This window comes from Triturus cristatus, chromosome 1_2, assembly GCF_964204655.1.
Source record: "Triturus cristatus chromosome 1_2, aTriCri1.1, whole genome shotgun sequence".
NCBI lineage: Eukaryota > Metazoa > Chordata > Amphibia > Caudata > Salamandridae > Triturus > Triturus cristatus.
This window is the reverse complement of record NC_140580.1, coordinates 408,395,893-408,972,608: the sequence shown is the minus strand read 5'-3', so window position 1 is coordinate 408,972,608 and position 576,716 is coordinate 408,395,893.

Genomic DNA, 576,716 nt, shown 5'->3' with positions numbered 1-576,716 from the left:
TTGTCCTCATGTCAGTGGTACTGACTTTGTGGCGAAAGCAATGCTGTGGTATTCCACTCCTCCATTTGCTGCTTCCGGACAGCTTCCACCCTCTGCATCATGCCATGGAGGACACCTTCCACTGTTCCCGCAACCCTCTGCGACATACACCTCGGACATTGATAGGTCGCATGGCCCATCTGACTGCACCGCAAGTCACCGTCCCGTGGCTGGGTGCCTGTGCAGTGCATGCGGGGCCACTAACTCTGTGCTGGTCATGTCCGGGACCCCTTCTTCTGAGATATTGGATGGCCTCTGAGGCGATGGTCTTGGGGTCATCAATGCCATGTGTCTGTTGCCCTGCGCTGTCCACAGCCTCCGGCCTCAACTGCGGCCCACCAGGGCCCACACATACAATCGAGTCCAGACTGGCCCGGTCGTCGCATCACCGCAGGAGGCACACGCCACCACCGCTAGGACCACCTCCAACCTCCATCTGCCAGAGTTAAAATGGTGGCCCTGACAGACTTACGGAGTTGCTCACACCTGTTGTGGATGCCATCATCAGCCTGATACCCTGCTCAGCACTCCAGATGCCACCGACTCAGTGGACCACGAATCATCATCCATTACTCTATTGGTTATGTACTGTGGTGAGTTTATGCAGCAATGTCACCTCAGGTGGTCTGGGAGACCTGGGACGGCGATGAGGAAGATGATGCAGGTGCGACACCCCCCCACTGCAGCTGCAACGTGTGGGTCCCAAAGGGACAGAATCCTAGACATTCTATTCACATGAGCGCGCTAGGCTCTGGTGCCCCAGACTCACACTGCAACTCAAGGACACTTCTGTTTGCTCATTGTGTGCCCTCTGGACTTGCTCAGTCTACCTCCATGATGCTCCGCAGTTGTCCCTGTAATGCTGGTGTTGTCTGTTTCTGTATTCATTGTGTTTACTGTTGTGTTTGTTGCCAGCACCAACAACTCCCTGAGGGCTGGCTTGCACTGACCCCACACACATCCATCATGCTGTGTGGTCTGTTGCAGGGGCTGGGTTCTCCTCTAAGTGGCTTGTCTGCCCTGGTCCTGGTGGTGGGTTGCGTGGGATGTACATGGGCTGTTGTAGGGCGTCAGTGTGGAAGGTGTGGTGGCCATCTCCGGCATCACTGATGGGTTGTCTGGTGTGACCTGCTGGAGGTGTTGTTTGTCCCTCTGCAATGTGAAGGGGCGATGCATGTTGACATTGTGTTGACATTTATGTTGGTGCATTGTTCTTGTGGACATGCAGACTGTGTGACAATGTACATAATGACTGTTTGGGTGGTGCAGGCAATTTGAGTTGGGACAGTGGACATTTGGACTACATGACTGATGTGAGGTTGTACCCGTACATATGCATCTCACAGTTCCCTGCTCTGTCCAATGTGATTGGCCTGTTTGTGCGCATGGGCAGACCCAGTTGTGTCCCTGGGTATTTGTGGTTGTGCAGTGTGCTACACATCATTGCGCGTGTGTGCCATTGTGCCCATCTCCCCCCGTCCCCCCCGTCCCTTTTAGATCCTCACTCTGTTGTTGTTGTTGTGTCAGGTCCTATCGAGCTGTGTTCGGACTCCCACCTCCTTGCACGGTCTCCACACTGATGACTGGCCTCCATTTCCTCCAGCTCCTCCCTTGGTTTTATCTTTGAGAAGCTTAGAAAGCAAAACTTCACCCGTGCTATTATATACTATTGGATATTCTCTTCGTTTTCACAGGACTCTGATTTAAAGGAGATAAAGTAACATTTTTAAAAAGAAATTAAACATAAAGGAAAATTCCTCTTTTCATACCCTTACCTTAGCAATGGAGATGGACATAGTCCGATCCCTCAGGCCCTCATTCTGAGGGTCAAGTCATTCATGATTCAACCTGAAATAGAATTTCAGGCAGAGTCAGGAATACAAGGCATCCAGCATTGTTGCAAACCCCTGTGCATATTTTGCCAGCTCAAAGATGATGACATTTGTTACATGGAAATTGCTTCAAAATTGAGAATTACTAAAGGAGTCTAGTGCCCTAATCACAAAATTCACTGCAAATCCTCATTTCTTAGGGACGCGCAGGTACAAAGTTACAATATCACAATATCCCTGCCTCCCAAAATGACTGCTAAGTGCAGTACCAATAGTTCCAGGAGTGGAAATAATATATTGGTAAGCCCACCCATCTTGTATTGAAGCCCTCACTCAGGTTTTTACTTACCGGAACCTAGATTAAATTGATGAGGTTGCTAGCACTGAACAGCTGACATTGGTATTAAGTGTGAAAGATAGCATTAAAAAGAATGAAAAAATCAGCAGCTCAGACTTTTTTGATGAAGGAAAATCACTGGTTGAGCTACAGCCGCAGCCCTTGCAGGTAAGAGCGGTGGGGCCAGGTGGGGTGGATTTCGACGGACGAGGGCAAATAATTATTTATTTAATTTTCCCTCCTCATAGTCCGTTGAACCCCCCCCCCCCTCCCCCCCCACCCCCACCCGGCCCACCGCATTTACCTGCATGGGCTGCAGCTGGCGAGCTAATAAGAATTCGAGGCCGCTGTATTGAAATCAAAAACATCTAACAATGGAGAGGCAAGATCCAATAATATTTAATTATAATAATGAATTCTATGTTGAGGATACTTTGTGTCCATTGCTAATAAAGTTAATTGTTCTAAAAATGCAAGCTTAGCTTGAAGTGTTTTTTGGAAAGCACTTGTATTCTTTGTGTTATATTCAAAATACAAGATCGGCCAAATGTGCTTCACATCAATCATAATGTGAGAGGTTTTATAGAGATTTGTCCTCCATCTTTAAGCAATATAGAATGAATCTGGTGGTTACAATATGTGAAATAATGTATTCTGATAAAGCTATGAATGTGATTTAGTTTATATGTGTTTAAAAGCGTTTCAAAAGTGGGCAGACATATTAGAAATAATAACCCTAAAGCTTATTTATTTAAACCACTATTGAAAATACTACATTTCTTAGAGTAAGATATATTTAAATGCATTGGGCCTAATTGACAATGCCATGGTTGCACCTAAAATGAAATTGAGGTGCACCGGCCATGATTTATTTCATTTCCAGGGCTGAAATGCTGTGAGTATTTAGTTGACACTTACAAACGAGTTTGTGGGTGGGTCGGCCTAGATAACGTCACCACTGCACCTGTCAAGGACAGCAATCAATGCCTATGCAGGGTGCAAGGAAACACCCCTGAAATTGTTGACCGTGAAAGAGATTTCTCCATGTGGAAAAATATTTCCCATGTGGACAAATATTTCCCCTAGGGAGAAACAAACCCCAACATACATTAGTATGTGCCATATTTATACAGTTGTAAACCTGCATCATATGCAATTGGGCATGTGTAACTTGTCTTTATAATGTGGGGCATATTTATCAACAAGTCATGAGCGCAACGCAGCAAGTCACCCTGCTGCGCAGAGTGACAGGGAAAGTGCAGGACTGCACCATATTTAACATTATACAGCGCAGGACTGTCTTTTCCCAGCACTGGTGCTCAATGCACTGCCTAGTGCCAACACAGGCACCCAAGCACCATAGGGTGACTGTGTTGTAAACAGGATTGATTTTGTGCAGGAAGGGACACTTTCTGAAAAAAATCCCTTGAGTCATTTTCCTGCGGCACACATAGAGTTAATAATGGGGAGAAATAGACATAGTTCTCCCCGTTGCGCATGCATAGCAGTTTTGACAGATTCCCAGATCTACCACGTATGGTAAATGTGAGAATGCTCCAAAATCCATGAGTTTTGCGTGGGAACACCCACACACCACCAATTGATCATCTCTCTGGGGCAGAGTAACGCAACACAGTAATTTGTGCTGTGTTCCATTACTCTGGATTCATCACGCCACTCAGGGCTTAGTAGTTGAGTCGTGCATGCACCCCTTGCTTTGTGCAAACGCGACAAAACTACTTGATAAATATGGCCCTGGGTGTGTTCACTTAGAGTGAGGCTCATCAATAACATTGTCAGAGTGCATTGGAGCATATGACATGTGGTCAGCTTGGATAATATAATGCATGTAAGGCACATGTTTCATCAATTAGAGAACATTCGGTGTAACTGAGCCAGTTTATGTAAATCAAGTTTTCTGTACTTTTGAAGCTGTGTTTACTTTTATTTTTCATCCTTTCTGTCTAATGCAATCTGTTAATTTTTCCACAAACTCAACTTTCACTTATTCTTGCTTAATTATTGCTCATTCACACACATTTAACTAGCCTAGATTGTTTTGGGCAAATCTAGCAAACCGATTTCGAGGTGGAAGCAATGGCATCAGGCCTTCGAGAATTATTTGGCGGCCATTAATTAGGCCTGGGCGAAGCACTACGCTACGCTCGCGTAGTTTGCGAAGTTCGCGCTACTTCGCGCTACGCGAACTGCACGTAGCACAGTGCGAACACGCGTAGCGTAGTGTTGCGTAGTGCTGCGGTCATTTTTTGCTTGCTCGCGGTCCTCAACGTCAAGTTGGCGACCGCGAGCAAGCAAAATGACATCCTGGCGAGACTTTTTCCTTGTTCGCGATCGCGAGCATGGAAAATAAACCTCCCGGCGAGATTCCCAACGCGAGAAGGTCAGGTTTCTCATTGCGAGGGGTCGCGTATGCTCGCGACCGCTCGCGATGAGAAACTACCAGTTCGCGTTGAGAAAGCTGCAGCTCGAGTAAAAATCTACTCGAGCAGCAGAAAACTACAGCTCGCACTGTGCAAGATGCCATTTTCAATGATTGCACAGTGCCGGTTGCTTGTCCGCACTGTGCAATCATTGAAAACAACATCTTGCACAGTGCGAACATGTTACTTCGCAGTTCGCGAAGTGCTACGCGTAGCTCGCGTAGTGCGAACTTCACTTTGCGTAGCTTCGCGAAGTGCTACTTCGCGAACTACGCCCACCCTTACCATTAATACGAAAAAAAAATTCTCCTGAAGGGAAAAGAGAATTAATATTCAGTTTGTTGGGGGAAGCTGGGCAAGCGATTTCTGATAATTCACCAGAGGCTGAACCACAACGTGGCTTTTTCATTATGTAGAAGGGATACCAATTGCTCTTGAAAAACTCTTCAGGTAAAGCCAAATATAAAGCTTGAAAGGCACAGTTTATTTTTTTTTAAAGAAAATACGGGCATATTATCAAGAAACGGCATTAAAATTATCACCGCTTTAGCGGCAGAAAACTGCCGCTAAAGCGGTGATAATGGGCTTGATAATATGTCCTTGAGAATTCCCATAGAAGCCCATGTTCTGGTGTCAACATGGGCTTCTATTGGAATTCTCTGCGGAATATTATCAAGCCCATTATCGCCGCTTTAGCGGCAGTTTTCTGCCGCTAAAGCGGCGATAATTTTAACGCCGTGCTTGATAATATGCCCCATAGCTCAATCACGAAATTGTGAAGGAACATTTGCGGGAGAATTGTACCCACAGTTGTGAGTTTGGAGACCACCTGTATGTGTACTAGAGAGGCTAATTTGTGTTTAAATATTTTAGCAACAACGAGCAAGAAAAGCTGTTGGATTGTTGAAATCCAAACTTCACAGAAGTGTTTGATGTTGCCAAGAGATTAGAACCTTTAACTTTATCAGCAAAAGTGTTGGCTACACGTTAGGGCATCCAAGCAGTATGTAGAGTGACTGACAAAGACACAAAAAGTAGATCTGGGTATTGGATTTGTTTTTTTAAATATAATACTTTTTCTAGTTAAATGTTGATGTCAATTAATTGTATGTATTTATTTTAAATGTAGAACACAATACAAAATGTATCACACAATAAAAAATGTTACTGCACTCTTAGCTTAATTTGTAATATAATTACTTTGAATATATTGAATAAAATTACAATTATTTTTCTAAAGCTTAAATTAAAACCAATTCCCACATAAAGTAAAAAAAATAGTTGTATGTATTATTGTATCAAAAGTGATACAAGTTTAATTAAATATCATTTAATTTATTTTTATTGCAATTTACATTAATTTTCAAATTTGAAAAAGATTCTTATAATATACGAGATTAAAATAAAACACTTATTATCTCTAGACATTTGAAAAATATATTTATATTTGTAACTATTTTACTTAATTTGATTTAATGTAGTTTACTATTATTTCCTATGGGATATTTAGTCTCAACCTTATTCTTGTTGGCCACATGTGGTGCTCAATTTACTCCAGCTCCGAGATGGAGTACATTTACTACTGTTTTACTTTCTATCTGTAGTATCTTTAGAAGTGTGGTTTATGAATAGGAATGGGCTTACTCTTTTTAGGATGGGTACTAATCCCTCCCTGAAGCCCTAGCTAACTCTCTCTTCACCTTTCCTTAGTCCTCCCGTAGCCCCATTGCTTTAGTGGTAAGTATGCCCGATCTTCCAGTGACTCCCCCCAGTCCCTCCCACATTTAATATTATAGTGCATTCTTACATGTGTAGAGACTACACATCAGGGCAAATATCTCTGCTAAGCAAAATATAGGAGAATTAGAACCTTTGCACATAGATTTGTGAATAGCATTTTGAAGTGTCTTAGTAGTACTATCGCAGCACAACTAAATGTACTACGAAATTCCCATTGTGAATAGACCTCAGTGCATTTTTATGTGATCCGGGGGAGAATAGCTCATTTAAAACTATGTTACCCTAACACTCTCTTAAATGTGATTGACATGAGATTGCAATGTTTCTAAATGTGTTTGTTCAATAACGTCAATATGTAATTGTATATATGCATTGGCCGATTAGTGCCAGATTAAGATACCAGTAGGAAATGAATACTGTTTTTCAGTCAGACTAGAGAAAGAGCTGAAGGGATGAATACTATTTAAATTAACAATACAGGTAAACAGGAGGTGAGCAGGCATTATGCTACTGTAAGCCATGCAGGGGAGGTGCTCAGCATTTGAGTAAAAGATAAAAAATGTTCAATATGGAAGAAAAACAATTAAAACATTGTCCTGAATGGTCTATTTTATCATGGGAGAGCTTGTACTTTATTGAAAATTATAATAAAAATACAATTGAGATTCATGCTGGCGGATTTTCACCATTTCTCAGGTGACTCACAGTGCTTAATTTGAGCCAGTGGCTACCAGAGGGGGTCACGGCGCTCATTTCTGGTGACCAACGCTTATTTTTCCTCACCTAACATTCCCAGAGAGCAAAGAGAGGGGAAATGCACAACAGAAAAAGATGGAGAAAGAGAAAGACTGAAAAACGGTCACGAAGGAAGCAAGCAGGAACCTGCAAGAGAGAGCTAAAGGGGCTAAAGGAGTGTCCTTTAAGTTGATTAAGAAGGCATGAGATGGATTCCAGGCTATGCAGCCTTGGTATTCGGGACGCTGGTGCTGCCAAGGGGCTTCTGCGCAAAGCTTTAAGCACTGGCACTTATTCTTCAACAAATTAAGAACTGGAATGTCATAGATGAATATTGACATTTCCTTTGCTGCTACATACCTGCCACTCTCTAGTTATTTTAGTTACAGTTAAAATATGGTTGGAATATATCAATGATCTATAAAGTCAACTTACCGTCACATTTTATCAGAAAGATTTAATTTGTATAAATGTCTTTATTTTGTCCCTCTCCTTTGCCATCTATTTCTGTAAAAAGATAAATCTAAACTAACAGTGTGCTGGTTCTTAATGATGAATGCATGCATGTTTGCAAGACATAAATATGACTGTGTTAGAAAATGGGCTTTTAGTTGGCAGAGGCATGCACATGGTCCAAGAAGGACCACAATTCCACAAAGAAATACATAGCACTGATTTAGAAAACCAGTACACTCTTTGCAGAATAACACAAGACTAAAACAACAAAAATCATATGAGTACTTTTCAAGTTATGAATGTCTAAAATTGTAAAGGCCAACACAGTGCTTAAGGATATGAGTGCTGAAAGAAAACTCATGTTTCGGAGGATATTTACGGTCACGCAGACCAGGTTACACTATGTAGGATCTGGTGAATTGTTGGGTATGCAGTTGCAAGATATCTGAAAATCAAGGCCCCACAGTCACTAGTACAGAACTCTCCATCGGTCACTTGAGAATGTTGCACTGAGGAAAATTCAACCACCTGTGAGAGAGTGCAGTACAACTACAGGGGTCATATTATATATAGTACTTTGAGAGAAGGGGCCGCCAATGTTCGGGAATCCAAGTGTCAGTACTGATGGAGGAGTTGAGCTGAGAGGGTGTCGGTGGGCCTCGGATGTTGGGCCCCCGTTGTTGTGCTTTTTAGCTTCCTGGAAGGGAGTTGGGGTTGTAGAGCACCCTGCGCTGATTCTGTTGATGGAGCCGAGCTGATGAGCCTTGCACTTCTGGCCCGCCCCTGGTCACCCGGGCAATGCTTCTCTAGGGAGCTGCGCTGAGAGGCACTGCAGTGGCATCAAAATAGGTGGTGGTTCAAATCAGAACACACACAGCCTGGGAAGAGGGCAGCGTGAGTCTAGTATGAAGCACAGTTCGAGGGCAAAATGGAGTGCTTGATCCTTCGGCAAAGGGAAATGCTGGTCTCATAGCAGAATTGTCGATTAGGCACATGCTGATCTGTGTCAGGTCCTGCTGCTGAACTCACAGGGTGCAGAGTTCCATGGAAGAGAGCGAAGTCTTTGATGATTCTGAGACTCCGTGCACAGGAGGCAAGCTAGCAAGCCCTTGGTATTACTTAGGATTCAAAAGGAAAAGGTGGTTGAAAGTAGGTTTAGTGTCCTTCACTTGCAGGCAAGAGGCATCAGACAGAAGGCCAACACAGCAGATCAAGTTGTGAAGTGGCAGACCCCCCTGGCAGTACAGCAATCAGCAGGCAGCAGGCCAACACAGCAAAGCATTTAGCAAAGTTGCAGTGTCTCCTGCAGCACCCTAAAGTGAACATGTATCAGAGGTCCAGTACTTATACTCATTTAGCCTTTGAAGTAGGGAGACTTAAAAGAAATGTCTTTGTAGTGCACAAGACCCTGTCCTTCCCTGCCTTGGCTCCAGACTCCCTACTTTGGGGTATACAGTCCTTTGCTTTGGGAAATAACCTAGCCCTTTCAAGTAGAAGTGTCAGCCCCTCCATCACATCCTGCTCAGGCAGACCCATCAACATGCAGATGACCACTCAAGCACACCTACCCTTATTTTGTGTGTATCTGTTTAGAAGTAATGCAGGAACCAGCTGCCACCCAGCCCAGATGTATATTCTAGAGAAAGGCAGAAGGCACTAAAGGGTTTAAGTAAAAAAATGCCATATTTGTAAAAATGTAATTTTCAGACCTGCAATTTATAAACCAACTTCACTAAAAGATGTGTTTTTAAATTGTGAGTCCAGAACAGCAAACCTGCTTTTCCTGTCTTTTCCCAATTTAAAGGTGTACTTGTAAAAGGTTACAAGGAAGCTCCAATGTTACACTATGGGAGAGATACTACCAGGACATGTCAAACCTAAAAGTACATGTCCTACTATTTAAATACCCTGCCCCCTGCCCATGGGCTGTCCAGGGCCTACTCTAGGGGTGACCAATATGTAAAAAAAGAAGGTTAGGACCTGGCAAGTAGGTTAACTTGCCAGATCGATTTGGCAGTTTAAAACTGCACACACTGGCTCTGAAATGACAGGCCTGAGCAATGTTTAGAGGGCTTTAGAGTAGGTGGCACAATCTGTGCTGTTGGCCCACTAGTAGTATTTAATAGACATGCCCTGGGCACATATAGTGCACTTTACTTGGGACTTATAGGTAAATTAAATATGCCATTGTGCGTAAGCCAATGTTACCATGTTTTGAGTACAGAGCATATGCACTTTAGCACTGGTTAGCAGTGGTAACGTGCCCAGAATCTTAAAACCAACAAAAACAAATTCAGCAAAAAGGAAAGGCAAAACGTTTGGGATGACCCTGCAGAAAGGGTAATTTCCAACAGACTGGTAAAGGATAATCTTCATGTAAAAGCGTAGACATTATTCTCTTATTAGCCAAATACGTTTATGTGGAAAAGCACTTGTAATATGAAACTACCTTCTACCTCACTACAAGCACATAGGGATTCCTCCTTGTCAATCTCTCCACAGAGGTAGGGAGCACCAATGGATTGTTTGGCATCAGCATGACCTGTCTCTGAAAAAATGTGGTGGGCTGACAAATCCAGTCTGCCTCCCTCTGTCTCCTGGCTCCTCTAATATTGTCTGTTGTAAGTGTCTATGTTTAGCTTTATTTTTATATATATATATATATTCACTGAAAAAACATAGGTTTCAGGGGTGTTATAGTTAGCTGGACTTTTCACTTGTACAAAACCATTGAAATTCCCCCGTTATAGTTAGTTCAGCTAACTATAACTCGCGCACCCGCAATGCACTGCTGATGACGTCACATATTACATCACTCATGACATGGTCAGTGACATCACTCATGACATCACTGATGACATCTCAAATGACATCACTGATGACATCATCCAGTGAATGTGTGTTTTTCTGAAAATTAAATATGTTTTATATATGTATATCTCAAGGTCGATGGAAGAATAAATGGGCATATAAGTGTCTAAATGGATGATTTGTTTTTGAAAAATTGATTGTGTAACTGACTGATTAAGTGTATCATAGTGAATACATGGCTTAGTGAGTAATGTTTAAATATGTAAATATCTGTATCAGTCTCTCACTTTGTGTATAAGTGGCTGTATGGGTTGGTGAGTAGCTACATGGGTGTCTATATAGGTTATTAGTTGGTTTTTTGAGTATCAGTCTGAGTGTCTGCATGGTTCGGTGGGAGGTATTACTTAGTGCATAGGTGCATGAATGAGTGACTCACTGTTTGTATGTGTTGAAGACAGCATGTGTGCAGGACTGTATGGGTGGATGAGTGTGTGTATGGGTGTGTTAGTGAGTGAATGACTGTCTCAATAGTGTCTTTATGAGTAACTACATATGTTTTAAACTAGTATATGTGACTATTGGTGTATATAAGTGAGTATATGTGAGAGTGAGAGATTGAAAGAGTTCCTGTATTAATAAGTATGTGTTTCTATAAGTGATTGTTTAAAAGACTAAGTATGTGTAAGTTTCCGTAGAAGTAAGTGTGGTGGTGTGTGTATAACTGTATATGCAAGTAAATGTATGTTTGATTCTTTATTAGCATGAGTGACTATGTGTGTGAGTAACTCTATGGATGAGTGGCATTGTGTAACAGGATGTATAGGTGTATGAGTACATATGATGAGTGAGTACATGTATGAGTGACTGTATAGGACTGTTGGTGAATGAGTGGATGTGTATGTGGATCTTAGAATTACTGAAGAGGTTGTTGTAACTGGTATTGGTATGTCCATTGTTTTGAAAATTGTAGTCTCTATTTTTGAATGTGTGTATCAAAGGTTATATTAGGGTGAGAGGAGGTCTGCCACTCTATCACAAGGATGATGTCATCAGTGATGTCATCAGTGATGTCATTTGAGATGTCATCAGTGATGTCATGAGTGATGTCACTGACCATGTCATGAGTGATGTAATATGTGACGTCATCAGCAGTGCATTGCGGGCGCGCGAGTTATAGTTAGCTGAACTAACTATAACGGGGGAATTTCAATGGTTTTGTACAAGTGAAAAGTCCAGCTAACTATAACACCCCTGAAACCTATGGTTTTTTCAGTGAATTTCTGAGGTTTTTTAAATGCTAATTCCTAACTATAACGTGCCTGAAACCTGTGGTTTTTTCTGTGAATTTCAAAGGTTTTTTAAATGCTAATTTCTAACTATGCCTACAGAGATAGGACATGTGAAGAAAGAAGGAAAAATGCACAGAAAGAAAAAAAAGAAGTGCAGAAAGGAGCAACAGAAGTCCTCAAAGATGAAGAAAAGTTCAGGAAGAAGGATATCGTGCAGAAAGAACAAAAAGAAGAGCAGAAAGAAGCCTTGTTGCAAAATCATCCTGTACCCTCAACTTTTTCAGACGGATACTGGTGGTAACTGAGTCTGACTAACCAGTCCTAGAGCCAGTGCTATGTTAAAAGACACTTAGAATACAGTGAAAACACCTACATACACTAGGGAACATTATGCGTTCGTGTCCCCCTGTGATTAGCATGACCTCCTCTGTAAGCCCCTAGTATATAATAGGGCAGGGGGATTAAAACTACCTCTTAAAACAGGCCACAGGGCGTTTTTGCACAAGTTAACTCAGGCCCCGTCCCCTCCCTTCACCAATGTGTAAACACGCCCTGTGTCCGTTTTTAGTTGGGAGATTAAGTTCATTTGAATCCTGAGGGTCCCTAGGGTCCAACTAGCCCACTAGGTACCTCCAGTAAGTGCCACAGAGCTGCGTTGCAGAGAAGTGTAAAAAGTGGCACGGCCTGGACCACCTCTCTGCAATGCAGCTCAGTGGCGCTTACTGGAAGCACTTGGTGGGCTAGTTAGCCCCCAGGGGCCCTCAGGATTGAAGGGAAATTATATCCCCAATTTAAAACGTGCCATAGTGCGTGTTTGCACACGTCACCTCAGGCCCCGTCCCCTCCCTTCACCACTGTGTAAACGCGCCCTGTGGCTGTTCTAAGTTGAGAGATTAAGTCCCCTTGAATCCTAAGGGTCCCTAGGGTCAAACTAGAGCACTAGGTACCTCCAGTAAGCGCCACAGAGCTGCGTTGCAGAGAGGTGTAAAAAGGGGCTTGGCCTCAGAACACCTGTCTGCAGGGCAGCTCCCTGGCGCATACTGGAGATGCCTGTTGGGCTAGATGGCCCTCAGGGACCCTCAGTATTGAAGAGGAATTAATTCCCCAATTTACAATTCACCAGAGGCCGCGTTTGCAGAGTGCTGCAAGGAGGGGGCGTGGCCTCCGGCACGATGCCAGTCTTTTATTTATTTTAATTTTTTAAGAAGGGGGGCTGTGTGGTTCCCCTTCTTATTCTTATTTATTGGCCCTGATGACCCCATCCCCCAGGGCCTGTCTTCTAATTATATTTGTTTGACCCCAATCCCCAGGGCCGGCCACTGTTTTTTATTATTTTTAAAAAATATATATTTATAGACACACCTAGGACATGCTGGACAAACCGTACGTACCTATCACCATGACGATTTGCGTGATATTCATTAAAAGGCGACTATGCATACAATGAATCCACGTGGAATGTATTTACACCACTAGTGAAGCTCTGATATGTCTGATGCCCTACCGTGCCTAGTCCCGGTAGACACCCTTGTCGTTTATTTATACAAACATGTGTAGCTATTGACGGGCACATTTAATACACATGCACACCAAGCCATTCAAAGGGGATTCGACAAAAATTCGACCAAAACTATGCAAGAAACCCCCCTCACGGTTAATAAAACACACATCCACTGCCGGATGTGTAATACTTTTTATTTTACTCTCTGGAAAGGGGAGGAACATCACTTGAGAGTCACAGCGTGCTCCTGGCAGAGCCCAATGCTGTGTTACACCCACCATTGCCTGCTGAGTGCCACACCCCTCTGTGTTGTATTCCACTAGCTAGTGCATATGCTATGACACGCTGTAGCCCATGTGCACTGTAACACCACCCCGTGAATATGTCATGCCACACTTGTCTTCGCACGGGTTATATTGCCCCATCTAACGTGCCTTCCTCGATGCCTATGTTATAACGCACAGTGCTATGCCATACATATTACAATCTGGGATCCATATCTTTGTCACAGTGCATATGTAACGTTACACTCCCCAGCACATATTTTATATTACAACTTTAGAGACTAGTTAGGTTACACAACACTGCCCTGTGCATATTACACTCCAAGGTGCATATCGCATAGCACGCGCTAGTGCCTGTGCTATCTCGCGCTCTCCAATGAATCTGTAATTGCGCACAATGTATTGCATATTATATTTCACGCCCGGTTCATCTTATATCACACTTTTTGGTGCATAGTTTATACCATACACTATATCTAGTTTTCATTTTCAATCGTGCTCTCAGGACTATGTTCTATATAACACTGTGTTCACCTACCCTTTTCACGGGCATTACATTTTGCGATAGGGGGTGGAGGGTCAGGGGTTGTTTCTGCCAAGTGAGCCCGGAGTCACAGTCACAAACATCCTCTTCTTCCTGAATAAAAGTGAGATTATGCTGCATACTTGTTCATATTTTAAGTAGTTCGCACAGACACATGTTTTAAAAACAATAAAGTTCCTAATACCCGCCTTCTCTGAACAGTTAGCTTGCTGCCCCATCCCCCTCCTCCCTATTCTCTGTTGTGTGAATCCATGGACTAGCCTCCTCCCTCCTGCCATGCATGGTCTGATGTGCTGCCACTGCCCTCAATTTAGTATGATGTACCAGTCCACTCCTCCTGCCCTCCATTGCCCAATTCTATGCCCCATCATTGACCTCCTGCTTAAACTCTGTGCTTAGCTTGCTGCCTCTTTTCTCCTTCCCCCTGCCCTCCAATGTCTTTGTGCATGCCCCTGCTCCATCCTTTTTGCCCACCATGTTCCATGGACCTGCCACTCCTATCTACTCTGAGTGTTCTGTTGAGCTGCCACCCCCCTCCCACTTGCCTAGCATTGTCAGATGACTGTAACCTGTCCCTGCCACCTCCACCCTGCCTGTCCACATGCCATGCCCCTATCCTCTTCCTCCTGTCCTACATGGTCCATTGTACTGCCACACCCTTCTGCCCTCCCTGGTCTGTTGTGCTGCAGCTGCTCCTCCTGCCTGCCCCATGCGGTCTGTTGTGAGGCCCCTTCCCCTGAACGTTCTTGTCTGTTCACAGGTCCTGACCCTCCCTTGTATCCACCATCGTCCTTTGTGCATGCCCCTGCACCCTCCTTCTTGCCCATCATAGCCATTGTGCTGCCACTAACCCTCCCACTTGCCATGCATGGTCTTCTGTGCTGCCATGACCCCTCCCACCTTCCCTGTGTGGTCAGTTAGCTTTCCCTGACCCCCTCCACCTTCCCTCCATGATCTGTGTGTATGCCATCACAGTCTCAGTGTTGCTCTTCATGGTGTGTCTTGCTTCTAGTGCCCATCCTGCCTGACCTCCATGGCTATCTTGCTGCTCCTGCCCTGCCCCCTTGCCCCCAGCCCTCTGTTTACATGTGCAGACCCCTACTCCCTCCCTCCTGGCTTGTCTGTTCCATTGTAATGCCCCTGATCCGTCCCTCCTGCCCTTTATGGTCTGCTAGCTACCATTGCCTCTTGCCCCTCTGTTCTCTGTTGTCCATGTGCATGGTCCTGTCCCCTCCCTCTTGCTTTCTATGGATTGTTGTGCTGCACTCCCGTCCCGCATGCCCTGTGTGGTGTATTGTGCTGCTGCAAACCCTGATGCCTGCCCTGCAGGGTCAGTTTGGTGCACCTCTCCATGTCCCTCCTGTCCTCTGTTATCCAAGTCCATGTCCCTACCCCATTTCCTTCCATGATCCAATGTACCATACTTGCGAACATTTTGAACTTGGTAAGAGAGAGATTTTGAAAAACAACTGGGGTATTGATATTCCCCTTTGAGTTACATTGAAAAAGAGGAGATTGTAGACAGGAGAAAGATCAAATAAAGCCCATTTGAGCTTAAAAACATTGGACGTTTCCTGGATGAATCGGGTCTGTTGGCATGTATGGTTGTACTACCATTGCCTCTTCCTTCTGCCCACAATGGTCTATTACATTGTCACAGCCTCTCTTACAAGTCCTGTATTGTTGGTTTGTTGCCCCTGCCCCCCTTTCCACTGCCCTCCATAGTCTGTTGTGCTGCCACGGCCCTTCCTGCCTGCTGAGTGTGGTTAAATTGTTGCCTTTGCACCCTCCTACCTGCCTTCAATTTTCAGAGTCCGTGCCCCTGGTCTCTGCCTCTCAACAGTATCCTAATGAACAACTAGTTTGCTAACATTCTATATTTATTACAAAAGTGTGGAACGCCTGACGTCATCTTGATGTAATGAAAACTGTAAGACCTAGAGCATTTCCTTTAGAAATTACATATATGAGAGGGTCTTATTGGCATCAAAATTATGGTTAGTGCTCTAAAAGACTAAAATAAGGACATATTTTCTGAGTTTTCAAATAGCGACAAAGCACTTTTAAATTATTTGTTATCTTTATGTTTTTTTATCCAGTTGACCACTTGATTAAATGTTGCACTTAGGGGAGAGGATGTGGTGTTACTTCCAGAACTGCAGACTTTGCAACTGGGGAACCAGTTTGGAGTTTCTGCTTCAGCTCGACCTTCTGTGATTCTGGTCAAATCACTTAGTCTCCCAATGTCTACAACCAAAATGAATTTGTTCTTGGGTGATGTAACCAATGCTCATGTAAAGCACTCCAATACCTGACAAGTCTGCACAATTTAACACTGCAAAAACACAAAATAATAAGTGTTTTGCACACTTCTGTCATTGGGCTATATTTGGGCTACATCTGGGTGATTTTGGGCTACATTTGGGCTCTTTTGTCTCCGGTGGCCATCTTGGGAGATTTATTTGTTATGAAGTTTCCTCATTTCCTCATGTACTGCAGTCTCCTCAGTAGGAAATGTCACACATTTGCCATACATTCTGAATGTTAGCACTCTAGTTTCTCATTAGATCACTGTAGTAAAACTACTGTTCACCATGGAAGTCTGCTCCTGGTATTAAAAGTGCATGTTTCAGTCTGCATGTCAGAATTTTTTAATGAAATAGAAGAGGATTTGAGAAGTCACTCAAAATGTGCCCTCATTTTCTTTCTTCAGCATTAATCATTATTTCTATGGCAAAATGAACCCCCTCATTGTGTTCCTTTTTAAATTAAATGTTTTATGTGTTACCAGTTTATTCCAATCAAGATGGCTTCAGGTGTGCCATACGTTTGTCATAATGAAGACAGTAAGCGCTCCAGTTGTTTTTAAGAACACTCTGGGACATTCTGTCATTGGGCTATACTTGGGCTACATCTGGGTGATATTTGGGCTACATTTGGGCTCTTTTGTCTCTGGTGGCCAACTTGGGAGACTTATTTGTTATGAAGTTTCCTAATTTCCTCATTTACTGCAGTCTCCTCAGTAGGAAATACTTTCAGTTTTTTACTTTGATTCTATCAAGAAGGCATTCAGATATGTCACACATTTGCCATAAATTCAGAATGTTAGCACTCTTTTTGCTCATTAGATCACTGTAGTAAAGCTACTGCTCACCAGGGAAAACTGCTGCTGGTATTGAAAGTGCATGTTTGAGTCTGCATGTCAGAATTTTTTAATGAAATAGAAGAGGATTTGAGAAGTCATTCAAAATGTGCCCTAATTTTTCTTTCTGCAGCACTAATCATACTTTTTATGGAAAAATGAACCCCCTCATTTTGTTCCTTTTTAAATTAAATGTTTTAAGAGTTACCACTTTAATCCAAGCAAGATGGCTTCAGGTGTGCCATATGTTTATCATAAGTAGGACTGTTAGCGCTCTAGTTGTTCTTTGGAACACTCTGGGAAGCTGCAGTAGAACACAAAGGAATCAACTGACAGTCTCTGCCCTTGTTGGATGTACATGTTTTACTGAGAATGTCAGACTTCATTCTCACATGACTGAGAAAGATAATGTGAATTTATAGAAAATAAGCTCTCAGTTTAGCTTATAGATTACCTTCAAAACCTCTGTGGGAAAAGCATGAGAAAATATTTTTCTCTCAATCATGATATCCCAGCAGAAGGCTTTTTCACATGGTGAAATCACCTTAGAACATGCCACAGTTCCTAAAATGAGTATGGTACCATCAACAAATGATTTATAATGTAACTAAAGTCTTAAAACCTTCTATTAACTGCAATGCTTTTTAATGAGGTGCTATCATGTATATTGGTCCCAAGATGGCTGCCAACACTTCTTGGATGAAGTGCTGACAGCCAATCAGATCTCAGGATGAGATGTGTGGTTAGGCTCCGCCCACATATATATATGATTTTACTTTTGATTTTCTCAGGAACTACTGAACAGATTGACACCAGGCCTGCAAAAGGCACTTCCCTGACCTGAGGACTACCTCTCTGCCAAATTTCAAGTAATTCTGTTCAGCCGTTCGGGCTGTACCTTGGACTAAAGGTCCCTATGGAAAATTGCATGGGGAAAACGTGTTTTGGGACCCCCCTTTTTTCTCAGCCCCCGCTTGACGAATCCCCCCGAGACTTTCAGGGTAGGAGCGGAGCGGAGCGCCCCACCTATTTTGAAAATTCTGCGAGGATTCGTCAACCGGCGTCAAAGTTATTCCAAATAGAATGTTGCAGATTTCCTATGGAAACACGGTCCTAACTATAACTATCTACTGGCGACCGCCAGTAGATAATATATATATATATATATATATATATATATATATATATATATATATATATATATATATATATATATATATATATATATATATATATATATATTCACGCTCCAAAATTCTCTAGTAGTAAAGAATAAAGTACTCACGGGTAGCGTGTCAACGGGACTTTATTCCCAGAACAGACGCGTTTCGGCGATCTGCCTTCCTCGGTGTTCACAGCACACCGTAAAACGCCATTATTTAAACCTCTCAGTGCATCATGCATTAAACATAGAAAGAGGACAGCGTAAATGTACATAGATAATACGGCGCCATCTTGTGATGTGTTCAAGATCTAGTATATGAATAGATAAACATAAACATATACATACTGCTGAGGTACAGATTAATCACAATTGTCAAAATTGTCAAAATTAACAAACTTGGTAAAGGCATATTGCCTCGTGTACCAACGCAGTATTATTTTGAACATCAATTCTACGTAAGTATTTGTTTATAGAGCCGTGTATCGGCTTACGCTTTGTGGCACCTACTCTACTACATAAAATCAAGCCGTGTATCGGCATGGCAATCAATCAAGCCGTATATCGGCCTTACTGTCCAACTATATTCTACAAATGCAGAGAGGTAATTGAAAAAAGGCAATTTTAAAAGCTCACTATAGTGGTCATTGCACTATTACAACCCACATATTTACATTGATTTCATTGTTATCATAACCAGCTATTTGCTAAGATCCCAAGTGTACTGATAATTCCTCATTACTATTCAAGCCACGAGGGAACTTAGTTTGTAAGTCTATAATGTAGCGTGATTCTAACCTGCGTAGCTTCTTGAGACGATCACCTCCTCTGATGTTGTCTGGAATATAGTCAAGGCCAAAGAACTGTAAAAAGTTCTTACTATTGGGATGTTTGTCATCATAGTGCCTTGCTACTGGATATGAGGCGTCACTCTTTACTATTGCTCTCCTGTGCTCCAATATTCGAATCTTTAATGAATGAATGGTGCTGCCTATATACAACAATCCACACGGGCAGACAAGGCAATAGACTGCGTAAGAGGTGCTACAGGTTAGAAACTTAAGGATAGGTTTTTTCAAATTTACATGGGGCACTGTGTATGTTAAAACCCTCTTACTATTTGAGCAGGCCTTGCACTTGCCACAGGGAAAGAAACCCTGCATATGTTTCAAAGTGCCCTGCATAGTAGGTTGTTTTACTAGATGACTGCTGACTAACCTATCCTTAAGTGACCTCGCCTTTTTGAAGGTTATCATGGGGTAGTTTGGAATATCTTCCCCCATGATGGTGTCACTTTTGAGAATATGCCAATTTTTCTTTAGCATTCGTTTAAAAAAATTGGCTTCTGCAGAGTACGTGGTAATGATTCTGAACTTAACTTCTTGGGAGTCAACTGATCCTGTGCCTTTGCTAGCTCCACTCTTCTCCTCCAGTAGCCGCTGTCTAGGGATCCCCCTGACCTTGGCTAATGTTTTTTCCAGATGTGTCTTTTCATAGCCCCTTACACAAAATCTAGATATACAGTCTTTTGCTGCAGCCTCAAAATCACAAGATCTGGAGCTATTCCGTTTTAATCTCAAAAGCTCTCTATATGGAATGCTCTGGATTAATTTCGGGGGATGATTGCTGGTTGCAAAAAGAATGGAATTGCCCGCTGTACTTTTGCGGTAAAGAGCAGTTTCCAGCTTGCCTGCGGAAACGAACACTTTCAGGTCCAGATAGTCCACTGCCACTGGACTTACTGTACCCGAAAAGTGCAAGTTGAGGTCATTGTTGTTTAAAATTTCTATATAACCTCTGGCTGATTCTACTGTGCCTTCCCAGACAATAAACAGGTCATCGATATATCGATACCATGCTTTGACCTCACCCTTGATGTTTCCTCTCTCATAGGTTCTGGGCACCAGCCCCTCCCACCAGCCTACAAACAAGTTGGCATAGCTGGGGGCGAAACAGGTGCCCATCGCCGTGCCTGAGACCTGTTTAAAAAATTGATCCTCAAAGACAAAAATATTGTTCGAGAGGCAGAAGTTGGTAAATTCTATTAGCATAGAGTTATGCGCTGCAAATCTCAATGATCTTTTGTTAAGGAAGAATTGGACAGCTTTTATACCGTCTTCATGTTTTATACATGTGTATAAACTGGTAATGTCCAATACCATAAGTTTGTAATTGGCATCCCAAATTAAAGTGTTTAGCTTGCTCAGGAAGTCTTTAGTGTCTTTTACATAAGAATCAAGATGTGACACAAATGAAAACAGAAAATAGTCAATAAACATGGACATGTGTTCTGTTAAGCTTCCTTGGGAGGACACGATTGGTCTACCTGGTGGTCTCACATTGTCTTTATGAATTTTTGGTATGTGATAAAAGGTTGCCACCACAGGAGTAGTGTTTCTTAAAAATAGATATTCATCAGTCTCCAACATCTGTCCATCATACCATTTTCTGATCAAAGTCTCATAGCTCTTTACACTTTCTTGATAGATTTCCCGGGTAGATTTTACATAATAGTTGCTGTCTGACAACTGTCTCAAGGCTTCACTGCAATAGTAGTCTCTGGTTTGTAACACTATGTTTCCGCCTTTATCAGAAGGCTTTATTATGATAGATGTATCGCGTAATAGACCATCGAGAGCTTGTTTCTCCTCTTTGGTCAAATTATCACGATTCTTACGCCTTCGATTGTTACACCTGAATTTCAACAGGTCCTTGACCATTGTATCCGAAAATACATCTATGGCATCAAACGGTAACTGCGGTACAAATGTAGATTTTGATTTAAAAGGACTTACTTCCGATTGTTGTTCGATACCCACAGCTATTGCCCTTTGCGCCATATCTTCAGTGATGCTTGATTGGGTGGGTGCCCCAGTGTTGAGATTCTGCAGAAGTTCAACTCCTGGTAAGTCATTGCAGGTAAGTGTGTCAGTTATCGTGATTCTTTCTCCCGCCGTAGTAGTTCTGGTTGATACTGGTCTTGTCTTGAAATATTTGTGTAGCTTCAATTTCCGTACGAAATTATACAGGTCAATCCTTGTCAGTGTAAACTCCAGTTTGCTAGTAGGGCAAAACGTTAGCCCTAAAGTTAATACCTTGATTTCATGGTTTGTTAATATTTTAGGAGTGAGATTGACAATAGTTAGGTTGGTTTCTTTTACTGGCGTTTCTGATTCCTCTTCTTGCGTGACATCCATGTGGGTTTGCCTCTGCCTCTTCCGGCCCCACCCTGATCGACGTGTTCTCCGGACTGATATTCGGGTGGTTTGTTTTTGCCGCCCCGCAGCCATGATTGCCTTATGATCTGGAACTCGTCGTGAAAAGGAGTCGCCCTAGAAACACCTTCCAATACTTGTATATTCAGTTCGTCTCCTGATTCATTTTCGGTTAAATCGGATTCTGAAGTTTCCACTCGTGTACTTGCCATTGGTGTTGTCCTTTGTGTTAGTTCTCTCCTGGGGCCATCGAATTTACGTGCAAACGTAAGCACTCTGCCTTGCAGGTAATCCTTTTCGTCCCGCTCGAATTTCTCTTGTTTCCTAGCCTTGATTTTATTCTCATATTTTAACAGACATGCTTTCATTTGTCCCATTAGTTCATCGACTTTATTTTTGTCCTCTTCTTTAGTTAGAAGTTCCTCTAAATCCTTGATCTCCAAAAGGGCCTTCTCTCGGTCGCTCCAAGCGTACTTGACCAAGATTTCTAAAGTACCCTGGCAATATCGCGCTGTATGTTCTGCCCATTCAGTGAGCAGATTGGGATCAGGGTTTTCGTATGATGGGACTGTGTAGACTCTAAGGCCCCTGGGAACTCTATTTGTGTCCACATAGTTCTGCAGGGAAGTGGCCTCCCACCACTTCCTTGTCTCTCGCTCATACAGACGTTCTAGTTTGACTAGGTTATTGTGTAGGCTGCTGGTAGGTTGCAATGATTCACCAGTGGTAGCTTTCTCATTGCCTGCTTTCATTTTAAACATATCCTTCGCCGCTTCACGGCGTGCCGTTTCACTGAACATGACGTTGCTGCTTAGTTCGGTGATTAATCCTGGGAATATGCCCGTGACAAACGTCCCTCGACCTGCCGCGATTGTAGACTTGCAACTATGATTGCGTTGCCGGACCGACCCAGCTGGTCATAACCCGGGATTGCTCTCCTCTCGACACAGGCGAGACTCTTCCGTTCGGTGACAATTATTTGATGATATGCATGCGGCGGTGCTGCTCGGTTATAGATTACTGCTCCCTTCGCACCTTGAAGGTGCGAAGGGAGCAGTAATATATATATATATATATATATATATATATATATATATATATATATATATATATATATATATATATATATATACATTTAATCCAACAGTTGTTCACACATTTTTATCTTAGACATACATGCCATTGCCTCACACATTCAATCATAAATTTACACTCTCTTCCTTTTACCAATTCACTCAGCCATGCTCAAATGTGAATGTCCATTAGCTTGTCATGACATAAGCCCTTTCATAAGTTTTCAAACCATCCCACACTTGTTTATCCAATATGCCACTCAGCCATCCCGCTAGCACTTAACTAGACCAATAAAATGATTTTTTTCATACTTGCACTTTTATGGATTCATTGATGACATCTTTCAGTTTTTTGTCTAAATCACATCTTCTAGTCAATTCAAATTTTAGTTGATAATTTCATTAAAGAGTTCTTATTACAACCTCAGTTAACCCATTCATGTGCCCAGTTGTCCCGCCTTATGAAATTTATCTAATATTCCGCAGGACTTGTCTGTGCCCAACAGACACTGGATGCAGGGCTGGGAATTCTGTCATGTGCTGTACTTAGGCCTCTGCTGGGAGCACTCTGTGGGTACAGCCATCACTGCCTTCCAAGCCTAATGAACATTGCCTTTTCTGTTCTTACATCTATGGGCTCTGACCACTACATGTCATGTACTCAACTTCTCTTACCCCATAAAGTCATATGACATTGGCCCATTTACATATCCACTTTGAAACTGAAACCTCTTGGAACTGGCTCTTACCAGTGCCCAGAGGCAGAGGCCTAAAGACTGTAGGCAACTAACATGGTCTATGATTGTTCCTGTGGCTGTTAAGAATAGGACATGGCATTTAGGTGTCCCGTGCCCTAATCCATAAATCTGTAAATCATGTCCTTTGACCAGGCTCCTCGTTTAATGTTAAAAAAAAAAACGTTTATAAATTCCCGTGAATAATCTAATTTCAAGGGAAGTTGTGGTTATGATACAAAACCTAAAAATACATCTAATTCACCAGTAATAGTCAGTGTTACAAATGCAACTCCACTGCACTATCTACTGCTTGTGTTGTGACTTCATACTGAGTATGAAATCACGAGATCAGGGCCAATTTCAAGTGGTAGCTAGCATGCTATGAGCAAGAGGCCTGCCCTGTCTATGGGTATTACCCAAGCAGAAGCCATACCTGCCTTTAGATACATGGATATTTTAGCTTTGCTATTTAGTGGAGATGAACAATAGATTTATGCATTCTTTACAAAATAATTACCTTTATTTGGAAAAGCTAAATATACAAAAAAGTGATGGATGGAATGCTTGAATTAATCTCAGGCACTGGTAATAACTCAGGCAGCATCCCAGTCCATCATTATTTTGCACACCATGAAACCTCGGTTTGGACCCAGTCATATGCAAATCAGCATGCACCCTGCTCCCATCAGAACAAATCAACCCAAACTGCAAGGGTAGGTCCTCCGATCCAAAATACATGTATCCCAGGACCAGTTTCTCCCCAGTTAGCGCTCATCAGCCAGGTATAGGTTGGTTCCAGTGACACAGTGAGCACAGGACCCCACATCTGGTCATACCTGTCCCACTTAGGTTGATAGTCTAAGTCTTGAACCTGTTTTGCTCTGCTGCTTCCCAGGTTATAGGTCATGTTAACTTCTTAGCATTTGCTTAGTACACATTTAACACCGGAATGACCTTGTAGCACTTCCAACATTCTGGGTGACTTCTGTTTTATTAAAGGTGATCGATCCCATCCTGGATACTATAGACAGATCTCCCTGATTGATACTACGATTAAAATCCTGGGGAGGGTTTTATACAATAGAATAAAGGAGTGTATCCAAGCTGAGACAGTCCTATATTCATGTTAGTGTGGGCTTAGAAACAAAGTGGGAACAATTGATCAGTTTTTAAATCTGAGCTTGATGCTCGGGAAATATACTATTAGCAAACAAACTCCTTTTTATCTGGCATTTTTTTTTTTTTTAATCTGTTTTTATTAATTTTTCAATTACATTTGCAGGAGCTCGGCTTGCTCCTGTATTGAATCATACATCATAGCACGTATTGCTGATAGAGTTACATGTCAAATGCAAAAAGGCAGAGCTTTGCAATAGTTCCTGAAGTGCTTGCCGCACCAGATTGTACGTAAGTCCCATGTGCAGATCAGCCCTTAAACATATCAAATTACAGCACATTGCAACGAAACACAGTTACATCAAAATGTCATTTGAGGTCTCCCAGCCGAATCCAAACAGATATCAATGAAACGAAACGGGTAAAAACCCAACAACCTCAACTTAGACCAGCTCCATTATGTATGTACCTATCCCCGCTGCCCTTCTGTTCCCCCTCCCCCATGTCACTTTGCAGTGGCTTAGCTATTGCTCCCAACCATATGCCTAGGTGCGCTTTCTTGTGGTGTCTGTTTTAGGTATTGGTCGTGCGTGGAACACTGCGATCCTGCTCCGGCAGAGCTCCCATTTCCTGCCCTGGATGTGTATCCCCCCCCTCAGGCCGTCTCCCCAAGCCCACCTCCTCGACTCGCCTGAGCGCCTGGAGCAACTCCTCCCATTGTGCAGCTATGGGCGTCTTCCTCAACTCCAGTGTCTCCTCCTGACGAATGGCAGTACCCTCCGCTCCGGCCCACGCGGTGAGCGAGTACCTTCATGCCTGTGGGTGGGGTGGATCCTGTGCTTTCCACCTCCTGGTCAGAAGGCGCTTTGCGACCGCAAGCCCCAGGTCTAGAAACCGGGACGTCACTTTGGTGGTCGGGGTCCTGCGGAAGTGGTGCAGCAGGTAAACTGTCCAGTCAAAGGGTATGTCGCGGCCTGTACTAATGCGCAGTGACTCGCTGATTGTGTGCCAGTATGTGTGTAATTTGCAACAACTCCACAGCATGTGCACTAGATCAGCTCCCGGCTCAGCGCATCTAGGGCATATTGCGTCAGTGCGGTGAAAGTACCTGTTGAGAGCCGCGGGGGTGAGATACGCCCTGTGCACAACGAACAACTGTATCTGCCGGAGGTGCATGTTTCTAGGTATGCGCACCGGACCTTTCAATATTCGTTCCCACTCTTTATCCGCCAGCTGTCTCCCCAGATCTAGTTCCCACTTGCGCCTGAGTGGCTCTAGGGTGATTGCTGTGTGTGTCCGTAGTGACGCCACGAACCAACGGACCAGGCATCGGCCTCTCCCCATGACGTGTAGATACTGTATAGTAAGGTGTTGGCTGGGTTCTGTGGACATGTCTCCCCACTTGGCAGTCAGGGTCCTAATTAATGAATGATGAGTTAAGAATTGTCCCGGTGGCAATCCCCCGTCCTCAACCAGAGAGTCGTACGGGAGGAGCACGCCATCTCGGTACAGGTTGCCAGAGGTCTGTATATCTGCCTCCCGCCAGTGTGCAAGCGCAGGGGAAGTGAGCGATCCCGTCCCTCTAGGGGAGCCCTCCAGCGGTATTGCCGGTGCGTATGGGACCACATCTCTGGTGAGGAATAAGCTCCTACGGTAGCATCGATATGCCACCGCGAGGAGGAGTGGGGTCGGCATCGCAGACCTGGTGGATGGGTGGAACAGCACCAGCAACTGCTCCAAAGAGCGTGGTGGCAGCGCGGACACGGTGTCCTCCCGACCCCTATCCGCCAACCAGCAGGCTATCCACTGCAGCTGGGCCGCTAAGTAGTAATGCTCGAAACATGGCGTGGCCAGGCCTCCCTGATGCGTAGGGAGATAGAGTTTCGTTAGCGACATCCTATGCCTGCTGTTCCCCCAGATGAAGTCTCTAAGTAATTGCGACAATTTAGCAAAAAAGGCAGCCGGGATATATAAGGACAGGTTAGCGAAATAGTACAGTAACCGTGGAAGGATCACCATTTTGGACAGCGCTACTCTACCCATGACTGTTAGCGGCAATGTGTTCCAGAAGCGCACCTGTGACTTGATGGCCGTGAAGGCCCTGCCCAGATTATCGTCAAATAGGTCTGCCGGCTGACGGTAGATCCGGAGTCCCAAATATCGAAAGGTGTCTCCTTTCCACTGTACCCTAGTGCCATTTAGGATGTATCCGGGGTCCTGCTGCCCTTCGCTGAACGCATAGAGGCAGGATTTACTGGCGTTCACCCGAAGACCCGAGATAGTGGCAAAGTCGTGCAAGATACGGGCTAACTGAGGGGGGATATCATCTATGTCCCTCACATACACCAACAGGTCATCGGCATAGAGCGACACCTGGTGTACTACATCCCCCAGTGGTATGCCAGCCCCCAGTGTCTCCCATAAGGTCGCCGCCAGTGGGTCCATCGCCAAAGCGAATAGGAGCGGCGAGAGCGGGCACCCCTGCCGGGTGCCCCCTGCATATTGGTATGGCGCCAGAGATGTACGGGCCCAATCACACCCTCACCGTGGGGTTCTTGTATAGAAGTCCCACCAGCTGTAGGAAGCCCAAACCAAGGTCATAGCGCAACAGCAGCGCCGAAAGATAGCACCACTCCAGGCAATCAAATGCCTTTTCCAGGTCCAGTATAAGGCAGCCTGCTTTGGGCCACTCTTGTGTACTATCCGCAGCTACCCTGAAAAACCTCCTCAGGTTCAACAACGTGCTGCATTTTGGCACAAAGCCATTCTGGTCCTTGTGAACCAGGTGAGAGACCACCGGCGCCAATCGCTCCGCCAACACCTTAGCGAGGACCTTACAATCAACGTTAAGGAGTGCCAGTGGCCGATAGGATCCCAGGTCCGTGGGGTCCCGATCTGGTTTGGGCAGAGACACCAGGTAGGCTTCGCGCATTGAGGGGATAGCTCGCCCGTCTCAAGCGCCGCTGTATACAACTTGTGGAGGCGCGGCACCAGGTGTTCCCGGAAGGCTTTGTAGAACTCAGTGGGCAGGCCATCCGGACTCGGAGTCTTCCCAGAGGCCATGGAGGAGATAGCGTCCCTTATCTCCTCCAGAGCGAGGGGACAATTAAGGGCCTCTTGGTGCTCGTCGGAGGCCGTTGGCAGCTGAGCTTGTCCGAGGAACCGCTCTAGGTCATCACCCGAGCAACGGACTTTTGCGCAGTACAATTGTGTGTAGTGGTCCACCATAACCTTATGAATCTCCCTTTGGGTACACACAAGGTCTCCCTCCGATGTGCGCACCGCTGCGATCGGGGCGCGGGTGAGGTCTTGTTTTAAAAGCCAGGCGAGTAGACATCCTGCCCTGTCCGCCGCGGCGTGCGTGCGGGCTGTGTGTGCCACATAATTCAGACACCTCAAGTGCTCTAAAAGCGTTGTATGTTGCATCCGGAGATCGATCAATTGATTTGCATATCTGCCGCTGCCCTCCCCCTCCCGCTCGTACTGCAGCAGTTGGGACTCAAGGTGGGTGAGCGACTGCGCCAGCTGCCATCGCATGTTCCACGTGGCCCCCAAGCAGTGACCCCGGAGCGTTGCTTTAAGTGCGTCCCATTCCACCATCGCGTTGCTCGCTGTGCCTTCATTGAGCTCAAAATATGAAAGGATAGCATTCTCCACTGAGGAGCGGAATTCAGGGTCCTCCAGCGCGGTAGGTTGGAGCCGCCATGTGGGTATGGGAGGCCAATCCGCATCCCAGCTGAGCTGGAGCCACAGGGGATTGTGATCAGAATGCGTCTGCCCCAAGTATTCTGCTTTCACCACCAGTGGTAGCAACGCCGGAGACCCCACTACTCTGTCCAGTCGCACATGTAGGTCATGCGTCCTGGAATAGTAGGAGTAGATACGGTCTGCGGGGTATAGGACCCGCCAGATATCGAGTATCGCCCATTGTGAGAGCCAATCAGTCAGTGCCCGTGCCATGGAGGCAGCTGACGTTGTGCGAAGAGGAGGAAAGGACCTGTCCAGGTGCACATCGAGCACAGAATTAAAGTCTCCTCCTATCAGCCAGGGGAGCCCGGTGCAAGGGGTCAGTTCCAGCGACAGTCGTGTGAGGAAGGGTATTTGGTCGACGTTCGGAGCATAAATCGAAGCCAGCAATACGGGTTGGCCAATAAGTGTGCCCCGTACAAGGGTGTACCTGCCGTCAGGGTCTATCGACACGTCCGTACTGACGAACAGGACTCCCGCCCTAACCCACACGAGGGTACCCCTGGCATGTGCCGAGTACACTGTACCGTACACTTGACCTCTCCAGTGCCTCTGCAGCTTATCTAACTCCGGCTGTGTCATGTGTGTCTCTTGTAGGAGAGCGATTCCAACTGAGTGTCGCTGGAGGTAAGCAAAGATGGAATATCTCCGTGTGCATGCCTTGTATGTTCCACGTGAGTATACTAACGCGCATCATGATTAAAGTGGGTGGTCACTGGGGGAACCAGGGGCAGGACATGTGTCAGCAAGCATGCACTACGGTGAATTGTGGAAGCTCCGGTCTGAGGTAACAATAACAACATATTAACGGTGAAAAACATAACGGCTGGGGTGAACTTTGTGAGTGTGTCCGTCCAAACTTACGCTACCTTGCACAGGTGAAAACTAGGTCAGGGTGTGACCCGGGGGAGTATATGTGTAGGTAACAGCTTGCTGTCGCTCTCCCCGTGTGTCCCATGTGCGCGGTGCGCCGTTAATGAGTGTCGCCAGTATTGGCCTATGCAGTTAGTGAGATGCAGGTGAGGAGCAAGGGGGACCACGCGTGCTATCTACTGCCACACAGAGGGACCCAAGGGATGGGCGACAGTAGACTGGGTGGCTCCCCCAACCAGCCCGGCAGGCCCACACAGTCGACTGCACCGCCAACCCTCCCCTACCCCCGCCAGCTACAGCAACAAACAATGAGATACTTGCACAAGCGGTGCGGCCTGGGCAGCCTCTCAGTCCAGAATACCGTCTGCAGTTTGTGGGGTAACCTCTGGCCCACAAAAGTCCTCAGAGTTTGCAGTTGACAGCGACGATGAGCCGCTCACCACCAACTCATGTCGCTCGTCGACGTCCAGCTGGTCCGCGGGACCTGGGCTTGCGATTGTCGTAACTGCCTTTAGTGCATTTTGGCATTCCAGTCTAATTTTCTCTGGTGTTGGGGCTGCTGTCCTCGACGCCGCCTCACGCATGGTCCCGCGCCGCCTGCGCCGCCTGTCCCTCTTGCCCGGCCGGGCGCCATCTCCTGAATCAGCCAGCCTCGGTCCCATCCACAGCCCGGACTCTTCAAGCCAGTTCCATACCTCCGCTGGCGAATCGAAGTAGCGGGTTTTACCTTTCTCCACCATTCGCAGTCTGGCGGGGAACAAGAGAGAGTACAGCAATTTCAGTTCCCTGAGCTGGCGTTTCACTGCCATGTAGTTGCGACGTTGCACCAAAGCAGTGTAGTCCGGGAAAAACATGACTTGACCGCCGCCCACCAAGAGACCATTCATATCTCGAACCTCCTCTTTATCTGGCATTTATGGACCTGTCCTCAGCTTTCGATTGTGTTAACCGCTCCAAGCTTTGGCATCTACTTGTCTGGCATGGGATGGATGAAGTTTTAGTGCACTTTTTGGCATACTTGCACAGAGACATGAAGGCAAAAATCAGAATCAGCAAACCAGGAGAGGTATCCAGGGATGTAAATGTACATCAGAGGGTGAGACAGGGGTGTGTCTTTGCCCCTCTCTTATTTATCTTATATATCAATGAACTTCACCCATTTTATTAAACTGTCTTGCAAGATGTAGCAAATAACAAAGGTATGCCACAACCTACTTGTAATGATGTGTCTTGCGAGTATGTGTTTGCTGTAGAGAGTTTCATCATGTACATCCGTATAAGAAGGGGCTCTGGAGCAACTGACTCCTACAAGAATGTTGAGAGGAGAATACAGAACACTTGCTCCATGAGCTCATTACATTCTAAGCCATAGGCTTAGTGAAAGCACAATCCCACACATCTCCCTTTTTTTTTAAAGAAGATAAAAAGAAAAGATGAAAAACAGCAAAGCCGAGATAAAACACTATAGCGTTCCTAAATGCATATATTTCTAAAATAACAGTACATGTAATCAAACAATAAATACTTCCTCTTAGAAGGAGGAATAAATTAAGTAAGAAACAGAGAATTGATTCAAATTAGAACATTTCTAGAACATTTCAAGTTAGAATATACCAACCATCACCCCCTCCCCTTTAAAACTTTAAGAAGGAACAAAATCATTACATCTTTTGGGTCTCCGGTGAATACGATCGCTCCTGCGTGGAACAGGACTGTTTCTTGAAAAATGTACAACTCTCTTCGGGACTGAAAAGTTACGTGGAATTAAGGCTACATGCGAAATGCCCCACCAGTTTCCATCAGAAAGTTTCACAGAGTTCTTCCCTATCTCACAAACTTGAACAGGATCCTTAAACTTTGAAAAACCTTTCCCAACTAAGATGGGGTTTTTGACACGAACCCAGTCTCCTATTTTTAGCCTGCAAGGTTTCGTAGAGGAATGGTTTTTGTTTGCAAATTTTTTGAAATTGAAAACATTAGAGTTAGATTCAGCGGATTTGCATCAGCTACTGACATCCCCTGGTTTAGGCAACACTTTTAATATCCAAGATGGACATAATTCAGTAACAGCTTCTCTACCCCTCATAAGTTTAAAAGGAGATTTGCCAGTGACAGAGTGTGGTGTAGTGCGATGAGACCAAACCAGCTCATGAATTGATTGTGCAACATCCATATTACTCTTGATCAAAGCTTGAATGCACTCAACTAATACTTTGTTAAAACGTTCAACTTTTCCATTGCTTTGGGGATGATATAGAGGTGTTCTTAAATGTTTAATCTTACACTTTTCTAAAAAGGAAGACATTTCAGAGGAAACAAATTGAACCCCATTATCAGTGAGTAATTCTACTGGAAAACCCTCTCTGGAAAACACTTTCAGAAAACATTCAAGCACTTTTTTTGTGATGGGTTCTGACACAGGTTCGACTTCAACCCATCTGGAGAAATGATCTACCATTACAATAAAATATCTTAAATTGTAGGGTAAAATTTGGTACGGACCTAAAAAATCAACACTGATGCGTTGCCAAGCTTTCTTTGGACAGATACTTTCTGACTCAACTTGTTCGGTTATCAACACTTTGTCACTTGATTTACATTTAATGCAATTTGACACAAAATCTTCAATTTCTGAATCCATGCGAGGCCATCAAATTCTTTCTCTGATCTTCCTCTTCGACAGAGTAGAGCCCAAATGACCACTATGTGCCAATGTTATTACTTGTTGACGAAGAGAAAAAGGTACCACCAATTTCTCTCCACGAACTAGCAGGTTACCTTCTAAAGATAATTCATCTGCGATTTTACAAAAGGGTTGCAACTAATTTTTTAATTGTGATTCTTTGGGCTAACCAGATTTTAGTAATGTGATGACTTCGTCTAAAATGCAATCTGATTGGATGGCAGAGATCCAGTCATTTTCTGAAAAACTTGCATCCCCTATATATGCGATGAAACATTCCTCAATCTCGGCTTCCCAATCATGATTGTCAGATTCATCAGTGGTAAGTCGAGAAAGGCAATCTGCCCGGGAGTTTTTCCCCCCGGGAATGTACTCCACTGTGAATGAAAATTCTAACAATTTGGTAGCAAGTCTGGAAATTCTAGCTGTAGTTCGTTTGATTTTTTTTACCAGATAAAATATTCACTAAAGGACAATGATCAGTTTTCAATGTAAAATGTCTGCCCCAAACATATGCTTTGAACTTCTCTACACTCCACACACAGGCTAGTAACTCTTTTTCAATTACAGAGTATTTACGTTCGGGATTTCTTAAGGTCCGAGAAGCAAAACCAATGGTGAACTCATGTCCATTCTCAGTCTGTGTGAGAACAGCCCCTAAGCCATATTCCTATGCATAGACTGTGATGACGGTGGCTCTTTTTTCAGAAAAGGATTGAAGAGCCGGAGCATTAACAATTCTTTCTTTGATGATTTAGAAATTTTGATCACAAAAGTCAGACCAAGTAAAATCTGCATTTTTCTTTAATAGAGGTCTGAAACATTCAGTTACATTTGCAAAGTTTTTTAAGAACTTTGCATAAAACTCACAAAGACCCAAAAAAGAAAGTAGTTGATCTTTGTTCTTCGGGGCTGGAGCATCCAAAATACTTTTTACAAGGCAAGGTTTAGGTTTAACACCTTCAGCTGAAAAACGTGACCCAGTTATTCTATTTCTTTTGTTTTAAAAATACATTTGTCTTTCCTTAACGTGGCACCTCTAGATTCTAATATGCGCAAAACATTGTCTACGACAATATTATGTTCAGCTTCACTTTCTGTAAATACCAATATATCATCTTGAAAAACTGCTACTTGAGATAAGTGATGAAATATGCCAGACATCAATCTCTGAAAGACTGCTGCCGCAGATGCAATACCAAAAGGCATCCTACAAAACTGGAAAGTCCCTTCAGGAGTGACAATAGCAGTTAAATGGCGAGAGGATTTGTCTAAAACAACTTGGTGAGAAGCTGACCTAAGGTCTAGCTTCGTAAACCAACATGAATGACCAATTTTGGTGATAAGATCCTCTATCCTTGGTAGAGGAAAATTATCCACCCAAATCGCTTCGTTGACACTTCTTAAGTCAACACACATCCTAAGTTCGCCATTTTTTTTCTTTGCAAGAACTATGGGAGACAACCAAAGAGTTCCCTCCACTTCCTCAATGATGCCGTGTTTACATAAATCTAAAAGCATATCAGAAAGTTCTTTTCTGATGCTTAAATGTATGTTGCGTAATTTATGTTTAATTGGGGTAACCTGATGCTTAACCTTTATCGAAAAGACAAAGTCTGACATTTTCCCTAGTTTGTTTTGAAAAACCTTCTTGAATTTTTTCTCCCAATCAAAATCTGAACCAAATTGTATCTTGTTGTCGTGTGACAGATCAATAGAACAACAGTTGCTAGAGACTTCCATTTTTTCAATAGTAACAGGATTACATGAACCAGGCCTTATGACTAATTTAAATTCAGCTTGATGAATTAATCCTAGAACATTAATGCCTTTACGAGCAACATAAACTTTACCATTGATGTAAGAGTCAAGAAATGTGATATTAGTAGAAAAATATCCAAGCAAATCCACTTTGCTGCCTTCAAATGCTACAGTAGTTACATCTGGAGGAAGCAGGGAATGTTTACTCCAAGAAAACGTGTATTTTTGATGATCTATGAAGTAATTTGTTGTTGGTACTAGAATTGTCTTTTTCTACATTACTATCTTCGGTTATTAACGAGCGAATAGGATTGTTAAATCTACCACCCCTACATACTTTTGAAAAATGACCCATTCTGTTACACTTTTTACATTGTTCACCTTGTGCTGGGCAATATCTAAAGGAGGAAACATGATTTGGTGAACCACACCTGAAACAGAATATTTTTCTTTGTGCAACATTCTGAACAGCAGGTTTGGCTGGAGTTGTAATCTTTTTAGGATCAACAGAAATGGTCGACTTTTTAACAACAGCACCTGAAACGCTAGTTTTATTGAGAGATTCTTCAAGGAACTTTACGTCTTGACAAGATCCCTCAATGCTTTTGGCTATGTCAATGGCTTAATCAAGAGAAGGATTTTTGCAGGTGAGTAACCGCTGTTGAATTTTTTTAGAACTGCATCTAACGACAAGTTGATCTCTAATCAACTCTTCAAATTCACACGTGGAAGCTAGCACTTTCAAAGCAGTAACATAGGTATCAATACTCTCCGAAGGTTTTTGTACTCGGGTAAAAAACTTAAATCTATGAACAACTAGACTTTTTGATTTTGCAAAATACTTGTCCAGTTGGGCGATAGCTGCGTCAAATTCATCAAGCTCTTAATCTGAACCATCATAATCGGGAAGATGATCAAATACGTTTTGTCCCTCAACACCAAGATGATAGTACATTAACCCTTTCTTCCTGTCAGGTTTGAACTTATTAGCATCAATTGCTACAAGATATGCTTTGAAAGAACGAATCCACAGTTTTCACTCTAGTGGTGGGTCACCAGAGTCTTGCAGGAAAGGAGCCGGTGCTGTAATATTTTGCATGTTGTTTGAAAGCAGTAGTTGTAAAGAAAAGAAGTGAGAAAATAAATTTAAAAAATCAACAACAAAAAATATGTGTATATATATATATATATATATATATATATATATATATATATATATATATATATCCAAACCAACAAGTTGCCTGCTGAGAGAGGACCACACACAGGTAAGTTTTCTTCGGTCACCATTTATTGAGCAAAGGCAATCACAGCCACGAACATCGCTCCACGTCACATAGCCCTCCTGACGCGTTTCGTGCTAAGGAAGCACTTCTTCATGAGGTTTTGGACTACCAAGGAATGGAACCGGCATTGTTTCAAGCGCGATATTTGAATGATAACTTCCCCGCCCTTGTGAGCGTGGCCACCCCTGCGGCCTGATGGTCGATATATATATATATAGTGTAAAACACACTTTTATAAAAATGAATAATGACAGATGAATGACTTGCACATAATAGTAAGCGTGTAAATCGCTGAAATAAATGTCACCAGTGCAAAAATAAAGAAAATCATGGAGATTGCTGAATAATGAAGTAATTTAAATGTGTGCACATCACAGAGGAGAAAGGAGTGTGCACAATGTTGAAGAAGGAAACGAATTCCATTTAGTAGAATACAAGTGTGCACATCACAGAGGAATGACGAGATGAATAGACTGCAATAGACTGCAATTGTAAAATGGGCCACTGGAGGCGCTGCTGAATCTCTATGATCTCCTTAACCATAGCGAGGACACTGAAGACGGAGAAAACGGTGTACGGTGAGAAGTCTTTCTATTCCTTTCTTAATTTTGAAATAAAAGAAAAATCTTGAGTTGCTGGCAGTTCGTAGATCGAATTTTAAATATGAGCGAGCGCTTGTGCCAAGAGCGCTAAAGATAGTAGCAAGTCGAACGAAGGCGCGAGCGTGTAATGATTTGAATACACGCTCGCGACCTACGGTAAAAGGCTTTTCCAGCAATGTAAAATAATAATAATAATTCGACGTGCGGTGAGAAGCCCCGCCGATAGTACAAAGCAGCAATGGCAATGGCAAACCGAGTCAAACAAAACAAAGAACCCACAGTGCCTCAAGACTTGTGGCGCTGGTCGTTTGAAAACGCGGCTGCTCGAAACTGTCTCAATGAATCAGTTGCGGTGCACACTCTGAAAATGCAGTCACAGCAGTACAAAGTATCTTCTGCACCGCGCCCCAATCGCAAGTTGTACTCTCTCAACGTGATGGCAGCACAATTAATGTCGAAGAAATCTCTCACCTCGTTAGTACAGGAAAATAACAGTTCACCGCCTCGTACACTTTTACCGTTTCGTTTTCTGGCCCCTTCTTGGTAAACTGCAGTGCTTGAAAGATGGGGATGTATCCAAAACGATCCCGGTCGTCGCCAAATTTGTAATGATGCGTCTTGTGAGTATGTGTTTGCTGTAGAGAGTTTAATCAAGTACATCCATATAAGAATGGGCTCTGGAGCAACTGACTCCTACAAGAATTTTGAGAGGAGAATACAGAACACTTGCTCCATGAGCTCATTACATTCTAAGCCACAGGCTTAGTGAAAGCACAATACCACACTACTCTCCTTTGTGCGGATGACTTAGTGCTTATGGCGTGTACACCTAAAGCACTGCGTTTTCTGGGGCTTGCTTTTGCGGACTTCATAACCGCTCAGAATCTTCCATTATGGCATATAGCCAAAGTGTAAAAATCTCGCTACCTTCTCTATTGTAACCAATCACCTCAGTAGCACTAGCACTTTTCCTTATCTAGTGGTACCTCCTCTACCTCAGGATCTTGGGTGCACTACATTTCCAAGTGCAGAGCAAAATTGTCAAGAGCAATTGGCTCTCTATTTAACCTTCCACAGCCAGTGGGAGGTGGCTTGCAGGGAAGCCAGAAACAGAAGAGGCACTATCAAGTGGTTGAACAAGCAGAAGCCACCCTGGTGAACTCTGCTGGTGCAGTGGTCTGTTGAATGGTGCCTGTCGCTTGAAATATTGGTCTCTGTGCATTTGCCCACTCTGTCCACATCTTAAAATGGCTCTGCAGTCAATCCGGGTTATCCCTAAGTGCCAAAGAACATTCTGGATCTTCAAAATACGTGTTTTGCTAAAGACTTTAAAATGTATAAAGTATTTCTTTAACATACGGAAATATTTCAACTTAGTACAATACATCACAACATTGAATTGACATGAATTGTAGGAGGAAGGTTCTAAACATGAACTTTGAAACATTTATTAACTTTCCCAACAGATAACAATGCCATGAATTAACAAAGCAGACACATTGTCTGGTGTCCTCTACATGATGGCCAATATTATTAGTATGGATGGTAGAATATTACATGATATTAAAGTCTGTAAGGCCTGCAATGATTTACAAGGTGGTTTTCATACAGGACAATGCCATGAGTGAACAAAGCAGACAACTTATCTGCTATCCCTTACATCATGGTCAATATTATTGGGTATGGATGGTAAAATATTACAGGGTATTAAAGTCTGTAAAGTCTATAATGTTTTACAGTGAGGTTTTTTGGTACAGGATGATCCTGAACTGAATTACTTGAAAGTGCTCTCGCAGATATCACTATCAAGTAAATTAGACACAGTGAATGGAATTGATTTGACTTAGTTTCACAGAGTTAAGGCATGCAGGGATGACTGGATTTGAACCCAGTTTTCTAGTTACCAGGAGTGGGCATAGCTCACTGAATTTCACTTTGTGGAATTCCACGGAGTTACATAAAACCTTCCTGAGATTCCAAGGAGGCAGAAAAAATGCATGTTACGCTGCTCGAGCTGCAATTTAGCACCAGCAGAGTGTTCTGCTAAGAAAAGTCAGTGCGAGCAGCAACATGCTCGGTGCACATTATTTGGAGTTGATTTTTCTGCCCTTGAGTAGAAAATCTACTCGAAGCAGCCCTCTGACCATGACCACCCCCACTGGAAGGCAACCAAAAATTGTGCTAGGGGATGCCAAATCATGCTCATGCTCACCAGCTCGCTAGCTGGAGACTTGCGTTGTTCCATTTCTCATCACTTTGCTCGGATGGAAAATAAATTCTGCCGCACAGCAATTGGCAGCATTTGGCTGGAAGTCCACTATAAAGGGTAACGCAGAGTCACCAAATTCCTCCAATTCCGCAGGCCTGCTATTTAGACCTAGTGCAATTGAGCCACTGACTAGTTTAATTTATTTTCCTTAATCCTATTTAGCACCAAAGGACAGTACTTTTGTACAAATCTGATAAATCTAACAAAAAATATACATTGTGAAGGTAAGTGAAGGCAGAACACCATATGATAATATCACAGCATTTATCAGAATTTTCATAACTATTCAACACAGTGGTAACATTGGGTTAAAACAGTATGACTAATGTGATCCTGAGTGCAATTGGTTGTGGGAAGAAGTGGTAAAAATAACAAAATATTCTGCAACTGTTTTGTCGATCTTTCACAATCAAGTGACTGCATTTAAAATAACACACACCTTAAATGTGAAATAAATGCAAGTTAAACAAATCAGTGGGAAAAACACTACTTTATGCTATGAAACCTCTATTGGTTTAATTCAGACCCTGCGGAAGTCTGTGTGTGCAACCAGAGAGCCACAGATTGGAATTCTAGTTGGTGCAGAGGGAAATAGTGCCACTGTCTTTTTAGTGCTACTAGGCCACAGCCTGTGACAGAAAGCAATGCGGATGTGTTAGTCATTATTTTAAACTTGCATTGCACCCAGTATAAGATTGGCTGCCATAATAGAGGCATAAAAATTACCTTTAGGATAAAAAAAATTGTTCCAAAGTATAGATTTTAGCAATACGCAGTCTGTACCTTGTGCAAATATATTTACAACTGTCCACCAGACACTCCACTGTTCAGGGAGTAGCACCAACCATTTTATTGAGAGGTATTGAAAATACCTCTGAAAAAGAATACATCTTTCTTATTAGAAAGCTGAAGTGACTTCATCAATAAATGATAATACCTGGTGTTAGGAATGGCTTTTTCTGCAGGGACACCTCCAAAACGTTTGTCTTCCTCCTCCCCTTTTTGCTGAATTTGTTTTTATTGGCTTTATGACTCTGTGCCCTTTCCCATGGCTAACCAATGCTACAGGGCATGTGCTTTCTCCCTAAACATGGTTTGAATGGAATGTATGCTGTTACAACGCATACATTTACAACGCATACCTTTACAACACAGTTTTTAGATCGCAACATCCTTTACAACGCATGCCATTACAATTCATTTTTTTAAACTACATTTACAACGCATTCCATTACATCGCATTATACCTTTACAACGCATACCATTACAACGTATACCATTACAACGTATACCATTACATTGCATTTAAGGTAAGAGTTGGATAGTGTAGGGATAAAAAATTACTATTCTAACTGCAGGGGTGCAACAGTAGGGTAAGTGTAGCATAGTGTAGGGGTAACAATTTCTATTCTAACTCCAGGGGGTGAAACAGTAGGGTAAGTGTTGGATAGTGTAGGGGTAAAAATTACTATTGTAACTCCAGCGGGTGTAACAGTAGGGTAAGTGTTGGATAGTGTAGGGGTACTATGCGTTGTAATGGTATGTGTTGTAATGACATGCGATGTAATGCCTGTGTGCTAGTGACATGCGTTGTAGTGTCATGCATTGTAGTGACATGCAATGTAATAGCTGCGTTGTAGTGACATGCATTGTAAAGGATGTAATGACCGTTGTAAATGTAGTGCAATGTAATGACAGCATTGTAAAGGTTGTTTCCCTTTGTATGACTTATCTAAAACTGCCATATTTAATGTACCTGTAAGTCCCTAGTAAACTGCATTGCATGTGCCTCAGACCTGTAAATTAAATGCTACTACAGGTCCTGCATCACTAATTGTGCCAACCTACTTAAGTAACTCATAAAAACAAGTCTCCAGCCTGCCACTGCAGAGTCTGAGTGTGCAGTTTACACTCCCATATAGACTTGCCTTTTAAAACTTGCCAAGCCTTAAACTCCCCTTTGATAATGTATGTCACCCTTAAGAAAGGCCCTAGGTAGCCCATGGGGCAGGGTGCTGTGTAATTAAAAGGGAGGACATGTATGTTTACATTTAACATGTCCTGGTAGTGAAAAAACGCTAGATTAATTTTTCACTGTCAACGCGAGCCAGGGCATTGGACTACAGTCCCCAGGCTCCCAGCTGTTTGCCATGCACCTGATGCCTTTCCCAGCACCCGGAGGCGCATATACAGTGTCGCAAGGCCCCGCTGTGGGGGAGCCTGTCAACGCGAGCTTTGGCATTTGACTACAGCACCCAGGCTCCCAGCTGTTTGCCATGCACCTGATACCTTTCCCAGCGCCCAGAGGCACATATACAGTGCTGCGAGGCCCCGCTGCACGGGACACGTCCAGGCGAAGTCCCGGCCAAAGGTGGGCCACGTCCTTGCCCGTTATCGCCAGGAAGAGGCAGGGCCACCCCTTTTGCGTTTGTTTTCCAGACAGCTCCGGGGTCTCACTATCATTATACAAGGTACTAGTACTCTTCTGTCTGTTTAGTTGGACCTGGTATAGGCTTGGCTCTGTAACTCTGCAGCCTAATTAATTACTCTTGCCGTGCCTTAAACTGTCCCACTGCACTGGTATCTTGACATTGTGTGAGACTTATTGTTTTCTTTCCTCCGGATATTACAGCTTCCTTTCATTGCCTAGCCACATTTGTACTATAATTGACACTGGGTGAGGCAAATTGTTGCGGATCTGCTACTGTGGGCTACTTACAAACCGGTTGCAGATCAGATTTAGACTTGTTGTTTTTGGCTGCCTGTTCTTATTTTTATACTATTATGCCAGTAAGCCCAAGGGAAGCGATGGGAAAAAGAAAACCCAACGCATCTGGAGGGGAAAACTGGAGCATGGGGGCCCATTCAAAAACTATCAAGGCAAAGCAGGGCTGTAATCCTAGAGCAAACAATTGTTTCTTAGACCGTAATGATGATCTCCTAATTGAATGCTAAGAAATTCTTGTACCATCGGATCACCATGCCACACCATCCCCCATACCCTCTACCTCGCCCAACTCCTTATCTATTGCTAAGGTTATAAGGCAAAAACATATCCCACAGATGTTCAATAAACCTGCAACACGCAGTTCACGTAACACTACCCAGCCCCCGGCAGACATCCGTTTCTATCCCCTACTGTTGATGAAATTGAGCCAAGGACCGGCACAGGGCCTTCTACGGCTCTAGATCAGGACCTTGCTGATGTTGTCGATCCGGAACACGATCTCGCCTTATCCAATAGACTCCTACCACTTCAGAACCTGAGTTGTGTCCTTGGCGGATGAGAGGGGTCGGGGAGGCAAGAAGATTATATGGTGGAGGGGGTGACGGCATTACAGGAGATTTGGACTACCTATATCTTAGCCCTTGCAAATGGTATTGCGGTGGGTGCCCCTATTCCACCTTCCTGAAAGTTAGCTGACGTAATTCCAATCCACAAGAAAGGAGATCCTCACTTTCTAACTACAGACCTACCAGTTTGATAGACTGTGTTCAGAAGGTGATTGCTTGCTCTCTTCTCATGAAAATGCAGGCCTGGTGTAGTGACTTTAACATCCTCTCCCCCTATCAGGCTGGGTTCAGGCAAAAGATCAGTGCTACTGACCAGGTATTTTGCTTTCTTTTATTGGTATGGAAATCTGTGGTCATAGGTCAGGGAAGCCTTTATGTTGCTGTTATTGATCTAAGGTCTGCCTTTGACCTGGTACCCAGGCTTTGGTCAGTTCTAAATGAGATGGAACCTCCACTTGACATCTTATCACTAGTTATCTGTTTCCATGAGACCAATTATGCAAGGGTTTGTTGGGGAAGTCAAGGGCAGTTAACAGACCCAATTAAAGTCAACAAAGGGTTTGGCAGGGCTGTGTACTCACCCCCACACTCTTTCACTCTTCATCAATGGAGTCGTCTAATACCTCTCTGAAATCCCTGCAGATGCTCCCACCCTGGGGGGCTCCAAGGTAGTCACACTCCTATTTTACGACGATACGTTGTTGGTGTCTAAAAGCCCTTGTGGTCTACAGATGCTACTGGCTTGTCTTGAGGCATTTTGTACCATAAGTAGGTTGGAGATAAATACTCCAAAAACTAAGCTGTTAATGATCAATCCCCACAAAATCTTTAACGGGAAGCTCATACTGGGGGGCACCTTTGGAAAGAGTGAATACCTTAGAGTACATGGGGATCACCCTCTATGACGATTGCTTATGGAACCCCTACATAGTAAAGCAAACCCTGCAACATCAACAGATCACGGGGGCTCTGATCAAGGAGCATAGGTTCTCCTTTACTAGACCCATTGCTGCTCCACTCCATATCTATGATCATAAGGCAGTGAGTTCAGCACCCTATGGTGCTGAATCTTGGGTGTTTGAAAACTTGGATGGTCTTTTGACCTTGGAGAACAAGTTCTTGAGAGCCCTGGTCTCACTCTCAGGGAGCACTCCCCTGCATCCTCTCAGGCTGGATATAGTCAGAACCACTATCTCTGAGAAGGTCATGCTCCGACCCCTCTTGTACTGGTTGTGCCTTAGGAGTATTCCCGAGTTTCTCTCCTATGCTGCTGCTCTATCTGAGGTAATTGCCCTTGACCGCTTTAAGAAAATTGGTTGGCTTTATAAACTGAAAAGTTTGCTTACCTCACTAGGGCTCGAGGGTCTATGGGATGTTAGGGACCCTGCACTACTCCCTAGCAAGACCCTAATTAAGAACAATTACTGGAACTAGGTGGCCCAATCTTTTTTAAGCCATCACCAATGGGGCAGTCTTACCTCGGATTTCCTTGAGTTCAAACTGACAAGGAAATATGAACACTATTTAGAGGACATCACAGTTCCATTGGACAGGAAGCTCTACATGCAATTCATATTTGGCTCTATTCCAGTGAATTCGCTTACAGCCTCCTGGGGAAAGTTCCCCACTCATATGTGATCTTGTCTAGCATGTCCTTTAGCTGCAGAGACAATAGCCCACATACTATTCGTATGTCCACTCTATAGTGCTTCAAGGTCAAGATGGTTAGCCCCTCTCTGCAGGAGCCTTGGTAAAGCCTGGGTGGAGTTCCGCTACGCGGTACTCCGCAAAGTGTAAAAAACCTCTGCAGAGCTCTGCGAGCAGTGGAGTGCCTTAGATAAATGCTGTTTGCTGTGATTTTCAGTGCCAGGTGCTTGTTCGCACCTTGCAATCATCGTGAATGACACCATGCACAGTGCAAGCAGGTGCTGCTTCCTTTCTGCCGCTAGAGTAGATTTTTACCCGAGCAGCAGCTTTCTCAACATGAACGGACGGTTTCTCAATGTGAGTGGTCGCGAGCATACGCGACACCTTGCAATGAGAAATCTGACCGCCAGTTTTGAGAAATCTCGCCGGTAGGTTGATTTTCCTCACTCGCGCTCGCCAATTTGATGGTGACAATTGCGAACGAGGAAAAATCTCGTAGGGAGGTGGATTTTCCTCGCTCATGCTCACCAAAATGACGTTGACAAATGCGAGCAAGGGAAAAAATTCCGCTCTGCAACACGAAGCAGAGTTTTTCGGAACTCTGCAATCTTCGCGTAACGCGGCGTGCCGAAAGCTCTGCAAACTCAACGAGCGTAGAGCAGTTCACCGCCCAGACGTAGCCTTGGTACTTGTTGCCATCAAGTAGCACTACAAATCTTAAAATCTGATACCAGCTTGCTGATAGCATGCACAGTTGCAAACTTTTTAGGCAAGATGTGGGCTATTTGAAGATCTTTTGTGTAAAATTGCTAATTGAGCACCTTAGGCAGAGGTTTATAGAGTTTATTGGTTTTAACTCCTATTGTTGGTTTTATCCTGCACAATTTATTTTAACAGAATCCTATAGAATTCTCTTAGTGTGGTACTGTAAGCACCTTGGGGCAGATTTATAAGCCCTGTGCATCACTTTCGCGCCGTCGTTGCGTCACTTTTGTGACGCAGCGGTGGCACAAAGCCAGTGCCATGCTGCGGCAGATTTACAACGTGACGCATCTAGGGAGATGCGTCACGTTGTAAAGCTTGCGCCACATGTGGGCGTACCTTCACATGGGGGGGGCGTTCCGGCGCAGGAACGCCTCCGAAAAGTGGCTGACTGAAATCTACAAGATTTCACTCAGTCACTTTTCCGGCCATGCTGCGTCAAATCCGTGCGCCTGATGCAGCATTGTACCGATAGGGCACCCCCGAGCCTTGCTGGAGCTGCGTCGCGCTTGCGACACAACTCCAGCAATGCACCGCCCTTCCGCCATCAGATGCGTCACGCATCTGTTTATCCTTGCGCCACGATGCGCTGCATTGTAAATGCGGCGCATCTATTGTGGCGCAAGGGTAAACTTACATGACGCATCTTCCCTGGCGCATCCATGCTGATTTGCAGGGATGCGCCAGGGAACATAAATCTGCCCCCTTAATTTTATTGTACTGTATGCATTTGTACTTTTTATGGTTTGAGGCCAGAGGGGAACTACAATGGGATAAACACAATGTTTACCTGGATACTTCCCACAGTAGTAGTGGACAATAGAGTTATGTCATTTCAAGAGACTCTAATGAGCACCAGGCAGAAATGGCTTAATTAGGACACTCTTTGGCCGCCTAGTCCTCTAAGCACTTATACATCAACATTTTTATTGCAATATTGATGTTCATATGTATCTTAGCAATTTGTATATTAGTGTTTTATCAAGCTATGTCGTTACCCACTAACAGCTCACTTTTATATATTGTATACTGGAGCAAAATTGTGAATGTCAAAAACTCTTATACCATTTTTGCCGAAATAAAGTATTATTATGATGATGAATTTTTCACTGCAGTGAGGCCCACCCCTCCCATAGGATTGACATTCGGGATTACTTGTTATATCTAATAAGCTGTACTTCCCAATTAGAAGGAGGTAAAGCTGTCATGTTTAGTACATATAGAATTGTAATGATAAATTACATTTAAATGTGAAGTCCAATTAATCATTACTATTTTTATAAATACTACTTTTAGAAAGGTGGCCTCTTTGTCCTCTTGCTGTGTTTGCCTGCAGCCTGTCTCCAATACATGTCGGGGTGGGTGACAGCTGGACTTAGTGCTTTTCCTCTAGACAGCCACTTCTGGGAGCTTATGTTTGGTACCTGATGGGCCATCCACATCTTGATGGGCCATCCTGTATAGGTGTGTCCTGTCGACACACATAGGACTGCCTAACCCCCTGTAGTGAATCTGGATCCAGGGCAGGAAGGGAGGACCTCTGTGCACTTCAAAGACTTTCTTTCAAGTCTCCCCCATTTTAAAGGAACCATTGGGTATAAGAACTATACTCTTGACCCTACCACTTCAGTAGACTACTGGACCTGAAAACACTCTTCCAGGAAGAAGGACTGCTGTGCTACTAAAGAACTGTAATTCTGCTGGAATGCTGCTCTCAAAGAACTGCTTTTCTGCTGTGCGGCCCTGCTGTCTGCTGGCATCTGGCATGACTGAGAAGGACTGGACACACATCACTTGAACCCAGAGTAACTCCAAGGGCATGCTGGCTTGTCCCCTGTTGTAAGTGCCAGGGACATCAAAGACTTCAACTCACCCTGCTGCAGCACCGGCACATTGCTTGTTGCAGGTCTTGACCTGCCAAGTGGTGCCAACCCATTCCTGGGCACTTGGAAGTGGGTATAAAGTGCTGCTCCAGCAAATTTCAATGCATCAATGCCATTGCGTAGATTGGAACAGGTGCATCTCCATCGATGACAATGTATCTGTGCAGGTGTGAGGATCGAGTACATCGCTTAACTGACTGCTCAACATATTGTTGACTTTGTGCGACTCAGAACCGGCACATATCCATTAATAATAATGCATCACTGTGGCTGCAAGCATTGAGTACACCGCTTTGGTAAATGCTCAACACATCACCTCCTTCCCGACATATCCTCGACTTTGTACAGCTAGGAACTGATGCATCACCTCCATCATAAGGATTGATGACAAAGCATTGCTTCCCCTGCTCCCCACACTGTCCATGACGTTGATGCATTCTGTGTTACTGCTTGAGGTATTGCACCGATACTTAACACATTGCCTCTTAGTTTCAGACTCTGTGCCAAGCTACCAGAGGGTGAGAACAGTATTATTTAGGGTGTGTGGTGACTTACTGTGGTGCCTTACCCTGACTAGGATTGTGGTTCCTGCTTTGACAGGGTGCACACCTCTTCCAGTCAGAAACCCAATTTCTAGCACCTGGTTTGCAAGCAGCCATTACATTTGCAGATTAACCAATTGCACACATTTACTGTTCTCTCAGGAAGTGGTCACTGTGACAAGAAGGCTTGTTTCTTGTTTAGCTGCCTCTCCCTACCTCGGAATCACAGCCCAGGAGACTTCCTTCCTTCCAATTCAGCTAGGACATTTAAACTGTCAGAATTAACCCTTGTCTTTTAGTTCATTTGGGCATTGACCTACATAATTGGTTGTGGTGTATTTTTAAAATGGCTAAGACCATTATGGGTGCTTTTGCTCACAGCCGATGTTGTGGCATACTAGATGGTTTATAAGGGAACAGCTTAGCTGTTTGCCTATAGTCACTGAATTTTAGTTTGAGGTGGGTATTTATGTTGATAAAACGATGAGGTGAATAGATGTGTGATATGTTTTAGGATATGTAGTGGAAACTGTTTACTGGCTTCTTAGTCAAAGTTTATAGATATTAGATATTTCAGGAAGTGGTGTGAAATTGTGCATATTAGGATACGAATGAGTGTTGGTGTTGTTGGAAACAGGTGTGAACAGTGAGGCCACATTGTTTGTGTTTAGTGGGATGTGAGTTGAAAATGTTTGTAGCTATATACACTTTTGAGTGTTAAGTATGTGTAATGAGTATTTATGCATATGTGTGAGATTAGAGAGTTTTTGATTGTTTGACATGTGACACGTCTACAGTTTAATAAATATTTTATGCAAATGTTTGAGTTTTTTAGAAACATGGATTAATATTGGTAAGGTAATGAGGGTAATCGCCCTACCAATGAGAGTAATGTGATTATGTGTATTTATTTGCAGGATTAGATTCTTTAAGAGATGAGCTTGTCAGTAATTGTGAATTAGAGATTTCTAGTAGACTACTGATATTAAGATGTAAGTAATACTAGCATACTTGTGTGCTACCTGTGTGCATTGGGATAGGTCTTTGATCAGAATTTTTGATTAATATAATTTGTAATATGCACTCTATGTAATGTAGAGAACATACTTCTATGAGTAACATAGTGAATATATCAGGCATGTTCTTGAAAAGTAAGGTTTTGTGATACAAGTAAATGAATACTTTTATAATTATTTAGCTTATTTTTGAATATCTATTTTTGAGGCCCTTTTGTACAATAGAAAAGGCTGTGGGTATGTTGATGTAACTATTGACATTTGTGGTGGACTGATTTCTAATGTAAGTTCAGTCCATTTCTTAATTTGTACTATTGAGTCCTGTATTAATGTTCTTCTGGCATTTTACAATTTTGGGGAATGTTGTTAAATGTTTTAATGTGATGGGTGAGTTTGTATGCTTGTTCACAGCACTAATGAAGTCCCGTTCGTTGGATGAAATGTGTTGGCTAAGCTGAGAATTTTTTTTGAAGAATAAAATTTGATGCAAAATGGAGAATGGACATATATTTGGATGTCTACTGAGCTCTTTCTATTATTGATTATTATGATCTTTGTGGTATCGTTATGAGTCTTTGAGTGCTCCCCTTTGCAATGTGAAATTGCAGAGGGGGTCTTTTGGCGGTTGGACCCCAAAAGTGGAAGTGCAATAATTGTTTACCACTTTGTGACATTTTCTTGTGTGGTATATCAGTGTAATTACAGCTCTTGGTGTTTGTTATCTTTTAGAAGTGGACATCATGGTTCAATTATGAACAGTCAGTGTAAATAACAGACAGATGGTTACCGTAGGAACATATCACACATTACCCGCTAATATGTTTTATATTACATTGTTACTTTGTGGTGATTAGCATGAAAACTCTTCAAAGTGAAATTAATAATGGCCACTGATGGGAATTACAATATATAAAAATGTAACGTTTATTAGAGCATGGACTGTTGAGAGCTCCACTGAAGACAATGGAGTGACTGTGTTCTTTTAATAGCTGGTATAAGCCTTCTGCTCCAACATTCCAAAGTTCGTGTTTCTCCCTTTTTAAATTAGAACATTCTATCCTTAGTTTGTGGAATATTCTAATAGCATTACAGCCCTTCAGGCACAGGCCTATAACTCAAGTCCAGGGCCTTTAACAACCGGGTTAGCCCTCTGCAGTGGGCTATAAGGCTATATTAATAATTTGTTTAAACAACAACGGCTAATGGCGAGGGACCATAGACGTATGTGATTCTGTGGCTTTGGCTTTCCTTGCATAGATATAGATTTACCCCAGTTGCCACATCATTTGCAACATAATTTGTTTTATTTGCAGATTTTAAATGAAAATGTTGACGCAAATGGATGAAAGTTAAACTGTCAGAGAATGTGCGACATATAATTGGACTTTTTTGCTGCATAATTTAGACAACATTGCTACATAATTTGCTACCCATCTACCACATACTATTAGGAGCCCTGATTAATAGAGTGTGTGGAGAATGTCATTGTAATGAGAAAAACCATATTTCACATAGATCCTCATGAAGGATTGAATAAAAGTTTAGAAAGCAGAATCTATGATGGATTTGAAAAAGACAAGTGTAAGTAGATTTACGCGGATGTGAAGTTGCCATGTTCACCTAAGAATGGGGAATAAATTAACAGCAGACTGGTTTGCAGAGCAGATGAGTACCCATCCAAGTTGAAACGCTGTTCAAACATCACAAGTGACTTCATTTTTGGCATGACTGTGAACATCATGAATCATATCACTATTGACATAATCTATGACATCACTGAAATTGATCATAGGCTCTGCTCATAACCTCAAATGATGTCGCAGATGGTCAATAATTACATAATTTATTTCATCATTCAAATTCAAATTTCAGGCTCAAGTTTATTTAGATAATGCACTAATAAAACACATTACATATTTATTTTAAGTAATTGTTCAAAAAGTACATTTCATTGTACAAATAATATTTTTCCACTTTTGCCATTCAAAAATAAAAAATCAGTTTTAGGTATCAAATTGCTTTGTTATTGTTGCTTATCGGCCTTCAATTTTTTTCCTACTTTAATTTTAAAATTCTAGTATTGCCCTTGAAACATTCAATCAAGAAATGTCTGCAGTTCTGAATACACAATTAGTTTAACGGTTGTCTCAGCAGGCTTCTCCTTCATTTATTATTGCTAGACAAAAATAAACAATATGGACCATGGCTTCTGCGGCAAGGCTACAGAGCCCGCAGTTGTTAACACGTGCACTAGAATCTGAATAAATCTCTTCTCAGTTCGTGCTCGCTTGAATTTCAAAGTGATTTGAAACAGGTTTCTCTGGATTCTGTTCTTCATTTCCAAAATACATTTCTGTTTTACTTTTTTTTACTATTCGCTGTGCCATGTGTGTCAAATATAGAAAACAATTTGAAAGTATTATTTGATTTTAGGGAGCTTGTTGATGTTGCATTTTTATTACAGGCTTTACGCAGTCTTTTCTGCTGTCTCTTAGTAAAGAGTTTATGGTTCTTGTTCTGATCTTGTTGAGCTATTTTAAATATATTATCAATAATTACAATTATGGGAGATTTCAGATCAGGAATATCCTCTATGTTTGATGTACAATGTAGCTCCACTGTGTGAGTGACTTTCCCTTGCTGAGGGAGGGTTTGATATGTTTCTAAAATCATTTGAACTTGCTGAATATGGACCTCTGTATGATTTATTTTGAGATTAGATATTTTGTGCAACTTTGGGGCCGATTCCGGTCCTGGAAAAACCGGGTACGATTCGTCGGACGGAGCGTTTTCTCCGTCCGAATCGTACCCGGGAAAAAAACCTTACAAACATGCAAGTACGATTCGTACGGAAACACCATTTCCGTACGAATCGCAAAAACCACCGACCGACAAAACACACACCCACAATTCCGATCCGGGACACCGCGGACGTGACGTCCGGACGGAGTCAGGCAGCGTTTCACGAACCAGCAAGTACGATCTGTGCCCACGTCACTCCGCACGGATTATATTTTACGGCAGCCAAAAACTGCCGGGAAATCAGGACGACGCGCAGAAGGAGCACCTGTACGCGACGGACAGCCATGGACCCCGACCTACGTGTCATCCCGGCCCTCATAGCAGTCCACCTGGTGTACAGGAACCGACGCAGACGCCGCAGAAGGTCAGAACAACACCCAGGGGCAAAGGGGGGGGCAGGGGCAGGAAACATAACCCTCACCCAAGTTAAAAATCATACATGCCCTGCACACACCTGACCCCCAGGGCCTGGTCACTTCGGGGGGCGGGGGCGTCTCCACCAAGGCCTGCGTCCGCCACAACGGAAGTCGACATGGACGCAAACCGGCAACACAACAATTGTGGTACGCACCGTACCCATGCCTTAAGAGCGTGGGTACGGGTCGTACCACGCCCACCCCTACGTCAACCCAACAATGGCAGTACGGCCCGTACCCATGCCTTTTGGACGTGGGTACGGGCCGTACCGCCATTGTTGGGGTGACGTAGGGGTGGGCGTGGTACGACCCGTACCCATGCCTTTGGGACGTGGGTACGGGCCGTACCGCCATTGTTGGGGTGACGTAGGGGTGGGCGTGGTACGACCCGTACCCACGCTCTTAAAGCGTGGGTACGGTGCGTACCACAATTGTTGTGTTGCCGGTTTGCGTCCATGTCGACTTCGACTTCCTTAAGAGCGTGGGTACGGGTCGTACCACGCCCACCCCTTTCGTTACCCCAACAATGGCGGTACGGGCCGTACCCATGCCTTTGGGACGTGGGTACGGGCCGTACCGCCATTGTTGGGGTGCCGTAGGGGTACGGCCCGTACCCACGCCTTAAGAGCGTGGGTACGGGTCGTACCACGCCAGTGGACAGACACATAGGGGTGTGTGGCCATCAGCCCCAGCAGTGCCCAGACATGTGAGGGGTAGGTGCAGAGTCCTCCCAGCAGTGCCCAGACATAGGAGGTGTGGGTGCAGAGTCCTCCCAGCAGTGCCCAGACACATGAGGGGTGGGTGCCTATCACTCCCAGCAGTGCCCAGACACAGGAGGGGTGGGTGCAGAGTCCTCCCAGCAGTGCCCAGACATAGGAGGGGTGGGTGCAGAGTCCTCCCAGCAGTGCCCAGACACAGGAGGGGTGGGTGCAGAGTCCTCCCAGCAGTGCCCAGACACAGGAGGGGTGGGTGCAGAGTCCTCCCAGCAGCGCCCAGACACAGGAGGGGTGGGTGCAGAGTCCTCCCAGCAGTGCCCAGACACAGGAGGGGAGGGTGCAGAGTCCTCCCAGCAGTGCCCAGACATAGGAGGGGTGGGTGCAGAGTCCTCCCAGCAGTGCCCAGACACAGGAGGGGTGGGTGCAGAGTCCTCCCAGCAGTGCCCAGACATAGGAGGGGTGGGTGCCTATCACTCCCAGCAGTGCCCAGACACAAGAGGGGTGGGTACAAAGTCCTCTCAGCAGTGCCCAGACACAGGAGGGGTGGGTGCAGAGTCCTCCCAGCAGTGCCCAGACATAGGAGGGGTGGATGCAGAGTCCTCCCAGCAGTGCCCAGACACAGGAGGGGTGGGTGCAGAGTCCTCCCAGCTGTGCCCAGACACAGGATGGGTGGGTTCCTATCACTCCCAGCAGTGCCCAGACATAGGAGGGGTGGGTGCCTAACACTCCCAGCAGTGCCCAGACACAGGAGGGGTGGGTGCAGAGTCCTCCCAGCAGTGCCCAGACATAGGAGGGGTGGGTGCAGAGTCCTCCCAGCAGTGCCCAGACATAGGAGGGGTGGGTGCCTATCACTCCCAGCAGTGCCCAGACACAGGAGGGGTGGGTGCAGAGTCCTCCCAGCAGTGCCCAGACACAGGAGGGGTGGGTGCAGAGTCCTCCCAGCAGTGCCCAGACATAGGAGGGGTGGGTGCCTATCATTCCCAGCAGTGCCCAGACACAGGAGGGGTGGGTGCAGAGTCCTCCCAGCAGTGCCCAGACACAGGAGGGGTGGGTGCAGAGTCCTCACAGCAGTGCCCAGACACAGGAGGGGTGGGTGCATAGTCCTCCCAGCAGTGTCAAGACATAGGAAGGGTGGGTGCCTATCACTCCCAGCAGTGCCCAGACACAGGAGGGGTGGGTGCAGAGTCCTCCCAGCAGGGCCCAGACACAGGAGGGGTGGGTGCAGAGTCCTCCCAGCAGTGCCCATACATAGGAGGGGTGGGTGCCTATCACTCCCAGCAGTGCCCAGACACAGGAGGGGTGGGTGCTGAGTCCTCCCAGCAGTGCCCAGACACAGGAGGGGTGGGTGCCCATCACTCCCAGCAGTGCCCAGACACAGGAGGGGTGGGTGCAGAGTCCTCCCACCAGTGCCCAGATATAGGAGGGGTGGGTGCCTATCACTTCCAGCAGTGCCCAGACACAGGAGGGGTGGGTGCAGAGTCCTCCCAGCAGTGCCCAGACATAGGAAGGGTGGGTGCCTATCACTCCCAGCAGTGCCCAGACACAGGAGGGGTGGGTGCAGAGTCCTCCCAGCAGTGCCCAGACACAGGAGGGGTGGGTGCAGAGTCCTCTCAGCAGTGCCCAGACATAGGAGGGGTGGGTGCCTATCACTCCCAGCAGTGCCCAGACACAGGAGGGGTGGGTGCAGAGTCCTCCCAGCAGTGCCCAGACAGGAGGGGTGGGTGCAGAGTCCTCCCAGCAGTGCCCAGACATAGGAGGGGTGGGTGCCTATCACTCCCAGCAGTGCCCAGACACAGGAGGGGTGGGTGCAGAGTCCTCCCAGCAGTGCCCAGACACAGGAGGGGTGGGGGCCCATCACTCCCAGCAGTGCCCAGACACAGGAGGAGTGGGTGCAGAGTCCTCCAAGCAGTGCCCAGACACAGGAGGGGTGGGTGCAGAGTCCTCCCACCAGTGGACAGAGACATGGTGGTGTGTACACCATCCTACAATTAGCAAAACTCCATGGGTGTATGAAGGCATACACAAAGTGCGACTATATTGAGAGTGGCATGCCAACACATCACTGACAGCAGTGTCCTACTCCCATGAGGATGGATGTCCATCCCCCACTGCATGACACACCACATGTGGGTGTGATGACAAATGACACATGCTTACCCACCCCTGGCGCTGGCAGCACAATACACACACTGAGAGCATGCAACAAGACTGTATAGTCATGTGCCATCCTACTAAACTAAGAGACCCAAAAGGAACACACACTGTCACGCACATTCCAAGACTGATAGGAATGTACAGGTGCTGGGGCAGCCAACAAGTTGCCTCCCATGGAAGGAAAAGGGTGGAGTACCCACAGATACAATGCCCACAATTGTCAGACAGGTTCCCAAAGACCCTGCAGAACACGTAACACATGTGTGCGAGGCTGGGAGTACACACATACATAGTGCGCAAAAGGGAACATGTCCACATGAAGTCATGTCAATTTACTCCATACACAAGTACAGTGACCACCAAGGATGCCACAAATGATGCAGGTGGAGACATTGCTGAGCATGCATGGCCAAAGTTGAAGGGATCCATCACACACCCAGGAAATGTAGACAGAGCTCAGCACAACAATTGGGAAACACCCTGCAGGGAAGATGTCAGGGTCCACAGAGGAAGGAACACACCTTGGGACAATGTCACCATACAGTAAGAGCTTACATGACCAAAGATTATTTGCAGATACCTTGTGATGGCACACAGATATCAGGGTCCACCCCATGAGCAGCACACTACAACATTTCCCAGACACCTAACACATTATCACCACCCCAAATTATGGAGCAGCGCCACCAACAGCAAGACCAGAAAAGCATTTGTGTGCAAATAAAAACCAAAATGCTTTATTCAGCATAAAAAATTATAGCAAAATAAATGTCCACTATATACAGGGCCCATAGGCCAGGCCATGTGCGAAGTCCTGTTGGGGGACACTTTGGGACGCGTCTCCCCTAGCTTGCCTGCACAGTTCACTCTTCCATATCATCCACAGAAGAGGGGGCATCATGTGGGGGGGAAGGACCAGGCACCGCAGGGACAGGAGGGGCAAGGGTAGGTGTTGTGGGTGCAGGGACGAACGACTTCACCACAGGGGGTGGGGCAGCGCCAAAGGTGGTGGTTAGCAGGGCGCTGCACACGGTTGCAAGCTCTTCCAGCGTCTCCCCTGCACCTGAATGAACCACAGGCCCCAAGGAGGGGGGGGTCGGAGGGATGGGTTGCAGCGCTACTGGGGGAGGGTGTGGACAGGGGGGGGACTCAACTACCCTGGCCGGGCACTGCCTCCACCTCTTGCGGGGTGGTGCCACACTGGGGCGGAGGGACACACTGGCCACGAAGGACTTTATCTGACAGTTGGCCAGGAGAGCTAAGGGGAGTGGTTTTGGAGGAAGTGAGTCGTGAGGACTGCGGACTCCCACTGTGGCTGCGTGGCTGCCATTTGCCCCCCGACCCAGTGGGTGTGCCTACTTCCCCCAGTGTGTGCGTGACAGGAGGTGTGCACTTGTCCTTCCCTGGTGGTGTGCTGCCTGTGTCTGGTGGGGTGCGTGCATGGGGACGTCTGGGTGTGCGTGGGACAGGCATGGGAGTGGGAAGTGTGGATGGTGCAGGGATAGGGGGGGACGGAGCACTGCTGGAGATCCACTGCTGCAGTCAGTGGCGAGTCTATGGACTTCAGCTACATCCGTTGGTCAGACATCGCTGCTGACATGCCCTCCATGTACGACACCATCTGTGTCAGCAGTCTGGTGTGGCCATGGAGGACATTAAGCAGTGATGTCTGACCAACCTGCAACTGCCGCAGAATGTCCAACGGCATTGACGGCAGCAGGGGAGACAGGGGCAGGGGGTGCAGTGCCTGGCACGAAGGAGACATGTTGTCGCCTAGCACGGAGGCAAGGGACCCGAGCAAGTGGGAGGCCGGTGATGGGAATGGAGCGGGCGGCGGGAGATGGAGTGCTGCTTTCAGCTCTGGGAGCAGCCTCCGCCCCCTCCGGGAGCTCAGCCTCGGACCCGTCAGCGTCATAGTCGGTGGTGGGACTTGACAGGTCCTCAGCCTCACTCCCCTCGGCCTCCGTGCCACTCGCTGCGCCAGACTCCCCAGCACTGGTGCCACCGGTGCTGGATCCCTCCTCAAGGTCCGTGCTAGTGTCTCCCTCGGTTTCCCCCGACGATGCTGTGGGCAAGGTGAAGAGACAGGAAAAATCAGACACCTGTATACATATGACATATGATTCAAAACTACATAAGTCAAAGTGCATAGCATGAAAAACAACATGAGTAACATCTACAATACTACGCACATATGTAGGCCCTGCACCACACAGTTGGTTGACCCACCATGCCACTGGGAAACAATGGAGAGCATGACACAACAGCAAATAACTTGATATCAAATTAGACAGAGGAGCGAGTCTCTGGGGACAGTCGAGCACAGCATCTGGACCACACACCGTGGCCAAAAAAGGGATGAGCAGGAACCATGTCTCCTAACTGTTGGCACATGCTGCTTAGCAAATACATTAAACCATGCACAACATGACTGGGTCACTGCATGTTGAGTGTATGTTCAGACAATCATCACACACAGGCCAGACCTGGCAAGGAGACATAAGGTTTGGACATGTAGGCCTTTCCCGCACAAACCCCCCCCTACCTGAGACAATGTGATTGAGACAGAGGTAATACTTACACCTCCTACTCGGGGATTAAAAACATGTCCTTCAATAAATCCCGAGTGTACACAAAGTACCCCTCGTGAGCCTGTCCACACATATAATTGACAAACAACCATCCTCAGATAGTTGTACCAAGACACACAGGCACTGGCCACTGTGAGTATGCACAAGCCAAATTGGGTCACCCTGTACAGTGGACACATGTAGCACACTTTACGTAAATACAAATTAGGCCAGGGTACAATGCCACAGAGCCCAACCTATGCTGAAGACACAGAGAATGTCCACATTGTTGGATGACACACATGATACCTAGGAAAAGGTGCCCCAGGGGACTGTAGTGGCCACACTCCTCCATGGTCCTGTATGGATATGACAGCAACAGAAGCGACCGTCCCTGCACTATGCACATCTCCCACTCATGCACATCATGTCTGAGGGCACAACATTGGTCATGCATGCTGTAAGGCAGTACACTTGTAAGACACACTCCTATGTCGGGACTCAGCATCAGTGGCAACTAACATGGACCCCACAATGACTGAACTGGCCAGGGCACAGGCAAGGTCCCAACACATGTCACACACCACCCCCACACATGATGCTGCAAGCATTGGGCACTTGGATTAACTGGCAGCCTAGATAACCTTGTGCACGAGTGACTACACACAGACCAGGGTACACCTGTCAAGGAGGGGAAGGGAGGAAGAACAGCACGGGTTGACTTGGGGGACCAAGATATGCACTGCACATATAAACCCTGGCTGTGTATCCATGCGACTGGGCACTTCCAAAAGCTGGTGACACACAACAAACACACATGTACCGACCCCCTTCCTGCTGCTGCTTCTCCCGTAAGCGCCTATCCATCTCTGGGAAGACCACCGCCAGGACACGCTTCATTATGTGGGTGAGGCGGCGGCGCCCACGGTTCTTATGACCTTCTGGTGAGTCCCCCAGAAGGACCCGGGCGATCCTCCTGGTCCAGCACCGGATATCCTGCCAGCGTTTCCTCACCTGGGCCAGGCGCCACTTTCGTCCCTCCACCGACCTCACGGCCCTGACGGCCTCCTTCCAGATCTCCCCCTTGGCATAGGCGCCTACCTGTGAGGATGACAAATTGAGACAACATCAATACACCTGCTACATGTCACAGAGACACACATTTGAACAATTTGGCTGGTGTGAACAGGGCATAGTATGCAGCCAACTCATTGCACCTTTGTCATCGGGACATTATCCTCTGGGGAAGGCCAAATGCACTACGTGGCATTGAAAGTACACAGGTGGAATGAGGGGTGCCACACAATCAATGATCCTGGCTCACACTGTGCATCACAAGCTACACCAGGATTATGTGCAGCACCTCAAAGCAGTCACATGCCCCAGGCCACTGACGCAACCTCAGCAGAGTACACAGACACACACAGGCACAGGGCAATTACCTGCCATTGGCAACTGCGGGTACAAACCTCACTCTGCACATGTGCCACTTGACTGGGGGGTGTCACAGGTGTTGGGTTAGCCCAGCACGTCAGACACACAGCACTGCTCCCTGCTCACATCAGATGGGTAGGGTATATGCATCCCTCATGCATCTGGGCTGCAACACTCCACATAGACACTCACCCACATGACAGGGGACTTACACACACACCAATGTCCAGGGGACGAACACATCATTTGGACACTCTCACCACAGGTACACTCAACTCACACACATCTGTGGGTACAGTCACCTGTCACACTGGGGGGAACACAGAATCACATCAGGGCTGTATAAACAACATTCCCAAGAGGATTAGCCAGGCTGAATGTGGCAGCACCATGCAGTGATTGTCACAATAAGCACTATGCAAGTGAGGTGTCCAGACATGCACTACAGCATGCTCTGCATGGGAGACATGAGCCATTCCCCCCCCCTGGGACCCACTCTAAAGAACATTGCATGTCGGTCACACCTGGACACAATGCCAGAAGTGACAGTCACAAAAAAGGGGCACAGTCTAAGCTAGTGGAGTCAGCACTCACCTGCTCCCCTGGTCTCCCATACAGGCTGGGGTACTGTGGGAGGATGATATCCAGCAATGCCACATTCTCCTCCAGGGTGAATGGCTGGGCCCTCTCCACAGACCTGGACATGGTGCCAGAGGAATCGCAAGCAGCAGCAGTGGTGTGGAATGAAAGGTTGTGCAGGCAAGTGCTCTCTCATGGGACCTGGATGCCTTATATTGGCCTTGCTGGCCTGTTTCATTTACAGGAGTACAGAGTGATTGGTCAGTCTCATTTGCATCCTACGTGTCCTCCAATCCCTTTAAACCTTCCCCAGTGAGGGCCTTTGCATGATTCAAAAATTGAGCCTGATGTCAAGTCAACAACCACTTGGCAACATTGTATATTGTCTCCAACCGACTTTTGCTGCCCACCTGATGAATAATTTGAACTGGAAACTCGGTCTCCATGACAACCAGCATGCTTTTAGGCCCTTATACTTGTCCCTCATGTGTCCCCTATGTAATTTCACTATACACACACAGGTACGGTGCGTTCCACGCCCCTAGGGCACCACTACTCCAGTGATACGGTCCGTACACACGTGTGTAGGGTCCGTACCACTATGGTAGTGTTGCCGTAGGCGTACGCCATAGGGATCCGGTCCGTACACGCGTGTGATGGGGCCGTATCACTATGGTAGTGTTGCCGTACGCATACGCCATAGGGATCCGGTCCGTACACGCGTGTGTACGGACCGTATCACCATAGCGTACGCGTACGGCTACACTACCATAGTGATACGGACCCTACACACGCGTGTACGGACCGTATCACCATGGCGTACGCGTACGGCAACACTATCATAGTGATATGGACCCTACACACGCGTGTACGGACCATATCACCATGGCGTACGCGTACGGCTACACTACCATAGTGATACAGACCCTACACACGCGTGTACGGACCGTATCACCATGGCGTACGTGTACAGCTACACTACCATAGTGATACGGACCCTACACACGCGTGTACGGACCATATCCCTATGGCGTACCGCCTACGGCAACACAACCATAGTGATACGGACCCTACACATGCGTGTACAGACCGTATCCCTATGGCGTATGCCTACGGCAACACAACCATAGTGATACGGACCCTACACACGCCCTCAGAGCCTGTGTACGGTGCGTTTCACACCTTACACTGGTGACAGGCGGCATACAGAAAGGAATTGAGCTGTCATACTTGGCCAAGGCTGGACATCAAGTCATTGTCAGTGCAGTCCTACATGTCTCGGGCCTAGGTGTGTCAGGCTGTGATGTGGCACATATCTCCTCATGTTTGAACCCAATAGATGTGTGGTGAGCTGTGTACACATGTCATGTGTGATGGTGCACTATGTGCCACACATCCCCTTCACACCTTTGACATGTGTGCATGTAGTACAGACTTGTTGAGCAATGCGTCACTGGCATGGCACAGTCGCCAACACACGCAACTGTCCCCTGATGCCAGGTACATGGATAATTACACCTCACGTGTGACTACCGGCGTTGCACGATGTGAGTATGTCATGTGTGTGTCATGTGTTCCCATAAGCTTCCTGTTGGTGTTCCGTCAAATGCATCTGCAGTTGCTGCATCCAACATGTGCCTGTGTGTAGATGGGCATGGCACACTATTGTGCACACCAGGACACATGAGGAATCAGATGTAACATGTGTATGTATGCATCGAACATGGACTTGCGAGACAAGGACATATCTGCGTATTATCAATGTATGTGTGATCAGTCTTGAAATGTACCCCTTCATGGCAAGGTGTGTGGTCAGTCCTTTTTTCAGGGACATGTGACCTGTGCCTCTAGTGTTCCGCAACCTGTCTGTATGATAAACATCCTTCTTCTGCAAATATGTGGATGTCTGTCACTCCTGTAATGCGTCTGCCTGTTCACTTACACTGGCCCACAGCTAGTTTCATGCCATGTCATGTTGAGCTTGAGAATCCACGTTTGTAGCTGGCTCTTGGTAGGAGTGTCTGCTGCCTGGCATACGTGTCCAGGATATATTGCACAGACCTGACTCTGTATGTAGCATATGTGTATTGGCTGTTTAACATGTGCTCAGTACATTGACATCGTTGTTGTACTGTACTCACTCTTCGTTGTCCCTTCCAAATTACTGCAGGGCTCCGCCTCTCCCCCGACCAATGCCAGACTTGGCTGCCCTGAGGGAACGTGACTGTATACGACGCTACCGCTTCACCCAACGGTTGATTGCGAACTTGACCGCAAGGCTGGCACCACACCTCCAACCGCAACACAGGTATCCTACTGCACTGACGCCCATGATGAAGGTGATGGCAGCTCTACATTTCTTTGCCACGGGTACGTTTCAATATACCATAGCTCATGTTGGTGGCATGTCCCAGACCATGTTGGTTCACCTGGATGAGTTTATTAATTTCCCAACTCCTCAGCAGTTGACAGGTATCAAGGGTGAATTCTATGCCCTGGGAGGGATGCCCCATGTCTTTGGGTCTATTGATGGGACACATGTGGCTTTGGTACCACCACAGGCACAGGAGGTAGCCTTTCGTAATCGCAAACATTACCACTCCATTAATGCCCTTGTGGTGTGTCTTGCTAACATGGTGATTTCCCATGTCTGTGCTCGTTTTCCAGGATCAGCACACGATGCCTACATCATGAGGCGTAGCAGGGTGCCTGAAATGATGCTGCAGCTGCGCAACGAACGAGAATGTCTTGTTGGTGGCTATACTCTGTTAGTCCTGTATTTAGCGTCATCTTTCTGTCTTACTGCTTCTCCTGACCCACTTCTGTCCATGATGTTTCCATGTAGGGGACTCTGGCTATCCCAACATGCCATGGCTGATCACGCCTCTCCGCAACCCCAGAACGGCTGCCGATCACCGGTACAACAACGCCCATGGGCAGACCAGGCGAATGATAGAGAGGACCTTTGGCCTCCTGAAGAGCTGATTCCGGTGCCTCCACAAGACCGGCGGCGCACTCCCATATGCACCGGTGAAGGTCTGCAAAATCTTCCTCGTGTGCTGCATGCTGCACAACATGGCAGTGGAGAAAGCTGTGCCACTCATCCTGGATCCGGATGAGCAGGAACATCCACCCGTGGAGGATGAGGGGCTTGGTGATGAGGCAAGTGATGTTGAGGAGGAGGAGGACATCCGGAGTCAGCTCATACGCAACTTCTTTGCTTAGTGGTGAGTTGCAGTGTCTGACTGTGCACGCATTGAGCCCTGTGTGGCATGTGTTGCAATGTGTGGGTCCATCTGCATGTATGGCAAGTGAGTCAGAGGTGTGTTTGGATGTGTCACTCGAGTGATGGTGTAATAAAAGAATGTCTTTCCTGAGACACTATTTTCACCTAGCATGTTGACAACCTTATACGTGTCGAGTACATGCCCATGCATGCAGATGTGCTTCTTTTGGCTCACTTCTTGTGTGTCTCTCATCCCCAGGTATTTGCGCATGCTGTCTGCTGGTGGCATTGTTGTGCTCCTGCTATTCCTCATGAATACAGCAACGTTTGCTGAATCAGCGTAACATGCACGGACATGTCGAAAATTCGCCTTAGGGTAAGGGATGCAGCCCGGCTTTTTGGGTGTGCTATCTGTTTGGAATGTGTGTGCACTGCTCCTGTTCATGTTTGGTTACTTTGCATACATGTAGAATCACCATAGGGCACATGACATGGAGCTGGATTCACCTGAATTGATAGTCACACTTGGTGACAGTCATCTGTAATGTGATTGTGGATTGTGATGAAGGCATCAATGTGTGTAACACTGCCCTCGGAAACATACGGGATGCACCCGGTTGACATAGTGTGGGACATCCCCATTAGAGGCTCAATGGTGAATAGCAGCCTCTCCGTGAGCAGCACGGGGTGTTTGCCTCAAACCCGTCACGTGTGTGCCAGTTCTATGGATTTCCTGCATCTGTGGTGCAAAGGGGGGTGCCAGTGTAGGTCCCACATGTTCATCCACATGACCTGTGCATCTGTTAATATAGATGCATTTGCCTTCCGGCAAACATGACTAATAAAGGTGTCCCTCAGCCTCCAAGGTGCCTCATCTCTGTCAATGCAGGTCTCTTGCCACTGTGCATGCGGCATGTCTGGCATAGTTATCACAGATTGTGCATATGAGTCTATGTGTAGAGTAGCAAAATGCAAGCTGTTTGCCAGGGATTATGATATGTATTGTGCATGATGTACATGGCTGTGTAGGTATTTTGGCATCTCAGTCCCCACAGCGGCCACTTTGCTGCATGTGCATCCATTGTCTGTGTGTGTGCCATGTTGAACCAGACACTCCTTCCTTATCATACACCTTTTGCAGTAGTCCTTTCTGACATGCTTGTGTTTGTGTGTAACTTGTGGCATGGTTTTCAGGACATGGTGCCTGCTGCTGCAGGCCCTGCAGCAAGGGCATACAGAGTTTCTATATTTGGCCTCACACACACGCCTCTAAGACGCACCCCCCTTTGTCCCTCCACCCATTCATTTTGGTGTAATCTGCTTGTGTGTGACACAGTTGCGGTGGCAAAGGCTGGACCGTGTGCACATGCTACGTGCACATTACACGTGCCTCATGTCCTTGCATGTGCCACATCACACAACACCATGATGTTGAGGCCACCCACCAAGCAATGTCCATCCAATACATCTGTTGCATGCACTCAGGCATGCACTCATCGCCCACACAACACCTTTGCATAATGAGTGTGCAACTCCAACTGCCTACACAGCGCTGGCATGCCTTCCAGGCCCTGTCACACCAACCAGGTCATGTCCCTCCTACTCCCCACCAGCTCTGTACCCCAACAAGGCCAAGGGAGTGGTACTCCAGGCCTCTGCATGTAGTATGGTGTCGTTGTGGGACACATGGCACAGGTATCATGTCTCAGCGTGTCAGTCTACAATGTGCCCAGGATCCCCCTCTACACCATGACATGCGCACTGCATCTCATCATCATCTGGTGTCCCATTGACAGCCAGGTGCTCCTCACCCTCCCCAAAGACGCAGTCCTTGCCAGTTCTCATATTGAATAATGCATGGTATCCATTGGCAGATGGCTGAACTTTGGCCACCTGATGCTGGACATGTACACGACTGAGGTGTTCATCTGCGGATTGCCCCCTTACAGCTGGGTCAACTGCTTGTGTCCCACCTGCAAGGGCCCTGCACAGGCACACAGTGTCCACGCACACGAGCTGGTGTGCATCATGGATTGCTTGCTCACATGTGCTATGCTGATCACCAGCATCTGTACCTCAGGCTTCAGCACACTCTGCATTATGCACAAGATCCACAGTCCGATCCACCTCAAGGCAAGACAGACCATCCCCCAGGTCAACTACAACATCCGTGTCTAATCCTACCCTGCACTCTACGGAGAAGTACGTTACAACTCCCATGATACTTGTCCACATCCAGGGTGCTTCTGCACAGCTCTGCTTCAACATCCGGCAACCCAGCCACATCACCGTCCAACAGAGATAGCTGCAATGGATCACTGTCAGCTGCAGGATGACCTTCACAATCCACGCCCACACTCAGGATGCAGCCCACGACCACGACCCCAACACAACCTTGTGGCACTGTCATCCAAGACCCCATTGTGCCATCTCCATGCATCCAACCTTGGCCTGGCCACCATTCTCCACATCCACCTGACTCCAGCATGAAGGACATAGTTCTCCCACCTGGCTACACATACCTGGGACTCCCACCCCAGGACACTCCACATGATCCCTGACCTCTGCGCATGACTGTTGTTCTTCAAAATAGGTCTGTCCGCACAGTTGTGCAGGCACCCCCTCAGCTGGTTGGGCCCATCACGGGTGAGTATGGTGCTCCATGTCTGTATTGGATGATACATTGTGACCCATGTGTGTCCTGTGCCAGGCTCAGACTTCAGGGTATGCATGGTTGGAGTTACTTCAAAACTCAGGCATGGTTTGACTTTCCAACACACACATGTTATGGAATAATGCAAAATGACGGCATCATCTCGTGATTTCTATGATTTTTATTAGTGGTGGGGTACGTGTTTGGGGGGATGTAAAGAGGTGCTCGCCGGGTGTCTGTAATCCAAAGTTCACAGGGGGAGTTGGGATCCTTGCCATTGGAAGTCATCAGAGTCCATGCCACAGTCTTTGTCAACATTGGTCAGACAGTGACCAGCAAGTCCATGTGGCAGAGAATGTCATTGGATGAGGTGCTGCTGTTGCGCCAGAGGGCCAGGTGCCAGGCCAGGTGACCTGGGAGATGGTGATGGTCCGCTGACTCTTACGGTCTTTTGAGTGGACGACCTACCTTCCTCCGGGGACCCTCAGAAGCAGGCCGTGATGATGTCTGTGATGCTCCATCGGACGAATCCTCCTCCTCCTGATCTGTCCCTGTGGTTGGTGGTGATCTTCGCCTGGTGGCACAGGGAGAGTTGCCCATGTTTTCGGCAATCCGACGGAGTGCACGGGTCATGTCCGTTTGCACCGCCACGAGCTCAGCCAGTCTTGCCTCCATCCGTCCTGGGTGTTGCTGTTGACTGGCATATTGCTCGGCCTGCAGGTCCTTAATCTCATTGAGGGTCTCCACGGCCTGGCTGATGCCCCTGGTGTCACGCCGGTATGTGTCCAGGATGTTGCAGACGTGTGACATAACGGGTTCCTCAGCTGTCTGGTCAGGTTCGCGCCTCCGCCGTCCTCCACTCCCACCACCCCTGCCCACTTGAGCCTGGCCTGCTGTTGTGGGCACATCGGGTCTCTGGGACCCCTGAGGGATGGCATTTGCGTGGTCGCCTGCCTCCTCCTGGGTGCCCGGAGTACCTTGTGCCTCCTGGTCAGACTGGCTGCGTTGTTGTGTGCGAGCAGGGCTCCTGTGTGTATCCTGGGATGTGGCAGGAATGGGGGTGGTGGTTGGCACAGTTGTACCTGACGCAGGTGCTGCAGGTGCTTGGGCACCAGAGGGGCCAGGTTGGTCGGGGTCATCCACGGTGTGGTGAGAGTCGTCGCTGCCGGTGGGATCATCGTCACGCCGAGCCTGGTCCTGTGATTCTTCCCCCCCAGTGTTGGGGGGAGATTGACGACGTTGCCCTGTGTGTGAGAGAGAGACAATGTTAATGGTGTTTCATGCGACATCCATGTTTCATACATACTCAAGTTGGCACAGTTCCTCTGGGTAGTTGGATATGTCTAGCATTCCTCTCACAGTGCACTTGTGGATGGGTATGTTGCGGGGGACAGATTGATATGTACTCCTGGTTATTTGGCCTGTCTAATGAGTGCTGGGATGCTTATTTGGTTATGGATTGGTCTTGTTGTATCACATATCCATTGTAGGAGTGCCAATTTGCGTTGGCTGCTTTGGGGGTGTGTGCTTGTGTAAGGTGGGGTGTGTGTGTGACCGGGCATGCTGTTGGGTGTGGTGTGATTTGTCATTGGGTCTAGCAGGTGATGTGTCTATCCCCTCATGGTGCATGCTGGCATGACAGTGAATGTGAGTTCCTGTGGTAGGTAGGTGGCATGTGGAGTTGGTGTTTGAGTGTACAGTGGTCACAGGATTGCCTTGTGCAGTCTACAGCAGGGCCAAGTGTCATCTACCTTATCTGTACTTGGCAAGTCCCTGTGCATTGTGCATGGTGCATGGGTATGTTGTTGCATCATTTTTTAACGCAGTGAGCAGTGTAGCGAGCGTGCGTAGCGAGCGATGCAGAACTGGCTTACGTGTTGCACTGTACCTGGGCAAATGGTGCTTTTTCATATCTATTGGAGAATGCAGGTAGGTAACATGCATTTGTGACTGGGTTCTAACAACACAGTGAGTGGGTATACTGGGTGTAAGGTTAGGTTTGTGCCTGCAGCAAGGATCTACTCGTGCACAGTTTGACACATGGCTCAGTGATTTCCAAACAAAAACGGGGTGTTTCACGCACTGCTAGACCTTGTCAACATGCACACAGTCCACCTGCTGACAAGCGGACATGCCCACACCACCCAAGGCTGATTTTGTCTCCCTCTGTCTCCCTCTCTCCCTCCCTCTGTCACCCTCCTCCCTCTGTCTGTCTCCCTCTGTCGCACTCTGTCGCCCTCTGTCTCCCTCCCTCTCTCTCCCTCTCCCTCCGTCTGTCTGTCACCCTCTGTCACCTCAGCCCAGCTTCCTGGGCACACACACTTTGCAGGTCTTTCAAAGGCCATTGGCTTGTTCATGTGGCTTTGTTTAGAATCTCCCGGCCCCCATTGGGCAGAGTGTCTCTGAGTCTGTGCTGCTGCGGCGGTGTGTGCTGACACTCTTTCACAGTGATGCCTCTTCATTAGCTGCTGTTATGTGCAAATTGGGCCTTCATACCCATGTCATCCTGCGACGCGGCCACCATTTGCAGGCGACACAGTACAGTGTCGGGACACACTGTTTGTATAATTCTGCCCTAGGCCATATGGGCTGAGGGCATTGGTGTCTGCTTCTGTGTTACACAATGTTTTTTTGGAGGCCCACCCTCCCGGCATCACGGAAATCCTGTCTTGTGTTGGTGTTTTGTGTGGCCTGTGACTTGGCATGGCCTTGCTTGGTGCATGGGGCATGTAGCCGCTAGTGGCATGTGCGTGTTTTTGGAGTGTGGTTGTGTCCGGTGATGGCTTTGGGGTAGTTGCGTGCATTATTGGGAGTTGGGTTGTTGATGCGGTTCCCCCCATGTGAGGTGAGTTGTTTGTGTACTCACCAGGCTCGGCGACTCCTTCTACTCCGTGTACTCCCACCGGCGGCAGCGTGCACATCACCTTCTCCTCCCAGGGATGGTAGTGTACCGGTCTGCGGGGCGGTCCACCTCCAGTGATGTTCCCCGGGTTATATTCTTCAGTTATTTTGCGGCGGACCGTCCTCTGCAGATCGTACCACCTGGCTTGGCATTCATGCCTGGTCCTTCTGATGGACGCAACAGCATTCACCCTGTCGACGATCCTCTGCCACATGGCTGATTTTGCTGCTATGCTGGTCTGTCTGACCAATGTTCCAAAGAGCTGTGGCTCGACTCTGATGGTTTCGTTGACAAGGATCTCCAGCTCCGCTGTTGTGAACTTTGGATTCTTGTCTGTGGGCATGGTGTGGGGTGTGGGTGTGGATGGTTGTGGGTGTGTGGGTGTGGTTGTGAAGGTGTGTGTGTGTGAATGTGATGAGGGGGTGTTTGTGCAGGTGGTTGGGTGAAGGTGTGCAAGTGTAAGGTGTAGTCAAGGTTCAAGTATGGTGCTGTGGGTTGTCTGTGGGGTCTGGCAGCAGTGGGTCTGTTGCAAAGGCTCATGGTTTGTGTGTGTGGGCCCTTTTTATTGGTCCATTTGTGGGTGTGGCTGTGTTTGAACTTTGGGTGGGTGTGTTATAAGGAGTGGTTGTGTTTTGGGCCTCTGTTTACCTGTTTGGCTGTTGCAGGTCAGTGTATTGGATGTATTTGGGCTTGTTGGACGTATTTTGTGGTGTTGTGCGATTCGAATTGACTCTCCTTGTGGTGTTTTGCAGTGTCCTGGTTCAGTACGTGTGTTTTTCGCGTCTGTACGGTGCGTACATCGGCCATGTTGTTGTACAGTGCTCACATTTGCTATGGCTTGGTACGACTCGTACATGCGCAATGCTGGGTGAGGGTGCTGGTGTAGGGGCCTGGGGTAGGGTGCGTACAGGCACGGGCAGCGTGTAGGGGCCTGGGGGTACATGCCGTACATACGGGAACCGAGGGTACGGCGCGTACATACGGGGGGCTGGGGGTACGGCGCGTACATACGGGGTGCTGGGGGTACAGTGTGTACCCCCACCCCTGTATGGACGGTGCGTACCCCCACCTCCATATGGACGGTGCGTACCCCCAGCCCCCGTATGTAAGCACCGCCCCCCAGCACATACCCCCAGCCCCCCGTATGTACGTGCAGTACCCCCAGCCCCCAGTATGTACGTGCCGTACCCCCAGCCCCCCGTATGTACGCGTCGTACCCCCAGCCCCCCGTATGGATGGTGCGTACCCCCACCCCCTAGGTATGGAGCGTACCCCCACCCCCATAGGTACAGTGCAGACCCCCACCCCCGTAGGTACGGAGCGTACCCCCAGCCCCCCGTATGTACGCGCTGTAACCCCAGCCCCCCGTATGGACGGTGCGTACCCCCACACCGTAGGTATGGAGCATACTCCCACCCCCATAGGTACGGTGCGGACCCCCAGCGCCGGTGGTCCGCACAGCACATACGGGGGTGGGGGTACGCTCCGTGCCTACGGGGGTGGGGGTACGGCGCGTACATGGGGGGACTGGGGGTACGGCGCATACTTGGGGGGGTGGGCTGGGGGGGTGTTCGGCGCGTATGCGGGCACATGTTTGGACGTCTCCATGGTTGCTATGGGAGTTCGCTCCGTACGGTGTTTTTTCCATACGGTTGTGCATTCGGACGGACGGGACGGATCGTACTTGCGCGCTCGGACTTCAGTTTCCCGATTCGTACGTAAAACTGTCCGGGGACGTGTCGGACACTTTTTCCGACCCGAGGACGTGTCGTGGGAATTTTCCCAATGCGATTCGTATGGATTTTTTACCATACGAATCGTACTTGCCAGTTTGTACGGGACTTGTATGATTCGTACGTAAAAAAATCTGGATACGATTCGTACGGGGAATTTTTTTAACGGATCGGAATCGGCACCAAAGTGTGTAATCTTGACTGGTCTTTGAATTGAGGCTGAGGCTTCTCGTTGATGTTTTTCAGAGAATTCAGTTACCGGATCATAGTTCAAGTTTTTTAGTTCAGCGATTAGAGTGTTCAGAACAAATGGCAAAGTACTCAATTTAACAATTATTATTAACAAGCATGGACAAGGTTTAGCTTCTGCTTCAGTCTCACTCCATGCACTGAGTATCAGATTATTTAGATTTTCATATATAGTGTCAATCCTTAAAACAAATAATGCAAGTGTGTTCAGCAGGCTTATTTGGAGATCTGATTTGTTTGATGTATAATTCAAAGCTCTTGCAGTGACGTCCAACAATGTTGTTTGGCCTATGGGGAAGTTATTGTAGTTGTATTATGCGTATCTCTCACCTCTTTTAAGGCTTTATGTGGTCAAGGAAACTAGTGGTGGGATGGAAAGCAGGGGCCTCAGCCGCAGACTGGCATTCCCCTAGGACAGGTGCTGGACGGATTTGACAGGACGGAACTAGCAGCCAGCGGTGGCCGCATCTTTGGAATATTGCTTGCCCTCTCTCCTCTCTCCATTGGATGCCCAAGGGCTGGCAGGGTCAATTGGATTGCCAGCAGGGGTGGTCAGGTGTGCGAAATAGGAAGCAACCTTACCTATTGTCCACCTCGCTGCCTGGACGCTCCTGACAGATGCTGACGCACAACACCTGCCAGCATCACCCGGGCTGCCTGTTTTACTTTTTGGACCTGTGAGATTTTGCCTGCCAGACCTCACATGAGGAGAGCCCTTGTCAGTCAGTGAACCACCCAGGTCAGTGGCAGAAGAGGAGTTGTGTTCGGTTAAAAAACAGGTGGACAACCTTGGCATTTGGTATAAGTGCAGGCAAATCCAGAATTGGCCTTAAGCTGATATCCGAACCCAGTGCAGGGATACACAATCTATAATCTCATGAGCAGGGCTGGTGATGTCTGCTGCTGCAAGTGTCCATGATCATACATAACACTGCCCCAGTGGATTTTCCAGGGATAGAGAAGCACCAGGTATGGCCGGCCGATCCCTGAATGGGGTCAGGGGATACTTTATTTGGTGACTAGCATGGTGAGTTTTTGGGAGACCATTCTTATGTTGGCCCAAGCTTCCTCTATCCTGAGCAAACAGGGGGCTTTCCTTGTAAGAACAATGAATGGAATGACCCATGAGGGAATTTCCCTTTGTCCAGGACAACTGGAATAGATGATGCTACAGGAGATGTGACCTGAGTGGTGGCCAAACATGAACCTGAGAGTGAAATGCCTGGAGCAATTAAGAATGTATTGGATTCTGGTGGTGCTGCTATTTAAAAAGAATGTAAATATTTCCTTTATAGCTCTGTATAACTATATGTCATATGTCGTGTTTATGATGTATACAAAATGGCCAGAGAATGGCAATCTTCTCAAACGCAAAAAGGGGCATGGTGTATGTGGTCATTTCTCAGGTGAAAGTTCATAATGCTAATATTCGTTTTTCATTGGTCTATGACTGGTCTCAAAACGACCGCCAACTGTTTTATGTCTTGTTCTTGCCACCCTTTCTCGTGTTACTTTCTAAGTTGTTTTCAATTTTGATCTGATTGTTACTCGTACCACTTATTTAGGTTTATTGATTTTGTAGTCTGAATGAGGGGCATACAAGGCCTCTTTGCATTCGCTCCTCAAAATTATCAACCGTTTCTGTTTATTGATTGTAGTATGTAAATAGAGTTGCTTCAATTGTCTCTGGCTTTTTTGTTTGTATGCGCACACCGGTGATCGGCTTAATTGGTTAGAATTCTCGCTCCTTATAGTTGTCCAAACTAGAGATTTGAACTGCATGGGCAGTGCACTTTAATATACAGAAGGATTCGATATAATTGCATCAGTTTCCTCTGACTGTTTTATTTGTGTTCACACGCTGTTGTCTAGCTCGAGAGGGTGGATTTCTTGCTCCTTCTGGTCACCCAAACCAGATATTTGAGCTGAATTTGCAAACTATCTTAAAACCTACACATATTTTTTCTCTATATCAGTTAATGTTCTGAAGTGTAAACCTATTGCTCTCTCACAAAAATAAGATACTGAGGCAATATACCCATATTGTTGACTGTTTTCTTTACCAAGTGCTACAACTTGGTTATGCACTTGTGTTCGATTTAAGGGTTCTTTGGAGTCTTCACTTCTTTTTATGCGAGTATCCTGTCTGTTCGCATTTTATATTTCATATAACGTGCTGCATCTCCGAATTAACGCAAGTTTGGAAGTGTAGACGTTTTGAGTATTGAACAACTCTTGTTTATTTTTTTAAAACTCAAGGGTAACGAGTTTGGCAAGGATTTCCTTGTGGATATTATCACATAGCTCACTGACAAGCCGCTTCGTCGCAATGTGGCACAATCTTCTGGCCTTGTTTACTTACAGTGATGCTCCAGACTGACTGGATGGATTCTTTGATAGATGAATTAGAGTACCGAAAGTTGGGGGTCCAGAAAAGCTGTTTAATCTGTAGCTTGAAACTCCCAGAAACAGATGCATGAAAATCTGGTGCACGACAAGAAGCCGCACTGAGGTGCCAGCAACCCTCAAGTCAGCACTGCTCCACAAATGGGTTGCTTTTCTCCTCAGGCAAACCAGTGCTGCTGCTATACGGGCAGCCTATAGTCATGCCAACGCAAGCAAAAGAGAACAACAAGCCCCCAGCTGGCCCCTTGGACTCACAAGTGACCTTCATTGCTGGCAAGGTCCTCCAAGGGACAGGCCAAAGCTGGTCCACTCATCCAGGCCTGCATTTCGGTCAAGATACAAGCAGTGTGGAAGACTTTGTTGGGCTTTAGGTCTTTCAGGGTGCTGATCAAATACCTCAAATACTTACTTGGCCAATTTCACCGGCCAATTGTACCAGGATGCTGTGGCTTGGTTCCTCGGCGTCTCACAACAGACACTCTGCTGCTGACTGCCTCTGGCTCCCCTGCTGAGTCCTGGCAGCTCTGATGACTAGGATGGCTCTTCCACTTCTGCTTCTGCTCCTGTATCACACATCACATCACCATTGACATAATTGATGACTGCACTGTAGCAGCTAAGGGAGCTTGATGTATGATGCGGCTGGAGACTGCTTGACTTAGCCAAAGGAGAAACCAGGTGGCTTTGAGTAGAAAGGATTCTGAGCTCAGTGCATTGTTAAGGGACAGACATAGGACAGGTCCAAGACCTAGAATGCAGGGCACACAGCCTTCAGCTGATGAATGAAACACAAAGTCAACTCACAACCTCTGGTATCTCAGTGGTGAAGTAGCAGCAGTGTTGGACCAAGCCTACAGTACACTGTAAATTGCCAAATATTATGACTTTAATTATATTGGTGAGGTAGCCTCCAACACAGGGCATGCCCAAAGTCCATGTCCTGCATCCACATTTAAGCATGCGAAATGGACATTGAGACCGATTGTGATTCTGAGACAAATGCATTTGTGCATCAAGAAGGAAAAGAATGGACCATATGTTGTTTATTCATAGTTCTCATGAGGCACACGGATGTTGGAATAATCATCAATCTATGCCCTACTGCAAGCAGTGCAAGCTCCCACAAATCAAAGAAAACAGAAGATTTCTTTTTACTAGGAGCTTAAGTCTGAAGTCTTGGTCATAATAAAAGGAAAACTTGCAAAGAATACTCTTTTACCCTAATTAAGGTGTCATTTTGTTGCATTCTTCATTATTTCAACACCTGCTTGCAGTGGTTTTTCTGCTGATATAAATCTGAACCTAGTAATCTTACAGTTCAACCGTGCCCTACACGTTCCTGCATATCTGGGCAGCAATCCATTCCTATTGCATAGTCATTTTCAGAATTCGAAGATAATACATTTTGAATAAAAATGGTTAGTTCCTCTATGTAGCCTGAGAGTAACATTTGCTTACATCTTTGCAACGGGGTTTATAGATTAAAAAAAAATTGAAAACAAATATTTTAATGCCTACCATAGTCTGACTGCATTTTAAATGCTGCCATGAACTGTTCATATTTAAAATACATTTGAGCTCATTCTGGGTATATCTTGCTTGCTCTATTTGGATAATACCAGTACGAATGTTGCAATTTTAACAACATTGCCATTTTTACTTTTATAACTTTTGAAATAGACATCTAAACTATGCCCACGGCTTGTCAAAAGTTCTTCAAAATATGTGGTGTTGCTTCAAGATATCAGAGTGTAGATTTTGACATTATCAGTTTTATGTTTAAAACTAATACATTTAATCCGCCTGACCTGAACTGCCGTTTGAAGGAATTGCAGGCACATGTGGGATCTCACACGACTGACAAAAGCGCTTTTTGAATCACAGTTCGGATCAGCGCTTCTAAGAATTTCTTTTAAGGAAGCGAGATTAATATCGATAGCCATCTTTCTGATGGTTCTGGCTTTAGCGGAAGCAGAAGGTTCGAATGCAGACCAATCGAATCACATTCGTAATCTGCAGAAAGAGAAGTTTGCTGGAAAATGTGCACTCTAAGAAATTATATTCTCCATTCTCATAAATCTGTTCTGGTTAAACCAATATACGTCAATGACTGTTCAGAGTAGTGAACTGTTCATGTGTGCTCTTCGTCACAAACCATACATTCTAAAATGAAATTATAGGCAACTTTGAAAATTGTGAAATTGCAAAAAAAAAAAAAAAATTTAATTGAGTAATACTAATATTGGGAGAAAAATGGGATTCCAACAATGAAGAGCAAAACATATTTCCATATAATAAAAACGGACCTAACCCGAGCTCCCTATTGTACGATCATCAGAATTTACAAATTACAATTTGTGAAAAATATTGACTCGACAGAGTGCAATTTGCAAAATATGACATACTAACTTGCTCTGAATTGATTTAATGAAATATTATCATTTGCAATCACAACATCCCGAATCACAATTTGCAATTTGTCAAAATTAGCAAAAAGGGAACATCCCTTGTGGCTGATGATGTGTGTGAACCTGGAATTGGGCCAGGTGCAGTATGAGAGGAGAGAATAGAGGAACTGAGGCCCTTAGCACTTCACTGAGTCAAGAAGGTTCTACACTGGCCTTCTGTTGGTATCAGTGCTAGTTTGTGTGTGTCATGGTTTCTCTAAAATTATATTGTTGGAGGAGCTGAAGGGCCCACTACAATTTTAAATAAATGGCTACAAGTATATTTATTTTTGTGCTGAAAAAGTACACATTGCCACAGTCGTTCTTGTCACCGAAGGGTTATACTATGAGTGTCTATGTGACCCTTGTGAAAGGACAGAGCACGGTCACTCACATTGATGGTAGCCAATGGCTGAAGTGTGGTGAACCATATTCCCTTGTTCTTTGCTGTAGTTGATAGAAGAACATGTGAATGACACAATAGACCACTGGATGGCATAAAAAGCCCCTATGAGTAAGTATATATATTTTTTGCAAAATCAAAAGGCTGACACCACTTTAAAAATGAACAGATATGGTGGTCCCAGTGGCAAAGTTAGTCTTTATACGTCTTTATCTGGCACATGTATAGTTTATGTAACTATTACCTAAGCTAGGAAAAAATATATATTAAATTTGAAATGCAAGTAGTAGGAAGGGACATTTCTGGCTGATGAGGCACCTTGGCTCCTGAGTTATGTCTGTGTAGACAAAGGCTGGCCAGTTTAGGCAGAATAGCATTTAGCAGTGGATGCAGGATACTGAAGAGGTTTTAAAACAGTTTTAATGCTGCTGAAATTCATTATTATGGAGCACATTAAAATACATGTAATGAGGGTGGTCGTGTGAGTGAATATACCTGACACGTGTCTTTATTTTATCAACAGGATCAAGACTTCTGTGAGTGCAAAATATCTGCATCCTATATAAGTGTTAGTCGCTCAAGGGATAATTCTAGTGCTTGATCGTTTTCCTCCACTGTTAGTATATCTATATGAACCATACACCGCGGGGCAGAGTTAATAATGTTTATCATTGGGAATGTTCCACTCTTTTGCCATACCTTTCTGCACAGAATAAATCCTGCTACCACGGTGCAACGGTGTCTGCGTTGACATTCAGCAGCACACAGAGTGCCAGAACTAGGAGGTAGCAGAAATGGTGACATATCTTAGTTGATATGGTGCGTTTCTGGTGTCTCCCTTTCATGCAAAGAAGCAGAACAACTTTGTTTGCTGACATGCGTTCCATGAATTGTAAGTAAATATGCCCCATCATATATTGTGTGGTCCTCAAACACTCCAGAGATAAATTAATTCATAGCTCAAATATGATGTAAAATACAATAAAGTAGCTATAAATGAAGAATATATACTTTTACAATAAGGTTTTTACACCGCAATAAAATCACAACGCTGTCGTTACAATGATTGCGTTGTGACCATGCAGTGTCATTACAACGCAAATCATTACAACGACTTGCGCTAGATGGCGCGCTGGACTTAAGAATAGTATGATTTACTATTCCAACTCCAGTGTGTGCAACACTAGGGAAGGTGTCTCAATAGTAAATCATACTATTCCTCAGTCTAGAGCGCCATCTAGCGCAATTCGTTGCAACGACTTGCGTTGTAATAGCACTGCGTGGTCCCAACACCGTTGTTGTAACAACCGCATTGTGATTGTATTGCGGTGTAAAAAAACGCATAGTAAAGGTTGTTTCCCATATATAAACAAATTAATATCAAGAATGCAAACATAGAAAGTGAGCAATAAAAAACATAAAAAGGGATAAAAAATAAAAGTGAACCGCAAAACATAAAAAGTGATGAACGCTTCAATGAGGAAAATAATTAATTCAGCATAATAAAGATTCACTCACGGAAAGAATGAGATAATTGTGGATTGAAGGATGAGTTGCCCACTTAGCTGTCCAGTTTTTTTTAGTACTTCATTTACTTACTGCAATACACTAGCATCTACTTTGTTAACTTTCATGGATCTGTATATTTTATGTCATGGGGTGTAAAGCTAAAGTTATGAATCCAGCCTCAGATGACTTTTTAGCAGAAGCACTAATGGGATCATTTGGAATATCGCAACCTGTGGAAGCCGGATCACCATATATAGAGATTCTGTGTTCTCATGTTGGCTCTTTTTCATCTATATAGCTAGGGAATTCTGGGGCCATATTACAGAAAGGGCCCTGGGGGCTCTACCGGCATATGGACCCCTTTGTGTACCCCTGGGGGCACTTTGGTATTACAGAAGGGGCCACAGATGCGTGTGCGGTTCTTTCTGTAATACTGAATGGCACTAGTGCTCATGTAGCACCAGTGTCATCTCAGAAGGGCATTCCCTCATTTGCATCAGGTGTGGTCCCATGCAAGCGAGAGAATCTCGTTGCCTGCAACTGCACCTTATTATTAACTTGGGTGCAAAGACAAAAATCTGAGAGGAGGCGCACAGAAAGTGCATCACAAAAAGCTGGCACAGTGTCAGTGTGCCCCAGAAGCCAGCCTTCTCGAGTTATGAAGGGGAGTCTCATGAACCCCTAGACATCTTTTGCAGTCAGGTGTAGTCACTCACTGCATCCACCTGCAAGGGGATCTCTTATCCCTCTTGAAAGGGCAGCCGGCATGCCGCCTGTACTATGAAACAGAGAGCGGCATGGATGCCGCCGCTCCCTATCTCACTCAAACGTGCTGCTCACAGGGCAGCATGGGTTTGCAGTTTCCTGAGCGATGCACATTCAAACTAATAAAGCTCACTTTCATGTTTGTGCCTGGAGCACCTGTTTGAAGTGCGCCCTTATTTAATATACGGCCTCTAGTGTTGGTAAGCGAGTAGCCATGAGGTGAATGGCTGCCTGCAAGGTGTTTGTTTCCATAAACTGAAACACGAGTGATTGAAACTCAGCAGTTTCAATGACAATAAATTAAGTTTGGAAATTACAAAGTAAGAAAACTGGGCATCTGTCAATTTTAGGTGCATGCCTTTTTCCATGCATCTCTAAATAACCCTTTACATTTTCCATGTAGATATTCCACTTTCAGGCAGTGCATGTTTTCTAATTCACTTAGAGACTACCACTTCTAAAACCATTAGCAGTGATTCAGGTTAATAGCCGATTGCCCTAGGCACCACTGCCTCACTATTCATATTTATTGTTTTCCACCACACAGCACCTTCCCGCAGTGACCGACTTGGATAGCAGCAATGCTGTGTCATGCTTGCAGCTAGAGTAATCTGAGACATTCATGCTGCTGCACCTACTGGACCCATTTGAGCCTTTAAAAACAACAGGACCTATTCACAAACTACATTTTGCAGTATGTTCAACAGTACTACAATAGGACGGCTATTTGCAAACCTACTTGAGGAGGTCTCCCCCTCTCCTAGCCAATATGTGCAGAGATCCCCACTCTGACTGTGAAGATCACATGTACACCTACATTTTAGTAGTCAGTGTGGTAAGGGTGGAGGACAGTGCCAGGGCCGAACTGGGGAGCCATTAGCAGCCTTGGCAAAAATGCTCAAACCAGACCCTCTCACTTCGTCTCTTCGTGGTGCCGCTTTCTTTTCTTCCTTCCATTCTATCTCTCATCTCTCTCTCGTCTTCCTCTCTGATTGCTTTCACGCTCTCTTCCTCCTCAACCTCTTTATCTCTCATCTGAAACCTTCCAGTACTTCCTCCAATTAACACCTGGGATATGGGAAAAGTGGCAGAGGTACCAGGAGAGGCTCTGGACTTTCAAAACTGGCCTCCAAGAAATATTTGCTACAAAGTGGCAGGTGTTAAGGGAGGAATGGAGGGACATGCACCCACCCACAAAATAGTAAGCCAATTGTTAGTCCCAAACTCTCCTTCTATACTTACTATATTAAAAGAAACAGTAGTATACTTGACCAACCACTTGTACTGTAACACATTCTCATAGAAAGTAACCGTGGTAGGGACTTAAAGTGACCCCCAGAGGAATTTATTTTAAAATAAATAAAGTTATTCAAACTGTTTTAAAATGTAAACAAATAGTATTTAATGTTAAAAAATTGTTTCTAAACATATAATTATTATATTTTTAAAATATTGTATTAACCTTTGTTAAATGTAAAACCTAATATAACATCAATACTAAAAACAAATAATAAAGTTACTTGTAATTAACTGTATACATCAGTTTTGATGTTTTTAATACATGATAAGACTTTTTTTATTTTAGGTCGGAATTTTTAAATATGAACTTCAAATAGTTTTTTCAATTTAACAAATTCAATATTTACATATTTAATTTACAATTCTTCCCTTTTCTTTACGATAGGAAGATTTTAAGCTGCGGTGTTTGTCAAATAGAGTTGCAAATTTCTACTAGTAATAATTGTACAGACATATTTGATGTTTTTACTGGCTCCATCCTCCATGTCTGGGGTTGGCACATATCAGTGCACACTTTTTAGTAACATCACACTCTTAAATGGTGGATACCTAAAAGTAGTAAAGTTACTCAAAAGTGTAAAAGTAAATGCACTATTAATAAATCTACAAATGTAGATTTACTTCTGTAAATAGGCTGCTATGACTGAAACCAGAAATCTTCACCCATACCAATCGCTAAATTAAATCTGAAGGCAAGGACTTTCTATCTGGAATGAGTTGGTCCAATTTTCATGATTTCGTTACTTCTGTTACTCTGCCCTGAGGACATGGGTCTACCCACTTTGGTGGTCATTTGTGATGTTGTCAGTGGGTCAGCCCTCCTGACATATGGGCCAACCGCCTAATGGGCCCACTTTTGTTGAATGTGTTTTTTGGGCCCTCCAGGGGAAACACATTGTCCCCAAAAATATAAAAGAAATGTAGGTGGGGGTCAGCCCTGAAGCCACGGGTCAACACGCTTAGGCATTATCTATTTTTATGAATGTGTACTTCCTCTGGTGTGGTGATTGCACCATGAGAGAAAAACATGCATATATCAATAAAGCCACACTGTACATATGTGTAACATTTTAGGAGAGTAAAGCAGGAGATTTTATTTGACATGTCTTTGTATGTAGTGGAAGCCCTGCAAAAAGGATGACTGGTCATCCTTCAGTTGTTTATTTCTCTATTTGGTTGCTATACCGATGAAAATGAGGTGAAATTGTTGCCCAGGCAGTATTATCATGTTTTGAAATCATAAAGTAATGATGGAATCACATCACAAATGTGCCACATAATACAGCATAATTGCCTTTTCTTGCTGCATAATTTAGTCAGCCCTGTCCTTTAATTGAATGCTGTCCAGCCATATGATTCCAGAGACCCTGGTGATAGCACTGTGTGTTTTCACAAGGAGCACGCCTGCGCACGTAGGGGCTCATTAGGATTGCGGAAGGACTGCCAGCACCAGCCATGCGGTGGCGGTCCTTCCGTCCTCCGACCGCGATTTTCCTGTCGCTAAATTAGGATGGCGGGGGGATTCCGACAAAGACCGGGGTGGTCGCAAAGACTGTCTGCCACGGAACCGCAACAGTCAATCCTTACGATTGCCTGGCAGAGCAGTCTTCATCAGTAAAATGGCGGCGGTGCCTAGCAGGCACCGTCCGCCAAATTACGATGTTGGCTGTAGCCAGCCTTTCCATGGCGGTGGAATCGTCATGGAAAGGCTGGTGGGGATTGGGTGTGGGTGCCAGTTGCGGGCCCCCCCTTGTGTTGGGGAGACAAAGGAGCACTTGGGGGGTACCCATGAACCCCCCTACATTTCACAGCACTAGTGCTGTGAAATGCGCTACATGGCATGTTGACATCGCTGAGAGCAGCACCCGCCGCAATATTAATGATCAAGATCTGATCAGCGGTGGCATCGTGATCGGGTGTGCAGGACCGCCGCATGCATGGCGGACGATCCCGGTTTACACCAGGATGGCAGACGGACTTGATTCCGTCTGCCATCGCAATGAGCCCTAAAGTTCCAAGGGCTACTCTGTAAATGTGTGCTCTTTGTGATCAAACGTTGATTTATGGCTTCTGGAAACGAATGTTATTCTGGCAACGGTCCCAGCAGCTCTCTCAACAATAACGTTTTGCAGAAGGCATGATTAACCTTTGTTGTGGTATTGGGTATATGGCAAGGTAAAGTAATACTGTGTCTTTGGAGAATCTTCAGATTAAGCAAATAGGAGAAGTAATTTTGTGTTTATAAACTGTTGCCACATCTCACATACGTATAGACCGACTGACTGATTTAAAACAATACTTCTGCCTTCTACATAGTACGGTGTTCTAGAAGGAAGGTTTTTGCTAGTAAGCAGATTATGTAGGATAAGATAGTGAAACATCAGATATTTAGAAAGCATCTGTGGGAGAGGACACTGGAGCAGAATCTGGAAATGATTTTTCAGTCGGCAGAGCTCCATTCGACAACACATTTTCCAGCGATTCTGAGAGATGGAATGATGGCAGTCATGCTGTCCTTTCTTAAGCACAGCCTGTGCAGCACAGCAACCATAGCAGGGTAGACCAACCCAGAGAGCAGGCATGTGCAGCAGCAAGCACAAGCGGAGTGCTCCATAGGCAGCACGCAAATTTAGTTCAGCCCAAAATTCCTCCGTTCACTAGCGACGCAGGATGTAAAGTCGATACAGACACATTTTTGTCAATTGACTATGTCCATCTCTGTTTGGATTTTGATTTCCTTGAATAAATTATAAAGCAAAAAAATGTGCATGTCAAGTAGTTTCTGAGGGACAGGGAGGCACTCTAGGGCTTCATTCTAGGGGACACCAGTGGCTCATACGTCACTTGAGGAGTTGAAGATATTTTTGGACCTTACACTCAAAATTGGGTTAGTGCACAAACAAAGCTTACTGCCCTACTGGTCTACTTGCACCGTTTTGGTAACATCCATCTTCGCACCATACATAAGCAGAGATTGTTTTTTTGCTATTGCAATGTATGCTGCATTTCAATGGCAATTTTGCTGCATTTCCCCATGAACATCCAGGGCATGACAGGTTGTTCAAAATTCAGCTGTCGTGGAACATTTGTCTGCCAGGTTTCCAGGGATTTATACTCCTGGAAAGAATATAGTCATTGATGAGTCCTTGATACAAAGGGTGCCTGATGGTCTGGCAGCACATTGCAAGCAAAAGAGCGTTGTATTGGCAAGTTGTACATGCTGTGTGAGAGCTCTACTGGCTATACATAAAGCTTGAAGTTTTTACAGGGAAGAACTCCACCCTAAACCCAGTAGGTTGTGCTCCCATGCTGGGAGTGAATGGAAGGATTATATGGAAGCTTGTCTAGTCACTCCTTCACAAAGGATATAACCTTTATTAAGACAGCCTCTGTACATGAGTATAGTTGTTCAGTGATCTGTACAAAGATGGCACTTTGGCATGTGGTAAAGTTTGTTTGTCACCACAAAGGATTCCCACAGTAAATTGTTTTATAAGAAGTTCCAGACTTCCCAGAGCACTGTGTTGCATGCCAACATATTCCTCACAGTCAAGTTCTCTGAAATGTACGTTCTCACTACTATTCATGATGAGAGCACTTCCCCATCACAGTTTCGGATCAGATGACTGAAGTTCACAACCCCACCTGTATATTTGCGGAGAAATAAGAATGACCATTTTTTCCAGGCATACAATGTGAGTTGTAAAACTCACACTTGGTATAAGAAGCCGTTTAGGCACCTGATACAGATGGCAGCATACAATACATATGCTGTTTATAGCCAGACCACCATAGGAAGACTCATGTCTTTCCTTGACTTTCAATAGACAGTCATTGAAAATTGTACCTACTGCTACAGAAGCAGCAGCCTCTACTTCATATGCTCTGGAGGATGTGGCAAGGTTGTAGGAGGGAAACAGTGTTTACAACGCTGTAAACACAATGTAGTAACTTTACAATGCGGTCGTTACAATGACCGCGTTGTTACCACGTGTGCCATTACATCGCACGATGTATCAACGACTTCTGTAGGGGGCGTGCAACACCAGGGAAAGTGTTGGATTCTAGATCCAACACCTTCCCTGCTGTTGCGCACACTGGAGTAGGAATAGTAATTAATACTATTCCTAGGTCAAGCGCGCCTCCTACAGCAAGTTGTTGAAACGACTTGCGATGTGATGGCACGCGTGGTAACAACGTGGTCGTTGTAGCGACCGCGTTGTAAAGCCATGGGTAGTTAATATATGCGATGTAGCATCATACATTCTTGTAGGATTGCCACTTTGCTGATCACATTGCTGAAACAGCTAAAAAGACTCAACCATGTCATCACTGCAGAGTCTGCGAAGCAAGGACAGAGGTAGGAGAGCAATGTGTATTGTCCTCAGTGCCCATTTTAGCCAGCCCTGTATTTTCCAACTTGCTTGATGTTGTACCATAGAAAAGTAAAGTACTGAGGTAATGCTGCTGTTAGAGAAACTTTTCAATGGCTGTGCATGGAAATCTATCTCTTAAGGGCCACTACGTCACTGTGCAAGCAGCTGGAATGTTTTTTCGTCTACATAAGGAAATCATGGACTTGCTTATGGCCTGCTCAACACTTTTATCCACCATCAGAACATGGTAGATGTTCTGTTCACTGATTGACATGTGCTTTATAGTCTCCACACTGCACATAATGGTGGATGCAACACAAGCCATGTTGTCACGGAGTACCCAGTGTGACAAAAAAGTAAGGCCTGGCCTAGTTTTGGAAGTGCATTGTAAGGAACTTATGTATGCAACACAAGGACCACCCTGATTGCCAATGTGAAGCAATGTAAGTGTAATAAGTTAAACATATGGCCTGTGGGACTCATTCACAGATGCTTCTACTTCTGCTTTGGAAGTGTGAAAAATCTATTAGGAACTTGCATCTTAATCAATGTTATATAACAATGCAAAACAGGCCGCTCAAATCCTTAGACTGTCTTGTGGAGGTAAATGGATTACTCAGGAATACTCTGGAAAACCACATGTTTGAATTGCATCACACCACCAACATGTACATGTGTGTCATGTATTCCCAAATGCTCTCTTTTGTGGTAGTGTGGGTGAGCAGTTTAGGCTTATCAGAGGGTAGTGGGAACACATTTCGTGAACACACAGTCAGTAAATGAGACACACATTCAAGAAGAAACTTGAGACCATTTTAGAAAAATAACTGGTATTTTATAGTTACTTTAACACCAAGAACTTCATATTGGGTATGTACTTTTTAGTTTGTCAATTTTTGCAGGTAAGTAAATATGTCACTCAAATGTGTTTATATACAGTAATGCTTTCCTGTGGCAAAATGAATATATGGTGCATACAGTTATTTTCCAAATAATTCTCAGGGGTCCGATTTAGGACTTACGTTGCTAGGGGGCCAAGGTCCAAAGGTCCAAAATATCACCAGCAGTTCAAGATTACCTGCCCTGGAGTATTCAGGTGCAGGGGTGCCCGACAGGATGGTTACCTTGTGCACTATACCATAGAAGAAGGGGGGGCACCTAGAAACAGGCTGCAGAGGGGACTTGGGGACAAGTCTGGTAGCACCCTACTGGGGACTTTGATTCATGTGCATCCTGGGAGCTGGGGAGCACCGTTAGTTGTCATGGACCTGGGCAGGTATCTAAGATGCAGAGGTTTTTGGTCGGCTGGTGCCTGTGAGTCAGACGCACCCACAGTTCTCGGTTAGATGTGCAAAGGGGTACAAAACAGGGCGTCTGAGCCGCTCTCAGTGCTGGCCTCTGTGATGCTGACATCCCTTATTGGCTGCTCAGTCTTCACAGCATAGGAGTCCGGATTGAACTCAAACAAGCTTCAGTTGCTGCAAGACGTCCCATACCCCAAGCATTCGGACAGAGCAGCTCCAGTTGCTCCTGGTATCTTCAGACTTGGTAGGGGCAGGGATCTGACCTCTTGGAGCATGGTGACCTCCTCCTGGGTGGCTGCTGCATTGGTGGTCAGCAAACAGGGAACCAGGCGTTGAGGTTGGTGCCTGCAGGTTGCAGGAAAGTGACTCCTCCACTTCAAGGGAGATGCTGACAGCTTGGTAAAATGCTGGAGGCCCTCTGAGGCTTTTTGAGCATGCACAGCTGCAGGACAAGCCGGAGTGCTGCCATTGTTTAGACAGTAGCAGTAATCAGGCAGGGTTTGGTGCCAAAGCCCACCATTAGTCCTCTCTTCTCGCTTCTTCAGCTCTTCTTGGCCCTTCTGCTTCTAGTGTCAGGGAAATCTGAGTTCCTGGTGTCATCGGGCCACCTAAATATTCAATTTCGCGATGTTAAGGGAAGTGAAGGGTGGTAGCCAATGGGCTATTATCCCTTGGGGTAATTATACCCCCTACATGACAATTCCTGTGGGAAGTGGGAATACACATGTCCCAGAATTCCTAATTCCACCAAAATCGAATTGGTGGAACCCTTCTTTCATGGAGTACATCTGGCAGCCCACCTCAGGGGTATGATTGGACTGGTAGTGCACCATGCATGCTTTGCAGAGGGTGCATCTACCGGGTCCAGGGGAAGCCTATTCAATGCTTAGTATTGTCTAAATTACATGTGCACACGCTACATGTAATATATGTCATGTACGTGTTGTTATTTGTGGTGGTCTATGGAAATAGATGAATAGACCTTAATGCGAATCAATAGGATTGCATAAATCCAAATGTGAAAATTTAGGAGTTTGAGTTTCCTCTGAAACTAAAAAAAAGAAAAAAGAAATTAGTTTTTTTTCAATCACAATGAGTGTCACGTGTGATTTGAGTAAGCAATTTGTTGATTTTGTATCAGTATTGGCATGCATGTTGTCGTTAGCACTTTCCAAAAGTGGCATTTTCAAACATACAATTTAAAAAACACCTTCACTAAAAAATGTTTTAAATATTGAGCTCAGAGAGCCCAAACTTCAAATCTCTATCTGTTCCCAATTGAAAGTTACACTTGTAAAATCTTACAAGGCAGTTCCGATGATAGCCTATGGGAGAGCTAATCCTTGGTATAGTGAAAAACGACATTGGCAGTATTTCACTATTAGAACATGTTAAAAACACCAGTAAATGTCCTACCTTTCACATACACTGCACCCTGCCCATGGAGGCACCTGAGGCCTACCTTAGGGGTGCCTTAGCTATAGTAAAAGGTAAGATTAGGGCCTGGCAAGTGGGTGCACCAGACAGGTTAAAATAGCAGTTTACATCTGCAACACACAGACACTGCAATGGCAGGCCTGAAACAAGTTTACAGGGCTACTCTTGTGGGTGGCACAACCTGTGCTGCAGGCCCAGTAGTAGTAAGTGATTTACAGGCCAGGGGGGACATCTGGTGCACTTTACTAGGGACTCACCGCTAACTCACATATGCTAATCATGGATAACCAATCACCAATACAATTTAGACTAGGAGTATATGCACTTTAGCACTGATCAGCCCAGAGTCCTAAAGTCAACAAAAAGAGGGTCAGAAAAATAGGAGGCAAATGTAAAAAGTTTGGGGCAAAAAAGACTAGGTCCAACAGCAACTTCTTTTGCATTTATGTCAAATGGCATTGTTGTCTTTCTCTTTAAACTTTGAACCCCAACGTATTCTGTTTTTAAAGTCTTTTTATAAATTGCTTTACTTTCACTTATACATGATGCAGATACTTAAGATTATTAGGACCACATGTACAAAACTTTGACATAGTGAGTTTCTAATTGCGATTTCGTGCGAATTGCAATTAGAAAATCGCTATTTCAAATGCATAAAACTCTTTTGATTTTCATTTGCAATTCCCAATGTGTCGCAATTGACCTACCTCATTAATATTCATGAGGTAGGCCGTAATTTGCGACCCATTGGGAATCGCTATAAACACAGGAATGGTGGCCTGCTTGGGACAGCTGACCACCATGTCTGTGTGTGCTTTTAGATAAAATGTTTCTTTTTTTTAAATGGCGCCCATTTCCTTAAAGAAAAACTGAATGTGTTTCAAAAAGAAAATGTTATCATTTCAGTTACATTTTTTAAGAGTAAGCAGTGGTCTCTGGGACCACTGCCTGCTCTTAAATTTTTTTTTTAACAACCATTCACAAAGGGGAGGGGGTCCCCTGAGGACCCTTTCCCACTTGCAAATGGGTTACCACATACTCGAAGTAGGTGGTAAAAAGCAAGTTTTTGTGACAGCATTTTAATCGCAAAACATTTGTACATAGCACTGCAAGTCACTATTAGGAAGGGACACCCGTAACACGCCCCTTCCTAATACTGAATTGCAAATCCCAAATTGCAATTAGGTACCAAGTTACCGAATCGCTATCTGGGCTTTGTACAAAAAACGTTTTTGCGCTTGCAATTGGCACAAATGTTTGTACATATGGCTGGCCCTTAGTTCTTTAACATAATTTTTATTTGTTTTTTTGAGTACCTGTAACAATGGAGAAGCAATATAAAAACTTGGGTTGAACAATTTTGAAACATCTTTCACCCCTCGCAACAAAACTCTCACATCCCCTAGATCCTGGTCAAAGTCCATTAATGTGCACATGTGCAGGATGAGCCATATATAAAGGATCGGAGGTCTTATGCAAAAAGTGGGTTTAAACATACATAGAAGAACTTATACTTAATCAAATTAAATGTAATTAAATAAAATAAAAGTATTACAAAACATTTGTAAGAGGAGAAGATGATTGGCCAGGCTCCATAATACTTATGTCGATCCTTGTCAGGCTAATACTTTTCAACAACTACTCGTTTCTTACGTCTTGTTCATTATTTATATCACTAAGCTGCGAGCTAACCTCAACTAGTTTCTGAACATGTTGCCAAACTTGGAGCAAGGTAAACTCCTGTCTTCCAGTATACAAAAGAGTGAATTTTATTGGTATGAATACTCGATGCCCTTCAAAGAGAACCCTATGGTATTAGTCAACTACTATAAAAAGAATCAAAGACGCATACATTCTAGGAAATTAAACATAATGACTTGAGACCGTCGTGGTAAAAGTAAAAACATGTTTTCCTTATACTGGGATCTGGTACCCACTGCGCTAACTTGGCTTACGTTAAAAGCAATTAAAAGAAAAATCAGAACTGCAGCCAAAGGGCTTCTGAAATTCATGTCCTGTTTTTGAGCCAGCTGACCGCAATATATTCCCTTAACTGCTCAAGCCAAGACCGAGGGATTTCTAATACACATTGGAGGAACCCACTGCCAGTATGATAGCTCTGAGTGCCCTTAAGGTTTCCATGGAAAGCCTATTGCAGGTTACTCAGTACAGTGCAACATTAGTGTCTAAAGGAAATTGTGCCACAGGAAAAATTATGAGCTTGGAGCAAATAAGGTGGTACCTCAATAAGTGGTAAAGTGCAACCAGAACTAACAATTATGTGGACATTTGCTGGCTGGAGGCTCATGCGACCTATTTCACGTAGATGAAAAGGTTTTTTTATTGAACGTGAAGGAGCAACTCTTTCCTAGAGAAAGTTAATGATGGTGTGCAACTTTTTCAAACAACGAGCCTGCTGAAGTAAAGCTACACCGAGACAGTCTAAGTAAAATGGCAGGAAAATGTAACCAAGGTGTCCCACATGATCTGGCAGGAAATATTGGAGCCAATCCAGATGGTACTACTCTATTGGTTGAAAATGGGAAATCACCTCAGCCAGAGCATATCACCTCCCAACATATTACCAAGATAAGAAATGGATCGTAATCATGAGTATAGGAAATTAGGTTACTAGTTGGGGGGGGGGTTGAAACCCTACTCAAGCAGCAACCACAATCTCTGTCAGGGTGAGACACAAGAAAACCCCAAATGAACCTGTGCTCAACCCTCTGGGTGCTTGGCACAAAAGCAGTCAGGCTTAACTTAGAGGCAATATGTAAAGTATTTATGCTGCACTTCAAACAGCAATAACGTGAAAATACAACACACAACAAATCCCACACCAATGTAGAAAAAATAGAGTAAAACTTAATAAAGATCCTGCATGGAGAATGAGTCATGCAGCATTGGTTTCAAAGAATTACCAGTGCTGCGATTTGAAGCTGTCATTCATCGTTAAGGATGCCACTAATGAGGGGCTTTTGATGGAAAATCCTGTGTCAATGATGTGTCATGCACCAGCGAATGCAAAGAAGCTGTGGAGCTGAGATGTGAAGTCCTGCATCATCATCAAGGATGCCGTAGATGAGGGTCTTGCGCTGTGAAAGACTGCATTGATGATGCATGTTGCAGTGGCAGTTGTGAGGAGATGGCAGACTGAGATGCAAGGTCAGGCATAAGGAATGTGTCACATGGTGGCGGTTCTGATGTGACTGTGTTGCGCTATATTGGTTCTGTCTACAGGACTATGGCTTTGCTGGCAGAGCACCTTCAGGCCCACTTCCAAAGGACCAGGACTAGGGTAGTAGCAGTTGGAGGTTAGGACACACAGCAGAAAGTTCAAGGTGCTTGGAGCATTTTCTGTCCCTGAGGCTTTGATCAGGCGGCCAGTCACCTAGCCCTTGGAATCCCTGGGTTCAAGATGCAGGACAGCAGGACAACATAGTGGCAGTCCTTCTTGCATATCATAACAGCAGTATTTCTGAGTTTTCCACAGGTCCAGAGGAGTACTGATGAGTTGGGTCTGATGGTCCAATATTTATACTTGTCCCCTTTTTGAAGTAAGAGAAGAATTTGGAGGTTTCCATCTCCAAAGGGGTCTGGAATTACCTGCATCCCTGTCCTTCTCCCAGCTTATCTGGGGTCACAAAAAAACTAGTGGCAAACCCTTTTTGAGTGTGCTGAGGCAGAGCCTTTGCGATGCGGTAGGTGACAGCTCCGCCCGCTAATCAATTCAGAGATGACCCATCCTGTCAACACCTCTTCCCTTTGTCTCACTGACTGGGAGCAATAAACAAAGACCAATGCCAGTTACACTTAGTCATGTGGCCCAGGACACCAAGTGGTTAGGACAAGAAAATGCCAACTTTCTAGGTGTGGCATTTTCAGAATTGTGACTTTAAATCTGACTTTCCCATTAAAGAGGGTTTTTAATTACAATGCTTTAGACACCAAACTCTTTTTTATGACTTGCTTCCATTTGAAAGTTGGCACTTATTAAAAGTAGTAAGGTAAGCCAATGTTATCCTATGGGTGAAGTAACCTTGCAATAGAGAAAAATGAATTTATGAGGACATGTAAGATAGAAAGGTACATGCCCTACTTTGTAAATACACTGCGCACTGCTCTCTGGACTGTTTAGGGCCTATCCTAGAGTTGACTTGTATATCTTAAAAAGGGAGGTTTGGGTCTGGACAGGTAAAAATGGCTGTTTAGAACTGCATATACAGGCTGCAATGGCAGGCCTGAGACATGTTTCAAAGGCTCCTTAAGTGGATGGCATAATTAGTGCTGAAGGCCCACTGGTAGCATTTAATTTATATGCTCTGGGTACAGTCAGTAACACATTACTACTAGGAACTTACAGGTAAATTAAATGTGGCACTTGGTCTTTTAGCCAATTTTACCATGTTTAAAGAAGAGATCACAAGCATTTTAGCACTGGGTAGAGGTCATGAAGTGTGCAGAGTCCTAAAAGCCAACAAAAACGGAATCAAAAACAGGGAGGGTGAAGGCAAAAAACTTGGGGATCACCCAGCAGTAATGGCCTGCCCAACACTAAGCTATTTCTGCAGTCAAGATAATTTCCCAGATTTTGTTTAACTGGCCGTCCTAGCCACAATGAAGATGCCTGGTATTAAATATTCTGAGTGCTTGACACACTGCCAAACCCGAGCAGGAAAGTGGAATTATTTCTTCCACAACTCACTGAACTAGGTACACCATTATCATAGTCAAAATTTAGTGTCCAAAGTGTCTCTAGGGTCTAATGTGAAGAGATTGCAGGATACTCCCTGAAATAGAAACTGAAAGTAGAAAATGTACAGAAGTTACTTCTTCCTTCATGCTACTGCTTCTTATAGTTCCCTCTTTTCCCCTTGTGCCTTATCGTTTACTCATGAGGAATTGAAATTGCAAGCTAATTTTAAAGTATTTTAATTTCCTCTTAGTTTTTATTAAATATTTGTTATTTTTTTCTTTGGCATTACCAAATACAAACACAATTCCAAAGCTTGTTAAATAAGACATCACCTTCATGTTCTGTAAGAGGTGCCTTGCTTCTCATGCCAAGCTACTCAAGATGAGTCAAGGTTACCCTTTTTAAAATGTATCTGCATCTGTGAGATTTTCTGCTTCAGCAATGTGGGAGCTCAGCCACTTTTCATAATATGAAGGTGCCCTCTTTCCCAATACTTAGTCAGTGGACTTCACTGCAAAGAGTAATTATAATGTACACACACAGAGACATGGATACTGCTGTGATGTAATGTTTTGAACTAGAACTTGTTATTGTATTGTCCAAGTGGTGACTTCATAGTCACTGGTTGCATTCCAGGGCATGAGCACTGTAAGAATGTAGAGGTCGACTTGCGAAGATGTGAGAAGATGCTGTTGCATGCAGCTCCTCCCGATGTGTTGGAGCTAAATAATTAAGAAGTATCTACAACATTACATCCTGAGGCCATTATTACAGGTACTTGCATGCTCTCCTATCTGCTGATTTGACCTACTCATGCCCAGTGATGGCTTCTCAAAGGGAGTGCTGCGGGGCGGTGGTGGGGCGGGAGAGGGGCAGGGTGGGGGTAGTAAACTCCGCCCAAATGGCGATGCAGCGCATGCTCAATATAATTCGTTTTATTTATTTATTTATTTACATTTCTCTGATTGGCCGGAGTTTACTACCCCCTACCCTGCCGCTACCCCGCCCACCGCCCCGCAGCACTCCTTTGAGGAGCTGCCACTGCTCATGCCACGTCTAAAAAATTTGTCACAACCTATCTCTCCCTTCCTTTACCACCTTCCCACACAAAAAGTAGCCACTGACCATATGTATTTCGTATAAAACCTCTCTTTGAATAAGTGCAGGACCTGAAAAGATAGGATCAGGTATTTTTTCTGGACGTCCATCAAGTTCCTCAAATGCCCCTTTTCTTTATTTTGGTCTTGAATAAGCGCTGGCTACAGCTCGGGACTGTTCTTATCGCTCAAATTTCAACCCCAAAAACTGCAAAGTTTAGAAAACTACAAATCTCATGTGAGAGGATTTTGCCAGAATCGAATCATCGAGGACGATTCAGACGTGAAAGGAAGACACTAAAAAAGAGTTAAAATAAACTCAGAGGTTGTACTTTTTTGAGAATTCATACAGAGGTCAAAGGACTTCTCAGTTCTGTTGGGCTCCACAAATAAAATAAACTCATAAAACGTGATCAATAACTATTGGTTAGTTTTACTTAGAAGGCTCAATAAAGTTGGAAATGTATATTGCAAAGTCTCATTATATAAGTTTATCATCAAAACCGTGGATATTCCTCCCTACTGACTCTTCTGTTCTTATTGCAACAGATGGTGTTCATCACAAGAAAATAATTCAGTGCTTGATGCTTTCAGCTTTTTTGTTCTGTGAACTGAAGTATGATTTCCGTCACACGCTACTTCTCTCTGTTAAATTTTGCATTCCACAATCTCCAGCGTAGTTGATTTTTCGGTGAAATACATTTAATCTTCTACTGTTATTTAACAATAAATGTACAACTTTCAATATTATGTTTCTTAAGCTCTTCAATCAGACTGTTGTTAGGCGCGCTTAGAGCCCTGGTGTCCTGCCAGAATACCATCCGATTGTCTTTGAATATCTGAGCGTCTCAGTCTAGCTAATTACTTGGCGCTCGGAGAAGACAGTGCTAAGTCTCATAGATCATTTTGTCTAAATATTTGTAGAGGAACACATTTTTAACTGCAACATGCTTTGAGAAGTGTAAAAGGGTATTGTCGAATGCAATTAGCATAAGTCAAAACACTAATTAGTACTTTAAGCTTCATGTTGGAAATTTCTTTTGACAGCCAAAATGGTTGAAGTTAAAGTCTGAAATAAAGGAAATGTTCAAAGTTGATTATAAATTCATTACATTAAAGACCAAAAGAAATTGTAAAATGCTAAACAGCCATCATGCATTAATTTGATTAACGAGTGTGCGTTTAAACTATGTGAATTGAAGGTATTTCATATGGCTCTATAAGGTATGAAGATTTATTTTTGCTCCCAGACACGTTCACTCGTAGCACTCAAAGCGCCCTGAGCAGTAGACTCTGAGCGCTACTTTGCACTATACCTGTTGCCCTATGGCGTATTGTTTTCATATATATTTCTATTCTTTAATCAGTATCCACCTTTAATTTGGCTTCTCTGGTAACATCTGCCATTAAGAAGGTAGGTGTTGTAAGTATTACACTATCCTTTTTTCTCCACTTTTAAGTCTTGCTTTATAAAGCAGCTGTCTATCTCAGATTTCCGTTAATACTATTCTGAAAAATTCCATCAAGTGAGATCTGCACTCTGAGTACAGTGTTAGTTTGTTTTCCCTTATTCTGAAGAAGAGATTTACAAAATTGTTACGCAGCGCAGCAACCAAAGTTGAAGCGTTGTGAGAGTTGCAGTGCTGTGCTGTGCAAGAGGGAAGGATTAAAACAGTGCCATATGTACTAAGATGTGATGCTACTCCTCTCTTCCCTAGTCCTGACACAAAGCCAGGCTGCCCGGCGCCACACACACCCCTTTTCAACATAGTGCAAAAGCACTTGTGATACCTCACATAGGTTTTCTACTGAAAGCATACCTTTCCAGTACAAAATACAGTACCTAAACAAATTTTAAAACTTTTCCCACTTTGAATGTGTACTAAATAGCCCAGTACATATGCAAAGTCAGAAATGTTTTAACACCAGCCTCAAAGAGGTGTTATTTGTTGGTGCAAAGCCTACAAATGTTAGTAGATAAGGTTTTGCAACAAAAACCATGGGTGGCTGCAGGTAAAGCAAGGTAAAGCAATGCAAAGCAGAGCTAACACTTCTGTATGTTACTTAAGGCTTGCTTTCCTCTGTAAATAAAGTTTTGTGATTCAAAGTAAATCCCAAATAAGCACCAAAATAATGCAAACTGGAGCAAACTGTTAGAAAAAACTTCACAGAGTGTGTTGTCTAAACGGGAATCCACTGTCCATTTAAGGGGAGTGCATTTAACCACTGTTATCTGTTTTTTCATATGAACGTATTTGCATCTGTATTCTATTACATGAAGAATTTTCCAGTGCCAACACAGGTAAAGCGCTCTTGGATGTCATAATTCAATGTTTGATTTTGCTGACAGGAGAGTTGAGGTAAGGCAGTTGAGAATTGCTAGCAAGAATGAGAGGTTCCAGCTTGAAACTACAAGTGGTGTGAGGCAATGAGTGTGACTCTTCAGTTTCCTGATGAAGAGTTCACACAGATAGCCCTCATGGTAGTTCTTAATTTTCAAGTTCTGTTCAAGGCATTTCCTGAAGTTTATCTCAGAAGATGCATCAGGCTCCTGGTTTGTGTCATTAGAGCTGACCCATCTTAGTACAAAGCAGTAGGCTGAGAGGTGGGCCCTATAGTCATCTGGACACAATTGAGCCATCAGAATGCCATTTTGGTGGCATTGTGGTCCCTGACAATAAGAAGATGAGCACAAGTAAGTATATGTTGATGAGTATATGATTGGAGTGCACTCTCTCCAATAGAATCAGTGGTTGATTTCTACCTTTGGGACAAATGTGAGCTCAACATATAAGAAAGACCAAAGAGAGTAGCATAGTGTTTCCAGGGAAACAAAGTTAATTGAAGTCAAGTAGGGCATGCATTGCCAGTTGACTATCATAACATTGAGCCATGAAATGTCATGCTACTGAAATTTTGAATTCAAAATATTGTCTATTATTGCATCATGAAACTAAGCATATATAGGTAAATATAGACCTGTTATTCCTTCACATCAACGCATGTTGAAGATAATCATATCTTCAAGGTAGATGTGTTGACGCAAGTATTAGAGACCGGTTTTAAATAAAATGTGAAACAACATAGCTAAAATAAAGGTGCAGAATTAACATTCAACCTTTAATGAAGCCGAAATTCTTTTAAAATGAAGAAAATACACTAAATAGACATATTCACTCATACTGAGCCTCAAATAGCTAAAGCTGCCTTTTGCATGAAAATCATTTGACTAGTTGTGCTGAAGGATACATACAATGTTTAGTTCTTGACCTCTCAATGATCTTTCTATAAAAAGTTACACACATGTTTTCACATAACTCTTTTGAAGGTTTCTACTTACACAAAGAAGAATGTTAAATGTTTGATTAAAAATTGTCATTTATTAAAATACTAAATAAAATCTTTTATAAAATGCAGCATTTAAACTGAATGTGACCTCTTTTAACATACTTGTTTTATTTCCAATGGGTGATGTTCTGAGGACATGTTTTCTTACATTTTAAAGATGTTCCTGCTTTTACATAGATCATTGTTAGTAAAATGTACTAGTTGATTTTTTAGAAGGTTAGACATGTAGATAGACATGTGAGAAAAGAAGCCTCACATGGGAAAATGTTCCTCAAAAATCTTATAAAGTAAACAATGGTTCCGTTGGGTGAAAGAATTTCTTTACACATTGAGCATAATCAAATGTTATTCAGATAATATGCAATATTATGCTGTAAACAACACACCAAACAGTTCGTATGCAAATCAAATTCTTTATATAAATTGCGTCATTCATATATATATATGCATCTATGTCTTATGGAAGGCCGTCAACCAACAGTGTAAAGATAAAAAGTGACTCAGTGACAATGTGCGTGATGTGTACAATCATTTTAAAATCTAGAGAATTTGAACATGGCCAGCGGATTGAATATTTATAGTAAAGCTGCGTAATAGAAGAATCTCTTTTAGCGCAGGTTCTATGTACTGGTCCACATATAAGTCGACGTTTCAACCCTTGTGCTGCACTAGTGTGAGGTCAGTACGGGTCTTCATCAGGACAAAAGCCAAGTAGTGACGGCCTGTAGGTAAGGAGAAGACTTAATCAGGTGTGCTGCTACGAACGAAAAGGACCTATGGGCTAGAGGTGGCCTGCAACTCACCTTATTGTGATTGGATTCAATTAAAATCAGGGCACTTCGGAGTAATACCCATCCGGAAAATTTTCTGGAAGGGCTTCAAACGGATAAATACGTTGTGGGGGCCTATAAATAATTCAAGTGGTAATTAATAACGAGCTAGGGTGCTTTAAATGAAAGTGTTTAAGAAGAAGCGGCAAAAAGCTCACCTCAGTGGTATATCAGAAGAACCACAAGTCAAGTGACAATCGATGCTTGTCAATTATATCTTTTAAAGTATAGAGTGCCGTCTGTATTCTAGGCGCTTTTAATTCTGACTGCAGACAAAGATTTCTCTGTTCGTCAAAACGATGTAAACTGTAGAAAAACATATGTGATTTAGAAAAAGGGGGCAAAATTAATTAAAGGATCAAGGGCGCTGAATAAGTAGGCAGCGGGCTCACCTCATTGAATATGGGCTGCCGGCTCTAATCTTGGCGCTTCTGAGTAGATCATGCGGGCGTCAGGAAAGGATTTCTCTGCTCGTCAAAACGAAGTAAACTGTAGAAAATCATACGTGATTTAAAATTGGGGGCAAAATTAATTAATTAAAGGATCAAGGGCGCTGAATAAGCATGTAGCGGTTACCTCACTATGACGGCAGGCAAAAAGTCCGGGCTCGTCTGTGGTATACGGCAGCAGAACTCAGTGTGAGTCAGCGCGAGTAGATGAAGACAGCATGCGCGTGTACGCTGCACGTTGCCGGTAACCTAGCAACAAGCAATCTTGACGCCAAACTACGCAGGGTTTCATCACGTGTTACCATAGTAGCGATGTAAACCACGGAAATGAGGCGCGGTACGAGTCATGTACCGCTATGAAGATCAGTATTAGATAAAATGACTGTGTGTGAGGGTGAACAACACAGATAGTGTGTTCGACATTGGATACAGTCGTCACGCATTGCTAAGGTGTGAATTAGGCACGATGCGGGTCTTGCACTACTATATGCAAAGGAACAATCATTTTACAGATTAATTACTGTGTGCGAGTAAGAAAATACAAATCATACCATATTAAAGAAATATAAACATGTTGTACGAATCAAGGAGCATCATAGTCAAGTTAGGAGATACGGGGCGAATTGAAATTAACAGTGTAATTTACATGGCATGCACTCATTATCTCAAGCAGTTTAAATTACTCAGATTATGCAGTTACATAGTGAAACATGATAAGGCCATAAAATTGAGGTATTCAACCCTCCAGGGCAGAATAGCATGCAACCATATTCGAAACATATGTGCGGATGGACTTAAGGAACCTCAAAAGGCAACATGGTACAAGTGTAACGATGAAATTCAAGATGAGATTATCAGGGGCAGATTAGAGTAAACCCATTTGTTTCGAGATCTCCTCCATCTCGTTTAGCCCGTTGTGGACTGAGTTAAGCAGATGGATCCATCTACACTCCTTATAATTCAAATTCTTTGCAGTCGACCCACCTCTTGTGTTGGAAGTAATCTTTTCTAGTACCCACCAAATGAGATTGTTGGGAGAATGTTGGTGTGATGTATAATGTTCAACCATGGGAGCCCCGTGCACCTTGCATCTTATTCTACTCATGTGCTGCAGAATTCTGACTTTTACTTTTTGGGTCGTTTGTCCAAAATATATGAGGTCACAGGGACATTGGATGGCATAGATGACATTCATGCTGTTACAATTGGTAAACTGGGAAAGTTTGTATGTTCTGCCAGTGTATATGAATGTTGTTCCTTCATAGCAGAGATCGCATGCCTTGCATTGTCCACATTTGTGGTGTCCCGATACAGGTGCAAGCCCCAGGAGATTCCTAAGGTCTGGTTGTCTTGGTGTGTCCAAGTATGCATTCACCACGGAGTCCTTAATGTTTTTGCCTCTTTTGAAGGCAAAAGTGGGGTCCTGTGATATCTGTAGTTCGCTGGCGACCAAGTTCCAATATTTCTTCACCACTTTCTTTATTTCATTGCTTTTGGTGTTGAATGTTGTCACACAGACTATTCTGTCTGCCTCCAATTGTTTTTGGTTAGCCTCTAAAAGTTTTTCCCGGGGGCAACACCATGCCCGTTTTTTTGCCCGTTTAAGCAGACCCGTAGGGTAACCTCTCTCTCTGAGTCGGGTCACTAGTATCTCTGATTCCCTGAAGTAGTCTGCCCTTCTTGTGCAGTTCCTCCTCAGTCTAAGAAATTGGCCATACGGCAGATTGTCCCGCAGGCTGCGTGGATGATGGGACTCATATTTCAATAATGAGTTTCTTTCCATGGGTTTACGATACAGATCGCAATACAGTAAGTTGTCTTGTGAATGGAATGTTAAGTCCAAGAAATCAATGGCTTCATTGTTAGATGTCATTGTGAAATGGATATCGGTTGATCTCATGTTCAGCCAAGTAAAGAAATTATTGAGTTCAATATTGTTTCCAGACCAAATCATTATCACGTCATCAATATAACGTTTCCATACGGAAATGGCATTCAAGTATGGGTTGTCCAGACTGTACAGATGTTCCTCTTCGTAGTGGTCCATGTATAGATTTGCTAGACTTGGGGCATATGTAGCACCCATGGCTACGCCTTTGCACTGGTAATAAAATAGTTTTTTGGAAATGAAGTAATTCTTTTTCATAGCAATCTCAAGCAGAGAGATCAAGAATTTAGTAGGAATCCAATGTGGTCTTGGTCTGGAGTCCAATGTACTTCTGATAACCTCCAACGCGGTGTTTTGGGGAATTGAAGTGTACAAGGAGGACACATCTAATGTGACCAAGAGTTGGGTGTAAGGATCAAATGCCTGACCTTCAAGTATTTGTATAATGTGCATCGTATCTCTTACAAATGATTTGGTTTTTGGTACGAAGGGTTGCAAGAAATAATCTATGAATTGGTTGAGTGGTTCCAAGAGTGAACCACATCCCGAAACAATAGGTCTTCCTGGTGGTTTCTCCATTTGTTTGTGTACTTTAGGTAAAGTATAGATGGTGGGTATTCAGGGCTCTTTGCTGTTGAGGAATTCATACTCATGCTGGCTAAGGAATCCTTTAGAAAGACCTCCTTTGGTAACCTTTTCTATCATGGATTTCAGAAGAGGCGTCGGGTCACGTGGGGTTGGTTGGTAACTGTCCACCATGCCGAGTTGACGTTCAAGCTCCTCCACATAGTCGTCTGTATTTTGTAGTTCCACAGCACCACCCTTGTCCGCTGCTTTGATGACAATGGTTTTGTGATAACTCAAGGAACGTAATGCCAACTTTTCTTCTTTGCTGATGTTGTATTTTATATACCTCCTTTCTTCCACAATTTGCATGGTTTCTTGGAGTACAATTTTCTCATACGCCAGTATTTTCTCACTCACCATGTGGGCCCCGGGGGTGAATGTCGAAGTGGGTCTGAAGCCTGTGGCAGCAGGCGCAGGGTTGTAGGTATTCCTGCTGAAGTAATACTTCAATCTGATTTTGCGAAAGAAGCGTTGTAGTTAAATTTTAATCTGGAACGAGTCAGGAATGACTGTGGGAACAAAGGAAAGTCCCTTGGAAAGCACATCCCTTTCTGCCTGAGTGTGGCTTGATAGGTTGATGATTGGGTCAGATGTGTTAATAGCATTCTGATTCCTTCCCAAGTATAGTTCAATCATTTCGTTCGTTACTTCAATGATGTTGTTTTCAGGTGGAAGAGGTGTGAGTTGCAAGCTAGTCCCTGAGTGGTCATTGGACTGGACACCAGATGTGTGAGTCTCTACCATCTGTATGTTTGCCTCCGTGTAGAAATCTCCCCGTGTGTTTCCGGTTGGTAGAACCGAACTCGTGATGTGGCTTGCTGGGTGTTCCTGCCCCTGTTCCATCCCCCCGGTCTCTCCCAGTTCTGAGCTCTCCCTCCGCCCCTGTTGGTTTGGCGGTAGCCCTCCCCTAAAAAACGTGATCCCTGGTTGGATTGTGGGTTGGTGGAAGGTCTATCCGTGTCAGAATCTGAACCACTGCCTGCAGAGGAATTAGAGAAGGTGTAAAATCTTCTCGGGCCCTGTCAACTTCTATTGCTAAAGAAGCCTAGGTTGTCTTGTTGGTAATAGTCGTCAGACAAATAGGGATATGTTATATTTTTATCATAGTTTCTTATATCCTTAGATAACTTATCTAGCTTCCTATTTAGAGTGATGGTATTAAAGTCAGAGAGTGTCTTTTCGGCTCTTTCTAGTGCCTCCCGAGCATTGGTAAGGGAAGTATCATCAATGAGTTCCTTCTTCAGATCCGCTATTTCTTGTGTTAGTTTCTTTACATATTCTAATGCTGTCTCCACCCCAAGGACCATCCAGTGTCTAGAGCAGTTATTGGCTACGTAACTAAATCCTTCTCTGAATTTCGGGATATCTATGAAAATTGCAGGTTCGTTACGCACTTGTAGGCCTCAAAAATCTTAGTCATCATTTCAAAGTAAAAAGTTACCCTTTCTGCTTATGAACTATTGTATCAGTGTGAGAAGAAGAGGAGTGATCCTATTCCCAAGAGAGCACCTAAAGTGGGTTGCACGAAAGGAGGAGCACATGCAACATCAACTGCAACATTGTTTTAAACTGAATATGATAGTGTGTGTTCTGAGAGTAGTTTACGCTGTAACACCATTTTCCATAGTCATTTTCATACACATTTTACTGCTTGTCTTTATGACTTACCCTGACCCCCTTTTTCCCTGCCTTATTCCCCATTGCTCTGAGCCTTTACTGAGTTTCTTGAATTTCTCTTTATGAGAAGTTCCACTTCGATCAATTATTGATGTTTAAATGGATTTATAGCTTTATGCTTGATCTCTCAGTCTCTCTCAAACTTAAGCTCTTTATGGGCTCTATCTGACACCTTTTTCGCCCAATTCATAGAGTAGGGTTTCTTTCCTTTATTGAACATGCTCGATGCATTTATTAATGATTAGTAATTGACAAATTTTGTATTATCGATTTCTGCTCATGATTGATTTATTGGAACTAAAATGAATAAATCTTATGACTTTGAATGAATAAAGATAATTTACTAAGAAGATGTACCAATTGATAAAACCCTTGAAACGTACACCCAAATTCACATTATTAACTAAAATTAGATTAGAGATTGAAAATATAATTCATGCAATGATTTGCTCTTGATCTTCTCTAAAACAAAGGAAAGGTAAATCAAACCTTAGGAGTCCACTAGTGGGGACCTGCCTGTGTGATGGTAAACCGAGTTTGATTAAACTGATACCCGCACCAGCAAAATTTGGTAGCAGCAAGATGGTTTTTGTTCTGAGAAGAGGAGCTATAAATAATTGCGTACGTTCGAGTAATAATCGAATCCAAAAGCCCATGCCCAGAACATGGAGACAGACAGACTGCAATTTCGGGGTTGGTTAATAGATTGGAGGTGTAAGTATCAATAGGGATATGCATCATGAATTTTGTATCGTTGTTGTGTTTATCCATGAGATATTTGAGTATGAAAGTGGATTGGATTGATGATGTTCATGTGTTTATTGTGAAGAAATTGAAGAGGTTATCGGGCATGACATAACCTAAGATCCTGAGATATTGATATATATTGAGGAAACTACAGAGGAAAGTGTGGAATACACTTTATGGTTTTTCTTGTCTGCTAGAGCTTTGTGATGTAGATCGTGAGGTACCATTGACTGCACAATTGCAATAGGGACTATTGCAAACTGTTGTGATAGTACTAATATTGACTGATGGTAGCAGAACCTAATTGAGCAACCAGTGAAGCTACATTGGTTGATTTCCCGCTGGTCGAGATTTCATTCATTTGTGTGAAAACTCTTTTCTTGTGAAAAAAATCTGAAGGTGTAAAAAAAAACAATATTCCTATTGTTGAATTGATTTTGTTTTCTTTGGTGGTGCAGACAAATATTTTGTTCAATTACATTTGTTTAAAGTTGTTGGATTTTGTGTACGAGCGAAATTGTAAAGGTGAACTGCTGCAAGGAGTGAGATCATATGTCATTGTGTGCCACGCTAAGATTGGTTGGGTGGTGTACTGGTGCACTGTTATTGGTTGATTATGACTCAGAGTGCCGTGCTGTGATAGGTCAGTTGTTTTGTGAGTGTCACATTGAGAGTGGTTAACAATGCTTCAAAAACTAAACCTGTAACAGGTATGGAGGAAAAAAACCACATTTATGGAAAACATTGGATTTGAACTGAATTACTTGACATTTGTTGTTGGGAAATGAAAAATCATGAAATGTTTTAACAGATTCAAGACTTTTGTGAGAGGTGATGTTACAATTTCAGTAAGGGAAGGTGAAGTGGTGTCTCCCAAGTTTACACCTGCACATTATATGACAATGAATTTAGAATTGCATACATGTAGTGTGGCTTTGTCAATGGTACAAGATTACAGAGAACAAGGGTCATTTGATTTTTCCAAAATATGGTACATTTGAATTAAGAATTATAGATAGATTAAAAGAAAAGCTATATGAAATTAAACCACCACCTAGACCCACAGCGTAGAAAGGATTAAACATGTGGGAAAAGAAAAGGAAAGAGAGAAATACCTGAGCAAAACCAGAAGAGCAATGCATAATTATGTAGATGCTCACTGGGATGAGGAACAAAAGAGATGAAGGAAAGTCATAGCTGAGGGAACTAGACTATATCCAGCTATTACTACTGAGAAGCCAGTGAAAGCAGAAACAGATAAAACACAGGAAAAATAAGATGAAGATGAAAAGAAGCCCGAAACAGGTAGCGAATAAGGGGATGAAATATTGGATGCATTATTAGCCGCGCATCTACCACCTTACCAAATGCTGACAATATTAGAAAAACTAGCACCACAGTGGCTACTGTCCCTTTTGAACAGAGTGTAATCCAGAATGTGAGACAATTTCAGGCATTCCAGATTGCTACTGCGCCTGTTGGTGCAGCCCCATCTATAGTAACAGCATGTGTTATTGTGTTGATTGTTCCGGTTCAGGTATCACAAATTGCAACAGCACAGACTTTGGCTAGGCCAGTTGCAACTGCCCCATTAAATATTATCCCAACTTTAGGAGATCAAGGAGCTTTAGGAGAAAAGAGTGCTACAGTTTTAATCCCAACATTTCCCAATTTGCCGATTGTTGTGTGGAAACCACCTCAAAATATTCAGTCATTGAGAGAAGGGGAAGGATTGACTTTATGACACCAATAGCCCAAGGAGAGAGATATTTATTTGAAGATGGAATTTTTCTACCATGGTTTGAGGAAGCTGGGGGACTTAAAAATACAGAGAGGGCAGAATGACAAGTTACACTAGAACCTGAAAGGGAGAGGCCACATAATTTTTCAAAATGAAAGGTTGAACTGAATGAAATCATTATGGGATGTTTCGAGCTTGAATATTTGAACCAGAATTAGGAAGAGAAACTGATTAACCTTTGTAAGGACATTACAGGATAGGCAGCATTTATGCTGGACAAATTAACTGATTTGGCCAGATAATATGAAGTCGGGTGCAATTAGACGATGAAGCCAATGAAAAAATGCGTTCTTCTGGAATGCCACTACATATAACTGATATAGTCGAATGCACATGTAAATGGAGTAATTTTGAAACGTTTAAGAATAAATGGGCAAGAAAATATGAGAAGAAAAAGAAAAAAAACAGAGATAGATGGGAAAACTAAAAAACCAACAACAGGTTACTAAGGGGAAGAAGAAGCTTCAGCTTATCCATTGAGAGAAATAGCAGGTTTATGTTTTTGTACCATCAAGTAGAGGTGATCTTGCCGCATTTATGAACAATTGTCCTTAATTGAGAGGCACTCCCGCACAGTGGTACACACAATTTGACAGATTTGTCACAATTTCAAAAGTACTGTGGATTGACTTGAATGCCTTATTTGATATTGTAGTGCTGAAAGACTTGTGGGCTGAATATAAAGTTGCTGTACAATGGCCCGGTGAAGAGCCAACGAGAGATGCTTGCACTAATGCACCATCTCCTGTAGTCATGGAAAAATACAAAGTGGTGATTACATTCCTGAAAGGCAAGATTCTTCCCAAAAATATTGGTTGGCTTCACAAGAGCCATTGTGAAGAACTTCACAAGAGCCATATGAACCTGTGCATGATTATTATAAGGGTTTGCTTCATGTGCTTCATGTGTTTCAACAGCACAGTGAGAGAGAATATCCTGAACCAAGTAATCTGGGATTCTTTGTACAGTGGTGGCTGCTAACAAAGCAAACTGGTGAGACAGCGAAGGTGGGGGAAATATATATTAAAAAAGGACTTACTTATAGCTGCCAGAGTCCAGCTTCTTCAAGGACCATTCGCACTGCACAGGCTCCCAAACTCCTCACTCAGTCCAGACCCTGCTCCCTTGCTGTTACCCAGCCTGAGAGAAGCACCAGGATTAGTCTGAGTAGGCTGGGCTGATGCTCGCTCAGTGGCAGGGAGCCCGTGCCTTTTCTAGCACCCAGTTGTGCAACACACCTGGGTTGGGGAGATGTACGTGTGCATGTAGATTTGGCTGTCCTAAGACGGTCAGTCAAATCAACATGTGCACTTAGAGTGCACAACTCTCCTCCTCACTGCTGGCATCATACATGATGACCCAGCCCTAGGCTCAGGCCACTCAGCCAAGATTCTTTTTTACAATAAATAGTTTTATTATCATTTTATTTTTTTAATTATCTGGCTCTGAGCAGTGGAAGAGAAGTGGAAGAGCCGCCCCTGTCTTTGTGTCTCAGTTTGTTTGTGGGTGAGACCAGAGACCGGAATGCAAATACAACAGAGTGTGATTTGCTTGCTTGCAACATTTCTTGATAAACTCGTAACACATGCAAAATACTGTGGTGATGACCAAGAAATGAAGCAGCAAAAGCTTAAAGAGAACTTATTGTTAGAACAAATGATGTTTGATCAGAAAGGTTTTCAGAATCATTTTTTACAGGAAGTCAAAGTGGTATGCAAAGTGTTGGTTTACAAGCTGGAGTACAAGGTACTCAAGCCTTTTGGTGTTTCACAGGGTAGGGGTAGAGGTGTTCCTGTTGATCCAAATTCTGGTGTAGATGTTGTGGCACTGACGAAAATGACCCCTTGTCATTCCTGTAATTAGATCGGGCATAAGAAGAGGGAGTGTAGGCTGAATCCAGATAGAATATTTGGAAATGTGCAAATGCAGGGAGGAAATCAAATGCATATGTAAAATGTGTCAATTCAGCAATTGCAAGTGTCAGTGCAGAAACAGGTTCCAATGATGCAGGTTTCACAAGCCCTGATAATCCCATAAAATGTAGGAAACACTAGATTTAATATAAATCAGATGCCCAAGGCAAATCTAAACCCGTTTTATAACCAGAACCCATTTCAACAGCCCCCTACGTTTGATAATGTTTGATTTGGCTCCAATAATTCCCAATGACAGTGCCTGAGGGGGGAAGAAGAGTGAGTGTTTGGGGCAGTCTTGGAGGTAGACTAGAGTGGACCATTTGTAAAAGGAGAAGTAAATGGCCACCAAGTGTCATTTTTGATTGACACAAGTGCTACCAGGTCCACTGTAAGAACAGAGGAAGCTCCAGACCTACCCATCTTGGGGAAAAAGATCCACGTTCTGGGAGTTTCAAATAAACAAAAAGGTTTCTGTAAAAATAGGCTCATTTGATAAAAAACATAAATTTGATGTTTGTGACCCAAATCCTGTAAACCTGTTAAGAAGTGATTTGTTGTGCCAGTTAAATTGCACAATTTAGTGCACATCAGATGGTGTTGAGTTTGAGACACATGTAGATGTAGAGTTAAAAATGACCCAACAAGACACAGCTGTGGGTTTTTTTCCAGTGATAGCAGTTGAAGAATTACCCCTGATTTAAAAGAGACAGTAAACCCGGAAGCTGGGGATTTCACAGTAAAAGATATAAAATTGATTAAAGGTGTAGAACACGTCCAAGTTATAGTAAAGCCAAATGCACTGTATTGAAGAACACCACTATACAATTTGACCCAGAAAAAACTGCAGGAATAACACAAGTAATAAAAGACATGTTGAGTAAAGAGATTTAAAAATAACTTTTTGGAAGTCCATACAACTCTCAGAATATTGGATTTGCAGAAGCCCAATGGTAAATATTGGATAGCACAGTGTTGGACTTGGCCCTTTTTGCAGGGTCATCCCTAAACTTTTTGCCTTCCTCCTGTATTTTTTCTGACCTGTTGTTGGCTGTTTTATGACTCTGGGCACCTTACCACTGCTGACCAGTGCTAAGGTGCATATGCTCTCCCTATGGTAAAATGTATACATTGATTGGTGTCCATGTTTGGCTTATTCGGTTTACTATCAGCCCCTAGTAAAGTGCACCAGGAGTGCCAGGGCTTGTAAATACGAATGCTGCTGGTGGGCTTGCAGCACTGGTTGTGCCACCCACGGAAGCGGCCTTGTAAAATGTGTCTAGGGTCTGCCACTGCAGAACCTGCGTGCAGTCTGGTACTGTCATGCTGGCTGGGCAAGTGCACACACTTGCCAGCCTCCAAACCTTCCCTTTGCCTCATGTTAGTCACCCCTATGGTAGGCCCACGGGCAGGGTGCATTGTAGGCATAAGGTAGGACCTGCCCTGATGTGTGTGGCATGTCTTAGTAGTGAATTACAGCCATTTTCGTTCTTCACTATTGAAGGCTACCTGCTCTCCATAGGCCAGAATGGGCTGCTGGGATCCCGCCAACGCTGTGACCCCAGTGGACTCAGAGAGCATGGTAGAGTGTCAAGTTTGGTATGCCTGAACTCAGAATAATAAAATACTTCTTGTAGTCAAGTTTATTTTAATATCCTGGGTTTGTAAATACTACTTTTAGAAAGTTAGTATTTACTGACCTGACCATCTCAGTCCGCCTCTGCTGTGTGTATGTGTTCTGCCTGGCAACAGTAAGGAGCAGGGTGGGGGGATCCCCAGAGACAGGTTGGCTGCCAGGTGGTGGGTAGAGAGATTACACCTGGATGGGTGGGAGGAGTACACCTTGACTCTTGAATAGACCTGTGCTCTGCCACCACAAAGCCGGCGCCACCCCCTGTGGGGCGGCTGATGTCTCTGCCCTGCTGCTGAAAGGAAAGAGCAGAGTCACCATAACAAAGTGCTCCAGAACTGGACTGAGCCAGGCCTAGGCCCCCTGGCGCTAAAGAACAAAAGAATCATGGTATAAAAGTAGGAGCCTGGCTCCTAAGAAATCAGAATCCTGTTTACCACAAAGAACCTCTGCCCGACTAGAAGGAGAAGGAGACGCTGGAGGAGCTGGCCTGCTGCCTGCCTTGCTGAGAAAGGAGAGGAAGAGACTTACTGAAAAGACTTTGCTACTTTGTGCTTGAACATTCTCCAAGGGCTTGATCTGAGCTTGCCCCCTGAACTGAACCCCAGGAACAGTGGGTTCTCTGTGCTTCTTGCTCGTCCTCCAATTCGAGCCGTGTGTGCATCCCGCTGGAAAAGAGACTGCGCCCCTCATCGCCCCTCCTAGGGCCGTGACACTCAGAAGCTCGCCTGCCTCCAACCCGTGAGAGCCCCGCTCCGTCCCGAGCCGCTCTCTGTTCCCGGGCCAGGCCGCCTGCATCCCTGTCACCGCCTGCCATTGGAGTGCGCTGAACGCGCTATCACCCCTCCTGCCGGAAGCCGTCCGACGACTGTGATCTACGCCGGGTCATCCAGCTGCACTGACAGTGCCCTGTGACCCCGCTTCGCTATCCCCGGACATCTCAGGCCGCGCCGCCCCCGCTGTGGAGACCCTCCTGCACCGCCGTGCTACAGGGTCGCTGGCCGCGCCTGCCTACGTGCCCACACCTGCTGATTGAGGACCCAAGAACACTTCCCAAGCCGAGAGACGCACCGACCGGTGTCGACTCTCCACATCGCGAAAGAAGTCCAGTATCGGGCTCGGGGCCCGCAACGCCTTATTTCCCCGTTCGCAGGAACCGATCTCTGTGAGTACTGGAACTACAAGTAAAGAGACTACAAAGTATCCATTTGAAACTACGAACCCAGAACATTTGCCTGCTGTATAACCTGGCGGCCTAGCGAAAACGTTATTGGTCTTGTGATAAGTCTGCTGAGAGATATATACCTTATTTTTACATAAAGAAACGTATTTTTATATATATCCAAGTCTGGTGTCCGTTTCTGGGGGGATTAATGTATTTACTGTGTGTATGATTGTAAGTGCTTAACCAACAACGCCTGAGGAATCGCCTTGGCTGCTCACGCCACGCACCTAGAGGGTGAGCAAGGGTCATTCAAAAGGGGTTATCCTGCGCCCTGACGTAGAGGAGAGGGTTCCTGCTTGACACAAGGGCAACCTTGCGCCAACCAGAGATCCCCGACTCTAACATTGGTGGCAGCGGTGGGATTTCGGATTTGCACTTGTAATTTGCATACAGTGAATTATTAATCACCAGATAGTGAGAGCAGACCAAGTAACGCAGCCACAGGTTTTCATTTTTTGAACTTTGTTGAGACATCTGCCATTCTTGCAACCATGCCTGGCTCACTCCCTGCTGGAAGAGCACTCTCTGTGATTTCTGGAATGGATGAGGTGGATTGGGAGAGACTGGAAGGCTACACACAAGAGCAATTGAAAGGCTACAGTGTAAAATTCAGAGTTCCCCATACTGGATTCAGGAAGAAGAACCAGTACCTCAAGGCGCTGAGAGCCTGGAAAGAGTCAAGAGACCCACAGAATGTGGGGGACATCGTCCCACCCGACAACCTTGTGGAGCCCAGCAGAGTCCTGTCCCCAGAGGAGTTGGCAGACAGGGCAGCAGACAGGGCGCATGCAATGGAGATGGCAAAGTTGGCAGGACAAATGGAAATGGAAAAGCAGAAGTTGGCCTTGGAGGCACAACAACGCCGAATGGATCATGACCTAAAAATGAGGGAGTTGAATCTCAAGATCAAGAGTTTAGACCGCTCTCCCTCTGGTGGCAGCAATAGTGAGTTTTACAGTGCTGAGAGAGTAGTACGCACACCCGGAGATGTGGCGCCTGACTTGAAGGAGGGGGTTAACATACACCAGGAGGTTCAAGGGCATGAGGTAGCTCCAGTAGTGCGCAGTATCCCTGAAGGGAATAGGGTAACTGGCGCAGGGGTTCATAGTCCTAGTGGAGGGAGGGACACTCTACTGACTCTAGCTGAGAGGTACAGGGAGAGGGGTTCCCCCAACATTGAAGTCCTGGTGGGTGAGTGTGAAGACCGCCCAGAAGAGTGTGGGTTGTGGGACAGAGACAGTCAGATACTGTCTTGCCAGTCTCAGGAGAGTGGTGTGGAGTACGTGTGTGAGGCACTGGATGGTAAGGTGAAGGATAGTTTGGTTAACCCCGCTAGGGGGCTGTGTGATCCAATTGTGGGAGAGCATATTGTAAGTCCCTGTTTTCCAGAGCTATGCCAACACCTGTGTGAGGGTGAGTTCTCTGACCGCAGAGAGCCCACATTGGAGGCAGACATTTTGGTGGATTCCAGAGGGTCTGGAGAGGCATTGGGGAGTGACCCTGTGGGGAGTGGCTCAGGTATCTTCCAACCCAGAGTGGTGGAAGTGGTGCAGAGTAGCCCAGCTAGGTCCCATGGTAGTGGGAGGGGTGTAGGGGCTCACGTCCTGTCTCAGTGGAGAAGGAGTGAGTGTGGGGCTGCGTGCCCCCAGGTGCCCGAAACCCAGTCTCAGAGCCTGGATGGTTCTTTAAGGGAACACCAGGCGGGGAGCCTAGGCTGTCCTGATGGGCCGCCCGTCGTACGGGATCCCCTAGTGTCTGGTGAGCTAGGAGTGTCTGTAATCAGACCTCCATCATTCCTGGTGTCTGGCAGTACCGCTCCATTTGGGAGGGTGCAGAGGTCCAGATTGAGGGGTGAGAGGGGGAAAGAGTCCCCAGTGGAAGAACCAGTGGGTCAGGGGCCAGCCAGAAGGGCTGCGTCGCCGGTGAATGACCATGGTGACACCACTTCTGTCCTGGGGGATCTTCAGGCACTGTCGGATGGACAGGGGTCGGGAGATCAGCACCAGGAAGACTGTCACGCGACACAGGAGTTCTGTGTCACCCTCAGGGGGGGCATGCGTGCTCCCCGGGAAGTCCTGGTGCGCCAGGCGAGCGTTCAGCCGCGTGGGTTGGTCCCAGGGTTGGGAAGCCAGGTTCAGGTGTTGTCTGACCTGGAGGGTGGGACCACTGTAATCAGTGTCCTGACCCATGTTGCTTCTGTGGGTACCACACCAGTTGGGGGTGGGCAGTACTCTGGAAGGGGGTGCAGAGGGAGGGAGTCCTCACCTCTGACCCCGGCTCAACTGAAGGGTTTAGACCCCAGGTTGGAGGGCCAGGTTCAGGGTGTCCCCCCTGACCTGGACGCCCAGTTGCCGGATAGAACCCCTGAACTGGTGGGCGAATTATGCAGGACACCTGCCCCAGGTGCCCTGGCAATTCTGGAAGGGGGTACCACTCCAGGTGGGAGGGTACAGAGCCCCAAGGAGAAGGACTGGGTGTGGGAGAGGCCACCACAGTCTTGGGTCCAGCCGCCGGGTACAGTCCTGGGGCTGGTGGGTCAGTGCCAGGATGTCATACCAGGCCTGACAAGGGGGAGAATGGACAAAGGGTGCCAAGCACCTGGGGCTACTGCCCCCCGCTCCCTGGCGCCACAGAGGATTGAGAGCCCTGAGAAGCATACGGCCTGGGTCTCATCCCTGACTACTGTCAGTGGCCACTGTAGCATTTTGCTGTCTGTCTGTTGGGACACACCTGTGGGCCAGTTAAGGTTAGGTACTGCACAGGTGGTGTCCACAGGTGAGGAGAAGGGTTCCCCATGGATTGGCTTGGTGGGCCCTGAGAGTATGGACAGAGGTAGTCCGATAGGTTCAGATTGGCGTAGAAATGGAGTCTGCCCCTGCAGTTGTGGGCCAGGTCCTTGTTCTATCGCCCCAAGCAGGGAAGACCATCACGGTGGTGATTGGTCTACCCTGCGTTTTGGCTGGAAGGGGGTTGTGTTGGACTTGGCCCTTTTTGCAGGGTCATCCCTAAACTTTTTGCCTTCCTCCTGTATTTTTTCTGACCTGTTGTTGGCTGTTTTATGACTCTGGGCACCTTACCACTGCTGACCAGTGCTAAGGTGCATATGCTCTCCCTATGGTAAAATGTATACATTGATTGGTGTCCATGTTTGGCTTATTCGGTTTACTATCAGCCCCTAGTAAAGTGCACCAGGAGTGCCAGGGCTTGTAAATACGAATGCTGCTGGTGGGCTTGCAGCACTGGTTGTGCCACCCACGGAAGCGGCCTTGTAAAATGTGTCTAGGGTCTGCCACTGCAGAACCTGCGTGCAGTCTGGTACTGTCATGCTGGCTGGGCAAGTGCACACACTTGCCAGCCTCCAAACCTTCCCTTTGCCTCATGTTAGTCACCCCTATGGTAGGCCCACGGGCAGGGTGCATTGTAGGCATAAGGTAGGACCTGCCCTGATGTGTGTGGCATGTCTTAGTAGTGAATTACAGCCATTTTCGTTCTTCACTATTGAAGGCTACCTGCTCTCCATAGGCCAGAATGGGCTGCTGGGATCCCGCCAACGCTGTGACCCCAGTGGACTCAGAGAGCATGGTAGAGTGTCAAGTTTGGTATGCCTGAACTCAGAATAATAAAATACTTCTTGTAGTCAAGTTTATTTTAATATCCTGGGTTTGTAAATACTACTTTTAGAAAGTTAGTATTTACTGACCTGACCATCTCAGTCCGCCTCTGCTGTGTGTATGTGTTCTGCCTGGCAACAGTAAGGAGCAGGGTGGGGGGATCCCCAGAGACAGGTTGGCTGCCAGGTGGTGGGTAGAGAGATTACACCTGGATGGGTGGGAGGAGTACACCTTGACTCTTGAATAGACCTGTGCTCTGCCACCACAAAGCCGGCGCCACCCCCTGTGGGGCGGCTGATGTCTCTGCCCTGCTGCTGAAAGGAAAGAGCAGAGTCACCATAACAAAGTGCTCCAGAACTGGACTGAGCCAGGCCTAGGCCCCCTGGCGCTAAAGAACAAAAGAATCATGGTATAAAAGTAGGAGCCTGGCTCCTAAGAAATCAGAATCCTGTTTACCACAAAGAACCTCTGCCCGACTAGAAGGAGAAGGAGACGCTGGAGGAGCTGGCCTGCTGCCTGCCTTGCTGAGAAAGGAGAGGAAGAGACTTACTGAAAAGACTTTGCTACTTTGTGCTTGAACATTCTCCAAGGGCTTGATCTGAGCTTGCCCCCTGAACTGAACCCCAGGAACAGTGGGTTCTCTGTGCTTCTTGCTCGTCCTCCAATTCGAGCCGTGTGTGCATCCCGCTGGAAAAGAGACTGCGCCCCTCATCGCCCCTCCTAGGGCCGTGACACTCAGAAGCTCGCCTGCCTCCAACCCGTGAGAGCCCCGCTCCGTCCCGAGCCGCTCTCTGTTCCCGGGCCAGGCCGCCTGCATCCCTGTCACCGCCTGCCATTGGAGTGCGCTGAACGCGCTATCACCCCTCCTGCCGGAAGCCGTCCGACGACTGTGATCTACGCCGGGTCATCCAGCTGCACTGACAGTGCCCTGTGACCCCGCTTCGCTATCCCCGGACATCTCAGGCCGCGCCGCCCCCGCTGTGGAGACCCTCCTGCACCGCCGTGCTACAGGGTCGCTGGCCGCGCCTGCCTACGTGCCCACACCTGCTGATTGAGGACCCAAGAACACTTCCCAAGCCGAGAGACGCACCGACCGGTGTCGACTCTCCACATCGCGAAAGAAGTCCAGTATCGGGCTCGGGGCCCGCAACGCCTTATTTCCCCGTTCGCAGGAACCGATCTCTGTGAGTACTGGAACTACAAGTAAAGAGACTACAAAGTATCCATTTGAAACTACGAACCCAGAACATTTGCCTGCTGTATAACCTGGCGGCCTAGCGAAAACGTTATTGGTCTTGTGATAAGTCTGCTGAGAGATATATACCTTATTTTTACATAAAGAAACGTATTTTTATATATATCCAAGTCTGGTGTCCGTTTCTGGGGGGATTAATGTATTTACTGTGTGTATGATTGTAAGTGCTTAACCAACAACGCCTGAGGAATCGCCTTGGCTGCTCACGCCACGCACCTAGAGGGTGAGCAAGGGTCATTCAAAAGGGGTTATCCTGCGCCCTGACGTAGAGGAGAGGGTTCCTGCTTGACACAAGGGCAACCTTGCGCCAACCAGAGATCCCCGACTCTAACACACAGCATCTCCAAAATATTAACAGCCTTGTTGTTCCATGTTGTCCTGTAGTACCGAATCCAACCGCCATATTTTTTTCAGATTCCGTGCACTGTAGAATGATTCACCATTGTGGACATTTGCCAGGCTTTCTTCTCTGCGCAATTGACAAAGATATCCAGCCCTTTTTTCTCTTTATGTTTTGACTGAGGGTTTTGGCATTGTGTCTGGTCCCACAACGTTATACAGAGAGTTTGTGCATTTTTAATGAAATCCTGAAAAAGAATCTTGAATTTCTGCAGATGCCTTATAAACTGAGTTCTTGTGCAGTAGACTGATGACCTACTTGTGGCATCAGAGACACAAGAAGTTTGCGGACAGGATAAGATTGCATTGTTGAATCACCTGGCTGAGAATGGACACAAAGTGTCTCCAGTTAAACTATAATACTATCAAAAAGAAGTCCAGTACCTGGGACACATAATTGAGAAAGTAGTGACAAAGGTGTCACCCAAGAGAGTTGAGGCGATTCTTAAGACAAATCCGACTCAAACGCAGAGACGTTAGGTTGTTTTTGGGAATTTCTGGCTACTGTAGACAGTGGAGGTTGATGCACGAAGATGTGCCTGATCCACTTCCATGGAACAACGAGTGCTTGAAAGCTTTCCTAGAGCTGAGAGAAAGTATATGTCATGCCCTAACACCAGGAATAGCTGACTACAGTGAGATCTGTACATTGTTTTCCAGTGAAAGGGAGGGTTCCACTCTGTCAATGCTTACTCAAATGCATGGAGATGCAAGAAAACCTGTGGCTTATTTTTCAGCTATCCTTGACTCTCAAGCCTTAAAGTGGTTGATGGTGTCAGTATTGAGAGAAGTGAGAACATAGTGATGGGACATCCTTTAACTGTTATGGTCCTTCACTCAGAGGAAATGTTGATCACCAGAACAAAAATCAAGTGCATGACTTGAAATAGTCTCACTAGGTATGAGCAATTAATGTTGGCAGCAGACAATGTGGTTTTAAAAAGATTTTGAATCTGTCTAACTTATTACCCGTAACTAAATGTGTCACTGACCCATGCACATTGCCAAGGCCAGGCATTGAAGATGAGCCCCTGAAAGCCCCTGATTATGTAATTTTTGCCAAAGGTTCTGCAGAATTCAAGATATAGTAGAAGCTTCATTGCTTCAAAGCATGACCTTAGCACAAGATGCAGAATTGATTGCCCTTACCAGAGCTTGCATTTTACAGACCAATTGAGAGTGTCTATATTTACAGGAAGCCGGTATGGCTTTGGTGTTGTCCATGATTTTGGACAGTTATGACCATAAAATGGTTCCATGACCTCATCTAGAACCCCCCAAAAAAGGGGAGCATATAAGAAATTTGTTTGAGGCACTTCAGTTGCCAACAGAAGTCTCACTGTTTAAATGTGGAGCTCGCCAACATGGCAATGGTAACATTCCAGTCGGAAACAGATATGCTGATGAATTTGCACGGAATTGTGCTCTTGTGGCCTGCACATTTAATGGGGCTTTCATAGATTAATCTAATGAGGACATTCTCTTTTCAATGTTGTTGTCAATAGTTTACACATGGGAAGAGCTCAAAAGGTTTCAGAGGCAGAACAGCAGGATTGGATCAGAGCAGATTGTGTGAAAAATGTTAATTACATTTGGATTTCAGCAGATGGAAGACCAAATGCAAATGACATTTTGATGTCAGCAGATGGAAGACTTGTATTACCCAACAGTTTATTGTTTCCCATGACATGCAATTTCCATTGACACACATCTAGGAAGAGATGCATTGGTCAGGTTATTCAGACAGAATTGGTGTGCCACTAAGGATGCTGCTGACAGAGCAGCTCACAAAACAGCCCTCAGTAAATATCACCGGCACATCAAGGAAACCAAGAAAGCAGCCATCCCCACCTGCATCAACTCCTTTGCCAGCCACACAAAGGAACTCTTCAAAATAGTCAAAGAATTTTCCAACCCAGCAGCCATAGAGAACAGCAACCACCCCTTGAAGACCATCTATGACACCATCTCAGATTACTAATCTCAGCAAGATCACTAACCTCTATTTTAACCTCCTACCAACCACCTTCAACCCCAATGACCTCAACCAGCAAACATCAGCCAAACCATTACTACTTGGTCCTGCTCGCTACTCTGACTACCTCAGCCATAATGTCTCACATCCACCCCTGGGCACCCACTGACCACTGCCCCACCACCTCTATACCTTCACAACAAACTAATTCAGCAAGCAATTCATCAGCATCCTCAAAACCTCCATTTCCACAGCAACCTCCAGGACAAATGGAAACACGCTGATGTCAGACCCTCTAAAGGCAGCCTCTGACGACCCCAGCAATTAAACAATTATCATCCTATCTCCCTGCTCCCCTACCATGCCAAAGTACTCAAGAAAGCCATCAACCAGAAGCTCACCAAGTTCCTGGAACAAAACCACCTACAGGATGCCTCACAATCAGGATTCCGTGTCAAACAGCACTGAGAATGCACTGATTGCCACTACAGACGCCATCAGAACGCTCCTCGACTGCAGAGAAACTGTGGCCCGGATCCTCCTTGATCTCTCAGCAGCATTCAACACCATATCCCACAACACCCTCATCAACAGACTCTACAACATAGGCATATAGCTAGATGCTGTCAAGTGGATCACCTCTTTCCTTACAGGATGCAAACAGAGCACCTAAATGCCTCCTTTCACCTCTGCACCCAAAGACATCATTTGCAGCGTACCACAAGGATCATCCCTCAGTCCCACCCTGTTCAACATCTGCATGAATCCCCTTGCAGATGTCATTAGATCCCACAAACTCAACATCATCTCTTGTGTAGATGACACACAAATGATCCTCTTGCTCACAAAGGACCCCTCCAATGCCAAAATCAACTTCTGAAACGCCATGACCAACGTAGCCAAATGGATGAGAGACAACTGCCTCCATCTCAACTCCAACAAAACTGAAGTACTGATCTCCGGAAAGAACACCTCAGCATGGGACCACAGCTGGTGGCCTGCAGAACTTGCACTTACACCCACACCTACAGACTTTGCAAGCAACCTCTGCATCATCCTCGACAACAAACAGACATGAAACAAAAAGTCAATGCAGTCACCTCCTCCTGCTTCCACCCACTTCGCATGCTCTGCAGAATCTTCAGATGGATCCCAACCAACAACAGAAAGACTGTCACTCAGGCCCTCATCACCAGCCTCCTTGACAACACCTTCTACGCCTACATCTCCCCCAGCTCCTCATAAGACTCCAGACCATAGAGAATGCCTTAGCCAGACTCATCCTGTTTCTTCCCAAATAAATCCACATTGTCCCCACCTGAGAGACCTCCACTTGCTTCCCATCCAGAAGAGGTGCCAGTTTAAGATCCTCACACATGCTAATAAAGGCCTCCACTGCCAATGACTTGTCTACATCAACCATCAACTGAACGTCCAATAACCCTCTAGACACCTGTGCTCCCCCTCACACACCGTCACACACCCCCACATCCATCACAGCAGTGCCTGCTCCTTCATCTATATCACTACAAAGACCTGGAATGACCTTCCACTCCTGTTCAGTACAGCCTCCTCACTGTCAGACTTCATAAAGCGAGTCAAGACTTGGCTCTTCGATGGAAACACAGCACCCAAATACCCCTAGGGGTGACAGTATTGAGCTATAGAAATTGTTTGATTGATTGATTGATTGATTTATTTACTCTAAGATTTAGGAAGCTTGCAAAGATATTGTGACAATGTGTGTGACATGTCACCTAATGAATGTAAGGAATATAACACCTGTAACACTGAGTCACATAGGGAGATCAGGTGGTCCCATCAACAGGATGCAAATGGAGTTCATCGAAATGCCTGTTTGTAATGGGTTGAGATATGTCCTGGATATAGAGTGCATTTTATCTCAAGTGGTGAAAACCTGCCCAAGAAGGATAAATGATAGTCTCACTGTAGCTAAACTGCTGTTGAGAGAATTGATACGAAAGTACGGAATGCCGGTTTCTCAGAAGTCAGTTCGTAGGACTCATTTCAATAATGAGGTCCTAAGTATGCTTTGTGCGGCAATAAAGATTGGGCAAGGATTGCACTCTAGTTATCAACCAGAAGCCTCTGACATTTTTGAACAGCTTAACAGAACTATAAAAGTCTTGATTAGCACATGCTTGTGCGTCCACGGTAATTAAGTGCCTGATGCTTTGCCTCTGGTGTTGATGAGTCTTTGAAATATCCCTGAAAAAAGACTGGTTTATCCCTCATGTAATCTTGATGGGGAATGCAATGAGGCTGCCTGCTGTACTTGCAAATGCACCTGTGAGCATCACAGGTGACATGATACTTGTTTGCTGCAAAGTAGTGACTGCTGTGGAGCATTTCGTTTCTCACCAGGTTGACGCTGTTAAACCAGATTCACATCATGAACAGTGCCACAACCTCAGTCCCGGTGACTGGGCAGTGATCAAAAAGCACGTTTTGAAGACTTGTCTGGAACTGAGAGGGAAAGGCCCCTTCCAGGCGATTTTAATCACGAACACTGCTGTTAAGTGTGCTGGAGTACCAAACTGGGAGCATGATTTGCACACCCGAAGAGTAAGAAATCCATAGTAGGAAATAGTATTCTTTAAGCCTGAATGGAGAGTAGTAGTAACTGAATCACCACAAGCTGAATGACTGCAAGGAGCAATGTCACAAGGACCACAACAGCAAGAAATACAAAGGGGTGAAGATCTGCAGACAGTCACACCAATGCAAGTTCCTGTGATGTCACAAAGTGGCATTAAAGTCTCTGTCACCGAAGAAGAAGAAGAAGAAGAAGAAGAAGAAGACACCAAACCTCAACTTAACAAGGTATTTAAGACAGCACCAGAATGCACAGAGGATCCAGGTGAAGGAATAAGAACTGAAACAAAAAGAGTCAACTTCGATGCTGAAAACATTGAAACTATGGTCAAAGGAGACTGAGAAGAAGCTTGTCAGTCGAATGGATACCACTAACTATCACTGAAGAATCAAGTGGTGTAAGTGACACAGAGGAAGAACAACAAAGACTGAAAATATCGAAAAGGGCTGGAGTGCCTTGTCAAAGGTATTCTGCCCCTGAACTGACCTACTACGTCAACCATGTGCTAACTGTGTCTGTGGATACATTGAGTAATATGAAATCTGAATTGTTTGAATCCCCTGACATCATTCTAAAAAAAAAAATGGATACAGCTGTTTGAAAAGATTTATGGAAAGAAACACATATTTGAAAGACACTTGAGAGACTATATTGGTTGAGAAAGTGCAAAAAGACTGTACTAAAATATTCTTTTTTTGTTTTTAGAAGATGTATCTAAGCCCAAGACTGCTGTAGAAGAGCATGGATTACATTTTAGTTGAACACAAATACTATTCAGAGATTACTGGAAATAAAGAGAATGTGTAAAGGAGACTGCTTAAAAGAAAACTAACTGCTTAAAGGAAAAATTTGTTTGGGAAGAAAATTGAACTGAATTGCTGACATATTGATGTATATTTTGCTTAGATGATCAGCCGACAGAAAAACATGGGATGCCTTAGATATAAATGCAAGATCACTATGGGTATTGTATTTGTAGTAGCTGAATTAGTGATTATAATAGTGTTAGTAGGATTTTATTTCACACCTGATAAAGACATTAGGTCTACACATGCATCTGCAACATTTACATAGACAGCAGATATGCAGATATTGAAAGCATCATTCGCAAATTACAAGAGAGAGGATTACTCAACTAACATTTATGCTAGATAACTTGAAGAATACACACAGGTGACTTATAACCTCATACCTTAATCATATGGTTATTATTTCAGGCCAAGAATGCCTATTGATAGGTTTAAGGCTTATGAAAACAATTTAACCTGCTTAATGAGATCTTTATCAAAAAGTATTAATTATGACAGTTAGAAGGAAGAAGTACTATTATTTCACAAAGTAAGAATAGGGAGCAAGATGTAAAATAAAATGTTTGGAAGATGAGTTTAAGAGGAAAATAGATTATCCATAATTGAAATTAGACAGATGGCAAAAAGGGAAACTATGTGTTTACGAAAGAAGAACACAAAGTAGAACCAGAAATGTGGGAATTAATAGTTGTGAAAACACATTTGAAATTGGGGTAGGTTTGTGGACAAGATGCTTACTTGCTAATTGGAAGGGTGTTTGCTACTTTGCTAACTTGGTTCCTAAGGTGTATCATGTATATAGCATAGATGCATTAATAATGACACCAGCACACAGAAATACCCATAGTACGGAGGAGGAAACACAATTAGAGGAAGTCATTTTTGGTGCAACCACACCGCCATTAGGAGTCATAATAAACAATTAAATAAAAAGAAAGCTTTCAACAGTTGGCAACAAGCTGGCATTCAGCACTTCTGGATCCCTATTAGTCGTAAACATAGAATTAGTAGCTATTATATCAATGGTTTTGCAAAATCGCATAGCAGTAGACATTTTGGTTGCAGAAGAAGGCAGTGTCTGATGGCTTTTTTGCAATATATCTAGTAGAGTTTTGCCTATAGACCTTGTTTGCTTTATTCAAAGACTGTGGATACTGCATTAACAAAAAGAAGAGCAGATACACGAGTGAACCAATGGATGTAGGATTAGCATTAAATGATCACATTATTGATTAATACAGATAATTAAAACAATACAGAAGTTTGAAAAGAGAAACGACTCAACTGAAGATGAGAATGTGGTTAAGATAAGCATCAGAGGGGGATTGGGAGACAAGGTTTACATAATACACAAAACAATATAGCTAAAATAAATGTGCAGAATAAACATTCAAGCTTTAATGAAATTGAAATGCTTTAAAATGAATAAAATGCACTGAATAGTCATATTCACTTGTATTAAGCCTTAAATAGCCACAGCTGCCTTTTGCCTGGAAATAGCTTGACTACTTTGTCTGAAGTACTCATAAAATGTTTAATTCTTGACATCTCAATTAAATTTCTATAACTACAAAAATATTTTCACACAATTCTGCCAAATGTTTCTACTTACAAAAATGTTTTTTTTAATTTTTGATATAAGATTTTAATTTAGTAAGATAATAAATACAATCTCATATAAAATGCAGCATTTAAACTCAGTGTGACCTCTTTTAACATACTTTATTTCCAAAAGATTATGTCATGCAGAAATGTTTTCTTTCTTATAAAAATGTTCCAACTTTTAAATAAATCATTGTTAGCAAAATGTACAAGTTGATATTTCAAAAGGTTAAACATGTAGATAGACATGTGAGAAAATCTCACATGAGAAAATGTTCTGCAGGAATCTAAGTTGCCATTTCAAAATAACAAGTTAATATTTCTGTTTGTGGACTATTGTATTCATGTGAGAAGAGAGGGAGTGATCTTGTTCTCAGGAGATCAATGAAAGCTACTTCTACTACTAAGATGATTTAACAATTGATAATACCCTTGAAACATGCACCGAAATTCACAATATTGACTGAAGTTAGAATAGAAATTGTAATTATAATGTATGCAATGATTTGCACTTGATCTTCTCTAAAACAACGGCATAAGGAGTCCACAAGAGGGGATCTGCCTCTGTGATTGTGAAATGAGTTTTCTTAAAACGTATTCCCACGCCAGCAAAATGGTAATCAATATTAGGGCAACTATATTTTTAGCACTAAATTTTGCTCATGATTTTCAGGACAAATACCAAATTTGATCTGGATGGGTTTATGACAGACACATTTTAGTGATTATTAATATTATTGAACCTCTAAAGTAGAGCTGTGTAGTTTGTCAACACATTTGTGATGGGGGTGTGTATACAAAATCTGTTCCTTCTCCCAAAAATTGGGTTTTAAGGAGAAAGATAGAATTTGAATGCTGTGCTACATAAGAACGAATTTAGAGTTTTTGAATAAACAATATCTTACTAACTTGATGAAGATACATTCGGGATTCACAGTTATCAAAGAGATATTGTGGATAGTGGTTTAATTTTGAGAAAAGTTACATTTGGAAATTGAGCTCACAACAAGTTTTGAATAGGCAAAGAGGGTAAAATCACTTTAAAAGGATCCTATATAAATAGGGCCTATGCTAGCTGTGTAGCTGTCACAATAGCTTATATATGACCTACAATGACAGGCCAAGGAGTTCCTATGCATTCATTATACTATTTGTATTATGGGTTCATTCAAAGAGATCCAGTATCACCAGTCAAAATATATTAACAACCTTGATGGTGGAGCCTTCAAAATGCATATTTTCTGTCTAATTGATTATGTATATGACACATGTGACTACTGGTGTTGGTGTTAACTCAAAGTATTGTGACTGTAAGTCTTTAAGGCCCATGGTACAAGTCAGGTGGAGTGTTAGAAATTGGGGTTCTGGTTGGTAGAGTTATGCACCCTGTACAAGCAGGGACCACAATCCTAGTCAGGATAAGTCAGATACACCTATTATACTAAGGCTAAGGCTAAGGTAGAAAGGCCCTTCACCTAAACCAGAAGGGGAGAGAGGGGAGAGAGGTATTCCCGGGTGTGGATATGTCCTCCCGATTCAAATACTAGTCACCAAAGGTATCCCACCTAGTGTGATGAAAGCTCTGCACTATACTCTTATGTCGGCAACCGCTCAAGCACAGGGAGGGAAGCAATTGCTTTTTGTTAAATAACCCTCACACACTGTAGTAGTGTCATGCTTCATCCTTAACCCTGACAACCCACCTTTAATTCTTTTTAATATCCCCTGCAGCTCCACTATTAAAGGGATACCTGGAGACAGAGGAGGATTTTTAATCTTTAGACCCCCTGGCCTATCTCTCTTAAGGGCTGCCTGAAATATGGTCTAGCCCACCCTGACCTTTAGGGATACGTTTGGTGACTAGTAAGTCAGATACACACCATAAATGAACCTGTGCTCACACTCTAGTAGCTTGGCACAGAGCAGTAAGGCTTCAAATATTTGTGCAACACTTCAAACAATAAAACAGTGCAAACATTACATTAAAAGATAGCACAGCTGGTAAGAAACTTTGAGCTTAATTAAATGAATAAAACAAGACCCAAATAACAAAAATCCAATTAGTAGAATTGGAGTTATTGATTTTTAAAGAATATCTACAAATGTTGCGCATAAAAGCATAAAGGGCCAACCGGGGCTAACTTCTTGTACTAGACCGGGTCAAATCAAAAAGGTCAAGCCGATAACAATGGCGAGTGGTTCGGATACAGGGACCAACCTTGGCCTCCTGAAACAATACCTTGGTTCGCAGTTGCGTCGAGGATAAGAAGTGAGGAGCAAAGGGGGTGATGCGTCGATTCCTAGGATGTAGGCGATGTGTCAGCTCCAAGCCGCACAAAGTCAGTGGTGCGTCAGGAATGGAGGTGATGCACCATGCCATCAGTGTTGGGATTTCTTCGATCCTTGTAGCGCCTGCAATGCGTTGACTTTGATGGAGATGCACCGGTTCGAAGTGGCACAATGGAATCAATGCATGGACTTTATACCCACTTTCAAGTGGCTAGGACTGGATTGGCACAATTTGGCAGGGCTCACCTCTCAGATGGCTGGGTCCAGGTTCTTAAGCAGGTGAGCTGGAAGTCTTTCATGTCCCTGGGACTTCAATCAGAAGGCATGCCAGCAAGTCACTCGGGTTCTGGGTTCTTGTGATGTGTGTCAAGCCCTTCTCACCCAGACAAGGAGGGCAGCAGGCAGGCCAGCACAGCAGAAAAGCAGTTTTTCAAGAGCAGCCCTCCCGGTCAGCAGAGAGGCAGTAGTACAGTAGCACAGCAGTTCTTTCCCTTTGTGGAGTATCCACAGGTCCAGAGGTGTTGTCAGGACTGTTGCCAAGAAACTAAGACAGTTAATACAACCCTTTATCAAGGAACTCCTTACACTACCGAAGGGGTTAAATCAAATAACTGGAAAATAAAGAGGAGTAAGAAGAACTCCAACATGGCTGCCAAAATGTACATTGAAGAGCCCCGATCTAGTGTTTCTAGGGTTTCCCTCTGAAGCTCAGAGTGGAATGTTCGTAATGCAAGAATTCCACTCTGTGCACTTCACTGAGGCAATTTACCTGGTAAAACGTATTCTTTTAAGCTCCTTCATTAATAGAACTTTGAAACCTCACAGTTTCAGCAGTCAAGTACATAGTTCAACTTCTGACACTAGTTCAAAAGTCAGCAGTTGAAAATTGAGCACAGGCTTAGGAGAAATACAAGTACTATGCAGACCAAAAAAGCAGAAAAGGGTTAGAACATAAGATTGGAGACTTGGTATGGCTTAATACAAAAAAAGACTAAAAGGTACTAAGGATTTCAAACTTGTTTTATAGGGCCATATCCTATAGAGAAAATTATAAATCTAGTTACATTTCATTTTACTCTACCTTCCCATGTTAAAATCCATCCAGTATTCCATGTATCACTCTTTAAAAAGGACGCCCTCAAACTTGAGAAGATTTCTACCTCCTCAACCCATTCAAGTTAAGGGGAACCTAGAATTTGAAGTGAAACGAAATCTGGATTCAAAAGAAGTTAAGGGTCTAATATACTAATTAATTGATTGGAAATGCTACGGTCCTGAGGCGAGATCCTGGGAATTAAATTCCGATGTTCCTGTTCCTTGTTTAATCAAGGCCTTTCATCAGAAATTTCCAAACAAACCTTAACTGGTAGAATCCCTTTTGAAAGAGGGTACTGACAGGACTGTTCTCAAGACACTAAGACACAGGGCTAAAACAGCTAATGCAACCCTTTTTCAAGGAAATCTTTAATATACAAATGGTGTTAAAACAAATCACTGGAGAAAACAGTGGAGTAAGAGGAACTCCAACCTGGCTGCCAAAATGCACATTGAAAGAACTGACTCTGACGCTCAGTGTGGAATGTTCATGATGCAAGAACTCCACTCTGTGCACTTCACTGAGACAATTTAACTGGCAGGAACTATTCTTTTTAGCTCTGTTGTGTTAGTTAGTTTAGTGAGGATAGAAACATTGTATGTGGGTTTCATTTAGTTTCATTCATGTCCTGAAATTATTTATGTTGTGCTGCAGGAGACAAGTGTGCTTTTAGGAAGTGTCCTCATTTGATTGTGGATGGTTCCTAGTCTCGCATCTATTCTCTGTCATGTTCCTTGAAGTAACTGGGCTGTGTCTGAGGTGAGATTAGTGTCTCAACTAAACAGCTCTCCCTGTTCACTAAAATGTTGAGTTAAAAAGTAAATAAAAGCTGGTTGGTAATCACGAGTTAAGTTTCTGTTCCTAAAAGTCTCCTGCCTATATTTAACAATTATTTTTACAGTGGTTTAGTTGCCAGTTCATTGGAGTGTTCAGTCTAATGAATTCATGATATAGCTTGAATGGAGATTAATGTCTCCTCTGCACAGTTATCAATGAGAGAAGGTGTGAAACCAAAAAAGACCAGTGTTTCCAGTCGTCTTCAAAACTCCTTACTGCTACATAGTTTCTACAGCTTCTTACTACAAGCTAAGTGTATCTTTAGCATTCTAAGTAGAAAAGTACAGCACAAATTGTTTGAGTAATTTTAAAGAACAAAATAGCAGTAAAAAGTGACTTTCCTTGCTCTAGATAGACATCTCTCCTGAGTTTGTTCTTTTCCTTAATTCCTGAAATTAAAGAGAAAAAGATTAATCTACTAAGCTTAAACAGATATATTACCACAGAAGAGGAGCACTTTCCTGGTCCACTCTGGGTATGTAACCGTACACATATGCTAAAGCTAGAGATAAGTTATTAGTAGCTAGAACAATAAGCTAAATATATATACATCTGTGTGTTATGTTCCCTTTGAGTCTACTGACCGAAACAACCAAATAGAGCATACAGACAGAATAGCCAGTCAGTAGAGTGGGAGCAATAACCAGAAGGAAGGAGACAAGGGTGGAACTGGCAGTCTTTTCTTATCCCCATCCTCTTTTACCCAATTCAATTGGAGGAGCAGATTGAGAGGGGCTTTGGGAACTATCGTCATTCTGCTCCTGTGAAGTTTTCAGGCTCCTGACAGGTATACTGAGTTGGTGGGGTCAGAGGTCTAGCATTTATACCCAGTTGTGCCTTTAAAGTAGGGGAGACTTCAAAGAGGGGCAATGAAGTGCACAGAGATCCTCCCTTCCTGCCCTGGCTCCAGGCTCATTACAGCTGGTTAAGCAGTCGTTTGTGTGGAGGATAGGACACAGTCTATTTAGGTGTAAGTGTGAGGCTGTACCCAGCTCATCCTGACCAGGATGGCCTACCTGGATGTGGATGGCCCATCAGTCATACCTAAATTCCCTTTGTGTGTAGATGTCTAGAGGGAATGCACAAGACCCAGCTGTCACCCACACCAAATGTGTATTGGAGACAGGCAGGTGGCACAAAGAGCTTGGGGCCAGATGTATTAAAGGGTTTTAACCATTCTGTGTCTATGGGAAAATGTGTTCATACATATGGCTCTAAGAGCAGAAAAATATCATCTTTCTTAAAATGAAATTTTTAAAATTGTAATGATAAATTCAACTTTACCATTAAAGAATATTTACCATTACAATTTAATAGGTACTAAACATAACGACTCTACCTCCTTCTAATTGGGACTTATACTTATTAGATGTAACAAGGAATCCCCAATATGAACCTATGGAAGGGGTAGGCCTCACAGTAGTGAAAAATGAATGTAGGTGTTTTCACTACCAGCATATGTTAAACGTATAAGTATATGTCCTGCCTTTTACTTATACAGCACCCTGCCTTATGGGCTACTTAGGGCCTACCTTGGACTGACCTATGTGTATTCAAAGGCATGTCAACTGGCATTGTCAATTGAACACAGAGGCTCTTCAGTGCCAGGCTTGAGGCATGTTTAAGGGGCTACTAGAGTGGGTGGCACAATCAGTGCTGCAGGCCCACTAGTAGCACCTGATTTACACGCCCTGAGCACATGTACTGCACTCTACTAGGGACTTATAGGTAAAATAAATCTGCCAATTTTGGATAAGTAAATCAAACCAAGTTTAGGGAGAGCACACTTGCACTTTGGCACTGGTTATCAGTGGAACGTGCCCAGAGTCATTCAGACTCTTCAGACAACAAAAACAAGATCAGCAAAATAGTGAAGAGAAAGGCAAAATGTTTGGGAGTTACCCTGCAGAAAGGACCATTTTCAACATGGAGAAAAATCAATGCATGGTTTTGTGCATGTATTATCAAATGCAAGTCTTTCCACATGTGGTTTAATAACACATGGAATTTACCAATCAGTAAAACCACATGCAATATATTGCATGTGGTAACTCACCCAGGATTACAGTGATACAACTGCATGCAGAAATAAAGATACTGTAATTATGAGTTCTGTGATAACTATTTTCATGTATGGAATTACCACAAAGTTTTTCCTTTCGACCAAGGCACATATAAATGATATCCACATACCTAAACAATTATGAAAAGCATATTTACACATAGTTGAAACAAATTAGACAACTACTCTACAAAGTGGGTCAATGCCCATAGCCACACTTTTCACTTGTTTTATTGAAAAGTGCTTCTTTCACTGCGCCTTCCATTCTACTACTGGTCGCAAAATACTGGTCACAAATCACAACCAATATTTATTTGCTCAGTAAAGATTTTTAAGAACACACCTATGTACTAGTAGGTAAATTCTTAAATACCAAATCAGAGTGGGCTGGAGTCCAACCTACCTCATACACAAAAATGAATTGCACTTTCTGACTCAGTATGATCGGAGTTCATCATAGTAATGGTGCCATGCTGGGTTTAGTATCCCACCTTCTCTGTCAATGTGTTTTGTGATTTATCTGTTTTTATTAACAAGAAGGTTCAGGTCATTATAGTACAGGTGAAAGGTTTGTCACAATTGCACAGTTCAGTTGGCAAATTAGTACATGTCATGATACGATATATAGAACGGGAAAGAGTTCAGCAATAGCAGTTGAATCAAGGCATTGATGGATCATCAAGGGGGAGAGAAGAGGGGGTTCACAAATATTGCCACGGTATACATTCCAGTTATTCCAGACTGCCATCCACTTTTCAGGACAGCCGCGTGCAACATAAACAGTTTTTCACTAAGCATACTCCAATTCATATCCGGCTTCCAGGCTCCCAGTATAGGTGCCACAGTCGCTCCCCATAAACGGGCAATATTTCTTTTGGCCACCATTTGGCCCAGAGTCGCCCAGAGTTTGCCCTTGCTATTAAGGTCCGTGGGCTCCCACACATTTAAGAGGCACCGCTTGGCTTCAGGCCGTATTGCCACCCCCCACACTGCGCTCATGCACTCGTGCACCTTCCTCCAGTACTCCTAAATCAGTGCACACTCCCATATTATATGCATGAAGGAGCCCTCGAGTCCACACTGTCCCCTACACAACCTCTCGTTAGCCCTTCCCATGTGTACCAGTCTGGGACCAGAGATATAGGTCCTGTGCATGATTTTTAATTGGACCAATTGCAGTTTAGATGAGATAGCAACTTTCCGGGGGGAAGATACTGCCTCTTGCCATTCTTCATCGTCCAACTCGAGCCCATCTGTTTCCCATTGTTTCCTCAGTGAGATAACGGGATCCAGTGTGTTGTTGATGAGTTTTTTGTACGTGAGGGAGATGGCCTTATCTGGTAGGTAGCCATCAAGCAGTCTATCCTCGAGGGGGGAGGATTCTGGTGGGGAAGACCCTGGAGGGAGGTTAGCCTGGAGGGAGTGTTGAATTTGTATATATCTGAAATATTCGGTATCTGCTAGTTCGTGTGTTTGCTGGAGTGAGGCAAACAAAACCATCAAACAAAACCATCCCGTCTGCTCCCCAGAGGTCCCCAATGCGGGATAGGCCAATAAGGTCTCACTTGTCAAAACCTCTTGTCCTCCCAAGGGAGCCTAATTGTTCTGCGTTCCACAGTGGGGTGGCGAGTGTGAGCTTCTGGGCCCAGCTCAACTGACGGTTAACTATGTGCCAGAGCTGGACTGTGTGTTTTGTGGGTCCTGGGAGGGAGTACCTGTTGGGTCTGGAGTAGAGCGCTCTATGAAAGTTACCTTCCGGGAGTAGCCACCTGTCCATTCTGTAGCCAGGGTCATCACCGCCACGATAGGTGCAGTGGTTAACGGCCACTAAGTGGGCCGCCCAGTAGTACTTTTTAATGTCGGGGAGCCCTATACACGGTTTACAATCCCATAATAGGTCTCGTTGGGTGCTCTCGATGTCGCTGAAGAACCGGGTTGGGACCAGGTCAGGGAAGTTCTGCAGGGCGTATAGGAAGCATGGAAGGGTCATCATTTTAAAAAGTGCTGCACGTCACAATAGTGACAACAGCAGCGTTTTCCAGGTTGCAGCGTCGCTCCTGAACCTCTGTAGTGGGGGAAGGAGATTACGTTCATAGCGAAGTTTTGCATCAGCTGTGATGAAAATGCCCAGGTATTTAAATCCTTCTGGTGCGTTAATATGGGGCAGTCCTGTGGCAAGGAGGTGGTTTTCCGTGTAGAACGTATAACAGCGACTTGCTCCTGTTGATTTTATTACCAGAGTTTCTCCCAAAGTTAGTAAAGATATAGAGAACAACACACAATGATTTCTGGGGAGAGGCGAGATATAAAAGGATATCATCTGCGTACAGGGAGATGCAGTCTTCCCATCCCTCCACCCACTTAAGGGGTCCCGTCATGTCCAGGCCGCCAGGGGCTCGAGGGAAAGAGCAAAGAGCAGGGGTGAGAGTGGGCAGCCCTGTCTGGTTCCCCTGCCAAGGGTGAACGCCTCGGAGATCTTATTGTTTACTACCACCTGGGCTAGAGGATCTGTGTAGAGGAGCTGCACCCAACCGATGAAGTTAGGGCCGAAGCCCAACTTCTTGAGGACCGCCATGAGGTATGGCCATTCTAGTGTATCGAAGGTTATTGTAGCGTCTAGTGAAACTACGACTGCGCCTTCTTGAATAGTGGCCAGCCGCCCCATTACTCTGTGAAGTCTATGCAAGTTGAGCGCTGTTTTGTGATGAGGCATGAAGCCTGATTGGTCTGGGTGTACCAATTTGCATATTACTTGTCTCAATCGATTGGCTAACAGTTTAGCTAAGATCTTGGGTTCCGCATTTAACAGGGAGATGGCCCTGTAGGAAGAGCACTCATCCCTTGGCTTCCCTTTCTTATGTATCGTGGCCAGCATTGCTATACTCTGATCCCAGGGGACTCGGTCACGGTTCTTGCAGTCCTCAAACATATTTCTGAGGTATGGGGCCAGTTTATCAGGCTTTAGTTTGCATAGCTCAATGGGCAGCCCATTTGGGCCCAAGGCCTTCCCTGACTGTAGACTTCTAATTGCCATTGCAATTTCGTCATTCGTTAGTGCACCGTCAAATGAGTCCCGGTCTGAGTCTGTAAGGGTAGGCAGTGCAATATCTGTGATAATGGTTTACAAACTCAAGAACAATGTCATAGGGCTCTCTCAGGACGGTGCCATGGCTACTCTTGAGCACCGGGACCAGTCTCTTTACCCTCTCTTTCTTGTCTAACCATGCGATCAGTTTGCCCGCTTTGTCCCCTTGGTCATACAGTCGTCCGTACCTGTCTCTCGCAAGGGTTTTGGTCATGTCTGTAGCAACGGTTTTGTATTCTGCTGTCTTTAGTTGTAGTTGATGGAGGGCGTCTAGGTCCTCCCCCCTTTCCACTACTCCCTCTAGGCGGAGAAGATCCCGCTCAAGTCGGATCATGTCTTTGACATTCTCTTTGCGCGACCCAGCAATTGCCGATAGTGCGTGTTCCCTGATAACGGTCTTGAAAGCCTTCCAGAGGACTGTAGGAGAATCAACCAAACCTGTGTTGTCCTGGAAATAATGATCGAGAGTTTTCCTAAGTGTGTCCTTGATTGCAGGAATACAGAGATACCACGGGCTAACGGGTGCTACACTACCCACCCTCTTGTCCCCGATTGTCAAATGGACCCACAGCGGGGAGTGGTCTGAGATACCTCTTGCCAAGTGTTTAACTTACCTGCAATCGGCCGTATGCCGCATTTTGCAACTCCCACCCTGCCCCTCCTCTGCCCCATGTCACCGCCACGGTAACACGCCCTATACGGGCCGTCGCTGTGAATAGGTGAGATATATGAGATAGGAAGATAGCGAGGTAGGCAAACAGATGTGATGAAAAAAGATAGATGAAACAGAGAGGAAGAGAAAAAGAGTGATGAGTAAGTGAGACAAACACAAAGAGACTGAAGCAGGAAAACAGAGATACCAATATATACAAACATATAGATACAGATCCATACAGACTTAGTGAAAGAGAGATAGTCGGATAAGTCGAGTTACTGTAGAGAAGTGTACAAGTGTAGGCAAAGTTAAAACTCCACCTGAATGTGTTTTTTGAAATTTACAAAACGTTTTTAACTGTACGCCTGGAAATCCACATTAGACTTTAGTTTCCAGCTATACTATTGCACATTTTAAAATGTGGCTACTTTCCCTGTGTCGAGGTGAGAAAGGCAGACAATTTAGCAAAACCACATTTTTCTTTTATTTTATCTGTGGAGAAATAATTTTTCTCTGTGGGGAAAGCCATTCCCTTATTTCCCCAGCAGATCTGTTAGTCATCGGCTGCCCTTCACATCTTGGAAGGGGAGTAATTCAAGCCCTTGGCTGGAGTAGCTTTCCAACCATTTTCAAGGTGGAAAAAGGCTGGCAGATTGCAGTTTGTGAATGCCCAGAAACATAAATGTGCTAACCTCATCTTGTAATGCCCACTTCTCATCAATTGCACTGTATTTTCAACTGTGGATTTACCTGTACTGATGGTGGAGAAATCTACAGTAGTACATATATTTACACCTGCCAGGAACACTTTTGAAAACTCTTGGCAGGCACAAGTGATGTATTTTTAGTGGCAAACTTTAGTTTACAGACGAAAATACAATTACGTATTGGAACCTTAGATAGAGATGGAAAGAGATAAACAGACATAGACAGATGGAGACACACAGATCGAGATGAGAGGAGAGGAGACAGAAAAAGATGCAGCTAAATAGAGACAGCTAGAGATGGATAGAGGCCAACAGCTAGAAACAGAGGGCCTAATTTAGAACTCCGCGGATGGGTTACTCAATCAGAACGGCAATGGATATCCCGTCCGCCAAAATATAAACCCCATAGGATGTAATGAGATTTATATTCCAGCGGACGGGATATCCGTCACTGTTGTGACGGAGTAACCCATCCCCCGGTTTCTAAATCAGGCCAAGAGTCAGAAAGTTAAACAGAAGCAGAGAGACATAGAAAAAGAGAGGCAGATATAAAGTGACAGAGAGAGGCAGATACACAGAGATTGAGACAGGTAGAAAGAGACGGTGTCCAATAGAAAAAGAAAGACAGATAAAGATTTCGGGAGGAAGATCAAAACAGAAAGATGCAGACAGATAGAGTCAGCTAGAAAGAGACAGAGATAGCTAAAGAGAGAGCTGAAGTGCAGAGATAGTTAAAGAAAAATAAGGAGAGAGACATTTACAGGCAGGCAGGAAGAGCTAACTATTGACAACATTAGATATTTATAGAGCTTGAGACAGGCAAAGATAGAGACAGAAATCGGTATAGATAGATAGATAGATAGATAGATAGATAGATAGATAGATAGATAGATAGATAGATAGATAGATAGATAGATAGATAGATAGATAGATAGATAGATAGATAGATAGATAGATAGATAGATAGATAGATAGATAGATAGATAGATAGATAGATAGATGTTGAAAAACATATATGAGACAGACACATGCAGACAGGCAAACGTGGACAATAGTAAAAAAAAAAAGGGGAAACATCCGGGCTTATTTTAAAGCCCAGTGCGCTACCAGATCGTCACAATTATGATCTTCTGATGATGAACTGGACTTACCCATACCTACGAAGCCACATAAAGCTACCATGCCGGGCTTTTCATGGCCTTGTAAGTATGGTGTGATACAATGTAGCGCAAGTAGATGTGTTGCCTCACACTGCGATGGGAGGCGTGCCATGGGCTTTACATTGGGTGTTCCCATGTAACACCTATGGCATTATACACATTACCAGATTTACAACATGCTATAAACCTCGGAACGTGTTGAAAGTCTAAGCCTCCCCAGGGGCGACTAAGGGTTTTTTTTTTTAGAAAGGTGTTCCTTCCCCATAAAAACAACCTTATTTCAATACAGACACCATAGCGCCATGGTTCAAGGGTACCTGCTTTGACACATGTCAGCCATTTGTGCACCAGTGCTGTGAAAAAGGACCGGAATATGCCATATCTCATTGATGTGGCGCATTCCTGCCCTTTTCTTTTGATGCTGGGCAGAACAACCGGAAAACTTGTGGCACTGCACTACGCAAAAATATTGTAAATGCGGGCCATCTTGTTTTTGCCTCAAAGTCATTGGGGCTTGCTTTAGAGATGTGCTCTAAGTCCAAACAGAAAGCATTGGTACTTGTTGAATCAGCATCTGTACTTAAGGAGAGTTTGTGCTGAGGGTAAAACTTTTCTTTCAGAGTCACAGTAAATACTTCACCATGTTCTCATTTTAAGACAAATCCTTAAGAACCTGGCTCATACATGCATAGAGATGACAGCATATTTGATGGAAGAAATGTGATGACAGAATTTAGTTTCCTATGCTGATGAAGTTAGAAGGCTTAAAGGATGATGAATGCAGTAAATGTATTATGTTTTCTGTGAAAGACACAGAAGAAGTTTAACATTGGGATAGAGTTCTTTAAGGTAGGAAGTTCACCCCACAAGATAAGATGGGTAAAATATTTTATGAGAAGCATGTAGTGAACTTGGTAGTATATGAATGTTCTAAAGTTGTATCATCAGAAAAGACTAAATATACTGTGCCCTTATGGCCACATGGTTACCGAAGGAAGATTGTGTGCTCCTTTTACGTGGTCAAGATTGGATCTCCAAGTTTGAGGGATTGTAAGCCAATGTGGGTGTAGTGAGTGCATTGATAAATCACAGTAGTCATTGTACCTCTGTAAGTACGTGTTAATGTCTTGTATCTCACAGGAAAAGATGGACGTAATGGTGTGTGCACAGCTCAGGTATGCGAACACAGATTGCAGGAATTTCATTTCAATAATGTTTTTTTTATCAAGTTTCCAGAATAGTAAGCAGTGAAGGCTGTGAGATTTTTCTATCAAGAAGTTGTGACTTGTTCTCCAATATGTGATAATTGGGTACAGTTGTGCTCAAAGCACACATAGCCGTACTAAGAGAATGCCTTCAGTCTACAGAAACATACCTAGTGACACTACCGACTTTTCTCTTTTTGATCTCATAAGTGGAACGATACCATAACAAAGTTTATGACAGTAGGATAAAGACGAGTTAAGAATTTATGATAGAATGCAAATGAGGCGATAGCACAACTGCAATGGTAGTATTAAAAGCCATAAATATGAAAAGGGCATAATAATTTTTTACAGTGCAAATGGAACACTGATTATTGTAATACGTAATGGGACAGGGACCGCAAAGTCCATTTGGGCAAAATTTGACTCAAATTGCAATTTTAAGTTGATATCTGGTCGCTTGCATTCAGAACTCAGACGCTCATGTTCAGATTTTCAGTTTTGCACAAAACAAATTACCTAAACAGGCTGCTTGGGTAAAAAAAGAACCTGAAAGCTTTGCTGACCACCCATGTTAAAAATTACCCAAACAGTCTGCTCTGGTAAAAAAATCACCTGCAATGCTGCTCACATTCCATTATTAACAGAACTGTACATCTTGTGATAAAATGGGTGGCATATCAACATAGTTCTGGTAATTTAACATCAATTTTATTATGCAAAATTACTAAAATTATGCTGGTATACATAAACTTTTGCCAAGGCCTAGCTGTTGATGACTAGGGTTGGGGTGGGTCTGTAAGTCCAGGCCTCTGTAGCCAGATATTTTTCTCTTGTCTCAGTTGTTAGACCCGATATCTTGGAGTGGGCATCTCCCAAAATGTTTAATTCACCCCTCATCTTTTGCTGAATTTGCTGTGACTGCCATTAGGTTTATGGAATCCTGTGACTTACATATCAGTGCTCACGTCTGTGCAGTTAATGATCTAGTGAAAGAAAATTTTAGCTCACAAGAAAACAAAAGCCTTCACTTGAGGGAGAGTCAGTGGTTCAGCACTTGTTGGACCTCACTTCCTTGGTGTGGTATTCCCCCTAAATTTAGCATTCACCCCTACTATACTATTTGTTTTTTTGGCATTAAGACTCTGTGCACTGTACCAATGTTATCCAGAGGTAAATGTGCCGGTACTCTCCTAAATTACTTTTTAACTACTGTAGGACATACCTTTTCCATAGGACAACTTTTGGTTACCTTAATAAATTTATTATGTACTAACATTTGATTGGGAACAGGTAGAAATGTCATGTGTGCACTCACATGAATAATAAATAAAGTCTGATTTTTTAAGTCACACTTCCGGAAATGCTACTTTTAGAAAGTTTGTATTTTGTTCACAACCATGAGCAGGCCTTTTTGGGCCAAACTCTGCTACCCGCGACAACCGCTAACGGGAAGCTTCATGAACAAGTATCTTCGTGCTACAGCGTCCACCAGCAACGACTGTCAATATAAGAGCTGTACGTGGTGGTACAGCAACGATAGCTACAAAAAACAAGATTAGGGAGTGAAGAGATAGTGTCCTGCATGGACACTGGAGGTGGCTACGTCCTCCTCTAAGAATCTAGAATAAAACATAAGGGTCCACCTCTAAGGAGGGTTCTCTTGACAGAGTTTCTCACTGTGTCAAAAAAGTATGTTTCCTATCTTAGTTGGACGCACACAGTGGTTGCTTAAATACCCCTCACACACCAAAAGGACCCTTGGTGTCATGCTTCATCATAGGGGTCTTTCGGCCCCGCTGCGGGACGTGGGAGCACTGATCTTCCAGTACTATATGTGGTGTAGGCGTAGTGAGAGAAAGGGTCAAGAGTGAATGCGAAATGTGAATATAAAAAGGACCTGGCCTCATGAACTTAAGAAACTTTAATAGGTCATTGAGGCTGGTACTGTTAAACAAATGGTGGTTCGGAGATTTCCTGCTTGTAATGTGCGGATACTACTGATCAAGTCAACATGTTTCGAAGCATCGGGGCTTCTTCATCAGGACTGAAACTGATCTTTTCAGTACTCACTATGCTGCTATCAAATGTGATGAGATTGTGTGCTATATACAAAAAAGTGAAAAATGCAAGTTATCATGCACTTTATACAATACCCATTGGTATTTCTAAAATGTTAGTCTGAAAAGAAAAAACACAATTAGTTATACAATTGCGCCTCCCAATGCACAAACACGCTCTGCCTGTAAATACAAAGCGCCATAATGTGACTGTAGTGTCATTAGCCTTAGTTGTAATTTAAACAAAAGTGCCGTGACCTGTGGAGAAAAAGACGAACAGGGCACACACACATAAAACAGAAAGCACACACTCTATTCTAGCGACTAGAGGAATTGAAATGAGAGTGGGTAAGTATGTAATACAAACACACATGGGTAGATACATACTAGGATGTGTAGGAGACAATGCTCAATGAGCCTCTATAACAGGTGGGAAGGGTGTTGCCACTGTATTCTGTTAGGTGAAAAAAGAAAGAAAAAGGAAAAGTTGCTGTCATTTGCTAGCTGCTGAAGGAGATCTGTAAATGGCTGTATACCACTGGTTCCCTAAACGGCTTTGCTGTACTTACGTGGTAGTCAACACTGTCTCGCTCAAGAAAACGCCATCCCGCGGCTCCGTGGTATAAATGAGTCCAAGGGAAAGGCTCTATTTATGTTGCCGGTAATTGGCACTCGGTAAAAAATTATTGCTCCTGTGAAGATGTTCGTGTTCACCCGGAAGTGAAAGTCCGATCACTTCCGGTGGCCGGGATGTAATGCGCACTAGAACGGTAAACTGCCACAAGATTTGTCCAAGAGGAAGTTTTCACATATATACATGTATTTAACAATCCAGAGCACCACAATGTTGCAGATCCAATTTTAATTTGTTTCAACACTTCAAAACAACACAAATTAATACAAAGTCCATATTTATAAAGTATTAACAACCAGAATACTATTGACATGCAGGTCAGACTATGATGCAAGCGTAGGCACATATTTAAGCCAGCGCCTACTCCCTCATCACTGAAATCCACTGGATGCCTCCCACCGACTACACTTCCCAGCAGCCTCCACTGCAGTGTTTTCTCACCCAGCTGCTTACTTAAGTCAGCGCTGATTCCTGCATTGTGGGACATGCAGAGGTGGTGCCCAGACAAATCCCGGTCCATGGGTGAGCCAACCACATCCGTCAGACCCCGAAGGAGGCTGGACTAGGCCACCCCCTTCACCTGACCCCAGCTAAGGTACTGTGTCTGATGCCCTTGCACTGCCTACTGTTTCTGCCCATGTGCTGATTGCTGTACCTGCCTCCATGCTGTCTGCTATCCCTGCCCCTGCGCCGCCTGCTATTCCTGCTCCTGCACTGCCTGCTGTCCCTGCCCTGCCTGCTGTTCCTGTGCGACTGGCTCTCCCCGCCTGTGTGCTGCCCATTGTCCCTGCTTCATTGCTGCCCGCTGTCCCTCCCCCTGCACTACATGCTGTCCCTGTCCTTGTGCTGCCTGCTGTCCCTGCTCCTCAACTGCCTGCTGTCCCTGCCCTGCCTGCTATCCCAGCCCCTGCACTCCTGACTCTCCCTGCCCCTGCACTGCCTGCTATCCCTGCCCCTACACTGCCTGCTGTCCCTGCCCTGCCTGCTGTTCCTGCCCCGTGCTGCTGGCTCTCCCTGCCCATGTGCTGCCCACTGTCCCTGCTTCTTTGCTGCCTGCTGTCCCTCCCCTGCACTGCCTGCTGTTCTTGCCCCTGCACTGCCTGCTGTTCTTGCCCCTGCGCTGCCTGTTGTCACTGCCCCTGTGTCCACCCGCACACAGGACCACTAAGACCACCAATGGAGGCCACTGAATGCCCACGCAGAAGACGAACATAGCGTGTGTGCTGCTGACGCACCACCGGTTGGAAAACGCCCGATGCCAGGACCCCCGACCCACCCACCACTCAATGTTACACTGCCAAGGAACTCCTGGACCCCAAAAGCCAAAACAACAGCTGCATTTTCTGCTCCTGATGATCCATCAAAGGACCCTTCACCTGCTGACACTTCCACTTCTCCTGCAACACAACCTGAGAAAGACCCTGCACCACTCCTGCCCACAAGACCAAGAACACCCTGCAACTGATCCACTGTATCCTACTTAATGACCACCCCCTTTGCAAATCCACCCCAGAAATCTTGGACACCATCACAAGCCTTTCCATGGATTTTGCCTTCATCACCAAAACATGGCTCAACCTCTCCTCGAACCCCGACATCAACACCGCCACGCCTGAAGGCTACAAGATGATACACTGAGACAACACCAACAAACAAGGCAGAGGCGGAGTTATCGGCATCATCTTCAAGGAGACCATCAGATGCACCATCTCTAACACCTCTCATGGAACACCTCAACTTCCTTCTACAAACTGATGTGATGATGATCACGATAAGAGGCATTCTTACCTACAGACCACCAGGACCCCGAGCAGCATTCTGCAACACTATCCCCAACCTCATCACCCCCTAGCAATTGACACTCATCACTACGTGCTACTCGATGATCTCAACTTACAAATTGATGACTGCAATGATGCCAACTCAATCGCCCTCCTAGGGAACCTGGGCAACGTCGGCTTTACTCAACTGGTCACTGAACCCACACACAAAGCTGTACACACACTCCACCCCCTTTTCACCTCCAGAGACAAAATCAAATTCAGCCACACCACAGAACTCACCTGGACTGACCACACCATTGTACACTTCACCATTGCTAATGCCCAGGACACCATCAGCAGCTGTCAGATCCCCCCAACCTCAGCTGGAGCAAAGTTACCAAAACTCAGTGGTCATAGGACCTCACCACCCTCCAACCCGAGGTCTCAACAGACCTCAACCATGCTGTCCACATCTTCACCACCTGGATCATGGATTGCCCCAACAGTGTCGTCCCACTGAAACCTACAAAATCCAACAAGACTGCCAAACATGCCAGCTGGTACACCCCAGTACTCAGGACCACCAAGCACAACTGCCACCAACTAGAGAAATGATGTGCGTCACTAAAAACCCGACCGACAGAGCAGCACACAAAACAGCCGACAGCAATTAACACTGGCACAGCAAGGAAGGCAAGAAAGCAGCCATCACCACCCACATCAACCCTGTGGCTAACCACACAAAGGAACTCAAAGTAGTCAAATAATTCTCCAACCCAACAGCTGCAGAGAACACCATCCACCCCTCCTAAGAACTCTGAAACCCACTCTCAGACCACTTCAACAGCAAGATCACCAATATCTACAACAATTTCTACCTCCAGCCCACCACGATGCACCCCAATGACCTCAATCACCCAGCGAATAGCAGCAAAACCATTACCACCTAGTCTCCGCTCACCACCTCAGCCATCATGTCTTCCATCCACTCTGGGGCACCCATCGACCCCTGCCCCAGCCACCTCTGCAAACTCGGGACAAACCCGATCAGCAGACAGCTCACAAGCATCCTCAACTCCTCCATCTCCCCTGCAACCTTCCCTGACATATGGAAACACACAAATGCCTCAGCTGACCCCAGTGATCTCAAAAATGATCATACGATCTCCCTGCTCCCCTACCCAGCCAAAGCACTTGAGAAAGCCATCAACTAGAAGCACAATGAATTCCTGGAACAAAAGCACCTACTGGACGCCACACAATCAGGATTCCGTGCCAACCACAGCTCTGAGACCGTGCTTATTGCCGCCACAGACAACATCAGAACACACCTCGACCACAGAGAAACTGTGGCTGTGATCCTCCTCAAACTCTCGATGGTGCTCAACACCGTCTCCCACATTACCCGCATCAACAGATTCTACAACATAGGTATACGGCAAGACGCCCTCAAGTGGATCGCCTCCATCCTCACAGGATGAACACAGAGCATATGTCTTCCTCCCTTCACCTCCACAGCCAAAGACATCATGTGTGGTGAACCACAAGGATCATCCCTCAATCCCCCCCTGTTCAACATCTACATGACTTCACTCGCAGACATCGTCAGATCCCACGGACTCAACATAATCTCATATGTAGATGACACTCAACTGATACTCTTGCTTACCGAGGACTACACCAATGCCAAAACCAAGTTCTGCAATGCCATGACCAACATAGCCAAATGGATGAAAGTCACCAGCCTCAAACTCAACTCTGACAAAACTGAAGTACTGATATTTAGGGAGAACACCTCTGTATGAGAACATAGCTGGTGGCTAATAGAACTTGGACCCACACTGACCGACCATGCACACAACCGCTGCATCATCCTTGACAGCCAACTGGCCATGAAACAACAAGTCAATGCAGTCGCCTCATCCTGCTTCCACACACTTCTCATGCTCCGCAGAATCTTCAGATGGATTTCAACCAACACCAGAAAAACTGTCACTCAGACCCTCATCACCAGTCACCTTGACTACGGCAACACCCTCTATGCTGGTATCCCCACCAAGCTCCTCAGAAACATCCAAACCAACCATACAGATAGCCGCAGCCAAACTCATCGTGGATCTCCCCAAATGAATCCACATAACTCCCCACCTGAGAGACCTCCACTGACTCCCCATCCAGAAGAGATGACAGTTCAAGATCCTCACACACGCCGACAAAGCTCTCCACAACCTAGGACCTGCCTACGTCAACCATCGACTGAACATCCACCAACTCTCTAGATACTTGCACACACCCCCCTCATCCATGGCAGCAGCAGAGGTGGCTGCTTCTTCTCCTACATCACTGCCAAATCCTGGAACAACCTTCCCCTCCATCTCGATACAGCCACCTCGCTGCCAGACTTCAGAAAGAGACTCAAGATCTTGCTCTTTGATGGAAACATAGCACACAGATACCCTTATGGGTGACAGAGTGCGCTTTACAAATGCTGCTTGATTGATTGATTGATTGAGGGACACATTGTGGCTAGGCCTTGGTGAGCGCGAGCGAGGAAAATCAACTTCCCGGTGAGATTTTTCCTCATTCGCGATCGTCAACATCAAGTTGGGGAGCGCAAGCGTGGAAAATAAACCTCCCGGTGAGATTTCTCAACGCGGGGGAGTCAGGTTTCTCATTGCGAGAGGTCGCGTATGCTCGCGATCGCTCACGTTGAGAAACTGCCAGTTCGCGTTGAAAAAGTGCTGCTCGAGTAAAAATCTACTCGAGCGGCAGAAAAAGAAAGCCTGCGCTGTGCATGGTGCCGTTCGCGATGATCGCACAGTGTGGACAAGCATCCAGCACTGTGCAATCACCGCGAACAGAATTTTTCGATCAAACTCCGCAGCTCGCGGAGATCCGCGTAGTGCAGCGGAGAGTTTTTTACCACTTCGCGGAGTTTCGCATAGCTCAACTCCGCAAACTCCACCCAGGGTTAATTGTGGCCTATGCCAGTAGAAGACTGTCTGAATCAGAGTGTGCCTACTTTCAGCCAGAGGAGGAGAGTCTGGCTGTAATTGAGAGTCTGTAAATATTTTCATGTGTTTTCAAGTGGGAAACGTTTCACTATCATCACAGACCACAGCTCACTATCTTTCGAAACTCGAAAGCTAAGATGCCCCCTCGCATCCAGAGGTGGGTCTTGAGACTGCAACAGTATGACTATGCAATTGTACACAAGCTGGAAAAAACCCAAAACCTCGCAGGTTACTTTTCACAAATGCCACTCAATCACCACAGTTCGACATCCAAAGCAGCTGAAGAGTATCTCAACTTCATTGTGAGGTCTAGCACGCCAGACGTTTTATCCATTGAACAGGTTGTTGCTGCTACCAATGCAGATAAAGACATGCCCATCCACAAAGACCTCATTATAATGCAATGTTGGAAGAAAAGTATTCAATGCTTTGCTGATGATGTTGAGTTTCAAAAATTAAAAAATATACAGGATGATCTGCACGAGAAACGTCATACTGAAGATGCTGAGACAGCAAGTCACTGAGCTATCCCATGAAGGACATCATAACATTGTAGCCACAAAAAGAGCCCTAAGAGACCAAGGGCCAGATGTACGACCATTGTAAATTGCGCCTCGCAATTTGCGCTCGATTGCGAGTCGCAAATTGTGAGTAGCAATTTACAACAATGTTCTACAGTGTCAGAGACACTGATTGCGATTCCCAATGGGGTCGCAAAATGCGAGGCTCATTAATATTATTTAGCCACTTGCAATTTGTGACCCCATTGGGAATGGCAGGCCCTCCCAGGTATAGTGCCCTGCTGGGCTCAGCCGACCACCATGTCTGGCACTGCTTTTAAATAAAGCATTTTTTTTTAAATGCAGCCCATTTTCAAAAAAGAAAAATTAAATGCTTTTGTTTCATTTTTTAGGGGCACTGCCTGCCCCTAAAAAATATTTCCACCTATATTTGCAAATGGAAGGAGTCCCCTGGGGAACCCTGCACTTTTGCGAATGCATTACCACCCTCTTGAAGAGGGCGGTAAATTTCAAGTGTTTTGCGACCACAATTGCGGTCGCAAAACATTCCTACATGGCTTTGTGCTCACTATTAGGAAGGGAACGTCCCTTCCTAATAGCGAGTCGCTAAACACTATATTGCGAGTCGCAATTTATTTGCGACTTGCAAAATAGTGTTTGTTCATTGGCCACAGGTATTTAGCATGTGCAAACGAGTCCCAAACCTGTTTGCACATACTAAATAGCATTGTACATCCGGCCCAAGGGGCTTATTTATGAGAGCCCTGTCTCACTTTTCCACCACATAAAATTATACATGCGTGACCCTGAGTGGCTTTGAGTGGCCTCAAAAATCATGAGTAAGGTGGCACAACCCAAATCACTGTGTCACCTTACTCTGTGCCACAGAGGTGTTCCATTGGCATTGAGGCGTGTTCCCCACACAACCCTAATGGATTTTGACCCTGTCCCAGATTTACAAAGTGATGTAAACCTAAGGAGGTGTCAAATTTGTATGCCTCCTGAGGTGAGGGGTAAAGATGAGAAATATGTTCATTTCTCCTTGTATTTTCCTCTTTTCATGTGTGTTGCATTCTGCACATGGAGACAAACTTGTACCATAGTGCAAAGGTGCCTAATTTGACACTAGGCTGACAAAACTGTGCCAGTGCAGGCAGAAAGGATAGGAATGCACCGTATTGCTTAAATATGCTGCATTTCTGACCTTTGACTTTGGTGCAGGGCAGTGAAGCAAGGTGCCTTGCTGTGCTTCCCTATGCCTAAATTCTATAAATTAGGTCCTAAGTGTGGTTCCCTCACCTAGATGAATAAGTTAAGAAAAAGCTCAAAACATGCCACCTTTACAACTGCTTATCCCCCATGGTGATGCAGAATCCAATGACAATGTCTGTCCTTCCTGTGCATGCCTGGGAGTCGCAGCTGATTTCTTTGAGCCCCTAGGAAATGGACATCATCTTATGGTAGTTATTCATAAATATTTGCGTTTTCCTTTGGTGGAAGACTTATCATTGACAACCAATGACAAAGTCATAGAGCGACTTGATGACATCTTTGCAGCATGGGGCATCCCTGCTATTCTCAAATCTGATAATGGCCAGCCTCTCAACAGAAAATAATTCAAGGAGTTTCTTTTTCAACTCAATGTCAAGCATTAAAATAGTAAACCTCTCCTCTGGCCCCAGGCTAATGGTGTTGATGAATGATTCATGGGCACCCTCAAGAGGGTAATTCAGCAAGTATTAATGGGGGAAATTGATCTAAACCAAGCCATTTGTCAAGCCCTTCTTGCCTATCGATCTGCTCCTCACTCCACAGTTGGTGAGAGTCCTGCCACCTTGCTATTTGGGAAAGTCATCAGAACCAAACTACCACAATGGACATCGGACGGATCAATGAATGCTGATAAGGTTCATATCATAGACATTTCTTGAGAGTGTAAAATAAACTCAATCAACTCATGACACACCTAGAGCAGAACCAACTACTCAAAGCCTCCCAATCCGGTTTTAGCAGCAATCACAGCAAGGAAACTGCCCTGATTGCAGCCACAGATGACATCCGAACACTCCTCAACCGAGGAGAAACAGCAGGTTTGATTCTCCTCGACCTCTCAGCAGCCTTCAACACCATATCTCACCACACACTGATCAAAAGACTCCACCACATTGGCATCCAAGGACATGCACTCATATGGATCACCTCTCTCCTCATTGGAAGAACCCAGAGGATCCACCTCCCACCTTTCACTTCTGAACGTAAGCAGATCACCTGCAGTGTCCCCAAGGACTCATCCCTCAGCCCCAATCTCTTTAACTCATATATTACCCAGCTGGCCAACATCATCAGATCACATGGTCTCAACATAATTTCCTACGTAGACGACACCCAACTCATCCTCTCACTCACCGACGACCCCACCACCACCAGAACCAACTTCCACAGATGCATGACAAACATCTCCAACTGGATTAAGAACAACTGCCTGCCACTGAACACAGACAAGACAGAAGTACTGATCTTTGGCAACAGCAGCAACCCATGGAATGAATCCTGGAGGCCATCAGACCTACGACCCGTAACCACTCTCTCCAACCATGCCAGAAACCTCGAAATCATCATTTACAACAAGCTCACCATGAAATCACAGATCAGCGCCTTCTCCTCCACCTGATTCCTCACTCTGCGCATGCTAAGTAAAATCTTCAAGTAGCTACCACTACACACGGGACGCACCATGACACAAGCCCTCATCATCTGCCAACTTGACTTCGGCAATGCCGTCTATGTAGCAATCACCACACGCCTTCTACAGAGACTTCAGACCATACAGAACGCTGCAGCCAGGCTCATCCTCGGTGTTCCCTCACATCACACGCCACCTGAGGAAACTCCACTGTCCCCCTGTACAGAAGAGATGCCAATTCAAACTGCTGACGCATGTATGCAACGCTCTACACAACCAAGGAACCGCCTACAGTAACCACCAGAAAACGCTCCACCTCTGTTTCACATGCCCATACTTGAGGCATTCACCAAATCAGAATTGGAGGATATTCCTTCTCCCACATCGCAACAAAGACCTGGAACAGCCTTCCCACGCACCTCCGGACCATCACCTCAATTCCGGAATTCTGAACGGCCCTCAAGACCTTGCTGTTTGAATGAGCTCCTGGTGCCTGCAAGCCCCTGGATACTCTGGATTACCCTGGCAATAGAAATGGAAGCAGAAAATGTCCACTCAATTTGCTATCGAACCTTTGAGGGTTGTAATGTGCAAAGAACAAATGGTGACAGTGCATCATTCTGGAAAGTCCATCACACAGGACTCATCACACTTTAAACACCAACCTCAATGTTCATCGGCTCCTGATATCAAGAGAGAGGCGACCCTGCCTAAATGCCCAGATCAAACATCTGAGCCAATGTCCTTGGTGCCTGATAAACGTGCATCTGAACTACCTCATACCATCCGATCATCTGGCAGAGCAGTGGAAACGCCTGGGTGACTTATTGAGGAAATATGATGTTGTCTGCACTTTTTATTTGACAAAGGGGGAGATGTAGTATCTTTGATATTATGCGCTCAAGTGCCCTTGCGATTCTGGGCGGACATTAAACAGAAATTACGTAGTCTGCCGGGAGGTGTTAATGTGTGGTTATGAAAGTTATGATGCAATGCGTACGGTGTGTGATTGTATGCTGAAGAATAAAGACATCTGTTGCAGAGCTCTGAGTGTGGCATGCTCATTTACATGCTCCCGGGCGAGGAAAATGGTAGCGCATGGATCTCAGTCACGTTTTATGTCACCATGAGAGCACCTTTTCCATTTCTATGAAAGCTCTCCAATTGTAAGTAAGTTATCAATGGTCACAGACAACTGCTCCCCTCAGAACTATTGTTATCGCTTCTACCATGTTTGTATTGACCTACAGAAAGAGCTCTGGTAACCTCATGTTGGGGAATTCGTCCCTTGGTGCAAAAGTCTTCTTGGCATGCATCATACCATGCTCCAAGAGAAAGTTGCCGATTCACTCAGTATACTAGCTAATATAAACCTGCTGCATACTGTATGTAGTTTCTCAGACTTACACAAGCAAAGGTTGATTGAATGTGCAAAGAAGATTAACTTCCCCACGTCAGGTCATACACACAGACGCATGCAGCTGTCATTGTATAGAAAACTGAAGCTTGAAGAAAATAACATCACCAGCGGATAAGAAATAGTCACTCACATTCCGTGGCAGCACATTACTCTTAAACAGCCGGTGACCTTTTTTTGTGCGATAGCTTTTCTTTCTCGTATGAAAAATGTCACCGAGTACATTTTGAAGGCATTTGAAAATACATATTTTAGAAAGGTTGTATCATGTGTATCATTACGAATGTTGGCACAGGGTTGTAAATAATCTCCAGGTCAACAGATGGTTCGAATGTTATTAGAAGCACATTCTCGCAAAGGCGCCGAGAAACGCTGATTATATTTTTTTAAATCATTTAATATGTCACACATCAGAATACATAAATATGATACTCGGAAGCAATTTTGAATTTCAAAACAGCTTCCAGAATCACATTTTTGATTTAAAAATAAATATTTGCATTTATTAAACATTCAGAAAGTATGGCACTAAAGTAGTTTCCGATTCGTGTTCTTATTTTTGATCTATAGACTGCATTTTCCAAACAATGTGCCAGATTCACAAAAGTAAAGTGAAACGAAAGTCTAACTTTACGACTTTCGGTATTCACAAAGGGCATTTACGAGTAGTGAGTGCCCTTTGTGAATACCGAAAGTCGTAAAGTTAGACTTTCATCTCACTTTACATTTGTGAATCGGGCCCTATGTGTTTACATTTAGGTATGGTTTTCTAAAAGCATTTACACAAATGTGGGGGCATATTAACAACGTGCTTAGCGATAATTATATTATCGCAGGCTATCTCTGGTATTTATCGCCCTGGTAGCGCGTTATTAACAACGCGTTACTCCAGGGCGATAAAAATTCCAGAGATAGAGAGGTTATCGCACTTTTGCAGGGAACATCGCTGGTTTTCCAGCGATGTTCCCTGCAAAAGAGCGATAACCTTGCTGATACGACCCACAGGTTTGTATCAGCATAATCCACCCCCTATGTTAGGGACGGCTAAATCAGGATTTTAGGAGACGTTTTAACCAAAATCTAATGTGTGCTATGTGCTAAAATCATGTGGGCTGCCTTGTAAATATCACGATGTAAACATCAGCGATATTTGCAAGGTCGTCCATTTTGGGTATGCCCAGTAACGCCCACTTTGCATTTCATTGGAGATGCAAAGTGAGGCGTTGGGGAAAAAGGGTGCTAACATGCGATTATGCATGTTAGCACCCTCTTGTAAATAGGGCGCTGGTTTTATCTCCGCTTTTTTGGCTTTGTGGAGATAAAGCCCTTGTAAATATGCTCCGTGGCTTGCCACTAGCTCCAGATTAGCATATTTTATTATATAGCTAATGCCTGCACTGCTGACTCGGGTAATATGTTTGACATGAGAAAACAGTGCCTCTGCTTTGGGTTGTGCACACCTGCAGCTGATAATATACCCTAAGAGTCTCAGCAGAAGCTCAAATAGAAGGGCTGAGTGTGCCCAGCACCAGGCCACAGAACCAAAACCTAAAACCCTGGAACTCCGGTTTAATGTTCCTGCTGTAAGGAGTCAAAGAGACATTGGGCTAGTGAGATAGTCATCATTATAAATCTGATTAAGGCCAAATGCAACTACTATTCACCCCAGTGAACAGGCTGAAAGAGCAAAATCACCAACTGACAATTCCATGATAGATTTGTTTGTCTCCATTGTTGTTTACATAAAATGTATTCGAATTTTATAATACATAAAAATTGTTCATCTAATAAATGGTCATGCATTATTTTCTTTTTATAGCCAGACACGAGTTATAGTTACTAACAATAACTAATAATGGTTGAATTTCAATGTTTTTTTTTAGTTTAAAAAGTTATGCTTAAACAGACATTTTTCTAAAAAGTCTCTTTAACATTAGTATTTTTTCTGCAAATTCCGGAGTTATTTTTAAATACAAATAAGGTACTATCACTATATCAAACTTGGTTTTCAGTGAATTTCTTGGATTTTTAAACAAAATAAAGTAATATTTTAATGCCATACTTAAGACCAACACCTGCCGTGCACAGCCTTCACCTGTTTACGACAGTTCACCGCAGACACTCAAACACGCCTCCTTTTTAAGAAAATAAGAAATTCAGATCGCACAAGACTCTCGAGGGAGAGCAACCAGGCTCCTTGAATAGTGGAGTACTACCATTTTTAGGGGGACGGGTAACAAACTCTTGCAACAGAGCAGGGGATAACTAACAAATCAAAAAAAAGGAAAAGGAAAAGGAGGAAACACCGACAGAGGAAGAACACCTGGCGGAGGGGGGGAATGTAACAAAAGACCATTTGTCACATGGGAAATGATTTAGGCAAACCAGAAAGACCCAATAATGCCTAACATACCAAAATGTTGACTGGTATTAACTTATCCTCACATGAATTAACTACTGATGAACAGTCTGTGGTAGAACAGGGACCATCGTTTTGCCTAACTGCTAATTTGAACTATTGTCAAACACTTAATAGACTTCTCTTTTTCAGAAAGTTAAAATTGTTGAGTGTTTAACCATCAAAAGAAAAAAAGATTATATCTAAAATGTCCTCACATGTCACTACTTATCACCTTACATTTGACAATATGTGTATAGTTGATGTAGAGAGCTTAACTGCTTTAATTGAATTGGAAGGGGGTAGCTTAGCCTGGGTATCAGAAAGTGATTTTTTAAGTGATGGAGCCTCAAAACAAGCTGTGCTTGTATAAATCATTTCAGATATAACCCCACTACACCACAGGACAATATAGACACCTTCCACGAAGTAGCTGTCTGTGAGTTGATTAAAGTAAGGCGCAGTATCAGAAATCCTTATGCTAAACATTTGACTAATGCACAGAGATGGGCACAAGACACCCTAAGTAGGGATCCAAATATCAACATCAAACCCTCTGATAAAGAGGGGAATATGGTACTTTGGGATGTGAATAAATATTTGAAGGAGGCTAATAGAGAATTAATTCTATCAGAAACATATGAGAAAATCACATACTTAACATACAAGCAGATCATTGTTGACTTTCACACACTACTACTCAATTGGAAAGAGAAAGGGCTCCTAAGGCTAGATGATTACCCATTCTTGTTTGTAAATAAAACTGTGGCTTCATGTTTTTATATGCTGCCTAAGATACATAAAGATGAGGTAATCCCACCTGGTGCACCTATCACCTCAGCAAATAGCAGATTTTTGTTAAATACCTCCATGTATTTGGACCATTTTTTTCTTCCCTAAGTACAGGATTTACCCTCTAGCTGTAGAGACAGTACAGATTTGATCACCTAGGTTGGGGAAATCCCCTGGAAATCAAGCTACATTTTGGTAACAATAAATTTGGTCTCACTTTATTCCTGCATCCAGCATGACTTAGGGACACAAGCATGTAGTCACATATTTAGGGACCAACCAGTTTACATGTATGACCATTCGATAATATCACTTGCGATGCTGTGTTTCTGCTTGGAGAACAATGTTTTTATCTTTACTGATCAGTGGGATAAACAACTTATCAGTTCTGCAATGGGCAGTTGTTTTGCACCAAGTTATGCAGGCATCTTCATGGACTGGTGATAACAACGATGTCTGTGGACTTAATGAAACATATAGAGTTGTGGATACGTTATATAGACAATCTTTTTATTGTTTGGGATAGTTCTAAGGCTAAATTTCAGTAATTCCTGGCCTCACCCCTTTTCCCAAAAATTGCTTCCGATCCCGCAAGACTCTCATGGGAGGCAGTGCAGCCCCTGTGCTCCTGTGAGACCCCTGCAGAATCGCAGAAACACAAAAAATATATTTTATTTAAAAATTTGGCCCAAAAGAGGTCTCTCCAGAACCCCCCACTCAAGGTCCAGCTGATCAGGGAACCCCTAGCCTTATACCTTATTTTTTCTAAATTTCAGAAAACATGGACCGCGTTCCCGTGTCCTGAAATGGTGGCCGCAACCTTTCTCTTCAGGTTGAGGCCAGCCAATCAGAGAGTGAGATCCCACAGGAGGTCGCAGAAGCCTTTCACTCCTATGGGAGCGAGGTAGCCAATGAGAAGAAAAAGCCCCCTTGGTGAATCAAATTGCTCGATTATTTGAAGTCGTGGGGTTGCTGAACTTCAAGAAATCCAATCATCCGGACATACAAAGTATTTGAACCTTAATTTAACAAGAATGGCTTGTTGGAAATTGACTTACACCATGTCCAAGTAGGGGCCACAATCCTAGTAAGGGTAAGTCAGATAGACAGCCTAAATTAACCTGTGCTCACCCTCTGGTAGCTTGGCACAGAGCAGTCAGGCTTAAATTAAGAGGTAATGTGTAAAGTATTTGTGCAACACTTAAATTACAGTAACACAGTGAAAACACCACAAAAATAATCCACACAGGCAGTTAAAAAAAATAGAGAATATTTAGCTGAGCAAAACAAGACCACAATTACAAAAATACAATAAGTAGAAGTCAAAGAATGAATTTTAAAAGATTAAATCCATAAACAGTGCTTAGAAGTCGATAGCGCTAAAAGGTTACTGGAGATCGTGCTAGACTAGGGCTGACCACAATGGAGGGCAGGCTGGCTACAACACTCAGACAGGTCCTGCTGAGGAAATACCTTGGATGGAGCAAGTGTCGGTATCGAGAACCTGCTGCGTAGTCATCAAGATGCACAAAGGAGTAACGCATTTCCATCAAGCTCCATTGATCTGCAGACACTGCATCATCATCAAGCAGTAGAATCGCTGTCATTGGCAAGCTATACTGACTGTAGTCGTCGACCAGCATCAGCAGTGGAAATGATGTTATCGAGCAGCCTCTGTGTCGAAGGGCGATGCGTCAGCGTCATGCATCAATGCTTTTCGGCACAAATTCGCAGATGTGTCAACTTAGACAAGCTGCATAAAACCCACTTTTCAGGCCCTAGGACTCACAGTTGGCAGAGTCTAGCAGCTTGAGCAGTGATGAAGTAAGACTTTGATGTCCCTGAAACTTCAAGAACTGGAGGCATCAGCAAGCCCTTGGAGAAACTAGGTACAAGGATATAGCGAGAAGGTCCAGTCCTTCTCACTCCCAGGCAAGAAGCAGCAGGCAGAAGGCCCCAAGACAGCAAAGCAAGTAGCAAAGTGGCAGCCCCTATTGTAGCACAGCAATAAGCAGGCCAGCGCAGCAATGCAGTTAGCGAAGTGGCAGTCTCTCTGATAGCACAGCAGCTCTTCCTCCTGTCAGAATGTCCTTGGTTACAGCAAACCTCTGATTTGGTGGTGCCAGGGATCCAGTACTTATATCCAAAAGTGTCTTTGAAGTGGGGGAGACTTCAAAGAGTCCTTTGAAGATTACAAGGTCTCTGCCTTTTCTGACCTGGCTCCAGACTCACTATAGGGGGGTATGCAGATGTTTGTACGGGGATAGGCACAGCCCTGTTCAAGTGCAAGTGTCAGGTCCACCCTCCCAATCTACCTCAGGAAGGCACATCAGCATGATGATGGGCCATTAGTTATGCAAATGTCACACCCTAACTCCATTTGTGTGTGACTGTCTGGAGGGAATGCACAAAGCCCAGCTGTGACCCAACCCACTTGTGTATCCAGACACAGGCAGAGGCATAGCATGGTTAAAGAAAGAAAATGCCAACTTTCTAAAAGTAGAAGAGCAGGAACAGCTGTGTTGCACTCGATTAACAAAGATTATGCAATGTGTATAAGAGAAACAAATATACTTAACCCCTTCGCTGCTAGGCCTTTTCCCCTCCTGTGCTAAGCCTTTTTTGAGCTATTTGGGGTAGTGCGCGCTTAGGCTCCTGTAACTTTTTGACCACATTAGGTATCCACGCCAAATTTGCGTCCTTTTCTTCCAACATCGTGCGGATTCTAAAGGTACCCAGGGTTTGTGGATTCTCCTAGAGGGTTCCCAGAAATTAGTCAAAATACAGCAACATTTTTTTTTTTTGTGAGAAATGGGGAAAAGTGGCTGCAAATGAAAGCGTCTGGGTTTTTCTCTGCAAATGATATCAAAAAAGGGTTTGTGGGGCTGAAATCACCATTTCCCCAGCTTTTAGGGAATGACAGATTTTTGTCAGAAATCCAACTTTTTTTACACAGTTTTGACATTTTTCTGGGACATACCCTATTTTTGCAATTTTATGTGCTTTCAATCTCCTTCCAGATAATGGTAGAAATGGGTAAAAAAGCAATAATGGATCCTGGAAAGCTATACATTTTTGAAAAGTAGACAAAATTCTGAATTCAGCAAGGGGTCATATGTGTAGACCCATCAAGGTTTCTTTATAGAAACTAACAGTTAAATATAGGAAAAATTAAACATTTGTTGAAAAAAGCAGCCTTTTGTGTCAACGTTTTCACCTGTAACTTCTTCTAATTATGACATCTCTTTGAAAGCAATGTACCGTTACATCCGCTGGACATTCCTGGTTGTGGGGATATATAGGACTTGTAGGTTCACCAAGAGCCCAACGAACCCAGAGTAAAAAACTGAGCAGCATTTTGTAATGTTTTTTTTTTTTTGTTCCGGGTATATAGCAATTATTGTGTGAAAATGTATACATGGAAAAATTGGTATGAAAGACACCTATATATTTCTGAAATGGGAACAAATTACTGAGTTTAGAAACAGTGCATATTTGCACATTTTCGAAATTGGGAATACTCATACTTGCATGACAATTACTGGTCATTTTTCAAAATGACTTTTTTTTTACACAATGTCTTTCATTTGGAAGGGAGAAATGCATCTAAAATCAATAGGTAATAACAGTTGCTTTACAAATCTGAACTACCCTAAGTCTCCCGATAAAAATGGTACCTCACTTGTGTGGGTAGGCATAGTGCCCACGACAGGAAGTGGCTCAAAACCTAAGGTGAACACACCACATTTTCACACTGAAAACTTACACATTTTTTGCGAAGAGTCTAGCTGTAGTTTTTGAACCCTAGCTCTGCCGGCACCTAGGGAAACCTAGCAAACCTATACATTTTTGAATACTAGAGACCCAGGGGAATCCAGGATGGGGTGACTTGACTGCCTCCCACCATTATCTGTTACCAGAATCCGTTGCAAACCTAAAAATTGACAAAAAAAAACACTTTTTCCCCACATTTCTGTGGTGGAAAGTTCTGGAATCTGCGTGGATCCATAAATTTCCACCCACCCCGCGATCCCCAAAGTCCTACGAGAAAAATGGTACCTCACTTGTGGGGGTCGGCCTAGTGCCCGCGACAGGAAACGGCGCAAAATGCAACGTGGTCACACCTCAATTTTGCAGTGAAAATTGACCCTTTTTTGGCAAAGTGCCTAGCTGTAGTTTTTGAACGCTAGCCCTGCCGGCACCTAGGGAAACCTAGCAAACCTATATATTTCTGAAAACTAGACACCCAGGGGAATCCAGGATGGGGTGACTTGAGTACCTCCCACCATGGTCTGTTACCGAGAATCCCTTGCAAACGTAAAAAATTGGAAAACAAAAAACACATTTTCCCCACATTCTGTGATGGAAAGTACTGGAATCTGCGTAGATCCACAAATTTCCACCCACCCCGCGTTCCCCTAAGTCCTACGAGAAAAATGGTACCTCACTTGTGTGGGTCGGCCCAGTGCCCGCGACAGGAAACGGCGCAAAACACAACGTGGTCACACCTAAATTTTGCAGTGAAAAATGACCCTTTTTTGGCAAAGTGCCTAGCTCTAGTTTTTGAACCCTAGCCCTACCGGCACCTAGGGAAACCTAGCAAACCTATATATTTTTGAAAACTAGACACCCAGGGGAGTCCAGGATGGGGTGACTTGAGTGCCTCCCACCATGGTCTGTTACCCAGAATCCCTTGCAAACGTAAAAAATTGACAAAAAAAACACATTTTCCCCACATTTCTGTGATGGAAAGTTCTGGAATCTGCGTGGATCCACAAATTTCCACCCACCCCGCGTTCCCCAAAGACCTACGAGAAAAATGGTACCTCACTTGTGCGGGTCGGCCTAGTGCCCGCAACAGGAAACGGCGCAAAACGCAACGTGGTCACACCTCAATTTTGCAGTGAAAAATGACCCTTTTTTGGCAAAGTGCCTAGCTGTAGTTTTTGAACCCTAGCCCTGCCGGCACCTAGGGAAACCTAGCAAACCTATATATTTTTGAAAACTAGAGACCCAGGGGAATCCAGGATGGGGTGACTTGAGTGCCTCCCACCATGGTCTGATATCCAGAATCCCTTGCAAACGTAAAAAATTGACAAAAATAACACATTTTCCCCACATTTCTGTGATGGAAAGTTCTGGAATCTGCGTGGATCCACAAATTTCCACCCACACCGCGTTCCCCAAAGTCCTACAAGAAAAATGCTACCTCACTTGTGCGGGTCGGCCTAGTGCCCGCGACAGGAAACGGCGCAAAACGCAACGTGGTCACACCTCAATTTTGCAGTGAAAAATGACCCTTTTTTGGCAAAGTGACTAGCTGTAGTTTTTTAACCCTAGTTCTGCCGGCACATAAGGAAACCTACCAAACCCACACATTTCTGAAAACTAGACACCCGGCGGCTTCCAGGGAGGTGTGGCTTGCGTGGATCCCCCAAAGTTTCCTTACCCAGAATCCCCTGCAAACCTCATTTTTAGCTGAAAAAATCACTTTTTTCACACATTTTGGTGTGGGAAAGTTGTGCCATCACCGGGCTCACAAAAATGTACCACCACCCAGCATTCCCCCAGGTCTCCCGGTAAAAACGGTGCCTCACTTGTGTGGGAGGCCCAAGTACCCGCGGCAGGCAAGGGCCCAAAACATTTTTTGATAGGCAATGTTGATGTTGCCTCACTACGTTTTGGGCCATTGCCTGTCGCGGGTACTTGAGCCTCCCACACAAGTGAGGCACCATTTTTATCGGGAGACCTGGGGGAACGCTGGGTGGTGGGAAATTTGTGTGAGCCCAGTGATGGCACAACTTTCCGACACCAAAATGTGTGAAAAAAAGTGATTTTTTCAGCTAAAAATGAGGTTTTCAGGGGATTCTGGGTAAGGAAACGTTGGGGGATCCACGCAAGCCATACCTCCCTGGAAGCCGCCGGATATCTAGTTTTCAGGAATGTATGGGTTTGGTAGGTTTCCCTAGATGGCCGCCGAGCACCGGGCCAAAAACCCAAGTGACCCCCCCCTTGCAAAACCAGGTGGTTTTGCGATAGACCATTTTGATGTCGCCTCACTACGTTTTGGGCCCTTGCCTGCCGCCGGTACTTGGGCCTTACACACAAGTGAGGCACCATTTTTACCGGGAGACCTGGGGGAACGCTGGGTAATTTGTGTGAGCCCGGTGATGCCACAACTTTCCCACACCAAAATGTGTGAAAAAAGTGATTTTTTCAGCTAAAATTGAGGTTTGCAGGGAATTCTGGGTAAGGAAACGTTGGGGGATCCATGCAAGCCATACCTCCCTGGAAGCCGCCGGGTGTCTAGTTTTCAGAAATGTATGGGTTTGGTAGGTTTTCCTAGATGGCCGCCGAGCACCGGGCCAAAAGCACATGGGACCCCCCTGGCAAAACCAGGTTGGTTTGTGATAGGTAATTTTGATATCACATCAATAGGTTTTGGGCTCTTCCCTGCCGCGGGTACTTGCGCTACCCATAAAAGTGAGGTACCATTTCTATTGGGATACTTGGAGAAATGCAGGGGGGTTGGAAATTTGTTGTTACTTTCCGCTGCGTGAAAATTTAGGCAAAATAATGCAAGGAAAATGTCACAGTCACATTTTGAGGTTTGCAGGACATTGTGGGTAAGATAACTTGTTGGGATCCACAAAAGATACCTCACCATGCACTCCCATGGGTGTTTAGTTTACGACAAAAACTACAGTTGTTAGGTTATTCTTAAATGAAATGTACAGCTTGGCATAGAGACAAAACAGACAAAGATTACTGCACAGCCATCTATTCCTCAAGCACACACATATACTGGTTGGATTTGGCACGAGTGCGAGTGATGGTTCAGTATATAACATTTTATTAACGAGATTTCACAAAAATGAAATGCACTGTCAATAATTGAAAGGACAAAAAACTGAACCAATGACTCGCAGCTCGTGAGCTGTAAAGCCACGTCAAGGCACCAACCGCTTTACAGGCCATTCACACACCTTTCATACATGAGACACACAAGAACGTTCACACCACCAGGCTCGAAACCAACACATTACAACATTCACAAAAAGGGACAAGGTACACCCTGCTTGATGAAAACAGAATAGAAATTTTTATATACACAACCACCTATTCCTGAAGCACACATACATACTGGTTGGATTTGGCACGAGGGTGAGCGATGGTTCAGTATATATACTTGTATTTACCAGAGATTTCGCAAAAAAGAAATGCACTGTTGATAATTGAAAGTACGAGAAACTGAACCATTGACTCACAGCTCGTGAGCTGTAAAGCCACGACAAGGCACCAACCTCTTTACAGGCCATTCATACACCTTTCATACGTGTGACACATCCAAAACCATTCACACCGCCAGCCGCGGGCCCAGATACATTACAACACTCACACCAGCAGACAACGCCATTCAAGGGCCCATCACTTTCACACGCTCACATTCCTGACACACCAACCACACCAGCTCACGGATTGCGTGGAGTGGCATTTGGCTAGCAGTGTGTGTAGAGACCAGCAGCTAGTCACTACTTACACACCGCCAGCCAAGCGCCAGCCCACTCACCGCCAGCAAAACACCAGTCCACGCACACCGTCATAAATTTTTTTTAAACAAGAAAGAAAACACAAACCAATTGGAACTAGATACTAAACTATAACAACAAAAACAACAGCAGAAACAAAAGAAATCATTCTATTGGCAAATGTGAAACTGAACAACTATATCAAACCATACAGACAAGGCAGTACACTAATAGACTCACGGTTACTCCCAAAAACTCTTTTTAGTGTGATACAATCTGAAACATGAGGGCACACACAGCTCAGGATTAGAAGGACAATCGGCACATTGCATACGAGTCTCCTTCCGCACACCTCTTCGCAAGCAGACTCTACATCTCTTACAGGGATTGTTTTTTTGGGGCGTGGGAGGAATTAAATCAGGAAAATGGCGATCTTTCAATCTGGCCACATCCTCCACCATTCCAACTCTAGGAACACTTGCCTGTTCCACAACAACAAGGCTGCCTATCACAGACTCCTGAAACTGTACAAAAGTCAACTTTGACTCAGGTGAACACTCCTTGTACACAACAAAAGCATTGAAAGTTGCTAAATTGAAGAGATGGATGGCCAACTTTTTGTACCAAATGTACGCCTTACGAATAGCAGTGTAAGGTTCCAACCTCTGATCTACTCTATCAACACCACCCATGTGCTTATTGTAGTCTACAATGCACACCGGTTTCCGTAGTTCAGCAAACGGACCCCAAACAGCCACAGGTAAAGTACTCTCATAATGGATGGTAGTCGCATGTACACATCCCTCCTGTCCGCAAATTTCACAGCAAGCAGTTCATCACTACGCAAGGAACTGCTCTGCCCCCTTTGAAGTTTTTGGGAAACAAGCTCTTTTGGATAACCTTTACGGTTAGAGCGGATCGTGCCACAAGCAAAAGTGTCAACTTTGAACAATTCCTTAAACAATTGCACAGCAGTGTAGACGTTATCAAGGTACAAATGGTGGCCTCTGTTAAACAGTCTTCTAGCAAGATCCCACACAATTTTCTCTGAAACTCCAAAAGTAGACGGACAACCAGGGGGATCAATAGTGGAATCCCTCCCAGTGTACACACGGAAATTAAAAACATATCCTATCCTACTCTCAGACAACATATACAACTTAATTCCATACCGTGCCCTCTTGCTAGGGATGTACTGCCTAAAATCCAAACGGCCCTTGAACAGGACCAAAGACTCATCAATAGATATTTTTTTCCCAGGAGTATAGATCTCTGAAAATCGATCTACAAAGTGATCAAGTACAGGCCGAATCTTAAAAAGACGGTCACAGTCAGGGTGATCTTGTGGCAATGCCAAAGTATTATCAACAAAGTGCAGCATCCGAAGCAAAAGTAAATACCGATCACGGGACATAATTGCAGGAAATATGGCTGTTGCTATCAAGGGACTGGTAGACCAATATGAAGCCATGGACGGTTTCCTTATCAAGCCCATCAAAAAAGTCAAACCCAAAAACTTCTTCATCTCATCCAGATTTGTGGGAGTCCACCGGGTAGCTCTAGAGTGGTGCTTAAGTGTGGCACTGCGGTCCCTCAAAAACTATTCAGCATACAAATTAGTCTGCTCAACAATCTCAGCCAAAAAGACATCATCCATAAACAACTGAAAGAACTGTATAGGCAAACATTTTTCACAAACCACTCTACACCCTGCATCACCACTAAAGGCAGGCAACACCGGCTGCACCATGTTTGGATCAACCCACAGTCCAACACTTCCAGTAGGAAGCCTAGCAACCTCAGGCTGCAATCCAGAAGCCTCTTGCACCATCGGCACAGCAGTATCCTCCTCTAAAACAGGCACTTCATCTGCACTGAGAGTTGCTTCATCCACACCAAGAGTACCTTCATCTGCACTGAGAGTATCTTCATCATCCGATGATTCCATGTGGAGAGAAAACTCACTGCCTGAATCTTCCCCTCCCTCCTCTCCCTCAGACGCACTGTCAGTCTCATAATCCTGCTCAGAAGAAGATTCAAGCAGCATACCAACAACCTGCTGAGCAGTCATTCTACGGATAGCCATAATCCTTACTAATAAAGGTAACTTGTCAAACCAGTCAACAACAAACACTTTGAAAAATAAGTTATAAACAAAATGCCTCTTTATCACAAAGACCTAAATACTCCAAAACGATACCACTCACGTGCCAGAAGCAGCTAGACTCACCACCACCTACTCTGCACAGACACAGTAAGGATCAACAATATCCCACTAAAAAAGAAAAAGAAAAGAAAATTACACATAAGACATTACAAAACACATGCTCAAAACACTAACAAAATATGCTGCCATTACAAAACCACTTACAAAAAAATTCATTCATGCATGACAATAACACTGATTTGGAGTAAATACAACAGAAGGTTTTTCTTACCAAAACAAGTCAACTACGTAAAACTGCAAAAAAAACACTGCCGAATCCGCAAACAGGAATCAAAAGCTTTGAACTAGAATAAAAAGGAGAAATAAAACATTACAATCACATATGCAAATAATGCACTAGTCCACAAACTAACCATAAAGGGGAGCGACCCTTGCGCAAGGGGCTGCTCCCAACAACAAAAAAACAATCCCTGGTGGCCTAGTGGGCATACAATAAAATTAATTGTTGAATCTGCCCTTCAAGGGGTCAGAAACGGCCAAGTAAAATGCTCCCCAGAATGGAGCGACCCTTGCCGAAGGGGCCACTCCCCAAAAACATTTTGCTCCCCCAAGGAGAGCAGCCCTTGCCCAAGGGGCCACTCCCTAAAACAGCTAGGGCATGGTGCCGCTCCCCAACACAGATTGGCCATAAATGGTGAAAATTTTTTAAAAAGGCACAGTTGGGCCACACACCTTTTTTTCATTAATTCAAACGGATCTGCTCCCCTCCAAGGGGGGCAGATCCAACTTTTAATTTTACCCCCACAGGGGAGCGACCCTTGCCCAAGGGGCCGCTCCCCAAACAAATTGCCCAAAAGGCCCGGTTGGGCCACACACAATTTTTTTAAAATATTTTTTTAAACGGATCTGCCCCCCTCCAAGGGGGGCAGATCCAACTTAAAATTTTACCCCCACAGGGGAGCGACCCTTGCCCAAGGGGCCGCTCCCCAAAACAAATTGCCAAAAAGGCCAGGTTGGGCCAAACACAAATTTTTTTATTATATTTTTCTGGCCCGGTTGGGCCACACACAACTTTTTTTAAATATTTTTCTGGCCTTTTTCTAAATGGATCTGCCCCTCTCCAGGGGGGGCAGATCCAACTTAAAATGTTACCCCCAAAAGGGGAGCGACCCTTGACCAAGGGGCCGCTCCCCGAGACAAATGGCGCAACAAACACACAAAAAACACCCTTCCCATTGATTGATTCCTCCCAAACTTCCTGCACACCCATGAATTCCCCCTCCCTACCACTCACAGCAGCCCCGTTCCTGTCGATCCACTGGAACCCCCTAAAAACCACTTCTCCACCACCCTAACACCGCCCATTGGATAACATTGCAATCCGGGCCTTCACAAAAAATGCTCTTCGTGGCACTTCCTCTGCTTCAATCATCTTCATACTCACTGGGACAGTAGTTCCAGCGATTCCCAAGAATCTCAGCAAGAATTACACAAATCCATCCAGTGGAAGGGGTACGACTTTTCACTCAATCACGCGCCCCCCGCAAACGCACAAAAACACCCCAAAATAAGCCAAATCTGGATGGAATTTTGCCAAACCACCCTAAAACCTTCCCAACACCATTATGTACGAACCTGAATCGGCCCCTAGACTCCGGGAACCGTATCAAATTTGAACCCTAAGGCCTAGAACACCAGCCCGAACCCCACAAAACCCACAAAAAATGCATTCCTGCTGCACGATCGCGCCCCAGGCGCGATTGAGCAGCAGGAGTGCCTTTTTCAAAAGACATCAGAGGAAAGGAAAACCCTTTCCTTTCCTCCGATGCCTTTGGAAATACACCCCCACCCTCCACGAGGCAAAACTTACCTCTTACTTTCCAAACGCGCCAGAAACAAATGGCTTCCAGCGCGTTGGGAAACTAAGGGAAGCCTCCAATGACGTCAGCGCGCCTCGCGCGCTGACGTCATTGATGACATGGAGGGGGGGGGGGAGGGGAGGCAGAGGAAGCCCTTCCCCGGTGCCGGAACAAAGATCGGTGTCCCACGGGGGGAGCGCCAGCGCTCCCCCCTTGGGTGGGTGTCATGACGGCTGGGAGCCGTCATGAGCACACGCCCACCGTGTGCCATGACGGCTCCCAGCCGTCCTCAGAACTGAAGGGGTTAATGAAGTGTGCACCCCCTGGGGTGGTACTGCCCAACCACCCAATTCAAAAAGAAGAAACACACTAGGGCCTGTGTCCTAGACACGAGTTGCACTACTGCTTATCACTCTGCGAATGTATACCAGATTATTCTCCACTGGTAAACTAGTTGAACATTATACATACCGAAATCAAAACAAACAAAACATTCTAATGTACAAAAGTCCATTGATAAATCATCACTGAGACCCCTGATATTACTCCTTCATGATTTAATGTGTAAATGCAGATGTTTCAAAGGAAATCCATTCCACATGATGTTCAAATAAGTGCTGCGTATATTACACAAGCCCCATTGACTTTTCGGCCAATATAATAGCCCTTCTTCAGGGGAATCTCATGAGTCAGAGCACCAAAGCCCGGAGGTGAACGTCAGCTAGATGGTCGTTGTGTGCGTAACAATATCTGTGACAAGCCTGCACTCGATACTGCTCAGACTCAAACACAAAGGGGCCTATTCCGATTCCGGCCACAAAACGAACCGACCGACAAGGACCCGGACCGAATACGACTGACACGGACCAGCGCCGTACGACCCGTGCAGTACGATGTAACGCGAGTGAATTACAACCGACACATATGGAATACAAGCCGTACGACCGTGCCGTAGGGAAAATAGTGATACGGCCAGAAAACCGACGTGATTTTCACCGACTGACACGAACCCAGAATGAACCCGACCGACCCGTACCCGCGATGTCTGATCCACGCAGTATGATGCAATGCATGTAAAACCAGACCGACTCGCACGGAGACCAAGCCGCACGACCGACACGCACAGACAACCGGGCACACAAGCAGTAGAGACTGCCGTGACCGACGCGAATCAAACACAGAAGATAGGCAGCGTGAACGAGGTGGAGAACCCCGCACGAGACAACAGTAGCGTCCGTTTCCGTCACATGAACGTCTCCTTCATGCCTACAAAACCCAAAGGAAAAAAGACAAAAAAAGGACCAAGCAAGCAATGACAAAGCCAATAAATAGCAAATAAAAAAAGATGTGACAAAGACACACCCACAACTCCAACTATATAAAGGACTACAATCACTACCATCATCCCTTGCAAACAGGAGACACAGCCAGCAGCAAACACCATTACCCAGCAACCACAGACACACTCACAACTCACCCATCACACAACTCACACACCATCAGTACCTCATACAAAAGCACACACACATACACCCAGCAAAACCAACACCAAACCACCCTCAATTGCACCCTCACACACATATCCCTCACCACCACCACCCATCACCATGCCCCCAAAGAAGAATCCAAAGTTCACAGATAGTGAGTTAGAAGTGCTGGTAGACGAGATCATCAGAGTAGAGCCACATTTGTTTGGTGCATTGGTCCAAAGGACTCCCATCTAACAGAAAACCAAGATGTGGGCAAGGATTGTGGACAAGGTGAACGCTCAAGCACCAGCAAGGCGCACAAAAGACGATATCCAGAACAGGTGGTATGACATGCGCAGGAGGGTCAAGAAACTCATCGAAAAGATCACGCCCTGAGTCAGTGCACCGGCGGTGGCCCTCCTGCCAAACCAGTCTTCTTCAGGACCTGGGAGGAGAAGTTGCGGGACATCCTACCACCAGAGAGCGTCCATGGCCTACCAGACATCCCAGAGCCTGGTGAGTACACAAACAACATACCCAAGATTGTGTGGCAAGGGGACAGTGAAACTATGCACCGCAAGCAAAGCTACAGTAACCAATAGATAATCATCCCAAGATGTGTATGCCAGTCAGACAAACACAATACCTGCCATCTCATAGTGACTGGGAACTGTGTCATGACATGCACCAACCTTCAAAAAAATAGAGCAAGCCAGTGGCACAAAGCCAAATAGACCCTGCCAGACAGTTTGCCACCACAAACACACCACCTCACAGTGCAGCTGACTGACAGGAAGGAATAGTGGGGATGCAGGTGAAGTGAGTGTATCCAAAAGCATGATGGGGCCTATAGTCACAGATAATGCTCCCCCTCCTGATTGGCCCATCAAGACCTCTCTGAAACATGCCCACATCACAGGGAGTGGAAAATGACTGACAAGATGGCTGACACTGGGTCCTGCTGTGGGGAGCACAAGGCCCTGCTCGGGGTTGTATGCACATCAGAAGCAGGACACCACTGACTGACACCCTGAAAGACAACTTGCACGCCCTACAATGGAAGCACGTTTCATGATGGGAAGGAGGACTGACAGCCCTGACCATACTTACCAGCATGTGGAGACACCCCCCCCTCAACACAAACTCCACAGAACTCACCGGGTAGAATGCATTGACACACACCTCATTGAAATATCAGCAAAAGATACCCCATACTGGGTGCTGCTGTGTGAAGCACAGTGGCTCACTTTGGACTTGTAGCCAAACAAACACCAGGATTTCACAGTCAGCCATCTTGCCATTGCTGTCACACCCCCTCACAGGGAAGCAGAGTCAAGAGGAAGGAAGTATGGGCATGCTGGAAAGGGGGGTGTAGCCAAGAGTATGATGGGAGTCACAGTCACAGACAATCTACACCCACCCACATGGCCCAGCAAGCTCAAACTGAACCATACTCGCCTCTCAGGGAGTGGGAAGGGACTGCCAAGATGTCTGACACTGGGTCCTGTTGTGGGGAGCACAAGGCCATGCTGGGAAATGGCCAGCAACAAACACCAGGACTACACAGTCAGCCATCTTGCCATTGTTGTCACACCCCCTCACAGGTAAACAGAGTGAAGAGGGAGGAAGTATGGGCATGCTGGGAAGGGGGTGTAGCCAAGAGTATGATGGGAGTCGCAGTCACAGACAATCTACACCCACCCACATGGCCCAGCAAGCTCAAACTGAACCATACTCGCCTCACAGGGCATGGGAAGGGACTGCCAAGATGTCTGACACTGGGCTCTTTCGTGGGGAGCACAAGGCCATGCTGGGAAATGGACAACAACAATATCAAACTCTGTCCGTGACAAGCTGGGAAAAAGCAGTGTACAGGCAGGCATCTGTTTGAAAAGTAGAAAATGTAATGTTTGTGAACCATCGATGCATGTAGAAACATAACTCACATTGTGTGTCTCTTCCAAACACAGGTGGTGCTGGGCACCCAGCACCAAATGATGAGGATACCCAGTCCCAGACTCTGGCGGACACTGAGCTCTCTGGTCTGACTCTCTCTCTGTCCTCTTCGGATGACGATGACCAACCTGGTCCCTCCGGTGTGAGCCATCATGCAGCACCATCAGCATGAACATCTGCACCCCCTGTACCCATGCCTCCAGCATCTGGACACTGACAGGGCACCCCCGCCAACACAGACAGACAAAGGCCAATCAACACCCACAGCACAGGGACCCTGGACCCCCCGGAAGCCACAACAAACACCACCAGCAACACCACCCAAGGGGTCCCAGTGTCACCTGTGCGTCCCGCCGCTTGTCCTGCCCGTGTGGATAATGGTGCTGGGAGGGGTGGGAGGCAGAGGGCGCACCTTGCAGAGGGGTCTGGACTGCATGATGACCCCCACCTGGCACGCATCTTAGATGCGTACCAGCATAGCACCGGATGATTTGGCCAGGTAGTGGGGATCCTCAAGGACATGCAACATGAGCAGGTTGCCCACCATGCCCACATGGAGGCTAAGTGGGATGACATTACTGCGGTGCATCGGGACATACTCCAATGCCTACGCCAGATCAACACCAACCTGTCCATACTTCCCTGTGTGGCCACAACATCTGTTGCAACACCATCTGCCAGCGCCACAGGGAGGGAAGAGGACTCTGGCGGAGAGTCCCCTGCACCGCAGAGGCCTGCACATGAGGATCCCCCCCCCCGGAAGAAGAGGGGTCGTCCGAAGAAGGACATGTGAGAGGCAGATGTCCCAGCACATCCCCCAGGGCCTCTAAACCTGTTGTGGACAATGTCCTTTGTGCGCAACCCGTTCACCTTGTCCAATCGCAAACAACTCGCCCACATGACATTGAGGGTTCATGTTGAGCCAATGTAGCAGATGACTGTGGACTTTACTCAGGACATTTCATCTACCAGCACTTCAAACTCTAATGTGAAGTTTGGATTCCAAAACCAATGTACAGCACCCACCATCCTGTGCACTTCCCTCACACATGTTTGAAAATAATCTCACCAGTACACCATACTTGCCTCTGTTGTGATTCCAACTTGTCATGTTCAGGGAGATGTCGATCTGCTACACAACACAGTGCATGCCAAATACTGCAACAATATAACCAACGTAAGGTGAGTCATGGTGATGTGACACATGTGAGGGAGACACACCACTATGGCAACACAACACATACTCACCATGGCCATGTTACTCATCACACACAATGATGTTGACCTGAAACACATTGGCATGCACAGACACAACAACAACCCCAGTCAGTGGTGTAAGAAGATGTCACTCAGATGTGGGAAGACAGACAACTCACATAAGAAAACATGGCACAGGTTCATTACACATCAGCAACACGTTTATTCCACAATAGTTGCACACGCTCACAATGTGTTGGAGAATGGAAGTCCAGGGATGTGTGGTACATCAGTTGATGGGAATTGCCAACTTCCACACTGGTGTTGGCTTCTGGGTGTTGGGGGTCAGTGTTGACCAAACAACAGGCAAGTACCCTGGGAAGGACAGACACAAGACACAGTCAAAAGCACAGAAGAACAGGAGAGAACTGCAATACACATGCACAAAACATGTTGCAAGACACCTACACAAAAACTAGTTAGCAGTACTACCGTATTGTGGAGTATACACCACCCGAATGGACACATCACTGCACGCATCCAGTCAAGTGACACACAGACACACTCACACAGCAACAGAGCTGGCAGAACACATTCCAGGCTGCCTCCATACATTCACATAACAACCCTTGAAACTCACATTCAGGTGAAGAAGTTGTTGATGAGCTGTGAGCAGACGTCACCCTCATCCTCATCATCACTGGCATCTTGGCCCAGGCCGGGATCCTCCACAGGTGCCGGAGGTTGGTCATCGTCATCGTCATCCTGGATGAGAGGCACCTCCTTCCGCACTGCCATGTTGTGTAGCATGCAGCATACAAGGATTATTTTGCACACCTTTGCAGGCTCATATGGAAGGGCCCCTCCGGTCTTGTCCAGGCAGCGAAAGCGGCTTTTCAAGAGGCCGAATGTCCGCTCAAACACCCTCCTGCTCCGACCATGTGCCTCATTGTAGCGCATCTCGGCTGGTGTCACAGGGTTCCTGAGGGGTGTCAGCAACCACGGCATGTTGGGGTATCCAGAGTCACCTACACACGCAAAAATGAACAAGTAGCTGAGTTTTGTAGGAGTGCGGAATACAACATTGATAAACACACACAATGATAAACAGTCAGTACACACCGACAAGCCAGGCATGCTGAGCTGGCATCTGTGACATCAGCGTTGCAATACGACTACTCCTCATAATGTAGGCATCGTGCGCAGAACCAGGGAACTGTGCACACACATGTGTGATCGACATGTCAGCAAGACATACCACCAGAGCATTGATGGAGTGGTAGTGCTTCCTGTTCCGGTATTCCTGCTCATGTGCCTGTGGTGGTATCAGGGCCACGTGTGTCCCATCAATAGATCCGATGACGTTCGGCATCCTCCCCAGTGTATAAAAGGCATCCTTTATTTCAGGGAGTTCAGCTGGGCTCGGGAACTTGATATACAGTTCTAGGAAATGCAACATCCCCTCCAAGACATCGCGTAGCACCCGACTAAACATTGTTTGCGACATACCACCAGCAGTAGCCACAGTGTACTGGAAGGTACCAGTAGCAAAGAAGTGCAGGGCTGCCATCACCTTCACCTCTGGGGTCAGTGCTGTAGGGTATGTCCGGCCAGGTAGCAGATGTGGCTCCAACTGCTCTGCCAACTCCTCAATCAGTGGCCTGGTTAAGCGGTACTGTCTGATGCAGTCACGTTCCTGCATGGTTGCAAGATCTGGGAATGGTCGATTGACAGCTGGTGCCCTGCAGTACAGAAATGCACAAAGGAAGATTGTCAGTTCATCCACCCATGTGGCCATGACCAGGCTCAATATCACATGCTAGATCATGACATTATACAATGTACTGAGGTGTGTGCTGTTGGGCATGGACACATAGGTCACCTACATGACCACCACCTCACATCTCAGTTCCACATGTCCACATGAGTCCCATGTAGTGCAATGGCCAATCATCTGGCTGTGTCACCCAACCTATGTACTGCTGCAACGTTCCAAACACACACCACAGTGACAAGTGAGGCCTGATGTCTTCCAGGCATCACAGATCTTTGCCATGCAGAAACCAAGGGTCCCTGTATTGCCACATCGACACAGCAATGGACATAGCGTAGCACGTACACACCACAAGGCAAGCGTAAGTCCCACAGGTAGTGGCCACTGTTGTTCCGGCCGGCTCTACATGTACGTCTCGTAGACTCACACCCCATCAAGGTTGATGCATATACCACATGGATGTGGAGACTGTCACCCATTTGGCACATTTGATCAGACACATCTGAGACACAACCTGCACACAGACTGTGGGTGCACATCAGCATTGTGGCTACAGGGCTCACTGTGATGTACATGCCATCACCCCCAGGACTCAGGGTGTATGTGACATGTCCTAAACATATCCAACCTGAAACTGTGTCCGTGACTCATGCCCATTACTGTACAATTGCACATCACAGTGATAATGTGCACAACACACAAAGGATTCTGCCCCCATGTACACATGCACAGCCTGGGAGTGGCTGCACAAAGTGCCACCCAACAAACCATATGTGGCCCCCCCAAACACCCAGGGAATGCAGCCTTACATGCCATGGGACACTGTGTGGTCAATGCTGTAGTGTGGTGGGTGTGCACAGGTGTCACTGACCAGTAAATGTGTGTTGCATCCGTATAATAGTCACACCAATGAGGTCCGACGCGGGTGACAATGCGTACGCATTGCACGGTTCATGACCTAGCCATGCGTACGCTTTGCAATTGCCTGCAATGAGGTCCGACGCGGGTGACAATGCGTACGCATTGCAAGGTTCATGACCGAGCCATGCGTATGCTTTGCTATTGCCTGCAATGAGGTCCGACATGGGTGACAATGCGTATGCATTGCACCGTTCATGACCGAGCTGTGCGTACACTTTGTCATTGAACGCAATGAGGTCCGACGCGGGTGACTATCATGCATACGTGTCGGACAGGCATGGTCCAAGACAGGCGTACGCCTTGGCCATTGAATCATATGGAGACGGGTGCATGTGTATTTTCAAAATACGTTTTGTACAGTCAGTTGAACGAGCTGGACTGTCATGGAGATGGATGCAAATTCAAAACTTGTACGAGTCGTGCACTGGAAATTCAGTTGGAGGCCTACAACAATGTTGCAATTTCAAGTGTTCCATGAAGGTGAAGATTTGAACGATGTGGAAGGCATGTTCGAGTCGTACATTTAAATGTATTGGCCAGATTCATAGAATGCTACCGTATTGGACCTATCACTTGGGACACATGGCACAGATTCTGCCTCTGCAGCACAGATATAAGGCTGGCTGGCCCCCACTTGCCTGCACTACATGCTACTGGACCACATCCCTGCTACCACTGCTGCTGTCTCTGCATCTTCTGGCTCCTGCTATGGCACGTACTCTGGAGAGGGCCCCAGCCTTCACTGAGGAGGAGAACCAGGCCCTGCTGGACGGGCTCCTTCCACAGTACAGCAAGCTCTATGGGAAACCAGGGGAGCAGGTGAGTGTGCAGTCCACTGCCTTCCTAATTATGCACAGTGGCAAGCATTCTCATTGACTACTTTCATTCCCCAAAGTGTGTAGGTACATGTAATGAATAGGTGTCCTGCTGCTAAAGTGCTTTAGTGCAAGCTTAAACTATCCAGGCATTGTTAACATGTCAGACATGCATGGCATTTGTCCTTCACCATGGTTGCACTACCTGTGCAAATCATTTCCCTTTGTGATGATGACATGTGTAGCCAAATGTGTGCAGCACAAAAATGGGGCATGTGTGTCAATGTACTTTTCACCAGAAGCAGGAAATATGGCTGACCATCGCCCGGGCTGTTCGTTCAGTGGGGGTCTACAAGCGTTGGATTCGCAACTGCCAGAAGAGGTGGCAGGACCTTCAGGGCTGGGCCCGGAGGATAGCTAGAGTCCAGCTGAAGCTTTCACCTCCACGCAGGAGGGGCGGACACCGGACCCTGACTCCCCACATGCTCCGAAAACTGGCGGTGATCTTCCCGGACCTGGATAGACAGCTGAAGGCCAAACAGCAGCAGGAAGGGGTTAAGTCCATGCCTGATCTGTGTACTATGTCTGACATGCTAATAGCAGTCTTTTGGCTTGGTCACACTTCCACATTACGTAGGTCTTGTAGTCCAATACTCAGGTCCCTCAATTGTGTGATGCACCCTCCTCATCTGTTCCACAGGCGTGGCCCCTTCAGTCTGTTGCTTGTGTCACTAGGGCACTGTGTCCCTGCAGTCAGCTATGCTGCAGCTTCCGGACAGCATCTGTTCACGTGTTGTGGGTCTCATGTGTGGGTCAATTGTTTACACAATGCCTGAGGTCTGACATGTGATCTGTGTGTGCCCTTTAGATGTGTTCCAATTGCTGGTCTGACTCGCCACATGTGGCTGGGGTATTCCAAACAAACCCATGCAGCAGGGGACTCCAATTTTGGGGCCTCAGGAGTATGTATATCAAGTATGTCACACTTGCTTAGCCACCTGACGACTGTCCAGGGCGAAACACTGTTTCATGTAGACCTGGCCAGTCATGCCTCCTCAAGGGCATTTAGAAACACTCTGTAATCCCACTCCTGTGTATGAAATTGCAGGTTGTGCTTAGTGACATGTGCCCTCAGGTGTCTGCCTCTGTGTCATTAGGGTGTGGCTTGTTGTTAGGTACAACTGGGGTGTCCATGATTCAGAGGGTCAGCATGACATCTGAGAAGTGACTGTGAGAGACAAGACCTGTGTGACATATAGGTGTGTGATCATCTGACAGGGCACAATGGTGTATGCAACGGTGTCCTTCATGCATGGCAGACTGTGATGTGTTAATGTACAGGGATTTGTGGTTGCAGAGACTCATATGTCTGATTTGCATGATGTGGGGTCTTCTGGGTCCTGGATATGTGGTTAATTTGCTCTGAGTGATCCTGCATTGTGTTCAAGTGTGCACCATGCACCCCATTGTGGCATTGCCCATCAGGACATGAGAACATCATAGTGTGTGTTGCTGGCATGCATCACAAGCATGTGAAATGAGTCTCTGCCCATCCCTTCATCCGGACACCTGTGAGTCAGTAGCAAGAGATGTGCTGTGTGTATAGTGACATACTCCTACATGTTCACTTGCATGTACAACTAAAGTGTGGGTGGTGCATGTTGGCACATTGGGGTGTTAGCATCCAACATGCAACAGACATATGGGTGAAAGTCAAAGAGGGATATGTGTGCCATGGTTGATGTTGAGAATGGCAATTGGCGTATTCTAAACAGTGTTGGCACTTTGAGCTGTGTTCAGCTGATGATGCCAGGGCTTGCCCTGTGACGTGATGTACTCACTGTGGTGTGTGCAGTCGGTGCAGGTGACTGATGTTGTTCTCTTACTTCCTATTCCTATCCAGATGCATCCACAGCCACAGGAGGGGACAGCTCCACAGACCAGGAGGAGCCACATAGCCTTACAGGGACAGAAGGAGAAGAGTCGGGGTGACCCAGTGGCATGGAGGGCGAGTGGAGCCATACAGAGGAGTCGTCAGCACCATCCCCCCCAGCTGAGGGCCACAGTAGCTCTGAGGATGACTCCCTTGTGGAGGCGGGTGTCAGCAGCCACCAAACCCCAGCTAGTGAGGCTGTCCCCGCCACCACCACCACCACCACCACCCTCCCATCGGCTCCCATCCCAGAGGTCTCTGTGGGCTCCCGTGTTTGTGAGCATGTCTCCTTTGTGCCAGGCACCACACCCTCTGCCCCTGTGTCCCCTGCTGCCCTGAGTGAGGAGTCTGTGGACTTACTTAGACAGATCCATGTAGGGCAGATGTCAATGCTGAAGGTCCTCCATGCACACACAAGTCTGTTGACACAACTGGTGTCATTCATGGAGGGCACTTCCTCGGGCATGTCTGCCCTACAGACGACCAATCAGTCCGTGGCCTCCGCCCTGATGGCAGCAGTGTCCTTCCTCCAACAGTCCCGCACCCCTCCTACCCCAGCACCACCCACGATTCCTAGCAGCCTACCTGTCCCAAGCACACAAACACCCAAACCAAGGTCTAGACGTGCACACAAGCAAGCGCAGGGGACTGATACCAGACTCACAGAGGCTGGTTTGCAGACACACACACAGTCATCCACAACAACTCCGCAGTCCTCCGAGACCTCTCCCCCCAAGCCCCCTTCCCTTGCATCACCTGCAACCCCATCTCCCCAGAAGCTCTTCTTCTGTGACCTTTGCCTCTTCCCCACTGACCCAGCAGATCCTGATTACAAGGGGAAGAGGAAGCCCCCACACACAGAGAGGAGTTCCCCTCACACCCGGACACCCTCCCCCAGTCCCAGTCAGACCCCCACCCGCAAGTCCCCCCGGCGCCGGAAGAGCAAGACCCCCCGCCACCAAGCAGCTCCAAGGCAAAGTCTCTGTCCTCCATCCCCCAGGCCACCACTCCAGAGGTTCCCCCGCCACTCCCTGTCCCGGGTTCCCCCACCCACAGATACACCATCCCCAAAATGCTAAGGCCATCCCCCCCAGCACTTGATCCTCCACACCTGGTCAGACGGTTAGTGCCACTGATGTGGGGAGCGTGTCCCCCCCTGCCCTGCTGACCTCACCTGCCCCACATTCCGCTCCCATGGATGTAGGCACTGCAGTGGAGTCCATGACCATGCCGTCAGACTTGGGCACTGCAGTGGTGGCCCAATCCACTCCATCTGACCTGCCCACTGGAGTTGTGCCAGCACCCACCCCATCTGACTTGTGCCCCACAGTTGTGACAGCACCCACCACTTCAGTCAGCTCCACTGCAGTTGCAAGTGTCTCGCCTGCATCCACCACCTCTTCACAGCCTCCTTCTGCTGCGCCCTGATCCTGTCCCTATGGTGCCTGGCCTGCCCCCATGTATGCCCCTCCAAGGGGATGACCCCAGTCCTTAGCAGTGCAGGTAAGCAAGGTGTGACAGTTGTCACTACTTCACTCCTTGGCATTTGGACATGGACTGGCCATTGGCCTTTTGTTTGAACAGATGTTTAACTTTTAATATGCTGAATAAAGCTTTTTTCTTTATCCCTGTGAACTAGATTTAGCTGTACATTATGTTGATGATGTTTAACATGCCCTTGCACCTGTGATGCTTGGTTTCCAATGTTGAATACTGATGTGTTGCTGTGAGGTACTCTCTGTGGTCCATGAGATATGTATCCTATTCTGGTGGGTATCCATGTCATTCTTTGGAGCTACCTGGGTGTGTCAGGATCAACTATTTGTGGACATCTCTGTGAACATTTAACTTGCATGGTAACATCTCTGGCTTGCACCCATGCACTTATGATGTGCTTCCCATTGTCCAATTTGTCACTTCCACAGACTTTGTGCGCATCAACACTGGACCTACAGGTGTGGGCATCATTGGTAGAAGAGCTACTGGGTCCTCTGTGCAACTTGCTAGACATATGTTTTGGGTATGTGCAGATGACTTATGGGAGACTCACGTACCCAGGGTGTTGTGACCAGAGCCTTCATTGTGTGGTAACTGATGGCTGACTGACCAAGTGTTCTGCAGACATGATTGAGACGTGCAGTGAATATGTTTGACACAGCTGGGCTTCCACAGGAGTTGGGTCCCCTCAAGTAAGTGTGTTGTCCCGTGACATAGCCTGGGCCCATGGTGTGTGTTGTATGAGCATGTGTGTGTGTCCACATCCCTGTTCATACACAGACAGTGTTCCCTTGATATGTTCCTGTTGTTGATGCTTGCTGAGTGGTACTGGGTTCATCCCACTACTTTTCCAATGGGCTACCAGATGTGTGGGTGCATGACACACTACTGTTAATTGGTGTATCATCATTGGGTTTGTCAGTTCTGAGTGGTGATGATGTTGTCGACACAGATGGGAAACAGTCAGGGTTCCCCAAGGCACCTGTTTATTTGCTAAATCATGTAGTTGTCCCTAGGTGGTACCTTTCAGTGATTGAGACATTTGTATGTGTGTGTGACTGCTCCCACTTGTCGTGTTCATGGCTGCAATGCTGGCAGGTGTCAGCATGTGTGCCTTGTGGTTCTCCTTGGCTCCTGCATTGTCCTGGGACAGTGGCAGTGATTCTGAAGGTTACGTGAGCTTTGAGGTCATGGCCATGTACCGCATACTGTGCAGTATGTCTGTCATTCCCCAGGGTTGTAAACTGTACGTGTGTGATGTATCTGTACACCTTAGTTCCTCCCAACATTCCTGTGTTTGTCATGGGTGCATGTGCAATGTCACCTGTCCATGTGGGCTTCACAGATACACATTGTTGCAGTTCAGGGTGTGTGGTGTTGAGGGTGGACTGATGTAAATGTTTGCATGGATCGTCCCCTAGCTCCTGTTTGTCCATGGATGAGGGGCCATGCTCAGTGATTTGTGTTTGTGTGTGTGTGATGTACGTTTGTGGAACAGGACACATGTCTGGGTTTCCCCGTTTGTAAGACATCTGCCTTTGTCATCACAGTGGAGGTGTCATGCATGCTTGTGTCACCCCAATGTCTGGTCCCTGGGGGTAGTGCTGTTGTGTGTCAGTCTCGTGCTGTGTTAGTTGGTGTTCATTCCAGCTTGTGTCACATGTGTCTGTTGTGCTCCCTCTCATCTCCCAATGCCTGATTGCCCACTAAGGGTGTCCCAATGATGGTTTACTTTTGTATGGCACTGTGTACACATCTGTGTCAATGTGGTTCAGCCCCCCTCATGTGTTGTGTAGTTGCCTGGGAATTCTGTTACACACACACACACACATGCTGTGTCAGATGTGCAGCGTGAGGTTGCCTGATTGTGTTTGTGCATCTGAACCAGTGCATTGGTATTGCTGTTGTAGGCCTTTGTCTGGATGCTGTTTCTGTGATTTTGCCTGCTGTCCCTGTGAATCATATCACATCATTGTGCACATTCATCCTGGTTGTTAGGTACCATTGCTGGCATGGAATGTGAGTTTGTGAGCTGACAACTACAGTCTACACATGTTGTTTTGATTAGTGTGTCTATTTTCAAGATGTGTGCATGCTTGGTGATGGTCACTTCTGCTCTTGTGTCGTTGTACACTGTATGCATTGTCAGCCCCCATGTGTGGTGCTTGTCTACACATGGCCAAGAGTGTGTTATGTTTTCACAGCTCTGTTAGCCTCACCACATCTCTGTGGGAATGGGACACAACCACTAGTTTGCCACAGAAGTGTTTAATGTGTTGGGAGCAGGGATCATACATGCTGTTTGTTATTTGCAGCTTTGACCATGATGACACTTACCTTTTGGTCACTGTGATGAGGGGGGGTTTAGTCCCCATCACCACAATGCTCAACAACTGCTGCAGTTAGGAAGCCCCCACTTAACTTCCGTTCTACACAGTGAGGGGGTGTTCTTTTTACATTGCCACAGTGCTATATTGATGCTTGCCTTGTGTATGACACACTCATGTGTTGGTCACACATGTGCTGTTAGTTACATTGTATGTTCGAAGTCATAATCACTGTTGTGGGCATTTGTCACAGACTACACACTGTTGTCATGATGTTAGTGGGATGTATTTTGCTGACATACCTGATGTTGGACTATGCTGGATGTGTGGCGCATCACCCATCCTATGGCTGGGGGTGACAGGGGTTATGGGAAACATATGCCCTATGGGTGGGGGTGGCAGTAGTGATGGGCAACATAGTCCCTATGAGTGGGGGTGGCAGTAGTGATGGGCAACAGGTCCCGTATGGGTGTGGGTGGCAGTAGTGATGGGCAACAGGACCCCTATGGGTGAGGGTGGCAGGGGTGATAAGCAACATTAGCCCTATGGCTGGGGGTGGCAGTAGTGATGGGCAACATAAGCCCTATGGCTTGGGTGGCAGTCGTGATGGGCAACATAAGCCCTATGGCTGGGGGTGGCAGTAGTGATGGGCAACAGGTCCCCTATGAGTGGGTGTGGCAGTAGTGATGGGCAACAGGTCCCCTATGGGTGGGGTGGCAGGGGTGATGGGCAACATAGTCCCTATGGGTGGGGGTGGCAGTAGTGATGGGCAACATAAGCTCTATGGCTGGGGGCGGCAGTAGTGATGGCAACAGGTCCCCTGTGAGTGGGGGTGGCAGTAGTGATGGGCAACAGGTCCCCGTTGGGTGGGGGTGGCAGGGGTGATGGGCAACATAACCCCTATGGCTGGGGGTGGCAGTAGTGATGGGCAACATAAGCCCTATGGCTGGGGGTGGCATTAGTGATGGGCAATATAAGCCCTATGGTTGGGTGTGGCAGTAGTGATGGGCAACATAAGCCCTATGGCTGGGGGTGGCAGTAGTGATGGGCAACAGGTCTCCTATGGGTGGGGGTGGCAGGGGTGATGGGCAACATAGTCCCTATGGCTGGGGGTGGCAGTAGTGATGGGCAACAGGTCCCCTATGTTTGGGGGATGTTAGTGGTGCTGGCCATGCAACCCCTATGGTGGGCTGTTGTTAGTGGCCAGGATGTGGATCCCCTGTGTGTGTGTGCCATTTTGTGGGTACGTGTCATTTGTTTATGTGGTAGTTGTCTGACTTACCGCCTGCGCCGTCGGTATCGGTTCCTGAGCCGGGCATAGATGTAGAGTACTGGTATGACCTGCGCGATGGGATTTATGATGTGTTTGTGTCGTACACGCTGCTTGTTGCTCCATCTCGTACCCGCTGCAAGCTGGTCCGTCTCATAGCCATGGATTGAGTTGTGGCGCGAATCGTAGCTGATATGCTTGTTTTCTGGATGCTGTGATGTCCCGTACGTGGCGACCCGTCCGGCACGTATGAAGTACGCATCGTACTTGTCATGCCGGAAACTGCTATGGATACTGCATCCAGGCGACTCAGTTAGCGTTAGGAGTTACGGCTCGGATGGAGAATGGAGCTTGAATCACAGCCTACGTGTCGGTCGTGTTTTTGGCAGTTATGCTCATCGTACTTCCTCTACAGGACGGACCGGCTACGGGTACATGCCGGTCGAATGATAAGGCTCTCGGAGAGCTGTCCGACCCGGTATCGGAATCGACCCCAGAGTGTGGTCCGCCCCAAGCGGCACCCGCTCAGATAACAACTGTCTCAAATTATAATGGTAAGGGGGAATTCACAAACTAGCCAGCAATTTACAGGGACCCTCCTTCTTTTAACAAGGCTTGATGCAGCGGTGTCCTACCACGCGTGCCTCTCGCTTCAAACACCAGTGCACAAGTGCATCAAAGCCTCTCCGATTGCCTCCAGTGCAAGGAAGACAGTGCATTAAAATTAAAAGTGGCATTTTCAGACTTACAATTTAAAACCCGACTTCACCATAATCTGTGATTTTAAATTGTGAGTCCAGAGACACCAAACTCCAAATCTCTATTTTCTTTCCGATTGGAAATTACACTTAACCCCTTCAATGCTCATGATGGAATGGTTCCATCATGAGCACAAGTGCAAGTGTGCTCATGACGGAACCATTCGGTCATGAGCACACTTTCAAAAAATCCCTCTGCTGTAAACAGCAGAGGGATTTCCCATTTATTTTTGCTTTGGGAGGTGGGGAAGAGGTTCCCCAACCTCCCAAAGCATGGTTAGCGTTTTCATTGTAATGACGATCGACCGCATGGCACGCTGTCATCATTACAATTAAAACAAAACTGAAAATTAGTAGTATTGGTGTTTGAGGTGATATTTCAGCCCCCCAGCACCAAAAAACATGGGTGAGGTATCATTGGAAAGGGGAGAATCTCTTCTTTCCAATGGTACCTTTCCCTAGCGGATCCCTGCTTCAGGATCGTCCCAGGAGGGCGATCCCCAAGCAGGGATCCACCCACTAGCCACCAGGAAGGGGGGAGTGGCCCCTTGGGCAAAGGCCTTTGCTCCCCCATAACATTTTGCCAGACAGACTTTCTGCCCCCCCGGGAAGCAGATGGGACAGTATACCCCAATCTGCCACCTCTGGGGGAAGAAAGCACCCTGGACACCAGGGATTCTTTTATAGGTCAGGGGTGGGAGCTGCCCATAATGGGCATGCCAATGCCCCCACCCTACTCCCCCAAAGAAGGCATAAGACTTTCAGCCCCCCAAGAGGCATATGGGGCATTAGCCCGTGATTTGGCCCCCTGGGGGGGACAGAAAGCCCACTAGGCCCTAGGGATTTTTTATATATACGTAGGGGTGGGGGCTGCCCAGAATGGGCACGCCAATGCCCACACCCAAAACAAATGCTACAGTCTTTCTGCTGCCCCTGGGAGGCAGATGGGACAATAACCAACTAGGCACCAGGTACTTTTTCCCCAAAGTTCGGGGCTGGGGCTGGCCAGAATAGGCATACCAATGCCTTGAACTTCCCCAAAAAATGCCACTGCCTTTCTGACCCCCAAGTAGGCAGATAGGGCAGTAGCCCCTGATCTGTCCCAAGGCACCAGGGATTTTTTTGAATATACTTAGGGGTGGGGCTGCCCAGAATTGGCATGCCAATGCCCCCCTAAGAAAATGCTACAGTCTTTCTGCCCTCCTGGGAGTCAGATGGGGCAATAGCCCCTTATCTGCCCCCGGGGGCAGGCAGAAAGCCCCCTAGGCACCAGGGAATTAATTCCTTCAAAGTTTGGGGTGGGGACTGCCCAGAATGGGCATGCAAATGCCCCACCCCCCAAAAAACACTGCCACAGTCTTTCTGCCCCCCACAGGAGGCAAATGGGGGCAGTAGCCCGTCATCTGTACCCGGGGGCAGAAAGCTCACTGGGCACCAGGGATTTGTTTTTTTTCTTATACATAAGGGTGGGGGCCCCCAAAAAATTACCACAGTCTGTTTGCCCCCCGGAAGGCAGATGGGGCAAAAGCCTGTCCCCTCGGGGGCAGAAAGCCTACAAGGCACCAGGGGTACATTTTTTCACAATTCATGGACGGGCTGCCCAGAATGGGTATGCTCATGCCCCCAATCCCTCAAATATATGCCACAGTCTTTCTACCCCCAGGAGGCCGATGGGGGCAAACGCCCCATATCTGCCCCGGGGGAGGCAGAGAGCCCACTAGCTGGCATCGATTATGTTGGCTTTTTTATACGTAGGACTTGGGGGCTGCCCAGAATAGGCATCCCAATGTCCCCACCCATCCTAAAAAATAGATACAGTGTTTCTGCCCCCCGTGGGGGCATATTGGGGCAATAGTCCCGGATTTACCCCCTCCCCAGGGCAGCAGAAAGCCCACTTGCACAGACTTTCTTTCGGAATGTGCCTGCCTGCGGTGACTTGTCTGGCTCTCACCAGGTTCTGTTACCAAGAATCCCTTGCAAACCTCAAACTTTGTAAAAAAAAAAACATTTTCCTCATATTTTTGTGATTGAAAGTTCTGGCATCTGCATGGATCAACAAAATTTTACCCACGCCGCATTCCCCAACGTCTTTCAATAAAAATGATACCTCACTTGCGTGGATAGGCCTAGTGCCCGCGATGGGAAACGGCCCAAAACGCAACATGGATACACCACATTTTTACAGTGAAAACTAAACTTTTCTTGGCAAAGTGCCTAGTTGTAAATTTTGAACCCTAGCTCTGCTTGCACCTATATAAACCTAGCAAACCTATACATTTTTGAAAATTAGACACCCAGGGGAATCTAGGATGGGATGCCTTGTGTGGATCTCACCAGGTTCTCTTACCCAGAATCCCTTGCAAACCTCAAGCTTTGTAAAAAGAAAACAAATTTTACTCCTAATTCTCTGATCGAAAGTTCTGGAATCTGTATGGACCCACACAATTTCTCCCACCCTGCGTTACCCAAAGTCTTCTGAGTCATAGTGGCTGCAACAGGAAATGGCCCAAATCATACCGTGGTGACTGCAAAATTACCTATCACTGAATGAATGAATACTTTTATTTGATTTCATTAAAAAAATCATAAAAGGGTGGAGAACCACCATTCATGAAATGTACATTTTGGAGTAAAAACAGGTGAGTATAAAACATACAGACAATACAATAAGTGAGTTTCTGGACGAGGTGTACTGGAATTCCTCTGGTTGTGAGGAATTTTATGGCTCTACAGGACAGTTGGATTTATAGTCCTCCGAGGCATTGGATGACGGCTACTCTACATGACCTTATTTGTTCCTTCCTAAAGGCTTCCCGGAGGACCGTTCTTCGGGTCTCTACCAGGGAAGGGCAGATGCATAGTAAGTGTAGAAAAGACTCGTCCCATCCTCCGCATAAGCGACATTCTTTGGATTGCCAGGGGTATTTCCATTTTGGTTTCAAGTCTTTTGATGGAAATTACCCCAGCCGCAGTAACATTAGGTAGTGCTTTTTCTCCTGGGTAAAGTGGTCTAGCAGGTATGGTTGGGGTTTCAGCCGCTGATAGCCTTGGATCACGGCCCAGGCATGTTTTTTTTTGAGAAAGCTGTTTTGTCTATTAATAAGGAGGTCCTATTGATTGCCTTATTCAGTTCAGTTCATTAAGTCTTTATTTCGATTATAAAACCATAACATTTTATTTTATTTATTTTTTATTTTGAAGGTTTTATATAGCACTGGCTAGACCCAAAGGTATCAGAGCGCTTTACAAGATAAGGATAGTATAAGGCACATAGGGTATAAAAGCATATGAAAGGAAGTGCAACAAACATTTACAAAGTACAGACAACATGAGCATTATACAAAGCCAAAAACAGGGGCAGGAGCAATACATTTAAGTAATTAGGCAAATGGTGAAACAGGAGAATATGGTATATAATTATTGAACAAATATAGTGTGATAGATGAGAAATCAGCAGTAGGACAGAGGTTAGGAACCCCAATAATAATTGGGGAGGTGGGTTTTGAGGTCCTTGTTTAAACTAGAATAGGAGGGATTACAGCGCATGTTTTTTGGGAGGGCATTCCAGATAATAGGGACATTGCCAGAGAAGGAGCGAGATTGTGTAGCTTTCTTTTTATGCAGATGTGGGATAAGGAGTAGGGTGTTGGTGCTTCTCAGAGGTCGAGTAGAGCCCGCAGTGTGGAGTTTCTTTAAAAGGTAATGTGGAGTGTTTTGGTGGAGGACTTTATGAGTAATGCAGGCGGTTTTGTAGGCAGATCTGCTTTTGATAGGGAGCCATTTAAGAGATTTGAGAGCCGGGGATATATGATCGAAGCGTTTGCAGCCCGTGATGAGCCTGGCAGCAAGGTTGAGCACAGCTTTGATTGGAACTAGGTGTACTTTGGGGATTCCATTAAGGATGGCATTACCATAATCAATACGTGACAGAACAAGCGACTGAACTACGAGTTTGAAATCATCGGTGAGTATGAATGGTTTAATTTTCTTGAGGTGACGGAGAGTGAAGAGGGCTCCTTTGGCAGAGTTTTTGATGTGAACATTAAGGGTTAGGGTGTTGTCGATAGTGATGCCAAGAGATTTGACGGAGTTGGACAAGGTGAGTGAGCAATTGAGTGCATTGAGGTCAGAGATCCATGATTGAATGGGTAGAGGGTTATTTTTTGGGGAGAAGAGAATAATTTCGGTTTTGTTAGGGTTGAGTTTGAGATGATTGGAATGGAACCAGGTTTGGATCTTGGTAAGGGTGTTGTTCAGGTGTAAGATGTCAGCATGAGTTTTAATCTTGTAATAGATTTGGGTGCCTCCTTGGTTAAGAATGAGGGTGAGGGGTTCCATAAAGAGGTTAAAGAGGGAGGGGGAGAGAATATATCCTTGGGGGACTCCAAGGGAGACAGGAGTGGGGGTAGAGAGACAGTTTTGAATTTTGATTTGATGAGTACGGTGTTGTAGATAGGAGATGAACCATTTGTAGGCGGTGCCATTAAGGCTGAAACGGGTCCTAAGCACATTAAGTAGGACAGAATGGTTGACTGTCTCGAATGCTGCGGAGAGATCAAGAAGGATAAGAAGGCATGTCTCGTCATTGTCAAGTGATTGATGGATGTCATCTATGACATTGAGCATTGCCGTTTCGGTGCTGCAGCCTTTTCTGAAGCCAGATTGAAAGGGGTCGAGAAGGTTGAAATTTTCTATGTGTTTGTCTAGTTGTAGTAGGACACATTTTTCAAGTACCTTTGAGAGAAGGGGGAGGTTAGTGATGGGGCGGAGATTATTTAGGTCATTGGGGTCAGCATTGGGGTTTTTGATTATGGGCGAGATTTGACCAAGCTGAAGGGAGGAGGGGACACAGCCCGTGGAGAGAGAGGTGTTGATGATTTTGGTCCAGAATGGGGTGATGATGTGCTTAAGGGCAGGGACAAGGTTGGAGGGTATAGGGTCTTTTGTGTGGGAGGACTGTTTTAGATTGCCAATTATATTGAGGACTTCAAGCTCAGTGACGGGGAGAAAGTTGACCAAGGAGGCATTGTTCTTAAGTTGAGATTTAGGGGAGTTGGTTACTGGAGATGTGGAAGGTGAGAGGTTTGTGGAGTGGTGGGGGGTATGGCAATGGGTGGGTGAGGAGTCTCGCTGGGGAGCGGTAGGATAGAGGGCAGAGGAGAGAGTGTGTCGTCTGGAAGGGGGGATGTGGAGTAAGCATTAGAGGTGAGGACAGGATTGGATAGGGAGTTGGAGGATAGTTGTGTGGGAAGGAAGGATTGGTCAATTTTGGCAATTTTTTCCGAGAAGAAGTTGGCAATTTCTTCACATCTATCTGATGAGGCTGTCATATTTGGAAGTGCGGGGGAAGTTTGGTTTCGGATGATTTTGAAGAGTTTCCTGGGTCTGTTTTTGGCACAGTCAAGTTGAGTGCGGAAGAAGGATGCCTTTTCCTTGAGGATGTGTTTTTTGTAAGTGGATCTGGCATGTCTGAGAAGTGCAAGATGGGAGGGTGAGGGATGGTGTCTCCAGGTTCTTTCCAACAGTCTGAGTGCCCGTCTCTCATTATTCATCTCTGTATTAAACCAAGAGTTAGAGGGGGTGTTTCTTTGGTTTTTGAGTTTAGGCGGGGCTAGTTGGTCAAGAATATCTGTAACAGTATTGTTAAATAGTTCAGTGAGCTCATTCGCATTTTGGGAGGGGGGATGAGAAGAAGTTGAGCTTGGAGTTTTGATTGTAGAACTCCTGGGGGGATGCCTTTTAGGTTTCTGGTCAATTTCTTAGGTCTGGTAGTTTTTGGGGCAGGGAGGTTTGCTCAGGTAGCAATGGTGAAGAGTATAAGGTGATGGTCGGACCAGTCAGTGGGGATGATATTGGTAACGGAAGTCATATCATCGTTGGACAGAATGACGTCAAGTATGGATCCTTTAGTGTGAGTTGGAGATTGGCAGAGTTGTTTGAGTTCGTTGATTTCAAGAAGTGTAGTGAGGAGGGAGATGGTGGGATCATTGGTATCATTCCAATGGAGGTTAAGATCCCCAAGAAAGACATTTTTCGCGTTGGATAATGCAGATTGTGCCAGTAGATCAGATAAGTCCTCAATGAAGGGCTGTGGTGGTCCCAGGGGGCGATAGATGTTGTGAATATGAATTGGGAGGGAGTTTTGAGTTAACAGTTCTGCTTCCAGGTATTCGCATGAGGAGTAGCCTGGGTTAGTGATAAGGGAAATCTAAAGTTCCTTTTTGAAGATAATTGCTAGCCCACCCCCAATTCTGTTAGGTCTATCTTTTCTAAGAATAGAGTATCCCAGGGGGGAGAGAAGGTCAAGTATGCTCGTTGAGTGGTCATTTGCCAGGTTTCAGTGAGGAATGCAATATCAATGGATTCACTCAGGATGGTTTCCGAGATTTCCGTGGCATGTAGGACCACGGAGCGACAGTTAACTAGCATGCATTTCAGTGGTGTGGGGTTGGGTATGGAGGGTGGGCACGAGTGAATCAGCGAAAGTTGTGGTGGTAGTCTGGGGGAAGCGAGGGAGGAGGGGGTTCTATTTGTCCCTATGATAACGGGGATGGGGACATAAGGGAGTGGAGGGTTGGTGGTTGGCAGATTAGTAAGGTAGGAGTTACATAGGTCGGCGAGGTCGGACGGGGAGAGATGGTTCGAGGTGCGGAGAGGTCTATGCTTACGGCATCGGAGAGGGAGTGATCTCCAAAGGTTGTGTTTGTGATTGGGGATGTTTGAGGGAGGGAGGATGGTGGTTTTATGGTGAGGGAGGGTTCTGGTGCTGTGGACAAAGAAGTCTTTTCTGAGTTGGGCAAATTCCGTAGTTAAATTGGATAGGTCACATTCAATGTTGTGTAGGATCTGGGCAATTGAGGAGAGGGCAGGTATCGGGAGTGCGTGGTCTGAGTTATTTGCAGAGGGTGGACTAATGTGAGATGGGGGAGATGTGGTAGATGGTGTGGGGTGAGCGGTGACGGGGCTGGGAGGAGTGAGGGGTTCAGGAGTTAAAGTAGGTAGTCCGGGTACAGGGAAGTGATGAAGGGGCGTGGGAGGTGGAAGGAGCATGGGCTGGGGATAGGGAGTGGTCGTGATTAGTTGCGGATGTAGGCCTACTGTGTGAGGTGGGAGATAGGGTAGTAGGTATGGAGTGATGGCTGGCGGATCTGTTAAGTGAGAGTGGAGGGGTTAGGTTAAACAGGGGGCAGAAATCTGCAGGTGATGTGGTCAGAGAGGATAAAAGGGCATGAAGCGAGTGAGAGACGGATATATTGGTGTGATGGGGATGTGTGATTATTGAGGGTTGGGGTGAGGGGTGTGAGGGAGATGGGTGTTTATTGGGGGTTGAGGTGCGGGGTTGGGGGGTTGAGTAGGAAGAGCCTGAGGGGGGCGGGTAGAGGGGAAGGGAGGAGCAGAGAGTGTATGGGATTGGTAGGGGGGTGAGGAGTTGTGATAGGTGATTGCGGGGAAAAGACGGTGTGGTCATGGGGAGGGAGGTTTGGGGGACAGGGGGAGGGCGGGTCATGGGAAGGGAATGATGAGTAGGTGGCAGGAGTTTGGGGCTACCGTTATTCAAGGAGGGGTCCGAGGAGTAAGGGTTGAGGGGGTTAGGGGGAGAGAGAGAGATAAGTGGGGGATGAGAAGTAGGTAATTGGGGATGGGGTAGTCGTTTTCAATAGGGGGGTCAAGGGAGGGAGATGGTGAGGTCAATTTTTGGAGGTTGAGAGTGGAGGTAGAGTGGGGGGAGGGGGGAGGAAAAGGTTTGAGTGGTTCTGTTCGTTTGGGGAGGAGGAGTGTTAGGCGCTAAATGGTTAAGGAGGAGAGACATAGTGCTAAAGTGGTGTTCAAAGATAGAGAGGTGGGAAGGCGAGGCTTGTATAAGGATATTACCTGTTTTGAAGATGGAGATATCAATATCACCCTGAAAGGCTGGGGAGGGAGCGGTTGATATTTTAAATCCATATGGGATGTTGATTGATTTAGAGATAGGGAGGTGTTGGAGTAAGATGCTCTTCCATTTGGAAGGGCGTTTGGAGTAGAAGATGTAGTTGGTAATAATGGGGGAGGTGAGGCTGAGGTAGTTATCGACAATGAGTGTTTCAGGGTTGCGGATGAGGAGTTTATGTTTGAAATTTTTCCTTGCGTGTTTGGAGAGATTTGGGGGGTAGAGAATGGTCCAGGAGTTGGGGCCGTGTTTAGAGAGGGTATGGTCCTGAGGGTGATGGTCAGTGCTGTGAAGGGGCATTTTGGGTGGATATGAGAGGGAGACAGAGAAAAGAGAAGGAAGTTAAAGGAGATGGGGGTAGGGGAAGGAGAGGGGGGGTGCTGGGAGAGTGTGGGGTCAAAAAATCGGGGGCAAGATAAGGAGGTAGTGTTAAGCAAGAGAGGGATAAAATCAGGAGCAGATTTGATAGCAAAACAGAATTACATAAATTGATGTTCAGTAGGGTAGAAACAGGTAAAACAAGCACGGTAGATATGATGAATCAAGCAAGGGGGCAAATAGGCAAGGAAATACAGTCAGGCGCAAATAAGATAGTAAAAGCAGATTCCAGTGCAAATATGGATCACATTAAATAGTTAAACAGACACGATAAAATATGGGAGTGGGATAACCAAGGGCGGAATTAAAAATCAATAGCAGATTGGGTAGCAAAACAGATTACATCGTAAAATTGGAGCAAATTAAATACGTAAACAAACACAAACCTCAAAAAGCAAAAGATAAAATCCAAAACCAATAGTCTGTGGGGGAGCAATTATATTATATTAATATTATAATATTATATCATATTTAGCAATATGAAGCAAGTTGCTTGGATTGATAGGCTCGAATTCCAGGGTGTACTCAGGATTTACGCCGATGGCGATCCCAAACCTCCGGGGCCCAACCATTCAATAAGCATAGAAAAACAAGATGAGGAGGAAAACAATGGCTGATGTCCAATCGGCCCCTCTGCTCACCTTTTGTGGGCCATACATGGCGTCAACCTGAAATCGCCTGACCGGCGCCATTTTGAAGATAGGTGACATCAACCAGTAGGGACAGAAAAGTATAGGGTGGTCATGAATAGTTAAAGTCTTCCGTTTATTAGAGGCCCCTGCAGAGGTTTGCATTTCTTGAACTGCGGATTCTTTCAAATGTTTCGCGACTTATTTTGGATATGTGAAGAAGTGTGGCTAGTCGTTTTCAGAGCTCCTGAGCTTTGCCTGGCTTGTATCCACCATTGGTTTTGAATAACCTACGTAAGGTTTATTGCGTAACACCAGCACTCAGACTTGTTTGAGTGGGACACTATGTTGAGGCTTGCACAACACTTGCACCATAGAGATTGAATAAGGCACTCATGGATGTCACCTCCGATTAAGGGCGTCCCTGGGCAACCTCAGAGGATGGGTTCAAATACATTCCCGAGTGGTGTTGTTGGAGTTATTGGAAGTTGCTTTGTGTCTTTTCAGCTATCAGTTATCTAAGACACTCTAATAGCATTACAATGTCGTGTATGCCCCTAAAGTTCAGCCTCAGCCAGCTAGATGAATAAAATGATCACAGCTGTGTGGAGGCATACACTATTTTGTGAAAGCACATAATGTCTGTCCAATCAAAACATGTACTCCTGGCTTCCAGCATGTATTCTAGTGGTTCTCGCATAATTGTCTGGCGACAGCTGTGCTGTCACGCCAGACCATAAAAATATGGGCACCATGAAGTGGCTTATGGTTGGTCTACTGTGTTGACTGATATTAAGAAGCCTTACACATTGTAGCTACCCCCTGCTGTCAGCAGCCAACAGCCAGGCGGGTTCGCCAGTAGTACTCCTTCAGCAGACCTAAGCCGTCCCGAAGAAGAGATCAGGCATTACTGGGTATGCTCCCCAGCAGACAGGTAGTGAGGTAGGAATTAAAGACACAAAAGACATTACATTCAATTAAAATTAAGCAAGTTAAAAATACTTAGTTAAAAAATGATTGAGTCAAGACAGAAATAGCATTGTTGTGAAACAATCGCTGTAAGATGTTTAAAATAAGATAATAATCCAACAGATCAGCAAACTCTGATATACTATAAAAACAATTAATTATGAGAATGGGATTTAGGATATATCCACACAGCTTTGATTGGTTAGAAAAAACAAACAAAAAAAAAGTGGTAAATCCAGGCAGGTGTAGCAGTCTGAGAGATAAAAGGCTACCCCGGTCATTCATAAGATCAATAGCCCTGCCTTGGGACTCAACAGGGTGGCAAATTCAAGACTGCCACGCATCCCACAAAATTAGGGCAAAACAAATTAAGACAGGTCAGAACAGTAGGCCCTTAATTTTTTGGCCCGTATCGCCCATGCCCAACTCAGGAATTTTGCCATGGCAATAACAATGGTTTCCTGAGTGCATGTCTGTAGTATTCTCAGGGCCTCTTTAGCAGCTTTCGTGGCAAGGGTGTTACAGATCGGTTTAAGCCATTTCCACCTTGGTATCCTGTAGGCCGGGCAAACAAATAGGATATGGGCGATTGATTCAGCCTGTGCTAAACACGTCGGGCACAATTCTGTCGTTGGCTTGGACCATCTGCTTGAGAAAGCTCTAGTCGGAAGGGAACGTACCCTAAACTGGTGGTAGAGCTTCCTGACCATTGGTTTTAGAATAAAATCCCAATATGGTTCAAACCCGAGCTCGTGTTTAATCGAAAGAAAATCCCTGGTCAGAGTTGGCCATGTGATGGAAGAAAAGCGCTTCGTCTTCACCCTATCCATGTAAACTGCTTTAAGCACGTTTTTTGTTGGCAATGGAGGCTTTTCTGGGTTATCCCATAGTGTACTCATTCCCATTTCTAGCAGGGTTTTTTTGATATACTGAAGCCCCTTGATCTTGCTTAAGCATCCTACCCCCCTAAAATCCAAAAGGGCTTTGGCATACAAAGAGAGATCAGGGGTAGCCCAAAGCCTTCTCCACAGGGCTATAGGCCTGAATCAAGCCAGATCCTCAATGCAGAAGCATCCCAGGTCCAAAAATAAGGGCACCAGTGGAGTTGATTGCGGCAGACCAGTTAATGCCCTCATGAATTTATTTTGAGCAATAACCAAGGGGATAATGTCCTCATGGCCCCACAGTTCAGCGCCATATAGAATTGCACTAGCAACTTTGGAGTTGTATATTTTAAGGGCGGGAGCTATGGGTTTGTTGAAAGGAAGCCTATGCTCTTTTAGATGAGCCCCAGCCAGCTGCGCATGCTTCAAAGCAAGCATGTCGATCTGAGGCTTCCAATGTAGCTTCCTATTTAAAGTTATCCCCAGGTAGGTAAACACTTTAGTCTGCTCTATTCACTACGGTTTTAAAACTGGAATAGGTGGGGAGGGTAAGCCAGGCCTCCTCTAGCTGCAATGTCACGAGGGAATCCTTCAGAACACTGAACATTGAGTTGTTTAGCCTGGCTTGGGTTTCGATTTCTTCCAGTGATGCGCAAGGGTGTTGTCCTCTGCATCCCTCATTCTCCATTAGTATTTGGCTAATGCCCCTTGTCTGTCGGGAGTTTGGTTCCTTAGTCCGTACTAGAGTCGAATTTGGGATTGTGAAATATATCAGGGGATCGAAAACAGGTCCTTAAAAAAGGTTGATTGTGCTGAGTTTAAGGAGGTGACGTCTTTCAGGTTTAGAATTTCCGAGCCGTATGAGATCGAGGGTAGGAATTTTGCTGAAATGGCTTTAAGCAAATGGCCGTAGAACACCCAGTAAGTTTATTCTTTAAGACTCTGAAGGCAAACTGCAGTTGTTTAACTCTGGTACTGCCTTGTCCCAATTGTAATTTGAAATTGAGGGTACGGTCTATATGGAAACCTAAATATTTGTATGAGTCTACCGGGGACAGAGGTTGCCCATCCAGGTGCCAGATGAATTTGCGGTGTGCCTTTGTTTTGACTCGTCTGGCGAAACACAACACTTTCGTTATTTGGTGGTTGATGGTTAGTTGAGCCATGATGGTATAAGCTCCTAGTTTGGTGATGAGTCACTGCAGGTCTACAGGTGTTTGTGCAAGGAGCACAATGTCATCCGCGTATTGTAAACTGGGTGTGGGGACGTTGCCCAGTTTTGGGGGGTCAGATTGAATTGACCGTAGTTGTTTATCAAGGTCGGTAGTGTAGATGTTAAAGAGGCAGGGTGCCAGCACACACACTTGTTTTAACCCGTTAAGGGTTTGGAACTTTTTGGTTATGCTGTGCCCATCTCCTTTCCTGACTTGAACCCAAGTCTGGGAATACAAGTTGATTATGGCGTCCAAGAGTCTGGTTGGGACACCCCAGATATGCATTTTTACCCATAGCTTGGCTATCAGGACTTTGTCAAAGGCTGCTTTAAGGTCTATGAAGCATGCATACAAAGGCCTGGATTTTGCGAGAGCTTGGTTGGCTAGCAGGGTGACCGCGGAGATGTTCGTGAGTGTGCCCATCTCTGCCCTGAATCCTGTTTGGGTGTAGGGAATGAGGTTACTTCTTCTGACCCAGTCCTCCAGGTCAGCCAATAAGTTTGATGCATACATTTTTACCTCCACGTCGATTAAGGCTATCAGATGGTAGTTGGAGGGGTCGGAACGGGCACCCGACTTGTGTATTGGGTTCAAAATACTGCCCCTCCAAGAATCTGGGATGGTACAGGATGCTAGGATGGAAGAGAAAAGTGGCGTGAGGAGTTCGGACCAGAATGAAGAATTATGCCGGAACAGGGCGTTTGGCAACCCGTTGGGTCCTGGAGCTCCCTCGGGTCTCAGTTTTAAAATAATTTTTAAAACTTGCTCCTTCCAGATTTGCAGAAAGTATTCGGATGCATCAGGGTTGGAGATGATTTTGACGCAGCCTGCTACAATTGCCCTCACGCCTGGTTCTGAACCACGAGTTGCCGGACAGACCGTTGACGTATCATTGTATAAGTAATCGATGTGGGCTCTCCAGGAGTCCTCCATAATGTCTGAGTTGTAATGCCGGTTCTTGCCGTTTGTTACCTGGTTGATTAATTCCCAGAAGAGCCTAGAGTCCCTTTGTTTGGTGGAATGGTGGAGTTTGGCCCAGAGTTGTTCTTGGAACGCTTTTTTTGCTACCTTAATGTCTCTTTTTAGGTCTTTTCTGGCTTTAGTGATTAATTGCAAGAGGTCCTGGGAGGAGGTGGAGCACTGAGTGCTTAGTCTTCTAAGATGTTTGTTCAATTGTCGTTTTTGAGTCCTGAGTTTTTTTGTGAACCAATCGGCCACTTGATGTCTTTCTACTTTTTTGCCTGTGGCCTGCTTGCAATATTTTTTATTTAATTCTAGGGTGAAGCGCTCCCATGCCTGTGTGTTTATTGGTTCATTTTGAAATCTTTCCAGGAGGTGGGTGCATGTCCCCATGATATCGTTGATCAAATCTGTTTTCCATGCCAGACGTTTTAAGTTGTAGCATTGCGTTTGTTGAGATAATACTCTGGCTGGCACAGGGTTATCTGTTTTACTTAGAACCGTGAACAATAGTGGTTGGTTATGTTATGTTAAAATTATTTGCAAAGCGCGCATACACCAAGCGGTTTCATAAGTATAAGTATAAAAGAGGCTTGTAAAGCGCTCGAATACCAGACGGTGTCTTGGCGCTATGGTGTGTGTGATCAGCAGGAAAACGAATTAGAGTTGGACCTGAAATAAGCGATGTTTGAGCATTTTTCTGAAGAGGGCATAGCTAGGTTGAAGTCGTATCTCCACAGGCAGTTGGTTCCATAGTCTAGCTGCGCAAGTGGCGAAAGAGCGACCGCCCCATCTGGCAAGTTTGAATCTGTGAATGCAAATAAGGCCAAGATTGGCCGACCGCAGAGCACGAGGCTGGATGTAAGGTATGAACCTGTCGGTTCCATGTATAATGTATGTATAACACATTTATAGAGCGCCTGGTTACACCACAACGGTGTGTCCCCGCGCTATGACACAGGAGAAAGAGAATAGCAGTGAGGAGATGCTAATCAGAACTCTAATAGTTCTTTTTTCCATAGAGCCATGTTTTGAGTTGTTTGCGGAAACGTATTTCAGACGTCTCTGTTCTTAAGGTTATTGGAAGGGTGTTCCAGGTCTTTGCTGCTAGATACCTGAAGGACCTTGCTCCCTGCCTGGCTCTGTGTATCCTGGGTATTTTAGCCAATGCCTTGTCCGATGATCGTAAAGTTCTGTCAGGTTTGTATTCCTCAAGGAGTGAGTGCAGATATTTAGGGCCGGATTTCATGAGGATGCGGTGCCCATAGCATAACGCCTTGAATATGACCCTCTTTCCTACTGGCAACCAGTGGAGTTTCTTCAATGCATTCTCTGCGTTAGCTCTTCTGGGTAAGCCAAGTACCAATCGAGCAGCAGCGTTCTGTGCCCTCTGTAGTTTGGCAAGTCCTCCCTTGGTAGTTCCAAGATATAGAACATTGCCATAGTCCAACTGTGAAGTTATTGTTGCATGGACAATGGTTTTCCTAGCATTGGAGGGCATAAGGTTCAGAATTTTCCTCAGAACCTTGATCGATCCATAACATTTACCCACAACCCTATGTATTTGGTTGATGAAATTCAACTCTGCGTCAAAAAAGATACCTAGATTTTTGACTTCCTTTTTAGGGTCTGGTAGTGGGCCTAAGGAGGCTGGCCACCAGGCAGATGACCAAATGGTAGGTGATTTCCCCACAATCATGACCTCCGTTTTATTCCCATTTAATTTAAGACAGTGGTTTGACATCCATTTCGCAACCTCTGATAGGCAGTTAGAGAAACGGGTGGCTGCTAGTTCATCTGTTTGAGACAGTAGGACAATTAGTTGTGTCGTCCGCATAAGAGACGATAGACACATTATGTTGTTCGACCTGTTCGGCCAACGGACTTACATATAGGTTGAAGAGGGTCGGGCTTAATATGGAGCCTTGCGGTACTCCCTGCTCGAGAGGCATGCTCTTTGATACATAAGATTCGTGAGCCACTCTAAAACTACGATCAGAGAGGAAAGACTTTAACCAGCACAAAGCTTTACCCATGATACCGTATGCTTCCAGTCTTTGTAGGAGCAGTTGATGGGATACAGTATCAAAAGCTGCACTGAGATCGAGAAGGATCAGTGCAGCGGTATCTCCTTCATCAGCATGTTTCCTCAGTGCTTCAGTGGCATAGAGTAGAGCTGACTCCGTTGAATGTGCACTTCTAAAGCCTGATTGTGAAAGGTGTAATAGATCATGTTTATTTATATGGTCAGTAAGTTGCTTGTTAGATATTTTCTCCGCTATCTTAGCTGTAAAAGGTAGTAGAGAAATTGGACGTAGGTTTTCTAATACAGTGCGGTCAATGCGGGAATTCTTTTTCAGAGGTTTGACAATAGCCTGTTTCCATTTGTCGGGAACTATGCCATCTTGGAAGGAGCGGGATATAATATCCATAATGTGGGGCATGATAGTGTTGGCGCCTTCCATAATTATATTTTGTCTGGCGGCATCAAGGGGGGAGCCGGATTTTATTCCTCTGGCTGTGTCCTTAAGTACGTCTAGGCTGTGTACGGTGAATTCGTCCAATATGCCTCCTACATGGTGTTTGTCGTTGGCATGAATAGTATTAATACCAAGTCTTGCCTCTGTAGGAAAAGTATCATAAATGTTCTTAACCTTAGAGGCAAAGAACTCCGCAATTTTGTCGCAGTTCTCTTTGGAGGTAGGAGTTTCATCCGGCTCCTTCTGAGTACTTAGCGACTTCAATATCGTGAATAGTTCTTTAGGAGCATTTTTAGCTCCGTTAATTTTCTCTGTGTAGTAAGTACCTCTTGTTTTCAAGATTAGTGAGTGGTATTGTTTGAGTTCATATTTGTATTCCTCTCTCGCTTTGGTACAATAATTCTTCCTCCATATACGTTCTAGCTTTTTACATTTCTTTTTAACTACGGCTAGTTCATTATTGAACCATGGTGCAGTTGTACCCCTCCTTTTAGGGATTCTGGTGTTCCATGGCGCTATTTCATTTAGTGTCTCGGAGATCCACGAATCTAGTTGGTCATTAGCACGATTTGTGTCCCTGTCCCATCTAGGTTCCCTTTCTATTAGAGCTTGCGAGAAGGAAGTGGGACTACATTTTTTCCAGTTCCTAGTAGTTATTTTCTGGTGGGGTTGTTTAGGAAGTTTTCTGTGTGTAGGTAAGGAGAAAGGCACTAGGTAGTGGTCTGACCATGGGATAGGACAAGGAAGTCCCACCATTACATCTTCACAATTAGTGAAAATGGGGTCTAGTAGGTGTCCTTTTTGGTGGGTATGTGCAGTGACCCTTTGGGCTAGATTTAGTGTGAGTAGGTCTTTACACAAGAGGTTTATACCCTCGTCCTGTTTGTTGTCAAAGTGTATGTTTAAGTCGCCTAACACCATAAATTTGTTGTGTCTGAGGGCAGGTTGCACTATTGTATCCACTAGACTTGATATGAACTTGGTGACTGGGCCCGGTGGTCTGTATATTAAGACACCACTTAGTGTAGTGCCATCTAATGTTGACAGCGTGTATGAAAGGGCTTCACAGTCATCAATTCCAACTTGTTGCACGTCACATGTCATATTGACTTTAAGGATTATGGCAATACCTCCTCCATTCCGACCCGAGCGGTCCTGTCTAACTATCTTGTAGTCAGCGTTAAAAGCATCCAGACCATCTGGGGTGGAACTCTCGTTAAGCCATGTTTCAGTAAGGAATAGGGCATCTAGTTTGTGTTCCTCAAGTAGATCTTTAATTTCATATTTGTGTTTGGCCAATGATCTGCAGTTGAGCAGGGCCAAACGCCACATGTGAATATTATTAATCTGTGTCTCTGGCCTGAAGTTGGCTTGGCAGTGCCCACACTTCAAAGTGTCTTTGTCTACATTTAGCCTATGTTTGCATGTAAGGTTCAGTGGTTTGGATAACATGAGTAGCTCTTCCCTGGTGTAGATAATCCTATCTCTGGGAGTTGCGGGACCAGGGGACCAGGCCCTTGGGCCCGTACCGGCGCGGACGGGCGCAGACGGGCGCAGACGGGCTTGCCTTAGGCGCGCCCGCTGCGCGCGTCCGCTGCGCGGTCGCCTACACATGTGTTTAAATAGAGGAGTCAGGTTAGCTCCTCCCCTCCTCCCACCCAGGAAATACGTCAGCTAGCTCGGCCACGCCCTCCACACAATCGGCACAAGCCGTGATGGACCGGGGCGGGAGGAGCTGTAGCGGTATGGCAGGTGAGCTGCAATAAACAGTAAGATGACAAACACTTTAAAAGCGCGCTAACTCGTGAAACTGACAGAGTGTATCCGCGCAGTTTAAAAGCGATGTAAAAACAGTTAAAAAGCAGTCACAGTAAGAAATAACAATGTGCTTTAAAATCAAAGAAGATTAAAACATTAAAAGCACGTACTCTTGCTGAGATTCTATCTCCTAGTGTCAGAGCGCGGTCGCCTACACATGTGTTTAAATAGAGGAGTCAGGTTAGCTCCTCCCCTCCTCCCACCCAGGAAATACGTCAGCTAGCTCGGCCACGCCCTCCACACAATCGGCACAAGCCGTGATGGACCGGGGCGGGCGGAGCTGTAGCGGTATGGCAGGTGAGCTGCAATAAACAGTAAGATGACAAACACTTTAAAAGCGCGCTAACTCGTGAAACTGACAGAGTGTATCCGCGCAGTTTAAAAGCGATGTAAAAACAGTTAAAAAGCAGTCACAGTAAGAAATAACAATGTGCTTTAAAATCAAAGAAGATTAAAACATTAAAAGCACGTACTCTCGCTGAGATTCTATCTCCTAGTGTCAGAGCGCGGTCGCCTACACATGTGTTTAAATAGAGGAGTCAGGTTAGCTCCTCCCCTCCTCCCACCCAGGAAATACGTCAGCTAGCTCGGCCACGCCCTCCTTACAATCGGCACAAGCCGTGATGGACCGGGGCGGGCGGAGCTGTAGCGGTATGGCAGGTGAGCTGCAATAAACAGTAAGATGACAAACACTTTAAAAGCGCGCTAACTCGTGAAACTGACAGAGTGTATCCGCGCAGTTTAAAAGCGATGTAAAAACAGTTAAAAAGCAGTCACAGTAAGAAATAACAATGTGCTTTAAAATCAAAGAAGATTAAAACATTAAAAGCACGTACTCTCGCTGAGATTCTATCTCCTAGTGTCAGCCATCAGTGGCGCCCCCACCAAAGCGGGCCCGATGAACCATACAGAGTGCTTTAAACTCGATTCTTTGTTGAACCGGAAGCCAGTGGAGAGAGTTCCTACCCGCTGAGGTGGAGCAGCCCCTAGGTAAATTCAGAATTACACGAACCGCGGCATTCTGCAAAGATTGGAGTTTTCTGACCTGGAACTTGTCAATGCCTAAAAACATGGCATTACAATAGTCCAGTCTGGACATGAATAAGGCAGCCATCACCGTTTTTTGTAACGCTGAGGGGATGTATGGGAGGATCTTCCGCAGAGTCTTTAGCAGAAAGAAACAGGAAGACGTTAGGCTGTTGACCTGAGCTGACATGTTCAGCTTTTCGTCAAAGATCACCCCCAAATTCCTCACCTTAGTGACCGGGAGGGGACATTGCCCAGCCGCCGATGGCCACCAAAGGGTGTTCCAGACTGAGGGACCTTTCCCAAACTCCATCACTTCCGTCTTTTCGGTATTGATTTTTAAAAAGCTCAAGTGCATCCATTTCATCACATTGGAAAGACAGGCATGGAATTTGGCCGCTATTTGATCAGGGTGCTTAGCAGCTGATATCACAAGTTGTGAGTCATCCGAATAGGATACCAACATAAAACCGTGTTTCCTGACCAGACTAGCCAAAGGTCTGGCATAAATGTTGAAAAGGGTCGGGGAGAGAGCCGAACCTTGTGGGACGCCGCAAGGTAGTGCAAAATTTGCCGAATGTAGGCCAGCCCACTTCAGGCTTTGTCTTCTGTTGTCCAGAAAGGAAGAAAGAAGGGCCAAGGCTCTGTCCGCGATCCCAACTTCCCTCAGGCGCTGAGTCACCACCCCATGATTCACGGTATCGAACGCAGCGGACAAATCCAGGATGACGAGAATCGCTTGCCCCCCTTCATCCACTGTCGCCCGAATACCCTCGGCTGCCGTTATGACACTAGTGACGGGATGCGGCAGTAATTTGGTGACAGATGCTTACTCGTATGTTTGAGAAAACAAGAGAGTTTTAAGGAGTGTTCTAAATTGGGAGCATAAGGTTACTGATCTGAGCTCTGTGGGAATGGAGTTCCAGAATTGGGGGGCCAGGAGAGAGAATCTAAGACCACCGTGTTTTTTCCGCTTTGAGGGGGGACAGTGAGCAGGTTCAAGTGGGAAGAGCGAAGTTCACGTGAGGGGGTATAACGATGTATCAAAGAGGAGATAAACGCCGGGCCTTGACCGGCCTGGGTCTTGAAGATAGTACAGCCCAGTTTGAATGCGCAGTGTTTGGCCACCAGGAGCCAGTGGAGGCTCTTCATCAAGGGGTGAACATGTTGATGTCTGGGTTGATGGAAGATGAGCCTAGCTGCTTGGTTCTGAACCATTTGTATGCGATGGAGCTGGTAGGCTGGAATGCCCACATAGAGTGAGTTGGCGTAATCATTACGGGAGGTGACCAGAGCCAGGAGAACTAAAATTAGGGCCTCGTGGTAAGGAATCTGCAAATTTTCCGGATTCTACGTAAATGAAAGAAGCAGGATGACACCACCACGCTAATCTGGGATTTCATGGACAGGTCTTTGCTTATTATGACCCCAGACTTTTTACAGAATCTGCTGGGTGGGGAGGGTTGCCTAAAGGAGGAGGCCAGAAGTTAAGATTCCAGGGATTGGAGGTGCTGCCGGTCAAGATTAGCTTAGTCTTGTCAGGATTGAGCTTCAATTGATTGGCGTACATCCAGTTGCTGATAAGGTTCATGGTTCATGGAGTCTATTTTAAACACCAGCTGAAGGTCGTCGGCGTAGTTAAAAGCAGCAACTTCACTGTTGCGTAGGGAGCGTATCAAGGGTGACATGTAAAGATTAAAAAGAAGGGGTGAAAGAGGAGACCCCTGAGGGACCCCACATGTCAGCTTGACTTTCTCAGCTGAGAAGCTGGCTAGGCGGATTGCCTGGAAACGATTGTCTAAGAAGGAGGAGATCCACTTCAGGGCCAGTCCCTGGATGCCGGCGTTGCTGACACGATTGATCAGGAGATCATGATCGACCGTGTCAAAAGCCGCCGACAGATCCAGAAGTACGAGGGCCTGGGAGATGTTTTGATCTGCCCCCTTCCTAAGTTCATCCATGACTGCTAGTATGACTAACTCCGTGGAGTGAGCTGGTCTAAAACCTGCCTGCTGGGGGTCAAGGAATAGTGAATGTTCAATGAAAGAGCTAAGGCAATGCGCTACATGAGCTTCTAAGATCTTACTGAGGTAGGGGAGTAACGAGATGGGGCGGAAGTTGCAAAGTATCAAGGGATTGGCGTTTGGCTTTTTAAGAATGGGGACAATTTCGGCAATTTTGAAGGTATCGGGGACCGTGCCTTGCATGAGGGAATTATTGAGAAGCGCTAATGGGGGGTCTGGGCAGATAGAAAAGGCTTCTTGTAGAATGCACGGGGGACAGCAGTCTGTGGGGGAGCCAGATCCAACTATTTTTACTAGGACTAGAAATTCGTCTTTAGAGATCAGAGGTATTTGATTCAGCACCTGGGGGTTATTGAATATGATCAGAGGTTTCGTTGAAAAGACAGGAGGGGGGAATGCTACTTTTAATGGTGGCAATTTTCTCCATAAAGTATGCATTTAGGGAGTCACATAGTGATTGAGAGGGGACCGGTTTAGCAATTACTCTATCTGGTTGTGATAGTTCGTTGACTATGGAGAAAATGTCCTTAGTCTTAGTAACAGAGTTAGTAATTTTCAAAGAGAAATACGTTGTCTTGGTCTGAAGAATGGAGTTTTTATAGTCTTTTAGTAGAGTAGTGTAGGTGGCTTTTTTCTCCAGGGCATAGTCACGTCTCCAACTGCGCTCGGCTTGCCTGAGTGCTAATTTCTTTAATTTCAGCTCGTCGGAGAACCAGCCTTGGGCATCGTGGGGACGTTTAAGTTTGGATTTTTTAAAAGGGGCGACGATATTGCTGGTTGCCTCGAACCAATGCTTGATGCTAGTAGCCTGATCGCTTAAGGAATCCTGTTCAACAGGGAGGAAGGCTTTTAATAATTTGCAAAACTCGACACTGTTGGCACGATTCCAGTTTCTAGCTAGGTGGTTGCCCAGGAGAGAAGGTTTTATGAGGGGGTGCAGTCCATGGAGAAAGTGATAATGTGATGATCTGACCATGGGCATGGGGAGATTAGGGGTAGTGTGATTTCCAAGTTGGAGGTCCATACTTGGTCCAAGATGTGTCCCTTGATGTGGGTGGCGCTGTGTACATGCTGGGTGCAGTTTAACCCGGACAGGAGGTCGGTAAATTCTAACGAGCTAATGCTCTCCTTTACGTCGGTGGGCCAGTAATTAAAGTCTCCTATGATGATAATTTTGGCATTATTGATGACTAGTTGGGAGATCATTTCGCCTAACAGTTGAGGAAAAGAGGGCATGTGGTGGGGGGTCTGTAGAAGAGAGCGCAGATAAATGGGAGTGCGGGGAGTCAAATTTTAAAATAAGGCTGTCAACTGAGGGTATGTCAGTGGCTTCCATAATGGTAAATCTGAGTTTGTGATGGATGATGGCTGCAACCCCGCCTCCCGGCTTTCCTGAAGGTCTGTTGGCCTGAAGTATGTAATAACCCATGGGTACTGCTGCCAGTATGTCGGGTACGTATTCGGTAGTAAGCCATGTTTCTGACAGGAGAAGTATGTCAGGTTTATCAGAGTCGAGTAGCTGAAATATTTCTAGTTGGTGTTTAGCCAGCGAGTGGGTGTATAAATAGCTAATTATCAGGGTCCTTTTTTCCTGGGGTAGGGGAATATTAGGCTCAGGTGTTTCTTTAAGTTTGGTAGGAGGACTCTACTCAGACGGTAGGGCAGAGAGTTCAGGGAGGAAGTTTCTGGGATAGAGAATCCCCGTAGTATGCAGGTGAGCGTTTGTGCGGGAATAAATCGGCCAGTTAGCTTGTAAGTGTTTCAGCTCGGTTGCTGAGTAGGAGATTAAATGGGCACAGTGGGTCGCCCCTGATGGCCGCGGACGGGCGCAGACGGGCTTGCCCTTGGTGCGCCTTCGGCACGCCGGCGGCGCGCCCGCTGTGCGCATCCATTGGTGGTCGCTTTCGGTCCTGTCCAATATTTGGAAATTCGTGATCAATGGGAAAAGGTCATGATCTGTTAAGGTGTAGTCTATTGTTGAAGCTGATTTTCGAGTGATCCTGGTGTATGCTGCTGGACTGTCTGTCGGGCTGCTCCCGTTTAGCATGCTCATTGAAAGCTCAGCCAGACTGGCCGCGCATCTCTTGCCAAGCGTGTCTCATTGTTTTGGTGCTTGTGTGCGCTCATTAATGACTTGCAATAAGTTCATATTGAAATCCCCTGACAGGATGATGTATGCATCCTGATGGGTGTGTTTTACAGTTGCCAGTGTTGCTAGTAAGTGATCTACTCTTAGCTTTTTTTGCTTAAACACTGGATGAATATAGATGTTAAGAATGAGCAAACAAGTGAGGGGCGGGGTTTTGAGTTTGACACATTGCAGCCAAGAGGACTCAAGATCTATTATTGAAGCTTGCCCTGGAAAGTCAGTTGAAATAAAGGTTGAAAGACCTCCTTTGGCTCTCCCTAGGTTGCCGACTTTTATGGCCGGCCTTTGAAATTCCTTGTATCCTGTTATGGGTGTAGGATTTGTCATCCAGGTTTCCTGGAAGAGAAGAATTTTATACTTTGAGATTAACTCCATGAAGCCTGGATCTTCTGCTTTAGTGCTAAGGCCGAACACATTCCAGGAGCAGATGTTGCAGCCTTGGAGTAAGTTGGTAGTTGGTTCATGCCATATCTGGGGGTGATCCGGCTGCGATTAGATCCCGAAATCCTGAGTGCTTAATGACTTCTGGGTTAGCAAAGGTGATGGTGATATTCTTCGTTGTGCACTCTTTTATTTTTTGAGGGGTTTGGTGGTCTGGGTCTTTTGCCCCCTTTTACAGGCCCACTGGTTGATAGAATGGTTGGAGCAGGTTGGGGTAGCAAGGAGGGTCGATCTTTTTTAACTTGATGCCCCACTTTGCCAATTGGTCCCTTTGCTGCAAGATTTGTTCAGTAAGAGAGGTGGCTGAGAACGAAGCTGTGGTAGTTTCTTGGCCCATAAAATGCGTGTTCTGTTTAAACGCAATACTAACAATGTCGCTGGTGGTTATGTGGCTCGGGGGGGCAGTGCTTTAAAGAGTTTAAGCAGGATGCTTCTGTTTAGGATATTGTGGTTTCCCCTTGATACGTAGTGGGGGATAAACTCCAATTTGTTGGAATTTAAGGAGGAATCCTGGTGCGACGCTAGATGAGCAGCCCTTCCAGAAGCTTTATCGGCCAGTGGTGGCTCTGTAGTCAAGGTTGCGTCTGTGTTGTTTTGTGTTCATTGTTTGTTGACCTTTATCCAGGTTGCTTGATTGCTTCCCGGTTTTGGGTTATGGCCTGTGTCTGGATGGCAGTTTTCTTTCCTTTCGTTGTCAGTAACTGAATGTTCTACACGTGGGCTAGTTCTACTTGTATCTTTCATAAGATTCTTGGTTTGATTGAGGGGTTCTCTGATTGTATTGCCTGGATGGATGAAAGATGTTTCTCTTTCCTTGGAGGCTTAAATATGCTATATACTTTCTCAAACTGCGGTAGTTCCCTTTTGGTGTTGTTTAGGAGGTTCGGAAGAGTGGGTTGGATAGATAGAGGGTTCAATTGATCATTGTTTGAAATTGTATACGGAATGGTGGAGGCCATATCGTGGTCACTCTGTTTCAATCCCTGAACGTTGTTAACGGGAAATAAGTTGGTTACCTGTCTGGAGTGCCTTCTGTTTCTTGTTTTTCTTAGACGTTTTCTCTCCCGCTTGGTTAATGTCTTGGTTAGTGTAAATGGCTGGCCTGACGGTTGCGCACCATTGTTAGTTGATTAAGGGACTGAAATGTTTGGATTGGTAATGGTGGTTGCTGAACTAGGTGCTGTAAGGTCTATCTGTGATTGTTCTAGAATGGAGACTGCACAGCTAGGTGTCTGCTCACCCACGAAGCTGGGTATTTCAGTGTCCTTTGCCCGTAGTGCCTCGTGGTCTTGCTCTGTTTGTTGGGTGTTCTTTGTTAAAGCTTCCCTGGTTGTGACAAGTAGATCTGGCAGAAGGGTGGGGACCACCGCTAGTTTGTCTATAATTTGGGTGCAGTGGCAGTTGCAAGTTTGATATGTTGTTTCCTGGTCTCGCTGCACCCTCAAGACCATCTCGTTGAAACTTTGCAGTTTCTGTTCTACCCCCTGAACGTGGATTGCTAAGATGTTCAGAAGGTCCACTTGGGTATCCAGCTTGTCGGCGTGGTAAGACATTGCTTTGACGATTGAGTCCATTGTTTGTAGCAAGAGCTGCCAGGCTTATGGAGCTGGAGTACTGCCTGGTTTGGTTGGAGAGGCCTGGGTGCCTTATGTCCTGTGTTTAGGGCGTGCTGACGGAAGGGTTTGTAGAAAGACCAGGGTCCTGCTGAGTTGTTCCCTTATTTGGGATGATGGCAGCAAAACGTTTGAGTCCTGCATGGCAGCGAAGTGGGACTGCACCTCTTGTTGGATTGCCTGGCGGAGGGGCTGGCACTGATGCTGTTCTGCTTGCGCTTCGAACAAAAATGAAAAAGAATCCGGGCTTGTCGCGATTGTTTTTGGTAGAATTGGGGGAGACAAACTCCTGAACTTCGGTGTGTTGGATGCCCTGGGATTTTGTCTGGTTCCCTGTTAAGTTCCCAATTAAGTGCGAGATGTTTGTGGTCGTCTCGTTGGCAGGGGCCCCTTCGGTGTGACTTTGGAGTCCGTCAGTACCTGGGGAAAGTAAAAGTAGTGTCTGATGGTTGGGATAATCAACAGAAGTGGGAGGGTTGTGTATTTGTGCCTCGAAGACTTGGTTATTTTGCTTATGTCTAAGTTCAAGCGGGATGAGGGCTTTAGATGATAAAAGTTGGAGGCTTGGAACAGCTGTGGTTGCTTCGTGTAGGACTTCCAACCGCTGAGGTGACTGAGAACCTCTCCTCCCACACTCCCGGTTCGAAGTTTTCCCACTGGGAGTGCACGTGGTGGCCTCGCTCGCTGAGGCTGGGCTAATATTAGCTTCATCTCTTGTTTTGGAGGCGCCGAAGTCACTACGGTGTCGGTTAACTGAGGTAGATTCTATAACAACTTTTAAAAAGTCCGAAATCAGTGCCCGTTTACTACCGTTTGGTGCAGAGTGGTGCCTGAGTGGGACCGTGGAGGTGGCTTTGGTACTGCCACCCCGTTTCGCTACTGGAGTTGCCGCTGTAGATGTTTTTGATATGGCTTTTAGCCAGTTGCTTGCGGTTGCTACGGTTGTTGCATTTGTTGGTGGTGGCAGTACGTTTGTTGAGGCTCCAGGTTCTGGCCCCCAGTGTGTTTCATCTTTGGCAGGAGGACAGGGGCCTGTGGAGATCATGCTTTGGGGTTCTTTGGCTGCTGCCTCTTTAGCCTTCTCCTTGTCGTTTAGTGGGGGTGCACTTCTAACTTTCCCCGACCGCATCCCCGTTGCACTGCCCCAGGAGGGCGGAGTGGGTATGGCTACGATTGGGTGGGTGGGTGGGGAGAGTGAAGAAGTGATGCAAAGTGGCACGGGATTGTGTGGAGCAGCTGAGTTCTAATCAGGAAGTGGCAGTTAATAGCAGTCAATGGCGGTGGGGGGGCAGGGGGAGTCAGAGAGCAGCCTAGCTGGGCTGCCACCGCGAACTCTCCTGGGCACTTCACTATGTGGCCTCCTGCTAAGGCTGGCCGCGCTCTCGCAGTCTAGCACATTTGAGACCCACCAGTCCACCAGTGACCCACCAGTGCTTCAGTGCACCTGCCTGATTGCCTGCTTTGCTGTTTAGCAACTTGGCTGCTGCTTATACTGCTGTCGAATCTCTGGTCTGCCACGCCTCCTGGCTGGAATCTCCTCTGCCCCCGCTCTCTACCGCGCTGCTTTCGCGGTATTTGGCGCTGATTTTGCTCGGGGGGGGTGCAGCTGCTGACTGCTGGCTATGGAGGCAGAGAAGACGAGGGGGTGGCAAACGGTAACCGTGGCCCATAAACTTGGCGTCCCGGCAGCCTGTATCCGCTGCGGCTGAGTGAGTCTGCTGCTGCTGCTGAATCAAAATCACGTACTGGAATCAGGCTGGTTAGCTGCCGTAAATGATCTTTGTTGTCCTTGCTGTAGCCTGCTTTCCCCTACTGCGGTCTTGTCTTCCTCTATTAGGACCCTCGGGTTGCTTATTTTCCTTCCCGGGGTCTGATGCTTTTGCATGCAGGTTTGTTGCTGTGCCTCCCGCTGTGATGGCGCTACTACCGAGAGAGGAGCCGGTGGGCAGGAGACCCACAGTTCGTGCCTTCGACGATTTAGCTCTGCGGCCCGTTATTGCTAGAGTGGAACAAGGTCTCCTTCTCAGCAAACGGCAACAGACGGCAGGGTAAGGCAGCCCCGCAACAGTAGAAGCAATCTGTCGGAGCAACCCTGAACGCCAGAACCAACAGAGCGATGCAGCGGAGCCCAGGCCAGGTAAACGAATCATTCATTCATTCATTTATTCTATCACTGAACTACCTGGTTTTGCAATGGGGGCACCTGTTTTTTTGGCACTGGGCTCGCGGCCATCTAGGGAACCCTACCAACCCACACATTTCTAAAAACTATACACTCTGGGGAGTCCTGTGAGGTATTCCTTGCTTGGATCCCCCAACATTTTCCTACCCAGAATCTCCTGCAAACCTCAAATTTAGATGAAAAAATATAATTTTTCTCAAATGTCTATGTGGGAACGTTCTGGAATCTGCATAGATACACAAATGTCCTACCACCCAGTGTTCTCCCAGTTCTCCTGATAAAAATGGTACCTCACTCGTGTGGGTGGGTCAAGTACCCGCGACAGGCAACGGACCAAAACGTATTGAGGAGACATCAAAATTACCTATCACAAAACAACCAGGTTTTGCAAGGGGGGTCCCCTGGGTTTTTGGCCCCAGGCTGCGCTGCCATCTTGGGAAACTACCAAATCCACACATTTCTGAAAATTAGACACCCAGGAGAGCCCAACGAGGTATGGCTTGCGTGGATCCCCCAACGTGTTCCTACCCAGAATCACCTACAAACATCAATTTTATCTATAGAAACACATTTTCCACATATGTTTCAGTGGAATCACCATGCCGGAACAAATGTCCAACCCCACAGCGTTTCCCTTAGTCTCCCGAGTAAATGTTGCGTTTTGGGCCGTTTCCTGTCGCGGGAACTACACCTACGCACACAACTGAGGTACCATTTTTAAGGGGAGATTTAGGGTAACATAGAATTGTAGCGCAACTGTTATTACCTATTGATTTTCTTTGCATTTCTGCCTTCCAAATGTAAGACAATGTGTAAAATAGAAGTCACTTGGAAAAATGTCCTATTATTACCATGCAAGTATGGGTACCCACAATTTCACAATTTTCTAAACTCCATATTTTGTTCCCATTTCAGAAATACATAGGTGTCTTTCATGCCGATTTTTCCCTGTTTATATTTTCCCAATGGAATTGCTATAAACCCGGTACAAAATAAAAAATCATTGCAAGACGCTGCTCAGATGTTGGCTCTGGGTTCCTCGGGTTCTTGGTGAACCTAAAAGTCCTATATATCCCCACAACCAGAAGGGTCCAGCAGATGTAAATGGATATTGCTTTCAAACATCTGTCATACTTAGTAGAAGTTACAGTTGAAAATGTTGGCCCAAATGGCTTTATTTTTAACTAATTTAAAACCTTTCCTATTTTCAACTGCTAGTTCCTATAAGAAAACCTTGAAGGATCTACAAAAATGATCTCTTTTCAGAAATGTATAGCTTTCCAGGATCCATCATTGCTTTCATACCCATTTTTTTACCATTAACTGGAAGGAGGTAGAAAGCACAAAAAAGATAAAAATAGGCTATGTCCCAGTAAAATGCCAAAACTGTGTAAAAGATTTTGGTTTTCTGACAAAAGTCTGCTGGTCCGTGAAATCAGGGAAGATGGTGATTTCAGCACCAGGACCCCTTTGTTGATACCATTTGCAGGGAAAAAATTAGACTCTTTCATCTGTCACCCTTTTTCCCATTTTTCCCCAAAACACAAAATGTTGCTGTATTTTGGCTAATTTCTGGGTCCCCTCCTGGGGAATCAACAAACCCTGGGTACCTTTAAAAATCTACATGATGTTGGAATAAAAGGGAGCACATTTGGTGTGGATACCTTATGTGGTTAAAAAGATACAGAAGCCTAAGAGTGAACTATCCCAAATAGCCAAAAAAAGGCTATGCACGGGGGGGTAAGGCCTAGCAGCGAAGGGGTTAAAATATGTTTTAAGGCAATCCCAATGTTTACCAATGGCAGAGGTAGGCCTTGAAGTAGTGAGAAGCATATTTAGCAGTCACCTGCCCATAGGGCTTTATAAGGACTACCTTATGGGTGACCTTTATGTAATAAAGGGGAAGGTTAGGGTCTGGCAAGTAGGTTAACTTACCATGTCCAAATAGCAGTTTAAACTGCACACACAGGACCTGCAGTGGCAGGCTTGAGCCACTTTTAAATTGCTACTGAAGTGGGTGGCACAATCAGTGCTGCAGGCCCACTAGTAGCATTTAGTTACAGGCCCTGGGCACATATTGTGCACTTTACTAGGGACTTATAAGTAAATTAAATATGCCAATTGTGGATAAGCCAATCCTACAATGTTTTGGGTACAGAACACTTTAGTACTAGTAAGCAATGGTATAGTGCCCAGAGTCCTAAAACCATCTAAAACGAGGTCGTAAAAAAGGGAGCAGAAAGGCAAAACATTTGAGGGTGACCCTGGGTATAGGGCCAGGTCCAACAGTTCTGATCGGATTTACAACAAATCACTAAGAGCAGGCTTTCTGGATGAAGATGTATCTTTCTGCCAAATTTTGTATAATTCCATTCAGCCATTTCCACGTCATCTCTGTTCAAGTGTCATATGGAAAATTGCAACCGCTTGATGCATCACCCTGAAACTTTGCAGGAATGAATTGAGTTGAATGAACTTTTGTTTTGAAAGTATTGTGAAGATCTGTAAAGCAGTGCCAAAGGTATTACCAAAGGTAAAAATGCTATTGTATATAGGGCTTAATCATCCACAAGCACAAATAAATATATTAGGGAAAAAGAAAAGAAAACTAAGAAAATGTCATAGGCCAATTTTATGAATGTTCCTGGAAAATGGCTTGAAAAGGTTGAATAAAGAGATTGAAGCAGACATTGGTTTCACAAAATGGTAGAAGCTTTCACATTCACCACATGGCCACTGAAGAAGGAGGCATGGGGAAAAAAAGCCAAAATGACGACTAAACACACACATACACATTAACTGTCTCCACCAAATGGTGGTTGCCTCATGGACAGCAAAATAAGAGGCATAGAGAACAAAGACAACATTGTCAGTGTGACCACACAGACACACACAAACACACACTCACAAGCTACAAAAAATGCCCCCATTGCAGAAAACATAGTAGCCAATGGTGTAAAAACACGCACCCACACACACACACATATACACACGCACACACAAACACTGGTTGCGCAAACCGGCCACCACCTGAAAAAGATAGAAATAAGCCTCACGACATTTGTAATTTTGCTATAGCCATTACCAGGGCCATTTGGCCTCTAAGCCATAGATGAAAACTTTGTGGAAATGGGTAAGCATCAATCCTACACAGTCTGGCCCATACCATCAGATTGTCCCATGTTAGAACTGGGGTTCTCTAGTTGGCAGAGGTAGGTACCTTTCACCAAATAGGGACCCTTGCTTTTAAGTCAGGGAAAGGGGATTACACTACTGGATAACCCCTGCTCACCCCCTTGGTAGCTTGGCACGAGCAGACAGGCTTATCTCAGAGGCAGTGTGTTAAGCATTTGTGAACGCATACAGTAATATAGTGAAAACACTACAGATGGACACCCCACAGGTTTTATAAAAATAAGTATTCTTTATATAGACTTAACACAAGACCACAAACAACAAAAATCCACAATACTGTACTTTAAATTGGTTTCAAGATGGTAGAATTAGAGTAGTTCAAGTTGTTGGTAAATGCAACAGAGTTCTCACAAAAGTACCTGGATGCGTAACACAATATATACAAAAGGCTTGCAGTGTTGGAGATGTGTCGGTTCCGCTTCTGGGGAGACGATGCATCCCGCCTCAATGCTTGCGCAGAATAGGGGATGCATCTTGAGCCTTACCGGAGAGAAGGTGATGCTTAGATTCTCGTGCTGCAGTCCAGATGCGATGCGGCAAGATGGCGCCTTGATGCAATGCGACAATCCGGTGCAATGCAATGAGATGGCGCCCTTGATGCAACGACGTTGAGATGATGCAACACGCCCTGGCAGCCTTGCAGCGACTCTCGTACTTTGGAGCCACGACAGGCCCTGCGACACGCTTCTCCAATGATGCGACGGCGACCCTCACGGTTGCAATGCGCTTCTCCGGTGATGCAGAAGAAAAACAGAGATCTCAACCGGTCTCATTCAAAGGCAATTATACATGCATGTCTATAACATTGCAAGCACAGAAAGGAAGACTCTCGGGCAATGCATGTTTAACAAAAACAATCATGTATTAAATACAATTCATATAAAAGGACAGGGGTAAGGGTATTGGACCAATCACCAAGAGAAGAAGGTTTACAGTTATATCAGCACTGTACGCAGGATCAATTGGCTAAACACAATCCGAAATTGTACTTGGTGCTGGGAAGTGTACGTGACACATAAAGACAGCGACACAAGTGACAAAGTGAGGTCAGCAAGGGGACGGCGCAAAGTGAAGTGAAAGTCAATATATACAATATAATACAGTTGGTGGTTCTAATCTCAATTTAAACAATAAAGTTGAATATAATCCATTTTCCATAGAACCATATGACAGGATGTTGCCATCAATTAAGCTGACAAGTCGACAGCGTTTCGATCCACATGAATTGGGATCATCATCAGGACCGGATTGTCAAAGTTTCAGACAGTGCTGTATAGAAGGACAAGAGAAGAAGGGGAGGGGGATTAAAAGCCAGGAAGGGAGATGAATAAATGTATAAAGAATAGCCCAAACCAATTGAGCCAAGGGTAGGTGAACAAGAGGGGGAGGGGACTGGTTAATAGGTATGTGAGGGCTGGTTGGAAACGAAGGCAATAATAAATAAAATAAAAATAAAATAAACCGGAACAGACAAAAACTGTCACAAGGAACGTAAATGGTGCATATTAACACAGACTAAACGGGAAAGGCACAGGGTTGGTGTTTACCTGGGGGATTTTATACACTATGAATGAGCGCGATGAAGCGTGCATCCAGGGAAAATTCCAACCGAAGTAGAGCTCTAAAGAAATGAAAGGGGTGATTAACGGAAAATACAAGGAGTGGAGGGAAGGGGAGAAGAAATCACTGTAATATACCTGAATTGAAGCGTATTCCGGATGCGACTAGAACGCAAAACTTCGGAGCTCCTAACTCAAAGAAAACAACAAGAGGGGGAGTTTTAGGGGACCAACAGCGACCAAATAAGGATCATGGCAAGGGGAGAGGATAATATCAAACAATGTACCTGGAACGAAACGTCTTCCGGGTGCGATTAAATCCGCAGAGCTTCGGGGTTTCTAAATGAAAAGCAGCGAAATGGCGATTTTAGGGAAACAGCCAGGACCAAATTGAGGAATGGGAGAAAGGAGCGGAGGGATCAAAGGGGAGAGACCAAGCTTACCTAATGAATAGGGAACCGGTGTATGAATCAGCCCGAGTCCGACAAAGTGAGGGAGACGAGCCGAGGAGAAAACAGGAAGTGAAGGGAAAGTGGGAGGAGCGAAAGTGATGACGTGAAGAGGTGTGTGCGAGAGGGGAAGAAGGACACTGAAAAGGGACCAAGAGTGGAGCACTTCAATTGAGGAGAAAGAAAAAAAATATATATCGTTTTGTACTGTGGACCATTGTACCTTGTTCATAATTATGGCCCCAAATTTCACAAAACCACAATACATGGAAAAGAACCTTGCACAAAGTGTCAGAGGGAAATACATTAAACATTAGTAGTGTGCCACACTAGCACATTATGAACGTATATACATAAATAATTGCATTATAATCCTATGAATTAAAAGAGCACAAATGCATGAGACACAGCACGCGAACGGGAAGGGGAAGGGGGGAAAAGGCAGGGTAGGAAGGGAAAGAACAGGGGGAAATTGTAATGCAGACAGAAAATTATCAGCCACTGTACAGACCAAACAGGCTTAGTAAGCAAAAATTGGTCATTAACTTCACAATAAGTTATGATAATATAGAATGCTAAACACTCATATGAGTTAAGAAAGTCACTGTGAAAGGATATAGGACATTGGGCACATTGATGCATAAATAATCGTTTAGATGAACACAGACATGTTCATGTGAACAAACAAAAGGAAATAAAATGAATAAGGGAACAATTCTCATTAGAAAAGAGCAACTTGTGAGGGACAAAAGCAAAGCAAAATTATAAGTTCAGCTGGGGAACTTATAAGTTAACTAGAGTAAGATGGTACTATTCCATTCATCGATTGTGTTGAGTCCCGAGTACACAGAGTTACAGATGGTCATCCCCTTACATTCACTTTTGTTTAATAATGCTTCGATATTGCCCCCACGGCGTGGAAGTGTAGGTTGATCTATCACTTGCCAAACAAAATCCGTCGTGCTGTGGTCTTTTTCCAGAAAATGGGTTACAAGGGGAGCAGTCAAGGTTTGGCAATGTATACGACTCTTATGTTGAATGATCCTTTGCTTGATCATCTGAGTCATTTGGCCAATGTATATGAGGTTGCAGGGGCACTTGATGACGTAGATCACATTGCGTGACCTGCAATTGGTAAAGGATTTAAGTGTATACGTTTTTTTATCACTTTTAAATTCCTTAGTATTACATGTCAGATCACAAACTGAACAATTTTGGGCATTTGTAGTGTCCGACGGTCGGGGGAAGGCCCCACAATGCAGTGAGTGTATTGGTCACATTTGTTTTGGTAGGCCATGTTATGGCATGTACCAAATGTGTGGCCAAATTCTTACCCCGCTGGTAGGCGAACATGGGTGGTTTCTTGAAGTTATCTAGATGTCTCAGTAATGGCCAATTCCGTTTGATAATTTTCGAAACCAAGTGACTGCATGAACTGAACTTGGAGACAAAAGGAATTCTGGACATCGTGGTGGTAGGATGTGGAGTCAATAATGTTTCACGTGGACAATACCAAGCTCTTTTGCGAGCTCTTTTCAATAGACGTGTGGGATACCCTCTATCTATGAGTTTTTTCATTAGGACATCCGATTCAGAAAAGTAATCCTCGCGCCACTTACAGTTCCTGCGAATACGCAAGAACTGTCCGTATGGAAGACCATCACGGAGTGCACGTGGATGATAACTATTGTATTGAAGAAGGGTGTTTCGTTCGGTAGGCTTCCGGTAAAGACGGGTCCCAATTTTGCCATCCTCAGCATGAATAGTTACATCCAGAAAAGGGAGGTCATTGTTTTTAACCTCACAGGTGAATTTGAGATGTTCTTGAGGTTGATTTAACCACAACATAAATTGGTCAAGGTTCTCTGTTGTGCCTTTCCAAAAAACCAAAATATCGTCGATATACCGACGCCAGAGGGAAATACAATTCAAAAACGGGTTATTGTTAGTTAGAATATGGGTTTTTCCAAGTTATACACATAAAGAATGGCAAAATTTGGAGCAAAACAAGCACCCATAGAAACGCCCTTGATTTGTAAATAAAAGGAGTCTCTATACAGAAAATAATTATTCTCCAACGCTATTTGGAGAAGATCCATAACAAATTCTGTGGGGATCAGGGCGGGACGAGGTCTGGTGTCCAGTAGATCTCTAATAACTTGAAGACCCTCCAAGTGTGGAATATTTGTATAAAGGGATTCAATGTCCAACCCCGCCATGAGCTCAGAATTGTTATCAAAAGGTCTGTCCTCGATGGTAAAGATAAGATCCATAGTATCTTTTATGTAGGTGTCAGTGATTGGTACAAATTCTTTGAGAATGGCATCCATATATTTGCCAAGAGGTTCCAATATAGAACCACATCCTGATACAAGTGGGCGCCCAGGGGGGTTGTTGCAGTCTTTATGTATTTTGGGGAGTGTGTAAATGACCGGTGTGCGAGGAAATTTGTTATTAAGGAAATTGAATTCTTTAGAAGAAATGATGTTAAGGGTTTTTGCTTTCCCTGTCATTGTAAGTATTTTGTCTCTGAGAGAAGGTAGGGGGTCCTTGGTAAGTAATTGATAGTGAGAGTTATTAGACAACTGTCTTTGTATCTCCTGATCGTATTTATCGTTATCCATCAATACTATATCGCCAAATAGCATTGGAGAATAATTATTTTCTGTAGAGAGACTCCTTTTATTTACAAATCAAGGGCGTCTCTATGGGTGCTTGTTTTGCTCCAAATTTTGCCATTCTTTATGTGTATAACTTGGAAAAAACCCATATTCTCACTAACAATAACCCGTTTTTGAATTGTATTTCCCTCTGGCGTCGGTATATCGACGATATTTTGGTTTTTTGGAAAGGCACAACAGAGAACCTTGACCAATTAATGTTGTGGTTAAATCAATCTCAAGAACATCTCAAATTCACCTTTTTAGGTTAAAAACAATGACCTCCCTTTTTTGGATGTAACTATTCATGCTGAGGATGGCAAAATTGGGACCCGTCTTTACCGGAAGCCTACCGAACGAAACACCCTTCTTCAATACAATAGTTATCATCCACGTGCACTCCGTGATGGTCTTCCATACGGACAGTTCCTGCGTATTCGCAGGAACTGTAAGTGGCGCTAGGATTATTTTTCTGAATCGGATGTCCTAATGAAAAAACTCATAGATAGAGGGTATCCCACACGTCTATTGAAAAGATCTCGCAAAAGAGCTTGGTATTGTCCACGTGAAACATTATTGACTCCACATCCTACCACCACGATGTCCAGAATTCCTTTTGTCTCCAAGTTCAGTCCATGCAGTCACTTGGTTTCGAAAATTATCAAACGGAATTGGCCATTACTCAGACATCTAGATAGCTTCAAGGAACCACCCATGTTCGCCTACCAGCGGGGTAAGAATTTGGCCACACATTTGGTACATGCCATAACATGGCCTACCAAAACAAATGTGACCAATACACTCACTGCATTGTGGGGCCTTCCCCCGACCGTCGGACACCACAAATGCCAAAATTGATCAGTTTGTGATCTGTCATGTAATACTAAGGAATTTAAAAGTGATAAAAAACGTATACACTTAAATCCTTTAGCAATTGCAGGTCACGCAATGTGATCTACGCCATCAAGTGCCCCTGCAACCTCATATACATTGTCCAAACGACTCAGATGATCAAGCAAAGGATCATTCAACATAAGAGTCGTATACATTGCCAAACCTTGACTGCTCCCCTTGTAACCCATTTTCTGGAAAAAGACCACAGCACGACGGATTTTGTTTGGCAAGTGATAGATCAACCTACACTTCCACGTCGTGGGGGCAATAGCAAAGCATTATTAAACAAAAGTGAATGTAAGTGGATGACCATCTGTAACTCTGTGTACTCGGGACTCAACACAATCGATGAATGGAATAGTACCATCTTACTCTAGTTAACTTATAAGTTCCCCAGCTGAACTTATAATTTTGCTTTGCTTTTGTCCCTCACAAGTTGCTCCTTTCTAATGAGAATTGTTCCCTTATTCATTTTATTTCCTTTTGTTTGTTCACATGAACATGTCTGTGTCCATCTAAACGATTATTTATGCATCAACGTGCCCAATGTCCTATATCCTTTCACAGTGACTTTCTTAACTCATATGAGTGTTTAGCATTCTATATTATGATAACTTATGGTGAAGTTAATGACCAATTTTTGCTTACTAAGCCTGTTTGGTCTGTACAGTGGCTGATAATTTTCTGTCTGCATTACAATTTCCCCCTGTTCTTTGCCTTCCTACCCTGCCTTTTCCCCCTTCCCCTTCCCGTTCGCGTGCTGTGTCTCATGCATTTGTGCTCTTTTAATTCATTGGATTATAATGCAATTATTTATGTATATACGTTCATAATGTGCTAGTGTGGCACATTACTAATGTTTAATGTATTTCCCTCTGACACTTTGTGCAAGGTTATTTTCCATGTATTGTGGTTTTGTGAAATTTGGGGCCATAATTATGAACAAGGTACAATGGTCCACAGTACAAAACGATATATATATTTTTTCTTTCTCCTCAATTGAAGTGCTCCACTCTTGGTCCCTTTTCAGTGTCCTTCTTTCCCTCTCGCACACACCTCTTCATGTCATCACTTTCGCTCCTCCCACTTTCCCTTCACTTCCTGTTTTCTCCTCGGCTCGTCTCCCTCACTTTGTCGGACTTGGGCTGATTCATACACCGGTTCCCTATTCATTTGGTAAGCTTGGTCTCTCCCCTTTGATCCCTCCGCTCCTTTCTCCCATTCCTCAATTTGGTCCTGGCTATTTCCCTAAAATCGCCATTTCGCTGCTTTTCACTTAGAAACCCTGAAGCTCTGCGGACTTAATCGCACCCGGAAGACGTTTCGTTCCAGGTACATTGTTTGATATTATCCTCTCCCCTTGCCATGATCCTTATTTGTTTGCTGTTGGTCCCCTAAAACTCCCCCTCTTGTTGTTTTCTTTGAGTTAGGAGCTCCGAAGTTTTGCGTTCTAGTCGCATCCGGAATACGCTTCAATTCAGTGATTTCTTCTCCCCTTCCCTCCACTCCTTTCCGTTAATCACCCCTTTCATTTCTTTAGAGCTCTACTTCGGTTGGAACTTTCCCTGGATGCACGCTTCATCGCGCTCATTCATAGTGTTTAAAATCCCCCAGGTAAACACCAACCCTGTGCCTTTCCCGTTTAGTCTGTGTTAATATGCACCATTTACGGTCCTTGTGACAGTTTTTGTCTGTTCCGGTTTATTTTATTTTTATTTTATTTATTATTGCCTTTGTTTCCAACCAGCCCTCACTTACCTATTAACCAGTCCTCTCCCCCTCTTGTTCACCTCCCCTTGGCTCAATTGGTTCAGGCTATTCTTTATAAATTCATTCATCTCCCTTCCTGGCTTTTAATCCCCCTCCCCTTCTTCTCTTGTCCTTCTATACAACACTGTCTGAAACTTTGACAATCTGGTCCTGATGATGATCCCAATTCATGTGGATCGAAACGCCATCGACTTGTCAGCTTAATTGATGGCAACATCCTGTCATATGGTTCTATGGAAAATGGATTATATTCAACTTTATTGTTTAAATTGAGATTAGAACCGCCGACTGTATTATATTGTATATATTCACCTTCACTTCACTTTGCGCCGTCCCCTTGCTGACCTCACTTTGTCACTTGTGTAGCTGTCTTTATGTGTCACGTACACTTCCCAGCACCAAGTACAATTTCGGATTGTGTTTAGCCAATTGACCCTGCGTGCAGTGCTGATATAACTGTAAACCTTCTTCTCTTGATGATTGGTCCAATACCCTTACCCCTGTCCTTTTATATGAATTGTATTTAATACATGATTGTTTTTGTTAAAAATGTATTGCCCGAGAGTCTTCCTTTCTGTGCTTGCAATGTTATAGACATGCATGTATAATTGCCTTTGAATGAGACCGGTTGAGATCTCTGTTTTTCTTCTTCTCACTTACCCTAATCTCAACTAGGTTTATGGCTTTATGCTCCTGTAGTTTTTTTTTACAATCTCCGGTGATGCGACAGCAGACAGCTGCAACAAAGGCACGCTTCTGGGAGATGCGGCGGCGGCACACTTCTCTGGAGATGTGATGACTACAGCTGTGGCGGCGACACGCTTCTTCTCGCTGCCTCGTGCTTTCATCTTCCAGCAACACGCAGGCTTCTGCAGATAGAATTCCCAGCAAGGAAATTTCAGAGGGGAGCTGGTGGAGAAGTCTCTTGTCCCTGAGACCTCAGCAGGAGGCAAGCACAAGATCAAGCCCTTGGAGAAATATTTTGCAAGATGATGAAGTACATACAAAGTTCCCTCTCCTCTCCTTGGCACTGAAGACACCACTGTAGGCCAACCCAGCAACACAGCACACTAGCAGGGGCGGCAGTCCACTCCTAAAGCTTCCTTTGGTTCTTCTCCTTGGCAGAGGTTTCTTCTTGTTGTTCGAGAAGTGATCTCAAGTCTTGGGGATCGGGTCCCCATATATATGCTGCTTTTCTCTTTGTTCTCTGAGGGCAGAGAGGCCTTTGCCTAGTCCAAACCATTTCTGGTCCCTCATGGAGCATTTTGTTTACCTGACTCCTTCTTTCCTTTCAGAGTGCAGGGCAGAGACATCAGACACACCGCAGGAGGTGGAGCCAGCATTGTAGAGGGAAGGCACATCCCTATTCAGGTCCCAGGTGCAACTCCTCCCCCCCATCTACATGCAGATCTTCCTATTCAGCCCTGTGCTGACTCACCCTCTCCCCTGGAATCTCCAGCCCCTGTCACTCACAGAACCAGACACACAATACACAACCTAGCAGAGGCAGGCTTGGACAGTTAAGCAAGAAAATACCTACTTTCTAAAAGTGGTATTTTCAAACACAGAATGTTAAAACCAACTTCACTAAAAGATGTATTTTATCATTCTGAGTTGAGGCATACTAAATTTGAATTTCTGCCATGTTCCCTGATTCAGTTAGGATTATAAGATGTAATAATCAAACTGCCCATTATAACCTATGGTTGAACAGGTAGCCTTGCAATAGTGAAAAACGAAAAGGGCTGTAATTCCCTATTAGGACATGTCACACATGCCAGGGCATGTCCTACCTTATACTTACAATGCACCCTGCCCTTGGGCCTACCATAGGGGTGTCTAATATGAAGATAAGGGAAGGTTTAGGGACTGGCAAGTGGGTGCACTTGGTCAGTCAGCATGGCAGTACCAGACTGCACATAGGCTCTGCAATGACAGACCTGAGGCACACTTTACAAGCTGCTTCTGTGGGTGGCACAACCAGTGCTGCAAGCCCACCAGCAGCATTTGATTTCTAAGCCCTGGGCACACATGGTGCAATGTACTAGGGTCTGACAAGTAAATCAAATAACCCAATCATGGGGTCACTAATCAATACATCAATTTAACATAGGGAGCACTTGCACTGTGGCACTGAATAGCAGTGGCACAGTGCCCAAAGCATCTAAACCAGCAAAATATATAACAAAACAGAGGAGGCAATCAGAAAAAATGGAAGGGAGACTCACGCCAATGGTACCAGGTCTAACATCCCAAAATTCCCAGATCCCATCGCAGTCATCGTAGTAACTGTGAGAGCTGTACCCTGGAGAAGGAGTGTGTGTGTTAATTGTGAATGTGAGCCTCATTCAGGTACTGTAGCTGGCAGGTAGAGAGGAGAGGCAACACTCCAACACCATCCTGTAACCTCCTAAGTTGTTGTGTCCCTGTTTTGCCAAAACCAATGAAGGTGCATAGTAGCAGCATGACCACTAAGAGGGCTTGGGTGTCTGGAGGGAGTGGGCTCTCTGTGAATGCTTGTGTGAAGGGCATAGGCTGTGCATTATAGGGGTTGGCCACCCACATCTAATTGTTTGTTCACAAGAGGTCGCCTACCCACTAAGTGTCTTCTATGGGTTAAAGGGAGTGTATTATAGGGGCTAGGGTGTCTGGCTAGAGGAGGCTTTCTATGAAGACTTCTGTACAAGGCGTAGGCATTGCACTGTCAGGAATTGGCAACTTGGATCTCATTGATTGTGTACTAGAGGTCACCTTCCTGCAAAACATCGAGTACAGGTCAAAGAGAGTGCATAGTAGAGGCTTGGCCACATCACTGGTCAACCCAAAGTAGCCATTGTACTGCCCTGTTTGCTTTTGCTGGTGTCCCACAAGACTACACAGGGCCGTAAGGTACCTCCTGCTGAAAAACTGCCAGGGCGATATATTGGTTTTTTTTTGGACCCATGTTGGAGTCCCCATAGAAACCTCTTTCCCAGTAAAGGGGTCCGGATACCACTACCCAGCTCTTATATCATTTTCCTATTCAAGACAGGGACCTGGTCCCTGTGTCCTGTAATGGCATCTGTTTGTTCTGAACAAAAAGAATGGGAAGAACACAGTAAAAACACAGCAAAGAGATTCAAACATCATGGGTACAAAGAAGGTATCATTAAAAAATGCTGGAAATGCGCCAATGAAAAGAAAAGACAGAATATATTGGATGAAAACTGTAAAATATTTAAAAAATCTAATACAATCCAATCAGAGGACACTACAGTGAGGCTAATTTTGGATCATACCAGAGAATCAAAACAGATAGTGGAAATTCTCATAAAAAATTGGAAGCTCTTACAATTGGATCCAACAGTAAGCGGAATAGTGGGTAAACACCCAAACATCACGTTCCGCTGTGCGAAAAATCTGAGAGATAAACTAGTACATAGCCATCATCAAGATCAAGACAAAAAGAAAGGAACACAATGGCTAAGAACAAAGGGCTTTTTAAAATGCCATACATGTAAAGTCTGCCAGATTGCCAAAAATGTGACGGAGGTCATGTTACCCAACAACAAGATATGGCAAATAAAGGAACTAATAACGTGTAAAAGCCAATTTGTTGTGTACGTGAACTAATGTCTGTGCTTACTAAAATATATAGGTAGCACGAAGTGTGAGTTGAAAAAGAGAATACTTGCACACATGCGAGCAACGATTAACAAAGACAGAAGTAACACCGTAGCAAAACATATAGAACTTAGCCATGAAGGTGACTGGAAATCTCTACGTTTCTATGCACTTGAAAAAATCTTCACATGTAAGAGGCGGTGATCGTGAAAAGAATTTGAGGCGTACAGAATCCCGTCAAATATTAAACTTTAGAACTTTTACCCCATGGGGCCTCAACCAAAGTGAAGAATTACATGTTCATCTCTAAATACAACTGCTTTAATGACAATGATAATACTGTAATGTTGATCTTGGGAAAGTGGAGAGGTGGTGAAAAGAAGTTGTTATTTGTCTACATGGTTTTGGGAGGTTTCTCTTACATTAGAATGTGTTTTCGAAATGCTTTGAAATTTTATAGCCAGTTATAAAATAATACATTTTTCTTTTGTCTCATGAAATTGCCATCAACTTAAGTAGTAATAAGGGTCGTTTAGGACAACCAAATATAAATAACTTATTTGAGATATAAAAAAAATCTCTATAAGAAAGAAAAGTGACAATACTTATAGGGAGAGGACGGAAGTTGTCACATAATAACATATGTGACTTTTAGATTAGCCCACTGGAGGGCTTAATAATAACAAATTCGAATTCGACGTGGAACAAAAACTTGCTGTATGACAACAAATATAGAAAAGGAAAGAAAGAGGAAAGAAATATGTAAAGTCCGGATCCCTTTTAAAACAGTGGGAATCGGAGCTCCGAATGATAAAAAGTTTAAATTGGGAAGCAGTCAGAATATAAAAGATCGAGAAACTGTGACTGATTTTAGGTGCTTCTGCAAAAATATGTTTTTAGAACACTGCAGTATGCGCAATACCGACTTTAAAACAATGATTATTATAAATAAACAATCCCGCTCAATAATGTTTTGGGTTGAAACCGCGAAGTAAAAACCAATTCCTCTCGGCCAATAAAAAGTCATTAGGAAAAGAATAACGATAATATATCAAAAGGGAAACAAACACAATTGATTGACACAATATGAGACAATTGATGTTTTGGATAAATAATCATTCGTGAAATATGACTGCAATTTTCCAAAGCAAAATGTTTTTACACCATGTATGTTGTTTGTTGACTACAAATACCAGAATTCTGTGCAAATATTGTGTGACATAAGAACTCACATGTTTGGCATCCCATCTTTTATAGGGTGATTTGAATGTGTAATATCAACCATGATCAAGTTATCTGTGGATAACGAAAGGCGTCGGAATTTCCTTTGGAACTGGATGCTATTAAATAAATAAAGAAAATTGGGGCAGTAAAGAATCCTGTGAGTGCGTTCTACTTGTTTTCCTACGAAGAAAACTGTTGATGAATAAATTATGGCATGGCTGTGCCGAGTTTCCGCACCGAGGAAAGAATCGCCAGGGGTCCACGTAATTGAGCTGAGTTGTGGAGATATATATAAATATATATATATATATATATATTACCTACTGGCGGTCGCCAGTAGGTAGTTATAGTTAGGACCCTGTTTCCATAGGAAATCCGCAACATTCTATTTTGAATAACTTTGGCGCCGGTCGACGAATCCTCGCGAATTTCTCAAAATAGGTGGGGCGCTACGCTCCGCTCCTACCCTGAAAGTCTCGGGGGGATTCGTCAAGCGGGGGCTGAGATAAAAGGGGGGTCCCAAAACGCGTTTTTCCCATGCATTTTTCCATAGGACCTTTAGACAGGGCTACAGCCCGAACGGCTGAACAGAATTACTAGAAATTTGGCAGAGAGGTAGTCCTCAGGACAAGGAAGTGACTTTTGTAGGTTTGGTGTAAATCTATTCAGTAGATTCTGAGAAAATAGCCTTTAAATCAATATATATATCTGAGCCAGCTTACCGTAAGCTTACCGTACGCGTACGCGTACGGTGGCGTGCGCGAGCGCGATTCTGATTGGCTGTTAGATCTTAGTAAACATTCGAATCGGCCGAAACCAGGAAGCGGCGGCCGCCATTTTCTCTCTCGCACTCTGAGGGGGGGGCTGTAAACAAAGGCAAAAAACATATAAAGGGGCTGTTTAGACAGCGCCCATGCACATAGCCATGTTAGTTGAGTCCTCAAAGATCCCCCAAGGCCAAAAACGGTAAATTTTTATTTTTTGAAAATTTCGCCGATTACGCTTACCGTACGCGTACGGTGCGCTTACGCTAAAAATTTTAATAAAAAAAAAAAACACTCTCTGTGCATGGCATATTATTGTCATCACTTACAAATTAAATTTAACAGATTACCTATCACAAGGAAGCGCATAATATGTCCTCCATGTGCGCACGGTGCGTAACGTGGGCACGCGGTGCGCGTAGCGCACTGCGTGCCCACCTTGCGTGTACGGCACTAACTGCGTAAAGTGGGCGCGCGGTGCGCGAAGCGCACCGCGTGCTCACTGTGCGCGCACGGTGCGCAAAGCGCACCGTGCGCGCACGGAACGAACTGCGTTAAGTGGGCGTGCACACCACGAATGGCGTAAAGTAACTTAGCATTTAAAAAACCGTACAAATTCACTGAAAAAACCAAAGGTTTCACACACGTTATAGTTAGGAATTAGCATTTAAAAAACCTTGCTAATTCAATGAAAAAACCATAGGTTTCACACATGTTATAGTTAGCTGGAAATTTTACTGATAAAAAACCAATGAAATTCCCCCGTTATAGTTACTGTAGGCAACTATAACTCACGCGACCGTAATCCTCTGGTGATGACATATGTGTCTTTATAAAAAAAAAAATTTGTAAAATATGTATAGCTAAAATTTAATGGAAGAAGACATGGGCAAATAAGTGTCTAAATACAGTATTAGCATCAGCAGAGGATTGCGGTCGCGTGAGTTATAGTTGCCTATAGTAACTATAACGGGGGAATTTCATTGGTTTTTTATCAGTAAAATTTCCAGCTAACTATAACATGTGTGAAACCTATGGTTTTTTCATTGAATTAGCAAGGTTTTTTAAATGCTAATTCCTAACTATAACGTGTGTGAAACCTATGGTTTTTTCAGTGAATATATATATATATATATATATATTCAGTGAAAAAACCATAGGTTTCACACATGTTATAGTTAGCTGGAAATTTTACTGATAAAAAACCAATGAAATTCCCACGTTATAGTTAGTGCAGGCAACTATAACTCACGTGACCGCAATCCTCTGCTGATGACATATGTGTCTTTATGAAAAAAAAATATTTGTAATATATGTATAGCTAAAATTTAATGGAAGAAGACATGGGCAAATAAGTGTCTAAATACAGTATTAGCATCAGCAGAAGATTGCGGTCACGTGAGTTATAGTTGCCGGCACTAACTATAACGGGGGAATTTCATTGGTTTTTTTATCAGTGAAATTTCCAGCTAACTATAACATGTGTGAAACCTATGGTTTTTTCACTGAATTTGCAAGGTTTTTCAAATGCTAATTCCTAACTATAACGTGTGTGAAACCTATGGTTTTTTCAGTGAATATATATATATATATATATATATATATATATATATATATATATATATATATATATATATGTGTTGGACCCGGCCTCGTAGAATGGCCCGACGTGCCCCCGCACCACCGAAACCTGGTACCTGCAGCCCCAAGCACACGGCCCAGCCGACCCTCCCCACCAGGACACACGCACCGACCCGGACATCCCCATCCATGGCCTCTCCCCTTTCGGCCACCCCGGGCCCGCGTGCCCACTTCATGCACCAAGATGGCCGCCCGGCCCCAGCGCGACCCGGGCCTAGAGGCGCCACTCCGGCTGGAGGACATCACGCTTCCAGGGGATGAGAGAGGGAGGAGCAGTTTCTATCGCACCTCTGAACTCCCCTGGGACGATGAGTTTCGATCGGCCCTCCGGCCTCCCTGAGGGCTGGCTCCGTGCCTGCTGGGTGTCTGGGACTCCTCCCGACCCGGCCCTGAAAGGATCAAAAGACAATAGCAGGAAATCCCGACAAGCGACCCCCAGGTGACAAGACCACTGCCTGCACAGACTCCGGACATCAAAGAGGGGTCGACCTATAACAAGGGGTGCTCTGGGTCTGTCCGGCAGATTCGACGCTGGAACAACAAGAGCCTGCCGACGTGGTCGCGGCTCCTGAAACTTGGACCCTCCTGAGCCCTGCTGAGTGACTCGCGGCTCCCTGAAGATCGTAAGACCTCCGAACTTGTACCTGAGCCTGCTGAGTGACTCGCGGCTCCCTGAAGATCGTAAGACCTCCGAACTTGTACCTGAGCCTGCTGAGTGACTCGCGGCTCCCTGAAGATCGTAAGACCTCCGAACTTGTGCCTGAGCCTGCTGAGTGACTCGCGGCTCCTTGAAGCTCGTAAGACCTCCGAACCGGTACCTGAGCCCGCTGAGTGACTCGCGGCTCCAACAGACTCTCACGGTCCCGCCGGACCCCGACTACAACAACGTATCCCCCAGCTCGAGGATTGTGAGCTGTGCGCCGGATACGTCCCTGCCTTGAACCTTTACCAGAGACTGTCCCGCTACCCCCTACCCCTTCCGAGACTCATTGAGCCCGTGCTCACCTTGTACATATTTGCAGTGATAACCTACTTGATAAAGATTGATTTCTAAGAATACCCGGTGTGGTCACTCTGTGTCGTGTGGTGCCAGAAGTACGATCCTAGATACGAGATTCTTCCCCCTGGGGAGTCTCCCGCCAGTGCCCGGCTACGATACTTCGAGGGTGGGTCTCAGGGTAGTCAGAACCCCTTCCAGGCTCCTCTGAGGTCGCCATCTAACATTGGTGGCAAGCGACGGGATTCGGGCCCATCACCTAGAGATCGTACCGTGAACGACGGAAGCACTACCGACAAACATGGCAGAAGGAAGCGCCGTGAGCCCCGCAGAAACCAACGCCAACAGGGTGTTCCAGGTGGAGCATCTAGAAGAATACACACACAAAGAGCTAAAGCAATTTTGCAAAGAACTTAAAATCGCTACCACTGGTCTCAACACTAAAGAAGATTTGCAGAAAGCACTGAAAACTTGGGTGAAGACCGGGGCCTCCAGCCCAGAAGGCACGGGGGAGCGCCCCGACGAAGCCGAACCCCCCCAAAGTGAAAGCAGCAGCAATCAGGTGCGAGGCATCGTACCAGACGGGGGCCTATCCCTGGAAGAGCTCGCGGACAGAGAGAGAAGTCGCAATCATGAACTCGAGTTAGCCAAACTCAAAATCGAGGGCGAATTGAAGTTAGCGGAAAAAAAGCTAGCAGTAGAGCAAATGCGTGTACAAGGCGAACTAGAAGAAAAGAAGCTCCAACGGGAGCACGAAGGAAGGAAGCTCCAACTGGAGCACGAACGCAGCTTGAAGGAACTCGAGCTCAAGGCCAGAAACGAGGAAGGGAGGCCCCCGGGAAACCGAGAGACGGCCTCCCCAGCGGAACAGAAGGTCCACATCCCTAAGGATGTGGTCAAGGAATATTATAAAAACGATGACATTCAGCAATGGTTCAGGGCCTACGAGGTCGCCATGACCTCCCATCGGATCCCGCAGAAGGACTGGGGGGCGGGGTTGTGGGGGCGGTTTCTGAGCGAAGGAAGGGACACCCTGCTCGACCTACCCCTCTCCCTGCAGACCTCCTACAGCCACATGAAAGAGGCTCTACTCACAAGATACGGCCTCACCCCAGAAATGTACCGTCAGCGATTCCGGGACTGCAGGAAGATCCCGGGCACCACCTGGGTGGAGTATGTAAACTTTTTCAGTCGGGCCTTCGATGGGTGGATCAAGGGCAGCAAAGTCACCACCCTTGCCGAACTCACTGACCTCATGTTGTGGGAACACCTGGCTGCGAACTGCTTCATAGAACTACGTCAGCATCTGCTTGACAGCAAGCTCACAGATCCCCGGAAGCTAGCTGTGGAGGCCGACCGCTGGACCAACACCCGGGTCTCCCGGGGCATGGTAGGAGAGTACCCCCGAGCCAGTCAGGGACCACCCCACCAGAGAGGGGGAGGGAACCAGGGAGGGCCGAGAGAGTCCCAGCCTAGCCCTCCGAAGACACAACCTCCATCTTTCCCGGCGCCCCCCCACCAGTGAGTGACAGGGCCCCCTGGGAGACGGGGACACCGGGTGACCGTCACATGTTTCCGCTGCCAGAAACCCGGGCACTACGCCAATGACCCAGAGTGCCCCATGGCCACCCAAGTCTCCCCTACCACCCCTGCGAGACAGATAGCCAACGTAGCCCTGGGGGAGGAGGTTGAGGAAGCCGAGGAGTGGGAACCCGCAGCGATGGCCCGAGTATCCCTGGGAGATAGGGAGATGATCCCTGGTAGCCTCCTACCCTCCAACACACAGAAATATGGGCAGCTCGTCAAAATCAATGGCCGCCAAGTAGGGGCCCTGCGGGACACCGGGGCCAGTATCACCGGTGTCCTCAGGCACCTAGTCCCCGAGGAGCAGATCCTCCCCAACGTCTTTTGCCCCGTAATATCCGCAGACAATAGAGAAAGTATGTGTCAGGTAGCCCTGGTGCCGTTTGAGTGGGGAGGCGTGATAGGTAAACTCAAGGTGGCCGTAAGAACCTCCCAGCCGGTCGACTGCCTCTTGGGGAACGACCTGGAGAGTTCTCCCTGGAAGCACGTCGAGCGCAAGGCCCACCTAGGAATGATGGGACTCCCCGAGTGGGTGTGCGCCACCACCCGATCTATGTCAGCCCGACTCACTCCCCGGAGAGAAGTCGAAAGCACCCCGATTGAAGAGATCAGAACAGTCCCCGCCGAGGGTCCTCCCGTCCCCCCATCAGAAGGGTCCGTCGCCCGCGACGAACCCGTACCATCCGACCCCGCCCCGGTCCCCGAGTTGGGAGATCTACCCGAGTTGGCCCATTGGCGCCACGAGGGCGGGCCCACCCGGGAAGAATTTTGCCGGGAGCAAGCCACTTGTCCTTCCCTGGTCGGGCTGCGGCGCCAGGCCGAGGGCCAAGCCGCAGGTGACCAGACCGGGACGCACCGAATCTATTGGGAAAATAACATCTTGTACAGTGAGCAGAAGTCGGTGGAGCTGGGATCCGGACGGGTACTGGTGGTACCCCTCCGCTTCCGAGACTTCCTCCTGGGCTTAGCCCATGACGTCCCCCTCGCCGGCCACCTGGGTCAGGACAAGACCTACAGCCGTCTTGTGACCCATTTTTACTGGCCTAGAATGAGAGCAGCGGTAGAAGCCCACTGCAAGTCCTGCCCCACGTGCCAGGCTAGTGGGAAGAGTGGGGGGAAGCGCAAGGCTCCCCTCCAACCCTTCCCGGTCGTCAGTATCCCTTTTGAACGAGTCGGAATCGACGTCGTGGGACCACTGGACCCCCCCACCTCCCAAGGTCACCGTTTCATCTTGGTCCTAGTGGACCACGCCACCCGCTATCCTGAGGCTATTCCCCTACGCACCATTACGTCCCCCGTGGTGGGCCGGGCCCTGATGGTGATCTTTTCCAGGGTGGGTTTTCCCCGCGAGGTCATGAGCGATCGCGGCACTAATTTTATCTCGAAATATATGACGTCCCTGTGGCAACAATGTGGGGTGTCCTATAAGTTCACCACCCCGTACCATCCCCAAGGGAACGGCCTACTAGAAAGGTTTAATAGGACTTTGAAAGGGATGATCGCTGGCCTAGAAGAGACCCTCCGGCGTAAGTGGGACGTCCTGCTCCCCTGCCTCTTGTTCGCTTACCGGGAGGTCCCCCAGAAGTCCTTAGGGTTTAGCCCGTTTGAATTACTCTATAATAATAATAATAATAATAATAAAGCGTTTTATAAAGCGCATGGCTGCACAACTGTGTATCCCCGCGCTAATTGCTGACAAAAAACTCCTTACAGCTCACCGAGACAGAGAGACAGGGAGATGTTAATAAGGGAAGAGATGAGTTTTTAGTTTAGCTCTAAAGGGAATTTCTGATGGTTCCATTCTCAGATGAACTGGCAGGGCATTCCAATGCTTTGCTCCAAGAAAACTAAAGGAGCGACCGCCCAGTCTTGCTCTATTGATCCGGGGAAGTTTGAATTGTGACATACCCGAGGATCTGAGGTTTCTGGTAGGGCGGTGGATAGTTAGAAGATTTCTCAAATAAGTGGGTCCTTTGTTGTGTGCAATTCTGTGGGCATAGCAGAGAGCCTTAAATCTGATTCTTTCTCTAACTGGAAGCCAGTGAAGCTTGGACAAGGTTGCTGTAGCGGATGTTCTTTTTGGTAGACCTAGTACCATGCGGGCAGCCGCATTTTGAATGCATTGAAGCTGGTGCAGTTGTTTTTGGTTCGCACCTAAAAGGAGAATGTTTCCATAATCCAGGTGGGGCGTTATCAGTGCATGCACTAACGTTTTCCTTGCTTCAATGGGAACAAGATCAATAGTCTTACGTAAGATTTTTAACGTGCCCATACATTTGCCAATTGTTTTATTGACTTGTGTTCTTCCCGACAAATCCGAGTCAATCATTATTCCTAGGTTTTTGACCCTTTCGACTGGGTGGGGGCAATCGCCCAGAGTAGTAGGCCACCAAGCCTGGGACCATATGGAGGTTTTATTCCCTACCACTAGCACCTCCGTTTTGTCGCCATTCAAACGGAGGCAGTTATTATCCATCCAGGTGGCGACCGCTGCCATGCAGCTAGAAAAATTGGTGGCAAATTTTTCGCTGTCTGGGGTGAGTTTGAACATGAGCTGGGTGTCGTCAGCATAACTGACAATGCCCACCCCAAAATTCTCTACGACTCGAGCTAGGGGTTCCATATAGATGTTAAACAGGGTAGGGCTCAAACTAGAGCCCTGAGGGACCCCATAGCTGATGTCGCGAGAAGATGATTTGAAGGGTGGGCAATGTATATGGAATGATCTTTTGGAGAGAAAAGATTTAAACCAGGCAAGGGCATGATCCCTTACTCCAATGTCTGATAGTCGGGACAACAGGGTGTCATGAAGCACAGTGTCGAAAGCTGCACTTAAGTCAAGCATGACAAGTGCAGCTGTCTCCCCCTCATCTACCATCTTGCGAATGCACTCTGTGGAGTAAAGAACCGCCGACTCCGTGGAGTATCCAGGTCTAAAACCAGATTGTGTCGGATGAAGTATGTTTCCTTCTTCTAGAAAAGTCATCAGTTGTTTATTGACTATTTTTTCTATAATCTTAGCGCATTGTGGCAAGAGGGAGATGGGTCTAAGATTTTGATATTGAGTAACCGGAATGTTAGGTTTTTTTTTGAGAGGGATGACTTGTGCTGTCTTCCATGCTTCTGGGACGTAGCATTCTTGAAAGGACAAAGTGATCAAGTGTCTGATTTGATCAATGAGACCGTTGTTCATGATGTCTTTAATTTTACCTAAAGGGCACACATCATTAGGGGATCCTGAATGGATACTAGTGATAATGCTGATCAACTTTTCTTTGTCAGGAGTGATGAAGCGTGTGAGCGTGGTTTTTTGGGTAAGGAGTGGTTCTTTCCCTTCTATGACATGGTTTGAAAAAGTGGCATGTATTTTCTCGACTTTATTGACAAAGAAGTCAGCTATCTGATCGCATATGTCATCAGAATATGTGTCCTGCATATCTAGGGTAGCGGTGTTTGTAAGTTCCTTATAAATGCTAAAAAGTTCTTTCATGGGGTTAGTTGCCTCTTCAATTCTTGTCTGGTAAAAGGAACTTTTCTCCTCTCTAACCATTTTCTGGTATGATTTTAGCTCTAGTTTATATAGTTCCTTAAGCTCACGGGAGTAATTTTTCCTCCACTTGCGTTCTGTCACTTTACAGTGTGATTTCGCAAGTTTTAATTTTTCCGTGTACCAGGGTTCAGATTTGGTTCTTCTAACGGGGGGTTTGGACGTCCACGGTGCAATAGTATCGAGTGCCTTGCTCAGCCATGTTTCATAATTCTTCCAGGTATCTTGTAAGGAGAGTCCTATTGGCGGGGTGTGTTTCTGTAATTCACTGACCATACGTTCCGGGGTGTAGTTTTTCCAGTTTCGTCGTTTAGTGAACAGGGGTTTGTTGGGGGCTAGCTTACTCTTGTTAATGGGAATATAAAAAGTGATCAGGTGGTGGTCAGACCATATGATAGGTGTAGGGGGGAGTATTTCAATGTCCTCCCAGGTAGAAAAGACTGGATCAAGAAGATGTCCCTGTTGATGCGTGGGGGAATTTGATAGCAGTGTTACTCCTATCGCCTGTAAAGCAGTTCTAAGTATTTGGGCTTCTTTAGCATTGTTATCTTCCAGATGAAGATTCAGATCACCTAAAATCATGAAGTTATGATGTTTTATCGCTAATTGAGTAGCTGATTCTATAAGCTGGTTACAGAAAGAAGTTGCGTTTCCAGGGGGACGATATATAAGAAGGCCGGTAATGGTCATCAATGGGGTCATTTTTATTGAGAAGGTCCCACATTCGCTATGAGTATTAGCAGTGTCAGTGAGTGTGCATTGTAATTCCTTTTTGCAAATTAATGCAATTCCACCTCCACGTAGTTTAGGTCTGTCGATTCTTAAAAGGCTATAACTCAAAGGTATCGCCTCTACGATGTCAGGGGCTGAAGAATCGTCTAACCATGTTTCTGTGAGAAACAGCACATCATAATCTTGTGACTGTAGTATCTCTCGCAATTCCGTCTTGTGTTTTACCATCGATCTACAATTTAGCAGCAGCATTTTGAGTTTGGGAGTAGGGGCCTTATATAGAGGAGCCTTGCTGGGGGAGTAGTTACATATGTGACAGTGTTGCGGGATACAGTTGGGGTCAATGGCATGTAAACAAAGTTTGTTGGCGGTCTTACCCAAGTTGTGTAGAGTCGCGCTAGAGTAGCAGAATCTCAGCTGGTCCACTCTCTTAGCAGAGCTTATATCGATGGTAGAGGAGCCAGAGTGTCCTGCCCCGCGCCCCGGTCGTTCGCGGACGGGCGTAGACGGGCTTGCCTTATGCGCGCCTTCGGCGCGCAATCGTCGCGCCCGCTGTGCTCGTCCGCTGCGCTTCCGGTGGGGACACATGCTTTATAGCAGAGGGGTCCCCGTCCGAGGTCCCCTCAGTTTGGTTAAGGAAGGGTGGGAGGCAGCACCCCAGACCACCCCCCGAGATGTGTTCCAGTACGTCCTGGCCCTCCGGAACCAGACCAAGAAGTTCCGAGAACTGGCCGAGGCCAACCTGGAGGCAAGTCAAGAAGAGATGAAGCGCTGGTACGACCAGAATGCCACTCTGGTCGAGTTCCAGCCGGGCCAGCAGGTGTGGGTCATGGCCCCCGTGAAGCCTGGCGCCCTCCAGGACCGATGGACTGGGCCCTACAAAGTGGTTGAGCGGAAGAGTCAAGTCACATACTTGGTGGACGTCCAGTCGCCTCGGGATCCCCTCCGGGTCCTGCACGTGAACCGCCTCAAGCCTCACTTCATGCGGACAGAACTGAGCCTCCTGCTGGCCACCGATGACGGGGCCGAAGATGAGTCGGATCCCCTCCCGGACCTCCTGTGTGTCAAGGAGCAGGATGGCTCCGTGGAAGGAGTGAACCTCTCCCCAGCCCTCACTGCCCAGCAACAAGCGGACTGCCGCCAGCTCCTAAGACAATTTTCCGACCTCTTCTCCCTGACCCCCCGGGTCACCAACTGGTGTGTTCATGACGTGGACACCGGGGACAGCCCGCCGGTGAGACACCGAGCCTACCGGGTTCCTGACCGGGTCCGTCCTGCATTCAAGCTGAAGTCTCGAAGATGTTGACCCTGGGGGTGATCGAGCCCTCTGACAGTCCCTGGGCCAGCCCCGTGGTCCTGGTCCCGAAGGCAGCGGCCCCCGGTGTCGCCCCCGAGCTCCGATTCTGCGTAGACTACCGGGGGCTCAATGACGTTACCCGAGCCGATGCCCACCCCATTCCACGAGCCGACGAACTCATTGACCGACTAGGGGCAGCCCGGTTCCTCAGCACATTCGACCTCACCTGCGGATACTGGCAGATTGCACTCACCGAAGGGGCCAAGGAGCGGTCCGCTTTCTCCACCCCCGATGGGCACTACCGCTTCCGCGTAATGCCCTTCGGGATGAAAAATGCCCCGGCCACTTTCCAGCGACTGGTGAATAGGGTCCTGGCCGGGCTAGAGCCGTTCAGCGCGGCATATCTGGACGACATCGCTGTTTTCAGTTCAGAATGGAGTGAGCACCTCCAGCACCTCCGGAGGGTGCTAACCGCCCTGCGCCAGGCAGGCCTCACAGTAAAAGCCAGCAAGTGCCAGATCGGGCAAGGATCCGTAGTCTACCTGGGGCACCAGGTCGGGAGCGGCCAGGTCGCCCCTCTACAGCCAAAGATCGACGCCATCCTGGCCTGGGAACCACCCATCACCCAAACGGAGGTCCGAGCCTTTCTGGGACTCACTGGCTACTACCGAAGATTCATTCGGGGGTATGGCAGCCTTGTCGGCCCTCTCACAGAACTCACGTCTAAAAGACAGCCAAAGAAAGTGCAGTGGACGGCTGCCTGCCAGGAAGCTTTCGATGCCTTAACCCCTTGTGTGCCCTTGACGGAACCACGCCGTCATGAGCCACGGGCGGCGTGTGCTCATGACGGCGTGGTTCCGTCATGGAGCGGCCGCTCCTCCCACGCGGCTCGAATTCCCCGCCTGTGCGGGCGAATTAGAGAGTGGGCGGAGTCGTGACGGAACCACGCCTTCATGAGCACAGCTCGCCCGTGACTCATGACGGCGCGGTTCCGTCATGAGCACCGCGCCACCGTGCTGCCCCCAACCCCCCCCAGCGCGAAGGGGTTAAAAAAGGCCATGTGTACTGCCCCCGTCCTCCAGGCTCCCGACTACGCCAAGGAGTTCATAGTCCAGACCGATGCCTCCGAGCATGGCATTGGGGCCGTCCTGTCCCAAGTGAATGACCAAGGCCTAGACCAGCCCGTCGCCTTCCTCAGTCGGCGGCTGTTGCCCCGAGAACAGAGATGGAGCACCATAGAGCGCGAAGCCTTTGCCGTGGTCTGGGCACTCAAAAAGCTACGACCCTACCTGTTCGGCACCCATTTCAGAGTCCAAACTGACCATCGGCCCTTGCGATGGCTCATGCAGATGCCAGGAGAAAACCCCAAGCTACTGCGGTGGTCAATCTCCCTCCAGGGGATGGATTTCACCGTAGAACACCGCCCTGGTACGGACCACGCCAACGCTGACGGCCTCTCCCGGTTCTTCCGCCTCAGCGAAGAGAACCCCCCAAGATGATGGGCAGTTCTCTCCGGCTTTCAGCTGGGGGGGACGCGTGTTGGACCCGGCCTCGTAGAATGGCCCGACGTGCCCCCGCACCACCGAAACCTGGTACCTGCAGCCCCAAGCACACGGCCCAGCCGACCCTCCCCACCAGGACACACGCACCGACCCGGACATCCCCGTCCATGGCCTCTCCCCTTTCGGCCACCCCGGGCCCGCGTGCCCACTTCATGCACCAAGATGGCCGCCCGGCCCCAGCGCGACCCGGGCCTAGAGGCGCCACTCCGGCTGGAGGACATCACGCTTCCAGGGGATGAGAGAGGGAGGAGCAGTTTCTATCGCACCTCTGAACTCCCCTGGGACGATGGGTTTCGATCGGCCCTCCGGCCTCCCTGAGGGCTGGCTCCGTGCCTGCTGGGTGTCTGGGACTCCTCCCGACCCGGCCCTGAAAGGATCAAAAGACAATAGCAGGAAATCCCGACAAGCGACCCCCAGGTGACAAGACCCCTGCCTGCACAGACTCCGGACATCAAAGAGGGGTCGACCTATAACAAGGGGTGCTCTGGGTCTGTCCGGCAGATTCGACGCTGGAACAACAAGAGCCTGCCGACGTGGTCGCGGCTCCTGAAACTTGGACCCTCCTGAGCCCTGCTGAGTGACTCGCGGCTCCCTGAAGATCGTAAGACCTCCGAACTTGTACCTGAGCCTGCTGAGTGACTCGCGGCTCCCTGAAGATCGTAAGACCTCCGAACTTGTACCTGAGCCTGCTGAGTGACTCGCGGCTCCCTGAAGATCGTAAGACCTCCGAACTTGTGCCTGAGCCTGCTGAGTGACTCGCGGCTCCTTGAAGCTCGTAAGACCTCCGAACCTGTACCTGAGCCCGCTGAGTGACTCGCGGCTCCAACAGACTCTCACGGTCCCGCCGGACCCCGACTACAACAACGTATCCCCCAGCTCGAGGATTGTGAGCTGTGCGCCGGATACGTCCCTGCCTTGAACCTTTACCAGAGACTGTCCCGCTACCCCCTACCCCTTCCGAGACTCATTGAGCCCGTGCTCACCTTGTACATATTTGCAGTGATAACCTACTTGATAAAGATTGATTTCTAAGAATACCCGGTGTGGTCACTCTGTGTCGTGTGGTGCCAGAAGTACTATCCTAGATACGAGATTCTTCCCCCTGGGGAGTCTCCCGCCAGTGCCCGGCTACGATACTTCGAGGGTGGGTCTCAGTGTAGTCAGAACCCCTTCCAGGCTCCTCTGAGGTCGCCATCTAACAATATATATATATATATATATATATATATATATATATATATATATATATATATATATATATATATATATATATATATATATATATATACACGAAAAAAACTAAAGTTATAGGGATGTTGTTGTTAGGCAGAGGTTCCTCTCGTACAAGACCAGTGAAATTCAGCAGTTATAGTTAGCTGAGCTAACAATAAGTTGTGCCCCTGGAATGTACTGCTTATTACATTACATCATTCATGATAATGTCAGACATCACTGATGACATGTCAAATTACATCACTGATGACACCACTGATGATATCATCCAGTTACTGTGAATATGTTTTAAGTTTATGAGTGTTAAATATATTCATTGAGGTGTATTGGTGAATCAGTGGGTGTATGATTGCCTATATGGATGATTCAGTGGCTGCATGACTGACTGTATATGTGACTCAGGGAATGTATGGGTGAGTGGCTGGTTGTGTGAATGTTAGTATCAGTTTGTCTGTTGGTGTCTAAGTGGCTGTATGGGTGAGTGAGTGGGCATGTGAGTGGCAGGACAGGTGATCTGTTGTCTGGGTACCTGTATGGGTGTCTGTGTGGTTGGGTGAGTGACTGCCTGTATGGTTGAGTGAGTGGGTGAGTCAGTGGCTGTATGGGTTAGTGAATGTGTGTGTGGGGGATGTATGGGTGAGTGAGTATGTATACAGCTGTGTAGGTGAGTTGATGTGTCAGTGGTAAATGGGTGAGTGTCTGGGTATGTAAAAAGCAGTATAGGTGTGTGTTGAGGTATATGAGTGACTCCATGGGCGAGTGAATGAATGTGATACTGACTGTATGAGTGATCGTGTGCTTGTGTCAGTGACTTTATAGGTGAGTGTGTATGTGTTGGTATCTATATGAGTAAGTTTGTGTGTGTGTGTAATTATGTGGGTGAGTAAGTGGCTGTGTGATTGACTATATGGGTGAGTGAGTAGGTGAGTAGCTCTATGGGTGACTGCCTCAGTGAGTGAGTAGCTGTATGGGTGTATGAGTGGATATGTAATTTGTTGTATTAATGAGTGAGTGGGTTTGTGACTGGCTGTATGGGTGAGTGAATGGATGTGTGTAGATCTATGAATCAGTGAGTAAGTACTGGTATTGGTCTGTGAATGTGTTTGTGAATGGTTGTATGGGAGTGGGTCAATGAAAGGTTCTATGGAGTGTGAATGGATGAGTTAATGATTTTGTGAATGATGTCATCAGTGATGTCATCAATGATGTCACGACCATGTCATGAGTGATATAAAATATGAGGTCATAAGCAGTGCATTGCGGAGACATGAGTTATAGTTAGCTCAATGGTCTTTCATGTTGCCACAGCCTCTTTTCCCTGTACTGCATGGTTTTTCTGCTGCCTATGCCCACTTTCCTCTGTCCTCAATGATTCGTTGGGCTGCCACTGCCCCTCCTGCCTGCCCACTGTGGTCAACTTATTGCCTCTGCACCCTCCTTCATGAGAGGTTCTTATTCACAGATATATATACTTGCTCAGGTGTCACCCAAAGCTGCAGTGTATATATACTTGTATATATACTTGCTCAGGTGGCACCAAAAACTGTAGAACTCTGGACGAGTGCTTTTAGTCAATAGGACTGCCCCATCAATTCAATCATACAGACTAAAACCTGTGGGATGTGTTAAAATTAAAACTGCTGCAGTGGCGAGGGACAGAGAGACAGAGACTGTTGAGTGGGCATCCTCTGTGGGGTAAAAATTACAGTTGTTTTAGAAAGCATCCCATGAGTGCTCTGTGCCTGTTCTTTTGTTGATAAGTACGTGACTTTACCCTACAGCAGTCCGGAGTGCGGCAGTATTGGGTAACACATGAGCAAGTATCTGAATTCCTGCCAGAAACGCCGCAGTTGGGATGGAAGAACTACTCTGTCGACCATGAAGTTCTCAATTAATGAATTGATGGGGCAGTCAAACAGACTAAAACCTGTGGGGATGTGCTAAAATTAAAACTACAGCAGAGGTACAGAGAGACTGTTGAGATGGCACCCTACTTGGGGTAAAAATAGCAGTTATTTTACAAGGGACTGCATGAACTTGGCCAGCATGCAAGTGAAAGCAGACATTTTTGTTTCTCTGCCTATGTAAGACATAGTGTGAAAAGTGTTCATTTGTGACCTGATGAACTTGTGATAATTGAAAAACGACTTGCCTGCCATTTGGTTTTAAGCAGAGGAAGCACACACTAATATGGTGTTTGGATGAAGATTGGGGACAGTCCTTTGTTGCTGGCTATGTTTTTATGCTCCAATGAAATTGCCCTAGCATGCAATTTAAACCCACGCAATCCATGGTGCACATTTGTTGAGTACTGAAGAAGGCATTGCGCCGAACTGCATTTACTTATTAAAATCAACAGCGTCCTGTGAGTGCTCCATGCCTGTTCATTTGTATCTATCTATCTATCTATCTATCTATCTATCTATCTATCTATCTATCTATCTATCTATCTATCTATCTATCTATCTATCTATCTATCTATCTATCTATCTATCTATCTATCTATCTATCTATCTATCTATCTATCTATCTATCTATCTATCTATCTATCTATCTATCTATCTATCTATCTATCCATCCATCCATCCATCCATCCATCCATCCATCCATCCATCCATCCATCCATCCATCCATCCATCCATCCATCCATCCATCCATCCATCCATCCATCCATCTATCTATCTATCTATCTATCTATCTATCTATCTATCTATCTATCTATCTATCTATCTATCTATCTATCTATCTATCGCAAAGTCGCCCTGGGTACCCCCCAAATGTTTGCTGAATGGTACTGGTGGTAACTGACTCTGACTGGCCCTGGGCTCTGCCTAACCATGCCCAGGGCTAGTGCTTTGCTAAAAGAGACACATTTATAATACAGTGAAAACAGCTACATACACTAGGGTACACTAAGTTTTGGGGTACCCTTGTGGTTGGCATGACCTATCCTATCAGACCCTATTAAATATTAGGGCAGGGGGATTAAAACTACCTAGAAGTCCCTAGCCCACAATAGGGCATGGCAGCAGCTTTTCTGCAATTGCATGTGTGCACTGCTGAAGTCTGAGGTCCGTTTTAAAAGTAGCCCTGGGTGGCAGGACTGTTTTTAAAAAACGTAAATTGTGCTCAAAATCGACTTTGGGGTACTTAAAAATGTATAACCTACAATGTTTTGGCATATTAGGAACCCTAAGGGTCTCCCCTCGGTGTCCCAGGGGTTGGGGGGGGGGGGGTCAGGTAGTTATAAGGTAGACCCTTATAAAAATGAGTTTTATATGCCCAGGGTTAAAGTGAATTTTCACATTTCACTCCCCACATTGTGATAAAGTGCTGCCCAAATTCGACTTAGATGCTAGGAGCCCTGTGAAGGGAGGTTCTGCAATATTTCTACAGATTCAGAACCCCTAAAGTCTCCCCTAGTTGTCCCATGGGGTGGGGGTCCTGTCAATATAAGCCAAGTACTTATAAAATATCTTTTTGTAAGTCCTGTTGCTGGAAAAATGGCCCAAGTCATTTTTCCCATTGCAAATCCCCTGCTACATAGGTTGACATGGTAGGAAGTTACTTAACTAATAACTCCTGATAGGAGAGGGCTAGAAGAACCATTCAAAGACTTCCCCGAATGGTATTAATAAACTCAAGAATATGATATGCTTGAATTTCTCCTAAAGTTTACCTACAAGAAGATATACGACTTTTTTGTTTGTAAGTCAAGATTCAGCCTTCCAGTGGTCTGCTCTGATTGGCTAGATTTAAGTGGATCAGCCAGGCTGCTTTGAAGACGTGATAAATAGCCCCTGGGGCTAACCAGCTCTGCTAGGAGGGCAGTGAGCTACTACACTGGAATGCCAGAGCAGGGAGAGGAGTCGTAAACCATGGTCTTCAAAGAGTAGAGGAAGCCTTAGTGTCATTTACAACTCTAAACTTTTCACCTCAGCCAGAGCTAGGCTTATGGAAGGAATGCACAGATGCAAGGGGGAGTGTTTATGGAAAGTAAGTGATCCTAGGGGTGTGTTTAGCCAGGTCTTACCTCCCTGCTGGAAAATCATCCATTATGAATTTGGAGGATTTGGTAGACTCTGGGACAAAATAATGCCACACTTTACAGGATGTGGTCATATTCTTGGGGAGTTGCCCTGCTCCCATTGGTCAGCAGTGACCTCCTGCTTGACCCAGAGAACTTGGAATAAGTATCTGAGAGGGGCAGAGCCTCTCAGATCTGCTGTTTGAAACTTGAGGAAGCAAGAAGTTGCCATGCTGAGAAGTTGGGGTGCAAAGTTCTAAGGCCTGCCCTCTGAAGACTGCACCAGCTGAAACTACAGCCCTGTGGATTACCTTGCTGTGAAATAACTAAAGAGTGGACTCCCTGCAAGCTAGAGGTTAACAGAGTTCACCTGGACCATCACCACCAAGGATCCTCAACCTGGAGAACACCAGTGGATTTGTAAGGGTTTTGTCCAAGTGGATTGTGGGAACCAAAGTCCTTAACTTTCAAGGACCATCTTGGAGCTTCCAGACAGTTGGAGTAAGTTTGAGACACTTTGGGACCACTGGAGGAACTTCAGGAAGAATTTCAAGAAGTTTGGAGAACTTTGGAGCAACTTTGAAAAAAAGCTCCATAAGGGGACCGACATAACCTGGTCTGCCAAGCCGCCTTCCTTCAACCGCGAGCCGGCCAAGCCACCCAGGTTTGTTCCGCTAAAAGCTCCATAGGTCCAACTTCCAGAGTTTGACTGGGAGTAGAAGAAATCCAAGGCCGGCGAACCCTCACCAATTCCACCCTGGTGAAGAGCATCCAGGGACCCCCGCGAGACAAAGCTCCATAAAAGTTTCTATGTCCGAACGAAGAAAAGGTGACCGGGAGCAACTGTGAAAGCCAAGCCGCCTGCCTTCAACCGCTTGTCAGCCTGGATCCTGGGTTTGCCCCGATGGAACGCTCCGGAGGTCGGACTTCCATAAGTTTGACTGGGAGCTCATTGCAAGCCTATCCAGCGAACCCTCACCGAATCCGGTCTGGCTGAGAGCTTCGAGGGACCCTGGGAAGAAAAGCTCCAGAAAGGTTTCTCAGTCCGAAGGTAAAAACTGTGACCGGGACCTACAGCGAGTGGTAGTCGCTCAGAGCTCCCTTGCAGTCGGCCTCAAACTTTGACTTTGAGCCGATCTATCGCGACCAGATATCCCAATAAGGCGCTATTTGTTTCTAAGTGCTATATAATGCTAAAACTTTGAAAATTCATATCTCCGGTTCCCTACATTGGAATTTTGTCATTTTGGTGTCATTTTAAAGCTAAAAATATTTCCTATGTTTATAAATTGGGATGTATTTTTATTATGTGTTGTGTCTTCATTATTTACTGAATTGGTGTTTTTAAATGCTTTAGATATCTGTCTTTGAAGTTAAGCCTGTTTGCTCGCAGCCACAATACTAAGGGTTGAGCATAGGAATCATTTTCTAAGACCTATGCTGAGTCCTATCATGTGTTAGTGGCATTATTGCCAGTGGCACACCTACATTTGCCCCTACCAATAATCCACTTTCCAACTCTGTCTCTATCTATCTATCTATCTATCTATCTATCTATCTATCTATCTATCTATCTATCTATCTATCTATCTATCTATCTATCTATCTATCTATCTATCTATCTATCTATCTATCTATCTATCTATCTATCTATCTATCTATCTATCTATCTATCTATCTATCTATCTATCTATCTATCTATCTATCTATCTATCTATCTATCTCTGTCTCTCTCTCTATATATATATTTATATATATATATATAATATAGCGCCATGAAACCGTTGTGGTGTACGAGCGCTTTATAAAAATTTTTAACATAACATAACATAACATATATTACCGACTGGAGGTCGCCAGTAGGTAGTTATAGTTAGGACCTATTTTCCATAGGAAATCTGCAATATTCTATTCCCAATAAGTCTGGCACCGGTTGAGGAATCTTCGCAAAATTTTGCAAACTTTTGGCCAGCTCCGGTCCGCTCCTATCCTGAAAGTTTCGTGGTGATTCGTCAAGCAGGGACGGAGAAAAGAGGTGGGTCCCAAAACACGTTTTCCCCATGCAATTTCCCATAGGACCTGTTGACGCAGCTACAGCCCGAACTGCTGAACGGAATTACACCAAATTGGGCAGAAAGGTAGACCTTGGTTCAGAGTAGTGCCTTTTGTTTATATGGTGTAAATCCATTCAGCAGTTCCTGAGAAAATCAAAAGTAAAATCAAATATATATCTGGGCGGATCCTAACCACACATCTCATCGTGAGATCTGATTGGCTGTCAGCACTTCATCCAAGAAGTGTTGGCAGCCATCTTGGGACCAATATACATGATAGCACCTCATTAAAAAACATTGTAGTTAATAGAAGGTTTTAAGACTTTAGTTACATTATAAATCATTTGTTGATGGTACCATACTCATTTTAGGAATTGCGGTATGTTCTAAGGTGATTTTACCATGTGAAAAAGCCTTCTGCTGGGATATCATGAATCATGTTTGAGAGAAAACTATGTGCACATGCTTTTCCCACAGAGGTTTGGAAGGTGATCTATAAGCTAAACTGAGAGCATATTTTCTGTAAATTCACATTATCTTTCTTAGTCATGTGAGAATGAAGTCTGACATTCTCAGTAAAACATGTACATCCAACAAGGGCAGAGACTGTCAGTTGATTCCTTTGTGTTCTACTGCAGCTTCCCAGAGTGTTCCAAAGAACAACTAGAGCGCTAACAATCCTACTTATGATAAACGTATGGCACACCTGAAGCCATCTTGATTGGAATAAAGTGGCAACTCTTAAAACATTTAATTTAAAAAGGAACAAAATGAGGGGGTTCATTTTGCCATATAATGTATTATTAGTGCTGCAGAAAGAAAAATTAGGGCACATTTTGAGTGACTTCTCAAATCCTCTTCTATTTCATTAAAGAATTCTGACATGCAGACTGAAACATGCACTTTCAATACCAGCAGCAGACTTCCCTGGTGAGCAGTAGCTTTACTACAGTGATCTAATGAGCAACTAGAGTGCTAACATTCTGAATTTATGGCAAATGTGTGTCACATCTGAATGCCTTCTTCATTGAATCAAATTAAACAAGCATTGGCATAGCCAATAGGTTTCGCCTTTGGGACCTTATAAGTGTTTAGCCATGCAACAGTTGCGTAACTAAATACTTATAAGGTCCCAAAAGCGAGACCTATTGGCTATGCAAAGCGGCCCTGCGGCCACGAAAGTGAAAGTGATCGCGATCGCAATCAAACATCAAAGCGGCCATGCGGCCAAAAGTGAAAGTAATCGCAGTAAAGCGTGGCGCGCGCGCCCGCGCACATGCACTGTAGCTCTAGGCAGGCCTGGTAGCACTTTTTGGAGCCCTCTCAATAAGTCTCGCCAGACCAGCGCATGCGCTGGGTCAGGTGAGCCCTAAAAACTGACAGTATGCCTACTGAGGAGACTGTAGTAAATGAGGAAATTAGGAAACTTCATAACAAGTCTCCCAAGATGGCCACCAGAGACAAAAGAGCCCAAATGTAGCACAAATATCACCGAGATGTAGCCCAAGTATAGCCCAATGACAGAAATCCCAGAGTGTTTTAAAGAACAACTAGAGCGCTAACAGTCTTACTTATGACAAAAGTATGGCACACCTGAAGCCATCTTGATTGGAATAAAGTGGTAACACTTAAAACATTTAATTTGCAAAGGAACAAAATGAGGGGGTTCATTTTGCCAAAGAAATTATGATTAGTGCTGCAGAAAGAAAAATTAGGGCACATTTTGACTTCTCAAATCCTCTTCTTTTTCATTAAAAAGTTCTGACATGCAGACTGAAACATGCACTTTGAATACCAGCAGCAGACTTCCCTGCTGAGCAGTAGCTTTACTACAGTGATCTAATGAGGAACTAGAGTGCTAACATTCAGAATTTATGGCAAATGTGTCACATCTGAAGGCCTTCTTGATGGAACCAAAGTAAACAAGCATTGAAAATGCAATAGGTCTCGCCCTCGTTTAAGTTAAAGCAATTCTGTTTTTGATTAGGTGGCTTTTTAGCTTTGCTTTTATCAGTGTTTTTCAAAATTTCATGTACATAACATGCATATATGTATATGTATGCATGCATTTATATTTGTATTTATATAGATATGCAGATTATATATATATGTTTATATATGTATGTATATATATATACACATACATATATATAAATGCATATGCATATATGTGCATGTAGAGAGAGGTAGAGAGAGGTAGAGGTGTAGAGGTAGAGACGTAGAGGTAGAGAGGTAGAGGTAGAGAGGTAGAGAGTAATAGAGAGAGAGGTAGAGAGAGGTAGAGAGGTAGAGAGTAGAGGATGAGTAATAGAGAGTAGAGAGTAGTAGAGAGTAGTATAGAGAGTAGCAGAGAGTGAGTAGGAGAGAGTAGTAGAGTGAGTAGTAGAGAGTGAGTAGTAGAGAGTAGTAGAGAGTGAGAAGTAGAGAGTAGTAGAGAGTAGTAAAGAGTGAGTAGTAGAGTGAGTAGTAGAGAGTAGTAGAGAGTGAGTAGTAGAGAGTAGTAGAGACTTAGTATTAGAGAGTGAGTAGTAGAGAGTAGTAGAGAGTGAGTAGTGAAGACTGAGTAGCAGAGAGAGAGTAGTAGAGAATTAGTAGTAGAGAATGAGTAGTAGAGTGAGTAGTAGAGAGCAGTAGAGAGAGAGTAGTAGAGAGTGAGTAGTAGAGAGTAGTAGAGAGTGAGTAGTAGAGACTGAGTAGTAGAGAGTAGTAGAGAGAGAGTAGTAGAGAGTGAGTAGTAGAGAGTGATTAGTAGAGAGTGAGTAGTAGGGAGAGAGTAGTAGAGAGTGAGTAGTAGAGAGTGATTAGTAGAGAGTAGTGGAGTAGTGGAGTAGTAGAGAGTGAGTAGTAGAGAGTAGTAGAGAGTGAGTAGTAGAGTGAGTAGTAGGGAGTAGTAGAGAGTGAGTAGTAGAGTGAGTAGTAGAGAGCAAGTAGTAGAGAGTGTGTAGTAGAGAGAGAGTAGCAGAGTAGTAGAGAGTGAGTAGTAGAGAGTGAGTAGTAGAGAGTAGTAGAGAGTGAGTAGCAGAGAGAGTAGTAGAGAGTAGTAGAGTAGTAGAGAGTGAGTAGTAGAGTGAGTAGTAGAGAGTAGTAGAGAGCGAGTAGTAGAGAGTGAGTAGTGGAGAGTAAGTAGTAGAGTAGTAGAGAGTGAGTAGTAGAGAGAGAGCAGTAGAGAGTAGTAGAGTGAGTAGCAGAGAGTGAGTAGTAGAGAAAGAGTAGTAGAGAGTAGTAGAGGGTGAGTAGTAGAGTAGTAGAGAGTGAGTGGTAGAGAGTAGTAGAGAGTAGTAGAGTGAGTAGTAGAGAGTAGTACAGAGTGAGTAGTAGAGAGAGTAGTAGAGAGTGAGTAGTTGAGAGTGAGTAGTAGAGAGTAGTAGAGTAGTAGAGAGTGAGTAGTAGAGAGTGAGTAGTAGTGAGTAGTAGAGAGTAGTAGAGTGAGTAGTAGAGAGGGAGTAGTAGAGAGAGAGTAGTAGAGAGTAGTAGAGAGTGAGTAGTAGAGTGAGTAGTAGAGAGGGAGTAGTAGAGAGAGAGTAGTAGAGAGTAGTAGAGAGTGAGTAGTAGAGTAGTAGAGAGTGAGTGGTAGAGAGTTGTAGAGAGCAGTAGAGTGAGTAGTAGAGAGTAGTAGAGAGTAGTAGAGAGTGAGTAGTAGAGAGTGAGTAGTAGAGAGTAGTAGTGGAGAGTAGTTGAGAGCAGTAGAGAGAGAGTAGTAGAGAGTGAGTAGTAGAAAGTAGTAGCGAGTGAGTAGTAGAGAGTGAGTAGTTTAATTTAAAAGGAACACAATGAGGAGGTTCATTTTGCCATAGAAATTATGATTAGTGGGCAAGATGGCTGCTGAGTGAGAGGTCTCTGAACTCACCTCCACCTCTCTCCATCGCTCCATCAAGTTCGTCCTGCTCATGGTGTGGCTGCAATGACGGATACGGCCCAAGATGCGTCCTGGGTGCGATGACTATTTGTTTGGAGTAAGAAGTCTGCGTGGCCCGAGGGTGAAACGCGGGAGCGGTTCATCGTTGTACCGTACCTGCCCTTCGCGTTGGGAAGCACTCGCGCGGCTGCTTCTGTCAGCGGTATCGGGCTGGAACTCCGTAGGACGCCTGCTAGGGTTGCCTAACAATGCAGGAGCTACGGCTGTACACCGAAGAAGGGAGAACGAAGGAATGGCGACGGCGCGAGGGGCCCGCAACAAGACGCGCTCCTCAATCCCTGCTAGTGTTCTCAGGGGAACCAGGCTATCGAGATGAAACCAGATGTCGGACCCAAGAAGCCTGGTACAGGTAAGAGCCTCCAAAATAGTAGGTCTAAAAGCGGGAAAAGCCTTCTCACAGAAAATAGTACTTCGGCCGGCGGACTAGAGAGAAATCAACCGGTAATCAGCAGTATGTTTACAAAAAAAACCATTAGCAAAGAGGGTGAGCAAAGCAATAAAATACCCAAGGATGACACTGATAATATCGTTGATAGCGCTGAGAGGGTAGAGGGAGCCCTGTTAGACGAAGATTCGCTGAGAGATAAGCGAGCCTCCTGGGATAACAACGAGAATACCCTGCTGGACATGGCTGTGGTTAACTCCCCTTTAACGATTCAGCCAGAGACGGTAGATTGTGCGGACTATGTAGACTGTGTGGGAGTTTCCACCCCTCTTGTTAGAACAGAAGCTAAAGCTAATGCTAATGGAAACAAAAAACTTGTTGCACATGGTGCACACGACATTCCTGAAACCACTGTGGGGGGGGGGTCACCTCGCGGAAGACACAGACTGGGACCCCACGGACCCCACGGAGAATTTTTTCTCCTTAAATGAGGAATCTGTTAATTCGGACTCCATCAAGTCTCAGAGTAGTAGTGGAGATGATGGTTGCGCAGATACCTCTACGAGTCATTGTAGCCAGCAGGAAAGCCAAAGAACCTACAGGAAAACTAAGAGACTCTCTGAAGGCAAGAAAACTACCCACATCAAAGATAGGATGGATGAATGGAAAGAACTTAAATGGGACTATTCAGATGCAAACATTCATTCTATTGCACTAATACACGGGGCAACTCCCGGAGGTTTGGAGGCTCCTAGAACCCCTGAGTCTGCCGCTGAGCCTATTCTAACTACGATCCTACAAAAACTAAATACATTTCAAAATGAGGTCAAAGCTGAAAATCGCCATGCTCGAATGGCTGGGAAAAAATTGCAGGGGTCAGTTCGCAAAATCGGGAAAACTTGTACCGAAATAGCCGAAAGAATGTCTTTGGTGGAAAATCGGACGGAGGTACTGGAGTCTACCGTCGATTTGCTGAAAACTCAGGCAACATCTCAAGAAGAGGCGATAAAAGACATTATGTGGAAACTTGAGGAGGCGGAAAATTGCCAACGACGGAACAACCTTACGATCCTAGGGATCCCAGAGAACTGCGAGGGAAGTGATATTCGTACATTTGTTATCAACCTGTTTAAAAATGCGTTTCCGGAACTAGCACACTGGGTCTGGGAAAGGGAGATCCAGAGGGTGCATAGATTCCCAATGTCCGTACCTAAACGCCCACAGAACAACCAGTCCTTTCCCAGAGTCATTCTAATCTATTTTGGAAATTTCTTGCTTCGTCAAGCAATTTACGATCTGGCCAGACCTAATAAAAAGCGGACTTGGGAGAATTTCTCATTTTTTGCCAAGCCAGACTTTGCACATGCAACTGTAGAAAGACGTTGGAGACTCCGGCAACTGATTACACCATTCCAAAAAGTGGGTGCTGCTGTTTTCCTTCAAAATCCCGCCAAATTGAAGGTTATTTCGCAAGGTCGGACCTGTTTTTTTACCTCGGAGATTCAAGCTGAACAATTACTTAAGGAGTTAACAACTGGCAAAGCTCCCTCGGGGGGCACTTAAATTTGTCTATGATCTGATGCTTCGTCTAGATCCATAGATCTATTGATGATCAATTTCTTTATACTTGTCCATCCTTCTATTATTTTTTTTCTTTATACTAGTGATAAGGTGAGGGATGGGATGGGATGATGATGAGGATGTTGTCCAGAGAGCGATAAAGTGGGTAAGAGGGGCAGTGGTGGTGTAGGGAAGAGATAAGAGTTTGTTCTAGGTATGGATGGTCTGGTGATGGGGGCTGTGTGGAAGGTGGGTGAGGTCTGTTCAGACGCTATCACACAGGCTCAGGATTGAGCCTGGTTGCCCAAATTTTGGTGGGAGGGTGGGGGGGGGGCTCGGGTGGGGGTATCAGTATGGAGGGGGAGAGAGGGAGAGGGGGGGTTCCAAACACAATGACTATGTGATGATTAGAGAGTGTAGGTGGCAAGATAAGGAAAGACTTAAAAAATGTTATGTTAGTTTTTGTTTATGAGGCATACATGTGGGGAGAGCATTGTTTCCTTTCTGTACAGATCATTTGATCAATTAATCATATGGCTAAATTAAAAATTGCTACTATAAATATTTGCGGCCTCAACGATATCAAGAAAAGGCAGAGAGTAACGGTAGGGCTACAGGGGATTGGCGCTAATATCCTATGCCTTCAAGAGACACATGTCGAAGGATCACAACATTATTTGCTCAAAACTTTAGGGTACCAATTGATTACAGCCTCATCACAAGGGGCACGAACAAGGGGGGTGGCAATCTTGGCTAAAGGGGGGGATCTCCAATTTATACGTACATTGGCGGACAAATTTGGTCGGTGGGCTATCACAGAGTGTCATTACGACTCTGGAAGAAGTAAAGTGACACTGTGTACTATCTATGGAAGCGTTAGTGACGACCCTGATGTGTTGTTTCTGATGACTAATGAACTATCTCAGTGGCCTCTTCCCCTAATCGTCTGTGGTGATCTTAATATACATCTACCAGGGGAGTGGTTGTCAGATCCAGATTTTAGATATACAGGGCGGAAACCAAAAGTTTACCAGGCCTTAAAAAATTTGTGTGTTTTGCATGGCTTAGTTGATTGTTGGCCTAACGGTCACCCTGGGGACCCGGGATTTACATACTATTCATACCCACACTCTCGACTTGTCCGGCTAGATTATATACTTATGTCTAGTACTTTGTGGTCTGGTAGTACAATTGTAAAAACACCTAGAATTTTATCGGATCACAATCCTCTTGTATTAAGCTTGAATAAGGGGTTAAACAAGCCGAAGACATGGACTTTCGAGAGAGCGTTCTTAGGGAATGAGAAATTTCATCAACACATGACAGAATGGATAGCAGGCTTTCTCGAGGTTAATGTTGGTAGTACAACAATCGATGTGGTCTGGGATGCCCTAAAAGCTGGAATTAGAGGAGAGACAATGCAGTTCTCTTTCCGCTCCAATAAGGAGGCCAGAATAAAAATGACAACACTCCAGGGTAAGTTGGCTAGAGCGGAAGAGGAGCTGACCAAGGCTATCCAAGATAGGGATTCATCTGAGAATAAATTAAAACAGGTTGCTGCCGTCAAAAACCAGATTATCGATGTTTTGACAGATAAAGCAGTTGCTAAAGCCTCAGCCCACAAAGAGAAAATTTATGAGTGGAGCGATCAGGTTGGCCATCAGCTGGCGATACGCACTAGAGAAGAATATACCGCTAATCTTGTTAAAGAGATTTTAGATCCAGAATCTGGCCTTAAAACTGAATCTTCCGAGATTATCAGAATCTCTATGAAACTACTGAGAATCAAACAAATAGCGCGGAGACATATCTAAACTTAAATGCATCAACAGGTTTGGAAAAAGAGGATCAGGATAGCTTGGATAGTATTCCATCTTGGGAGGAAATTTTCTTATCTATGACCAGCCTCACTGCAGGGAAAGCCGCTGGCATGGATGGTATTCCAACAGAATTCTATGTCAAATTCTCACTACAATTGAAAGATATTATGCAGGAACTCTTTATCCATATTTTCGAGGGTGGAAAACCACCAGCTTCATGGTCCTCCGCTAAAATCATTGTTTTAAAAAAAAAAAAAATCTTTAGAACCTGGGTCCTACCGTCCTATTACATTGATAAACGGCGATTCGAAAATATATTCTAAACTTTTAGCTAACCGACTAGCACCCATCATATATAAGATTGTATCGGAACGTCAACATGGGTTTATTCCCGGGAAATCCACAATTGACCACGTCCAAAGGGTAATATCTCTCTTTGACTCTTCCCAGGTGACAGGAGACCCTATGGCCCTCATATTACTTGACGCCGAAAAAGCCTTTGATAGGGTCTCCTGGGAATATCTCTGGCGTGCAATGTTACACTATGGGATTGGTCAACGATTCATTAAGGCAACACAAATGCTTTATGTTGAACCTATCGCTAGGGTGGCAATAAATGGGATGTTATCAGACAAAGTAACCATTACACGGGGGACAAGGCAGGGGTGTCCATGTTCTCCCCTTCTTTTTGCGATATATATTGATCCGTTTATTCGGAGGCTAGAGCAAAATTTATTAATCCCTTCAATATGCGTACATGAATTTGAGACTAAAACTCTAGCCTTCGCAGACGACATTGCCATAGTCACTAGCAATCCAAGTAAAGCAATTGCTGAGATAGAGAAAGAGGCCCTATTTTTTGGATCAGTCTCTGCCTATAAATTAAATCAGACCAAAACGCAGATTATTCTTAATGACAAGATAACAATGAATGATGTTAGAGTTATTAACAAAGCTATATATCTTGGCATTAGCATATCGGCAGACGTGGATAATATAGTTAAGGACAATGTAGAGCCTCTGATGCAACGTACAAAGAAAGATCTGTTACGTCCTAATAACCTTCATTTAACGTTAGGAGGAAGATCTAATGTGATTAAAATGTTGTATCTCCCCAGACTTTTATATTTCTTTAGGGCCATTTGTTTAGAATTTCCACCCCAACTGTTCCGGTCTATCGATTCTTTATTTTCCAAATTCCTGTGGGGCTATAAAAATCCACGCCGGGCTTTAAAATACATCACTCTCCCAAAGGATAGAGGGGGGATGGCAATGCCTAATTTTAAATTGTACTATTGGGCCACGGTTTTGAGATACTGCTCTGCTCTTATTTCCATAGAGCCCATAGGCGATAGTATACCTAGTCCACAAACACTCATATTAGGTAGAGGCTCTGAAGGATGCTTGTGGCGTCATATGAATGATAATTACTTCAAGAAAATAAAATTCAAGAGTATTTATGGTATTTATAAGGTATGGGGCTGTTCGCGCAAATTGCTAGGCTTAGGACGATTCTCATTCTACACCCCTATCTCCAAAAATAATGATCTTCCCGAGATATTTGACGACAGGTGTATGAATCGGTGGATTCAAATAGGGATACTACAGCTTGGCTGTTTCTTTAATAAAGCAGGTTTGAAGACCTTTGAAGATTTACGCAGAGACTATGACCTTTGTCATAGAGATTTTTTTAAATACCTGCAGGTTAGAGATTTTTTGTTAAAAAAGGGGGGGGCTAGGGAGAAATTTCACCCTACACAAATTATAGACCGGATTTGTAAAAGATCCTCTCTAACTATAGGTGAGATTTACGAATCTCTGAACTCCTTGGGTTCCGACAATATGGAGAAACAGTTCGAGACATGGCAGGCAAAACTAACTGTATCACCCCAAACCCCTGCTCGATCCTTTGAAATGTCACAATCCAGCTTTATGTCAGCTAATCTACAAGCTCAGTATTATAAAACATTCTTTTCATTGTATTATACTCCGGAGAAAATTGCCAAGTGGGGGACCGGGAAAGGTACTTCATGTCCACGCTGTTCACTGTTTGAGGCTGATAGTGTCCATATGTTTGCCTCCTGCAATGTCCTGTCAAATCTAATAAGGGAGATTTCCGAGTTTTTTTCAGAAGTATCTGGAACAGATATCTATATATCTACAGAGGAAATATTGCTGGGTATAACAGATTGTGCTCGTCCTAAAAGCGTATGCGGGTTGATCTTTGTAGCTATGGCTATCCTTAGGCTTTGTATAGCCTCAGCTTGGCTGGATCCAAACCCTCCGACGTTTCAGCAATGGAGGGCTCGCCTACTAGCAACATGCAATCTAGAGGTAGCCATATATAAAAGAAAAGGGCGTAATAAGTGCAAAAGAGGTGTGTTGATATGGGATCCATTGATACAATGGTTGTCCAATTTTACTTAGGATTATATATATATATATATATTTATTTTTTTCTCTTCAAAGGGAAAGGTCAAAGAAATGGGAGCTATTGTTTTTCTTTCTTCTTTTTTACCAAATGTATGCACTAACACTCTCCACAGTATTATTTGCTTTTTGTGTTTTGGGAAACTCTGAATTTTGTACCTTGTTCGAAATGGTGGGGAGGGGGGAGGGAGGAGGGGTAACTTTGTTGTTAGAAAATGAAATTCAATAAAAATGTTTAAAAAAAAAAAAAAAGAAATTATGATTAATGCGGAAAAAAGAAAATTAGAGTGACTTCCCAAATCCTCTTCTATTTCATTAAATAATTCTGACATGCAGACTGAAACATGCGCTTTCAATACCAGCAGCAGACTTCCCTGGTGAGCAGTAGCTTTACTACAGTGATCTAATAAGCAACTGGAGTGCTAATATTCTGAATTTATGGCAAATGTGTGACACATCTGAATGCCTTCTTGATGGAATGAAAGTAAAAAACCTGAAAGTATTTCCTACTGAGGAGACTGTTGTAAATGAGGAAATTAGGAAACTTCAAAACAAATAAGTCTTCCAAGATGGCCACCAGAGACAAAAGAGCCCAAATGTAGCACAAATATCACCGAGATGTTGCCCAAGTATAGCCCAATGACAGAATGTCCCAGACTGTTTTAAAGAACAACTAGAGCGCTAACAGTCTTACTTATGACAAAAGTATGGCACGCCTGATGCCATCTTGATTGGAATAAAGTGGTAACACTTAAAACATTTACTGGCACATGCATCAAGCAAAAATCAAGTCTGTAAAATACCGAATCGCTAAAATCACCCGTTAGCGAGTGTCAAAAACCGATTCCCACTGCATCAACCCAAATTGTGAGCAAATAAAGAATCGCTAAATAAATACCGGAAAAATAACTAATTGCAATTAACCAATCCTCAAAAATACCGAATTGCAAAATACCGAAGTCGCAATTACCGGAACTCACAAATAGCTCCCGGCAAGTGCCAATGGCTAATAACCAATCTCCACCCAATGCAACATCACTCGCAAATACCGAAAATCCCGAAATTCGCTATTTAGCATGAGCAAAATAAGGGGAATCAGAACCTGGAAGTAAAGTCAACAAAAAAATGTTTTGAAAGAGAATTTTTTTTTTACACATGTGCAACTGATTGTGCTAATCAGCAAACCCTTAAATGTGTCCCGGGAGACCCTGTTGGTTAGCACAAAATGGCAGCCCTCTACGTGCTTGCAAGGAGGATGCGAATCAATGCCGCAGGACAGCGCAGGAGAAGGGTCCAGGAGAGAGTATTCAGACTGCGCATCACCTTGCTCGGACAGAATGAGGACGAGGTGTACGAGAAGTATCGACTGAATCGTGCCATGATCATGTGCCTCATTGCAGACCTGGAACCACTACTGCAGCACCAGACACATCGGACCAATGCAATCCCTGCTCACGTCCAGGTCCTATGCAGCCTGCACCTACTGGCCTCAGGAAGTTTCCAGGGGGTAATCGCCGTAGCCGGAGGCGTATCGCAAAGCGCACTCTCACGCTTTTTCCAGAAATTCATAGACGCCATGCTGACAATGATCCACACCCACATCAGCTTCCCCACAACCCCACAGCAGTTGGACCGCACCAAACAGGCATTCTACCAGGTGGCACAATGCCCCCATGTAATTGGATGCATCGACTGTACGCATATCCCCATCTGTCCACCCTCTGCAAATGAGTACATATTCCGTAACCGCAAGTCATACCACTCAATCAACGTGCAGGTTGTGTGTGATGCCAAGCACATCATCACGGACCTAGTGGCACAATTCCCGGGGAGCACACACGACTCCTACATATTCCGACACAGTGGCATCCACAGGCGTCTACTCAACGGAGAATTTGGAGAGGGACTCCTGCTTGGTACGTACACATACCTCTTCCACACATGAGCACCACACATGTCTGAACATCACCATTGCTAAGTCTTTGCTTCTATCTTCTAGGCGACAGTGCATACGCCCTGCGTGAATATATACTCACCCCCTACATCAATCCAGCAACACCACAGGAGCAACGTTACAACGCCTCCCACATAAGCACAAGGAATGTCATAGAGAGGAGCTTTGGGATTCTGAAGAGTCGCTTTAGAATCCTACATAAGACTGGCGGCGCCTTGCTATACAAACCTGATACCTGCTGCAGGATTATAGCTGTATGTGCTATGCTGCACAACATTGCGACCAGAAGGGGGATACCCATAGAGGTTGACAGGAATGACGACCACCGGGATGACCAACCACCAGGCCAACACCGACAGGCACACGTTCCTAACATAGCAGAGGGCCATAGGAGGCGGACATACATCATGCAATATAATTTCTGAAGCAGGTAAGAATGAAACATTACAATTTCATTGGTGGTGCAACTGTTTAATGCACAGGAGCACTGAGGTATGTGCGACCAAACAAGCTATGAAATGAATGCTCCCCAGGAAAAATGTAACAACAAATGTCCATTTCAGTCACGGCTGTGCAGCGTCAGGAAGGGGAGGACCATGGTTGCCCCACCACGGTCAAGTATGACTGTCATTCAGTCTAGTGGCGCTGGGGAACAACCTTTACAACGCAACTTTTACAACGCACTACCATTACAACGCATTTTTTACAACGCATAATCCATTACAACGCATGACATTACAACGCATGACACTACAACGCATTTTTAAAAACTACCTTTACAACGCATTCCATTACAACGCATACTACCATTACAACGCATAGCATTACAACGCATAATATTACATTATACTATCCAACACTTACCCTACTGATGCACCCCCTGGAGTTAGAATAGTAATTTTTACCCCTACACTATCCAACACTTACCCTACTGATGCACCCCCTGGAGTTAGAATAGTAATTTTTACCCCTATACTATCCAACACTTACCCTACTGATGCACCCCCTGGAGTTAGAATAGTAATTTTTACCCCTATACTATCCAACACTTACCCTACTGATGCACCCCCTGGAGTTAGAATAGTAATTTTTACCCCTATACTATCCAACACTTACCCTACTGATGCACCCCCTGGAGTTAGAATAGTAATTTTTACCCCTATACTATCCAACACTTACCCTACTGATGCACCCCCTGGAGTTAGAATAGTAATTTTTACCCCTATACTATCCAACACTTACCCTACTGATGCACCCCCTGGAGTTAGAATAGTAATTTTTACCCCTATACTATCCAACACTTACCCTACTGATGCACCCCCTGGAGTTAGAATAGTAATTTTTACCCCTATACTATCCAACACTTACCCTACTGATGCACCCCCTGGAGTTAGAATAGTAATTTTTACCCCTATACTATCCAACACTTACCCTACTGATGCACCCCCTGGAGTTAGAATAGTAATTTTTACCCCTATACTATCCAACACTTACCCTACTGATGCACCCCCTGGAGTTAGAATAGTAATTTTTACCCCTATACTATCCAACACTTACCCTACTGATGCACCCCCTGGAGTTAGAATAGTAATTTTTACCCCTATACTATCCAACACTTACCCTACTGATGCACCCCCTGGAGTTAGAATAGTAATTTTTACCCCTATACTATCCAACACTTACCCTACTGATGCACCCCCTGGAGTTAGAATAGTAATTTTTACCCCTACACTATCCAACACTTACCCTACTGTTGCACCCCCTGGAGTTAGAATAGTAATTTTTACCCCTACACTATCCAACACTTACCCTACTGTTGCACCCCCTGGAGTTAGAATAGTAATTTTTACCCCTACACTATCCAACACTTACCCTACTGTTGCACCCCCTGGAGTTAGAATAGTAATTTTTACCCCTACACTATCCAACACTTACCTTACTGTTGCACCCCCTGGAGTTAGAATAGTAATTTTTACCCCTATACTATCTAATACTTACCTTAAATGTAATTTAATATTATGCGTTGTAATGGTATGCGTTGTAAAGGTAGTATGCGTTGTAATGGTAATGCGTTGTAAAGGTATTTTTTAAAAATGCGTTGTAGTGTCCTGCGTTGTAAAGTCATGCGTTGTAATGGATTATGCGTTGTAAAAAATGCGTTGTAAGTGCATGCGTTGTAAAAGTGTGCGTTGTAACGTCATACATCCAGTGGCGCTTGCCACGTATGCCAAGCCTCCTCTCAGGTGTCTCCGACGCCTCACCACGGCCTGTCCCCGTGGAGCACCGTGAACTGCGGTGCCTGGTGCTGGCCTCTGCCACAGACACACTGCTCACACTCGAGGCAGCCTCACTGCCGTCTTCCCCTCCCAAAGCGCCAGCACTGAATGTGCCGCTCTGCAGGTGTTCTACTGCAGCGGTGACCTGCCCCAGAGCCTTGGCAACATCCCCACAAAAGTGTCCAAGGTCCACCTGCAGTGACACTGAGCGGCGTGCCAACACTGCGGTGCTATTGCTCATCCTTGTGATGGCCTTTGTAGAGGCCGCGGACCTCACCAAGTTCTGACGGTGCCTCCTCCTCTCGCTCTCATGGCCTTCCCTCATGGCACGGGTGAGCTCATGGATGTCCTCCCTCAGGTACCCATTGCCCTCTGCCACCACAGTGGTCATGTCCCTCACCGCCGCAGTCATGGCACGCATTTCCTTTGCAAGGCACGCTATGTTGGAGCTGATTGTCGCCATGTGTCTTCCCTGCAGGCGCTGGACACGCAGCATCCTTTCCTCTATGCCAGCATTTGGGGTGATAGCAACGTCGCCTAAGGAGAGTGAGCTGCGCCGAGACCTGCGCCGCTGTGGGAGTCTGGCACGTGCAGGTTGTGCAGCAGGCGGTGTGATGCTGCGCAGACTTTGACCCGATGGTGTAGCGGGTGTTTCCATCACCGGCATGGGCGGAACTTGGGACCTGCGTCTCGGCGCTTTAGTAGAAGTTGTAGCAGGAGCAGGTGTAGCTGGTGCTGGTGGTGCTGGTGGTGCTGGTGGTGGTGGTGGTGGTGTTGCAGGTGGAGGTGGTGAGTGCGTATCCTGCGCTGTATCCATGTCGGAATCGGCAGGAGTCTCGGAAATAATCAGCCGGCCGCTGTCGTCCGAATCCCCAGGAGATGCATCTGTGTGTGAAACAGTGCATGGTTAGTGGGATAGTTACACCTACGTAGTATTGTAAACATACATGTCCCTCTGTGATCCACTAAATAAACAGTCTATATCCAGGTTCAACTGATGTGGTGATTTGTAATTATATTTTATCCTGTACATGCACACCGGGCTGACTTGACTACAACTCCCATGATGCACTAGTGTTAAGAGTAAAGTTGTGTGGGCCAAAGCTGCATGCACACTCTGATCCTGCTGGGGCATGGGAATGGATTTACGCTATGCTGGGTATGGGCACAGGAATGCATCTTACCTTGGGCACTTGTGGCTGCGCCGGATGTATCCATCTGGGTTACTCCCACGACGGCCTCATAATCGATCATCCCTTCCACCAGCTCCTCCAGGGCAGTGTTGGCTTGCACTGTAGAAGGTCCGCCTCCCGTCCTGGATGCCTCCCGGAGCCTCGCCGCAATCCTCTCCTTTGCCCGCTTCCTCAGGTCATACCATCTTTTTTTGAGGTTGTCAATGCTGCGGGGTGTCACTCCAACGGCATTTACCCTCTCCCGGATGCGCAGCCATATGCGCCGCTTCTCAGCCTCTGGCACCTTTAGGGACAGCTTACCAAAAAGGCGATCGTGCTTGCTGCTAACTCCCTCTATCAGGTGCTCCAGCTCCCGGTCGGAAAACTTGCGTTTCCGCTTGCGTGCAGCCTCTGCGCTGGATGGTGCTTCCTTATCCATCCTGGTTGTTGTGGAGGGTATATCAGTTAGTGTGGCTTCAATGTGCTCAGCCAGTCTCCAGTCCCAGCTCCTGTTTGCTCCTCTGGCGAGGCAATGAGGGTGGGGCTGCAGTATTTCCTGGTTGGTGATGTCATAAACACGTTCCCGGAGCGACCCGATCTTTTCCGTAATCGCTAATAGCGATTTCGCTAATACCGAAATCGCTATTAGGTAATTCGGTAATACCGATTTCGCAATTATCTCTTGGGTGTTTGCATTCCCCGCTATTGGATATTCGGTAAAAAATAGCGATTTTTAAGGAATCGCTATTTTTTACAGAATCTGTTGATGCATTCACAAAAGCGATTCCTTAATACCGATTCCTTATTTCTCGCTATTAAGGAATCGCTTTTGCTTTTGTTGATGCATGTGCACCTTATTTTGCAAAGGAACAAAATGAGGGGGTTCATTTTGCCATAGAAAGTATGATTAGTGCTGCAGAAAGAAAGATTAGGACACATTTTGACTTCTCAAATCCTCTTCCATTTCATTAAAAAATTCTGACATACAGACTGAAACATGCACTTTGAATACCAGCAGCAGACTTCCCTGGTGAGCAGTAGCTTTACTACAGTGATCTAATGAGCAACTAGAGTGCTACCATTCAGAATTTATGGAAAATGTGTGACACATCTGAATGGCTTCTTGATGGAATCAAAGTAAACAAGCATTGAAAATGCAATAGGTCTCGCCCTCGTTTAAGTTAAAGCAATTCTGTTTGTAATTAGGTGGCTTTTTAGCTTTGCTTGTATTAGAGTTTTTCAAACATTCATGTACATACCATGCATATGTATGCATATATGTATATGTATATGTTTGCATGCATTTATATTTATATAGATATGCAGATTATATTTATATGTTTATATATGTATATCTATATACACACATACATATATAAATGCATATGCATATATATATATGCATATATATATGCATATATATATGTGCATATGTGTGCATGTACAGAGAGGTAGAGAGGTAGAGGTGTATAGGTATAGGTGTAGAGGTAGAGAGGTAGAGGTAGAGAGGTAGAGAGTAGTAGAGAGAGGGAGAGAGAGGGAGAGAGGTAGAGAGTAGAGAGCGAGTAATAGAGAGTAGAGAGTGAGTAGTAGAGAGTAGTAGAGAGTAGTAGAGAAAGTATCAGAGAGCGAGTAGTAGAGAGTAGTAGAGTTAGTAGTAGAGAGTGAGTAGTAGAGAGTGAGTATTAGAGAGTGAGTAGTAGGGAGTTAGTAGTAGAGTGAGTAGTAGAGAGTAGTGGAGAGTAGTAGAGAGTGAGTAGTAGAGAGTAGTAGAGAGTGAGTAGCAGAGAGAGAGTATTAGAGAGTAGTAGAGAGTGAGTAGCAGAGTGAGTAGCAGAGAGTAGTAGAGAGAGAGTAGTAGAGAGTGAGTAGTAGAGAGTAGTAGAGAGTGAGTAGTAGAGAGTAGTAGAGAGAGTGTAGTAGAGAGTGAGTAGTGGAGAGTAGTAGAGAGTGAGTAGTAGAGAGTGAGTAGTAGAGAGAGAGTAGTAGAGAGTAGTAGAGTAGTAGAGAGTGAGTAGTAGAGAGTGAGTAGTAGAGAGTAGTGGAGTAGTAGAGAGTGAGTAGTAGAGTAGTAGAGAGTGAGTAGTAGAGTGAGTACTAGAGAGTGGTAGAGAGCGAGTAGCAGAGAGCAAGTAGTAGAGAGTGTGTAGTAGAGAGAGAGTAGTAGAGAGTAGTAGAGAGTGAGTAGTAGTGAGAGAGAAGTAGAGAGTGAGAAGTAGAGAGAGTAGTAGAGTAGTAGAGAGTGAGTAGTAGAGTGAGTAGTAGAGAGTAGTTGAGAGTGAGTAGTAGAGAATGAGTAGTGGAGAGTGAGCAGTAGAGAGTAGTAGAGAGTGAGTAGTAGAGAGTGAGTAGTACAGAGTGAGTAGTAGAGAGTGAGTAGTAGAGAGTAGTTAAGTGAGTAGTAGAGAGTGAGTAGTAGAGAGTGAGTAGTAGAGAGTGAGTGGTAGAGAGTAGGAAAGACTAGTAGAGTGAGTAGTAGAGAATAGTAGAGAGTGAGCAGTAGAGTGAGTAGTAGAGAGTGAGTAGTAGAGAGTGAGTAGCAGAGAGAGTAGTCGAGAGTGAGTAGTAGAGAGTGAGTAGTAGAGAGTAGTAGAGAGCGAGTAGTAGAGAGTGAGTAGTGGAGAGTGAGTAGTAGAGAGCGAGTAGTAGAGAGAAAATAGTAGAGAGTGAGACGTAGAGTGAGTAGTAGAGAGTGAGTAGTAGAGAGAGAGTAGTAGAGAGTGAGTAGTAAAGAGTAGTAGAGAGTGAGTAGTAGAGAGTGAATAGTAGAGAGTAGTAGTAGAGAGTAGTAGAGAGAGAGCAGTAGAGAGTGTAGTAGAGAGTGAGTAGTAGAGAGTAGTAGCGAGTGAGTAGTAGAGAGTAGTAGAGAGTGAGTAGTAGAGTAGTAGAGAGTGAGTGGTAGAGAGTAGTAGAAAGTAGTAGAGTGAGTAGTAGAGAGTGAGTAGTAGAGAGTGAATAGTAGAGAGTTCTAGAGAGTGAGTAGTAGAGAGAGTAGTAGTAGACAGTGAGTAGTAGAGACTAGTAGAGCGTGAGTAGTAGAGAGTGAGTAGTAGAGTAGTAGAGAGTGACTAGTTGAGAGTGAGTAGCAGAGAGTGAGTAGTAGAGAGTGAGTAGTAGAGAGTAGTAGAGTAGTAAAGAGCAGTAGAGAGTCAGTAGTAGAGTAGTAGAGAGTAGTCAGTCAGTGTCAGTCAATCAGTCAGTGTCAGTCAATCAGTGTCAATCAGTGTCAGTCAATCAGTGTCAGTCAGTGTTAATCAGTGTCAGTCAGTGTCAGTCAGTCAGTCAGTGTCAGTCAGTCAGTGTCAGTCAGTCAGTGTCAGTCAGTGTCAGTGTCAGTCAATCTGTGCCAGTCAGTGTCAATCAGTCAGTATGAGTCAGTCAGTGTCAGTCAGTCAGTGTCAGCTAGAGCTGCTCTGCTGACCTGGTTCTCTGGCTCTAAAGCAGCTCTGCTGACCTGGTTTTCTCTCTCTAAAGCATGCATATATGTATATGTATATGTTTGCATGCATTTATATTTATATAGATATGCAGATTATATTTATATGTTTATATATGTATATATATACACACATACGTATATAAATGTATATGCATATATATATGCATATATATATATGCATATATATATGTGCATATGTGTGCATGTACAGAGAGGTAGAGAGGTAGAGGTGTATAGGTATAGGTGTAGAGGTAGAGAGGTAGAGGTAGAGAGGTAGAGAGTAGTAGAGAGAGGGAGAGAGAGGGAGAGAGGTAGAGAGTAGAGAGTGAGTAATAGAGAGTAGAGAGTGAGTAGTAGAGAGTAGTAGAGAGTAGTATAGAAAGTATCAGAGAGCGAGTAGTAGAGAGTAGTAGAGTGAGTAGTAGAGAGTGAGTAGTAGAGAGTGAGTATTAGAGAGTGAGTAGTAGAGAGTGAGTAGTAGAGTGAGTAGTAGAGAGTAGTGGAGAGTAGTAGAGAGTGAGTAGTAGAGAGTAGTAGAGAGTGAGTAGCAGAGAGAGAGTATTAGAGAGTAGCAGAGAGTGAGTAGCAGAGTGAGAAGCAAAGAGTAGTAGAGAGAGAGTAGTAGAGAGTGAGTAGTAGAGAGTAGTAGAGAGTGAGTAGTAGAGAGTAGTAGAGAGAGTGTAGTAGAGAGTGAGTAGTAGAGAGTAGTAGAGAGTGAGTAGTAGAGAGTGAGTAGTAGAGAGAGAGTAGTAGAGAGTAGTAGAGTAGTAGAGAGTGAGTAGTAGAGAGTGAGTAGTAGAGAATAGTGGAGTAGTAGAGAGTGAGTAGTAGAGTAGTAGAGAGTGAGTAGTAGAGTGAGTACTAGAGAGTGGTAGAGAGCGAGTAGCAGAGAGCAAGTAGTAGAGAGTGTGTAGTAGAGAGAGAGTAGTAGAGAGTAGTAGAGAGTGAGTAGTAGAGAGAGAGTAGTAGAGAGTGAGAAGTAGAGAGAGTAGTAGAGTAGTATAGAGTGAGTAGTAGAGTGAGTAGTAGAGAGTAGTTGAGAGTGAATAGTAGAGAATGAGTAGTGGAGAGTGAGCAGTAGAGAGTAGTAGAGAGTGAGTAGTAGAGAGTGAGTAGTACAGAGTGAGTAGTAGAGAGTAGTAGAGAGTGAGTAGTTGAGAGTAGTTAAGTGAGTAGTAGAGAGTGAGTAGTAGAGAGTGAGTAGTAGAGAGAGAGTAGTAGAGAGTGAGTAGTAGAGAGTGAGTGGTAGAGAGTAGGAAAGACTAGTAGAGTGAGTAGTAGAGAATAGTAGAGAGTGAGTAGTAGAGTGAGTAGTAGAGAGTAGTAGAGAGTGAGTAGTAGAGAGTGAGTAGCAGAGAGAGTAGTCGAGAGTGAGTAGTAGAGAGTGAGTAGTAGAGAGTAGTAGAGAGCGAGTAGTAGAGAGTGAGTAGTGGAGAGTGAGTAGTAGAGAGCGAGTAGTAGAGAGAGAGTAGTAGAGAGTGAGACGTAGAGTGAGTAGTAGAGAGTGAGTAGTAGAGAGTAGTAGAGAGAGAGTAGTAGAGAGTGAGTAGTAAAGAGTAGTAGAGAGTGAGTAGTAGAGAGTGAGTGGTAGAGAGTAGTAGAAAGTAGTAGAGTGAGTAGTAGAGAGTAGTAGAGAGTGAGTAGTAGAGAGTAGTTAAGTGAGTAGTAGAGAGTGAGTAGTAGAGAGTGAGTAGTAGAGAGTGAGTGGTAGAGAGAGTAGTCGAGAGTGAGTAGTAGAGAGTGAGTAGTAGAGAGTAGTAGAGAGCGAGTAGTAGAGAGTGAGTAGTGGAGAGTGAGTAGTAGAGAGCGAGTAGTAGAGAGAGAGTAGTAGAGAGTGAGAGGTAGAGTGAGTAGTAGAGAGTGAGTAGTAGAGAGTAGTAGAGAGAGAGTAGTAGAGAGTGAGTAGTAAAGAGTAGTAGAGAGTGAGTAGTAGAGAGTGAATAGTAGAGAGTAGTAGTAGAGAGTAGTAGAGAGAGAGCAGTAGAGAGTGTAGTAGAGAGTGAGTAGTAGAGAGTAGTAGCGAGTGAGTAGTAGAGAGTAGTAAAGAGAGAGTAGTAGAGAGTGAGTGGTAGAGAGTAGTAGAAAGTAGTAGAGTGAGTAGTAGAGAGTGAGTAGTAGAGAGTGAATAGTAGAGAGTTCTAGAGAGTGAGTAGTAGAGAGAGTAGTAGTAGACAGTGAGTAGTAGAGAGTAGTAGAGCGTGAGTAGTAGAGAGTGAGTAGTAGAGTAGTAGAGAGTGAGTAGTTGAGAGTGAGTAGCAGAGAGTGAGTAGTAGAGAGTGAGTAGTAGAGTAGTAGAGAGTAGTAGAGAGTCAGTAGTAGAGTAGTAGAGAGTAGTCAGTCAGTGTCAGTCAATCAGTCAGTGTCAGTCAATCAGTGTCAGTCAGTGTCAGTCAATCAGTGTCAGTCAGTCAGTGTCAGTCAATGAGTGTCAGTCAGTGTTAATCAGTGTCAGTCAGTGTCAGTCAGTCAGTCAGTGTCAGTCAGTCAGTGTCAGTCAATCAGTGTCAGTCAGTGTCAGTGTCAGTCAATCTGTGCCAGTCAGTGTCAATCAGTCAGTATGAGTCAGTCAGTGTCAGTCAGTCAGTGTCAGCTAGAGCTGCTCTGCTGACCTGGTTCTCTGGCTCTAAAGCAGCTCTGCTGACCTGGTTCTTATGCTACAGAGCAGCTTTGCTGGTCCAGTTCTCTGGCTCTACAACAGCTCTGCTGACCTGGTTCTCTGGCTCTAAAGCAACTCCGCTGACCCAGTTCTATGGCTCTGAAGCAGTTCTGCTGACCTGGTTCTCTCCCTCTAAAGCAGCTCTACTGACCTGGTTTCTCTGGCTCTGCAGCAGCTCTTCAGACCCGGTTCTCTGGCTCTAGAGCAGCTCTGTTGACCTGGTTCTTAGGCTCTAGAGCAGCTCTACTGACCTGGTTCTCTGGCTCTAAAGCAGCTCTGCTGACTTGGTATCTATTGCTCTAAAGCAGCTCTGCTGATTTGGTTCTCTAGCTCTAGAGTAGCTCTGCTGACGTGGTTCTCTGGCTCTAAAGCAGCTCTGCTAACCTGGTTCTCTGGCTCTAAAGCAGCTCTGCTGGCCTGGTTCTCTGGCTCTAAAGCAGCTCTGCTGACCTGGTTCTCTCCCTCTAACGCAGCTCTGCTGACCTGGTTTCTCTGGCTCTACAGCAGATCTGCTGACCTGATTCTCTGGTTCTAGAGCAGCTCTGCTGACCTAGTTCTTAGGCTCTAGAGCAGCTCTGCTGACCTGGTTCTCTGGCTCTACAGCAGCTCTGCTGACCTGGTTTTCTGCACTCACGATGCACGCACCCGACTTCGCGAAAATATATTTAAAAATAATATAAGTTTATTATAAGTACAAATATATTATTTTGATGAATATCTTACATAATCTCTTGCCTTTATATGTATATTAAAGACACATACATATCATTTTGGAACATAATTTTTTTTTGCGGGAGTCGCGCATCCAGCGCGCCCCAGCATGTATATGATGTCATGCGGGACCTGCAACTGCGCAAACATCTCGTACCGTAATGCGCATGTGTCGCGAATGCACGGGAGCAGGAGACGCAGACTGGTCGCATACCAATCGCGCATATCACGTGATATTAAATGTATATGATGTAACTGAAAAACACGCAGCCGTTGCACACCATACGCGGATCCTTCATGACTTTTCTAAAATGGCGGCTAGAATGCGCGCACCCACCGTGATGTGTACACTTTGAGTGCGCGACTCCGAAAAAAATTGCAATTTTTGTTAAAAAAAATATATATATATATTTTAAAATAAAAAATGAAAACAAGAAAAATAATCAATTTTAATTGAAATTTTGTTTTTTTTGCAATTTTCAGAAAAATATATAATGTTATTTAATGAATAAAATATTTATAAATAAGCAGTTAAAACACGATAGAAAATCAGTACAAAAAATAGATATAACTACTATCACACTTAAAAGTTAGCATTTAAAAAACCTTTGAAATTCACTGAACAAAAAACATATGTTTCAGAGACGTTATAGTTAGAAATTTGCATTTAAAAAACCTTAGAAATTCACAGAAAAAAACATAGGTTTCAGGGGTGTTATAGTTAGCTGCCCATTTCACTCATACAAAACCATAGAAATTCCTCCGTTATAGTTAGTTCTGCTAACTATAACTCACGCGCCCGCAATGCACTGCTGATGATGTCACATATTGCATCATTCATGACATGGTCAGTGACATCACTGATGACATCACCGATGACATCTCAAATGACATCACTGATGACATCATCCACTTGACAATCTGATACACCTCATCATACACTAGTATAACCTTTCATCACTCACTGTAAAATACAGAGGACATATTTGAAACCATTGACACACCAATACCAGTTACTACATACCCACTCACTGATTCCTAAGTCTACACACACAACTACCCATTCAACAACAGAATCATCTATACATGCAGCCATTAATTAATAGAACACTATCAAATGCACTTATACACATATATAGACTTTGACACATCAGCAGTCATCTTAGTCGGTTATGCAGTCATCCTACTCACTCATGAAAAAAAATTATCGCACTTAAATTTACTCACTTACACAATTATCCAACAACGGATGTATGATGTAACAACGCGAATCATTACAACACGTGCAGTTACATCGCATTTGTTACAACGACTGCGATGTTACTACGCTATGCCATTACAACGCAAGTCTTTACATCGACTTGCGCTAGATGGCGTGATAACATTAGAAAAGCATAATTTACTATTCCAACTCCAGTCCATTTAACAGTAGGGAAGGTGTTGGGATAGTACACTACACTATTTGTAATGTTAGCACGCCATCTAGCGCAAGTCGATGTAAAGACTTGCGTTGTAATGGCATCGCGTGGTTACATCCCGTTCGTTGTAACGACCGCGATGTAACAGCATCGCATTGTACTGAATGCGATGTAAACGATGTTTCCCTCCAACAACACCTCATTTATTCAAACACATAGTAACTCATTGTTAATATGTTAAAAAAGTACCACTACAATTATACACTCATTCATATAGTTACTCTCATAATCACTGACTCTTACGCATTCTTATTTATATTCACCATACGCCTTTTATTTTTTTACTTTGTTGAAGATGTACAAATGAAACATATATTCGCTCACCAACACACAAATAAATACACTCAGTCACCCAAACAACTGTTTCCACATGCACTCTTAAACCCATACACCTAGTCAATCAACCATTCACACATCTATGCATAGAGTTACACACACCCCATCCAACCACACACAAACTCAGTGTCCCATACAAATACTCACCCAACTAATCAGTAACTAATATACACACTCATGTAGTTAGTGACCAACTGATGCAGCATGTTATACAACAACAGAGACAGTGCTGCACACATTCACATAGTTTAGTTACTAATCCATGTATTTAGTGAGACACTTTTAATTACTCACTTAAAAATACAGTCAGACAGCTACCAAATCCTCCATCCAGACAGTTATATATCCACTCAATCTTCAATACAGATTGGTATATATAATACATATTTTTTTAAATTTCAAACTAAACCACATTCAGTGGATGATGTAATCAGTGATGTCATCAGTGATGTCATTTGAGCTGTCATCAGTGATGTCATCAGTGATGTCACTGACCATGTCATGAATGATGCAATATGTGACATAATCAGCAGTGCATTGCGGGCGCGTGAGTTATAGTTAGCAGAACTAACTATAACGGAGGAATTTCTATGGTTTTGTATAGGGGTGGGCGGAATTTGCAAAATCCACTTTCGCAAATTATCGTGAAAATGTAAAAAATTATCGCAAACACGTGGAAATATCGTGAAGATGCGGAAGTTTTTTCCCGCATGTTCGCGAGATTTTCTGCATGGTTGCGGCTCGCCAACTTACCCATGTGGTTGCTCGCGGGCACGGCCATCTTGTTTTCAGTTGTCTCGCGGTGCATGATCGCGAGAAGAAAAACGTGATCGCGCGATGCATGACATCACTGTGGGCGCGAACTGTCGCGAGACAGCGCAAATGGCTAAAAACAATGCAACATCTCATGGAGAACGCGACCGGATCAAGAAAACTTGTCGGCGAACGCAGGGATTCAGGTAAGGGGATCGCGCGCACGCGAGAATGTAATATTTTACAGCGCGAGCAAGAAACAAATTATCGCCAAGCTGCGGAATGTGGAAATTTTGACATTTTCGCGCTTTCCGCGAAACCCACAAAAATGTCAAATTATCGCAATTTCCGCGAACGGAACGAAATTTTAGCCCAGGCCTAGTTTTGTATGAGTGAAATGGGCAGCTAACTATAACACCCCTGAAACCTATGGTTTTTTCTGTGAATATATATATATATATATATATATATATATATTGCCTGCTGGCGGTCGCTGGTAGGTAGTTGTAGTTAGGACCTTTTTTCCACAGGGAAATAGTTTTTTGTTTTGCTAATAACTTTGGCACCGTTTGATGAATCTTCACAATTTTTTTCAAACTAATTTGATGCTCACTTCAGTGCCTGTCTTGAAAGTTTCTGGATGATCCGTACAGCAAGGGTCGTGATAAAGGGGATCCCAAAACACATTTTTCCCATGTTAATTCCCATAGAGACTTTAGACACAACTACATCCAGAACCCCAGGACGGAATAACATCAAATTTGGTAGAACGGTAGATCTTAAACTAGAGCAGTGCCCTTTTGTAATTAGGTGTAAATTTGTTCAGTAGTTTTCAAGATGTTCACCGAAATCCAAATTTTTATATCTAGAAACAGAGATTCTCGGCGTATACTCCTGTGGAGGATCCGCTGGTCCATGCGCAACTATAAGAGTCAAAGGGGTGACCCTGTGTCCCTCAGAACCTAGGTATTGCTTGTATAGTCAACAAAAAGTTCAGTTGGGAGAGACCAATTTCTTTTAAATCATAGTAATTAAATGAGAAAACATTTCTTTTTATGTAGTCTGAACGTACTACTAAACACACCACAAAGATTTCATTTGGTGAGAGAGGTTCTCAAACCGAAAATAAACAAAACAACCAGTTAATCAGTGACATTTGTGACATATAGTGAAAAAAGTGGTGTACTGACAAACACTAAATAAATAAATAGATAACAAAACAAATGTCCAATTATAAAGTTCAAAGGTAACCCGCAATGTCAACTATTCATAGTTACACTGACTAAGGACATGAGTAGGTTGTACATTGACATTTCGGCCCTGATGTCTGTATTATCGAAAGGGCATCACGTAGGGTCTTCTTCAGGAGTAAAGAACCACGCTGAGACAGCCTGAGTAAAAAGACAGAAGGGGGGTGTTTTAGATGAGTGTGTCTGCACTAAGTGGTGTTAGAAGGTGGAAAAACAGGATCGAGCGGTGACTCACCAGGTTGTTTCAAAATAGAGAACAGTCACTCGTCCAATCCTGGATGGAGTCGACAATGGGATTTATATCAAGTAATCTATAAATAAAAATATAAATATGTCTATGTTATTAAATTCCACCTATTATGGCTGTTTTAATTACCACTGCAGTCAAAAATAGTTATTTTACGTGGGAATAGTGAATTCACTAGGGAGGTATCATCGTCGTAACAGGTATAAAATCCAGAATTAGAGTAGATAAGGACCTTACTGATAAATCGGTCAGTCATGGGTAGGTGCAAATACGGATTGTTCAATTTAGCAAAGTGTCAGTACCCAGGAATACATTGGGTAAATCTGCTAAATAAAGAAATTATCTAAATTATTGAGACCAATAATTTAAAAGCTACAGCAGAGCTCGCATCTTGGCTAGGAAGTTGCGGCTGCCATTATATGTATTGATAAATACATCATGGGACTGAACATTTCCATGCAAAGTGAATAAAAGGGTCAGGGTAGAGGTACCTACACCCCATGGGTGTGTTAGAGGGGTCCCAGAGGGACCCATAAAGGGCAATAAATTGCCTTATGAGGTTTTTATAAACACACGGGAATCAGCATGTTCCACGTGGTGCTGAGCACGGCCTGTCCCCTAAGGAACTGCAAATCCTGAAGCAGCTCATCAAAAGCCCCACCCCCTTTGTCCACCACTCTCTAAGCGTGCCTCCTGGTGCACTACTGGTTGGGGGATGAAGTACCCTTGGATGCTAAGGGAACTTGGGGAACAATAACCCATCCTGTTACCTCCAGTGAGTCCATAAAACTGGGATTGCTGAGAGCTTGTCGGAGGCTGGCTCCCTTTCTTCACCACTCTGCACAATATTTGTTGGGGATGAAGTCCTCTTGGATGCTGATGGTCTTTGGGGCCAACAACCCCTCCTGTTACCTCCAGTAAGTAAACACATTGGATTGATGTGATTTCGTCAGAGGCCCTGCTACCTTTGTCTAGCACTCTGCAAACACAGCTCCTGGCAAACTACTAGTTGGAGCATAAAGTCCCCTTGGATTGTGAGGATTGTTGGAGGTCAATAACCCCTCCTGTTACCACCAGTAAGTTCCACACAGCAGGATTGCTGATAGCTGGTCAGAGGGCCCACTCTCTTTCCCCACCTCTCTGCAAATGTGCCTCCTGGTGCACTACTATTTGGGAGATGAAGTCCCCTTGGATGATGAGGGTCCTTGGGGGCAAAGAACCCCCCCGTTACCACCAGTAAGTCCCACACAGCTGGACTGCAGAGATGTCTTCGGAGACCCCACCCCCTTTGTCCAGTACTCAGTAAACATGCCTCCTGTGGCACCAGTAGCTGGGTGTTGAAGTCCCCATGGATGCTAAGGATCTTTGGGGCCAATACCCCCTCCTCTTTTCACCAGTAAGTCCCACACTACGGGATTGCTGAGAGCTCCTCAGAGGCCCTGGCCTCTTTCTGCACCACACTGCAAATGTGTCTCCTGGTGCACTACTGCTTGGGGGTGAAGTCCATTTTCTCCACCACTCTGCAAATGCACCTAGTAATTAAAAACCCATAGAAATTCACTTAAAAATCCAAAGGTTAGAGGGACATTATAGTTAATTCAAAACACCTTAGAAATTCAGTTAAAAAACAAAGGTTACAGGGGCGTTATAGTTAGGATCAGATTTACCTCATAAAAAATATAGAAATTCAGCAGTTATAGTTACCTGAGCTAACTATTGCTTACGCCCCTGCAATGCTCTCCTTGTGACCTCAGATTTTGTATCACGCATGACATGATCAGTGACATCAATGATGACATCTCAATTTTTTTGTATGGTTTTGCACAACTATAATGTCCACGTAACCATTGTTTTCTTCAGTGAATATTTAAGGTTTTCTAAATTCTAGTGCCTAACTATTACGTCCCTGTAACCTTTGTTTTTTTAAGTGAACATATATGTTTATATGTTAAGGGTGGGAGGAGCTGGCGTAGTGCCTCTATGCATAGCTCCACAGAGTTTGAAAGAAAAACCCTGTGGAGCTACGCAACGCTCCACTCCCGCCCGCTCCCTCTCCCCTCCCAAATGCTTTAAAATAATAAAAAGAAGGCACTTACCTGTATTTCTGCCGCCTCCCCTCCCTGGCCGCTCTCCTTCCTGATCCTCTCTGCCTTGCGTCCTTCTTCATTGAAAAAAAACACCACGTTGGGGACGCAAGAGGACCAGGAAGGAGATTTTCCAGGCAGGGGTGGCGGCAGAAACAAAGCATTTGGGAGGGGGAGGGAGCTGCTAACTCCTCTCCGCCATGGAGGCGGTGTTTTGCCAACCTCCTCATTTGCCACAGAGCATGGAGTGGTCAAATCTCCACAAACTCCACTGGTGGAGAGAGATTACGCGCCCAGGGTTAATATATATATATATATAAGCCGAAGTGAAATACCTAACTGTCCAATTCCCAATAATAGCAACAATTTATTTCCTTCCAAAGCTGCACAAGGACTCCAAAAAACCACCTGGGAGACCAATCTTATCAACAAAAGGAACCTTGTTGGAACCTTTAGCCAATTATATTGACTTTTTCTTGGCACCATTTGTCCGCAATCTAAATTCTTATATTAAGGATACAACAAATCTTTTAATCAATCTACAAAACACCCACTGGCAAGACAGTTACCATCTAGTTACTATGGATGTCACAGCCCTTTACACGAACATTGAAAATGAAATGGGCTTAAAAGCATGTGAATACTTTTTGAAAGAGAGAAACATTCATTACAATGATCACAACATTATGTTATTGGAGATGATTTCAATATGCTTGACGCAAAATATCTTTGTTTTCGGGGAGGAGATCTATCGCCAGAACATGGGTACGGCGATGGGATTTTCCTTCAGCCCAAGCTATGCCTGCCTAGTAATGGGCTGGTGGGAGAAAGAAATAGCCTGGCACCCACAAAATGATAAACATGTCAACAAAATCGTCATGTGGAATCGTTTTATAGACGATTTACTAATCATTTGGGATGGGAGCAAAGCAGACTTTGCAGAATATTTTCAAATTCTAAATTCAAGTACGGCCAAACTGAAATTCACCTTTGAGATCAGCAAGGAGAAAATAACCTTTTTAGACACTGATATCTACATAAAAAATGGCCAAATTCAAACTACTGTACACCGGAAAATTACAGCAACAAATGCAACATTAGAAGCAACCAGCTTCAATCAACCTTCACTGATTGCAAGCATACCCTACGGGGAATTTTTAAGATTGCGCAGAATATGTACTGAGTATGATGAATGGATAAATCAGAGTCGTATGACAGCAAAACGATTCGAGTTGAGAAAATATGACAAAACACTGATAAAAAAATGTTGGAAACGAGCAGATGAAAAACCACGTGCAGACTGTTTGATACCTAAGCAAGAGCTGACATTGGGCAAGGAACCAATCAGAATGATTTCAGACTTCACAAATGATGCCCAACAAATCAGCAGTATATTAAGGAAAAATTGGAAAATCCTGCAAATGGATGAAACAGTAAAAGAAATTGTGGGTACCCATCCAATGATTACATATCGTAGAGCTCGGAACCTCAAAGATCGACTGGTGAACAGTCATTATCATGTGAGAAAGGACACCCATTGGCTAAAAACAACAGGGTTCATAAAATGTCAAAAATGTAAAGTGTGTGAAATTGCCAAACCAACCAAATGAAGTATGCCTAGCGAATGGTTCCAAATGGCAAATAAAGCAGCTCATTTCATGCAAAAGTGAATTCACCATTTACATCATCGAGTGCCCGTGTAAAATGAAATACATAGGCAGTACCACTTGTGAACTAAAAAAACGAATTTTGGAACACACACGAGCAGTGACAAATAAGGACGCATCTAATGCAGTGGCAAAACATATGAACCAATCACACACGAACAATTGGAAGCTCCTTAAATTTTATGGGATTGAAACCATACCATTGACAATCAGAGGTGGCAACAGAGAAAAAACATTACGGCAAAAGGAATCTCGTTTTATCATTAAATTCAGGACACTGACCCCACATGGGTTGAACCAAAGTGAGGAATTATACAGCCACCTCTGAATTATGTGACACGAACTTTTGAACATAAGGAGAACAATTTTGGAATATTTTGGAAACCTGTGTGGTGGGGTTTTTTTTCGACAGCTTTGTACTTGGGGTATACGAAATGATACATGTCGATTATTTAGTGTTCTCACTCCCCTTTTCTCTTACCTTACCTGTTTTTTAACTTGAATTCACAGAGGTACCCAGTTTAGCATGAACATTTAGAGGCATGTTCATAAAATCGAAGGTCACACCCCACTGGAGGGGTATCATTGATGAGAAATTACATTAGAACAATAGGTCAAACATTATGCCTAATTTATTGAATATTTACAAGTCAATTGGGCACCTCATATTCCTAATTATAATTGTTTATTTCTTCATAAATATGGACTGTGGCAATATGGGTTTGCGAAAATAACCGCATACATTCGGTGAGGAATTATTATTGTTTGAATGTTATTAAAATAGTTGGATAAATGTTTAACTTTATGTTGAAGGGGATTGATGACTACAAGTCCCATAATGCTGAGTATAGTCACATGACAGGAAATGACTTGGAAGTTTTTTTCAAAAATCAAACGTTATTTATTGTAAACGTGAACCATGCCACAGTGTCGTGAGCAAGGTCTTGTGGCAAGACCGAAACGCGTCGCTTTTGTTTATGGATTGATTGCATAAGAATTTGGGCTAAAATAAAAAGAATATTTCTTTCAACTGCGGAGTGCGACCCTGCTTCCTCTTTGTTTAAAGAGATTGTGGATACATTGTAACGGTCTGGGCTCGACCGTAGGATACCGCACTGGGGAGAGCGCAACCTTCTCTGACGAAAACGAGCCAACAACGTGGGAATATATATATATATATATACATATATATATATATATATATATACATATACATATATATGTTTTTTTCACTTACAGAACCAAAGGTTACAGAGACATTTTGTGCAAGGTTCAGAAATTTAAACACAAACCCAGAGAAATTCAGCAGCTCTAGTTATCTCAAGTAACTATTACTCATGCCCTAAGGTAACTATAACTCCACGAGCAGTGATATTATCAATTATGTCATAGAAGATGTCTTGAGTGATGTAATATATGAGACAATTTACTGTGCATGTTGAGGGTGTAGGTTATAGTTACCCTAGGGTACAAGTTATGGTTCCTTGAGATAACTATCACTTTAACTGCTGAATTTCTATAGTTGTGTGTGTGTAGAATCTGAATCTACCTATAATGTCCCTGTAACTTTAGTTTTTTTTAGTAAATTTCTAAGGTATTTTTAATTATATTTCCTAACTATAATGTCCCTGTAACCTCTGGATTTTCCAGTGAATTTCTCTGTTTTTTAATACTATTTCCTAACTGTAACATCCCTGTAACCTAAGTGTGTGAGTGGTTGTGTGGTTGTGTAAATCGGTGTGTGAGTGTGTGGTGGGTGTGTCAGTGCATATGTGACTGGGTGTGTGGGTCTGTGAGTGTTTATGTGAGTGGTTGTGTGGGTCTGTGAGTGTATGTGTCTGGCTGTATGGGTGTGTACATGGCTGTGTGAGTGTGTTGGTGGGTATGTGAGTGTCTCTGTGGGTTTGTGAGTGGTTGCTTGGGTCCCTGATTGGGTGGGTGAGTTGCTGCATGAGTGTATAAGTGGGTGTGTGAGTGGTTTTCTGGATATCTAAGTGAGTGTGTGAGTGGCTGTCGGTGTTTGAGTAGGTGTGTGAGTGGTTGTGTGGGAGTATAAGTGGGTGTGTGAGTGGCTGTGTGAGTGAATGTGACTAACTGTTTGAATCTGTGAATTGGTATGTGAGTGGTTTTGTGTGTCTCTGAGTGGGTGTGTGAGTGGATATACAGTTGTGAGAGTAGGAGTGGGAGTGGTTACATAGGTGTATGAATAGGTGAATGAGTGCCTGTGGGGATCTGTGATTGGGTGTGAGTGTCTGTATGGGTGTGAGTAGGTGTATGAATAGTGTTCTGGGGATTATATATCAGAGCAATGCATGCCTTCACCACACATGCCATTAGTCCGCAGCCTCAACTATTAGGTGCCGATTCCAATCCTGTAAAACCCGGGTACGAATGGTCATACGGAGCGTATTCTCCATACGACTCGTACCCGGGAAATCCACCTTACAAACCAGCAAGTACAATTCGTACAGAACTACCATTTCCGTACGAATCATACAAAATTACGTATGGCTAAAAAATACCTACAATTCTGATCCGGGACATCGCATACGTGACGTCCGTATGGAGTCAGGCAGCGTTTTACGGACCAGCAAGTATGATTCGTGCCTACGTCACTCCGCACGGCAAATTTTTTACGGCAGCCAAAAACTCCCGGGAAATTGAGTACGACGTGAATAAGGAGCACCGGTACGCAACGGACAGCCATGGACCCCATCCTACGTGTCATCCCGGCCCTCCTAGCCTACGACCTGGTGCGGCGAACCCGACGCACACGCCGCAGAAGGTGAGAACAACACCCATGGGTCAAGGGGGGGTGAGGGGCATGCCCTCTACCCAAATTAAAACATACAATATGGAGGACATACATTACCTCCAGGGTCAGGTCAATTTAGGGGCGTGTCCACCAATCCCTGCGTACTGCAACAATGAAAGTGGACGTGTACGCGTGCCCGTCACCACTACAATGGTGGTACGGACCGTACCCATGCCCTCAGAGCGTGGGTACGGTCCGTACCACGCGTACCCCTACGTCACCACTACAATGGTGGTACAGACCGCACCCACCCTCTGAGGGCGTGGGTACGGTCCGTACCATGCGTATCCCTATGGCACCACTCCAATGGTGGTACAGACCGTCGTACCCACGCCCTCAGAGCATGGGTACGGTCCGTAACATGCGTATCCCTACGTCACCACTACAATGGTGGTACGGACCATACCCACACCCTCAGAGCGTGGGTACGGTCCGTACCACGCGTTCCCCTACGTCACCACTACAATGGTGGTACAGACCACCATTGTAGTGGTGACGTAGGGGTACGCGTGGTATGGACCGTACCCACCCCATGAATGCGGGTGTATGGTCCGTATCAACCGTACCCCTACGGCACCAGTACATTTGTGATACAAGGCGTACACACGCCACAAATGTTGGCTTAGGGCCTGGTGCAGCATATGACCAGTATATTGGGGTGTGTATATGCCCAGGACAGCAGTGTACTGCACCAAGGGTGCGGGTGGGTGGGTGGGTGGCTGCCTAGGATTCCCAGCAGTGGACAAAGACATGTGAGGTGTGGGTGCCTATCACTCCCAGCAGTGGACAGAGACATGTGAGGGGTGGGTGCCTATCACTCCCAGCAGTGGACAGAGACATGTGAGGGGTGGGTGCCTATCACTCCCATCAGTGGACAGAGACATGGGGGTGGGTGCCTATCACTCCCAGCAGTGGACAGAGACATGTGAGGGGTGGGTGCCTATCACTCCCAGCAGTGGACAGAGACATTTGAGGGGTGGGTGCCTATCTCTCCCAGCAGTGGACAGAGACATGTGAGGGGTGGGTGCAGAGGAATACCAGCAGTGGACAGAGACATGTGAGGGGTGGGTGCAGAGGAATACCAGCAGTGGACAGAGACATGGGGGTGGGTGCCTATCACTCCCAGCAGTGGACAGAGACATGTGAGGGGTGGGTGCAGAGGAATACCAGCAGTGGACAGAGACATGTGAGGGATGGGTGCAGAGGAATACCAGCAGTGGACAGAGACATGGTGGTGGGTGCCTATCACTCCCATCAGTGGACAGAGACATGGGGGTGGGTGCCTATCACTCCCAGCAGTGGACAGAGACATGTGAGGGGTGGGTGCCTATCACTCCCTTCAGTGGACAGAGACATGGGGGTGGGTGCCTATCACTCCCAGCAGTGGACAGAGACATGTGAGGGATGGGTGCCTATCACTCCCAGCAATGGACAGAGATATGTAAGGGGTGGGTGCAGAGGAATACCAGCAGTGGACAGAGACATGTGAGGGGTGGGTGCAGAGGAATACCAGAAGTGGACAGAGACATGTGAGTGGTGGGTGCAGAGGAATACCAGCAGTGGACAGAGACATGGGGGTGGGTGCCTATCACTCCCAGCAGTGGACAAAGACATGCGAGGGGTGGGTGCCTATCACTCCCATCAGTGGACAGAGACATGGGGGTGGGTGCCTATCACTCCCAGCAGTGGACAGAGACATGTGAGGGATGGGTGCCTATCACTCCCAGCAGTGGACAGAGACATGTGAGGGGTGGGTGCCTATCACTCCCAGCAGTGGACAGAGACATGTGAGGGGTGGGTGCCTATCACTCACAGCAGTGGACAGAGACATGTGAGGGGTGGGTGCCTATCACTCCCATCAGTGGACAGAGACATGGGTGTGGGTGCCTATCACTCCCAGCAGTGGACAGAGACATGGGGGTGTGTACATCATTATCAGATGACCACAACTCCATGGGTGTATGCACGCAGGGACAGGAGGGCGAAGGGTAGGTGTGGTGGGTGCAGGGCCGGACTCCTCCACCACAGGGGGTGGGGCAACGCCAAAGGTGGAGGTGAGCTCGGCGCTGCACACTTCTGCCAGGGCGTCCAGAGTATCCCCTGCACCGGAAGAAACCACAGGCACAAAGGAGGGGGGGGTTGGAGGGATGGGGTGCAGCGCTTCTGGGGGAGGGGGTAGACATGGGGGGGAATCATTCCCCTGCCCGAGGAGTCCCTTGCCCACTTGCGGGCGTTGACACAGTGGGGCTGAGGTCCAGCACAGACATGTAGCTCTCCTTGTCTGACTGTGTGGCAGGGGAGCCAAGGGGAGTGCTTTTGGAGGGACTGGGTAGTGAGGCATGCGGACTCAGACTGTGGCTGCATGTATGTCTGTGTGCCCCAGACCCAGTGGGTGTGCCTTTATCCCCCTGAGGGTGCGTGCCAGGAGGTGTGTGCTTGCCCTTACGTGGTGGTGTGCTGCCTGTGTCTGGTGGGGTGCGTGCTTGGGAATGTCTGGGTGTGCATGGGACAGTTATGGGAGTGGGAAGTGTGGATGGGGCTGGGGTAGGGGGGGACGAAGCGCTGCAGGAGACTCACTGCTGCCGTCAGTGTAGAGTCCATGGACCTCAGCAACATCCGTTGGTCAGACATCGTTGATGACATGCCCTCCATGAACGACACCATCTGTGTCAGCAGTGTGGTGTGGCCATGGAGGACATTCAGCATCGATGTCTGGCCAACCTGCAACTGCCGCTGAATGTCCACAGACTCTGCAGTGAGGGCAGCAGGGGTGACAGGGGCAGGGGGTGCGGTGCCTGGCACAAGGGAGACATGGTGGTGCCCTGCACGGACAGAAGGGACCGGAGCAACTGGGAGGGTGGTGATGGGAATGGAGGAAGCGGGGACAGATGTTGTGCTGCTCCGTGTACTCCCACCGGCGGAAGCAGGGCCATCACCTTCTCCTCCCAGGGATGGTAATGTACCGGTCTGCGGGGCAGCCCACCTCCAGTGATGTTGCTCTGGGCGTATTCCTCGTTCATTTTGCGCTTGACTGCCCTCCGCAGATCGTACCACCTGGCTTGGCATTCATTCCTGGTCCTTCTGATGGGCGCAACAGCATTCACCCTATCGACGATCCTCTGCCACAGGCGTGATTTTTCGGCTATGCTGGTCTGTCTGACCAATGTTCCAAAGAGCTGTGGCTCGACTTTGCTGACTTCGTTGACAAGGATGTCCAGCTCCTCTCTTTTGAACTTTGGATTCTTGTCTGTGGGCATGGTGTGGGGTGTGGGTGTGGATGGTTGTGGGTGTGTGGGTGTGAATGTGACGGTGTGGGTCTGAATGTGAAGAGGGGGTCTGTGTGAAGGAGGTTGTGTGAAGGTGTGTATGTTAAGGTGTATGGGTGCAGTTGTTTGTGTGTGGTGTCTGTCAGCAGTGGGTCTGTTGCAAAAGCTCATGGTTTGTGAGTGTGGGCCCTTTTTATTGGTCCATTTGTGGGTGTGGCTGGGTTTGAAATTTTGGTGGGTGTGTTATTAGAGGTGGTTGTGAGTTTGGGCCTCTGTTTGCCTGTTTGGATGTGCCAGGTCAGTCATTTAGATGTTTTTTCTACTGTAGACGTGTTTTGTGGTGTTGTGCGAGTCGAATTGACCCTCCTTGTGCTGTTTTACAGTGTCCTGGTTCTGTACGAGTCGTTTTAGCGTATGCAAGGTGCGTACATACGCGATGTTGTTGTACAGTGCTCACATATGCAATGTTGTTGTACGGTTCGTACATACGCGATGCTGGGGTACGGTGGTGGGGTACGGTGCATCCAAGTACGAGGCTGTGGTACAGTCTTGGGGTACGGTGCGTACAAGTACGGTGCTGGGGTACGGTGGTGGGGTACGGTGCGTACAAGTACGGGGCTGGGGTATGGTGGTGGGGTACGGTGCGTACATGTACAGGGCTGGGGTACGGTGTTGGGGTATGCTGCGTACATGTACGGGGCTGGGGTACGGTGCATCCAAGTACGGGGCTGGGGTACGGTGTTGGGGTACGGTGCTGGGGTACTGTGCGTCCAACTATGGGCCTGGGGTAAGGTGCTGGGGTACAGTGCGTCCAAGTACGGGGCTGGGGTACGGTGTGTACAAGTACGGGGCTGGGGTACGGTGGTGGGGTACGGTGCATACAAGTATGGGGCTGGGGTACGGTGTTGGGGTACGGTGTGTACATGAACGGGGCTGGGGTACGGTGCATCCAAGTATGGGGCTGGGGTACGGTGCGTCCAAGTACGGGCCTGGGGTACGGCGCTGAGGTATGGTGCGTCCAAGTACAGGGCTGGGGTACGGTGGTGGGGTACGGTGCGTACATGTATGGGGCTGGGGTACGGTGGTGGGGTACGGTGCGTACATGTATGGGGCTGGGGTACGGTGGTGGGGTAAGGTGCGTACACGTACGGGGCTGGGGTAGAGTGCAGACATGGGGGGGTATGGTGCTGACATATGCAGGGGGGAGGAGGGGCTGTATGACTCGTATCCCGGGAACAAGTTTACCTGGATACGAGTGGTACGGCGTTCGCTCCGTACGGGGCCTTTTCCATGCGCTTGTGTTTTCGGAAGGGCGGTACGGATCGTACTTGCGCGCTCGGACTTCAGTTTTACGAATTGTATGTAAAACTGTCCGGGTATGTCTCGTAGACTTTTCCCGAAGCGATTCGTATGTATTTTTCAAGTACAAATCGTACTTCACCGGTTGTACGGGACTTGTACGATTCGTACGTAAAAAATACGGATACAAGTCGTACCGTAATTTTTTTTAACGGATCGGAATCGGCACCCTAATGTGTCTTTACCATGCATTCCTTTACGATGTATATCACTATAACGACATGCCTTAGAAGAAGCACTGGACTTTGGAGCAGTAAAATTAACTATTCCAACCTCAGACTGCGCAACAGTAGGAAAGTGTCAGACTTTAAAGTCCAACTTCGCTATCCCTAAGGACTCTCGCTGTAATGACATGCGTGATAAAAGAATGTGTGGTAAGGACGCATTCATAGTTATAGATGCATTGCAACTGTAGGGCATGGTTCTGCCATTGGTGTAAAGGCAGTTCCTGGTTCTGGGTCTCTGACTACATGTGTGAGTGGCTGTATGGGTGTTGTTTGTAGTCTTCTGGGTCTCTGACTAAATGTGCAAGTGGCTGTATGGGTATTGTTTGTGGTCTTCTGGGTCTCTGACTGGGTGTGTGAGTGGGTTTGTGGGTGTGTGAGTAGTTGTGTGGGTGTGTAGGTGGGTGTCTGAGTGAGTGGGTCTGTAAATAGTTTTTTTATTGTGATCTGGAACCACAGATATGTTGCAAATTCACATGGGGGCTTCGCTGAGCACTGCGGTGGATCCACAGGTCCTTGTGTGCCCCCCAAAAACTTTTTGGAGAATTTCTTGGCCATGAGGGGTACCTCACAGACAACTCTATCAGTCCCATGGGGTCAGGATACCTCTATCCTGGCCCCTTAAATCCGATTTCTACTTTATACCTCCCCAAGACCATATACTGATTCATAAAACAAGCTTTTCTCTCAGTTTGCGGCCAGCCAATTATGGCATTAATGGTGGCGTGTGAATCAGCAGATCCACCATGGTGGATATGCATCTCTAGATATATATAAATCTTTTTTCATTATAAAGTCCAAAACTACTAAACAGATTTTACACCACATCACAAAAAAGCACTCTTTCTTGACCAAGATCTAGCTTTTTTCCCAATTTATTGTAATTCCATGCAGTGGTTCAGGCTGTAGTTGTGTCTAAAATTCCTATGGGAAATTGCGTGGGGGAAATGCATTTTAGGACCCCCTTTTTTTTCTCAGTCCCTGCATCATGAATCACCCAGCAACTTTCCATATAGCAGCTGAAGTGACTTGTAAACTAGTTTTGAATATTTTGTGAAAATTCATCAAACGGTGCCAAAGTTATTAGCCAAACAAAACATGCTTTTCCTTACTAAAACTACCTACTGGCAACCACCAGTAGGTAATATATGTATAAAAGTAACAGAGCATTTGTGACCCTTAACATCTTTGTCCCCATTTAATGTGTCTACACAAAACCTTCCAGAACTATTCTTTCTTCTACATTGACAAATGATGGAAAGTTTTGCAGAGATTGCTCAAGGGGGTGCAAAGAAAAAATGGGGGGGTCCTAAAACAGATATCGACCCCAATGTATTTTACATAGACTTTATATATTGGACGTAGTGGCAAAATGGCTGAATGGATTGTAATAAAATTTCAAAGCAATGTACATTACAGTATGCAGATGATCCATTTTGCTACTACAAATGATGTGGTTATGAAGCTATAAGCATGCTCTCTGGCTCTCAAAATGAAACTATGCCCCACAAGACAAGCAAAAATCATCTTCCATATGCACTCCTGTGCAACAAAATGAAAAGTGGCCTGGCAGGAAGCTACAGAAATTACTATATGGAGGACGTGATAGTTGGCCGTTAGGAAAGAAAGTAAAATTCTTAATTTTTATAACAACAGTGTTGATCAGCTTTCATTCACTTTGGACTTTATATGTAAAACAATACTACTAAAAGTAGCAAGAGAGTTAATAAATAAACTACACTGTGTTTTTTTAATTTCAGAATTACTACATGAATCACTAAAAGACACTTGTATGGTCATATGATTATGTAAACCAATAAACAAATACTTAACAAATAAAATAGATAAAAAGAAAAAAGTACCATTGAATATGATTGCCACTCTGTCGTCATAGTTAAGATTCCCTGAGATAGGAATTCCTCAGATTTTTTTTCCCTAATAACCTGTAACCCATTTGTCAAATAATGACAAAACCTTCCAGACCTATAGTATTTTCGACATTTTGTGATGTTGTAAATTTTTGTGGATAATCACTAAGGGGGTGCAAGGATAAAAGGGAGTCTCAAAACACATTTTTCCACCAATGCATTTGCTATATACCATTGTATTCAAAGTAGCATAAAAACGTCTGAACAGATTTTCATGAAATCTGGCTGAATTATACATTATGGTGTACAGATAATCCTTATTTGGTACTGCAGGTAAATAGGGTGAGTATATGTTTAAGTTATAAGGCATTTATACTCAGTGTCAACTGTGACCATAAAACTTTAATGGCATTTAGTGAATTTTTGCAAAACTACTATGGTATATAGCCATGACGAGTCATTAACTGATTGGATGATGACAGGCTTTGCAAACGTTTAAAGCATTCATGGTGTCACTTTGTCAGTGTTCTGGCTTAGGGCTTTAGTTATGGGTAAGTATTAGGTTTTATATTTTTTCCCTACCACTTATCACTTTAGTAAAATGTCAATAGGTATAGAAAAATAATGATAGGTTTCTATATATTTAAAAACAAATGTTACAGAGTACTGCAGCACTACCTAGGAAGTACCACAGTAATTAAAACAAATTAAAAACATTAAAAAAAATCACTGTACTACACTATATTTAAAAAATATAGGGGGTGATTAGGATGGCGGGTGGATCGTCAATGCCGGGCCGGTGGTGGCGATCCGCCTGCCATCCCAACCTGATTTACCCCCGCCATATTACAATGGCGGGAGATATTACGGCAGGCGCAAACTGCGTCCGCCGCTTTTCCGCCGGTCCTCAATCGTTCGGATTGTCGGCTGGGTGGACTTGGGCCTCAATATGGTGGCGGTGCCTAGCAGGCATCGCCATCCATATTAGGATGCAGGGTTTCACAGGCCTTTCCATGGCGGCTTCGCGGCCATGGAAAGTCTGGCAGGGAATAGCTTTGGCCTGTTGCGGGCCCCCGGGGGGCTGCACTTAGGGGGTACCATACACCCCTACATTGCCATGCACAAGGTGGCAGGCACCACGCGTTGCCTGCCAGCTTGTGAATGGCAATGCACAGCATGGCACTTTGGCATTGCGGCAGGTGCTGCTTACAGCATCACCCGCCGCAATGTCAAACATGCGGGACTGCCGAACGCCTGGTGGCCGGTCCAAGCGCCACTAGGGTGGCGGGTGGATAACCCCCAAAGTGTAGTAGAGTGTATTTAAAATTTGTAACATATTTCATTATGCAAATAAATTGCACAAAATACCGTGGAAATACCTGAAAAATACCACATAAATACCACACAATTTAAAAAATAAATATTTCCTAAAATGTATGGTACTCACTACATACAGCAAAATATGTCAAAATTATGGATACATTTCCCTGACTATTACCACTTTAATAAAGTGGTAATAGGTATGGAACTACAATAAAACCTACTACTTACTTATATTTAAGGGCCAAACACAGAACATAGCCAATGTGTAATAAAAACAATGTGGGTGCCTTTTTGTTTTCCGAAAACAACCATCGCCCAAATATATACTGGCTTGTCCTTGCCATGTACCATGGAATTCCGTAAAGTTACTGTGTTATAACAGGGCCCAAAATATAACTAACGCCTAGCTGTATTATTTCTAAATATGGAAAGTGCAAATCTGGCCCTTAGTCAGGACAAGTCTAACGTATTGTGTGGAATTTTTTCAAATCCTGATGCTAAAAGCAAATATGGACAGCCTTCCTAGATTTGAAAACACCAGAGAACTATGATTAAGAGGACAAAATTGTACCTTAGAACGATCTCTGTATGTCTTCAAATTAGCATTAAATCAGTCTAATGCAGCAGTTTCAATGGGAACAAGTGCACTTGAGAAGATACAGGAAAGTGTAATCATAGGCTCTTATACTTCATAATATACAGTTGTGATTTATCTGATCCATTAAAATGTGTTAAACCATGTTATTTCCTTGTGGCCTTATTTTCATTTGCCTGACACTCAGTTTTAAAAGTATGCATTTATCATTTCATAGAGTGAGGATTTTTTAAATGGCAAAGTCGCTTAAATAATAATAAATATGTATATTCAAACTACTACATCATAAATTGAATGTTGTTAATTGTGCTGCCTGTTACTGCTGTCACATCAAAGAAAGGACAGTGATTTTGTTGCTGTGTGAAGGCCCTTCAGTTCTCTTTATATGCATCTGTTCAGCTTATGATTTACAAATATTTTGCAACCTTTTTATTGCACGATAGACCATTATTAGTTCATTTAAATTCCAAACACTTTATTCGATTATTTACACTATAATAATAAAAGCACAGAATAAAAACAGGACTTGGTAAAAATATAACGATATGGATTTTAAAAAAATACGCAACATTTCGTAAAACTACATCAAAAAGTGAAAAATAGATAATAAAAAAATACATTCTTAAGCTCATCCTATTAAAACAACAGATTTGCGGTAGTGAATTGCAGTTTTTTAAAAGTGACAGACTGCTACCTGCACACAACCGGTGTTAAAAGCATTTGCAAACAAATTAAGGCTGTCTTACATTTTTTTATAATCCTAGACTATTAATTAAATTATTTCAAAGCTTTCCTATACCAAATTAGTACAACAATCTGTAGTACTTTGTTTTATATTTACATTTTATAGGAAATCCCAAAAGTTGGACTACTTGAGACAGTGACCTGATTACTTTTTTTCTGTGAAATACTAGAAGTAACACCCAACCCCTATTACTGTCATCAACCTTGAGTAGTGTAGTCTATGCTTAAAACTAGCACAAGCTTAGAGAGGTGTGAGGAGCGATTCAAAAAGCAGTGTATCTAGAGTAATAAGGACTGTATAGTACACAGAAAATGTATATAATAAAACATATTCAATAAATAGTAGAAATACAAAACAAAATGAAGTATAGAAAATTGAAATGAAAATAGTTCTAAAGAGGTTCAACAAAAGCGAAAGGAAATCATCTTTCAAATGGGCTTCACAGGAAATTAGTTTGAATCTGTTCAAAACTGCAGGAACATAGTTAAATTATGTAAGGCCTGGATTCTGCACACTACGGAATGGGCTGAGGTATTGACTGCACCGGTTAAATACTCTTATTACTTTGTCTCTTGCGTGATAAATGCCTCCTATTCTGTGTTTTGATCAAAAAAAGTAACAATTAACACACTGGTTTCGTACTTTTCACACAAAATCTGGCATGTATCAGAATGTATTGGTCATTAATGGCAGGTTTGATCTTCCAAAATGGATTTGATGAACAATAAATTGTACTAGTGCCAAGCATTAATTATAGTGGGGGTTCCCTATGGCATGGGGGTAGCTCTTAGGCCTACCACAGCAGTAGCAAATGACGTGACACCAGTCTAAGTCACGTGGCTACATGCAATACCGTGAGCGGTGTCTGCACATTTATTTATCCTCTTGGGACTGCTCCCGGCCCCGAGGGTGTAAAGTGTAACATATAATCATAGTGGCCGGATGGCTCACTACATCCCTGATAACCTTTAATAACATTAATAATAATAATGAAAGAACCACAGCACAGAAGTAACATGGCTTGCATTAAGAAACAGTTCTGGTGTAGTCCTTACTCCTCAGCACATGAAGTCTTTCATACTTTGGCCAGGTCGGGGATTTTCCCTTAGCTGGTAGGGATAACTTCTCATGGTAGCAGGCATTCCCCCAGTTCTGGGCACCCTGGGACGAGGGAATGTTAGGGCTTGCTTCGGAATCCTCTGGAGAATTCTCATTCAAACAATCTTCCCTTTGGCCGGGCAGCACCATCTCTTCATCACTAACGCTTGGCTCTGTCGGAAATATCTGCTTCCCCGCTCCATCACCAGGACCTTCGATTTGTGTAGCTTTTTTGAACCAGGCAATGTTCCTCATTATCACATGCTCACCTCTTTTGGCGGTGATCATAGTTCCTTTCACATCAACCACTACCAATGGCTCTCGCTCAAATGACATTCTACTTTTTCCACCCAGTGTGCAGGTTCTTGATTACCACTTGGTCTCCTTGACGGATTTCCAACTTACGAGCATTCTTCTGCTGGTTGGCCATTTCATTGTTCCTTTTACTCTTGGCTAGTGCCACCTCACTATCTAACACTCCAGGTACCTACTTGGCACTCACCAGAACTAGATCACGTATAGGTCTCCTCATAATAAGCTCACACGGAGAACAACCAGTGGTGCTATGCAGTGTTTGTCTGTATGCTCTTAAAGACTTATGAAGGCATCCATCCATCTCTTCACCTTGATCAACCCCAATCTGGAGTGCCTTGTTGAATCTTTTGACCTCCTCATAGTCTTGAGGGAGGTTCCTTGCAGATGTCTCATGTTTAGGTGATGAAGGTAGTCTCTAAATTCCTGGCCATGAAACGGAAGACGATTGTCTGTCTTGACTCGATATGGCAATCCTAACATGGTACAAATCTTGCCCAATGCCCGTTTGACAGACTCAAAAGCAGTGGAGCGAACTAGCTTCACAGCCGTAAACTTGTAGTGACTGTCAATTGTCGCCAGTGTTAGGCGACCATCCAGGAAGTTTTCAAAGTCCATACTGATGAATGACCATGGTTCAGTGCTAGGACTTTCTGCATTTACAGGCATCGTTGGGAGTTCTCCTTCGGTAAATAGACAGCAATGGCAATCAGGCACTAAGTCTTTGACCAGTCTGTCTACACGCGGGAACCCCAACTTGGCCCTCAACCTCGCTTTCATTTGGCCAAGCCTTGATGACCCTCATGAGTGAGCTTGACAGTCCTCCTTCAGAGATTCTTCTGCATCACAATTTGTTGGCTTTATAGCACCAGATCTTCCACAAGTTAATCCGGACTCCTCCATAGGTTTGCTCTGGCCTCTCTCTCTTCAACTGTCATAGGGCCTACTCCTTCCAGAAAGTTCTTCCATCTATGCTACCTCAGACCTTCCTTCACTTTACAGAGGCACTCATACTCTTGGTGGCTTCTACGATCTCTTTGAGCGACAGAGCTTGTAGACACGCTAGTTCAGTGACCAATCTCATGAAGCCCTCAACTCCTTGGTCGGTTTCTTGCTGTGTTTGGTGCCTCCTGCTAGAGGGTGACATGACAGATAATCTGCCAGTTTATTGATCTATAGATGGCACCTCACCTCAAAGTCATACTGCTGAAGTTGTACCACCCACCGTTGGATCTGTGGTGGCCCATTCCACACCATCTCTCCAAACAGGAGCACCAACGGATTATGGTTTGTGAATTTGTGCCCACACAGGTATATGTTGAAGCGCTGGAAGGCCAATCGAATAGCAATGGTTTCTCATTCGATTTGTGCGCACCTGGTCTCTACCACCGACAGTGCACGACCTGCATAGGAAATAGGTACTCATTCTCTTCGAGTGTTTTGCTGCAGCAGCACTGCTCCTAGCCCTATAGGGCTTGAATTCACTATGAGCTCATTGGGACTCCCCTGGCTGAAGCAACAGTGTTCCTTTCACCTCCTGAAATGCCTGAGACACTGCACTTGACCATTGCCAGGGAGCGTCATTCCTTGTGAGGGCCCTCAGAGGTTCAAAGATTGTTGCCAGATGAAGAATGAACTTCCCACAATAGCCAGTGGTGTCTGGGTAATGGCACCTGCCCTGATGGCCTCAACTTTTGCTGGATCCACCTGCAGCCCTTCGTCGGAGAACTTGTACCCAAAGAACTCCTCTTCATTGGTGGAGAATGCACACTTGCCTTTATGTAGTGTAAGTCCTTGCTCTGCAAGCCTCAGCATGGTTGCTCTTAACCTCACATGATGCTCCTCCAAAGTCTCTGCGAATATTTGGACATAATCACTGATCTTTACGACTCCCACCCAGTCCAGACAGGGCCTGTCTTATTGCATCCTGGAATACCTCCGCTGCTGAGGACACACCAAATCTAGGCCATTTGAATCGCCTCAACCCTGCATGTGTCAAGAAGGTTGTTGTGTATCGACTTGATTCGTCCAACATCAGCTGGTGGTAGCCGGAGTTGAGGTTGACTTTTCAAAACCATTTCACCCCATTGATGTCAGTTATGATTTCATTAATCGTGGGAGTAATGCGCCTTTCTCTGTGTATTGCATTTTTGGGTAAACGCTTGTCCACACAAAGCCTGATTGCTTCTGGCTGCGTTGATTTGGGAGCAAACAGTAACGGAGACACCCACTCGCCCGCATTTTCCTGCTTCTCCAACTTGGCCTCTACAAGGGGTCACAGATGAAAAGGGACACATCTGTGTTGCAGACCCACAGGCTTGGCCAATCCGTCAATGTGTAGTTTCACCTTGACGTCCTTCAGGTATCCTAGTCCCTCGAATAGCTCAGGGAATTCTGACATCATTTATTAGGCATGCGATTGTGCGAAGAGCACTAGTCCCAAGTATTCAGCAGTGTGACAGCCTAGCAGTGTGCCTGAGTTGTCTTGGGTGATGTGAAATTTGATCTGAGAGGTTACCTTGCCATGTTTGATCTCCACTTTGATGACTTCTTGCAAGAGAATTGGCTTGTTGCCCCCTTATGTGAATATTTCTATTTCTGTGGCCATCAGCTTGGGATGGACCTCTAATCGGTGATAATGTTCTGCGTCAAGTATGTTTACAGAAGCTCCACTGTCTATGAGAGCTGCTATCTGACTACCTCCAGTATCTATTCTGCACATGGGCAGCAGCCTTTTCTTTTGATTTGTTCATACTTTAAAAGAGATAGAGAATGCTTCTTCCTCCTCTTTATCATCATCTTCTTATAGGCGCATTTGTTGGCACACAGCTTTTCGGTGATCCAGTGTATCTTCTTCTTCAGAGACCTGCACGACACAATCAAATCTCGTTGTCTTTCCTCCAAAATCTGTACAAGTGGCACCCTGACAAGCTTTTACAAAATGTTCTATTTTTCTGCACTTTAGACACGGTTTTCTGATAGCAGAGTAGCCTCTCCTCGGGTGATTGTCTATTCTGTAGTTACCACAGGCTTTCTCACGTGGCTGTGCGGTGGCACTACCTCCCCTTCTTCCTGTCCACCTCCTGATGGCCTCCACCCTTTCTTCTTTGACTTTGGCCTGGCCCACCAGATACGACGACGAGGCTCTGGGTGCTAATGCTGATTCCACCTCTCCGGCCCGCGCTTCAGCTAGTTCGTGAGACCTGCCCTGTATCAGTATGTCATCAAGTGATATATCAGGCTGTCTTAAGATGAGCTTCTGCAAGTCAGAGAATCTACGGCCCTGAATCAACTGTGATTTTCTTTCAAACTGTTTATCAATCCTCGTACAGGACCTGGCCAACTTGTGTAATCATGCAAAGAACATGTTGACAGTTTCTCCCTCTTGCTGATGGACTTGTCCTAATTTGAAATGTTTGTAGTCAGGATTCAAATAGGTACCAAATACCTGTTGAGGGCCCTTGCCACCGCATCGTTGTCTTTAACATACCCTGTGTTAGGCAAGTCCTGAAATAGCACATATAGTTCATCTCCCCCATATGTGACATTATTGATCACTTGGCGGTGCCATCAGTCTCTTGCGAGGCACGAAAGAAGTATTCCAACTGCCCAATCCACTCCTGCCATCTTGACGCCACTGTAGCTTGGTATGTCAGTTGACTGACTGGAGGCAGCATTGCAAGGGTAGAGTGTGAGCAGCGTTCGGGGACTGCCTCTGCCTCATCCTATGCTTGCACGGACACGGTGTCTTACTTACTTGTGGAAATGGCTGTGCACTGGGATCATAGCAGCCTGACAGGCAGCCGTACCACAGACTACCATACACCTCCAACCTGTGTGCCCCGACATACTCACCAATGCCTCTCCAGTAGGCCCAAACCATGTCACACCTCCAGATGGGCCATGAGACAGCCTGCTCATGTCCACTCCCACCAGCTGCAGCTTCACCTCGGGCTCGGACAGATGCCGGATACATATGCAGGCTGAAGCGCCTCTGCAATCTGTCCCTGTCTCAGCACTGTGTGTCTGCTTAGTGTGGCCCGCTGCAAAAGACCCCACAAGCCTCCTTGCGCTGCCCACTACAGGTGCTGCTCTGGCTCCACCACACCGTTGGCACCCTGGGCCACATGGGTGACAACCTGCACCATTCCCCGTGCCACCGCCAGAAGCTCCACCACACAACCCACAGCGCTGTGTCCGAACATCCACCATCCACAGGGTCGCCTCCCTGTCCCCAATGTAGTGGGGGTTCTCTATGGCATGGGGTAGCTCTTGGGCCTACCACAGCAGTAGCAAATGATGTGACACCAGACTCAGTCATGTGGTTATGTGCAATATCCGCGAGCGGTGTCTGCACCATTATTTATCCTCTCGGGACCGCAGGCATAAAGTGTAACATATTATCATAGTGGCCGAATGGCACACTACAGTAATCAAAGGAATACTCATAATTCCAATTTGTGCTGTAATGGCGGCTGGCACACAATATAGGAATTTCACAGGGCACTTTCAATGGTGTTTCGAAAAAATATCAATTTAAAAATATCGGGAGGCAGAAAAATTGGAAATTAAATATGGTGACACACAAATGTCGTGATGCTGGAATTTCGTTGACAAGAAAATCGTTTTTTTGAGGTAATATTGTAGTAAATAATATTGATGTTTTTAATATCGCCCTCAGTGTTATAGTGGTTAAAAATATAGTTTTATAATTATTTTAATGTGTATTTGACATATTAACTTTATGTGTTACTATTGTTTATATCAATGTAATTAATTGTTTCTAAATTAAGCTTGTAATTTTAAGAGATTCAGAATGTTTCATACATTTTTAATAGTAATTTATAGTGTATAAGTGGGTTGTTGCTTGTAGGAGGATAGGTTGTGATGTTAATTAGGTAATCATTAATTAAGAAATATTTAATACATTTCATTTAATGATATGATTGATATTTATTATGTAATTTATGTAATATTAATTTAGTGTCATATGTTATTTGCAGGCTGTTAGGCTTTTAAGGGTATCGGTTGGGAAGTTCTTTAATAAAAAGGAATTAACAATTAATTATTAAATGAAAATCAATTATTTAGTTATTTTTAATTAGAGAAAATATGGAATACTGATTTATTGTATGTATATCGTAGTTTCAGGATGTTGAGGGGGCTGATTAAGATGGCAGTAGGACAAACCGTCTGACCGCCATGGGCATGGTCCAATTTCCGACCACGGAGGGTGCAAAGTTACCTCTGCCACATTACGATGCATGCAGGCCGAAATGCTGACCGCGTCGGTTTGAGTGAAGGTGCATGCCATTCTGCATTCTGAGGTCTTGGCAGGAATACCTGGGGGAATAGAAACTGTTAATGAACACCACACCAAATGGCACAACATATCAATGTGCCATTTGCATAAATTTCAGCTCTTGCTATAGTGTTTCTCATCTACTTTTCCTATATGCAGTAACCAAAGTATCAGAGATGTGTGATTGCCAGTTACAATCAGCAGCCCTGCACATGCGATCACATGTATCAACCTCCATTATATCCCACATATGATAATGCTGTAAGTGCATCACCATCAAATCATCATCCTAGAATGCATAATATGAGCAAACATCTAATAGTATGACCCAGCACAACTTCATTTTCCAAACAAGTTGGAACGCAAACCAATTGTGCTAGTGTTGGCTACTCGGAAGTGAAACTACTACAACTACCATGAGTCCCTGTTGCCTAAACAAGAAACACCAGTGTTGTTTATTCATACTCACTTGTCAGCCATGTGACTACTGATGTTCACCTCACATGCAGTTGGCCATTGGTCATGTAGGGGGTAGGATAGATTGAAATTACTACATCTACCATGAGGCCCTTTACCTCTCACTCTGCGCAAGAGGCACTAGTGTTATGTGTCCATACTAACTTGTCAGCAATGTGACTGATCATCAGGTCTTATGGAATGAACACTCTACACAGAGTGCTCTGCTCAGACACATGTCTGCCTACTCAGCCTAAACTTGCCCTGGTCTCCATAACTGAAAAGTATGAGGCTGCAAGTGACACCATCCCAAGTGTGTACCTGAAATATCAGTAACGCATGAAGGTAACCAAGATTATTTGAATTTGCTGGTGACCCATTGACACTGCACAGCAAAGCAATGCTAAATCTACTATCAAGTTATGTGTATGCCTGTATTGTACACAACTAGGACTTGGAATGTTCAAATACACATGTGACTGTGTTGGGTTCAAGTTATTGGGAGATGCCATGCCCATCCCTCATTTGCAAACTAAGCATATCAGCACAGCAAATGATCAGAGCAATACCATTTCATGTAATGGATGTCTCAAAATGTCCTGAAAAAGTGTCAGACAAAACTGGGTTAGATCACAATGTTAATCTCTACCCCTTTTGTCCCTCCCAGGCCTGAACTTACTGTGTCCCAAATGATGTGGATTTAAAGACCATAGTTACAACAATAACAATGTACTCTAAGTCTGAACAGGTCGATCGGACACAACATCTGGTCAGAGTCAGGATACCACCAATACTCCAACTCCATCCGTGAATAAAGCATCTAGTGATGTGAAATCTCCTGGACATAGGCACGTGGAGGACCTACCTGGCACATCTGGTCAGCCTGAGCAGACGGCACTGGTGAGTCTCACTGTGACACCATGACAACAACAGCCTATAAGGACTCCCAAGGAGTGATGGGCTAGGTACATGAGGAACTCCAGGAGATGAAGCAGCTGTAGAGGTCCATAGACCAGAGTCTGGACACAGACAATTAGAACATGGGCAGCTCATTGGGGTGCTGAGGGACAATAACACCACACTCTGCAGGGCGTTTCCACTGCCACCTACCTCTTCCTGTGGTCCAACTACATCTGGCCCTTCTACATCAGCGGCAGCCACAGGAAGAGAGGCCCTGGCAGATGAAGACACCTCAGATGTCCCTGACCATGCAGCAATTGATCCCCCCCATTGTAAACTAGGAAGTCCAAGAAAAGCTCCAGGAGGTTCGCTTGGCAAGACATCCACGACCGCCAGGAAGAAATGTTGCACCTGATGTCCTCCTGTGTGCAACTCATTCACTTTGTTGACTATTCCTGTACACTTTTCGATTTCTGATGGGAGGAGTATGTTGTACTTTGGACTTCAGAAAAGGTGGCTCCTACAACAATGGTTTCATTCACCAACACTAACTCCTACACTCCTATGTTGTCACTAGTTGTCTGCAGGCTGTTCTTTATTTTCACATCGTGCACTGAAATCAATCATTAGCTCCTACAGTGATAGAATTGATACGTTGTTTCAACCTTTTACTCGTTCTTTGCTTCATATTATGTTAGCATTCACATGGCTAAATACACATATGTAGGTATTGTGTATAAAATGTAATGAGTTAATACAGAACGTCATGCCAGTTAGGTTGATATCTGTGCCACCATTTTAGTTAGATGCAAAAAGAACTATTGATGGACACAATGCAGAACAATGTCATACATTCACCCCAGTACAGAGATCTGGGCAATAAAGATGGATTTAGGCCCAGATCTCTGTACTGGGGTGAATGTATGACATTGTTCTGCATTCTGTCCATCAACTGTTGTTTTTGCATTTGTCACCCTGAGTGGGACGGGTATGCTCAGACGTGAGTCCCGTGCTCTCCATGTCACTGGAATCAAGCTATCCTGGCTGAAGAGGGGTGAAACCCTGAAACCGGTCCTAGGATGCTTGATTCCGGTCCAGGGAAGACATGGCTTGGCAGTTCGGGCTGGACTGTTCCCATGAGGCACAGGGTCAAGACTGATTTACATATGGCCATGTCTGAACTGGGGTGGCGTGGTGAGCAAAATAATAATGGATTTAGGCCCAGATCTCTGTACTGGGGTGAATGTATGACATTGTTCTGCATTCATCAACTGTTGTTTTTGCATTTGTCACCCCGAGTGGGACGGGTATGCTCAGACGTGAGTCCCGTGCTCTCCATGTCACTGGAATCAAGCTATCCTGGCTGAAGAGGGGTGAAACCCAGAAACCGGTCCTAGGATGCTTGATTCCGGTCCAGGAAAGACATGGCTTGGCAGTTCGGGCTGGACTGTTCCCATGAGGCACAGGGTCAAGACTGATTTGCATATGGCCATGTCTGAACTGGGGTGGCGTAGTGGGCAAAAGAACGATGGATTTAACCCAGATCTCTTGACTGGGGGAGAATGTCTGCATTGTCAGCATTCCGTCAATCATTTGTTTGTTGTAACGCTTTTCGCCCTAAGTGGGAGAGGTATTCCCAGACGTGGGACCCGTGCTCACTACGCCACTGGAGTCAAGCTATCCTGGCTGATGACGGCTGATAGCCAGAAACCGGTCCTAGGATGCTTGATTCCGGTCCAGGGAAGACATGGCTTGGCAGTTCGGGCTGGACTGTTCCCATGAGGCACAGGGTCAAGACTGATTTGCATATGGCCATGTCTGAACTGGGGTGGCGTAGTGGGCAAAAGAACGATGGATTTAACCCAGATCTCTTGACTGGGGGAGAATGTCTGCATTGTCAGCATTCCGTCCATCATTTGTTTGTTGTAATGCTTTTTGCCCTAAGTGGGATGGGTATTCCCAGACGTGGGACCCGTGCTCACTGCGCCACTGGAGTCAAGCTATCCTGGCTGATGACGGCTGATAGCCAGAAACCGGTCCTAGGATGCTTGATTCCGGTCCAGGGAAGACATGGCTTGGCAGTTCGGGCTGGACTGTTCCCATGAGGCACAGGGTCAAGACTGATTTGCATATGGCCATGTCTGAACTGGGGTGGCGTGGTGAGCAAAATAACGATGGATTTAGGCCCAGATCACTGTACTGGGGTGAATGTATGACATTGTTCTGCATTCTGTCCATCAACTGTTGTTTTTACATTTGCCATTTTAGTTAGAAGTACGACATGTTCTGATGCAATCAAAACTGTTATTTGCATACTCGAAACTGTATTTTGCTCATTTACGAGAAATGGCCTTTGGTAAGTTTAGTTTATCCAATACACATGTTAGCTCTTTAATGCATGCCTTTCCATTAAGATCAAGGTCATCTCCCACTTGTCTAGAGGGGAGGATAGGCCAGGCAACCTTGAAAAGTAGATAGCTTGTACCAGGCTGCAGAATCGAGAATTATGTTCTGTACCCCCATTGTATTACGACACCTGCTAGTGTTTTTCCATGGTAAGTGGGTCTTTGTGGCCCCCGCAACCTACATAATGTAACCTTATGCATGTAACAGTCAGTCCCTCGTCAGCCATCATAGGAGGCTGTTCTAGTTGGACTCCACTGCAGTGAATAAACTAGTTTTCTTGTATTCTCTACTGCGTCATCGACTCTTCCTTCTTGGAAGGCTAGAGGAGGTCGAGAGTTGCCCGGGTGACCCTAATTGGGTCACTTCCTTCAACTGTATCATTTACATTTTGCAAGTTATGAAGTTATCTCCATGTGAATTATCAAATGTAAGCAGAAGCTACTTGTATAAGCATGGACTTGTGGAATGTCAACAGTGTGCTACTGAGTATCACAACCATGCCACGATAACACATAAATACAAGTGTAAGGTCTCATGACATCTTTATTCCATAGTTCCAACCTTAGACTGGCATAATGTCAAAAACAAACCAAAATAATACATCACTGAAATGATCTGTGTCAGTGTCCACCAATGTCATGTGCAGATCTCAACAGCATGGTTGGAGGGGGTACTTCTGACAATGCCAATTAAAATAGCCAAATGACAAATGGTTCATCTCATCATCTGGATCCGCATCTACAACCTCACATAAGGAACACCTCATCATTGAAAACAATCAACAGAAACATGGCAGTAGAGCAGTTTCTGACCAAAGGTTTATTTCAATCCAGTGTGGCTGCATTTGGTGGAATGTCACAAATAAATGACAGTGTTGTGTCCCAAGCAGTGTGGCATACAATGATGAGACATACCAACAGCTACATCCAGTTCATACACATTGAGGACTTAGCCAAAGTGAAGAGAGACTAGCATGGTTTGGCCCAACACAAACTTGTGTTGTAGCACATGATGGCACACATATTGCAAATGGACCACCACACAACAGGGAACAAGTCCAATTGAATCATTGCAACTTCCATCATATTGCTCTGAAATCTGGCTTAGTACAGGAGCTGTACACCCAAAGTCTGTGAAAGACATTCTCAGGATCAATCCATGTCCACTTCATACCTAGAAACAGCATCATATACCTGCTGATGTCACAACACTTGTCCAAATGAAGATCACATGGTGAAGGTACCACGCAGACCAAGAGATCATCTAGGAAGCCACACATACGACACCAATCACAGTCAACTTCTAGAGTACACAGTACATGGAAAAATGGCACCTATATAAAGCAAAATCAACAATGTGTCCATGTGTGGAGAAGTTCCTCCACAAACAGCTGTACAGAGAGTTTCGAATAGCTGCACACACCTAACCTGTATCCATGAAAGGTACCCTCATAGCATCACAACAGCAGTCATTGTAACAGTCAAATTCAGGACATCTCTCAACATACTTAAACTCATGAGAATAAGTTGTTGATGAGCTCTTGAGGTAAGTCAACTCCTTCCTCCTCACCACTGTCATCATCATTTGGCATTTCAGGATCCTCACTCAGTATCTCCTGTTGGTCTCCATCCTCTGCCACAGGATGGATGTTCTGTTAAAGTGCAAGGTTGTGGAGCATGCAGCAGGCTATGGTGATCTGACACACCATACTGGGTGAATAGAGGAAGGCTCCCCCAGCCCTGTCCAGACATCTGAATCTAACCTTCAGGAAGCCAAATGCCCGGTCCAATGGCCACTGTGTTCTTCCATGGGCCTCATTGGTGCAGACCCCCCCTTGTGTTGTTGTATTCTTTAGCAGTGTCAGCAACCATGGGTGGTTGGGATATGCTGAGTCTCCTAGATAGAAGACACTCATTCATGCAATAATGAGTCACACACTTCCAGATGTTATGATCTGACATCCCACACACAAAAAGTTTGGACACATCTTACAAGCCAGGCCCTCTCCCGTAGTAGTTGTGACTTCAGTTGGAGTGTGGTGCTGTTCCACAGTATGAAAGAGTCATGGGCAGATCCAGGGAACCTGGCACAGATGAGTGAGATGTACAAATCCGGTAAACAGCCCACTTGCATGTTGATCGAATGGAAGTGCTTCCTCTTCCTATAAACCTCTTCTCTGGTTTATGGTGGTACTAAGGCCATATGTGTGCTATCAATAGCTCTAACCACATGTGGGATGCGTCCAAATGCATAAAATGCACCCTTCACATTGGCCAAATCTTCAACTGGATGTAGCTGTCCATGTGTCTCATCATCACTGATAGCACATCACGTAGTACGCCACTGAACATTGGCTGTGACAGTCCACCCAATGTAGCCACAGTGAACTCAAATGAACCTGCGGCCAGGAAATGCAGTGCTGTCATGAGTCTCACCATTGGTGGCATAGATGTGGGATAGTTTCTTCAAGGACATAAATGGGGCTCCAACTGGTCACATAAATCTTGTATTGTTTGCCTCTTAAAACGAAACTTCCTGATGATGTCTCTTTCTTCTATTGTGTTAAGGTCTGGAAATGGCTGGTAGACTGGAGACTGTTGTCTCCTCCCTCCGCAAAGGTACCTATGAGTGGAGTATAGTCACATATGGATATTGGTCACAGTGTCAACACTAAAATATACCTAGACAAAGCCAAAAGTCATGTGACCAAACATACATGCATATGTTGGCAGTGCACAGCAATTCACATCATGATTGTATATTATACAATTGCATATATAACAACATTTTGGATGAGAAAAGTGGAAACAATGCCAGACAATGATCGGGAGGAGAAATTTCCATTCATTGACCACTGTTGTAAGGGAAGCAATTCCAGGTGGGAGACAGCCTAAAGAAAGACATTGAGTTGCCTGATAAATGCAGGAGTCATCCGCCTGATTCAAATCGATTATCATTACTGCAAGTTCCACTTAACTTCCGCAACCTGGACTCCACATGTCTCTGAAACATTAGTGTGCACATCATACAAACTTAAATTGTATGATGGACACCATCATGTTGTGGAGACTGAATTGCACGCATCACTACCGTCACCCCCATTGTACAGTGCACATTGGTAATAATGTGTTCAGACACAGTAAAGCACAACACTGACATTTGAGGATTGTTATGGGCAGAGAAATGGTGTCATACATCAGGTGACATGTTCTAATATATATTTAGTGGTGGAGATGCATTTAGTAGATCTTTTGTTAATGTGGTTTTAAGCACAAACATGGCAGATGCCTGACCTCAGCAACAGGACATGCCCAATCGCCCACCGCCAGCAGAAGCCAACCGCGCGGTATGCAGCTTCATCTACAGCAGTCACAGCTAATCAGCTAACGTTGGATAATGTGACCGTCGTGGTCTAAAGGCTGTGCATCGAGACACTGCTGCTTACTCCAAGTCCTCAATGGTAGCTACTGTTTGCCAACTCTGGGAGCAGTCATGTCATGCTATACAGTAAGCAGGACCCCTGCCTTCACTCCAGAGGAGTTTGAGACCCTGGTGAATGAGGTCCTTCCCCTGTATCACCAGCTCAGTGGCTCACCAGAGGAGCAGGTGAGTAGTACTAACACAGTCTGTGATCTGCAACAATTATCCTATCCAGTCCCATAAGCCACAAGGTGCCTCTGAGTCCCAGACTGACATCAGAGTTAGGTATGTCAGATAGTTTGGCCCCTACATAGGACAATCATGTCAGGAGTCATGTGGCACTGTACTTTGTGGACGTGACATTACAATAGTGATGTGTAATCAGTTCTATATCCTACACCGGTTGCATGCACATATCTATGTATGTACACATGTTTTGTTGCCTATGATGAATTTGCTATTCAGTTCTTTGGCAAATGTGCTAACAAATGTATAGGCCTTACCCCATAAGTTGTGTATGTTTCGTGTTAGTAGCATGTGAGGATGATGCGAGATATGTGTACAGTCCCACATATCACTCAGCATACATGAGGCCTCACCAAACCATTGTACAGGAGATAGCAACACCTCACAGACCCCTTCAGAGTGGCCCACATATTTGTCATATCATGTATAGGGTGGCCACAAGATTTACTGTTAGGTCTAGAAAATGTGGTCATGTGATGGTCATGTGGGAATAGTATGCTGAGGCTGCAGGGAGAAAACCCTGACAACTAGTTGTATCCTGTATGGTCCACGGCTGAGACTGTAGCAGAGATAAAGTGGCTTTGGAACTGATGCACAGAGTACTCTCCCTGTAGATCAGCTGATCTTCAGATGTAGCCTAAATTAGTATAACAGGACCATGAGTTGGCCTAAATGCACCTAGTATTACTACATTTGGTATGGTGCATGATGAGACCCCAGACCCAAGACTACTCCATGGACCCATATTGTCACTGTGTGCCATTGCTTTAGGACAGGCCCCTTACTCCCACATGTCTGGGATTTTACTGTCATATGAGTGATGCTAGCATTGTACTGGAAAATTGCCCACGTGAAACATGTACACTGCAAATAGTTGGTTCTGTCGGCAGTGCAGTTCAGAAGTGCATTACCAGCTGTGTAAGAATAACCAATCAGGCAGTGTGTACAAAGGTATGTTGATGTTGTCCCATAAACACTGCCACATATGGCATACGGTGTGTCCCATGATGCCAGGACTTCCCCCACAAACACATTCAGACTTAATATGATGTCCAATTGAGTAAGTAACATGTCCATTGATCCTCAGAGTGGGAGCTCTCAGTGACACGCATGCCAGCCCATTCATTGTGACCCACATATTAGAATGTGGTCAATACAATGACAGCAGTGATATCTTGTACTGTATGAATTGAAGTATTTGTCAAGACTGTTCAGGTGTCGGCCCAGTGATGCACTAGTACGTTACCCTTCAGGAAGACAAAGTGGTGTGCTGTGTTCATGGTAATTCATTTCAGAGCACATGTGGTGTGGCACAGGGCTACATGATGGCAGTGGTCTGACCTAGACAATATAGGCATGATCAGGATTTAGGGTAGTCCTCAGATGACTTCAGCAGTGTGTAGTAAGGTTTTGTAGTGTTCAGCATGTGTGCATTACACATGTAGTCTGTGCACTATTGAATGATGGTAATGCTAGCCGTCTACAACCTCTGTGTTTCCCTACCAAATAACCTAGATCTTGCATGTCTCCTAATTTTCTTAATATATTGCATCCATACAGGTCAGCGCCCATCAGAAGGTGCTCAGGTGGAAAGCCATTGCCCAGAAGCTCTCTTGCCGGTGCAGTGTTCACTGCAGGAAAAGGTGGGAAGACCTGAGAAGCTAGACCCGGAAGATTATGGAGGTCCAGCTGGGGCTGTCCTTCCAAGGCAGAAGGGGCACGTACCGGACCCTGACCCCCATACTGGCAGTTGCCTACCCAGAGCTTGATGGGCAGTTGAGAGCCCAACAGCAGGTAGGAGTGGTGAGTGTTGGCTTGAGTGAAACATTATGCACAACCATCTATCTTTTGTTACTGGCAGCTATTTACCCAACAACCTTGAAGGAGACTCATGTCCCACGAAGATGGAGAGTTGTTGCATGTGTAGGTCGGGTAGCAGCTGCATGGTGATAACCGTAGAATATTGTTCATGTGACTAGGAACTTAGCAGGGTTGAGTCAAATGTCAGTTTCAAGAGTTGAACAGCCACATGGGTGTATATTGTCACAGATCACCTGCATTTACTTTTGATGTCATGTGCGACAGTGGTCCCAAAAAAGCTGAGTGTCCTTCTTGTGTCTGGAGTGATGCTCCCTCACTACTATGTCTCATGTGATGGTGTGCCATTTATCGTGGCAAAGCAAAATCAAAGGGGATGATGGACGGAGTGTTGAACATTGGAAGCACTCACCCCCAGTCAACTGATCTGGGTGTAATCCATCATCATTCTTTAGCTCACTCCGCCATCCAAGTTCAGACATGGCCATATGCAAATCAGTCTGACCTTGTGCCTCATGGGAACAGTCCAGCCCGAACTGCCAAGCCATGTCTTCCTTGGACCGGAAACAAGCATCCTGGGACCGGTTTCTGGCTAATCATCAGCCAGGCTAGCTTGAATCCAGTGGCAAAGTGAGAAAGGGACCCACATCTGGGCATACCCTGCCAACTTAGGGCGAACAAAGCAAAACCAAAGGGGATGATGGACGGAGTGTTGAACATTGCAAGCACTCATCCCCAGTCAACTGATCTGGGTTTAATCCATCATCATTTTTTAGCTCACTCTGCCACCCCAGTTCAGACATGGCCATATGCAAATCAGTCTGACCCTGTGCCTCATGGGAACAGTTCAGCCCGAGCTGCCGTGACCCTTTAATCCCTGGACCTTGGCATCGGAAGCTTTTCAGAACAGCTCAGGAGGAAAACCATAGTGTTAAAAATAGAACTGAACCATATAGTGAAATACATTACTGATTGTCACTGTGTTGGAGGACAGCTCTGCACAGTTATACTTGTCAATTCAAAGTACATTTTTTTATGCAGAGTAACACACATAGAAATGTGAACTGCTGGGGGCTGTTTGGAAGGGCACTCTGTTTTCCTTGACCTCTGCTGCACAATAGGAGGTGGACGAGCAAGCAATACTCTGCCTGCTCGTGGAACTCAATGGAATTTGGCAGAGTTTTTTGGTAACTCCGAGGAATTCTATGGAGTGTAACTCTGCGAGCTCAGCATAGGCCCAGTATTCAGTTAGGTGTGAGGTTTGTGGAGGGTCATTCACTGGCTGGTGCATCAGGGAGTGAAAAGCTGACATGTTGGGGTCATATGTGTGCATCATTGGTACTTGTGTTTAGAGAAAAGGAAGTCACAGTGAAATCCCTTCTCTTTTGGACACAAGTAAGACCTCCTTATTGACTAGATATTTCCTAATCCTCATGTACTTTCAGTGCTCTAATGGCATTGACATTAGCAAGTAAAAAAGGTGTGATTTCATGAACCAATCTTGACTTGGGGTGTCTGTAGGCAGACTCATGTGCAATGGTTCTTTATGCTGAAATCTCATACCACTTGGAGCCACATTATCTCCATTTTACTCTTCTGTACTTCACGTAACACCTAGCTAGGCTCCTCATGTGCAGCTTTCAACTGCGTCATCTAGCAGTGGACAGATGTGAAAGTGTCACTTGGGAAGTGTGAACAGTGTGGAATGGGCACTTCCATTTCACCTTATTTTTGGTAGTCACATGTTGCTGTAACTTTGCTGTAGTATATACCCAGCAGTTCTACATGTAGTGGGTTAGGGACATGTGACCATTTGCTGATTGCAGGGTCTTGTGTGGACGGTAGCATTGCATTCCATGTGGGCACCCAGTTTAATTACAAAAGGTAACTATGGTATGCTACAAGAGCCTAAGTTGATAAGTTGATGATATCTCCTGCTACACACATGAGGGTGGATTTGGGACAAGATCACACACACAGTTGGAGCAGACTGTGGTTATAACACCATTTTGTGTGACTGTGCACAGGTCATGTAACATTCATGCATGTGCGCATGCTGGAGCCAATGTAGTCATCCTTGTACGTTTTGTGATCTGTGCAATTGTGTAATGTGTTGTGTTAGGATCTGTTTGCCCAGTGTGTTTACACAATTGCAATGAACCTATTTCTACCATTATTTCAGCATCATCCCATTGCAGCAACGGCGACAGAGCCTAGACTGTTGGGGAAGTGGCTAACCAAAGTGGTTCCCATTGCAGCAGTCATACAGATGGAACCAGTGGCCCAGAGGATGAGGGTTTGCCATGGAGGAGCCATACAACACATTGACATCATCAGAGTCAACCTCCAGTGGCAACTCACTGGTGGTGGTGGATCCCCCGGACATGCCCCCACAAAATCTATGTTCACCACCCCTGTACCATCTCCACCTCCCTGCTGCTCCCCACCCAGCTGTCTGGGCCTGCTATCCAAAGAACAGAGTTGTCTTGTTTGCACCAGGCACCTCACTCCCTGCCCCTGTCTCGCCTGCTGCCCTGAGTGTGTAGGCAATTGACATCCTGAGACAGATCTCTGTGGGTCAGACTGCAGTGGTGAATGCCATCCATGTGCAATGCCCCCAGATAACACTGATGGTTTCGTACCTAAAAGGCATTGACCCTGACATGTCTGCCCTGCAAGAAACTTTTCAGGTGCTGACTTTCACAATCACAGCATCCTTTCACCAATTCTACATATCCACCCCCCGCTTGCCCATCCACAATCCCTATTCCCATAAATTCCCCAAGCACACCCACACATCAGCACGCATCCACCTCAACATCCAAATACAGCACACACAAACAGAAACATATAAAAAAAGAGCATCAACTCATTGGGCACTCATCACCCTCACCACCACATCCCGTGACATACAACTAGACGCCACACCCACTGCACCACATACATCCACTGCATAATAATCTAAACACCACACCCCATATCCAGCCACTGAAAACATACATTCAGACCGAAGACCCCCAGACACAGCAAGTACATACATACATCCAGACACCACATATGAGTCACTACCCACCTTGTACACCCAGACACCTCACCCAAACCTCCAGCCACATACACATCACACATTGCCAAAGAACAGAAACATTCAAATACCAAACTAACATCAAACACACAGTGACATGCATGCACAGTCATACCTCACACTTCAAATCCCTTTACCTCCAATACTCTACCCCGTCTCACCTCCTTTGCAGTCTCCCAAAGAATGTTGCCTGATTGCCCTTGACCTCTTCCCTGCCTCAGCTACCTGCCCCCCCTTTTTATATTCAGAAGGTTTTCTTTCCCACCCCTACCCAACACTTCCACTTCAAAATCCACCCCAAAATAACTGCCTCCTCCTAAACTCATCACAACCCCTGCAAGACAAAGGAACATCTGAAAAGAAGAGGGAACATCTCAAAACCAACCCAAACCCTCCCAAAATGCAAAAGACTACTTCCCCACCCCAACTAAGATGCTCTAAGTCTAAAAACCCTCTAAAACACCTGTTCCCCCCTCCCTAAACCCATCACTACCCTTCAGGTGTACAAGACTCCACTCATGGTCAAACCCAGCCCTCCCCATCCTGAGACCAACCCTCCCATAGACCAACCCAACCATCCCCATCACAAGACCAGTGCTCCCAAAGAACAACCCAACCCTCCTAATCCCATGGCTAGCCTTTCCAATGACAAACCCAGCGCTCCAAATCACAACCCCAGCCCACCCAAGTAACATCATAGAGGTGCCTGGACTTGTAAATAGATGGCTCTTCCTGGGGAGGTTTCCCTGGCAGTATTCTGGAAGGAAGGTTTGGTGGCACAGCTGGAGTGGGTATTGGCCATTGTTTTGGGGGACCAATTTGTTGTCTCTAACAAAAACTCTCTTGGTTTTGAAGACCTTTGTCCTACCATTGCTTCTGATGTTAAGTGTTGTTATTGGATAATTTGGGATGTGTGACTACAGTTGCATTTGATTCACCATTACAGCTGATCCATTTGCAGTGGTAAGTATAGTTAGACCGTGGGACAAGTTATTGAGTTTCGGAGGCCGAGGGTTAATATTCAGTGAGTGTATATGTGGGATGAGTTCCAACTGGGGCTGACATTGCATTGGGTGGTATCTGCTATGGTAAGTATTGCAGCTTGCCTTGGCCAATATCCACTTCTTTCGGCTTGCAGTACTACCTGAGATGTAATGTGGATATGTTTTTAATATGCGCAAACTAAGTATTTGTTTCTCCACACATGCCAGGTGTTGTATTTTCATACCAAATTGGTACCTTGGATGCACATGTAGCAAATTTCACGTGTGCCCTTTCTATATACATTTAATCGATGTTCTACCAACTGCTGTTGCTGCAGTGTTTTTTTAAAGGATTTGCACATACACATTAGCCACACATGCATGCCACTTTCTGACAATATTGTTTGACCCTGATAAACCTCATGTCACAGGTCATGTCTAGGCCTGGGCGGTGTACTCCTCTCCGTTCGCGGAGTTTGCGGAGCTTTCTGCACTCTGCGGAGCTCGCAGACTGCAGAAAACTCTGCTCCGCATAGTGAAGCAGAGTTTTTTTCCAGCTTGCGCTCGCGAACGCTAAGTTGGTGAGCGTGAGCTGCCGCTAGGGTATGGTTTTTACCCAAGCAGCAGGAAGACCAGCACGAATGGCAGTTCACGCTGCAGTCTGCCACTTGAGGAACTCTGCTGTTTTTTTTTGTCACATTGTGGAGTTCCGCGTAGCAAAACTCCACAAACTATGCCCAGGCGTGGTACTGTCCACATGGAGAGTTTGAGGCGGGTGCAGTATGGACTGTGGTCTTGGCCCATAGCTTTCCAGGATTACCCTTGGTTTGAGTAACCCAAATCTGCAGGGAGTCTTTACATTGCGGCCTTTAAATGTTTGACACCATGGATTGCGGGAATCCCATTTACCTGACTTACCTTTTTCATGTGGGGGATTTGTGAGGACCCATTACAGTGCTTTAGCAGTGAAGGTGTGTTCTATTTTCCTGACACATCCATACTGATGTGTGTTCGATGTCACAATAGGACCTAGCTTATGAACAATTCAATTCAATTCAAATGATCTTTATTCGGATATATTTAAAAACATCCATAAAAGTACATATAAATCTCAACATTCATCCCTATAAACAATAGGAAATACATCAAATAGCTATAATATGTGCAAAGGGGCCGATATTAGTGCAAATAGCAATGTGCAAATAGTACAAAGATTCTTCAGGCTTAACAAACCATGATCATTTCGCTCAACATCAGACAGCAGAAGATAAAAATCAATTAGCTCTAAAAATTACATCCATTAAAAATATGTATAAAACATGATAATCATCCTAATGAACGATAAAAACAAACATTATTAATCATAACATATATAGAGGAACACCCATTGTGCAAAGATGCAATGTGCAAATATGCTAGGGTATCGAAGAAGATGATTACTATATCATTCATGGGGAGGAGCTGTTTGTGACAATAATTATTGCACACATCAGTACGCTCGCTTCTGAGCTGTGCACACATGTTGAGTTTGTGAGACTGTGCCTGTACATTATCAGTGACCGTGACATCATGCAGATCTAATGGGAAGATACATTCTGTGATGTTGCCTGCAGGGGCCTACAAAATATGTTTGGACCAGGGATGCACTACCCCTAGCCTTATGCATGGTCTTGTGGCTCCACGGGGGTGTATGTAGTGTCACACCCCATAACTGATGTATCGTGTGGGACATAGTTGGCTCAGAGTTTGTAGTAGAGACGGGGTTTTATGTACACACATTGCTATGTTAGCATAAGCGCTTTAGATGTAAAACTCCATCTTGCAACTTTGATGATTTTGCACACGACACTACAGGTAGCTGTTATTACAAGTAAAACTGCTTGCTTGCTTTTTCTTCACATGAGAACGGTCTGTTGTTCACATCCCTAGACGTGCACCGCGGCCTTAGACTGAACACTGTGTGCAGAAGCCGTCAAGGTCAAATAACAATGTATGCTGTTGAATTCAGGTTGATCGGCCCACGCTCTAGACACAACATGCACACAGCTGCAAATATTTGAAACTCAGGTGCCTTTAATATTGCACTTACATGCATGATTCAAACACTTGGAGAAAACCTTTCCAGACACAGAGAGCAGTGCTGATCCTGTGATGTGATTCACCTAAGCTGATCTTTGAGGTATGGGGTTCCCCATTCAAACCTAAAGACCTTCTATTGGTTTCCAAAACTAGCTTACTAGCCAAGGGAGGGTGGTTCACAACGTAATATAGGACTTGTTTTCCTCATCATTTTTATTATTATTTTTTCCTTCATTTTCTATGGTATTGTAACAATGCTGATGGTTTTGTTTTTAATCATTTGCCTGCTTATATTAGCCAAAGTACTGCACCTTAGAGCACGTAGTTAAAAATAAACATTTTACACTTTTCCGTGTCTCTGATTACTCTTGTTGTGGACTGATATGAGAATAATACCGAAAAGGTGTTTCTGATTCCCACCATTCCTGAGAGTACCCTAAGTCGCTTGTTCTGGGTTGTCAAATCATTGGTAGCTTCGAGATGATACGGAAAATGAATGAGACACTGATGCTAGTCGGATAGGGGGTTCTGTGTACTGAGGTGAGTATTTTGGTACACCACAATTCACTGAGGTCCTGGTTTCCTGTGCATAGTTCTGTGCATGAGCAGAATCCCGCAACATGGCGCACCTAACGTTTTGGTCTTAAGCTTGAGACGCCTTAGTAGTGTTTATATTTGTCCACAACACCCTCACTCTAGTTTCCAGTTGACGGGAGTGAAGGTTTAAACCTACTTATATAGTTAATATATAGGTTCTCTCAAGCTTGACAATTAAAAAAGTTTCATTTTAAATTCTACCCTTTTTGTGCTACGGATTAAGATAGATTGTTTTTCTTCTCTGTATCCTTAAGGCTGAAGTTGCTATTGCAGCGCATAGTCGCGCACCTCTCCGGCGTCATTTGACGCAGTTCGGGGTGCCTGACGATGGGATGGCTATTATCTTTGTAGTGAGTGCCGATGCATCGTTTCCGTATGAGTTGTTTTACTCTTGGGTTACTTTGCCGGAGGTGAATGCGGATGATAAGACGTTTCACACACACACTCCTACTGCATTCCCAGCTAATTACACGCCGTATAGGACACAGGAAATTCCCATTTCTGTTTGGCAGCATCGTATTTGGTTCAATGGCGCCCTCCCCCACACCGTTACACCGGTTTGTTAGGGTCCCTTGTCCATTCCAGGGGCCACTTGGCCAGTCTTGGCTGGGTTTACACAGCATCCATGTTATTTGCAAGCCCCACTGGATGACTTACGTCAACTCCATACCGTCTTGATTACGGTACATAGGGCTTTAGTGCAATACGTTTCTCGCAATGTCCAGGTGGGGGCACCTGGAGTTGCTGCGCAACCAGCTGGCCCGGCCGGGATCACTATAAGTCCCGTCATGGTTAATTCGGTAATGGGCAAGCGCCCCCAGAATAAGGACGATATGCCTTATTGGCTTGCTGAAAAACTTGACCAGCTGGAAGCAGTATTTCCAAATTTCACTCCTGTGGAAAACCACAGGATCCTTACCATTAGTTTGCAGAAAGACTTGGTCCCAGAAGTAAATGATTGTCAGAACTGTTGTAAAGTTTTTGCAGCGGTCTACTCGAAGTGCTTCAGCACACCGTTCACGACTGTACAGCCCTCCGTGATCAAGCGTGTTCAAGATCAACACGGTCCGGAGGCGGCGGTCGAGTTAGGATGAGGCTTGCCGGTGTGTTCGACGTAGTTGCTGATCTCATCCTTGCTAACGTCAAGGGAGATGCAGTTAACTTTCAAGTGTCAAATGAACTGCACCTCGTCGCCAACATCGATAAACCCCGACAGTTACTGAAAATTATTAGGGAGGCTTATAAGACCATTGGCTGCAATACTTTGGGGGTTAAGTCTTTTGCTAAAACTATAGCGCAACCGCAAACTCAGTCGGTTACGCCTCCTAAAGACGACCGTCCAGCTTTTCTTAAACAAAATTGGAAAACTAAGAAACAGGGGAAGCAGCAGCAGAAACAGTGGTCTCGGCCCGCGTCACCAGTACAAGTGACTACTGAACGCACATATGAATTGCGCGATCACACAAGAATTAGGTCTCCTGATAGATTTCAAGTTCCTGAACAACATTCTCCTCGTTCTTCACAGGAATCATCGGTCTCACAGTCCGGTGGAGGAGAATGTGGCAAAGGTCGGGGTGCCCAACAAGGACGTGAGCAGCCCCGCCCGGCTGACGGTAAAGGTAAGCAGGAAGAGTTTGCACGTCAGCGACCCACGTTTCAGAAAAAGAAAGTTGCTGCATTAACAGCAAGGTATGCCACAGATGGTGAGAATGCAGCTTCGGAACCTGACATGGGCACTAACGCTGCTCGATAGCGCAGCGGAAGTTACAATAGTGCGGAAAGTACTGCGTCCATATCTGAAGGCAACAGCAACTGATACATTCATTACTGTGGAAACTGCTGACACTAGAGTGGCTCCCCCTGACAGACTATATAACATAGTCCTTGTAATTGAAGGTGACATACAACATACTATAAAAGGGCGTTTTGGGGAAAATCTGACCTCTACTTAGGACATTCTGTTAGCAGAGGTGTAGCGGCCCCCAGCTTTCGTTTTGGCAGCTCCCAGATGGGAGGAGGTAATCCTCCCATCTTTCACGCACACTGTGCCGAAGGAGCAAGCTCAGAACTTTGCAGAAGAGTGGGCACAGGTGCTTGCTCCGGCGTTGTACCGTACTCAGGTTGGGTGGGATAAATTATCACCAAGCCTTGAGATTCCATTATGGTCCATGCCACAGCCACAACCCCAATATCCCATGCACCGCAAAGCTAGATCTCATGTTGCAGAAATCCTTGAACAATTGGAATATCAAAGTGTAGTTGAAACATGTGTGTCATCCATGAATAATCCTCTTTTCACTGTAACCAAACCTGATGGGTCGTACCGCCTAGTTTTGGATTGCCGGCATTTGAACTCTCATTGTCAGACCTGTGCGGTACAGAATACCCACAGTTCTGCCCTTATTGACAGTCTCGTGAGAAAAAGGTTTAAAACCACACTCGACATCTCCAATGGCTTTTATAGCCATAACATGTCCTCTAGTAGTAGTCAATGGACAGCATTTACTTCCGGCGGCAAACAGAAACAGTTTAAAAGATTAGCCATGGGCTACAAAAACAATCCAGGTGTCTTTGCCGCGCATGTAGTCTCTTTGTTAGAGAGCATTGACCCTGATGTGTACTCGTATGTTGATGACACCTATCTCACAGACGACGAATTATGGCCGCATCTGTGTCGTGTTGACCACGTCATTGTCATGTTTGCGGGCTTCAGTTACAAATTTAACTTTGCAAAATCACACATTGCAGAGTATACAGTGTTGTTTTTGGGCTATGAACTCAACAATGAAGGTCGAGGTTTAGCACGTCACTTCCTGGAGAAGTGCGCATGTTTCATGCTCCAAAAACTCTGAAAAAACTACAATCTTTGCTGTTTTTAAAAAATTTTGGCTGTGCGCACATTCCTGATTATGCCCAGCATATCAAGCCGCTATATGCCTTGGTACAAGCAACTTTTTCCAAATCGAGCTGGCTACCAGAACATTCAGCAGTCCTGCAATCTTTGCAGGATGATCTTCTTGCTTCTAAATACTTACTGACGCGTGATAACCACACAAACCTGGTAATAAGAATTGTGCCCGGCACAGTGGGTTTCATGTACTTAACGTTAAAAGAGGGCGATACAGTCCCCATTGCTTACAAGTCACACTTGTACACATCGGCTGAAATGCGGTTTTCACTGTCGAAAATGTTTTGACTGTAGTGCAGTTGACGACTTTGAAAGAGAGAGTGCTGTCACAAGGGAAACGCATGTTGGTTGTCATACCGTATCCTGCCCTAGAGGCAGTAACGAAAGCCAGTGTACCAAATTCTAAAGCTTTGCATCCGCGTTGGATACAATGGGTTACTTCTTTGACGTCTCCGGATGTCACTTACATCTTTGATGCCTCATTGCAGACTCAGGAGTATTTGCAGTATGAATTTGTTCATCCAGCTCCTCTGTCTTTGTGTCCGCTTGAGGATTACCATTGTGTCATTTACACTGACGGTTCGGCGCAACCGGCGACGGATTCTAAGCATGCTTATTCTGCGGCCTGCGCAATAGTGGCTGGTACTTTCGTGAATGGTGAATTCAAGTCTGATGTCGTGCACACACAGACATTAGTTGATTGTACTGCCCAGTTGGCAGAGTTCGTGCTCAAGTCCTTGCACTGGAGTTTGCTGATCCTCGTGTGACTACTCTTATAGTGAGTGACTCTTTTTACTGTGTTCAGTCTTACAACGACAATTTATTCTTCTGGTCTCGAAATGAGTATCGTGATTCCAAAGGTAGCATAATCAAGCATAAAATGCTTTGGGTTCGAGTCGCAGAACTTAAACAACGTCTGCTGCTTGTGAATGTGATTTACACTCTTGGGCACCAGCGCGTAGGTGTACACGCTGTTGGAAACAGTTTAGCTGACGAAGCAGCGAAAACAGCAGTGGCCACATATCTAGTAGCAGCAGTTACAAGATCCAAAAGTAAGATTGATGAAGACATCTTGGCAGCAATTGCTGCAACAGAGAAGGGTGATAATTACCCTTGGGGTTTCCCTTCTAAATACTCTTATCATTTAAGTCCTGATAAAGTACCCTATGTGAGAATTAATAACGTTGGTGACAGATTGATTCCCAATGCGGACTGCAGGCTTTCCTTGATAAAAGTGGCTCACGAAGGTATGGCTTCTGCCCATGCCGGCATTTCTGTGACTCTTACTATCTTACAACAACGTTACTGGTGGCGGAGATTGTATAAACAGACTAGTGCTTATGTCCTTAATTGTGACATTTGCCAGCACATTAAACCTTCGACTGCTGCGCGTCTGCCACAAACACAGTTGTGCATATCTAATACACCACTTGGGTGTGTTTATTTAGATCACTGCGGTCCTTTCTCCTCTGATACTGCGTATAAGTACATCTTAGTTGCAGTGGATTGGTGCACACGTTTTCTATTGGTCTGGCCACAACGGAGTGCTGATGCTCGAACTGTCATCAGGGATTTGCGTGTCTTTGTGGGAATTTTTGAGTGTGGTACCCTCCATTGAGACCAGGGTCCAGCGTTCGCCTCTAAGGCGTACAAGGATGCCATAAGATCTTTGGGGGTCCAAGTCAAATTTTCGTCTCCATACCGGCCTGAGGGCAACAGTGTTGTGGAGCGAATGAACCATGACTTAAAGCAATCTCTGACAGCTAGGGTTTTAGGTACTGGCAAGAACAGGTGGCCCATTTGTATAGCGGTCAACGTGCACTTAATAATCTACCTAGAAGGTCTCTGGGTGGGCGGACCCCATACGAAATGCTCTTTGGCATAAATATGTTTGTCTCGGACCTTGATGGTCTAGACATGGCGACGTCGGAAGCACCCTTTGACGTAGATGATCACTCTGCTGTATTACAGACTCTACAAGAGACCAGAGACAGTCTTGTAAAGCAACACTTGCCCTCCACAACTGATGCTGCACTTCAGATTCCGGTAGTCGGCTGGCTACCTCGAGTTGGTGACCTGGTCCGTGAGAAGGTGGAGAACAAGAAGGAGTTCGGCCCCTCTTATCGTGCTCCAGTTCCAGTGCTTGGCGTGCAGGGTACAAGAACAGTAATTTCACCTCCACTTCCTGGTTGCAAGGATAACAGGTACATCTCAATTGACAATGTCAAACTACAACGAGTGGCCGATTCTTCATAGTATGACTCCAGCGGTCTCTTGTCCAGCATTGCTGAGAAATTCTGCTTTGGCTCCAGCAAATACCAACAGGCCTGACATTGCCATCGAGATGCATACAGTTACTAATCCTTTATTGACGCCACCGGCAGGTGGTCCACTTGAAGATGCTGAGTATACTTATCCCACAGATGTGTCGTTGCCTGGTTTACAATGAAGTGCAGTTGACCAGTCACGTTTTTCATTTGACACTAACTCTATAACTTCCAATGCCCCATCATAAATGTCTATTTTTGCTGTTTGGTTTAAAAGACATTTTTTAATTCCCCCGTGGACTTACATTTGGCTGGTGCTCATAACTATTTTTTTGTTTATGTCAATTGGATTTGTGGTTGTATTTTTTCGTCTAGTAAATGGACACTATCTCACCGAAAGATCTACAATTAGATTAATTGATGGATCTTTGGCTCCCCACTCCTCATCACACATCATGAAGAGGAACCAGACTTTTGTAAATATTACTGCCTGGCCTGTGTTGGATGGAATTGTATGGAATGCTGTCAAATTTCAAACTCATGGTCCCTCAGAGGTGATTAATGTCCCCAATGTACTTTGTGTTTCTATGGGGGATGTTGTGAAACAAAACATACGCTCTGATGATTGGGATGTCCAAGCCATAGAGGACCTTTTTTCTGATTTGAAATATTATGCTGCTTTTGATGCTGAAGATTTGTATTTAGACACAGCAAATTATGCGGAGTTGTTTTGTTACCAACACTATGGCAATCATTTCCTGCATAAAGCAAATACATTTAGGAATATTGTTTATTTTACACACAATGGGAACAATTTCCAGCACCACTTTAAGGCAGCTCTAAAACTCTAGTGAAAAAATTAACATATTTTACTGATTTCAGTGTATCTGAACCTGAAGCCTTTTATTTTAAATTGGCTGCTGAGTCAACTTCCAAAGTCAGACTGACCCACACTAAATTATTGTATTCAAAGTCCTTTATGGATGACTTAGATATAGGGGGCTATGAGCTGTAGAAAGATACCATTGATCTTAAATCTGTTTGGGGTTCTAAGGCTTGGCAGGTACAACGCAACGAGGCACTGCATCGTGCATGCCTTATCCTGAAGCACATGCTGGTTTTGAATTCTACCATTTTTCAGACCACCTGCTTTGGATTGGCTACTTCTAAAAAGATTAATTCCCCTACTATTCCTAATCTGGGCGCTTATTCAAAATGGGATAGTCACACAGATATGTCCCTTGATGAATTGCAGTCATTTATTACTAATACATCCTTCAATATTTCCAACTTAGATCCTGAGGCCCTCGTCAGCAGTAGACTGGACTACGGAAACGCACTCTATGCAGGAGCCCCGACCAAACACCTGAATCAGCTCCAACACATCCAGAACGCCTCTGCACGCCTGATCCTCAACATCCCTCACTGCAGCCACATCACACCCCACCTGAGAGACCTACACTGGCTTCCTGTCAACAAGAGGATAACCTTCAAACTCCTCATCCACGCACACAAGGCACTCCACAACATCGGACCAACGTACCTCAACAACCGACTCAGCCTCTACACCCCCACCCACCAGCTCCGCTCTGCCGACCGCACCCTCGCCACCGTCCCCCGCATCCCAAGAGTGACCGCCGGCGGCAGATAATTCTCCCACCTCGCCGCCAAGACATGGAACACCCTCCCCATCTGCCTGTGGCAGACCGAAGACCTTCTGACCATCAGAAGACTTCTCAAGACCTGGCTCTTCAAACAGTAGTAGCTTCCCCCTCCCCCCTAGCGCCTTGAGACCCTCGCGGGTATGTGGTGCGCTTTACAAATACCATGATTGATTGAGGGATGGTTGGTATGGCAGAAGAGTTCAGATTCTTGTCAACATCATTTTCTGGGTTTGCTCCCCAGTTATACACAGGTTAGGGTGGACCCCCGATTTGAATCTTCGGATCCTGTTACTACCTATTCTGTAGAAAAGTTATGTCAATCATGGCTGCAACATTCCACCTTGGTGTCAGTTAAACAACATTTATCCAAATTGAATGACAAAGTTGATTTGAATGATTTTGTTAAAGGCCCTGTGGGTGGCAGGTCCAAAAGATGGGTGTATGCTGTTTACAACGAAGTTTGGAAATTATCTCAAATTGAAGCTGCTTCTAGATTAAGGGCTATTGATCAAGCCAATTTAGAAAAAGTACTAGCTGTCATTGATAATAGCATTAACTCCCTTTCTTCCAGAATTTACACGCTAGATAATATTGTTTCATCTGTTGTGGATATTGTACAGGATGATATGTCTGTTGTTTTATACCATGGTCAAAATCAATTGTGTTGTATAATGCAGTTTGCATGGACTTTACAAACATTGAAGACTGGGAAAGTTCCCTGGGACTACATGAACACATTATCTTTATTCCTGCCGTTTAATCTGACTGATAAACAACAGTTCATGTCCATGAAGGATGCAACATACTCATTATTGCATATTGAAAATTTGAAACCTTTACCTTTCTCTGTGGCCGAATCAAACTCAGCTGTGTGGCTTATCCATGGATTAATCACCTTACCATTTCCATTGTTTAAGTTCAGTTCATGTATGAAACATTATGCCCTAGGCAGATACGAACCATTGGGTACTGCTTTCCTGCATGATGTTTGGTCCCTCCCATTTACATACAGGTACCTGAGAGAGGGTAAAGAGATTTATTTGAAAGGAGAGGAGTGCACTTCCACACCTGATCACTCAGTAGTCTGTAGGAACATCCAATTGCATGGCGCGTACAACGTTCAGGCATCTAATTTAGCTTGCATTCTGAAGGGAAATCCTGTGCCAGCAATTACACCCACTTTTAAGTTATTGGCTAACGGTAGTTATTTGCTTTTAAATAATGAGCCATGCTGCGGGATGCTAGTGGGGATTCCGCACATTGTATCTGTCTCACAACGAGTAGTCTGTTGTAAGAATGTCCTTTTCCCAAACCCGCATGGGAGACTAGATGTATCCATCTGGCCTTCCATCCCAACCTTGAAAGCAGAGTTCAACAAGAGGAGCAGAATAAGGGCTCTATTGTCTCGAAAAGAAGTCGCCCTGACTTCCTCGTGTGAAACATTTGTCCTTCACGTAGCGAACACACGCACCGAGGTGCATGCGCTTTTGAATACTGATCTCCCCCTTCATTTCGGTGCTCTGATTCATACTATATTCAATGCCTCGTCTGGCTTGGTACATTTTTTCAAAGTTGTGGGCTCCGGCCTTGTGACCTCCTTCCAAACAATATTTGGTGTGATACCGGCATTTTTTCATTCTATTTTTTCCAGCGTCTTCGGCGGGCTTCCATTGATTCTCGCCTTGATTGCTGGTGTGCTTCTGTTGGTTTGCTTGCTCCGCAATGGCTGCACAATATTTATCACATGACAGCCTGCCCCGGCTGCTTCAACTGAGCAACCGGATGCTTGAATACTATGGAACATTACCACTGGCCACTTTGAGCGTAGCCTATGGATTATCCTTCCAGGTCTCATACTTTACTTGCGTGCAACCTGTTTTCCATTGCCTAGATTGTCCATACGAATAGGCTCTGGATTTTTGCCTGTCGAACATGGCATCTCCTGCCCCGGATTATGATCGACTCCTGCCCCGGATTATAATCTACTAATGTGTCCCTTAGTGGCTCATGAGTTGGACTGTTGTCGGGATTATGGCCTGTGGAGCGGCGCACAGAGTCCTAGGGAATTGGGATACATATGCGGCAGCATATGACTTCTTGGCGAGAAGTTATCTGGAAGAACACGCAAGTTGTCCTCTGATGGTGCTAGAGGCTCCGGTTATCGAAGAACATGTATGTTCATTTACTTTACTTGACTGGATGGCTGACTCTTTTACTGAACATTATAATGACTTCCTCTTGGAGGCAGTTGCAACTTATTGTGCCTACACGTTGATGGATTAAATTGGCAGTTGTCCATCTTCCGTACGTCCTAATCCAGATTTTTTAACTTTTCTTTTTTTACTCCACAATGGGCTGTATACCGCCCCTGAGAGATGTTTTAATTTTTTTTCTTTTTCCCAACACATTTTTTGAACTTTCACTACCAATTATATGGCTTGGCAATACATGAACTTGGTTCTGTCTCACTCGAACTTGAACTCTGCGTTCCTACATTGCATCCCTATTCTGTTCGTGGTCCGATCAAGGTAGGGTGTAGTGGAGACTGGGTTATATGTACACACATTGCTATGTTAGCATAAACGCTTTAGATGTAAAACTCCATCTTGCCACTTTGCTGCTTTTGCATACGACACTACAGGTAGCTGTTATTACAAGTAAAACTGCTTGCTTCCTTTTTCTTCACATGAGAACGGTCTGTTGTTCACATCCCTAGACGTGCACCGTGACCTTTTGTCTGAACACTGTGTACAGAAGCCATCAAGGTCAAATAACAATGTATGCTTTGAATTCAGGTTGATCGGCCCACGCTCTAGACACAACACGCACACAACTGTAAATATCTGAAACTCGGGTGCCTTTAATATTGCACTTGCATGCATGATTCAGACACTTGTAGAAAACCTTTCCAGACACAGAGAGCAGTGCTGATCCTGTGATGTGATACACCTAAGCTGATCTTTGAGGTTCCCCATTAAAACCTAGAGACCATCTATTAGTTTATAAAACTAGCTTACTAGCTAAGGGAGGGTGGTTCACAATGTATTATAGGACTTGTTTTCCACATAATTTTTATTATTATTTCTCCCTTCATTTTCTATGGTATTGTAACAATGCTGATGGTTTTGTTTTTAATCATTTGCCTGCTTATATTAGCCAAAGTACTGCACCTTAGAGCACGTAGTTAAAAATAAACATTTTAAACTTTTCCGTGTCTCTCATTACTCTTGTTGTGGACTGATATGAGAATAATAACGAAAAGGTGTTTCTGATTCCCACCATTCCTGAGAGTACTCTAAGTCGCTTGATCTGGGTTGTCTAATTATTGGTAGCTTCGAGATGATACGGAGAACGAATGAGACACTGATGCTAGTCAGATAGGGGTTCTGGGTACTGAGGTGAGTTTTTTGGTACACCACAATTCAGGAGGTCCTGGTTTCCTGTGCATAGTTCTGTGCATGAACAAAATCCCCGCAACAAGTTGTTTCAGTCAGGTGATGTGAAGTGTGTGTAGATTTTCACCTGGGATGTTTGATCTGCCCACACTGACTCATACCCACCCTCTCTGTCTTCTATGTTGTGGTAGACTTGAAAAGTGTTGTGAATTTTGTATTTAATTGTGTTTTACGTGTTCTCCACAACAGGACTTGAGTGAGATGAGTGTAATGGGGGTCTCTCACAGGGGCGTGGCTGATGTACATAAGGGTGTGGCTTACAAGCACATAAGCTATACATTTGTGATTGGCATATTGTCCCGCACATATGGTATGTTACCACTTTTGTCATTGCAGAACACCCAGATATGTGATACGATTAGTAACCATTGGACCTAATAAAAAGCCAGTACTATAGGATTTGCCAATGGTTGTTAGTTGAATTAGATATTGCAGCAACAACTGTGGATTCATTGCATAGGAGTGTGATAATGCTTCAATTCTGGTATGACGAAGTTGTGGATGGACTACTATGAGTCTCTTTGCAGAAACATCTGCGGCATTGGAAGGTGGTACTGCTGCAGAGTTCAATTTATGTTTTCCCCTGAGGGTGAGGGCAAAAATGGAGAGTCTGATGGGACTTGTCCCAGCACCTGCTTTTTTATCTTTGTGGTGTGAAACACCGACAGGCCCTAGGCCATTTCATGCCCTGCTACACAACTCGCACTACTTGCTCTTTCCACTGCTCCTTCAGGTCCCCTCATGTCCTGATTATCATGAAATATGTATTGGCAAGACGACCCAGTGTGATTACTTGGAAACATGTTGCTCAAACAACTCCACTCATACTGGCCAAGCTACTACCCTTTTTTTCCATAGCAAGGCATCATTTGCTGAGGACTCCATGTACATGGTTAGTTATGAGACTTACCAGAGGTTGGTCCATGATGGTGTCGATTTTGGATGTCGTCGCGCAGATACAACAGCGACAGGGCATGAGTGATAGGCTCCATGTCGGCACAGGACATGAGGAGCTGTGTACAGGTAAGTTTTGGCCTTACATCCCTCCCTTTCTGCCAGCTCAGATGAGGTTGTTGAACCGCCACAGTCAGCTCGTCTGAAAGAGGCATCGTAATTGTGCAGGCAGTTCATAAGGTTGTCTGCTCTCTAACTAGCTCCATTGGTCCTTTACGACACCACTGTGGTCGAACTTTCCTGGCAGAGTCGGAGGGACCGTGGTGGTTGCAATTCTATATAAATGCATGCATCATAATCCGGAGGTCGGGGCAACTGCTTCCGTTGATAGCACGGCGGTCCGACCACCTCCGACAGGGCCAGGGAAGCCGGTCAAATCGGCACTGTGATGAGGTCCCTAGGGTGGAAAGTTAACTAAGTAATAATGAATTAACTTTTAATTATTATTTGGAAATTCATTGTTTAATTGGATTTTAAATATGCAAATTGTGGAATACCTATTTAATTGCATTTTAATATAGTTGTGGTATACAAGGGATGTAGGGGTCTAGGGTGCTAAGTTAATGAAGTTTCATTATCAAATGTATTACTATTTGTTAATCAATTATTTAATCTATTTTAAATAGGTAAGTTGGTAAGCTAAATTTTAGAGTATATTTTAGGTGAGGCCTGGTTTGTCGGGGTACAGGGTGAGAAGTTAATTAATTAATAACTAAGCTACAATTCTTAATTAATTGATAAAAGCATTTTTTATTGAATAGCAATCATGTAAATGTATTATTTGTTTTCAGTTTTTCAAATACAAATACATATATACCAGGTTTCAATAAGAATAATATTTCCTGTACACCCAATGAAATTGCTTGGGAAATAACTTAAACGTGTGTTTTTGATGTCGTTTTTAAGTGAGCACTGAGGAAGGCAGTGTGTCGAAATGCATTTACAAAGATATAAAAGAAATAGAAGTCCTGTGAGTGCTTTAAGCCTGTTTTTGGAGCTGGAATGATTTACGTGACTCACCCTCATGTCTACAGGAGAGAGCACCTGTCCTGCGTTCGGCAGCATTGGGTGAACAAGGAGCTTTTTATTGAACTACTGCCAGAACTGCCTTAGCTGTAGTGCAATACTATACTTCCTACCTGTGTGGTCGTCAGTTATTTAATTGATGGATTGCAGTCATACATAATGTAACCTGTGGGAATGTGTGATATTTTAAACCAAGGCAGTGGCGAGGGACATTGAGACTATCAATTGGGCACAAACCTGTTTGGGGGGACGGAGGCAGTCATCTCACAAGGGACTGCAAGGAGGTAGCCTCATGAAAGGTATTTAAAAAAATAATGGTTTTTACTCTATGCAAGATCAAATGTTACATTGTCCATCAGAGACTATAAAAACTTTATAAACATGCAAAAACGAAATGGTTTTAAGCAGAGGATATACATACAAACATGGCAGCCATAAAATCGTTATTGGTACCAAGAACCTTGCTAGTCCTTTGTTGCTGTTAATTTTTCCTGTTCACCCAATGAAATTGCTTGGGAAATAACCTAAACGTGTGTCTTTGATGTCGTTTTTAAGTGAGCACTGAGGAAGGCAGTTTGTCGAAATGCATTTGCTCAGATATAAAAGAAACAGAAGTCCCGTGAGTGCTTTGAGCCTCTTTTTGGAGCTGGAATAATTTACGTGACTCACCCTCATGTCTGCAGGAGACAGCACCCGTCCTTAGTTTGGCAGCATTGGGTGAACCTGGAGCTTCTACAAGCGGATCCTCATCCCTGCCTATCATAAATAAAGCTCCTGATCGAGTGCTACTCACCAGGTGGACAACCTTTGGAGCAGAATTTAATACGCAGCCATCCTGCCGCGGAGTGTGCACCATCCCGTAATGTTATGGGGGCCACCCGACAGGGTAACTATCATGTCGGCAATGTGGGCCAGCAGCAGCAAACAGGATTGAGGACGAGTCCACTTGCAGGGTCCATACAGGACATGATTTGTGTGCTATCCGGACCACATTTCCCACAATGCACAGTCTCATTCGAGCATCCCATTGGTGGGTGTGCAAAATGAAAATGGTGAAGTGGGTTTAGCGTTTGTACACACCGTCTCCGTTCAAGCCTCTGAAGAGAAGCATATGGAGCTTCGAAACGTGTCAGGTAATTCCATTATGCAGCGGCTTCTACAAGCGGATCCTCATCACTGCTTATCATAAATAAAGTTGCTGATCGAGTGCTACTCACCAGGTGGACAACCTTTGGAGCAGAATGTAATACGCGGCCGTCCTGTCACGGAATGTGCACCACCCAAAGACAAATCTTCTCCATTGTAAGAGACTTCAATTCCCCAAAGGCCGAGACTCAAGCCATACCAGCATTGCAAGATTGGTGCGAGGGATTGGCTGACTACTTCACGGATAAGATCAGGCTTATTCAAAATAATTTAAAAAACTCTCTGAAGGCAGGGACTAATTGCTCTCAGGCAAAAACTTGTCTCTTTGTTGTGTTTCATTGGTTGACTGAAGCACAACTGAAATGTAACTCAGACAAAACTGAGATTCTCCTATTTGGTAACTGTCCCCCGCAGCTCTGGTCATAGGAGTTCCCTCTTCCATCCCCTCATGACGGCATGGTTAAAAATCTGGGCATCTGGTTCGACGATAAACTCTTGTTTGGTCCACAGATTTAAAGTGTATTGGGCTTTTTTTTAGGTATTCTGAAATCTCTCAAAAAGTTTCTCCCTATTCTCCCCATCCCTGCCAGAAAAATGGTTATCCAAGCTCTGATAACCTCTTGCATAATTATGTCAGTGCACTCTATGTTCGGTTTACCCGCCTACCTTTTTAAGAAACTGCAGGTGATCCAGAATGCTGTGACCAGACTGTTGTTCAACCTTCCCAAAGGAGCAAGTGTTGAACCCCTTCTCCATGCTTTGCACCGGCTCCCTGTGGAGATGTGGGTGAAGTTCAAAGCCCTTGACGCAGTGCATTCTGCGCTATAGGGTCATGGCCTGGCCTATCTCAAATTCATATTTGGCTTCTACTCCCCTGCCAGGTCGCTCCGCTCCTCTAATAAACTTCTGGCGATTGTCCCTAAAGCCTGTAAACAAAAGTCTGGCGGCACCTCTCTGGGCCATATAGGGGCTAAGGTCTGGAATCAGCTTTTGGGGGAGATTTGTGCTGCATGCTCATTAAGTATTTTCAGGAAGAAACTGAAGACACTTCTCTTCAGATAATTACCCTATCCGATACTGTCAGTCTACCTTCCGGGACACTCTTTGGAGTAGCTGTGCACGTTATAAATGTCAATAACATAACATAACCAACCTGAAATGAAAAAAAAGAAGCTCCCAGACATGTGTTTCACTATCGGTTTAGCTCCTCAGAGAGGTTTAGCCTTATCCTGACACAAAGGAGCACACAGTATAAGTTAAAACAATACCCTTTCAGGCATAGAGTGCCACATAAATTATGCAAAAAAGAAGCAGAGAACTCTGGGTAGTTCCAAGCTTGCGTGGCGAGTACCTCCTGAATATAGCACCCTCCAACACAGGCGACACTCTGAATTTGCTAACCTAAAATGAATGCTATTTTATCAAAGTTTTTAAGCATAGGATTAGCACATTGCCATCCACGCTGAGATAGAGTAATTGATAACTAATTATTTAATACATTTTTGATTATGAAAAAATATGTAGTACTGATTTATTGTACGTATATTTTAGTTTTGGGATGCTAGGTTTGTAGGTGTACAGGGGGGGTGGTTAACTAAGTAATAATGAATTAACTATTCATTATTATTTCTGAATTAATTATTTAATTGGATTTTAAATATGTAATTTGGGGAATATCTATTTAACAGCATTTTATTTTAGTTGTGGGATACTAGGTTTGTAGGGGTCTAGGGTGCAACATTAATTAAGTAATAAGTAGTTAACAAATATATTAATATGTGTTAATTAATTATGTGCTATATTTTAAATATGTAAGTTATTTAGGTTTTTTTTGTTATAATTTAGGCGTGTACTGGTAGGTTTGCAGGGGTAAAGGGTGGGAAGTTGATTAATTAATAATTTTCACGATTATTTGTTGATTGATTAGTAGTTTAAAATTGAATAGCAATTATGTAAATTGATTATTTGTTTTCAGTTTTTCCAATACACAAACACACACATATGTATGTATATATAGTGTGACATAATGTATAGAAATATTTATTTTACAATGCATAATATATTTATTAATATGATACGGTTAATGCTAAATACATTTTCATATTCATAAATATAAAACAATAATACAATGGAAAAAATACTCACACCCTAAAGCCGGTAAATAGTATGCAAATCCAAAGAAAGTACAATACGCACTCGGGAGAGATAATTTCACCAGGTTTTTATTCCTTCCTTACGTGTTTCAACACACGATGGTGTCTTGCCATGAGCAAGACACCATTGTGTGTTGAAACGCATAACGAAGGAATAAAAACCTGGTGAAATTATCTCTCCCGCGTGCGCATTATACTTTCTTTTGGATTTGTATATATATATATATGGCGACAATTCTGCGAACAAGCGAATAAATTTGCACTAAGGAATCTGGTCCGTGTTTGTGATCTCTTGATTTGAGGCTTCAACGATTCAGCCACGCCTGGGGAACATTACTTGTTGGATATATATATATATATTCACCTTGAGATCAGCGCTCCTTCCAGACTCCGGTAAACCCAAGGAGAGTGGCGTGCACTCCAGCGAAGCAGACCGGCTTGAAATCCAATTTATAAAATGCAAATAAGGCACGCTCTCAGGAAATGTAGGACTCGGTATTCGTAAGTGTTCACCCTCGTTTATTCACAACGCGTTTCACTTCCGCAGAAGCTTGATCACGTGAATATTACAACCAATGCGGGCAACAGATGTAGGCAACACACCAACGGCATAGAAACAGGACTTGTACAAAACAAAGGGCAGACATGTTGAAAATTATCGTAAATTATAATAGCACACAATTGTTTCAGCAACCCAAAATGTAATATAAAGTTGTCTCATATCCACTAATGCTGACGAAATGCGGTGTAAAATACATACCCAAAATGTAATGACATACCAACATGAATATGAAGCGTTCAATTCATAATCGACGCCGTCGTGGCTCGAATGTTTTGGCGAGATAAAGTATAATAACAATGTTCTCAGTCCTGATTAGAAATGAAATAAAATAAAATAAATATTGTGGTATGTCATGCCGAAATGCATACTGAAGTCAGCTGTGTACAGCGCAAGTGGTTGTTTGTCATATACAAACTTCTCAATAAAGTTAGCATGTGTCAATTGTTGCCCTGGTGACCAAACAGAATCAAAGTCGCGTTGCGGCATATAAATCGCATCTCGCTCCCCTGTATGTAACTGTAAACCAAGCTCGCGAATGTCAGAAAATTCTAACTGCGTGAGCTAGTATGTGTATAAATGTGACAGTCTATGCATGTGAAACGACCTTAGCTCGGTGTCTGTCGCCCGAACTGCGAAGACATAATAACGGTCATGGTGACCAAAAGTTATGTAAAATGGTACATAAACTGCGCAATAGTAGACCAAAAGAAATTAAAAGAACCCATTTCTTGATGTGTGCCGTGGTGGCACAAGACCAACCTTTTGTAGAATGTCAGCCCATGTAAACAACATGCTGGAATACACGGCAGCCATAAAAAATAGAATGTACAGTATCACCCATGAAGTATGCGCAACAGAATAACACTGCTCAATTACACAACAGTCACTGGTAAATGCCTGAAACAAGTCCAACTGATCATCAGGAACACCTGTCCACTAAAAGGTGGGATGCCTACAACACGTTACCAGCATGCAGTGATGTGATGATGTGCTCTTGTAATCATACGGAAGAAAAAGGGTAGGTGGCCCGTGCTGGTGAATGTCGGTGGATGGGCCCCTTCCTTTCCTCCTGTGAAACAAGACAAGAAAAGTGAAAATTAAAATCAGGATCACTGGATCCTAAAGCAATTGACATATAATTCTATATTGAAAAGGGATCAATTGTGCGTACATAGTGAAAAAATCTATGCAACAAATCACAGAAATGGAAAGAAGAAAAAGGCAGACGTAGATGGAATGAATCAAGTAAATTGAAAACCACAAGAACCACAATCAAAACATCAAATCTAGGTCACGTACAAAGTCAAAGCAGAGAAACAGCAACTAAGCCTGGCTGGACAGGTACTGTTGAAAGCAGAGAAAAATGAAAAAAATGAAAACACATTTTTTTTGCATGTTATTCTTTGAGGTGTACAGATAATTCTTCCTCTTGGTTGAGACCCCCTGGAGTCTTAGTTTGGAAATCAATGATGTACCTTGATTCCTTATGTTGTAAAGTGAGAGCTCTATTGTCACCCCTGGGATGTCTGTCAATGTACTCTAAGATAAGAAAACTCATTTTTCTGGTGTTGGAAAAATGCTTGTCCCTAAAATGTCTGGCCACAGGGTATTTAGGATCAAAATTAGTGATGGCTCTGCTATGTTCTAAAATCCGTTTATTAGCCATACAAGTGGTGCTACCAATGTACCACAACTTGCACGAGCACTCAATGGCATAGATGACGAAGGTGGTACTGCATGTCATAAATTGTGTCAGATCTTTTTTGACACCATTGTAAGTAACCTGTTTCCGAGAAATGCTGATATTGCATGCTTTGCAATGGCTGCAAGGGTAAAAGCCCTTGAGGCCATGTTGATTCTTCTGCGTGTAGATGGTAATGTCGCTATGTACTAGCATGTCTCTGGTGTTGCTACATCTCCTATATGTAATGCTTGGTCGATCAGGGATACTGTTGCCTATGATGTTATCACTCTTAAGGATATCCCAGTTTGATTTTATCAGCATCAGTACTGTAAGTCATGATCATTCTGGTTTGATTCTCAATATTGTTAGTGTCTTGTTCAGGTTTGTCTGAGATGGTAATGGCCCTGTATACCAGATTCGCTCTCTCAGTGGCCTTTTTCAGTACCCATTTAGGGTATCCTCGCTCAATAAAGCGCTTGATAATGATGGTACTCTCAAGTAGGAATGCTGTCTAAACGCTAAGTTATGTATTTATTTATTTATTTTTAAGGTTTTTCACCGTGCGCGCACCGCGCGCCCACGTTACGCAGTTTGCGGAATTTTTCCGTTTCTACCGTACGCGCACGCTACGCGTACTCCGCGATTTTTCGCAAAAAAATTAAAGGAAATTTTGGCCCTTGGGTGTCCTTCTGGGACCCCCTGACAAAGGCTAGGGGGTCAGGAACTGTCCACCCTGCCCCCTTTTCACGTTCTCCACCTTTGTTTTTCACCCCCTCAGACTGCGAGAGACAAAATGGCGGCCGACACTTCCTGATTTCGACTGATTCGAATGTTTACAGTCATGTAACCACCAATCAGAATTAAGCTCGCGCACGGCAGCGTGCGCGTACGGTAAGCTTACCGTACACGCTCGGAGCGCGCTTATAGATATATATATTGATTTAAATGCTATTTTCTCAGGTAATACTGAACAGATTTACACCAGACCTGCAAAAGGCACATCCCTGACCTGAGGACTACCTCTCTGCCAAATTTCAAGTAATTCTGTTCAGCCGTTCGGGCTGTAGCTTGGACTAAAGGTCCTATGGAAAAATGCATGGGGAAAACGCGTTTTGGGACCCCTCCTTTTTCTCAGCCCTCGCTTGACGAATCCCCCCGAGACTTTCAGGGAAGGAGCGGAGCCGAGCGCCCCACCTATTTTGAAAAGTTCGCGAGGATTCATCAATCGGCGCAAAAGTTATTCAAAATAGAATGTTGTGGATTTCCTATGGAAACACGGTCCTAACTATAACTATCTACTGGCGACCGCCAGTAGATAATATATATATATATGTAATTTATAAAATGCAATAAAAGCACGCTCTCAGGAAATGTAGGACTCGGTATTCGTAAGTGTTCACCCTCGTTTATTCACAACGCGTTTCACTTCCGCAGAAGCTTGATCACGTGAATATTACAACCAATGCGGGCAGCAGATGTAGGCAACACACCAACGGCATAGAAACAGGACTTGTACAAAACAAAGGGCAGACATGTTGAAAATTATCGTAAATTATAATAGCACACAATTGGCTTCGTTACATCGACGATCTGTTCATTGTCTGGAAAGGGTCGGAAATCGAGGCTCTGAACTTTATTCAAAAGCTCAACGTTAATGAGCATAACATCATGTTGAGTGGTAAGATCAGTAATATAGAGGCAGTATACCTTGATGTAAAAATTGAGATTGTCAACAACACTGTCTGCACATCCTTGTTCAGGAAGTCTACTGCAGGTAACAGCATCCTCAATGCCCTCAGCAGTCACCCTGATACCCTGAAGTGGAGTATTTCCTATGGGGATCTGCTGAGGGCAAAAAGGACTGCAATACGGAAAAAAGAAACGTACAAATTCACTGAAAAAACCATAGGTTTCACACACGTTATAGTTAAGAATTAGCATTTAAAAAACCTTGCAAATTCACTTAAAAAACCATAGGTTTCACACATGTTATAGTTAGCTGGAAATTTCACTCGTGAAAAACCATTGAAATTCCCCCGTTATAGTTAGTGCAGGCAACTATAACTCACGCGACCGCAATCCTCTGCTGATGACGTCAGATATTACATTACTGATGACATATGTGTCTTTCTGAAAAAAGAATATTTGTAATATATGTATAGCTAAAAATTAATGGAAGAAGACATGGGTAAATAAGTGTCTAAATACAGTGATGTAATATCTGACGTCATCAGCAGAGGATTGCACTAACTATAACGGGGGAATTTCAATGGTTTTTCACGAGTGAAATGTCCAGCTAACTATAACATGAGTGAAACCTATGATTTTTTAAGTGAATATATATATATATATATATATATATATATATATATATATATATATATAGATATAGATATATACATATATATCTATATATCGTCAAACGGCCCAAAAGGAGAGCGCTCTTTCTCATAGCGGGTGCTGGTGCTGAGGACGGGCCAGTCCTCGTATTTAATTTTTCAACCAATTCCCTCGTAAAGGAAACACCGCACACCAAGGAAGTTTGTAAGTATAAAGAGTATATATTCTTAGTGCAAGTAAACACCAATATCCACCACCAACGCGTTTCAACCACAATTGGTCTTGCACACTAAGTGTTAATTAAAAAACAGACATCTTTCCAATATCAATTGATAATACATTTGAGGAAACACTGTATCAATAATACCTACAATATGAGGATACCACAATTCCACTTAAAAGAACGGAATCATATCCAGTAACAATGTAACAATGTAACATGCAAAAGAACGATATTACATGCAAACGAACGATACAATGAACATAAACTACGTCTCCCATAATTCCTCCTAAATGGAGGGGCATGACTCGCTCGACACCACACCAGCCTAATGGACTTCCGCAGTGATTTGGTGATGGCCAAGAGAAAGGGAGACGAAGGAGGTGTTTCCTCTTTCCGACAGACTGTGATTTTTCATCTCGAGCAAGTATTTTAGTGCGTGGCAAAAAAGAGCACTAAGCTTGAAATTTTATTAACCGAGTGCATCGTGAAATACAGAGGACTTTCCGTGACATTAACATTGGTGCATTCTGGGCAATGTGGTTCTTATTGAGCCAGGAGACCACTGGGTTACCATGATACTCACCTGTGAACAAGGCGCATGCGCGCCGAAACGCGTAAGGTATAAGAGTTGATGCTGCCATGCACAGACCTAATAAAGTGTCCGCAAGAGAGGATGTCACAGCTGTGGGCTCTCCATTCTTCGTGTTGTTGTTTACCAGGATTCTCCATTCCTGTTTCAGAGCCTGCCCTGCAGAGTTGGTGGCCCCGGTAAAGTGGAGAAATTTGCAGTGATTTAATGGAGGGGCATGACTCGCTCGACACCACACCAGCCTAATGGACTTCCGCAGTGATTTGGTGATGGCCAAGAGAAAGGGAGACGAAGGAGGTGTTTCCTCTTTCCGACAGACTGTGATTTTTCATCTCGAGCAAGTATTTTAGTGCGTGGCAAAAAAGAGCACTAAGCTTGAAATTTTATTAACCGAGTGCATCGTGAAATACAGAGGACTTTCCGTGACATTAACATTGGTGCATTCTGGGCAATGTGGTTCTTATTGAGCCAGGAGACCACTGGGTTACCATGATACTCACCTGTGAACAAGGCGCATGCGCGCCGAAACGCGTAAGGTATAAGAGTTGATGCTGCCATGCACAGACCTAATAAAGTGTCCGCAAGAGAGGATGTCACAGCTGTGGGCTCTCCATTCTTCGTGTTCTTCATATATATATATATATAGATATAGATATATACATATATATCTATATATCGTCAAACGGCCCAAAAGGAGAGCGCTCTTTCTCATAGCGGGTGCTGGTGCTGAGGACGGGCCAGTCCTCGTATTTAATTTTTCAACCAATTCCCTCGTAAAGGAAACACCGCACACCAAGGAAGTTTGTAAGTATAAAGAGTATATATTCTTAGTGCAAGTAAACACCAATATCCACCACCAACGCGTTTCAACCACAATTGGTCTTGCACACTAAGTGTTAATTAAAAAACAGACATCTTTCCAATATCAATTGATAATACATTTGAGGAAACACTGTATCAATAATACCTACAATATGAGGATACCACAATTCCACTTAAAAGAACGGAATCATATCCAGTAACAATGTAACAATGTAACATGCAAAAGAACGATATTACATGCAAACGAACGATACAATGAACATAAACTACGTCTCCCATAATTCCTCCTAAATGGTCAATATGTGTAGAACGATAAAAAAGAACACTGAAAACGAACTCACACACCGTGAGCAAGACCAATTGTGGTTGAAACGCGTTGGTGGTGGATATTGGTGTTTACTTGCACTAAGAATAAATCCCTTGAAATCTTTATACTTACAAACTTCCTTGGTGTGCGGTGTTTCCTTTACGAGGGAATTGGTTGGAAAAAAAATATATATATATTGCTGTCGAAACGCGTCATGCTGGGCACTTGCTGTTCTGAAATGTAGCTGAATTAGGATGCAATAAATTTGCACTGGAAACGCACGTTGTGGTCCGTACCTGCTTTCTCTGTGGAGTGAGAATCGAGTCAGGAACTCTTATCTTTATATATATATATATATATATATATATATATATATATATATATATATATATATATATATATATATATATATATATATATATCCTTAGTGTGTGGCTAATGTAACGGAAAATGAATATTGTTAAAAGAATATATATATATATATCGGCAAAAACTCTCCTCACTCGTATCACACCAGCTGAGTAAAAGGGAGCACGGACCACAGGATTCTTGTCGAATATCAGTGTTTATTCAAAGATCTCAGACATATATATATCCTTTAAAGCGAAGCTCCTTCTGGACAGCTGGCCCCCATGGAAAGTGGCGTAGACGCCAGCGGAGCATGCTGGCAATTATCAGTCCAAAAATCCACAGTAGGTACGCTCTCAGTCAAAGAAAACAGTCCTCACGAGTAAGTGCGACTATGCTTTATTCCACACAACGCGTTTCAACTAAGGGTGGGCGTAGTGGGCGTAGTGGGGCTACGTGAAGCAGCACGTAGTGTGCCTGAATCTACGCACACTACGCGCTTCGCGTAGCCCCACTACGCGCCACCCACCCACCCTACTTTTAAAAGATAAAATTAATTTGTAATAAAGCAAATTAAAGGCACTTACCTGACGCGCGGCGTCTCCCGGGGCTCCCTCTTCCTGGTTTTCAATTTTCCTGACAAATGCGCATGCGCGGACGCCCGCGCATGCGCATTTCTCGCATGAAATGCGCATGCGCGGGCGTCCGCGCATGCGCATTTGTCAGGAAAATTGAAAACCAGGAAGAGGGAGCCCCGGGAGACGCCGCGAGTCAGGTAAGTGCCTTTAATTTGCTTTATTACAAATTAATTTTATCTTTTAAAAGTAGGGCGGGCGGGAGGCGGGTGGTGGGCGGCAGGCAGCTACGCGTGTGCGTAGGAGCTGCCTGCTTCGCCTACTTCGAAAACTGCAAAGCAGGCAGCGCTACGTACACTACGTGGGCGAAGCGTAGTGTCGCGCCCGGGGTTAGTTTCAACTGCATCCGCAGCCTTGCTCACGTGAATATGGTGCACTGGCACAAAACAAACATTAAGTAATCACGACATCGCGTCATAGTCAGGAGACAAATAAACATAAAGGAAGGACATTGTCTGTGGAGATCTTGGCAGCCATATTGAAGTGGCTAAACTGTACATTACATTAGTCCTAAGGTCAAATGACAGTACGCAAATCGTATACAGTGTAATGTGTAACCTCACATGATAATGATGAGTGAATAAAGTCTTGTGACAAAAAGGGTAACATAGATTAACTGCATACAGCAAGAAACTAACCAATCCATAGTGGAATGCTGAGTTATAACACTCTACTCGAAATATAGAACTCTTTCAAGTGCGAGTCAAATTAAAGAAAAAGCAGTAAAGCTTTGGATTGACAAAAAGTGAAGGCACAGTGCTCGACTTCGACTACGTAGCAAAGGTCAAGGAGGTGTTGAATGTTATGCAAATCTATCCAACTTAAAGGGAAATTCCTACTAAAACATAAACAATGGCTAAGCAAGTGCTGCATCATAATGTATGAATCTTGTACTAATACTCCTTAGTCACCATAGTCTCGAGATAAAGACAGTTCTACAGGGGAAAACAGATTTGCAAGCGAAGATACAACACATCATGTTGTGCAAGGTGCACCCAAATAAAAAATCTGTAGATAGACATAGATCGCATGGGAAGCAACAAGATGCGCTCCAAAAAAACATACTAATGGACCAAACTATGGTTAATAAAACTATCATTAATCTATCTAAAAGACACTTAAGTGATGTAGAAAAGTATACATTATGTTTAGGACTATCCTTTTGCCCCTCCACCAGATTCAACTATGTGGAAACTAGAATAGATCTTTTTAAATATGTGAGAAAGTTGAAACTTAGGAAGTGGCACACATTACGATGACAAAGACCCACAGTAGAGTTGAGTACAGATGAACAAGAAAAGGAAAATGATCTTAACATTGGGGATATGGATACACTTACTACCATGTTTGAGCTCCATAGGGACAACGTCTCTAACACAGCTGAGACCCATGTGAGGTTCTGTAGCGATCCGAACCCGTGAATTCGGTATCATAGTACTGACACGATTTTGGTATCAATGAACCGCAAATGATCCATTATATACATGACAGTGTTTTTGCTGCGCAACTAGCATGAATTCACTGGAAAATAGGGCATTCTGTCAGTAAAGTCATGTCACCCATTTTAGTTACGGCATCCATTTTGTTTCTTGCCCTCACATAGCCAATGAACGGACGATGACCCCGGCAGGATCACCTTGTTAAGGACACGTAAGCTCGAGCCCCGAGAAATGCTGACGCTACATGACTAGGCAGAACCAAGCTGCCTCCCTTGCCTGAGGCCAGTCCTGCTATACTGGTTCTCGTGTCCGTTGTCCTGACTGAAGGCCGAAGACGATTGCCCTGCCCGTTTATGATCCATAAACACCTCTTATCCTACATTTCAATCCTTTGCACCTGGCTCTGCTCCTTTCTTTCTGGGCTTTTACAATGGGGAGGTTACGATTTTTATGATGGGGAGGATCAAGTAGAGAATGAAGAACTGACAAGAGAGCCTGATCGAATACCGAAAACCTACAACTAATCATTGTTTGATATTTATTTATTATCTGTTTGGGATACCGGGTTGGGCATGAGAAATATTCGTGTAATGTTGCCCCAAGACATTTTTCTTGTATTTAAGAAACAACCCACTTAATGCAATTCGAACAGTCTCCTAGATTCTGCCTCTGTGTGGTTCCTATGATTTCTGTATCCCTGCAGTAAATAAACCTTGGTCTTTGACGCCGCCATCGAGAAGCCCGTGTCTCTGTTTGTTTGTGCACCGGGACAGGGGGAACTCAGGGGTCTTCGGGTGTTGTTTCCCTGACACCTCTGGACTCTTAAAAGTCCAGAACCTCAAATTGGCGCCCAACGTGGGGCGACGTCATCCGGTACCGGTCCAAAGCCTGAAAAGTTCGAGAAGTTTCGTGTGAAGATTCCGGAGGGAGGTAACCCGCTTCATCGATCCCTGCATGTCGTAAAAGTGGCCCGACGATCTCTTCCACGAGGGTTCCCGTTCCCAGACGGCTACAGAGGACCGCTGCCTTGACTGTCGCCCTGTCTTGGACCCGAGGTGCAGACCTTAGTACGGCGAGACGAAGACGGGTTCTCCTTGGTGACGTCTTCCACATTTCAGTTAAGTATTAAGTGGGTTGTGCTCAGTTTGGTTATTCGGATACGTTTTGGATTTGTAGATTATCATTGGTTGCTCTTGTTAAGATAATCTTGGTATTTGGTATTGGTTCATTTTGGTAGGCCTAAGTTCTCTGCAAATTTTGGTTGGAATTTGTCTTTGTAGTCATGATTAAGGGTAACAATTGTTTTTGTCCTGGTTACGTTGCAACGGGGATTCACGGTTGGAGGACTCGTGTTTAGTTCCTCCGATTGGGACTCCTACATATGAGCTCTATTGTAAACATGGTGTGGGTCCTATTACGTATAATGAAGTATGGGTCCGTTATACCAAGAAAGATGGTGTCCTTAGTTGGCCACCGCATGGTAGTTTCGAAACGGAAATTCTAGATAATTTAGAAATGAAGTTGTTTAAGAGAAAAGCCCGGCCGGCGATGTTTGATTCTTTTCGCGTATGGCGCAAAGAAGCCAAACAGAGAGAAATTAGGAAAACAAAGAAAGAACAGAAAGAGAAAGGGTTGACTTCAATGGAGTCTGCTAGGCAGCTGCATGTCAACGAGACCGAGAAAGCAATGGAGATGGCGAGTAGAAAACATAATTTGGCAATTGATAAATGTTACCCTGTATTGCCATCTTGTCCTGCTAAGCCGATAAAGGACCCTGAAAAGGATCCCCTGTTGTCTTACCTGTTGAGTTCACCTCCACCGTATGCACAGGGTATTACAGTACCACAGTTACTACCTGTTGTACAGCCAGCTGTTGGTCAGCCTGGGATAGGTGCTCCACTCCCTTTGAATCCAGCTCCTGTCTTTCCCGTGGTCAATGATCCTACGGCACCCCCTCTTCCTGGGTCGCCTATTCCGCCTTTGCCTATCGTTTCGCAAACTGCTTTACCTACTACTCCTACCCTTACTACTTCATCTGCTTCAGCTGCCCTGTCCCCAATCCCTGTCATTCTGACTCCGCTTTCCGTTCGTCGGAAAATAACCGACTCTGTAACTAATATATTAACCCCTCTTTACAGGTCCTTAATTGGGACCCCCGTTTCTGACTCTATACAGAGACGTAGCCAGCTTCCTGGTCCCGAGGAACGAGAGACGTTAGATTCGACAGCTCTTAGGTGGATGTCAAAAGCTGTGAAGTATGATGCACGAAGAGTATTAGACACATTTATGCAGTGGAATGAACCAACTCAACGTTATGTTTTTGACGTGATGTGTTCTCTTGTGCGTGAGGAATGGGAAGATGATGACTTAGATTCCGTCCCTTCTGATTTAATAAATATTCAGCAGAAATTTGCCGCAGGAATGGTGATAGGTTCAGAAGTAGGGAGAGCGATAGAATTAATTTTAGCTTATAGGGATGAGTCCCCTTTTCGGGCGACAAGAGACCCTGATGGTACACCGATAACTAGGAAAAGACGAGGTCAGTATCCGATGAGAGAAGTTCCGCCCATATGGCGCGAAGCAGTTGCCGCTGATGCGAACTTGGGTATTGCAGCTGCTCCAGCACAATTCCAGAGAGTGTGGATACACATTCCTTGGAAACGGGCTGAAGTATTAGCAGTAAAACAAGCATTACCAGACCCTCGTAAGAATCCTGCTGGTTATTACAAAGAATTAACACAGACAGTCCAAGCGTGTATCATGAATTTGGCAGACATTGAAATGCTGTTTGGTAATGTAGTACCACAACCTATATGGGCCAAGATTCGGCAAGAGAACCACCCAGTCGCCTTAGGAGGTGATTGGCCAGCTATCGTAGCGGCAGACACACAGCAGGTTGGTGGAGCTAAACCTGAACCTCTGATTGCTGACTTACCTGGCAGAATAATTAACCTGATGAAAACGCTGATGCCAGCGTTACGAGTAAATTGGGATAAACTATCAGCATGCAAGCAAAAGAAGGACGAAAGCGTCTCTGACTTCTTCACTAGATTTGAAGAGACCTTCGTAGATCACAGTGGGCAAGATATGAGTACCGAGGGAGGTCAGAGATTGTTTGTTGATAAGTTCGTGTTTAATTTACTACCTGAGCTTAGTAACAAGTTAAAGGATTCTGAAAGTGCATGGGCAGTGTCGACGACAGCACAGATACTTGCAACTGCTCAGTATTACGAGAATAGAGAGAAAGAAGAGAAGGAAAAGTCAGAAAAGAAAACGAAAGATTTAAAAACCAAAGTTCTTTTGCAACAGGCATATCCGCCTCGTTCGAATCAGTCAGACTCACAGCAGCGACCCCAGTTTCAGCAGCAGCCACAATTCCAGCAAGGGACGGCCCAGAGATTTAATTATAGTTTTCCCCGACAACAGTTAGCATGGAATCAGTGTGCCTATTGTACAAAGGAGGGTCATTATAAGAATGAGTGTCCAGTACTACACCCACAAACTAGTGGTGTCCCAGCTCAGAGAGGTAATGTTGGATTTATGCAAGCTCCTAGAGGTAGAGGGCGTGGTACGATGACACCACAGGCTGATCGCCAATCGAATTATGTCGACCAGCGAAATGTACAACCTACGCAGCCAGGTAGATCTCCACAGTATCATGTTGAAGATTACTATGATCATAATGAAGAGATTCAAAGGAACGAACAATAGGACAGCCGCAGGCAGAGAGAGGGAGTAGTATCAGTTCCAGTTGATCAGAGTGGACCTTATGTCACAGTAGTTACCTCAGGCGTGGTCGAACCGTTTCTGTTGGATACTGGTGCGGCAAAAAGTTCAATCATGCGTGCGAAACTCCCTGGCGCACCTTTGTCCGGCTTAACGAACACTTCAGTAGGTTTCTCAGGCGCCCCTGTTCACAATCCTGTGTCCAGTCCTTTATCTATCACTGTTGGGCCATGCGAGCTAGAAGCACCCCTCATTTTAACAACCGGTTGTAATGAGAATCTGCTTGGTTTAGACCTGTTGAAACGCCTGCATGCGACGTTGTACTGTTCTCCTTCGGGAGTACAGCTCACATTAGGTAAAGGAGTCATCTCCCCGATGTACATGTCGATAGACAATCTCCCACCGGAGTTGCGTTCTCTCCCTGATACTCTTTGGGCAACTGGTCCCAACGATGTAGGCCTCTTGGAAATACCCCTTACGTGGTAAGTCTAAAAGCGAATGTTAAATTTCCACGAATCCCACAGTATCGGATTTCGAATGAAGGTGAACGAGCACTCTTACTAATTGTAAAAGACTTGATACAGAAAGATGTGATAGAGGAAACTAGAGGAAACGTCTGCAATAGTCCTGTCCTGCCAATTCTGAAACGTACTGACCCTTCTAAACCACCAATTTACAGATTTGTGATTGACCTCAGAGAAGTTAACAAAATAGTGATTCCACAGTTTCCTGTAGTCCCAGATATCACTGCATTATTGACGTTGATTCCTGCATCGGCATCATGGTTTACGGTGATCGACTTGAAAAATGCATTTTTCAGCATTCCCATAGCAGAAGAAAGTAGAGACATTTTTGGTTTCTCATTAGGAGGACGCAGTTTCAGATTCAAACGCGCTCCACAAGGTTATTGTGAAAGCCCTTCAATTTATAGCCAAGCATTAAAAAGTCAATTAGACGCTCTTGTACTTCCTCATGGTGTTGCTCTGATCCAATACGTAGACGATCTTTTATTAGCCGCTGACGACAAGGAAACTTGCAAAGCAGCTACAATTTCTTTATTGCGTCATTTGTCAGACCTACATCACAAGGTGTCACCTTCTAAACTGCAATATTGTTGCCAAGAAGTGACCTACTTAGGTCATCTTTTGTCAAAGGAGGGAAGAAGGTTGACCCCAGAGAGAATCAAAGCAATTTCACAGATGACTGTACCAAGCACACAAAGAGAAGTGCGTGCGTTTTTGGGTATTACGTCATACTGTAGGCAATGGATCCCAATTTTTTCTCTCATGGCAAAACCATTGGTAGCCCTGACTGGAAAAGGTATTCCGAGCCCTTTGCCATGGTCTGATGAATGTCAACAGAGCTTCTCTGACTTACGTGATGTGCTGTGTTCAGCTCCTGTGTTGGGTACTCCTGACTACAGTAAGCCGTTTACACTATATGTCCATGAAAGAGAAGGTTGTGCATTGAGTGTATTAACACAACAATTCGGCGACAAACAACGGCCTTGTGCATATTTTTCATCCACATTAGATCCGGTAGCCAGAGCATTGCCAAGTTGTTTAAGAGCCACGGCAGCAGCCGCAGTGTCTATTCGACAGTCTGCTGGATTAGTCATGAACAACATGTTAGTAGTCATGGTTCCACATGCTGTGGATACACTCATGAATAGAACGAAAACTCAGCACCTCACCAGTGCTAGATTATCAGGCTATGAGCTGACGCTTTTGGCAAGTCACATTCAGATCAAGCGATGCAACATATTGAATCCAGCAACACTGTTGCCGACTACTCAGGAGTCGAGTGATTCAGAGCCCCATGATTGTTGTTTCAGAACTGAGGAAGAGACAAAAGGTAGAATTGATTTGAAAGATACTCCGTTATCAGACCCAGACGGCACGTTATATGTCGATGGGTCCTGTTTTAAACTACAGAATGGTGATGTGACGGCCGCGTATGCAGTTACGACTTTGAGTACGATTGTTGAGACTGCAAGAGTGAGTCAGAATTCTGCCCAAGCAGCAGAATTAATTGCATTGACAAGAGCGTGTGTTTTAGCTGAGGGAAAGAGAGTGAATGTGTTTACTGATAGCCAGTACGCCTTTGGCGTCGCACACAATTTTGGGCGTCTCTGGAGAGAAAGAGGTTTTCTCACGTCCCACGGAACTAAGATCCAACATGGACAATTAGTCAACGATCTATTAGAATCCCTGACCCTACCGAATGAAGTTGCGATTGTGAAGTGCAGTGCACATCGAAAGATTACGGATAATGTTGGCCGAGGGAATGAGTTTGCTGATGAGGTCGCTAAAGAAACGGCCAAGAACATGACGAGCCGAATGTATGTTGCAACGTCTGCAAGATGGATTGCTGAATCAGGAATGTGTGAGATTGACAGTGTGAAAGCAATCCAAAATGAGGCAACTGAAAATGAGAAGAATGAATGGAAGGAGAAAACGGGTAAAATGGATCCAAGTGGATGTTGGATTGATCTGTCTGAGCAGCAACGTTGGATGTTACCTGACGCGTATGTACTTGCGGTAGTCACAATGGCGCATGGAGCAGCGCACATCAGTTCGAAAGGGATCTGTAAAATGTTAGCTCCAGTATGGAAGAACGATGGAATTACTAAGTGTGCGGAAAGAGTGGTGAAAAACTGCATGGTATGCCTGATGCATAATCCTGGCAAGGGAACCCCAACCCCAACTGGTCATTTTGCTCCCCCTTCTTGTCCCTTTGAAGTGATTCAATTGGATTATATCCACATGGACAGGTGTAACAATCTTAAGTATGTCCTAGTGGTAGTATGTGCCTTTTCAAGATGGATTGAGGCATACCCATTAAAGGATAACACTGCCATGTCCACTGCCAAAATCCTCCTCAAAGAATACTTCCCTAGGTATGGTATGCCACGGATTGTTTGGTCAGACAACGGAAGTGAGTTTGTAGGGAAAGTTATGAAGAGTGTGTGTGCAGGTCTAGGAATTGTACAAAAATTCCACAGTGCGAACCATCCACAGTCAGCAGGTTTGGTGGAAGGGTACAATGGCACCCTGAAGCTGAAGCTTGCGAAAATACAAGCTTCCACTGGTCTCTCTTGGCCAGACGCACTGCCTCTAGCTTTACTGTCCACCAGAGCGACTGTACATTCTCGAGTAGGGCTTAGCCCATATGAGATTGTGTTCGGCCGCCCTGCTAATGTTTGGGGAGTCCCTAGGCCAAAGGAATTCAGACAGATAGAATACCCAATGTTGATTGATTACCTTCATGATCTGACTGCTAAACTGAGCCTTATTCATCAACAGGTATTCAAATCCTTGCCTAAACTGCCGGAGAGTCCAGGTCATACGTTGAAACTCGGCGACCAGGTTGTAGTGCGGAACTTTGAACGCACTCGAAACCTTCAGCCAAGATTCGTGGGCCCGTTCCAGGTCCTCCTCGTAACCAGAACTGCAGTACGCCTAGCTGGCAGGAAAAATTGGGTGCACGCCAGCCACACGAAGCGTGTCCCTCTCCCACTCCCCTATGACAATTGGGTTAGACAGGGAATTGGTGTATCCGAGACAGAACCTGTTCCTAGGCACATCCCTTTCAGCGATGCAGAGTACCTAACGGACCATCCACGAACTAAAACGCAGAACTTTGGCACCTCAGCAGAAACCACTCCTTTGAATCCTGAACCGAGCATTGTACAAAGTGAACACTTGTCGCCTGTGGAATCGAACATTTCTGCACCTGTGGACCAGCTATTTCAAGACCAAACAAGACCTGGAAAATACAGATATAATCTACGTTCTCATGTGATGAACTGATGACATTGCATTATTACATTTCCGTTTGATAACTGTAAAACTGTTTTGATCGTATTTGCATCCCGTACAGTCAGGAAGTTTGCTTTTATTTTTTGCTATCCTCTTGCCTTGCCGTCTGGGTTACCGTAGGGTCGTAACGTGTGCCTTGTTTTAATTTACAGGGAATCAGACATTAGGTCGGTTTCTTCTGTTTGTCTTGGGAACTCCCAGGATAAACAGAGGTAAGTTTTTAACAGGTACAAACCATCCGTTGCAAACGGTTGTAGAAGATGGAGCTTCCTGAATCACGACGGGTTAAAGTCATAAAGGTGCACAAGACAAAATTATATGACATATTGTATAGTAAATGTTTCCTAATGCAATGTGCCCTGACACTTCTGATTGTTTTTATAACTCTGATAGGCGGAATTATTTTTGGTATTCAATTGATCTTTGCACCTGTTACGTCTACAGTATCTCCCCATATTTCTGTTTCCCCGACTATTGGTTCTATTCATTCTTTTCATCCTTTTCCTGCCCACGAGCAAGCTCGACGCTCTGAGTTTATAAATAACACTTTCATTCAGCTCTTGCACCAACATCAACTAGTGGTTAACACAACAAACTGCTGGGTATGTGGCCTGATACCACATACCATGGACAAGGGCATCCCTTATTTGGTTCTGCCTTTCAGTTATAATGGATCATTCTGGGCATTTCAGACCATGTTCGCCTATGCCCTAGAGACCTACCCTCCACGACCTCCGCGTTCCACCCGGTATAACTCTGCTAATAGAGCCTTGGTAAAAGGAATCACTGATATGGTGAGAGATGTCACTAATACTCCGTACATTCCCAAGGATGAGTTGCGAGTTTACATGGGGTGGAACATTACAGAATATGGCATCACTCTGGGTGAGAACAAACGTAAGAGCTCAACTCCGATCTGGGTCGTACCCCACCAAGGTCAGGTCTGTTTGCAAGGAAATGGGAGGAATCCGAAAGCTCGACTAGGGAAGAGTGACTGTATTGAAACGTACGTGTTCCCGTCACAATCTTCCCCTGCATTCTTAGCCGCTAAGGGTACCTATTTTGTTTGTCAAGACAGAGCATATACATGGCTGCCTGCTGACTTCTCAGGCTCATGTTATATCGCCCAACTGTTACCTCCGACATACACTGCTGCACCGGATTATCACAAAACGAGAGTTGTGAGAGGTGTATTCAGTAAAGAGGATACTGCTGGCCAAGAAGCAGGAGACTTTTTCAAAGGTTTCCTCCCGTTCTGGGGGCCTATGGTCAACAGTAGAAACCTGCGTCAACTAACACGAGTAGTTGAATCCACCATTATCGAAACTGCAGATGCCCTTAGTAACCTGACAGCTGAGCTTCAAGCGGATCGCCTCATGACGTTACAGAACCGTATGGTTCTTGACGTGTTACTTGCAGATCGAGGTGGGGTATGCAAAATGATCCAATCAAGTTGCTGCGTTTTTATCCCAGATAATGCGCCAACAGTATACAAGGCCATCTCTAAGTTACACAAAATCTCCGACTCCATTCACGCAGAGGAAGGTGACTGGTCACTAATGGGATGGTTCTGGAATCTGTTATCTGCATGGGGGTGGAAGGTTCTAATGGTCATCGGTGTTACGTTAGTATTTTTATTTTCGTGCTGTCTCATTATTCAGTGTGGCCCTGCCTTATGTAGCGTTTGTGTTTCATCGTGCGTAAGGAGACCACCTGTTTTCGGAGATGCATCACGAGATAAAGTAATGCTACAACAACATATCAGTGACCTAATGAACATAGAAATGGACTCTGACATAGAGTGAGTTATTGCCTATGTAAGGGCAAAAGGACGGTCTGAGGTTCTGTAGCGATCCGAACCTGTGAATTCGGTATCATAGTACTGACACGATTTTGGTATCAATGAACCGCAAATGATCCATTATATACATGACAGTGTTTTCGCTGCGCAACTAGCATGAATTCACTGGAAAATAGGGCATTCTGTCAGTAAAGTCATGTCACCCATTTTAGTTACGGCATCCATTTTGTTTCTTGCCCTCACATAGCCAATGAACGGACGATGACCCCGGCAGGATCACCTTGTTAAGGACACGTAAGCTCGAGCCCCGAGAAAGGCTGACGCTACATGACTAGGCAGAACCAAGCTGCCTCCCTTGCCTGAGGCCAGTCCTGCTATACTGGTTCTCGTGTCCGTTGTCCTGACTGAAGGCCGAAGACGATTGCCCTGCCCGTTTATGATCCATAAACACCTCTTATCCTACATTTCAATCCTTTGCACCTGGCTCTGCTCCTTTCTTTCTGGGCTTTTACAATGGGGAGGTTACGATTTTTATGATGGGGAGGATCAAGTAGAGAATGAAGAACTGACAAGAGAGCCTGATCGAATACCGAAAACCTACAACTAATCATTGTTTGATATTTATTTATTATCTGTTTGGGATACCGGGTTGGGCATGAGAAATATTCGTGTAATGTTGCCCCAAGACATTTTTCTTGTATTTAAGAAACAACCCACTTAATGCAATTCGAACAGTCTCCTAGATTCTGCCTCTGTGTGGTTCCTATGATTTCTGTATCCCTGCAGTAAATAAACCTTGGTCTTTGACGCCGCCATCGAGAAGCCCGTGTCTCTGTTTGTTTGTGCACCGGGACAGGGGGAACTCAGGGGTCTTCGGGTGTTGTTTCCCTGACACCTCTGGACTCTTAAAAGTCCAGAACCTCACATGAGGTAGATGTCTTAACCACAATGGGTATAACACATGACTCTGCGGCATCCACAGATTTTAGACCACCTTCTACCTTTCTACCCACCTTACCCCATGACGGCATTGACACATTTCATGACAATGTCACCAAGGCCCTTATTGATTTGAGACACAAATCACACAATAACAAAAAGTACAATAACAACATGAGATACGAACAAAGACAGCTGCTCAAATCACTAGCTGATGACAAAGACATAGGGCCCGATTCACAGAACAAACTTAAGACAAAATCCTAAACTTAGTACCATTTTGGTATTCACAGAATGCACTTACTACTTCTGGTATTCACAGAATGAACTTACTACTTTTGCGATTCACAGAATAAACTTACTACTTTTGCTATTCACAGAATGGATTTAAGACTACTAACTTTACGTCCGCACTCGGGCCGGAAATTCCGGCCCAGAGGCGGAGCTTCCGGCCTGGAGGTGGAGCTTCCGGGCCGGAGGCGGGGCTTCCGGGCCAGAGGCGGAGCTTCCAGCCCGGAGGTGGGGATTCCGGCCAGTGGCGGAGATTTAAAATCTCCACCTCTGGGCCAGAAGCTCCGCCTCCGGCCCGGAAGCCCCGCCTCCGGCCCGGAAGCCCCACCTCTGGCCCGGAAGCTCCGCCTCTGGGCCGGAAGCTCCGCCTCTGGGCCGGAATTTCCGGCCCGAGTGCGGACGTAAAGTTAGTAGTCTTAAATCCATTCTGTGAATAGCAAAAGTAGTACGTTTATTCTGTGAATCGCAAAAGTAGTAAGTTCATTCTGTGAATACCAGAAGTAGTAAGTGCATTCTGTGAATACCAAAATGGTACTAAGTTTAGGATTTTGTCTTAAGTTTGTTCTGTGAATCGGGCCCATAGTGATTCGACCCGCAGACAAGGGCGGGAATATAGTCATACAAGATAGGCAGCAATACATCACAGAGGCCCTTAGACAACTGGATGATGGTGCATCTTACATGCAAATCACCAAAGAAGTATACAATGACAGCATCATCACCATATGGGATAAACTGGTCATTTGGAGAGACAAGGGAATCCTGGAGTGGGAGGAGTATTGTTATGTAAAAAGAGATTTCCCCAAGATACCGGTACTTTGCCTGTTACCCAAGGTTCACAAGAATCCTGAGATACCACCTGGCCGGCCCATTGTGTCATCCATAGGCAGTGTGGCCGAACACATATCTAAATATGTAGATTTTTTTCTCAGGGAATATGTCATCAAACTCCCAAGTTACGTAAGAGACACTAAGGACTTCCTTAGCAAACTAGAAACCATCAAGTGGGAGAGTGGTTTTCTTCTCATAACTTTGGATGTACAGTCTCTGTACACGATCATTGACCACCAGCAAGGTCTGGCAGCCTGTGCACATTTTCTTAAACAAAGAAACATGAAATATTGGGAACATAATCTCATGATTATTGAAATGACGGAATTTTGCCTTACTAATAACATCTTTGTATTTGATGGCATTCTCTACAAACAGCTGGTCGGTACTGCAATGGGTTCGTGTCTAGCTCCTAGCTTTGCGAATCTGTTAATGGGCCTCTGGGAAGAAGAACTATTCTCTGGAGTAGACACCATCAGAAATCTGAACAAGATAGAACTTTGGCTCAGGTATATAGATGACTTGTTCATCATATGGAAAGGCAGTTTCACAGAGGCCAAGGAATTCATTGAAGAACTCAATAAGAACAATCGCAGTATACACCTTACAGGGGATATCAGCGATAGTAAGGTTGAGTACCTGGATGTTAAAGTAGAGATCAGTCATAACAAAATACACACTTCCCTTTTCCGTAAAACCACTGCTGGGAACAGCATCCTTCATGCCCTCAGCAGCCACCCAGAAAACCTCAAATGGAGTATCCCTTATGGGGAGCTTCTGAGGGCTAAAAGAAATTGCAGCAGCACAGTTGCTTTTGACAAAGAGAGTGCAGAGATGATAGAAAGGTTCAGACTGAGAGGTTATCCCACGTGGGTCCTTAAGAAAGCTATTAACAGAGTAGCAGACATTGAAAGGAAGGATACTCTGACAGAAAAAACATCCAATCCCGAAGACACCATGGATGTGGACACCAGGGTGATCCTTACTTTCAACTCTGAATCTGACAGCATTAAACGGATTTTAGCACAAAATTGGAACACACTAAAAAATGATGGGAGTATTGGCAATACTATCAGGGATAGACCCAATATCACCTATAGAAGGGGTAGGAACCTGAGAGACCAGCTTGTACACAGTGACATCACTCAGATACATGACAAAAACATACAGAATCTTAGAGGTTTCTTCCCGTGTGGACATTGCAAAGCGTGCTCAGCTATTACTTTCCGCAAAGAATATACCAGTGGTCCCAACCAGAGAGAAATCACTCAATTTTTAACATGCAGCACCACGTTTGTTATATATGCAATAGAATGTCCCTGTGGACTGTACTACATTGGCAGCACCACCCTTATGGCTAAAAAGAGAATCCTTGAACACAAGCGAGCGATTACTAATAAAGATCCGAAGTATCCAGTGGCTGGCCACTTTCAAGAAAGACACTTCCCGAACTCCTCGTTACTAAAATATTTTATTTTTGAACAGATCCGGACGGATCACAGAGGAGGTAATAGAACACTTAGACTCAAGCAAAAAGAATCTAGGTACATCATAGAGTTACAGACTAGAGCCCCAGGTGGCATGAATCAGGATGAAGAACTTTCGATTCACCTTAAGAAAGAGTAGACTGCATCTCGTTTCTTGTGATTCTGCTATTTTTCTGTTTCTGCTCCTAGTTTCTCTCCTTCATTTTTATTTTTTCTTGCATTTCATACTGTTTTTCAGGACGTGAGATTTAATGCCTAGCATTGGGTTCATGGGAGAAGTTATGTTTTGTGGAGCCTCCTCCATCCTTGTAACATGTGCATTAGGAACTGTGTTTTTAACAATTTGACATTTCAATGTGTAATGTTATTTTATTTTGTTTCCTTTGCAGGAGGGAAGGAAGATACCTAACCACTGCACGGGTTGCCTAATCTTTTCTTCGATTTCACTTTTTTGTTATCACTATTTTGTTTACATCTGGCGCATCTGATGTACAGGATGTTTTCACGGACAGTTCGCATTGATTACATCTGTGGAGGGTACCCACGTTGTACTCTCTCTCCTCTCAGTGCGAAGATCCTCTGGGTGTCAAATTGGTATTGTATTCAACTTTATATTTTTCACCACTTAGACCATTGGATCTATGTCTATCTACAGATAGTTTATTTGGGTGCACCTTGCACAACATGATGTGTTGTATCTTCGCTTGCAAATCTGTTTTCCCCTGTAGAACTGTCTTTATCTCGAGACTATGGTGACTAAGGAGTATTAGTACAAGACTCATACATTATGATGCAGCACTTGCTTAGCCATTGTTTATGTTTTAGTAGGAATTTCCCTTTAAGTTGGATAGATTTGCATAACATTCAACACCTCCTTGACCTTTGCTACGTAGTCGAAGTCGAGCACTGTGCCTTCACTTTTTGTCAATCCAAAGCTTTACTGCTTTTTCTTTACTTTGACTCGCACTTGAAAGAGTTCTATATTTTGAGTAGAGAGTTATAACTCAGCATTCCACTATGGATTGGTTAGTTTCTCGCTGTATGCAGTTAATCTATGTTACCCTTTTTGTCACGAGACTTTATTTACTCATCATTATCATGTGAGGTTACACATTACACTGTATACGATTTGGGTACTGTCATTTGACCTTAGGACTAATGTAATGTAGAGTTTAGCCAAATCAATATGGCTGCCAAGATTTCCACAGACAATGTCCTTCCTTTATGTTTATTTGTCTCCTGACTATGACGCGATGTCCGTGATTACTTAATGTGTGTTTTGTGCCAGCGCACCATATTCACGTGAGCAAGGCTGCGGATGCAGTTGAAACGCGTTGTGTGGAATAAAGTATAGTCGCACTTACTCGTGAGGACTGTTTTCTTTGACTGAGAGCGTACCTACTGTGGATTTTTGGATATATATATATATATATATATATATATATATATATATATATATATATATATATATTTATATACATGGTGATAGATGTGAAATATAATGACAAATAATCATTGTTATTAATTTTGTTTACACATATATTTTAATAAATGCAATTATATATGTGTGTGCGTTTCTGTATTTAGATAAGTATCTATTTACATTCGATGTTAAATATTAGGGGAATATTTACTTTATATGTTATTACATTTATATATTAAACATTTTATGTTTACTACTTTAAACTTTATTTTCTTTAAAATAAATTGTCTATATTTTGATATTGGTGTCAACAGTATTTTTTTCTAATATTTTTGTACGATTATAAGTATAGGAGCATGATATTGTGGCAAACAATATTTTGATACAAAATATTTGTATGCAGTATTCATCATTTATTCGGTTGTTATTCAGAACAATCAAAGTTTACAAAAAAAGATCCATCATTTCCCAATCTTCACAAAAGGATACAATTCATAGATTAACATTTATAAATAGACATGAATTTAAGAAGAAGAATAAGAACAATAAAACAATCCAACTTCCAGTCAATGAAACTTCCAATTAAAAACTTGCACCACATAAAAATATATAAAAATACAATCTAATGTACAGGACATAGATCATCAATTCCTATTGAAATCACTTCCACAGTCGCGTTAGTTCCATTATAATAACAACCCATTGCAATCTAAGGTAAGAACTTTTGGTGATTAATCCAAAAGAAGAATAAAAAATAGCTTACAGCAAAGACTATTGGGACAGATGTGTCTGTTTTCAGGATTCTATAAACAAACCGATATTGCATGGCTTCCAGGTTTGAGCAGATTGGTTGTATCCACCTCCTGCGCATCTGGTGAGATTGGCTACAAAAGAAGAGAATGTGTTCTTTGAATTCTTGTACTCTACCACATGTGGGACATAATTCTTATGTTAAACCAACAGCCTGTTTGTTAGGGATCTTTAGGAGTAGACTGCCAGATCAGAACCTCACATATAAACTTTTAGCAAGTGGGGACGAAATCAGATCCAAATAAGATTCTCATCTGGGGCAAAGCTTAACACCTAAAAATTGTGTCGTTAGGTGGCTGTTAGCTTGTCTAGTTGCATAGCGCTCTATCACGAGTGCCCAGTATTTCGATTTCACTCTGGGTAGATCCTATTTGCTTGCCTACTCTGGGTGCTCCCACAATTTCAACATATCCAATGATTTGCTCCAGTTTGCAATATGTTTGAACCACAGTAGTTTAATAGTGTCACTAATCTTCAAAATCTCCTGCAACGAGTTACAATAATCAGTTAGCTGGGGTGTTGGCCAAACGCGCAGCCAATACATTAAAGGTTTCAGTGAAGCCATATCTCCTATACTTTTCATCCCTACATCACAATATAGTGGGATCAATGGGGTAGTGATAGGTACTGAAACAAGGGATCTGGCAAAGATGTTTTCGCAAATCGTCTGTCTGTTTGTCTTAAAATAACCCGTACAAGGCACCACTTTGGGCTTTTGCACAGGAAATCTCTAATACTGGGGTCAATGATTGAATTTGTGACTGTCTTTGGTACATTAATATCAACTTTGAACTATGGCATAGGCTAAGATATTTTATGTCTAGTTGGTGTTTCCAACCAAGTGAATCATTTAGTTTTATCCCAATATAATCAAAATGTTTCACCCTCTCGAGAGGTTCGGATGCAATCCTAACTACTTGTGTTTTCCCCTTTGCTTTCCCAAAGACCATACCTTTTGTTTCCCCGACATTGAGTTCCAAACTCCTATCCCTGCAGAATTCTAGAAATGTATTGACTAAATGTTGTACTCCCATTGGTGTTGTAGAAATTAGTAAAGAATCATCTGCAAAGAGCAGGATCGGAACTTTCATGCCATTCATAGCGGGAGATTCATTCCTACTGTCCAATAGTCTACTGGCCACATCATTTATGAACAAGGAGAATAATGTGGGAACGAGTAGGCACCCCAGGTGTACCCCACGCTGTATGGGTATCCTAACTGTTAGTTCACCATTTTTGCCCCAGCGGACCAGAGCGTAATTATCTTCATGCAGTCTTGCTATCAGAATAATCAGATCGATTGGGGCACCTAGATCAAGAATGATTCTCCATAACAGTTCTGGCATATAGTGTAGAAAAGTCACCAACCCATGCCTCCGGCTGGATGTGATAGCTAAGGGTCTTAGGATTTTCTGAACTTCTTTCTGCAATGATCTGCCACAACAAACGATTATCGTTATGCCTAGCTGCTGATAATAAATCTTCAAATTTTTTTTCAGCAAAATCATGCTTATCCTTTGCAAGTGCAGCCTTGTATCTGCAATATACCATGGCTATCCCAGGCTGGCTGTGTTTGATAACCGCTAACTTTAGAGCCCCCTTTGTTAGTTTACACCCACAGGTGAACCATTTATTATTCGTTCTACCATTAGGCTGCGTGCCAGACCCATGTATGGAAAAAAACACTTGCAAGGCGTCATAAAATTCCCTGTGGACTGTCAGTAATTATGTCTCCCCTGGAGAATGTACACTATCCAAACCAATGTCCAAACCAGACAAGAAGTTTACATATAGCTCATAAATCCTGATATGCGGATTTCTGTCTGCAAGAACTTTGGGACAGGTAACTCCTCTGCGGTTATTAGCTACAAGAGGCACTTGTACCGTTAAGGTACAACTTGGTGATTGCCTATCCAGGGCAGCACCCTCCATATTTAACAGCAAGGGATTATGATCACTGTCAAACCTTTGAGCAATTATCATGTCCTTGACCAGTGACCAGATGCTAATGTCTACTAGGATAAAGTCAATGACACTAGTGCTTGTGCCCCGTTTCAAGGTAGTTTGCCTATTTATATCAGATACAGTCCTCCCATTACATGCCCCCAAGCTCCTTCCTTTAAGCGGTGATGCAATCTAGAGGGATACAGCCGTTAAACAATGGTTGCAAGAAGTCATTGCCAGATTTGAAATGCCCCAAGCCTCATCCTCTTCCTCTAATAGAGTGTTTCGTAGGGTAGATCGCTCAAAAGAGGCATCAAAATCCCCAGCTACGATCATTTTGGAGTTACTTTGGTGTACTCCGACTAGATGATCTAGCACGATAAAACTAGAGACTCATGGGGTTCTAACCTGGCATATACGTTAAACACAGTCAGATTTAAGCATGTAGGAAAAGTGAGCTGGATCCCCAGTATATCAAGTGAGTTTATTAAAAGCTGTTTGTACTTACACGTTAGGGTATTCCTTACAAAAATTATCTGGCGCCCACCAGCTCAGCTAAATTTTTTGTGCGCAATACCTTCCACACTGTAAGTTGTGTAACCATTTATGTATACCCTGTCCACAGCCCATGTCTCCTGGAAAATGCAGATGTTGCTATTACCTATAAAAGAATGCCAGTCTGAGTCTAAATGCTTTAAATGGATCCTGCCAGATTCCAAGAGATTAGAGTCAAGCCATTTTTAACCTCATTGTTTGATGTAATCAGATATCTACTGATTTCTACCTTCTGGGACGACATATTGTCAATATTCGGGTGGCCATTTCCAACTTCTGGTTCAGGAGTTGCCGTTATAGTTTCAGCCTTGGGTGTATCAAAATTACGATTGGGCAGTGCATTGATGTTAGTTATAAATTGCAAATTAGAGGAAAATGACTCAAGAATGTGATTGTTTCCCAATTCCTATTTGTGATACCACACTAGTAACTATAAAATTTAGAGGTGAGTGCAAAGAATCACCCATTTTCTCCTTTTGGCTGCACACCATGCAATTCAGACATGAGGTTGGATCAGAGTGGTATTATCCAGCCCCACTGCACTTGTGTTACTGCAACATACATGATATGGGGCAGGGGTGGCAAGGGGAGGGTTAGTGTAGTTCCTAAGACAATCTACCTCTCACATTGGGGATAGAGGCCATTTCCTGTACCTAGAGTCCAGCAGTACATCAGAATCCTGGACTACGATACTTAAATCTGATGCATGAGTTATTTGAGGTATTTGTCCTAATGTCTAGGGCCACCAAATCATCCACCAGCCGTGCATCTTTCAGAGTGAGTTCAATTACGTCATACATTATATTTCTAGGGGAGCTTCTATGGACACTGAGGATGTCTTCACGAATAATCGAACGGCAGCCTCTGGTGTACCTAATCCAGTGAATGGCTTTGTTTATAAGAGAATCTTCACGTTCAAACTTTATGTAGGACTGCAGCTTTGGTACCTTCATCATTGCAACTTTATTTTTTAAACTTATTGTTAGGTCCATTATCATAACAAGGGGCTGGCCTGGAATTTTACCCTCTATTAATTGTATCGCGTTGGGAATTAGTAATCCATGTGGGAATCCATGGCTGCAGCTGACAAGGATTATTCGAACAAGAGAAGGTCGAATTGCTATTACTCCATCGTGGTTGAGGGTTGGTTCTGGGAATATGCTGAGAATAAGTCTGGGACCTTAAAGACCCAGGGCCCCTACGTGCTACCCCTTTGTATCACTTGTATCCCCCATAGGCAGGAAGCATCGGATGATGGTACAGACTGCTGTGCTTCTGGGTGTTGTGTAGTCAGGATGATAGACGTATCAGTATCTCTCGCAATTTTAAGTTAGGTTATTATCAGGACTAATCTAGAAATGACAGTTTTTAACTATCCCACTTCAGTTTTTAATTCATTTATTAGAGAGATAAATCCATGCTTGATTGAGTACTAAAGTCTGGTGAAGTAACATCCAAAGCTGAGTTAACGGGGAGAACAAGGATGGTAGGTTCATCAGCTAGATCAGATAATGGTGAAAATGGAATGTTACAACAACAATACCAACTGGGTTAGATGGGCAAGATGGAACATGTGCAATCGGGCTAGGAGGCTTACTTTGGATAGCAGGCGCAATCGCAGGCTGTATCACTACCCTTCAAACATGCTAGGTATTCGGGGTTGTAAAGCGGTAGCGCCCTAAGGAGAAGTAGAGTTCAGAATGGGTGAGACAACCCGCGTCACAGATGAATCAGAGTGTAACCAGTCTTCACATTCAAAAAAAATTGTCTATCCGGTCAATTAAACAATTCCCACTGGCAGATTTAGCTAGTCTTTTTGACTTTTTAGTTTTTAGATTGCCATAAATCCCCCTCAATTACCTGCTTTTTTCCCATGGTTATAATAGGAGGACAGATGGCTATTATACAACACTAAAAAAACACTCAAACCCAAGTTTTTTAAGGTCTTGTTGTTTCAGGAAAAAGGGCCTCCAATAGCCACGAAGGAATTAAAAGCAATAGTATCCCACGATGGAATCCCAGTGGCTGGGTTGATCAATATTGATTTAAATATAGCATCCAGAAGCAAAATAAAGTCAAAATCTTACTGTCATGCCTCTCAAGAGTCAAATGATAGGGGGAAGTCCCAGCCCAGCCTCCTCTGGGCTCCAACGGGCATGGACGGGCCAGCCCTTGGGTTGGGCTTTGCCCGCGCATGGCCCGCATGCTGCCAGCGCCGTAGGACCGCGGAAATGGTGATAAGCGCCTCAAGGAGCGAAAGTGATGATGCAGGAGACCGGGGCGCCTGAGAGTTGAAGTCCTCCCCTGGCCCGGTCTCTGTGTCAAGTGCGGCAGTTGTGGCTGGCTCCTCGTGGACTGCAGAAATGCTGATAAGCACCTCCAGGTGCGAAAGTGATGATGCAGGAGACCGGGGAGTCTGGGAGTTGAAGTCCTCCCCTTGTCCAGTCTACGAGTCAAGTGCAGCAGTTGTGGCTAGCTCCTCGGGGGTAGCGAGATCGCAAAAATGCTGATAAGTACCTCCGTGCTCGAAAGTGATGCTGCAGGAGACCGGGAAGCCTGGGAGTCGAAGTCCTCACATGGCCCGGTCGCGTTGTCAAGTTCAGCGGTTGTGGCCGGCTCCTCAGTGTTGCGTCAGTGATCCCTTAATATTGGGGCTTAACTTTACAAAAAGGTGTTTTAGAAGACCCTGGATGAAAAGCTTGGCTGATGCATGAGTAACATTTGTGAAAGTGATGAGGATGAGTTCACTTAATGGAAGAAAAACAAAGAAGAGTTTTAAGAGCACCATTAATTCTAACAGGACTTTAACTCAACACTTTTTCAGAGGAGAAATCTAAAAATTGACTCAATGATTGAGAAGTTATGTTTGAAATACAGGCAAAAACTCTAAGAAGAACCCTTTTGGAAGACGTTGTTAAATGCAAAGCACCCTTCATTAGCTCTGCTCTTAAAATAAGTCGGATTCCAGGTGTGTTGAATATTATTCAAAGCTTTCATTTTGAAGCCAAACAGGGTTTCAGTGAGTGAAGAACATGGGGGCTAGGTCTGGCTCATTCTCTGACAGGGACTAAAAGTTTGGAAAATATCGGAGCTCATATATTTTCTGAAACAAGGCAGGAGCTTTGTTTCAATCACCCCATGGGGTTTGATAAGCGTTAAAGTCATTTTCAGTGAAAACATTGTCTAGTATCAAGGATTTAAAAAAGAAGATATTTGAAACCTTATGTCGGTAAAGAGAAGAGAGTAAAGGGCATTTATGCAATTCCTGTTTAATTCATATTTCACATTCAAAAGTCACACATGATATGGGTTGGAGGATAGTAAAAGAAGAAAGTGTCTTCTGTAATGCTTCTATAATGCAACTTCTCGAGCATGATACAAATTTTGTATGGGCCTAACATTAAGGTGCAACCAGTATAAAACACTCCATGTAGAAAGAGGCCAGTGATCTAAAAATGTAATTTCTTTGCTTTCTCAACATCTTTCACACCATTATCTTGGCATTGCTCACAGAGATGGATCAGGGAGAGTTTGAGTCCCGGCAAATGCCACAAGGCAGTGGATCAATTTGGTGAAGTGCTTGATTGCGGGATGGAGGAGGTCTCTTATCTGGGATTTCATGGAGATGTTTTACGGTGATAATGTGTTTTCTGGGTTTATGCTTCATGTTTGACAACCGGTGAGTATATCCCACTGTCTGTGAATAAGATGGCCCACATAAGCAATTAAATGCTGCACACTAGAGGTGGACTTTCTTGAAACGGATGGGCTCTGAATATAGGCAGTTGCGATGAGTGACAGGAGGTAGAGAGAGGTAAGTCGGAAGGGGAATCTTTTTGATTTTACACTGGTCCTAAACATTTCAGCAGTCCCTTTCATTATGCAGTTCTCACTGGTAACAGCTGCAGTTGTGTAGAGGGGTGGGATATGCACAACACAGACCTCAGGGGGTGTCAAGGACAGGGATTGGGTTCCTCACTCAATTGATAAACGCTGTAATTGACAGCTTTTTTTTTCTAAAATGATGTAAATGTCCAGTATTTGTAAAGCGCAAACTATTACCCGAGGGTGTCAAGGCGCTGGCAGCCGTTGGGAAGATTGAGCAAGCTATTGCCCAGAGTCACATGGTGCTGGGCTAATCTGCTGCCGGCGATCGAACAGTGAGCCCCCGGTTCCGGAGTCAGTCGCCCTGGCCGCTGCGCCGCACCTCTTCCCTTTTGCCTCCAGTCCAATGTTGATAATCTTGTTTCACTGCCTATTTTCTTTGGCTTTTCTCTTTTTATGGGACTGCTTTGATTTGAAGCTAATGGTCCTGGAGTGAGGGGTCATTAGGTATTGTTGCTCAAGGAGTGGGGCCGGTACATAATTGAGGGTTATGTAGAAAACAAGGGGGCTTCTTCAGCTAAGTCTAAAATACAATTTTGCATCAGAGTATTGTCACCCAGATCTAGTGAGAGTTGAAAGAAAATCTTTCCTGTCTAAGAAAATATAAAATTAGCATAACCCATTTGGCCTGATGCAGGTATACTGATGCAGGTATACTGACCTGACGTTAGATCCCTAGCTATTAATATCTATGCCAACATAGCCCCAAGAAACATGCATGTGGAGTGAGTTCAACGTTGAGGTAAGCTTGTAACTGAAACCCCTGTAACTGGACTAAAGGTACATAGTGCTGTTGCAGTTAAACTACAGATGTAAGGATCGAACAGATAAGTTCATGATGAATCTCCAAGTATACTGTTGATGTACAGAGGTTGTGTTCTGAAGAATACGTTTCCCATCGTATGTCATGTTGTGAGTGTCATCATGCGCACAACCCTATAAGTGGCCACTGATGAGGATGTTGCCTTCTGAATGTTCAGTGCTGCAGCTCTAGCTTATCATGAATTACATTTAAGGCATTGTCCTAATTATTCTTTCTTAATAGTGAAGTTCTGAAGATTCAATTTATGGTGTGATAAACTGAAATCTTGTGCCTGTTTTCTGCAAGGCCACACATTTTGACAAGTTGCTGTGCGAGGAGATGTGAAAAACCTAAAAATATATTTAGGGCCTGATTTAGATTTCAGCGGGACTGCTGTCATACCTCCATGGTAGAGTGCCCAAGTACACCATCATCATGATGGTATCCCACCTGACGTAAGAATATTTGAGGGCGGGCATGCCTCTGATGCTGGAGTGGCTTGATCTGTTAATAGTGCTAGATATTTTGCTTCTCATTTATTCACTCACAAATGAAGTCATCCAATGTTCCTCACTCACTCACTTACTCTTTCAACCATCTGCACATATAGTTATGATACAGGGATAATTCATGCACTGCAACAGCAATTAATTGGAAACCATGCTTAACTGTTCAATTTAATTGAACGCTAAGGGGCCGATTATGTCAGTCTGAAAGGCTTTCCAACCGACATTTTCGCTTTCAATTCTGACCGCCTAATAACAATGTAGGCAGTCAGAATTGAAACCGCTCGGTCATTCCGGTTGGATTCTGACGGGCTCAAGGAGCCCGTCAGCCAGTAGGAGGCCCAACGTAATCCCTGAGGAAGGCGTTTCCGCCGTCGGGATAACGTAAGCGGTTTCTGACAGGCTTTCTATGTCGGGCTTTCCAATGTGGAAAGCCTGTTGAAAAGTGACTTGAGGGGCCCCTAGCAGGGCCCCCCTTCCTCCATGGCCTCAGGTTGGGGCCTGTTAATCCCTGCACCTGCGGTGCCTGCCACGCATGCAGGGTTTAACAGAATCTCCCATTTCTCCATGGGAGCTTGTGCTGCGGCCGGTTTATGGTTACCTGGCACACTGGGGAGGATGCAGTAAGATACAACAGGAATTACATGGAAATCATTCTTCAGTAAATAGCTTAATATGCAATGGAATCCTCATTCACAATTACAAGGGTAGTCAGCAGTTGTACGACACGAGTGAAATATAAAACAATGACTGACCTCTCTATATGAATGCAGTTCAGCTGCAAACCATTCTATTGCTCCGTTCGCACGAAAATTAATTGGCGCTCTGTGGGTGGTATTGCTTTTGCAACATAATTAAAAGAAAGGGGACACGCAGAAATACCTTTAATTGCATTAGGGTCAAGGACAGGTTTCATCATTTTTTTTCTTTACTTAAGAAGGCATCAATTAATGGATTTTTATGCTGTTTCATCAGCAGTTAATTGCTTGTAAAATGTTTCCGCTGACACAGCTGCTCCCTCACATCTTACACTCCTCGTGCTGCTGCTGATGGGAAATGAGGCTCATTCAAACCTCAACAATACCCAGTCTATTCTGGGAACACGCATATTAACATTTCCAGGGCACTGGAATAGCTTTGAAATGTACTAATCCCTTTTTTCGAATGTAACTAGAAAGATATAACCGTGAGTGATCGATATCAGCTAGCGGTAACCTGCGACTAAAAAAAATTCCAACTTTTTTGCTTCACTGAAATAAAACGCCTTCAGAAGTGTTTTATTCCAGGTAATCCCCAATCAAAGTCCTTCCGAGGTGAGGAGACATCTGAATGAAAGTGCCCTTTACACGCGAAACATGTGTTCTCTTTTTTATTTTACGAGGCCTTCGCACGGAGACCCGCCTTCAAACTGTACCTCTGGAAGAATGCGGGTAGCTTAAAGCTTCTGTGTTCTTTGTCACCACTAATCATTGCAGGAAATCTTGGGTGCCACTGAACAAGGCCACGTAACAGTGTCAGGGATCAAATCGCAAAATGAGTCTTGCCAAAGGGTAGCCAGAGTATAAGCATGCTTCGGAACCTTCGTGGCGATCGAGTTAACGAATCAAGGGGCATATCATCAAGGCCACGCGATAATTATTGCTCTAAGCTCTTATCGGCCAATGCTGAATTTTATCGCAGAGATAGCGTGCTATCAGCAACGCTTATCTCCAAAGCAAGCTGCCAACTGTGCGATTATCGCTGGAAATCCAGCGATAATCGCACAAAGTTTGGGCATAGCTTGCTGATAGGGCAAGGCATACTTAGCCATGATATCCACCTTCCATAGGATATCATGGCTAAGTCAGTCTTGAAGCAGGCGTAAGGAAAGTAGCGCGCTACTTTTCTTGTCGCTCTGCAGGTTAGCGTGTGGCTAGATAATAGGAGAAATGTCGCTTAGCGACATTTCTCCCGTTATCTTGGGGTGGAACGCCCACTTTGCATCTCATTAGAGATGCAAAGATGGGCGTTGGGGGAAAGGGCGATAAGGCAAGGATTTACGCGATAGCGTGACCTTGCTGATAAGGCGGTAAAATTATCGCCGCTTTCCGTCCGAAAACGGACGCTAAAGCGGCGATAATTTTATCGCCTGGCCTTGATTATATGCCCCTGAGTGATATAACTGAACGTGTCAAAAACGTAACGAAGAACAGCAAAGAAGAGCAAAATGAACAATGAGCATGGGAAAAATGCTCACTACCACATCCACATAGCATCCACCAAATATGGGCATTGGCAGGAAAACATAACCACATCTCCCAAGATATAAACTACACTAAAAAATAAAAGCCAGAATTAAAAATGAAAAGTATGTGCGCACACACATACATACACGCACACATACGCACGCACATAGACACGCACACCCACACAATGAACCACATCACTGTCAAATGCAATTTTGATAATAATGCGAAAAATCTGTGCCAAAAAATAAAGAATAAAGGGGCATATTATCAAGAAACAGCGTTAAAATTATCGCTGCTTTATCGGCAGAAAACTGCAGCTAAAGCGGCGATAATGGGCTTGATAATATGGCCTTGAGAATTCCCATAGAAGCCCATGGTCTGGTGTCAACATGGGCTTCTATTGGAATTCTCTGAGGCATATTATCAAGCCCATTATCGCCGCTTTAGCTGCAGTTGTCTGCCGCTAAAGCGGCGATAATTTTAACGCGTGCTTGATAATATGCCCCAAAGATTCATGGACCGATACCAAGCACACACCTGTAATTATCTAATACTATCTAGGCCAACAAATGTCAAAATCGGTGTAATCCACACCAGACACAGCAAAGGAGAACATGAAAATCCTTAATGGGTTCAGCATACTCAATGAGATACCACGAAAGACATACAAAGGGAGAACCAAATTAAAAAACTATGGGAAAGTATATCTATTGAACATCCAAAACAGCTTTTAATGTATAAGATGCTGTGATAATCACAAGGCACAAATCGCGCTGTGAGACGCATGCAAACTCAGATGCAACAGCCAAACAGTAAGGAGATATAGGTGGCACAATGTAACTAGCACCTCTGACCTACATCCAAGTGAATTTTATAAAACTAAAACGGCACCTCATCCAAGGGATAACATCTCAATACAAGTAGATTTATATCATAACCTACCTCACCATAAGCATACAGCCCTAGTAATTGCAATATGGTAAACGGTAAGGCAAATTATATAACATAACTTAACAACAAATATGTTTCTCTGGCAGGCTATTAGTAGTCGGAAAAAATAAGGCCCTGGTTCACAATGGTAAAATTACACTTTTGTGTAAGTTTACATCTTTCTTTGCTATTCACAAGTAGCAAGTTAATAGTGCTCTGCAGTCAGGGCAGACAATTCTGTATATAAAAAGATAGGGCCCCCAGCCTTGGGGCTTTGTGTATATTTGTTGCAAGCCTGTCAATAAACAGATTTAAAAAAAAAAAAAAAGATAGGGCAGCCGACTGCAGAGTCTCCACAGTCATAAGCCTACTAATAACTCATAATGTGTAAATGCCAAAAAATTAAGCTGACACAAATGTGTAAGTTGACCATTGTGAATCAGGGCCTAAGTTCAGTTCATGTATCATGATGATAGATTCACCACCATCTCTTGCAGAAAGACCCCAGTGAAAGTCTACAATACATACAGTAATTATAATGCATGCTACTTGCTAGAACACACCACCCAGCATGGAAAGGGACTAGACCTGAGTACACTTACAATGTAATCCTGCTGGTGGTGCATAGCTCCAGTATCCACTTTTGCTTGCAGAAATTGCTTGCAGTCTAAGTTTAGACTTCAGCTCTTTAGACGTTAGGCATTTTTTAATGAAGACTCTAAGCCTAAGCTTAGACTTCAGGTCTAAAGTTAACTTTTGTGAATCAAGTACTGTGAATTCAGTGTACTGTTAACATACTCAGGAAACGTAATGGAATCTGGGTAATAGAAGATTGAAGAAAATTACATTTTCCCCATTCATTTGCAGGGTATTTTGGGAAATCAAACATACTAAGATTCTTACAAGCCACACCACTCTGGATGTGCTTGTTCTCTATTTTTTGGACATTCTTTGTGTTGTTAGATTTTCCTCAGTGTTGATTAATCCCACACCAAAATATGGCAGACATCCCCTATGGGTGCATCCAGGGTTCCTCCATCAAAAACATTCCCTGGTGTCTAATGTGCGGTTTCTTTTTGAAATTCAGATGTGGGTTAATCCTGGGCAAGGCTATCTTTCGGTATGGGAAAGACTTAAGGGAACTACCATACTTTGGAGAAAAAATACTGAAAAAGATTCTAAAGTCATGTTCAATTAATTGTCCCAGTGAGCTAATAAGGGCACAGGAGATCTGGTCTCCAGAAAAATACATTTTGGGATGTGGAGAATGAGATGTTAATAATGCTATGTCAAAATCTCAAAAATATAGAAGTACCATTATATCCATATGAAAATGCAGAGATACAAAAGCCAACATATCATTACTGATATTGTAAAGTAGCAAAATATTGAGTACAACAATGTTGATGTCCATAATATAGACATAATTGTATTAAATATATGCACCTATATGTAAATACCTTGATTTACATTGAAAATAAAAAACAGATAATTAAAAAAGTTATATATTTCTAAAAATATATGTGTAAAAGAGCATATATTTATTAATCAACTATCTTTAAAAATTAAATAGCAAAAATACATCACAATACATTTTTATTATCAATTATTAAAAATAATGTAATGTGTAAATAATATTTACATTTTTATCCAAAGACAAATGATTCTAAAATACCATATGTAACATTATCAAATCATTAAAAAAGTAAACAACAAAAAGTAAAAGTATTAAACAATATAAATACGTATTCTTAATTTATTAAACATTTACATTTTCTAAAGCAATAAAAATAATGTATTTAAAAATATTACAGAAAAAAATACTAATTAAAAATGTTTACTATAAATCAAGGCATGTATTAACCCCTAAACTGGTGGGGCTTTCCCCTGCCAGTGCTGAGCCCTCTTCTGGCTATTTGGGGGAGTTCACACTAAGGCGTCTTTTATTCCAACATCCTTGGGATTCTTAAGGTATGCAGGGTTTGTAAATGACCCTGGAAAGGGCCAAGAAAATAGGCAAAATATAGCTACATTTTGATGTTTTTTGGAAGCAAATCAGAAAAAGTGCTCTCAAAAAAGTGTCAACTGATTTCCTGAAAATTGCATCAACTAAGGGTTTGCTGTGTTGAAGTGACCATCGTTTTAGAGTTCAGGAAGATGCTGAGCTGATTAAAAAAATGATTTAAAGAAACTATTTTGTTTTACCACAGTTTTGGCATTTTTCAAAGGTAGCAAATGTTTCCTATTTTTGTGATTTCAACTTAATTCCAGTTTGTTGTGGAAACTAGTGTGAAACCCATAGGTGATCAAGGAAAACTATAAATTTCCAAAATGTATACAACATTCTGAATTCAGCAAGGGGTTATATGTGTCGATCACTCAAGGCTTTCCTAAAGACATAATTGTTAAAATAAAGAAACATTGAAAATAAGTAGGACAAAATAGCCATTTGTGGCAATGTTTTTCGTCTGTAAGATTTTGCCCCCTCACAGGTGCTCCCATTGGTTGGCCTTGGTTTGATCAACTTCTATTGTGGGCACTAGGCTCATACACATGAGTGGGGCAGCAGTGCTGAACGCCCATATTAAAGTCTCCAAAAAGAACAATTGATGGACAGAATGCTGAACAATGTCATTCATTCACCCCAGTACAGAGATCTGGGCCTAAATCCATCGTTTTTTTGCTCCCCATGCAATTCCAATTTGAACCCAGCCATATGCAAATCAGTCTTGACCCTGCGCCCAGTGGAACTGTCCAGCCAGAACTGCCAGGCCAGATCCTCCCTGGACTGGAAAAAAGCAACCTAGGACCGATTTTGGGGTTTCACCTCCCATCAGCCAGTATAGCTTGACTCCAGTGGCATGGAGAGCATGGGACCTACGTCTGGGCATACCTGTTCCACTCGGAGTGAAAAATGCAAAAAGAACAATTGATGGACAGAATGCAGAACAATGTCATACATTCACCCCAGTACAGAGATCTGGACCTAAATCCATCGTAGTTTTGCTCCCTGTCTGGACAGGAAACCTTTGCTAGAAATCCTGCACCGCTCTGCCAAACGTTATGGTTTCATCTGGGCTAGTATAGTAGAGCAATAAGGCACACTTTAGCAAGTGCTCACGGTGGACATGTTTAGGGGGCAACCTGTGTGCCCTCTGTGTTGTAACCTATTACTGGTAACACTCACTGGGGTGAATCGACCATCCTAAGCACACAGGCTTCGACGGTAGTAGGTAATTATACTGACTCTAATCCCACATTGTCTAGTCATGATCCAGTAACAATCAATCTTACCCCTGCATATTGTCCCTTGGTGATGGGTTTGATTAATGTCCCCCCTTAAAACAAGGTGTTAGCGAGACCACGGAATCCTTGAAGAACAAGGCAGTTTATTGGCTTAGTTCTAATTGCATTTTCCCTACTGATAGAGCAGACCAAATTCTATTGACTAGGAGAGTGGGATGGTTAGGACCCCTAAAGAAAAACCTCAAAGGAGATTGTGTAGTTATTATTTTCCAACACCCTAGCCTTGGCAATGAATGAATGAATGAAAATTATTTGATATAGCGTGCAGCTACTCAAACTAGAGTGTACTGGCGCTGAATGAAATGAATGAATGAAACCTTGCTAGGATAGTGCTGTCATCCCGGTTCGCACAGAATAGGGCTTTATTTACCCTGTTTTTTTTAGCCAGCACCTAAAGAGCCCCGAAATTACTTTTAATGTTGCATGGGACACGCAGCGAGTGCTTAGACCCCAATCTCCGTTTTGCTCTGATCTAGCTGTGTCCAATAGTTACCAGGTATTGAGCTCCTTAGATGGCAATGATTGACTTAGCTGCGGGGGCAGATCGATATGAGGGCTGGAGATGTTTACCCCGGGGAACTCGCTATGTATGGTTGGTGATAGCAACCTGCATTGCAATGTCTCCCTAGGTATTTGTGGGATTGAATCGAGCTGTATAATGGATAACCAAGATCGTACCATTAACATCTCTGCTGGTACCACTAGTGTAAGATGTTTATACACCCATGCAATAACAAGGGTTGAAAATAGTCACACTTAGGAAATGCTGATTGGGCTAATACAATATCTAACTTTGATTTCATCTGTATACAAAAAACCTGTTGTACGACACCGACATTTGTAGAGGGGTTCATCTCACATTTTTTAGGTGCCATAACCCCACAATCTGGGGTTTCTAATAAACTCTGTAAAAATTAAGAAGAGTACATTGGTGGGGCCACATGCTCAATTACTGTGGCTTAATAGGAAGGTGGTAGGACACCTGGTATTGGTGAATTTTTACAATAATGTGGTCGATGTAACTCGTAGCAGAGTGGCCACCACACTTGGCCATGGCCTCGAGGCCTTCTTAAACCCAATTTGCTCTAATTTTGTATTAATGTAGGCTGGTGATTTTAATATTCAGGCTTGTGCATTTTCTGCTAAACATGTTTGTGGATTTACCAATCAGGCAGGTATGGTGAGTGCTCATTTTTGTCACAATGAATATGGGGAGGCATTAAACTCCATTATTATTAAATATAATTTTCAGTTACTGAGATGTGGCCACGATGCTAATGGGGAACGAGTCCCATCATCTACAGTAAGAAATTCATCAACAATTATTGACAACATATTAGTGTCCGATTTGATAACCACCATGTGCGATACCCCTATTATTGCCCCTTCCATATTAAGTGACCATAAACTCATTATTATGCCCTTCTTTTTTTTGGGTAAGAAATGTGAGTCATTCACTATGATAAATGATATTGACCCACATAGGGTCAGTGGAGTATGAATAAAGTGGGCTGGCATTGAACCCATCAGTACGTTACATAAAATAGCAACGGCAAATTCCACTGAAATAAGGTATTGTCTACAGGAGAATGTCGCTCTAACCCTGTTGGCGGATAATTGTAATCATATTATTAGCTTTACTAATAGTTACCTGATGCTCCCCCTCCAAATAATATAAGGTATACTAATAGAGGATTGTTTGACCATACTTGTACCAAGGCCTCCCGTCTATTAAAGCAGGCTTTATGTCATTTGCCACAAGATATTATGGTAATTAAATCCCTTTGCCAAATATATAAACAGGCCCTGGCTGTAAGGAAGAATACCCTGCAGGTTGAAGCATGGAATAAACTGGCTTATGCGTCTGAAACTAAGGACATTAAGTTATTTTGGAATATAGTGAATTCACCGTTTTTTAAAAGTGAAAATATCCCAAAGCTGTGTTCCATCGTGTCTTGCGGTGCCTGAGTGGCACACTTTTCTGATATCTTTGGAAAATGCACTAATTGCCAAAATGGAACGTAGTGAAGTGATTTTCCCATTGGAGATTACTAACAATGAGGTTATGTTAACTTTACAGGCGGGTATTGGAGGACAGGCCCCTTGACCCAGTGGGGTACAGGGAGAAGTTTTTTAAATCGGCTACTGAACTCTGGTGGGCCTATCCTCACGTGGGTATTCAATGCAGCTTTAGTCGATAAGATTCCAGCCTCATGGTGAATTTCAATAATTGTACCCATTTATGAAAAAGGGTGACAAAGCGGACCCAAAAAATGATCATCCCATTTCTCTCTTGGACTCATCAGTGAAGGTAATGAACAGAGTTTTATTATATAGGGTGAAGGAATGGGCACAAGAACAATCTATTTCATTCCCAGTGCAGTATGGTTTTAGAAAACAGATGGGCACTATAGAACAATGTATACATTTGGAGCTGCTAATTGGGAACTATACTAAGGCCACGTAAAGAGTTTTATATCTTTGTTTTACAGATTTAAGCAGCGCTTTTGATTTTGTTGACCGTAATTTACTTTGGTCAACACTGATTTCTCTAGGTGCACCCAAGCCAATAATAGGGTATCTGTCCCTGCAAGCTGATGCTCTCCGGGTTGATGGGCGTCCTATTCCAGTATTGATATACGCTGATGATACCGTTTTGCTGTCTAGGACACCGGTTGGCCTACAAAGATTAATGAATGTTTTCGGGGAGTATATGTCTTCTAAGAAAATGGTGACTAATAAATCCAAAACATTCACTATAGTTTGTGGGCCTAAGCATAAGCAAACTAGAACGTATTATATTGATACTACTCCAATTGCCACAGTAAATTCCTTTTGATATTTGGGTGTTTTATTTACAAGTAATGGATCTTGGTGTCAACATATCATAAGTACTGGAGCTAAAATGAGCAGGGTTTCCCAAGGGATTTTTTTTTATTTTCTTCTAAATTGGGTAGCTGCCCCATTAAGGAAATGGTTGACAGTTATAAGGCTAGAGGGGTGTCCACTACAACTTATGCGGCTGGTCCTTGGGGGCTATGCTAATTGCACTACTCTACAAGTGGAGGAAAATACTTTTTTGCTATTTTGCTTGCCTACTTCGGTATCTACTATGATTTTTTTTTTTGTTTAAATCTGTTTTTATTGATTTTTATATTCTTGTGAAAGGCAACAGTTGCTTGGAAAGCTGCTTTATACAGTAAAAAGGCTGGGTTGTGATACTTGCGTAACCGTTAATCATCAGTATGATATACAATTCTTTTTGTGCCAGGTACGCAGCTTATAACGTGCAATTTCTTTTCAGAAAGCAAGGACAGCATCTGCCCTCCAATCATCATTACACACTGTGTAGAATTACAGCAAAATACAATGGAATGTAGATGGGACAGTTATGAAGTTTCGTAAAAGTCCTTCCAGTACATTCACCTTGGACTTGTGAACAGATAATATAACAAAGAATGAAAACAACAACAGTGACCTGCTCATAGTAACTTATCCCCCCCTTCGTCCCCCCGTGCATGTCTACATTACAAATTCTAATTGGTCCAATATTTGTCCTCTCCTGTCTGTGGTGTCCACACCTACGAAAGCACTTAGTTGACTCATATGTGCTCATGGAGTATCGCGGTGCCCCCTCTAGTGGTGTGTGTGGTTCCCGCTACTGGTTCGCACTCTTCACATTCAGGCTGCCCCTCAGATCTACCCCCCTTAACTTGCTACAGTGCGTGTAGGAAGGTTTCCCATTGGGCTGCTATGGGTTCTTTATTCAGTCCCAATGTTTCCTCCTGTTTAATGGCGATGCTTTCTGCTTTGGCCCATGCTAGCAGCGAGTGACGCCACGCATGTGTATGCCGTGGGTCCTTCGCTTTCCACCGCTTAGTTAAAAGCCGCTTAGCAACCACTATCCCCAGATCTAGGAACCTGGATACTACCTTAGTGACAGGGGTTCTCTTGAAGTGGTGTAGTAGGTATATTGTCCATTCAAAGGGTAATTTGCAATCTGTGCATGTGTGTAGCAGTCTGCCTACTGTGCGCGAGTATGCACTTATTCTAGGGCAGCTCCATAGCATGTGTATCAGTTCAACCCCTGGTCCAGCACATCTCGGACACGTTGCATCAATGCGGTGAAAGTAACGATTGATCATGGCGGGTGTGAGGTAGGCCCTGTGGATAATGTACAGCTGTATTTGCCTGAACCTCATATTTCTAGGTATGTGTACGTGGCTCTTTAGTATCTGTGTCCATTCTTTATCAGCTAGCTGTCGCCCCAGGTCTAGCTCCTATTTACGGTGGAGCGGATCTAAGCTGAATGCCGCGGGGGTCCGGAGGGATGCTGCGAACCAGCGTATCAGGTGTCTTCCACGTCCCACAACATGTAGATACTGTATGATGAGGTGGGGGCTCAGCTCGGTAGTCATATCCCCCCATCTGCCCGTTAGTGTGGCTATCAGTGAGCGATGCATAAGGAATTGTCCCGGTGGGAGCCCCTCATCATCTACTAGAAACATATACAATATGAGTGTCCCATCACGGAATAGGTCCCCTAATGTCCATAGATCTGCCTCCAGCCTTTCCATAAGTAAATGGGACATGAGCACTGTGGGCCCGCTAGGAGATCCCTCCAGTGGTATTGCTGGCGCATAGGGAGTAACACTTCTAGTGATATACAGACATCTGCAATAGCATTTGTATGCCACCGCTAGTAGCAAGGGGGCTAGTGTTTTAGTCTTAGTGGTGGGGTGAAAAAGCCTGACTATTTGCTCCAACGAGTGGGGCGAATGCGTGGTTGCCGTGTCCGCACGGTTCTTGTCCGCGAGCCAGCGGGCTATCCACTGCAGTTGGGCAGCCAAATAGTGGTGTTCAAAGCAGGGCGCAGCAAGGCCTCCCTGGTCTGTAGGTAAGTATAGTTTCGCCAGCACCATTCTGTGTCTTGCCTTCCCCCCACAGGAAGTCCCAAAATAGTTTAGGTATCATGGCAAAAAAGGATGCTGAAATATATAAAGGCAGATTGGCAAAGTAGTTTAGGAGTCGGGGAAGGATTACCATCTTGGCTGGTGCCACTCTGCCAGTTACCGCTAGCGGAAGCATGCTCCAGAATCGCATTTGTGACCGGATGGCTATTAAGGCCCTCCCCAGGTTCCCATCAAACAAGTCTCTTGGCTGGCGGTAGATTGGGATCCCCAGGTAGCGAAAGGTGCCCTCTCTCCATTGCACCCTTTTACCATTAAGAGTGTATCCCGGGTCTCGACCTCCTTCGCGGAACGCATATATACAGGACTTGTCAACGTCCACTCGCAGTCCAGAGGTTGCGGCAAAGTTCTGCAAGAGGTGTGCCAGTTGATCAGGCACCCTCTCTGAATCCTTAACATAGACTAGGAGATCATCCGCGTAGAGAAATACTTGGTGTTTTGCATCGCCCAAAGGTATACCATCTCTCATTGTTGTACGCATCGCCTCCATCAGGGGCTCCATTGTTTTGAGCGTGAACAGGAGGGGGGATAAAGGGCACCCCTGCCTGGTGCCCCTGCGCACCGGTATAGCATCTGATATGTACGGTCCCAGACGCACACGTACCGTGGGGTTTGTGTACAGTAAGTTGACCATTTGGAGGATCTCCAGGCCCAGATCGTACTTTAATAATGCTGCAGACAGGTAGCCCCACTCTAAGCAATCAAATATCTTTTCCAGGTCCAATATTAGACGCCCTGCCCTGGGCCATTCCTGTATAGCATCTGTCACCACCCTGAAAAAACATCTCAGGTTCAGGGAGGTGCTCCGTGCGGGCACAAAGCCGTTCTGATCAGCGTGGATCAGCTGGGGGACCACTTGCGCCAGTCTGTCCGATAACACTTTGGCAAGTATTTTATAGTCGGTATTAAGTAAGGCTAAGGGTCTATAAGAACCCAGGGCCATGGGATCTTTGTCTGGTTTTAATAGGGACACCAGATATGCCTCACGCATTGAGGGAGGCAGTTCTTGCTCTTCTAGAGCCGTAGTATATAGTGTGTGGAGACTTTTCAAAAGGGACTCGCGATATGCCTTGCAATACTCAGCTGGTAGGCCATCCAGCCCCGGCGTTTTCCCGGATGCCATTGATCCGATCGCATCTCCGATCTCCTCTAATGTGAACGGACCTTTAAGTGCCTCTTGGTGTTCCCCATAGGCTATGGGCAGCTGTACGGAGCCCAGGAACCCCTCCAGTTCATGATCTGGACAGTGCCCCCTAGATTGGTACAACTGGGTAGAGTGCTCTGTCATGGCCTTGTGTATCTCACTCTGTGTGTATACTAGGGTCCCTGCTGGTGTGCGTATGGCCCCTATCGGAGTGTGGTTGCTTTCCTGTCATAGCAGCCAGGCAAGCAGTCGGCCTGCTCTATTGGCTGAGGCATGTGTGCGAGCTGTATGCGCTGTGTAATTATGGCATCGTAATCGCTCCAGTAGGTCTGCGTGTTTTGCGTGTAGCTGCTCCATGCGCCTTCGAATCCCTACACCATCCTTCCCCCTCCTGTTTGCACCCTAACAGCTGGGTTTCTAACTTCACAAGTGAGGTTGTCAGTTGCCTGCGTATGTTCCATGTGGCCCCCAAACAGTGTTCCCTGATCGCTACTTTAAAGGCTTCCCACTCTATGAGTGCATTGCTTGCTGTACCCTCATTTAGTTCAAAATATGTAAGGATGGCCGTCCCTAATGACGAACGGAACTCTGGATCTTCTAGCGCAGTTGATTGGAGACGCCATGTGGGTATGGGAGAACGGTCTGCCTCCCAGCTAAGCTGCATCCACAGGGGGTTATGATCGGAATGTGTCCAGCCAAGGATATTCTTTTTTCGGGATTAACGGGAGTAGCGACTGGGAGCCCACTAGTCTGTCAAGGCGTACATGCAGATCATGCACTGCTGAGTAATAGGAGTAAATACGCTCAGCAGGGTTTAGAGCACGCCACACGTTCAGCAACGCCCAGTTTATGAGCCAGTCCGTGAGTGCCTGAGCGTTAGACACAGCGGAGGTCTTATGAAGGGGGGGAAACAACCTATCCAGGTCGACATTGAGCACCAATTGAAGTCCCCTCCCACCATCCAGGGAAGTCCAGCGTAGGGGGTCAATGTTTGCTACAAATGCACCAAAAAGGAGAGTTGGTCAACGTTTGGGGCGTATATAGAACCCAACAATACCGTTTGACCATTTAGCCATCCTCGCATGAAGGTGTATCTGCCCTCATCATCAATTACTGCATCCTCACAGACAAACGGGGTTCCCTCCCTCACCCAAATTAGCGTGCCTCTCGCGTGTGCTGAGTACAGAGTGCCGAATACCTGCCCTCTCCAATGCCTGCACAGTCTTTCCAGCTCTACGTGTGACATGTGTGTTTCCTGCAACAGGGCAATGCCTACCAAATGCCTCTGGAGGTAGGTAAATATTGAGTATCGTCGTGTGGGTGTATGCATGCCGCGTATATTCCATGTTAGTACGTTAATTCATGTCATTACGTGTATGTGTAACCGTCAAGGGGAGCAGGAGTAGACATTGTGTTGGTGAGCCTTTCGCTATGTGTGAGTAGCTGTGGACTGGTCTGTTGTAACCAAAACATTGATTCAACTTTGAACATCATAAAAACTGGGCAAACTCTGCGAAGATGTCCATCCAAACTGCGTGTCAAACTGTGACAAGTAAAAAAACTATCCCGGTACAGTGTCTGGTGGGGTTGTGTGTGTAATTTGCACTCGACTGTGACATTTCCATTCCCTTCATATTCGATAGGTGTGCCATCCGGTGATCGGCTAGGTTAGTGCGGGGGTGCAAGTGAATTCAGAGTATATGTATAGTTGGTCGCAGCAGTGTGTATGCTATGTGCCCTCAGCCATGGTGTATGTGTCTAGGTAGTGCTCCAGCAGTATGGCTCGTGCGCCCTGGCAGACATGACAACATCCCTTTCGTTTTAGGAGTACGGCACTGACCCCTGACTTATTCAAGGGGCATCACCTTCCGCTTCCACCAATTGACTAAGATGTGATATGGCTACGCATAGTTGCCTGAGTATAGACACTGCGCGTCCCTCGTGGTGATAATCACCTTAGGTTTTAGGGGGGACGCGTCGTAGTGCAGTGTGTCTGGGTGTCGTTGTTCATGCGCCTATTCTACATAGCGATGTGTACATTTTGTCGAGCCTTTATCGCAAGTGGGTGTATGGCTATCGTGCGAGTTACCTTGTGTATTTACTGACCCCTCAGTGGTGCCCCACATCAGCAGCACTCATTGATATACATAAGCAAACTTTGTGGACGAGTCTTTGCTTGCGTGAGCTATCTCCAGTGTAGGTCAGAGCGACAATGTCTCTTCATATGATGTCATCAGCAATCTGCGAAATTACCACCAACAACCTCACTTCCGCAGAGTCCTCCGGCCCAGGAGACAACAAGCCACTAGCCCCTGCTGAGTCAGTGGAGCACGCTTCCTGGCGCTCCTGATACTGTGTGGTTCTGAGCGTCCCGACCGTGTCCAGGACTTTTTGCCGCTCCATTCTGATCCTCTCCGGGCTCGGCGCAGTCGTCCTCCATTTTGCGTTTCTGTGCTTCTCGTGCCTCCCCCACCTTCTGACTCTTTTGCCAGCCACCCTGACGGTATCTGGGTTTGAGGGACGCGTTCCCGTTCACAGTCCTGACTCCTCCAACCAGTCCCTTGTCTCTGTAGGGGAGTGAACCCCTCCTTTTGTCACTACCCTCAGCCTGGCGGGGAATAGTAGGGAATAGGGCAGTTCCAGTTCTCGAAGCTGGTGCTTCACTGCCGTGTAGGTGCTTCTGCGCCTCTGCACTACCGCCGTATATTCTGGGAACATCATAACCTGGCTTACACTGACTTTGAGGTCCGCTAGTTTTCAAGTTTCACGCAGTACTGCATCCCTGTCTCTATAGTTTAGGAGTTTACAGAGAAACGGGCGCGGTTGGGCTCCTGGCGGAGGTTTCTGCGTTGGCACTCGATGTGCCATTTTGACTGCAAACTGTGGTGATAGTATTCCCTAGGGTAGCGTGTCTCGTAGCCAATGTTCAACGTACAGTTACGGGTTCCGTCCCTCGACTCCCTCTGGGAGGCCCACTATGCGGATATTGTTACGGCGGGAACGTCCTTCCGCATCTTCAACCTTATCTTCCAGCGTGTGCATACGATCGATAATGTCTTGCAGGGCAGCGGCGTGACTTTAGGTAACAGGCTAGAGTTCCATAAGTGACTGGCTGTTCAGGGTGACTTTCTCAGCCAATTTACGGGGGTCCGCATGTAGCATAGTAACATCGGAAGTGACCTTGTCGATCCGTGATTCAAGAGAGGTTCTGGTTTGTCTTAGTGCATTACCAATCCTTTCCACTGCCGCAAGTACTTAGTCTATTTTGGCTGCCAGTGCTGCGGTCAGCGGTTCCGCAGTCATCTCTCCTCCCATGTGTGGTGGTTCCGAGCTGCCTTGCCGCAGTGCACCTTGCTGCATGTTAGCACGTATGCGACCCATCACTAGTTGCTGCGCAGTAGGCATTGATGCCCAGCAGATGCCTGTTGTCCTTTATTTCCTAGAGTTACGCAACACGGCCTGGAGCGTTTTTGACTGGTGTCTGGTAACAGAATATGGTCCAGCACCAGTCCGGTATGTTCACAGTTCAGGGGCATCAGACTAGTATGTATTGATCAATGCGCTGGATTCTGCCCAGCATTGTGCTATGCCGTGTCCAGAGGAGAGTGGTCCTTTTCACAGCGTCACTGTAACTTCCTTAGTAGTGCCTCAGGTCTACTATCATAGGCGCACGGTCGTCCCCTGTTTGTAGGCTTTTTGCTGCATGGTCTACGTTGATTCCGGTTTGGGTGCTAGGCCGCAGTGTATCTCATCAGCAGGCTAACTCTTCTCTTGTGTATGTTTATCTGCAGCGCAGGACAGCTTGTGTGTTTGCCAGCGCTTGTATCTTCAGGTGTTTGTCACTTGTGTTGTCCTCAGCGTCTCTGTGATATTGCCACATTTGACGGGCAGCTATGCTTGAGCCCGACTACTGGTGCACATTCCTGGTGAAGCGTACATTCTTCTCACTGTGTCCTGCAGTGTGGTTGGGGGGTCGCTGGCCAAGCGGATTCTGCCATTGTCCGCTGCTACGGCCGCAGTATCCTGTGGCACCCACCAGCCGTTGAGTCAGTCTGTGTTCTCCCCCTTGGCTGTGACTCGCGGGCCTCTGTTGCCGTGCAAGTAGGGTCTCTGAGGTTCACCTGCCCTCGCACTGCCAATGGGGAGCTCCAGAAGCAGGCCACCCCCAGCGTCCTTCTTCAGCTTACTACTGACGGTCCCGCCGGCTACCTCGTAGTGGTATGAGTTCGTCTGTGCGCGGTTTTGGTTGTACTTCCCGTGTGGACCACTGTCTCCTCCCCGGTGACTGCCTGTCTCTCTCCGCCGGCAGGGCCACAGCTGAGGTCAGCTCCGCCGTACACTCACCTGGCTGGGCTCCGTCTCCAGGGTCCCACGCTGTGGCTGGCCTCCGCATGGTCTACTCCTCCGTGCTCGGATCGGATCACAGCATCAGCAGGGGAGCTCCAGCTCCGGCAAGGGCCACTCCGCGGTAACTTTGCGGGTACGTCTCTACCGCCTCGACTGCGCCGTTTTAGTGACACCTTATCCGGGGTTATAGTAGGCTAGTAATCACTCTCACCTTCCGGTGTGCTGCTTTCCCCAGTCAGATGCGCCAGCTCTGGTTCGGATGGCCTCCGTCTGCCATGCTCCGCCTCTGCACGTCCGCATAGTATGTAGGCCGCAGTCCTCACCTCGGCAGCTGCTCCGTTTGCTTTTATTCATAAGGCATTTATCAGTGCTTTTCGGAGTCTGTAGCACTTCACCCTTCTGGTTCCGCACTTTTCCAGCACGGATGGCACGGTAAAAGGATAATTTGATAGGATAATGAAGGGATGTTGGACGGAGCGTTAGGAACTCGCGTCCGCCATGTTGGCTCACTAGCCACGCCCCCTGTCTCTACTATGATTGTTCGTCAGGAGGTAGGCCTGCGGTACTGATAAGATTTACTTCTTATAAAACCTATGTTATTATGGCTACCATTACGGCTACCATTATGGGCTAAAGAGGATACTTGTTTTACTAGATCTATTATTTTAGATTTAGTGATCCATGGTTATCATATATTAATTCATGTTTTAGTATGTTGTTTAACTTGCCCATATAGTCAGTACCTGCCCAGGTGCTATCATTGAGTAAGAGGATGATTAAAGATACTTTTTCCCACTACATGTCTGGACAACGATTGGCTGCTAACAATACAAAATCCTTGGTGATCCTATATATGCCATATGAGGTAGAGGAGTATGGTTTCAATTATCTATCTGGTGTAACAAGTTTGCAACACAGTTTTTGTTTTGCCATGACTCAGATGTGGCATTGTACATCACTTGGTAGCGTTTTCAACCATGAAGTCCTGTCCTTCTGATTAGACTCCATGTCCATGTGATTGACAATGTAAGCAAAGTATGATGCACCTTTTATTGTTTTGTAAATTCTTTCAGAATTTAAGGAGTTTTTATCTAAAACCTATCTTTGTTAGACACAACATCTGATCATACAAAGCTGTTATGAAATATTTGATTGCACTACGTGAACCATTTGTGTGTTATTATGTAGCCCTTTTTATTCTGAATGCCATTTATATAATGATAAAGACTTTCATATTAGATTGCTCTTGATTATAAATTGTGTATGGTTTTTATTTAATGGATATAAATGCTTGATTTTCTAGTGATGCTATTTTATTGGATTACTATTTTATTCGAATGTACATTTATGGCTGTTTTCAAGTAGCTGTATAAAGTTTAAGAACTGAACTGAGTAGGGTAGAATTTTTATCGACGCAAGTGGGTTAACACTGGGTGGTATAAATGTTGTGGATTCATGCTAATTCCGTAACTTTCCATCATATAAATGTAAGGAAATTGTGTGATTTGAGGCAAAATTTGAGGTGTTTAAGGCATTGTTGGTAAGAAAACCTTGTGAGATCTATGCAAGGCACACCACCCTGGAATACCTTGGTCGTCCAGTTTTCAAAAATGTCTGTGGTTGAAAGGTTTGCATACATGACACCTCAGCATCTCCTCAAATAATGCAGATTCTCCTATTGCTTATCTCTCAATGTAGAGCTTTATGGCATTTTCTGCTGTGGCCTCTTGGTCCACCCAAACAAGTGGTGTACTGTTCTTACTGGGAGATATATGGAAACTCAGGGAGGTAGGAAATTCGTGGCTACCAGCAGATTCTAGAACTTTCTGTCACAGAAATCTGAGGAAAAAATGTGTTTTCACCAAAACTTGATGTTTGTAAGTGCTTCTAGGTAAAATTATCCAGTGAGAGCTATGCAAGTTATGCATGTCTGGACTCTCCTGGTTTCTCTAGTTTTCAGAAATAAGCAGGCTCTGTAAGTTTCTCTGGGGTGTGGCACTGATAAGCCCCAAAATCCACCGTTATCAAGATTACTAAAACACGGTGGTTGGCAGTGAAAATGTTTAGGCCCTGTTTTACAAAGAGCCTCTGCCCTCAGGGCAGAGGCTTTGCAGTCATGGTGGGATCTCAGCACTCGTGGTGGGATCCCCACAATTGGAAACTGCAGTGCAGATCCTGTCATGAGGGCGTAGCTCCATTTACACCACTGAACCTCCGCCATGAGTACTAAGACTCTTGTGAATCAGCGCCTTAATGCGTCCATGTTGACGATTTTTTGCACTTTCCAATCATTGATTCCAGGTCCACCCACAAAAATGACTTTATTTATATGCGGAGAAAGGTGGGAATATTGTGTGATTGTGCAATTTGTAGATTGCAACAGGTTTTAAACCTATTCATCACAAAGTTTGAATGAAGGAGTGATCTTAGCCATTCACACAAGCTTTCAAATTGTACAGGGCTTTGTGGGAAATTGAGTGGAATCAATGGAAGTTGTAGCATCCTGGACACCTGCGGGTCTTGTGCTGTCTAAAAAATGAGGGGTTGTTACTGAACTTTCATAGTAAAACCACCACTCATACTGGTTGGTGTTGGCACCTCCAGAAGTGTTAACTTCAAAGAACAAATACTAGTCATTGTATCAGAATATGAAAACCAAGCCTACAAAAGAAGAGTTATAAAGCCTCGATAAGGCACCACCTGTTTTATAGGCCACATTCACATGCCATTCACGCACCACACACAAGACTTTCATATCTCCAGCCACAGGTCCAATCCAACACAGCAGTGTTCTTACATCAACATTCCACCACCATTCAAGGCTCCATCTCATTCATATGCCACTGGAATAAATCCCCAATCAAACCACCTCTCAACCAGCCACCAACCAACTTGCACACACCACAAGCAAACCTCTATAAACATGTATGGCCAGAGATGTTGATGGTTGGTACCTCAGCAACCTTAACAAATGAAAAAAATAAACATTTGACTAGGTTTTTACAACATGTCAAGTATCTGCCTCTGTTGATATTCTGATTATTACCAAACGCGTGCCTAGTGAACTTTTACTAATGGCTCACATGACTGCCACATGAGGATTATTAAAGATATTTCTTTCACATGCCTATAGCACATTTACTGTTCTAAATCTAACTACTTCCAGTTTGTAGATGCAAGTTAGGGGGTGAATGAAAGTGATAGATCGAGGCCCAGATTTGCTCGTACTGAGAGATGAAATTTACCTTGGAATCTAAGGTTAACATGCTTGGGAAGACCCTCCTAAGTTCCCTAAAGAGCACATCTTAAACTATGAAGAATGTAAGTTTTTGGCACAAGGGGTATTCAATGAGAATGTGGTATATGTCCTGTAAACCATTATATACAGGGCTGTGACTGTAATACACTTGTCATCCAGCAAACTGATTATATACTATGTTCTGACTGAGGGTGAAAATGACAACCAGGACAAATATGTCACCCAGACATGTAGCTTTGGGTGCAGACTTCTGTGTAATTTTATGATTTTTTGTAATTATCAAAAATCAGCAGATCTTTTTGGAAAGTATAATTTATACAATAATGCACAATGGCATAATAGAGATAGAGAAGGTAACTTCAAAAAAAGAGACAGACACAGTTTCAGCAATGACTATACGGTCTGTATTCAGAAATATAAATGCAAATAGTGCAAGTTGTCCCACATAAACAGGACCCGCAACATAAAAAGTGACAATATAGTGAAAAAATAAAAAAATAAAAAAAGGACAGGTGTTTCCAATATTACAAAAAAGAGCAATTCATTATTGTCGAGACCTCTTTACAGTCAAAGCATGTACAATTTGATGCCATAACGAGCTCTTTTGCCGACCTTTGTGCAAGATTAAGGACTCATCAAAGGCTATATTCTTTTCAAGAGTATAAATTTCCAAAGACCTGGAAGACAAATGCTCCATGACAGGTCACATTTTGAACAACCTATTGTGGCTTGGATAGTCCCAGGGCAGTGCAGCAGAAATATAATTGAAATGCAACATAGCAAAAAATAATCTCTGCCTATTTACGATGTAAAGTAGACCAGTAGGGCTTCAAGCTTGGTTTGTGCCCTAACCCCATTCTGCCCAAAAATGTCTTTACATAATGCCAAAAAATGTCTTTAATTCATCAAGCAACCTGGGACTGAACCAATATGCGCTAGAATGAGTCCTAAGTGTTCCTCCAATTTCCCTCAGAAATGTTTCTAAATGTAAACTTGCTTGTAGCAAAATCTCCTCAAGGAAGTCAACATCCAAAAAGAACTAGAAGTAGTCAATTAGCTAGGAATTTGCTGTATCAACCTTACATCCAGCAAATCCAGTGAATGGCGAAATTTGGTGCTTCTCTAAACTGGGGGGATGCCAAGAGAGCACTCAATCGGTGCTTGCCTCCACTGTGTCTGCTCTCTGGGTTGGTCAACCCTGCAATGGACGCTACGCTGCACAGAATATACTTGCAAAGGGAAATCACGACTGCCGTGACCTTGTTCCTCAGAATCACTGGAAGACAAGTCATCGGATGGAACTCCGGCAAATGAAAAATCACTTCCAGCTTCAACTCCATTTTACTGTCCCTCAGATGCTGTCTCAGTATCTGATCCTGCTTAAGAGTTGTCAAACATCACTTGAGTTAGGGTCTAGGTGGCAGTCATCCACTACAATACCATCTCTGCTGGCTGTCTAAAACCTGTCTAAAACCTTCGTTCAAAAACACTTTGTTCTCTGTAGAAGGCAGAAGTATGATTCTATACCAGTAGGTAGGTGAGTGTGTCTGTGAGATTTGTGTGACAAAGTGTAAGAGCTACAAAGCAAAAAGCCTAGCTTTTTGATGCAATAAAAACAAGAAACAAAAAAAAGGTATTACAAAATGCCACATGCACAGTACTATAAGTGGTACAATGGAGTGAGCAAAGTTGCTGCACTACGTCACTCGGGGAGAGCAGAACTGCACCATAGCTTCAAAAAAATAGTGCAGTACTGCTCTCTCCATGTGCTGGTGCACTATATACTGCCTTGTTCCAATGCAGGTACCTTTGCACTGTAGTGCAGAGGGGTTTGCGTTATGGTCAGGATAGCTATGGTGCAGGTAGTGGCCTCTTCCTGCATAAAACTACCCTTTGAGACTTTCTCCTAAAAATATATATTTCTCCTTGTTACTTCAGCCACAAACAGGCGATGGTTTTTACTGCACATCCAAGTTTACAAGGCTTTGTAGATAAATATTTGTCACAAAAAACAAGGTTGGATGCACTGGAACACCCATGGACCACCCAAGGAACTCCTCCCTGAGTCAAAGTACTGCTAGGCAGTACAATGCGCTGTGCTACCTTTTTTTTTACAAAGCAACACAAATAGCCCTTTGCTTTGTAAAATCCTAACAAGGACTTTTCGTCGAGTAAGCGTGGAAAAAGTCAGTTAAGCACTCAGCAAATTATTTGTATGTGTGGTCCATATTTATTTACTGAAGTTTAGCAGTGTAGTTGCTGAATAATGTATGTATTATCAGCTGCAGGCAATATTTGTAGTAATATCAGCAAATTAATAGTAACAACATGCCCATTAAGTAGTTCCACAAACTCCCTAGAGGAATAGTGGGGCCATTTTTCTTTTCTCTAGAGGGGAGGAATTGTGTCAAACATTTTTTAGGAACATACATGCCCACGGGGGGGGTTGCTTGGCTCGAGAAGGGCCACCCCCAGAATGCCACCATTGGACTGGTCTACATGGCAGCCTGGCAATGTCCGATGGAGAGTTCTGACAGGTCAGTATGTTGGCTGGCTTTTTTCTGTTTGTGGGCTGGTTTTTGCTTATGATTTCTCTCATGTCACCACAAGTAAGCACAAATGCATACAGTCTACCATACCTGGCAAAACATTTATACAGAGCATATTTACAATTTAAAACTGCCCCGATTTGTAAATGTGGCCCTCTTTTTTTTCCTTCATGGTGGGGCCACATTTATTTTAGTTAGCGTAATTGTCCCCTGGCGGGGGGATGTATTCATGGCCTCCTAAGGAGAACAACTGGGCCTCCAGGGGAAAATATACATTTTGGCTAGCAATTTTTTCCTTAGGGGAGAAACTCATAGTGCCTTTTTTCTTTCCCTTGGGGGTGCCTGATTGTGCCCTCTGTGGGGTTACAATCATGGCCCTAGGGAAAAATATATTTACAGGGAGGGTTCAGCCCATGTCACATGGGAGCCAACCCCCAGAGTACATCAACTTATGGCCACCATTTTGTTTTTCCACTGACGCAATCACACTTCCATGGAAAAATAAAGATATTTTGTAAAAAAATAATATATCCCCCATGTGGGACAGCACGTATCCCAAGGTAGACAACACCCAAACTAAAAAGATTTGTGCCTGCTATAATATTCCACTGTGGGGAACAATCGGGTTCTTCATGGGAAAACAACCATCTTCATATAAAAAAAGCCCCCCCAATAGGGGCCGGCCAATGTCCCAGAGGTGCTGACCCCCAAAATTCCAACAATCCCTGGTGTCTAGTGGGTCCTGCTTGTGGATCGCTATCCATCCACAATCCACGAGCAGGAAATATTTTGAGGTAGTCATTGCTGGGAAGAGGAGGCCATTCCCTTTCCAGCGGTGCCTCCATCAAAACTAGGGAGGCTGCCTTAGGGCTAAAATCCCCACCATACAAGGCAGATAACACTCACCTCTTTCTCCTGCTGCTCTGGTGGGAATTAATGACATCAGCAAGTTTCACGGTGCTCTGATGTCACAGTGGGTGGGAGCTGAAGGGAAACATTTCTGCTGTGCCCCTGCACCATAAAAAAAAGGAATCCTCTGATGCAAGCTCTGGAGAATCCTTTTAATACCACTCCAGTGTCATCCAATGGCCGAAGGACTCACTGGGGAAATATTGCGGGTGTTGGACGGTCATTTTCTTTTTTTCCTCTTCAGTACTACTAGTTTTTACCTGGTGTTGTTGCAGGAAACCATTATGATAGAAAGTCTGCTCTAAATAGGGTGAATGGTCTGAGGTATTGAGACCATTGAACCAATATCAGTTGGGTTGTTGGTCAAAGGTTTCAACTGGTGGAGCCATCAGAGGCTCCAGTGTCGGAATTATAGCGGTTCTATCCATTCGGTGAAGAAAGTGAGAACTGTGAATATGATGGTCAGAGATCTCTAGCACTTTTTGATGGAGTACTTTGTCTGCCAAACTCTAACTAAGGCTCTTAGCCATATGATATTTCAAACGTCCCACCTAACCAATTTCGATTAGTCTGACCCTCATTATTGACCTGTAATCTATATAATTCCAAATCTCTGCAGAAGTTGGGTCTAACATTTCACAAGTATGAATCAACCTTCATGATGGCTCTAAGTTTCGTCTCATGCATTTCACACTAACATGATGCAATCACCAACATTATTTTACAGAATACTTGAAACTAAATGATTGTGACACACCTTTTTTAACTTTGTGTCCATTAGCATGCTTACCTATTCTAAAACTGTTCTAAAAAGGCATTCACCACTCCACAGCACATAGCTGTTAATACACTCAATCAATAGACAGAAGGTACATGTAGTGGGCTGGCCCCACGTGTTCAGGAGACATAGTAGACGTAGCCAAGATGTAATTCATGTAGTTTATTAAGTCCTTAGGAAGTATTTACAGCAAGCCCCATCAGGAGGAGCCTGCTAGCTGCTCAGCCCATCTTCCAACTGAAAACACTCAAACCAGACACCCAAGCATTCTACATATGTCAATCACACTAACATTCTACACGGAACACTCACAGTGGCTGAGCAGCTAGTTACAACGTGAAAGGGAACATAAAGACGTAACCTGAGGGTACTACAGTACACTCAACGTTGTGTCAGAATGCAGTGCCTTTAAAAGCTTCAGAATAAATTCTTACAGAACAGAACTCTGATGTGCTAATTAGAGTAGGCCATCATCACAGTGCTACCTAATACATATTACAGTGTAGCAAATGTGTACTTAAGGAATCTCTTCAAATAGATTCAAAATCTATCACTTTATCTTACACATCTAACACACTTAACATGCTTCTAAACTGTCAGCCACAGTAACTTGATTATTCAAAGGGTAAATAGTGTAATATTCAACCAATCAATTAATCAATCATTTAATAAGTGAATCAAAATACTTTATTTGATTATAAATATGAAAATTCCAATACAGCAGACTAAATAAGGCCACATTTAAAGGAAAGATAATGCAGGTCAATATGAGTGAATATTATATATTTTCAGCACCGGAATCATAAACCTTTTGTTAAAAAAAACATAGAATTTACAAAAGAACAAAAAATGTAATACAGTTTTGTTAGAAAGCTCATCACATGGGCAAACTCAGTCTGTACAAAATTGGCCTAGTGGAAAAGACAGTAGCTGTTGTATGGTTTTAAGTCTAAATGTTGACAAAAGAACTCTTTCCCAAACTCCTATATGTGTAACAAATTAAAGTTCAGCAAGCATGGTTGTCAGAATTGGTACATAGCTCCTTATGTTATGAACAGTTTCTTCACACAACTCTTGTCTTCTATCCCTGAACGAGTATTTAAGCATCACTTTTAAAAGATTGCATTAAAAACAACTGTGCCACAAGAAAGTGTAGAAAGGCACCTATGGGGTGACCCCCTACCAAACTTGAAACAATAAACAGAGCTCTTATTGAATGAACAAATTTAGAGTATCTTACTGATAGACACTGAGACCACACATTTGTACACTCAAATATTATTCCTAAGTAGGGATTCTAATTAACGTTCTCCAATACTTTGCCCTTAACAGATATTGTGCTAATATATCTCTTCACATCGAATGCACTACAACGCATTCCATTACAATGCAATTGTTACAACGACCGCGTTGTTACAACGCAAACCATTACATCGCAAGTCGTTACAATGACTTGCTGTAGGGGGCGTGCTGGACTTAGGAATAGTATTATTTACTACTACAATCCAGTTTGTGCAACAGCAGGGAAGGTGTTGGATTGCAAACACAACACCTTCTGCCCCCTACAGCAAGTCGTTGTAACGACTTGCGGTGTAATGGTTCGCATTGTAACAACGCGGTCGTTGTAAAAACCACATTGTAATGGAATGCGTTGTAGCGCTTTCAATGTAAACGATGTCTCCCATCACCCATGAATCTCACAAATGCATCAACCAATGGTTTTAACCCATTGGAAGTTCAGCTGAGTAAAACTGTGTCATCTGCATTGAGGAGAGCAGAGATTAGCCTTCAGCTCACTACCTGGACATCCTGCCCATTTTGAATCAAAGAACAGCTAAGATTGCTCATATTTTTTTTTTAAAGGAGTGCCAAGATACATTACTGTCTAATTCAGCATTCCAATTTCAAGATTCTGTGTATTAACCATCATTTTCAATCTGACTATGACTGAGAGGAGGTCAGTGTGAAGTAAGGCAAAAGATTCTACTAGAGCTTCATCCAGACTCACATTTTGTAGAAGTAACCATAGTTTGGTCCGGTTAGCTAAATCAAAGACACTGGATAGATTGATGAAGATTAGGTACAATGGGAAGCCTTTAGTAATGGTATATATACTAATCATTAAATGTAAATCAAGACATTTCTCCATTGTACCCAGCCACTAACAGAACCCATAGTGTGCTTCACAAAACATATTATTAGTCATAGCACAATCCACAATCCTGCCCAAAAATTGGCCCAGAATGGGTATGCTAATACCCCCACCCTTCAAAACAAATTCCACAGTCTTTAGGCCCCCTCCCAGGAGGCAGAAGGGGAACGTAGCCCCTGATCTGACCCCAGGGGGGGCAGAAAGGCAACTAGGCACAAGGGATTATTATTTTGTAATAATTATGGGGTGGGGGCTGCCCGGAATGGGCATGCCTTTGCCCCTACCCCAAACATAATTGCCACAGCCTTTGTGCCCCCTCCCAAGAGGCAGATGAGGGCAATAGCCCATAATCTGGCAGAAAGCCTACTAGGTATCAGGGATTTGTTTTTCAAAGTTCAGGGGTGGGGGCTGCCCATAATGGGCATGCTAATAACCCCCCCCACCAAATAAAGATTACAGCCTTTCTGCCTCCCCAGGAGGAAGATGGGGCAATAGCCCCTGATCTGCCCCCCGGGGGGTAGAGAGACCACCAGGCACCAGGGGTTGAGCTGGCTTTTCTATACATAGTGGTGGGAGCTGCCCAGAATAGGCATACCAATGTTCACTACCCTCCAAAAATAGCCATGGTATTTCTGCCTCCCTAGGTGGCATATAAGGTCAATAGCCACTGATCTGCCCCCCTCGCAGTGTGGCAGAAAGCCACTAGGCACAGACTTTTTTTCACACTGTGCCTAGCTGTGGATTTTGGGCCCTAGTGCAGCCGGCACCTAGGGAAATCCAGCAAACCTATACATTTTTAAAACTAGACACCAAGGGGAATCCAGGATGGGGTGACTTGTGTGCCTCTCATAAGGTTCTGTTACCTTGCAAACCTCAAACTTATTTGATTTGTTTTAAAACACATTTTCCGCACATTTATGTGATGGAAAGTTCAGGAATCTGTGCAGATCCACAAACTTTCACTCACCCAGCATTCCCCAAAGTTTCCTGATAAAAACGGTACCTCACTTTTGTGGGTAGGCCTAATACCCGTGACAGGAAACGGTCCAAAATGCAACATGGACACATCTTATTTTTCCAGTGAAAACTGACTCTTTTTTGCAATGTGCCTAGCTGTGGATTTTGGACCCTAGCTCTTCTGGCATCCAAGGAAACCTAGCAAGCCTATCCATTCTTGAAAACTAGACACCCAGAGGAATCCAGGATGTGGTGACTTGTGTGGCTCTCACCGGGTGCTATTACCCAAAATCCCTTGCAAACCTCAAACATTGTAAAAACAAACATTTTCCTCACATTTCTGTGATTGAAAGTTCCGGAATCTGCATGGATCCACAAACTTCCACCCACCCAGCATTCCCCTAAGTCTCTCGATAAAAATGGTACCTCACTTGTGTGAGTAGGCCTAAGACCTGCCACAGGAAACGGCCAAAAACGCAATGTGGACACTTCACATTTTTACAGTGACAATAGGTCCTTTTTTCTTAACGTGCCTAGATGTGGATTTCGGACCCTAGCTCTGCTGACATCTAAGGAAACCTAGCAAACATCATACATTTTTGAAAATTAGACATCCAGGGAAATCCAGGATGGGGTGACTTGTGTGGCTCTCACCAGGTTCTGTTACCCAGAATTCCTTGCAAACCTCAAACTTTTTAAACAAAAAACACATTTTCCTCATATTTCTGTGATGGAAAGTTCTGGAATCTGTGCGGTTCCACAGAATTCCATACACCCTGCATTTCCTTAAGTCTCCTGATAAAAATGGTACCTCATCTGTGTGTGTAGGCTTAGTGCCCCTGACAGGATTTGTCCCAAAACACAACGTGGACACATAACATTTTTCCACAGAAAACTGACCCTTTTTTGGCAATGTTCCTAGATGTGGATTTTGGGCTCTAGCTCATAGCTCAGCCAGCACAGAGGGATGCCCCCTGCTAGTTTCTATAAAAAAACCTTGAAATATCTACACAAATGACTTCTTGCTGCCTGTAGAATTTTGTCTACTTTTCATAAATGTATAGCTTTCCGGGATCCATTATTGCTTTCCCACCCATTTCTACCACTAACTGGAAGGAGGTTGAAAACACAAAAAGTAGGCAAAATAGGCTATGGCCCAGTAGTCTAGTCAAAATAGTTAAACAAATGGGCTAACCTAGAACTAATTGCAATACAATTTCTGTGAGTGGATTGTTATTGAAATTTTTCCGTAGAAAACGATGGTGAAAAGTCTACCACTCTATCATGACGCGTTATTCCAATGTGGCGGATTTTTCAAAATGGCTGCCCATTATTTGAGATATAGGGTATAACTGTTTATATGCCCATTTGTGGTATCATTTTATATGTTTTTAGGGACGGGAAAGTCAAAAATAACATCAAAAATTGTTTCTGATGACCATAATATCAAATTGGGATTAATACAATAAACAACGATAATTATATGTTAATATGCCAAACATAGTTTTGACATTATTTTTTATTTACATTTTTTTAACATCATTTGAAAAGGATAAACAAATTTCAACTAGATAATATAGCACTTCTCAATATGACACTGACAAATGAAAATTGTTAAAGAGATACATTCAAACAGCACTCCTCAGTATAAGAATAGTATGATTTCAATCATCGTCCATGTCCACTTCCATGGAATTGCAACAGCTTATTCCTCGACAATCCATGCACGCATCTGTGCACACTATTCCCTGTCTTTTGCATATACATTGCAGAGTTGCACATTGACTCTTGCTACAGCCGCATTTCACAAATTTTAATAAATGATCTGGTGCTTGACTCATTCTAATGGGAGCCAATCTTCAATCTTTCACTTCAAATCCCCACTGTAATGGATCCATATGAATACCCATCCACTGCTGCACCTGATTGTTAGAAATGGGATTTCTGGTTGGATAAGGCTTGCGCCAAAGCCAGGCAGAAACCACCAGTCTAGTCAGGGCAAGGAAGTTACACGCCAAAGATAGCCCCTACTCACCCCCTTGGTAGCTTGGCACAAGCAGTCAGGCTTATCCCGGAGGCAATGTGTAAAGCGTTTGCGCACGCACACAGCAACAACACCCCAGGCACACCACAAAAGGAACTCCACACAAGGTGATATATAACAATAGCCTTTGTATTATAATAAACACATTAGATCATAATCACATAATATACACTGTGCCAACTGGCACTGGGCAGTATCTACAGGGGATTATATACACAACAGGGCCAATTGGGCCACTGTCAGGACAATCACAAAGGGAAATTAGCAAATGCAGAACATATACTAACTGTAGCACAAAATAATAAATGTAATAACAACCAGTCGCTACTGGTAGAAGAAATGAACTTGGCACCCTTAGCGTAGCATAACTCCCATTATGCCTAACATCCTAAGCATAAATATACTACACATTTAGGAATCAAATATATCCTGCCCAAACCTCAGGGGCATAAATACAGTACGTATAAATCACATTAGGCATCAGGTTTGGTATAAAACTTAATGTAATTACCATCACAAACACAGTGTGCCCCAAGCGGGGACACAACAACTGAAAACTGTCCCCATGCCAACTGGCCTCTCACAGGGGCTCCAATGCCCGATGTCCAGAATGTCCGGGCGGCTGCGGACGCAGCAAAAGCAGCGAAGCACAGGATCAGGCCTAAACGTGGCAGATGGCACTAAGTGCTGCGCAGCTGTGAATGAAGGAAAGGCCTGGACACCCAATGTGCCCTCTGAGTCAATACGAACGTTGCAGCTGTCCTCTGTCTCGTAGGGCAGCTGGGAAAATACAAATAGGCCCTGGCACAACTGTGCCCTCTGGACCTCACTGGGGCTTCTCTGAACTCATATCGGCCCCAAAACGTTGCAGTTGCCCACTGTCATGCGGGGCAACTGGATAACATATGGCCACGATTGGAGCGAGCACGTGCCCCTCTGGCCATTTAAACAGCAATGTGCCCCAAAAATGGTGGAGTCCCGCTCGAGGACTCAGAAACACAAATGCCCCCAAAAGAAATGTTGCAGCTGCCCACTGTTGTGCGGGGCAGCTAGAAGCAACCAAAGATCACTGGCACCCTCTGTGCCTCTGAAGAGCGTCCCCAGGGGGAATGCACCGGCAATGTGCCCCGACCTCACCCCCCCAGATACACAACACAGCCCCACTCACCGGGAACTTCTCTGGGAGCACTCCGCTCCTCCTTGGGCTCTCCTCCGGTCTCGTGGTAGCTGGTGTGCTGCACACAGGGCTCTCCTCCAAGTTACCGAAGTGCAGGGTAAGCTCCCGTCTGCTTCCTTGCTGGGGCTTCTCTTGTGGAGCCTCCGAGGCTCCAGAAAAGTTAGGCGACACGCGGGGTTGGTATACGGCGGGGGCAGGCGCCGACAATGCGCCTCGAGCTTCCCCCTCTCCGCCTTCCTCTCTGTCCGCTACGTTGGCAGGGCTCTCTCCACTTATGGGAGCCCCTCACCACCATCCAGCCGTGCCTCACCCGGTCCCCCTACTTGGTACCGGGACTTTGTTCTGGAGCCCGCGAGGCTCCCAGACTACTTCCTGGTTCCGGACACGGCTTTTGTCTTGCGGCCCACCCCCAGAAGGGTGCCTGACTTCCGGTTCAGCCCAGGTCGCGGCGGTGAATCCTTTTTCACGGGCAATACGGGGTAGGCTCCCGTTACTTCTACATAAAGTCCCTGGCGGGGTGGGCACCCGCTAGGGGTATTTAGAACAGCAAATATGCAGGGTGGGCACCCGCTATTAATTAACTTCCAGAGGTGGTCGTCACGCGAGGTGGGCTCCCGCTCGAGTCCAGCATAGGCGGGGTGTGCTCCCAAATAAAATAGATAACAAAGCGGGGTGGGCTCCCGCTCAAATGCACACAAATGCGGGGGAATCCTCTATGCCGGGGATTCCCTGTTCCTCATGAGTAGCTCAGCGCTGCAGGCGCACACTAGAAGCGCTCTCTCAGCGCCAGGTTAAGGTCACCAGCCCTGTTCTAAAAAAGGGCTCCTAGGTGTAAAGGTCACCAGTCCAGGGTAGAAAATGGCGCGCTCTTCCAAGCAATAAAGAGCAAAGCGCCCTTTCAAAGTAGAGGCCAAGTTCAGGGGGCACAAGGCTGGGCTCAGGCAGGCCAGCACACAGGGCCCTCCAACAGGGAGGCAGTCCCTTGTGGCGGTTCCTCCTGGAGCCCAGCAGCAGCAGCCCCCAGCGTCAGGATCAGAGCAGCAGAGAACAAAATACATGGGGTCACAGCCCCTTCTTATACACACATTTCCTTTGTTACCAACTGTAGGGCATGGGGAGAACCAGTCACAACTGGTTCTGGAGCACTTTGTTTTGCTCAACCCTTCTCCCTATTCACAGAACAGGCTAGGGACATCAGCCCCACCACAGGAGGTGGAGCCAGCATTGTGTAGGGAAGGCACAGTCCTATTCAGGTCCCAGGTGCAACTCCTCCCTCCCATCTGCATGCAGATCTCTCTATTCACCACTGGGCTGACTCACCCTGACTCCTGGAATTTCCCACACCATCCAGCACCTGTCAATCACAAGCCAGACATGCACTCCACATCAGGCAGGCAGACACACAGCACACAGAAGTGCCAACTTCTAGAAGTGGCACTTCTCCTATAGTTATAATAAATCCGCGCACATCATTGTGCAGCATTTATTCTTACGAGTTCGCACATACTAAACTTGACCCTGTACTCCTCTCACATCAGGAATTACCATGGACACACATATCCCCCATGCATTCCTATGGGAGGGCAGGCCAGTCTCACTAAATGTAATACAGAGCGCACGCACTTTACACTGGGACACAGGGTTAAAGTGCCTAGAGGCCTAAAACCACTAATACTACATAGGGACCAAGGCTAAGATAAATGCAAAAAGTTTAGGGGTGAACCTGCCAAAAGGGCCAGGTTCAACACTGATGGTATACTCTGAGTGAATGAAATTTGCAGGCATCCTCTGTAGAAGGCAAGACTTCCGGTTTCACATGTATTGTTGATTTTGTTGCCTTTGAAGTGAAAGTTCGCAGTCTCATATAATGTAGTGTGCTGTCTCCTGTTATTCCTCCATACAACTCTATAATAGCATTAAGACCAGCATTTTCAATTTCTTCTGTTGATTTTTGTGAAGTTTGGAATACGGCAGCACTTTCTTTGAAGCTGCCTGATTTTCTTAGCAACTTTATGGAGTCACGTTTTCCTAATCCAAATGGTTTGGAGGTGGTATCACATCCTAATACGGCGTGAGCAAATAATATGTGAGAGCAGACGTCATTACCTAAAGCTTTTGCTAATTTCCTAATATCATACACAGTTATGTTTTTGGAAGATTTCTTAGGTTCTGGGCAAAGGAAAATATCAAATTGGTTTTCTTGAAAATGATGAAGGAGTAGTATGAGAAGATCGGTGTCCTCGCAAACAATGACTGTAGGATGAGTTTTGGCTGACTCAATAGCCTCCAAAACGACGATGAAGTCTGCATCACTATGAGCTTGCTTTGTTTTACACCCAGCTTCTTGTAACTTTTGCGATAATTGATCAATGAAGTCTTGTTTATTTTCATTATTACTCAGAAATAATTGTTTCTGGATGGCGATGGAGGTAGAAGTTATGAAATTTACTTTAGGTCCTACAATACCTCTGTTTCTTTTTGGATGGGCTTTTGATTTTGTAGAAAACGTATCTCCATATCCGTCGAATACTATTATTGCCTGGCCATACTTTGTTAGCACATATCTCTCATAGGAACAAAGCAGCTCATGGAATGTGTGATTCGAACTCCAAGGAAGGCGAATTAGTAACCACCCACCATCAATGACGAACTGCATATTTTCGGGCATGTTAGCAACGGCTGGTACTTGCTCTTTAATATAATTGGCAAGCTGCGACTTCCCAGTTTCCCTCATAAGTCCATGCTTATTGAATAATCTAGTTGGGTATGAGCAAAGCTCATAACGAAACACCTCCTGCAAATACAAGCCACTAGTCTGAGCACAAAGCAACAAGCGCTGAAACAATAGTTCAGGATCCATAACAAAGGTTTCTTCTTTCAATTTAACAGATTGAACTGATTTCATTACCTTCACCTGGTTGCTTTTTCTGAAAGAGAACTCAGAGACTCTTTTGTCCGTCAACTCATTAAGGATTCTATTTCCAATTTATTCTGCAAATTCAGGATTAACATCACTGCCATAAGTAACACCCGTGACAATGTTACGCAGGTTGCTGTCTCTCTCAAAAACATTGAGCTGTTCTACATATACCAGTACTTTCTGTGTATCTCCTTTATCGCGTTCAATTCTTGAACTGGTCATAATAACATGTTGCTCACTTTCTGCATGCTTCACTGAAGCAAAGTCCTGCATGCATTCATTCAAATAGGCGCAAACAGGGCATGACATAACCCAGACAAGCTGCTGCTGTTCTGTCATACCTTTTCCATGGGTCATTCCGCCGAATACTTTTATATTCTTCATTACAACTTGTTCAATTACCAAATCAGTGGAAAGGCCTCCCCAAAACCTATCACTTCTTCGGACACCATGCAGACCATTTGTAAATGCGTGTATACATCAGGAGCTTCAAATTCAAGCTCAACCATTCTCTCATAATACTGTCGTGCAGAACTGGCATATAAATTATGGCCACATGCTGCAAAAAAGGTAGCATCTCCTTTACCATTGCAAGATGTAGATGCCAATTTCCTTTTCTTTCAGCTTTTAAGAATTGTTTCAGGATGTTGACCATTTCCAAATATTGCAACCAAAGTCGAGGAGTCCTGTAAAATTTAAGTTCATCTTTGGCCTTCAGCAGTTTGGTTGCAATTTCGACAACAGCATTATGTGTAACATCCTCAACAGAAAGCTCCCCATTAAGAAGATTATTAAACAATGATCTAGCTGCCTGTAAATCATCGTTATCATCTAGGGCTTGCGTTGCTAAAATCGTGTTGAAAACGGATGAAACAATAAGATGACAACGAATCGCTCTTGCAATAGCTTTACCAGAAAGCATTTTCCAGTATAAAAATTGACGTAACACTGTTTGTGGTAGCATGCATCTACAGCATGTAAATCAGACACATTTTGGATCCGTCTCTTAACTTTGTCTGCCCATTCATCATTGCGTTTGTTGCATTTTTGTAAAAGTGATGATTTGAATTCAACTGTTCCTGCATTAAACCACGCATTTTTTTTCCTCTCTCTGAAGTATAAACTTAACTCAGTACCACAGAAAAAACAACTTTTTCTAAAATCAAACGGGGTTTCACACAACCGTGGAACACGAGAAGTTGTGGGATCTGATTCTTTCTCATGGAACGGAGTTTTCAAATTAACAAAACGTACTCTACATTTCTTGTGAAATTTCTGCCCAACACAAACGTGAAACTTAGATATTTTTCTCTCCTTGCATGTTTTTTGAATTCCAGTCACTCCTCTTTCAGTGAGTACAGATACATCGTCATCTTCTTGAAACACCACATCATAAATAAAACACTTTTCTACGTCTATTTTCACTGTATCTCATAGCAACTCTCAAGAACCTGTAACACATAAATGAAACATTTTTGATTAACAAAAAAACAAACAATAACAACAAAGTTACAAAACAAAACACAAACAATAGCAAACTTTTTATTTCAAAAGTTAATTGTAATATTTACGTTCCTTCATACTTTGTCATATAAGTCACTGAAAAAATTATACAAACTTTGTCTATCTGACATATTCTGCGATTATTTGATATTATGGTCATCAGAAACAATTTTTGATGTTATTTTTGACTTTCCCGTCCCTAAAAACATATAAAATGATACCACACATGGGCATGTAAACAGTTATACCCTATATCTCAAATAATGGGCAGCCATTTTGAAAAATCCGCAATATTGGATTAACGCGTCATGATAAAGAGGTAGACTTTTCACCATTGTTTTCTACGGAAAAATTTCAATAACAATCCACTCACAGAAATTGCATTGCAATTAGTTCTAGTTTCTGCAACAAATTGACTAGTCTACAGTAAATTGCCCAAACTGGTAAAAAATGTTGGTTTCCTGACAAAAGTCTGGCTGTCCCTGAAAGCTGGGAAGATGATGATTTCAGCACCACAAACCTGTTGTTGATACCATTTGCAGGGGAAAAAATAGAGTCTTTCCTCTGCAGCACTTTTTAACCCATTTTAGCTGTATTTTTGCTCATTTCTGGGTCCCCTCTTGGGAAATCCACAAACCCTTGATATCTTTAAAACCCCATTGATGTTGGAAGAAAAGGACGCAAATTTGGCATGGCTACCTTATGTAGAAAAAAAGTTACAGGGGCCTAAGAGCGAACTACCCAAAAAGGGCTTAGCACAGGGGTGGGAAAGGCCTAGCAGCGAATGGGTTAATGAAACTGTTATAAAAGTTCACCAAATAAAAACAAACACTGCAGTCAAATTTAATGTGGAACCACTGAATGCAACTGTGGGTGACATTATTTCGCTATTATGGCACAGAAGCATTAGTTTGAACCAGGTCGATACTCCTTTGGCTCTGCTCAAGCTAGATGGTATACCAGGTTCAGAATAGAAAACATGACGAGCACACACAAAATTTGAAATGGCCCATGTGTCCAGAAACACTAAGGACCTGATGACGACTTTGGAGGTCATGGTACGGCCGTCTAAACAGTGTTTGAATCACCGACACATCATTGGTGGTCCGACCGCTCTTTTGCGATGAATGTGGTTTCATAGATGAAAGATCACCACGGTCCTGCCGTCAGGAAATCTCGATCTCAGCGGGATAGGCTAATGGGTCTGTTGGAGGGCCGACCACCAGTTTTACCACTGGCCCAATTACAATGTGCCTTCCTGCCAATGTGATTGTGGCGGTCCAACCGTCACATCTGTACTGGTGGAATAGGAGGGTTATAAGGCTGAAACGCACCTGTACTCAGCTTTACACGTCCCGTGCTGCCATGGAGCTGATCATACAGGTCCTGCAACAGCTGTTCCTGCTTGATAATATCCAAAACCGAAACCGTATTGGATGCAACAGACAGTAAGCTATTAATCTCTTTTACACACTCACATGGCTCAAATGCTAGGTCCTGTTGTGATATCAAAGCTACATCTGTATGGATGTGTCATGAAACTGAAACCCACCTTCTCTGCTAAATCTCTGTAGTGGACTCTTACACATCACCCACATTAAAAGGTAATGTCAGGTAAATGGTATTCCAAATAATCACTGTGAGAAGCATTCAAAGGGCACAATTTGAAGATGCTCTGCAGAATAGGTATGCCTCTACCAAGGGGACCACTGAAAGTCTGGGGCCCTGGGCTACAGTCTACTTTGCACATGCCTCAAAACCTCTATGTACACTGGACCTGTGGATTGAAGTATATCAGGGACAACCAATAGCATAACCAAGTGCCATGCATATGTGGGTAATGTATAAGTGCAAGTCATGAAAGCAAACACAGTAGTAACAACTTTTCTCACACATTTAGATAAAATTGTTGTAAGGTGCACACACAAAAATGGACACATGTCTATAAAAATGTCTACAAAGGTATGACAATGTAACACCCTCAATATGTGGTTAAACACATATCTAACTTGCACACATCAAACACATCTGCAACCTACATCATAGGGAGAAGTGCACGCTAAATGATGTTGACATTGGCTAAGCCAAGCTGAAATACTTACCATATGACATAGCACCCAATGCAATGTCAGCCCCAATTGGAATTGATCTCACATATCCATCCATTAAATATGTCCCCCTTTACTGTGTGACTCAAGCACTGGCTCCAAGGTCAGATCATACTAACCACTTAAACTGGATCAGACATCAGTGTGAAACAAACACTGCTAGAGTCACACATCCCAAAATACTCTATAATATCAAATAGTTAGAAAAGTAATTGTAGGAGTAATGTCCGATAAACCAACCAAATATTTTTACTTCTTCAAATTAACTAGATGGAGTAATCCAAAGACCAATGGCCGGTCCTTGTACACAATGTGTGCCCCAGCACACTGCTGTGCCACTAAACGTGCCCCTGATGACACTGACATAGAACGTCCACACACAGGGGCATCATCTGGGTATGGCAGGCACCTCGAAGATGTTACTTGTAAGGTGGTCCTGACTTTGGGAGGGGTGTCTTTGGTTTTGGGGGGAGGTTGGTCTTCTTAAGGGTATGGCTAGGTTTAGTGGTCCGGGATCAGGTTTTTCAGGGATGAATTGAGATGTGGATGGACTGGTTGGGGTGTTGAAGATGTTCTCTTTGCTTTGGAGGGGTCGGGAGTGACAGGGGTAAGGGTGAGGGTAAATGACACACTTTCACAGGGAATATGGGCAGGATGTTAAAGTGGGGGCAGGAATTAGGAGGCAGAGGAAGTAGAAGTGTCATGGGTGGGTGGATGTGTTGTTGGTACAGGTGTTTGTGTGTCGAATGTATCATGTTTTTATTTTGTAGGTGTCTGTTGTGTGGGTGAGTATGGGCATTATAATTCTTTGGCAGAATGTGATGTGGATGTGTTGGGTATGCTGGGTGTTGTGGAGGGGTTTGGTGGTATGGGTTTGGTGTCTGGGGGCATGCCGGGGGTGGTTGATGGATCTGGTGGTATGAGTGGGGTGTCTGGGGGAGTGTTCGGAGTGATGGATGGGTCTGGCAGTATAGTTGTGATGTCTGGGCGAATGCTGGGGGTGGTTGATGGGTCTAGTAGTGGTGCAGGTATGATGTCTGGGGGTATGTTGGGGTTGTGGTAAGGGGTGGTGTGTGTCATGTGAGTGGTTTTGTGTTTGTGTGTTTTCTGTTTGCTTGTGCTGTTTGGGACTTTTGAAGTGTGTGTGTTCATATGTGTGAGCGTGCTTGGGACAGGAATGGGAATAGGGAATTTGGATGGGTAAGAGGAAGAAGGTGAGGTTGAAGTTTGGGAGAGGTGGAAGGCTGCTGTGAGGAAGGAGGTGAGAGCTTGAAAAGATCTCTGTGGGACAGACAGATCATTTGAATGCCTTCAGGTAGGCCACCATCTGTTGCAGATATCTGCCTTTCCCTTGGATGATATGCAGTGCCTGCAGACCTACAGAATGTTTCTCAGGAGGTCAATAGCCTCCTCACTGAGGACAGTGGGGGTAACGGGCAGGGGCTGAGGTGCCAGGCATGAAGGAGATGGCTCCCCTCTTAGGGAAACAGGGCCAGCCAGCTGGGTGGGGAGCAACAGGGAGGTTGGAGATGGAACTAGGGGTGGTGGACAAGGATGAAGGTGGAAAAATCTGTGCGATCTGCCTCCACTCAGGAGTGTCCACTTGAGGATGACTCTGATGATGAAGAAGTCGAGCTTCCATCCTCTGTGGCTCTCTCCACATCCTCTTGGTCATGGATCCCTCTATGTCTGTACTCTCACGGCCCGAACCACTGTGACCAGCTATGTCCCCAGTGATGTTGACCCCTTCTCCTTTACTTGCCCTGAATTAATCTGAAATGACAGAATATTGTAGTTTTGTAACTGCAGTATCACGCCTGACCATCAGATATCCACACAAAAGATTCTAAAGTGCACAGATCACACCAGCTACATGGTTCACTACATAGGCTTCAACATTAGCATCTATGCATGAATGCATGCCACGTGACCTGTAAACACTTGCCTATAGTGAAGTCATAACTGCAGACCTCCAATTGCATGAGTGAAGTTGTTTGATCTCCAACCTCATTTATCTAGTAGGATACTTAATCACATTGTATAGGTTGTCTCTTGTAGTATACCTTTGTATGCTGATGTCATCAAATGGGATGGCAATGACAAATCCATTCCAACAGATTCCACACAAGGCCCTGCGGTTAGCAAATGGTCATATACCTAAAAACACAGCCGCAGAAGGGGCCCCGCTGCACGGAACCCGTTTTCGAACTGGGAACAGGACCAAAGCCCCAAGGCTCCTCCGCTTCCTGCTGGCCTCATCATTTGTGCCCAGAGGCGCATAAACCCGCAGCAGGGGTTCCGCTGCATGGAACCCATTTTAGAGCTTGGGGGGGGACCACAGCCCCCAGGCTCCTTCACTTCCTGCTGGCCTCATCTTGCAGCGCCCGGAGGTGCATAAACCCGCAGCAGGGGTCTCGCTGCACCGAACACGTTTTTGAGCTGGGGAGACAACAACAGCCCCCAGGGTCTTCCACTTCCTGCTAGCCTCATCTTTCCAACCCCTGAGGTGCATAAAGCCGCAGCAGGGGTCCTGCTGAATGGAACCCATTTTCGAGCTGGGGAGAGGAGCACAGCCGCCAGGCTCCTCCACTTCCTGCTGGCCTCATCTTTCCCACCCGGAGGCACATAAAGCTGCAGCAGTGGTCCCTCTGCAGGGATGTATGCGGGTCACGACTGGGCCAAGGGCAGGCCCGTTCTTCCGCGTCATTGCCCGGAAGTGGCCAGCCGGGCCCCTCCTCTGACATTTACTATTCAACCAAATGGAAGGTACTGTTCATATTTCTCCTGGCTTTGGGAGTTAAAAAAAAGTATTAATCATAGTCTTGGTTGAGTTTCCTTGCTTGGACTACGTTTTTAAAGTTTTTAATGTACTGCATAAAGGATCACTGAACCATACATTACTTTATTCAGCTACAATCCTTTGACTTCACCATTAATTTACGTCATCAATGAGCTGTTGATTTTCCTACGATCTATTTTTAAGACTGGGGATAAATCTGATCAAGTGTCCTAATTTATTTGTATCATATAATTGTTTTATTTAAGTAGTTATACAAGCTGCTATAGGTAAACGCAAGGCTAAAAATGCTCCCCCAGTATCTGATTACGCCTGTACAACAATCGATTCCTTTTTCAAGTCAAGTCAAAAATACTTTATTCGGCTGATAAAAGCAGTTAAAAACATTGGAAAACCTTTTAAAAACAGCTGATACATTATAAGAAAGAAATTACACATATCCATTTAAAAGGGCCCCATCATACAAATATTGTGTATACTAGAATTATTCACCTAACAAAGAGAGAAAAACTCCTTACAGAGAATCAGATAGCAGGTATCAGAATGGACATAATATACAGCAAGTAAAATACAACAGTGATGTGTGCTTAATAATATATTTTTTTTAAAACACTTAATTACATATTAAAAAGTGCTCAGTAATACATATAATGTTGTTACCATGTTTAAATAAATGTCACATAACTACTAGTGGGACATCTTTTTCCTAAGGCCCCTAGCAGAAACCTCACAACCCGATGCACACCATAGGGGAGGAAAGCATTTGTAAAAATAATAATGTGGGCCCAACTTGGACAAAGTTAGCTTTTCTAAGTAACAGCAGTATGATTTTTTTGCACAGAGGGGCATAAAATTTGCAAACAAAGATAAAATGCAAGGTATCCTGCTCTGGAAAATTATCACAAGGACAAGGCTGTAGGGCCCCAGACGGTGAGTAACCCTTGAAGAAGGCTAATATCCAGGTACCTGGTTCAGCCGAAATTTGGTTAGAACAAAACAATGTTGCGCATTGTAGACCAGTGACAAATAAGGCACTATCCGTGGGCACAAACTCAAGGTGACATGCCTTCTCACTGAAGGCCTGGCTAATTCTTTGCCCTCCCTAATCGCCAGCTGCTTAGCCAAAAACTTCTGATTTATATCCCTGATTGCTGCCAGACCTCAGAGTCTAGGTTTAATATACATGTCACTGTAGCCCAGCCACTTCATTTGTTCCATGATGTATTTAAGCCACGGAATACGTAGGACCCCTTGTGGGCAATACAGTTTGCTATAATCAGCTGGTTAAAAGTAGTGTTTGTGTTCGACCATATTCTCAACCAACATATCAGCGGTGCAGCAGCGATAAGGTCAGAGATATACCCCAGACCAAGCTCTTCATGCAAAATAAAGGCAAGGGTGCTGGAGGAGACCACAAGAAGACCACACATAAATGTATTTTTGACCCCCTAAATGTCCCTCACATCCTTTTAGCCCCATATATCACACCTGTATGTGGCCATAGGAATACATTTTTCTTAGTACACCTTGAGCAGGGCGGGTATTGGTTTGGATTCCAGCCTTTTGGCAAAGTCCCACACAGCCCCTACTGCTCTTGCCAGAACGTTCTTTTTTAGATGTCTTTGCACAACCCAGGTTCCCTGGTCATCAAACAACACCCCCAGATAAGGGAAGGTAGACACTTTCTTTAATTCTACCCCCTACAAAAAAATTGCACTTAACAGCCTTTGTAATGCCTATCGTCATGGTATGAGATTTTAAATAATTGGTGGATAAAGAAACATTTAATAGATTTTGGAGACCTACAGCGGTCCAGGCAAACAATACTGCATCATCTGCGTACAATAGTGCGGAGATCAGTTTAGTTCCTGCTGTTGGAATGTCTTTAGTACTGGCTGAGAGGATGTCCCCTGGCTTAATAATGGAGAGTGTAAATAGCAGAGGAGCTAAAATGCACCCCGGCCATACCCCTCGCTTGACCTCCCAGGGGTCTGACACGCTGCCATCCTGCTTAAACCTTACTGCCGCAGTGGTGTTATTGTGGTCAGAATGTAAAAAGGACACCAGACACGGCTCCTTGCCCTGCTCCACCAGAATCTGCCACAGTTTAGAACTATTTACATGGTCAAATGCTGATGTTAAATCCATAAATCCCATGTGCAGTGTGCCCCTCTTGATTATTGTATACTTTCCGACCACCAAGTTCAAATTAATACATTGATTGCGCCTTGTCTAAAACCATACTCTAAGTCACTAATAACATCAAAATCTTCTAGCCACGATGATAAACGATTCAAAATCACCTTCCCCATGATTTTGGCAGCTGAATTAAAGACCGAAATGGGTGTGTAACAGGCAGGATCACCCCTTGAGCCCTTTTTGAAAATAGGGATAATGATAGCCCTCGCCCATGATGAAGGAAAGCCGCATTTGCAAAACCGCATTAAAAACTTGTCCCAGTATTGTAGCCCAGATCTGAGGGTCTATCTTGTCCAGGTCAGCTGGTACCCCATCTGGACCCGTAGCCTTTCCCCTAGATGTAGCAAGGATAGCTCTGTAAACCTCATCTGTATCAGAGAAAAACGGGCCCGCGCCTAAAACTTACTATCTGCGAGTGTACTTTTTGTCCGAGATTCTTCCAGGTTTTTTCCCTGATGGATTTCTTCCTCTCCTGAATTGCATGCTTGTAAACCCTCCTGCAAGCCCTTATCTCACTCTCATCTCTCGGAATTTGTTTAAGTGCCAACGGTAACTTCCTATGGGCTGTGGGACAGGTGCCATTAAACCACCTCTTGCCCTTAGGGTCCTTGCCCCTGCACGGACGGTTAGATTGGTGCCTATTTAGTTAGTTTATATCACAAAGGCATCTAGAACAACTCTATCCTGTGCATTGGTATCAATACATGCTGAGACTGAAACTGCACACTGCACATACAGGATATCTAAGAACCTTTCTGGTACCACCTTCTCGTTATGATCACTGTGATTGCTCCAGATAGCGCTCAGTTTATAGACTGCTGGGGCTAAAGATGCAGAGACCATTATAAAATCAATAATGCTAGAGCATCCCCTGCCTATAAAAGTGGGGATGGAGTGGTTCTCTCACGTTTGTTCTAAACAATACAAGTTGTTTGTTGAAAGAAGCCCTTCTGTGAATATACCTGACTCTGTATGTTCAAAATGTGTGCTTAATGGTAAAAAGTCCCCTTGAGCCTTATTAGAAATACAGTTAAGAGAGCACTGGCGGACGTTAACGTTGCCTAGAATTGTAACTTCAAAATAGGAATGTTTCTTCTTTCTGCAGTAATCAAGGAAGCCCTCCAGGGCAACTAAGTATTCTGTCGCAGAACCCCTAGTGAAAAAGTTATAAAAATTAATTATTAGTAACGGGTAGTGATTCTTGAAAGACAACTCTACTGCTAACATATAAGGACACTGACACTCTTATCGGGTCGTCTTACATCCTAAATCAAGAGAAACCAATAAAAGAAGCCCCCCCCCTGGCTCGACCCACAGTCGAGGGATTGCATTCTTAAAGAATAAGATAAACCCATGCAAAAAGAAACTCTCACTGGTATCCCAGGTTTCTTTTAGTGCAACTAAATGGCAGCCCACAAGGGTTCTCTGCCAAAGGACATCATCTCTTTTGACGCCAAACCTGCAATATTCCATTCCAGGGACCCTGGGCAGAGTAGCGGCTGCTCTCTGCCACCGTTTTTAACCTTATTAATTGCGTTTTTGCACATTTTTCTCCTCTTATACATTGCTGCTGCTAACTCTTAGCCTGAATTACTGTTTAGAGGAATTATTGCTGCTATCTTTATTTTAATTACGACGATTTTAAATGTAAAATGGCTGATGTCACCGGGGAATTAGAAATACTGATTTTAGTATTGTGAATTGACAACACACTGTAGCTACCTGTGCTGGGGCTCTGAAATAGGAAGCGGGAAGTAGGAAAACGATTTACTGCTCAGACGCGACACCCCTGGCCGCCATTTTGGAGAGGGGTGCGGTCTAGTGTCTCATAAGCTGGCACGCATAAAGAGGGACGCTGCGCGAGCGCGCTCGACCCTGGACAGAGTAACGGCTGCTCTCTGCCACCGTTTTTAACCTTATTAATTGCGTTTTTGCACATTTTTCTCCTGGTTTATATTGCTGCTGCTAACTCTTAGCCTGAATTACTGTTTAGAGGAATTATTGCTGCTATCTTTATTTTAATTACGACGATTTTAAATGTAAAATTGCTGATGTCACCGGGGAATTAGAAATACTGATTTTAGTATTGTGAATTGACAACATACTGTAGCTACATGTGCTGGGGCTCTGAAATAGGAAGCGGGAAGTAGGAAAACGATTTAGTGCTCAGACGCGACACCCCTGGCCGCCATTTTGGAGCGGGGTGCGGTCTAGTGTCTCATAAGCTGGCACACATAAAGAGGGACGCTGCGCGAGCCCGTCTGCACCCGTCCGCGAACCAGAAGCTACCAGCGCCAGAAAAGATGTCGATTTACATCTAGGGAACTCTGCGAATTGTCACTGTGTGTTAGTTTATAGCAGGAGCCAACTGTTGAGGCTAGATAGGGATGTATTTCAATGTCCCCGCCACTCCTTACCGGTTAACTCCAGTGAAATGGTGTGCAGAAGTTGCTATCTGAATTTTAGACCTCAGTCAAATGGCAGTGAATACCAAGCTAGGAAGGAGTCTGTCGGGGAGCGAACTGAGTCCAGACGAATTAAAGGAAAATTGAAAGCTATTCTGCTAAACACAAGGTCTATGAAGAAGCATGAACTCCAGCTGTATGATCTCCTTTCGGAGACTCATCCGGATGTAATGTTTCTTACTGAAACATGGCTAAACGAAGGATCAAACCCTACCATTGCCAGTGCTCTCCCTCTTGACTATAGGATACTCAGGAAGGACAGAGAGGGGGGCAGAGGAGGGGGGGTTGCGATCATTTACAAACATCCACTGGTCTGTCAACAGATATCACTAACAGAACCAAAAGGAGCTGAGGGTCTGGGTTTTTGTTTAACAGTTTCCCCCCACCAAACTATTGCTGGGGTCTTGCTCTACCGCCCACCCGGGCCGGTCGGAAGGTTCTTGGAATCAATAGGCCTTGCCATCACACCAATCATGGCCAAATTTGGACAATGTCTCATATTAGGAGACTTCAACATTCATTTTGATCAAGAAATGGACGTAGACACAATCAAACTTTATGAATTATTCAACATTTTTAAGTTGGCTCCCTATGTCACACTTCCTACACATGAAAACGGACATATTTTAGACCAGATCTTCTCTACAATGGAGCTGGAAGTAACTGTCCCCGAGCGTATTGTTTGGTCTGACCATTTTCTGGTTAATTTTATAATAAATAAGACGCCAACCAAGCCGGTAATCTGTTATAACTCCCGGCGAGAAACCTTTAGATCTTTTAATCAAGTAACACCTGAAGCCATTACACATATGTTCAATCAATTTCCCCTAGTTGTTAATAACAATTTGGAACATGATGTGCACGCTTTGGAAAATTGGCTACATGAGTGTAGCATGCAGCTAGCCCCTATTAAAACTCGAGTAGCCAAACAAGGCCGAAATTCGGCACCGTGGTTTAATGAGTGTCTTAGAAAGAGTAAAAGTGCCTGAAAGATTCTAGAACGGTGTTGGAGAAAGAACTTTGACCCGGCTGAAAAAATAACATATAAAACAGCTTTGAAGGTACATTATGCAAAGGTCCGCGACGAAAAGAAACAGTTCCTGGCCAGGAAAATCGAACAAGCAGATAACTGTGCGAAGGAATTGTTTAAGATCGTCAAAGACTGTACTGTCCCTCCAGCCTCAAAGAGCCCTTTTTCCCCTACGGCCACCTGGACAGATGAAATTGCCCTATATTTTTATAATAAAATTCAAAAAATTCAAGACTCTTTTGGGAGTCTCGGTCAGAATGCGACTAGCAGCATGCTTAGCCCTTCTCCTATAAATCTTCCCAGCAGGAACAATCTAATGGAGTTCGTACCTATGCCTAAGGAGATCTCCCTTAAGATCATGACAGCTTTAAAATCCGGATCACCATCTGATCCTGTTCCAGCAAAAATATTGGCTACAATTGCTGAAGCAATAAACCCTGCGGTAAACAGAATACTCAATCTTTCTCTGTCAGAGGGAAGGCTGCCCGCTATATGGAAGCATGGGAAAATTCTCCCTCTTCTAAAAAAGCCATCAGCGGATCCACTGGTAGTTAGTAACTATCGGCCCATATCTCTCCTACCGTTTTTTTCAAAGGTGGTGGAGAAGTATGTGAATACAACCATGACTGATTTTATTGAAGGAAATCAGACACTCCATCCGAGTCAATCGGGATTCAGAGCGAATTTTAGTACAGAAACTGCCCTACTAGAAATTGTAGAAACTATTAAAAATTCACTTGACACCAGAGGAAAGGCGGTACTGATATTACTGGATTGATCAGCGGCTTTTGATACCGTGCCCCATGATCGGCTCCTTCTGAGATTGAGGGAGAATAACATAGGGGGCACGGTTCTTAGATGGTTTACCTCTTTCCTAGAAAATCGTCAGCAAACAGTGTGGGCCCCGCCTTTCTCTAGTTCCATTCAAGCGTTAAACGTAGGGGTCCCACAGGGTTCGGTGCTGAGCCCTACCCTTTTTCATATATACATGGCCCCTCTAGGTTCTCTTGCCGAAAAATATGGGGCAAAAATGATATCCTATGCTGACGATACACAATTGCTCTTCACATGTGGCAAGGAGGAGGTGCTAGATGGTAATAAAATCAACATCTGTCTGACCGAGGTGTTTAACTGGTTTAACCAAAACCAGTTACTCTGTAACTCGGACAAATCAGAAATTATCTTTTTTGGACACACCCCGGACAATGAATGGCGTCAATGGTGGCCGAAAAATCGCTCACCTCCTGAGAAGCCTGTCCTTACGGTGAAAAATTTAGGAATAAAAATTGATTTGGATATGACCATGAAGACCCAGGTTCAATCCACGGCAGGCACGTGTTTCGGACTGCTAAAATCAATGAGAAATGTTCTCCCCCTCCTCCCAATTGCTTACAGGAAAACTGTGGTCCAGGCTCTGATCATGTCCAGACTAGACTATATAAACGTGCTGTATCTAGGCCTCCCGAACTATCCATTAAACCATTTGCAGGTGGTTCAAAATGCAGCGGCTAGGGCAGTCCTGACAGTGGGTCCTAGAGACCATATGTCCTCTTATTTGAGCACCTTGCATTGGCTTCCAGTAAGGCAGAGGATCTGTTTTAAATCCCTGGTCTTAACTTTTAAGGCTATGAATAAAATCAGAGCCCCATACTTTAGGAACAAAATTCAACTCTGTAAACCCTCAAGAACACTGCGCTCATCTTTCCAACAACTAACAATTGTGCCCAAATTTCTCCTCTCTCGTAAGGGCGGCCGCTCTTTTCAGGTGATCGCAGCAAGATTATGGAATAGCCTCCCTCTTATGCTGCGGCAAGAACGCGACCTTCTCAACTTTCGAAAAGGCATGAAGACCTGGCTTTTTCAAAAAAAGTGTGGCAGTTACTTTGGTTCGTTCTCTGTGCTGGGGTCAGGCTAGCGCCGGGACACTCTGTAGAGTAGTCGTGCGCTTAAGAAATACCCTATAACATACCATAACATAACATAACAGAGTATCCTCAGACAAGCGGGGCCCACTCTGGAAGGTAATAATCTGGGAGGGAGAACGCACATTGGCTTTCACGGCAAAGTAGCATTATAAACTCTAGTGGATGAAGGGGCACTAGTAGGTGCTGGGCTAGATGGTAGACTAGATAGGGAAGCAGACTCTGGATTCCTGGATGAGGAAATAGTGTTGGCAGCAGGGTTCCGAGATCTTATACTTTGCGATTCAACCTCAGCTAATAATTGTCAATCAATGCCATCAAGCCCCTGTAAACTTTGCAAGGGTTCAAATCTATGAGGTAGAGGTAGGATTAGTCCGAAATCACTATTATGTGTTGACTTAAATGTTCTAGATGCCTGGTGCCATGCACTATTTATAGAAAAGGGGACAATCGTAATCATAGTTTTGGAACTACTCCTAAGCTCACAATCTATAGGCGCTTTAGTATGGGTATAATGTCTCATATTAACTTTAACACAATCCTCCTCAGTATTTCTCTCCACCCTGTGACCCACCAAGCCCACTCTTCTGGCCATAATGATGTCCAGGGATAGCAGGTAGCCATTGACAATGTTAGCATTACACCAATGATTGACCATATTAATAAGATCCAATGTAGACTCCTTACAACCCTGTGTAGTTGGGGGAACTCCCACTTAATTTACAGCCAAAGATGCTGATTCCAGGGGCAGATCTATGATATTGGGGCTGCCAGCTTGGGACTTGGTGAAATTATTTGAGGCGAGTGTATCAGGTAAACGGCCCTTTGATAGTAATACCCCTTGCCCCTTTAGTTACCCTTGTCCCAGATACCCAATATTTTCAGTGATTTGGGATTGAAGGGACGGCTGAGTTAGACTACCAATAACTGCTGACGAGCCCGCTATGTCTTGTGTCCCTCTAACAGACAGTTGTGAAGTAGTCCTCCTAGCAAGGCCGATGAGCCCGCTCCTCTCGGCTCCCTAAGGATGGAGTGGCAGGGTATTATTGGAAGAATAACATCAAGCCTTGCTTTTAGAGCCTTCAGATTTTGTGGTGTCGGTTTTTAAAGTTTATCAAACATGGATCCAATCATGGGAGGAGTGAATCAATAAGATGTTCTGAATCAGTACTAGCTGGAGTTGTAGACGTTTAGGACGGAACATTCCGGGGGGCTCTTTTACAGCCTGTTTTCTTCCTCTTAGTTGGGGGGCTAGCAGAATCATCACTCACCAAAGTCAGAACCATCCCAGCATTAGGATCCACCAGGGATAAAATAACGGAAAGTGATGTTACCATCCTGGGACTTGCCTCTCCCACTCCAAGGCTATCTGTTGTGCATTGGGCTAAAGCAGATTTCCCAGTCTCCAAGAAAGCCTCCTTTTGGTTACGGCTATCTCCTTTGAGATAACATTGGCCGCCCTGGTTAGAAACAAGTCAATGGTCACTGTGTTATTACCCCCGTCTCTCCAGCTGTCATTTTTCTTTTAACCATAATGAATAGACTTAGGAATAACTGCTCTTGAAAAAGGAAGAAAGTCGAAGCAGACCAGTGTCCAGCAGTACAGTTCCTGCTCCTAAGATAGTCTGCTGAAGGGGGGCACACTTCACTTGATTCTTAAGGTCTCTCAATAAATTACAAAAATAGGCAAAAGAGGGAAGAACATTACCTTGGCCTTTGACCCGAATCGCAGAGCCAAGGGACCTGGCGCAGCCAAGCCTCGACCAGCTGCAGAGGGCATCAAATGGGCCTGTTCTTGGCCCGGGCTTCGCCTGCGTGCGAGCCACAAGCAGATTTATTTCGCCTCCTGGCGCACTGACTGGTGCAGCATGTCGGCGGCATGGAAAGCCACATGGCAGGCTGGGGATTGTGGTTTCTCTCCCCCTGCTGGATATCTTGCACGAACGGGCTCCCACGCAGTGAAAGCCCTGAGCAGATTCTATGCGCCTCCTGTCGAGCTGGCTGGTGCTGCACGTCGGTGGTATGGAAAGCCCTGTGGAAGGCTGGGTATTGTGGTTTATCTCCCCCTGCTGGCTGTCTAGGATGAATAGGCTCCCTTTTGAGTACGGGCAGTCAATGTGATCTCCCAAGAAATGGACATAGTAGAACGACATCTTTCAACAGGCATTGGGGCTGGGTTTATTGCGCTCCCTGTAGATGAAACAAGCATACCAACAGCATCAGTGACTCACATAGGGAGGCTCATGTCCCTAGTGCCGCCGAAGATTTGGCCATCCAACTAAATAAAGAGTTGACATTAACCCATACTTCTAATAATTGTACTACTATCGATTGCCCTCCCTCACTCAAGAGGAAAATAAAATGTAGAAAGCCCCCTTAATGACTGGGGGAACACATACTACCTTGACCATAACTTCACCACGTGCAGTGTCAGTGACACGATCAAGTGATTTGTGGGGCCTACAGTGGGCACCATTACTGGCAGGTAAAACTTCCAGAATGGAAGCCTTGCTCGTACCAATTTAGCTAGGGTTTTTGATTGCTGAGGTGGAGCAGATTAGAACACATCATCTTATTGCCTCCATGGGGCAACTGAAGGGGGTGCCTGTCAAGTCATTAGCATCAACCATAATATCTAATTTGTCAAGGGCTAACATAGTGCAACTTATTGCTAATATCGGGAAACCACAGGAAGCTGGTATCGCGGATGAGTGAAATTTCAGGGATAGTGAGCGATCATCTCCTTCTACAGCCCAAGCACAGCATCAACCACAGCAATCTTATAAAAACAATATGCATATATATAGTGATATTTCAAGGCTAGAGCCACATTCAAGGCATAATAAACCAGCAATGGCAAGCAATGGCAATAGAGTGGATGCTCATGTCACTATCAACTTACCAAAGGAATGCTGGCCATATGTGGCAATCTTAGTTAATGTCGCCCACCTTGCGCCCAGATCAAATAGAGACTCATGATTCATTAAAGAATAGAATTGTTCACTGGCTTAATAGGAATGGCCAATACCCGGTAGGTGATGCCCATCAAATCTTGCTTACAAGGAGAGTGAGTTGGATTGGCCCCCTGAGAAAACACTGCAAAGGCGATTGTATTATAATCAATTTCAGGTACCCTAGATGGGCAGAGGGAGTTTTAACGGGATGGCACCTCATTCACAATTGGAACAGAATATATCACTGCAGCCCTTGAGATTCTTCTACAGGCATTTCTGGTTTCCCGAGCCCCAGATGAGTAGGACAAGTCCATCTTTCAATATTCTTGTCCTAGAATACCCTCAATGGAAAAACCTTGTGGTTTCTAATAGATATCAAATACTGAGTGACGTCCAGTATATTGTTTGACATGAGATAGGGCAACACATGCCAAATGAGCTCCCACCCTGTGAAGGGAGGAAAGATCACACCAACTCTGACACCAATGGCACGTATAGAACTACTGATATGTTAACTGTTGCCCCATCGCCACTTAGGAATAATATTGTGGATTACATACCTCAAAGAGTTGCTTCACTTAACTCAATACCTCCTAATAGCACTGTCTCAGGGCTGGAGGGTGATTACCAAATTGCGACCTGTAATGTAGGAGGGTTAACGAGAAAACAGGGTACATTAGGTTGGTCGAATTTTATAAGTGATCTGGATATAATATGTATCCAGGAAACTTGGTGTGTTGCACCTATTTATTTTGAGGGTTATTCAACACATTAGTTGGAGGCTGAACCATTGTCTGCAGGTAGGGCCAAAGGGGGACTTATGGTCCTTATATTGAATAGGCTCCTGGTAAACATTAAGAAAAAACAACTATAGGTCCTCATTCATTAATTCCATGGTTAAGATTTTGGGGAGGCCGGGGCCTGGTTCTGGTTAATTATTATAATAACGTTTTCGACAACACCTGGGGAAAGGTGGCCTCAGCCCTCGATGTAACACTAGAGATATTACTCCTATCTATTACTAATAGTTTTATACTAATCTGGGCAGGAGACTTTAACATTCAACCATGCCTGTTTCCTGCTACATGGGTGTGTGGGGTCACTAATGAGGCTGGGGCTTTTTATTTACATTTCCCTCATAACGATTATGCGGGTACATTGAATTCCTTGATTTCCAAGCTAGGTTTACACTTACTAAAATGTGCTTGTGACACCAACGGAGACTGTATACCAACCTTTATAGGGCGGAATGCTACATATGTAATTGATCATATTTTAATTTCAGCTAACGCAAGCGAGTAGTGTTCTATACCCAGGGTTGTTAGGCCTTACCTGGGTGATTATATTGACAGTTTTTTTCTGCGGCAAAGCTGGAAATGCCTCCCCCAGTCATATTACTGACATTGCCCCCATAAGACTTAACGTGGTCTGCTTTAAGTGGAATGGAGTTGACTCAACTGAAATTATGCACAATATCTGTTCCAAGGGCTATAATGATAATATTTATTGCTTGGCAGACAAAGTCACTTGTAATCAGTTACTTTCTAGCCCTATTGGTATCACTAACATAGTAGACGATCTTCTGACCCGCCCAAACAAAATAGTCCGTGCTCAATGTAGAGGATGGTTTGACCAAGCATAAACCACAGCCTCATAAGATTTGAAAATGGCACTCCATAGTCAACCTAGAGGTAATTCATTGATTCAATCCCTTAGATCTAATTTGAAAGAGGTGCTTCCCCCCAGGACAACAGACCTTCAAGGCGAAGCCTGCTCTAAATTGTCATGGGCTGCCAATACAGCCGGCAACAAACTATTATGGGACACTGTTAACTCTCCCTTTTTAATAGATGATTCTTTCCCAGAACTGTTATCACATGTTATCTGTGATGCCCGGTTTGTTCATTTTATGGAAATTTGTATCCCTCCGATTGCACAAACGGAGGCTATTATAAGGAAGCAACAGTTGACTTGGTCCCCCTTACCTCTGGATATTACGATACAGGAATTCTTATGGGCCCTGAAGGAAAGTAAAAGGGGCAACCCCCAGGTCCCACTGGATGTTTACAAGATCGTCGTCGACCTGTGGGGCTCAATTTTAACCAGAGTTTTTTGTATGGCTACGACAACAGTGATTCCACCTTCATTGGGAAATGTCTACTATAGTCCCAATTTTTAAGAAGGGTCATAAATCAGAACGAAAGATATATCAGCCGATTTCACTCTAAGACTTTCCAGCAATAGTAATGTGCAAAGTCCTACTTAAGAGATTAGAAGAATGGGCTTGCGAATGCTCAGTACATTCACCAGTACAGTTTGGTTTCAGGAAAGGTGTGGCGACACTAGAGCAATGCATGTATCTGAACCTATGAATAGGTAAATATACATGTGCTAAGGTGGTAGACTGTACTTCTGCTTTGCAGATTTGAGCAGTGCTTTTGGTCTAGTTGACCACACCATTCTCTGGTCAACTCTGCTCTCTGGCATGGTTATGTGAGAAATTAGAGTGCAAAGTACGCTATGGTCCACGAGTTGAATGCATCAACAACTTTGCAGTTAAATGTGGTATTCGGCAACATTGTTTACTTGCCCCTTTATTATTCTCCCTGTTCATTAACGAGGTGGATAAGGACTTACAAGTAATGCCGACAGGCGCCTCTTTAGTTACTGGGCGCCCTACACCTGTGCTCCTGTATACAAATGATGCTGTCTTGTTGGCTAGAACCCCGGTGGGGTCACAGCGTTTAATGTACACCTTTGGGGATTTTATTGCTGCCATAAAATAGATTTTCAATAAAACAAAACCTATACAATGATTTGTAGGGCAAGGCACAAGAAATGTAGATTTTTTTTATGGATAATACCACAGTGGTTACTGTTGATACCTTTTCCTACCTGAGTATTCCCTTTTCAGGCAATGGCTTATGGTCTCGAGAAGTTGCCAATGTTAAGGTCAAGATGAACAGATATACCCATGGAATATTTACATTTTTGGCCAAGTTGGCTCCCAAGGAAATGATAGCAATCTATAGGGCCAGGGGTTTAGCTATTGCCACATATGGAGCTGGTGTCGGGGGCTAAAACAATAGTAAGGTGCTACAGATGGAGGAAAATAGTTTCCTCAAATGCTTGCTCTGTTTGCCAACCTCAGCCTCTTCCGAGATTATTCATAGAGAGGCAGGGCTACAACATCTTACAGGTATAGTTGCCCTCCATCCCCTGTTGCTTTGGCATTCCATTTGGTCCAAAGATGAAACCAGCTTTACCAGGTCAATTATTTTAGATTGCTTGTCTGTGGATAATGCACTGGCTATTCCCTGGCTAACTTACATTAAAAAAAAATATTAAACTATTTAAGATTCCTGTCCAGGCTAACCCCATATTGGTAATATCCCTTACCAAACTGTCTATCTGAGAAACCTTTCTTATTTATAAAAGGGAAGCCCGGATGGACAGTGAGAGAAGGAAATCAACTGTTACCTTATATCTAAAACTTACATTAAAGGAGGGCTGCATAGATTACTTAACGTATTCCTCTAACTTAATGCATCATTTTGTATTAGTCAGATTGGGAATTTCTCATCATTTAGTTGCCTTTCCCATTATGAAACGTGCCCATCAGATATGACCCCTTACCCATGTGACGGCCAGAGCAAGCAAAGCCCTATTGCACTTTATATTGTTTTGTGACTTTCATTCAAGTTTTAGATGCTATTACCTAGAAGCACTTCTGCTTGCACAAGGTATCGGATCACATATTGCTGCTGTAAAATATATGCTTGAGTTAAATGATATCAAGGTCTTTCTTAATGTTGCACTTTTTATCACAAATGAAATTAATATACGTAAAAGTATTGTCACACCGACATAGTGATGATCTTATGGAATTTAGATGGAAACCTAATATTTTTAAATATTTTCTATATGCCTTTGGCATGATTAATTGTGATATCATGATGTACATTGGATGTTGTTTTATCTCATCTTTCTTATTTGTTTACAATAATTATGTGCAATGTAATTTGTTTTTACCTTCTCCTGAATACTTTTATACATACTGAATAACGTTTCTTGAACTGAACTACATTGAACCTAAAAACACATCATGATGGAATAATGGTCAACTAGTACAGATATTTTGCACCACTATGTACAGTAGTAGTAAGAAGGTGACATGGAAATGCTTATTTCACACTGTTGACAACTCCCAATAGAAACTTCCTCATATGTCCAATATCGGAAAAGTTTCATGAAAGCTTTACTTAAGTAGCTTCGTTATCTATCACATGTAGCGCAGAATAGTAGACTCTAGGTAATCGGGTCCTTATATCTGGGAAATTTGGCAATAAATATTGACAGCATAATGAATCAGCTAGCCCAAGGGACATTCTCAGTCCAGATTGGTAACGGTGTGAACACCATTCTTACATTGCATACTTAAAAGCCAATAGACCATTGAAGGTTGTTGAGACTCAGGGAATCTCCATGACATGAAGATGTAGTTTAACCATTGTCCTAATGGGAAGGCAAATCACAGCACCTTTTTGTCTCCCAAACAGAAATTCCATGGTATTAGTGAGTGTAGATACTTACAGATGATCCCTTATGCTTGTCACCAGTCAGTAAATTAAACTTGACAAATCCACATGTGCAATTCACATAACTGAATACTCCTGCATCAATGGCATGGAAATTCACATTGTGAGAAATTACTGTAAGTCTACCTATCATATTCATTGCTTCATCAATTGGACCTGACTAATGATATTGAGTAATGGCTTAGGGAATGTGTGACCCACCCACCATTGACTACACACTCCTGTGTGTGGTAACACATTAACTGTATACCCCTCACAAATACCTATTTTCAATTACAGATTGGTCTACACACACATATGTGATGGATTCAGACATCAAACTATGAAAATACGTAGATCAACCCATTGATGGTGCCCTATTTGCCCACAGCAAGCCAGGGAACAAGTTCACTGTAACAGGAAGCACTTCTGTTCTATCAACGTGCAAGTTGTCTGCTTACCAGAATTGTACATCTCAAACAACTGTGCCAGGTTCCCAGGATCAGCCCATGATTCCTTCATACTGTGAAAAAGCACAGTACCCCAGCTGATGTCACAACTACTACCGGAGAGGGCCTGGCTTGTTGGTAAGTTTGATGTATCCTAACTTTGTGTGGATCATGTCAGGTCATATGATAGTATTGTTGCAACTATGTGTGTCCTCTATCTAGGAGACGTAGCGTATCCCAAACATCCATGGTTGTTGGTACCGCCGAGGAATCCAACTACGCCAGGGAAAGTCCACTTCAATGAGGTCCATGAAAGAACATGGCGGCCAGTGGAGCTGGAATTGGGCTCCAGAAGGCCAGATTTAGATGTCTTGACAAGACTGGGGTAGCCATTCTGTACTCACCCAAGAAGGTGTGCTAAATCACCACGGTCTGCTATATGCTCCACAACATTGCCCTGTGCTGTACATTCCTTATATCACAGAGGATGGAATCCATGAAATGTGGCCAGGTGAGGATCATGAAATGCCAAATGATCATGATAGTTGTAAAAAGGAAGGAGCTGACTTGCGTCAAGATCTCATCGACAACTTTGTCTCATGAGTGTAAGTATGTTGTGAGATGTCATGACTTTGACTATTAAAGCAACACCTGTTTTGAGGATTTGAGGAGTTTGTTTAGGGAAAATATTATGAAGCTAAAGCTTTAGTAAATTTTGGTGAAAGGTGTAAGTGGGGGAAGGTTTTGATACATGCTCATTTTCTTAGTGTTGCTTTGTTTAACTTAGATTTTTGTAATGGACTGTGTTCTCCAGAATTTGGCTCTGTGAATTATGTTATATGTATGGTTTCATAGCTAATGTCTTTGCTTTGGTCTGTTTTAGGTACCTTTGCCATGGTATCTTTGTTTTCACATTTTAGAGTTGTGACATTAGCAGGTATATGATGCTGTTTGGATGTACAAAGTGGACATGGATTGTTCCAGGGAATATCTGTCACAGACTCTGGGTGTACAACAACCTGTACCAAGACAGCTTGCACAGAGATAGGATGGAAGTTAAGAGGAATCCATTTGACTTGTTCCTTGTCTTGTGGTGGTCCTAATGCAATATGTTTGCCATCATGTGCTCCATCTCATTATGTATAAACTGTATGTAGCTGTTGATGTGTTTCCTCATTGTAGGCCACCGTGCTTGTGGCACATCACTGACATTTGTTTGTGACATTCCACCAGATGCAGCAACACTGGATAGTAATGACCATGTGATCAGAAACTGTTGTACTGCCATGTGTCTTTTCATTGGCTTAAATGATGTGGGATTCTTTTTATGAGGTAGGCGGTATGGCTCCAGCTGTATACATAGACCAATGTTATTTTGCCTATTCTATAGGAAATTGTGTGATATATCCCCTCCTTCCATGTTGTTAAGGTCCGCACATGAAATTTGTTTTCACTGACACATAATATTTGAGTCGTGTTTGATTTGCTATGTTTCTGTCATCATTTCAGCTAATGATTGGAAGAATTGAATAAAGATGTCATAACAAAAAGACATGTGTATGTATATTTTGGTGTGACATGGTTGTGATCCTCAGCTAAATATTGTTTACATGCAACATATCCATGCTTACACAGGTAGCTTATATTGGCATAGTAAAGTTCACATGGGAGAACATATATTCATTGTTAGATGTGAGATATAAAACAGCAATGAGTTTGTGACCTGTATATTTATTAAATTGGTAAAGGTGAAGAGATACAGTGTGCAAAAACAAACATGAAAAATTGTGAAGTAGTCAGTCATGGTGAATGAATCCATAGTTGCAGCCGCCAAATTGTCTTGAAGTCTAAAGTCCAAAATACTACTCCCATCAGAAAGGGAAATGTATCCAGAAATAGTCTACAGAGTGAATGTGTTGCACACACTGGAGGACATTAAGATTGAGGTTTCTTGCTGGTGGTAGTGGATGTCTTGCTATCCGCACCTCCTGATTTTTGCAGGGACGTCTCCACTTGTGACCATGGGGGATCTGCTGCTGCAGAGAGAGGGGCGTCTGCAGGTGCATCTTCCTCAGACAGGGCCTTCCTTCCTGTGGCTGCCACAGATTTAGATGGGCTGTTTGTAGTTGGAGCACAGGGAGATGTAGATGGTGGTGGAAAAGCCTGAAAGGGTTGTGTTGATGTCCTGCAGCATCCCAATGAGCTGGTCCATATTGGTTTTCTGGGTGGCCAGCTCTTAGTTTCTGTCCCTCTGCAGCTGCTTTATGTACCGGATTTCTGTCAATACCTGGCCCATCACGACTTAGGGTCCTGATAGGCTCCCAAGGCTTTGTTGATGGTGGGCTAGGTGTGAATGGCCCTACTGGCCTTACTCAGAGGGTTCACAGTACCCCACCCATGCATCCCTACCCCCATGGGCCTGTGCCATTGGCTCAAGGTGAACGCTCCCACTGGTTCCTGCTTCCTCTGCGACTGGATTGGTGATTGTCACTTCAGAATCCAGGACTGGTAGGCACAGGAGGGTGGTGACTGTGCTAGGTACACAGGCTGGGGGACTAGGGTTGGATGAGGTGTTGCAGCTGGGGTGGGAGGCACTGGTGTTGACACAGTCAGACTCACTGTTGCCATCAGCCTAAGCTAACCAGATGTTCCAGGACCATCATCCATGTTCACATGTCCAGGGGTGTTGTTATCACTCAGGGCTTCATCCTGAGGGGGAGTGGGAGCCCGTTCTGTGGCCAAGCTCTGGCAGGTGCAATTCCAGAGCAACTTGTTGTGAAACAGAACACATTGTTATTGGTGGAAGTGTGGTATCTACATCCAAATGTTTTGTGTCAAAGTAAGTAGATAATTAGTAAAAACAAAATCAGTAGAGATTACTATTGTGATATATATCCGTGGTGTTGAACTTGTTAATAGGACATTTGGAGACATTCAATACATGTGCTAGAATTAAGTAGCTCATTATATGTGCTGATATGTTGCATTTTGGATTAAGGACTGAACATTACATTTTCCACACATTTAAGGCAATACAGTGGAGAAGTAACGTGTATTTGACCATTCCAAGTCCTAGTTTTATACAATACAGGTGAACACACAACTTGGTTGTACATTTAGCATTAGTCATCATGTGAACAGTGCAGAGTCAATGGGTCACCTGCCATCTCTAATCAGCAGAGGTATCTTAATGCCTTGCAAATATTTGAGCCAGACACTCGACATTGGCTCACTCATGCCATCAATAGTTTCATTTGAGGAGACCAGGACAACATCAACCTAAAAAGGCAGAAATGTATCTGAGTAGATCACTGTATGTAAAATCACAATGTCATCTTGTTGTGAGTAACAGAAACAAGTCCTCATGATAGTTTGTAGTATTTTCAATCTCTACACGCCAAGAAGACTTGCAAAATGGTTACTGTAACATACCTGTTGTCAAAATGCAGTTGGTCTGGACCATACATTTACATATTGGCACATATAATGGGTCCTGGGATAAAGTTTTAATCGTAATACACTTATAGATACCATTGCAATATTTGCCATGTAATGGAGATTGATACATGTGATTCAATATGCAGCAATACACATTGACACTGACAATGAAACATCTCTTTTACTTTTAGTAATGGATGTTAGGAAAGTAGATACACAACACAATAGCAAACGCTGAACTGAGAGCATACAGGGCATTGAAGCATTGTGATAGTTAGTGAGGTGTAACTTACCAGACTCCACTCCCCCAGCTATTCCTGTCAAGTCATTAGAATGCAGGATGGCCAAGACATCCTACGCCCAGGGAAACTGTTTTAATGGGGTGCTGGTAGGACCACCGCCAGTCCTTTGGGCCACCAGGTGTTGCTTGAAGGCCAAGGAACATACCTTCCCCCTCAGGTCATTCCACTTCTTCCTAATTTCCTCCTTTGTACACAGGGTGGTACCTACAGAATTCCCTCTGTCGACTTTCCTGTCCCATATTTCCCTTTTCCTACTGAGAGGAGTATGTTGGAATTGGGCTCCACACAATGGTGGTTCTACTCTTATGATTTCATCCACCATGTCTGACAACTGAGCCTCTGAAAAACTTGGAGTTTTTTGACGTGAAGTCATTGTAAATTAAAATGAGTGACAATGATAAAAAAAACAAGGGATAATAGAAAAAAATGCAACACAAGTGTGTGGAGAGTGTTAAATGTGATTAGGAAAAAAAAGGGCTGCCTTATCTGAGCAAAAAAGTGTGGTGTCTGTCTTGCTGTGCTGCAGTAAAGAGGCAAAGGATCATGGTCTGGGAAGGGGAGTGTTTTATAGTGTGATTTGCAGGTGTTGCCATTTAGACAATGGATATCAGTTCTGCTGTTTTGTATCCATTTAGTTGCCATTACTTTGCAGAGAGCATACTGTGATGGCCTACTGCCATGAGGAACCGTCACAATGGACTGCCAGGACAACTGTGCTTTCATAATCGTCTAGCTAGGAAGCTGCAGCCCAGAGGGAATAGGCATCACCAACATTGCAGTCTGCTGCGGCCCAGGCAGGAACCACTCCATTGACTGTGGTTCAGGCTGCATGTATCGTAATACGGCAGGCAGAAGACCGCCCGCTCAGGCGTCTCCTTGGGACCGCCGCCGCAGTGGTTCAGCAATAAGACCGCTAAACTTGTAACCTGCCCTAAGACATCAACTTTCTTGATTAAATCTAACTAATCATTCGATGAAATTAATGCCGGCAATATTCCCGTTTTACAATAGAAAATTCCCAGTATACCTTTGAAAAACTAAAGGTAGATATATTTTACTTTACTAATTGATCATTATTGTCCACTCCATTAACTACGATAATGCCCTCATTGGGAACAATTCCAATCAGTGACAACATGACCTTAGTGGGCACAAGATGTCAATCAGCCTCTTCATAGTTATCCAAGGTGTGGATTCTATTAGACAGAGGTCGGTAGCAGTCACATAGCTGGGTAGTATGTCTGTGACCGATTCATTAAGCAAAGCAACACAGTGATAAAAGAATCCCCAAAGGCAATAACTTGATCACTCTGGATCAACTAATCCCATTCAAATGACAAGACAACAAATTCCTGGTATGAATCTCCTTCTTGAAGTTAATCACAATGCAGTCTTCAGGAAAAGACTGGAGTGACTGACCAGTCCAGGCCACTCATCTTACAAATCAGATTTTGTCAAAATTAACCGCACTAAAATTCAAATTCCTTGATAGCCAGTGAACTACCTTATATTTTAGCTGTACTGAATCCTCACACCACCAGACATAATACTGGTACATTTGATAAAATAACCACATAGGGACAAGCATTCGATGGGGTAATCTTAATTGTCTAGGAGTTTATCCATGTGAGTTCGGGAAAGGTGCATTCTTTGGATTGGGGTAGCAGCCAACCTTTCAGTTTTCTGTGCAATGATAGCTTGAAATACCGAGTCACTCAGTAGGCAGAGAGACAGTGAATAGAGAAATACATAGAAGTGTGATATTTTTAGGCAATCATGGTACTAATGTAGTAGAAAGAGTCATTGGCACAGCAGTGCTAGTTGAGGCCAAATGCAAGACTACAGGACTCAGGAGTGCATTTAGGCACATTCCAATTCATTTTAGCTGCTCGAGAAGGATCCAAGACAGCTCTTCCATCATCTCACCCAAATTTGAAATAAAATCATCGGTATGGGCAAAAATGGGGAATTATTAACTGCAAAAGTCAGGGAAGATTTAACACCTATATTGCACTCAATAGCCGCTCTCCTTTTTTGTTGGCCAGCCGGACCGTGCAACATAGAAGACATTATTAATGTTCAGTCTGTGATTCAGCAGTCATTAACCTAGTTGGTGCATGATCTTTTGCAATCCAACACAAAAGACCTGGCAATAGGCGACACTTTAAATCAATTACTACTGTAAATACATAGGATCGAGCAAAGGGTAATGTATATATCTATTTCCCTTGGATCAACAATTCTTTTTCATGAATTCTGAAATGATCCCCTGTGCCTTAAAAATTAATATTTAGTAGAACCCACACAGTGAAAAAAAACCAGCCAAGAATAGCGTCACTCAACCAGCAACCATCAATTTCAAAACGTGTGATATCACAAAAGTTATGATGTGCCGGAAAAAATGTGGAGAAATGAGAAAGTATCTCACGTGCGCACCACAAGAGGAGCTGCTGGCAGGTACTCACCAGTTTGCCCATGTACTTATCATCATTGATAACTTTCTCATGAAAAGAAAAAAAGTGTCCGGTGTATGAGAAGTGCAAATGAATTGAAAAAACAGAAAGAACCCCAAAAGAGAAGAGAGACAAAAATAGTCTCAAATAAAATTGAGTTTAACTCACGTATATACTTTCAACATCTTTATTGCACTACGTGAATTATCCCAAGGTTAAAAACACAGCATGTTGTTAACCACTTCAAAGATGGCCAACATGTTTCATTGCCTATTTCGAGAGTAATGGCAAATTCATCAGGGCGTCTGAGGTCAGCATTCACCTCTCTGGACCTTTCTACTTAAAAGAGTGACTACACAAACAGAAAAAAGACAAGGCTGGTAATTAATAAGAGACACCATCCATTCATGTCCAGTAATTCGAAACAAGTGGTCATATCAGCAAGTTAGATCAAAAAGCTGAATTAAAATAGCAGCCATATGTCATAAGGTTACTCAGCATATTTGCCTAGTGAGAGCCACGGGCCCACATACCAGCTCTCACTTAGTTGCGGGGGATATATTATATTTACTTATCTCCCCTGCTGCAAGCACCTCCGTTGCTTACACCTTCATCTGTGGAGACAAACACAAACACTCAAGCACGGAAAGCGACAACCTGCAATACCCTATAGTCATCGCCAATCCATCTTTCATACCCATCATCGTCACAACAGGTGAGGTCTGGGTTCATAGATGAGCACATAGCAGAAAAACAGCATCCTAAAGTGATTAGCGATCCCTTCAGGTCGCCCCTAATGGTATCAAGGAGAAACCCTCCACTATCTATCTCTAGCATGATCTTGTGCACTCTGATCCTTGAACAAGTCAATCTTTATAATGTTACCACAAGGTCTGCTCTATTAATAGATGATATTCCTCCAACTCTATCTTCTTAGTTATTATCCACAGAGCTCTTTCTTATAAAATAATGAACAGTGAAGCCATTGGCAGTAGCATTAAAAATATTATTCTGATAAGCTGTGATGTTGCGCTTACTCATTTTAGAGGTATGTTCCAGCTAGCCTCTTTCAGGCTCTGGCTAGCACAGACAGGCCCACCCCTGACCTGGTCTTGGACGGGGCCCACCCTGGGGGCATCCTACTCTGCAGGGAAGGACAATGTGCTATAAGTGTTCTGAATGTAGCTTCACCTTCTGGTCTTACGGGCATTGTGGTCTTTGCAGTCCTGCACAAATATAAACAAACACAGCAGCTCAAGAAAAATGCCCTATGTATCGTGCAAACATGTCTGAAATACCACCTTCCTACTTTGACTTCTGTATTCTTTCATTGTTGTCTTTTAGGAGAACCTAGTGCTTCTGTCACTTTTGACTGATTAGCAGGATCCTTTTATATGACTCTATCATTAGTTGGCATGCCATTAACTTGTGCCCAGTTGTATGCAAGAATATCAGTAAGCAAAATATTGTTGGGCATAAATACTGGGGTGTGAATATATTTGACTAAGATATCACCTGATTGTGTCTAAATTTCTATTTTAACACCAATGAGGTTTAATTTTTGATATATGATTTTTAGGGAAAAATAATATTTTCAGATGATATTTTAGTCCTGAAATTCTGGTGCCATACCATATGCCCACAAAACTCATCCATTTGATGCGCTACAGTTTGAGTTTATATATTTTCAATGGTCTGTTCTTCGGTTACAATTGTTCAGTTTGTTGAAAGAGATGCACTTCTTGATTGATCATGCTGTCATACATCCTCAGCAATGGAAGAGCATTCAAAACAGGATTAATTCTAGGTTATTTAAAATTGGCTTACTTGACATTGATTTACTGTCCAGTTTCTTACAACGGTGTTTATAAAATATTTGGCTTTCTGTCACAGTGTATTTGTCTTGTACTACTACATACAAAGTCAATCGAAACTGCTGAGACCACGCACTGACTTCTATTTTAAGTGAGATATCTATCCCTTGTGCCTTTGTCTTGTTCAATATAACTTTTTTTGGGGGGAGAAACTCAATGGAGATACTTTTATTCATAGGATCTAAGGAAAGAATTTCCGGCCATATGTATCAAACCATTTTGTATTTGCAAACAGTGAGCATAGCTGTTTTACCTTTTTTTAATGCAAACTTGCCTTTCTGAATGTATGAAAGGCATTCACAGCTCAAAAATAGGGAATCACAAAATTAGTGATTCCCAAAAATTGCAATACCAAATTGCGAGTCGCCATTAGGTTATCGCAAATTCAATGTATGAACCATTTGCACATTGCGAATTGTCGCAAAAGGAAGATTTTACATGTGCAATTCACCGCAACTCAAATCAGATGGTAACCAGGTGCAATCTATATAACCAGGCCCACAGTGCATCAGTATTTTCCACAATGGCTGCTCTCTACATCATGGTGAGGAGGATGAGGATTTTGGCAGGTTTGCAGAGAAGGAGGAGGACACAAGAGTGCATTTTCAGAATGCGCATACTATCGTTTTACCAAACTGATGAGAAAATCTATGAGAAGTATAGATTAAATTCTGCCATTATTTTAGACTTAATAGCTGAACTGCAACCACAACTCCAGCGACACACTCACAGGACTAATGTTATTCCTACCAATGTGCGTGTGTTATGTTCCCTGCACCTCATAGTCTCAGGGAGCAACTAGGGGGTAATAGCTGCAGCAGGAGGGGGGTCCCAAAGTGCACTATTACACTTTTTAAATGCATTTCTGGGTGCAATGCTTCAGAAAATTGGTCAAAACATCAGATTCCCTTACACAACCCATCACTTGCAGCTCACTAAATTGAAATTTTACCAAATAGCAAAATTCCCACACGTCATTGGCTACATTGATGGGACACATGTTGCAATATGTCCTCCCTCTGTAAATGAGTATATCTTCAGAAATAGAAAAAGTAGACATTCACTAAATATACAAGTGGTATGCAATGCCTCAAATATCATAACTGATATAGTGGCCAGTTTTTCTGGTAGTACACACAATTACTTTATTTTTCGCCATAATGGAATCTACACACAGCTAATTGGTTGTGAATTTGGAGAAGGATATCTACTTGGTAAAACTATTTTACACAGTGTCGCACATAGTACAGAAGCAGTAACTCATGACCAAGAATAATTATTTTCTCTTGTCATTGTAAGAGACAGAGAATATGCTATGCACTCATTCATCCTCACCCAATATCGGAATCCACCCACTCCAAATTAGCACCATTAACATGCAGTTCATATTAGCACAAGGAATGTAATAGAGAGGACCTTTGGCCTGCTCAAGAGTCAATCCAGATTGCTCTACAAAAGCAGCAGTGCACTACAGTACAGTTCTGAAACTAGCTGTAAAATTGTACCTAGATGTGCCATGTTGCACAACATGGCTACAACAAGAGGCATTTCCCTGGCCTGTCTGATCCAGATTCAGATGATGACGATGAGCCAGGTCCAGCCGGTAAACCTGCAGATGGATCAAGGTCAGCAGCAGTCAGACAAAAACGTGCTGAAATTACGAGCAATTATTCCTAAAGCAAGTAATGATGAGACTATGCATTTCATGATATTGCTGCAAATGTTCATGTTTATTACCTTTACTTCAGATTAAATGTCATCACTAAAATTAATTTGTGCCATAATGCAAAATTTGTGCAAAATCAAATGTATTAACACAAACATGAAAAATGTATTGTAATGTCCCAAAAGAACAAGCACAGATACATATCTGTATCACTTTTACCTTCCACGCACTCAACTATATCTTGCTGAGGACTCTGAAGCTGCACTATGTCTTTAACTGCAGTGTGCATTTTCCATCTCAGGGGCAGTGACACTACTGAGGTTGGGCAGCTCTTCACTATCCCCTACACCTAAATCAGTGTTTCCTGCAATCCTGGCAGCCTGTATGTCTCAAGTGCATTTGTGACTTGCACCAAACATCTTGTAATGTCTCCCATACAATGTGCCATCTCCACTTGCATAGTCACAGTGCGTCGCAATAGCAACACAGTTGTATTCGTCAGGCGATGGAGGGATCTGGTAAATCTATCCGATCTCCCCATTAGTTGGTGATGATGCCTATGCTGTGTGATATTACCCTGCTGCATTACTGTGAACAGTTCATTGATGGCACATGTCAACTCATTAAATTGTTTTTAATGGCTTTTTGACCTTCCTCTACTGTTGTGTTCAGCTGCTCGATACCATCTCAGATGTCACACATGTTGTTATTCAGTGACCAAAAATGTCTTTGGATTGACATCATGTGCTTGCATTGTAGGAGTTACACCTTTAACCATTGATCTCTCCAGACCACTAAATACAGAATAACCATCACCTTCCTCTTATAGCCATCTTACAGCCACTCTATGCCTCACAGGGTATTGGATTGGCACTGGACAAGAGACTGACGTCTGTTGGAGGATCTATCCTCAGATGGTTGTGTTGGCATGTCTGTTGGAATATCATCAGCCTCTGTGTCAAAATCAGGGAGTGGAGTCACTGCTGTCTTGCGTCTGGTTGGTGCAGGTGTTGTGGGGGGTGGGGACACAATATTTTCACACTCTGACAGTGGCAGAGTCTCCTCAGTTTCTGCAGTGTCAGTGTCTGCAGCATGTTGTGCGGACATTTCTGTGACATGAATAAGTGCTACTTTAGTTCAAACAGTAGTTTTGTGTCTCACTTTACATTGCTTGTTTGAAATAAAAATGTTTCCCTGACATGGTTTTTCTTCCTGTCCTTTGGTACAATAATTTGTATTGGGCTACGCAGTGCAGCATTATTTACCATACATTAACTGTTGCATCACTAACTACGGATCTCAGAATGCATTGGTGTTTTTTTGCAAGTAAAATATAGTCTGGAATGATGTTGGATTAAAGTTTGACACTTTCTTCTTAATTGGTAACCTTACACTAAAACAATTGTATATGTTGCAGTTTGTTCATCTTTACTTTGCTGGTGCTGGGTGTGGTTGAGGAGTCAATGACTGTGAACCCCAACAATGGATTCTGGCTGCAAAGTTGCCTCTACCATTTCCTCTAAAGAGGTGGATGGTGGCTGGGTTGATGGTCCTCCACCAGTTTGCCATGCCTCAGCAAGCCTGCTTACTAGCTTCTCATTGGCCCGTGTCTGTAGATCATACAGCGCTTGTGAATTTCTTTGTTTGAGTGCTGCATGACACCCACCATGATAATCTTGGCCTGGATGTCCTTCCATATTTTTCTTTTTTCGCTATCTGGCACCTGCAGTGAGCTCTTTCCAAAAGAGCTTATCATTGCTCTTCACCACCTCCCCTGTGAGCACCCCCAGTTCTTACTCACTGAATTTGAATTTTCTTTTGCGCCCTCCAGCCTCCTTCCCATTCTCCTCTGTGGCCATGATAAGTTTGATGCACAAAACACCACTCCAAACAGTCCACCAAAGTACTCTGCTGCAAAAGTTTGCCTCCTACTCTGGCTCTGAGTACTGTAAACAGCATGGATTGACCCACTTCCTGATTGTGAGGTCATCAAGCTGGTCCAAAATGTGACATTTGCAATTTTTCGATTGCCTAATTGTGATTACCTGTATTGTAATCGCTATTCGCTAATCGCAATTTGTGAATTTTAAGAATTCACTAAATCTTTACCAATTCATATGATACATCAGAAATTGCAATTACCAAATAGTGATTTGTTTAAATTTGATATATTCGAGAATCGCAAATTCAGATTTTGATACACATGGCTCTTTCTTATCTTCAAAATCATCTGTAAAATATTACAACATTTGGAGTCTTTATATTACTTTGTGAAATTTCCCCGTTTGCCCTTGTTACCAAAGTTATGTTCAACTATCAAGGGAAGGTGAAGGGCTTTTTCGAAGCATAGTTGTTTACTGGGAGGCTCACTGTGATGTGCTGGGAAGCCAAGCTTTCATTATGACGGAAAGGCCCCCTTGAGTCTAACACATGTGACAAGGTTTTTTTTGTATCACTTAAATGTTCTGTGTATCTCTGTTTTATGCATACTGTTGCAATATTTTAGGAATCTTTATAAGTTGTTTCCTTATCTTGTATATTGCACTATATTTCAGTTAAAAGCAGATATGTGTTGTTGTATCTATGGTGCATTTGGTAGTAGGATATTGGGCCACTGTAACTAACATTTCCTTCTTTTTCTATGTAGCTAACATCAGGTTCTTGGTATCATCTGCATAACAAATTAAATAAAAAATAGGCATGTGATATATTTATCAAAGTAACAGTTGATATTGCTTTTGTGCACTCCCTCCATATGAAACCGTGTGGACATTTCTTTGTTAATTTTCTCTATTAAGTGCATTAGAGCTCATGGTCATAGAATTTTGTACGCAAATGAATAGTATTATACAATATTTCCTTTACATTATTATTTGATAAGCTTTATTCGATGTTTACTCATAAAAGTAAATAAAATATTAGCACATACACGAGTAAATTATCAGTTGTTAAAAACCAATTACAGTCAGGTATGTGAGTGAACCATTGCAGAACACAAGAGTAAAATTTCTTAAAACATAAAAACATCGGGCTTCATTTATGAGAAGTGACGCATCACTGCGAGAAAACAGCGATGCGTCACTTTTCATTGCGCCCTCCTTGCGACACCAATGATGCGTCATATTTACAGTATAACGCATCATGTCGCAAGGAGTTACAGATACATCAGTATTTCTGACGTATTTGTAGGCGCAAAAATGACGCATTGCTGGAGTGTGTCACAAAAGTGACGCAACACTAGCTATGGGTCATTACACTTGGGTCAAGTCTCATGTGAAATGTGTCAGCGTCAGTCTTACGCCTGCCATGAGGCAGGCATTAGATATTGACGCATTTGCATCCTAGAAGGGGCCCAGTGAAATCTTATAAATTTCACTGCATCACTTCTACGACCCTTTCTTGAGTCGGAACGCCCCCCCATGCATACATTATACCTGGCACAGGTATAATGTGGCGCAGGGGTTTAAAAGTGATGCATCTATGTAGATGCGTCACTTTGTAAATATGGTGCAACAAGGCTAATTTTTTACGCCGCTGGTGCGTCACAAAAAGTGATGCACCGGTGGTCCAAAAGTGACGCAAGGGCTCATAAATAAGCCCCATCGGATTTAGTATCCCAGTTAAATGGAAAGTAATTCGATACATATGGGGCTGAAAGCCTACATAGCAGGCGATAAACATGTGACACAATACTTTAAATTGGAACCCATTCTAGTGAAAACATTAGGATAGCAAAACCATTCGTCACTTTCCAAGGATGCACTGGCAGACAATGTAAATTGAGCAAGGATCTTCTTTTAGAGAATCAGGCAAGGGAGTATAGTCTTGTGGAATAGAGCAGTGTGATAGTGGTACACTAAGTGTAATTGCTTTCTTAGGAATATAAACTCATGTAAAGAACAAAGCTGTGTTCCTTCGCTTGTTTCTGCGCTTCCTAAATCTTACTGATTCTGACTCTTTGCACTTAGGACTTGCTTGCATGAATTCTTAATTCCTTGTTTTCTCCAAACTTGTGAAGACTTCATGAGCAATGAGTCGTTTTACCCCTTTGGCTTTTTCTTACTGAGAAGGTGGTCAAAATCACTCTTGCCTGCACCGCCTGCACCGCCTGCTCTCCTGCTTGCATTCTTGCCTGCTCCACTGTGACCACCCCGGCCCCAGGCTCCGGGTGGTCACACACCTCATACTTCCAGCCAACTTGCCTCCAGTACTCTCTAACCCCCCTGCCACCTGACCTGCATCAGAGACCTGTGCTAGAGACCGCGGATGCAGACGCCAATAGTTGGCTGCTGCTGAGAATGGCCCTGTGTCCCGCAGAACTTGCAGGACACAATGTGACCCCACTCATGCAGTCCCACCCCCGATGGAAGAGGGGCTCATTATCTGAGTTACTTCATGCAGCCAATGTGCTGAGGAGCACAACAGCAGGTCCCAGCAGCAGATTCGTTGTGGGAGAGGGCAGTACGTGCCGGTAGGGACCAGAGCGGGAGGAGGAGCCAGCTAGCAAAGCCAGCTAGTAAATCCAGCAACCGAGAGGCTCCTGACCTGTGGCAGCAGAGTGTGGTGGTGGAAGAACAAACTGCGATAGTGGTAAGAGCCGCTGGTGCGGGTGCAGTGGGGGTGGGTGGTGTGGTGAGCTTCTCTGCTGCTCTCCTACTTGTGGTACAACCCCCAAACCCATCAGGTTGCCTTCTGCCATCCAACCCTTGAACCACCTGGCTCCACTTACCTCCCACTCACCGCCCACACCCTTCTTGAGCCAAAGCAGTCATAAAAGCCAAAGAGGCCAAAGAAGCCTAAACAGCCATCCATCACCGCTGCGGGTCCAGCATTAAGAAGTCTACAACAACTTGTAAAAGCACCATGAGATTGGGGAACATTATGGGTCAGCTATCCGCCAGCCCAAGAGCAGCCAAGCGAGGCAAGGGGAAAATTCAACTAACTGGGCAGGATATTAAGGAGGTAACTTCACCATTGCTTCTTAAACAAGTAGAACAGGAGCCTACCCAAGTGGAGTCCGGCGGCGGGCCACCCACTGCTAAGAGCAACATCTCCATTACGCACTCCTCACAACCTAAAATATACTCCAAATTCTTTTTTGTGAATGACCCATGGGCTGCTATCTTTTCTTCAACCAGTGGGGCACGCTTATTGCAGGATCCCATCAAAGCAACATGCACATCTGCTCAGCCTAACCCGCCAACGCCACCTAAGGAACCTACCCGAAGAGCAGAGCCATTCATTAGCGAGTACAGCAAACAAACAGTATGCAGTAGGGAAAAAGAAGATCAGGTAACAAATAAAACTCTGGCTCGGATATTGATTCCACCATCAAGGCATGCACTTAAGGTGTCACCTACCGAATCACCTGCTCGACTCAGGAGGAATAGTGAACATCAGTTATATCCGAATATGGGAAGCAAAAATCACTCCTGGTTGGTGGGCCTCCTCAATCAGAGTCTAGTCCACTCAGCCTGGTCTCTTGTATTGCTTCAGTTTCAGAACTTGAAAATGACTTTATCTACTCTTTAGCGGAAACGTTCAGGGACCTTAAAATATGCAGACATCACTCGAGGAGGTGAAGGTCGGCATTACCAACTCAAAGCTTACCTGTACATCTCGTACTCTGCAGGCTGCCTCCAAAACTCAAATAAGTACGATGGAGCAAGGGCACAAACACATGCCCAGCAGGGTGGTAGGGCTGGATACGCAAGAGGAAAAACAAGTAAACCAGGAAAACCTGGGGAATACCTCATATTTAGATTCACAGGAATGGGCTGACTTAGAAGCATCCTACACTTCAGATGTCAACCTTGGGCCTACGCCACTGTGTCCTGGGCTGGAAAAAGGCTGCCCAGTGGATGATTCTAGCCGCAGGACACATGAGCAGGGCAAATATGCCCAAAACACCCTGGGATCCACGAATGTGTGGGACTCCTTGCTGAGCTTTATGCAATGGGCAGTTGATATTCTCCAATATCAGTCCAACAAGATGGATCTACATCTGGATCTGCTTAACACTCTGGCCTTATATGTTGGCAGGATTGACGAAAAATTGGGGAATATAAATTAATTGATAATACAAACACAAATGAAGGCAAATTTAACGTGCACCTGTGGTCTCCTAGTGGAAAAACAGTTGTCTCTACCCATAATGCTTGCCAACTTACCTAACCACCTGAAAAAGAAGGTGGTGGCAAAAAGGAAAGTGCTTTCGCATCAGGAAACTGCTAGTCTAAAAACAGGACAACCTTCACAGAAGCAGGATCGGAGAACAAACACACTGAAGTTAAAGCAAACCGCCGCACACCTGATGACCACCCCTCCACCCTTCAACCAGAGGTCCTGAACGAGGAGGCCCAACCCCAGAATGTCAAACAAAGGCGTTAATTGCAGAGGAAGTGTCATTATAAAAGATCAGCAGCCAGTACATCTGGAGTTTACACCCTCTTCTGCCACAAACAGGGAGATACAGATGTAGTTCAAAACAGTCAAACTTTTCAAATAGGAGACAAGTCAACCTTCATCGATAAGAAATACGGAGATTCTAATGTCAACCCAAAGGCAGTCTGGGATACAACAACCACCAAAGCGGAAGATCGCACAAACATTTTAAGAGAAGAGGGCTCAATTCAATCCCAAGTGACCTTACAAACCTTGCCAAGCCAAAAAAACACCCATCTGGATGAATCTGTCTTGCCACTAATGCAATCTCTGTCTGGGGATCAACATAGTATCCAGCTACCGGATACCCCCATAATAGATCTAGCCAACTCCGCTTTATCCGAGCAGGTATCAAACCAAATGACCTGGGGGACTCTTGTGGCAGAGAAACTATCGAGCAGCTCCAGCCTGCCACATGTATATGATTCTATATTAAGACAAATGCAGGGAATAGAGACTTTAGAAGGCCCCACGTGGCGGTCGGATCGGCTTAATTTACAACAGGCCAACAGCCACTGTCCCGCACCCATGCAACAAACTGGTGACGACAGGGTGCAGAACCGTCAGTTGTCTAAACAGGCTCTAAATGTGGACACACAACAACAACAGGGACATCTCACAGGCCTCCAGTAAGAACCCTGCATGCTTCTTCTTACCCCAGAGTTTGAATCTAAGGAGAACTGTCATACTCTAAACAGAGGTAACATCCTTCATCTTCTGGCAACAATCCCAGCATTGAGGGATATTAAATCATCTGACATGCTAGCAATAGAGTTTATTAAGCCGGTCTCACATCCAGGAAGAGAAATAACCAAAGTTAAGTGGCGATCCTCCCTCTTAGCCAACCAGATATTAACAGAGAGTGATACATTTAAATCCTGGGGGATAATTGTCGCACCTTTCAGCAAAGCAAAATACCCCCTTCCTGTGCTCAGCAAAAGGAACCAGAAAAGTAATATCAGAGGCACTACCGTCTCAAGAGGAGCACGCAGTAAATCATTGGTTAGAGAACAAAGGCACTTATACAATTCTGTCTGCTCCAGTCAACCATCATGGCAACAAAAAGAATTTTGAGCTAATCAACAGGTCTATAGAACCATAAACAACCCCTTGCAATGACAAAGGGCTCCTCAAGACAGAACAGTCAGTTACACCAACTCCACCTGCCGCCTCTGCTCCTAGAACATTAGTGGCCTCAGAAGTAAAATTATGGATTCTGAGTTCCTATAATTTATAAGATCATACAACAGAGTTCTCTTACAGGAAACGTGGACATCTGAACCTTACCATCTAGAGGCGTGTATGGGGTTTTATACACCGGCAACAAGGCAAACAAAATGAGGGAGGCTTTCAGGCGGCTGAAATCCTACTATTCGGACACAAAATCATTTAATGACCTGGAAATCGTCTACACTTCCCCGATGGTTAAGACAACAAAAATCTCACTCTATATTGAAGGGCCAAAACAGGAAGTGATTATCTTTAATATATATAGACCCAAAACATAAAATCAGAGACACCAAGCACTTGCTGGACCACCTTGTGGGAACCATGAGGGAAGAAGAGACCTCCAATTTTATTCTCTCAGGGGAATTAAATCTTCATCCTTTGGTCTCACCGGCTACAGACCCTGACCCAGACATCGCTCTGGAATATTCCTGACCAGAAGAAAAGCCTACATGGTAGAACAACCAAAACTTCAAGGGGTCTTTCGGAAGACTTAGAATATATTAACTTTTGAGCATTAAATGGTAGATTTGCAAAAAATTCTCCACTAGCATCTTAATTTCATACTGAGCCTACAGCATCGACTCTTGACTACACTTTGGCCTCTCTTCCTCTATTTCGTTATGTGATCTCGTTTACTCTTAGCGACAAAGCAGATAGTGAGGAATTTTTGGTGCTGCAAAGGTCCTCCTGTTTAATGGCAACAAACAAAAAAAGAACTCAGTCAGCGATTGGGAAGATTTCACTGTTATGCTATCAAACATATACGCCACAAATTAAGCTGACACGGTAGGAAGGATAACTAACACCCAACAGCGTTCGCTAAAATCAATAACAAAAGCAATTAATAAGATCCTCCGATTACTGAGGTATGATCCTGGAGCTGCAACTCTAATTCTTTCCTTACACCAACATAGATTGAACCTGAAAAAAAACAAATGGGACATTAAGAGATCAAGAGAGAAAACCATTTGGGCCAGACTGTTCCATGACTTCAAAACCAAAAATTCCATGCGCTTTTGGTTGCTATTGAATAAAGTAATGCGCCCCTCACATGGTGGAGTATCATCACACATTCCTGAGGAGACGTGGGCTCAGTACCTGGAATCCCATTTCAGCCCCCCACTGGGTCACCCCCTGGAGATTACAACCATAGGCCCAATCATAATCAAACAGCACAATGAAAGCTCCAAGGGCAGCGTCAATTGTCACCAGGAGGAATCCAATCTAGCCCGCGTAACTAAAATCAAGTGGCAAATATCTAAGGGAAAAAGAGGGAGCCCCAGGATCTAATGGAACTCCTCCAGCCCTTTGTAAACAGGATGTAACATTCTGGGCAGACACACTAGTCCCAATTTTCTATCAAATTAGGCAAACAAACCATCTGCCAGCTTCTTCGTCCATCACCACCCCCTTTTGTACCGCTTCGTTCGCCATAAGTTGGCAGGGTATGCTCAGACGTGAGTCCCTTGTTCACTTTGCCACTGGATTCAAGCGAGCCTGGCTGAAGACGGCTGAAATGCCAGAAACCTGTCCTAGGAAGCTTGTTTCCGGTCCAGGGAAGGCATGGCTTGGCAGTTCGGGCTGGACTGTTCCCATGAGGCACAGGGTCAGACTGATTTGCATATGGCCATGTCTGAACTGGGGTGGCAGAGTGGGCTAAAGAACGGTGATGGATTAAACCCAGATCTGTTGACTGGGTGTGAGTGTTTGATTGGTTCTGATGCTCCGTCCATCACCACCCCCTTTTGTACCGCTTTGTTCGCCATAAGTTGGCAGGGTATGCTCAGACGTGAGTCCCTTGTTCACTTTGCCACTGGATTCAAGCAAGCCTGGCTGAAGACGGCCATGTCTGAACTGGGGTGGCAGAGTGGGCTAAAGAACGGTGATGGATTAAACCCGGATCTGTTGACTGGGTGTGAGTGTTTGATTGGTTCTGATGCTCCGTCCATCACCACCCCCTTTTGTACAGCTTCTTGCAAGGGCTCTGTCATCTCGCCAATCCGCAAAACAGGTAACAAAGCTGCTCCAGAAAACTATTGTCTTATTGTCCTCCTCGATATAGAAACTAAATACTTTGCAGGTACCTTATTAGTGGAGTTAAAAGAAGTCATAATTCCATACAATCAGACAGCATTCTGCAAAGCAACTGGAACTACTACCAACATCCTAACAATGTCACTTCTTATGGATAAAGCAAGGACATCGGAACAGTCCTTGCACCTTTGTTTTATACACTTCAAAGCGGCTTTTGATAACATCGACCGAGCAAGTAAGTAAGTAAATTTATTGTGCACTAAATTAAAACCATTACAAGCAATCATCAATTTACACAGTTTCGTTGTACACAGAGAAATGACAAATTGCACTTGTGTTATGGCAGTTCATGAGTAAAAAACCACTGTTAAAAATGCAAAATGAGAACTTAAAAAAAATAATTAGTAGTTTATAAACATAAGATTAGCCTAAAAACTGGCCCAATTCTCTGCTGCCTTTGCGGCGGAGTGTGTTAGGAAGGGTGTAAAGTGCCAAGTGCAGTAGTGGCTATAGGCCAAGGCCAGACGACCTGGGAGACAAGACAAACGGTTTCGTTACTCAGGGCGCAAGTGGTATTATACTGGTCTTTGGATCAGATAACCAAGTCTGTATACGCTGGATTGCCTTGAAGAATGTGGTCAAAAGAGCCAGGTCATAGTTAAAATTTGTGCTTGGGAATTGCCATAAAGTGCACGGTGTGTTTGATGTGCATATATTTCTAAAAGCTAAGATTCGTGGCAATTTAGGCCTGGCAAGGGTTGAGGGACCTGTCTGGCAGCTGTTGCAGGCCTGTAATTAGCAACATGGCCAGGCCGATCAGCCTCTTAATCGCATTCTTGGCCTTGATCTTGTTCAGACCGCCGGTAACAGTGTAAACCGGCGAAAGTGCTTGGAGCCATGGCAGCAATTATAGTGATCTATAGCTATGTGCCGAGAAAGTGCTTAGTGCGAAAATGGCACCAAAAGTGAGTGCGGGGCATCATGGGTTGTCCCCCCGCATGGGTTGAACTGGCTTGTTCTCCTTTTCTATCTTGCTAGTTGTTAAACCTGTAGTACAAAGTGGCGGAGTGAGATAGCCCTCCGCGTGGTGTTAAACTTACTTTGTTTCACTCCAGCTTATGATTAAAACATGTGATACAAAGAAACATACATCAAAACAGAAGAATTCCTAACAGTGCCTTTAAAAGATACACAGAGTCAGTTTCTCACAGAGAGGGGGTTTCGAAGAAGCCTCTGGGCCTTGCTGACTTAGTTTTTGGGATCGGTGCCGTTGCCTCTTCAGGTTTTATAAATTTGGAACAATTATAATCAGTGAGGACCGATTTTCCAGCTCGGCCCCTGTTCTCACCAGATTGCTTTGAACACTAGAGTGCAGGATGTGCGCCGGATGCCGGAACTGTACTTCTTGTATCTTCACTGGTGCGAGCTGGAACCTGCTCAGTGGGAATTATCATGCTGTGTTCCGCTCTGCATCCGGACCACTGTTGTCTTTTAGGCATTCTTTCAGTTTGTTAACGTGAGCTTCGGTGGCTACACGGAATTTTATAATCCGGCAGCTCAGTTGGACATAGTCGCCGAAGAAGCATGCCAGCACCGCTTGCCTGCAGGACCGTATCCGGTTTTTGTTAATGGGGGCTCCTGGGGGTGGCAATCGCAGATTGTCCACCCCCGGGCTGCTTCGGGCAATGGTATGTCCAGACAGGTGGCGCGCGCGCTGCGCGCTTGGCTTGTTTTTAGCACGAGCAAGTGGTGAGGTATTAACCGTCACTCACTGCCGCTGAGGTGCGCTGAGGAAGGCGGTGGCGTTTTTGGCGGCGGGGTGAAGATTTACCTGATAAGTACAATAATGGAGGGAGATAATAAAGCAGCCGCTTCGGTACGGGAAGCGCTGTGCACGCTGTATGAGGCGGGACGTGAGGACCTCATTATGCCGGGTGTGCTGTCTCAGGCATGGGTGGGCATGGAAAGGAAGACGCGTGGGGCGGCGGGTGGTGTCTCTGCTGCGGTGGTGGCCTGCATGTCGAGCGAGAGCTCCCCTGCTCGCTCTATTGAGGGCAAGTGCTTAAAAGACAAGATTTTACCTCAGGCTGAGGGCGCTTCACTGTCACAGGCTCCTGGGGATGTTTCTTCACCGGCACTTCTGAAGAGAGGGAGGGGCAGGCCGCGCACACGCGTCTCCAAAGTGTTGCTGCCTCAGCAACAAGATACAACACTAAGGGGCCCGGCTTCAATAAAATCAACAGAAGTTGTTTCAGGAAAAGAAAATACACCATCTGGTGGCTTGAGGCCGGCAATGCAGGAGGGGCTGGCTGGAAAACAAGCATTGGCAGCACGCAAGCATGACATTTACATATTTAGGCAGAAAAGTTTGAGTGGCTCAGCTGGGGGTACAAAATTTTCTGGTGAGCGAAGTTTATCACCGTTTTTTTCCAGAGTGGGGGGTGATTCAAGGGCTTGTTCAGTGCAGGGTCTTGGCGCCTCGGACATAGGTGAGGCTACGACAGCACAGGTGCATGAAGATATTTTACTGGCACCTGACAGGGTGGGGTTGGCAAGGGGAGGGGGGGGCTGCCAGTTTTGGTGTTGGGAATCGGGGGGGAACTCAGGTGTACGATGACGTTGTCAATCCGCGTGATGGCTGTTGGGTTTGCAGCCCGCCGGGGGAAAAACGCTGCCATGCACAAAAAAGGGCAGTGGGAATTCTACATCCAGGCTTTTGGCGTCCTGCAGCGAACGAAGCGGAGAGGAGGGGAATTTTTTGGCGACCTTTCCCACGCCTTTGGATCCCAAGAAGGCGGCTCGTTTTGCGCCACAGATAAAATGGACTGTGTATGATGGGGGTGTTGGGGACGGGGAATTGCCGGGTTACAGTACAAGGGGTGGTAGAGTAGGTGAGGAAGGGGTTTTGAGGCGCAAGCAGGTAGAAGTGGATACCTTTTCTTTGGAGGAGGGGGAAATTGGGGATGAAGATGACCTGGCGCAGGATTTTTCTTTTTCTTTGGGGAGCATGGGGGGGTCTACTAAAGACTTTTCCAGAAGTTATTTTTCACCGGGAAAAGAAAAGGTGGAGTCAAATACAGGGAGCAAGTCACGATCGGAAACTGCAGGGAGGAAGAGAAGAGTGTTTTCGGAAGGCAGACAGGCCATACCAACAGGTGAGGCACTTACGAAAGCACGTTGTAGGATTTCATGTGTGGATAAGGGTGTGGGCACGGAGGGAGGCGGGGTCAAGTCAAAACGAACGGCAGCCAGTCAGGCAACTGCGGATAATAGCAGCTCAGGCAAACAGGATCAGGAGTCTACAGGTAAAGATGAAGGGACAAAAACGGAGGTTGGCGCAACACAATCATCTGTTTTAAAGCGCTTACCGTATATGGGTTTCTCGGTGCCATTGGGTGCTCATTTGTCCAAAACCACGAAAGAAAAGATTTGGAAGGGTGAATTTGTAGATGTTTTTAAGCTATTACACAGGGAGGTCCAGGCAAAGGAGGGTTCCAAAGAGGAGGCGTGGGAGTTGTCCAGAAGGCCTAGGGTACCCACCAATATTGATTCATGGACCTCGGCGTTTCTTATCTTTGCAAGCATATATTGCGAACATTTCCCAGACAGGTCAGTGGCTATATTTAAATATATGGACACCATTAGGAAAGCTGCCATTGAGTTTGGTGGGTATGCATGGCTGCGGTATGATGAGGAATTCAGAGCACGGTTGGTTCTTTTACCTGAAAAACCATGGGGTGAGGTGGATAATAAGCTTTGGGTGCAATTGATGTATCCACAAAGGCCCCCGCCAACCAACTACACAGCGAGTGGTTTAGCGGTACACAATCGGCCCTTTCAAAGCAAGCCCACCCTGGGGGCGGTGGGTAGTTGGAACAAACAACAAATCGCAAGTTCCAGTGCTTGTTGGAACTTCAACAAGGGGTTTTGCAACAAATATCCTTGCAAATACAAACATGAATGTTCACGTTGTGGAGGGAAGCATGCCGTCACGCAATGCTTCGGGGAGCAGTGGCAGTGGGGGGGAATAGCTTGCCAAGTAGAGGTAGGGGCGGGGGCCCTCAATCTGGTGTCAAAGGCTTCTACACCAATTAATATCGGGAAGTTGACTGCATACTTGGCATATTACCCTGACATACACAAAGCTTCTCTACTCGCATGGGGTTTCAAGGAGGGTTTCAAGCTAGGCTATCAATGACCCAGGTGTCGCCGTTTTGCAAAAAATTTAAGGTCTGCAGAGGAGTTCCCACAGGTGGTGAAGAAGAAACTGTTGACAGAGGTGGCTGAGGGTAGGATGGCAGGCCCTTTTGGTACATGGCCATTGGAAGATCTTATTGTGTCCCCTCTGGGGGTGGTGCCCAAAAAGGCGGAAGGTGAGTTTCGTATGATCCACCATCTTTCCTGGCCTCAAGGGGAATCCATCAATGACTTCATTGCCAGGGAGGATTCCATGGTAAGGTTTGCTTCTGTGGACACGGCCTTTGGGTTGATAAGGCTTTCTGGGCAGGATTCAGAGCTAGCAAAATGTGATATCAAGGCGGCCTTTCGGCTGTTGCCGGTTCACCCATCAGATTTTTCCTTACTAGGCATACATTTTGAGGGACAGTTTTTTGTGGATAAGGCCCTTCCCATGGGTTGCGCAACGTCTTGCAGGCTCTTTGAAGCTTTCAGCTCTTTTTTGCAATGGTGTTTTTCATGGGTATCAGGCCATACGGGAGTGACACACTATTTGGACGATTTCCTGTTCATAGGTGCGGCAGGTTCACAACAATGTGCCAAAGCATTAGAGGACTTTGAAGCCTTTGTACAAAATTTGGGCGTTCCATTAGCGCCAGAGAAAACTGAGGGGCCGAACTGTTGTTTAACATACCTGGGTATCGAAGTGGACACCCACAGGATGGAGGCTAGATTACCGAAGAGTAAGGTGATTGAGATCACCAGAATTCTGGAACATGCCATAGGAGCTAACAAGTTGAAATTGTGTGAGGTGCAGTGTTTACTGGGCCATTTGAACTTTGCCTGTAGGGTGGTCCGGGCAGGGAGGTCATTCTGCAGAAGGTTGGGATTTGCCATGTCGGGCATTCAGATGCCACATCACAGAATCAGAGTTACCTCCAGTATAAGGGTGGATTTGGTACGCTTCCTGAAAGATTTCAACGGTGTCACAATCTGGTCGTTGGATGTTGATTTCAACTGGGAAATACAGTTGTATTCGGATGCATCGGGCGCAAATGGTTTTGGCATATTTTGGGAGGGGAAGTGGTGTTCAGAACGGTGGCCACAGGCATGGATTGATGAAAAAAGGAGCATAGCTTTTCTGGAATGTTTCCCGCTTATAGTGGCATTGGCCATTTGGGGCCCACAGCTAGCCAACAGGGCAGTGGTTTTCAACGTAGACAACAGAACTGTGGTCGATCTAGTTAATGGGCAGAAGGTCAGGGACACAAAGTTGTTAAAATTGTTACAAAATTTTATGCTAAGATGTTTGCAATTTAATAAGATTTTCAAAGCCAGACATATTGCGGGAGTGGCAAATAACATCGCAGATGCCCTCTCTCGTTTCCAGTGGACGAGATTCCGTGGTTTGGCGCCCGGAGCAGACAGTCAGAAGACACCGGTCCCTTGGGAGGTGTGGGATCTAGCGAATTGACCACGCATCATCTCATCGAGAGCTCTTTGGCTACCAGCACCAAGTTGGCTTACAGACGGGCTTGGCTGGAATTTTTAGAGTCAGGAGCTAAGTATAGATCTCCTAGCGGGGCAGGTTTTAGGCAGCGTAATGATGATATCATTAGATTTATAATGGATAACATCAGAAGAGGCATATCTTCCACTACCATAGCTGGGAAGTTGGCCGGGGTGTCTTTTTATGGAAAATTCTTTTGGGGGTATGAACCTTCGGCGGGGGAGATGGGTCGGAGAGTCCTGCAGGGTTGGGCAAAAATGAAAAAGAGGGGTCAGTACAAGAGAGAACCCATATCACTTAGATTGTTACACAATATTATCTGTGTTTTGGGCGGGGTCTGCTTTTCCCAATTTGAATGTAAATTGTTGAAACTATGTATGATTTGGCTTTTCTTTGGGGCATTCCGTATTTCGGAATTGTTGGGTACAGCTCATGTCGAGGGACTAAAAGTACAGAATGTGTCCATTTCCCTCTCTTCCATTTCCATTTTTTTGGAGCAGTCTAAAACAGATCAGGTTGGTAAAGGGTCCACTGTGGTTTTACAAGCGTTTAAGGGCCAGCTTAGCCCTTTGAGAGCATGGTCAGATTTCATATCTGCTGGAGGGGTAACATCAAGGTTTGTCTTCAGGCATCAGGACGGCTCCCGGTTAACGGCCTACCAAACACTGGTGATCCTGCACAGAGCGTTGGTAAGGGTGGGGGAGGACCCCTGTCAATTTGGGACTCATTCCTTTCGCATAGGTGCGGCTTCAGAGGCTGCCAGGTGGGGCTTTTCTATCAGTGATGTAAAGAAGCTGGGCAGATGGACTTCTGATTGTTGCTTACGCTACATTCGCCATTTAGAGAGTGAGGTCCCTAAATTATGATACTAATTGCCCTTTCTTTTCAGGTCCTTGTGCCAGTGATGCATTTTCTCAACGCCGGGTATGGATCATTGGACATTCGTTTATTAAGTGGGCCTCTAAGCAGGCTGAGAAAAGGCAATTTGGGAGAAACTTAGGCATCCGTTCGGAGGAGATCCTGTTGTCATGGTTTGGTAAGAGCGGCATGAGGTGGGGTCAGCTTTTGCCTCTTATCAGCGAACTGTCCTGTAGAAGCAAACCGGCAATGTTGCTGATTCATCTTGGGGAAAATGATATCATTCAATTGTCAGGTCTTGGGTTAATTATAGACATGAAAGCAGATCTCAAAATCCTCTTAAAGACATGGCCTGAAACGCATTTGGTTCTAACAGCATTAATGCCACGACGAGTTTGGAAAGGAGCAGAAAAGTTTACAGCAGTCGAGAGGGCAAGACGCAAAGCGAATAGAGACCTTCATCGCTTTTGTCACGAGGTGGGAATAGGTTGGTTGTCTCATGACTCCATTACAAAGGATGATTATCAATTTTTTAGACACGATGGGGTCCACTTATCTTTTATAGGTAATGAAATCTATTTGCTAAATATAAGGGAAAAGGTTTCGAAGAAGTTTCAGATTAACACATGGTGTTAGTTACAATGTTTTGGCGACATTCGTTTTCTCTGCATAAAATGCATTGTGTTGTGGGGAAAGTTGGGTTGAGACATGTACCTTTGCTCTAATGTATAGTCATGCAGCATTTAACGATTAAAAAAGTTTTTATCTTTCCCTCCCTCTTCCTTTTTCTTGTCCTTTCACCACCCCCCCCCCACCACCCTCTTCCCCCATGATTACATAGAAATGTCAATTCGCTTACAAGGGATGAATTTATGTTTCTTGTTTGAAATATTGCTGGTTTTGGGGGATTAAGACTTTGGCAAATCTGAGATTTATGGATTGCTATGAACGAATAAAGTTTCACCTGTTGGGCGACAGTGGTGGCATGTGTTACATTAACTGATGACAAGCGTCCAGTCAGGGGGATTGGAGTTCTTCGCTGCCGAGGGGAGGGGGGGGGGAAACTCCCGTGTTGAGGTTTTTCCCGGTGGCAGAGTTGGAGGAGAGCAAGACAGGCAGGAAGGGTTTAGGGCATCAGGAAGAGTTTCGGACAGAGGGAAGCAAGGGAGCGAGGTTGGAGGCAAGGGGTAGGCAGGAGAGGTAGATAGGGGTTTGGGGAGGAGGATTAGGCACGACAACGTTAGGGGAAGACGGTTGTTGGGGAAATTTGGTAGGGGTGGGGTGTGATAGGTAGGAATATGTATTTGTGATATTTTTGTATTATTTGCCACCTGTCCAATAAAGCGGCCTTTTACCCCACTTATTGGCCCAGGGTCATTATTATTGCCCGATGGGGGCTCCTGGGGGTGGCAATCGCAGATTGTCCACCCCCGGGCTGCTTCGGGCAATGGTATGCCCAGACAGGTGGCGCGCGCGCTGCGCGCTTGGCTTGTTTTTAGCGCGAGCAAGTGGTGACGTATTAACCGTCACTCACTGCCGCTGAGGTGCACTGAGGAAGGCGGTGGCGTTTTTGGCCCTCCCCATATGTAAAATAAAAAATAAATAAATAAATAAAAAAAAAGAATATATATATATATATTTATATATGTAAGAATAAAAAAAAAAACCTTTGGGTGGTTGTCGCTTGGCCAGGTGGCAGAGTTGGAGGAGAGCAAGACAGGCAGGAAGGGTTGGGGGCATCAGGAAGAGTTTCGGACAGAGGGAAGCAAGGGAGCGAGGTTGGAGGCAAGGGGTAGGCAGGAGAGGTAGATAGGGGTTTGGGGAGGAGGATTAGGCACGACAACGTTAGGGGAAGACGGTTGTTGGGGAAATTTGGTAGGGGTGGGGGGTGATAGGTAGGAATATGTATTTGTGATATTTTTGTATTATTTGCCACCTGTCCAATAAAGCGGCCTTTTACCCCACTTATTGGCCCAGGGTCATTATTATTGCCCGAAAAGCTGTCTCAGGAGGGTCCGGCATTCTTGTAGTAGTTCCCTACAAATAGTAATAAAGTGTACTATATATTCTTTGCCGTCGCCACAGAGTCGGCACTTAGCTGGTATCGGAGGGCGTAGCCAAGGGCATAGATGATTTGTGGAGGGCAGCAGCCCTAGGCGTAGTTTCAGGAACTTCTCTTTCATCTTTTTAGAGAAGCAATTCAGGAGATATGCTTGGGGCGAGAGTTTCAGCCCTCAAACATACTTTAGTTTGGGTATGCAAGGTGTACAAAAGAAAAATTTCTTAAACATTGGCTAGGGAAGCTGCCATCTATCTTGCACCTTCCACCGTGGCAGAGGGGGCATGCGTCAGCTAACTGTCATCTATTCAGGAACAGAACAAGGACATGGCCCACTTGATTTGCACCTGCTTGCATCTAAAGCAAGAAAAGGCTAGGCTATTTAAATCAGAATTTAACATCTGCAGGATTCAGACATGACGGCAAGCAGTGATTGCGTGTTTCAGTGCCAACGACCCACAGCTGAGTTGTAAATTAGTGAAGTTCTTAACCTTGGTGGACATTAAAATGGCAGAAGCAAGAGTATCAAGGACTCTCATGGCCAGCTGAAAAGAAAGATCAATACATCCTGAAATTAAACAGTGCAAGACAAAACAATAATTTTTTGTTTTGTTTTGTTTTAAATCTAATTTTAAACTTTTATGCATTGTCTATTTATATAATTGGATGTGATGACACATGATTTTTATAGTGTATTTTTGAAAACTTTTTTTATTAACCATTTACAATAATTAGTATCTATCTATCTATCTATCTATCTATCTATCTATCTATCTATCTATCTATCTATCTATCTATCTATCTATCTATCTATCTATCTATCTATCTATCTATCTATCTATCTATCTATCTATCTATCTATCTATCTATCTATCTATCTATCTATCTATCTATCTATCTATCTATCTATCTATCTATCTATCTATCTATCTATCTATCTGTCTGTCTGTCTATCTATCTATCTATCTATCTATCTATCTATCTATCTATCTATCTATCTATCTATCTATCTATCCCCATCTATGTAAAGAACTAGAAACATTGACATTCCTTTAGTACATACTAATGTTTGTATTTAAGTTAAGAAACCTAATTATCACTTATCAACCTAATCAGCCCCACTGAGGGAGGTGGTCAGAGTTTAAAATGCTTTACTACAAATCAGAGCAGTAGAAAACACAGTTCCACATCTCCCCACCCTAGAGAAAGAAACTAAGTCCAATGTCAAGATAAATCCATGTTTGTATACCTAATCAAATAAAGCTTAGTAACAGTCAGAAGATAGAGTTTCAACTCTAAACTACATAATTTTCGTCTCTTATCATAAACAGTTATTGGGTTACACAAACATACTTGCCAGCTAAAAATCTTTCCTACATGGCAAGAAATGTATGCAAAATTATTGAAATGATTGTTCAAGGAGATCCCCCTTCCTATTTGATCACCAGAAAGTGTTCGCTCTTTGTGTGGCTTCTGTGAAACACATTTACTGCCGAAAGCCTCAGGCCTGAAGTAACAAAGGATTTTAACCATTCCGGGACTGATTATGATGTTGGTTGGAAAGCCTCCGACTGGTTTAAAGTCCAACTGCCATATTATGATGATGGCGGTAGAAATTTGAACCACCGGGCGAATGCAATGCGGTTCTGATGGGTTCAAGGAGCCTATCCACCAGACGGAAAGGCCTCATAATTCCTTAAGGACTGCATTTCTGTCATCGGGATTATGATGTTAGATTCGGACAGCCAATCCATGTCTGCCTTTCTGACATGGATTGGCTGTCGGAAAATGAGTTTGGGGGACCCTAGCAGTGCCACCTTCCTCTATGGCCCTCAGCATTTGGGCCTGTGGAGCACCTATGTTGCCCCCCTAAACATCCCTGCTCTGTGGATCAGGGCCTGCCACATGATGCAGAGATGTTTACAAACTAAAAGTTTTCAATGGGAGCTTGTACTGCGGGCGGTTGCATCTCACTACATGATCTCCCATTGAAAAATGGACGTTTACGACTGCACAATGTGCGGTCACTTCCTAATGGGTTTGTCGGAACCACCGACCTATGGTCGGGTAGTTCTTTCTCCGAAAAGGTGTCTTTCAGAGGTAACTCTGAACGGCATCATAATTAGGCCCTCTGTGTCTGTTGGGAAATCTGTTGCTACATAAGGTCCTAAGTGTATTAGTCAATCCCTTTAACCACTGTTACAGAAGCTTGCTGAAGCATCACCCACTCACAAATCACATTAGCACTAGGCAAGGATTTTCCGTTTGACCTCAGGTTTGAATAAAAACATGCATCTATTGATCTATATGACATGCCACTTCACAGTACTCCTCTTCACTCTAGAAGACTCCATGTGACTGTATGCCGCTCCACTCTATGCCACTGTACTCCACTGCACGTCACTTTACATTTCTCCACTCTACAACATGCCACTCTATGACTCCCCACTGTACGACACTCCTCTGTACAATACTCTACTCCACTCTTTGCCACTCCACTCTACAACACGATACTTTACTCTTTGCCACTCTATGACGCTCTACTCAATGACATTCCACTTGATGACACTCTACTCGATAACAGCTCACGCAACAACATGCCACTAAACAACACTTAACTCAACTTTTTCAAACACAGTTTTTATTAAAAATTCAATGAAAAAAAAGTAAAGCTTAGTTGTAGTTAGGAAACATTATTTATTCTTTTTGTACAAAACCAACTAAAACTACACAAACCCTAGAAAATCCAAAGTTATGGTTATAACTTATAGTTATAACTTGTACCCCATTAGAAACGTCCTATAACTTGTGCACCTCAGTATACAGTGTTGTGAACTCGCTTGCCACGATACATTAACTGTAACTTGGATTTTTATCATGCAAAAGTGTTCTCATAAATTATTTCATTAGCTATGCCATGAGTCTTGTTAGAAATGCTATTATTTAGCATATTATAAGTGATGTAATATGAAGCAGTGTAAGCAGTGCATGGAGAAGTCCAAGTTATAGTTAATGTAGTGCGGCTAACGAGCTCACAACAATGTATATGGAGGTGCCTGAGTTACAATTCAAATAACATCCCATCCTATACCCCTACAAACCTAGCGACCTACTACTAAACTGTAAATTAGTAATTAAACCATACAAAAATAATTCATACATCAGAAATCTCAAAATACACTTAAATAATTTAAATATCAATCAATCCATTAAACCATATACAAAATTCAGTGCCAAATAAATATCATATTTACAAAAAATGTAAATTATACATTACAAATTAAAACCTATATTCATAAAAATGTAAAACAAATATATCTATAATACTAACATCTAAAATATATGTACAAATGTAAATTGCATGAATTTAAATCAATATTTTCAAGGGGCAGAGTCTGGCTGCCGATAGTGATGGTCACCTGATATGTGCGCTCCACTCCGCCGGGAGACCCCGGGGAGTGAAGCGCCTGCATCTGGAGACTTCCACAATGACAGTGGGGGTACCTGCCATCATGACGAAACCTATGAGGCAATGGTAAATCTGGCTTGTGGGCTCCCGTGCTCCAGAGCAAGGGTGAAGCGCTGTGGCTTGACGACTGAGGGCTCATTGCAGCATCGACCCTACTGCAAGGGCAGCTGCTTTCGATGTGGTGGAGTGGACTGGCCAGCCGTTTACCACCCACTGCTGCACAAGCACCGCTGCACCAGCTCTCCCTAAAGCTGGTTGAGGAGGCCGAGGAGGCATGTATGATCTCGGCTGTCCAGCCTGCCTCACACAGCACAACACGAGGATGGGGAGACGACCCATTGTAGGCAGCCCTCTAGTCCCTGGAGGTGTGTTGCCCACCCAGGACTGCAGGCCCATTGGGGAAGAGTCAATGCCACTAGCATGACCACCTGTGACAAACCCACAGGAACCGGGATTACCAATAGTTTGTTGCACCACATCGCCCCAGAACAGCTCAGCAGATAGGGGGCTGCTCCATTGGTCACAACCCTCAGGCACAGCTGGGCACTCAGCCTACCATGATCAGTGGGCCACGCTGCCCCAGTAGAGCACTGCATGCAATGTTGCACTACGTCATACCACGGCCACCAGCGCCTGCTTCCCCCAGGCCGAGGTGCACAGGTCATGAGGCAGCCGAACACGAACCTGGATGGGCCCAAAGAGGTTATCAAGGTGATTGTGCCCTGCCACCACACGAGACCTGCTGCTGCCAATGGTGAAAAGAACCTGCGCTAACTACACCATCGAGGGTCACTTTGGCCCTAAGGTAAAACTTTGGTCTGATTGGAGGCAGGGTTAGGCCCCTGTGCAGACTATGCTGACCTCACCCAGGAAAAAACCCCCTCCAAGGCACGCAAAAGGTGAAGACTGCTGGCTGTCTACTATGGCTGGAGTAGTGAAGTGAGGAAAAGAACGATGATGGATTCAATCCAGATCTAATAGTGACTGGGGGTGAGTGTCTGAAAAGTTTCAGTGCTCTGTCCATCATATTATTGTGTTTGCTTTGTTCATGCTAAATTGGAAGGGTATGCCCAGACGTGTCACTGGATTCAAGCTAGCCTGGTTGATGAGGGGTGTTACTCCAAAACCGGTCCTAGGATACTTGTTTCCGGTCAACGCAAGACCTGGTTCGGCATTTCGGGCTGGACTGTTCCCATGAGGAGCAGAGTCAAGACTGATATGCATATGGCTGGGTCTGAACTGGGGTGGCGAAGTGAGCAAAAGGACGATGATGGATTCAACCCAGATCTAATAGTGACAGGGAGTAATTGTTTGAAAAGTTTCAGTGCTCTGTCCACTATGTTATTGTGTTTGCTTTGTTTGCCCTAAGTTGGCAGGGTATGCCCAGATATGGGTCGCTTGTTAACTCTGCCATTGGATTCAAGTTAGCCTGGCTGATGGAGGGTGTTATCCCAAAACTGGTCCGAGAATGCTTGTTTCTGGTCCAGGAAAGACCTGGCTTGGCAGTTGGGCTGGGCTGTTCCTATGAGGAACACAGTCAAGACTGATTTGCATATGGCTACCTCTGAACTGGGGTAGCGAAGTGAGCAAAAGAAAAATGAGAGATTCAACCCAGATCTAATAGTGACTGGGGGTGAATGTCTGAAAAGTTTCAGCGTTCTGCCAATCATCTTAATGCGTTTGCTTTATCTACTATGGCATCCCCACTCATCCTCTTTCTTTCATTGCCCTCTCCATTGTCTGCACAGCCCCACCTTCCTTCTGCCAGTGGGAACACCATGATTTGGGAGCCCTGAGTGTCGCCCTCTACCATGGGACTGTCACATTGCCTGACAGTGTCCTACACCCGGCCAGAGACAGCCTCTCCACCTGCACTGGGCATTTCTTTGAGTAGGGACATGCTCCTAAGGACCTAGTAAAGGTGGATCCACACGAGGGACGTTTGAGTTGTTCACTGGAGCGGAGAGCAACAGAGCCATGGAGCGACCAGAGGTAGGCCTGTTGTCTTCCTCCCCCAAATGACCTTCACACCGCAGGACAATATGAGGACCTCCAAATCTGTTTAGCTTTGTGCCCCAGCTTTGTCTCAGCACTCCAGTCCTGCCCGGGTACTAGTCATACCCGATCTTCTCTGATTAGAGATTAGAGGCCCACCCCCCCTTGGAGTCGTTGTCCAGTCTCCCCCACTACCCAGTGGTGCAGTGCCTGGTTCTCCTGACCATCCTGGCACTGGTTGTGCGCAGCTGCCCGGCATGGGAGCCCACTCTGTCCATGATGACCTCAGGGAAACCGATGAGACAGCTGCTTTTTACGGCAGTGGTCTCCCAGTCCAAGTCATTGCCCCCACGTTGGGCCACTTGGAGGCCATGATGGACCTGATCCCCAAAGAGATAACAGTGGTGGGGCATAGGTTGGAGGCTATGAATGCAAAGATGAAATCGATCCAATCTGAACTTGCTGGCTTTAATGACTAGGCAAAGGGCCTGAGCCACTGCCTATCCTCCCTGGAACCCAGAGTCAGGCTCCTTCTAGACAAGGAACTGGAGCTCAGAGCCCTACATGATAAGATCATTGATGTAGGAACATCAGGGGATACTTCTTTGGTATCTCTGAGATTGTGGAGGGTGCTGATGTGATAGGATTTCTCTGCGACTTCTTGCTCACAACGCTGGGAGTCACTTTCTCACCCCACTTGAAATACAGAAGGTCCAAAGAATAAGGACTCAGAGGCCCATGATGGCATGGTGCAACAGGCTCAAAATAGCATGCTTCCTTTGCGATGAACAGGCCTGGCAGATCCTCATGGTGACGAGGGCCCACTGTCCATGTAATTTATCAGGCCACAAGATCCAAATCATGGCACACTTCGTCAAGGGAGCAAACAATAAAAGGAGGGCAAGTTTGAATTATTTGAGCCACACCATAAGTGGATCACCATGGATGGCAAATCGAGTGAAGCCGCAGCCTCCCTTTCTTAACCAACCTCTCTCTTTCCTTTTTCCACCCTAACCTCCATAGCTATCAGTCTGCTTGGTGCAACATTGAAGTGCCCCATGCCTGTCTTCCTGCCTCCCACATTGGCGCTGGGGGTTGACCCTCCCTCCCCTACATCTACCTTACTTCAGTCTTCCCTCTCTTACTTCTCCCCTTCCTTTGTCACATTGATGCCACCTTACAGTGCAAAGCTGTCCCTTTTCATATTGTGACTGACATGTGGGCTGCTTCCCACTCCTTGCCTCCCCTTTCCCCGGTCAAGCTCAGAGAATGCTAAGGGGCGGTGTTGCCCTCTCCCTCTTCCTCGCCCACCGATTGTGGTTGATATTGTTCTCTCCCTCTCCAGCACCCTTTGAAGGACAAATATAGATCACTCCTTCTCTCATCCTCTCTCCTATCCCTTGTGCCCTTAGGCCTGCCGGTCCAAGTGACCAGCAGGTTTAGACTCGCTGATTATAGTTCTAGGGCATGTTAGCTTGTGATTTTACTGGTGTCATTGGTTGTGACATTTGTGATTTCTTTCTGGTGACTTGTTCTCCGCTACCACTCACTTCTCCTTTCCTCCCTCCTTCCTTCTTCTGAGAGTGGGACTATCTATTCCCAGTTCTTCAGTCTAGGCTCAGATTTTATAAGCAGGGTCTGTTGGATATATAATCACCCCTAGGCATAGGTTAACTGCGGTGGATTCCTCTTGGATCCCTTTCCAGTCTGTAGGGATAAGGGCCTAGAGTGCCTGCTCTTCCCCTGCTCTTTCTCCCCACCATGGAGCCCCAAGTGGTGGCCCTGTGCCAGTCAGCCAGATCGTGGGCATCCCCACTTATAGGCAGACGACCTTCTGCTCACCCTTTCAGTCCTGCCCACCTCCATCCCTGCAGCTCTGGAGGTTATCGATGCACTTCCAGTCAACTGGGGGAAGAGTGAGGTCCTCCCGATCTCGAGGTTTACCACCTGTGCCACCATTGCGAGGTACCCATTCCAATGGAAGGATGCCCATCTCAAGTATCTAGGCATTTATGTCAATAGAGGACTGGGGCGCATGTTGGCGTACAACTTGGACCTACTCATGTTGCACGTGCAACTGGACTTCGACAAATGGTAACAACTGAACCTGTCACTATGGGATAGGGTGCAGGCAGTGAAGACGGTGACTCTCCCGTGATTCACCTATGTGCTGAGTTGCTTCCCCTGTTCTTTCTCCTCTCTGTGCTTGAACAGTTAGACAGGGTCATTAAAACCTTCTTATTGGGACCAATGACACCCCATCTGGCTTTCAGAAAATTAATTGCGCATGGGTCCTTGAGGGGCCTAGGTCTTTTATCCGTGGAACATTATTGCATGACCCTTCAACCGGCACAATTGGCATATATGCACATACAGGTCCGGGATACCCTGCTATGGGTCGAGGTAGAGAGCTGTCTCGGAAATAACCTCTGCACCTCCTGTGCCTGCCCGATCCCTCAGGAAAGGGACCACAGAACTCCATACTGCACGCCATGTACAGAGCATGAGCTTGGACTCCTAAGCTCCTGAAGGTGGACACAGAGCCCATTTGGAACAACCACGGTATCCACATTGGCGGTGCCATGCTTAAATAGGGCCCCTAGAGACCTACAGGGATCCACACATTGGCACCTCTGCTCACCTGGCGTGAGCTAAAGCCCTATGAAACACTGCAGGAAGAATTTGGCCTGCCTCCTTACCAAAAATGGTACTTTACACAACTGCCTTATTGCCTTATCAGCAGATCGGGTCCACAGCAGTGGGCTATCTCTCCCTCTCAGTGGTTCGCATACCTTAACACTTGGGGGCAGTTTAAGGGTGTGATGTCAGGACTGTCTGGCCTACTGATTTGCCACCTCTCGTCTTACCTGCAGGTGACGAGGACAACCTGGAAGTCCGTCTCCAGATCAAGTTTAAGGAGGTGGACTGGGTGGAGCTTTTGGAGGGACTAGGTCGAGTTTACGAGAAGCCCAGATGAAGTTCAGCCTCTTCAAGATCCTCTAGAGGTAGCACTGGACACTTGTGTGGCTCCAATCTGCAGGTCTGTTGACCCATGTCTCTTGCTGAAGGTGTGACCAAGCACCCTGTGATATTGTTAATCTATTATTGAAATTCCTTGAAATCCATTCCTTCTGGACTGTAGTGGGGACCCCCCTGAGGGAACCCATAGATGTACCAACCCTGCAATCAGGCCCACTGATCCTCATGCATGACCTGGCAGATCTCCCCAGCTGACACACCATGCTCACTGTTTACTCACTACCACTCTGGCAGCAGCCAAGATCTGCATCCTCTGAAACTGGTGCTGCCCGCAGTTACCAACACATGAGGAGTGGCTTACGGCAATGTACAAAGCCACCATGTTTCTTCTTATTTGGTCCCCTTCCTGCGGGAGGACTGAAGCATAGCGCAGTGATGCCCTTCCGGACCTGCATAGACGACTGGCCCTATCGATCCGATGCCTCTGTGACCCCCACCTCCACCTCCGCCCACTCTCTCTCCCACGAGTCCCTCCTCCTCCATCTCCTCCTCCTCCCCTCTCCCGTCCTCTTACCACCCCTTCCGTTGATTGAATATAACACTTGTCTCAGTTAGCCCCCCAGTTCCCTCTCTTTACCTTTTTATCATGTCTCTTTCTCCTCTCTCCTTCCCTTTCTTCTCTCCCCTGTTGACATTCCGCTCTCTTCTCTCTCTCCCTCCCCCTTCCTCTTGATAACTGATGGTTGGGGTGTCTGTATCCCCCAAGCTAAATATCCTTGCACTTATAACACCAACTGTTACTGTGCATTGCCTTACCACCCTTCTTGTCCTTTTGTGTACCCTTGATGGATACATTTTACACTGTTTTGTTCTGCTTTATTTGTTAATAAAAGAAGTACAATAAAACAGAAAGAAATATTTACTACAACTATATTAAAGAAAAAAATATTACATCAAATGATAAGGCCATTATATACATCAAAACAATATCCCTAGATATTTGTGTCCATTATATGGTAATTAGAAAACACAATATTTTTCAGTCAACGTTTGTGTCATTTGCCAAAAAAGTATGTGACAGCAGTAACCTTGGAATACATGTGTAACTCATGCTCAGTATAGGTTAGGAATAGATGGGTCTTGGAGGTACTGATGAAATCTGCATATCTTGTTAAGCAGATGAAACATGTCGACCTAGAATAGACACACTGGCACAGTAAATGCCTCTTTGTGTCATGTTTTTGTTTAACCATATCACAGGGCCCCTTTTATAAAAGATTTGGGTTAGGGTTCCCAGAAGACGTTTTAATATTCTCTGTAATTAGATCCCATTAAGAACATAGAAAATGTTAATGAGCTCCCTTCCACTGCAAGGTTGATACCATCAGGTGGTGAGTATCTCCCCAGGTGATGTGCCGGATGATAAAGCATGCCATATGATTAGCATGTCATTGAGGTTTCTATAAGAGCACATGTACCAGGCCTGGTGAGAACTAAGGAGAAGGGCATAGTGACTGCTTATTTTGGGAGACACCCTCCACTTTTGTTTTATGTAATTGGATCATGACATGGACATGTGTAGGTGATGAAGTTCAAGCCAGATTTAAGAAGAAAAAGCAGTAAACCTATTAGATCTATGCAAATATAATATATTAATAGCTACAATGTGCATTTTAAAGAATTCTTACCAACAGGATGTGAATGGAATGCTAAAAGAAAACAGAGTTGAAACTATGACTCGACCTTAAGATGCAAATATTATAATATATCACTGGTTCGTAAAAGTAAAAAAATAAATAAACCTTTGCAGGATTTTCTTGGTAAAGGAGGAAGAGAAAATCTGTAGGGAAATCATAGGACTCACCTGGTTATGGAAATGGACAATGCGAAGTGTCTCTTTTAGCTGTAGTTAAGGTATTTGGGCCAAAGAAGCACAACAATAACATTAAAATGAAGGTGGAATAATCACGTTTCTTCTAAAGGGGACTTCTGTCAGAAGCTGCTATCTCAAATCAGCATAAGAAACATACTTATGTTCCAGTGCAATATCTGCTGTCAGCATTGGTTTGGATAATGTTATTCTCAAAGATGAGCTGTGGAATACCAAGAGTAGTTTTCATAAGCATATGTGAAATTAATGCGTAATACAAACATTTTATTTCTGACAGTCGCTCAGGTAAGTAAAAGGGGACCAAACGTTAAATAAGTGACAGCTTTGCATTTCTTGTAAGGCATCACTTATCATAGCAGAGCCTTCAAAGATAGGTTCTGAGTTGATGTTATGATGCTCTATACATTGGACATCCTAGGCAATGAAAGTTTGGTGGTAGTTTATTTTTGGTGGCCAAAGCTTTACCATTCCGTATGAACTGTATAATTCACTTGCATCTTCTGTGTTCAGGACAAGAGTTCTCAAACCACATCAGTAGGATAAGTACAAACCATCCCTCCTCCACAACAGCCTTATGCCATGATCTCATTATGATTTCCATAGATGTCATTGTGAAACTTCCTGATTGGTATAGTGAAAACACTTTCCTAGTGGTTGTGTATTATTTTGCCAAGATAGGATATTTCATACCCAACAAGATGTTCTGAACAGCATTAATACAGTCAAACATATTTCTGGATAACATTTTTAGACATCATGGACTTCCTGTTAACATCACCACTGACTGCAACTCTCAGTTCATGGCTGAATTATGAACTGAACTGTTGAAAAAAGTTGGTACTGTGCATTTTAAGTCTATTAGTTAACATCTGCAATCAGATAGATAGACGTTGAGATTAAATCAGATCATTGAACAGTACTTGAAATGAATTGGCCTATAATATTCTTCACATAGTTAAATGTCCTATTACTTACCGGTAATCTTCACTACTCCGGGTCCCGTTATCCTCGTCCCCTTCATGCTAAACAAGTGAGATAATCTATCTCACCGACCGCAAATAGAAAAGAAGGAATGCTGTTACCACCCCTCCCCCCCTACTGGGAGTACATAACCGTACTCTACCTAGCATTCCTCCTGAACCACCAAGCCCCAGATGAGGGCCGGAGAGCCCGGGAGGGATGCTATGAAGGGGACGAGGACAAATGAAGATTACCTGTAAGTAATAGCACATTATCCCCAGGTCCCTCCTGTCCTCGTCCCCTTCATACTAAACAAGTGAGAATACCCAAACAGCAACCGGCCATCATCCCACAACAAACTAGCAGGACACAGAGCCATAGCAAACCCAGTGATTTATTGAAAAATAGCACACAAGAAAAAGAAAGTGGAATCAGGAGCACACAGCCCGAAGCACCCCCAAACCAAAGTTAGCATCATCCCCCAGAACATTTTGAATACGGTAATGCCTAACAAAGGTATTAGTAGAAGCCTGAGTGGGCACCCTACAAATCTCAGACAGGGACACCCCACGAACTTCCGCCAAGAAGCCGCCACCCCCCTCGTCGAAAGTTCCTGAACCCCAGCCGGAGGAGGGAAGCCCGAAAGGGAGTAAGCCAACATGATGACCTGCTTCAACCAACGACCAATGGAGGAAGTGGAAGCCCTGCAACCCCTGGAGGCCACCCCAAAGGAAACAAACAGGGAGTCAGACTGCCGAAAAGGACGAGTACGGTCCACATAGATCCGTAATGCACGGCAAACATCCTACAAAGACCAAGGAAGATCACCTTCATCCACCTGCTTCACTCACAAAGCAGGCAAGATCAGCTCCTGAGAGCGATGGAACTGGGACGGAACTTTGGGAACAAAGGACGGATCCAAACGAAGAACCACGCCATTGTCAGAAAAGGAAAGAAAAGGCTCCCGAGCCATCAACGCCCCCAACTCCCCAGGAGCCTAGCCAAAGTAATAGCCACCCAAAAAAACCTTGAAATGACAAACTTCAGATCAATGTCAGCCAAAGGCTCAAAAGGCGCAGCCACCAAAGCCTACAACACCAAAGGGAGATCCGAAAGAGGAAAAGAAGGCCGAACCACAGAACGCGAAATGGAAAATCTACGCAACAACCTAGAAACCAGGTCATCAACATCAGGCAAATTTCCCCAAGGGGAACAGAAAGCCCGAATAGCCGTCCACTGGGCCCGCAAAGTGGAGACAGACAGACCCTTCTTAAACCCCTCCCAGAGAAACTGATGAACATCAGGCAAGGGACAGATGAAAGGAGACAACGTCAGACCCAAACACCAACGTTCGAAGTCACCCCAGTGATGACCGTAGGATTTAAGAGTAGACGGTTTCTGGAACAGCTGAATTGCCAAAGCTAAATGCTCGGGATACCCCTATTCCTCACCACTGCCTCTCAACTTCTAGAAGGACAGACAAAGTCGCCGGAGGGACAACATCAGAGTGGACCGCAAGGGAGATGGAGGGAATGGGAAGAACCAAGGAGCCTGAACAGCCAACAACTTCAGAGTGGGAAACCACGACCGGCAGAGCCAGTAGGGCACCACCACCTCCCGATCCTCCATCACCAACTGAGACAGAAACCGAGGGATCAGAGCAATGGGAGGAAAGGCATACAGCAACTGGGATGGCCAAGGGAGGGTCAAAGCATCCTCCCCCCAATACTCCACCTGAGGGACTCGGGAGCAAAAGCGGGGAAGCTGAGCATTGAGCCGGGAAGCAAAGAGGTCGAGATAAGGAAGACCACCTCATGCACACCATATGAAAGGCCGCTGGAGTCAAGGCGGGAAAGAAACGACTGAGGACATCCACCACCCCATTGTCTACTCCCCGGACATGAATAGCCGCCAGAGACAAGAGGTGCCCCTCCGCTCGGCAAACCAATGATGACACAACAGCATTCAGGGACTGGGACCTGATACCCCCTTGGTGATTCAAGTAGGCCACCATCACTGTTTTGTCCGAATGAACCAGCACATTGCTGTTCAACAGTTGACTCCGAAACCCCATGACTGCCCGGAACACAGCAGACAACTCTCGCCAATTCTAAGACCGTCGACTCTCCAGAAGGGACCAACGACCCTGAAGAAAGTCCGACCCCAAAGTCGCCCTCCACCACCCGCACTGGCATCCATTGTGAGGACAACCGGAGGGAAGGACTGCAGAGGCAGACCCCTGGTGAGATTGCTCAACACCGTCCACCAGCGTTGAGCAGGGAGGCTCGAGAGAGACTCAGGAACAAAGAGGGAAAAATTGTGAGACAATGGATCCCACCGAGCCAACAGGAAGGACCAAAGAGGACGCAGATGGAAATGCGCCCAAGGCACCGTGAACACGGTAGTCGCCATCAGACCCAGAAGGCGCAACCAGAGATGGACCGGAAAGGAGCAACCCACCAGAAAACGACGAGCAAGGGAGCACAAGGTCACCGCCCGAGACACCGTCAGAAAAACCCTGTTCAGATCGGTGCGTAAACGAGCCCCTATGAACGTCAAGTCCTGGGAAGGCACTAGTTGACACTTGGGGAGATTCAACAGAAACCCATGGGTCCCTAACGTTGAACACACTAACTCCTGAGCCCTCAACAACTGATCCCTGGAAGGAGCATAAAGGAGCCAATCGTCCAGGTAAGGGTTAATCAGAACACCCTGAAGATGAAACGAAGCCACCAACGGTGCCACCACCTTGTTGAATACCCTGGGGGCCAACCAAAGGCCGAACGGCAGGACATGAAACTGATAATGCCTCCCCTGAAGACAAAACCTCAGGAACCGACGAAACATCAGGTGAACCGGGACATGATAATAGGTGTCAGAAGGTGCGCTGGAATCTCCACGGAGGCAGAATGTTGCTTTTTCCCAATGCCCACCTCCCAGAGCTCACTGCGTTTAGCAGCTTCTCCAGGCCGGGGGAAAGGGGAAGTGGACAGAGAAGAGACACTCGTGCTGGACCTGAACTCCTTCGTCGCCTTTCTTAGATGATACGGGAGCACCTAATGCACAGAGGGAGACAACACTTCAATACTACACTTGTACCTACTTCTGACTTCTTCCTCCTTATCGAGCTCTCTCTCACTATCTTGAATCCTACCAGGTTCTGCGTGAGTATTGCTTCTCTTCTTTCTTTTATATATTCAGAAGATTGCAGCTGGGATTGAGGGACAGCTACTTCCTAGTGCACATGGGAGAGAAAAGTAACAGTTACAACTCCCTTCCTAACCTACTTCTCTAATTCTTCTATGGGCCTCTCTTCCTACCTTCTCGCTAATTCTGCGACTACCTAATAAGGGAGTCTGGTTTACAACATACAGCAGTTTGAGTTATCTTCTTGATGAAACGATAGTCAGTACTTCTCATTGCAATCCAAATTTCTGGGAGGGAAGGCGAAGCCTTGGGATGAAAGCAGATTTCCTTATGCTCAGCTCCTAGGACTGTACGCGCAAAAAGGAAGCCAGGTAGGTAAAAAGGGTGGAGGTAAGAAAAGGGAAGCACGCATGAAAGGCGGGGGAAAAAAGGAGACTGAGCATTTATTATCACAGAGTTGTAACTTGCTGTGTTCTCGACGCAGTCTTTACAAAGTTTAGCTCATACTTGTCTCTGGTCACAACGGTATTTCACTGGCTCACCTCGTATTTGACGATAGCCTACCGGAGCCGTGAAACAGTAGGGAGCTTCTCAGGAATTCGACGAGCAGAGGGAAGCTTTGAACTTCTCAGCGGAAGGGGCAGCACAGTTAACCAACTGCCCAAAACGAGGAGCTGTGATGAGGACGTACTAGTCCGAATGCTACTCTACTCTTCTGAAGAGAATGGGCATTAACTATGAGGGACGCTACCAGTTTTGACAAAAACTGTAGCGCGACACGAAAATAAACTTCTACTCCAGTCAGAACTCAAATTGAAGTGCGCAATGGATTGCGCGTGCGCCGAGGATGAAATCTCGGATCACGCGATATCCATGCCTTAGCACAAGTACATCAGAAGAATTAGCAAATAGGGCGGCCATCTTAAAGGGATCAATTCCGCCTAGACGTTTACCCAACAATTGCAACTAGAGGGCTTCACAATAACCCTACGATTGCAATTCTGATTCTCCATTACAGAAATGACGTTCACTAGGTTCCTGACAGTACCCCCTCTCAATGACCGATTGATCGGTCTTGGTTTGAAGGGGTGTTGCAAATGAAAACGTTTTATATGTAATGGAGCATGAACCTCTTCTGCAGGTTCCCAGGATCTTTCTTCAGGACCATACCCCTTCCAGTCAATTAGATAAAATAGTTTTCCTCTAATCTTTTTAGAATCTAAGATCCCTTTAACTTCGTACTCTAAATGTTCTTCAATTTTTAAAGGGGGGGGTGTCTTACTTTTCCTAAGATTTGATGCCACAGCCTTTAAAAGGGAAACGTGAAAGACAGGATGGATACCCAAATGAGCAGGTAGTTTCAATTTAACAGTCACTGGACCCAAGACCTGTTCTATAGGAAAAGGACCCACAAAACGAGGCTGAAATTTTCGATTGCCTTTCAATCTGAGGTGACGTGAGGACAACCAAACTGAATCTCCCACTTGATACTTTCTTGCTCTCTTCCTATGTTTGTCTGCTTGCTTCTTATAGCTTTCTTTTGCCTTGAGTAGGTTAGATTCCGCTGACCTATGAGCTGAGGATAACTCTGTAAATAGATCCTTAACTGAAGGCACCCCAAAATCTCCTTGAGTGGTAAAAGGATTTGGATGTCTCCCAAAATTCAAAAAGAATGGGGAAAACCCTGTGGAGACATTCTTTGCGTTGTTTTGTGCAAATTCAGCCATCCACAACAGGTCGGACCAATGGCCTCCCTGATCCAGAAGGAACAGCCGAAGGTACTGTTCCAACTCTTGATTCATCCTCTCGGTCCGACCATCTGTCTCAGGGTGGTAACTAGTGGAGAGTCTGACCTCTACTCCTAAACCTTTCATAAAAGCTTTCCAGAAGTGGGACACAAATTGGGGACCTCTGTCAGAAATTAGAATCTTGGGAATCCCATGTATCTTTACTATATGTTCACTAAAAAGCTTAGCTAACTCTGGAGCCGAAGGAACCCCTTTTACTGGGATAAAGTGACTCATCTTAGTGTAGGTGTCTACTACTACCAATACTGTGTTGTAACCTCTACTCAATGGTAGGTCCACTATCAGGTCTAATGTGACAGTATGCCAAGGGTGCTTTGGGATGGGTAATGATTGCAAAAACCCCTGGGGAGCCTGCCTAGTGGATTTCCCTCGGGCACATAACTCACAAGAATCTACATATTGTTTAATCTGGGTTTTCAGGTGGGGCCACCAGAAGTAACGTTGAATTAGATCGGTAGTTTTCAGGGTGCCCTTATGGCCAGCCAAAGGGTGATCGTGACAATCTTTCATAACATGTTCTCGAATCTCCTCCGTAGGCACATAGAGGGTTCCATTAAAGTATGGTAAAGAATCCACGATCTCTCTTCCTTTTTCCTGACTTGCCCATTCTGTCATTTCAGAAGGAGACATGTGTTTTCCAATTTCTTCTTTGTAGTCGGTCAAAGAGAGAGTACATACAATCTTTGATTCTGGAATGATCGGCTGTGGATCTATCGGGTGTTCTGTGGCTTCTGTCTGAATTCGCGATAAGGCATCCGCCTTGCCATTCTTGTTTCCTGGACGATAAGTAATTACAAAATCAAAATCTGCAAAATAAAGAGACCATCGTAATTGGCGAGGAGTTAAAGTTCGTGCGGACTTGAGGAATTGCAAATTCTTGTGATCGGTGAATACTGTAACCGTATGTCGAGCTCCAAGCAAATAATGTCTCCACTCGGCGAAAGCATCTTTGACGGCCAATAACTCCTTCTCAGCGATAGTGTAATTGATCTCAGCTTGACTAAGTTTTCTTGAGTGATATGCCACAGGATGCAATTGCCCAGTAGTTTTGTGCCTTTGGGACAAGACTCCTCCAATAGCTTGATCTGAAGCGTCAGCTTCCACATAGAATGGCTCGGCTGGATCCGCATGAAGCAAGATTGGGGCTGAAGTGAAACTCTTCTTGAGGTACTCAAAAGCTTGTTCCGCCTCAACTGACCACTGGAACTTTACACCCTTCTTGAGCAATCGAGTAATCGGGACAATCTTTTGCGAAAATCCTTGAATAAACCGGCGATAGAAATTGGCAAACCCCAAAAAGCTCTGGATCTCTCTTACATTCTTAGGTGGAGGCCATTCTATGACAGCTTGAACCTTCTTAGCGTCCATTGTGATTCCACCAGGAGACACTAAGAATCCCAGAAATTCTACTGACTGTACACTGAAAGCACATTTTTCTAATTTGACATACAGTTGATGTTGACGTAGCCTCTCTAGTACAGCCTTGACATGACCAGAATGTTCTTGAGGATTCTTGGAGAAGATTAAAATGTCATGCAAATAGATGACAGCAATCTTATCCAACAAATCTCCCATGACGTCGTTGATAAAATGTTGGAAGGCCGCTGGGGCATTGCAGAGACCAAATGGCATAACCTGATATTCAAACAATCCATATTTGGTTCTGAAGGCAGTTTTCCATTCATGCCCCTCCTTCATACGAATAAGGTGATAGGCCCCTCTCAAATCTAGTTTGGTGAATATCTGAGCATCTTTAATCTGATCAAGAAGAACAGAGATCAATGGTAGTGGATAACGGTTCTTAATAGTTGCTCGATTAATTGCACGATAGTCTATGCACGTTCTTAAGGAACCTTCTTTCTTCGGAATGAAGAATAGCGGAGAAGAGACCGGCGACTGAGACGGTCTAATGAAGCCGTTGGCAAGGTATCTATCGAGATATTCCTTAAGGTAGCCGTTCTCTGCTTCGGTCAAAGCATAAATCCTACTGCAAGGCAGCGCAACTCCTGGTTCCAAGTCAATGGCACAGTCATAAGAACGATGTGGTGGCAACTTCTCAGCCTCTTGTTCACTAAATACCTCCTTGTATTCCTCATATTCCTTTGGAATTTCCAGGGTATCGATAACTCCAATAGATCCTCCCCATAGGACAACAGAGTTGCTAGCGAGGGCTCCAAAATCTCTTCAGCTTGAGGGAAACAATGTTCTGAGCAAAAGGATGAATCCATGTTGACTGTCCGATTTTCCCAATCAATATTAGGGTTATGCAAGGAGAGCCACGGAATACCTAGGATAATTTGAAATTGCGGGGCATCAATTAAATTGAATTGGATATTCTCTCGGTGGCCGTTGGACTGAATGAGTTCCACCAATTCTGTATGATGTGTAATAGGGCCCGAAGAGAGGTTGGTTCCGTCAACTGCTCTAACTGATTCCTTACGATCCTTAAGCACCGCTTGGATTCCCATCTTTCTGGCATATTTAATATCGCAAAAGTTGCCAGTGGCCCCAGAATCAATCATGATGACCACTCCTGTGATTTCTTTCTTGCTGAATCGTACAGTCATTTGCAAAGTTAAATGTGGACTTAGAGTTTGAAGGGTATTCATAATTTGATGGCTCACAGGAGTCTGATTCCCTTGTTGCACCACCTGAGCGACTCCGCCTACAGATGGTTTTGGGAGTTTCCCGAAGCTACGGTCTTAGGTCTCTTAGGACACTCCTTCACAAAATGTCCAGCACTCCCACAATACATACAGAGCTTCTTTTGTCTTCTTTGTTCTTTCTCTTCTCGGGTCAAGGGACCGCGAACAGATCCTATCTGCATGGGTTCACCTTCCATGGAAGTTCCTGAACTCTTACTCTGATCAGCTCTTGCTCTATCGAATCGTGGAATATTCCATCGTATATCTCGTGACCTCTTTTCTCCTTTTCTCTCTGAACTTCGGAAATCAATCTCCAACACCAGGTCCACCAATTCTGAAAACTCTGTAGGCCGATTCGGAATCTGTGCCAAAGTATCTTTGATGTCATCACGTAATCCCCGATAAAATAGGGCAGATCTTTTTTCCTCTGGCCAGTCTGTTTCTACTAAAAGTTTATTAAAATGAGTCAAATATGTTATAAGGTCTTTGGATCCCTGACGCAACTCTAACAATTCATTATCTGTAGCTTGGGAGATTCTGCGTCTATCAAAGATCCTCAAAAATTCAGCCTTAAAACGTTCAAAGTCATACAAAAAAGGATCATCCCGTGAAACTAAAGGCATGGCCCAGTTTGCAGCATCCCCACTCAGGTAGGATAATATAAAGGCTACTCGTGACTGAGCATCAGGAAAGAGAGTAGAACGACACATAAAATGTAAGGAGCACTGCGTGAGAAAAAGCTGGGCCTTTTGTGGATCTCCACTAAATCTCTCTGGGGGGGCCAAAGGAATGAGTGGAGAAACTGAATGCACTACCTGTGCTACTGTGCGTTGGTCTTGGTCAGCTGGAATGTTACTAGACAAGGACTGGGACATGGGAACTCCTGTCGTGATTTCACTAACCCTCTTAGAGAGTAACATAGTCTCTTGACGGGAAGCTAATATATCCTGCCTTAAATTTTTGTTGTCTTCACTAAGTGTCCCCATTTCTCGCTGAATTCCCTCTAGCATTTCTCCTAAAGCCTTTAAACTAAATCCCTCAGCCATTCTGCCTGGGTGAAGGAAATTCGTGGGCACTTCAATCTGTCAGAAGGTGCGCTGGAATCTCCACGGAGGCAGAATGTTGCTTTTTCCCAATGCCCGCCTCCCAGAGCTCACTGCGTTTAGCAGCTTCTCCAGGCCGGGGGAAAGGGGAAGTGGACAGAGAAGAGACACTCGTGCTGGACCTGAACTCATTTGTCGCCTTTCTTAGATGATACGGGAGCACCTAATGCACAGAGGGAGACAACACTTCAATACTACACTTGTACCTACTTCTGACTTCTTCCTCCTTATCGAGCTCTCTCTCCCTCTCTTGAATCCTACCAGGTTCTGCGTGAGTATTGCTTCTCTTCTTTCTTTTATATATTCAGAAGATTGCAGCTGGGATTGAGGGACAGCTACTTCCTAGTGCACATGGGAGAGAAAAGTAACAGTTACAACTCCCTTCCTAACCTACTTCTCTAATTCTTCTATGGGCCTCTCTTCCTACCTTCTCGCTAATTCTGCGACTACCTAATAAGGGAGTCTGGTTTACAACATACAGCAGTTTGAGTTATCTTCTTGATGAAACGATAGTCAGTACTTCTCATTGCAATCCAAATCTCTGGGAGGGAAGGCGAAGCCTTGGGATGAAAGCAGATTTCCTTATGCTCAGCTCCTAGGACTGTACGCGCAAAAAGGAAGCCAGGTAGGTAAAAAGGGTGGAGGTAAGAAAAGGGAAGCACGCATGAAAGGCGGGGGAAAAAAGGAGACTGAGCATTTATTATCACAGAGTTGTAACTTGCTGTGTTCTCGACGCAGTCTTTACAAAGTTTAGCTCATACTTGTCTCTGGTCACAACGGTATTTCACTGGCTCACCTCGTATTTGACGATAGCCTACCGGAGCCGTGAAACAGTAGGGAGCTTCTCAGGAATTCGACGAGCAGAGGGAAGCTTTGAACTTCTCAGCGGAAGGGGCAGCACAGTTAACCAACTGCCCAAAACGAGGAGCTGTGATGAGGACGTACTAGTCCGAATGCTACTCTACTCTTCTGAAGAGAATGGGCATTAACTATGAGGGACGCTACCAGTTTTGACAAAAACTGTAGCGCGACACGAAAATAAACTTCTACTCCAGTCAGAACTCAAATTGAAGTGCGCAATGGATTGCGCGCGCGGAGGATGAAATCTCGGATCACGCGATATCCATGCCTTAGCACAAGTACATCAGAAGAATTAGCAAATAGGGCGGCCATCTTAAAGGGATCAATTCCGCCTAGACGTTTACCCAACAATTGCAACTAGAGGGCTTCACAATAACCCTACGATTGCAATTCTGATTCTCCATTACAGAAATGACGTTCACTAGGTTCCTGACAATAGGCGTCCTGAAGGTGCAGGGTGCACATGAAATGACCAGGGAGAACCAGGGGAATCACCCATTGGAGAGTCTCCATCTTGAATGACAGATGCAAAACAAATTTGTTCAGGGCTTTCAAATCCAGGACAAGATGGAACCCCCCTGTCACCTTGGGGACCAGAAAAATTGTGGAATAAAATGCCTGGCCCCTCTCCACAATAGGAACCTCCTGCACTGCTTCCTTGTCCAACAGAGCCCTGATCCCCAGACACAGCTCCGACCTCTTGGACTGACAAGACGGCCAGGGAGTCGGATGGACCCCAGAGTCCGGAGGAGGATACGAAAATTCGATGAGGTACCCCATCTTCACAATGTCCTGCAGCCACAAATCGGAACAGGAGTTCATTCAGGCTGGAAGAAAGAACCAAAGCCGACCTCCGAACAAAGATCAGGCATCAGCTGCCAGATAGTCAGGAATGAAGCTTCGCAGGGGGAGGCTTCGCTTTCTTGTCCTTACCTTTACCATTCTGAAACCACCCCCTACCAAGAGAAACCTGCCTGCGAGAGTGAGGATGGAAGAAGGACTTGAGCTTTGAAGAAACTGCCACAGAGGAAGACTGCTTGAATGAGGAAGAATGCTTCTTTTCCTTAAAAAGACAAAACAGTTTGCTTTCCAACTCTTCCCCAAACATCATGGTACCGCAGGGCAGCATACTTCTGGGACGAATCCGTTTTCCAGTCCTTCAAAACCAAATTGCGGCGAGCCCTGCCAGAAAGGGCCCAGGGTCTCACCAAGTGAAAGGAAACATCAGATAGGAACACCATCTGCTGCTCAGTATGTTCCAGAAGTCCCGAACAGTCAGTAGAATCATCCATAGAACCATACAGGGACTTGATATCCGAAATAAGTGACTGAGCCACATAAGTATAACAATGTGTTTGGAGAGGCACACACTAAATTTTTCTGGTTAGAACTATTTCTTATATATTCTTATGATAAACTCTATACAATTCAACATAAGCGTGCTGCAGGGGAAGACATGTACAGTCAGACAATGTCGGCAAATCACATCAAATAGTAGGATCAATAAGACCCCAACCTCTGCGCACTGTAGCTATTGGTAAGTCATACCGTGGTATGTCTACATCATAAACTTAAACAGCTTAGAACTGGTTAGATAAATCTCAAACTTAAATCAAAACTTCTTGAAACTCAAGTTTGTTCAAATGTTTTAACGATAAAGTTTTTCAAATTTCAATCAAAATCATTGTCCATAGATTCATCAAGACAAAACAAAGGTTTTCCAGAGTGCATTTGCTTTAAATCAACAGCTTTCTTGATGCCCAATGCATTTCGAGCCGGACTGGCTCTTCTTCAGGGGCTTGAATTCTAAAAAAATGGACATAAACATTGTACAGCAGGTTTGTCAAAAAACATCAAACGTCTCATAGCAGCATCAATACATTACAGGACTATGCCAAAATATTTTAGTTCAGTGATGTACTCATCATGAAAATTGAAGATATGAAGTAAACAAGAAGATTAGAGAGGAACAAGCCTTCACCTTTTACGACTACTACCATAGAGAAAGATTGCCATAAAGAAAGATCTCATCTAGCAGACGTGAATATAACGTGCTTCGATAGTGGTGGACCACCGCTTAGCTTGATTTAAAGAACCACCCGTGTGAACGCTCGACTGAGTGAAACTTCGAAGGTGTGTACCTTAAACGACATCTCGTTAAGCGCTGTGCAGCGAATTACTGGAAATCCATCTGAACAAAAAAATAATACCACTACTGACTATGGTATATTTTTGCGTGTAAGATGCTGGAATTCAGACCATGTACTCATACTGCCTTCTTCTCTATTCTTTTCATTTAACGTCACTCTATTTTTTCTGTAAATATGCACTGGTGTTACACCCCGTATTTTTAGCAATAGTTTTACACACACAACACACTTTTGAATAATGGCGGCCATTCAAGCTCAGAGCACACCCGATAGTCCTCTTTCAATCTCCATTACTTCCCATGATTATGAATCTAAGCCCGTCCTCTATTCCACTGAAACGACCGCAGTCATTCCGTGTTTGAATTGAATCTCAACGGGGACGCGGTAGAACATTTCTAAACCCGAGCCACCATTACCTAGAAGGAACTACGGCGATTTGAGCCGCTGTTATCTGGTAAGATTTGAACGTAAGTTCCGCTGAAGGATTTAGACACGATACTCCGATTCCACTATTTGGAAGGTTTTGCGCATTTATTTATTTTTTTGGTCAGATGGATTTCCAGTAATTCGCTGCACAGCGCTTAACGAGATGTCGTTTAAAGTACACACCTTCGAAGTTTCACTCAGTCGAGCGTTCACACGGGTGGTTCTTTAAATCAAGCTAAGCGGTGGTCCACCACTATCGAAGCACGTTATATTCACGTCTGCTAGATGAGATCTTTCTTTATGGCAATCTTTCTCTACGGTAGTAGTCGTAAAAGGGGAAGGCTTGTTCCTCTCTAATCTTCTTGTTTACTTCATATCTTCAATTTTCATGATGAGTACATCACTAATATTTTGGCATAGTCCTGTAATGTATTGATGCTGCTATGAGACGTTTGATGTTTTTTGACAAACCTGTTGTACAATGTTTATGTCCATTTTTTTAGAATTTAAGCCCCTGAAGAAGAGCCAGTCCGGCTCGAAATGCATTGGGCATCAAGAAAGCTGTTGATTTAAAGCAAATGCACTCTGGAAAACCTTTGTTTGTCTTGATGATTCTATGGACAATGATTTTAATTGAAATTTGAAAAACTTTATCGTTAAAACATTTGAACAAACTTGAGTTTCAAGAGGTTTTGATTTAAGTTTGAGATTTATCTAACCAGTTCTAAGCTGTTTAAGTTTATGATGTAGACATACCACGGTATGACTTACCAATAGCTACAGTGCGCAGAGGTTGGGGTCTTATTGATCCTACTATTTGATGAGCCACATAAGTACCATAAATGCCAGCCAGGAGTGCCAGATGGGAACCACAATATACCTTCCGCAGGGCAGCGTCCACTTTCTTGTTCACGGGAACCCTGACCACCGCCTCCTCAGCCAAGGAAGTATGACCCACCAGACTGGCCACAAAAGAATCAATAGGAATGAAGTCAGGCAAGTCTTTGGCCATATCCTGAAGAGGTCACTGTGTGGTGTTTCCCTAGGTAGGAAGGCGGGCAGTACGGTTTGATGACTGTTTGACTATAACCGACGCCACCCCACGGTTTCCATGGGGCATGACATAATTTAGTCTCAAGTTCTCTTTACTTTCACAAAAGGCTGAAAGGCAATCATACCGTAAGTATATGGCATGGTTCACATTTGACTCAGAGACGTGTGCACTTTATCATGTGCATAGTACCCTCGGGTCATTATTTAGGTCCTGAAGAAAGCCTAGCAATGTCGTCACAGTTTGTTTTTAACCTTGCCTTACAGTTCCATATTAAAATTTGGGGAACAATAAAGACATTTTAAACTCACCATTCCACATTCTAGTCACCTGCACTACTGTCATCCAAAAACCTGCTCCGCTGTAATCAGGCGTTGAAGCACACCCGAGTGGCATTCAGCTGCTCGGGTGGGACTCCAATGATGAAGCATGTCACCAACTAGGTTGGTGAGTGAGGGATCTTTTTAAAGGAATAACATTCCTCCTCCCCCCTTTGCGCGTCTCAGTATTTATTTTTAGTTTGGGTTGGGGTAAACTCCCTCATTTGTTTATTGACTTATCTCAAGGGTACTGGGAGTGTTCCCCATAGAAATAACCCTTTCTCTCTGTTTGTATACGGAGGATAGAGTTTTGCCATAAAACGATGAAGCATAATGCGATCAGGGTCCTTCCATTCCCTCGGATATATGGATGGACCGGAACATCAACTGCAGCAGTGCTTTGGAACTAGTGAAGCAAGGAACCCCCAGAAGTGCTCGGGGCATCATCGCAAGGAAACCCCATATTCGACTTTACATGCTTCAACAAGTCAGGCAACATCTCCTTGTCACTGTACTTGCCGTTCAGTTCATCACACCCGAACCACTCATCCTCAGAAGGAAGCAGAAGAAGGCAATGGCGGAGAGTGACCAGAGCTCTTTGGTCTAGGTGCGCCACCCATCTTCACCAATGTCACCTTAATTAGTCATTTAATCTGGGTCTCACACCCCTCATTACGCCATCTGGAGCGCGCAGGAGAGGGCGAAGAAAAATAAACAGTTGAAGAATAGGAGGAAACGTCAACATGCCTGCTTTTCCTAGCATGTTTACCCATGGAAAAGGAGCAATAGAACAGGGCAGGACCACAGGGCACTCAATATAGTTAACTGACCCAGACAGGGAATCCGCAGGGGAGCCAGAAATACAAACTCCAGCAGTGTGCCACAGACAGAGAAGCCCGATCTGCAATGCTCTGTTAAGAACCCCGGTCACACTGAACAGCAGGCAGACCCCAGAATGAGGGTAAAGCACAGGAGCCCCTAGACCACGGGATACAAAGCGGACGGACCCAAGGCTGGGTCCGCAAAGCAGCACAATACAATGGTGGGCCCCCAGAACTGCAGAACATCAGGCAAAACCAAGCAGCAAGCGGAAATAGCAGGAATGGAAATAAGAAACCACTCACATAAAGGCCAGCAAGCTCCCCACGCCACAGCCACCAGCCATACGTGAAGATATGCCTGACTTCCTGCCCCAAACCCAGGAAGTCAGGCCAAATGCTGTAAGGAAGCGTCCCAGCCACCCGAGGGCTGCCGGCAGTCTGAAAGCACCAAACAGGAACCGCCGCTCCTCTGACGTGCCCGGCAACCCAGGAGGCGTGGCAAAGACTCCCTCAGTAGCTGGAATCCGTAGAAGGCCTAAAGACGACATCCACCAGAAAACAGGAACTGCCTGAGGAGCCAGAAGGACACCCCCCAAAGTGCGGCAGAGTGGGAGTCCAGGAAGACCAGCAAGACACCGGCCGCCCAGCAGCAGGTAAGCCCCCGGAGCCACCAGGCTCCCGACCCCTTCATACCGTCGGAAGACAGAAAAAAGAACAGGAGGAATGCTGGGTAGAGTATGGTTATGTACTCCCAGTGGGGGGAGGGGTGGTACCAGCATTCCTTCTTTTCTTTTTTCTGATGGTGAGATAGACTTGTTTAGTATGAAGGGGACGAGGACAGGAGGGACCTGGGGGTAATTGCCTCTTCTCCGTTCTGCACTTCTTTTGGGTTACATACTAGTATGTTACGAGTTAATGTTGCCCTTTTCCAAGTGCCTTCTGTTAGACCTTGCATCTTTGGCGTGGTTTCCCCTGACTTTTTGCCTCTACCTCCTGTATATTTGATGCTGTGCTGGATTTTGTTTTTGCTGGTTTAGATGCTTTGGGCACTTTGCCACTGCTGATCAGTGTCAAAGTGCAAGTGCTCCCTAGGTAAATTGTTATATTGATTGGTTATCCCTGATTGGTATATTTGTTTCACCTGTCAGCCCCTAGTAAAGTGCACTGAGTGTGCCTAAAATGGTGTCACAGGCCTGCCACCGCAGTGCCTGGGTGCAGTTGCTAACTGCCATGCTGACCTGACCAGTGTCCACACTGGCCAGGCCTAACCCTTCCCTTTCTGTACTCATTGGACACCCCTATGGAAGGCCCTAGGTACCCCCCTGGGCAGGGTGCAGTGTATGTGAAAGGTAGAGCATGTATTGGTGTGGGTGACATGCTCTGGTAGTGAATTACAGCCATTTTTGGTTTTCACTATTAGAAGGCTATCTTGCCCATAGGCTATAATGGGGAATGCTGAGTATAATGTTTATCTGCATACCTTCCCATAGGAGCAATATAGAAAGCTAAAGTCTGGTATCCCTGAACTCAGAATTTAATAACACATCTTTTAGGAAGGATGGTTTTTAAATCCTGTGTGTGAAAACAGCACTTTTAGAAGGTGGCTGTTTTCCTTTTTTGCCCTTTCTGTGTGCCTTGGCCTGTTTGTGAATTGACTGTCTGGTTTGTGAGTGACAGGGACAGGGGTGGGTCCCAGAGGCTGAATGAGTCAGCCCAGGGCTGAATAGGGAAATTCCCCTGTAGATGGGTGGGAGGAGTAGCACCTGGGCCTGAATAGGGCTGTGCCTGCCTTCCACAATGCTGGCTCCACCCTCTGCTGGGCGGCTGACGACCCTGCCCCTCTCTCTCAAAGGAAAGAAGAAACCAAGTAAACAGAGTGCTCCAGGACTGGCCTGTACTGGTTCTGACTAGGCCAAGGCCCCTCTGCCTTCAGAGGACAAAGGAGTTTGGGGTATAAGTATTGGGACCCAGACTACAGAAAATTAGATCATCCTGGAATCAAGAAGGAACCTCTGCCAAGGAGAAAGCTGGAAGGCTGAAGAAGAAGGACTGACCTGCTGTAAGGCTGACCTACAGTTGCTTTGCTGCCAAGGAGAGGGGAAGGACTTTGCTGTGTGCTGTGTCCCCTGGCTTGAAGGAATCTCCAAGGGCCTGAGTAGAGCTGGCCTCCTGTTAAGAAGTCCCAGGAACAAAAGGACTTCACCCCCAGCTTCCCCCCTGAACTCTGCTGTGTGAGTTCTGCCCTTCCTAGAGTGCTTGATCCAATTGTGGGGCCTCTGGAAGTTGTGCCTGCTGTTGGGAAGCTGACCAAGAAGAAAGAAGCAAAGGATCTACACTTTTTCACGCACCGCCGGCTTACCAAGAAAATTTCCGTCGCGCCGCTTGTTAGCGGGCCGAATTTTTATTGCTGCGAACATCGTCGCAGAGCCTGCCAAGACTGAGTGAGATCGTCGCCCCGCTCGTTAGCGGGCTGAATTTTATCGCTGCGAACATCGTCGCAGAGCCAGCCCAGATTATCGCACCGCTCGTTAGCGGGCCGAATTTTGCCACTGCGAACATCGTCGCAGAGCCACCCAAGATCATCGCACCACTCGTTAGCGGGACGAATTTTGTTGCTGCGGACATCATCGCAGAGCCAGCCAAGATCATCGCTGGTGAAATTGTCGCCCCGCTCGTTAGCGGGTCGTATTTCGTCGCATCGTGCCTTTGCAAGTAAATTTCTACCGGAGAAGCTACGCCTTGGAATCCATACATGTATCGCCTCACTCCCCATACAGACCGGATTCGTCGCACACACCCGCTGCGTGCAACGGGGTTGTCGCATCGCCTCCCCAGGGTCTCAGGACTGACGCTGTTGCTTGTTTTTCGGCACTTGAGCACCGCTGAGAACTTTTTTCGCATTACCAGGTACTATTGGTTAAAATCAACGCTAATGTGGATGATTTTGTCGCTAACCTAAGCACTCTTTTTTTAAACCATATTCTTGAACTGTGTATGATGCATTTTTGTCGTTTTGGTCTTGTGTAGTTTATATAAAAGTACTTTATTTATCTACACTGGTGTGGAGTCCATTTCTGGTGTTTTCACTGTGTTACTGTGAGTGTTGGTACAAATACTTTACACATTGCCTTTGATAAGCCTGTCTGCTTGTGCCAAGCTACCAAGGGGGTGAGCAGGGGTTATCTAAAGAGTGTATCTCCCTTACCCTGACTAGAAGCAAGGGTCCCTATTTGGACAGTGGTACCTACCTCTGCCAACTAGAGACCCCCAGATCTAACACCTTCCATACCTCATTTACTACAGCACAATCAAACCATCAGACAGTCAGTGAACAAACATCTTGTGGCAGCCAAAAAGCCTCTAAGAAATCAGCAGATACCCACCGTCATTAAAATCCTCCGCAAAAGAAGAGGAACAGAGGGGTATGTTTGCAAGAGGATTGCGCCACTGGAACATCACTTTTTCGGACATTATGGTGGTGCAAATCCCTGCACCATATTCCCAAAGAGGTGTTAAGCCACTGTCTGTGGCTTAACGCCGCTGTGTAAATATGGTACTCTTTCAAGCGGTTTTCTGCATGAAAGGGGAGTGCAATTGGTGTTGCTGTGGGCATTCTACCACAACACCCTTTGCTTTTTAACGCTGACCCAGATTTACAAGGCTCTGCAAATCTGAGGCTGCAGCAAAAATTATCACCATGCTAATGCAGGAGTTAGATTGGGGCAACAACAAGATATACTTTCATTTACCCTCATTTTTGCTTTTTCTATGTGTGCACACACATTGAAAGAGCAAAATGCCATTAATTATTGTTTTGTGCAGGAAGGTATCCCTTCCTGCACAAAAACATTCATTAGATAATGGCGATTTTCTACTTCTTTGTATGCTGTAGAATGTAGCAAACCAAGAAGTAGCAAATCACCTTTATCGATTGTTTATGTGAAGGAAGGGACACCTACCAGCACATTAATAATCATCCCTGCAACGCAGGCACCCTTGCACTATGGAGTCTGTGTTGGCACTAGGCAGCTATTTTTAGCATAAGCGAAAACACAGGGATGGGCCGTATACAGTGCATCTCTGCATTTCTGAAATGACACTGCACTGTAAAATTTGACATAGCACAGCGCTGTGCCATTTCCCCGTAAATATGCCCCAGAGTTTGTCTCTTTACTAATTCTTTGTCAATACCAGACACACACTCAAAGTTTGCAGCTAAATGTGCATGATCCTTTCAGATACTACAATTCACAGGGGAAGTAACAGTCATATTCAAGATATCTAAGTGGCAAATCAATCAAGTAATATATGTTTTTCCTGAAAATTGTTCTCCTCCCCCAACCATCGTCACAGAAATACGAGATAGAATCCCTTCTTGATTCGAGGGTGCATCATGGTCAGATACAATATCATGTTGCTTGGAATGGTAATGTTGTTTCTGAATCCTCCTGAGATCCTTTGCTCTCTATTGATGCCACTGATGGTGGTTTCTACAATTCAAAAGGCCAATTGGATGAATCAGCTGTGTTCGAGTTCCAAAGGATTGGGGCCTTAGAAATAAGATTTTAAAAAAAACATTAAACCCACATGGGAAACAGGAAAATCCACAATGAGACAAGATTTTATTACAAACCATGAAGGTTTATTTAAGATTCAAATCATTACAGAATGCAAGAATAGTTTGCTAATTAGTTCAAATCGAACCATCAATAAATACTTAAAATGCAAATAAATGAGAATTTACATAGAATAATATGCTGAGCCCATTACCATTTAAACAAGTAAGACGAGCTACAATCCAGCACAAAGCTAAATGCTGTAATAGCCAGAAACCAGACTTGATGAAGTCTGCAAAGTTTAAAGTCAAGGACAAGTCCCGAGTAAAGGACAGAATCAAGTGAAGTCTGCCCCATAGGGAAAGCCAAAAGAGTGTGACTCACATCCCAAATACAGTATGATATATACCTTTCCAAAACAGAGAAATCGGACTGTCAGCATACCGTGAAACAAAAAATACATTTTAACATCCAATGATAAAATAGAAAACACAGGACATGGAAATTAAGAACTCCATCCTGCATGTTTAACAAGTAATGACTCCTACCCTAGAAACCAGTGAATAGCAAATACTGGCACACATGAAATTACATATGCAGCCTCTGCCAGCCAGACAGGGTGGCCTTGTAAAGATACAGTTGAGCAGAGCAGAGCTTCCTCCTCCAAGACATCAGGAACACGAAAAGAATACATTATAAGGATACATTAGAACAGGATCGTGAAACTTCTCGCTTTTAGATTCCTTTTACAAAACGCTGAAGGGCATATTTTAACTCGAGCTGCCCAGACAGAGAAATAAAAAAAAGCATGTTTTAATTGTGCACAGCACAACACGTGCAACTTTACAAGCTTTAGTATGTTCAATGAAGTAAATGTACATTATTTATAACTCTTTCATCTTACTTAAACACCCATAATTTGTAGATTTGAGAAAAAAGCAAGCCCTTCAACAACTTCTTACTGGAAGGTCTTCTGAGAGGAGTACCATCGGAAATTTAAGTAAGTGTATGGCTACCATCAGAAGATGGGGTCATGCAAACCTTAGAGGGAGGACAAAGAACCAGAAGGTGAGGGGATGGGGCAGAGTACATATTGCATATACACTTCCACGTAGCAGGAGATTTCAGTGGAGTAATGGAGCTTGAGAGGACCCCCAAGCAAGGTGCATGGAGCGGGGGCCCCCCACGCTCTGGACCCAGTCAGGAGCTCTCAGCCACCGCCCGTGCACTGTGCTGGAGTGGGCCTACTGGAGCTCAAGGGCTCCCCTGCACCGCAGGGGCTACTGTTACGCCACTGAAATATTTGGCTATTAAGTTTGTAGAAGGTTATGGAAGACCAACCAAAGGAAGCTAGGGTCATGAACTATCCCGCTAATGCGGTATACTCACTTTGGGGCATATCAACAACGAGGGGCGATAATTATCGCCCAGCGCGCCTAGAGCTGATTTCCCTAATGCCAGCTATCGCTGAATTAAATCGCCGAGTTAGCACGTTATCATCAATGCATAACTCAAGGGCGATATATAATCCAGCGATAGCGGGGAAATCGCCGTTTTGCAGGGAACATCGCTGGGTTTCCAGCGATGTTCCCTGCAAAATGGCGATATGCTTGATGATACGACCCTTTGGTCATAACACATCAATCCACCTCCCATTTTCAACATACATTAGTCAAGATTTTAGCAGACGTTAGTTTTCAGCGAAAACCGCGGTTATCGCCAAAAACTAACATCTGCTAAAATCCTGAGGACCACCTTGTAAATATTGCGATGTGCATTTAGCGATAATTTACAAGGTAGTCCGTCAGGGGTACGCCCAGTGAAGCCCACTTTGCAAAGCGAGGCATCGGCAAAACGGCTGCTAACATGCACTAATGCATGTTAGCACCGGCTTGCAAATAGGGTGAAAAGATTATCTCCGCTTTTTGGGCTTTAAAAGCCAAAAAAGCGGAGATAAGGACCTTGTAAATATGTCCCTTTGTGTTTGGAAATCCATGTATTCAGGAATCTAAGCATATAGATTATTTAAGACTGTTGTCAGCAATCAGTATCCCCTGGAAACTTTATATTGTGTTACATGGCTTTCTTTTAAAGATAGTTCCGCACTGTAATCCCATTCCCCCACCTTTCTTGTTTTGTCCCTTTTCTGGCTCTCTCCTATTAGCAGCGTATATGCAAGGTCATTTGTTTCCTTTTTTTTTACAATCAAACATTATCTTCCATATGGTAGTTTTAGGTCTCCTCTGCATCCTGGGTTTCAACATCTTTTTCCTAGTCAACATGGAGCTCATAACAGCACAATCAGCCTAGGAGTTTGGTAATCAAAGACAAATGCTGATATCAATATTTAGTTACTTCTCTCGATTTACTTTACTCACCTGATCGTCATGTTTTATCTGTAACCAACACAAAAACATTTGCTGTGCCTATGACCTCCTTCAAGTTCTCCAAAAAGCTCGAGTGATGTATGTCTCTTACTCTTTCTATTTCTCTTGCATGTATCTTACCCATCGGCAGAGAGGGAGCCGAGACATTAGAGGGCATATTTACAAGAAAGTGGCAAAGCCTGTTGTTAAGCCAACAAGGCTAACCACATACCTCGTCACGTTAGAAACGCAGGGCTGCACCATATTTACTAGAATATGGTGCAGCCCTGCATTTCCCCCAATGCTGCCGCTATATTAAGCTGCCTAGCGCCAATGCAGGCACCCTTGCATTTTAGTGCAAGGTTCCTGTTTTGAGGGTAAGATTGTTTATGTGCAGGAAAGTCCACCTGCCTGCACATAAACAATCTTTAAATTACATTTTGTAACTTCTATGTGTGCTGCTTAATGAGACACACATTGAAGTTCCAAAACGGCATTATTTATTTTTTTTGTTAATGATTGTTTACGTGCAGGAAGGGGAACCTTCCTGCACATAAACAATCACCGGCGTTTTGATGTTTATGTGTGTGCTGTACAAGGTAGCACACACGAAACAGCAAAGCAGGGAGAAAAAAAGCATTTCTCCTGGTTTCGCCTGTTTGAGACCAGGTTTTCTGGTCTTAATTTTGGCATTGCCACCTACATACGCTGCTCCAGTAAATAGGGGCAGCGTCAAAATCAGTGGCTGTTGGGGTGGAACGCCCACCACAACACCCATTTCCCACCCCTTTCACGCTAAGTGTAGAGTGAAACAGGGCCTTATTCACAAGGCAGCGTAAAGCCATGTTAAGTGGATAAAAGTGACATTGTGGTGGCAATAGGGGCTTGTAAATATGCCCCTGGGATTCTCGACAATATAGTAGCCCATTTTTCGAGCTTGATAATTTTCCATATAGAGGGTCGCAGAGTCTTCGAGCTTCATCCATGACGAGGCCCTTGAATGGTTGGAAATCACACACTGGTTGGAAATCACACACTGGTTGATAATAAAGCAGGGCACTAAAATGATGGGATTCTTGACAGGTGCTCTGAAAGTGTGCACTGGGTCTTTATGGCCAGCAAAACACTGGAACTCATCTCAGAGGACTGTAAAAGTCGAGATGGACGATCAAGAGGTTTCACGCATTAGCAGCAACACTCTAAAGAGAGGGTTTCCATTTAAAGACAGCACAAAGATTTACTAAACGTGGATCATCCAAGTGGCAGACAGCACATGAATTCATGATGCTATTAATTGTTCAGTCGATGGTTACTCGCACAGTATAGGGCAATCCGCCGCTTTAAATGAACTCCACTACATTAAAATGGGGCAAAGTCATTATAAAGCATGTCACAGAGAATGCACGATTGCTGCTAGAATGATAAATATGTTTTCTAAGAGTGGGAGGCATATAGGGGGTGGTTTGCTGAAATGATGCGGATCAGCAGCACGAGCTTCTCCTGAAATTGTTTATTTCGCTGCTGTACAGTAAAAAAGTTCCACTCGCCGGATGCTTGACGCGCCCATTTCTTAGTACTGTGATATCTTGTCAAGAAGGGAGCTGTCGAAGTCACCATTACTCAGGAAATACAACTCCAGTACCAGCGTGAACACTGCTTAGAGAACTGAGGCTTCATTCCAAATAAAATCTAAATTAATACTTCCAGAGCGCTGGGGTTTCATCCTCAATTTGATTTAAGTAATTTAATTTCAATATCTATATCCCGCTCGTTATAATATCTGGTGTAAGATCTGTTTGCATGAAAGCGTAACACGGCAAAGAAATGGTTTCTATAACTTTTTACTACATTATATTTCAGAAACAAAATTCATGATGTTATTTTGTGGACATTAGCGATGATCAGGATTCAACCAGCATTTCTGTAATCGATCCACTTTTCCACTTACTTCGCTCAAAAATAGTGTGTTTTTTTATTACCGTAATTCAGGGCAGGTAGTGAGTGACAGCACCACCCAAAACATATTGGGTGTAAATTATATAACACTAAAACAATTTTATATTGAAGTTTACATTTTTATTTCTCAAGCATTCTGGAAATAAAGGGGCCAATTCATAAAGGCATTTTCAGAATGTCAAGTGATAATGGCATTTCACGTATTCGCACATGCAGTTCTCAAAGGTAAGTGCGGAAATCCCTGTAGGTGCGGACCTAGGGGCATATGTATGAACAAGCCCTTTTGCAATTCCTTAATAGCGATTTTTAGCGAATTGCTATTATGGAATCGCAAAATGCTATGTATGTAGGAATCGCAATAATAATAAGCAAAAAAGTGTTTTTTTCAAAGAATTGGCAAATTATCACCAACTGTCAGTTGGTGGTAATTTGCAATTTCTTTTGCCAAATTCGCACAACTTATGTGCTTTCTACATCGCATTTAAGGAATTGTAATTTGCGATGCCCTTTTGGGATGATACATCCCTAAAGGCCTTTTCCATTCGCAAACGGGACGATTCTGAGAATCGGCCCGTTTGCGAACAGGAAAAGGGCTTGATACATATGTCCCTAGATACTTATTATGTGTGGAGTTCTCCCCCAGAAGTGGGGAGAAGTTTGCATGTTTTTGGTGTAAATGTGGCTGTGACATGGGGGAGTTGTAACGCTTTTCGCCCTAAGTGGGATGGGTATGCCCAGACGTGGGTCCCGTGCTCACTACGCCACTGGAGTCAGGCTATCCTGGCTGATGACGGCTGATAGCCAGAAACCGGTCCTAGGATGCTTGATTCCAGTCCAGGGAAGACATGGCTTGGCAGTTCGGGCTAGACTGTTCCCATGAGGCACAGGGTCAAGACTGATTTGCATATGGCCATGTCTGAACTGGGGTGGCGTAGTGGGCAAAAGAACGATGGATTTAACCCAGATCTCTTGACTGGGGGAGAATGTCTGCATTGTCAGCATTCCGTCCATCATTTGTTTGTTGTAACGTGACATGGGGGAGTGGCCGGACAATGGGACTATCAGGGGCAAAAGGGAGGGGCAGGCAAATACAAAAACCCATCTACAATAGCATCAGCGAGTCAAAAATTCCAAAGGTTATAGCCGCAACTTCTCAAAACACACTAAAACCCAGGTTCAAATCCTCTCTGGGCAGCCTTGGAGTAAGACCACACGACATGCCACCCACAGGCACTGCAACTGCATGACATATAAATCAATGCAGGTAGGAAATAACACTACCTTCACATAGTCAAACCTCCTAAATGTGAAAAAATGAAGTGCACCCAGAAATATAAGACAAACCTGGCATCACCATCAAACAATTCACACAAACCTAAATCACTATCTACAAGGGGGAAAAAATGTATAAAATAGCAAACATATTTGCCCATCAACTGCTCAAGCTTCAAAGGGGCATTCTCTGTCCCAGGCAAATGTAACTCACACCTAGGCCCACCCCTGCCATTCTCCAAGCTAGAGTGGCACCAATTCCAGTGAGGAGAAAACATGTTCAAAAACTGGATTACCGGGGGAAGTTTCTAATTTCCCTAAACACGCCTTAAGGATGTGCCCAGTGCTCTGCCTAGGTGAAGAAAGGTTGTGCTAGTTTGAGTTTTGGCAGAAGAGGGCACTGTGGGAATGTTTAGGGTGATCCCCCGAAGAAGTAATGTCAAAGTGGGTAGGATTGCTCCTGGGAATGTTTTCCCTATTGATCAGGGAGTTTCCCCCTCTCACAAATGTGAGTCAGGCATAAATGTGACACCCCTGGATACATTCTTCAGAACAATGCTGGACCTGAGGAAGAGAGAGGGACTGCACACTCTGAATTCTGATTTCAGAAAGAGGACTGCACCTACTGTAACCTTTCAAGAGAAACCTCAAGGGCTGGACCTGCTCCCATGTGAACCCAGGGTAGAAGAGTGGACTAGTTTGCAAGCCTCCTGTTAAGCTACAGGCTCACAAAAGCTGCAAGAAGCCTACCTTCCTGAAAAGCCAAGCTAACCAGTTCAAAATGCACTTGCCATGCATTCTGCTGGCGGCTTCCCCTAGAGTGAGTCTTGACCCTCAAGTGGTGCCCCTAAGGTGCTAGGGCCCTTGAAGTGGTGTCAGAGTGTACTCCTCCTGCCTAACCCTGAAAGCGGGGACTTAGAAACTATCCCAAGGATTTTTGCCGAAAGAACAAGCGGCTACAACTGCCTGCCCCTGAACCACAGCTGCCAACCTCACATTAGTGGTCAGATTGATTGGCTGTTTGCCCAACTGAAAGAAGTTGGAAATCCAAAAACTTTTCTAAGTCTGAAGGTAGTGTGTTTACTAGTAGAAGATGCTTAAAGTATCCGGTGGATGCGAGACATTCCCAGGGCACGAAGACTGGATTTCTCCTGCATGTAGCTTTCCTGCCAAAAGTCAACAGATTTACCAAGACTTTGGGCCCGTAAAGGATCTTGGCAGATTGGATACTCCATCACAAACATGACGGATATCCGTCCCCCATATTACAAGTTTGATAGGTTATAAAGAAATTGTAATACGGGAGATGGGATTTCCGTCACTTTTTTGATGGAGTAACCCTTTCCATCAAGATCGTAATCAGGCCCTTTGTCCAACTGTATCTGGCCTTCTAGGCCACAGACTGCTGCCTTGCCCCACTGAGGCTCTTCACCTTTCAAAAGAAGATTCTAAGTCAGAAGTTAAAACTTTCCACAGGACTGAGCCTGGTTCCTGTATGAAACCTGTGCTCCATCTCGATCAGCCTTAACTTGAGACTTTGACGCAATGTAGGGTGACCAGATACCCACAGTTGGAGCTTTGGATGTTTTGGCACTGCAAACACCTAAATCTTTGCAGAATCATATCTCCGGTTCTCTGCAACTGACTTTTGTTATTTTGGTGGCTATTCACTTGTTACTGTGTTCTCTTTTTTATAAATTGGAGTGGGATTTATAATGTTCTGTGTTTTCTACTTTTTAACTGTTGTTTTTCTGATTAATATTTTACACATTTCTCCTAAGTTAAATCTGTATGCTCTGTGCTACAGCTGCCATTGGTAAAGTCCATGTTATATGAGTTAATCCTATCCGGAACAAATAAGTAATAGTGGTATTATTACATGAAGAGGGCTACCACTCACTTCAACTAATTTTCCACATTCTCACAATAATCTTATGATGCTGCCTCACATTCTCCTTCCTCAGTACCCAGAGATGTCTTCAGTGCAACTAAGTCAAATAATTCCTGGAGTCTTTAGTCAAGGTTCTCCAGGATTCATGCCTTTCTCCCAATCAACACATGGGTTTCTCTTCAAAACAAAAATCCCAACCTGTTTTGGAAGGTGTTGTTAGTCAGATGCAGTGTGACCAAGTAGGTTAAGATGTAGCCTACTGTCCCCCTCACACCACACAGAGAGCTGTTGTTCATACAACTCCTAATTTCAGAGGACAACTCTTGTCCTTGCCAAATCCCTAACATGAATGGTCATCTGAGACAGTCATCTTTTTGGTATCCACATTGCGTCTTGCCACCTTGAAACCTGTTGGATGAGGTTTGCTTAGAGAAAATAACTCTGGCTCACCTAGATTTCCTGTCCATGAGAAGATAGAAAGAAGACTGAAGTTATATCTGTGTGGAAGAATGGAACCAAGGAGGCATCTCAGAACCTACAGTCTGATGGGTTGTTGGAGGTGAGCCTTACATGACCTTGACTAATATGAAAGGCCTTTTTGCGCTTATCTGGGCACTTGCAATCAGCCCTATGTGGAAAACAGCTGGTTGGGAGTTAAATTATCTGAAAGATGTCATCATGAATTGGCCCCCCAATCTCCTCTTGCTCTGGAGTTACAGAGGCCACTAAAATGGCAGCTTTCAGGAGCAGTGTTTTTTCTACCAGGCGTGAAGACATGCCTTCTCGCATGAGTGGTATGGCATCATTGTCAGGCACATTGTCCTCAGATGCTGTAAAGGAGGTGAAATGACATAGGTAACATTCAAGAAGGTGTAGAGGCATACACTCTCAGACAGGAAGAATTGTTCTCATCTAACTCAAAAGCCCATATGACAATTCAACCAAGAAAAATTGTGTTTTACATTGTGTACACATCCTCATTCCAAAACTCTGCCACATTGAAAGCCAAGTAGACGCCTTCAAATGGATCGTACACAACAATAGGGCAACCCACTTAACCCCAAGGGATTGGGTATAATATGTAAACACAATAATAAACCTTGAGGATTTATTTAACTTATATTAATCAATTAAATAGTCACCGTAGTAAACATCATTTCAAAAGAACTCAGAACAGAGAAAGAGAAATACAAAAAAGCCACAATTCATTCTTTTGTATTATTTTTTATATCTAAAAATATTCTTTTTGATTGTTTCAATAGATTTCATTGATTTGATACAGAAGCGTAATACAATTTGTATTTGAACACTGGCAACACAAAACTATTGTCTCACTCCAAAACTTTAGCAGTAGTTACTGACACTTTTTCGTAGATATGTACCATCCACAGTTGGTCATATGACAGAAAATAAATTTACACATTTGTAATATATGCAAACATCAAACGGAAATTATTTGCATCAAAGAAGTGTCACAGCGTCGACGTTTCGGTCTCCTAAAGCTTAATCCCCGAGACCATCCTCAGGACCCAAGTTGCACCACGTATCTATCATAAAAATATACATACATAAATTTACAACACATCCTAACATCTGAGTTCATCTATTAGTATTGTCAATACAATGAAGGAAGACAGGTGTATCCCATTTTAACCACCCGATATAGTGTGTCAGTGCCCAGTCCCCAACACCTATATAACCACCAAAATTCAAATAATGAATCCATGCAGCGTGTCAATTCCACGTATCGAGCATACATAATTCTCTTACCAATAATGTGCCATAGAAAAACACCACAATGTGGATATATATCCAACATATAAAATTCTACCACGAATAATGTCTCATAAAGGGACACCATAGTGTGACTGTATCTCCCTTGTTTAAAACGATGAATCAAAAACACTTACTCATACATTAATGCGAAACCTTTTGATCACGTGTTTCAATTTTTCTCACAAAAGCACTAAATCAAAAAACCAAAACAGAAAGTCCTCAGTACCAATCATATGAACCACCTCTAAAACCCTTGGCGGGACGGTAATACGATAATTATGTTACCCGCCTTTACTCACAAGAAAGCAGCAACCTTCGTCTACGCTTCCAAAATCTGCAACAAAACGGAAAACACCAAGTCAATCAAGACTCGTCATCTAGTATTACCTCAGGGCTACGAACCCCTCTCAGGAATGAAGCTTACTTCTTTTTCCTCCAAGTCAGCTTCCTCTGTATAACTCGCCAAACAAATCCGAGAAGCCACCTCGGACGAGGGCGGAAGTTATTTAAACGTTAACGTCATCACGATCGGCACAAATTAAGGGAAAACAAGTCAGCCATCTTTGAAGGGGGCCTTCTAGTCCGAAGTGTGAACATCTGGTACCCAAAGTCAGTTAAAAATCAGAGAATATAAAGTATGGCTCTCTAAATTGAATCCAAACTTTGACTATCATGCATCGCCCCATAATAACACAAATTGACCACTATTGTCAAATAAGTCATACATGTATTTTTTAAGGCTGATTCAAACCGCGTTATAAAGCCATTGCTGTAGCGAAACATTTAAACTTTTAAACATAATCCCTTAGACGTGTCCAGAAATAAGGTGTCATCTATAGTAACATATGGCAACCGGCTGAAATATCGGCCATTTTGGTATTGTGAAGAGACAGATTGTACGGTAATTCCTTTGTTATGTCTCAAGATCCAGAAAGCAATTTAAAGAAACAAATCCTAAATGGGCCCTCTGTGACCAATGGCTAGGGTGTCTGACAGGTAGGTGTTGTGTAAACAGTATTAAGCTATAGTGTTGAGAACGATAGTTTCACAAGTGTCCTAAAGTTCTAACATCTAATTCAGTCAAACACAGTGTTACCACAACAATAGGTAACTAAAGTCCAAGTTCAAGGGAGACAGTCCAACCACAAAAATATATATATAAGCCTCATCAGTGCTCATCGGCAGTCCCAGAGTTCAGAAACACAAGCCCTCATTCCCAAGCAAGAAGCAAGGAGGCTACACAGTTCATAATGTTGCCAAAGTTTGCCATTCAATATAAGAATTTAGTCCCATCTCTACTGTTTTGGCTGACCACATCCACCTGTTTTCCTTCAATGTAAGTAGACGATCCACATTTTGTCTACGTTTTGTGTTTTTCACAGTCTCTAACACAAACCATTTCATATCTGAAGGGGTATGCTCTTTTTCTATGTAATGTTCCACCATAGGTGCTGTTACAATTTTGCATCTAATGCGTGATTGGTGTTGAATTATTCGTTTTTTAACTTCCTGCGTTGTTTTGACAATATAATATAAGGCACAGGGGCATTCTATGCAGTAGATTACATTCTTAGTGAGACAGTTTGTATGTTGTCGCAATGTCCATTCTTTTCCATTAAGAACACAAGATTTTACCACCGATGTTGTGGGGCAAGCTGTGCAATGTCCACAGGGATAATGGCCGATTATGGGTGATAGCCCCCATAAATTTGTCAATGTAGTGGGGACTGGTTCTTTGTATGCTTTAACAAGGAAATCCCTTAGATTTTTTGCCCTCTTAAATGCAAGGCGAGGTATTGTCAACTGAGGTTCTACCTTTTGAATCAAGTGCCAGTTTTTTGTTACTATCTTCTTGATAGAGTTAGATTCAGTTCCGAAAGTTGTGACACAAGTAATGACTTCTTGTGTGGATGCCAGATCGTTCTTAGTCTGTAAGAGTGCCTGCCGGTCGTAGCACCAGGCTCTTTTTAGAGAGCGTTTGACCAATCTATACGGATAGCCTCTCATCACCAGTTTAGTCTATAGCATTTTGGCCTCTCTGAAATAATCCTCCCGTCTGGTACAGTTCCTTTAATACGTAGAAACTGCCCAAACGGAAGGTTATCTCTTAAGTTGCGCGGATGATGACTGGTGTATTTAGACAATGTGTTCCTTGCGGTTGGTTTTGTAAATAAACTAGTAGATAATCTCCCGTCATCATTCCATATTCGCAAATCAAGGAAATTAATTGCTTGTGCATCATAGTCCATGGTAAATTTTGGGTGGTTATTCTGTTGGTTAACTCAAGCATGAAAGTCGTGTAGTCTATCAAAGGATCCCTCCCATATCATAAATACATCATCGATGTATCTGAGATACTTTTTTATCTCATTCTCAAAAGGGTTGTTGTTATAAATCACCTCTTCCTCAAAAGCGGCCACATACAGGTTCGCTATATCAGGAGCAAAAATTGCTCCCATGGCGACTCCCTTAACTTGGCCATAGAAATCGCCATTGAAAAGAAAGTAATTTTGTTCAAGTGCAATTCTTGCACATTTAATAATAAAATCTGATGGTACCTGATGTGGGCGGAATCTTTGTTCTAATGTTGTATTGATCACATCTAGGGCCTCTTCTTGGGGCATGCTTGTATACAAGCTTTCGATATCCATTGTAACGAGGATATTTTGCTGTTTATCAAATGCTTGTCCCTCCACCGCCACAATCACGTGTGTGCTATCTCTAGTGTAAGATTTTGTTAACACTACAAATGGTTTAATAAAAAAGGCTACATATTCAGCCAGTGGTCGTAAAATGACAACCCGCCACAATAGGTCTTCCAGGGTTTTTTTTGTCATCGTTATGTATTTTCGGCAGCGTATAAAACGCTGGTATAGAAAAATCATTTTTATTCAGGTAGTCAAACTCTTTTGGACTCAACCATAAGTTGTCACGTCCACTCTTTGTCAAGTCAAGGATCTCCTTTCTAATCCTATCAGTAGGATCTCTTACCAATTTAACATAATGGGCGGTGTTATTAAGTTGTCTTAAAACCTCAGCATCATAATCAGTCTTATCCTGTATGATGATACTTCCACCCTTGTCAGCAGGTTTAATAATAATATCATCCCTGCCGGCAAGGGTTTTCAATGTAATGGATCGTATCATTGCTCACAGGATGAACACAAAAATCTGACTACCACCCTTCACTTCGAAGCCCAAGCATATCATCCACGGCATCCCTCAAGGCTAATCCCGCAGCCCCGCACTGTTCGTCACGTACATGATGCTCCCGGCTGACATCGTCAGAACACATGCCCTTAAAATCATATCCTACGAAGACGACACTCAGCTCATCCTCTCTGGATCAAGAACAAATGCCTGAAGCTCAACACAGACAAGATGGAAGTGCTGATTTTTGGGAACAGCACCTCCCTGTGGAACAACACTTGGCGGCCCTCTGAACTCAGGCTCACACCGACAGACCACGCCTGCAACCTTAGCATCATCCTGGACAGCAAACTCACCATGAAATGCCAGACCAAAGCAGTCTCCTTCACCTGCTTACACAACCTTCGCTTGCTCTGAACGATCTTCAGATGGCTCCTGTCTACACTAGGAAAGCCATCACTCAAGATCTAGTCACCAGCCGGCTGGACTATGGCAAGGAACTTTACGCAGGACTCACCACCCAATTCCTTAAGAGTCTCCAAACGATACAGAACTCAGCTGCCAGACTCATCCTCATCCTCTCCAAAAGGACCCACATCACCCCCCACCTCAGGGACCTTCACTGTCTCCTCATCCAAATGAGATGCCAACTCAAGATTTTGACACACGCCTACAAGATCCTCCACGACCAAAGACCAGCATACATGAACCACTGACTGAACTTTAACTAACCTCCAGACACCTGTGCACCACCCCCTCACTCTTCCTCACACTCCCAGCAACCGCACAAGCAACAGTGGAGGATGCTCCTTCTCCTACCTTGCCACCAAGTCCTGGAGCGACCTCCCTATGCACCACCGAACATTATACTCTCTCCCTGAATTCAGAAGAGGACTCAAAACCTGGCTCTTTTACTGATGAGCCCAGCACCTAGATAACCTCATGTGTAATTAGTTGCGCTCTAAAATTACGAATTGATTGATTGATTACATTGCATTTGTGGGCATCTAGTGCTTGGTATGTGCACATGGACATGAAACAGGATAGTGTTTTACTTTCACCACCATGGAAGCCTGATGCAAGGTTAGACCCTGTTACATAAGCTGCTGACCAATGTCATTGAAGGTGTATGTTGATATTTGCCCCTTTATTCAGAAGCTGCATAAAAGAATGATTAAAAACTTTGGAATTCTGTCAGTGTGACTATGGCAACTTGTGCCAATGCTGAATGATGCTAAAGGGGGGTATGATGTATTATTTTCACATGGAGAGATTGACAAATCAGTATACATTAGTTAGAGATGAGAAAAGGAGTGAATGAGATGCTAATGGATATGCATAGTAGCAGCATATATATGCACTAAAGGCCAGATGTTCAACCGCTAGAAATAGCGACATACAATTTGCGAGAAATAGCAGCTCACAAATTATGGGCCGCTAAATCTAATGTACATATGAATCTGGCCCCAAATTGGGACTCGCAAATGAATCGCATCGAAATTACCGAACTCACATTTTGCGAGTCAGTATGTGGTCGCAAATTGCAACCACGTTCATTAATAGCGATTGCTGTCGCAAATAGCGACCATGGTGTGAAAAATGCCCCATCACTTCCTGCAACTGCTGAACTGCCCCAAACCAGGAAGGGTTGGCCAATTAGATTCCTGTTGAGAAGTAAGCGCACATTATGAAGCCTGCAGCGCACTCCAGGACTGCATCCAGGCACCAAGCAAGCTCTGCAATGCCTAGCCAGCAAAACAAGAAGGGAGCAAGAGAGCACCTGTGCAAAATCAAGTCCTCAGAAAGGGAACTAGAAATACTCACTGATGATTGTTGCAACAACCATGAGCAGCTTTTTGGACGTGCTTCTCAGACATTCCCAGAGTCTGAGAAGAGTAAAATATGGAAAGAAATGCAGCTTCAAATCAATGCCCTGGGTGTGGCAGAAGGGTCCTTTGAAGACCTGCAGAAAATATTGTATGAACTGCGCTCTCAGGCCAAGGAGAGGATTACTGCATGGCTGGGGAACTCACAAGGTTCTGAAGCCAGGACATCTGATGCTCCCATTATTTATGGAGCCACTGCAGGCCCTGACTCAGAAAACACAGGCAGTGTGTACCTCAAGGACTAGTCTTCACACCGCTGCTCTCCCCAACCTATGGTAAGTTCAACATACCTGCCAGTAGCCTGCAGTGCAGACACATACAACACACCCTTACCTGGATACCCCTAGAAGCTCCATTTAAATGCACAAATAGTCACATCTGGTACATTATGGGATATATAGTCAGGAAAACAGTGGAGTATGACTGACATACGCTGAATAACATGGTACGACCACTGAGATAGTGTCTGGCACATGCATTTTATAAATCTCTCCATTTGCCCCATTTGTGGGAGGACAGTACAGGCAGGACCATACAGGTGATAACCATGACCAGGACCAGATGAAGAATGGGCAGGATATGCAGACGGAGAGTCACCCCGGACCATCCAATGTCCAGGCTAGTGCTTCATCTGTGACACCTCAGTCAAGTGATGATCAGGCCCCAGCATTCCTGCAGTCAGTCACACTGACACAAAGTCCTGTCATTAGATCCGGCAGCTGTGTCCAAAGCAGCACCCATGGAGGCGGCATCATACAAGGCCTTACTCCCACTTCCAACCAGCAACCAGGTGGTGTTTGGTGGCCTAGAACAGGCCATGATGTAGATTCAGCACATGCAGCAAAGACAATTGAGTATAATTATTACTACGCTGGCCACAAAATTGATAGAAATCCCTATTACCTTACCATGTGTGAGTATAAAAGGACTGTCTGGACTCCTGGAAGTGGATTAGATAAACTGATTTTTTGGGGTTGACAGGACCTTTCTGGCAACTGAGGCAATACAAAAGATATGAAAAAACGCTTCAGTTAACGCAAATCGAGAAACTGCATCTAGGGGCGCTGAGGCTATCTAGGTTGGCTAGAATATTAGTTGGGAAGGTTGGCCAATATCTCAAGGGCCATTACTCCCATTTAAAAGTTTCCAGATAACTGTGGAGAACCACTGGGGTTTGGGGAAATTTGGTGGTGCGAGAGCTGGGCGGCATGCCACCGCCCCATTCTCGCAGCGCCAAATTCAACAACCAGTCACCTGCCAGATTAGGAGGTTTCTCCTGGTCTGGCGGGCGGTACTTTGGCGTTACCACAGCAGTGCCTTTGGTCACCACAATGGGAACGCCAAAGCAAGTTCCTGCATGGCCTGGACTGTTTAGTCACTGCCTTGAAGGAACTGGGCTTGCACACAAGTGAGTGAAAGTGTTTTTAAGAGCTTATGGGTGTTAAACATATATACTAACTTACTGCAAAAGTTAAACTAGTATACTAGGTTCACTATTACTGATTGATACTACTTCTTACATAAAGCATGTGAGTGGCTGTGTGACTATGTATCCTTATGTGTATGTGTGTGTGAGTGGTTGTATGGGTATATATGTGAGTGTGTGAGGAGCTGTGTGGGGGAGTGAGAGGCTGTGTGAGTAGCTGTATTGGTGAGTAAGGGGGTGTGTCAGTAGCTGTATGGGTGAATGAATGGCTCTCTAGATGGGTCAGTGGGTGTTTAGTGACTGTATGTGTGAGTGGCTGTTTGTATAGCTGCATGAATGAGTGGTTGGGTTTGTAAGTGGCTGGTTAGGTGAGTAAGTGCCTGCTTGAGTGGGTGGTTGGTTAAGTGAGTTGGTGTGTGTGTGAATGGCTGTATGTGTGAGCGAGTGAATGTGTGATTGCTTGTATGGATATGGGAATAGGTATGTAAGCGATTGTGTGCTGTGTGAGTGTATGTATGGTTGAGTGGCTGTGTTGAGAGGCTGTATGGGTGAGTGAGTGGCTGTGTAAGTGACTGTGTGTGAATAAGTGGGTGTGTGAGTAGCTGTATGGCTGAGTGTGTGGCTATGTCTGGGGCTGTATGGGTGAGTGACTGCTTTTAAAAGTAGCTGTATGGGTGAGTGAATGGTTGTGCGAGTGGCTATGCGAGTGAGTGAGTGAGTGGGTGTGTGAGTTGCTCTTTGGAGGAGTGAGTGAGTGTGTGAACACTGGTATGGGCCAGTGAATGGGTATGTGAGTGGTTGTGTGGGTGGGCACACATGAGGTTGTATAGAGGTGTGAGTGGGTATGTGAGTCTTTCTGTGGATGATGTCATCAGTGATGTCATCAGTTATATCGCTGACTATTCATGAGTGAGCACTTTTATCCTCCGACATGCTAAAATATGCATTCAATCAATGGGAATCAATCCTGCGACTTCATCCGGGCTGTGAAATATATCTTGGTAGTTCTTATCTTCTTGCCAGTTCTACGTCCGTCTCGGCATCTGTTTTCATGCGTTATCGTTTTCATATGTTAGCCATGAAATGAATATGTTCCCAAGTGGGGATCAAGATTCTGTTATGTTCTTTTCCTCGTCCACCCTGCGAGTCTGCAGTGTATGTCTTCTTGCTTCACGTCACATGTTGGCTAAGAACAGAACAAGAAAATAAAGAACAGATTAACAGAAGTATTTTCAGAATTCTTTAACATTGCTGTCAAACAAATTGAATGAATATTTTAGAGTGTGCTGGAGAAAAAAAGTGCTTATTTGTTGACTTAGGTCACATATTGGGGAGGAGGGTGTTCTCCCTACCCCCAAGCACTACATTACCCGTGAGAGATATCTAAATATTCTCACACTGGTCTAGGGTGCGCAATATCCCTTGATAACTGCAGCCAAATCACAGATACCATGCCATGAATGATGTAATATATGAGGTCATAAGCAGTGCATTGCTGGGGTGTGAGTTATAGTTAGCTCAGATAACTATAACTGCAGAATTTCTCTGGTTTTGTGCAAGTGAAATGTGAGCTTAACTAGAACGTCGCTGTAACCGTTGGTTTTTTTCACTGATATATGTGTACATATGTATATATATAAAACTATTAAAACTATTTGTTTTTAAATATATTATTATTTTTAATTTTAGATTTTAGAAACTTACTTATCATGCCATTGTGTAGTAAGAGTAGGTCAGACTTCTCATTGCTTTGCTAAGAACTTTGCAGTTGTTTTGAAAAATCTTCTCATAACTTTCCCAAAAAATGTTTATCCACCTCCGCTCCATCTGGAAGCGATTTGGAGTGATCCTTGAAGTGGGCAGTGAGAAACAGGGGGGTCCGAAAATGTAATTATGCATAGAATTTTCATATGAAATTTGAGACATTGCTGTAGCTAAAAACGGATAACGGAATAACACCAAACGTGGTCCCTTGCTCTCTTTGCCACTGGATTCCAGCTAGCCTGGCTGATGAGGGATTGTCACCCTGAAACCGGTCCCAGGATGTTTGTTTCCAGTCCAGGGAAGACCTGGCCTGGCAGTTCGGGCTGGACTGTTTTGCATATAGCTGGGTCTGAACTGGGGTGTCGAAGTGAGCTAAAGAATGACGGTGGATTCAACCCAGATCTGTACCCGGGAGTGAGTGTCTGAAAAGTTTCAGCACTCCGTCTATCCTCTCCTTGTGTTTGCCAAATGCCCAGAACAACATTCCCATTAATATGCCTGAAAGGAATATATGACATTACATTGCGGTCTTCACAACGCAGGCATTACAATGCAAGTCTTTACAACAACTTGCGCTGGAGGGCGCTGGACTTAGGAATCGTATGATTTACTGTTCCAACTCCAGCCTATGTAATAGTAGGGAAGGTGTTGGAATAGTAAATCATACTATTCCTTAATGTATAGCGCCATACAGCGCAAGTCGTTGTAACGACTTGCGTTGTAATTTCTTCATTGCAAACGTATCGTGGTGTGAAGACCGCGATGTAACGGATGTCTCCCACCTGGAAGCTGCACTAGGCACAGGTTTCCAGGTGTATGTGTTGGAATGTCATGTAACTTTTCATAAAACCTCCTATTCCCTGTGTGCAGAGTTGTTCTCTGTGGAGAATGCCATACAGGAAGAAGAAGCCTCCTGAGCATGTGTACTTTTTCCTCCATTGGGAAAACACTTTTCCAGATGGAGAATGACATTCTCCTACAGACCCTGAAAATCTGGGAGAGATCATGTTCACTTTCCCTTCTAAAAGAGAGTTACTCCATGTCTTGGTTGGGTTAAATGTTCAACCATTTCCATGATAGAAAGGGTAATGCACATTTTGTGTGCAGTTCAATACTTCCAAGGCAAGCCTTACCTGGGAGTTTGCGAATGCCCACAATTGTAAGTATTTGTGGACATTCATACACTCAAGACAAAGCATGACTCAGAATACCCACTTCCTCTACCCTCAGCAGTACTTACTATTGCAGATTAGTCTGCTCTGGTGGCACATACATCTCCAGTGATAAATGGATTTATGGCAACCAGTAATCCCTTTCTGGATCTCTGGAAGCCCCCCAAAAAATCACATTTTAATCGTAAACATATATTTGCTACAAAATTTACCAGTTGTGAACAAAGCCTATAGTATACTTTTTAACATTACTTCCTAAATGTATATGTCAAAGGAAATTACCAGTCATAAATCCCATAAGATTTAATGTTGTAGTATTTGGATATTTTATAATGATTAAATGTCATATCCCAAAACACACTATATACTTAAAATACAGTTATATATGTTCTGTTATGCTTAGCAATCAAACTTGTAAAATTGATTACGGTACCTTCCCCTTAGCTCAGTAAACCTGTGGCATTTATTGTGGGGACCTACTTATTACAGTAAGTGCCTTGGGGCGTAACAGGCATTTGCGCCTGCTTTACATGCCCCCAGGGCACTTTAGAATTACAAAAGGGGGCGATGATGCTTGTGCATCCCATTCAGTAATACTGATAGTTCTGGTGAACTTAGAGCGCCGGTGCAGTTAGAGCCACAGCGCTACCTTTGGGGTTGTTCCCTCATATACATAGAGACGTGCCCTATGCAAATGAAGGAATTGCTTTTCCTCTGCGCCATATTGCAGACACGGGCGCAGAGGAATAGGAGCTCTCATGGGGCACACTCACAATCTGCCACAGCATGTCACCTTCTAGGAGGCTCACTATTAGTGTGTCTGATGAAAGCTGCCCTCTGGAGGGGGGAGAGGGGTTCAATGGGCCCCCCAGACATCAATGACTGTACCCGCCTGCAAGGGTACCTCTAATCACGTTCAAAAGTGCAGGCAGGTTGCACTTTGAAAAAATGGAGTGGCTGCAAGCAGCCAACTCGGTTTTCACATGAATGCGCTGCCCACAGGACAGCATGAGTTCGCAGCTGCCCTGGGGGCAGCACATTCATGGTAATAGGCTGCATTCTTTACCTGTTGCGCAGGGCGCGCCTTCAAAATTGTGCGCCCAGGGCAAACAATTAAAATGCACCTAAACCATAATATGGCACCAGGTATTAGACCTGTCATCCTTAGACTGGTCTTCCCCACACTTGTTGCTTGCTTACCTCCAAATTTAGATGCATCTTTTTGTTGGCGTAAGGACTCCGAACACTTTCCACTGCTAACCAGTCCTAAAATGCATACGCTTCTCCCCTAAGCATGGCGACATCGGTTTATACCTGATTGGCATGTTTAGTTTACTCATAAGTCACTTGTAAAGTGGTACACCATATACCCAGGGCCTTTAATCTAAATGCTACTAGTAGGCCAGCAGCACTGGTTGTGCCCCCCACCGAAGTAGCCTTTCAAACCTATCCCAGGCCTGCCCTTGCAAGACCTGTGTGTGCAGCTTACTGCCACTTCGACTAGGTATTTAAAGCACTTGCCAAGCCTTTAACCCCACTTTTTTACACAAAGGTCACCGCTAAGGTAGGCCCTAGGTAGCGTAAGGACAGGGTGAGGCGTAAGTAAAAGTTAGGACATGCACTTTTAAGTTTTACATGTCCTGGTAACAAACAGCTAAATTTGTTTTTACTACTGTGAGGTCAATTCCTCTCCTAGGCTAGCACTAGGAATTCCTTAAAACTCTTTAAAGCTGTAATTCCTGATTAGAAAGGAATAGCAATATCATGTTTTCTATTTTTAGAATGGAACTGCTGATTCCTCTTTAGTGTGTTTGACATTATTATTTTAGAAATGCAACTTTTAGAAAGTGGACTTTTCTCTGCTCTTACCTTTGCTCTATGTGCCTGCAGACTGTCTCCAATACATGTCTGGGCTGGGTGACAGCTGCACTCTGTGTATTCATACTAGAAAGCCACAAACATAGGAAGGGTGGGTGTGATAGAGGGATCATCTGTTTTCATCTGCAGTCTGATGGCCTTCTTGGGCAGGAAGTGGAAGAGGGAGCTCACATTTACATCTGAATAGGCTGTGTCCTGTTCCTACACAAAGGACTGATTTAACCACACATAGCATGGCAGACAGGGATAGGATGAAAGGGGACCTGTGCCCTTTAACAAGCTGATTTGAAGTCCCCCCAACTTCAAAGGCACATGTGGGTATAAGTACTGGGTCTCTGACCCAATCATATCAGTAAAATACAAGGCCAGGGAAGATCTCTTCTGGAGTAACAACTTATGTGCTGTAAGGATTGCCACTTTGCCTGGGCTGACTATTCTGAGGAATTGCTCTCCGCTTTGCTGAGCTGCCCTGCCTCCTGCTGATGATTTGTGACCTGCTGAAGACAATGACTGGACCCATCTCACTTGAACCCAGAGTGACTCCAAGGGCTTGCCTCCTGTTATCAGAAATCTCAGAAACACAAAAGAATTCCTGAAATTCTGCTTGTGCTGCTGGACTCTGGCATCTGTGAGTCCTACCCTTGCCTGAGGTGCCTCCTCTTGTAATGGCCCTCAGAAGTGGGTTTCTGCAACTTTTCCTGCATCAATGCGGTTGCAGCAGTGACTTTGCACCCATCAGAACTGACGCATCGCCCTTGGACGCCGACGCAGCGGCTGCCCAACTCAGAGCTTCTTCAGCAGGGATGACTCGATGACAACAGCAATGCAGCGCCTGTATCATACAAAGGGTTCATCGACGAAACTCCCTCAATGGCGTGGATCAGCACCGACGCATTCCTCAATCCACGGATCGAAGACGACGTGATGCATCCTCAATGGCTCAAATCTTCGACATCAACACTTTGCTCCATCCAAGGTACTTTGTTAGTGGGACCTGTCTGAGTACTGTAGCCAGACTGCCTTCCAGTGCAGTTGGCCTGAACTTTGGATTCCCCCCGGTCTAGCGCCACCTCAAGTAACCTTTTAGCGCCATTGACTTCTAAGCACTATTTTTGGTTTAGTCTTTAAAAATTCATAACTCCAGTTTTACTTATAGGATTTTTGCCATTTGGTCTTAATTTTCTCATAAAAATATTCTATATTTTTTATAAACTTGTTTTGATGGTGTATTTATTTTGTTACTGTGTGTGTGTGCGTGTGTGTGTGTGTGCGTGTGTGTGTGTGTGTGTGTGTGTGTGTGTGTGTATGTGTAGCACAAATACTTTACACATTGCCTCCTAAATTGATCCTACCTGCTTGTGCCAAGCTACCAAAGGGTGAGCACTGGTTAATTTAAAGTGTCTATCTAGCTTACCCTGACTAGGATTGTGGTCCTTACTTGGACAGGGTGCAAACCTCTTCCAACTAGAGACCCAATTGCTAAGACCTGGTATTCTCAAGTTTTAAAGTACTGGTAATATTTTTCACAAGCTGCTCAGCAAGATATTATGTAAATATTGTTATCCACAGTCTTGTGTCAGAAGAGAATGGAGGTACACTTTAACAAATACTTTTTCCTTATATTGCTACTGTTCCTTCACCTAATTGTAGAGATTAACAGATATTGACAACCTGCAAGAAGAGAGTTGCTGGAAAATACATCTTCAGCTTAACTATAGTAACTATAAATTGATTCATAAATCCTACAGTATGAATATCAAGTGCTGAAACCGAAATAGATCTTTAAATTGTAAACGGTAAATACTACAGAAACAAATTGTGCATTAACACAACAATGACGCCTAAACGAAAATGGCTTTTTACAACTACTTAGTAAGCAAAAAGTTGGTGATGTTAGTGCCCTTAAGAAGCAATATGAATAAGCTGAAAGTGAAGAAAGTTGTACGTGGGCTATCAAGGTCATTACTCCTTATATTTCAAACTTAACCAATGTTGAAGTGGAAAGGTGGGATCAGCGTGAAAATAACTCTTATTGGCCCATGTGCAGATGACAGCATTGGAATTGCTTTTTTGCAACTGAATTTTAATGGGTTTTGTGTAGCAGTTTCATTTCTACTTTTCATCTCACCTAACGTATTCATGAGCTATGCTTTCAAGAAAAATATTTGAATGAATTCACAATTTTGCGTCTAGTGTGGGCAACTGGGAGGGGAACACTGTGTTAAGAAAGGTATGTTTTTCAAACAGAAAAATGTTTAATATTTATTGTGAGCACATTTCATATGATCCTAAACTCCTCAAGTAAAGATGGTTGGTAAAGCTCACGTGAGAATTCTCTATGGGTTTTAAAGAAAGAAGTTATCTGTTCCTCAGGTGCACATTATATATTGCAAAGGAGTGCTATTTTTATGATGAGTAGTGAGAAAGTCTTAATTATATGCCACCATCATATTTGATAAAACGACTGCCTACACAGGATCCCCCTACAGCCCAGATTCTGAGTGCCTGCTATGCTGTGGAGAGATGGGGAGAGCCACAAGTCTGCCTGTTTACTGTAATTCCTGCCTCTACTACACCGTTATGACCTGCTTGTATAATAGGGAGTAACGAGCCAAAGTGCCTTTTTCTGGTGATCCTGCCTACTGTCTATCACTTCCACCACCCTCTCTCAGTAGGGTGGCCTCCTCTCTTCATTCCATCCGCCATTGTTCGCTTACACAGCGTTGTAACCAGGTGTGTTAGTCTAGCTAGCAACATTGGAGCAAATGAAGAAAGAGCACCAAGAATGCTATAAACTGTCGCATGAAAAAGAGTGAGGCATCAACCCTACATGACAGCGCAAACAAAAGCCATACACTTGAGCCTGCTTTTATGCACTAAAATTGCTAGTTTGTTCGACATTGGACACATCGGCAGCAAGAAAACTCGAGTGCTTGCATTCCAATATAGTGAGCTATTTTCTGTCTCAATTTAGTACTTAAAGTAAATCTGAGTTTTTCCCTCGGTGCTGAATTACGACGGGCAGTTGGCAGGGTGCAATTTCTGTGCTAGAAGACACATAGCACCGTGTGGTGAAATGTAGAGCAGGCTCTCCTCTTCATGTGACCAATGCTCATTGTACTGGTGCACACAACACATACTGGGGACAGATGCTCTGCTTCTTGTAGGCGGCAAGGCAGTAGATGCATCTTTCAATTAGCATCTGCTAACACCAGGGGTCTCCAATATTTTCTGTACTGAGAGCTACTTATATTCAATGGAATGCATTGAGAGCTACTAATATTATTAGTGTTGTATAGTCTCAATGTGTTTTATATGTATATTAATTCAACCAAGGAAAAGCTGGGATGCACACAGGTGTGCTACTCAGAGGTACCTTTAGAGCTACAGTAGCTCACAAGGTACCGGTTGGAGACCCCTGGAGTCTACACGATTAACATAAAAGGTACTGTTCTCACAAACAAAGAGTTCAAAAGTAGATTTGTTCCCTGAAACTCACAAACATGACTGGAGATGTGGGAGGTGTAAGAAGCATAAGTGAGAGTTGAGATGCGCACCTCTCTGGCACCACTTCAGATATTTTTATCAAATTAAATAAGAACAGAGCACTAAGCCATGTCGCCCACCTTTGAGTGCATGACTTCGCTTTTCTGATAGAAGAGCCATATCTGACTTCACTGTTAGGAAAACTATGTTCTCCGTGCCTTTACATAAGATAGGGGAACAGAGAGATGGGAGAACGGGCCAATTCTGATTTTTCAGCGTATGTCATTACAGCCCACCACTAAATGAGGCCTTAATAACTATTTAGGGCCTGATTACGATCTTGCTAGGAAAGCCCTCCGTACGACTCAGATCCAAGCAAATAGAGCTATGCAAGTCTGAACGGACGAGTACGATGCAGCCGTATGCTTACAGACTCGGTTCACTCAGACTCCCATTGAACTCTACGGGAGCCCGTGTACCGACGCATACACAAGCTCCCATAGCAAAAAATGGGTGGGCGGGGAACGGCGTACACCCTGTGGTGGGCACCCCATGTTGCCTACCCCACTGTGCATGCTTGGATTGGGGGGACCCATGCGCACCTCCCCCATGGCAAAATCGGAGGGCTCCGGGTGAATTTCGTCTTGCTGAGACTGAGGCGATACAGCTGTCTGAATCGAATCCGGCTCCATTGCGTGGCATGATTCGCCTGCGAACGAGTCGATCGGACTGGATTTGGTTTCGGCATCGTACTTGGTCATTCGGAGCGGGTAACGACTCGGTCAGAAACATAGGCTCCGAATCGGATTCACACTTTCCGGTACCCGTCCGGATGCCTTCCTAGAGAGATCGTAATCAGGCCTTAAGAGTTTAAGTTTAAGTTTATTGATTAATTGCTGAGTTACTTAAGACCATTGCAATAAATGACAATATTAAAACAAATATTACATTTAATTGCTTTAAAATCTACTAAAGTTAGGTACAAAGTCTTGTTTGAAGTTGCTAAGTTACAACTTGAAAGCTCTAGTAGAATCTATAGTAAGAACCATAGTATAAAGCTGTATGCAAAACAGATTTAAGATTTACATTAATAAAGATTATTAAATCTTATATGAGATCCCATGGTCCACATCAGTCGCATTGGCAACACGTAAAGATCAGTATTTTCTAAATAGTACAGCAAGACAGCGTGGTTTAGTGCCAGCTGCGCACCAGTAGTACATTAAGGTGGTTTGTTTCAGGTTTTTAAACGGTTAGCTCACTTTTAATCCTTCTGTTGTGTTTATCTCAGCCAGCCTGATGTGTTCTGATGCAGCCTTTCTTCCACCTTCAACAAAAGTTTGACAAACCGGCAATTCTATTAGGTATCTTCTGGGTTAAAATAGGCCAGCACCACCTGCCTTCTTGTGCATGTTCCCCTTTCTTTGAAGGCTCTTTTCAGTAGCTGACCCCTTACATCCTGTACTGTTTTGCAAGTGCCGACTAGGTGGAGGAGATCTTCCTTCCGAACCCCACTTAGATGATAGGTGTCGGGGAAACTGCCCCATTGCCAGGGGGGAAGGTTATCTCTAGTAGGTAGTAAGCCCAGCCGGTATCTTAAAAACTGCAGCTTCACATTGGCTGGGTATTAGGTGGCAAAGTATTTTCGGGGGGCAAGGTTTTTGTTTCTGATTAGCACCATCCAACCTTGGGCTCTGTTTGATAACAAGACCCTATCATCTATAACAGAGCAGATTCATGTTTTTCAGGCTTACAGCCAGCACCAACCCTTTCCTTTGGGTCACCTCCTTCTGGGCTGAAAAGAGACCCTCCTGTCAATGATGATCCTTAGGTATTTGTACTTGTTTGTTCTTTCGATCTGGGGACCACCCTAAAACCATGACTGTATAGCAGGTCGTCCTATTCCTGCCTTGCTCTATACGGATGATACTGTTTTAATTGCTCATACGGCCATAGGTTTGCACAACTTCTTAACTTCTTTATTAGTTTTATGAGTAGCCTGGACCTAACAACAAATTCTTCTAAGTCACATGTCATGAAGATCGGTCCATCAAATACGAATACTATGAAATATTTAGTAGATGGCCAACATTTTAGTCAGCTAGACAAGTTCAGATATTTGGGGGTCCAATTGGACTCTGGGCTTAACTGCCACTCACTTATAAGTCAGAATGTCTGATCCTTTAATAGAGCGATTTTTAGGACTGGTGATTTCTCACGTAGACTTGGGGGCACATGTACAATCTATTTTAAAAGTCCCACCATTAGAGAGCTACAGCAGTTGAATCTGGGTATATGGGGAGCAATGCTCCACTTCAAGTAGCCGAAAACACATTTTTAAGGGGCTTCCTGAGAGTCCCACAAAGTGTACCGTACAAAATTGTACATGAAGAATTAGGTTTGGATTTTATTACAGATCAGTTGTGCCTCTGCCCTCTAAAGCTTTGGAGTTTAATTTGTGTAAAGGAGGAACTTAGTCTTAGATTCTGCAGAATTTGTTATAATTTGAATAATCAGCAGTAACATCGAACCTTATTTGACCTGGAATATGACACGACATCGGCGCCGTATATTGACTTATTTTAGGCTAAATTTATTCCCTTGCTTAATCCCTTTTAATCGTGGATTTTTACAGGAAATCAGACTTGCCCCTGTGTAACTGTGACAACACATTAAACAATGATACACTACATATTGCTATGCTTTGCCAAAATAATCTGAGACATAAATATCTACGCCAAATTTTAATGAATTTCATGCAAGTTAGGCCAGCGTTACTGTTTTTACAGCTGTTAAATAGTCCTTTTATCTGCTTTACTCTAGTGCGTTTCTTGATGTGGGTGTTAAAATAGAATGAATTTAGTAATGAAAAATTGTATGTAATTTTTATGACTTGGCTTTTATGATTTTATTTATAAATTGAATAAAGATTATCCATCAAATTGAATTGACTGTGTTTGTAATGTCTGCGATTTAAATTTCTTATTGTTAAATGCTATGGTCTCACTAATGCCAAAATTGATGGTCAAGTCACTGGCCTGGTAGTAGGTCCTCATGGTGTCCAATAACTGCTGCAGCCCCACCTGTGTGTGGCTAACCTGTACCACGTCATCAGCATAGAGGAAACTTGATATTTGATTGACGCCTACTTTTGGGGCATGGGGAATTGCAAAACTATAGTTGATCTGTCAGGTCAGCCAGGAAAGATGAAAAGGCACTGGAGCCAGAACACACCCCTGCTTTAAACCACAAGTGGTTGGAATTTTCCTAGAGAGGTGTGTTCAGTCCCTATCTTGACCCGCACTCAGGTGTCCTCATGGAGCATGATAAGCACGTGCAGTAGGCTTTGACATATTTTTCAGCCTGCCAATTCGCCCTGCAACCTTCCCTGATCAGCGTTATCAAAGGCTGCCTTAAAGTCAATAAAGCAGAAAAATGAAGGTGTGCTGAAGACTTGGGCAGTATCCATTAGAAGGGAGATTGCCAGTATGTTAGTTGTTGTACCAGTTTTTTTTTAGAACCCTTTCTGGTTGAAGAATATGATGGCATTGCTGGTGGCCCATGATGCCAACTCCCCGAGCAAAGTTCCAGCAAAATTTTCGGCAAATTGTCAATTAGGACGATTAATCAATAGTTAGCTGGAAGCAATTTACACTGCCCTTAAATATTGGAGTTACGACCAAGCCTCTAATCTCTGTAAATACTGAAGTGGGGGTTTCTGCCCATAAGAATAAATTATATTTGAACATTGCCAGGGGGATGCCATTGTGGCCTGGTGCTCCTTCCCTGCGCCCTCTGGATTTTTGCCCTTTGATGATCACCCTGTATTTGTTCCCATTGTTGCCACTGTTATTGTGATTATCTGTGCAATTTGGTAAGTTCTGTACTTGTCTGTACCTGCTTTTTTGCCTTTTGCCCTCGTGTCCTGGTCCTCTACCCCTTCCCCCCTTTCTCTTCTGTACCCTCTGCCCATTTTCCCGCCGCTGCTCCCCTGCAGCCCCACCCCGCTCCCGCCTCCCAGCTGCTCCTCCCTCCCCGCCTTAAATGGCGGCTGCTGTGTGGCCGTGCGCAGCGGGTGCGCCGCCGACGCACCAGAGGCAAGCCCAACTGCGCCCGTCTGCGCCTGGACCGCGCCCAGTGCCAGACCCCCTGGATCCCGTGAACACCATGACACCAGACTCCGATACGACGCCAGCACTCTCCACGCACTCAACGCCGGACGACACCCCACCTGCTTCCAGGCTGCCCTGAAACGCACCCATGGACCTTTCACCTGCCGCAACTGCAGCTCCACCTGCGACAGAACCGCCAATCCACCAAAGAACGAACCCAACCATCTCCGCTGCATACTCCTGAACACCCGCTCCGCACGCAAACACACAGTCGAGCTCTGGGACCTGCTCGACACTTTCGCCCCAGTCACCTTCCTGATCGAAACCTGGTGGAATGACTCCTCTGCACCCGACATCGCCATAGCCATCCCGGACGGCTACAAGATCTCCCGCAGAGACCGCACCAACGGAATCGGAGGAGGAATAGCCATCGTCCACAAGTCCTCCCACAAGGTCTCCACACAGTCAGACGACACCCTCAGCACCCTCGAACACCTGAAGTTCCGGATCCACACCGACCGCAACACCACCCTCAGAGGAACCCTCATCTACAGACCCCCCGGACACCGCCCACAGTTCAGCGACTCCATCGCCGACCTCGCCAGCACCCATGCACTCACTTCCACAGACTACATCCTCCTCCTCAGGGACTTGAACTTTCACCTCGAGAACAACAATGACGCCAACTCCGCCACCCTGATCGACAACCTCGCCAACCTCGGCCTCAAACAACTTGTCACCGCACCCTCCCACATTGCCGGCCACACGCTTGATCCCATCTTCTCCACAAGCACCCACGTCTCCTTCGACCACGTCACCGAACTCCACTGGACCGCCCACCGCTGCATCCATTTCACTTACAAGAAGCCCACCACACACCACTGCACCCAACAGCTGCCCCTGCCGCTGCTGGAGCAAAGTCATCGAAGACCAGCTAGCCACTACCCTCACCCAGAAACCACCCACCGATCCAGACACCGCCGCTCCCAACTTCAGACAATGGATAGACGAATGCGCCAACACCCTCGCCCTGCTCAAGAAACCCTCCAACAGCCACACCAGCAAGGAAGCCACCTGGTTCGCCGAAGAGCTCCAGACCTCCAAAAGAACATGCCGGAAACTGGAGAAGAAATGGCTCAACGAACGAACACCGGACAGCCACGCAGCCCACAAGGACGCCACCCGCAAACATCACCACCTCATCAGATCAGCCAAGAGATCGTCTTTCAAAACCCGCCTGGACAACAACGCTCATGACAGCAAAGAACTCTTCAGCATCGTGAAGGAACTCTCCAACCCCAGCGCCAACACCAACGATATCCCGCCCTCACAAGAACTGTGCGACTCGCTGGCCACCTTCTTCCATCGCAAGATCGCTGACATCCACGACAGCTTTAACATCTCGACCGCCCCGACAACGCCAGACTCCACCCCCCCTGCGAACTCCACCTGCACCAACCGGAACAACGTCAACGATGACGAAATACGCAAGATCATGAACTCCATCCACTCAGGGGCACCGTCAGACCCCTGCCCACACCACATATTCAACAAAGCAGACGCAGCCATCGCACCCCAACTACGGAAAGTAATCAACATCTCCCTTGATACAGCCACATTCCCGGAAAGCTGAATGCACGCCAAGATCAACACCCTTCTCAAGAAACCCAAGGCGGACCCCAAGGACCTCAAGAACTTCCGTCCCATCTCCCTGCTCCTGTTCCCGGCAAAGGCCATCGAGAAAGTCGTCAACACGCAACTGACCCGCTACCTCGAGGACAACAACATCCTATACCCATCCCAGTCCGGATTCCGAAGAAACCACAGCACCGGGACAGCCCTCATCGCCGCCACAGACGACATCAGGATCCAATATGACAACTGCGAAACATCATCCCTCATCCTCCTGGACCTGTCAGCCGCCTTCGACACGGTCTGCCACTGCAAACTAAAGACACGCCTCCAAGAAGCCGGAATCCAAGAGAAGGCCCTGGACTGGACCACATCCTTCCTCTTCGGCAGAACCCAGAGCGTCCGCCTTCCCCCCTTCCGCTCCGAAGCCCCCGACATCATCTGCGGCGTACCCCAGGGATCATCCCTCAGCCCGACGCTGTTCAATGTCTACATGGCCCCCCTCGCACACGTCGCCCGCCAGCATGACCTCACATCATCTCCTATGCTGACGACACCCAGCTGATCATCTCCCTCACCAAAGACCCACACACCGCCCAAACCAACCTCCATGAGGGAATGAAGGCCATCGCCGAATGGATGAGGAACAGCCGACTGAAGCTGAACTCGGTCAAGACGGAGGTCCTCATCCTCGGAACCACCCCCTCAGCCTGGGATGACTCCTGGTGGCTGATCACGCTGGGAACAGCATCGACACCCACCGACCACGCAACCTGGGATTCATCCTCGACTCCTCCCTCTCCATGTCGAAGCAGGTCAACGCCGTCTCCTCCTCCTGCTACAACACCCTCCACATGCTTCGCAGGATCTACAAGTGGATCCCCACCAAAACAAGAAGAACGGGGACCCAGGCCCTCGTCGCAGGCATCCCGGCCAAGCACCTCTGACGACTGCAACGCATTCAAAACGCCTCTGCCCGACTGATCCTCAACACCCCTCGCCACAGCCACATCACCCCTCACCTGAGAGACCTACACTGGCTCCCCGTCGAAAAATGGATCACCTTCAAGCTACTCACCCACGCACACAAAGCCCTCCATAACACCGGACCAGCCTACCTCAGCGGCCGACTCAGCCTCTACACCCCCACCCGCCAGCTCCACTCCGCCAGCCTCGCCCTCGCCGCGGTCCCCCGCATCCAACAAACTACCTTCGGCGGCAGATCCTTCTCCTTCCTCCCGGCCAAGACCTGGAACACCCTCCCTACCCACCTACAGCAGACCCAAGACCTACTCACCTTCAGAAGACTCCTCAAGACCTGGTTCTTCGACAAGTAGCGGCACACCTTTACCCTCAGCGCCTTGAGACCCTCACGTGTAGGTAGTGCGCTTTATAAGTACATTGATTGATTGATTAATTGATTGATCTCTGTGCCCACCAGTAGTAAAAGTAGGATCTGCTTCTTATGGTTATCCCCACTTTTTGCTAAATGTGATACTGTTTTTGACTAGTCTGACTGGGATCCTGCTAATCAGGACCCCAGTCTATCTGCTTTCTCCCTAAACTATTACGACATGTACTTTGGTATGCTCCAGATTGGATACTGGGGTACCCTTGTCAGTCCCTAGTATACGGTACCCATGTACCCAGGGCATACGTACCCCAGAGTCCTCCCATGGGCTGAAGCATGTATTATGCCACCCATGAGAGGCCATGTAAAATGGAACCCACAGGCCTGCCATTGCATTAAGTTGATGCATGCCCCCACTTACTTAAGATATAGGTTTACTATATCTAAGGGTCACTGCACTTAAAACCTGTAACCCACCCCTATCGCAGGCCTTAACAATCCTGAAGGCAGGGAGCTTGGTTCTAAGTGAGAGGGTGCCACTTCATGAGCAGGACAGCCCAGCAGCCTACGGAGTCCATTCTCCCGGATTGTCCGTATAGCAGTCATACAGATAGGTAGAGGTGCATTATGCGACAGCATGATGACCATCTAAAAAACGACTGCAAGTAACCCTATCGTGATTGCTATCAAACATGTTGGAATCATACCCCCTCACCCACAACCGTGTGGGAGGTATGATTCCACCCCTCAGAAGCGAGCTTTGTGGGGTCCCTAGTGTCCCCGATACCAGTCTTCTAGTCCCGGACAGCGCAAAAAGGACCAGAGACACATTTTTGCCCTCCTGCTGCTGAGCCAAGCTCGAGTAGGGGAAGGCAGAGCAATAGGCATCCTGTCACAGGGAAGTGTGACCACCTCCCAGACAGGATTTAGTATATTAATGGATGGGTGGGTGCGCTTGCCAGTGACTGAAAGCCTGCATGACGGGCACATTTGGTGTCCCTGTGCATAGTCCAGTTCAAACCAGTCCTGGGAGCTGTTGGGTCCCACTCTGGCGTGAAACTGGACAAAGGACATGGTAGTAGCCTTCCCACTGTCCAAAACCTCCCCTGGGAGGGTCCCCTTAATCTGTCCAAACCCCTCTTGTGGGGACTTATAGGATTACCTGGCTATAGGACCCGAGATTCGACGTGAACAAGATTCTGAACCACAGAACTTCGACCGTCTGGACACTCTGGACTTCGCTTGGGCCCAACTTTGTCTCCATCCTAGTTTGAAGCATTGTCTGTGCCCGTGGACCATACAGGTGCCATGCAGAACCTGTGGAGAATCAAGAACAACCAAAGATATCTCCCTTGGAATGAAGGAGTCACTCCTCTGCATAAGCAGGCACCATAACACTGCTGTCAGGTCTCCTGACCCTGAGCTCCTACGGACTCCAAAGGCTTCAGCAACACAGGAGGTAGGCTTCTATGTCCCTCAAGGTCGGAGCTACCCTCTCACTAAGCTTGAGGTCAGAATACCTTGTGGGGGCTGCAATACCCGAAACCCTGTGCACCACGTACATTTGCAAGTGCATATGCTTGTTGGCGTTTTCTGACCAAAGGCACTGGGCTCAGAGTAGCCCCAGTCTCTGGCACCCTTTCCTACCAAGAACTCTGGCCTCCTCGAACCGAGTGCTCCGTGTTTTGCTGTTTGGTGAAATCGCTCGAGGTCCTCTTGCGACTCCTGTGCCTCTGGCCTGTGTGGCCACATTAGGGCCAACTTTACTTTTATTGGGCTCCCTCGGTTGTTCCAGGCCTGCCCTGACTCCCCTTGCTGTGGTGAGTCTCTTGGATCATGCTGGTCCCAACCGTAACCATGTTTGACCTTCTGCATGGGTTGCCATTGCCAAGGCTTGTTGGTGCTCCCGTCAGACACTGACCCGTCAGTACTCGACATCCTTTGGGGACAGCTCATATCCAGCTCCGGGTTGTCCTGGTCCCTGTAGCTGTAGAGTCAAGGACTCCCTCAACGCACCTGAAGCACCCAACATCAGTGGCTATTCGACTACCGAGCCCCTGGCCACTCCTGAGTGACCCAGCCTCTGTCCCCTCTGCTTTCAGGTGCTTTTTGACAATAATCCACCTTTGGATTCTAACTGACACTTTTCTTCCTTCCAGCAGTGACACTTTCTTGAAGTCCTCCATTGAGATTGATGGCGGTTTCCGAAGCCACTTCAGCCCTATGCACCCGGCTTCCCTGGGATAGGTTACTCTGGTACTTTGGTATTCACGGGTGGGGTGGCTCTCCAACCAATATGTGATCCACAGGGTTTCTTTGAAGTCCACTGGGAAGGGTCCTTAAGCTCCAAATCTTCAACTGCAACTTCCCGGTAGAATTGTATGGAGCACGCGGTCGTGTTCCCACACTGCAGCCGTCCTCCGTGGGGTCCATACTTACTCACCGTGGGTGGTTCCTTGGGGTTCCAGCGATTCTACGTCCTCTCAACACTGTCTTGACTTGAATTGTGGTTCTTATGCCACTATTTTAGTATATATTTTGGTTCCACCCTGGGGCCCACTGTGTATTTCTGCTATTTACTTTCATTTCTGTGCCTCAGTATTGTGTGCTTTGTGATTATCTCTGTGTAGGAGATACTGTGTTGTACTAGATAGTGTTATACTAATAAATCCATATTTGTATAACTACTGTGTGGTTCTCCTTTCCTTTAACAAATATTATAAGGTTGCATTCTAAAACAAGCTGCTTAACATTCCTTCAAAACTAAGCCTGAAGGCTGCTCTCCACAGCTACCACTTGGATAGCTTTCTAAGGTTATCTTAAGGGTTTTTTAGACTGGTGCAAGGTGCCCAATTTAATTAGAGGACATCATATACCAGGTCAACTTCTCACACCACTCCAATTGAGTCTTCGGCTGGCTTCAGAGCAATAGCTCTAAGAGAGGCCTTCTGGTGGTTGTTTATCGTTAAACGGTTAAAATTTTCTTTCAGGTACTGTGCCCATGTAGCATCCTGGATGTAGGAAGCAATACCTCAGTGGCTGGATTGGAGGAGAAGATTGACTGAGGTCCAAAATCTTGCACTGTTACTTTAGTTTAAATCTGTATATAACTTGGCCCAAAGTTCATCTTCTTGGTCTCTTTATATGGCCCATTTATTTTTTTGGCATATTTTTGAGTTGTCTTAGGGTAGCAGGGGCAATCGGGTCACCAGGACTTTTTTGTAGGGTACACAATTCCCTGTTTTTTGCGGTATTAAGCTGACTAAGACTGTTGTCTTATGCGAGTCCTGCTCTGCCTGTCACCCTTTTGTTTTTTGTTCTTGAACCTGTTGCCCGTGCACTTAGTGATCTCTTCCAGTGAACAGCTAACTAATGACATTAATGTTCTTGCCTATCCTTACTATCAATGTTCCCTGGATACTCCTTGTTTTCAGAACACATACCATTTACAAATGTGCTCCTTTGAACAAATACTCACATAACCTTTTTGAAAAGAAAATACTAAAAATAATGTATGGTCTGCAATATCCTAAGAAACATAATTTTGTATCTCTCCTCCATCATTCATCACTTAGATTTTTGCCTACCTAGGACTCATTGGCTGAGATCTGCGATCTGTCTACATAGATGTACAGGATGTGAGTTCTTTTAGGTGCCTCCAGTCATTGATCTAAACTTCAAATCCTCTATCTTCACTATTTTACTCATGGCCCTGAAAATGCATAAATGAAATAATTGCATCTCCACTAAACACTCTTCGGCATCCATTTTATATAGTTAATTGCGTGTGTGAAAACACTTAAGATTGTAGGGTGCTATTTTTGTTGAAATATCTAACATTTTGCACCGTTTAGTTTCCACAATATTTTAAGGTGCTAATTGAATAGGGGTGGGAGAGGGTGGGGGCTGTTAGCTTTAGTGCATGGTAAATTTAAGAATTCAATTATAGTAATGAGACAATTAGAATATACAGAACTTATATTTGTTTGATCCCAGGAGCTGTAATTAAGAATTACAAAATCCACTACACATTATGATGTGACACATGGGTACGAGAGGCACCCACACCCAGAAACCTCGTCTCTTCTAACAGGCAAAGCCCCAGATGGACAAAAGCTGTCTACACAACGAGATCACAGAGACAAAAGTCAAACCAACTGGCACCATTAGTTGCACATTGGTTTTGCTTTGATTGGTGTTTTCTAATAGTATCTCTCCCATTGTGGGTTCCCGATTGAGGAACGGGACATGCCTGCGATCTTCAAGCAAAAATGACTGACCAGGCTCAGAAATCCTTCTGCCCCCGCTTAGAGGCAGATGGTATTTTCCTCAATTCTAAATGAATCGGGAGAACTTCATGTTGCCAGGGTGGGAACACTGCCAACGTACGGCATTGCTCCTGCTCCACAAACCTCTAAGGGGCATATTATCAACAACCGGCGATAGTAATCGCTAAGTGCACTTAGCGCTAGGATAATTATCGCCGGCTATCGCTTGTTTTTATCGCGGAGATAGCGCGCTATCAGCGACGCTTATCTCCAGAGCGATAAAAATAACCGAGTTAGCTGCCAAATGTGCAATTATCGCTGGGATTCCAGCCATAATCGCACAACGTTTGGCGCTACGTTGTTGATAGGGCAGGGCATACTTAACCACCTTCCATTGGATATCATGGCTAAGTCAAACTAAAAGCAGGCGTAAGGAAAGTAGCGATAACCGCGGTTAGCGCTACTTTTCTTATCGCTATGCTTGTTAGCGTGCCCATTGATAATTGGAGAAATGTCGGTTAGCGACATTTCTCCAGTTATTTTGGGAAGGAACGCCCACTTTGCATCTCATTAGAGATGCAAAGGGAGGCGTAGGGAAAAAGGGTGCTAACATGCGATTATGCATGTTAGCACCCTCTTGTTAATAGGGCGAAAACATTATCTCTGCTTTTCTGGCTTTTAAATCCAAAAAAGAGGAGATAAGGCCCTTGATGATATGCCCCTAAGTAGGTTCTCATGTCTATACACTCTTAATGCACAAGGGGACATCTGCCACCAATTTTTACATTAGATCTTAAATTGGCAAAGTCCTCAAAGTGCTATTCCAACATTTGGGTTACAGGAATTCAGTCAGCACTGTCTTTACAGAATTGTGAAGCAGTGACTGGAGACTAATGGCAGAGTAAATCTAGCATTTGTGAAGAATTTCAGTGCCTGATACTATAACTTCAAGGCATTGTTAACCACTTTTTCTGCTAGAACTTTATCCACAGAGGCTGCTACCGTTTTCTCTGTGAGAAAAAAGAAGAAAAGGATCATCTTTAGACTAGCATGCTCATATTCAAAGCTCTCATACAGACACCTGTGGCCCTCTTCACAAACTGCATTGTGGGACAATCAGCATACAACAGCACAACAAATACATAACAATAAACAATAACATGCCATATGACGTGCCATTCACTGAATACAAAAAAAGATTGATGCATGCTTAACAGACTAACAATAGCGCCATTTTGATGCTAACCTAGATACAAAGGGCAATCAATGAAGTAAAAGAATGCAGCCTTTCCAAACACAGCTGAATCCCTGAATCCATGTACTCATGTGTTAAGCCTAACAATACAAACACAGAGCAAGAACAATTTTAACAAAAACTAAGGGGTATATCAACAAGGGGTGGCGGTAATATCATTGGCGCTTTAGAGCCCGTTTTCAGGCGAAAAGCGGCGATAATATTATCGCATTATCAACAAGGACACGCTAGCGCGTGTTTCCTTGCAATAGCACCCCTTGTCAGCACGCCTCCCATCGTATCGCTAATGAGATGCTAAAGAGGCGTGCCTGACACGAGTCCCTTGGGAAAATATCACTAACCCAGCTTTGTCATATTGACAACGAGGGTTAGCAATATTTAAAATCACGTTAAGTATGCCTTAACGCAGGAATTTGACGTCTGTTAAATTCCTGACTAAGACATACCTAACGGGTGGGGCGTGGCTAGGCGCCCAAGGAAGATGGCGGCATCGATGTGAGCGCTCCGTTCGTACCGGAGTTCACCGGCGGTTTCGCGCTTCCAGCGCGTATAATGGAAAGTTGCCTCTGACGTCGGAAGTTGCCGGGAATGCGGTGAGCCCGATTCTGGTACTGCGGCGGTCCTGCTTTCAACCCTGGTGCCCTTCCAAATCCCGGTCGCGGCTCTGCACTGGTCGCAGCCGCCATTTTGTCGACTCTCCTGATGATTGCATAAGAGCCCCTCAGCAATGTGCTTCAACACGTAATGGATGTCTGGCTCCCTCGTGGTTTTTATAATGTTCCCAGTCTCTACAGCTACTGTAAGCATGCGCTCCAGGTGACTTTTTGTCAGTTTTGTTGGCTTTCTCATGGAATTAATTGACACTCTCCTGTTTTCTTCACCTCTGGCAGCCATTTTATGCCCTCAGCCTGCATTTCATGACATTGTGACGCTCTTGTCTCCTGCTGTTTTTTTACTCTCCCCCTACCCTGGCACAGCACTTTTTTTTTTTTTTCTCGCCAACTCCTTCCATTTACTCTTTTTTCGCCTCTCTACATTTTTAGGATCACACAAAGCACTTTGTTCTATTTTCAGTCGGGCAGAGTGTCCTTTGTGAACCTGCGCTCCTCAGATACGTTGATGGCTGATTTTTCCAGCAAGTCCCAAAAGCGCAATTATATCAAAAATTCCAGGCTTTTTACGGAGCTGGCTCATTTAGAAGCTTCTCAGTATTTACCCACCAGTCAGATGACGTCGACCATGGAAGCCTCTTCACAGCCTTCAGTAAAAACGACGCCTAAGAGGTTAAAAAAAGATCCACCTTCGCCTCCTAAATCCTCTTCGATCATTTCGATGGAATTACTCCTTGAAGAGATACACGCACTGCGTCCTTTCATGGAAGAAACCAACGCTAAGTTGCAGGTCTGAACTGATAACTGGGCCTCGATGGATGAGAGGATGACGTCGGTGGAACGCGATGTCTCCACCCTTCAGGATTCTGCTGCCAAGATCACCCACATGCACACGCAGGTTTCCTCTCTCCAGAAGCAAGTGGAGGACTTGGAAAACCGAAACAGACGTAACAACCTTCGCCTTTACGGCCTGGTGGAGGGCTGCGAGGGGAGTGATCCCATCAATTTTTTCAAATCCTTTCTTCCTAAACTGTTACACCTGCCTGAGGATCCCCCGCTCAATATCCAACGTGCCCACAGACTTGGTCGTGCTTCCTCTTCTTTGTCCACGTCAGTGAAGCCCAGGGGCGTAATAATGTATTTTCTGGAATACACAGATCTGTTGAAGGTTCTCTCAGCAGCCAGAGCCTCCCCTCGCCTCACATGGTCTGGTTCTACCTTGTTCTTTGCGCAGGATTACGCCAGAGCCACTGCAAACCGTCGTAAAGCCTTCTTGGACATGAGACCTGACCTCCGCTCCATTGGTGCCAGATACGGTCTCTTCCATCCCTGCTTATTCAAAGTCACCTACAATAACAAGACTACGACATATGAGGAGCCTACGCGACTTCGGAGTTTCCTGAACTCTTGTGGCCAGGCGGACATGGAGCTTTCTGGGCCTTCCTCTTTCATTCCACCTTGATTTTTTCTGCTGTTATGCTACGTTATCTTCATTTTTTATGCTTGCTGTTTTCTCTAATTCAATTGTTCTTAGATTTGCATACTCTCTCGTTGAGTCTATGTTTCCATTGAAATATTGTTTACTGTTGTTGTAGCTCTTTGGCTCACCTCATCCATTGTTTGTCTTGCTCCCCTGTCATTTGACGTCGCCTAATCTTACTACCTTTTTTTTTCCCCTTCCATCACAGATCATTGTTACGCGTTCCGTCCTGTTCCTCTGGTTGAACGTTTCACTCACCCCGAGTGCCCTGCCTTTTCCAGTTGGCCCTACCTCCCTCCCCCCGCTTCCACGCACGTCCTTGCTTGTCCTTGTTCCCGATCGTATCTTCCCTAAACTGCCCTTCGTAAGTATTTCTTATCCCTTTTTGGACATGTTTGTTTTCGTTTTGTTTCTCCTCCTCCTGATCTCTCCCTTTCTGTTTTCAAGTTTATTGGTGTCAATACCTCTTTTGCGCTTTTCTTCCTCTTCTCTCTTTCGTTTCTCTTTTCTTCTCATCGTCTACTGGCTCCCTTGCTCATATTTCCCTTTTCTTATATATTTCACTCCTTTGTCACTTCATTTCTTGTTTGACTCATACATACACTCTTCTCCTTTTGACCTTCTCTTCTTTTGTCCTGCTTGTTCATTGATCTCTTTGCGTATATTCCTTTTTCTCTTATACTGGACTTTACCTCTCAGTACTTCTGGACTTCACTTATTCTTTTCATCGATCTCGGCAACGTCTTTGTTTCCTTATATCTTTATGATATCTCTTAGTCTTTTCTTGCTCTTCCTTTTCCTGCTCTTCTCAGTTCTTCTTTATTCTTATTTCCTCTCTTCTCTATCCCTTGTTCTTAATTCTTGCGAGGCTTTTTCTCGATGTCTCACTCTTTCTTTGCTATACTCTTTTAATAATCCTTAATGTCAATACGCATTGTTTCTTGGAACGTCAAGGGTCTTCATTCTCCTATTAAGAGGCAAAAAATTCTCTCTCATTTAGCCAAGTTGAACGTAGATATTGCCTTTTTACAAGAAACCCATTTGTCTGATGTTGAAGCTGCTAAGCTCAGAAGGGGTTGGGTGGGCGATGTATTTTCTGCTCCTGGCGATGGTAAGAGAAATGGTGTGGCTGTATTAATTCGTAAATCCCTTTCTTATTCGCTTTTGTCCTCTGAGTCAGACTCTGAAGGTAGATGGTTGTATGTCAAACTTTCCTCGAAGGGCACTCCCTTCTCCCTTTTTAACATTTACGCACCTACTGGTGGTGACCCTGCTTTTTGGCGCCCAATGGCCCCCCGTATCTCTGAATATGTTGATGACAATTTTATTTTGGCAGGAGACTTCAATCTACCCCTTGATCCCTTTTTAGATAGGAACTCCAAAGCATCTTATATCCCTAATAAATCTCATAAATTGTTTGTTCAGGCAATATCCCAACACAAACTTATTGATGCCTGGCATTTATGTAACCCCACTACGAAAGAGTTTACCTTTTACTCTCCGTCCCACCAATCACAGTCCCGTATTGACTATATCTTTCTTTCCCATCATATCTCTTAGTCTCTCACTCACGCCGATATTGGCCCCATTTTGTTTTCTGACCACGCCCCTGTCCTGATTAACATTGATTTCTTACCCAAGTCCAATGGACCAAAACGTTGGCGCTTTAATAATACCTTACTTCTTGATCCTAAATTCACCACCTCCTTTGTTGAATTCACCACAGAATTTTTTGCCATTAACGACACACCCACTATGCCCAAGCATACCATTTGGGACGCTTATAAAGCTGCAGCCAGGGGTTACATTATTGACCATCTGACTAAAAAACGTAAGGCTGCCCGCAAACGTGCTAGTGATCTTCTCCTCACGATTAAAAAATTGGAACATTCTTTCTATACCTCCCATTCGCAGGAAAGTTTGACTACTCTTATTGAAGCCAAGATGCAATTTAATAAACAGTCCACTGATGATGCTTCGTTATATTTGCTGAAATCGAGTTCAAAATTCTATGGAGGAAAGAATAAGGCGGGGAAGATTCTAGCCAACTATTTAAAAGTTAAGCAACATAAATTAAACATTGAGTCCATCTATGATGTTAATTCTGTTTTAAAACATACTGATGTTGATATTTTAGAGGAATTTTCTCGTTTTTACTCCACACTTTACTCTTCTGAAACTTGCCCCACTCCTCATTCACTTGCTACCTTTTTCTCCACTATTCAAGTACCTCCCAACTTTCCTGTTGAGTTATCTATAGGGGTGGGCGGAATTTGCGGAATTAACTTCCGTAAATTATCGCGAAAATGCAGAAAATCTCCGCAAACATGCCGGAAATATCGCGAAGACGCGGAAGTTTTTTGCCGCCTGTTCGCGGTATTTTTTGCGTGATCGCGGGTCGCCAACTTACCCATGCGGTTGCTCACGGGCGTGGCCATCTTGTTTTCACTTGTCCCGCCCTCTCGCGATGCTTACTTCCTGTTCCGGGTCGCGCAATGCATGTTCGCGCCTGTTCGCGGTCGATATTTCCTGTTCGCGACTGCTTTTACTTGATCGCGTTGCTTTTTGCTTGCTCGGGGTGAAAATATCGAGCGAACTTGCGCACGTGGTCGCAATGGGCACAGCCATCTTGCTTTTCACTCTATTGCATGGTTCTGGGGCCTGATTTTCAATCCTCCCTAAATCTTTTCAATCCTTTGTTTATAGCCACTTTTTTTGGATCTTTATTACTTATTATTTCTCTAACTATTTTCCTGCTTCTATATTTTTGGATTTGTCTACTTTTTTTTTGTGTTTTAGCTGCTTTTTCACTCTTTCTATTGCCTATTTATTTCCTTTACTTACTTTTTTAATTTTCTTACCTTTTCTTTCCCACCCCGTCTCTCATCCCCAGAACCATGTCAAAGGATAGGGCTCGCCGCAGCCAGAGCCGCGACCGCCTTCCATGTGGAAGGCGGCGCCCACAAGGGGTGCAGGCACGGGCCTTATTTGGGGAGGTGGAGTTGGCTGCACTCATTTTCTTTGTGCAGCGCCACCTCCCCTCAACCCTGGCAGCAGGTGGCAGGCCTGGGTCTGGGTACGGCCTCCGGGAGCGTCGGCAGCGGTGGGAGAAGGTGCGCCGGGCAGTGTCGCGCATCTCTGGGGTCCGGCGCACCCAGGCACAGCTGACGCACCGGTGGTCCGACATCCTGGACCGTGAGCAGGACCTGCTGGACCTGCTAGGAGTGGAGGTCCCGGGGCTTGGTGAGTACCTATTTAATTATTACAACTTTGTGTCTGTTCTTCTGCTCTATGTTATATATTGCGAATATCTTTTTTTCCTTCCAACCAGCTAGAATGATGCTGCTTACAATACATTCCAGGTTAATAACGTTTAAAAGTCTTCTGTGATTATTATGACACAGGTGCTCTTCTGCGCTACTACTAATCTTACTTGTTTGCAGCTTTGCGTTTGCGCTTGCTTAGCGTGATTCTTTATGAGTTTATTTTAGAGAAATTAAGTTACGTAATGCTACAGTGACTCACGTCCACTCCTTACTTTGTCCTGTCACTAATAGAGAGGGGCGGATTGATACTTAGGTTTAGGGACTTTGTAGTTGTATGAGCTTCTAATTGGTTAGTGGTATGCGTGATGCCCCCCCTCACTCAGTTACGTGACGTGCTGCTATTACGGCAGTCTTTAGAACCTTTTCTAGTTTGTTCAATGAGTGGAGGTAGGCTTAGCAGTTACTTAGCAGTAGCAGATCAGCATCAATCAAACCAAAATTTGGTGTATACAAAAAATGTAGTCATGTTCATGTGTCCTCCATGATTGGACCATATGCATTGTTGAGGAATACAGTGGAAATGCATACTTAATGTACAATTGGCATGCCTGGAATAGGTGGGCTAGGTTAGGTGGTACGTTGTACTACTACTTAGGCTTAGTTGTAACTTAGTTTTCTGGAATCAGAATGGAAGACTGGATTACTGTTGATAAATAGTAACTTAAGTAGTCGAACTGCGAATCCCCCGATATTACATGTTGACCAGATGAGATCGGTCAATGTAGTTATTGCAATTGTTGTTTACATAAGTGTTTTTTGACCGTTGTTGAAAAATATTGTATTTGTTTGACACCATCCATCAATGTTTGTCTCTTTCTTATATCTTTCCTGTTCATCAGCACCCAGGGGCAGACGGGCAGGGACTGGGCAGTCGGCGGGACAGGAACACCACCAGGAGGACACCGCTGAGGGCTCCTCTGCTGGCCCCAGTAAGTCTTCTTGTTTTTAATAATATTTCTTATTCCATAACTTTTACTGCCCCATTTCTCCCGAACTATAGTGTGTTTCCAAATGCTATTTTTTTACCACCAATTATCCTTCGATCTGTACGGTTTCAAAAATCTTATCCCTGCCTCCGCTATGATGACTCTGAGTACTACTACATCCTATCAATCTGTCTGTACTGTAGTAGCTAGCCTTGCCCAGTTTGCCAGTGCCACTCTTTGTGAAAGGTTGTAATATAAAACTCATATTCACCAGTAGCACGTACAATCCGTTGGGTCGTTGTCTTGTACTACTTTTACTCTTATTGATGTTGAGGCTTTGAAAATTCACAGCAACAGCCCTACCAGATTTCTTAATATTTTGATATGATACCCTATAGGACATACCACTGTTGTAGGGATCTTGCACATACATTTGCACCAGAAAATAGGATGTTGGTGATGGTAGGTTGGACCTTCCTTGCACACCTCAATCAGAAATTCCGCACCCACCACAATTCCACTGCTTGACTATAGTACTGTCTTGTCATACCTATTAGGTCTCGGAACCCTCCCCCCAAGATACCAACTAGTAGACAACCCAGAACATAACACACCCAACCTCTGTCGTGGAAGCAATTCACATGCACACCCTTACTTTCATTTGCTCACTCGTGTAACTTAGTCCACTCCACACCAAATACCACGAAGTCTATGTAAGTTTAAAATGTTTATTTCAATTTGAGAAGGTCTGTACACTCTTTTCTTAGCAGCACCAACCGGCAAATCAATAACATTAAAACAATATGCATTGTTACACTTATACAGTTGGGAATTAAATCATGATAACTGAACAGTGGTGGAAGGCAGCACCACCATCCCATAGCAATTTAGTTTATATACATTTATAAATGAAGATGTGAGTAAATGGACCCCTCACCTCAGAAGAACCTAGTACTGGTAGTTTGTGCATCGTTCAGAAGCTCTGGTTCGTAGAAGGGAATCTTGCGTCTAATGCGAAAAAAGAACTTGCAAGCATTTCTCAGCCGTGCCAAAAAGTGTAGCATCTATGGATACGCAATATGGACTAACAGTAACAGTAGTACACCAGTTCTTCCTAAAAAAGTGGCTTGTTAATGTTTGTTGACCGCTTGTACGCAGCGCGTAGACTAGACAGTAACAGTGTGAGGCAGGTCATGTGGCCTCAAAGGTGTCTTAAGAAACTGCAAGGTAAAGGTAGCGTCACATGTGCATGGCTAGGGCTAATCAAGCAAAGGCTACAATGATCATATAACTATTAGTGTCTACTCTACTACTACCTGATTTGTACTAGTGATGTATGTTAGTATTAACTCATTTTTCAACCTTGCTACTGATCAATAGGGGGCAGGTGTATATGACGCCTAATAAATGTGTAATGTTTTCTAGGCGCACTACCGACCACCAGTGCTGGGGCCAGTGAAAAAGGCGACGCGGAGGCGGCAGTTGCTGCCGATACCGACGATGGAGCGGTAGGGGGAGTGGCAGCACCAGTGGCAGGCGGTGGTAAGTTAGATTCATAATCTTTAACTATTGTTGAACTTGACAGCACACTCACTGATGGTGGGCGTATTGCCCCCGCCGGGCCGGCTGGAACTGCCGTCACCGCAGGGGCAAACCTCCCGCCATCCCTGTAGAAAATATTCAGACATGTCCAGGCGGAAAAGGGTTCAATATGGCGGTGGTGTCTCTCTCACCACACCGCCAGCCATATAATCTGCATTTTGGAATGCCTTTGCGTGGCGGCATTGCCGTCCGCCACGGAAAGGCATGCACACATTGCAGAGTATGCTTGGGGCCCCCATGGAGGGTACCTACCGATGCTATGGTACCCCCCCCCGACTTTCAAAGCAAAACGTGACAGGCTCCATGCGGGGCCCATCATGTTGTGCTTGGAAAAGCAGCACAACATTTTAGCATTGCTTTCAGCAAAGCCAACCAGAATTTAAATTAAAAAAAACAGGGTGCGCCCGCCACTGTGCCGGGCGCATCATCCTAATTAATTGTCCCCACGGGACCCACACCCTTTTTAGCAGTCGGATGGCGGGCGGACTTCTATCCGATCTCGGAAGTAAGTATGAGTTCTTGGGGACGTTTGAAGAGTGAACTAGAAGACTAGAATTCCCTTTAATTGGTATAGGACTAGGAGCCGGAGTATTGAGTAACCAATGGCCTCATCTATCTGATTTGAACTCCGCTTTGAAAGTTTTATGGAGAAGAGCACCTGGTGCACTGTTCAACTAAAAAGTGTAAGACAGGTGGAAGGAAGAAGGACGGGCGCCTTTTAAAATGTTATGTACTACTGTGCTTTATTTTATAGTGCTACTCTACCATGCCACTGTGTGTATAAATAATTACCTTGTCCTACTGTTTTATTAAGACTATATTTTACAATTGTCTTGTTTTTTTCTTTTTGATACACAGCAACTCCGAAAGTCAACCGTAAGGAGTTGGCCGCCAAGGCACGGTGCCGGAAGCTGGAGGCAATCCAGCAGGAATACCGGCGGCTGGTGGTCCTAGCCGAGGAGGATGATGAAACTGCAGCAGCTATTGAAGCCTCCTCCAGTGCCCCGGGCCCCAGCCACCGCCCTCCAGCGTTACGGCGCCACCGCCTGGCAGCTGCCCGCCGCCACCGTGTCATCTCCGGTGCCCCCCCCACTGTGGCTACAACTGCCGCGGCCTTTGACGCCGCGTCGCCCATTTAGAGGAGGAGATGCACCAGATGCGTGTCCTCCTCCAGTCCCGCCCCACCAGTTAGTCCCTGTCACTGCCCCTTTTTTAATTCTTGTTCGTTTGGGCGTTCCAGACTTTTTTCTATGGACAGTGGTTGGGGTTAGGGAGGGGGGTGGGTCAGCTTTTGTGGGTTTAGTTTATTTGTTAGGGTAAATTAAATATATTTTTCTATGTTACATGCAATGTTGTTAATGTTTTGTAGGTGGGGTAACTGTTTTACATCACACTGTTTCCTTGCTGGTGCATGGCCGCCCATAGCCTGTGTTTGATTTCAATAATTTGCTGACTGTATAAGACACAAACAGATAGATGCGACACACCTCACTCATTGACTGGTCCTTCTAGTACTTTCAGTCTGTCCTCTAGTCTATGCATTCTTTGGAGTGGTGTTTGAAAATGAAATCATTGACAACATGTCCATTATTAATTCTGCCTCCCCCAAACTTCTCTCTTACCGGTGCTTGATGTTTATGTCCAACTCTGGCACAGCACTGGCTGCATGGTGAAGATGGTTTCCTTTTTCATACATGCCATGATTGGGGTGGTGGTGGTGGTAGTATAGTAGTAGTAGTATACACTGGCAGGGTGGCAGCATTTCCAAAAAAAGAAAAGGAGATAGTCAATCGCCTTTGAGAGACTGTTAGAGGAGTAGTTGAATGAAGTACATCACAGAATTTACCGAGCAACAATTATATGCTCAAATATTTGCCAAATAAACTGAATGGTGGTTATTATGAGGATAGCCTACTAGACAGAGTTACAAACTATAGTTTTGTCGACTTGAGTCACTTGACTATGCCTACAGTCTAACAGTTAGTGCTGTATATGAGGAATGACAACAAACAAATCCAATCAATGCCGGCAATTCATGCTGAGGTATATGTTCCTTTGTCAAATAAAATAACTTCTGAAATATCCTACTCATGGGTAGGCAAGCAGAAGAAGATCATCGCTCTGCATTGAAATTGAAGTAGTGTTGCTTTCACCACATCTGCCCCAGCAAGTGTGTGATTAAGTATTGGTGTACATTTAATTTAGTTACACCTCGACAATAAGTCACACAGCCCGGGGGAAGAGGGTTAGGGTTTGTTGAATGGATGGGAAGGGGGATTTTGGGAAAGGTTTGACATAGAAAAACAGTATGCATACATAGACAAACAAACGACAATCATTGAAGACTACCATACCATATCCATTCCATATGTTAAGGGAGCAAAAGGAAATGCATGCATGATGATGAGACCCGGATTACATACACTTCTATTTCTTGTTCTGTTCCGGCCTTAATACTTTAACAGATAGCTAATAGAAATTTTAAATATTGGTAGTGAAGAATCGTAAACACAGAGCAAACGTAATGATGATTGATAATAACAACTCCAAGAAAACACTGTTGTAAAGAATGTATACAAGATAGTAATCAAATTATTTAAAAGAAGTTAAGTGGATACTGTTACTGTCTTATCCTGGTCAAAAAGGTGGACTGGTTTTGCGCATCTCGGCATTCCTCTTGATCCTCTCGTCCATCAATCTTGGGCGTGTCGCCTCGACACTCGCCACTGCCCGGCTGGAAAAAAAAGGGGATTGATTGGTAAGGTAATTAATATGCATTGTAATGTTTTACAAAGTTTTGGCCAAGGCCCGGCCTGTAATTTTAGATTGAAAACCAAAGGGGATATTGAGAAAGAAAGTGAAAACAAATGCACAAGTGTTGGTGTAGTGCAACAAGAACACTTTCCGAGGTGGCATGTATGCATATGCATCATCTCTACTCTAGTCTGTTTCCAGCATTGACCTTCAACAGTAACAGGAGAGATCAGGCCCACAGTGCTTACCACCATTAGCACATCCTACGTTAACACTTTAGAGTCCTTTTTTTTTCTCTCAAAGAGTTGGACAAACGCAAAGCACATTATCCATTCCAAACATAGCATTTTACAGTTAAAGTTAGTAAAATCAATGCACTGCAGTCATCCCACCGCTACACTCTGTTCAACTTCTACACAGACATTTGGGTCTGCTGTGGTTGTTGTTGACGTGTTTACCTTTAGGCTTTTCCGTTGCCACTCCTGAAACATCCTCCTCCTGACTTCATCATCATCTCTGAATCGATACTTTTACTGACTGAAGATCGGCCTGCAGTATAAGTATAATTTTTATGAATCACCCAGAGTAGAAATATAAATATTACTGACTTGAGTCATTCTTTATTGTGTACAGAAAGATAGATTACTACTAGTACACTTTGACATCACTTTGTGCACAACAAACAACGCAAACACAAAGACCAATAGCTCAGAGTCAGGTGTCCACTGTCCAATGCATGCCATTAATTGTCATTCATTACCTGTTCCTTCTCATCTTAAGTTAACGGGCCGTCTCTTTCGCCATCATCATGAGGGACGGTGCTGTTAAGACAGTCATTTGCATTGCGCAGATTGAGTGAGTCCCCTTCCTGTATTGAATTAAAAGCAATGTATCACCAAGAAGCAGGAGAAGCACACATTTCTTGTTTGCAAGAAGGGGAAAATTAGTGTGTTCTGTAGAAAGTTGATTAGTGGCAGTGCACAATTACATCAATTCATGCGCAACACACACAACAAAATCTACATCATTCAGTCTGCGATTCTGCGGCCAATGCATGGCATCAATCATTACCTGTTGCATCTCATCTCGTTAACGCTGCAGGCCGTCTCTTTCGCCATCATCATGATGGACGGTGCTGTTAAGTCACAGTCATTTGCATTGCGCAGATTGAGTTAGTCCCCTTCCTGTATTGAATTAAAAGCAATGTATCACCAAGATGCAGGAGAAGTACACATTTCTTGTTTGCAAGAAGGGGAAAATTAGTGTGTTCTGTAGAATGTTGATTAGTGGCAGTGCACAATTACATCAATTCATTCATGCGCAACACACACAACAAAATCTACATCATTCAGTCTGCTATTCTGCGGCCAATGCATGGCATCAATCATTACCTGTTGCATCTTATTTTCAGTTAATGGCCAGTCTCTCTCGGCTCTGAAGGAGGATAGCTATAGAAGTCATCAGATTCATGGTCCACTTGTTTTGGAAGGACGAGGAAAGTTTGAATTTGTTGTTACCATCATCCAATCATCATTCATGAGGGAAATGGAATTGAGCAGGAGATGCAGTATGATCGAGCGGAGGAGCTGGATTCTGAGGACTGTAGTGTCAAATGGCAGACACCTGAAACTTGTATCTTAAATTAGAAGAGTAGAAGACGGTGATAATGCATTTGTTGCTATTCACAAGTTTATAACCGGAACGACAGACACAAACAAAGGGGGAAAAAAGGGAGGAAGACAGTAAGTGCGAGCCTAATTGTCAGGGAAGTATAGCTCGTCCTCAAACTCTGGGGGATCTTCCAGTAGTAGGTAATCATCTGACACAATACTTCCGTCACCTGAGCCGCTGTCCTCATCTTCCTCTGTTGATTCATGCGTTGTGTAATTCGGTGGTATGAAGTGCTGATTCATTTTGATCATTGTTAACCTCTCCACGTTTTTGGGAGATAGACTGGTCCTTCCCAAGGTTACAATGGAACCAGCAGCACTGAAAACACGTTCGGAAGAGACACTTGCGACAGGGTAAGCCAGATAGCTTATCGCCAGCCTGCTGAACTGTGGCCATTCAGACCTTTTCCTATACCAATACTGCACTGGGTTTTGATCAACGTACACCTCTGTTGGGTCGTCCAGATAGGCCTGGACCATCCGCTCAATGTTCAGGGTTGCTGCTGGTAAGCTTTTGTGCTGTTTTTTCTGTGCATCAGCACTGTGGTTAAGGCCCATCTTTACATACCAATCTGATAATGATTGTACTCGGCCGAATGATCCAGTTATTGTTTTTGTAGTCGATGGTGATGGTGAGTGTTGCGATTGTGAGCCAACCGCACTGCCCTCAGCCGACGAAGTTGCACTTGATTCTGCATGGCCTGCTTCAGTATCAGTACTTGTTGTGGGTTGATGTGGCGGGCTTTTAATTAGCAGCCCTTCGTTTTCAAACTTGATGGCTGCTTCAGCTATACAACTTTTGTAGCAGGCAACATCATTGTCAGAAAAAGAAAGGAATAGTCCTAATTTTGCACGTGGATCAAGAATTGTGGCACAAATGTAATGTTCTTGTGACAAAATTTTATTTTGTATCCTTACATTTTCTGATAAGCGCCTGGATAAGCTCTCCACCAAGTCATGGGCTTGCATTCTGTCCTCTACACCTTTGTAGGATTCAGACACATTATTCAGCTCATGCTCTAGCATTTGCAACAATGGGATAGCTTGGCCCATTGTACAGTCCTCCTTGCTGACTTCACGTGTTAAGACCTCAAAAGGAGACAGCATCTCAGTCAGGCATTGAATTAGGGTCCATTGCTCCCTCTGAAGGGTCATGCCTTTAACACTAGCATCACTGCTTCTGTACCAGACATATTCATTGAGTGACCTGTGCTGTTCGTACAGACGATCAAGCATGTAATACGTTGAGTTCCAACGTGTTGCCACCTCCTGGATGAGTGCCTTGACTGGCATCCTACGGTCACGTTGGATGATCCTCTGCTGCTTCCGAGCTTTCAAAGAATGGCTGAAATGAGTGCATATTCTTCGGCAAATGGCCAGTAAATTGCTTACTATGGGTTCTTTTTTCAGAAAGTCTTGCACTATAATGTTTATGCAGTGTGCCAAACACGGAACCCTGAAATAGGAACCAAGTTCCATGGCCTTAAGTACATTACTGCCATTGTCTGTGGCAACAAAACCAATACCAAGCCCTCTGGGCCGCAGCCATTCCAAAACCTTGGTGCGAAACTCTTCTAAAATGTTTTCAGCCGTATGAGATTTCTCCATGGCGAACATGGCTACAGTTGCATGTTTCCGAGTACCTTCAAAAATCGCAGCTGTGTCAACAACACCTCATGCAGATAGTTGATCTCTAACCCCCACAAAAGAGATCCAGTGTGCAGTGATGCACATGTAATCTGTGGCTTGGCAACTGGTCCACATGTCTGTTGTCAGGTGGATATTGTGCACAGCACTCTGCTGCAAACCGTGACCAACCAATTCCAGCACATCATGATGTAGTGCCGGAACAGCAATTCTTGCGAAATAGGACCGGCTGGGAACTTTCCATTTCGGGCAGATGGCAGACACAAATTCAAGGAAACCCACCCCTTCCACAAATGAAAAAGGAAGAAGGTCCAGCGCTAACATTTTAGCCAGCTTCGCGTTGTACAATCGTGCCGTTGGGTGGTTGCGTTGGAACTGCCCCTCCAACCTAAACATGCTGTCAATGGTAGGCTGGCTTACTTTCCTTAGTGGTGGTGTTTTCATTAACCCACTAAGGCTCAACGACACAGATTGTCTCATTGAGGTACTCGCCGGTCGCCTTGGTGTCTCACCCACACTCTGAGTATGGCTCTTACTGCGGTGCCACTCTGATGTTACTGAGGAGGATGTGGGCGTTACCACTGCAGTGACTGCACTACTGGAGACAGGGCTAGAAATGCCTCCCTGTTCTTCACCTGCCACCACAATAATATCGCTCCCTGATTCCTGACCAACTTCAAAGGGTTTAGTTTCCCTACTTTCTTTTAACTTACGTAGGTGATCCTCCCACACGATATTGTGGTGTTTTTTTAGATGACTTGCTTGTCCTCCGGTACCATTGTTTGTACCAAGCTTACCACGCCGAACACCTTGCCGACAAATTGCGCATATAGCAACGTTCTCCTCCTTGGCGCTAACAGAAAAGAAGTCCCAAACTGGGGAGGAGAACTTTCTGGCACTGCTGGATGTGCCACTTTCAACACCAGATGAACTTGAGGGGGTGCTTGAAAATATGTGACCCTGTCCACCTACACTGTGACTTTTACTACCACTTCCTACTGAGATGGTTGAGCTGGATGTAGGTCCCTGCCGGGCCTTGGAAAATATGGCAGCTGGAGGTAGGGGTGGTGTAACCTGTGTTGGTGAGATCCGTGCTACATCCCGCTCAGTAGCAGCCTTTCTGGATAGGGTGAGAATGTCGGTCTCCAATCCGTTTGGGGCGGGAGTAATGTGCGTGATGACTGGCTCGTCTTCATCAACATCATCACCCCCCTCTTCTACATCTACCTCCATAACTCTAAGTTTTTCTGGGACCTTCCTTTTCAGAAGCAATGTCTTGTGGCGTACTTCACTCTCAGACCGAGCTGGTGGGACCCAAGTGTCATCACGATCATCAGAAGCGGGGCTTGAAGAAGAAGATGATGGACTAAGCCTCCTTTTCCTTGCTGGTGGTCTGGAAGACAATTGATCTTCTGAAACAGTGGTTTGACTTCGCTCCACTTTGTCTGCTGGAAGCTCGATTTCCTGAAATGCCCCTACGTCAGGAGCAACAACTACTATGGTGGGCTGTTGCGGCGGCTGCTGCTGTTCTGGTTGCGGCGGCTGCTGCTGTTCTGGTTGCGGCGGCTGCTGCTGTTCTGGTTGCGGCGGCTGCTGCTGTTCTGGTTGCGGCGGCTGCTGCTGTTCTGGTTGCGGCGGCTTGACACTGATCTGCTGAGTTTGCGCCTGCGTTGAACTTGATTGTGTACTACTTTGCGGTAATGACATTTCTTCAACATCGCTGCCCGTTAGTAGACTGGCTACCTCTGCGACAGTAAAGCCCTTGGGCCTAGGTTGGTGGGGTTGCTGGACCGCTGTGCTGCTCCCAGCTTGGTTCCCGGACAACGCTTTGGTGCCAAAAAAAACCTTGGCCGGCACACCACCAGTCGTGGTTAATGGCACTTCTTTTTTCTGTTCCTTCTTCTCACCAGCAACTTTCTTGGTACTGGACCTGGTACCTTTCTATGGATCCATCTTCTTCCGATGTCAGGCAGGAGGCAGATGCACAACAAGTTCTGGTCACACGTGGGCGTGATGCGCAGCAGGACTTCTGTCTGGCTGGCAGTACAACGGGTAGCCAGGTGATGCCGATGACACCTCCTACTCTGTCTTTTGTGCACCTAAAAGCAAAGAAGACAGGAGAAGAACATCAGTGAAATGTTGCATTTGTTTTTGTGGTTCAGTTACTTAGTACTGTACTAGTGCAAACAAAAGATAGTCTAGCCATTTATGACTTTTTTTTAACTAGAGCTATGTTATACTACTAGTACTGTGTACAGCCACACACTACACTCTCAGGACGGTGATGTCTAAAAATTCAACAGATCACATAGAAAACACTTGATCAATAAAGCTGTGGCTACCTGCTCTGATCCTAGTTGATGAAAAAGCAGGCCTGTTGGCAGACAAGGCCAGGCAAGCTTGTAGGCCTAGGCCTCAAAATGGCCACCAGCCACATGGCCAGGCCCAACAACATCAGCAAGGCCACCCCCAAAAACACACTTCCCCAACTCAATCCACTGCCATCCATGCCCTAAATGATGTCTAAATTCAACAGATCACATAGAAAACACTTGATCAATAAAGCTGTGGCTACCTGCTCTGATCCTAGTGGATGAAAAAGCAGGCCTGTTGGCAGACAAGGCCAGGCAAGCTTGTAGGCCTAGGCCTCAAAATGGCCACCAGCCACATGGCCAGGCCCAACAACATCAGCAAGGCCACCCCCAAAAACACACTTCCCCAACTCAATCCAATGCCATCCATGCCCTAAATGATGTCTAAATTCAACAGATCACATAGAAAACACTTGATCAATAAAGCTGTGGCTACCTGCTCTGATCCTAGTGGATGAAAAATCAGGCCTGTTGGCAGACAAGGCCAGGCAAGCTTGTAGGCCTAGGCCTCAAAATGGCCACCAGCCACATGGCCAGGCCCAACAACATCAGCAAGGCCACCCCCAAAAACACACTTCCCCAACTCAATCCAATGCCATCCATGCCCTAAATGATGTCTAAATTCAACAGATCACATAGAAAACACTTGATCAATAAAGCTGTGGCTACCTGCTCTGATCCTAGTGGATGAAAAATCAGGCCTGTTGGCAGACAAGGCCAGGCACGCTTGCAGGCCTGGGCCTCAAAATGGCCACCAGCCACATGACCAGGCCCAACATCATCAGCAAGGCCACCCCAAAAAACACACTTCCCCAACTCAATCCAATGCCATCCATGCCCTAAATGATGTCTAAATTCAACAGATCACATAGAAAATACTAGATCAATAAAGCTGTGGCTACCTGCTCTGATCCTAGTGGATGAAAAAGCAGGCCTGTTGGCAGACAAGGCCAGGCAAGCTTGTAGGCCTAGGCCTCAAAATGGCCACCAGCCACATGGCCAGGCCCAACAACATCAGCAAGGCCACCCCAAAAAACACACTTCCCCAACTCAATCCAATGCCATCCATGCCCTAAATGATGTCTAAATTCAACAGATCACATAGAAAACACTTGATCAATAAAGCTGTGGCTACCTGCTCTGATCCTAGTGGATGAAAAAGCAGGCCTGTTGGCAGACAAGGCCAGGCAAGCTTGTAGGCCTAGGCCTCAAAATGGCCACCAGCCACATGGCCAGGCCCAACAACATCAGCAAGGCCACCCCCAAAAACACACTTCCCCAACTCAATCCAATGCCATCCATGCCCTAAATGATGTCTAAATTCAACAGATCACATAGAAAACACTTGATCAATAAAGCTGTGGCTACCTGCTCTGATCCTAGTGGATGAAAAAGCAGGCCTGTTGGCAGACAAGGCCAGGCAAGCTTGCAGGCCTAGGCCTCAAAATGGCCACCAGCCACATGGCCAGGCCCAACAACATCAGCAAGGCCACCCCAAAAAACACACTTCCCCAACTCAATCCAATGCCATCCATGCCCTAAATGATGTCTAAATTCAACAGATCACATAGAAAACACTTGATCAATAAAGCTGTGGCTACCTGCTCTGATCCTAGTGGATGAAAAAGCAGGCCTGTTGGCAGACAAGGCCAGGCAAGCTTGTAGGCCCAGGCCTCAAAATGGCCACCAGCCACATGGCCAGGCCCAACAACATCAGCAAGGCCACCCCCAAAAACACACTTCCCCAACTCAATCCAATGCCATCCATGCCCTAAATGATGTCTAAATTCAACAGATCACATAGAAAACACTTGATCAATAAAGCTGTGGCTACCTGCTCTGATCCTAGTGGATGAAAAAGCAGGCCTGTTGGCAGACAAGGCCAGGCAAGCTTGCAGGCCTAGGCCTCAAAATGGCCACCAGCCACATGGCCAGGCCCAACAACATCAGCAAGGCCACCCCAAAAAACACACTTCCCCAACTCAATCCAATGCCATCCATGCCCTAAATGATGTCTAAATTCAACAGATCACATAGAAAACACTTGATCAATAAAGCTGTGGCTACCTGCTCTGATCCTAGTGGATGAAAAAGCAGGCCTGTTGGCAGACAAGGCCAGGCAAGCTTGCAGGCCTAGGCCTCAAAATGGCCACCAGCCACATGGCCAGGCCCAACAACATCAGCAAGGCCACCCCAAAAAACACACTTCCCCAACTCAATCCAATGCCATCCATGCCCTAAATGATGTCTAAATTCAACAGATCACATAGAAAACACTTGATCAATAAAGCTGTGGCTACCTGCTCTGATCCTAGTGGATGAAAAAGCAGGCCTGTTGGCAGACAAGGCCAGGCAAGCTTGCAGGCCTAGGCCTCAAAATGGCCACCAGCCACATGGCCAGGCCCAACAACATCAGCAAGGCCACCCCAAAAAACACACTTCCCCAACTCAATCCAATGCCATCCATGCCCTAAATGATGTCTAAATTCAACAGATCACATAGAAAACACTTGATCAATAAAGCTGTGGCTACCTGCTCTGATCCTAGTGGATGAAAAAGCAGGCCTGTTGGCAGACAAGGCCAGGCAAGCTTGTAGGCCCAGGCCTCAAAATGGCCACCAGCCACATGGCCAGGCCCAAAAACATCAGCAAGGCCACCCCCAAAAACACACTTCCCCAACTCAATCCAATGCCATCCATGCCCTAAATGATGTCTAAATTCAACAGATCACATAGAAAACACTTGATCAATAAAGCTGTGGCTACCTGCTCTGATCCTAGTGGATGAAAAAGCAGGCCTGTTGGCAGACAAGGCCAGGCAAGCTTGCAGGCCTAGGCCTCAAAATGGCCACCAGCCACATGGCCAGGCCCAACAACATCAGCAAGGCCACCCCAAAAAACACACTTCCCCAACTCAATCCAATGCCATCCATGCCCTAAATGATGTCTAAATTCAACAGATCACATAGAAAACACTTGATCAATAAAGCTGTGGCTACCTGCTCTGATCCTAGTGGATGAAAAAGCAGGCCTGTTGGCAGACAAGGCCAGGCAAGCTTGCAGGCCTAGGCCTCAAAATGGCCACCAGCCACATGGCCAGGCCCAACAACATCAGCATGGCCACCCCCAAAAACACACTTCCCCAACTCAATCCAATGCCATCCATGCCCTAAATGATGTCTAAAAATTCAACAGATCACATAGAAAACAATTGATCAATAAAGCTGTGGCTACCTGCTCTGATCCTAGTGGATGAAAAAGCAGGCCTGTTGGCAGACAAGGCCAGGCAAGCGTGTAGGCCTAGGCCTCAAAATGGCCACCAGCCACATGGCCAGGCCCAACAACATCAGCAAGGCCACCCCAAAAAACACACTTCCCCAACTCAATCCAATGCCATCCATGCCCTAAATGATGTCTAAATTCAACAGAGCACATAGAAAACACTTGATCAATAAAGCTGTGGCTACCTGCTCTGATCCTAGTGGATGAAAAAGCAGGCCTGTTGGCAGACAAGGCCAGGCAAGCTTGCAGGCCTAGGCCTCAAAATGGCCACCAGCCACATGGCCAGGCCCAACAACATCAGCAAGGCCACCCCCAAAAACACACTTCCCCAACTCAATCCAATGCCATCCATGCCCTAAATGATGCCTAAATTCAACAGATCACATAGAAAACACTTGATCAATAAAGCTGTGGCTACCTGCTCTGATCCTAGTGGATGAAAAAGCAGGCCTGTTGGCAGACAAGGCCAGGCAAGCTTGCAGGCCTAGGCCTCAAAATGGCCACCAGCCGCATGGCCAGGCCCAACAACATCACAAAGGCCACCCCAAAAAACACACTTCCCCAACTCAATCCAATGCCATTTATGCCCTAAATGTGCTTGAAAATGAAATCCATTCAAAAAACAAAAGGAACAGTTGCTTCATCATGCACACACACCCATGAGGCCATGCCCATGGCTAGCTCGGGCCTACTACTACAACCCACAAAATTTAAAAAACAAAAAAAGGAATGATGATAATTAATTAATTAACAAAAATAAATTGTAGTTACAACAACTGCAATGCCCACAATCAAACACAACAACCACTTACTTGTAAAATATCCTATTCCAAAAATCCTGAAATCCAATTGCAATGATGCAGCAGACAAAAAGAGTGATCTTTCCATCTCCAAATCCAAAGACAGAATGAGCAGGAGATGGACAAAGCACTGGGAGGAGCCTGCTGGACAGGAACAGGAAGTTGGAGATTCTGTGTCACTTCCTCCCTCTCTCCACCTTTAAAAAAAATGACTCCTTGCACAAAAATGTCAATGTAAGGAGTTCTTTTGATCCAAAATCAGCATTTGCAGATGGTTTCATGCTGCTAGAGCCGATATTCCTCTCCAAATTGTAAATTTTACGTTGTTGAGTTCTCGAGCTTCACATTACTTCCGCCGGCCTGTCGAAAACGATATGATCGCGTTCTCTTCTTTGTCCCTGTCGCGTTGGATATGACGTGTTCGCGGTCTCTTTCTCCTGTTCGCGTTCGATTACACGTGACCGCGTCCTCATCCTCTAGCTCGCGATGTAGAATGACATGTTCGAGATCTCAATCTTCTCATACTCGCGCGGTGCATGATCGCGAGAAGAAAGACGTGATCGCGCGATAAATGACGTGATCGCGTGACAAATGACGTTAATGCGGCCGCGAACTCTCGCAAGACATCGCAAAATGGCTATCAAAATCCAACATCTCGTGGAGAACGCGACCGGGTCAAGAAAACTTGTCGGAGAATGCAGGGATTCAGGTAAGGCGATCGCGCGCGCGCGAGAATGTATTATTTTACAGCGCGAGCAAGAAACAAATTATCGCTAAGCTGCGGAATGCGGAAATTTTGACATTTTCGCGCTTTCCGCGGAACACGAAAATGCCAAAATATCGCAATTTCCGCGAACGGAACGGAATTTTGGCCCAGGCCTAGTTCTCTATTCTTGAATTGCCCATCTCTAGTTCCGAATTACACACTGCACTTCAGTCACTTAAGAAAGATAAAGCCCCGGGTCCGGACGGATTCACAGTTGAATTTTACCTGCACTTTTCTAAATTTTTACTACCCAGAATACATTCTCTTATTGACTCTTTTATTCTCAGCGGTACTTCCTCCGGTACTTTCTCGGATGCCCATATATGTATCATACCCAAAGAAGGAAAAGACACCCAGCATTGCAAGAATTATAGACTAATCTCCTTGGTTAACATTGATTATAAGAAATATGCTAAGTCCCTTGCCTTAAGACTTGACCCCTTTCTTCCCGTGCTGCTGGGCCCGGAACAATCTGGATTCGTCAAGGGTCGTTTCATCTCGGATAACACTAGACTTTTATTTAATATTCTGTCCAAATCATCACGATTCCAAGGTTCCTTAGCGGCAATCGCTTTGGACGCAGAAAAAGCGTTTGATAGAGTAGAGTGGACTTTCCTTTTTTCCGCTCTTCAATGGTTTGGGTTTGGTCCTAATTTTATTTCCTTTGTCTCTTTCCTATACTCCAGTCCCAGAGCAGCGGTTTGCGCTAATGGTCTAGTCTCTTCTTTCTTTAATCTGGGCAGAGGGGTCCGTCAGGGTTGCCCCCTTTCCCCCTTCCTCTTTAATCTGGCTTTAGAGCCATTTCTCTCAAAACTCCGCCAAAATCCCAACCTACATGGTTTCCAAGTCTCCCAAACAACCATCAAACTTGCTGCATATGCAGATGATATCCTACTTTTTATGTCCAATCCTACATCTCTATTCCCGCATTTTTATCTGAAGTTCATGAATATTCCCAAATTTCTGGTTATAAGTTGAATAACGACAAATGTGAAATTCTACCCCTTACCAAATTTACTTTCAAACCTGATTTTGCTGCGTCCAACTTCAACTGGAGTTCCTCACACATCAAGTATCTTGGTTTATACATTACCCCTTCTCTTTCCGACACTGTCTCGCTGTGCCTTAATAAATGTACCCAGAAATTGTCCGACCTCACCTCTAGATGGCACCCGCTTTACCTTTCTTGGTGGGGTCGCCTTGATACGATTAAAATGATGTTATCTCCAATAGTACTTTACACTATCTCCAATATTCCAATTCCTATTCCAGCTAAAATTTTTAGGAAAATCAACACTATTCTTTCTTCTTTCCTCCGACCTGGTAAAAAAGCGCGTATGTCCTTGTTCAGACTACGACTTCCCAAATCAGAAGGTGGGGTCAACTTCCCGGATTTTCCCAATTATCATAAGGCATTCCTACTTCAACAAGCCTCCCTTTGGTTGCGGGATCCTGTTGAATCTTCTCCCTTATGGCTAGATATTGAGTGTCTTTCTTTATCCCCCTTTACTCTTACTGAATATCTCTCATTCTCTCGTAAGCCCCAGTTTCTTTCCACCCCTATTCATAAGTTTACCGCCAAACTTCTTCTTCCCACTCCCCCAACTCCTCCTGCCTCTGTTGCCGAGTTTCTCAAAACCACCATTTGGCATAATAACAGTATCCTTGTTAATCACAAACCCCTCTACTGGAAATCTTGGAGACAAAGGGGTTTGATCTGGGTATCTCACCTTTTCTCTGGCTCTGATTTTTTACCTTTTTCCGCTCTTAGTCAAAATTTTAATCTTCCTCCTTCCTTTGCCCGTAAATATTCCATGCTTAAAAATGCAGTTATGTCCACCTTGGCTCAATTTTCTGCATCTCCCACCAAATCAGATTCTCCTAATCCCAATCTCCACCTTCATTCCTTGTTACGTACTCATCCCTCAGCTTCCTCAATTTACAATTCATTCCACACGACTCTCACACCTAGGCCAAAATCCAAGGTAGAGGAACAATGGGAATCTGATTTTGACATTTCTTGGCCCACCGCTCTCTGGGATAAACTTTGGACTAAACTCCGCAAATCGTCCAGGGCTGCTTCCCTCACACAAACCCTCTTTTTTATCTATAACAGACTTCTTTTTTCACCTCATATGCTGAGTAAGAGATTCCCTTCACTCTCTGATTTTTGTTGGTCCTGCACGACGCCTAAGGCTACTCTTTTTCATATGCTTTTTGCTTGTACTGCTACGCACAATTTTTGGAAACAAGTTTGGGCTCAAATTAATGTCATATTTCACACTACAATTCCCTTCTCCCTCGTTAATATTTTCTTAGGAAGTCTTTCTCCTTGCTGGGCAGATACGAATTTCAATGTGCAAATTGTTGACTTGCTACTAGCTGTTGCATTCCAGCAAATTACTGTTAATTGGAAAAATTCTGCTAACATTTCCTTTAGAGCATGGTGGTACAACGTATGTCATAACCATAGGCTAGATACAGTTTTTGTTTATCCCCTTAGCTTAGTCAAAAAACGACATGATCTTTGGCTGCCTATGACCATGTACCTTGACATTTGTGCTAAACGCTCATCTCATTTGTCTCCTTTCCAGCAGGAGGTCTCTAAGCCACCTTGATTGACCTTTTTTGTTCCTTTGCATTTTTCCTAATCCATTTTACTTTATGTTATCTCTAGTACTGTATTTGCTATATAGCCTCAATCAATTGTTATTTCTTAATCTTATGTTCATTTTCATAGTCATGTTTTTTATTCCTCCTTTTATACTGCTTATATTTTCTGCTTTCTTATGTATCGACACCTTTATTTATCTAATAAAAATCTTTTGAACTGGAAGACATACCTAACATGGGGGGTGGATTGTGTGGCTAAGACCACAGGCCCTACCATCTAGGATATCGCCGTTTTCCACCATGGAAAACGGCGATATCCCCACTATCTCTGGAATTTATATTGCCTGGGCGATGCACGTTGTTAATAACGCGCTAACCGGGCGATAAATTCTAGAGATAGCCGGCGATAAATATGCAAGCGCTAAGCGAAATTTGCGATATTTATCGACAGCCCTTGATAATATACCCCTTAAAAACTTGTAACAAACAAGACATGTATCGCAAACCATTATAAGAAGATTATTGTTGGTAAGACTTATCCACTCTAGCAAATACATTTATAACATCCACAGACGAGCTGAACTGCTTGCAAATTAGACATAGTTAGACCTTGTAAGGCCACGTGTCGACACAAGGGAGCGCGAAACAATTCACTCACGGATTAAGCCAGCACTTTATTTCGACATCATATGCCAACCAGGAGTATAAAATATGATCCAAAGATTTCAATTTTTGACTCACCAAAAACAAAACTGTTGTTTCAGAAATCTGTCAACACTTTCAGCAGTAATTTTAAGTGAATGAATGTATGCTGTGTGCTGGTGGCAGTTTAATCGTGCAAGTAAGATTGAAAAACACTGGGAGCACAGGATGACTATAAACATATTCCAAATGGTTTTTAATGCATAATGATGGAAGTAAGGAAAATAATGAGAATCAGCCTGGCGTTTTCAAAACACTGTTTTGGCCTAAGGACGATTTTAAAGGTCTGATAAGGACACCCATTTACCATTCTGATCTCATCTCCAATTTTTCTAGGGAAGTTTTCAAGTGACAAGATCAAGGCCCTCATCATAAATGGCCAGTTAAATGTCTCATTATTTCCTCAAATTTAAAACATTGATTCTCTTTCTCTGTCCCTGCCCTCACTCCCAGCTGTTTCTTGTATGCCAATAAAAGCGTTGTAAGCATTGCTTATCTTTTAAAATACTCATATTGAGTTTAAATTGAATAATCCACTTTTTTGAGAAATGTGAATTTCGCATGAGGGATATTTTGGGAATTTTAGAATTTTCACTGGCATAATTTCGCTCATGCATAATGAAAATTTGGGATAATGCCCTGGTCAGGGGCGGCTATGGCACTGGTGGCCTGGTGAGACAATCATGTTGTTGCCCCCAATTACAACCGTATTCACAAATTCCATCACTACCACCCTCTAACATTTGTTGCAGCAGGCACATTAACCCTCTGTGCTACTTTGGGATGAGTCAAAACTGCCACTAGACAAAACTCCGATCTCTCTCCAGCAGGAACATTAATCACAAGAGTTATCTTGACATTTTTATTGTTGCCTGAAAACTGCTGGTCACACGAGGAACTCTGCAGTGCAGGCTTTTATCTGACAATTTATTTTTCAACACAGCGCCCCTACACCCCTAACAAGGGCTGGACCTGGTGCGGCTGCACTGGTCGCTCTACCCTGTTATCCAAGGCAGTCACATGGTAAGCAGATTTCTTGTTTTTTCTACCTAATAGGTGGCCAATTCCAATTCCGGCCGCAAAACAAACCGACTGACACGGACCGGGAACGGAGACCGACCGACACGGACCGGCGCCGTACGACCCGTGCAGTACGATGCAACGCACGTGAATTGCAACCGACACGTACGGAATACTAGCTGTACGACCGAGCCATAGGGAAACCAGTGATTCGCATGGAAACCAGACACGATTCGCTCCGACCGACACGCACCAGGAATGATCCCGACAGACACTTACCCGCGATGTCCGATCCACGCAGTACGATGCAATGCGTGTAAAACCAGACCGATTCGCACCGAGCCCAAGCCGTATGACCGACACGCACAGCAAACAGGGACCTGAAGCAATAGAGATCTCCGCAACCGACGCGTATGAAACACATAAGAAAGCCAGCGTGAAAGACCCGGAGAAGCCCGCACGAGCCAACATCAGCGTCTGTCTCGGTCAGAAGAACTTCTCCTTCATGCCTAGAAAACCCAAAGGAAAAAATACAAAAAAAGGACCAAACAAGCAATGACAAAGTCAATAAATATATTTTTAAAAAACTTGGAACAAAGACACACCCACAACTCCACCTATATAAAGGACACCAATCACTACCATGATCCTTTGCAAATTCAAGAGAACAGCCAGCAGAGAACACCATCAGACAGCAACAACAGACACACCCACAAATCAACCATCACACAACTTCCACACCATTAGCACCTCACCAAAAGCACTCACACATACACCTAGCAAAACTGACACTCACCCACCTTCACAGACACATCACTCACCACCACCACCCATCACCATCCCCCCAAAGAAGAATGCAAAGTTCACAGATAGTGAGTTAGAAGTGCTGGTAGATGAGATCATCAGAGTAGAGCCACATTTGTTTGGTACATTGGTTCAAAGGCCCCCCATGTCACAGAAAATAAAGATGTGAGCGAGGATCGTGGACAAGGTGAACGCACAAGCACCAATGTTGCGCACAAAGGATGATATCCAGAACAGGTGGTATGATGTGCGCAGGAGGGTCAAGAAACTCATCGAGAATGATCACGCCTTGAGTCAGCGCACTGGTGGTGGCCCTCCTGCCAAACCAGTATACTTCAGGACCTGGGAGGAGAAGGTGCGGGACATCCTACCACCAGAGAGCGTCCATGGTCTATCAGACATACCAGAGCCTGGTGAGTACACAACCAATATACTCAATATTGTGTGTCAAGGGGACAGTGAAACCATGCACCATTAGCAAAGCCACAGTAACCAATAGATAATCATCCCAAGATGTGTATGCTAGTCAGACAAACACAATACTTGCCATCTCATAGTGACTTGTAACTGTGTCATGACATGTACAAACCTACCAACAAATAGAGCAAGGCAGTGGCACAAAGCCAAATAAACACTGTCAGACAGTTTGCCACCACAAACACACTACCTCACAGTGCAGCTGACTGACAGGAAGGAGTAGTGGGTAAGCAGGTGAAGTGAGTGTATCAAAAAGCATGATGGGGTTTGTAGTCAAAGATAATGCTCCCCCTCCCAATTGGCCCATCAAGACCTCTCTGAACCATGCCCACATCACAGGGAGTGGAAAATGACTGACAAGATAGCTGACACTGGGTCATGCTGTGGGAAGCACAAGGCCCTGGTAGGGGTTGTGCACAAATCAGAAGCAGGACCCCACTGCCTGACATCCTGAAAGCCAACTTGCATGCCCTCCAATGGAAGCACGTTTCATGGTGGGATGTCTGGCCGAGTGGGAAGGAGCACTGACAGCTCTGACCATACTTACCAACATGTGTAGACACACACACCCCTCAACACAAACTCCACACAACTTACCGGGTATAATGCATTGACTCACCCTGTAGTGAAATATCACCCAAAGATACACCACACTGGGTTCTGCCGTGTGAAGCACAGGGGAACTCTTTGGACTTGTAGCCAAACAAACGCCAGGACTTCACAGTCTGCCATTTTGTCATTGCTGTCACACTCCCTCAAAGGGAAGCAGAGTCAAAAGGAAGGAAGTATGGGCATGCTGGGAAGGGGGTGTAGCCAAAAGCATGATGGGAGTTGCAGTCACAGACATTCCCCACTCACCCACATGACCCAGCAAGCTCACACTGAACCATGCTCACCTCACAGGGAGTGGAAATTGACTGACAATATGTCTGACACTGGGCTCTGTTGTGGGGAGCACAAGGCCCTGCTGGGAACTGGGCACCAACAAACACCAGGACTGCACTGACTGACATCCTGAAAGTTAACCTGCACCCACTGCAATGGTGACACACTTCATGATGGGATAACTGGCCTGGGGGAGAAGGAGGTCCTGACTTGAAAAAAAATAACACCGAAGCTGGCCATGCACACACCTTCTATGCTAAAACACATTGCACACGTGGTACCAGTCACTCACAAAGATAATGCCCGGGCAAGATATCTGACACATGGGCCTGATAAATGATGTGGCTGAAATTCCACATCTGCACTAGCCAACCCAAACACGTTCACACACACAGCCATTGCAACCATATGTTCAAACTCACTGTCCGGGGCTGCAGTGTCCAGGGGTGCCCCCTGGCCTGGCTGTGGAGGTGTGTCTTGCAGATGACAAGTGTGGAGAACGATATATAGTACACTGCACAAAACACACAGAAACTGACATATACATCATTGACAGGGGACATCTGACAGTGAATGGAATGGACACACCAATATAGCCGACACCATAGCATGGTCTCATTCACACTCAGTGCTGTTGTGAGCTGCATTCCACTCCTACATCGTGCTGCAACATATGCATCCTTCACACAACACACCACTCACTGACATAGACACTGTAGACACAAGGTCTAACCTGGACTGCATTGGAGGAGACATGCTACTCACAGCAGCCAAACCGCAACACACACAACACCGGCTCTCACTGTCATGAGCATTGAAAAGTCAGACCGCTTCATTTCCCAATCCATGTCACCATGGAGAACATTGATAAGTCAAATCACAAATACAAGTACAAAACTCAGCACCAGACTCATTAACGATGGTGACATCATCACTTGTATGAAATGAGATGGGAACTAGGAACACTGTAAAAAAAACGTTCTCCCAAGAGATCACAGGCATACTGGACTGTGACCATGTCATACCAATACACCAATGTGACACACAAAGACTAGCAAAATCTGCTACCATACATGCCCCAATCTTACAACATATCCTCAGTGGAATTACACGTATGTCTTTGTTAAAGGTTAAATGTGTACAGGGATGACACACCTGTGTCAGCAACGTGATGGCCCTTGAGTAGTAACAGCCATGTACAGCCAAATCTATACATGAGCTGGTCATGCACACACTTCGACATGCACATTGAAATGCCTCATGTTGGCTGGGCAATGTGCCACAACAATATCAATCTCTGTCCGTGACAACTTTGGACAAAGCAGTGTACAGGCACACATCCTGATGTACAGTAGCAAATGTCATGTATGTGAACCATTGATGCCTGTAGAAACATAACTTACATTGTGTGTCTCTTCCAAACACAGGTGGTTCTGGGGACACAGCAGCAAATGAAGAGGAGTCCCTGTCCCAGACTCCGGTGGAACCTCAGTTCTCTGGTGTGGATCAGTCTCTGTCCTCTTCAGATGACGAAGAACAACCTGGCACCTCTGGTGTGAGCCATCATGCAGCACCAGCAGTACAAACACCTGCACCCCCTGTACCCATGCCTCCAGCATCTGGAAACAGACAGGGCACCCCCGCCAACACGGACAGACCAAGGACACAGAATACCGACAGCACAGGGACACAGGACCCCAGGAAGCTACGGACAACACCACCAGTAACAACACCCAAGGGGGCCCAGTGTCACCTGTGCGTGCCACCGCAGGTCCTGCCCGTGTGGCTAGGGGTGGTGGGAGGGGTGGTAGGCAGAGGTTACAGCTTGTAGAGGGGTCTGGACTGCATGATGACCCACAACTGGTGCGCATCATAGATGCGTACCAGGATAGCACCAGAGGATGGGCCAGGTAGCGGGGATCCTCAAGGACATTCAACAAGAGCAGGCTTCCCATCATGCTCGCATGGAGGCAAAGTGGGATGCACTTACTGCGGTGCATAGGGACATACTCACATGCCTCTGCCAGATAATCACCAACATGTCCACACCTCCCTGTGTGGCCACAACATCTGTTGCCGCAAGATCTGCCAGTGCCACAGGGAGGGAGGATGACTATGGCGGAGAGTCCACTGCACCGCAGACGCCTGCACCTGAGGGTCCCCCCCGAAGAAGAAGAGGGGTCATCCGAAGAAGGGCAAGTGAGACGCAGATGGCCATGCACATCCCCCAGGGCCTCAAAACCTATTCTGGAAAATGTTCTTTGTGCACAACCTGTTCACCTTGTCGTATCTAACACAACTCGCCTACATGACATGGAGGGTTCATGTTGGTCTAATGTAGCAAATGACTGTGGACTTTACTCTGGACATTTCAGCTACCAACACTTCCAACTCTACTGTGAACTTTGGATTCAAAACCCAATGTACAGCACCCACCATCCTGTGCACTATCCTCACACATGTTTGCAAATAAACTCACCAGTACACTATACTTGCCTCTGTTGTGATTCCAAGTTGTTATGTGTCATGGAGATGTTGATCTGCTAAAGAACACAGTGCATGCCAAATACTACAGCAATGTGATAACCGTTATGTGAGTCATGGTGATGTGACACATGTGAGGGAGGCACACCACTATGGCACCACAACACATACTCACCATGGCCATGTAACTCATCCCATACAATGATGTTGACCTGAAATACAGTGGAATGCACAGACACCACACCTATCCACAGTCAGTGGTAACAAGCCCACAGGTGAGGTAAGCAAATGTCAATCAGATGTGGGAAGACAGACAACGCAGCTAACAAAGCGTAGCACAGGTTCATTACACATCAGCAACATGTTTATTCCACAACAGTTGCAAGTTAATTCTACGTGACAGTGGACACACGGTCACAAAGTGTCGGAGAATTGAAGTCCAGGGGTGTGTGGTATATCACTTGATGGGAATCAACAACTTCCACCCTGGGGTTGGGTTCTGGGTGTTGGGGGTCCTTGTTGACCAAACAACTGGCAAAGTACCCTGGGAAGGACAGACATAAGACACAGTCAAAAGCACAGCAGAACAGGAGAGAAATGCAATACACATGCACAAAACATGTCAAAAGAAACCTACACAGAAACAAGGTAGCAGTTCGACACTATTGTGTAGTACAGACCACCTGAAAGGACACATCACTGCATGCATCCAGTCAAGAAGCACACAGACACACTCAAACAGCAACAGAGCAGCCCCAACACATTTCAGTCTAACTCTATACATTGACGTAACAACCCTGTAAACTCACATTCAGGTGAAGAAGTTGTTGATGAGCTGTGTGCAGACGTCACCCTTATCATCATCATCACTGGCATCGTGGCCCAGGCCTGGATCCTCCACAGGTGGCGGATGTAGGTCATCATCATCCTGGATGAGAGGCAACTTCTTCTGCACTGCCATGTTGTGTAGTATGTAGCATACAAGGATAATTTTGCACACCTTTGCAGGGTCATATGGGAGGACCCCTCCGGTGTTGTCCTGGCAGCGGAAGCGGCTTTTCAGGAGACCAAAGGTCCGCTCAATGACCCTCCTGGTCTGACCATGTGCCTCATTGTAGCGCATCTCGGCTGGTGTCTCAGGGTTCCTAAGGGGTGTCAGCAACCACGGCATGTTGGGGTATCCGGAGTCACCTACATACAAACAATTGAACAATTAGCTGTGTTTTAAAAGAGGGTGGAATACAACATTGCCAAACACACACAATGGTAAACAGTCAGTACACACCGACAAGCCAGGCACGCTCGTTTGGCATCTGTGACATCAGTGTTGCAATGCGACTACTCCTCATGATTTAGGCATTGTGTGCAGAACCAGGGAAATGTGCACACACATGTGTGATACACATGTCTGTAAGACATACCACCAGAGAATTGATGGAGTGGAAATGTTTCCTGTTCTGGTATGCCTGCTCATGTGCCCGTGGTGGTACCAGGGCCACATGTGTACCATTAATAGATCCGATGATGTTCGGTATCCTCCTCAGTGTATAAAAGCATCCTTTATGTAAGTGAGTTGACCAGGTCAAGGAAATGCAACATCCCCTCCAAGACATCGTGTAGCACACGACTGAACTTAGTTTTCGACATACCACCAGCAGTTGCTACAGTGTACTGGAAGGTACCAGTAGCAAAGAAGTGCAGGGCTGCCATCACCTTCACCTCTGGGGTCAGTGCTGTAGGGTATGTCCTGCCAGGTAGCAGATGTGGTGCCAACTGCTCCGCTAACTCCTCAATCAGTGGCCTGGTGAAGTGGTATCGTCGGATGCAGTCGCGTTCCTAATTGGTTTCAAGGCCTGGGAACGGTCTATGGACAGCTGGTGCCCTGCAGTACAGAGATGAACAAAGGAAGATTGTCGATTCATCCCCCCCATGTGGCTATGACCAAGCAAAATATCACATGATACATCATGACAATACACAATGTACTGAGGTTTGTGCCATTGGGTATGGCACATATGTCACCTACATGCTCATCACCTCACATCTCAAGTCCACATGTCTACATAAGTTCCATGTAGTGCAATGGCCAATCATTGGGCTGTGTCACAGTACATATGTACTGCTGTCACGTTACAAACACACACCACAGTGACAAGTGAGGCCTGATATCTCCCAGGCATCACAGCTCTTTGACATGCAGATTACAAGGGTCCCTGTATTGCCACATGGACACTGAAATGACATGGCGTATCATGTACACGCCCCAAAACAACCATGAGTCCCACAGGTAGTGGCCACTGTTGTCTATGCAGGCCCTACATGGACGTCTCATAGACACACACACAACATCAATGTTGATGCACAAACCACATGGATGTGGAGACTGTCTCCCATTGGGCAAATTTGATCAGACACATCTGAGACACAACATTCACACAGACTGTGGGTGTACATCAGAATTGTGGCTATGGGTCTCACTGTGACATACATACCATCCCACCCAGGACTCAGGGTGTATGTGACATGTCCTAAACATATCCAACCTGCAACTGTGTCCATCACTCATGCCCATAACTGTACAGTTGCACATCACAGTGGTAATGTGCACAACACACAAAGGATTCTGTCCCCATGAACACGTGCACAGCCTGGGAGTGGCTGCACCAAAGTGCCACACAACAAACCAAATGTTTCCCCCCCTACACACACAGGTAATGCAGCCTTACATGCCATAGGACACAGTGTGGCACATGCTGTAGTGTGGTAGGTGTGCACCTGAGTCCGTGGCAAGTAACTGTGTGTGGAAGCCGTCAAAAAGTCACACCAATGTCAACCGACGCGGGTGACTTCTACAGAAACGCATTGCACAGTTCAGGACCGAGCTGTGCGTACGCTTAGCCATTGACTGCAATGTAAACTGATGCGGGTGACTATCATGCGTACGCATTGCACAGTTCTGGACCGAGTCGTGCGTACGCTTAGCCATTGACTGCAATGAGAACCAATGCGGGTGACTATCATGCATACGCGTCATGCAGGCATGGACCGAGCCGTGCGTACACTTAGCCATTGACTGCAATGTGAACCGATGTGGGTGACTATCATGCGTACGCAGTGCACAGTTCTGGACCGAGCCGTGCGTACGATTAGCCATTGACTGCAATGAGAACCGATGCGGGTGACTATCATGCGTACGCATTGCACAGTTCTGGACCGAGCCGTGCATATGCTTAGCCATTGACTGCAATGAGAATCGATTTGGGTGACTATCATGCATATACGTCGTGCAGGCATGGACCGAGCTGTGGGTACGCTTAGCCATTGACTGCAATGTATACCAATGCAGGTCACTAACATGCGTACGCATTGCACAGCTCTGGACCGAGCTGTGCGTACGCTTAGCCATTGACTGCAATGAGAACCGATGCGGGTGACAATCATGCGTACGCATTGCACAGTTCTAGACCGAGACGCACGTATGCTTAGCCATTGACTGCAATGAGAACCGATGCGGGTGACTATCATGCATACGCGTCATGCATGCATGGATCGAGCACTGTGCATGCCTTGGCCATTGAATCGTATGGAGACCTGGTGCGTGTGGATTTTCAAACTACGCGTTGTACACTCAGTTGACCGAGCCGTGCGCACCCATTGGCTCTGGACTGTCATGGAGACGGGCTCAGATTCAAAACTTGCACGAGTTGTGCGCTGGAAATTCAGTTGGATGCCTACAACAATATTGCAATTTCTAGGGTTTTATGAAGGTGAAGATTTGAACGATGCGAAAGACGTGTACGAGTCGTACAATTCCATGGTTTGGTCAGATTCATAAAATGCAACCGTGTTGGACCTATCACTTGGGACACATGGCACAGATTCAGCCTCTGCAGCACAGATATAAGGCTGGCTGGCCCCCAGGGAGCTCACTTGCCTGCACTACATGCTACTGGACCACATTTCTTCTATGTTGGACTTGGCCCTTCTGGCAGGTTCACCCCCGAGACTTTTTGCTTTTTATTGGTGACTTGGTGTAATGATTCTTGGTTTCTGCGCACTTTACCGCTGTGTCCCAGGGTAAAGTGCGTGCGTGTTGTGAGGTTGACCTGCCCTCCCATAGGAATGCATGGGGGAATGTATGTGTCCTGGTAGTTCCTGATGCGTGGGGTGTGCAGGCCCGAGTTTGGTATGTGCGGACTCGTGTGGTTGAATGCTGCGCGATGATGTGTGCGGCGTGCATGTACCTAGTGTGAAAGTGCCACTTCTAGAAGTGGGCACTTCAGTGTGCAGTATGAAATGTGTGGCTTGTCTGGCGATTGTCTGGTGGAGGTCATGTGACGGACTAAGGAAATCCCCAGAGTCAGGAGGAGTCACCCAGTGGTGAATGGGGAGTTAGCATGCTGATGGCTGGGGAGGAGTATACCTGGGTCCTGAATAGGACAGGGCTTTCCCCACACAATGCTGGCGCCGGCCCCTGTGGTGCGTCTAATGACCCTAGCCCTGCCAGTGAATAGGGAGAGGGGCTGAGCAAAACAAAGTGCTCAGGAACCTGTTGGAACTGGTTCGCCCCTTCCCTGCACCTTCAGACAAAGACTTTTTACTGTATAAAAAGGGGCTGTGTCCCCTTACAATTTGTTCTCTTGCAGGATCATCTGGAGGGGGCCTGCTGCTGCTGGGCGCCAGGAGAGACCGCCACTGGGGACCGCCTCCCTGCTGGAGGGCCCTGTGTGCTGGCTCTGGGCCCAGCCTTTGCCCCCCTGTTCTTGGAGGACTTTCTGCTGGACCTTTTTGACTTGCAGCGCCTGGGAGCGCTTTTATGGGCTTAGAGCGCTGTTTTCCTGGACTTGCTATTTCTAAGCACCTGGGAGCGCCTTTATGAGCTTTGTAGCGCTGTGTGCGCTGTCTGACTTTATAGCACTGTGTGCGCTTTGATTTCGTTGGCGGGTGCCCACCCCGCTTATTCGTTTTGCTTGCGAGGGAGCCTACCCCTCAGACGGACGAGAATCACCGCTGCAGCCCGGACCGAAAGTCAGGCGGGCTGAGGGCGGGCCTCCGGGACACCCGGAACTGATAGAAGGAGGGCGGGAGCCTACCCCGCCTCCTACGGAAGCGTCGCGGTTGGTCCAGACCTCGACAGTGACGATCCAGGCGGGAGCCCACCCCGCACTGGACTGAGGAAAGGAGCGCGGCGGCAGGAGCTGGTGCGGAGGGGGACGCGAGGCACATTGTCGGTGCCTGCCCCCTCCGCGTAGAGAAGCAGCCCCGGAGTCCGCCGGGATCGAGAGAGAGCAGACGACGCGGGAGTCCCCTGAAGCAGCCCGGTGAGTGTTTAGAAGGGCTGGGGGACTCCGCGCATGTGTTGGGGGTGCGGGGGCAGTGTCAGAGCCCCGTGAAGGCTCCAACGTTGCCGGGCATAGTGGCTGCATACTAGGGCGGCCCCGGAAGGCAGTGGGTTGCCCCCACGTGTTCCAGAGTCCAGAGGGACTCCAACGTAGGGGGCAATATTTCGTTAGAGTCCAGAGGGACACCAGGGCAGCGACGTGGGTAAAAGAGCCTGCGGGGCTCACGAGTCCCCCGTGTGGGTCTCCAGCGTCGGGGCCATGAATGTTCTCGAGTGCGTGTAGCACTCCAACGACCGGGGGCACTTCGATAGAGCCCAGTGAGGCTCCAACGGTTGGCACATTGTTTTTCGAGCCCAGTGAGGCTCCAACGTTGCGGGGCATTGTTGGTGCAGAGCCACGAAGGCTCTAGGGGCATTTTGAATAGACCGAGCCCAGAGAGGGCTCCAGAGGCACGCCGGTGCCTGAGTTTCGTTCTACAGATGCCCAGCACTTAGTGGGCAGCTGCATCGTTTAGGTTGTGGCCCTCGGAGTTTTGGACTGTGCCTCCTGCGCAGCCTTGCCCCTGACTTTGTTGAACACAGGGCGCCCTAGCCTGGACAAGGCCAGTTGGCCTAGGGACTGCCACAGGTGGTGGCATATGAGTTCTTGCGCAATTGTTCCTTCCCTTGCACCTCTGAATGTGTTTTTATGCGTCATGTGCCATTGCTTTACACCTCTGAATGTGTTTTTATGCATCATGTGTTTTCCTTCCCTACACCTCTGAAGGTGATGCATCATGTGTACCGTTCTATTACCCCTACAGGTTTTGTGATACTTGGGTGGTTGTTTGCTTTCTCCTAGTACAGGTGGTGCTAGTGAGGTTCTAGTTCCCTGCGTGACAGTTTCCTAAGGTAGTTAGGGTCGCGTAGGTGGTACTTACCTGATACCAGTAAGTACTGGTTGTGTGTTATATGTATATCTTGTGCTACAGTAATTTTACATTCTAAAAGTGCTGATTCCTGACAGTGGTCCAGGTGGCCCTGTCCCCTGTATATATAATCCCTTGTAAATTCTGCCCGTGCCTGTTGGCACATTGTAAAATGTGTGTTTTTATCTAATGTGTTGTGTATAATACAAAGGCTATTTTTATAGAATACCTTGTGTGGAGTTTCCTTTGTGGTGGGCCTTGGGTGTTGTTGCTGGGTGCGCGCGCAAACGCTTTACACATCGCCTCAGAGATAAGCCTGACTGCTCGTGCCAAGCTACCAAGGGGGTGAGCAGGGGTTATCTTTGGCGTGTAACTTCCTTGCCCTGACTAGAGTGGTGGTTTTTCTGCCTGACTTTGGCGCAAGCCTTTGTTGTGTCCAAATAATTATTCCAAGGGCCACACTTACCATTGGCCCGCAATATTATGCAAGAAGGAGCAGTTGGCAACGTGGAAGGTTCAAACGTTTATTAGCCACCACAGAACTCTATATAGAGGAGCCTCGTCGATCCTCACCCATCAGGTGCGCCGAGGAAGACTGCTGGCTCCTTGACAGTAACACACTTTTATACATTATCAGTACAGCATACAAAACCTTATATGTGGAAAAGTACCAGTTAGTCCTGGCGTCCCTAATGAGCTCATGCCTATTTCTAGTTTCGGCTACACATACAAAGGGTTACTATCTTTACAGAGAAGGTCGAAAGGGTGACTCCCTTCACGTCCCAGGTCTAGAGGAATTTGCCTGATACTCCCTTTTAGCAGATGTGACCTTGCTTCTCAGCAACTCAGCCTGTCTCCTAATTAAATGCAAGGAAAGGGGAAAGCAGAGGGTGTACGGAAAAGACCACGTGACTCCCAAGTGAGAGAGAGAGCCGCAATCCAAGATGGAGGCGGTTTGGTTTCTCGGCCCTTTTTGTCGTACTAAACATAATCGGGGATTTCGAACCGTTTAATACACCATAACGAGGCAAACTATCATTAGATATACTGCGCTAATCATATCGTAATATCTTGAATACCTCAGAACGGCCCTTTTAGCGCAGCATAGCTAATAACGGGGTCAGTCTTCGAAAATACCCTCATCAATCTGCATTAAGTCGTGCATCTCCTTCTGAGCCCGCTGAGTATCTATTCTGGTTTGGACGGGCTCGGGCCTAGGGATGGATCGGAGAACTTGAGCGGCACAGTATGCACAGCAAGCAGGCCCGCACTGTAGACAAAGACAGCAGGTGAAAATGAACCCCACTATTCCTAAAAGAATCATAAATAACTTCCATCCCCAGGTGGTCACCAAATCCCAAAACCACCCGGACAAAGACCAAGTACCAGTCTCGGTGTGAATTTCTGAAGCTAGCCGATGCAGTTTCTGAATGGCTAAATGGACAGAAGGGGCGGAGTCAGGTATATATACACAACAGGAGCTGCCGATGACTCTACAAGCTCCTCCGCGATCAGCCAGGATAACATCCAAAACAAGACGATTTTGGAGGGTCACGAGCCTGGTCGCCTGGAGCTCCACAGTGATATTAGTTAATATTCCTGCAGTAGTATTAACCACCCCTTCTACCACTCTAGATAGCCTCCTAACTTCTTTACTATTGAGGATGGATCCCCATATGGGCAACGCCCCTTTTATGATGTCAACGAAGTGTTGGGCTGGAGTATCAGTCTGGTCAGTGGCATCATTACTGGCAGCTTCGGCCTTTAGGCTCCGCCGATTTAAGGAATGAGACTTATGATAATCAGAAGGAGCTATGTAGACCGGTGGGTAAAGAAAAGATAAGTAACATCGACCTGCCCATCCTCTGGGTAGCCAAGTGTATGCATTTTCACTGCACACAAAATAAACATTGGGAGGGGTGAGTGTTGGGGGACTACTGAAAGTCTGTAGTTTATAAGTGTAATTACATCTACTATATCCTACGGATAAATGTCCAGTACCCTGCACGCAGAAGGAGGAAGACGTATTCAATACCGGGACCGGAATGATCTTCTCATCTGAGACATTTCGCTCCTGGAAATACTTGAAATACTCAGTAAAATTAAAAGTCATGAAATCCAACACTTCATCCCTCAACCAGGTATCATTCTCATGATCAGTGTATACGTTCATACAGGCGGTAGGATCAAGGGTACCATCCGTCCCCTCAGCATTAGGAGTAAAACCTTGGTGTGTCTCTATATAGGCTAAAATCAAGGCATAATCCTTCTCTGAGAATCGACGTTTATCTATAGCGTAGTGTTCATATAGCATGGATAACATTTTGAACCAGGCTTCGCAACTACCTAAATAAGACAAGGGCATTGATATGAACAAATCTTGCTTATGCATCACTGACGGGAGAGGACCACAGACCCAACAATCAGTAACATTTGTGGAACTATGTGTCTGGTGTAGCATCTCAATGAAGGCATTATGTACATATGTCTGTCGGTGTCTCTCCTTATGGGGGGCAAAAGTCTGGAAATGATGTTCCTTAGGAGCAGGGGTAGACACTATCAAGGTGTGCACAGGATGGCGAAACTCTAGATATATAAACAAACCTAAGCATAGTACAAATGATACAATCAATATAGAAATGAAAACAATTTTAACACGCAAGCTCCATGAGGAGAACATTGGCAAATGCGGGGGAATGGTACGGGGTACTATGGGCCGCCCTTCTTCAGGGACAAAACGAGCAAAAGGGTACATTTTCTCACTAAAAGTCCAATATAATCTCGGGAAAAGGGCTACGAGCAGTCCGACCTGCCGGAGGGTGCTTCTTTCCTGTGTCCGTATAGAGCCTCACAGGCAGACTCCTATTGTTCAGAAAAACAAAAAAAAGAAAGAATAAAAACTTCTCGCGTTGGGATCGCTCTTGACGCAACCCTTGTTGAAAGGAAACTCCACCTGGGCCCCCACCAACCGACCAATGTCTCTACCTTCGTTCTGAACAGAGCTTTACTGAAAGTTCCATGCTCTCAACGAGTTCAGTCCAGTGTTCTACCAATCCCCAGGTCCTTTGCCGAGGCCTCCAACTTCACTCGCCAAGGCTAGACCTGGGATTCCCTATTTCCGGGGCCGCAGGTGATATCGATCCTGACCAGGGGTTTCAGGATTCACAAACAAAACAGGCACAGTGGGATCAGACGAGGAGCTGGGCTCCCGACCAGACGCCTCGCTTTGAGCAATTGAGTGGCCGCAAAAAGGGTCTTTCAGGCTCACAGCACTCTCCCCTCGCCTGTCAACCTCTCTGCGGGTGTCCAGGGAAAGTCGTTCTCTAGTGCTGGGTTCGCCCTGAGTTGGCAGGCCTTCCTCCTGGTCAAGCTGCTCCCTTGGCAATGGGAGAGGAACTCGCTTAAGATGGGAGATATGGATCCAGCGCTGCTTACCCTCGACTTTCACCGCCGTTCGCGTTGCCAGGAGCACCTGGTACGGTCGGGACCAGCGCGGATCCAAACTCGATTTTCGTTGGTAGTTTCGAACCAAGACCCACTGTCCAGGTTCCACGCTGTGTCCAGGTCCCTCCGGCAGGGGCTGCAGTACGGCAGATATCTGTTGATGAATGGAATGGAGATCTTTAGTCAAAGCATACAAATAATCAGTCAACATAGGATGGTCGATGTCCCTGAAGGATTTGGGCCGGGGTACTCCCCACACGTTGGCAGGTCTGCCAAAAATTACTTCATAAGGGGAGATACCGCTCCGGGAATGGGGAGTAGTTCTTACGGACAACAGGGCCAGGGGCAGGAGATCAGGCCATTTTAATCCTGTCGTGTCCTGAAGTTTAGCCAGTTTCAATTTCAGAATCCCATTATATTTCTCAACCAGACCCGCTGACTGAGGATGTCGGGCTGCGTGAAACTTCTGCTGAATGGACAGACCCTTGCATACATACTTAACTAAGTTAGCATTAAAATGTGTCCCGTTGTCACTCCAAATCACCCGTGGCAACCCATATCGAGGGAAAAACTCCTTTACCAGAGCTTTCGCGGTTGCCAGGGCAGTATTTTCCTTTGTGGGATACGCCTCCACCCATTTACTAAAAGTACAAATCACCACCAGCACGTATTTCAGATTGTTAACTCGTTCTAGCTGTATGTAATCCATTTGAAGTACTTCAAAAGGCAGGGTGGGCGGCGCAAAATTACCCGCCAAGACGGGAATGCTAACCCCAGGATTATGGTGGAGACAAATCATGCAATGCTGAACCGGGTTCCTAGCTGTCTTATGGATATTAACATTATACCAGACAGGATCCAATGTGGCACAGATGCCCTGAACCCCTACATGTGAAGGTCCGTGCGCCATAGTTACTACTGCATTTACAAATGTGTTTGGCAGTAACCATCTACACCTCTCTGACAAGTCAGTCCAACATCCATTCTCATCAAGCCTCCCCACCTGTTCTTGCCAGTATGTCAGTTCTTCCGGGGTCACCTCCTTTTGTAGCTCTTTCACACTGTCTATGGTGTTGTTAAAAACCCCTGCCTCTATCATTCTTGTCACTACAAACATGGAAGTGGTGTCAGACTGGGCTGTTTCTTTGGCGATTCTATCCGCAAAGGAATTTCCCCTCCCTACATCATCAACTATAACCTTGTGTGCACTGCATTTCACTATGGCCAGGGTTTTAGGCAATGTTAATTCAGCCAGCAATCGGTCAACTAATGGCCCATTCTTTATCTTTTCGCCATGAGATGTCAAGAATTCTCTTTCCGCCCATAACCTCCCAAAGCTATGTGCTACACCGAACGCATACTGGCTATCGGTGTAGACATTTAGCCTCAAACCTTTCCCCAACTCGCAGGCCCTGAATAATGCAACCAATTCGGCCGCCTGGGCCGACCGGTATGGTATCTTGGCTGCCTCGACTACCGTTTGCAGGGTAGTGATCGCATAAGCCGCAGCTGTCGTACCATCCGGTAATCTAAAACAAGACCCATCAACATACAATTCTCCTTGGGCATCAGATAGTGGGGTGTCAGTTAGATCTATCCGGCCCTTGGTTTCTTCTTCAGTTCGAAAAATACAATCATGTATGTCTTGTCCACCATCCCCCGAAGGGAGGGGCAACAACGTGGCAGGGTTCAAGTTAACACATCGTTTGATCGTTATATGAGGTGCAAACAGGGTCAATTCGTACCCTGTAAGACGCGCACTAGTTAAGTGCTGCGTCTGTGTCCTGTTTAATAATACGTCCACAGCATGAGGCACCATCACTGTCAGATCCGTATTCAGGACTAGCCCTTCCGATTGTCTGATCGCTACAGCCACTGCCGCTGCAGCCCTCAGACAACTGGGAAGTGCTCTGGCGACATTGTCCAAAACTGCCGAGAAATATGCACAAGGCCTTTGCTTACCACCAAAGTCTTGTGTCAACACTGAAAGAGAACAACCGTCCACCTCATGCACGTAGAGCACAAAAGGTTTCCGGTAGTCAGGGGTGCCAAGCACAGGAGCAGAGCAAAGAGCAGTTTTCAGAGCAGAAAAGGCAGTCTGGCATTCATCGGTCCAAGGTAAAGGCTCATGCACATCCTTCGTAGTTAGATACAAGAAAGGTTTAGTCAAGAGAGAATAGTTAGCAATCCATTGGCGACAGTAGGAGGTTATACCAAGCAAAGCGCGGACATCACGTTGCGTGCGAGGAACAGGCATGTTAGTTATGGTTGCGATGCGCTCAGAAGTCAACCGTCTTCCCTCCTTCGACAGGAGATGACCGAGATAGGTCACCTCCGGTCGACAATATTGAAATTTAGAGAGCGACACCTTGTTACCATGAGTGGCCAAATGCCGTAGCAAAGTAACCGTGGCATCGCGGCAACCATGTTCTGTATCAGAGGCCACAAGAAGGTCGTCAACATACTGCAATAGAACATTACCTGGTGGCAATTGTAAAGAATCCAATACTCTTTTTAGGGCTTGGCTGTAGATACTAGGGCTTTCGGTATACCCCTGGGGGGCGCGACAGAATCTAAAACTGCGGCCCCCCCAATGAGAAACCGAACAAATGTCTGCTATCCGGATGTATGCGAATACTAAAGAAGGCATTCTTCAAATCAATCACCGAGAAAAATGTTGCAGTGGGAGGAATCATGGTCAAAATGGAATTAATGTCTGGTACCACCGGATATTGGGGTACCACAATCTTGTTAATCTCTCGCAAATCAATCACAAATCGGTAGGTATCAGCATAATCAGGGGACTGGGGTACGGGGGCTCGTTTAAGAATCGGAAGAATGGGACTGTTACAGACATTGGAAGCCGTTTCCTCCACCACCCCGGTTCTAATCAAGTCAGAAATAATGGCCAGTAAAGCGCGTTCCCCTGCGGGGGCTATTTTGTACTGTGGGTTCCTCGGCAATTTGGCATTCTGTTTCAGGGTGATGGACACCGGGGGAATTTGTAGGAATCCTACGTCAGTGTCCCCCAGGGCCCAAAGATCCCTCGGGAGTTGTGCAAGCTCAGGAGGTAGTGAGTCCGTTTTCGAAAAACATTGAACGGAGGGGATAGAGGTATTCCGAATGGTCAGATAAACTCCATCGGGGGAGCAATAGATGCGGGCATGCAATCTTTTTAATATATCCATACCCAGGAGATTTTCCCCACACTGGGAGGTGAGGAGGAAAGGTGATTCTATCGTAACCGGTCCCAGAGTAAGTGAAAGTGGCTTAGAAATGGGGCTCACCACCGGAGTTCCAGAGAACCCCACGGACACATTAGTCTGGCCAGACAGAGCGGCCCCCGGGACCAGGGCACGTGAAACAGAACTGTTCATAGCCCCTGTGTCAACCAAAAACTTACCTGATGCATCCAACAATCGTGCATGGACATAAGGTCCAGCTTGATCTATCGGGATTGACACATGCCCCTTACTCTGCCCTTGGCTGTCCTATGCTTGAGTATACCCGGTGTCTTCGTCCGTTACACGTCCATCATTGTAGTACTGTCTACCTTGGCTTTGGTCAAAATAATTCTGACTGTTCTCACCTCGGGCTGCCTGTTCTTGTCTCGTGTATCCACCTCGATGCCCACTCATCCTTCCCCGTCCACGACCCCTTGAAGCAGTATTCTGCTCATACAGCAACGGACACTGTGCTCTCCAATGCCCCTCCTCTTTGCAAAAAGCACATTGATTTATGCCCAGATCTGTTCGCCCAGCTGTTTGCGTCGGTCCCGCCCCTCTTGGAGCGAAATTCTGCAACCCTCGTCCCCTTCCTCTACCCCTCTCCACTTGCTGCAGTAACACTCGTGTTTTCAACTCTTTCGATTTTCTTTCTGTCTTATCCTTGCTCTCATTCTCCCGATGCCCATAATACTGAGCCATGCTCAGTATCGTGGAGGGCGTGGTGGTCGTCCAGGTACTCTCAGCTGCCTGTAACCGGGCCGATACCTCAGGTAGCAAATTGGTTACAAATCTATTAACAAATAAACGTACACCCCCCTCGGTTGCCAAGTCCTGTCCGCTGAAGTCAATGAACACTCCCTCAAACCTTGTGAAAAAATCAGAGACACTCTCGTCCTTCTTTTGTTTACAGGCCGACAGCTTGTCCCAATCCACTTTCCTGGGTGGGATCAATGAATGCATATAAGTTATTATTCTCTCAGGCAAAATCAGTATCTCAGGTCGGGGCTTGTTCCCTGGTTTACGATCTCTATCCCAGGTTCTCAGTTGATCCCATGTCCCACCAAATTCCGTAACATGGTCCTGGTCATGTACCTGGCGCCAAATGTCCACCGGTACCAATAAGGCAAAGAATAATTCAATATCTGCCAACGTCATTACTGCTGACGAGGCGGCCTCGGTCAGTTCCTTGTAATATGCGGTGGGGTTCTTCCTAGGATCTGGCAACTGGCTTTTTAGGGATAGTACCTCACTCCGCTTCCAGGGGGTATAGACCCATTGTTCCTGGAACCGGGCGTCTACCCCCGGACGGGTAACGACGCCGTGGGCATCCACTACTGCGGCAACTTCTGGATGGAAGATAGGGTGCACTTCTCGCATAGGGAACTGGGAGAATCCGGCGGGAGTGGCAGACTGCAAACGAGTTCTATAAGAGACCAAAGTCTGTACCTTCCCATACACCTCCTCCGTGTCAACTGAGATTTATGGACCTGATCAAGAATATCATATAATATAGCCGGAGCCTTCCCTTCCTGGTGTACCTGTTCCCACACAGAAATAAGACGGTTGGCCATATGCTCCAGAGCATGCTGTTGCATCACCGGTTCATAGTCTCTCATAGTACTCCAAATATCGGCAAGCGTATAAATGGGATGTCGCATCCACTGGGATGCTTGTGTAGCAATAGTTTCCCTTTCTTCCGTTCCCAAGGCCGAACGAGTGAACAACTTCCTACCCTCAGTTAGACTGGCCGGACGTATCGGAGTAGTTACAGCTGTTACTGGCGTGGTACTGGCGGAGGAGGAGGGCAGAACAGAAGGGGAAGGCATTGACCCCGGCGACAGCTGAGGGGTCCCGGCTGCAGCTGTCGTCAATAAATTAGGCAGTATGGCCATAACTTCAGACACAGATGTCGGTAACCGGGAGAGGTTCGGCAGGGAGGGAGGGGTAGTAGTGGCCGGGGGAGCCGAAGCCGAGGCCCCCAGGGACATATTTGGAGCCGGGGCCGAGGCCCCTGATACCTCCGGATATATCCTCTGCGGTACGTAAGGGGGTGGTGGCCTGGTGTCCAATAAATCCTCTAGCTCATCTTCTGCATTCGGGCGGGTCACATAGCTCTTATCCACCTTTAATCGAAATTCGCGATTCATGCAATCCAATCCCCTTTCTACTCTGTCTCGGTCATAGGCCATAGCTTTCTGAGTAACATTCTGTCCTGCCTTGGCTCTGGCTACTTTCTCTTCCCTCATTCGCCGTTGTTTGGCCTCTTTCTGCCATGCAATTAGAGCGTCAAACATGGCCTGCCTACTTCGCCTAGAAAACAGCTGTTCCTGTAGGAACGCAATTTTCTTCTCATCAAATGAGCCCGTTTTGGGCCAGCGTAACTCCTCATTGCCCTTGGTATACTTATGCCACAGAGTGCAAAACAACAACGGAGAGATCCCATGTTTGACATACATAAAATGGCTAGGACTGCCCTCCGGCGGGGCAGGTTGGCTCTCAGCTAGTCTGGAGTCACTTGTTCGACAGCAGCAGCCAAAACAATTCAATTTACTAAAACAAGACATTTTTGTTAGTTTTCAGACATGTGTACACAAACAACAATCCACACGAATCATACACAACATACAATCAGTATCAGAGAACCAAGCCCGTCGACTCTGGTTCACAGTCCAAACACCAAACTGCACGCGGGATTCCGGCCACCCTCCTGGCTCACCACTAAGACCGGCCCCAAACGAGGACTCGCCCCGTCAGGAGTATGCCCTGTGGCTACCCAGTCTAGGTCGCGGGTCCTTCCACGCACAATCTGTTTTATAATCCTTCGGCGCGCCGTTTTTACTCAAATCAAATACAACCTGTACGTACTTTGAGTCAAACCACGGTAATGCTAACCTCGATCAAGCAAGACACCACCCTCCGGTGCGTGCCTTCAAATCAATGCACCGCTGTCCAGCGCGAGCTTCAAACAAATGCAATCCGTGTTCAAAATCAAAAATGCATCGTTCTCAACGAATGCTCTCAAATCAATCAAATAGCACACCGCCTTCAACGCGTGCCTTAACCAATAATGCACCGTTTACAACGCGTGCGTAAAAATCAAATCAATACTCACCGGGTGCACCCAGATACGAATATTCGTTCTCCGCTGCCAACTCCTCCCGACCAAATCGATCCAGTTTCTGGGTTAAGCAAGTAGGACCCCGGTGAAGGGTAACTAGCAGCAGGGGACGTACCGAAAAGTCGTGCAGGGTGGGAGAAATCCTCAGGCTCCTCTCCCGCCAACCGGTCAGGACGCCCCCAACCCCACCACCCGAATACGGGGGGGGGAGACCCTTTCACGGGGTCCCTTCGTGGTCGCCAACTGTTGTGTCCAAATAATTATTCCAAGGGCCACACTTACCATTGGCCCGCAATATTATGCAAGAAGGAGCAGTTGGCAACGTGGAAGGTTCAAACGTTTATTAGCCACCACAGAACTCTATATAGAGGAGCCTCGTCGATCCTCGCCCATCAGGTGCACCGAGGAAGACTGCTGGCTCCTTGACAGTAACACACTTTTATACATTATCAGTACAGCATACAAAACCTTATATGTGGAAAAGTACCAGTTAGTCCTGGCGTCCCTAATGAGCTCATGCCTATTTCTAGTTTCAGCTACACATACAAAGGGTTACTATCTTTACAGAGAAGGTTGAAAGGGTGACTCCCTTCACGTCCCAGGTCTAGAGGAATTTGCCTGATACTCCCTTTTAGCAGATGTGACCTTGCTTCTCAGCAACTCAGCCTGTCTCCTAATTAAATGCAAGGAAAGGGGAAAGCAGAGGGTGTGCGGAAAAGACCACGTGACTCCCAAGTGAGAGAGAGAGCCGCAATGCAAGATGGAGGCGGTTCGGTTTCTCGGCCCTTTTTGTCATACTAAACATAATCGGGGATTTCGAACCGTTTAATACACCATAACGAGGCAAACTATCATTAGATATACTGCGCTAATCATATCCTTAGCCAACCAGAAATCCCATTTCTAACATTCTACCACTGCTGCTGTCTCTGCGTCCTCTGGCTACTGCTATGGTACGTACTCTGGAGAGAGCCCCAGCCTTCACTGAGGAGGAGAACCAGGCCCTGCTGGACAGACTCCTTCCACAGTACTGCAAGCTGTATGGGAAACCAGGGGAGCAGGTGAGTGTGCAGTCCACTGCCTTCCTAATTGTGCATGTTGTCTGACTAGCAGTACTAGCAGTGTGTACACCAGTGGCAAGCGTACTCACTGAGTACTTTCAACACCCAAAGTGTGTAGGTGCATGTAATGAACAGGTGTTCTGCAGCAAAAGTGCATTTGTGCAAGCTTCAACTTCCCAGGCAATGTTAACATGTCAGACATGCAGGGAATTTGTCCATTTCCATGGGTGCAATAACTGTGTAATTCATTTTCCTTTGTGATGACCACATGTACATCCAACTGTGTCCAGCACAAATATGGGGCATGTGTGTTAAAGGACTTTTAACTTTGTCATCCTCACAGGTTGATGCCCACCAGAAGCAGGCGATCTTGCTGACCATCGCCCAGGCAGTTCGATCAGTGGGGGTCTACCAGCGCCGGATCTGCAATTGCCAGAAGAGGTGGCAGGACCTTCGGGGCTGGACCCGGAGGTTTACAAGGGTCCAGCTGAAGCTGTTGCCTCCTCGCAGGAGGGGCGGACACCCGACCCTGACCCCCCACATGCTCAGGATTCTGGCGGTGGTCTTCCCGGACCTGGATGGGCAGCTGAAGACCAGACAGCAGAAAGGAGGGGGTAAGTCCATGCCTACTCTGTGTACTATGTCTGACATGCTATTTGCAGTCTTTTGGCCTGGTCACACTTCCACATTACGTAGGTCCTATAGTCCAGGACTCATGTCCCTCAATTGTGTGATGCACCCTCCTCATCTGATCCACAGGTGTGGACCCTACATTCTGTGGCTTGTGTCACTAGGGCACTGTGTCCCTGCAGTCAGCTATGCTTCAGGTTCCGGACAGCATCTGTTACCTTGACTCTGTTGTGTGTTTCATGGGTGGGTCAATTGTTTACACAATGCCTGAGATCTGACATGTGATCTGTGTGTGCCCTTGATATGTGTTCCAATTGCTGGTCTGACTCGCCACATGTGCTTGGGGTATTTCAAACACACCCATGCAGCAGGGGACTCCAAAGTTTGGGCCTCAGAAGTATGTATATCAAGTGTGTCACACTTGCTTAGCCACCTGACTACTGTCCAGGGCTATACACTGTTTCACGTAGACCTGGGCAATCATTCCTACTCAAGGGCATTTAGAAACACTCTGTAATCCCACTCCAGTGTATCAACTTACAGGTTGTGCTTAGTGACATGTGCCTTCAGGTGTCTGCCTCTGTGTCATTGTGGTGTGGCTTCCTTTTCAGGACAACTGGGGTGTTCATGAGTTTGAGGGTCAGCAGGACATCTGAGATGTGACTATAAGAGACAAGACCTGTGTGACATATAGGTGTGTGATCACTTGACAGTGCACAATGGTGCATGTAACTGTGAACTTCAGGCAGCTGTGTTTCATGCACATCAGACTGTGATGTTCTCATGTACAGGGAGTTGTGTTCGCAGAGACTCATATGTCTGTTTTGTATGATGTGGGGTCATCTGCTTCCGGGATATGTTGTTTGCAGGGGATGGACAAGTGCACTTGTCAGCTGCAGAGTTGGCTTTACACATGACCTATGATTGTGACACAGTGCATACTGTTGTTGTCTGTATGCCCTGCCCCTGTGACAGGAGACAGTGATGACTGACTTTCCAGGCATGCCTGTGCCATGGCATTTAACTTGCAATGAGTGATCCTGCATTGGGGTCAAATGTGCTCCATGCACCCCATTGTGGCATTGACTATCAGGACATGAGAACATCATAGTGTGTGTAGCTGGTATTCATCACAAGCATGTGAAATGAGACTCTGGCCATCCCTTCATCCTGACACCTGTACTGAGTCAGTGGCAAGCGATGTGATGTGTGTATAGTAACATACTCCTACATGTTCACTTGCATGTCCAACAAATGTGTAGGTGGTGCATGTCTGCACATTAGGGTATTAGCATCCAACATGCAACAGACATATGGGTGCAAGTCCAGGAGGGAATATGAGTGCCATGGTTGATGATGAGACTGACAATTGGCTTATTCAAAACAGTGTGAGCACTTTGAGCAGTGTTCAGCTGATGATGCCAGGGCTTGCCCTGTGATGTGCTGTACTCACTGTGATGTGTGCGGTCAGTGCAGGTGACTGATGTTGTTCTTTTTTTCCTAATTCTCTCCAGATACATCCACAGCCACAGGAGGGGACAGCTCCTTGGACCAGGAGGAGCCACAGAGCCAGACTGGGACAGAAAGCGAGGAGTTGGAGGGACCCAGTGGCACAGAGGGCGACTGGAGCCACACCGAGGAGTCCTCAGCACCATCCACCCCAGCTGAGGGCCACAGCAGTTCATGGATGACTCCCTTGTGGAGGTGGGTGTCAGCAGCCACCAAACCCCAGCTAGTGAGGCTGTCCCCGCCACCACCACCACCATCATCACCACCCTCCCATCGGCTCCCATCCCAGAGGTCCGTGGAGGCTCCCGTGTTTGTGAGCATGTCTCCTTTGTACCAGGCACCGCACCCCCTGCTCCTGTGTCCCCTGCTGCCCTGAGTGTGGTTCTGTGGACTTGCTTCGACAGATCCATGTAGGGCAGACATCAATGCTGAGTGTCCTCATGCACACACCAGTCTGTTGACACAACTGGTGTCGTTCATGGAGGGCATTTCACCGGGCATGTCTGCCCTACAGAGGAACAATCAGTCCCTGGCCTCCTCCCTGATGGCAGCAGTGTCCCTCCTCCAACAGTCCCTCACCCCATCTACCCCTGCCCCATCCACGATTCCTAGCACCTTACCTGTCCTAAGCACACACACACCAGCACATTCACCCAAACCCACAGACACGGGCAGCACACAAACACCCAAACCAATGTCTAGACATGCACACAAGCAACCTCAGGCGACTGATACCACACTCACAGGGAATGGTTTGCAAACACACACACAGGCATCCACAACCACTCTGCAGTCCTCCGATACCCCTCCCTCCAAGACCCCTTCCCTTGCCTCACCTGCAACCCCATCTCCCAAGAAGCTCTTCCTCTGTGACCATGGCCTCTTCCCCACCGATCCAGCAGATCCAGCTTACAAGGGGAAGAGGAAGTCCCCACACACAGAGGGGAGTGCCCCTCACACCCGGACACCCTCCCCCAGGCGCAGTCAGGCTGATGCCCCCACACGCAAACCCCCCGGGAGCCGGAAGAGCAAGACCCCACCCCCGCCCTGCAGCTCCATGACACAGTCTCCATCCTCCATCCCCCAGGCCACCACTCCATAGGTTCCCCCGCCACACCCTGCCCCAGGTTCCCCCACCCACAGATACACCATCCCCAAAATGCTCCGGCCCTCCCCCCTACCACTTGCTCTTCCACCCCCACCCCCACCGGTCAGACTGTTTGTGCCACGGGTGCGGGCACCGTGGCCCCCCCTCTATCCTGCCGACCTCACCTGAACCCCATTCTGCTCCCATGGAGTTGAGCACTGTAGTGGAGCCCACGACCACCCCGTCTGACTTGGGCACTGCAGTGGGGACAGAGTCCACTCCATCTGACCTGCCCACTGCAGTTGTGCCCGATCCCACCCCATCTGACTTGTGCCCCACAGTTGTGACTGCACCCACTATGTCAGACACCTCCACTGCAGTTGCCAGTGACTCTCCTGCATCCACCACCCCTTCATTGCCTCCTTCTGCTGAGCCTTAATCCTGTCACTGCGGGGCCTGGCCAGCCCCCATGTATGCCCCTCTGAGTGGCTGTCCCCTGTCCTTACCAGTGCAGGCAAACAACGTGTGACAGTTGTCACTCAAATCACATTGTTGACATTTGGATATGGACTGGCCATTGGCCTTTGTTTTGACAGGACTTTGCATTTGCATTTCAATTTTGCTGAAAAAAGCATTTGTATTTATCCTTGTGAATTTGATTTAGCTGTACATTATGTTGATGATGTTTACCATGACCTTGCAGTTATAATGCTGGATTTCCAATGGTGAATACTGAGGTGTTGATGTGATGTACTCCATGTCGTCCATGAGATATGTATCCTATTATTGTCGGTATCCATGTCATCCTTTGCAGCTAACTTGGTGTGTCCTGATTAACAATTTGTGAACATCTCTGTAAACATTTCATTTGCATGGTCACATCTGTGGCTTGCACACATGCACATATGATGTGCTTCCCATTGTCCAATTTGTCTATTTCCCTGACTGTGGGCACATCTCCACTGGACCTGCAGGTGTGGGCATCATTGGTATAGGAGCAACTGGATCCTCTGTGCAACTTGCTGGACATATGTATTGAGTATGTGCAGATGACTTACGGGACACTCCTGTGACCAGAGCCTTCATTGGGTGGTAACTGATGGCTGACTGACCAAGTGTTCTGCTGACATGACTGGGACCTGCTGGGACTATGTTTGGCACAGCTGAGCTTCCACAGGAGTTGAGTCCCCTCAAGTAAGTGTGTTGTTCCGTGACATTGCCTGGGCCCATGGTGTGTGTTGTGTGAGCATGTGTGTGTGTGTGTGTCCACATCCCTTTTTATACACAGGCAGCATTCCCTTGATATGTTCCTGTTGTTGATGCTTGCTACGTTGTGCTATGTTCATCCCACATCTTTGTCCTGGGCTACCAGATGTGTGGGTGCATGACACACTACTGTTAATTGGTGTTTCATAATTGGGATTTGTCAGTTCGGAGTGGTGATGATGTGGTTAGACGCAGATGGGACACAGTCAGGGCTCCCCAAGGCACTTGTTTCTTTGCAATATCATGTAGTTGTCCCTAGGTGGTACCTTTCTGTGTATGTGTGTGTGACTGCTCCCACTCATCAGGTTCAGGGTTGCAATGTTGGCAGGTGTCAGCATGTGTGCCTTGTGGTTCTCCTTGGCTTCTGCATTGTCCTGGGACTGTGGCAGGGATTCCAAAGTTTACGGGAGCTTTGACGTCATGGCCATGTACCACATACTGTGAAGTATGTCTGTCATTCACCAGGGTTGTAGACATGGTTGATGAGTCTGTGCACCTTAGTTCCTCCCAACATTACTGTGCTTGTCATGGGTGCATGTGCAATGTCACCTGTCCATGGGGCTTCACAGATGCACATTGGTGCAGTTCAGGGTGTGTGGTGTTGAGGGTGGACAGATGTGAATGTTTGCATGGATCGGCCCCTACCTCCCGTTTGTCCATGGATGACGGGCCATGCTGAGTGACTTGTGTTTGTGTAGGTGTGATGTACGTTTGTGGCACAGAACACATGTCTGGGTTTCACAGTTTGTACGACATCTACCTTTGTCATCACAGTGGACGTATCATGCATGCTTGTGTCACCCCAATGTATGGTCCCTGGGGGTAGTGCTGTTGTGTGTCAGTCTCCTGCTGTTTTAGTTGCTGTTCATTCCAGCTTGTGTCACATGTGTCAGTTGTGCTCCCTCTCATCTCACAATGCCTGATTGCCCACTAAGGGGGGCCAAATGATGGGTTACTTTTGTATGGCACTGTGTCCACATCTGTGTCACTGTGGTTCAGCCCCCCTCATGTGTTGTGTAGTTGGTTGCCAAGACACACACACACAAATGTTGTGTCAGATGTGCAGTGTGAGGTTGCCTGTTTTTGTTTGTGCATCTGCACCAGTGCATTGGTATTGCTCTTGGGGCCATTGTCTGGATGTTGTTTTTGTGATTTTCCCTGCTGTCCCTGGGAGTCATATCACATCATTCTGCACATTCATCCTGGTTGTTAGGTCCCATTGCTGCCATGGAATGGGAGTTTGTGACCTGACACCTACAGTCTACACAGGATGTTTTGATTTATGTGTCTATTTTCGAGAATTATGTATGTTTTGTGATGGTCACTCAGGCCAGGTCTGCTTCCCCACCACGCCAGCGTTCCCTGCTGGTGCTCTGGCTGCTTCCCTCGCTGCTGCTGCTGTTGCTGGAAGTTCAAGGCCCTCCTCCACCCGCAGGCTCCCGCCTGCGCCTCATCCCTGGTGGCCCAGTGGTGGGCGGTAAGTATCAAGTCCTCTTCCTCTGTCCGTCTTTCTCTCTCCCGATTTCCCTCCTCCTGCTTGTCTGCTGCCCTTAATTGTATTCTGCCTTTAGCCTCTGCTCGTTTTATTTTTCATAAGCCTTTCTGCCTTTAGCCTGCCTGTTTTTTTCTCTCACTCTCTGTTGTTTCGGTGCTGTTGTTGTTTTTTTTTTTCAGTGCCCTTCTCCCCCCGCCCGCCCCCCACTCTCCTTTCCCGCTGCTGCCTTCCCTGCGGCCCCACCCCATCCTCTCCCATTCACCACCCGCCTCCCAGCTGCTCCTCCCTCCCTCCACCCTTCTTAATGCAGGCCGCTGCATGGCGAGGGTGCGAACCTTGACCTGTTCTCAGGCCAGGTCCGCTCCCCCACCGCGCCAGCGTTCCCTGCTGGTGCACTGCCTGCTGCCCTCGCCGCTGCTGCTGTTGCTGGAAGTTCGAGGCCCTCCTCCACCCGCAGGCTCCTGCCTGCGCCTCATCCCTGGTGGCCCAGTGGTGGGCGGTAAATATCAAGTCTGACCTCTTCCTCTGTCCATCTTTCTCTCTCCCGATTTCCCTCCTCCTGCTTGTCTGCTGCCCTTAATTGTATTCTGCCTTTAGCCTCTGCTCGTTTTATTTTTCATAAGCCTTTCTGCCTTTAGCCTGCCTGTTTTTTTCTCTCACTCTCTGTTGTTTCGGTGCTGTTGTTTTTTTTTTTTTTTTCAGTGCCCTTCTCCCCCCGCCCGCCCCCCGCTCTCCTTTCCCGCCACTGCCTTCCTTGCGGCCCCTCCCCCATCCTCTCCCATTCGCCACCCGCCTCCCAGCTGCTCCTCCCTCCCTCCACCCCTCTTAAATGCAGGCCGCTGCGCGGCCGCGCGCAGCAGGCGCGCCAGAGGCAAGCCCGTCTGCGCCCGTCCGTGCCTGGACTGCGCCCAGCGCCAGAACCCCTGGACCCCGCGTACCCCACCGCGCCGGCCCTAGACTCAGCTATGAAGCCGACTCTCTCCACGCTCTCAACTCCGGCCGAGACCAACACTGCATCCAGGCAGCCCCGAAACGCTCCCACGGACACTTCTCCTGCCGCAACTGCAGCTCCACCTACAACAGAACCACCAAACCTTCAAGGACCAGACCCAACCACCTCCGCTGCATACTCCTCAACACCCGCTCTGCTCGAAAACACGCCATCGAACTCTGGGACCTACTCGACACCACCACCCCGGACGTAGCCTTCCTGACCGAGACGTGGTGGAACGACTCCTTGGCTCCAGACATTGCCATCGCCATCCCAGACGGTTACAAGATCACCCGCAGGGACCGCGCCAAAGGCACCGGAGGAGGACTAGCCATCGTCCACAGATCCACCATCGAGGTCATCACCCACGCAGACGACACCCTCCTCGCCGCCGAACACCTGCACTTCCAGATCCACACCGACCCCAACACCACCCTCAGGGGAACGCTCGTCTACAGACCCCCCGGATCCCGGGCCTAGTTCAGCGACGCCATCGCCGACCTCGCCAGCACCCACGCTCTCGCCTCCACGGACTACATCCTCCTCAGGGATCTGAACTTCCACCTCGAGAACAACAATGACGCCAACACCGCCACACTGATCGACAACCTCGTCAACCTCTGCCTCAGACAACTCGTCATCGCACCCACCCACGACGCCGGCCACACGCTAGACGCCGTCTTCTCCACAAGTACCCACGTCTCTTTCAACTACACCACTGAACCCCACTGGACAGACCACCGCTGCATTCACTTCACCTACAGGAAACCTACCACGCACCACCGCACCCAACAGCTACCTCACCGCTGCTGGAGCAAAATCACCGAAGACCAGCTGTCCACCACCCTCTCCCTGAACCCACCCACCGAACCCACCAACCCAGACATCGCAGCCTGCAACCTCAGACAGTGGATCGACAACTGTGCCAACACCCTTGCCCCACTGAAGAAACCCTCCAACAACCACACCAGCAAGAGAGCCTCCTGGTTCTCCAACGAGCTCCTGGGCTCCAAGCGCACATGCCGGAAATTGGAGAAGATATGGCTCCACGCCTGCACACCGGAAAACCACGCAGCCCACAAGGACGCCACCCGCAGACACCACCACCTCATCAGATTAGCCAAGAGATCCTCCTTCAAAGACCGCCTGGACAACAACGCACACAACAGCAAAGAACTCTTCCGCATCGTAAAAGAACTCTCCTACCCCAGCGCCAACGCCAACGACATCCCTCCCTCACAGGAACTGTGCGACTCCCTCGCCAACTTCTTCCACCGCAAGATCGCTGACATCCACGACAGCTTCGACACCACGACCGACCCGACCGCACCAGACCCCACCCATCCTGCGAACACCATCAGCGCCAACCACCTGACCTCCTGGTCCAACGTGTGTGACGACGAGACGCGCAAGGTCATGAACTTCATCCACTCAGGATCGCCGACAGACCCGTGCCCACACCACATATTCAACAAGGCAGGCGCAGCCATCGCACCCCAACTACGGAAGGTCATCAACATCTCCTTCAAAAATGCGACCTTTCCGGACAGCTGGAAGCACGCCGAAATCAACACCCTCCTCAAGAAGCCCAAGGCGGACCCCAAGGACCTCAAGAACTTCCGGCCCATTTCCCTGTTCCCGTTCCCGGCGAAGGTCATCGAGAAAATCGTCAACATGCAACTGACCCGCCACCTGGAAGACAACAACCTCCTGGACCCGTCCCAATCCGGATTCAGACGAAACCACAGCACCGACCACGTACGCAACCTAGGATTCATCCTCGACTCCACCCTCTCCATGTCCAAACAGGTAAACGCCGTCTCCTCCTCCTGCTACAACACCCTCCGCACACTTTGCAGAATCTACAAATGGATCCCAGCCAAAACAAGAAGAACGGTAACACAAGCCCTCGTCAGCAGCAGATTAGACTACGGCAACGCACTCTACGCCGGAATCCCAGCCAAACACCTACAACGACTCCAGCGCATCAAAAATGCCTCCGCCCGACTGATCGTCAACGTACCCCGCCACTGCTACATCACCCCCCATCTGCGAGACCTACACTGGCTCCCCGTCGAAAAGAGGATCACCTTCAAACTCCTCACCCACGCACACAAAGCACTCCACAACGCCGGACCAGCCTACTTGAACAACAGACTCAGCTTCCACACCCCCACCCGCCAGCTCCACTCTGCCAGCCTCGCACTCGCCACCGTCCCCCTCATCCAACGAACCACCTCTGGTGGCAGATCCTTCTCCTACCTCACCGCCAAGACCTGGAACACCCTACCTACCCACCTACGTCAAACTTAAGACCTTCTCGCCTTCAGAAAACGCCTCAAGACCTGGCTCTTCGAGCAGGAGCGGTGCCCCTCCCTCCCCCCTCAGCGCCTTGAGACCCTCACGGGTATGTAGCGCGCTTTACAAATCCCCTGATTGATTGATTGTACACTGTATGCAATGTCAGCCTCCATGGGTGGTGCTTGTCTGCACAAGGCCGAGAGTATGTTAGATTTTCACAGCACTGTTAGCCTCACCACATCTCTGTGGGTGTGGGACACAACCACTACTTTGCCACAAAAGTGTTTCATCTGTTGGAACCAGGAATCATACATACTGTTTGGCATTTTCAGCTTTGACCATGATGACAATTACCTTTTGGTCACTGTGATGAGGGGGGTTTTAGACCCCATCACCACAATGCTCAACCTTTGCTGCAGTTTGGAACCCCACACTTAACTTTTGTTCTACTCAATGAGGGAGTGGTAGTGCACATTGACACAGTGCTATTGTGATGCTTGCCTTGTGTAGGCCACACTCAGTTTTTGGTCACACATGTGATGGTAGTTACATTGTATGTTCGAAGTCATATTCACTGTGGTGGGCGTTTGTCACAGACTACAAACTGTTGTCATGATGTTAGGGGAGATGTATTTTGCTGATATACCTATTGTTGGTGTATGATGGATGTGTGGTGCATCACCCATCCTATGGGTGGGGGTGGCAGGAGTGCTGGGCAACATAACCCCTATATGTGGGGGTGGCAAGAGTGCTGGGCAACATAACCCCTATGAGTGGGGGCAACAGAAGTGATGGGCAACATAACCCCTAGGTGTGGGGGTGGCAGGAGTGATGGGCAACATAACCCCTATGAGTGAGGGTCGCAGTAGTGATGGGCAACAGGTGCCCTATGAGTGGGGGTGGCAGGAGTGATGGGCAACATACCACCTATGAGTGGGGGTGGCAGTAGTGATGGGGAACAGGTCCCCTATGTGTGGGGGTGGCAGGAGTGATGGGCAACATAGTCCCTATGGGTGGGGGTGGCAGAAGTGATGGGCAACATAGTCCCTATGGGTGGGGGTGGCAGGAGTGATGGGCAACAGTTCCCCTATGAGTGGGGGTGGCAGGAGTGATGGGCAACATACCACCTATGAGTGGGGGTGGCAGTAGTGATGGGGAACAGGTCCCCTATGTGTGGGGGTGGCAGGAGTGATGGGCAACATAGTCCCTATGAGTGGGGGTGACAGGAGTGATGGGCAACATAGTCCCTATGGGTGGGGGTGGCAGGAGTGATGGGCAACAGGTCCCCTATGAGTTGGGGTGGCAGGAGTGATGGGCAACATAACACCTATGAGTGGGGGTGGCAGTAGTGATGGGCAACAGGTCCCCTATGTGTGGGGGTGGCAGGAGTGATGGGCAACAAAACCCCTATGAGTGGGGGTGGCAGGAGTGATGGGCAACATAGTCCCTATGGGTGGGGGTGGCAGGAGTGATGGGCAACAGGTCCCCTATGAGTGGGGGTGGCAGGAGTGATGGGCAACATAACCCCTATGTGTGGGGGTGGCAGGAGTGTTGGGCAACATAACCCCTATGTGTGTGGGTGGCAGGAGGGCTGGGCAACATAACCCCTATGAGTGGGGGTGGCAGGTGTTATGGGCAACATAACCCCTATGTGTGGGGGTGGCAGGAGTGATGGGCAACATAGTCCCTATGTGTGGGGGTGGCAGGAGTGATGGGAAACATAACCCCTATGAGTGGGGGTGGCAGTAGTGATGGGCAACAGGTCTCCTATGAGTGGGGGTGGCAGTAGTGATGGGCATCATAACCCTTATGTGTGGTGGTGGCAGGAGTGATGGGCAACATAGTCCCTATGGGTGGGTGTGGCAGTAGTGATGGGCAACAGGTCTCCTATGAGTGGGGCTGGTAGTGGTGATGGCCATGCAACCACTATAATGGCCTGTTGCTAGTGGACAGGATAGAGATCCTCTGGGTGTGTGTGACATTTGGTGGGTACGTGTCGTTTGTATGTGTGGTGGGTGTCTGACTTACCGTCTGCGCCGTCCGCGTCTGTTCCTGATCCAGTCATAGATGTCCAGTACTGGTATGACCTGCGCGATGGGATTCATGATGTGTTCGTCTCGTACACGCTGCTTGTTGCTCCGTCTCGTACACGTTGCTTGCTGGTCCGTCTCGTAGCCGTGGATTGTGTTCTGGCGCGAATCGTACCTGATATGCTGCTTTCCCGGATGCTGTGACGCGCTGTACGTGGCGACCCGTCCGGCGCGTATGATTTGCGCATCGTACTTGTTCGGCTGGAAACTGCTGTGGGTACTGCTTCCGGGCGTCTCAGTTCGGCGATCGGAGGTACGGCTCATACGGAAAATGAAGCTTGAATCGCAGCCTACGTGTCGGTCGGATTTGTGTCAGTTATGCGCATCGTACTTCATTGCCTGGACGCGCCGGCTCCCGGAACGTCTCGGTTGCAAAGTAAGGCTACGAACAGCTCTCTGAGAGCTGTCCGACCCGGATCGGAATCGACCCCTAAATGTACATTTATCCATCTCAACCAACTAAACACACTTTTTCATTTCCAAGTCACTGATCAGATTAAAATTATATCATCTTATTAGCTCGGTTTTTACTATCATGGTCCTGCACTGATTTACTCCCTCGACAGAAATGACAGCTGCATCTGTCGCGCAGCAGTGGTAAGGGTAGGGTTCTCCTCTCTGAGAAGGGCTTGATTCCCAGCTCTGCTGGAAAGCACATTTCAGTTCGTTTTTAAGGATAACCACAGTAAATATGTACAAGAAATTGTTTTGCTTCAATGAATTTGAAGTGCAGATTGTTCACGTTACTTTGGCTTTCTGGGACCCGGCCCGAATTGAACTTGACATTATTAATCGTGTATTGTTCTCTCTCCCGTTCATTGTGCTTTTTACTCTGAACTAGAACTAAGTCGCATATTTTGTTGTTGGTATTTAGTATAAATACATCCTCAAATATGAGCAAAGTATAAAATCCTAACACAGTATTGCCAATTAAAAATAGTTATTTTTGTTTCTTTTTTTATTTGAAATGTGTTCTATTGTATGAACATAGCGCTTAGATAACTTCAAAGAGCTGAGACAAAAGGGGAAGAGAAAGGAAGAGAGCAAAAATGAAAGAAGATATCTATTTCATAGGCTGTTGTATGATGATTTGTGAGATGTAGGCGTTTTGGAAGGTCGTTAAGTGTGCGCCAGACAAAGATAGCAGCCTGGTGCCTCGCCGAGGCCAGGCTCCTGATGAGAACTTCACGACTGGATTTATGTCCACGATTTATCTCCTAAGTGTCCGAATGTTCCTGCGGTAAATAGATCTGTAGCTGAGAGAGGATATATGAATCGCACCAGATTTAGAAAATCAGATTTTAAGGACTCCTCAACTTTGGTTCCGACACCATCATTTGAGGGGAGGGCAGGGCTTTAAGTGGGCCGGTCTCACCGGGTCTGAGCACTGGCAGTTTTTAAAGGGGGCCTCGAAACGGGTCGCTTTCGGGCTCTGTTTTGTGCCTGCTGTCAATGCAGTCCCTCTTTTTTTCTGGACTGCGGAGACAGCAGGCACATCATGCGCGTCTGCTCACACTGCTCACTTCTCACTAATGGAGAAGTTAGGGCATGACGTCAAGCCTAGTGAGTTGTATGGGAAGGGAAATCCTTTAAAGAGTCATTTTCTCTCTGGATTTCCCTTCTCTTTTTGAAACTCTGGAGCAGCAACACTGTCCTGGTATCACCATGGCTCTAAGTGGAAACTTTTTCAATATTATATACAACAAGCCATAGTTGCTGCTTATTTATCTAATGCAACTAACAACCATCGACAAAGCCAATAGTCCTGACTTGTTGTAGGTATGATGTTACTTGTTGTATCATATATCTAGATGCAATGACAGAAATAGCAAAATACAAGTCGGGCGGCACACTATGCTAAACACAGATTTTTTAGTTTAAGTATTTTTAAGCCACGCCCTTAATTGCATTGGCCACGCCCTTTTGAGAGACCCTCCAGTTTTTTCATTCCACTTAAAGCCCTGGGGGAGGGCGAGATACTAGATTGTTGGTGGCTGCCTAAGTTACACAGACTGGAGTAGGGCCCGTGGAGGACTGCAGCACCACCCTGCTTGTCCAAACGAGGATGGATATAGTGGGGGAAGGTGAGAACGTTGAGTACTGGAAGACTGGGATTTACTTTTAGTTCAAATATTTTATTGATTATATAAAAGAGAAGTACATTGGTAATACAATAACAATACAGTCACTCAGAATCAAAAAATATAAAACATTAGTACCGAAGAAATAAAGAATAAAAACAAATCTTTCATAAAAGAAGTCAATGGACTGGGATAAAAAGAATGGTAAGCATATCAGTATTCTAAAAGATAGCAAGTAACTATTATAACACATAGTAAATGTTATTAAATTAATCAAAAAACAATACAAATCCCAGAGATATGGAATGGGCAAAGTCACTATATATATCCTAACATAGGCATATATTAGTTGTATTGTTTAATAGGTGAAATCAAACAGCAATAGGGAAAATGGAGAAAATGGAGAAAGAAAAAAGAAAAGTGTGGAAAAGACAGTAGAAGGAAAAGAAAGGAGTCAAAGAGGTAGGAGGGGACAACTGCTCGAGTGAAACTCCTCCCGTTGACCAGGCCAAACCTCGGGTAAGATACTCATCACTGGATCTATTACGTATCTGGAAGTCACCACATCAGGGTTGCTCAGGAGAAGGAGGAGCACCTCCAGAGGGACCTTTTGCCTGTCGCAAATGTCAATACCAAGCCCTTTATGATCATTCGCCATTCCTTCCATATGAAACCACCATCCTAAAGGTAGTCCCACAGGGCCCTTTAAAAAGCAGAAACCTTTTATGTAACATCAGATCACTGTCTAAGCATTATAGTGAAGTTTGGGACATGATTTCCTCGGTGCAACCGGAACTTTGCTATCTGACGGAAACATGGCTAAAACCCCACTCGGTCCCAGCTATTACCCTAGGGATCCCAGAAGGCTACAAAATATTCAGGTTGGATCGTCCAACTAAGATTGGGGGAGGTATTGCGATCGTATATAAAACCAACTTATCGATCACCATTTTAGAAGAAAATAGCACCCCAGATCTAGAAATTCTGGTTTTTAAAGTCTGCATTTCTAATAAAATCAGTTACAAAGGGGCACTAGTTTATCGACCCCCAGGCCCTTGTGCCGGCTTTAACATCTCACAGCTGGAGATATTAGCAAGACACATTGACACTGAGAATGAATTTATACTCTTAGGAGACTTCAATGTACACAGCGATCTGAAGGAAAATGGAGATGCACAGTCCTTACTGACTGATCTTTCCTTGCTTGGACTAACTCTAATGAATACTGGTCCTACACACCTAGCAGGACATACTTTGGACCTTATTTTTACGAATAAATTTAACACCATGACATGCGTTCCTCCAACACAAGTAAACTGGACAGATCATTTTGTTTTGGAATTCCACACCTCCCATCCAGGTAAAGCCCCCCCTCAGGTGCAAGCCTTTCCTACCAGACGCAGGCAATGGCATAAGGTCACTCCTGAAGCATTCCAGGAGCAATTTGTTGAACCTTTCATTAGCTCTTCAGAGGATGTTGATACGGTTTTAGCCAATTATAATCATGCAATTCTTAAAGCGGTCGACTGCATTGCCCCCATGAAAACGTTTAAACCACGCTTAGCTCGTAAACAGGAAGCATGGTTTTCGGAGCATTTAAAATCACTTAAACAATTGGCTAGAAAGCTAGAAAGGGTGTGGAGAACGACCCATGGTGAAACTGACAGGAACCATTACTGGGCAGCTCTCACCACTTATCATAAAGAAATTCGATGCACCCGAAAAACACATATAGAGTCTCTTCTCTCCGCCGCAGGAAATACCCCCAGGATTTTATACCAAACCCTCCAGTCGTTTGTGAAACCAGCTGCTTGCGAAACTCCTGAACTAGCGTCACAACAATTATGCAACGAAGTTGCTCAGTTTTTCACTAACAAGATAAATAGGATACATGATGACATCACTAGAATCAATTTATCCACTACAGGAGATACACCCTTATTCCTGGAGGAAGGAAAAGAACCAGGATCGATGACCTTGGACACCTTTCCCCCCATCTCCCTGGTAGAGATTGAATGCTACCTAGGCCAGATTAAGAGCGGTAGTCCCTCAGACATCATACCGGCCAGAATCGTACCGGTAGTAGGAAAGACTCTTAGCCCACAGATTCAATGTCTTGTGAATCTCTCACTGATGGAGGGTCAAGTTCCTGGGGAATGGAAGAAAGCATTAGTGAGGCCCATCAGGAAAAACCCTTCCACTCCTTGGACTGATATGTCTAACCTTAGGCCTATTTCCCTACTTCCTTTTTTGGGGAAACTTATAGAGAAACATGTTAATAAACATGTATCAAACTATATTGAACAGACTGGTAGGCTAGATTGTTCTCAGTTTGGCTTTAGACCAAAACACAGCACCGAATCTGCCCTGCTATCGGTGACTGATGACCTTCACATGTACCAAGACAGAGGGTACTCTGTTATCCTGGTACTATTAGATCTGTCGGCAGCGTTCGACGCGATATCCCATAAAATCTTAATCGAACGCTTGACCATGATCGGCATTGAGAGCACAGCATTAGCCTGGTTAAAGAGCTTTATATCTAACCGTACCCAAGCTGTCAGCATGGGCTCATTTCGGTCGATTGAGACTAACATCACGAAGGGGGTGCCACAGGGCTCTTGTTTGAGCCCGACTCTTTTTAACATCTATGTGGCACCCCTGGCCAGAATTCTGAGAGAGTTTGGGTTCATCCCCGTCTCCTACGCGGATGATACCCAGCTCTTATTTCCTTTCAAAAGTCTCACCGACGAAGTGAGGGCGGCCTTTTCCGAAGGCATGAAAGCTGTGGCAAAGTGGATGACATCGAACCATCTCCAATGTAATGTAAATAAGACCGAAGTCGTGCTTTTCGGGGAGGCAAGAGCTTGGTGGCCATGCGAGCTTGGCCAAGTGCCAGAACCTAAACAGGTTGTAAAAAACCTAGGGGTACGCCTCGATTGAGAGCTCTCTTTTAAACAACATGGTAACTGGGTGGTTGGCCAATGTTTCCATGTTATTGGACTCTTACGAATAGTTTTTCCAATATTACCGGACTCCACCAGAAAAACTCTGGTACAGGCACTAGTATTGAGTCGCCTGGATTATTGCAATGGACTCCTGTTGTCAGCCTATGAGGGTGTCCTAGCAAAACTCCAGGTGATACAAAATACTGCAGCGAGGCTAGTGTTGAATGCCCCTCCAAGAATGCCATCGAAACCCCTCCTGGATAAATTACATTCGCTCTCAGTCCGTAAGAGGATCAATTTTAAGATTTGCTGCCTGATCCACAAGAGCCTACATGGATGTGGGCCCTCCTATTGGAAGGATAAATTTATCCCATATAGTCCCACACGATCTCTCAGGTCAAGCAGCCAACTTTTATTGAGAGTACCAACCACAAAGAAGGCCAGACAAGGTGGCAAAGCTTTGTCGGTTGTCGGACCAATTTCTTGGAATAAACTTCCTCTCGAGCTTAGGCAATGTCCAGAACATCTTAATTTTAGAAAAAAACTTAAAACATTTTTATTTTAGATTTAATTCATGTACCCTATGTTCATACTGAACTGAACTATAAGCTAAACTGTTGCTGCTGGTATCCTTCTTTCTCTCTCTCTCTTCGCTTTCTGTGCGCAGAGATACTCTGTATAGAGTCGATTCTAGCGCGTTACAAACCATAAATAATAATAATAATAATAATAATAATAATAATAAAGAAAGAAATTAGAAGATGGAATCAAAGGGATACTGAGGTACCAACCCCTGAGAGGACAAGAAGACAGGGATTTACTTTACAAAATATTCATCAACCATCTCCTCACCTGCCAGTCCCCTCAGCCAACTCTCATATTACCTGCTTACTCATCTCAGCAATCGTCGCTTGCAACTACGGAATCATTTTTCACCTGCTTTTATTACCACGTTCATAATACAGAAAAAAAACATCAATGTCAATTTTTTGTATAAGCATTAGAAGCAGAAGTCTAAATATTTATCTCAAAACTGTCTTGCACGAATCTCGCAGGTAATTTTCCACAGCCAGACTTACCATTTCACGTAGAGACAAATCAAAAGGTATCCCAATGGTGTAGGAAAGAGATCAAAACTAGTAGTTTGAAATGGGCTAAGAAGTCAAGGAAGAAAATATTATCGGCCTGTGAGAATATAAAAGTAGAAATTGACCAAGATTCCCTGCATGTAGATTTTACAAAAAGCGAGCTCAGAAAGTACAGTCAGGAAGTATCTAGACGAGCAGATATGGAATATCTGGCCAAGAAAAAATCTGTGCAATTTATGAGGGTATCATGGTCAAATGAAAATTGGTTCCCCTACTTGGTTTTACCAAATCACTGGTACAGACAGTAGATTTTAAGAATGAGAATTGGTATAAATCCATGGTTGGTAAATGAAGAACTAAAAATAAAAATGCTGCTTGAAGATGGTAGTTGTAAGTGCACATTGGGAACAAAAGGTGACATATTGCACATTCTGTTAGATTGTGTAACAGTAGTAGAGCAGCGTAAACGATATCTTCGCCTAATTTTGTTAAAATATGATATAAGGCGACGAACACAGTGTGTAGAGCTATTTATAGAAATGCCAAACCTTGAGATAGCGATTGCACTGGGGAAATATTTGAGGGCAATTAAAGTTTTACTCAGTGAGAAGTAGGTGAATTTTAAAGATTTTAACTGGTCTTAAAAATTTTATATAAGGTTAAATGTTCTTTATTTTTAGAAATTGAATTGTATAGTATTTTTAATAGAGTGTAAAAATATATATAACTTTTATAAAGAGTCGTGTCCCCGATTGCAGAAAGTAACTATGTGTACTCCATTTTTGATAAATCGTCACTCTTGATATGAGACTGCATAAAGTATGTTGTTTTAAATACTGCTGAGTTGAGAAAGTATAAATACTGTTTTAAATTGTTTTAATCTATCATTGTTTGTAGAATTGTTTAGAGACCAAGGTCTAAATAAACATTGTTTTGACTGACTGACGTAGTTTTGCCATCTGAGTGGTTTAAACTCTTTCTCAAAGTGCGCAATCTCTACTAAGTTTCTTTTCCTTCCATCCACGCTCTTAACACCACTGGCTTTGCGTGACTGCATCAGTGCTTCTCAGCAGCATGTATCCTTCTATTAACAGCTGTGCTACAGCAGTGCTTGTTCACCCACTGTTATATCGCCCACATACCTCAATTACCAGGGCCATTAACAATCACTTTGACCTTTTTAATGCTTAATTTCTGAAACACACCTTTTACGTGTACTATATATGTGCTTGACGGGTACCTGCTGGTTATTTTCCATCATTTTATATATTAGTGAGCTGCTAAAATGAACATTTATCATGGTTTTAAAATAATGATTGAAAAGCCTATGATGGTTTTGAGCACAAAAAAATATCCTTTCAAGTTCGTTAATTTTACTGCTGTAAGAAACTGGTAATGGAAAGTTGGCAAATGTTACCCTAGATTATTAGCGTTGTCTAGGCCAGCATTGATAAAAAATGATCCTAACTGAAGGTCTAAGACTGCTTGCAAAACTGCAAGGTTCAGAAGCCACGTGAACCACTGCAGGACATGAGCTACTTCCATCGTTAATCAGAATAATGGAGTTAAAATATCCGTAATAGAGTGCTCAAAGCTCCCTGTCTCATATTTGATAACCTGTAAACTGGGTCCGGCTGAGTATCCATCTGACGTAATCTGCTCAGCAGACTCATTGGCAATACTCAGATGGTTTTCGTCGTTCACTGAAGATTAGAAATGAAATACATTCTAGGGGTCAGATTTGCAAGCCCCTTGTGACAACTGTACACCGCCGTTGCGTCACATCTGTGACGCAGCATCGTCGTAAACAATGTGCCACGTTGCGACATATTTACAACGTGACACATCTAGGGAGATGCGCCACCTTGTAAAGCCCTACGCTACATTATACCTGCATCATGTATAATGTATGCAGGGTGGGCGTTCCGACGCAAAAAAGCCTCATAAAAGTGATGCAGTAAAATCTACACGATTTCAATGAGTCACTTTTACGACACCACTGCGTCAAAACCTTGCGCCTGCTTGAAGCAGGGTAAGGAGTGATGCAGCATGATAGGAATAGGAATTCCTGACCATTGCTGGAGTTGCGTCGTGCTTGCAACACGACTCCAGCTATGCGCTGCCCTTACGCCAAAAGATGCATCACGCATCCATCTATCCTTGCGCCACGGTGCAACGCATTGTACATTCAATGCATCCATGGTTATATTTGAACAAACAGATAGCTCTGAAACCATAGATTAGACTTTACTTAATCCACAGTAGTCCTTTTTATTAACTCTGTGCTCCAAGTATTTTTTGCTTCTTTTTTATATTTTTTAAAGGTTCATATCACCAAGTCTCTTGGAACATACCCTATGTGTTTTTTTCGATAATCAGTAGCAAAAACAGTTAACAATATTTACAACACATACATATACTGTATCACTGATAGCACAGACAAATATTTACACATACACATATATATCAACATTAGACACAATTGTAATGGTACATTTAATTCACATTAGAATATACTTCTCATCTAGATTTTTTATTTCTACTCCTTTGTATTTGATATTGGGATCTTTTTCCTTTTGTCCTCAATAGTATCTAGTCTCACGGTTCGGCAGAGGTCAGATACTATTCTCAAACTCTATCCTCGAGCTTTGACACTCAAGACGCCTGATATTTGGCGTATTATTGTCCTTCTTTGCTCTGGCCCTCTTACTGGTAAAAGCCAATGCGTTTCGACCTTGATTAAAGAGGGACCAAAAAGCTGTATTTATGGGAAGGTCTTCATCAGGGCAGGGCTGTATTCCGGTAGGACTGCTATTGTCAGGTTCTCTTGCCACGCTGTGGAGCAGTTGTTCACAGCCGGATCGTGTTTTCGTGGTGTGCAGGAGGATTCCTGAGTAAATGTGCTCCTTGACTTGTCTTCTGGGTCTTTAATTTGTATTGTCCTCCACATATTAGCATGCTCGTTCTTGGTTTATTATATGGGCATCTATCTTCGCACTTCCCTCTGCGCGCATCGGGTAGGAGTTCCTCTGTGCTACGGGCATTCACGCGTGTTTCTTCGTGTCCGCATCCATGGTGGCACAAGGGTTCTTTTATGTGTCGCAAATTAACTGGTGCATCTCTGCTAATATGCAGAGATGTGCCAGTACTTGTAAATCTGCCCCTGGGTAGCTTGCAACATAACTAGGGCATTTCACAGCAAGTGCAAGATTGTAGCATATCTCTATTTTAGTGACACATCAAAAAATAATTGTTATTCCATAATACACTCACAAATAACTCCTTTAAGTACTAAACAACACATCAGACCACAGGCAACCCTAAAAAGTTATTTGTTGCAGGGAGTTTTCTGACAGCAAATGGTTGTAAAGAATGTTCTGATAAATCATTCACCTCCACGTCTCATCAGTTTAATTGTACCTGACTCAGTAACTTTCTTGGTCCAAGCATCAACACACATGCATATCCACCCCCTTGAAAACGCACAAACAGGACAAACACACAAACTAGCTCTAAAGCTTTACTAAAAGAATAATGTAGACGAGCTGTGTCCACTGTATGTTCAAAAGTGTTGGCTCATTTATAGGTTTTGAGCACCACACTGAAACTGTAAATCATTCTATTTAGAGCCAACGTCTAAAAACATATGTGTACATTTCTGTGGTTATTGTAAAAACCTAGAATTATCAGATGATTCTGAACTTATATTTGATACCCTTCAGATAGACCATGAAATAATCTAGAATGTTATTGGTTGATTTTAAAGAACAGAATATATAGTGGCATGTCTTGTCTGTGAGTCTCAGAAATCACCCAAGCTGGATAGATTGGCAGATCTTTTTATGAGAAGACAAAACAGTACATCGCAGCCAAATCCGACAATACTACTTACTGCCCTCAGCTACCATGAATGGCTCCGTGATGATCTTCCAGGCCTTGGGATAAGTAATTTATTGCCCACTAACGTTTCAAGAGGAATGATGATCTTTTTGATTGATTATAACTTTTTATGCTGCAAAGATAAATATATTATAAGAGACAATGGTCCCTACCAAAAATGTATTGGGCAACGTTACACAGAACTACATTATGACATGTGTTGGTATTATCCAAATGGAATTCAATTTGTTTATTAGACGAGCAATCAAAAAAGGAAGAGTAAAATATAAACAATGTGAAATGGGTAAAAAAGGGGTTGTAAATCACCAAATTTCCAGAGCTCAGGTATTCACATACATGGTGACTTTAACAACAAGATACATATTTACAACAGTGACAATCTAAAAAACATCTTGTGCTCCACATAAATCCTAATGAATCAATTGGAGTCAAGATGTGGTTGTCCAACGACGTTTCAATCCCGACTACGGTGGGGGATCATCATCAGGACAGGAAGATACATGCCTGAGAGGTAGCAAAAGGTCACTGTAGCCCCTGCCAGAAGACCAATGGTCATGGATGAAGGGGCCGAGAACTGATGTACTGACGCCCTTGCAGCAAGCCCCGGCACAGGATGCAGTAATCAGGCCCTTCTAAAATGCAATGGTGACATGAAGCGATGGTCCCGGTTATGGCATGATGTCGCGGGACCTGAGGAAAGATTAATATGGCCTCTATAATCACGGCCTCTATAATCATGCCAGGAAACCAAGAGAAACTGTGATCTACATGTTGCTAGTAAATGCCCCTAAATATGTAAGGAACATGTTCCAAATATGGTATCTGTAAAGACATGGAACCAACAGTTTGCATATGGCTTCTCCGGGTCTCGACATAAAGGACCCAAATACCAATGAGCCAAAACTCAAGATGACGTAAGCAATCCAAAAAAGAAGAAGCACTTCCAGGTAGGGAGTAAGTCATTTCCTTCTGGAAAATCTGTGGGTGAGATTTGGGCAACGGATCTGTAGGATCTACACAAGTGTTTTTCAGGTAGTTGCAGGTATTCTCTGAAAGGCTGCAGAAATGAGCTTTGCAGATCAAACGTATGGCTTTTGTCCACCGGTGCTAATGTCATGGTCTCCTGCTGCTGAGATCATGGAAGTCTGATTGAAGTAGAGAACAACCAGACAGTGGGTGTCTCAGGAGATCACTAAACTGCAAACACTGCCTAAAAAAACATCATGAAAAAGACAGGTTGGTATCAAGGCTCCTTCTTAAGAAAGAACACTTTATGGACCCAATCAGTGTTGAATGTCATGATTGTCACCCCTAATTTAAAGGTAGGCAAGGACCTTTCACTTTTATTAGGTGTATTAGTTTTTTTCCAAATGTGTGGATGTGCGTGATAAGAAAATATGTCAAAGAGGTGTGTATGGTTTAAAGCTCATGGTAGAAACTGCTTACTGACAGATGAAACGCAAATACACGTATATATTTTGGAAATGTCAGATTCAAAATGCCTGATTCAATCAGTGACCTAGGTCTTTGTGCTAAATCCATAGGATTGTAGGTGGTTCTTTGCTTTGATCCCAGATGCTTCCATTATCCTAACAGCATCCACCCCATGTTCAACATTCAGAGTTGTTTTCCACTAGAGGAAAAGCAATAATGTATGTGGCAGTCTAGCCTGAGACCCTACACATGGCCCCATCAGAATGCCCCTCATTTCATCAATCATCATCTAAGCGCCACACTACTTGCTGCCATTTGCACATTAAAGGCATTATAAAGATGGGTACACACGTTCTCGGTCTAAAACACAAATCCAGAAATATGCAGAACGTGTATTGCTGGGGTAGAAAACCTTGTGAAATTTTAAGAACCGCCCCAAAGCATATTTAATATCTGTCTGGTAAGCTTTTTATCTTCTTCAAAGGTCTTACTCTGTGTGGTGTGACACTAGGAGATGTCTCCTCTCTAGCTCCACATTGATGGGGTGGGTGCCTTTGCTGATGAGTGTAGTGCCTCATAATTGTTTCTGTGGATCAGTGATCCTTTTTTGGTGTCTCAGGGGATGATGACCTCTGAAGGACAATATAAATGTCTTTGTCCTTAGGTCAGCAGGAAAAAAGTTCTAGAAAGCAGCTGCAGCTCATTTAAAATCAGAGAGTTTCTGCTCCGTGGGGCTCTTCATCCACCTATAAGAGTGAGAAGGTAGGAGAGACAAGCAAGATTATATTGATGCATGGATTTGTAAAGCGAGGAAGCCAATTCTGAATTTTATTCTCAGTTTAGTGAGTAGCCAATACAAGTTTATGAGGAATATGCGCAAACCTTCTTGCTGCATGTATGAGTCTGGCTGTGGAGCGTAATAACGCCTTGAGAGGGATTACTGAAGGTTGTGTCACATCTTCGAGAAAGGCATTGCTCAATCTTAGCATTTCATAGAAACATATTTGTCTTTTTTCTTGAAAACAGATTATACAATATCAAATATTTTCTATAAATATAATACTTTTAGAGACATTAGGTTGGAACTGATTAGTTCATTGAAACGCAGCAACACAATGATCAGCCTAATTAAAATGAATTTGATCTCCATTGGAAATAATGTTATGTTATGTTAAAAGATACTTGCAAAGCACACGCACACCAACGGTTTCATGGTGCTGGGTTCAAAGGGAGTTCTGCCGCTGATACATTTATTCGTACGCCTGGCAAAAGGGCCAGGTTTTCACGAGTTTCCTGAATAGAGGGTATTATGTCGTAGACCTAATGTCTTGAGGAAGGGAGTTCCAAAACTGAGGGTCCAGGACTGCAAATATTAGTCCCCCCAATCTTTTGCGTTTAAAGGACGGGGTGGCTAGGAGGTTCAGATGGGAAGACCTAAGGTCCCGGGTGTGGGTGTATCTCCAAACAAAATGAACTCTGGGCAGTTGCCATGGAGCGCTTTGAAAATGATTCATCCCAACTTGAATGTACATCGTTCGGCTATTGGGAGTCACTGTAGCTTTTTCATCAGAGGGGTGACTACTCCCATCGTGGCTGGTGATAGATTAATCAGACAGCCTGGTTTTGCACCAGTTGTAGTCTTTTAGATTGATAAGCGGGTATACCAAAGTAGAGAGAATTGGCATAGTCAATATGGGAGATGACTTGGGCTAAAACAACCTGTATTAATGCTTCAGTAGTGAGAAATCTACTGATCTTTCTGATTTTTCAGAGTTGAAAAAAGCAGGTAGAGACCACTGTCCCAATCTGGGATTGCATTGACAGATCACAATCGATTGTGATGTCCAGGTTTTTAGTAGAACTAGATGGTAGGGGTGGATTTCCCAGCTCAGTCGGCCAAAAGTTGGAGTTCCAGGGGTTTAAGGATCCACCAATTAAGATCAATTCCATTTTGTCTGAGTTTAATTTTAGGTGGTTACTGTTCATCCAGCTGCTGATGTGTCGCATGGTAGTTTGAAAGTTGGTGATGGAGGTGTCCGACTTGTCAATGTCAAAGATCAGTTGAAGATCGTCTGCGTAGTTGAAGGTGCATTCCTTCCTTTCGCCTAGGGACTGAACAAGAGAATACAGGTACAGATTAAAGAGGTGCAGTGATAGGGAGGAGCCCTGTGGCACCCCACATGTCAATTTGACTTTAGAGGAAGAGAATCGGGCAAGGCGAACGCTTGAGGCTGGTCCTCTAGAAAGGACGAGAGCCACTAAAGAGCCAGGCACTGCTTCCCTGCATTGCTGGCACGGTCCACCAAGAGTTCATGGTCGACTGTGTTGAATGCTGCAGAGAGATTGCAAACTACCAGGGCCTGTGTAGTGCCCTTGTCTGCCCCTTTCTTGAGTTCATATAGTACCGTCAAAATTACAGGCTCTGTGGAATGGGAGGGTCGAAAGCCGGCCTGATGAGGATCAAGTAATTGGGACTGTTCGATAAAGGAACAGAGGCAATTTGCAACGTGGGTTTCCAAGACCATGGCCAAGTAAGGGAGCAGGGAAATGGGGCAATATTTTGAAAGGGCTAGGGGGTCTGCCCCAAGTTTCTTCAAGATAGGAACTATTTCAGCTTCTTTGAATGCTTTGGGAACCGCCCCCTGAGTGAGGGAATTGTTCAGTAACGAGAGAGGAGGGGCAGGACATAGGAAGAAGGCTTCCCTTAAGATGTGCAGAGGTCAACAATCTGCCGGGGAGCCAGATTTGACCTTCGATAGTAATTTCAGATAATGTACAAGTACTACAAGGAATGTGCCTTTTTATTATGGTTTGCCATTGACCTTTTTAATTGTTATTTCTATGAACCTAGATTGTTGCTAGAATAGAACGTCTGCGCCAGTGGATTGCACAAACACTTCTCAATCACCCCATATGTCCTCTGTGAGATGCAGGACCTTACACCAACCTCATGTAGACTTTATAAAACACAATGCAGCTGGGATAACAAGCAGCAATGCAGCACTGCAGCACTGAAGGTCAGGCTGCAATCTTAACATGTCAAAATGAACCATTTGATAAGCTTACGTCTAAACATGCATGAAATATTTCCATAGTAAGGAGATCTTTAGAGCCTGCAAGGCCTAGCTGCATAATGTTCAAGAGTGAAACATACAAGCACACCTTTAGCAGCAACCATGACCAAAAGGGCTTCTTAGTGAGTGGGCTAAGGGGTCTAGGCAATTGAAAAAACCTTGACCCACTTTTAAAACAAAATTGTGTACATTTGTTCTTTGCCTATTTTACTAAATGGTGAAAATGTAATTAATTGGAAAACTAAGATCGGCAGTAAACATGTCAAAAAAAGAGTTTCAGAATGAGTGTTAATGTTTGTCTCGTGAACAAGAGAGCCACAAAGAGTACTGCAAGGGAAAGTCATTCTGCACTGTCTGAAATATAATTACCACTCGGATTAGAGCTCTGACGAAAAAGATGTGAAACAAAGTTGTCCGAGTGCAGCACAATGGCCCTTTTAGTGCAAAAGCCCTGCTCACTATCAGCAGGACAATGGAACTACATTTTCATAAGCTCACACTCCCAGGAAACACCACCATGTACTTATAGGTAATGGTGTGTGAAAAAGTGTAACTTTTTTATGTGACATTTTTAAAATTCCAACTTAAATTAAAAAAATATATACAAAATTGCACCTTCATGGAGAATCATGATTTGCCAGTCTTTCAATGGCTTTCTTTAAGTGTGCATTTGTTTTACATGAAAAATATCCTGTACGATACCCGCAGGAACGCTGGTTCAAGTGGAAAATGTCTCTCGGTAACCATATTCTGTTTAAACCAGTCGGCAGATTGAATAATGCAAAAACCTTTCATGCAATGTGGATTTCTGGCTTAAACGAAGTTATGCAAAATTGCAAGAAATTTCAAGATGTTCACCAGCCTAATAAAAATTTCACTCAGGGCTTTGCGATTGTTTGAGGGCACAGTGGGGTAAGTAAAGATCTTTAAATATGGCAGGCTGTAGTTCTCCGGAGGATCAGAGTAAATCCCTATGCTAATTGAAAAAATGGAGTATAGCCTACCAACAGCTCAATAAGGTCCAAAGTATATTTTCTGCTTGAGTGTACTGTACCCATGGTTTCAATGCACATGTGCTTACAGGTCGCTTGCATTAGGCTGCTCCTGCAAGCCTTCCTAGGAAATACTCCTAAAGATCATAAAAAAGTCTGTGTGAGCACCATCCCTTTCTGAATCTGAACAGTACTGCCATGAGAAGATTTTGTGCGGGCACATCACTTACTTAAGAACTGCCACCATATACAAAAGGGCATGTGTACAACGCACTTTTGGGGTTTCTTGACCTCTAATTAATAAATTATGGCTACAATTTTTTTTTCTATGTTCTTAATCAATTTTAGGAGTTTGTCTTTTTTTTACTTCTAAAATAGGTTTATACGTGTATAATGAAATGGTATTTGGAAGGGGTATGTTGTAGGCGTCCCATCAAAATAGTGATTTGTGTCCATTTGTATTAATGATATAGGACTGAAAGAGCAGCCATAAACCATTGAAAATGCACAGATCACCAATCTGTGGTGGTAAGCCACTTGCAAAATAATAGGGGTCCCCTAGAGACCACCTCCCACTTGTGAATGTTAAAAAAAGTTTGTTGATGGAGTAGGCAGTTGTCCACGGGATCAATCAATCAATCAGGGAATTGTGAAGTGCGCTACTCGCCTGTGAGGTCCTCAAGGCGCTGGGGGCAGCTCCGGGTGCAGCCCGGTCTTGAGGCTCCTCCTGAAGGTATGCCGAGAGGGGGAGCCATCGCACCCCATCTCCGGAAAGTAGTCAACATCTCCTTCGAGACAGCAACCTTCCCGGAAAGCTAGAAGCACACCGAGATCAGCGCCTTACTCAAGAAACCCAAGGCGGACCCCAAGGACCTCAAGAACTTCCGGCCCATCTCCCTGATTCCGTTCCCGGTGAAGGTCATCGAGAAGACCGTCAACAAACAACTGACCCGCTACCTCGAGGAGAATAGCATCCTGGACCCGTCCCAGTCCGGGTTCTGCAGCAACCACAGCACTGAAACCACCCTCATCGCCGCCACCGATGACATCAGGACCCTGTTAGACAACGGAAAAACAGCGGCCCTCATCCTCCTGGACCTGTCAGCCGCCTTCGACACGGTCTGCCACCGCACACTATGAACATGCCTACATGACGCCGGGATCCAAGAGAAGGCCCTGGACTGGACCTCATCCTTCCTCTCTGGCAGAACACAGAGCGTCCGCCTCCCCCCCTTCTGCTCCAATGCCACAAGATCATCGGCGGCATACCCCAGGGCTCATTCCTCAGCCCAACACTGTTCAACATCTACATGGCACCTCTCGCCCACGTTGCCCGACAGCACGACCTCAACATCATCTCCTACGCCGATGACACCCAGCTGCTTCTCTCCCTCACCAAAGACCCTCGCACCACCAAAACCAACCTCCACAAAGGAATGAAGGCTGTCGCCGAATAGATGAGGAAAAGCTGACTGAAGCTGAACTCGGACAAGACGGAGGTCCTCATCCTCGGTTCCACCCTTTCAGCCTGGGACGACTCCTGGTGGCCGACCACACTAGGAACAGCTCCAACACCCACCGACCACGCACGCAACCTAGGGGTGATCCTTGACTCTACTCTCTCAATGACTAAGCAGGTCAACACCGTCTCTTCCTCCTGCTTCAACACCCTCCGCATGCTCTGCAGGATCTACAAGTGGATCCCCATGGAAACAAGAAGAACGGTCACCCAAGACCTCGTCAGCAGCAGGTTGGACTACGGAAATGCCCTCTATGCAGGAACTCCAGCCAAAATCCTGAGACGGCTGCAACGCATCCAGAACGCCTCTGCACGTCTGATCCTCGACATCCCCCGACGCAGCCACATCACACCCCACCTGAGAGACCTGCACTGGCTCCCCGTCAACAAGAGGATAACCTTCAAGCTCCTCACCCACGCACTCAAAGCACTCCACAACACCGGACTAGCATACCTCAACAGACGACTCAGCTTCTACACCCCCACCCGCCAGCTCCGCTCCACCGGCCTCACCCTCGCCGCAGTCCCCCGCATCAAAAGAACGACTGCCAGCGGCAGATCTTTCTCCCACCTCGCCTCCAAGACCTGGAACACCCTCCCCACCCACCTACGGCACACCCAAGAACTACTGACCTTCAGAAAACTCCTCAAGACCTGTCTCTTTGAGCAGTAGCAGCACCCCCCCGATCCCAGTGCCTTGAGACCCTCACAGGTGAGTAGTGCGCTTTACAAGTGATATGATTGATTGATTGATTGATGTCGATTGGGAACTAAATCCAGGTCTGTGCCGCGTTGTAGGAGAAGGCACTTCTACTGCCACTGGGTCTGTGGATGCACAGGGTTTTGGCAAGGGTGAGGATGGCGGAGCAGAGGTTTCTCTTGGGTATGTGGAAGGAGACTCTTTCGTTGAGGTATTGGGGTCCGGTGTTGTGGAGAGTGAGTAGCTTGAATGTTACTCTCTTCTCGACTGGGAGCCAGTGGAGGTTTCGCAGATGTTGGGTGATGTGTTCATATCGTGGGATGCCAAGGACGAGTCTGGCTGCGGTGTTCTGGGTGGTCTGGAGTTTGCAGAGCAAGGATTTGTTGATTCCGGCATAGAGGGCGGTCCCGTAGTCCAGTCTGCTTGTTATGAGTGCGTGGGTGATGGTCTTCCTGCATTAGCGGGGTATCCATTTGAAGGTCTTGCGAAGGATGTGCAGGGTGTTGAAGCAGGTGGAGGCGTCGGCGTTGATCTGTTGGGTCATGGTGAGGGAGGAGTTGAGGATGATGCCGAGGTTTCGTGTGGTCATGGGGGTTGGGGGGTTTCCGAGGGCGGTGGGCCACCAGGTGATGTCCCATGCTGAGGTGGTGAGTCTGAGGGCGAAGACTTCTGTCTTCTCCGAGTTGAGTTGAGCTTCAGGCAGCTGCTGCTCATTCAGGATGAAGATGTGATGTTACAATGCATGCAATTACAACGCATGCTTTTACAACAAAGTCTTTACATCTCAACTACCATTACATTGCATGATTTTACAATGCATGCCATTACAACACATTTTTTAAAACTACCATTATAACGCATTCCATTACAACGCATACCATTAAAAATCATACCATTAAAACGCATAATACTTTTAGGGCAACAGTAGGGTAAGTGCTAAATAGTGTAAGAGTAAAAATTACTATTCCCACTCTAGTGAGTGCAACAGTAGGGTAAGTGTTGGATAGTGTAGGGGTAAAAATGACTAAGGGCCTCATGTAGGTAGCATACCAGTTACCACTTCTAAAATACCGAACGATACCGAATCGGTATTTTAGAAGTGGTAACTCGTATGTAGGTAATGAGTCAGTATTTTTTACCGATTCGTTACAATTCGGTAATTACCGAATCGGTATTTACCGATTCGGTAATGAGGCATACCTTCCCATTGAGGGGAAGGTATGCCTCATTACCGAATCGGTAAATACCGATTCGGTAATGGTGGAGAAAATGCAAGGGTGGCAGGGTGTCACATTGACACCCTGTTGCACCCCTGATTCGGCCATGTGTGCACATGTGGCACACATACATGCCCTAAGGGCATGTATGTATGCCACATTGCACACTGCTACGCGCTTCCAAATGCATACACACATACATTAATTATTTACCACCAACTAAAAGTTGGTGGTAAATACCGACTCATAAACACACACACACACTCCCCCTACATATCATTTCTGAAATCGGAATTTACCGATTCGGTAAAATTACCGAATCGGTAAAATTACCACATCGGTAACGTTACCGATTCGGTAATTTTACCGATTTGGTAGTTTTACCGATTCGGTAAATTCCGATTTCAGAAATTGACCCCCTACATACC